Source organism: Phaenicophaeus curvirostris, chromosome 3 (genome assembly GCF_032191515.1).
Source record: "Phaenicophaeus curvirostris isolate KB17595 chromosome 3, BPBGC_Pcur_1.0, whole genome shotgun sequence".
Classification (NCBI taxonomy): Eukaryota; Metazoa; Chordata; class Aves; order Cuculiformes; family Cuculidae; genus Phaenicophaeus; species Phaenicophaeus curvirostris.
Genome location: NC_091394.1, coordinates 76353196 through 76914005, shown reverse-complemented (window position 1 = coordinate 76914005; position 560810 = coordinate 76353196). Strand labels below are relative to the sequence as shown.

Below are 560810 nucleotides of genomic sequence, written 5' to 3'. Positions count from 1 at the left end.
TGAGATTCTCTGAATGGAAGGTCCATATGCCCCACATATACACAGTACCATAAGAATGTAATGCTTTAAATGTTAGGATCTACATTGCATCTATTTGTATTTATGTATTCTTCAGTAAAATGATTATGCATTTTTCATTATTAAAACATCAAAAGGAAAAAAAAACCACTCATGTCTTTTCTTTACCTCCACAAATGTAAATCATTGGCTGCTGCTTTGGAGGCTGAACATCCTTCTGTGAATCCATGTTCTAAAGAGAAAAAGACAACATGCACACAATTTTTTAAAAACTACTATTTCGAAGCATACAGAATCATTTCAATATTTTAATCTAAAGCTAACTGAAGATGAAAAATTTCCTTAAAAGTAAATTCAAACAAATTCCATCTGTGTTTGATACACAGGACACTGGATAATTCAGGACGGAAGAGACTTCATGAAATCATCTAATTCGACTCCTCAAAAGCAGAGTGACATCAGGTTTCTCAAAGCTTTACCAACCTGATAAAGAAAGCCTCCAAGGATGGAGATGGCACAACATCTTCTCTTAAATAGGACTAGGTTAAATAGGTTAAATAGGTTAAAGACCAACAAGTAATATTTTCTTTCCTCCCTCCTGCCAATGGTAAGAATTTCCTTGCTGGAAACAGAAATAATTTCTTACGAGTACTGTTGTTGCATGAGTGATATCATAAACAACATAAGCCTTGCTATATTTTTTTCTCCTCTGATACAACACTAGCTAATGTAATCTACCTTCTTGTACATCTAAAGGATTAGAAATGCTGGGAACAGACAGTAATAGGAATTTAAATAAATAAACCAAAACCAAAATAAAAAAAACCCAAACATACCCCACCAACCAAAAGCCAGTCAGGGGCCAGAGAGGATAAGTTGCACCCTGAAAATCCTAACACAGATGTGTATGATTCCCAAACTGATCATGAGTTTGATAACTGCTACTCTTCAAACACCTCCTAAAGCCGTATAGTGGTCTTAATTTTTCAGACTTATTTGGAGACAAGTATTCCTTCACAGGATCAGACTGAACAGCTACATATACTCCAAAAATGTTCTACCAAGCTTTAAGTAATTCTATTCTAACATGTAAACATGGTTGCAACCATAACTTTTTAATTAGTATTTAATTCTTAATTACTATTTTTATTAATAATTAAATTATTGATAATTTTTAATTGCTATTTAATTTTTACATTTTTAATGCAAGTCTTTGACTAGAACGTGAATATTGCCTTGTAGTTTTTTCAAGGTTGCTGTTTTCTGTGTTGCTCTTCTGCCAGACACAGAAGACAAGAATTCTTAACCCTTATGACAGTGAATAGCCTTCATGATGCTTCTTTATGAGCGTGACTTTCAGATGCTTTTGGTTAATATGACAGTAAGGACTATTTCCCATCATCACAGTTTGTTTCACTATAAATTCACCTAGGAAAACTATGGTCTTGAAAACTGAAAGGCTTGACAAAAACAGTCATCCTTTAACAGAGTCTGATCAGCACTTGACAAAACACCTTGTTAAAATCCTCATTATGCCACTCCGTTTGAAAGACTGGAGATAATTCATTAAAGCCTTCAAGTACCATTTTGCTCTACCACAACCGCAGGGCCACCTTAATCCACATGTGTTACAGATTCATAGAATGGTTGGGTTTGGAAGAGACCGCTGGAGACAATCTAGTCCAACTCCCCTGCTAAAGCAAGTTCACCTGGAGCAGGAACACATCCAGGCAGGTCTTGAGTACCTCCAGAGAAGGGGATTCCACAACCCCTGGTCAACTTTTTCCAGTGCTCCATCACCCTCTGCTATCATATTTTTGTGTCAATATGTTACAGTAAGGTGTAAACAGTCATCCATTAGCACTTGAAAAGAGCTGCATCTTCTAAAACGGAGAGCTGAACCAAGGAGGATCACAACAGCTCAAAACTGAAGATGCTGCTGCTCAGGGAGTAAGGCAGCATTGCTGCTAGAGCCAGCACTGGCCTACAGCTGTGTATTTTGCAGGAAGTGATACCAAAAACGCTGGCAAATAAGCTCTCTAAGACTCATTTTTCAATTTTAGAAAGCAAACACCCTTTAATCAGGCCTGGGCAATACGAGGGAGTGATCTCCATCAATCACGCGCAATGAGACAAAAGCTGGTTGCAGAATGTATTTCCTACTTACATGCACAAATATAACTTTTCCCAGAAATCTTACGCATATTCTAGTACTTTCCAAGGACTAATTTTAATGCTATTATGAACTCTTGCTAATTTGGAGCTGGCTTCAGCTCTCTGCTTGACCTTGCATTTGAGATGGAGAATGGCTGCAAACAGAGGTGATCACTGAAGAAGAGACATCTGTTCAGCACAGACCGTACTGAACACAAGGCATTATCATCTCCAAATAATGGATAGTGTCTGGGAAAACACTGCCTGAAACAAAACATGCGATCAGAGGGACATGCTGTCCAACTTTCAAAAAATACAATTACTTAGATGAAACTTTACTTTAGCTTAAATCAAAAATATTCCACTTTTCATATAAGTAACTACTTCTTGTATCAGGAGGCACCACGGTTTCGCTGTTTTTTGCGGGCCTCCCAGCTGCAACTGCTACCAGCCCAACAGGCACAGAGGCAGCTCTACGCACTGGGCTGCAGGCATAACCTACAGCAGAGACACGGAGCATCCACAACGCCACTGGTGCCAAGAGGAGGCCACTCATGCCTGCAAAACCCCCTCTGTACTACTACTGTGTCATGAAAGTATGCATTTCTGCAAACAAATTAAAACAATTTCTGTAATAGTGGGTGTTGTCAATAGAATTTGTGTCTGTGCAAATTAAAAAGTCTTGTCACCATTAATCAAGTGGCTCATACTGTGTCATTCTAAAAATATATCATATGAAGGAATTAAAAAAAACCAAACAAAACAAACACAAAGCCAAACATGGGAATTAGAACTTAACATGAAATCACAGTACTTGTAAATTTTAAGGTGTGTTACAAATGTCTCTTAAGTCTAGAATGTAATTTCTTCTGATTACGTGTTCCCCAATAATGGACGGTATTCATAACGCATAATCTAGGTGTTTTCCTCAGTTATTTCTAAGCACAAAGATATTCAAATAATTTTGCTTCATAAGTAATGTTCTAAATTGATCTGTAATCAATAGAAATTGTCACTTATTTCAAAGAAATAGAGTGCCGCGTGTCATTGGTTACAAAGGAAATAGGAAGCATTAGGGCATGGATGTTTTTGGAACACTTAAGGCACAAAAATGTTACTTTAGAAACAATTCGGTAAGCGGCTTATGTAGAAGGGGAAACTCGTGTAATCTTGTAAGTCAAAGAAACGCTGTAATTTCTGTTGCAGTTGCTCTCTAGATTCTTCTATTATTATACACTCTTGAAGCATATAGCAGTAGCCTGGAAATCGATCGATAGTCTATGAAATCACGTAAAAATCTTTAAAAGGCTTCCCCACAGCTGTCCCACTTCGCCTCTCTCAGGCGGGAGGGAAGCCCACTGGGCCCGTCCCGGCTGGGTGACCCCCGCGTCCAACGGGAGGAGCCCGAACAGCCCGAGGGGTCGCGGCACCCACCTCCGCAACGCGCCGTCCTCTCCGCGGCGCCGGACGATGACGTAACACCGGGCGCGACAGATTACTCGACGGGGGCGCTGGCTGATGACGTAACGCTGGCACCGCCTCACGCGTCCCTACGTGCCGGGGGGGCTGCCGGGGGAGGGAGCAGCGGGAGCCTTCGCCTCTCCTGGCGGCACATGTGGGTCGAGAAAGTAATAAATCCTTATTTTTGAGGGAAAAAGCGCCACCACTCCGGTGCTGTTTGCTCCCTGGATGGGCTCCCAGGCGGGCGGGTTTGCCCAGGAAGCCGAAATCGGCACGAAGGCGCTCGGTGTGTTCGGCCGCGGGGTCCCGAGCCGCCGAGCTGTTCTGCTCCGAGGCTTTTGCCGGTTTCACAAGGGTTTTACCCAAGATCCGCAGATAAACACGCATTTTGGTATCTTGCGGGCGGTGCCGTGTGTGTCCGTCTTAATCCGGATTTACAGCCGCGCCGCTAGAGGTTTAGGTGCGGGGTGGAACTCGGCGAGAGGTGCGGGAGCCGGCGGCCGCCGGGCTGCGACGGTACCGAGGGGCTCGGACGGGCTTTGCGCCTCCCGGCCCTGCCCTCGCCTCCCCGCGGCATCCAGTGCTCGGCAGGCGTTTTGCACAGTCGCCGCTCTCCGCTTTACTCCTGGAAAAACGTTTTAACAAGTACCGTGTTTTGTGAACGTGGCGTGACTTCATCGTTCAGAACGTCCCTCTGATTAAGGGAAGGTCTTTCCGTTTCTGAACACGGAATAAACCCAAATGCATCGATATGTACGAGGTCTTACCAGTTGCAATTGCTCTCGTAGCAAATCCCCTAAATACGTGACCCACAGGGGGTCTAAAATAAACTTGAGGAATAAGAAATCGCTGTGGGTTTCCTAATTTTGTGTTTTAAGTTAAACCTAGAGACAATGCAGTAACGATTTTAGACGGCTCACCTGCCTTCTCCGTACCGCTGCGTGTGAATAAAGCTAAATACAACGTTTTGAGTGCCAGAAAAACGGTGGGGTTAAGGCAGAGCGATTCCTCTTGATTCTGAGCTCCCTGTGCTGTTCCCACCCGTCCCCTCTCGCCGCCGCAGTCTGGGGGAAGCCTGAACCCCGGCGAATGTTCGCTAAGTAATTACTCTGTTATAAACAAACAAAAACTAACTGATGCTGTTTCTTCAGACTCGATTAATGTTTTAAAACGCGTTTGCTCAACCATTTTCAAATCATTGCCCAAATAATTTTCAAAGGACTTACCAATAACGCCCTGAAAAGGTTAGTTAATTCTGTGAAAATAAAACCTCCACTATTAAGAAAGAAATCCTGTAATTGCTTGATTATTTTCACCCTTTAACTGTTCTCTTGTAAAATAAGATGTTCCACCAGATCTTAAAGCTTCAGCCGTTTCTGACAAAGTCCCTCATCCTTCGAGAGGAGCGCTTTAACAGCAAAACCCCTCTGTGATGGGCTGAAAAACACTATCCCTGAAGATGCTCCTTGGATTTAGAGTAGCAGGAAGTGTTGGGACTGAGTGGAAGATCTCGGAAAGTGAAACAGCTCCTGGAGAACTGTTAGGGATGCATCAGGAAGGGCTTGTGGAGCAGTGAGGGGTACGTTTTAGATGGGAAGGAGGTGCAGTCGTAGCCAAGTGGAGTCTGAGTGTGTTGCAAACTGTCTTACCTCATTTTGTTTGTTAGAAGCAATGTTCTCAGGTTTTGGTGTTGGATTTGTTTGGTTTTGTTTGGATAGGGTTTTTTAATTTTGTTTTGATTTTGTGACACTTTTTGTTAAATCATGCTTTTGGTGTGATGCTCCTGGGTAATTAATTAAATGCCCCAACTTAAATTAATTAAATGCCCCAATTAAATTAATTAATTAAATGCCCCAACTAAAAATTGTTAACATTTCTTGGGTATTTTCAATCCAAGTCACATAAGATTTGAGTGACAGAAACAGAAGTTGCAGTTGCTGTATCCTGCTTTAAGGAACTAACAAGATGCTAATTTCACAGAAAAGGTAATTGGTTTCATAAATACAACTATCTGAAAAATAATTTCTTCTGACTCATGTGACATCATAGAATCATAGAATGGTTCGTGTCAGAAGGAACCTTAAAGATCATCCAGTTCCAACATCTCTGCCATAGGCAGACTCTATCCTTCCACAGGATCAGGTTGCTCAAAGCCTCATCCAACATGGCCCTGGACACCTCTAGGGATGAGGTATCTACAGCATCTCTGGGCAACCTGTTCCAGCGCCCCATCATCCTCACAGTAAAAAATGTCTTCCTAATATCTAATCTAAATGTCCCCTCTTTCATCTTAAAACCATTACCCTTTGTTCTGTCTCTGCACTCCCTAATAAAGAGCCCCTCCCCAGCTTTATTGTAGCCCCCTTTAAGTACTAGAATGTTGCTATAATGTCTCCCTAGAGCCTTCTCTTCTCTAGGCTGATCAATCCAAACTTTCTCAGCCTGTTTGTGCATGGAAGGTTCTCCAGCCCTCTGATCATCTTCATGGCCCTCCTCTGAACTCGCTCTTACAAATCCATATCCTCCTATGCTGAGGGCTGCAGAACCGAATGCAAACAGATGACATTACAGAAAACACTTCTGTAAAAGGTGTATTACATTTCTAATGATTTCCTTTTCTAAAAAGGAAGGAGGAGATATTCCAAGAGCCTTGGGCCCCTCACCACAAGATGGATCTTGAGGCTCTGGGTCAAGTCCAGAGAAGAGCAACGAAGCTGGTGAAGGGGCTGGAGAACAAGCCTTACGAGAAGCGGCTGAGAGAGCTGGGGTTGTTTAGCCTGGAGAAGAGGAGGTTGAGGGGAGACCTTATCGCTCTCTACAACTATCTGAAAGGAGGTTGTGGAGAGCAGGGAGCTGACCTCTTCTTCTAAGTGACAGGGGACAGGAAAAGAGGGAATGGCCTCAAGCTCTGCCAGGGGAGGTTCAGGCTTGACATCAGGAAAAAAATTTTCAAGGAGAGGGTCATTGGGCACTGGAACAGGCTGCCCAGCAAGGTGGTTGAGTCACCTTCCCTGAAGGTTTTTGAAAGACAGGTGGATGAGGTGCTGTGGGGCATGGCTTTAGTGATTGATTGGAATGGTTGGACTCAATGATCCAGTGGGTCTTTTCCAACCTAGTGATTCAGTGATTCTACTTTGCAGTCACATAAAACAATATTCTTTGTCTAAAACTGTCTCCGCTTCCCCTGATTCTGGATAGGTTACTTTTAGATATGAGTTTACCCTGTGTGAGGCAGGAAGAGTAGCAGTGACCAAAGGGAAAAGGCGGCAAACTTCCCAGACCTCACGTGCAGGAATTACGCCACTTAACTTTGACTTTTTATTTTTGGGGAAAGCCTCTTTGCTTCTTTAAATGTAGGTGTTGCTTTTAGAGGAACACATGACGGTTTTACATCTCTTGTTCAGATCCGATGTTGTTCTGGTGGAGGGAGAAAACTGGAAGCGTAAAGGGGGAAAGAACCAGAAAAATGAGGGGAAAATGCTCAGGATGAGCTCGGGGTAACTGGAACCCAGAGGGCTTAAATGTACAGATGAATGGCCTCAAGTTGCACCAGGGGATGTTCAGATTGGACATCAGGAAAAAATTCTTCACCAAAAGGGTTTTCAGACACTGGAACAGCTGCCCAGGGAGGTGGTGGAGTCACCAACCCTGGAGGTATGTGTGGATGAGGTGCTCAGGGCCATGTTTAGCAGTGGACAGGTGCAGTTGGACTCTGATCTCCATGGTCTTTCCAACCAAACGAGCCTGTGTTTCACCAAAGGAGGACAAATAGGCGGTGTTGCAGGCATCTCCCACCATCCAGATGGCTGATGGTCAGTCACAGCCAGCCAAGGGCTTGCACAGGTGGTGAGCCCCACCTGCACCGCAGCACAAGGGTGCTAATCAATTTGAGGAGCCAATCAATTCAAGTTAATTATGCTTTGCCTGGCAACAGATCAATCATATCTATCTTATATAACCTTTGTATCATGTGGTTGAGTCCCCATCCCTGGAAGTACTTAAAGACAGGTGGATGAAGTGCTTGGGGATGTGGTTTAGCAGTGGACAGGTGCAGTTGGACTCTATCTCCAAGGTCTTTCCAACCAAGCAAGTCCATGTTTCACTGAAGGAGGACAAAGAGGCGGCAGCATGGGCATCTCCCACCCTCCCAATGGCTGATGGTCAGTCACAGCCAGCCAAGGGCTTGCACAGGTGGTGAGCCCCATCTGCACCGCAGCACAAGGTTGCTAATCAATTTGAGGAGCTAATCAATTCAAGTTAATTACACTTTGCCCAGGAACGGAATAATCATATGTATCATATATAACCTTTGTATCATGTGGTTGAGTCCGCATCCCTGGAGGTACTTAATGATGGGTGGATGAAGTGCCTGGGGACACGGTTTAGCAGTGGACAGGTGCAGTTGGACTCTATCTCCAAGGTCTTTCCAACCAAGTGAGTACATATTTCACTGAAGGAGGACAAAGAGGTGTCAGCACAGGCAGTGAGCCCTACCTGCACCACAGCAGGAGGGTGCTAATCAGTTTGAGATGCTAATCAGTTCGAGTTAATTATACTTTACCTGGGAACAGAACAATCATATGTATCATATATAACCTTTATGTCACATGGTTGAGTCCCCATCCCTAGAGGTACTTAATGATGGGTGGATGAAGCACTTGAGGACACGGTTTCGCAGTGGATGGGTGCAGTTCTCCCAAGTGGCAGGTGACAGGACAAGAGGGAATGGCCTCAAGCTCCGCCAGGGAAGGTTCAGGCTTGACATCTGGGAAAAAATTTTCATGGGAAGGGTCATTGGGCACTGGCAGAGGCTGCCCAGGGAGATGGCTGAGTCAACTTCCTTGGAGGTCTTTAAAAGATGGGTGGATGAGGTGCTGAGGGCCATGGTTTAGTGATTGATAGGAATAGTTGGACTCGATCCAGTGGGTCTTTTCCAACCTAGTGATTCTGTGGTTCTATCTCCAAGGTCTTTCCAACCAAGTGAGTCCATATTTCACCAAAGGAGAATGAAGAGGTGTCAGCACAGGTGGTGAGCCCTACCTGCACCGCAGCATGAGGGTGCTAATCAGTTTGAGGTGCTAATCAATTCGAGTTAATTACGCTTTACCTGGGAACAGAATAACCATATACATCATATATAACCTTTATATCGTGTGGTTAGGTCCCTATCCCTGGAGGCACTCGGAGGTGGGTGGGCGAGGGGCCTGTGCCCGCGGTTTAGCAGGTGGCGGGTGCCTCCCCAAGGCGTTTCCAGCCCCCCTCCCCCGCCTCTGGCCGAAGGCCCACAGGGCGCCGAGGGCTCCCGGCCGCCGCCGCCCCCCACCAAGCCCGGCGCGGGGATAAAGGCGGGCGGCGCGCGCTCCCGTGCGGCCCCGGGCGGCGGTTGGCGAGGGCGGGCGGTTCGAACGCGGCTCCGCGCCCAGGGCAACCGGCTCCGCTCGAGTCCCGGCGCCCCCCTCGCCTCGCGCCCCCTCACCACTCGCCTCAGGTTTCCGGTCGGGGTGAGAAGGACTAGTGGAAGCGGCGCCTCTGCCTTCGGAGGAGACCTCGAGTTGTCCCCCCCTCCCAAAGCGGGGTAAGTGCCCCTGTGCCCCAGCCGAGCTCCCCGAATTGTTATTGCTCTCCGCCCAGCCTCGTCCTGCCCTGACCCCCCAGAATCAAAGTATTTCTGCTAACGATTTTATGTATTGTGGGCTCGCCTGGAGAAAAAGTGCCCCAATCCGTAAAATAAACAGAATTTAAAAGCAGGGGCTTTTTGCCCTTGTCAGTCTGAGCATGAAGGTGCTCCTTTCAGTAATAAAAGCTGGAATGTTCTTAGATCAAGGTGATGTATAAACTGGAAGTTGTCCCTTAAAGTTATCCCCTTTAGAGCACAGCCCAGGGAGGTGGTTGAGTCGCCTTCCTTGAAGGTTTTTGAAAGACAGGTGGATGAAGTGCTGAGTGGCATGGTTTAGTGATTGATAGGAACTGTTGGACTCGATCCAGTGAGCCTTTTCCAACCTAGCGATTCTGTGATTTATGCATTTGAAGGGTGATTAAATCCCACAGAAATCCTCATGGGTTGTTGCCAATGGGCAAGGCTATAAGCATACAGCTGCTTGTAGGAGCTACCATTTTCATTTCTAAATGCAGCCAGACGGATAGAAGTGTGGATCGGTGTTACAGGAGGATATGCCAGGGGAGGTATAGGTTGGATATTAGGAAAAGCTTCTTCAACCAAAGGGGATGGAGCACTGGAAGATGCTCCCCAGGGAAGCAGTCATGGCACTAAGCCTAACAATATTAAAGAAGCATTTGGACAAAACCCTCAGATGCATGATCTAAACTTTGGGGTTGTCCTGTGCAGGGGATAGGAGTTGGACTCAATGATCCTTGTAGGCCCCTTCTAACTTGGATCATTCCATGATTCTGCAATTCCATGATTCTATCCTTGGTGCGGATCCCTCTGGAGGCATTGATGAATCCTCTGGCTTTAGATCTGGATGCTCAAAGAGTAGAATCTTCTGGTAAAGTTGGTTTTATTGCAGATAGGATATCTGTTGGAATCACAGAAAATGTTGTTGTGTCACTGGAACTTTATCCATTTTGTTAACAATGGTGAAGGGTGACAGACAAGGACAGAAAACATCTCGTTTAAGGTATAAATGTTCAATGTGTGAATAGCTTCAAAATGCTCAGGGAATTTCCACTAAAGGAGGGTGTGGCAGGTGGGACTGACAGCGTGTCCCAGAGTTTTGGCATCTCCCTGATAATTTCCTTTGTTATGTTTGGTTATGAGTAAATGCTCATTTTGTTGTGCATGGATTTATCCTTGGATGTTGATTTCTAGTGCTAAGAAACCTGGCAGCCATGCCCAGAACTGTCCACAAGTGTGCTCTCTCAGGCTGTATGGCTGGTTTTCCATCCAAATTGTTGCGCAAAACTTCAAGATTTGCGTATTAGGACTGGGAACAGACGTGACTTCATTCTAGAACGCTTGTCTAAGGTACAGGCACCTTTGCCTTCTAGTAACCGACAGGTTTTCCTCTTCAGCACACATTGTAAGGCTAAGCTTATCAGAAATCATTCCTTGTCTAAATGTCTGAATCCTGTTCTTAATTTAGTTTAGGTCTCCAAATATGAATGTTTTGTTCCATAAGCTGCAAGGAAGTTTGCAATTGACTTGTAGATCAATTTGAGAACTACAACATTAGTTACAGATATGAGAAATGTATGGAGCACAAGAATACACGCTTACTGGATATGCATTGTATTAATTTCGCTGTAAGTGACCTGCTGCATGACCAGTTTTTTCTTCTCTGGATGTGTTTTTTTGACGTATAAACCAAGGCTAACAATACTTTCAGAAATTACTTCAAGATGACCAGATGAAAAGAGCTTGATGTTATGCATCAAATCTAGTAGGTGAAGCCTTTCTCCTGATAAAAAAGGAAGTGATTATAAAACAGTAGACATCCATAGGAGGTTTTATTTGACATCTCTTATGAATCAGTAGCACCTCGTTCTATTAGCCCGTTGAGCCGGGATTTGCTGTAATTGTTTCAAAGTTGGTCTCAAAATCAATCTCGTAAGCTCCCAGGCTCCTCCTGCTGGTCATTGGCATATTTACAGAATATTTTTGGCTTCTACTTGTTCTCATTACTCCTTTAACTCTGCTATTCCGATATCCCCTACAGCTGAAAAAAATTGTTTTTCCGTGGTTTTTGTTACCTGAAGCACAAGTTTGCTTAAATTATTTTGTACTGTAATATTTTAAGTTTCCTCTAAGTTCTTCATAAGATTAGATGGCTTCTCCCATGGAATGTCAAAGGAAGAAACTGCAAGTGTGAGTTTTCCTTTTGTTGTTTCTTCATCATGATAACTACAGTTCACCATAATTCAGCTTAGAAAATAAAGCCTCTATGCAAAGATAACACTGTATTATCAATACAGGTCTCTTGAAGTTCTTCTTCCTTTTACAAAAAGAAGAGCCATGCTGATGTGGTCCTCGGCTCATTGCATGAATAAGCAACTGAAGAGCAGTAATGCGCTGCTATGCAGATTTTTTGTACTCTTTTCCTGTCTTTTGAGAGTTATTCTCTAGTTCATGACACAGCATTTTCAGCCCGTTGCCTAAAATGTTGAAAAGTGATGCAGATTAAACACTAGACCCTGCTTGTAGTTGGTCCTGTGCTGTCAATGAATTATCCCTAATTCATGTATTAACTATCTTAAAGCTATGCCCTAGTATTTCCTGCTTGTGATGTCGTTTATTTATCCAAATAAAACCAGAAGAAATGAGGAAAAAGCAGTGAAGGAAAACAAATGTGTCAGTAAGGTACTTATAGAGGTAAATGGGAGAGGGAACAGAAGCAGGTGAGACTTCAGAGTTTGTCTTCTTAGAATATACACATACCTTTCTTTCCTGGAAGAATTTTTTTTCTCAATTATGTGGATTTTTTTTTATTGTTTTAAAATTTATTTCATACTGATACTAGCATGATTCTATAGGCCTTTATGCCAAGTTCTCACAGTCTGCTTGTTAATATCCTGCTCCTTTCTCCTCACAGTAGAAAACAAAACAATGCACTTTCTATATTGCAATGATATCATAAAGTGCCTTCAGTATGTGTCAAAAAATGCTAATTAAATGACCCAAGAGCATCACAGAGTAGTTCCCCCCACCAGCAGTTTTGTTTCCCACTGTTTGTATTTGGTGGCTTAGGACTTCACCAAGTCAGGACTGCTGGAATATTAGCCAAGTCTCAATATTTGGTGTTTAAGCCACCTTCAAAGATTCCTATTTTTGTCTGTTCTGAAAATTCAATGAGTATTTCCAAGCTTATGTTCCAAATGAACGGTTCTAGAGGCCAGTAGCATATCCTGGTAAAAGGTGCTGATACAAACTTTGAAAGTCTTACAGCATTGATGTGAACCACTTTGGTTTGTGAGAACAGCCCTCGTATGGGCACTATTCATAACCTCTTGTATAAGATTACTGTGTCCTGTACATAGAAAGCAGTGACCTACTGTGCTCTGCCTGGGGTGGAGAAATTCTGCTGTGTATGAATGACAAAAGAGTAAGTCTGTATTCTTATATCTCTGACATAAATGGGTGCATCAAACACTTGTAACTTTTCTAGGAAAATAGATAATAACTCTTAAAAGCTTTTATACTCACAAGTTTAAAATAAAGTTTCTATGTATGAGACAAGGATATGTAGTCAGTCTATCGAAGCAGAGAGCTGCTTTACAAAATAAATTTAAATGTTAAGGCAGATAAGAATGAGTTGTTCACTTTGGGGTCCATTTTTATACCCTCCAGGGATTGCAGGAATCTAAATAATAGGGAGACATGAAGACTTGTGACTTCATGATTAATCCTCTCGTTTTTCTTAAGGAGAAAATTCCCTTTGTCTGAACAAATCTATTACCAGAGCTTCTGCTGGTTCTGAAGGACTGAACTGTTCAGCGGTTGGATGATCCAATAACGCAGTGCTTGATCCTATAAAAACAAGAGGGTGTTTTGTCACTGATTTCAGAACAAATGAGACTCAAGTTACTTATTTGAAGAGTTTTTCCTTGGATGAGGATTGGCAGACCAATTAGCTAACTGGTCATACGTTTTCATTTATCTCACTTATGGTATACTATGCATTTTATTCACTCATTCTTACCATCTACTTGATTGTAATTTATCTTTGTGTTCATGTGTAAGCACTGTTTCTACTAAGGCTAATGAAAACACTTTTGTCACGGCTGCTAGCTTGCTAGACTTACACAAGGCTTTCTTACTAATCTGAGAATGCTTTGGTGACTATTTTCATGGTTTGTTTCAGAAATAACACTGGTATCTTCATTTAAGAAGTCAAAGTGTCAAGCAGAAGATGTCAGACAGTCATTCAGTAATGTACAATATTCTTAAAAGAAATAGATTAACATCTCCCAGCAGCAATTTTAAATACTCCAGTTCTAAAGATACATGTTGCACTCCAGTATTTCTGGACAGCAGATGCAATGCATCAGTGAAAGATCCTGAAGCAGAACATAAGGAAGCAATGAATGTAACAAGTTTATCATTGCTACAGGAGCATTCTGAGCACGTTCATTCAAATGCCATCTTTCCTGTGTCATCATCTATTGAACGTAAAATGAATTCTATCTCCTTATCAGAAAGAATAGAAGCAAATAGAAGCACAGATTATTTTGAAACTCCTAAAGTGGGTCGAAAAGGCTCCTTCCTACGCAGGAGGCTGCTTTTATCTAAGACTGTTTCAGCTGGTACAACTATAGGGTGCTCTGAAATACAAACTAGTTGCTCAGGAAGCAGTGGGAAAAAACTCTTCTCTTGTGTTTTGACCTCTGAAGAAAAACTTGCACAAACTGCTTTAGATTCTACAAAAGATAAAAGTTACAAACCTCTGACAACTAGCACTTCAAAAACTGAGGACTCTAATCTTGATTGCCCAAAGCGGAGACTTTCTTTTTCACAACAAAGAACTTCTACGCTAGATGAGTCCAAGTGTAAGGATGCCTTATTGCTAGAACCAGAATGTTTATCTCCAATTCAGTGTCAGGATGTTGTTGTTAATAATGCTAATGAATTAAATGAAAGTGTCCTTATGACTGTTAGTGATGGGTTGCTTAGGACTCCTACCTACAGTGTGTTACCTGAGGCTGATAAGGGTAAGTTCCTGACTTCTATCAACAGGCTAGTAGAGAACTTAAACTTTGAAATATGTGATGCAAACTCTTCCCATGTTAAGCTGGAAAGTTACCCGGATCATTCAGTACCTGAGGACAGTGGATATAATTCACTTCATTTGGACAAATCGGGAGACTCATTGTCTGATCATGAGGGATCTTTCCAAGAGTTCTTCCAAAAATGTAAAGAAAGGGCCAACATCCTGGATAGTAAAAGAAAGACAAGAAAACTTGAACGAATTAGAAAGTTATCCACGCTTCGGGAGCAAGGCTCACAGTCGGAGATAGAAGAGAATCATGACAATCTTTCTACTTCAGCATGTCTGTTAACAGAAGGCACACACTTTGCCAGTGAAGATCGTCCGTTTTTAGAAGAACAGTCTAGTGGAGACCTAGGTGTAAGTCATGGAGATCTATCAAGAACTCCAGCTCTTAAAATAGCCCATGAAATTTGCTTGCGAAGGCGAAGATCAGACCAAAATCAAATATCAGAGAATACTGATGGAACAGAAATATTTGCATTAGAATATGTTCTTGCTGGACTTATTGGCAAGAAAATGGGCCTTGAAAAATTAGATATTTTAACAGAATTAAAATACAGAAATTTAAAACATGTTCTTGCTATAGTTTTAGATGCTTTGACAGTGGAAAGTCTATGCAGGTAAGTGTTACTGCTGTGTTGTGTGTTGTGAAAATGTGCACTTCTGCAAACAAATTAAAACAACTTCTGGAATAGTGGGTGTTGTCAATATAATTTGTCTGGGCAAATTAAAAAGTCTTGTCACCATTAACCAAGTGGTTCTTACTGTGTCGTTCTAAAAATACATTTTATGAAGGAATTAAAAAAACCCCAGAAAGCAAACAAAAAACCAAGCGTGGGAATCAGGACTTAAAATTAAATCTCAGTACTTGTAAATTTTAAGGTGTAATTACAAATGTCTTTAAGCCTAGAAAGTAATTTCTTCTGATTACAAGTTCCCTAATAATGCATAGTACCCATAACACATCATCTAGATGTTTTCCTCAGTCATTTCTAAGCAGAAAGAATTTTGCATCTGGAGTAATGTTCTAGGTTAATTTTTAATCAATAGAAACTGTCACTTATTTCAAAGAAATAGTGCCATATGTGTCATTAGTTACAAACAGAATAGGAGAATAAGTGGCAGTATAAGGGCATGGATGTTTTCAGAACACTTAATGCACAACAATGTGACTTTAGAATTTAAAAGGTAGTCCTGCTATTGTGACTTCTGTACCTTTTGTCAAAAATGTGAAAATAGATAATTTTTCTCATTCATTTATCCAGTGTTTGGGAAGTAAGCAAAAACTGGCGTGAAATCATTGTACAAGATAAAAGTGCAGATAAGAGGAGAAAGTCATATATAAAACACATGAAAGAAGCAGCTGGGGTAAGGTTCATCTCAAAGGTAATATTTTTTTTCAAGTGTGAAAGAAGACAGGTAAGAGGAAACATCTTGTAAAGCTTTGGAAATATAACTGAGAGACAGTTCCAGCATGAGTATGTGAAGGATTTCAACAGAAGAATGTTGTGTCTTTTATTGCTGTTTTCAGTTATGAGATACTTTTCTTCCCCCTCCCCTACCCCCTTTTTGAGAATTCTGTTGAATCTCTTCCTCGACTGATTCTGGCTTTGGGTCATAAACACTATTTGCCATGCTGGTCTTCGCTTTCAATTTCACCCTAGCCTGCTAGTAGGACCCACTCTAGATTAATTCCTGTTTATTTTCAGGATTGCTTGTAGCTAAGCTTCTTCATGTTGTACTTGTGAATATCAGAAGGATATTTAGAAGTTTTTTTTAAGGGGTCTCTAGAAAAGGAAATATATTAATAGAAGTATAATTTTAAGATTATCCCATGTGTGTACACACAGGCACTTCATTATAACCTTGTTTTAATTGTAACAAAACTTATGTTTGCTTTTGAGATGTCCTAATTTAGAAACGTGGGGACCAATAGAGAGTGCTAAAAGACAGTTGGCTTTTTACCCTGCTTGTGGGACTTTAATGTTTCCTGTCCCTTGTTCCCTTAATAAACATAAACATTTAATTAAAAGTACTTGCTCTATACATAATTTCCTTTTCTAATGTGTTATTGCAGAGGGAAGACAAAAAAAAAAAAGGCAAAATGCCAGCTTCAAATCCTAAATGAAGTAAAACCCTGATTTGCTTCCTTTTGTGTGGCTTTTTCCCCCCACTTTCTTTGTAATTACAAACTTTAACAGGAATATTTCTTGAACACTGAAGATGCTGCTACAAGACTTAATGTTCTCAGATCTGCTCTAAGGCCTGTTCAAGCTCAAGCTAGAACTCCTGTAGTACAAACATCACCTTTATACACGGAACTTGTACTCAGGAGATGCCATTCTGTTCCCCATTCAACTAGTAGACAGGAAGAATACGTAAAAGTGGGTAACTAAGAACCTCTTCCTTTTTGTTTTTTTTAGTAAACTTGAATTTACAAGAACTAAGTAGCTTTTCTCTCCCTCCTCTTGCTACAGGTTGCTAAAACTCTCTTAACAGATGAAGCTCTAAAACCCTGTCCAAGATGTCAGTATCCTGCTAAATACCAATTGGTAAAGAAACGGGGACTATGCAGCAGAGAGGCATGTGCATTTGAGTTCTGTATTTCATGTCTGCGTGCTTTCCATGGGTCAAAAGAATGTAACAGTTCATCTGCAAAACGGAAGAACAAAAAAGATGCTCCTCCAGGAAGTTCCCAAAGCAAAAGAAATTTGAAAAGACTCTAAATTTGTAAGGCATTTAAGTCCTTACATTTAATTTCTTTCTCCCTCCTCCTAAATTCCTAATTTTGTTCTTATTCTTCCTAAATATGCATTTTGAATGTCTTATTCAATGTGTTCTTGTTGACTTATTAAGGTAACTTCTTATGGATGTATCTTAATCAATTCAGTGTGTTTTTGTTTCAGAAAAAAGTGAATATTTTAAAACATTTTATGGCTTGTTTTATCAGTTGTGTAGCAGCTAGGTACCTACGAACTTCTCACATTTTTAAATAAAGTATCTTAAATGTAGTCTTCAATGTCTAGCTTACAGTACCTCATAGATGTTTAAAAATGTGATTCTTGTCTTAATGGCAAATTAAAGAAAATTATTTTTTTAAAAATCTTTTAAATGGGATTTATTTATTGTTCCCAAATATCTTTAAGTGGGGCACTAGGTACCTATGCAAAAATACTTCTACCTATATAAATAATGATACCTCAAAAGCAATATATTAGTAATCTGAATTTTACATAACTAATTATTTTGATGCTCTCAGCCTCTGTATTGCAAGTCTATAGAATAGAAACTTCTAAATCCAGCAGATGATGTGTGGATATTCTGTTGTACTTTTTTTTACAGAGGTTTGTTTTTTCTTTATCTGTAAACTTCAGGTGACGTACTATATATATTCATTTATCTAAACATGCTGTTGCATTGCCTTTCTTGTTGTGAACTTACCTTTATACTTAGTCTGACTTCTCTTCAGCTCCTAGATAGTAACTCATCTTCAGCTCCTAGATAGTAACTCATCTTCAGCTCCTAGATAGTAACTCATCTTCAGCTCCTAGATAGTAACTCATCTTCAGCTCCTAGATAGTAACTCATCTTCAGCTCCTAGATAGTAACTCATCTTCAGCTCCTAGATAGTAACTCATCTTCATACTTCTGCTTGAGTTAAAGGATTATTTACTGCATTTCTTTCTTTCCCACACAGTCTGTGGATGTTTAAGAGAAAGGACCAGGATGATTCACTTCAGGATGTTCACATCTCTTCCCATTTCTCGTCTCTATTGTGATTTGTAATTTGATTAGTACTTTTAGCATACATGATTTCTGGGATAGTGGGCTTCACACAGCATTTGGAAGGAGGAGAAAACAACATGGTTCCTAAAATGCCATAGAAGTTTTAGTGCTAACTCTATTAACAGAACATGGTATCATTAAATAAGTGGTAAACTGAATCTATGGGCCAGAAAATCATAGTTGTTGCATGAATAAAAGGATCAACAATTCCATACTTATTTGTATTTGCTAAGGCTTTGTGTTATTTTTGTCTAGGGTTAGACTGGTAGCACTTGAACTGGAACATGGTAAAAGGAGTTTATTTAGCATTTGTTCTAAGGGAACAATTGAGGGGAAGAATTTTCAAACAAGTTAGGGACTGTAGAGGCATGTGTCTGTATAGTTTTGGTTTGGGAAGAATGGCAAGTCATTACAGAGGAAGAGACTGCAAATGGGGGAAATTGCTAAATTATTTGATTTGTTTAATATTTGTGTTTGCTTAACTTTTTGCAACTTTTAGTATCCAAGATCTCCATAAAGTTAATTTAGTTCAGGGGACTGTTGGATTAGGTCTTTTATTCTTGGGTGTATAGTAACCAACTACAATTTTTAGAAATGTTCAATAGTTTCTGTTAAAGGTTAAACTGACATGATGAAGAGGAACTTTAAAGGCAGGAAGTTATATTACACATGAATCTGAATACGTATAGTTTGTTACTTTATAATAACCTAATTTGGATTAGTTTTGTTTCTTATTGAATTGCCAAATAAAATAGGGGATGATAATAACTGCAATGCAGAATAAGTACAGCATGTCAGACTGCTGTTGGCATTGCAGCATTTTACCATTTCTGAATACCAATATACTTTGTCTCTGATAAGAAAAAGAAAAGAAAGCTTTAAATGCATCCTTGAAATTTATGGGAGAGTTATGACAGACAGTGAGACATTTAGCTTGCTTTCTGATATGTAGTGTTGCAGGTCCAGTCCAGAAATACATGAGGTGCAAGCCTTGTTTTGAAAACTTCAGCAATAGTTCCAGAAGTAGTTGTGAAATGAGTGCACTTTTGAATGGAAAGCCAGATGGGGACCCAGTTTAAGAATCGGTTGTCAAGCATCCTTTTCCTTTGAGGGAAAAAGTCTGGTGAGAGCTGTGTAACCTTATCCAAAGAGTTTGCTTTTGCCAAAATCTGAATAATTCAGGGATAACAGGGGTGATAATTGCTTCTGGTGTGGGCATTATTTGTTTTAAAGGTAGAATCTCTGACACCTACACTGTTCATCTGACAAGGAGTTGCTTGAAAGGAAAAAATATTTTAACACTCTTTTGCAGCTTTTATCCTCCCCCCCCCCCCCCCCCCAGTTTTGGAATGTTTAAAACTTTTGTTCCTTCTAAATCTGCCTCACAAAAATCTTGAATCAAATGTCTCTTCAGTTAGGTCTGTTATGAATGTAACTATGCTCTGGTGTTTGGGTGAAGCACGTTCTCTACTGTAGTCTGCTTCCAGAGGTGGGGAGGAAGTAAGAAAGCCAGACTTCTCATCTATGAGTGATGCTCCTCTGACAGTAATTTTTCTTTTTTTTTACACCCCCCCTTAATAACATTAGCTTTATCCCTTGACATAAGGGAGAGATAAAATAGTGATATACTTAGTGTGTGGGTGAAGGATAGCACATCTAGTAGAACACAAGGTAAGTTAGTTATTGTTATCTAATAGCCTCTAACAGTTTGGATGAAAGGAATAAAAATTCTTTCATGATATTTAATTGCATTATTAAAGGAAATTAAGTTTTTGGGTTAGGAGAGTGGAAGTAACTTTTTTGAGGAGCTGTTAGTATGCCTTTTCTTCTGTATATCGTATCTTTCAATTAGTCTCCATCAGATACCACTAAGCTATTAGTCTGGACTTGAATGAAATAGCAAAGGAGAACACAGGTTCCTACTTTGGGGAGGAAAAATCCCTCACAAGACCAAAACCCAAACCACCATACCCTCCACACCAAAGAAACCCAAACAAACAATAAAACCTAAACAAAACCAATCAACCAGAAAGACCCAAACCAGACAAAACCAAAGCCTGCAAACCAACACCCTCCAACAACAACAGCAAAACAAATGAGAACTGTCCATGAGTGTTGGGTAGACTAGGGATTCATGTCAGGCATCTCTTCTACTGGGCTGAATTAATTCTTGGAGATATGAGATCAAGTACTAGCCCTTCTAGTACAGATAAGGATGTAGAAGTGGTCCTTTGGTAAAAATTGCAATGGGTAATGGTTTCATAAAGCATCCTGACCATAATTATTCTCAATCTCAAGAATTTAACTCATATTTGACAACAGGCTGTTGGAAAAGGAGGAGTGCAAGAGTCTTTCAATTTGGAAGATGGGGATAATGAGGTTACAATTACGTTCAAGACAGTATTTGGTTTGTTTGCTGCTGAAAACCTTAATTTTGCACTTTTATTTATCTTCAAACAGGCATAATATGTAATGGGAAGAGTGATATTGCCTACAAAGGATGTGCAGGAAATGCATTTAGATTTCTGAAAGTGAAGGTCTGAGCCAAAGCTGTGTGTTTAAATTCTAAAAAAGAATTCTTAAAAGTAATCTTTTGCTGCTGACAGATGTTGCTGCACGAATTGTACTTCATAAATCTTGTTTTTGAGCAGCAACCATAAATCTCAAATGATCCTTGAGAGGGAAATTGAAATTATTTGTCTCTGATCATTCTTTCCTTGGTGACAAGTATGAAAGAGCTTAGGCAAAGAAGTTTTATGAATCTTTTGAATTGCTTATAGGGTAGAGAACGTCAGTGTGTTCTATCACTAGGTAGCTAAAAATGATGAAAAACTTATTAATTGAACTAAGGAGCTCATCAACATTTGTCAGATTATTTTTCTATTCCATATATTGGTTATTCATTAATACTCATTAGGCAATTTAGGCTATTTAGTTTAATTTTAAAACAGGAAGTTCCTTTTCTTTCTGCTTTCACAGGCACATGAAGAAATACAGGAGTGTTGCATTAGAAAGGGACTCCTGGAATCTAGTGCCAAATCTTATGTTGACTCATCAAGTTCTTTCTTAAAGGTCATGAGACAGTATTGTACCCAGTTTTATATTGGAGACCTGTTCCAGATGCTCTACTATTCAGTGAATCAATTGCCTTTTTTTTTTTTTCAGCTCTGCTATTAAAATGGGTAAACTATACATCTGTTCCTCCTCTTGGACTTTCCCCCCCAACATTATGACTCTGTAGTGGAAATACCTCCTCACTATTTATTCCATTGGCAAAAAAACTCTACCTCTCATCTTCAGATACAACCTGTATTTCATGGATTCTTAACTCTTCACTGTTTCCATTGCAATCTGTTCTTTGAATTTGCAACCAGTGTAAAACCAAATCAAGACCTTGATTTGTATTAGGGCTTTCTTTTCTCTAACAGAAATGCTTTGGCCAATGCATACTACATAGATCAGCATTGCTTTTATATGCCTTCTGCACACTCGTAGTTTAGTCACCAGATGCAGTGCCTCCCATGTTGTTCTCTGACAAATTTTGAAAAGATCCCAATTTTTTCCATAAATCCTTCCTGAACCTTAAATGTATAACCTCACACTTTGGTACTACTAAGCTTCAGGCTTTTTTTTTTTCTCTCCTTCAGCCTCATGGTGATTTAATATTTGGTGTGATTACATTGTATTTTTGGTAAATGCAAATTTTTTTTCAGCAGTGAATCTTATAGGATTTTTCTTGATGCAAAACATCTTGCAGATTCTGTTATTGCCATCGACCTCTATGAAATCTGACTGCTTCTTTGGAAAGATGTGTTTATTTTTAGCTAAACAAAAAACCAAAGCTTGCTTTTACTTTCTGACTTTGTGAGCTCTGACTAGTTGAAGTTCTCATTACAAAAGGACTTAATGCATTTTTGCTCTCTGTGCAGTATTGGAACCTGTCCAGACTTGTAAGAAGCCTAAATGCTATTAAGGCCTCGTTGAGCTGGGTGCTGCTCTCTGACTTGGAGACCGGGGATCACGTGCTAAAAGCCCCTCCAGTTTTTCCTTTCTGTATTCTAAAACTTATTCTGAAAACAGTTTTGTGAGGGTTGCTGCACGTTAATTCTGTAGGCACTTTCAACCTCTGGTAAATAGGATATGGAAACTTCCTGTATTTTGGCTGTTTCTTTTCAGTTTTTGATCACGGTCAAAATACTGTTTCTGTAAGCAGTTTAAACTTAGCCATTGTGCCATGACAAGAACCATCTGAAGTGGTAGGAGGATAGTAACTTCTAGCAAAAGAAGGACAGCTAGCTTGGAACCAAGAGTGCCCTAGAAAAACATAGTAATGCTTGCTGGAAGTTATCATTTGAAGCTGCAAGATTTTTGCAATTTGTCAGCAGTTGTGCAGTGCTCTTCCATGTTAGCAAAAATGTTAGTTATCATCCTTAAGTACTGCTATTGCCAGAAAGGAGGATTCCTATCTCTAAAAAAGTTCCCCAAGTACTGAATTGTGTGTAATAGGTTACTTGAGGCCTGAGGAGTGCATCTCCTTGAAATGCCTTTTTCTGCCAGGACACAGTAGCTCCGTACTTAGCCCCTATGCAGACCACTGGCATACAAAATGAAGTTTTCCTCTGGCATGAATTCATCATGTTTTCATGATGCACATTTCAATAGATTAGATGTTACACAAGTTGTGGCAACAGCAACATCTTTGGCCTTTAAACAGAAATTTTGGGTTTGTTGAGGAAATTCTCCAATCCTTGGAAAAACTTTGTACAAAAGCACTCTCACAAAATATTGGAATTTCAGTTTAAATTTTGCTTTATCCTTTTCCCAGTGTGCACTCTGTGGTGTACAAAAGTTATTCTTGGGATGCACTTAGCATCCAGTCTTGATGTTGGAGGTGTTTCTGACAAGAAATTGTTCCAAGACTCTGTATCCCAAAAATGGGCACCGTAAGATGAAGCACAATTTTTTTGTGAAGGGCAAGATATGGGTTCTGTTTTCTGCTCCAAACAGAAATGTTCACTGATGCACCATTTAAGTTCCTGATCTGGACTTTTCCCTTAGTTTAACTACATGTCAGAGTCGTCCAGGGAGAATGTCATAGAACACAGAATGGATAACAAGAAAACAAACTAATTCTCGAAATGCTTTGCTCAATTAACCAACTTAAATGTGAAACTCCTTAAGGTTTTAATGGTTTTCCTCACTGAAATAGTCCTCAATTTCAAATGCATAGATTCTGTTGATAAAAATATTTTAATCACAAGGGGGCACCAAAGATTTTTCTTACAGAACAGAAATTTAGTTATTTTTCTTGCTTTAACCCCTACACAGTAACTCAATGTTACAAATGCAAAATGTTTTGAATAGCTTAAAGCAAGTGTGGCCATAATTTGTGCCCCCAGGAGCTGCATACCAAAATCTTCAAGAGAAGAGTGGCATCCTGGGAAGCAATTCAGATGGTATTACTTCTCCAGGGCCTCCTTTATAGGGTGAAGCTGTGCTGGGCACACAGCCAGGTCTTACAAGCAAGATCACAGAACCACAGATTGGCCTAAACGGTGCCTGCTGGCTCAGTTCTTCTCTTAGCTATGGACTTTGATTGTCCAGCAGTCTCCATGCCTGCCTTGTGTTGGCTGCAAAACGTTAACACTCTCATGTTGCGGTTGAAGTATCTGAGAACTGATAATTTCAGGAACTGCACTTTCTGGAGTTTATCTCCTGACTACAGAAAGCTACAGTATTTTGATAATGAAATTCAATATAGTTTTACAAAGTACAGAAAATCTACGTGTGCGTCTTCAATCTGTCATGATTTTAAGTGATCACAGGAAAAATATTGTTGTGTGCATTTTAGTCATACTCGATTGATGTTTTGATGGCTTTGGTGAACAAGAATGAGAAAACTTTTTTTTTTTAAACTCTGAAGTGGGAAGGGGCTGAGTATTTCTGTGTAAGATAATTTCAACAGGATCAGAATGGCAGTATGTTTTTAGTTTTAATCTGTTAAATGAAGACTGGATGAGAATTTGAGAACTTAATCTGTTCTTTAACCAAGTACCTCTGGAGTACAGGAGAGCAATAGTTAGGAAAGCAGGGTACCCACAAAATAAGGCTGTAATTCTGTATGCTTTTCTGAAGCAGTATTGAAATTTTAGGGAGCACCTTTTAGTTATGGATTCTTATACTGTTATTAACACTTGTATTGACAAGTCTGTGTTCTGGAAGCTGCTGTACTTGAATTATTTTTTTTTGTTCTTCTGATATTTTTTTAAGTTTTTTTAGCTGGATTGGTCTTCCTGTCTGCTTTATTTTACAGCTACGCAAGCAGCCATGGCAGTATAACACACAAAGGTGAGAACTGATGATCAGTAGGATGTGCTGTCTTAAACAGAACTGCTGCTATCCACAGGCTTAATGCATCGGTAATCATAGAATCATAGAATAACCAGGTTGGAAGAGACCCACAGGGGATCATCAAGTCCAACCATTCCTATCAAACACTAAACCATGCCCCTTAGCACCTTGTCCACCCGTGCCTTAAACACCTCCAGGGAAGGTGAATCAACCACCTCCCTGGGCAGCCTGTTCCAGTGCCCAGTGACCCTTTCTGTGAAAAATTTTTTCCTGATGTCCAGCCTAAATCTCCCCTGGCGCAGCTTGAGGCCGTTCCCTCTTGTCCTGTCCCCTGTCACTTGGGAGAAGAGGCCAGCACCCTCCTCTCTACAACCTCCTTTCAGGTAGTTGTAGAGAGCAATGAGGTCTCCCCTCAGCCTCCTCTTCTCCAGGCTAAACAACCCCAGCTCTCTTAGCCGTTCCTCATAAGGCCTGTTCTCCAGCCCCTTCACCAGCTTCATTGCTCTTCTCTGGACTCTCTCTAGAGCCTCAACATCCTTCTTGTGGTGAGGGGCCCAGAACTGAACACAGGATTCGAGGAGCGGTCTCACCAGTGCTGAGTACAGAGGGAGAATAACCTCCCTGGACCTGCTGGTCACGCCGTTTCTGATCCAAGCCAAGATGCCATTGGCCTTCTTGGCCACCTGGGCACACTGCTGGCTCATGTTCAGTCGGCTGTCAACCAACACCCCCAGGTCCCTCTCCTCCAGGCAGCTTTCTAGACAGACTTCTCCTAGTCTGTAGCTCTGCACAGGGTTGTTGTGCCCCAAGCGTAGGCCCCAGCACTTGGCCTTGTTAAATCTCATGTCATTGGACTCTGCCCAGCAGTCCAGCCTGTTCAGATCCCTTTGCAGAACCTCCCTACCCTCCAGCAGATCAACACTGCCACCCAGCTTAGTGTCATCCGCAAACTTGCTAAGGGTGCACTCGATGCCTTCATCCAGGTCATTGATAAAGACACTGAACAGGGCTGGACCCAGCCCTGAGCCCTGGGGAACCCCACTTGTCACTGGCGTCCGGCTGGATTTCACACCATTTCCCACCACTCTCTGGGCCCGGCCATCCAACCAGTGTTCCAACCAGTGTTCCACCCAGGAGAGTGTGCGCCTGTCCAGGCCAGAGGCTGACAGTTTCTCAAGCAGAATGCTGTGAGAAACTGTGTCAAAGGCTTTACTGAAGTCCAGGAAGACCACATCCACAGCCTTTCCCTCGTCCAGCAGCCGAGTCACTTTGTCATAGAAGGTGATCAGGTTAGTTTGGCAAGACCTGCCTTTTGTGAACCCATGTTGACTGGGCCTGATCACTCGGTAAGAGCCTACACAGATAACTTGGATTTTAGTTAGGAAATCCTGGATTTGGGGACTGTTGTTCATAGAATCACCAGGTTGGAAGAGGCTCACCGGATCATCGAGTCCAACCATTCCTATCAAACACTAAACCATGCCCCTCAGCGCCTTGTCCACCCGTGCCTTAAACACCTCCAGGGAAGGTGAATCAACCACCTCCCTGGGCAGCCTGTTCCAGTGCCCAATGACCCTTTCTGTGAAAAATTTTTTCCTAATGTCCAGCCTAAATCTCCCCTGGCGGAGCTTGAGGCCGTTCGCTCTTGTCCTGTCCCCTGTCACTTGGGAGAAGAGGCCAGCACCCTCCTCTCTACAACCTCCTTTCAGGTAGTTGTAGAGAGCAATGAGGTCTCCCCTCAGCCTCCTCTTCTCCAGGCTAAACAACCCCAGCTCTCTCAGCCGTTCCTCATAAGGCCTGTTCTCCAGCCCCTTCACCAGCTTTGTTGCTCTTCTCTGGACTTGTTCCAGAGCCTCAACATCTTTCTTGTGGTGAGGGGCCCACCACATATGCTGACATCTATTTGATTGTAACTAAGACTGGGAAGATATGCATGCATTTAGTGTTTCTTGTTGGGTATATGCCACCTACTGCCAGATGATCTTGTTAAAGCATGTTTGGAGTTATTGATGTATTTTGTTACTACCTGCTGAAACTTCTTTGTATGCCTCTTCCATCAGCCCCTTAGTTGGCTAGGACACCTGTTAAGCCAAGATCAAAACCAGGCTTAAACCCAGCTACAACTAGCCCTAGAAAAAAAAATTGTCATGAAATTTTCTTGCACAACTAGAAGTAAGAAGTGGTTGTAAACTTACAAAGCTTAAATTAGTACAGCCAAAATGTATTACAAAACATGACTCCAGTTTATCTGCATGAAAAATATAGAATAGACAGTGACAATGCAAACTTTTGTACACAGTGCCAAAATTTGATGCATCCCCGATAGTGAAATCTGTGAGAAATAACTGTCATAATTTCTTCTTATCTGTATCTTATGTTTAAGTTTAAAGCTATGCTTTTGTTAACTGTAGTAGGGCTGCTAGCAATAAACTCTCTTCTTTGCTGTTAAACTTAAGCACCATGCCACTTTTTTTATCTTGCCTGTGGTTTGATAACTGTGAGCCTAGTAGTTCTTTTCTGATTTTCTTATTGTATTCACAGAATTACTTTATTTCTAATCCACTTCAAATTGCCACAATCTTGCTGAATAGTTTTTTCAATTAGTGTCTCTTAAGACACTAATACAAATTTTTGAAGGGATCAGAAGACTGCAGGTGGGATGTAGGTAGCTGGCATGTATGAGGTGGTAAAAGTACAAATGTGTATCCCAAATTGCTAAGTGGTCCTTCCAAATTCTGATTCACTTTCCAGATGTGCCTCTGTATTCCCTTTATCTTTTCCACGATTCATACTAAGTGACAGGAAATCAAACTTTATTTAAAGCCTTTGAGCTTGATAAAAGACCTTGTCCTGGTTGAATAAGGTTGAATAGGAAAAACCTTAGGCCACATGGACAAGTTAAGAAATGTTCTACAGTGACTGCCCAAATAGAGACTTTTGTAGACTTGAAGCTCTTCAGACCTGCATTCCCTCTGACAGTGTCCTCCACTAGTAAAAGGCTGCTGATGTTGGTAGACCAAAGCTATGTCGTGTATCTTCCTTTACTATTTAGGCTTTCCTGTTTCATTTTTAAGCACTTTATTTTTAATCTTCATCTAGAATGTTTCAGGAATGTTTTTTTCTCCTTTTGGAATTCTTTCAAGTGCTCCTATTCCAAATAAGTGTTTCTTTGGGTTCTGCATTCATTTTTTTTCCTGACAGCTACAGAATTGTGTTAAACTGTGCTGTGAACTAGAACTATCAGATTTGACAGACAGAGGCTGCACCACCACAACAGGCAGCTTCTGCCATTTTGTCAACACAATAACTTAAGGCTTTCAAGAGCCAGCTGTCTGATGACCAGTATGTACTTTCCTCTCAGGATTTGACTCCTATTTTGGCAGTTCTGCAGTCAATATTTGATTAGGTTTCCTAGCACCTGTTTTCAGTTTGAGATTGCTGCTTTCAGATACAAAAGCCAAAATGTATTTGGCAAGTAACCAAAAAAAAAAAAAAAGAGTAGTTACATTTAACTAAAGTTGGATTTCTGTAAAAATGTTTAGGTATTAAAGATATTGCATGATTAAACGCTCACCTCTATCTGAGATGGGGAGTTTCTATTGAGTATTGATGGGAATTAGTTCACAGCAGTCCTTGGTGATCACTCTAGATGCCTATCTGCATTTTTAAGAGTACTTGCTACTTTTTGAATGAGTAATTAATTATGGGGATGTTCATGACTTCACTATGACCACTGCCAGGAATCAAACATAGGTTAGCATCTAAAATCACAAGCGTGCATTTGTATATAATAAAGAGACCAAATTTATGTATTTACGTGAGCAATTCACAAGCAAGAGACTTGTTCACCCAGCAAGGTGGCAGAGCATGCACCCTTTTTTCTTTGTGTATAAAGTTGTCTCAGCAGTTTTGGTCTGGTTTGCCTGGGTGATACTTTGAAACACTTTCCCTGGTAGATGTGTGAAAGCATAAATTTCTAAGTGTGTAGGAAAGGGGCAATGAGATTAAAGTCTTGACTGAAAGTTCTCTGCAAATAGCTCTTCAGTAATGAGCAGAGGGGAGAGGAAGAAACCAATTTATGTTTTCCTCCCATTTGCCTTTCTGTGCCAGCCTTCTGCTAGATAACCATTTTCTCAAAATGCTAGTAATTTGAAACCTATCTCTAGACCTTTTACTTTCTCTTTGGCAGCACCTTTCTTAGACCTTATTATCCATCCTGTCTAAGTATTCATCTTTTCTACAATATCGGATGCTTTTTGCGCTTGATCGCGGTTTTGACTGTATTTATGAAACATACTGTATGTCTGCAGTTCTGTTAAGGTAAAAAAAAAATCATCAAAATGAAAACAAGAGGACAGAATGCAAAGAGAAAAATGCAGACAAGGAGGAAAATGAGCTTGATCTGTATATCTCAGCTTCATCAGCTGATGAACACTAAGCTGGTAATATGATATCAGGACTGAAACACACACAAAATATTTTACCTAAATGTGTGTTGCTAACTAAGATAAGAGAAAGTGATAATGACTGCTAATAGATTCTCCATGAGAGAGTATAGTGGGTATTTCCTGATGAGCTTAATCTAAAATGCAGTCTTTGAAGCACACAACAAAAAAAAATAAAGACTTAAGACTTTATACCAAAATATACCAGGTGACAGAAGGAAAGAAAAAGGACTTTTGGTTTTCCGTTTTTTTTTTTAAATTTTTTTTAATTGACTCATTTCCAGACTTTAGTTTTATAAGATGACTTGTGGCTTCCATTTTAAAAAAGATGCATTTGTCATGTTTCTGTTGCTGTTTTTTTCTTCAAAAAATGCTAGCAACTTGGAAAATATCATCCATCAAAGACTGTGTCTAACCCTACATCAGAAAGAATAACAGGCAGGAGAAAGGAGTGGAATGGACATTGGCTTAAACATTTGAAATAGTGAGTAGTCTGGTTATAAGACAACGCAATTTCATATACAATGCCATACTACCTGCAGGAAAGGTTTCACTATACATTTTACGGGCTATCTTGTTATGCCTATCTCTCTTACATATATTTTAGGTGTACCTCTGAAATATTTCATAATCACAATAGAACGCGTACTGATACATGGCACTAAGAAATCATGTGTTTATGCCATTCAGTTTTAACCTACTGTTTGTTATGTCTTATTGAACAGAACTTGCATACAGACAGCTTAAGGGTAGTTAATGCTTCATCAGAATAGCGGTAATGTTATTTAAATTGTCCATAATTCACTGAAGTTTGAATCTTCATATTTTGTTCTTTGCTTTGTTCAACATGCTTCTTGTACATATCAGACTTTTGGCTGAAATTATTATCTGGGCTAGAATATTATTCAATTTATTACTTAGGTCTTTGGAAATACTGTTCTTCTTTAAGTGAAAAAATCCTCACAGAACAATCCACCCTAAAAGGCTAATTGGACAGCTAACAACATTCCACTAAGAACAGAAGAGGTATTATTCAGGAATTTAGTAATTAGAGTAGTAATTGTGGTGTTTGGGCAGGCACCCTCAGGAGTGGGAATGCACATCTGGGGTAGACAGTGTAAAACACTATGTATTTCTAGGAGATGAAGCCATTTTCTCTGTCTCCATGATATTTAATTTGCTGCTTGATCGTTTTTGACAGTCGTCAGTTTCTGGACTTATAGGCTATAGTGTCCGAGAATGTGCATTTGTTCTGGTTTTACTTGCTTACGGTTTTCACTAAAGTCATGTATGCATTAAAATTAAACTCTTTATTCACAACTCAAGAGCATGACTGGAGATACTATACTGGTCTGTGAAAGGGGGCATAAATGATAGAGTTTGCTGAGAATAGGAAGTTGTTGGTGCATTTTGGGCACTTCCTGAGCAGAGCTGATGGATTAGGCTTCTGAAAGGAGCCCTTCATGTAGCTTGCATACCTGATATCTTGTACAACCGACCCCACTAGGATTTACGCCAAGCTACTGAAATTAGTGCTGTTCTGGAAATACATAGCAGTAGAAACTTTGAGGGAATTTTCATGCCAAAAAACCTGAAGGTGCCTGACTGAGCACTTTAAGCAGTTCTAGAGTCAGATACGCACTAGATAGAATGTTTTTAGGTCTCCATTGTGGAACGCGTGGAGTCCATTGAAAACCTTATAGAGAAGACTAAATTCCTTCTTTGCATACAGCTTTAGCTGACCATACCAGAAATGTGAATGTATCTTGTATCCTGGCACACACCCTTGAGCCAAGGAGTCAAAAACTGACATTAGAATAATAGAATCATAGAATGGTTAGGGCTGGGAGGGAACTTAAAGATTATCCAGTTCCAACCCCACTGCCATGGGCAGGGATACCTCCCACTGGATTAAGCTCCTCAAGGCCCCATCCAGCCTGGCCTTGAACACCTCCAGGTTGGGGCAGCCACAGCTTCCCTGGGCAACCTGTGCCACTGTCTCACCACTCTCATAGTGAAAAATTTCTTCCTAATGTCTAATCTAAATCTGCCCCCTTCCAATTTAAAACCATTTTCCCTCATCCTATCACTGCATCCCCTTGTAAAAAGTCCCTTCCAAAGTTTCTTGTAGGCCCTCTTCAGGTACTGGAAAGCCAATATAAGATCTCCCAGGAGCTTTCTCTAGGCTGAACAACTCCAACCCTCTCAGCCTGTCCTCATATGGGAAGTGCTCCAGCCTTTGGATCATCTTCGTGTCCCTCCTCCTGACCTGTTCCAACAGTTCCATATCCTTCTTTTGCTGGAGATTCCAGAACTGGACATAATACTCAGGTGGGGTCTCAGGAGTAGAGAGGCAGAATCACCTCCCTCAACCTGCTGGACACGATTCTTTTGATGCAGCTGAGGGTATGGTTGGCCTTCCAGGCTGTGAGTGTGCATTGCCAGCTCATGTCCAGCTTCTCATCAATCAACACCCTAAGTCCTTCTCCATAGGGCTGCTCTCAGTCATGTCATCCCCCATCCTGTACTGAAACTGTGAATTGCACTGAGTGAGATGTAGGACCTTGCATTTGTCCTTGTTGAACCTCATGAGGTTCGCACAGGCCCGCTTCTCCAGCTTGTCCAGATCCCTGGTGTGACAACCACTCAGCTTGGTGTCATCTGCAAGGGTGCACTCAATGTCACTGCCTGTATCATCAATTAAAACATTAAACAGCACTAGTCCTAGTACAGACCCCCAAGGGACACCACTTGTCACAAATCTCCATCTGGACATCGAGCTGTTGACCACTACTCTCTGCATGTGACAATCAAACCAATTCCTTATTCACTGGACATTCCACCCATCAAATCTATGTCTTACCAATTTAGAGAGAAGGATGTTGTGGGGGACCATGTCAAAGGCGTTACAGAAATCCAGATAGATCGCACCCGTTCCTTTTCCCATGTTCACTGATGTGGCTATCCCACCATAGAAAGCCACTAGGTTGGTCAAGCAGGACTTACCCTTGGTGAAGCCACGCTGGCTGTCTCAAATTACTTCTGTGTCTTCCATGTGCTTTATCATAGCTTCTAGGAGGATCTGTTTCATTATCTTCCAGTCACAGAGGTGAGGCTGACAGCTTGGTAGTCTCCAGGGTCCTCTTTTCTACCTTTTTAAAAAAAGTGTACAATGTTTCCCTTCTTCCAGTCACAAGGGACTTCTGACTGCTATGACTTTTCAAATATCATGGAGAGTGGTTTGGCCACCACATCAGCCAATTCCCTCAGGACTCTGGGATGCATCTCATTGGGTCCCATAGACTTATATAATCTTCCCTTACAGTAGGAGGTGTTTCCCCACCACACCCTTTCCCGCCCGGTCCCCATCTTGTTGCCCATTGACCCAGGAGGGGTGAGAGGAGCAGTTGTCAGTGATGACTGAGGCAAAAAAATTATTGAGTACCTCAACCTTCTCCTCATCTGTTGATACAAGGTCCCCATTTTTGTTCATCACTGGGGGTACACTTTCTTTAACCTTCCTTTTCTGGTTGACATACCTGTAGAAGCCCTTCTTATTCTTTGCGTCCCTTGCCAAGTTCAGTTCCAGCTGCACCTTGGCCTTCCTGACCCCATCCCTACACAACAGGGCAGAGTCTCCATACTCTTCCCAGGTTCCCTGTCCCTGCTTGCACTACCTGTGCAGTTCCCTCTTGCTCTTCAGTCTGACCAGCAGGTCTTGACTCAGCCACGCTGGTCCCTCTCCTCCCTGCCCCTTTCCTCCCCTTAAATATCTTCCAACTCTGTTCTGCTCCCTCATCCCTGAGGACCATTTCCCAGGAGGTTCTACTGACCTACTCCTTAAAGAGCTGGAAATTTGTTTTCCTGAAATTTAGGGTCCTGACTATACTCCTCGCCTGTCCCATATCCCTCAAGACCTTGAACTCCACCAACGGGTGATCACTGCAGCCCAGACTGCCTCCAATCTTGATGTCACTGATGAGCTCACTTTCACTGGTGGCCACCTGGTCCAGTTCTGCATCCCCTTGGATGGGGTCATCTGTTAGCTGGGTTAAGAAGCTATCTTTGATGCACCCTAGGAGACTCCTGGATTGCCTACAGCTTGCTAGTCACTTTTTTTTTAAGGCAAAATCTGAAGTTGCTGGAGGGTTTTGATAACATAGGAGAAGGCAGAATATCATTGCGGACTAAGAACTGCCTAGACCATGGAGAAAACAGCTTTTAATTTCATTTCTTGCTGCAAATATCCCCAAATTCCTAGTTCACAGGCCTTTCTTTTAGGAAACAGATAGCAGTGTGCCTGATACCTGAATCTGCTTCAGGGAGATTGAGGCTTTGTTGCATTAGCAGTAGAAGTGTTTCCTTACTGCTCAGCTCATCCCATGCATTGTTTGCGGTGCCATAGCAACCCTGCTTGCTGTCAGCCACGCAACAGAGCCAGCCTGCCCTGCTGCAGATCAGCAGTCCCCAGCCAGGCTCAGGAACTCTGCAGCTTCTATTTCTGATCTGCAATCAATGATTTCACCTTTGCAAATGAGGTCGTAAGCATGCAGGTGCGGGTGCCGGCTGTTATGTACATAAATCCAGGATGCGGTCCAAGAGGCTTACCACCGGTACGTAGTGCTTTCCAGGTAGGGTGATGGACTGACTCTGTGTCAGATTTTCAGATGAGGGTGTTTGACCCCAGGGTGATTGGCTCAGGTACAGAGATGGTGATACAAAATAGGGAGATTTTGAACTGAATTTAAACTTGCCCAGCAGAATTCGCCAATCTGAAGAGAAAACTTTCCTCAAATAGCATTGCAAAAGATGAAGTATTCTCCCAGAACGAGTGAGATTTGGTTATCTGGGAACACCCACAATTAGATTTTTTGGAATACTATCATACCATTTGTAATATTTGCTGTTCAAAGTTTCAAGTGTCTCATACAAATCTTTATTTTCATTAAAACCAGCAAGCTTCTAGTAATAAATTTTGCAGAGGAAAGCTGACAAGAAGTTAACTGATACATATGGGAAATAATCTAGTTAAATAATGCTTTAATTATATTTGAATCATTCTAGTAAAACTCAACCTTTTCATACATGGGTCAACATTACTGCATGTTCTTAGGGTTTATTTTGTTTCCTGAGGCTGAGTTATTTTATTTCAGAATATCCAGGAAGGTTGTCATGCCTCACTACTTTTTGTTTCTGTTCAGTAATCATAGTTGAACACGCTTGATTGTATTGCTTGGATAACGTATGACATTTCTCCTTTTGTGTTTCAGAGCCTCCATGTATAACAGAAGAAGTGTTTGTAAGTATGCTTTATAAGGCTTGATCATTCATTTTGTCATGCAATTGTAGAGAAAAAAAAGAAAAAAAGGGTTTTGGAAACTGTTGCCTGGTTTCTCATTTCTTTGCTCTGTGTAAGTATGGAGTACTGAGTAATTCTTACAATTTTCTCAGACAAAAAAATACTTAGTTCGAAAATAGTTATTCAGCCTGGAGAAGAGAAGGCTCTGGGGAGACCTTATGGCAGCCTTCCAGTACTTACAGGGGGCCCATAAGAAAGACGGGGACAGACTTTCTAGCAGGGCCTGTAGCAATAGAACAGGGGTAATTGCTTTAAAGTAAGAGAGAATAGATTTATACTAGATACAAGGAACGATTTTTTTTTATGATGAGGGTGGTGAAATGCTGGAACAGGTTGCCTAGAGAGGTGGTAGATGTCCCAGCCCTAGAAACATTCAGGATCAGGTTGGACAGGGCTCTGAGAAACCTGATGTAACTGAAGATGTCCTTGCTCACTGCAAGGATGACCTTTAAAGGTCTGTTCCAAGCCCAAACTATTCTATGATTCTTTGACTCCATATGTAAAGATGAGAACATCTCTCAACTGCGTATTTACATTGCATTAAACCTTGATTCTGCAGGCTACTTAATATGACTAAGTGTGTCTGACTCCAGCTGAACTTCACATAAGGACATGAAGCTGTTGGAGTTCTATGCAGGATCAGGGTTTTATACTAACTTCAACGTTTGATATTTAAAGATGTCAGTTACTAGGTATTTTTTCCAGAGTGGAGAGGTATTTATAATTTTTGTGGGTACTGCAATGTGAAATGCAAACGTTTCAAGATGGTGTCACTTTTACCCACGTTCTACTTCTCCTCTGATGTCTAATAATATTTATGTGTTTCTTTTTTATGATGGCAATAATACAGGAAGCTATCAAATACTGTAGATAGAAAATAATTCTGTTTATTTCCATAAAATATGTAAGAAATGGTTACATACCATTCAAAAGATTATTTTAAAAATCCTTTCAATGTTTAATGAGTGACAGAAATCAGGCCCAGGATATTCCTATTTGTACAAAAATTGCATGAAAGCAAAACTGCAGTTTTGGACCAATTTTTAGCACACTTTGACCTCCAGCTGCAGCTGTAAGGCATCTTTTTGTAGTCATAATTTGGACTGTGGAACTGGAAGGATGGCATGGGAAGAAATGAAACAAAATGCTTCTTGACACAAAAATCTAAGCTATAGTATCGTATATGCAACTCCATAGCCTAAAATGTGCCAATATGAAAGTGCAACTATGCTTTCAAATGAAAATAAAAATGACCACAAAAAAACCTTCCAAAAACCAGATGAAAGTATATTGTGTACAGATGCAGAAAGATCAGTAAGTAGTACAGCTTGCATTAATAAGATCGTAAACATTTTATTGATTAATCAACCACTGTGTTTACATTTCATGCTGTTACATGGGACTACAGAGAATAATAGCCTTGGCAAATTAAAAACATGTTACCTGCGTATTCTTAAAGAGCTTATACATCAGCCAGTAATAAATGGTTTTGAATAAGTCCTTTGAAACAATAAAACATTTACATGTGGTGTTACCATAACTAGCTGTCTTCAGATTCATCCTTATCAGTGTCAAATCTAATTGCACATTACCCAAACCAAACAGGAAGCAGACTGTCACTTGCTTCTGATGAATTTTTTGGTTAATTGTGTTAACACTTGCTGAATTGAGTTTTCTGGATCTGACTGATTGCCTAGTGACATTATCAAAAGGATTTTCTGTTGACTTAAAATGCTTTGGGTTAGACAGCTTGGTAAATTCTCCTATTTAATCACTGCCCTGACATCTCTAGGTCCATGCTTGTTAAGCCTGGAGAAGAGAAGGCTTCAGGTAGACCTCAAAATGGCCTTTAAATGCTTAAAGGGGGCCTATAGGAAAGATGGACACAAACTTTTTAGCAAGGCCTATTGTGACAGGGCAAGGAGAAATGATTTTAAACTAAGGGAGGCTAGATTTAGACTGGATATAAGGAAACAGTTTTTTTACCATGAGAATGGTGAAACACTGGAGCAGGTTCTGATCTAAGAGATGTAAGAGGTCTTTTCCAACCTAATGATTCTGTGATAATACATGCTGAAATTATTTACTCCTACTCAACCTGAGTTAATGACATTTTTAATAGCAGAATCAGAAAGAAAGGTCACTCATGCATTCTTCTTAATGAAAGCCAATAACCTAACAGTTAATAACCTAACAAAATAGTGATTGTAGTCCTTACACTGTAACATCTGATTAAATGGTTAGCTGAGGGAACAAGGAACATTTCTAATACATGTTCATCTGCCTCCTACACCAGACATAAGAAAGAATTTCTTCACGATGAGAGTGGTGAGGCACTGGTGCAGGTTGCCCAGGGAAGCTGTGGCTGCCCCATCCCTGGAGGTGTTCAAGGCCAGGCTGGATGGGACCTTGGGCAGCCTGATCTAGTGGGAGGTGTCCCTGCCCATGGCAGGGGGGTTGGAACTAGATGATCTTTAAGGTCCCTTCCAACCTAAACTATTCTATGATTCTATGATTCTAGGTTGTCCAGGGAGGCAGCGGAGGTCCCATCCCTGAAAACATTCAAAGTCAGGTTGGATGGAGCTCTGACCAACCTGATCCAGTTAAAGATGTCCCTTCTTCTGCAGGTGGGTTGGGCTAGATGACCTGTAAAGGTCCCTTCCGACCCAAAGCAGTCTATGATTCTATGGTACTGCAATTGCATTGGCCTGTGAGCCAAATAAAGCGTGACCTCTGTAATGCAGAAAACCTTGCTTTCATTGTTGTGAGCATTTTCCAGGAATGAGCATGAGCTAACTTGTCTGTCCTTTATCAGTCATATCAGCAACCACAAGGGCTAAGGAATGAATGTTGACAGACTAAAGCTGGACAAACACCATCAGGTCTTGCTCTGACTTGTCAGGCACAGAGGGGCCTTCTTGACTTCTCCTTAAAGTAGATTAGCTGAAGGTTTCTTCCTTACCTCAGTACAAGCTGTCTTTAATAAGGTTAGACATTGTGGAGTTTGGATCAGGATGCTGCCTGTCTACATGTGATGCCACATACACTATGCATAACCTCTAATATTATTCCCCACTAGCGCATTTCAATGCTATCAACGTAAGAAAGAGAAGAAAGATTTGTGTCACAAGGCCTTTGCTGATATCAGTAAATGCATTGAATTTGGTGCATTCTCCTTATGTTGCAAGGCAGAAATAATAGAATATTCAAGAAACAGAAGCTATTAAAAACTGTCCAGAAGTCTTCATTACGCTGAAAACAGATTCCCGAAGACCAATGGAATAATGTTCTACTTTTACCTTCTGCTAAATTGGAAGGGGGGTGATGGTCCTTAGTGCAGTAGAAGTAAGATTGGAATCCGTACTTATTGATGTGTCAATATAAAAAGAAATTAATTCCTATTCTACAATTTTTGATTCTTGTTAACAGGATTTAAAATGCAGGGGTCAGAAAGGGTACAAAACCACCTGCAGGTGCAGTCATTCCTTCTGATTAAGTCAACAGAAAGCCTCCCAGTTTTGTCATATTCCAAGTATGGTGTATACTGCTTGCTTGATGAGCCAAATAATAGATCAGTGAACTCCCTTTTATTCCCCAAACATCTCCCAGAACATCCCCAAGCAGCAATGTGGGAGCAGAAGCAGGCTCTGGTGAACTTTTATGCTCCTCTCCTTCCCAGAGGGAGAGAGAAAGGTGTAATGCAGAGAATTTCTAGACTGTTAGCTTATGCACATTTTTTCAAAAGTAAACATGATGATGTCCAACATTTAAAAGCTGTTGGGTTTATTAAGGCTTTATCTGTAAATTTCTTGGTGAAGGATTTACCTTCATGTGTGTTTTCTTGAATTGCCAAGGACCTCAGGGATGTGCAATGGCTAGAATATAACACTATATTTTCAAAAGTGGGAAACAACATTTTGCTAAAGTTTACATGTCATATATCATGGAAAAAAAACATTGTTTGAGGCGATACTGCATTTAAACCCTGTTAGCACAGATTAGTACAAGCCTTGTTTTGTGGTTTTGTCTCTCTGTAGGAAGAATGCTTAGCCACAGATGATATGTTTGTGGACTACTTCAATGAATTTTTGAGTCTTCCAGTAAGTATCCTACAGAAATTTCTTGCAAAATACAAGAAGCCCCTTACTAAGATTAGTAGTAAGGCAATAGAGGATTGGCTTCGTTGTTTTTTCATTTTGCCACAGGGAAATGAAATTAGTTTTAAAATGTGTCTGTATTTTAATGGTGGAAACTCTCACTGTCCAATGTCATTATTTGTCAGGAAAAATAACATAATACCTGGACTTCTGGAGACAGATTTTCTCTCATAAATTTATGTGTTTAAATCATGGTGAACCAAAATAATATGAATAGGAAATGGAAAAGAGATATAAATACTTATTATAAAGCATAAGGAGTCTACTCTTATTCCAGTATTATGACATGCTGACAAGCCGAGTGTTTGTCCCTTTACATTTTTCTAGCCATACACTCATTTATAACACTTTACTTTAGGAACCAAATCTTTTTCACTTCATGGCTGCAAAGATCTCAAAGTTGTTTCTCCCTTCCTCTTCCCACCCCACCTGCAGCTAGAAGGATGTAGTCTTACCATACATTCTACTACGGTGCAGCTGCTATTGATATAATTTCAGTTATGATTCAGGCTTACTGAACTGAACTAAACATAGATATGCTTTCTAAGCCACATCAGATTTGTGTAAGAGTACACATAATGGGAGTTGCAGAAATAGGGATGGTAGAATGCGCTCCCCATATCAATTTTTTATCTTAAAATAGAATTTTGAGGTATTAAGATCAGTGTGGGTTTTGTGCACAACAGTGATACTGACTTTTCTCATAACCTCACCTTTATGTGCTTTTACCACACTGCAAGATTCTTAAGAATAATTTTTACAAAGCTAGGGAGACACAAGGATGGAAGCAAATGTGTGGTAAGAAGGTTGGGTTTTTTTCCTCCAGTCCATACACCACACACCTCTCACCCCACCCCTTGCATCTGCTTTAGGGTATCTGCCTAAACCCAAGCTTAATTATGTAGCGTTTAAACCCAGGCCTCCTTCCATGTGCCAGAATGTTGTTAGCACAGGAATACCATCCTCCACACTTTTGCTGCTTATTTGGAAACTATGCTTCAAGTTTTCCCCAAATCACAGAGGATGGAGCGGGTAAGAAGTTAGCGTGCTTAGTCTCTGGGTCTCCTTGGACATGCATGGATTCCAGGATGTCTGTTAGAGGCCAAAATTCTCTGTGGCTTCAGGGGGCTCCCCAGCCTGCGGTCCTGGTGCGGCTCAGCAGCTCTGAACCACAACAATTGTCCAGGCACTCCTGACTGCTCTGGAAACCCACAGAAAAGAGTTCACAGATACTCCTGAGTCAACGCTGGTTTATGCTGGTAATCTTGGTAATTTCTAAGATGACACTTGCTCTCTCTTCTGTGTATTTACATGTCTTTGTGAAAACAGATGATCTAATAGCTGTTTTTATCTGTAATGTTCTTATAATTGGTTTTATTTTCTCTTTGATCTTTTCCTGAGGATTTACCCTCTTCAGGATTAAGTTCCATTAATGCCTTGAGTTCTGCGGTTTGAATACCTTATATTCCCAATTTCCCACTCCTTCTCAGAAGGCTTCTACTAAAACACTGCATTGAAATTTCCATTGCTTTATTCTTGTTGTGCTTATATGTTGTTGCCTGGGAACGGTATTACCCAGGTGTGCTAGTAGTTAGGCAACAAGTTAAACTGAAAATATTGTGTGACTTGATACAAGAAATCAGGGATAGCTTATGCTTATTTTAAGAAACTGCCTCTGCGTTGATTTGTAATGCAGCACGAGTGCATGGAAAATAGTGTCACTGGGGACTTGTTATAGCAGCAGCAGATATTTTTTTTTGCTTTGATTTACAGTATACCCTTCAAGTATCCTGTTTTTATAATAATATTCCATACAGTCTGACATGAATATCTAGGTACATCAAAGATCTACATGCTGTAATGAAAGATAGTTTGTAAGGAAAATATTTCTGAAAGATAAAATAATACAGTAACCCTCTTGAGGGTGTTTGTTGCCAGTAGTAAAGTGATTTCACGGTAGCAGAAACCAATTACATGACATACAAATGAGTTACACCTTCCTTAGTAACTAATCTAAAATGAAAGATTTAAGGGAAACCTTGGCCTGAATAGATTTCCATTTCTTGCCGGTCAGGCATTGCTAGAATTTGAATCTTTGATCCACGTATTTAAGACATCCAAGAATATGTTTAGCCAAGAATGAAAACTCAGAAGTCAGAAATCACCATCCAGCTCAGTGTTGGAAGCCTCAGCAGGAAAGTGCAGTAGTGTCAACTTGTTCCTCCTGTGCTCTGCAAGCTGCCTGCTACTTGTTCCCATCCTCTGGGGCCTTACCCTTCATTCTCCAGTTACCAGTGATCTTGATGAAGACATATTTATTTTTCTGACTTCCAAGTGTTGCACTAGAGACAAAAGAGCTAACTAACTGCACCTCAGTTGAAGCATATTCAGGAGATGGCATTCTTGGTGGCAAGTCCCTGGCTGTGGGTTTCCCTTCCAGCAGAAAGATATCAAGTGACCACGGTTTTATCAACTTCAGAATCAAAGACTAGTTTTGGAAGTTGTTCTCAGTATAAAAGCTCTCCACTCATTAAAAAAAAAAAAACACAAACAAAAGCAAAAAACCAGCAATTGCTTCATCCTTTTTGTCACATAAACCACATCTTCCTTTCCTTACTTAGGAGTATAAAGGTGCATTAATAATGCCACATAGAAAGAAGAGGCAAAAATTGCTTGATATCATTTTCATGCTAATAGAACTATTTTGGTGAATTGTCTAGGAAGACAGATATGGTCTAGTATGCAAGCCAACAGCTTTAACTTAAAAGTGACTGCTAAGTAGTCTGGGAGCCACGAATTGACATAGGTGATGATTCTGAAAACAATTAAAGCACAGGTAACAGAGTTTGGGCCAACTGGTCTTTCTGAAAACAGAATGGTCCTGAAAACCTGGTGCTGTCAAGAGTAAAAGCAGGTCTGATCTATGAGTAGCAGATGGTAGAAGGGGAAGAACTCAAAAAGCAATCCACTCTGTTGCACAATTCAGGCATCAAGGCATCAACCTAAGGCATCAATCCATGCCCTTTAGTTTCCTCTTGTCTTTTACAGGTGTGTGGAAGGAGGCTGCACGTGCCAATACAACCTCCCTTAAAGAGGCTTTTACATCAGTAAGGCCCTACATGCATGTTACGTTGAGTCTTACCCAGGACATCTTTGACATTCGAGGAAACAAAAAAAGCTTTTCTAACTTTCTTATTATTAATAGCAGGTTTACTCAGGATGTTATTCTCTTCTCTCTTAATTAGACTGTGGTGTGTGATTATGACTTGTGTCTTACTCACCAACAGAAGGGAAATCCTGGACTCATTAATGTCAATGGGAAATTTGCCACTGACCATGTGCAGTGTGAAGTTTCTGGGCACTTCTAGAGCTGCTCAGATTTTCTTCTGATCTGGACTTTCACTGACATTTATTTACAATACACACATACTCATCTTAAGGAAGTTTTGGCAAAGCTCCTGGATGAGGTCTCTTATTCATTCCCACCCTTTCAGGGCCTTAACCTAGGAGGCGGCCAAGCAGTAGTCATTCGGTTTCTCTTGGGATCAAACTACATTAGTCGGGGTGGGATGTGGTGAGCATATTTACACATTTGTTAAGTGTATCTGAAGTTAAGTATATCTGAAAAATGTTAAGGCAGAGAACGGTGAGATTTATATGTCTGATATCCTGGCAACATGGTGATGGATGCTGTTTTGGTTTCTGTTTTGGGAGGAGTGAGAGAAATTTGCCTTTCTTTCGGTAAGTGTAGAGCTAAGTTTCAGGATTATGTATTCTATTTATTCTTCAGTTGAAACCATATTCAATGTGCATTTGACAGCTAAGAAATTTCTTTGCTGTAAAAAAATGTACATGCAATTGTTTACTTAAGAGTATGGCTGTACCACAGTGTGAAAACAGCTATTTGTTGTTTGCTTGGAGATATTTTCTGAAGCTGAGATGACTACACTGAGTAACATTGCTCATACTGGGTTCAAGGGGAGAATTGCTTATGAGTGAAACACTTTGCAGATTCTGTAGGCTTCTTACTTGTTGGTGTTCTCAGCTCCTTGTTGATCCCCAAAATTGCTAAATCGATAATGTATGAATCCCAAGCTTCAAGGCTCCTGCCAAACCTGATTTGTTTTTTCTTAACATCTTGAGGTATAATTTGGCTCTGGAGTTTTCCCCATCTGTCTTCAAAGGATTGAAAATTGGCTTAAACTGAAGAGAGAATGAAGGGAAGAATGCACTTATACTCTTAGTCTTTTGTTAGTGTATTTTACTTGTCTGTAAAGAGCCAAAGCAGTTGCCAAATGTGGGGTAGGAAAGGCATTTCTTAGTATATAAGATTGGCACGGATAATCTTTTCCCCACCCTTTATAATGTAGGCTATCACCCACTCCTTAACATAGGCATCTTCATTAAAGGGATTCCTTGTTATTGAAATGACCTAGAATATTGATGGTGCCATAAACCTCTCTCATTATTGTCCTGTGAAACATTGTAGGATTTTATGGCACTTGGTTTGTGTGGGAAAGGTTTTAAGTTCTCTACAGGGTATTAAGCACGGTTTTTTTGTGGCTTGTAATGTGTGGGAATGGTTAGACTGTGTGTTTTGCTCCAAAGTTTTTCACATACTGAGAAGGAAATGGATTGACTGATCTGGGAAAATGTTTCCTACCAGAAAACAGGTTAATATTTTGTGTTCCCTTTTGATTTTTGTCGTTATCACATTTGTTTTTGTGGCAGGGATGAGTTAAGATGGTCAGGACTTACTTCTTCTTTTATTAAGCTTATAAAAACATTCTGATTTATCATTCCAGTTTTCTTAATTACACAAGTGACATACACTTCCCCAGAAAGGTTTAAACTGGTCTAAGATGCTTGTATACGAAAATTTGATGAGAAGCTTTATCTGGTTAAATATGGGATTTGTACAGAACTATGGATGACTCACACTGGAAAGGGCTTCGAGCAAGTCCAAAGCAGGGTCAATGCTTTAGTGTTGACTCCGGGTTGCTTGGCACTTTCTCTAGTTGGTCTTGAAAATCTCCAGGAACTGATTCCATTGGCAGTCTGGACAGTCTGTTCCAATGCTAGTTGACCCATAATTATATATTTTTTTAATATACAGTTGAAAACTCTACTGTTTCAGTATATGTCCATGGTCTCCTGTCCTCCACCAGGCACCTCTGTGAAAAGCCTGGCTCTACCTTCTTAGTAACCTCCTTGTAAGTACTGTAAGGCTGCTATTTGATGCTCCCAGGGCTGTCTCTTCTTCAGGGTAAACAAGCCTATATCTTGGTCTAAACCACAGAAGTCTGCACCAGAATAACCTTTTTCAGTCAAGTATGTTATGTGTGAGCTCTTAATCTTCTTATCCCATGTGCGTAAGTTCTTTTGTTCCAGTAATATATTTGTCTTATAAATGATTTGTAGTTAGACTCGCAGAACAGCAATACACTTAATATTTTAAATATTATCACTAGCATCTGTTTCACTACATTAAAGTTGCCTTCTATTTTCTGTTCAATTAATTAGAATGTATACTGAAAAAATAGATTTAGAGTAAGTTACAAAGGATTAAGTAGAAGTAGATGTGTGTGATAAACTAATCTTGGTTTTGCTTAGTTTTCAAGCTGAATAACATGGAACCAAAATAATCTGGTCGCATCTAGTCACATAGTACTATATTACGGAATTCATATTTTGATTTTTTTTCCACAAGCAAGAGCATTTCAAATTCTGAAAGACTGAAGCACCTTGTTTCTTAGTGTACTTTCTTCTGTTTCTTTTTTAAAAACAAGGAAAAATAAATAAGGGAGAATGCACTTGAACATTATTAAGGTTGTACAGTTAGTCACTTAAAAGCTGATAGCAGCCCAAAATTAGGCTTGAAAGTAAATCAAATGTATACATATCAACCTAGGAGATGGTCTGAATGAAGTATAGAGAAATCTACTACACATAAAAGCCTCTTTAAAATGCTGTTCGGTACGTCTGGAGAAAAAGCACTAAAACCTGCAGAGTACCCTTGAGAAAATTAATGGCAAAAGAGGCACAAGGTGTCAGAGAACAAAAACCAAGCCATGATTTCAACTGAAGTTAGGTGACTAAGCAGACCAATGCAGTTCAATGCACAGCTCTGAGCAGTGATAGTCTGATGTCATAGGCACTAATCATAAACTTAAAATTCTCACATGCTACGTGCTTTGTGAGGCTGAGTCTCTGCAGTGAGACATGATGGGATAAGTAGGGAATGTTGTAAGCCGCATGTTGCAGCCACATGGTTCAAACCTAGGCATTGCTCTACAAGACATTGATCAACAAGGGGGGCGATTCAAACAGAGACAACAAAATAACTGACAATGACATGATTTCCCTGGACTTCTACAGGTGTGAAGAATAAAATTGGTCTGTAATTTATTTCTGTATTATATGTAGTGTGTATCAGCATATACAGTGTGTCTATGAATTACATCTATGTGTGTATACATGTAATATATGAAAAAAATCAAGGAAATGAAAAATACTGTGCTTGAAAAAATAAAATAATCTTAATAAGTGCAGAAGAATGACAACTGTACAAATATCAGGTAAGATTCTGTCTAGAGTGAAGCCAAAAAGAGTTTTGGCATTGGGTCTAGATATGGCCAAGATTTTATTCATTTCTTAAATACAACACACCTTCTTGTCCTCCAGCTCATTGTGGAGATGCTTATACGCTCTGGTTGTATATCAACTTATATTGATTCCTAACTGTCTTGGATATTTCCCTCTTATTTCTGTAAAATTCATCCATATTTCCCACTTAATCTCAAATAAGAGAATTTGAAAGACAGAAGTACGTTGCTCTTTTAGCCAATGAAATATCTATTACCAGAGCTGAAAAGATGAAAGATGCCTCTGTTTTAATGTGTATGTATGCAGTGGGGTTTTTGTGTTGACAAAAGTTACAATTACATGGCTGGAGTTAAGTTTGGTCTACCTCATGTACTATTCAGTATCTGACTCAACTAGTGGTGTATAATAAAACTTTTTACAGACCATAGATTTTGGTAGGTGTTTGACCAGCAAGTAATAATATGATGAAAAGACTTTTCTACATATAGAAATCTCCAGATTCATGCTTCTTAAATATATCTGACATATAAAATGTCAGATTTATTGCTAATCTTTTCAAGCCTTGATCATCTGTGGTAATGAATGGGAGAATAACACTGGTCCTATAGATAAGTAGTCCCCTGCAGAACAATAAATAAAGTCACCGTGAATTACATATTCTAGAAATTTGTGTACTGCATTTATTATTTGCATATGAAAAGGAATGGTCTGTGATCTAGAATGAGTTAAATTCCTAATAATTAAGCATTGCTGAGACAAAAAGTAGGAATGTATCGGAAAGCTATGCAATGAAGAGACTGGGGAGCAAGAATCCAGAAAAAACACTGTTCAGAGCCCTGAATGTAAACCACAGCAGACAAGAGGAAGAAGCCTTATAATACCAGCTTGCATTCTGTAGGATGCTTCTATATTATAACAAGTAAATTCCTTAAATGAAACAGTTCCCTTACTGTAATGTAATAAACTTTCTGAACTTCCTTTGTAGACTTTTGTCCAGCCAGTTAAGTTCAACTCTGACTTTGGGGTTTTTGAAATAGTTGATGATGCCCCACAACGCCTGGAAAGCCAGCTGAAAAAAATTCTACAGGATCAGAAACCTCCAAACCCCATCTATGATGTTCTAAGGAAAGCAAAGAATGATGGCGAGCTCTCCAAAATGTGCAGTGCTTCTCCTGTCTTCAATATTGATCCAAATTACAACACTATGGTAAGCATCTTATAGCCCCTGAGTTTATATTTAGATCTTACTGTAGAGATACTGGCAGTAGTTACTGTTGTGTTTGGCTTAGTAGCTTGGGAAAAATGTTAATTTATGTTAGGAAAACATAATGATGGGCCAAATTATGCCCTGCAAGGCACATGTGTCTACCAGACAAGTGAATGGAATTACACATGTACATCCTGCAGCACAGAATTTTGAAGATTCTGTAGGGAAGGATTTAGTTGTGTGGTCTGAATACTTTTTAATATTAAAAGAAAAAATATTATGACAACATTTACTTTACTAGTGATCCCTGGAATGTGCAAATTGACTGAAACTAATGCATCTCAGTCTTTCCTTATTAATTAATTTCCTTGTGTGGCTATGAGCTCATCTGTGGTCTGGCAACACATAAGTCTCTCTTCCATTAATTCCCAAGGGATTTACATGGTTAGCTTCAATTGAAATGGCCAGAGAAAATAATCTTTGGCAACTAGAAAGCTAAATTAATGGAAAGATAGGGTGGATTTCAGAAAAAAATCTTGTTTCAGTCCTGCTCAGACACTATCAGTTTTGGTATTCTTACCTGTTTACTTTCAGGGCTTTCTTCAGCATCAAATGAGGCAGGTTAAAATCGGGAACTAAAGCACCATATGCATTTGAGAGTCTACAAGACAGTATAATTAGCTGTGAGAGTTTACCTTTATACAACAGCTTTAGAAGAGAAAAATGTATTTTGCTGGGATACTTGGTTTATTCCTTTCTTACTAACTTTGCATTGGTGTGACTGGTGTGACTTCATTTCATTCAAGGCCAGTCTAAGATCTTGCTACATTTTTAGAGGCGGCTGCTCTAAATTGTGTCATAGTTGGAAAGCTGAGAGAAAAACAGGGAGTTGTAACAGACTGCTGATTTGCTCAGTACACGCTTAATGATTTTCAGAAAAGAAAACAGTGTTGAGAGAGGTCAAAAGGCAATGATATTTAACAAAATTATAGTAATGTGAGACCTCAATTACCTGCATCTAAAAGTACAAATGCTACATCAGGACAAGGTTCACAGGCATCCCTACCATGTTAGAAGATTATTTTCACAAATACTTTGCTTGAGAGCACAAAAGCAGTTCAGCTATTCTCGATTTCTTATTTGCTCTCAGGATTCAACTGAGGAAACTTGTACATGTGTGGCTACCATTGCTCTCTGAGGCACCCCGCATCATTGTGATTGTGGATGGCCTTGCTTGGCAAATTCAAAGTGATCACCTCGTATTCAATATTACTTACATCCTTCATGTAGTTTGGAGCAAAAAGGCTCCTGAATCATTTAAGAATATATTACTTTCTCTGGGCCATTTTCCATAGATGGGAAGCATTATGGCTGTTTGAGGAACAATACATCTTGTCACACTTACTTTTTTGTTCTGGGAGAAAGGATGGGGCTGGAGAACAAGTCTTACGAGGAGCAGCTGAGAGAGCTGGGGTTGTTTAGCCTGGAGAAGAGGAGGCTGAGGGGAGACCTCATTGCTCTCTACAACTACCTGAAAGGAGGTTGTAGAGAGGAGGGTGCTGGCCTCTTCTCCCAAGTGACGGGGGACAGGACAAGAGGGAATGGCCTCAAGCTCCACCAGGGGAGATTTAGGCTGGACGTTAGGAAAAAATTCTTCACAGAAAGGGTCATTGGGCACTGGAACAGGCTGCCCAGGGAGGTGGTTGATTCACCTTCCCTGGAGGTGTTTAAGGCACGGGTGGGCGATGTGCTAAGGGGCATGATTTAGTGTTTGATAGGAATGGTTGGACTCCATGATCCTGTGGGTCTCTTCCAACCTGGTTATTCTATGATTCTATGATTCTTATTTTTGACTCCTGCTTTACTGGACAGGTAACAGAGATGTCTTGTCCAGTTCAACGTGGCATATCTAAGTGGCCTGCAAAACAGCATGCCAAAAATTGTTATTGCAACTACACAAGGTGCAAGAAATCAGCTTAATTTATTGTATCACACTATGATTGAACCAGAAGAAATCATCCCAGAACAATTGCATCAAGTAGCTCAGTTCAAATCAAATAGAATTTGATCTTCTGGTCACTGGGTGATGCTGCGTCCTCTGCTTTGATAGCTTTCTTCACACTGACTGAAGAGATTGAGGATTGCTTTGAATGTTACATTGCTGCATGAAGTCACCTTGCGTGGCCATTACTGGCACATTACTAATGAAAATGAGCTATGATCAGAGAATCCTAGTAGGCATTTCAGGCTACAGCCTGAATTTAAACATAGCTTGATTAAGAAATGCATCCAGCATATTTTTCTCTGTACTTTACTTCCCTTTCAGACTGTTACAACCTTACAGACAAGCAAAAGTTCTCTGCATGTGTGCATGCACACTTGCAAATTATTGATATAGTGGTATCTTCTTATCAATAGTCAAAACCAACTTGGTATAAAATATATTAAGAAAAAAGATGGTGGAGTTGGGTAGAATTGATCACAACTATGGAAAGAAACTGGCTGGCATCCTACATACTTTATTTCAGAGAAACCCCAGTTCAGCAAAGCACTTAAGTATGTGTTTAACTTTAATCAAGGGAAGTTAAACACATGCTTAAACTTAAACACGTGCTAAAAGCTTTGCTGGATTGGGTCCCAGCAAGGCCTAAGGCTGACAGGGTAAGGAAGCTAACCAAGGTAACAAAACCCATCAGATTAAACGTAGGATCTTTCTCTGGGGAAGAGGAAAGAGTAGAGGCTCTTTCATTCTGATTGTATATAACATTTTGCGTACCAGCCATGTGCAGATGTGGACATGTTATGTATCACTCAGATAAAAAAATGGGTTGTTGGTCAGTAAATACATAGATACTAAATGTGAAAAGAAAGAGATGATCTTCTGTGTTTCAAAAAAACCTGTCATTTACCAAAAGGAGGCATATACTGTGTGGTTGGGAGCAATTAGTCTCCATCTCCACAAATTACATTGTATGAGCCACAGCCAACATAAGCTTTCCATATTTCGAAATATTTTCTTCTCACTAAATGAAAACACTCACTTTCTGAGTAATTCAAATTTTTTTTAATCCCCTACAGATATATATGAGACAGATATAACCCTTGTCCCTAATGGAATATTAGCTCATGGAAAGAAAATTTAAAGTGTAATCTACATGAACTGATTATTTGATATAGCAAGTAGCATCCATCCTTGCCTGAACTTCACCTGTTTTTTATGGTCAAGTGGAGTTACTGCATTCTTCCAAATCACCAGTCACACATTCACTAGAAGGAAAAAAGCAGTTTAGATAAATAAAACAGGTCATCCCCTAAGAGTGGAAAATGTATGCTCTTTTAAAAAGTGTGCTATGTGTCATTTCTAAGGGCAACAGCTATGACTCTTTGTGGCCCACAGCTTGCTCTCTGTGTAAGACCCTAGACACAGGTTTTTAGTTAGCTGGCTCTGTGTAGCTCACTGCTCAACACCTCCCTTCCACCCCTAAACCTCCCTCTGGAGGCACCTTCCTATCTGCTTTGATGAGACACAAAGACTCGGAATGCTTGAGCAGAAATCTATTAGAGGCCTGATTCATAACATACTTAAGTTTCCACTGCAAGAGTTACTGTGTGCAATACAGTTATGCAATGCTCCAGCATAAAAGCTGGAAGTTTATAACCAAATAGTTTTTTATTGCTGTGGTTTTGTTTTTAACATGCACAACTCTTCCATTTTGGGAGAATAAGTTTTGTTTAAGGATTCCTGATTCTTCAAATTATTGAGGAAAAATGTAGTAGTGATTATTCATAAAATGTGATAGAAAAAACAGCAGTTTCCTATTGCAGAAAAATTGTGAGCATCTAATTTACATTTGGAATTGAACAGTAAAAACATGATTCATACACACATTATTTCTGAAGAAAAAACACTCACTTCTTGTTAAAAAAATTGTACTCTCATAGGTAAGATCAGATTTAGAATTTTTTTAGCTGTTAATAGGAAAATAAATCAACTCAATTGTCCTTGCACAATTGAGGCTCAACTAGATAACAAAGGTGGTGATCATGGTATATTTATGTTCCTGAGACAATACATTTGTATGTAGGGATGGAGAGACTAAGTTACATAGCAAACAATACAAGAAAGCCAAGAATAATGCAAACCTTTGGTGTTTCTTTTTTAATAGTGTCTTGACCGAGAACAAGCAATTCAGTGGATCAAGAAAGAAAGGCTTCCAGCATTTCTAGAAAGTGACTGTTACTTTGAGTACAGGTAATGCAATCTTGTATGTTGTCTCTCAATTTTAAATTTGTACATTTTTCTTTTCTGAATAATTAATCTTTACAGTACCCTTAATATGTTTTCTTCCTCCTCTCATCCCATTTAATTTTAATATTTAAGTGACTTAGATAAAATAAAATCAGTGACTTTTTTCCTTCATTAATCTATAATTTTCATTAATTACATACTGTATGACACCATTACAAAGAGAAAGAATGAGGTTTACTGTTTTCTGAATCACTGTTCCACTGAGATATCAAGGTAGCAATGTATGTCTTTCTAATCAACATGGATATCGTGTAAGTGGGAGATTTGAATCCATGAAATCTATTTGGAAAAAACCCAGCCAGTCCTTTTTATTTCAATTATGAGCTTTGTATCTTTGGGCTCACTGTCAGACTTGCTTTTGCACAGATCTCTGTGGGATGCCATGGCATAGCTAGATGAATGTTATACCGTTATACACTTGCTGCATTTTCCCAGATGTTTTTTAGCAGATGTTCAGGAGGTTTAGTGTGTTTTTTGGAAGAATCTGCCTCTGCGTCCCTTAAGGTTGTGTCTAGATGCTGATAATTGCAGTGTGTTTTAGGGGTCCTAAAAGGAGAGGCAGCTTGGCAGTATTGTTCACAAAACTCATGTCTGCTGATTGCAATGACAGACTAGTTACTGGAGTAGAGAATTTTATATGAACGTTTTCAAAATACTTTCAACTGTCAATATCCAGAAAGCTCTACTTATGAGGAAAACTGTGCGAAGAATAAGCACGTTGTGAAAGAGTGTTCCATTTTACCTTTAACAGCAGTCTGCTTTACAGGTATCTGGCCCTTGTGAAACACTATATTTGTTCTTATGCTATAAAAAATATTTCACTGATCAAGCAAATTTATCTAAGAAAATTATATAAAACAAACCAAGTATGTGCCTGATTTCTATTCCTATCAGTATTTTAAGTTGCTTTCTTGAATCAGGATCAATGGAAGCTGAGATGCTAAAAGGGAAACCTGTGTTTAAAGATGAAGACACCACAACATTAGAATGAAATCCTATTTGCCCTCAAATGGGCATTCGGCTCATGGTCATAGCCTCAGGTGTAGGCTGTTTCTTCTCTTTATATGCACCTTGGTTGGTTTTTTGTATTGCTTCCTAACTTAACTCAATCAGTTCTGTCACAGTTCTTGAGCACAGAACACTTATTATTGCCATGTGGTTCTAAGATTGCTGTTTTTTCTGAACATCATGATGTTCACGCTAACATAATACAGCCCTGGAGAGCTATTCAGTACTCTGAAGTCCTCATAGAGCAGCCAGCTGAACATGGTAGTGACAGCCGCCTTGCTAGCATCCGGAAGTTCAATTAATATGATTGCTGCTGTAGCACTTTTGCTGGAAAATTGCTTGTATGAGGACTAGGAAATGCTGTGTCTGGTAGTGATACAGGGCTTCTGCAATCTGGGAGAACAGTTCCATTTTAGCAATCAAAATGTTCAAGGACTTCTTGGCAGGTTTGGGACTGCATAGATACACATAAGATCATCCTGACAGAAATAAACTGTACTCGTAAAGCTTGAAAATGCAAACCAAGCCACCAACTCTAAAGCTGGTGGAGTATGGAATGGCAGTACTGGCGTTTATATATGTGACAGTAGGTGAGAAGTGAAATAATAAAGCAGATCATGAAGTTCCTTGTAGCAATTTGTGATCATGGTTTTTATTTCCTATTCTAGGGAAAAATAAATTCTTTCTCTGACTAAAAGCTAAAATTAACTGTTTTCTTGTCCCAATATTTAATTTCAGGCTAGCTAAATTGATATCACAGGTAGAATGGAGTAAGACTGGCATAAATTTCATTATAGATAGTGACTATTATCCCTGGATAAAGAAGAGAGACCCAAGTTCTCCCCCACCTGAGGAGGATGACACTTCATCGATTATGAAGAAGTTCTATGTATCGCTTGGCCAGGTAAACTAAAAACATTTCATGGGTGTAGCATCAAGCTAGATTGAATTAATCAGGTTAAATTATTGTAACTGAAGTCACAATCTAATTGGACAACTAGTTCTCTGAAGACCCCTTCTTTTCAAAGGTCTTTGTACTATAGAAGACGGTTGATGGATTATAATACAACTTAAACCGAACAGGAAACTATTGTTATAGAAGTCTATACAAATGGACAGCATAAAATGACTACAGACTGTAAGCACTCTGCTTTCAGAAACATTGCAATAAATAAAGAAATTTTGATTATTCTATGTCATTTCTTTTCATAGGCTACAATTTCTCAGACAAAGGATTGGTTTACATTAGCAAAACAAAGTGAATCCATTAAAACTACAGATTCATTAATACGTCCTGTAGCTTCCAGTCAAATTCAAGATATTCAGTGTTTGCCTGGCCAGCATGAAGGACATGATTCATTAAGTGAAAAGGACGGACTTCTGGGTAAGTAACAGCTCAGCCATAGTATTTGTAACAGAAAACTTGCTAGGTGGAAAGAAAAGGCATTTCAAGGAATTGCTGCTAACTCCACATATTACCTTTTGAGTATTGCATGATATCTTAAGCCTCAGACAAGGATTTCTTTCTTTCCACAGGCACAACATTAAATTAAAATTTGAGCTGGTAGCTAAGTAATTTTGTGATAGTTGAAGCCTCTTTTCTTGCATGTTTCTGTCTCATAGTTTTGTTTCAGCTGAGGGGCTTTTTCTTTTCACGCAGTATGTTTTGAAAGACTTTCTTGCATGGGTTCTTTGGGTATTTGATAATGTATAGTTGTATGACATCATAATAAATGATAATGTATACCATCTTCTTAGGTTATTTATGTCGGGCATTTAAAGGCCTTTTGGCTGCCAATTTTTATCAATCTCATAGAACATAATAATTTGTGACACTCCTGTCTATGTAGAATTTAAATTAAATTCCTCAGCTGATTTCAAGGGTACTGCTAGAGAACACACAGGTGCACATATGGATATACCTGGCTGCATAGTCTTGCTTCAGATCTGTAAGCAGTACCAAGATGAACAGAGAAGTCTCAGCTTATATGTTAGGAGTCCTCTCTTCCCCATTCTTAGAGGAAAAAGCATCCATTCCACTTTGAGACTTGTATGGCTGGGGCCTCTAAAGTCCATGAGGATCACCCCAGGAAATATATTGCTGATTCATGGATTATTAATGAAATTATTCAAATTGTGCTTGTTTGCAGCTCTTGACTCTACCACTAATTTTTGCAGTGCTTTGAGCAGAGAGGTCACAAGCACACCATTCCTGGAAAGCATTGTAATGTACCATTGCTCTGTATTGCAGTGGGCCAAACATAGGCCTGTGGAAAGCCTTTCTGTCTTTTCTTTTGGTGCAGTTGTCCTGCAGTCAAAAGCATTTCGCCTCAAGGAATATTTTACAACTTCTCACTGAATATCTTATTTTATAACATAGACCTTCATTTTACATGTGCTTGTTACTCTTCTTTATGCTTTTTTCATGGGCAATCCAGCATTTTTTCAGTCTCAGATTTTATAGGCACAGTATTCACCTGGTGTGGGGCTCAGGCACTGGAAGCAATAAAGGACATCAGCTAAGTTTCTCGGAGCCAGCCTGCAATTAGAAAGAGTTCAATAAGCTGAAGGTATTTGCTTGGACAATTCAGTTTGAATTCCTTGCTCACCGCTTCAGTTGGATCAGGCTTACCAATTAATGTCTGAGCAAAACTCTGAGCCACTCCCTAGTTCCCTCAGGTCCTCTGAAATCATTCTTCATGTTTCAATTTCACAGAACTATGTTGAAAAGCCATCATTTTTCTTTGTCAAGTGAAAACATTTAAGATAGTTTAGAAATAAGAAAATACATTTTAAATCACGATGATTTTTATATTAATTCTTACATAGTATGCTGTTTGTACTTACACATGAAATTATGTGAGTGCAGAGCAGGGAACCTCTCTGTTATGTTCCTGATCCAAGTATCTGTCTGTGACAGTGGCTGACACTGGTTTGGTATGGCTTATTTTTGGAGGAAGATGGAAAAAAAAGTCTAACTGTCATTGCCATTTATTGACCAGGTCACCATAGAAAGTTACAGAGGTTGATAATACTGCCAGTGTGGATTTAGTGGATCTGAGAGATTCAGCCCTTTTTCTATTGCTGCCATGTTAGTTTTAGGGAAATAGAGAAGATTCAATTTATTCTATAGTTTAAACACTGGAATGACAGAAAGATACTGTAGGGCCACAACTGAAGTATGATTTTTTTATTTCCTTTCACTTCGATTCTGCTGCTGTTCATCATACCTGTAGTTATTCTGGTCAGTTTTACAGGCCTGACTTGTACAGCATTAACCTGGCTAAGCAGCCTGTACAGTCAAGGTCATCTTTGCTAACATACAATCATAGAATCATTAGGTTGGAAAAGACTTTAGAGATCACCAACACCAACCATACCTGTCTAATACTAAATCATGTCCCCAAGCACCTCATCTATCCACCTTTTAAACACCTCCAGGGATGATGACACAACCACCTCCCTGGGCAGCTTGTTCCAGTGCTTGAGAACCGTTTCTGTGAAGAAACTTTTCCTAATGTCCAATCTAAACTTCCCTTGACACAGCCTGAGGCCATTCCCTCTTATCCTATCACCTGTCACTTGGGAGAAGAGACCAACACCCACCTCTCTGCAAACTCCCTTTAGGCAGTTGTAGAAAGCAATAAGATCTCCCCTCAGCCTCCTCTTCTCCAGTTCCCTCAGTCACTCTTAATAAGACTTGTTCTCCTGCCCCTTCACCAGTTTCATTGCTCTTCTCTGGACATGCTCCAGGACCTCAACATCCTTCTTGTTGCGAGGGGCCCAGAACTGAACACAGTATTCAAGGTGTGACCCCACCAGTGCCAAGTACAGGGGGAGAATCACTTCCCTGGTCCTGCTGGCCACGTTGTTTCTGATACAAACCAAGATGCTATTGGCCTTCTTGGCCACCTGAACACACTGATGACTCATATTCACTTGGCTGTAGACCAATGCCCCAGGTCTTTCTCTGCCGGGGAGCTTTTAAGCCACTCTTCCCCAAGCCTGTAGCACTGCAAGGGGTTTTTGTGTCCACATGCAGGACTCTGCACTTAGCCTTGTTACACCTCATCCCATGGTCCTTGGTCCGTTGATCCAGCGATGCCCCAGAAGTACTCAATGTGCTAAAGTCTGGTAGAAGTAAAGAAGATATTTGAGTTAAAGCAGTAAGTTTTTTTCTCAGCAGACCAGGATGGCAGAGAATACTTAATAGCATAAGGATGATGATGAGTCAAGTAAAAGGAATTAAACAGAGAAGTGTAGACCCAAAAACCAGGGCTGGTAACTGTTCTGAACTTGTAGTTATGAAATATCTCTTAATGAAAAGGAGCTATTTCTGGGTGGCAGACTGGACTGCAGGACTGTTAAATGTTTCCAGAGCCCCTGACATAATAATTTGTTTTGTCGTCTTTCTACGTATGTCAAGATTTTACCCAGCTGACAGAGGTCTGTTTGATGTTTTAGTCTTTTGCAATAATCAGTGTAAGAATTATAACTTACTAGCTTCCTCATGCCTAAACAAAATTCAGTCCTGCTACACACTGTGACTTTGATCAAACTATGACCAAATGCTCAGGAAGAAACCAGGCCTTGCAGCACAACAAGGTAATTTAACAAGTGCTGAGGATCCGGGATGCTCAGCTGAGTAAACAAGACAATTAGCTCCAGAAGGAGTTGTACCTGAACTATACTGCTCTGCTGGAATTCAACAGGGAATGACCTTCTTAGTCAGGGGTCTGAGTTTCTAGCCAGAAAGCAAGTGTAAGCACTGCTGCTATTCCCTACTCTGCAGTGTGACATGGTCAGATTGTTCTGCAGCAGCACAATATAAATATGTTGCATTTTTTAACTTGAAAATGTTGATATGCAAGAGTTCTGAGTAAAAAAAGTGTTCAATGATCTTTTCTGATTTAATGCAGAACTGGGCTCCCATTCTGAGGAATGCAACCGAGGTTTCTTTTCCCTTTCAAGGACAACATCAGCAAAACCTGACATTATTAGGGAGAGATCCAGAGAGGCTGAGGAGGATTCTTATGTGGCCATTACTGAACCTCCTTCCCTCACTCAGTTAAGAGTTTATCTAGACCCAAAATGGGAAAGTGCAACAAAAGAAGAAAAAGAACAGGAAAGCACAACTTTTCAAACACAGGAAGAATTCACACCAGCTTATGCTCAACCTGTAATGAAGGAACCCATTTCAGAACCAACCCACCAGCCACCTGCTGACATTGAGAGCAATGTGGATTTCCACAAACAGCCTGAGGTGTTTATACGTGAATTAGCAAATAATGAATTTGCCCATGGTACTGCAGCATCGCTCATTTCCCAAAGTACTTCTCCATTTACTGTCTTGGAGTCCAAGGGAGATGTAAGAGAACAAGATACTGAAGAAGTAAGCTTAAGATCAAGTTCTGAAAGTGATGGGCCAGACAGCAGGGCTGCCTGGTGTATCAGTCACAGGACTTACGACACTGGCAACAGACACAAGTTTGAAAGATTCAAGAAGTTCATTAAAGGAACACTTGGGGAAAGGTACTGGTGGCTCTGGATGGATATTGAAAGACTAAAGGTTGTTAAGGACACTACAAGACAACAAAGGTACTTCTCATTAGTTATAGTTATTCCCTTTTTTTTAAATACTTGTAATGCAGGTTGTGAGATTTCAGAATAGATTGTAATGATTGAATAAAAAAGACACGATTAAAGTAATCATGAGTGTCCTGACAAGGTGCTGAAGCTGATAAAACTCTTTTTGCAGAGTCACGTTTGCAAAGCTTACGTGATGTCAGAATCACAATAGTATTTAAGGCTTTATTAGAAAGAGATTTGGCAAACAGATGCCAACAGAAATTAAAAAAAGAAGAACAGAAGAATTTATATTCAAGAGCAGATCATTCAGTATGACAAACTGCTTTAGTGAGAGGCTCTGCCGGATTCAGATTGTCTATTCTAAGGCAATCAAATCGTCTGCTCTAAGGCGCTGTACATTTTATCTTATACACAACCTGTCTCTAATTTGCAGAAACATTGTTTTGGCTTCTGCCACTTGCAATTAAAAATGTTGCATGAAAGCAGTCTATGCAGTAGGAGTACTTGGTTCGTACAGCATCTGATACATGTTTATATGACTATTTTTGTTGACCCGAGGCAACTCAGTAAGATGAAAAAACTCTATCTGCTGAGCAGTGGAGACTATTTCCTCAGTTCAGAAGTGTTACTCAGACTTCATCTACTGCATGGAGATCAGTGGAATATAAACCATTTAAGATGGATTCAGCCTGAAGTAGTGAAACCTCTGCTTCTTTACTGGTATGAAAAAATGAACATGAACTAAGATTCTATTGTTTAACATATTTTCCTTTTCTTTGATGGGCCTATGAGTCTTATTTCATCCCACTTATCCCAATGCAATTATGGGAAGCAATGTCATTGTAAATACTAGCAGATGTGGCCTGTGAATTTTTAGTTGAGCCTAAACTGCAGTGCAATCTGCTAAGAAGCCAGGTAGACCCACCCTTATTATTTTACTGCCAGAGCATCTGAACTACTTTGTGTATAGCTACCTTGGATACCATTCAACCAAACTTTAGGCTGCAGGGTGGAGAAACTCCTCCAGGCATACAAGATTAATTCTGTCCTACCTACTCCCCATACTGCCCTTCTCAAGTTTCTGAGGATGCTCTGCTTATGCATTTATGTGGAATTTGACCCTGAAACTTTACTGTTCAATGTCTGTCATAAAAAATGCCCTTTACATATTGACAACTTAAGGAAGGATACAAACTCTAACCTGTTTCCAAAACATAAGCTAAATTTTGGAATGTCTTCTCTCCTCCCCAGGGATGAGGGATTAACAAATTTCAGGAATAAACATAAAATAAATATCTGCAACAGTGAACTTTGCTGTAGAACCTCATGAGAGTTATGGCCTATGTCCTGTGGCCTACAATCCTTTTCTATTCTTTGCTGTAGGATGGATGGGGCATATCCTACTGCAACTATGTAAAGGTGCAGAATTTGCAGCCCAAATTTATTTACATATAACTTAGTTTTACATTTAGAAGAGTGCAATGTATAAACATATATTAAATAATATCTGATTTTTACTTCTAAGTGCATGTAGCACTGTGTCTTGCTATAGCAAACACCATTATGGGGGAAAAAATAAGCCAACTAGCCCAGTATTTCATGTTTTGGGAAAATTCTTCTTATTAGCTTTTTTTTTCCCCTAGGGGTCCGATATTTAGTGTCACTCATTCAACAGCAATGGAACGTGCCAGTGCAAAACTGAAGCTCTGGCACATGTGCCAAGAGAGACCAAGGGTGGACATCGATCCTTTTCCACAAATGGTATCATTGCTACCATTGACACCTAAGTCTTGCACACCAAGGATACCACCTTCCCTTCCTCAGGTAGGTAGGATCACAACATTGAAAAATAAAGCCTTATCCCATCAAAAATAATAATGAATTTCGTTGAATTCAATGGGACAAGAATATGGTGCTTGGTTGGAAGTCAAAATTTAGCAAGATTATCTTTTGTATAAAAATGCAGAAAAATATTGCTATGCTTTAGGCAACAGATTGCTATAAATGGAATCAGATTATCTTCTTAGTTACATCCTGGCAATTTCATAAGACTTTTGGATAGGTATTTTCGCTTGAAATTCTCAGAACTGCAAGACTGAGCATGTAATAGTGCAGATTCTGCCCTTCAACCAGCCTCATCTTAATCCAGAGTAATTCTTACAACTTCACTACAGTCACTCTAAATCTACCCCTAATATGTTATATGCTCATTTGATATCACCACAGCTGTATAATCAGCTGCACATGACAGCTTTCTACTAAGGGCCATGGGCCACGCAACACAGATCTCACCTTTTCACAGCATGTAGCTTGCTCATGAACAGTGCAATTTTGACTCTATTCTTCCTTGAAAGCCTGATTTTGAGAGGTGACTGCAATGAAAGCTGCAGGTTTTCAGTAACACAGTGGTAAGCCGCAGGACAGAAGGTACCTGGAGAATGTTAATCAAGACTGTGGTTCAAGTATTGAGAACTGGACAGGCTATGCCATAGATCTGTTCACACATACCTCTGTTACTTTGATTTGGATAGTTTTAGACTACAACATTTTTTAAAATGCTAATTCATGGAGAAAAACAGTAGGGCAGAAGGCCAATGGCATCCTGACCTGTATCAGAAACAGCATGACCAGCAGGTCCAAGGAGGTTATTCTCTCTCTGTACTCGGCACTGGTGAGACCGCTCCTCGAATCCTGTGTTCAGTTCTGGGCCCCTCACCACAAGAAGGATGTTGAGGCTCTGGAGCGAGTCCAGAGAAGAGCAACAAAGCTGGTGAAGGCGCTGGAGAACAGGCCTTATGAGGAACGGCTGAGAGAGCTGGGATTGTTTAGCCTGGAGAAGAGGAGGCTGAGGGGAGACCTCATTGCTCTCTACAACTACCTGAAAGGAGGTTGTAGAGAGGAGGGTGCTGGCCTCTTCTCCCAAGTGACAGGGGACAGGACAAGAGGGAATGGCCTCAAGCTCTGCCAGGGGAGGTTTAGGCTAGACGTTAGGAAAAAATTCTTTACAGAAAGGGTCATTGGGCACTGGAACAGGCTGCCCAGGGAGGTGGTTGATTCACCTTCCCTGGAGGTGTTTAAGTCACGGGTGGATGAGGTGCTGAGGGGCATGGTTTAGTGTTTGATAGGAATGGTTGGACTCGATGATCCGGTGGGTCTCTTCCAACCTGGTTATTCTATTATTCTATGAAAAGTAGAGCAAGCTCACCAACAACTTTATTAAAACAATCTACACCACATTTCTCTTTGAAGAAATCATTAAGATTACCACTGACCCTGCCACCACATCAGAGGCCCCAGAGGGATGACGCTTCTAGCAGTAAACTGAGGTAAGTACAAAAGTCCCTTGTACACCTTTTTGCACATCAATATATCTTGAATATTTATGAAAGGCTTTTAGATCCTACTGTTTTCATGAATACCTTTCTTTAACATAATAATCTGCTTAGTGAAGCACAGTTACGGTAGAGATTGTGTGCATGGAGAATTCCTCCCTGGTTGATTAGTTTCTTAATTATTTGTGCCACAACACAAGAGGTTTTTTTCCCCCGATACAGGTGTTTTACTCTCTTTTGTATAGTTGCTGATATTCTCTACATACAATTCTATTATTTTAAACTGTCTTAAGCACTTGCCCTCAAAGATATACTGTGTAAGTGATTTCCACAGGGCCATATGAAAAATTATTCCTCTACATTTTTTACATTTATTATGAATTTGAACACTATATACTTTTCTCTCTACTATTCCCTATGTCATTCTATGTCTCTTGAGGCCCTTCTTAGCTGTTTATTTCATAAGCAGTCCTAGTTTTTTCTTAAATAGGTATTGAAAATTTTGTTTGTTTATGGATTCAGGCCAAAGTCAGTGAGAGGAGACACAATTTGTTGCTTAGCTTTGAATGACACTGAAGACTCAAAATACCAGGTTCATAGAAAGTACACCTATGCTGAGCTGCTCCAGGTAAGTAGTGCTTGAAGATTTTAGTTGTACTAAATCCTGTGTTAAAACAGTCTATTCTGTAGTATTGAAGGAGAAGTAGTCAATGATGGGGAGAAATGGGTTTGATTATGTGAATGTCTATGCCATATGCAGGGGTATAATTAGAATGTCAGCATTCTCTGTGTGGCATTTGTTACCTATTTGATAGCAAATCATGGCACATACAGAGGTTTATTTTCACTAGAAAGTGTTGATCTTCTCCATGGTGACCATGTGTTCAGTAGGTTGTTATGGAAAACTCACTGGATAAACGCTCCAGTGGAATTGTTGCCTAGGGAAGTATAGCAGACTTTCAGTGAAAACTGAATCTGTCCTAGAAAGTGATTAAAATATTGAAATTCAGAAGAGGAAAATGCTTCACTTGTACAATTCCTCATTATTGCTCCTGTATTTCTTTGTTTTCTTTGCTGAGTTATTACCTGCTAAGCAGGCCCTCAATCCAGCAAAAATCAGGAGGGACAGGCTGCACAGAAGAGCATTTTCTCAATAACAGTTAAAAAGCTGACAAATCAAACACAGGAGATGACAAGACTTGGCAATTTAAAGTATATCTAAAACTTTCCCCATTTTTGGAATCATCTTGTTTCTTGGCACTATTGATACCTATGGCCTCACAACTTAATGCCCCCCCCTTATGAAATCTGGACCTGTTTACATATACACAGAGTTTGCTGATCGATGAAGCATGATTGTTTGTCACATCAAAATCACACATTGTTTATTGCTTAACTACAATAATTTTACTTCTTTGTTAATTTTGGCAGAAGAAAAGGATAACCTTTGCAGTCAGGGAGCATTTGCAGTTATGAAGTTATAGTAAAGAATTGTTCACTACATGAACTATTCATTTTTTATACGCATTCATTATGCAGAGCTTCCCTCTAGCTAAGCAATGAAAATACTATTAATTTACACTCACGGGGCTAGAATGGAACCCACAGTCAGGACCCCACTATTTGCCATCACAAATACGATGTAGAGGGGAATGTGTGGATCCATAGTTTAACTTCATACCGGGGAGTAGGATCTTCCTGCTCTGCTTCAGAAGTCTGGCTTCCTCCTGCCCTTCTCCATCCCCGTTACTGTTTGGAAAGAATCTGGTGGTCAGCCGCCACAGTCAGCTGCTTTCGTTTCTGCTATTAGAGATGGCAAGTCAGCCAAGTTTCTCTTTTATGATCACCAGAAGCTAATTTACTAGTTTGTGCTCTCCAACGATTTCTCTGTGAGCACTGTCAAAATGGATGTATTCTTCCTTAAATGCTCCAGGAGCTAGCCATGGTAAAGGGCATGGACTTCCTCTCCCCTAAAATGCTCATCATTTCGATGGTGATGTAAGAGGTGTAACCCTAGGAGATGTACCTTTTTTTCTATGATAGGTAATAATTTTGAGGCTTGACCAAATAACCACCTGTTCACTTCCCTTGGTTCTAAACACAATAGTCTGAGCTGAGAGTATTGTTTAATATCAATGGAATTCCCAGGATTCAGAATAAAAGAGTTAATGGCAGAGTTAAGGCCAGGTTTATTTTACTGTTTCAAGTATTGAGGAACCACCTAAGAGATGCTATGATAATTTTGCTAATTTGCATGCCTTCAGACATCAGACTTATTCCATTGGATATGAATATTTAGTGGGAAAATGGTATGGAGAGCTATGATCAGTTGTATATGTAGTAGAAAATGGAGTCTAGTTTCTTGGGACGAAGACACTAATTGAACACATTGCATGACTCTCCATTGCAATGTACTGACATTGAAAATGATGAAAGCCTGTTATTCCTTACTGTATAACTATATTTTATTTGTCCAGGGGAAAAGTGCTGGTGGTAGTGTTGTTTTAGGGGGATCAAGAATGGAAAGCATGCTGCAGGCTCTTTATGTGGAGAACAGAGCAGGCTACTACTTCACACACTTCTGTGAGAAGTCAGGGAATAAGGTATGAGCATTTTCCTGTGCTGTGATAATTTAGTCCACAACTGACTGAGTGCCAAGTTTAGAGGGCAGCCAGACTGAAAAGAAAAAACAACAGAGAAAGAAAGATTGATGACTGGATGAATTATTACTTGTGAGACTCCAGTCCCTCAACAGCAATAAACTGTTCATGTGTACATTCAAACTAATGACAGGTCTTAACCAAGCTGTCAGATCCTAACTGTCTCAAACCTATTGGAAATCTGATTGTACCATCAGGGATAAAAAAACCTAATCATTTTTAAAAACTAGCCTTTAACTTGGCAGTAAAAAATGAGGTCTTAACCCACAAAAACATTTTAAAAAAGATGGAAAGTATACTATGCTATTACTCATGATAATCTACCATTTCCTTATTTGCTGGGTTGGTGATGTCCAAAATCTCCAGTATTTAAAACCACCCTTCTGCTTCCACAAAGCTTCTTGGATTTTTGAGGCACATAAGACTATTTCTTCTCTGCACTCAGCAGATCAATCAACCATTGCTGGGTGTAAATTGAGGACTGGTTGGAACAAGTTATGAACCTGAGTGTTTGGTGCCTTTGCAGAAAAACTGAGTCTTTAGGGGAGTTTTGAGTGCAATCAAGGTGGATATCTGTTTCACTGCTGGGATGAGCCAGAATCCAGCAGCAGTAGCTACAAATGCCTTTGGTAAGCAGAAGGCAAGAGCCAATGTTTCCAAAGCTGAATACCTTCAGCTACAAATTTTGAATGTGTATAGACAGAAATCTAAATAAAAGTATTTGATTTTCCACTGGAGATAGGCACCCACCCACACATCCTCTAGCCTATGTAGGTGCCAGACTCCTTTGACAATTATTTCTTTAAGGTTTTGTCCACAACTGTGGAGCCAGTTTCACTCATATCCCAGGTCTGGCAGGCTACAGTTTGTGAAGCAAAGTTCCCCACACCTATCTTTTTGGAACATTTTCTTTATTGTCCAGTGATGGGGGTTTCAGGGCATTTTTAAGATCCATACCCCATAAGCACATGAATAGAAGACTTGGTAAAAGATCTAGATTCATTCTGAAAGATCTTTTGATGTTTGTTTGAATTTATGAAATGAGGCCAAGACTCTGCCTCAGAAATACATGTAATAAAAAAGTAATGATATTCCCAGTAACATATGTCATCTACACAATATTTAATTGGTTTGGTTATTGCTGCAAAATGCTATTTCACCATGGCACAAATTCTGTGTGTCCATTATCAGCATTTCTTCTTTAGTGGTGGCTTTATGCCACTGAAATGTGGTTACTTTTCAAATGTTAACTACAATGTTAACAATTTTAATGGCCAATTATGCATAAGGGATACAATAAAAGATATAGTATCACGGTGACGATGCCATTAAATACGTTGTTCTTAAAATGAGCTTGATTTATGATGACCCCAAGGAGCTAAATAATTGCTTGTACTGGAAAGTCAACGTTTTATAAAGCTGTGATATTTGAGTAGCAATAACTTACAATATTTTTCATCTCTAGTTGTGGAAGAACAGTGTGTACTTTTGGTTTGACCTACAGGCTTATCATCAACTTTTCTACCAAGAAACTCTTCATCCTTTTAGAATACACAAGCAAGCTGGAGTAAGTTGTAAACTATGTGTTTTCCCTTCAGAAATACATTTGTTCATTCCCTTTACAAGCACATTTGTTTAGTGTAAAAACTGAAAAGAAGATAGAAAGTAGTAAAGTTTCCAAATCTTGACAACCCACACCAAAGTAAATCTGGGTTGTGGACAATAAAAGAAGCTGTTTGGACTGTTTCCATGGAATTTCTTGATCTAAATGTTAAACATGCACAGTTCGATTTCTAGGCTCTGCTGCCTGTTCCCAGTTTTATCTATTACACTCAGTTTACCTCATCTCCCCTTTGCAACTCTGTGTTGTATTTAGAATCTGTCTGCTTAGCATTAACATCAGAGATAATATTTTTTTCTAAATTATCTAATCATGCTATACCTTTCCTTCTATCTCCTGTGTGGGTTAGAATTGCAGGTCTTACAGTCCAGAACTCAGATAATAACCCTAGTCATGAAATGGGTCTTTCAGTTGTCAGTTTTGTTTTACTTTTTTGATTGTCAGGGCATTATTAGGCTCTTTTTGCAGTCATCATCCCACCCCTCCATTTGATCTTTAGACCCTCATTTACTGTCATGCGTAACTGATATTTCTTACAAACAGGCATTCTTAATTGAGCATACTCTTTCAGGATATACACTGAAAGTGAACTGGTTCACCACATAGGTGCTGATAGCTGTCACCAGCTGCAGAATAGTTCAATACTGCTAGGGAAGGAGGCTGCAGCAGTGTGAAATAATTAGAAAGACTCCAAGCAGTTTTTCAGATCACTTTGTGAAACTTCAGTCTGTTTTTCCTCCTTAAACCTCGTGTAGGAGTATATCCTATCTGCATATTTCAGTATATGCTGTAATAAAGCACAGCCACTTCACACGTCGTTGGAATAATTATCTGTGGAGAATGGCAGAGAATAATCTCTCTGTATGGCTTATGTTATTGAGCATCTGGACTTCCTTCAGATTGTCTTCTTTTCCTGCTTGGAGGTTCTACTGAGGCAAATGATAGAATTTTGCATATTTGTCTAGAATTCTCACCCGAATCAGTGTTATCTGTACAGAAACTCTAAGCCAAGGCTGAGGCACAGATTCCTCCCTATCTTTTGTCACAAACTGGCTAGCTTGAACTGCTACCATATTTAGTTTTTTTCTCCTCCAGCTCTGCTTACAGGCTGAGGCTCAGGGCAACCTAAGACTGACCAACTCCTGTATCTGCCTAAGGACCCTGCCTAAACAGGCATACAAGTTAACAATATCTAGACTGTGTCTTCATTTTCCTATATGTTTTGTTGCAGGCCATATCTTAGGTTATGGTCTATGATGGTTTTCAATTTGGTTTAATTTCACATGAGCTTACACTCTTTTTGCAGTGGTTGTGTGGCTGAAAATTCAGACTCAAGTCTTCTTTGCTTTTCTTATCTTGTTTCCAGTGCCGGCCTGGTGGTGACAGCACAACATCGTACAATCAGTGGTACTAGGCAATTGCAGAGTGCTACATACACATAGCTATTAAAGTAAATACATCAAAACGAAATATGTGAAACTGTTCCATTAGCATAACTAACAGTTGAAATGTAATATAACAAATCAACACATGTGCTGCAACATTTGGTATCATTCTCAAGCTTGCCTTTTAAGGCTGTACAAAAATTATTCTTGTTTTCATTGGAACACAGTAAAGAGTCAAGCTGCATCCAATCTATAAGGTCTGCTTATAGAAGAGATGCTTTCCCAAATTCTGCGCTCACCTTTGGCACAATAGGATAGTAATTCCAAATACTCCTGAGGGAATGTGGATCAGATTCATACAACACATCATCATAGATATTTTACTATTTATTACAGAAAGAGACATCCAGAGTATTTTGTATGTGTTCTGCCTGCTTCCTGTTAGAAACAAGAGCAAACCTGGATTGCTGTGTATCTGCTACTCATTGATTCATTTGTTAGGCATTTTTATCTCAGCTTTATGATAGAGTGAGGAAATGCATTCCAAGGTGCATATTCATTCATCCAGAGAAAGAAACTACAGTGAGAACGAAATCTGATGGATCAGAAAAACTATGAGTATTAGTAATCATCCAGGAACACGTATGGTTATCCACTATAAACACACACACAGGAGTGTAAAATATGTCAGGAAAGAAAATCAATGAAGAAACACGTACTGTAGTTTTCAATTAAAAAATAGTTATTCAGAGTTAGAAAATTCAATACAATTATGGGAAATATAATACTGTGGACTTTCAAAATCAGACACAGAACTAGTGGAATGCGATAAGGTGAGATAAGGTAGATTAGCCTTTCTACTTAAGATCAGCTAGTGTATTGTATATTTCCATGATATGATTCTGTCAAGCAGCTGCATAAGCCCCTCGTTTAGATCAGAGCAGTATCCATGCCTTCGGGCAGCAATACAAAGCACTCGGACTTAAATCTTTTTTGTGTTTTGAGCTTCACTTCAGTCTTTCTGAGATTGCTTACCAAAGTCTTCTTATCTGGAGATGAATTCACATCAGAACCCAAGGCCTGCACAATCCCTGATTTGTGAAGTCATATAGGGGACCAAAATCTGAATCCGAATTTCCTAAGTAGTTTGTATCTTGAGATTTGTGCCATTATATGTAATTTCAAGATGCAAACTGACCAAATTTCCTGATAGGGTTTTGGGTTCAATCTAGCATTTATTAAATATATTTATAGGAAGATGTATAGCTGGCAGGCAGGAAAATTCTTTGTGTTTTAGAAAAGGAACGAAACATTGAAAAAATGAAGTATGATGGGCACTGGATGTCACATGTTTAAGATATCTGCATGCATTTGATACCTGTTAAGTTAATTTAATGTCATCTTTTGCTGTTGACTCTTCAGGAAACTGGCCAATACAACACTATTTCATTGAGGTTCAGAAAACCAAGTGACTTCTATGAATGGGAGTCAAAAAAGCCTGCAAATATTACTTTTTAAAGGATATAATGTATTTCCCCCTATATCTTGCTAACTTCATTGCCCAGTGTTGAAAGCTCTGACTACAGACACTTTTTTTGGGATGTCTAGAACTCTTTGCAGTTAGTTTTCCTGCAGTCCTTGCATTCAAATCAGTGCAGATCTACAGATGTGCCCAAACCCTCAGCAGAGAACAAAGGATGGAAACTTCTCATTTCTCCCTATCTGCAGGTGCACACATTCATTTCATCACTTTGTGATGCTCTCTTTATCATGGTGGGTCAAATCCCATAGCAGTGGATTCTTACAAGAATTTAACCAAAAAGATGGTGTCAGGCTAAATTTTCAGTCACAGTAAATCTACATTCTTCAAAAAGACATCCTGATTACAGCACTGTCTGGTACTTTGAGTTTGGAAAAGTGCACTCCTAGAGCTCGTTTAACCATCTCTAGATTTCTGCTTCTTTTATTATATATATTACCAGCCCTAACTATTTTTTCTGGGGAAAACAAATCTCTACTATGATCAAGTTTTGCCTGTGAACTTATACAGGATTGGGGGCAGTTCTACAGGTAGAGCAGCCTGCAAATGCAGCCCCTAATAAGGCAAGATATTACAGCAGTGTTTATGTGAGGAGATTGTCAATAGTTTTTGGCCAAAGCGTCCTTAGTCTGGGCAATTTCTGACTCTGCAGGCCGGTATTTTTTATTGGCTCTAAAGAAAAGTAGCAAATATATGCAACTTAAGCTATTCCATACAAAACCACTGGGGAAAGAATAGATCTGCCCAAGAAAGCTGTGGAGTGTTTGTTTTGATTTTATTCTTGAAACTATGCTAAAAATGACCAGCCATTTAAGGAACAAGGTTAAATCTGTGTTAAAATGTTGAGGACCTTTTCTGGACCTTCTTCACCAATTTACAGATCCCTTGTGTGTTGTTTTCTGAGTCATAACAAGTGGAACAATGTAGCCCTAATGATGAAGAAAACGGTTAACCCCTTTTTAAAAAGTCTATTTTTAAAGATAACAAATCTTTATATCATTGGACTGGTCCCTTCTAATTCGGCTATTTTATGTATTGAATGTTTTGGATCAAACAAGAACATGATGTAACTGAAATTTTACTAGCATTAGGGTTCATCAAAATAGCTTCCAACTTTTGAAATCACTATGAATGTAATTAATGCTTTCTCTGTTAAATTTAAGTTTATTGGGAGATTTGCTGAGAAAGGAACAATTTAGGATAAATGTGGTATTGTTCTTCAGCAAGGATTCTTCCTGTCGTTGTCCTCATTCTTAGACCTTACCCCTACGCCTGGGGATCTTTATTACACTGATAACACAGGCCACAATAGCCACTAACCATCTTTACTTTCAGTGGTTAGATCTGTGTAGCAAGGGGGTGGAATCCTGCACAGACAGCAAATACTTAAAGCTCTAACTGAAGGGTGGATGTCAGCCATTGTAGCTTTATATTTCTCACTGACCCGATATCAGGAGAGTCTATAGGATCTGTTTCAAATTGTTAATGTCTAGAATCATGGGGATATAGTCTGGTACTGTTGTTGTTCAAAAGAAATAGTCTAATAAATCAGAATTTAATATAAAACAAACAGAAACAATTATTTAATGTACTTAAATATTCTCCCATTATGTCTGAAGTCTAAATACAATTATACTTTATTGCTGCTTGAACACAGAGTAAATGTAGTATTTTTTTCTACTGCTTTTTGTACGTCTGCTAGTTGCAGATGGATTTTAGCAACATAAGGAAAATGAGAATTATCAGGAACCTGCATTCTTCATTGTTAAAACTGTGTGATAATAAATAGTGAAGATGGGGTTCTAAGTGACAGACTAGAGAGAAAGTCTGATTTATGCCACTAATCTGATCCCCTGGTCATATGTTTGAAAATCAGTTAGACTTTGACAATATGAAGAAGAGAAAGCAATTATAAGCATATGAAATTTGTTATGGCAGCATTTTTTTTTACTTGAGTTCCTAGCTGCAGTTGGAATCATGATGTATTAGAAAGAGATTAAGGTATATATTCTTCCAAGATATTCCTGGAACAAAGTGTTTTTCCCGAAGTTTTCAATGTTCTTTTTCATAGCAATTTATGGGACATTTAAAAAAACCAAGAATTTCACTTAGGAGACTATTTGGAAAAAAAATTCTTTGAAATAAATACAAAAATTTACTTGGTACTTCAACAATGAGCTGCTAGTGAGGAGGAAACATTCTCCAGGTTCAGCTTTCTTCTGTTCATACATGTTGAATGGCAAACTCTGTGCTTCATAAAAAGGCATATTGTAAACCTTGCTTTGCTAAGAATTTAGACCTCATAACAGATATCTCCTGTTATGGATCCTGTACAGTGATGGAGTCTAACCAGTGTAAAAGAACTGTGCAAGAGAATCTCCACAGAAAGTGAAATCTTAATTTATCATTAATTTTAACCTTAAATTTACAAATTCCCTTCTATTCAGAGGAAGATTCCTTCATGAGTTGGTCCAGCACATATTATGCAAAACAAGAATCTGTCTTCATGAAAAGTGCACTTGCTGTGATGATTGTGGTTATTTGAGTCTATCTAAAAATCAGCCCAATATCTCCAAGCAAAAATTATATTAATCACTATTTTGTGATCTAATCATTTTAACAAGTAGGAGTTAAAATGGCAGGGAGGTCACTTATGGCAATAAATGAATTTTGGACAAAATAGTAATATTGGTTAGAAAAGGCAAGTGTAATTAGATATATATTCAGAATATACAACAGGGCAACGGGGGGCAAATACCCATTAATACTCTCCTTCAATGGTTTGTTACTGTTGGAACTGATGATGGCTTCTTCTGTTTTATCATAGTTCCTTTATGCAACTTACATTGCTCCATCTGCCAGTATGGACATTGGACTTCATCAGAGTAAAAAAAACATGATTTATCAGAAAATTGACCCAGCTTTTGAGGATCTTTTTGACTCAGCAGAAGAGCATATCCTCACTGTTCTGCTAGAAGCATGGATGAAGATGGTGGAATCAGACAAATCCGCTTATGGAAAGGTAACTGATCTGGATGACATTATGAAAAATTGTTATCTCAGGGAAGAAAATCACAAGAGTGCTTATATGCAACCCTGTTACTTTTATAGTCAGGAAGAGAAAAGGATTATGGGATATTTTCTCACCCACTACTTTCTATGCTGATACATGGAATACCCTGAGCTTGTGGAAAGCAGACTTCCCATCTGAAAAGAAGGTGCAGGCTTTGTAGACCCCTTGGTCTGTGAATCAGGGAGGAATGCATCTTGCTACAGCAAAATCTTTCTTTGCACTCAGGAAGTGTCATGTTTCTGCAATCTTGCTATTGATCAAAAGCAATTTTCTTATGATGAATTGCAAACAAGCCTATGTTTTCAGTGATAAGTACAAGACAAGCTGTGTTTATAGAATGCCGGTACAGTGATGCTAGGTCCATATTGATTGTATAATGTGTTTCTTGGTGTTTAGAGTTAAAGTGCAGCTACTGCATAGCAGAAGAGGAAATGTGGTATCGTGATTCAGCTGTATTTGCCCCAAACACTCTTTAGATAGCTGCCCTGCTGTGTTAGGGCTAATGCCTTGCAGGCTTCCTAAAACAGGTGGCTCAGTGGTGTACTCAGTTCTAATGGCAGAAAGCCTCTGAAGGCTTGAATTGAGCAGGCTCTTGCAGCTCAGAGGAGATGGCTGCAACCCTGACTCTGCTTTTGACAAACACATACAAGAAAGAGTGGAGGCAGTGATGGATACTGTGGCTCTCTGCTCTTTGTAAACTCACCCACCAGTTATCAGCTGTAGGTCACACTTCTAATTTCAAATCTTTAACATCTCTCTCTTGGATACGGAAAGAGAAACTTACAAGTGAGAATTAGAAATTGGAGGGCAGGACGTTAATTGTTCCTGTTTTTCTCCACTGTGACCTTAGATGAAGCACCTGCTTTTATAGAGGAAATACCATCACTTACAGCTGATAATTCTGTCAGCTTGCAATGAGAACATGCATGCATCCCCTGCTAAACATTTTGAAATCCTTATGTGGATATTTTGTAGTACAGTGTGGTTTTTTACTGTATCATGCATGCATGTATGAACAACTAGGAGAAAAGATACATAGAATCAAAGTTGAGAATGGTCTTCTAAGCCTATTAAGCTGTGGCCTGTATTAAACATTTAAGAATAGAGTATAAGAACAAGAAAAAAACATGTAGCAGTATTGCCAGGTTCAGTACTTTGCGGCTGACAAGATTCATGAATCACAGGTCTTATCCACATTTTTGTGTCTAATAGTCTTTGATGAGTTTTGTCTTCCCCTATGGGTTTACATAAATATGTCTTGAATCATTTTATATCTTCAGCCTGTAGGATTGGGTTCCATGCAGTGGGTTTAATCATGCAATAAGAGAAAAAAAATGCTTATCTTTGTTTGTTTGCAAAGCCCTCCCTGATAATTTCATGTGGTGCCCCAGTTTTGTACATCACAAGGAACGCTGAACAATTGTTCTTCTCAATGCTGTTATGCTTTTACAGGTTTCTGTTATATTCCCCTTCAATTGCATCTCTCTGAAACTCAAGAATCCTAGACTATCTGGCCTTTCCTCTTACAGAAGGTGTTCCACACCTTTGTTGCACTTATCACCCCCATCCATATCTGTTATTTCATATTCTTTTGATGAGAGGCAGGCAGTACATAAGATCTGGATACACTAAGGATTATTCAGTGGCAAAATCATGTTTTCTGCTTTGCTTTTTGTTTCTTCCCTAATTGTTCCTATGATTCTAATTGCCTTTTGATTCCTGGTGAACTTTGAGTGGATGTGCAGACTGTAAGCTAACAGCCATCTGCAGTGATTCCAAGATCTCTTTACTGAGTAATAACAGCTAATGGAAAGCCCTAATTTGGAGCTCACTGGAATGACTTAATGTTTATTGTCATTGAATTCAGCTGCCCTTTTATCATCCAGATGCTAAAGTGTCCTAAAATCCTGCAGCTCTTCACAGTCAATTTAATTTTTTGCTCTGTGGAATAATTTTGCAAACTTTGTTGTCTCCTCATTCACCTCCTTTTCCAGATAATTTCTGAATGTTTAAAAAAACAACCTCAGCGCAGGTCCCTGTGAGACTCCAATAGGAACTCCACCCCACTATGAACACTTATTCATTTCTTTATTTCTGATTTTCTACCTTCTAATTAATTCACAAGGGGACCTTCCCTCTCATCCTCTGATAAATTTATTTCCTTGAGAAACTCTGAAAGTTTGAACATCTAAAAAACTTGCTAAAATGAAATATACTAATACAAACACATCTGCAAAATATCCTCTTCACTTTTCAGCATATTTTCTAAGCTTTCAGATAAATTATTTTTTCAAGCTATTTCAGCTAAAATTATTTACAACCTGCAGAATATTGTATAATTGAATGGTGCTTTCATTAATGTGAAATTTTATTTACTTTCCACCAGACTAACTTTACAGTTTTTTCGTATGTTTATATATTTGCATATTTTGTATATGTAAATGTATATTTTCTATGTGTATCATCAGTATCTATTGTCAGTCCTCACTAAGTCAAGTCACTGACTCAGCCATGTATTATTATACATAATTTTTGTATTAAAAGGATTCTCTGGATACAGTATTTTAACTGCTTCTAGCAATGGAGGAATTCCTCCAATGTAAGAACTGAAAATATAAACTTTTGGTTTAATTTAAGTTAATGCGTGTGTCAGTTTATACCTCCGTGAGTTGAGAGAGAATCTATCGCCCTTTCAGTTTATATGACGCTTTGCTTTGCAATTGTAGTTATGTGCAGACTTCTCACTGCCCTAATAACACAAACATCTTAATCAGAGCACGAAAAAACAGAACTAAATCCTTGCATTTTTGAAGAGTTATAGTACACAGTCGTAAACTGCCCTGTTCTAGGAGGCACTAGAGTCTCTTTGTACTAGGCGCAGACTGATGCTTAGGCACACTCCTTCCCAGCACAAAGACAAGGTCTGCTTTGTATTTTGTTCGGTCTCTGGCTCAACTCTTCCCCCCTGTTCTAGCATACAGCAGGATATATTTGGCCCATAATGAAACGAGATATTTTATCAAGGATTAGGTGAGTCCAAAATTGTTTATTTGGGACATGGTCAGTATGTATCTACATTTTTATCTTTAAACGAAACATGAAAACAGGAGAGTTCCTTTTTATTGTTGACACTCACCCTGCCTCTATCTGCTTTCTGTTTAAACTGCATGAAAAATGTTCTGAATTATTTTCCTATTTACTTTTAAACTACATCTTCTTTTAAAGGAAAGAATAACCAAAGGCACTTTCTAACAGGGGAATAGAGTTACACTGAGCCTGAAGGCATTCAGATAACATGGTGATTAGTACGGCATTCACATTTAGACAAAGATGTAATGACTATTAATCTAAAAGCTCTGTTCTCTCTCTTGCACATACACTCTTGTATAATAAGACCACGGCTTTCTAATCTTTGTAACGGGTGTGCTAATCAGTATAATGCATTGGCTCAATTTTGCTAAGTATCCCAAAACCTGTATTTGAACGGTTTAGGCAGCTGAGAGGGTCACCAAACTATTCCTTATGCAGTTACTGGTTGTTTGCACATAACATGGAGAACTGCTCTAGTTATATACACAAGGCTTCTATATAAGTTAAAAAATGTCAATACTTCATGAGTTCTAATAATGCAAAATTTATTATTGTAAGGTATTACCTGGTGTAAAACTAAAGAAAAGAACAATACTGAAAGTCTGAGAGCTTTGACCTTCATTGTTCAGATATTGCAGCATCTATCTTGTCTTACATTTCTATTTCTGGGAATCTGTGGCACTCTTTATCTTTTTTTGACATTTCCCACTCATAGTCATACTTTTAAGACTTGTTTTTCAGCTCCTCAGTGACAATTTGACATAAAATTTACTGGTATAGCACATCAGGTAAGTCTGGCACGATATATGCAATATAATACATACACAATAGATTATGTACACAATAAAATTTAGCATTTTTTTTAAATACAAAATTTTTCTCTTAAAGATATAGTTAGATTATTTAGTGGTGTTCTGTAGAAATATACATGTGATCCTATCTGAAAATTTTATTCTACCAGAGTTTTTAATTGAATCGTTTGTCACAAGGATGTGACTTCTAGTGTCTTCTAAACATCAGTCTCATTGCTGGCAAATGTACTCCTTTTTATCTGCTGTCACTGGCAAGGTACCTGTCCAGTTCTCCATCTTTCTATAATGTGTACTGTAGGGATGACATAAGATATTATTTTTATTAGGTGGAGTTGGTGAAAGAAACTCGACAGCTGGACTCCGTGTACTTTAGAAAGCTCCAGGCTTTGCATCGAGAGAGTGGTTCCAAGATGGATGAGGTAAGACAAGTACCTACTAACAAAAACAAACTTTTCTGTCAGAGAGGGTTAACACTTTGAGTATCAGCAATGAAAGACTGACCACATGCCAGTTAGGAGAAGAGAGTAGTCCAATTCCTACTATTCATTTTGGGGAATGATTGACACCCATGTATTAATTACAAATACAGGTCTTCTGTCAGTTACTTCAACATTAGACCACTGTATGATTGGAGTCAATGAGACCGCTTCCACTGAAGTTTGTGGAATGTATACTGGGACCCTAATCTTGGCTAAATACCTCAATTTCAAGTAAATTACAGGTATATATTGGTTGGTTTGATTGTGGAAGCTGCACACACTGGTATGTTTAAAGCAAACAAAACTAAAGCTGATTAAGAACTGGAGCCTTAATTTATTTCCTCAGCAATCACAAAGCTTCTCTACAGAGACAAAAGGTATCTAGTGCAAGGATTCTTAGACTAAGCAACATACGGGGATGAAAGAAGCAGTTATGCAAGTGAAATATTTTCTTCCCTCAGAGTACTGCTGCTGACACTCGTCTGCCATCCTGCCCTGATGCTCTCAAAGAAGATCAGCAATTGCATCAACTTCCCAAAGAATTGGCAGGTCCCAATCTATCTGATCTGATCCACGACAAAGAGAAGTTAGAACGGTTCTGGGCTTTTCTTAATGAGCATTCTGCTGGGTATGTTTTACTTTACCCATTTCTAAGTTCAGGAGGAATATGCTGGGGATCTTGGTTCTCTAAATGTTCACAGATCTTAGCCTTTTTTAAAAATGTGTTTATAAATTTCTGAAATACATATACATGTTGTTCAGACAACTGAATTGTCTTAATATTTTGGGGGTAAAAATTCTTCTGTCATAACATGTTTATATTGCAATTCTGCTTTCAGTTTATCCTTTGATTAGTGGAAAATCTCCGAGTACAGCAATTATGCTATGAGCAAAGATTTCTCTTTTTTAGTATAGATTTTAGTACAGATTTTTAGTATAGAGTGCATTTTAAAAATTAAAGCTAGATGTTATAAAAATGTACAAACAGAAGACAGCCACATTATCTCCACAGTGTGAAAGCAACCACAGTTTTGTGTTTGCACTGATCTGAACAGAATTAAGTACCAGCTCACAGCAGATAGTTCATGCAGTTTTTGAAAAAGTGAGCCCATTTTCTTAAAAATGAAGATCTAAACAGAAGTTATAGCGGAAGTAAATGTGAGTTTGTCACTTTTTTTTTCTTTCTTTTCCCAAGCCTCACATTAATCTCTATCCTGTTTTAGGAAAAGGCAAATATACTATTTAAGCAACTGTGAGCAAGTCCTTAAAATGTCACTTCCTTCCTTTTAATCTGCATTCCCAAGAGCTGATGCTTTGCATATTGCTTATTGCTTATTGCTTCTGGTTAAAACTGCGGTCATTTTAGATTGGGTATTGGTCAGTTTTTTCAAAAGTGTTCAGAGATGGGCATCTAGCACAGGATTCCTCTGGCCAAGACTCAATGCCATTACTCCTGCTTATCATCATGCATTCCCTATGTAGTCAGACAGAGAAATACGCCCTTCTGGACACAATTCTCCTAATTATGAAAGTAATACCTAAAACCAGCTTGGATGCATCATTCTGAAAGGTGACTATTCCTCCTCACCGACTACAAAAAGACTGTAGGTAATGAATTCATACAGATTCTTATGCTGTGGGTGCCTAATTGGGTCAAGTGACTTCTGTGTTAGTTGTATACACCAGTGGTATACACCAGTGGTATCCAAACGTTTCCGATCACGCATCCCACCAGTAAAAAGTTTTCCAGCATGCATCCTCAGTATATGTGTATTTATTTTTTTAATAAATTATACACATGCACTACTGAAATTCTAATATTTTCTTCTTGCACACCTCTTGGAGTGCATACCCCCTGCTTTGGAGACCACTGGGGCAAGAGATTCTCTCTAACTGGGGAAATGGTAGGAATTGCCAGGGAACAGGTCATTGACTAGGATGGGGTCCTGGAGAGGTACACTGAGTCATCTCTGGGACTTCCTGCCTTTCTGTTAATCACAGACAAGTCTCACCTTAAGTGACAGAGACAGGGAGAAGAATGTTTAATTTATAGAGAAATTGTCTTTTGTAAAAATTAATAATGAAGAAAAACATTAGAAAAAGTCTCACAACACAGTGTTTTAGAGCTGGTTCCAGACCTAGCAACTCTGAAGTCCAGCTGGCATGCTACAGTAAAGCTGCTTAATGGCACTATAAGCTGAAGGGATCCTAGAACTAATGCGGTCTGGAAAATTTCAGCAAAAAACAACAGACGTGTCATTTGTCGCTTCATCAAAATTTATGGTTCTGTTATTGTCCAATTGTAAGTGATCCAAGTTTCAGCAAGGACAGGCTGCCTAATACCTGGGCTGAAATTCTGGTAAGAAGCTAAACAAAGTTCCATTAATTAATATTTTGTTAAATATGCATGACATATTAACATAATTGCAGGACATTTTCTGTTACTCTGGGTTAGTGGATTACCACTTGTTAGACTTGCCAGATTAATTGACGATGAACATGTTCCTGATCCGTTGAAAGGAAAAAGTAGAGTATGGTAGGATAAGCCGCCACTGTAAATGGTTTAACTTAACACACTTTAAGATTATATATTTTGCTTTTTAAATTAGATGGATGTATTTGATCGGTCGTCATGGGTAGATGCCAAGGAGTAACTCCATAAACCACAGTAACTTGGATTGCTTGCACTGGGATGAACTTATTCACATTGTGACGAACTAGCAAATGAAAGAATTTCAGTTTTAATAGAAATTAGGTCTGTAAGAGTCTCAAAAGACATTTGAAATGGAGACATCTGTTCTTAAATCAGCTGGATGCTTTTGAAAGTTTTACTCATAGACTAATGAAAAAAACAGGTTAACCAAATAGAAAAGTGAAACAGATTTGTCTAAGGTTAATATTTTGTATTTCCTGCTGCAAACACAGTGAATATCCTCATCATAATGCTCAGAAAACTTCAGCTAATAAGATACTGTCCAAAAACAGTCATACAAAGTAAACTGAAATTGTAGGTATGTCACTTAACCTATCCTCTGGTTTAAAGAACAAAACCAATATATGTTCCATTAAAACATACTTAAATTGATAGTATAGACTCAAATGAATATGAACAATATATATAAATCAAGAATTGCATATGGAAATTATTTGTCACTTATTATGAACAATGAAATAAGTAGTGGAATCAGTAATTTATGAAAAGGCAGTCCACAAAAAAACCCTGGAAGCAAAATTTGCCATAAATTGGTTTTGTCTGCTTGACTGCAGACCGACTTAAGGTCTAGCACTTCACACGACATAAGAAGGGGGTGATTTTTGGGTCCTACGTTCCCAGCTGTCATCCCTGCTCCTTTCTCAGGTGATATGATGAGGAGGCAGAACAGGGGGTGTTGATTCATCTCATGGTGGCTCATAGCCTCAGTACTGCTTCAAACTCTCATTTGTTTCATTTTTCATTCTTTTTTGTGAGCTCTGCACTATGGCTCTGGTTCACAGTCCCTGCTGAATTTAGTAGCAGCACATTGAGGAGGTTATGCCTTTCAGGGTACCCCAGAAGGGACCCTAAATGAGATCCCTAAGATATGTGTTTGATCTGCCTGTTCAACAAGTGCCATGGTCTCACCAGATGGTACTAAGCAAAGAAAAAAATGACATAAAATTTCAGTCCAATTTGACCTGGTATTTAGGACTTGAACATTTTGGTGGCTTGTGGTTAAGCTAATAACTCCCTAGAACGCTGATGAAATTAACTCAATATTGAAATAACATTCTGTTTAAATTTGTTTGTAGCATGGATCTCATGTTCTGGCTAGATATTGAACAGTTCAGAAAGATGCACCACAATGATAAAGAAAAAAGGGAGGAAAAATATAAGAACATTAAAAATAAGTACTTAAACCAAAACTACTTCTTTGGACCCAACAGCCCAGCTACCAGAGAACAACAAGAACAGGTACCAGTTACAAAACTGTTCATAAAGAACAATCACACTGATTTTGAATGAGATAAAAGTCCACAAGCGACTTTGCTCCAGTTTTTTCCAAGGTATCTCCTCAAATCTTACCTATATTTTTGGCCTGAAAGCTGGTTCTGTTCTGGTTGTGGGGATTCCTTCTTTCCTATGCAGGCTCTTCCTCCCCCCGTCCTTACAGAACATCTCTCTCAAACCCTGTTCTGAGGCCACAGCCAGAGCATGTACCACACAGCTCAGAAAAAGTGTAAAAACGGCTTTCAGGCAGTGACTAGTTCCAGCTTTCTATTTTAGTGTGCCAGTAAAGCCACAGACAGCAAGTCTGAGCTGAGGTACTCTGATATATCTTGATACTTAGGAAATTTACTTGGCCAATCTAGGGTATTATTTGCCAGAGTCTGTATTCTATTATAGGTAGGGACGAATGTAATCTGTTCCCTTTTATGAAAAGTACACGTGAGCCTTGGGTAAGCATGCATTAAATGCTTTGCTTACAGTTAAGCTCATGCTTTGCTAAATTAAGGATGTAGAGAGATAAAGGACTTTTGGTATACACAGAAGTTTATGTCATGTGTTATTGTATTTGGATTGCTTAGCTAACGCATTCAGGTGGAGGATGGGGACAAATCCTTCATGATCAACTTTCGGCAGCAGTTCTGCTAGAAATTCAGCAACGTGTCCAGAAAAGATTAGAAGAACAATGGCTGCCATTGTTCCTGGCAGATGAACACCGTGGGGCGGAAAGACAAGCAAAGGTAATTTTTTAACAACAGTAACGCATCCAGGCATTGTTTTTTGTTTGGCTCGTGATTTACCATTGGGATAAAATGGTTCAGAGGAAAAGCAGCCCACAACTCATATTCAGCTTACATCAAAAGAGACGTTATAGCATGTGCAGGTTGAAACATTTAGCTTGATAATTGTGAAGGCAGTTCCTCTGAAGGTTTAGTCTGGCTGACAGTGTTATTGTTAGATCCTAAACCTGAAGGAGATGGTGTTAGCTCTGCTGCCAGCCAGGCTGCTTGGGGAGTAAACTAATCTTTGCTGTAGTGCTGCGTGCTCCATGTGCCTTTTTGCACTAGCCATACACTTGCACATAGAAGAATTGCTGCTTTGTGTAAAGGATTTGCCCAAGGGGACAAGAACACAAGCAAACAAATGGGCTTCCCACTCTATTCTCTCTTTCTCTCTTTTTCTCTCTCTCTGTCTTGTATTTTCCCATCTGGAGCTGCAGTGTCTCTAGAAATGACTCCAGGACTTGTGAAATTCTGCTGAGTGTGGAGGTTAACTGCTACAAGCCTTATTTCCAATTGGTTACTTCAGAAAGTTGCCAGAAAACTGGAAATGAGGAGCCTTTCACTCCTGCTGGCTCATTAGAAAGACTGGGGAAAGGGCAGAGCTAACATCTGCCTTTTATGAGAGTGCCTCTGTGGTTGGGATCTTTGTAGGGAGATCATCCTGCTGGTGACAGATGCAAAAAGATTGGGGTTTTCTGTACTTCCACAAAGGCTCTGAAGCACGAATTTCATAGTAGAAGGAAACTTGACAGTTCCACCAAGCAGACACATAGGCAGACTGCATTGATTGATAAAACTTGGTTTCAACGGTCTTTTTAACATCAAGAAGGCTGTCAGAAGTGCATATGAACTGGATCCTTTTCATCGATCCATAGCACTAAGCAATCTGAAAACTGTATGTTCTAATAGGGAAAATTGTAATTTTAATAATGATCATATTAAAGCAAAATTTCCTATCCTTTTGCCCTTTTTTAGCTGAACTCTGCCTCCTTTACAAGCCCTGGCACAAGATCATGCGATAAGGCTAAGCTGGCTCATACATCTTCTTGCACCTGCTGCACTGTGCTGGCAGGGAGAGTAGCCCATGCAGTTTGGAAAATGCTGTATTCAACTCTAATAAACAATTTACAGGAAATACATACTTCTAATGAGCATTTAGTCTTTTCCTAACTCCATTCATGTTTGACTGCTCTTTTCTCATTCTTACTGCAAATTCAGAGGATGAAAAGGTCCTTTGAAGAATGTTTTTTAGAAGAAATGAAACCAGATGACATTCTCCACTTGGCTTTGTATTTCACAGTGACCAAACACTGTGGGCATGCTATGTAGTCCTTATTCAGAAAATCTGCCCTTGATTTGAGGTGTATTTTTGCTACAAAGACGCTGCAGGATCAAATCCATTTCTGATACAGCTGTCCAAAATATCTAAAAACATCTTGTAAAAAAATAATTATAGCCCCAAATCTATTCCCAACATAAAGGATCCCTTAGAACATTATGGGTTAGGTAATACAGCATAAAATCAATGTTTAACTGCTGTTGCCTCTTGTCTTCTCTGACTCCATAGTCTTAATGAATTAATGCTCATTTACAGATGGCACCACAAGTTTCAGATATCAAGATCCAAATGAAGATATATCAACTAATCTGTCCCTGCGCTATCAATCAATAGAGGGCTGAATATCAAACATGAAGAGTTTAAAAGTACAATTATAATTTTTTTTTTCAACCATAGATAAAGGACATAACTGAAGATCTTCCACACCAAAAACAGGAGAAGTCAACTAGGATGTGGAAGGCAAGTGAAGTTCACTGTGTCTCTTTGGTCTGCAGTTTCACTGTCTTTTCTGTTTGGAGCTCACGCATCCCTCACAATTTCCCTGCTGACAGTGTGAGGCCCAAATGTAGCACTGTCAAAAGCCAGCATGATTGCATTGGCTACAGTGCACTGATTACTCACATTGCTAGTGGATTTACCTCCCTGCTGGATGTTCATGGTAAATTTCTCTCCCTTCCTGGCTGGAGAGGTCATACTTAAAAAAAAGTCTCGTCTTAGGCTTTGGGGCACTCTTAAACCTCCTCAAACTGGTATTGTACCTTTAATTCACATCTATCTGTATTTTGCATGCAGTAGACTTATTGGGACAAGCTGTTCATTCCAGCATCTGGTAGTTTATTTATTATTGTGAGTGGATTACGTGCAGACACAAAAGAGAATGTGAAGAATGCAGTGGAGTGGGCAGGTTTAATCATATCTCACAGTATCTGTTTCATTTAGAATTGTATTTTAATCTTGCAGCACTGAGATAATATCAATTTTAAACATCTTAAACCTTTGTAATAATACATTTCATCAGATGTTTGCCAGTTTTTTCCTCTTCAAGAGCAGTGAACTCATTGTGATTGCCAACATACAAGTTGTGTACATTTATTCAGTTGAACTTTTACTGTCTGTTGAAATCAAACTGGAGACCCAGTCACCAATTATCCATGCAAACCATTAGCTCAAAAGGGATCCAAAGTGCATGTGGGTTCTGTTAACGAGTTTTCTCTTTGTCTGTTTGTCAGGAAGATGGTTATTTTCCATGTTCTGCTTCAAGGTTATTGACCCATTAAATAAGCAGTGTTTGCATTTTAATATAGGGGAGGGAACAATGTTTTGTTCTTCCCTTCATGAATATGGCCCAGAAATAATTTTTCCCAAAAGTTGCCTAAATTCTGGTCACAGAGGCTAGAACATGTTTGGAGAACTGGAGGAGGGATAAAAAGACGCCACCTCACTGTCTAAGTTGAACTGACTTTATTTTAATTAAAGCACCCTTTGGACAATTGCCACCCACCCTCATACATGGGTAGGCTCTCATCCCTGGCAGGATCTGAGGCAGGACACTAAGCATAAACCCTATTTTTAAGAGAAGCTGCAGACAGACTTTCAGCTCAGAATCAGGTCAGATTCCCAGGACTGCCTGTAGCAAGGAAAAATGTTCCTGTTCCATGCTGACCATTGAGCGGCACTCCACCCCTCCAGGACTTCAAGAGTTTTCCACCACTGTTAGAAGATAGTTTTCATTCATCCATCTGATAACAAAGGGGGATTGTTTGGCTAACTTCTCAGCGACAGCACAAGAACTGTTTGTTCAGGAAGGCAGGCCAGCCTGAACTTCATTTCAAACAAACTGTCCCTGCATAAGCCATCTTTCTTTCTCCACCCTTTCCTGGCTGCCTACTGCTTTGTGCTTTGCATCATAAGGATTTCCACAATGTCTCGATGACTTTAAATTCTATTTCACTATTAGCAGCTTTATTCCACAGAGAGCAAACTCCCCGCTTCTGTTGGTGATCATGGCAACACATTTCAAAGCTCATTTTGTTAGCGAGATCCTTGTCAGAAACATTTTACAACTTGAAGCTATGTGGTTTGTCTGTTCCTTTCTCTTTGTTGTTTGTTTGCACAAAACTCAAACTGTTCTCTAGAAAAGTAGCCTGTTGCCATAATCAATAACAATAGCTGTTTCCATACTTTACAGTATGTAGTCATATGGTCTAAATCATTGTCAGTCATTTCCTCTCCCATCACATCTTCCAAAAAAATGTTGCCCAAACCAAACTGGAAAAAAAAGAAAGAAAAAAAGAAGGAAAGAAAGAAGTGAAACCTTGCCACATTCTATTGTATCCATGTCATAAAGTCATAAACTACTGAAAGTTAGGGTCAGCGCAAAGATAAGAATCAGACAGTTTACGCTAACTAATGCCTTTTTTAGTGCTTTTTGAAACACAGTTTATTTGGTACATTTATTTCTTCTTTTGACAGCATGTGGACAGTAAGCGGGTTTCTTCATCTAGTGAAATAATTGCTTTCCGCAAAGCACTGTTGAATCCAGTGACAGCAAATCACTTTCAACGCTTTGTGTCACTGAAAGGAGACCTGCTGGAGAATGGCGTCCTCTTTTGGCGAGAGGTGCAGAAGTATAAGGTATGATGGTAAAATGGAGCAAGGGGAATATCGTTCAATTTGTAAGCAAATCCAGCAATTACTGCATATAAGGAGAATTTTAACAAGAAGATGTCTAGCCATTTTCTTGTTCATATTAAAAACTCTTTCACTGTTTAAACTGGTTTTTTCTTCAATGAAAATCCTCACTTCTTAAGGGTAGCTAATTTTAATGACTTGAATGTACTATCCCTATATATCTTCATGCTTCTTCAAACTGTAACATTCTTCTGAGTCTCTAAAGGGACACTACTAACTAGCTAAGGCCCAGATTTCAATATGCATCTGTTAAGCAGTAGCAAATATGCAAGAATTATAATGTCCATTCTGTGTTTATAGTTACATACTGTTAAATAATAGGATTATTGCTGAATTTGGTAATCCCTAAAAAATCAGAGAAAGCTTTTAAATTCAATCAAATGCAAAGATAGTATCTACTCAAAAGATTTATATGTACAATGCAGAGCCCAGCTTCCTTGCACTCTGCATGGTCACAAATGATTGAAGCTTAGGATGTAGCCAAGATGAAATGTAATGGAGAAGGTCAGCAGGGACTGCCTCTCTTGCAGATGCATGCCCCTTTGTGAAACTGCTGCTGTGTGGGGTGAAACACAATGGGAAACCTCTGAAGTGAGCCTATAAATCATACTGCAGCCTCGTAGTAGCACCCTCGGCTGAATGCAGGAGCGCCACAGCTCTTTCACTTGCTCCTCGTTCCTTTTCCTTGTGGGATATTGCTGAAGCAACAGTGCTACCGGAGTGCAGAGCCTCTCTGCGCTCCTGAACACAGACTGCATGCTTGTGGCAGGCAGGGAGCATGAGGTTAGCTAACATGCTTAAAACTTAGGAGATAAACACAGTTGATGCTGCAGTAGCACTGGGAGAACCTGCTGCAGGCACATGTGTGTATTTTTATTGTTTAGTTTTATGCATTTCAGCTTGGGGTCTGCTTTAGAAGTTGAAGCTCCTCTGTCTCCAGGGTGGCAATCTCCTCTCCTCACAAAATCTCTGATCTCCAAGCAAGGAATCATCTGCTGAAATGCTCTCTGGGGGTGCTGCTCTCTCTCTCAGTTACAGAGTGACTAGCTTAGCCTAGAAAATTGACACAAAGGCACCTGAAGTTCCATGTCATAAATCCTTCTCAAAATATTTGATGTTTTCTCAGATTTGTGACTCTTTGTTGCTGTACTGTGGAGGACATGGAAACTTTCTGCAAATTAATGTGGAATGTAGTTTAGACTGTTTTCTTTGTGGATCTGCGTTCTGAAGAAAGACCTCATTGTTTTATGTCCCACCCTTTCTCCTTCATTTATGTTAATTTTATTTGTCTTCTTATCAAGAAAAAGTACAATCTGACCATATTTCTACATGCACGCAATTTGTCATGGTTGGCAGTCAATGCTCTTTATAGAAGCAAAAGGCTGGAGGAAGAGGAGTGTTGTGGGTCAGGCTGAACTGAAGGAACATTGCCAAAGCCGTGGGCAGCACTTTGCACAGTGCATACTTGTATTGTCTGAGCCCTGTGATGCCATCAGCTTAGAGAGAACTCCCTTCAGGAGTCAATGACTGTATTACTCCTCGTAACCCACTGGGCTGGCGGCACATCTTGGGACAATCAAAAACCAAATTTTTTTTTTTTTTAAGTATGAAGAAATATAACTCTGTGGATCGTTTCCATCTGTTCCCTTACACTCATGTCTCACCCCTTTTTGTATCGTATGGCTTGTTCGTATTCCCTCTTACTACAGCTCTCTGCCTTTTCTTCTGTGCTAGATGAGCAAAGGAAGTCATAACATATTCTTAGGATATATTGAATATGGTTTCATATTGCCTTATTTTCTTCATTGTAGCTGTTATCATTCTTTTTTTCCCTTCATAAAACTAAAAAGTATTCAGAATAAAACAAGCCAGCTCTTACACATACCACATTTCTGGTTAAAAGCCCTGTTTTTAATTTCTTTGCAAAGTAAATATCCAGTCTCCTATACCAGAACTAAATGCACATTCTTCATTTAGAAAGCGCTCTTCCTGAAAATTCTCTGGGGTGCTCATTGTGTCTTTAGCAGAAATATGTGATAATCTCCTAGAGTTGCAGAAATTTCTTGATGTTTATGGATAGGTGGAACATTCGTGTTTCAAAGCATTTGAAGGGAGTTCTTTGAATTATTTTTTCTTCTTGTCAAAGTCTGACGGTAGCATTGTCACAGTGTGAAAAACACGGTAATAATGGGTTTTACAAGAGCAACAGGTTCACTTTTTAAAAAGTAGAAACCCCCCAGTACTTCTTTGAGATCTCACCCTTTTAAGTTCAAGGTTGTTTTGTATTTTGTTCTGCTCAGTTATTTCACGTACTGAGGTTTGGGGAAACTTGGGAAACCATTTATTAAGAGAATCCCCTAAAAGCAATCACTGCTATACATCTGCGTTAAGAGAATCTTTATGCATGGGAACCTAGACGATTTCAATGAAAGGAAGATTGTATTGGTAGCTGAAATTGTCCCCTCCTGTGCCAAAACTCCTTGTTACAATACCTTGTACCCGCTAAAAAATTCCCCTCTTTCTTGGTGTACTTAGAGCATTTCTTTGTCTTTTAGTTACCATGTCTATGATAATCATAGCAGACTCATTCTGATAATCTGTGCATTTCACACCTGTGGGTATGTTTCTTTTTTCAGAAATGCTTCCTATTTGCCAATAATGTACTTAGAATGAATGCAGGATAAAAATTATCCTGTTCCATCAGAACAGCCAGGCAGACATTATTCCCTAAAAGCAATCACTGCTATACATCTGCATTTGCAAACCAGAAGTCCCACTCATTTCTTAACTATGTATTTGAGCATGCATATTTGCTACAAGAATTTTGTCCTACATACTGAAGAAATCTATTAAATAATTATTTTTGTATGGCTAGTATTCTTTGATCACTGGGCCCCTGTAAAGGGTCTTGCATCTCTCTCTCTGAAAATGCTATTTTTTGTCTTTCAGGACTTGTGCCATTCTCATTGTAATAATGCCACAGTCCAGAAAAAGATCACAGCTATTATCGACTGCTTTATTAATTCTGCCGTACCCCCAGCTTTGCAGATTGACATCCTACCTGAACAAGCAAAGAAGATTCTGGAGCACAGGAAAGAACTTGGTCCTTACATTTTTAGAGAAGCACAGGTAAGGAGCTGGAAGAGTCTCTATAATAAATCTGGCTGAAGTCTGTGTGCCTCATTTAAAGACATGTTTTTTTGCTTATGCGACAATATATGTGACTTTATACATAATCCTGAGCATGAAGGAAAACATTATAGTAATGCATCAATGAAGATTGTATGGTGGAGATGACAGAGAGGCTTCAGATACGTACTGCTCAATAAACTGGACAAGCTCTGGCAGCTAGCTGATTCTGCAAAGGTGTTATCCAGGGCTGTGATAGGAGTTCCGGCAGTAGAAAAGAACCCTGTACATGTTTTTAATTGCTTGTTTTTTACCACTTAGTTAATTTCGGAGAAGTAATTTGTAGTCAGAAAGTTTGTAGATTTTGTAGTTTATGAAAAAATATGCAGATGTGGGTAAAGCACAAAGACAGCTTAACTTATTGGATGCCTTTCCCTTCTTTATTACAGAAAGTCTGTATTAAATAGCTGTAGACAACTTGCTTTCTGATCTTTGTACTAACAGACAGAACAGCAATTTGTGAACCTTTACTACACACTTAATATTTTCTTATTCCTCCATATTGTCTTCTCTGACTTATTTTCTAAACCCAAGAAAGATAGTTCCCCTTCTTTTTCTATAAAATCGCCACCAACACCCCTAAACCTCCACTGTGAGTCCATAAAGTGTTTGGATCACAGAAGACGAATGGTTTGTCAGAGAAAAAGGTTCATCGAGGTCCTAAGAGAATTAAGAAGTCTCATTTTAGCCTATGTAAAACTCAGTGAACTCCAGAAATGTGGCACAAATCCAAGAGAAGAACTTGGCCAAAAAGCTGTGATTGGAACATGACAGTGACTCGCATGTCACTTTCAAGTCCATTGAGCCAGAAGCAGGGAGGTGCTGAGCATGCTCGGCTCCTTTGAAGCCACGTTTCTCAATGAGAATTAAGCATCTAAATAAACAGAAAAATGTGAGCCTTAGTACTTGCAGCAAGAGAATTCACTGAGCCCCTCTGTTTGCTTTTCTAAAATTGTTTTTCTTATTCTAGTTCAAAAAAGACCCTGTGAGAGATTATATCATTTAAAAATTATCCAAGATTTGCTCATAGATCTGTAATGTGGTTTAAGAGCCTTTCCAGAGGCAAAAAAGTATTTCCTTTCTCTTAAGGAGGGGAAAAACCCCTCTCCCTAATGAACTGAATATTTGAAATACTTGAGCGGAACAGGGCTGCAAAAGAAATTCTACTGGTGTATATTTTATCAGGAATACTTGTAAAAAATGATGGATGTTTTCACTAATGCAAACAATTGTTTAGGGAAATATAAAAAAAAAAAAGAAAGTGCCTTTTAACTGTGTTTTAGGAAGATTTCTCACCAGTTATAAACACACTGATGAAAAGCATGTGCCGAGCAAATCTGGACTGAAATGTCAGGACACAGTACGTGGGAGGAACAAGGCTGTGTATTCAAAAGAAATAGTTACTTCATTCTCATGTTAAACTACATTTTATTTCACAGTAAACTGATTTCTTAATATGGTCAAGATTGAGTTTCTTTTCTTTCTGCACAGATGACTATTTTTGCTCTTCTGTTTAAATTTTGGCCAAAATTTTGTAAGTTTCGAAGCAATTTGACTAATGATGAAATTCTGCTTGCCCTGGAGAGAAAAAAGATGCAACAGAAGGAAGGCAGAACAGCAGAGGTAAGGTTTATGTATTTACAGGTGACAGCTGATGAACTACATAAAAACTCGTTCATGAGCAAACACAGGAATTAAAATATCCTTTTTCTAGCGTGATCCAAAGCTACCAAAATCTTTTTGTTAGAATTCAAGCCTTACATGTTATCAAGTTCTAGGGCGATTAGTTCTCAATCCTGTCAATGCTTATACATATGTTTAACTTGAAGCAGATGAGTCAATGGAATACTTCGTTCATTAAGCAGAGGAGAAAATGTATTTTAGTCATCTTTGTGCCAAGAGAAGAGTGAAAAAGAGGTCTAAATTAAAAAAAAAAAAAATCTGTGTATGATCCCTGTGTACAATGGGTAGCTGCAGACCTGTTTGCACTTTCAGTAAGTGCTGTCCTGTTTTAGAATTAACAGTCCTGGATCAATACTGAAGGCAAAACCAAACCAAACCACATTTTATTTCTGTTTGACAGAAGGGGCATTTGAGAAGTCGTCACATTATTTTAAAAAATATTTATGTGTTAATTGCTTTGTATAGTTTTTGTCTTTTCTGAATAGTTCTCAGCATTGACAGTGAAATTGTCAGACTGTTCACGAGTTTCCAGACAGTTTCAGTGCATTAACAGAACCGTGACCTCTACAGCAGAATGCTTGCTTGTAAAGTTGTTTTACTTGGAATTTTATTATTAAAATATAATGGATTTTTTCCTATTAATTATAGGCTTTGCAAAAGTTTATTTTTTATTATATGTAATTGTTTGGCCAGCTTTGAGGAGAGAACATTCCTTAAAGGGCAGGGAAATTATTTGACTTGCAAAGTACCACAGGTCGTCCTAAATACCTTTACATATTTTAAATACCATGTACATATGTGGTGAGATATTACTGATGATGAGAACCTCATGAGTGCCCGTACAGATAAAGACAGATATATATGCCCATAAGAACATGTACACATTGTTATCCTCTTTTAGACACGTGAAAATGAGGACCAGTGAAGCATTACTCAATGACCAATGTCAAGTGAAGTCTAAAATCCAAGAACTCATGTTCCTTTCTCCAAAGCACGCTGCCTCCATACAGATATGTCTGGCAAGGCCATTGGCAATACTTATAGTACAAGAATGCAATATTTCAAAGTAATGCATTTTGTGTTTTCACAGACTTATTTTTTCCATCTGTTTGTTGCCTGTCTATAAGATTTCTGATTAAGATCAAGGAAGTAAAGAGTAAATCTTGGCCAGGAGGGCAAAACCCTAGCTTTTATGGAGAACAAATGGGAAAGGTGAATTACCCTTCTAAACTGGGAAATAGGATAAGAAATTTTAGAAAGTGACAGGCAGAGAATGCAGCCCAGTAAAAGGTTTTCAGACCATTCTTCTCACAAAAAAAATTACCAATAAACCATTTGGCTTTTAAAATCTTGAAATACTAAGTGAAAAAGATAAGTTTTTGAATGCTTTCCCCTCTCTATTATCATTTAAAGAATTTGCCATTCCCTGTTCTCCTGTCTGTAATTTCTGTCCCAACAGTGACAACAAAATTGTTGGAATGATTCAGTGTCCCTGAAGGATACTGATAAGGTCCATCCAGCATAAGCAATAGCAGGTTCACTTGGCAGCTTGTAGGTGATGATTTCTTGGCATTTAAAATAATGTCTATGCTGCTCTGCCCCACCAGGCTCGTGCTGAAGGAGATGAAAGCTCTGGCAACAGTTAGAAACAATACTTTTTTTCTTATATATATATTCCACCCCAAATCAGTTGGTTTGGGTTTATGTCAAATGGGACAATCAGTTCTCGGGGGAGGAATTTTATTTTCTCCCTTATCACAAATTTGTCCCTGGGGTGCTCAGTCTACCTGGGCTTCCCTGACTTGCTGAACTGACTGGATATGAGTTGGAATTATGTAGTACAATGGAAAAAATGGGCAGACAAGGAGGCTTTCACTGTACAATGGTGTGTGACTTGGTATTATTTGACAATTCCAATATTTTTTGTGTGCACCTATTTGTTATTTATGGGGCATATCCTATCAAAGGCTTTCTGGCAAGGGTCTCAGCGCAGGGGAGGAGTGGCTGGCAGTGAAGGTTGCCATGCAAGCACTGTACAGTGCAGAGACCTGTTTTAAGTTTAGTGTCTGGAAGGCAGGGATGGGTAGGTACAGGGTGAAGTAAGGTCAAACATTCAGCATAGTGGGACTGCTTCAGTACTGAGCTGAAATTGTTTTAAAAGCTGTTCCCTTAGGAGAGCACTGTTTGCTTTTCAGTTTTCACATATATGCCCTTAGTGTGGCACTGCTATTTGGGCTCATCTTTGGCCTATCTGTGGCTCTGTTCCTTCATTAACTGCTAGATACACATGCCACCTACTTTAAAAAATAGCATTAGTCAATTTCTGCAGACTGCCTTGATGCCAGTACTTGTAATATGTTGTATATGCAATTGTGTTTTAACTCCAAAACAGATTTTGGATTTCTTGTTTTCGAATGTACAAAATTAACTTACATTGTAAATCTGTTTTGCCTCTCATGCCCTTAGCACAGAAAGGTAAAACCATAACCATTAATTGTCCTTTTCCATGTTTCCCTCAGCTTTCTTTAAGCTTTTTAGCAATAAGCTTATTTGTTAGTAAGGGGTGCAGTATCATGGGATATGACATTGACATAACATTATCCAATTTATTATGAGAAAGCATTATTAAAGACCTCATTTGATTCATCAGTCTCATTGAGAAAGCTAGCAAACTTAAACTGTATTATATTAGTGTACACACTATTTCTGTATGTGCTTTGGCATCCCCGTTCCATCAACTGAGAGTGCCACAGAAGTTAGTCAGCCTTCTGGAGAGAAGATAAACACCAAACTGCCTGGGCAGTTCTACACTTGACAGTCACCATTCTAGATGACGTGTCCATATGACAGCAGGGAATATGAAGATGAAAAAGGCACCTTGGTAGCAAGGAAGTAGGATATTCTGACCCTTTTCCTATCTTTCAGGGGCTTTCTCAGTGACTTTGAGGAATCATTAGACTTCTCTTTTTTTCCACAATTTCTCATTTGCAACGTGGGAGGGTTATACTACTTGCCTAATGTGAATGTTGTGGGGTTAATGATGTGAGGTTAAATATGAACATTGATTAATGTTCAGAAGACTTTTGGGATCATCAGAGAGAATGTGCAAAGGTGCAGCCATAGAAAAACACTAGAACAACATAAAAATAACAAATAGTTAATCATCAGAGCACATAACCAAAGGTTACAATGCCTTGTCCTTCAGTGTAGAAGTTTTAAATGGTATTGCCTGTTTTCCTAATATGTGTACTGCAGTTCATTCACAGATACTGGACCAAGCTGGAATTGATCATGAGAAATCCTATGTTCTACATTTATACCTGAAGCCAAATTAGAGGATCACAATGGCCTCTTTGTCTTTAAAACAAGTTCTGCTTTAGACCTGCCCTCCCACTTAGCTATATTTTGGAGTAGGTATTGAATCTGAAAGTAAGATAGTCAGCAGGAGTGTAGGGGTCATAAAACTTCAATAAGGACAAAGAAATGCTTTAAGAAAGGACTATCTTCTAGTAGGTTTTCTTATGCTCAACACAATGAATTATGAAACTGCTTATTAAGAAACTTTACTGCATATGATACTATTGCATTTCTAATAACAATTTTTGCTTCCTTGGGCTTTGCTTTTTACTTTAGCTCAGTACTGTCGTTTACATCTAATTATGCATCCTTCCTATTGGCAGAGTAAAGAAATGAGGACAAGACTCACCAGTCTGTCAAGCAGTGCTTTGGTAGATGAGACTGGTGTGAAGAGTGGACCAGCACCATTTTCAGATGGATGGCAGGTGAGTAACAAACATCTTGCTACACGTATCATCATTCAAGAGACATAAATAGAACTTTAGAGAGCTGTATCTTCTGATATTTCTTTATTATGCCCAACATGATAAATTATGAAAGTGGAAATTACAAAACATTACTACATATGACAGTATCTCATTTCTAATGTTAATTTTTCTTCCTTGGGCTTTGGTTTTTACTTTAGCTCTGTAACTATTGTTTACATCTAATTATGCATTCTTACTATTGGCAGGGTAAAAAAACAGGGACAAAACTCACCAGTCTGTCATGCAGGGCTCTGGCAGATGAGATTGGTGTGGAGAGAGGACCAGCATCATTTTCAGAAGGATATGGGTGGCAGGTGAATAACAAACATGTTGCTGTCATCATTCAAGAGACATAATTAGATCTTGCAAGAATGGGAAAGTAGAGTCTGATTTTGAATACTATTGTCATATGGTCCTTAAATAACTTTTAATTATTCTACAATTACCTTCACTTTTAAGATTTAGGTTCTGAATAATATTAATATCTAATGACATATTAAGCCACGCAGATGCTTAGATTTAAAATGAATCTTTATTTAAAGATAAATTGAAGAAAAGAAAGTTCAGTTCTAGAATAATAAGTTTTTAATTACTTGTGAAATTCATGTCCTGAAAGAGTTTAGTTTAGGCTTGAGTCTTGCTCTGCTCTTAGGTAAAAAAAAAATGAAGCAGAACTCATATAGAAAATCTAAGTATTTTAATAAAAAATCTGACAGAAAATAGCTCGAGTACTTCTTTCAGAAAAACTTTCATGATGCATCAAATCTGTAGTGAAGAGACAACAGCTGATTGGAGAAACAGGAAGAATTGATATGCCACCCCAGGCATATCAAGGCATCATTCATAGCTGAGCTGACACTGCCATAACATAAAGGGGAATCTGTGCAACCACATAATCACAGCTACTCCATGCAATGCAAGAGCAAATCACACTCAGGCCACTGCTTACACTGACCACACAGTCTTATCTCTTAAATGGACCTTTTAAACTTTCCTCATACTTATTTAAAAAAGAAAAGTGAGTTGGGTGAGCCAGTATATCCATATCATATGCCTACGGCCTCAAGAGGCAGGTAATTGCAGAAGGTGCAATAATCTTTTATAGAGCAGTTTCTGCTCCAAGCCCCTTTCTGCTAAAGGAAGATGCCAGAAGCTGTTCTTGCTGAGTCATGAAATGACAAATTGGCCCCAACTTTTTCAGGCTTTACCAAAAATAAAGGCTAAATAAAGGTACAGTTCTCATACTGATTTGGGAAAGTGACCTAAAATTTACGTGGAACTTAAACTGAGGTTGTTTCAACATAAAGAGCAACAACTGTTCCTCAGAAAAGGAAAGGAAAGGATGACATCTCCGGTTGATCTGCCTCCAGTGGTCGTAGCATTCTGCTGAAGAAGGTGGGCAGGAAGAACTCTGATGCTAGTGAGACCTTCAATAACTTCACAAAGGACACACTAGCACGATGTGGCAGGGAGATAAAATCAAGTCCTTAATAACACAAAAGGTTGAAATTTTGGAAGGAGAAAAGTCTGCTGTATTTAGGTTTTGAAGATGAAAGGAGGGAGAATAGGACTTGGACCAGGGATGGAGAATAAACAAATGTAAACATCATATCTGTCAAACTTGCTTAAATTGCATTTCACGTTATTTTGAGATTGCTTATTTGCAGCAATATTATTTCCCCGTTATTCCAGTATTGTCAGGACAATACTTCTTTTCTTAATAATTGTGATTATTCAATAACAGAGGTACAATATAAACAAGTTATTTGTCTCGCTGTTGAAATGGACAAGGAGCTACCAGTGACATGGTCAGGAGGCTGATAGTTTTTAATGGTTCTTGCAGGCTTCCTGGTCCTATTCCAAATACATAGAAGCCTTGGAGCAGGAGAAAATACTTCTTAAAATGCAAGAAGACCTGGAGAAAAGCTCATCATCATTCCTTACAGGTTGTTAACCAAGCACTGTAGTTTAGGAGGACAAGGTTATAGCTTAAGTGAAATTTGAACTTTGTTTGCTCTCGTTTGGATCTGCATACATCTGCATACTGCCCCCTCTGTTATGCTGTCCACAGTAGAGCTGCTCTCTGCACTATACTTGTGGCTGTTAAATTTGCTACAAAAGCAAGAGTGAAAGTTGCAGCGTATCAGCACTATCTTTACTGTACAGGTTCTACTACAGAGAGGAATATGGTCATTTCTTCATTCTGCCCAGAGGCATGGCAATCATATTTGGTTCACATACATATTTCACTTCCCCGGCTTCTTGTGCTTCATCAACTTACACGCAACAAGAGATATGATGCCTTTTCTCACCAGTCTGTCAGTACGCTTTTGGGGGACGCAAGAGGCGTTGCTTCATCCTTGTGTCAGCTTGGTATACCCCCTTAGGTCTTCATTAAATAATTCCATTTAACAGTAGGGCTAGCAATAGCGCTATGTGATATAAAAAACGTTCAGTTTCCTCTAATTTAATTTTCTTTCCATACACAGGTTCTTCATCTACATCCTTCCTGAAGCCTCAAAACTCCAAAAAATCCACTGATTCTCCAAAGAGTAATGTGATTTTGAAGAAACGCTCAAACCGTCTCAAGAAACAGAAGGTGAGCACCAGACTGCCAGCAAGTGTGCTTTGAAATCTGGATTCTTAAAAGCTAGTTTTCTTGGTTAGTGCTGATGCTCGTTAGTAGCAAGTTATAGTTATCCTGCTCCAAATCACGTTTAACTGAAGTTGTACAGCCCCAATATGAAAGCAAGATTATTTTTCACTCCAGCCATGGTTAGTGGAGCTAATGTTGACCAGATGCAATGATTTTTCAAAATGGTGGTCTCTGAAATGCAGTTATCTAAGCTTTCCAGTTAAAATATTTTAATTAGGAGCACAAGATGATAACAGGAAGCTCAGACCCCATGGAGTTACTGGCAAGGGCCTGAAAGATCTCGCAACTAGTGAGTGAGTGAGCAGCTGGGTGGGAGACCAGCTGCTCGTGAGGGCCAACCCAACCACATCTTGTTTCTCTCTTTTTGATGCACTTATTGAAGAACTGTTCTGACTATTGCAACTGGCTGCAACACAGCAATGACATTCTGTTATCTTTTGCAGGCACATTAAAATCTCTCTGAGGAAGGGAATGCAGAAACATCTAATGGAGGTGGGCAGGAGACACAAAAATATTGTACATGCAAGGTTTGTCCTTACATTTCCAGAGCAAAGATGACAACTTGGAATATTATTGAGCCATGGAACTATTGTCAAGGGTAGAAAATAAACATCACCTACTGTATTCCATATCAATATGATTGTGATACTGACTCTTGTATTACCCAATTGTTTAACAGCACACCTTGAGGCTCAAATCAGAGTAAGATTCCACTGAAGTACGCATGGCACAATCAACTATGTGGTCTTAATCCTAAAGATCTTATAATCAAACCCACTTCTTCAGTGCCTGATCTAATGAATAACTATAACACTGCATTGAACGGACAGCCCTGAAACAGCGTCTTAGCACACTATGCTCTCAGTACTGCAATTCATGCAACTTCTGTTCATCATGGATAACTCATGAGGTGTCTGAGCTATCATAAAATCAAACCCTGTTGTACTTTGCTCCCATTCCAGTCAGATGCCTGATCCAAGGTGCACCTTCTGCCTCTTTTCTGAGTTTTGACCCACAAGAAAGGCTTAAAATCCACCAGGACACACATGCGATTACGAACTTCACAATTTCAAGAGTTTTAAAAATAACTGGGGCAGAGTTGATGTGGGGACTAGGGCCAAAGCATTAATTGGGGAGTTGAAAGGGGATAGGGGCAGAACTAACTGCTAAGCAGGGGACAGGATGATGTCTCTCTCCACAATTTTCAGACCACTTTAAACACCAGTCCCCAGCCGCAAAGTTGTTGGCTTCATTCTTCTTTACACGTGTGTAACGCATGTAACAGAAAGGCAGATCAGCAAGCTCCAGCTTGCTGAGGTCCTGAGGACTTGCTCTGAGTTAGGGGTGAGATTGTCTTCCACTACACCTCCCAACCTGGAGACAAGGACAAGGAGAATGAACCATGCAGCTCTGTCTCAGTTGTTAGTAGTAAACGTTCTTCACTTGGGAGATCTTAGATCATACTGCTAAGGACCATTCACGAATGCTTGCCTCCTGAGTGTAGAGTGGCAGCTAAGAACAATTTGTGACACAATGTCCAAGTATTGTATGGGATTTCCATCATGAGCTGCTTCAAACAGGCTGGCAATGAAGAAAGACACTTATTTTTCTGGATATAGCTGCCCTGCTCCTATATCCTCACAGAAGGAGCAAGGGAAATTAATGGTTCCATTCTTACTTTCCCCACACTTTAGAGACAGTTTGCTTCATTATTACCTTCATTCCTTCTGCATTTGGGTTGTTTGCTTGTGTGACATTAGCTGAGTAGAAGCCACAAGGGAGTAAAAGGTAAAATTCTTGTCTCAGTTTTCCATGGTTTCCCATATTTCACACCGTAAACTTCTAATGCTCAGTACATCTGAGGAGGATGGAATGTAGGATCTTGTAGTGAGCAGAGCATGTGGTACTGTACAGCCTACCACTCATTAATGTGAAAGGCAAAGAAGAATCATGAAATGCCATAAATGCAGTGATGTATGTCTATCTAAAAAACACATGAAAGGCCACATTCTGCTGCTGTGGTCAGTCCAGCGTACACAACCAAATGCTGGAGCACAGCAGTCAGATTCTGTTTTGTTGTATTCCTGCCTTCATGGCAATTTGAGACAGTTAAATGACATGTAGACAATGCTCATGCTAGTAGCTTTGACTTGAATCGTACTTGGATTACTTTTAAAATGATAAACATTATCCAGATATTTGTCAGAGATGATAAAGCTCCTTGTGAATATGTTCCAGCCTTGCCAAAATTGTTAATGAAGATTTACCAGCCGCTATGCAAAACCTACTGTCCAAGATAGTTACTATGATTAATGCCATACATGTATATCAAACTTAAAAACAAGTGAAAATGTACTTCACGTACTTCAGTGAGTGAGTAGAATTTTGGTGGGCAGACTGAGTGGATAGGCTAGGTCTATCCACCCAAATTTGTGCAAACTGATGATACCCTTCAACCAAGTTTGCAGTTATGCGTCTATGTCAACTGAAATACATATGCATATACATGCACATGCACAATCACTTATAGGCCATATCTTTAGTATGCAACTGAGGAGGATCACGTGTATTAGTAATGCTAGAAATGCATGTCATATTGTTCTGCATATTTTATGTGTTAATTTTAAAGACATTTTCCTACATAGAAGATGGGGAGGGGCTCTTTTTTTCAGGGAGTGCAGGGATAGGACAAGGGGTAACGTTTTTAAGCTGAAAGAGGGGAGATTTGGAGTAGGTACTCGGAAGAAATTTTTTACTGTGAGAGTGGTGAGGCTCTGGCACAGGTTGCCCAAAGAAGCTGTGGCTGCCCCATCCCTGGCAGTATTCAAGGCCAAGTTGGATGAGGCTTTGAGAAACTCAATCCAGTGGAAGGTGTCCCTGTCCATGGCAAAGGGTTTGGAACCGAATGATCTTTAAGGTCCCTTCCAACTCATACCATTCTATCGTACTGTGAAATGTTAAGCAATTGGACAGGGAATATATTAAAGACAGGGGCCCTTTCATTTCTGGGTTACTGAATATAATCTGATGCAATGGCAGACACCCCATAACTGCTATTTTGTTACATATCTGAAATAGAATAGTGGTTTTAGTCTTGTCCCAATGGACCAAGTTAATGGCTCTTCCAGTTCCAGATGAGAGCCTGAGAAATGAACAGGTACAGAGACTGACCAAATGCTATTGTGCTGAATGATGACTCTATCACTTCAGAAATCTTGCACTGCTCTTGCCTATTTATCTTGTTCTTGAGATCTATTCTCTTAGGTTGCTGATCTACTGCCTCTGTGAGCTCAGCAGCTTTTAAGGGCTAGAAAAGTTTTACTCAACAACCCTAGCACCTCTCTCCTTAGATAACTAGAAGTTTATTCCTTGTTTATTTTAACTATGTATGCATTGGGACTTTCAGAACTCTACAGCAGATCAACGGTTCTCTGTGGAGTTTGCTGCTACAGACAATAAAAACAATTCTGTTTTCAGAAACCTGCAAACCTAGAAACTCTTCTAGATGGATTTATGCTTTAGTGGCATTCAAAATACACAATCTAATCATATTCATTCAAACTTACTTTCATTGTTTACTTCCAAGTAATGCAACATATTGGAACTATTTTGGAATTTTTTAAAGCCATCATTTGGATTCATAAATATTTAAACTTAGATGCTATTACTGTGTATTTCACTTTTCTCTCATCAGACATGGCATGTTTATTAAAACATTTTATAATCTTTGATGGTGCAGTCCTGAAGTTTCTCCTTCAAAAACTTTTCATATCAACACAAGCTGTGACTATGCACCTCGGGAAGGAGCTTTATATGTTTTGCTTTGACTTCTTTCCTACTTCTGCATGACACAACGTATTGGACTATAAGATGAATTGCCAGAAATATGTAGTGCTGGATTATGTTATCAAGGTGCACAGTTGCAATAGTTACAAGGGGTTGTGGTGGTCACAAGGCTATTGAAATGCAAATGCTTTCTCATTTGTGTCTATAATGCTCCTCTGCCATTGCCTCTGGGCTCCTCATTATCTCTTCTTAGCGGCTGTTTCTTGAAGTACTGTTAATGAGGAGTGGTCTTAGACTCTGGGCTGTGGATTCACTTGTTGGTTTCAAGGTGTGGAAATCTAGTATTAATCACCAGGCATTGAGACCAGCAGGGAAGAGGTGCTTTGCAGACATGGACACAGCAGTAGATCAGATGCAGCAGCCCCAGTTTCTGTTATTGGTTCTGTTTTTATACAGTACCAGGCGGCCAAGGCCAGATGCACTTGTCCCACACCTTCTACAGCTTTTACACGAGAAGCATCACTTTGCAAATGTGTTTGACTTTAAAAAAAAAGGAAACCTTATTCATTAAGTCTATAGATAAAACTATCAATGAACTGGGTATTTTCCTAAATGTGGGACCTTCAGTGCCTTGCTTTTGAGAACACTGCAAAATGGTGGGTGTCCCTTCACCGCTCCTTTTGGCTTTTACCCCTATACTGTATTACACACTTGGGGATATTTTCTATCCTCTACCTCTCGCAGGCTTGTGAAATGGCCAGTCTCAGCCCCACCCGACACTATTGCTCTAGTCAAAACTATTGACTTTAGCTTGTGTGAGTGTAAAAATGATTGGAAAGAGACCCAATGTTTCAAAGTTCTGTCCCAAACTTGGAAAAGAAAATCCTTACATTATTTATGTTTCTAATGTTAAATGCTGGGCCAAACTGATCCCTGTGTAGCTATATGTGGTCAATGGAGCTGCGGTAATCCAGCTTAAGTTTGACTTGTTTAAACATTACATTCAACTGATGATTTTTTTTACTGTCTTTTACAGAAATGGTTTTAGTCAGTCATTGTGAATCATGTTTGAATACAGCTATGCTGGGGTTAACTGTTATTTTTTTGTAAGCTTATGGAGCATTGCTGTTTTCAATACGTTCAGTAGTTCCTGTAAAAATGTTAGGGAAAGACAAGTTTGAACAAAAATTTTAGATCTGGATCTGTACTCACAATTCAAACCTACCTCTAATGGCCTGATTTGGAGCATTCCCAGGATTTCAGAGTTATAATTGACATCTGTGTTTCTAACTCCTTCATGCATGATTGTTTGAATGTGCACTTTTGGAACAGGTCCATGTCTAATAGGCTAAATTGTAGTTCCCAAATCAGAAGCCACATGGTATCGCTATGTAGGTTTTTTTCTTTTAATTTCTCCTCTTATTACGTAGCCTTCAAATAGGATTCTGTCAGTCCAGCACACTGGATTAACACAAAACACCAAAGCCTACACTTTCTACCTACCTGCTAATGAACTCACACATTTTTGACTTCTAGCAGTGATTTAGTAAAGCATTCGCACAGTAGCCACGATGGATACTATGCCAAGTAGTCATTTATCAAAGTGCTGGAACATATCGGAATTATGCAGGACCCACTAAGCAAGGACTGCCGAGGTATAGTTGAGATTCTCTTATTTTTAATATTCATTGAGCTGACCTAATTTATATGTCAAGCACAGGCTGCATTTACTTGGATTTTACTCTATTTCTCCACTAATTAACATATTTTAGTTTCATGGTAACATATGTGGAAGTGTTGACAACAGTATTGCTTATTCCACATGTTAATTACGTGTTTGTTCAGAGTATGCTGGTGAACTGTGTGCATGTCTCATGTTAAGTTTTCATTTCATGTCAAAGGAAAAGTGGAAACGTAGTAAGAGGGCTGTGCTTTTAATTTTAGATATTTTTTTTCTTCTAAAACAATCTTGTACATGACTCCTCTGTACCATATGCGTTTGAAAATCTTTTGTTGGCAAGTAGTTTAAAAAGAAAGTAATACTCGCTTCTCAGAAAAGGATTTTTGAACAAAGCAAAGCAATTGTGTTGTTAATGAGAAAGTTAAACGAAACAAATGACAAGGCAAGCAAGAAAAAAACACAGCATCACACTCGAGGAATGCACAGGCACTCAGTAGCTTATGCAATATTCCCCATCTGTCAAAGTCAGTAAATACAGAGATTTCATTGGAAATATTCATTATAATAGGCCGCGGTGCTTATGGCTGGGCAAATGCAATCAACAAGCTTTTAGCATTCTTAGTAGTTTTCACCTGCAGGCAACTAAATGAGTTTCATGCCAGCAGCGAGACCCAGCTGATCAGTATTGGTACAAACCCAATTCTTCACAAAGAAGCCCAGCCTCTGATTGGTTTGAATACAACTCATTCCAGAAAAAGGTATTTTGGTAATCGTCTGTTGCGTCTCTAGAACAACTTACACCTTTACAGTTTTGTATGTGTATACGTGCGTGCAGGCAGGTATCCATGTTTATACAATCTACACTTCATGGGTTTGTGTGTGCTTGTGTGCATATGCATATACAGACACACTATACATACATATGCATAAAATCACCTTGTTTGGCAAACATTACTGTTATAATCACACACGGCTTAGATTTGGTGTATATCATCTTTTTCCTAATACACTACTCCAACCGTTTTCATCCGCGGTTTTTTTTTTTTTCCAAAAATGAAGGTCCTTATGTTTCGTTGAAGTGTTTGGGTTTGTAGTCACTTGCATTTGAGAGGTCAGAGCCATGACACTTGCTTTGTTGATGAATATGGCTCTTTGCAGAGGTCTGTACGGCTGCTGCAAAGAGAAAATAAATGTGCTTTTGAGGCATTTTTCTTCCTCAAGAAAAGAATTAACTTTCCCTGTTTTTCCTCCCAAATGAGAAAGTAATTAACAGCACGTGTTGGGCTATTCACTAAAGGCTACGATAAGTGATTTGCTGTTTTCAAACTGATGAACTGAATGCTTGATCTAAAAAAGTAGAGTATGTATGATCACCTTAATCTTCCAGTTTATGACTTTACAGTTCAAACACCATCTTAACTCCTGGCTGCCTGATCCTGAAATTTGCTGTGTGTAATGAAACTTGTTCTCTTAATTCATGACTTGTGGCAGTAGCAGGCCTTAAGAAAGCTGTCCAGAGGACAAAACCAGTAATCTTTTATTTACTTTTTTTGAGTGAAACACCAGGACAGCATGGCATTGTCACTGCAGCTCCGCACAAAAGTATATTAAAACAGCCCAAAGCAAAACAAAATCAAAACATAGAAATACATAAGCTTAGTTTGCCTTGCCAAGGTAATGCATTGCTAATCACAGATTTGTATTCCGAGACAACAATTAAGGATTGGAAAGAAACTGCCCAGAGAGCTTTTGGAATCCTTCTTGTCATCAGAGGGGTTCTAAAAACAGATAAGATACGCACATCTGCCAGGAACGACTATGTATTTTGAGACCTGTATTGGGGCAGGGGAGTGAGTAGATGAACTCGGGGGACTTATTTTCTCTGAATCCATATTCAGGTTTCTCTGAACGCAAAAGCTTAGCCTCTGCTAAGGAATCTTACGATAGTCAAGGGCCATGACACTTCATTTGCTCTGCACCCGAAACTCCCGCTGAAGCCAATTATTAAATCTAATTTAACAAAGACCACAGCTTCTTTGGCTGTGCAATTGTTGGTAACCATCAACAAACTGATTCATCTACAATGGGGCCAAATGTTACAAAATCTGTTTCTGAGTTCTTGTTTGTACCCCCATCATAAGATTACACCAAAATTAAAGCATGCAGTACTTGAACTAACTTCAAAGGCTGAGCTTGCACTTCTAGCTAGTTCAGCCTTTTTATTGGTTCATGTTTTCCATTTGGCTTCAACATCCTGTTCCTTACTGATGCCCTTCTAGAGTTTCATTTACAAATACTACATCCCTGGTTAGCAAGCCATGCTAATTAATACTGCGGTGGAGGCCATGGATTATAGTAATCTCATGCCTCCTGCTTGGAAAAACACTGCAATTTAACTGAGGTTGCTTATGCTGTTATCTATTGCCAGTTTCGTTAATCATGAAGCTCAATGCAGTAGAAACCTGAGAGCCACAATTTCCTAATTAGATTATTTCATGCAAAAGAGTAAAGTTTAAAACAAGCTGGTTTAGGTATACCTATTTTTAGAAGTTTATACAAGTAACAAGTCTGTTAAAAAAGCACGAACAGATGATTTGACTACTTTCTGGAAGCCTCACACTTCTGACTGTGCCTCACCTTTCAAACCTGGGACCACAAACCGATGTCAATATTAGTTCCACTGGGGATATTGTAGTCACAGACTCCCTGACTGCTGCGACTTCAAGTGTTGCCAAAGTTATGATTGCAAAGAAAATCTATTATATTTGCAGTACCACAAATATCAAATAAAAGCTATGGAGCCTTTACACAACATAGCAATCCTAAACTGATAGCTCGTTCCCACACCAGAATAAACAAAAGCAAAGGCATTTTTTAGGGAGAGAGGATATCTTTTATTAGACCAGGTGATGTAATTGGAAACAACAGACAAGCTTTCAGGCTCACAATGTGTTCACCGGGTCATAAAGAGGTCAAGAAACACATAATTGTTGGGTTACTTGTTGTTTTATTTTTGGTTCTGTGTTCATCAATTCTCGTTTCATAAATGGACAACAGTTTGTTGACCTGCCTGCAGTATGATGATATAAGTCACAACATATCTGAAAGGGAACGCCCTTCCTTCTAGTCTGTCATTTCAGACCTGGAAAGAAGAATTTGCCAACGTCTCCTAACACTCACCATGTCATCACCTCAACATGAACTGAAACAGACTAAAATGAGAGGTTTAGAAACCTATGAGAAAAGGTTTAAAATCTTGCCATAGGAAATAATTGCAGAAGTGGCACTTCACACATGACCTGGGCCTGTCTTCTTTTTGTCAGAACAAGGTCCATATTGTACTGGGTCAATAAAGGGCATGCATGTCTCTCGGTTAAATCCCATAGCTACATTTTTAGGTGTCACCCCCCACCCTGGGTGCAGCGCCTGAGCAAGGCTCTTCTCCTCTCTACTCAGCTCACTCCTCCGAGAGGTGCACTCTGCGCTGAGCTGCCCAGAGCAAGTCTGTTACACCTAACTAAGGAAGGGGCCAAATATAGTGCCGTGTGGAGACAGGGCCAAATCTTCTGTCTGAAGGAGGCTTTCCTACTCTGGAGCTGAACGCAGCCTGGGAATGCTTGTGGTCTGCATCTGATGAGCTGTTGTTTGCGGAGGTGGAACTGTAGAGACTGAATTACATGTAACAATTCCATGTTGAGCAGTTAAACTGGAGATCGGTGTAGTGGTTTGTAAAGTTGGTTTAACTCCATAGGTTCCTGTCTAGAAAAACAAGGATGAGGAATGAAAAAAAATTTCCAAGAGGAAGGCACCTCTCTGCAAAGAAGGAGAAGTGAAGAAATAGTATGAAAACCATGTCTCTGATGGCTTTATTTCCATTGCAGACAGGCCACATAACATTTAAAAACACAAATGACAAAAGAATCCTGGCATCATTTTAATGGATTTGAGCAAGGAACAGGGTCTGGAAGGAGGCATTTTGGTGGTTATGGGTTTTTTTTCTAAGAAATCAGATGATAATGTAGAACATTTCTGGCAATGAATGATGACTCAGAGAAGTCTAAGTCAAAACTTTTAGGTAAGAATGACAGATATATCGTGTATTACTCAGTTAAAAATGCAGTTTATCTAAACAAGATTGCTGAAATAAGCAGTACGTCTTTTTCAGACAGGCCCTCTGCACCTGGAGGACTTCAGAACAACAATAATTAATAAAGAACCATGCTCCAGTTCAGGGAAAAAAAGAATTACCAAATGAATGTTAATGTCTGAGCTGTGGAACCTGATGCATTTTCCAGTTCTTTGGCCCGAATGCAAACACCAGCCATGTCTTGACACGGGAAATAGCTTGGGAAATAGCTGATACTTTATTTTTAACAATATAGCTCATAATGGTACCAAACACAGGATCATTCACATAAGTATATCATTATTTGATGTGTACAAAACTACAGAAATCCACCTCTTTACAAGTGGAACAAAACATAAGAAATTGCTTTTTTTGAGATTTTTCTATTTCAGAAGCATGCATAAAATCAACAAAGGCTTGTGAAATCCCCATCTGCTTTATTTGTTCTGATTTGAACTTCAGCTTTTTCTTTTTTTCTCCTTTGTTTATAATGCCCTTTTGGAAGTACAAAAATATTTTTCTTCCCCCTACTAATTTTGACTTTTTCCATTTAGGAATCATTGATTCACTCTCATTTTTTGTACAGCTGCCACTCCAATTTTGTTAAACAACTTCTTGTACCACAATATCTTTGTTTGTTGCACAGCACCATTGACTGATGTCAACAAAGCCCTGGTAAGAGAGTATTTGATGACTTAATTTCTGGCACAGAAACGAGAGGAGGAGCACAAATGCATGCATTTTCGTATGTGGCACATGGCACTGTTAACTTTTTTTTCCTTTTGTGATAGAGAAGTAGATGTTACAATAAACTGCTTAGGAATGCAGCTGGGTCAGGGGATTGCTGATGTCCCATGTGATCTTTTTCCAGTAGACTTTTGGTTTTAATTTGATCCAGGTTATGATTATCTAAAGATTTTTTTGTGGCATATGCAAAATCACTGGATTGTCACAGTCCTGTTCCTAGTCGGCTCAAGTCCACACCACAGAAAGTACAGTCCTAAGTATCACAGTTGGCACTCTTAGTGGAAAAGACAAGGATTCACTGCCTAAATTTCCTCTGAGTGAAGTCAGAGGTAAATTTTATTTTAAATGTCAATGGAGCATAAGCAAGAAATTATTTAGTATTAATGCCTTCCTCCTCAAAAGATGATTTCTTTCAAGGACACCATGAAGAAGTGTCCATTGTTGTTTGCACTATAGTATTTCAGAGAGAAAAAGAGGACTGCAAACTTTAGGTTGGTAACTGTGGAATCTTTTGAGGAAATGGTCCTAGTATTCATGTTCAAAAGACAACTGGACCAGGTGCCACAAACCTCAGGGGCTGGGATGACTGGGAAGGAAATGACTGCTGTTTTCTGTGTGCTGTATGCCTCAGCGCCTCAGGTTTATTTGCTTTAATGTACATGGGTGCACAGTGTCAACTTGGGTCCAGAACCACATTCAGTCTTGTAATCCACTCAGAAACCGGAGTGGTAGGAAGCAACAATCTGCACTGGCTTAATGGTTATCTCTGCCCTCCTTCCACAGCTCTTCCTCCAATTTTCCTTAACCTTTTTTATCCCTTATTCGCACAGTCCCGAACTGCCCTTTATACAGAACAATAAGGAGTTGGCTGTATATTCCACAGTAATGACGTCAAAGAATAATAATAATAATTAGCACTTCATTTACCATCTTAACTATAACACAAAGATTCCTAGCCAGCAGTATCTCAGGCACATGGGGAAACTGGTCACATAGAAAAGAATTTAATGACCTAGCCAGCCATGAAGTAAGCTATTGAAAACAGCAATCAAGATTTTGTTATTTGCAGACCATCCACCAAAATATTCTGCCCTACCAAGACTGGCGTCTACAGGAAAATTCCTCATATATAATTTATAATGATAACAGCCAGGAAAACTGCTGTACTGTTATTCCAATTAATTCTGTGTTCTGTTTTTCTGACATTGTGTAATAAAAGGGCAAGTTGTGTGGAGCTTTTAAGACTCTAGAAAATGCTCCCTGACATCTTCTTTCCCGGTCTTACCGAATGACTGCATGAGCTCACTTCAGGACCAACATCGACCTTGTGGGCCCGAGTGTTGCTTTAGACCCCCACAATCCAGTTATAGCTATATCTTGTCATTCTTTCTGCATGAGATCATTAACATTCGGCTCTCTGTGTTAATCCATACAGAAAAACTCTTGGACAGACATCCTTCATTTTGGTCTCAGCTATTGTAACAAACTTTTCAGCTTGCAGAACGCTGTCCAAATTGCATCTCTTCAGACTGCTGTTACAGAGACCATTCTCCCAGCTTGTAGCCACCGCTATATGATTTCTCTCTGCAATTTTCTGCTGGTGCTTTCCTCTTCTTTAATCCCATCAAAAGAAAAGCAACTTCTCTTTAGTTTTAAGGGCCCGTCTCTTCCGTCATTTAATGTCAAGACCTGATGGCTTTGGCAAGGGAGCGCATGGCTTGACTGAATACCTTGCTGCACAGGAGGGGCTTCAGTTTTTTCAAGGCAGGAATTTATAGCATTTAGTGTAAATCCCACAGAGATTCCCCAGGAATAAAACCAAGGACAATACCATATGCAGGTGGCTATTAGGTGGAAACATATGCACCTCATTTCCAAGAAAGGTACAAAAACATGCCGAGGGACAGCTAGAAATGATTACAAATCTCTGTATTAGTTTCTAGACTCAGACAGTCATTCTCAGCACACTCTGTAACCATTATTATGTCATGTACTCTGGTGTTCAGGCCGTTTGGGTTTGATGGCTGCCCTGGAGGTCTGGAAAACTGACTGATGCATGTGGGAAGGGAGCTGGGTGCTGGTTTGTTGGGGAATTGGTGTGGTAGCGAGTGCACAGCGGTGTGAGAGCTCTGGACTGCTGTGAGCACTTCAGCTGCTGCGAGGGCTGTACAAAAATATATTTTTTCCCCCTACTAATTTTGACTTTTTCCATTTAGGAATCATTGATTCTCTCTCAGTTTTTTGTACATCTGCCACTCCAATTTTGTTCAACAACTTCTTGTGCCACAATACCACAAGAAAGATGTTGAGGCTCTGGAGTGTATCCAAATTAAAGCAACAAAGCTGGTGAAGGGGCTGGAGAGTAAGTCTTACAAGAAGCGGCTGAGGGAGCTGGGATTGTTTAGCCTTGAGGAGGCTGAGGGGAGACCTTATTGCTCTCTACAACCACCTGAAAGGAAGTTGTGGAGAGGAGGGTGCTGGTCTCTTCTCCCAAGTGACAGGGTACAGGACAAGGGGAAATGGCCTCAAGCTCTAACAGGGGAGGCTCAGGCTTGACATCAGGAAAAAATTTTTCACAGAAAGGGTCATTGGGCACTGGAACAGGCTGCCCAGGGAGGTGGTTGAGTCACCTTCCCTGGAGGAGTTTAAAAGACGGGTGGATGAGGTGCTGAGGGGGCATGGTTTAGATTGATAGGAATGGTCGGACTAGATGATCCAGTGGGTCCTTTCCAACCTAGTGATTCTGTGAATAGCTTCGTTTGTGGCACAGCACCACTGACTGAAGTGAACAAAGCCCTGCTGCAAGGGCTGGGGCTCCTGGAAGGGCTGTATGAAAACATATTTTCCCCCCCCACTAATTTTGACTTTTTCCATTTAGGAATCATCGATTCGCTCTCATTTTCTGTACAGCTGCCACCCCAACCCTGTCCTACACCTTGCGCCCCAGCCCCCCAGTCGCACCCCCCACACGGCCCAAGCGCCGCGGCGCGAACTCCCGGCGTGCCCTGCGGCCCCGCCCCTTCCCGCCCCGCCTTCCCGCCGCTCGCGCGCCCGGCGCGGTTTGTCCCTCGCCGACCGCCGTAGGCGCCCGCGCGCAGGCGCGTGGCAGCGCCTCAGAGCAGCGGGCGGCAAGGACGCAGCGGGGCCGTGCCGAGGTGAGGCCGCGCCGCCCCCCACCCCCGCTCACCCTGCCGCCCCCACGCCCCGCAGCCCCCGCTACCCTCCCTCCTTTCCTTCCTCCCTCTCTCCCTCCGCTCCGCCGCGGGCCGGGGCCGCCCGTGACCTCTGCGCCTCCCGGCCGGGGCGCCGTGTCGCAGCGCCTGGGGTGGGAGCGGGTTGATAGCATCTTTCCAAATAGGAAAAAAACCCCAACGTAATCGTAGGTTGTTTTGGGTTGGAAGGGACCTTAAAGATCATCCAGTTCTCCTGCCGTGGGCAGGGACACCTCCTACCAGGCTGCTCAAGGCCCCATCCAACCTGGCCTTGAGCAGCTCCAGGGATAGGGCAGCCACAGCTTCCCTGGGCAACCTGTGCCAGGGCCTCGCCACCCTTATCGTGAAGGATTTTTTTCGTAATGTCTAGTCTGAATCTCTCCCTCTCTAATTTATAGCCATTGCCCCATGTCCTGTCACTACATGTCCTTGTAGAATGTCCCTTCCCGTTTTTTCCTGTACGCCCCCTTCAGGTACTGCAAAGCCGCCATTAGGTCTCCCGGGAGCCTTCTCTTCTCCAGGCTGAACAACCCCAGCTCTCTCAGCCTGTCAGTGCAATAGCGTTTGTAGTTACTTTAGACAAACCGCAGACTAGATCAAGACACGAGTGCTTTTACTTGGAAATGAATAAAATGTTCTCAATGTCCTGAATTGATCACATCGATGTTCTGAGGTGAACACTGGGCCAGCAGGCCTAGAATGGTGGATCCTGCAGGGAGGGAAGGAATTAGCATCAACAGCAAAGGCCATTACATGAGTACTGGATGTAAAGAGTACAAAAACTGACTGAGATTCCTGTCATAAACAGGTTGTTCTTGAGTGTTGTCCCTTAAATGCTCTCGTTGAGAAATCAAATAGAGAAAGAGCGTTGTTGCTTATGTTGTGGTTATGATTGCACAACACAAAAAGCACTATAGTGTAGAGTTATAGAAAATTATTGAAACTGAGCTGCTTGTCTCACAGTTTTTATTTTTTCTTTCTTTATTTTTAGGGAATCTAATCACCATGTCGTCTGCACTGTTGCCTAAGCCGCAAATGCGGCGCCTGTTGGCCAGGCGGATGAAATTTCACCTTTTTGGGGCATTTTTTGTATCTCTGGGATGTGCGGCATTATACAAGGTGAGATACGCAGTCATTCAATTATAAACTGGACTCACTGGAGTGTCTTGAGAATTCATAATATTTTTCCGTTGAGCTTTGGTTGAGCTGTTCATCAGAAAGCTTTAGTGATGTATTTTTGTAAGCAAGTTTCCAGTACATAAATAAATCTTGCTAATCTTCATTTGTAGAAATAATATGAATAACCTGATGCTTTAAGCCTTGTGATCAAGATCACGAAATTCATAGCAACTTAACCTTGAATCTTCTGGTCCTAGACTATTCAATCTTTCGCATACTTCATGGGCGTTAACTCTAGATAGGTCTGTTTCTTTCTGCCACAGTATCCAAGACTTGGGAGAGTTGATCAAGTGTTACTTTATCTCTAGACTGATTTCAGAAAACTTGCTTATGAGCAATTTGGAAAATCCCATCCTTCACACTGAATATACCTGTGTGGGGAAGACTAGTATGGTCCTTTGATCCTTCGTTTTGAAGCAGCAGGTGGAAATGGAGCATTACATCTCCAGAAGAACCCATTTACAGACTTGCTGCTTGTTTTGCATGGTCTGTAAGAGCCTTCTGACAAAGCTAATAGTGGTAGTTGTTCTTGAACGCCTTACTAATTCTCAGGTCTCATATACAAAGAGCAATGCAGTTTGAATTACTGTGGAAGAACTGGATCTTAGTTTTCCCCTTGAGTGCGTTTATGTACTGTTCGAGTACTCGGGAAGCCATTGATAAAAGTGATTAGAAATTAAGTTAATTTCAGGTTGTTTATCACAAAAATATCACAGTTGACTTAAACTTCTCAGAGACAGACAAACGTGTTGAAAACAATAAGCTTGTACAGTTAAAGCTCAACATCTGTTAACAGGTAGGCAAGCTTCTTTGACTTAGCCTATAATTCTTTTAAACAGTCTGTGGTTTTATACCTCATGGGGCAGTCCTGCATGATCACACTACTAAGGCAGCAGACAATATTTAGAATAAGTAACATGGATGTCAGTAGTGATCTACTTTGTTACCCATTAAATACTGTTGGACGAACCCACCTTGGACTTCCCTTCATATTTTGGGGAGCTTTCTGAGCATGTCCCGGTGCTTCATGTGAATAAGTATCCAAGGAGTCAAGATCGCATCTTCTTATGTTGGTGAGGTGTAAGATTGGCTTGGCAGCCAATTAAAATAAAATTTTACCAGGCTTCTGGAATTGAACTGCAGTGTAGCTGAAATGTAATACATTGTTTTAGAATATTGTTTGGTCTGCAGTTACAATTTTATAGCAGGTCATGACATGCTTCACATATCAAACTATTAGCAGGGAGGACATTGGACACTTGAGTGAATGTCCACATAGGTGAGTGTTTCTGGATCTTAGAAGAGTTATGTCCTATCATGTAATGGACTTTGCTTTTAAGGTTTCACGTCAGACATCTGTTTTCCTGATCAGTGGTCAGGTGGCCTGAAGTGTGGATTTGGACAACAACAAAGTAATATTTCAGTAATTTGAGCAAAAGGCTTTTTAGACTGATATCCACTGATACAAGTCATAGCAATAGTAGAAAAACCGTTTGCAAAACTTTGCAAACTTTAATTTTCTGTCTGTTACTTTCCAGTTTTTAGTTGCTGAGCCCAGAAAACGAGCTTATGCAGAGTTCTATAAAAACTATGATCCCATGAAGGACTTCGAAGCCATGAGGGCAGCTGGTGTGTTTGAGTCTGCACCACCCAAATGATGGTAACGAATTTACAGGTAATAAGCTACTCTGCCTTAGAGCCGGAGTAAGTAGACTGTTTCAATGAAACGCTGTGCTTCTTTTTGGAGGTTCTTCCATTTCGATCAAGTAGAAAGGTGCTTCCAATGGGAAAGGATATATATTGCACTGGAGAGAACTCTGTGTAATAAAACCATGAAGAAATACCACAGCTGGGGAGTGGGGAGTAAGGGCAGAGTAGGAAGGTCCTGAATACCTTTTGGGTAATACGTTTAACTTGCATGAGATAGGAGACTTGCAAAGTGTGATGCCAGGCCTTTCTCTCCTCACACAGCCACATTCAGAACAGCTCTGTTTTTGCTTAGAGAGGAGACAAAGGTTTCGTATAAGGCTCTAAGACTTGACTGATACCAGTGTTATATTGATGTTGTCACATTTTGAGCTGCTTTGCTTAGGGCTGCCTGTAACTACTGCTTATGTATGTGTGGTGGTATGATGCATGAGAAAATGGGGAGGCTGTTTCATTCTCATAGCATGCATCTTAATGTAAGAAAGCGACAGCTTCCACACATCCTTTTGTCTTTTAAAGTTGGCGAGAGGGGGGAAGATAACTGTATTTCCCCTAATGACTACTTAAATGTGAAATAGTTTTATATACGAATCGCAGTGGCTCACAGCTCCATGTACTAATATTCAGGTGGTTGCCGTACTGCATTAAACTTGAGTAGAACTTTGTTCACGATGCTGTTTTCCAAGCACTTAACATTGCCTTTTATTTGAAGACTACCAAACTTCGTTCTTCCTAACTTTTTCTCATAGTACCGGAGTGAAAGAAGTCTTTACTTCAGCCTTGTTGTAGTTATTAATAAGCACACTCACTAAACTGCACAGGCTCATGATGTGACAACTCAATAAAGAATTCCTCCCCCTTCTTGATCCAGATTTCTTACATTCAGTTCTCTGCTTCTCTTAAAATGACTTCAAACTAATCTGGAATGATAGCTTTTTCATTCCTTTGGAATGTTTTCATATTGTGATCATTATGTGATAATCTGCGGCTCTAATTATCCTGGCCAGCTGGATTTTCTCAGCCTGTTTGCTTAAAGCAGCAAGATGGAATAAAACATTTGTACTTAACACTATTAATACTAAATTCTGTTGGGAGACAATCTACAACTATCTGGTTTCTGCATAATACAATTGCATCAAATAAAGCAGAGCCCCAGCTCTTCTAACAAATGTCAAAATTAAAAAAAAAAGGTGGCAATTACTTTGTAGGGTTTTTTTGTGATAGGGGAAACTTCTGTTTTTTAGCTATAACTGCCAGAAATATAAGTAATAAAATAATAAATTTACATGGTTTTAATCCTGGTGATTCTGCCTCTGCTTCAGGCCTATGGCTGATACATGGGTACTTTAGACAGTAGAATTGCATTCTTTAGTCAGGTGGCCTTCATCAGAGTATTCTGAAAGGCCATCTGGTGGTAAAACCATTTGAAGCAAACACTGTCAACAAGGATGCATATTGAATATTTAATTGGAATCACAAGCAAGACTTTTTTTTAGTGCGAATAGATCTCCCCTCTTGGCTCATGTTCCCAATTGCAGCTTAAAAAAAAAGTTGCACATTGTGTGCACCTGTTAAAATTAAATGTTTCCTAAATGTTTCTTCCATTCCTTAACTACACCAGCTCAAAAGAAAATGTGAAAGACAAATTCTTCTATGTGATTTTTTGTGAATTGCTCATGCTCCTTTTTCCTTCACCTCTTTATATAAGAACTGATACTTTTCACTCCTTCATAGTAGAAAAAAGCAGTGGGTTTTTGTGCCTGCACATGAAGTAGAAGGGGAAAACAATTCCAATGTTTCAGATATTCTGAAAAGACTAAAAAGGACAAGTCCACAAAACAGATGGAAGATATTTTCATTTGCCTCAGTAGCTTAAATCTCAGCAGTGGAAGTTGGATGGAGGTTGAATTTGATGCTTTTTTGGTACAGTTTCCTAAAGGGTTCAGTGGTCATGCGTGCTCTACATCTCCCATTTTACTGGAATTTGTTCTGTATGTGGCAGTAAATGCAGCGGTTTGACCTCATGTAATACTCCCTCTGGAATCAATACTTAGCCCCAAAATTGACGAAAGGGTAGAGTAGGCAGGGAGGAGAATTCATGAGCTGAGGCGTTAGCTTGGGACTCTCAACCAAGTTTGTTCCTGCTGGTCATGTAGGTGACTTGGTACTTAAGTGTGAATTTACACTGTTTTGTCTGCTTGCACGGACTTTGTGTGGTGATACTGATAGTGAAAACCAAGTGCAAGTACAAATTCCTGGGGTATCCTAACGCTACAGGGTGCTCAGTGATAGAATAAAGGGGCAAGCTAAGAGTTCAGTGCTAACCACTTGCATGACTTGTCGTGGAGCACAGCTGGCCTTGGATTGTATTCAATAAAATGTGGAGGAGAAACAATTTGACTTTGGTTTTCTTCCTTTCTTGGTAGGTTGCCTACACCACTTGCTTCCTCTCTGGCTCCTATCTGAAAGCTGCATTCCTTTCTCTTTCAGGCCCTTAGCAAGATTGATTCAGTTATCAGTGCAGCGTGTACAGTGAATCTGATGTGCTGTGCAGTATTGTTTCAGCTCTTGATTTGTTCCATGTTTCACTTCTGCTTGCCACATGAAGGGTGTGTGAATTCTAAACCATCAGGAAATAACAGGGGGAATTCCTGTAGACTAAACCACCACATAAACATTTTGCTCTATTGCTTTGCATTTGTAAATACTAATACGTTTACTTAGAGCACCATGTTTGTCCAACATAACTTTTTTTTTTTATCTTGCAGATTCCCTTCAGTCCAAGGAGACTTGATGACCGAACCTTATTTGTTCACTGAATTGTAAAGCGTCGGGCGCTTCAGTGCGTGGCACGCTCCAGTGTAACTCAGTAAATAAAATACATGTGTCAGTTGCACCTTGTTGTCTTCATTAATGACGAGATGCTTTAATGCTTACATGCTGGGAAGAGTAGGAATATGCAAGAGAATAGTTGGTACAGGATGGGAGAGGCTGGATTTCTGTAAGAGTCTGTGTTACCTCTGGCTTCACAAGGTGAAATGACCTTGAGATGAAAGAATTTGGAGAGGAATTCTGTTAGTATACTGGCCAACCTGCCTGTCTTTTTCTGCTGTCAGCACTGTTTTGCCTTCCGTACAGCAACAAATGGTTTACATCAAGACTTAGAAACTGCTGATGCCCACTTATGCAGGAGTCTTGGTTTTGGCTGGGATGGAGCATGTTACTTTAAGTGGAAAATCACTGACCTGCAGGTATGTTTGCATGTATTTGATGTACAAGAGGAAAGGGAGTAAAAGCAGGCAAAGTGTTTACTTTAGGATACTTTGCATGCTGCTCTAGACACACATGATCTCCTCAGTATCTGGAAGTAGATGGCTAAGCAGAGTTTTGATCTCTACTGTGTTCTGTGTAGTCCAAGATTTGATGCTTTGTCTTCTGCCACGGTATCCATCATTTGGCGTGTGCTTTGTGCACTGGCTGTTGCTGAGGTTGAAGATGGTCCTAGGGCTGTAGCTCTTGATTGCTGAGTGTGGGTTGTAGGGGAGGAGTCAAAGCCGATTGTGTGAAAGGAGGGAAGGCTTTGCGTGAAGAAACATGACAAATCAAGCTATCTTGTATTTGAAGGTCTTCAGTTCAAATCCTGTTAGGAGTGACTCATTTTAAATGGATCATTAACTGCTTAATAGGTATCAGTGAGCAACGTGTAAATTAATGAAAGCACACAGGTGATGAACACAATGCAGCTTAGTTACAGAGCAACATGGGATTTTCTTTAGACTTCCCATACAGCAAGTGCTTCCTTTGACCATAGACAGAATTTGACATTAGTGGCGAAGGGGAAACCAGAGCTTAATGATAGCAAATGATACGCGTTTATCCTCCCCATGTACAGTATAAACACTGTATGCCAGGAAGTACTAACATTTTCTGGGGCGTGGCTGCAGGTTTAGATAGCCTGGGTCTTTAGTCACATTGGCAGCCTCAGAGGCAAAGAAACTTGCTACTGCCAGGTGAGCAGGCTGGTAGACCCAACTTCCCTCGCAGCTCCCCCACTGTGCTCTTCCCAGTTGCTGTGAATTAATTTACTTCTAAATTCCAAGTTTCTTCTAAACTGTTTTAGCCAAGGGCAGCTATTGTTGCAGTTTGTTCCTTCAGTTACCAACATGTGCTGATTTAAAGAAATGAGTCGTGCAACTGAAGACAGAAAGCTTTTTAACCATATAGCAGAGCTCAGAGATGGCTCCAGCTAAATGTGTTCAACAACAATGAAGAAAAGTGAGTTCTAACTTTTATGTCTGCATTGAGCGTTAGTAGGTTATAATTGTTGCTTTCTGTATAATATGGTTTCACAACGGATGCAAAGCAAGTAATCCCATTTTTTTTTTTGCCTTTGTCAGCAAGGGTTCACTGAGCCCGTCTTACAGTTCAGAGTAGGACTTAGTGTACAAGAAATACCTGTGTGAGTTTGATCAGCTGCTGCTTCCAGGAGACACAGAGCTGAAAAAACATGCTTGTCTGCTGTGACACCATCCCAACTGTCTGTAAAGGCTTTTGCGATATTTAGGTATGAAATAATACATAAAAAGGAACTATTTGCCCTACATTACTTTGGGGAAAGGTCTTGCCATGTCTAAGCCTGACCACACCTTCACATTTTTTTGGCTGACTATGCTTTGAGTGTTTGAGGAATGATTGATTGTTCTGGAAGCAAACTAAAAAGGTGATAGATTTGAAGTTGTGAGGGCTCTGGGCCTAAAAAGCATTATGAGCGTAGGCATGTTTTAAGAGTACACATTGCAGTGCTTAGCAGCTAAGTACAGGCAGCTGCTCTTTGGACAACTTTGTTTTCATAGTTCACGCAGCTTGTATGGCGGAAAGGCTGATTTATATGCTGTCTCCGCACGTTTCCATACATGTGGTCAGAAGGGGGAGAAAGAACCTGCCTAATGCTGTAAAGATGTTAGCTCAATTCACTGAAGAAGAGCGTAATTTAAGCAAGTGTTTACTCCAGGAGAATATAATTTGGGAAAAACACAAATGTATCTTAAACACTGACTGCAATCTACAACCTTTCAGAAATTAAACTGTGGCCGTCCCTCAGTCCTTACAGGTGTGTTTGCAGTCTCTCAGCTGGTTTGTGTACAACATAAATAATGAACAGATTAGTCTGATTCCAATGGTGACTACAGGGCTGTTTTGATTCAGTTAGTCACAAAAGCATAAAACTTTTCAGCACGTGTGTTTTTGGCAGGCTAATAATCAGCTTTTACTTCCAAAGTGTTGTCACGATCTACTGCATTTTCTGGTACATGAGAAAGTCCAGTGACCTAGTGAGGTCTCCACAAAGCTTTTATGTCTGTCTTGTCACTTTTACACAGTGACCTGTTCGTTCCCATGTAAGTGAATGACCAAATAGCTCACATAAACAAGTATTATAGGAATAGCTTTATTATCTTTAAACAATCTCATTATATTACAATTTTTCCACCAATATGCAAAATTAGAAGTATTAAACTATTTCCATAAAATATTCAGGAATGAAGCATGTGTGTGTATCTACATATACATTTTTTAAATAGTGTTATTTAAACAATGACTAAGTTATTAAATCACTGTATGAAATGTTGATAATGAGGGGGCTTATTTCACATTCAGGAAAGGACAATGCAGATCCCAAGCTTCTGTATTTTCAGTGCACAAGAGAGACAACTTTTAGAAAATCCTTCTAACGCAACAGAACTCAGGAGAAAAACATTGCAGTTTCTACATTCTTATTTACTGTGCAGTTGGTCATATCAGGTATGCATAGAAGTTATTAGCTATAAAGCATATGTATCCGCTCCAAACAATGATCAGATTTTGTTCCAGTTCTTGTTTCCAATTCTGACCATGTTCAGGAATCCCCAGACAAAATTAATGTCTGTAAGTACACAGGAAGGGGAGAAAAGTAACGCACATAGCTGAAAATCAAGTAAGCTGCTTTTTTTTTTTTTTTTTTTAAATAAAGCTGCCATAGCCAGATTTGGTTTATAAAGTAATTGGAGTGTGCCCAGAGATGGTGCCTTCTTGTCTACTACGAACAGAAACATCTGAGAAATAAGACACTTGGAAAGCTCATCAGTCTTGATGCATTTAACATCTTATTCGTAAGTGCAGTGTGATGGCACCATTGACAGCTGTAACCGGAGCTTGTGGGTCCATGCTTTTTGATCAACTTAACTTAAACCCCAAAATTTCACTTTGCTTAGCACAAACATATTTGAAAGGTCGTGTTTCTAAGTATCCCTGGATCCGTGGTTTTATCTGTTCAAAGATGACTGATAAGCTTAAAATTAACTAGGGCTTAAGTGAACATGTACTACATAGTGGTGGCAGATCAGAAGTAAGCGAGACCCACCAAGGCTTTTCTTAGCACCTGCGCATCTATGTTCCATTGAGCTCATGGATTTTTGGTAGATTTTAAGGTGACTTAGCTGAGTTTCTTAAATCTTAATTGCATGTTACTGGCTTCCAGCGAACAACCGCACAACGCACAATGTCATATATACATCGAAAGTCCTTCTGAAAAGTTGATGGTGGATAAAATAAAGTCGCTGTTTACAGACAGTTTTAAAAATAAGTTCATGTTGTAGTTCATGTTTTGCTCTCCAAACCACACAAAGGCACTAGTTTACATTAGGGACTAATGTCCTGCAAAACTTCAGTCAAATAAAGGAAGCTATTTTAAAGTTAAAGTGGTGCTAAAACCCAGCTGTCACCAGTAACTTAAACCAGCCACACCGGGCTTTTCAGATTTAGTGGGGGAAAATGTTTTGCCTCAGGACGTGCATGTTGGGGGAGTGCGTGTGTGGGGGGAAACGCTCAGCCTTGAGCGAGTTTTTACAGCTGAGTTATAAACTTGGTTTATAACAGACACTGGCAGACCCTAAAATATGATATAGTAGGTATTGATACACATTTTGCGTGTGTGGCAAAAATGTCTGTAAGCATGTAATTTTTCTTTATTTTCTGATTTTTGGTTATTGAAAAAGAATTTTGGCTGAGCTGTCATCCAAGGCTGTTCCTGTTCGCTTTATTTGTTTGCTAGAACTTCCAGCACCAGTATTTTGGTGAGGGAGCAAGAATGTTGTCAAGATCAGAAAAACTATTTGGCTTAACTTTGTAATCATCTCCTATCTCCTCAAAAATTAAATGCATCTCTGCTTGGTGTAGGTTCCTTCAGAGAAAGCATTACTTTTGAAATGGTAAAGTACGACTATACTCACCACAAATAATTATTAATGAAACCCTTTCCTCAAAGCTTTGTTTTTCACCATCGTGAATTTGCTAATGAATACTTGGGCAAAATTTGGATCAACTACATACTGATATGTTTTCAGGATAGCTGGAAGGTGTTCAGTAGCCACAGGCTGCGGTGCTGGCCCCGTTGTGGTGCTGGGTGGGAGGTGATAAGATGTCTTTGTGATGTACTCCACAAGGCGGTTGTACTGCTGCTCTGACAGTCTCTCTCTAGCTCCATCTGCCTGAAATGAGAAAACAAAGTGATTACTGAACTTGGTAGTAAGGGCAGTAACTTCCATGTTACTTTCTGTAGTTAAAAATTTTCCTCTCTGGGATCTTAAAATAGTTCAAAGGATGTTTTAATCAACATGTTCTCCGTAGTTCAGTGCTTGATGGATTAGGCCTCTCCTTTGCGGTTTTGCACACTTCTGAGAAGCTTTTACTCTGCCATGGAAAATTTAAGCAGTATCTTTTGAGAATTTCAGGGATAAACTCTATACACCTTGATCAAGAGTAGATCTTCACCACAGATCAGCTCTTTGTAGACAAGAAAAGCATCCAACGCCCTTTTAGAAAAACGCCAGTAGTTCCTGGCAGCGCTTCTCAGACAGCAAGTTAATGAGGAAAAACTTTCTCTCACGAAGTACAACCAAAGACAGCCCATAGCTGCACCTGGACATTTAAGTTTAAGTCTTTAACTTACTTGATTTAAAATAAAGGCTAGAAGCTACCTTCCAGGTGAATGTTCTACAATGGGATATACCCACCTGCTTCACCAAAAAAGCCATTCTAGGTCAGAGGACTCACACAATTACATTGTTTTCAACGAAAGTTTTTTACTAAAGATGGTTTGGGCAGGTCATTTCTGGAGAAGAAATTAAGTTGTCTCAGCAAGCTGCCTTTTCCACCACCATGAGGTGGAAGGACTCCTCTGAAGAAATCCCTTTTTGCACACTGAAATACACAGAGGTTCAAGACTCTGGCAAGAGGGATGCAAGTAACCTACCTTCATTGGAAAAAACACAGTAAAACAAATACTGTCAACAGAAAGGCATCTACCATATGGTTCCAACCAGCTAAGGAATTAGATGGAAAGCCATGAGCAAACCTGGCTTTGGAAAATCAACCTGCTGTGCTGCTTTTCTGAAGAAGAAATTGAAGAGCTGACCATCACTAGCTTGAGAAGGGAAAGCACATGAGCCGGCATCAAGCTAATTGCATGGTTTCAGTAAAACATATTTCAGAAATACCACTATGGATGCTACAGCCTACCCCTAGCAGAATCTCAGACTGCTATCTTCTGACCGTTGTTCGGGGAGTTATACACGCCCCTCACTAGATGTGCTGGTATTTTCTAACAGTGCCAGTAGATTCAATTTAACACCCAGGATCAATAACTTGTCTAGGCTGCAAGGCTAATTTCAAACAAATTTACTTTAGAAAGGATTATTATGATCGATAAGATAGTGACAGATGTCACATCCAAATCAAAATGGTCCCCTCAGGAATTTTTACTGAGCCTTTGGAGACGGATTTGCTGCTCAGCAAGTAGAATTCCTCCTGTTTTCAATCATCACCACAAAAATGCTAAAGGAAGCAGGCTCAGGAACATGCTCAGACGCTTAAGGCTGGAGCCTATGCCTAGAAACAGTGGAAATGATGAAAAGGGCAGAGGAGAGTGTGGTTGCCATGAATGACCTTAGAGGGAGGGCAAAACCTGAAGACACGACTGCTGCAGCAGACACACGGCTAAGGGTGGAGAACGGTGTCTGAACCACATCTTCAGCCTGGTGGCACAGAAAAAGTATTTCAGCATTCAGTCCACTTTACCAGTTGAAGGAGAGAAATTTGCTGAAGAAGCACCTATATAGGCTCAATCTTAAAATTATGGGGTAAATCTTGCAGTAGGTGGCTCCACATTTTTTCCTGATTTCTGCTTCTAGGGTGGTAACCCAGGGGAAGCTGGGTTACAGATCTGCCTCCCCACTGACCAAGAGACCCAGGTTCTCAAAGGAAATGGAAACGGTGTTGGCATCCCACTCAGCAGCTCTCACGAACCCATTCTTCATCCAGCCTCACGCTACATCCCACAGATAGAGCATGATTATTCACAAGGAAATATTAACTGCACTTGGATGGTCTTCCAAAGTAACCAGGACCCTGCTTGGTTCCAGATGACTTCATCTGCAACTGTCTGCTTCTCCAGCCAGTTTCAGTTTAGCTTATATTGTCAGGACAACAACAGAAACTTGGAATTGCTCTTAATTCTACATTTTTTTTTTCCTAAGTGGGACCCAACATTGTCACTAAGTGCTTTAGCTCACTGCTTTGAGCAGCTGTAATGTTAATAGCCAGATCATTCAATGAATCAAAACTTAAGTCAAGGATTGCTTAATGCACCTGCTAGAGGAATCTGAAAGATGTCCTGTCCTTTCATGCTAGAAGGCCACACTTTTGGGCTAAGAACTCCACAATTTTTCTGAAATGCATATTGTGGCTTATAAGGAATAAGCCATCAGCAATTCTAATTCCCTGTGCGGTAGCTACGGCACCTTTGTTGCACAGACTGGATGTAAATGTAGTGCTGATAGTCTGCTTTGTGCACATGAACTGAGGAAGGAGGTCTGGTTCCTTAGGGGTTTTTTTCACTGCCTTGAAAAATCCAGAGCCTTTTTCATCTGCAGAGATGATAACACATAGCACTATCACAAAAACCCTTCTGCAGACCATCGCAAAGAAATTCTGGACTATTTGGAATTCTGGGGCCTTTCAATTTTTTGCTGCCTTCTTGATGTTACAAGCTACACCATGAGCAGCTGGAAGAGCAGGTCTTTTGAGTTTGATGTCTGTCTGGAAGCAAGCAGTGTCTCCGTTACTTTGGAAGATAATCCAGGTACAACTAATGCTTCCCGTTCAATAACAAAGCTGTCAGTGCCAGAAGAATCCATCCAGGCTATTCCTAGCCAGATGGATTAAGTTGTGAATTGTGGAGGCGAACAAGTAATCAGGCTAAACCTATTGCTGAAGGAGTCAAAATATACTCTATAACATCTCTGGTGGTTACAGCTGTAGAATAACTCATGTTTTGTTTCCTAATAGTTCCAAGAAGCTGAGGAGAAGGAAGAGGAGAAACTGTTTTGGGCAGAGCTGAAACAAAACTTTTGGCAATTATTTTTGTGAGCAATAAGAAAAAATAGAGGATTTTTATAATGTTGAAGCGAAATGTTTAAATTTGTTGTATTATTTCTAGGATCTTTGACTAAATTAATCAGAAAAACAGTCAAAATGTACACTTGGTAACATCACCTCTATTTTGCTAAACTGATCATAATATTTTGGTTGACTTTACTGCGCATTTTCCAGCTAAAAAATCTGACAGTACTAATGACATCATGTACAGAAGTGTTTGCACATCAGCTGAGGACAACTTCAGTGCAAAAGAAGGTCTGCCATTAATCTTCGGGAGTTGGGTCTCTGGGTGTAGGCCTGCAGCTTTGAGGCTCCTAAGGTTCCCTTTTATAGAGGCTCTTTTGGGGAGCAGAAGGGGAGGCTGTGGCTCCCTCTGCCACCAGTGCCGCACACAACACCCAAAGCACCACAGAATTGACATGCTCAGCTGCAGAAAGGGGTTACCAAGTATGAAGTTTCCCAATCCACTAAGGCAATAAAATAGAATAAACAGTAATTACAAAATAACATTACATAACTCTAGGTAACTGCTAAAACTTTATGAAGCTTTCGGAATCTTTTATTGTGTAGCTGTCTTAGAATAAACAAATTTAAAGCTCCTCATTCTTCTCTGCCCTACTTTCAGCTGTTCCCCCTTCCAGCACATTTCTTTATGTTTTCACACAAATTTTATCATCAGCTTCTGAGCTCTGAAAGAACACACATGCCAGCTCCGTTTTGTACAGCATCGCTCAGCTTTTGCTGTCCTGCCATCACTAGCTTTGTTCCACCTGGGTCTCAGGAACTTTCCACCACTTTTATCACATCATATGTTTTCACTACATTTTGAAGGGCCTGTGTCGGTGCAAGAGGTTGGGAGGCTCAAGGCTTACAGCTCCTGGCGTTGCTCTGCCACTGGAGCAGGACTCTCATATTTCTTCCCTGAACTTCAGAAGAACACAAGGATTTGGTCCGGTACCTCCAAAGCAGGTAACGTTTACTGTGTGTATGAGCATGTGTATATGGGAATGCTGGACTTGGCATGTGCCACGCAGGGTTGTGCTGTGCATGTACAAGAGCCACTTGCCCAGGAGTCCTACACGCTCCCAGCTGCAGCAGCTGTGGCGACTAGAATTGGGCTCTCTGTCCCTCACCTTCCCTTCTCCCAGACAGGTAGCCCCACTGCCTCATCGCTCTCTTGCAGCAACCTTGGAGCATGCAGCCCTTCCCTCGGGCAGCAGCCCTCTCCTCATCCCTTGGACAAGCGGATACAAAGACAAAAGCCATCACACTACAGCCTAGCAAAATCCAATCTGGACTGGTGCTAAAGTTAGGGTTACAATGGGTTGAGTGCATCAAATGCTCCAGGGAGAATGAATTATCTTCCTCTTCCCTCCAGGACAGTAGCTCTGGACTGGGCAGGATAGTCTGGATTCAATCTGACGTGTGCCTCCAGCAACCACACAGCATTCAGGGATATAAAAGCTGAGCTTTGCCCACTTGCATCAAAATTTAAGTAATGCCTCATGTAGTTTGTGGTGAGAGAAGGCAACTTCGGTCAACAGCACTCTGTGAGACTGAGGTTAGTGTAAAGACAATAAATGTAAACAGAGAATTCGGCACTAAAAAAAACTTTCACCAAAAACTCCAAGCACTATCATGACACAGATGAAGTCCTTGGTGTGCTGGAATTGATGGCAAAACTCCTCGGTGACTTTAGTGGAGCCAGGATTTTATTGAAGTTGCTGAAGCCTCCCCAACTTTTTGGCACATCTCCCACTTTGTAGGGTTTTACACATGTTCTTTTCTTACATTTGAAATAGAAATTTTTGGTACAGCAGTCTAAGAACTACCTGACACACTTTTATAAAAAACAACAACTGGGTCATGAGTGTTTGTTTTTGAAACGATCTCTCATATGATTCCACTTGAGAATTTAATACAATAAACATTGTTTCCCAAAAGTGTAAAAATATAACATTCTTCTACCATTAAAAGAAGATAATTCATCCAAAACCTCAGTATTCAAATGGCTTAGAGATCTTCCAATGTGAAGATGAAGGATTTATGCTCTTACTGGTAAACACTTGGTGCATCCAATCTCAGCAAAGGAATGGATCCATTTAAAAATTAGCATTTGCAGAAGAAGGAAGACCTAAGGAAGTGAATACAGCTCACAGCCAAGTAAGACCATTGCATTGGAAGTGGCAAGGTAAGAAACGTGCTGAAAGGAGCAGGCATCAGCATCATGGAACTGTTAAAACGGAATTCATAGAAGAATAAAAGGAACTATTCTCACTGTGACTTTGTAGGTACAGGCAGCAACGCTGACTTGCCAAACAACAAACACCTTACGCATATGCAATCATAAGAATCTTTTTATCTTCAGAAAAGAGCTGCCTCTTACCAAGAACCCAGGTGGCCTCTACTTTTTCCCTCAGAAAATTGCTGTCACAGATACAAAATGACAAGATCAGTAAGAGGACAGAAGGGAGGAGACACATTCCTTTCACCCAAAGGGCAGCACAGGCAAATATGAGGTGCGTGGAAACAGCAGGTTTCCTGGTTTGGCACTTAGACCTCTGGCCTCCTGACCCAAAGTTGAGCATGCCCATTGCCAAAAGCATCATCATCAGCATAACTTAAAATCGGAATGAAAACTGTACTCAAGTCTTTACCTCTAAATCAGAAGGCACCCTCTGTTGCTTTAGCTGCACCTTCAGGAGGTCTTTTTGCTGGTCATCTTCCAGACAATCAACTTCAGTCACCGGGAATGCCTGCTGCTGCGTGTCCTCGCTGATGCTGACCACAAAGAGCACCTCCGAGGTGAGCAGCAAGCAGCCTTCATGCTGCTGGCCTGATCCACTCACAATCATGACGTCTAAGGCCATATGGACCTCTGGCGTTCCTAGAGATTGCAGCATTTTCCTGCATTATCAAGGGGGCAGGGGAGGAAAAAAATGTAGGAGAGAAAAAAAAGTAGTCAGTGTTCTGTACTGGATCCTCCAGGACTTCTTTTGATCACTAATGTTTTTACTTAAGCCTGTAGCTATCACTTACAAATATAAGATAAACCAGGAAGTATATTCCAAATCTCCATTACTGAACAATGTAAGATTTAAGATTTGGAGAATACATGTGAAACTGTTACTTATCAAAACTCCTTAATCACTCACTGCAAAATTGGCCTAATAACCACGCTCGGTCAGCCTACTTCCCACCCTAATAGAAAAATTACCCTGAGAGGTGGCTTACAAATTCAGTACAGAAAATAAAGCTATCTTCACTAACAGCTGTTTCTGGAGATGTGCAGTATTTTTCTTGGGCTTGGTGCAATGATAAATAAGTAAGAACTCACTGAATGCCATTAAATAAAGATCAGCTCTGTAGTTCCGAAGCTGGAAGCAGATCAGCAGGCCATCATTTGCAGATTGGGTTTCTATGCACTACCTTTGTGTTTAATGTTCCTAAACAAACTGCCATAACTCAGCCTTTCCTAGGGAAGCAGCCTGTTAACTTGACCACAGGCCAGAACCTATTAATAAACAATGTGGATGTAAAAATGAGCAAGTGCCTAAATAATTTTACCAGACATATTTGACGTGGCTATTTGGAGCCTGCTCAACATGTTGATCATTTGGACGAGAGCGCTGCTTGGGAAGCTGAGAAAGTCCAGCTCCATGCAAAATACCTGTGGTAAGAGAATTTAAGTTTTTTACTGGTTGTTTTCTACAAAACAGTTACATGTTGCAGTGATGTCATCTGTTTAGAGCAGGTCATAAAACAGTGCAGATCCAAGATGATGTCACATCTTTGGAAGCTGCAGTCAAGATAATTCATTAAATACAATTACAATCACAATGCAGCAGTCGTGCGCTTAACCCCAGTGATCTTGCATTAGCAACAAACAAAAAAACCCACTGCGTGTTCTAAAAATCAGCCATACACTTGCAAACAAGAGAAACTTAATGCTCCTGAGCCATCACTTCAGAGCAGGATCGGACACATCACTTAGGATTTATGTAGAAAAAATCAAGACCATTTTAACTTTCTTGCTTAATTTTAAAATACTTCCATAGATGTGTCACGGTCGGTACAAATTAGATGGCAAGTTTGCCTAGATACTGTATTTAAATGTTCAGTTACTTAATCCAGCTGTTAAAAGACAGATTTGTATACATTTATGAGATCTCCTGGGGCATCTGGTTTCTTGTGAATTCTTCTAAGTGCCAGAACAGAATGGAGACTACAAGAAGCATTTAAACAGGTTTCTCCATGGACTATCCAAAGCTGAAGATGATGCACTATGTATGCTTTCAGATTGCTTGTAAACTTTTAAAGATGAAGTATGGTCACTAGAAAGAATGAGTGGGTTGCAAAAAAATTCACAAATTAAGTAGTTTTAAAAATTTTTACAAGACAGACAGGAAGGAGGTTAAGCAGCAAGCACTAGTGTTACATGGATCAGTGCAATGTTACTCTTTAAACAAAGACATTTTCTTTTGTCTAATTAAGCATTCCATTGAAGCAAACGGCATTTTTGCATAAGGGTGTCAATAACTTAGATTCCTTTTTACACAATGGATAATAATTTAAACAAAACAACAGTGCTGAAAAAAGCCCTCTAATTTTTAGCACACATGTTGATGGTAATACTTAAAAGCAGCATCCCAGTTGTAACAGTTGGCTTACCGAGGTTCTCAGCATTATGTGAGTGAAAATGTTATTTACAGATGGAGAAAGAGAGAACATGTGTTTATTTCTGTGTGGTCCCCCACCCCTCAGTCCCCCCTCAAGAGACACGGTCCCACTTCCAATCCAGTTGCGGGTAAGAGTTACTTGAACTTTTGTGTGTTTTCCTCTCACGCACTGTCAGCTATTATTGATATAGTTTTTATGTTTTTTCCTGGCTAACTCTTTTTGTCACATGCTCATGGAAAACATGATGCCTTGTATATCATATCTGCAACAAAAAGTGTCCCTCTACTGTTACAAGTTTCTTGATAAAGACTGCAGAGGAATTAAATCTGGAAAGAACAATGCTGCGGGCACCATAACCAACACACAGCCAGCAACAACAGACAAACATTATTGATTTTACCAATATGGGTTTTACACCTATGGGATGCATAATTCAGGGAAACATTATTTATGCCTACACAAACAAGATAAAGTTAACTGAAAGAACTGTAATAATTGTTTCATCATTCTTTTAAATAGATTGCTTCAAGTGTTGAGTTCTCAGTGTATTGGAAAGCATGGGAAAAATATCCTAAACTTAAGCCCTAGCAGAACTATTAGCATTCTAATCAACACATCACACACATAAATATTGCTAGTGATTAAAGGTTTCTATCTTCAAGGTTTGCCTGGCATAATTAGTGAAGCAAAACTATTGACACATTGTCCTTGTATCAACAGGTCTCCCTGCTTTTCTTCCCTGATGGCCCCTGGTCCCTCCTGTAAACATCCACAAGACCAACAGCCCTGATTTATCAATACTGGAAACGAATAAATCAGGACGTTTTGATATTTTTTTTTTTTTTATCATTTACAGTTTTTGGTTGCCCAGAAGCATTTACATCAATCTGAAAAGATTCGCTACCACTGCCACTAAGTGCTTGGTCTAGCTGAAAACCCCAGCTCTGGTCATTAAAAGGTTACCCCTGTATCAAAAAATGGGACTGTCTTCTCAGAACTCTCCAGTTTAAAGGGGATGGTCCTACTACATGACTCACATCTTTCTCTCAGAACATAACTCCCTTTGTGTAGAGATAGCACAACTCTTTCCTTGCCATAACAAAGCAAACTCAAAATAACTCTGTAATTGGACATAGTGTTGCTCTAAAACTTTTATGTCAAAAACTCTTTTGTAAGCACATATGTTTCTGTAACTAGTTCTACTGTATTCCAAGAATTACTTCATACTTTCTGCATTCTGTGTTTCTGTGGCTGTACAATGCTGATCGGTAACACAAGAGAGAAGCACAACATGTCGGTTTTTAAGAAAACGAGGACAACATTTATAACTATTCAGCGCTGGCATTTCTCAGTCTTTCTCTAAGTCGCAGAGCTACTGAGCCAGGTAAGTAAGACATGGCTGGATGTATCTGGAGAGCATTTTAAAGTTTAAATGGAGATGTTGGAAATGGAGAAACTCACCGTAACCTGTCTGGGAGACGAGCTCAGCTGCCCCCCCAATGGGCTTTGTGAAGACGCCCATGATCCCTTTCCCCACACCCGAGATGACCCCTCTGGCTTTATGCCCGGCTGAAGCTTGGGCCTCAGATACTCGCTGAAAATTCTGCATCGGCTGATCCACAATCCCAGCGATTGCACCTGAAAAAGCAAAAGTCCCCAGTAATTAGTGAAGATTAATATCCCAGAATAAGAGGAAATCTTACTACTGGACCTGAATGTCGCTTGGATTACAGAGTGCACCCTAGTCTTCTTACACAGCTATTTAGCATGTGACCAATCAGCTAAATAATACCTTAGCTGTAGTTTAAGTTAAATATCTACTTCATTTTTTTTAATGTCTTTAACTTTTTTAAACGTTCAGATCACTAACTTGACAGTGTGCTTTCATCTTTCAACTACTTTCACGAAGTGCTTTTGCCGGGCTATTTTAATTTAGCTAGTTCTGTGTAGCAATTCAGAAATGCTGGGCTCAGAACAAAACCCACCCATTTAGAAGATTTGAGCTGTTATGGAAATGAGATTTTCATGTAAGCCTGAGATTGACTTCATGAGAATAAAAACTGCCGGTATTCAATAGATCATTTTAATATCCTCTTCCACTGCCAGAAATGTTCATAAGCTAATGCAACTTTTGATATATTACTAAGATTAGCAGAATTAGACTTTGAGACTTTTTGTTACTTTTTTGTGAAAACGATCATATTTTACTTTAATGCGCATGGGTCAAACTTTTACAAGTGACACAGTGACCTTCCCACTTTTTAGTATCAACAGAGAACTCCGAGTTAAATCTTCCTAAATGTAAACAGGTATGTGAGGTGGTACATTTCTTTGATCTTGAGTTTACTCTAGCCACTTAACCACAGACATGTCTCTAGTTATTGTAATTTTGATAGATAAGCTGTTTGGAAATCACTAAGAATACAAGGATTGGACAAAGCGACATCAGTTTGAAAACGGTCTGCCTGATCTGAGGTTCTCTGCTCAGTGAAAAGCAAGTTTGCAGGCTCCTTGGCCAGCTTTCAGTTTGCACCTTCAGCTGCAACTATCAGATAAAACAATTATTTAAGGAGTAGGATCAAGTGTCACCTCAGTAACCAGGCATTTTTACTGCAATTCAGACATCTCTGAAGATTGTGCTTTCTATATAGAAGGAAATCCAGGCATAATTCCACAGATTCAGACAATCACAGCCGAGGTATTGGCCCCATGTGTTTACCAGCATGGCATGCCCTAGTCAGCTAGCTGCTAACCAGTTTTCAGATGGTTTTATTTACTGTTACTGGATAAACAGAGAGAAGTTGCTGACTTTGAACAACAAGAACTAATTTACTTGTACTTGTACACTGGTATTCCGTCCAAAGAAAAGACGAGGATGAGATGCAGCACAGATCCAGATCCTTGTCCCTGGGATACGATCTATCAGCAATTCAAGGAACTTGCAAGCCCCACAAATGCCTCCCTTTCCTCTTAGAGAGATTGCTTCCAGCTTCTATATGTGCATCCCTTACTGACAAATATACAGTGTTTACCCAGAAAATGCTGGTCTATTTTTAATGTGATTCACAGTTTTTATTGAGCTCTGTCGCTGAAGCTGAGCACGCAGCTGAAGGTTCACCCTTTGTAAGACAGAGGTCCTGAAGCTTCCTTAATGCCACACCATGGAAATGATACAATTTTCAATAGACTCCTCTTTCATTAGTACTTACCAGCTGCTCCTGCTGCTGGACTAAAATAATATCCCAACACCGCATTACACAATTGGGATTATTCATCCAGTCTTTTGTTTTGTACAATTGTGATGCATTTGAAGGCAGAACACAATACTTAGTGTTCTGCTAAGTTACAGTATTATGTTACCCTGTGACCTCCTTCACCCTATCTATTGAGGTCATCCACAACAACTGCATTTTCAGAACAGAAGTTATTGCCTTATTAAATGTAATCCACCTAAGTCCTAGCACCAGTAAATTATTTACTGCAATGCACTTGAGCAATGTTATAAGGTAATAATAAATAAAAGCCTATTCCAAAGGACCTGTGGAATGCTCCAGGCACTTCTCAGCTGGAATTGGGCCCAGAGGACAAGGTAACAGAATGGAAACTGCTGTGACTGTGTTATATAAGATTATTTATATAGTACCTCAAATAATATATAGCTTAATTAGCCAGTTGTTTAGTACTTCCACACTTTCTGTTATTCTGCTATTTCATGCATGCTCTGAACTTTTCTGTGAAGCCATTGCCCTTTTGTACCTCAAATCCTTTTGCAAGTCCTGTGTTTCTACTTACAAAAAATATAACCAATGATCTTCCCTCTCTCCTCAACCTTTCCAATCTCTTATCTCAAATTGCAGCTTATTGATATAACTCATTCATGTGCTGCAGTCATGCCCACGAATCACACAGTAAACTAAAACCTTACTCCTCTTCTTAAAGACCGGATGGCCCTACCACCTTTTCATGGGGAAGCCAGATCTCTGCAGCATCTTTCCTGTGTGCATCGTGAATGGGCAAAGGGAAAAAAACCCAAAAGGTCAAAGGTTGAGCAACCCCAAAACCCAACAGCAGTGAGATAACGGTGACACACCTGTGAGGTTCACTGCACCTCCTTTATCAGAAACTGCACCAAGCAGATGTCTCTCAGTACCCCCGTGGTTTCTTTTTTCTGACATAAAGTTAGTGTCAGGACTGTCATGCTGCATGGACTTACCACAGAAGGTCTCTCCCCCCCGGCTTCAGCAGGGTATCAGAAAAGCAGAGCACAATGAACGTGTAGTGGTCCCTCCTTTCCCACTCTCATTCTCACAGTCTAGAAACAGCTGTGAGGTCCTACTGCTGTCCTAGCCCCTTCTTTGTAATGTCCCTTGCCCATTATTTTTTCTTTTTAAATGAAACCATTCTCCATTTTCCTTTCCTTCCTTACCCTAACCATTCAATTTTATATGCATGTCCACATATGTACACACAGAGTACGTAAGTATAAAGAAAACCTCAATAAAATTAAACACCAAAGCAACAAAACAAAAACATATTCTTCCATTACTGGACTAAAAAGGTTCCAGCAACACCATAACATCTGCTAAACATCAGCTCTGGTGCACTCTGGTTAATACATGTTGCTCAGTAACCATAAAAAAGATACTTTGATAACTACAAAATTCAGACAGTTCAGAGCACATCACTGTATTACTTCAAGAAGATTTTGATTATGGGCAGCAACTGGTTTGTGCACAGACTGACAGTGTTTGGTGAACATAGGGCAGCTTATGGAACTTAGCAAAGCTTTAGTTGCTTTTGACAAACTCTTTCAGACTAAGAAATAATTGGAAGAAATCCCCCACCAGGAAGAACTGGCCATGCTTTGCCACGAAGCTGAAAGCCAGTCAAGCTGAAACCATTTTGCTGCCTTTTCCTTTCTCTGCTGTCCTTCAGGATTGCCACAAGTGTTTCACGCCCTAAATATGGCCGAAGTGTGGTCTCATCACAGCAAACATCACAAAAAAAACCCAGCTAGAAGAAAACAGCACCTGTTGGTGTGCATTAATATATTTGCAGAATTAGTGTGTTGAACAGCACACGCTGTCGATAGGCAGATGTAGAGTGGCCCTGATTCACTGATTGTTGCACAGCAAGAACAACAACCACCACCCTTAGTAACAAAAGCTTGAACTTCTGAAATACAGATTTTACCTTCTTTGGCAGCAGTCAGTCAGTCAGCATTACTATCAATTCACTTTCCCCAAAAGCAGGAAGGAGTAACTGAAATGCTGAGCACGTTTGCCATTGTGAAAAAAGGCTTTTCTAATAGTTGTCAGCTTTTTGGTTGTTCATAAATGCTCAACTTCCCAACTTCAATATGATATTTTTCAGTAGGACCGGCAGTTGAAAACGAAGTGTATAGTTTCAGTATTCTTTTTTTCCATGGCTATAAATTGTTATTTTAAGTTTGACCTTGTAATGCAAAATGCAAAAGATAGTACCTTGGCGGGGAATGCTGATCATCTAAATATTCCAAATACAAGTGCACTGCATTTTTGTCTAATCTTATAAAAGAAGAAAGACACCTATCAAACTCTTGCTTCTTCTCATGCGCAAATGTTACTACAATGACCCAGAAGTCTCCCCCAAACTAGAAAAGAAGATGACAGCCGGCCAAAGATAGCAATCAAATCAAACAACACCCTGACAGTGCTTGAGTCATTTAAAATGAGAGGACAAAGCACTTAAGAATGTACCACAGGGAACAACTTGCACTGAGGAGGAGGCAAGAGTACATGATTTTGGCCCTGATTCAGCAAAGCACTTAAGCACATGCTTAAGTGCTTTGCTGAATCAGGGCCACCATGAGACAGATTTTCAGAAAAATCAGAAATGCAACTCTTCTTTCTCCATAGATACCACCACGTATTGGTGAACTGAGGGCTCTTACATGCCTGTGCCTAGGCACGAAATCTGCATTTGCAGTTCTTTAAGCTACTTGTATGTGTCAGATAGCTTTTACAAACATAAGAGTACTGTCACTGTCCTAGAAATCTTTTTCACACTTCTCAATTTTACAATTAGAAAGTCACAGAAATTACAGATTCAGAGAGGCATCGTTCTCTGCATTCCTGTGCTCATCTGAACTCATCTTTGTGAAGTAACATAACACAGCAGCTCCATTTCATTATGTATGAAGAACCTGGAAGTGCTTTTACAGTAAAAATGTTCAAGTTCACTCTGAAGTGCTGGTGAAAGAGATCAGCGTGGTGCTGCCTCCCTTCAACTACAACTCGTGTTTTTGGGGAAGCCATGATATTCTTTTATCTAATGATTAAACTAAATGATCAGGACAGAAACAGCTTTCTTATGGGCTTGACAAGATACAGATGTAAGTCTATTAATAATTTAGGTCTTAGCACAATTAACAGTAATACTCCTGTACGTACAGAGAAAATGTGCTTTTTCAAAATCAGACTAAAAAAAAAAAATCATGCCTGATACAAATTCATCCGACTACTTCTGATTCCCCCTTTAGTGAGAGGTCCCTTACTTGTTGAGTCCAGCTACACAGTAACTGTAGCTATTTATCTGGGTGCTTTGTTGCCTCTGCTGCTGAGAACGGAGGTTTAAAGCAGGGAGGAAATTCTAAATAATAACAGCAGCAGTAAGAACAAGATCCTAGCTTATGGAGGAGCTCTGTTTAAATGTTATTATCAAGTTCTTAGTTTCTAACTTGAAGTTTGATTTCTTAGGAAATCAGGGACACTGAAACTCTATCTCATTTTTCCTTGGTTTTATTTTTTAACTCAGGCATACTCCCGTGAACAACTGAAGCCTTGTGCACAGGGAGGCACAGGCACTGCGTATTTGTGCAGGCGTGTTACAATTTCGCAGCTTTCCTGAACAGCCTAAACTTTGCCTTGCTCCAGCCAAAGCTACAAAATTTTGCTCTTTAATTCAGGCTGTACAGCCGATGCTCAGAAAAGGGATCCGCTGTGCCGGTGAATGGGAGAGCCAACACATTATCCTGCTGTCTTATTAATAACTGAAACAAGGTCACCAAACCACTTCACCAGCACACATACACCAGGCTGACACAGTGCTTCAAAAAGTATAATCTTTCATCCAGCTACTCAACCTGACTGCCCTTAGCCCAATAAAACAAGAAGGAAAAACAAAACCGTCTCCGAACTGCCTTTGATGTGCAACACCAGTAACAGCTTACTATTGGGATAGTAGCTACTAATACATGAAATTTCTCCTTTATGCACATTTCTCCCAGGATACTTGCTTGCTGATTTACAGGCATTATCAAATGACAGTGCTTCACATCATCTAATGTTATTGCTTAAAATAATTTCCAGTAACTTAACCCACACTTGTAACATTTTTACCACTTCCTCTTTGGGGCTTTCAGGGTTGCGGTTGCAAATTTAGAAGTTGTGTACACTACTGAAGATTAAGAAAGAGGACAAATCCTTTCAAGCTTCAGCTCTTCTAACCTTTTGCACTGGTCTGCTTTTGGTCACTTTGATCTCTAAGGGATTCATACTCTTTAATATGTACTGAGGAACTCTGCCAAACAACACAGTTCTGCATTCTTTCGCTGTGTGACAAGTAGAAGCAACTTAGAAAATCCTCACTGCAAAACTTCTTGCAGAGATTTACTAACCTGTAACCACTACAGGTTAGTTTTCAAATTTTTAGGTTCTATTTTGAAATGGCCAGAGTAATCTTCTCTTCTAACCATATCACTTGGTTGCTTGAGGAATAGAATTACACTGAATCAGGATGATATGGGTGTCTTGCTTAAAGCAGAATTCCTCATCAAAGCTTTCTTAACATCTGCACTAAGTTCAAGTGGTTTTCAAACAGAACCAAGATTCACCAACATCTACAGTGCAGCAAAGCCAAGCAGGTTTGGAAGGCATTCCTATAACTCATTGGAAAGTAAATATCAGCATGATGACATCTTTGTGCTGACTTAGTTACAAGTCACCCTGGGCAGGTTTTTCTTTTGCAGAATTATTCATACATCATGTACCAATGAAAATATTAATTCACAAAGTGCAAACTTGTTCTGTATCTGCAATTATTTTATCAGCAAAAAAACATATACAAAAGTCACTAAACCTTGATGAAAAGAAATAGTACCTCTTACACATATTGTAAGGCTATTTCACAAGAAAACACCAAAACAAACAGATTTTGCAATTACAACTCACACATAGAAAATGCTGGTGAGCAGATCAGAAAACAGTATTATCACTCAACTTGATATTTAATAGTACATTACCTAGAAGGCTAATGCCTAAGCGAGAAAGCCCCTGTCTCAGTCCTTCTCCCAGACTCTCTGGAAGCTGCCTTCTCCACTCTTCTTGTCTGTTGTAATGCTCCTCATCCAGTGACAGTCTATCCATATTCCGAGCAAGACTTGTTGCCAGATTGGTAATTGACGTCAGTGTACCTAAATACACAGAGATATGCATTTGGGTCTGGATCAAAATGATTCTGTGAAATGCTTTAATTTAAAACACGGAGACATTCTCTGCCTCACTGAAATAATGAGCTTATGAGCAGAATAGCAAGTCAATTGAAAAGTCGCCCATGTGTAGCATGCTTTACTATTTGTTAAGCATCACCACGCTGCATCTACAGTCCACGTCATGCCTTTTACATTAGTCTGCACCTGGTTTGCCCAGCCAGTGGAAAAAACAACTCATCCAAACATCATTACCCGGTTCCCAAACTTCTGAAAGGCAAACTCAAATGGAGGAGGAGATGATGGAAAGGTAAACAAATATTTACAGAAGCAGCCCAGGAAGAAGTGTCCTGAGGGAGCCCTGAGCAGCAGCAAGCAGCTGGGGCAGCCGTGGTCTCTCCCCAGCGCTGAAGCCACGCGATGGCACTGTTTACACAGACTTTGCAACACAAATGCTGCGCCTGTTCTCAGGCCAGCCCAGCCCTGCTGTCAAAACCTATCCTTGTACTTACACAGTTATGACAACTGTATCTACCTTTTTTTTTCTTTTGAAAAACGAAATAATAAATATGATGAGGTGACACAGTGTAGAATTTCTGATGGTTAGCAGAAGTACAGAACACTTTTAATATTTCTGCAGTTATCACATGAAATACTGGCTGAGCCAATCTCCATTTCCCACTGGGAGGTTTAAAATTCTGAAGTTTCTGAAACATTCTTACACGCTGTAGTTAAGTGGTGATCTGTTTAAAACATAAGATGTTATATATGAGCTTCGTTACCCTCCCAGCATTTTGCTGCAGCCTAGCAGGCCAAACAAAGCTGCAAGCAATATTGTTTAAAACTTTTAACGCATCCTTTAGCAAAGCACAACAACAAAGCAGTAGTTTGAGCAATGAAGTGAAAGCGCTACCTTTGGAAATGTGTTTTACAAATGACGTTGTTCCTCTGGAAACTCCACTGACAAATGCTCCTGGGCCTCTGGTCAGCCCTTCATAGGGGAGTCTAAAGAAATCAGCTATGCCATTCCCTATGCTTCTCACCAGACTAGCTGGGCTTCCGAGAATTTCCAATGATCCGACAACCCAGCCTGTTTGGAGAAACAAGACACGTTACGGTTGCAAAAATTGCAGAAGCAGCAGTTGCGAAAAGGTTATTCCTTAATTCTCTTTTTCACACTAGAATTCATCACATTATGAACTTCCTTTGAGCAAAACACGGGAAATAACTCATCCACTATGAATTCAGAAATGGCAATCTTTCATACTTCGTAAATCAAAGAAATCCTTTTGGCAAACTCACAAATAGCTTTAGAATGACTTCCTTCCAGGAGCTTCCCGTATTTCTGCTAAAAGTGTGCTAGGGAGGCAGATGCTAAAGCCTCACAGCTACGGAGGAACGGGACTGCAAGTTCAGATTGCTGGTTGGTTTTAGACGCTATAAGGCAGCTCTGTGATTTCACATCCTTATGTGATAGGATTGTGACAGGGAGTTTACACTGATACGATGTACTGCTTTACTGGAGTGTGGAGGTCAATTGCTTGATGGAGTGTTAGGAAGGGGATGCAGATTTTTGACAAGTGCTTAAGAAGTTATTTTAAATCCAGTCCAACCTTTCTAAGCTGATCATTTTCTTTCAGAGTGCAGCGAAAGCCAGACAAATGTCTTTTTCTCAGTACAGTTGTGTAAACAGCAATGACATCTACATGCTGATTAGGTTACTCATAGGGGAGTATTCCTTATGCATATCCCAGGAGAGGCATCTGCAGATCTGGTTTCCTATATAAACGTAGGGTTGCCAGCAGCTTGCTGGATGGCCAAGTGCGCAGCAATCTGTTGCTGGAAAGCTGTTTGCAGGTCTTGTCTTTCTCAGGCTGGTTGGCAGCAGATTTATTAGGGAAATAGTGCTGCATAATTTTTTTCTTCAGCAGCCTGAGACTGCGATTCAGAAATGGCAATAAACACTAGGTGGGAACTGCCTGGTCTTCGAGCCCCAGTACCATGAATTTCAACTGGCACTGACAGAGCCACACAAGGTGTGACAGGGACAGAAGACTGAAAGATGGACAAACTGACCTCCTACTCTCCCACCGAGGGCCCTTGAGCTACACTGCCCTCCTCATTCCCATCTCATCCCTGCAAACTCCTGCTATCCAGATGCTTTTCTTGTTTTCTAGTAACCCCTCCCAGTCACTCCTGTGGAGGGCTGAATCATGAAACTGAACAGAAGAGAAAATGTTACTCATATGAAATTAATTAATCTCATACTATCATTGTAAGCTCCCGGAAAATCTATTATTCTTGAATCTGTCCCACATATCAGCCCTGGCAGGTTGAGAACTCCAGTTCGTGTAGTATAAAAAGAGGGAACCACAGTGGACATAAGGGAGAGGGTGGGATTGACTATGAAAACAAATACCAAGTGCTACTGGCAGTGTGACGAGCAGAGCAGCAGCGAGTGCTGTGGCCCCATGGTGCCTGCCCTGGAGAGGAACATGCCCCTTGCAGTCCTTCCCTGCAGGGACCAGGGGAAGCCAACGCTCCAAGCTGGGCCTGTGACTGCCTCACTGTAGTATTTTTGATAAATTATCCTTGCCACTGTGTGAAGTGATGAAAAGCTGGAAGGGTGGAGAGGCGTGCATAGATGGAAGAGATGTTCTTTCTGCTTTTTGCGATCAATAATGTTGCAATAATTCCTTAGAAACAGTTTAGGGGTTTTTTTCCCCCTAAATGTCCTTGCATTCCTTGTCCTGAGGTGGTGATGGGATGGCATAAGGTGATGGAAAGGGGCTACATGACACTGTGGATTAATGGCTAACTGCACTGCAGACACCAGGCTGGTACATGAGAGGATCCAACTCCACTCACCTAATTGGCCAGCCAATGTGTTCATGAATGAAAATAAGATTAAAACCAGAAATGAAACCGGTTAACACTCAGCTGAGGAGTAGCCTGGTACTCCAGGGATGGAGTGTTGTAGTATGGCCCTGGCCTATAGGCTGCCAGTTTGAGGAAGCTCTGGAAGAAGCATGCTCACTCTAGGAGAGCACATGGGAGGAAAGTGCAACCTGCAGCAAGGGTGACCCTCCTTGGTCAGAACAAAACTAACAGCTCCTCGCAGCCAGCATGGACCACCCAACCCAAGGAGGAAGGCATGAGAGTAAATTGGAAATAGGAAAAGGACAACTCAGGAATAATTCCTCAATTCACAAACTCTCTGTTGGGTTTTGCTTTGCAGACATACAGTATCATGCCAGGTTACCATTTCCCAAAGTATGCATAGTAATTAAAATGGTAATTAAATTAATTAGTATGCACTAATATGAAATAACTATGACTATATTAGCAGAGAGCCACTGTATTTTCTTTATAGGTAGCTACAGGGTTAGATGTGGCTGATACCAGTAATATTTTTAAATAGAATTTTATTAACTTTTAAATAGAAGCCAACTTAATTAGAAAAGGATGGGAGATCTCCATTGCAGGTTTTACTAATTTGAGACAAGCAATGCTAATCAGCTGACCTGAGCAGAGCTCTCCAGGCACAGTCATTGCTTACGAGACATGGATTCTGGCCACTACTTTGCAACATCTGAGGCAGCCTGATACTCTCCTTTTAGCAGGCTTTAGGGCAAATCCTGCCTCTTCCCGCAGGGCAGTAATGGTCTTGCACACAGCTAAGGGCAAAATGAGACTTCATCCTGCTTGGAGCATAAGGCATAACAGTATAGGAATGCTGTTTGTGCAGATGCTGCAATGATTTATGCATGGGGCAGTGATGAGTAGGAGGGGGGTCAAATAACCCCTTGTTTTGCAGATGTATGTGGTTAGAAGGCACATAAGAGATCCAGAACTGGAACTCACCTCATGGTGAGGAAAGGACTTGGGGTTTGCAGAACTTATAAAACTTTTTTTGCTTTATTCTTCCCTCCCTTTTAAGTTTGTGTCACAAACTTTTCAAAATAAAGCATCATCTTTACACAAGCAAACATTAATCAACACAATTCACCATTTTAATCATGGTATCCCCTTTCAAAAAATAGCTTTTAGTTTTAGTGCTTTGAGTGAGATTTAAGTAGCAATTAAATATATGCTTGTGCATTCTCCTGAAGAGAAGTTCCACTGATGTAAATCGTATTTCTTAATATTTAAACTTGCTTGATTTCACCTACATCATGAACACAGAGCAAGGGGTGGCCTGTGTGCTGCTGTACACTGTTAAGGGTAGCATGAGAAGAAAGGTGCAGACCAGGCTCAAGAATCCCTCACTAGCATATGTGCCTCACCTGGGATGTTGTGGATAAAAAGCCAGCATAACCCCAATTTCCTGCTGCAGTCTATCACAACTGGTATCACCACTTCTAGCCAGTTGGGGGGAGAAACACTCACACTGTGAACCACATTTGACCACAGTTTCACTCTAAATGAGCAAGAAACTAGATCTCCTCTTTTGTATTATGGGATTTGACTGTAAAACAAATTCAAACAAGTAGTAAAAAAAAAAAGACCTGCAAACTTTGCAAATAAAGTAATGCAAGAAAACAATAAATTGATGCACAAAGTTCTGGTGCGCAGTTGCCACAATGAGCTATGCAAATCAGGTACGTACACAATGAAAGACCAGATCAACAGTTCTCTGTTTATAAATACCTGAAATGCATGTGTACAATTTGGAAACCATGCACAGACATCAGATCGCAGCTATGCTTGTGGCACAAATGGATGCAGCATCAGGATTTCAGAAAATCTGACCATTATATTGTAGGAAAATAAATCTCATGTTTCAGTGTGGAGTACTTTACTTGTGTGTGATCCTGGAGGAGCTTCCTCCTGTCTCGGGTACAAATTCCATTCCATGATAAGACACAGCACAGACCAAATTTCATTATTTCTAAATTAATATTTATGGGAAACAGAATGTACCTGCTAACCCAATAGACTAATTGCTCACTATTGATCGTATACGGGAAAAAGTCAGTCACAGCAAACTTCATAGTTCTTGGATCAAAGGACAACAAACATCTGTGTGCCACTTTAGCATGAAGGCTGTATGAAGAAAGACAGATTCCTCATCATAAACTGCAGCCAAAACGAGTTTTAACAACAAAACAACATTCAGGGCTATAATTTACTTCTGAATGCAGAGCAATATGCTGAATAATTTGATAAAATGTAGTTTTGGGGAGTTTATGTGAAGAATGTGGCTAGATCCTGACTAGTGCTATAATATAAAATGACAAAACCTAAGCCAGCTAGAATACATTTTTATGCTGCGTTCAGGGTTTTCTAAAGCCTTCAGGTGGCTGGCTAATGTTTAGCACAACTTTACAAATCTTCACTGGTGTCTGTTCAGCCATTTTATTTCCTTTCTGTCACGTGGCAGGACATGAAAAGTGTCTGAAAATACCATTATCACACTGTGTTTGAGTAAAAAAATAATTGTATAGCTAACATCTAGGTTATTCAGCTTCAGAGGCAATCACAGAATCCGGGTACCTAATAAAGATGTTACATGTTACAGAGAAGTACTGACCTGCTCTGAAAAGTGCTCCTGCAGCATAATGCATGGCCAAGGCATGGACGAGTTGTCTGGCAGTGGTGAAGATGGGTCCTCGCTCAAACACAGAGAAGGAGAGAGGTGTGTGGTCTGAGGCTATATACAGTTTCAATGAAGCATGAATACTGACAAGGAGATTAATAGGTTGTATTGTTAATTTTCTCAATTTCACTGGCTTGACTAAAGCTTTTGCATGTTCTCTCACTTGTTCAGGCAGTACAAGGGTACTATCTGAAATATTAATGGATTGACAAGTGGTTTTGTTTTCTGGAAGATATGTATCAAATAAAGTCTTAATGTAGTAAACAAAGGTGTCTTCCACGTACAGCCGGGCTGGTTTGAGCTCAAAGCTGAGGTCATTCACGTGAAACGTGAAATTCTCTTCTTCAGAAAAAGCAATGCAGAGTTTTATAAAGCAGTTTTCCTTATAGCTTTCCAAGTCTTTGTTACAAACAATGAGGTTGTTCACTCTGGTCCACTGCACCGTCTCATTTTTCTCTCCTTGGCTCAGCAGGACTGCAAAATGGAAATTGGATTTGCTGTACAGCTGATTGTCCAGTTGCAAGTCTTCACAATAGACTTGGAGACTATGAAATTGTGGGAGGCTTTCCATGGCATCCCGCTGGAAGTCCTGTGACAGGGGTCTCAGGTAGCTGTTGGCTGGGGCCATGTGGAGGAAAATGTTGTCTGCTGTGAGACGCAGAAGTTCAGACGACACCTTGTGGTTTGTAATATCGTCAAACGCAGCAAGGCTTAACTGACTGATGAACATTTTCAGTGACAGTGTCTGCTCTTGACTTCTAGACAGGAGGAAAAAAAGCTTTGTTCTTTCAAGTATTTGGAGTTCACCTGGCATCTTACTTTCTCAAAAAGCTATCAGGAGAGACATTCTCTGTAATACATGGAAAACTCACTGTACAAGTGCCATTAATGTTAACGGGATCTGGCAGCCTTAAACACCACTGTGGGTACCAACCAGGAGATCTTCTAAAAAATGGGATATTACACATCTATATCAGGTTTCTTTCTCTATCAGTTAACAGGGCAGTTTGGACAGGAATGTCTCTATATACACAGTAATTCCCCATTGGATTTGCAACAGAACTAGATATTAAAGTAGACAAAAAGTACAATTTCATCATAATTCACATGCAACCTCAGCTGTTACAATCTTTTCTGGGAGCCACTACTGTAGGTCACTACTAATTCATTTCACATCACATGCAGTGAGTGCCCTCCAACGAAGCCTCCACAGCGTTTTCATGTTGATGGCATTGAAGGCCTCCCCCTCCTTCAGTGTTAACTGCCCATTGCCAAGTTAAACGAGCAAGTGGGACGCTGATGACCAGTTTCTTGGGGATTAATACTTAATTACAGTGCAAGTAAAACCAGTACAACAAATTCCATTCTAATTGTAACAGCATTGCTGGAGGCCAGGCATTCTGCATCTTGGAAATAGGTATTATAATTGCACTAGAATTGAGCTGAGGACAAGATTGTGGTGTGTATATAAGTCTAAAGAAGAGTGTTATAATCAAGTACAGTTAATTACTGACTATTAGACTACTTCTACAGCCACTGCATATCAAACTTGCTACTAATTTTCATGAGAGTTTGAACGATTATGGATGACATGACCCAGCTAAATAAATTTTAAACTCATGAACACAGTCAAAATTAATTATGATGGAAAATGTCTTTTTTTTTTCCCAATAAATAATTCAGGACTTCTTTTTGTATCAGACATCAAATGTTTACCCTTAAGTGACATGACTTTTGATGTTAGATTGTCCTGTTTTAACTGTGATTATACAAAGTATAACATATGGTCTAAACTTAGGCCACAGAGTATGCAGCAGTATTAAACAACATGAACACATAAGCTGAAGTTTGTAAGTCAGTTAACACTTAGAAAGCTGACTGACCTCTCAGCACTGTTTGGCAATGCTTTTTATCATCTTTTATGGGCTTTATGTACCTGCTGAGGTTGATCTCGACGGGCCCTGCTCTTCCTTCTGGGGCCAAGGTTATGACTATTGTTCCACACCGATGGGTAATATCCACATAAACATAGCCAAAGCCAGTTAAGAACACAATCTAGTGGAGAGTTAGAAATAGATGAAATGCTACAGAAATTACTATTTTTAACATCATAATTTGAATTATTGCCTTCTAGTTGAGATCTTTCACTTGAATCGTGATACGGTTTAGGAAAAATAGAAACAGATTTCAATAAAAAACTCCTCTGTAAATAAGGAAAATAAATAAGAAATTTTAATTTCTGATTTTGGATTACAGAGAAAGGCATATTTCTAGAGCTCTATAAAATCCTACCTTCTCCTCTGGAAAAAGCTCCTAAATTAATGTTATGTTGCTATGTCCTAGCTCAGAGCTGGTTAGATGAATGGCTGATAGCATGATGCAAAACACATGAAGGTTAAAAAAAATAAGTCACATTTTGGATTCATGAAGAGTTGCTTAACAACTGAACACATTTTCAAGTCATCTAAACTGGTTTGGTGAGAACACTTTCACAAGCAAGATGGTGCTACATCTTACTGATGTGCAAACATTCATTCAAAACAAGTTGTCCTTAGGAATAAATATCCTATTTAAATAAATGACATACTGCTTTTGGAGCTTAATACTGTAATATTTCCATCAAGCTTTGTGTTTTTCAAGAATATAAAAGGCTAAGTCTTTAAACGTTTGGAAAGCCCGCAGCAGTCCTTGCAAGAGCAAGCTAGCTTCTGTTTTCTTGTAGGGCTATTATCAACACAACCATTTGCTAGATTGTAAAGACAGAAGCTGTAACTTCAAGGAATGTAAACTCAAGGAATAATGCAAAGATAATGGGATAGCACAGGTAAAATAAACAGTTAGTGTTTGTCTTGAAGAATCTTTACAAGGAAAAGCACTTGGAAGTTCAGTAGGATCAGCACTTAAACTGATTCTCATTGCACTATTTATAATAACCTCATAGAGATAAATTTTGTTTCATCAAATTATGTTTTATTCTTATCATAATTACATGTAAGGTAATTTCTCATTTTGATATGCCGGTTTTAAACTTTTGCTTATCAGAAAAAGATTCATAATCCTGCAAGATGGAACTGGAGAAAAAAGGACATCTACTGAATTTTCAATATACCCACATTATTCTAAAACACCCTAATCATTCCTAAAGAGCAACCATTTTAATTCCAATTTCAGATTATTCTGATCGTAAAGGCAATTATCAAAATTTTAGCTAGTTGATAAAATTTTCTTTCTCACAGACTAAGAAGTACTTATCTGCGGCCAGCTAGAAAGAGTACAAATTACTTAAGCTCTTCTAATTTCCAATTATTTCACAATCTGAACTGAGTTGTATGTAAAGCTATTAGCATATTCCTTATTTACTTATATTTATAGTTGTCTATGATAAAGACTGACTAAGAAACCCTGGGGACATTTTCTACATGTAAATCCTAAAACTTCAATAACAGAAGGCTACACTTTTTATTTGAAGAGCTCTTCAAGTAGACAATGATGCCCAAATGTTGTCTTAGCATCTAATTCCTCCTAGGAGCCAGATACTTATAAAGAACCTTGGTCTGGCATAACATTAATGACTGAAATTTGAAACCTCGCATTGCTTGACTGGCTTGCTGAATGAAACTGAACTACTTGCTATATAACATAACACTCAATAATCAAGAGCATTTTGTGATTGGTCCCCAGGGAAAACATCTGAAACCAGTATTTCTTTCAAAGAGTCAAGCAGTTTATGTTGATTCCATGTAAACTAATGACTTCAAAGATGGAAAATATTCCCATCAAAAAGAACTACTCCACTCAAGGAAGTTTTCATTTACCTCAAAACAGGAGGAAAAACAACAGAAGGAAAGAAAAGGGGGGGTTTGTTTTGTTTTAGAAAGACATGCATAGGTTCTGTGAAGACACAGAGGGAGAATGACAGTGACTATTCCTACAAGATGTAAAGATAAAAATCCTGTGATAATTAAGTTACAAACCAGAAGGATTTTCCTGGATCCTGCAGGACTTCCAGGGCCAGAAATTTTCAGGACTAATTTTTCCAGGGGACACGAGGTTGATGAAAAAAAGTCAGCACTAGAAAGCCTGGATTTTTTATCTCACTATTTTTAAAAACAGACAGTGAAGAAGGTAATCCATATTCCTTTCTACAGGAAAGGACTTAGGAAGGAGTGCTCCAAGACTTAACTAAAACTTCCCAAACCAACATAACAGCTATACTTCTTCCAGAGGAACAATATACTGCACAGGTCAGGAAGACAATCAATTATGCAGTGAACTAGGAAATAGTTTATAATGCTTTACTTGTGTTCCTTGATTGTTGATGTCCACAAAATCACTCCATTCATTTACTAATCCATCGGATGATATCACTTTCAGAAGAATGCTGGGCAAAAAATCTCTTGTTTTACAATCCGGATAGCTGGAGACTTGGTGGTAAAGTTCATGGTGAACTGAACATTCAGCTGGAATCTTTCTACAATAAACTTCAAACTTTGGTGTATCTGAAATTTTATAAAATATACAAGATTAGGGCTTTCTAAAACCTGTATGAAATCAAAACTCACCTATTCTTACACAAACAAACAAGTTTCTGTCTGAAATATTACTAATAAATAAAAACATTACACTTCTATAGGTTGGAATTTAATGTTTGGGTCTCTTTCCTTTTCTGTTTTTGTCATTAAGATTTACATAATGTTCCACTGATCGTTATAGTAATATACCATAGTTAGTATTTTGCAATATGTTTTGTATTACATTTGTGCATCTGAGAAAATTTAAATGCTCCACAGGAATTGAACTAATGTCAACAAAACTCCACTGCCTACTACTTTCCTACAGCCAAGCTACCTTGACAGCTGCAACCCAAAAGGAAAGAGCCACGTACGTTCATACTCTTGACCTCATGATTAGCTCCAATAGCTTCCAGGCTGCAGTATCTTCCAGAGTCTCTCATTTTGAGATAGATTTTTATGAGGGCATCATAAGTTCTTGTTACTACTAAAACACATACTGAGTTCAATTTTGCATTGGCAATCTAGTAAAACAATTTATACTAGACAGAACACTGTTTCTAACTACTACTTACCTTTGAAATTCTCTTTTACAAGCAATGGAACGGAGCACCTGTTGTGTATAATTATACGAGGACTAGGATCTTCTGTGAGTGTTAGGTACGTCACACCAAGATGCTCTTGATAAGTCAGAGCTATAGCTCTAAAATAGAAGCAGACATATTTTGATTATGCAAATTTTTGATGAAATCTTTACATATTATTACCCTGGACAACCAAAAACATTCAAAAACTGCATCTGTAAGATTCTTTATGATCAAATTCCAATTCCACAGATATTTATATAAATTTAGACAAATACAGATCTCCACTGATAATTACATGTAAACAGAAGAACACTTGGAAATAGCATGAAAAACAACATTAGAGAAGAAATCACTTCATAGAGACTACTCAAGAGTTAAATTGAACACGTGTGTTTGCAAGATGAGAGCCCCAGCCAGCAGAGATTTATATTAAATTAAAAACATGAGATTGTAGGTCCAAATTTTCAACATAAATCTTTAAAATTTTCCAGAAGAATTTGCACATGTACTTCTCTGATATACATGAAGGATATTTTTAACAAATACATAAATCTGTAACTGAGTACTCAGCCAGAATGATCCACAATGCCATCGCCCTTTCAAATATTAACATTAAGGATCATCACTACATAAATTTCCAAAATGAAAAGAAATTAATTTTGCTCTAATCATTAGATGCATAAAACGTCTTCACGCATAGACACTAATTCCTTTCTACATGGGCAAATTTATTAGCTATTCCTAAAAATCTTCACCTCATGGTGATTTTAAAAATCCAAACAGTCTGAAAATTTGATTAGGAACATCAGAGCCTCTCTGCCCAAGTCTGTATTATAAGGAATCCTTTCCTGTTCTTCCTGTTGTTAAATTTTTTTAGTCTGAAGTCTGTGTCAGAATCTTTAGCATGCACAACGATACCTTTTAGACTCTGCAGAGGAACCGTATGAAGGTTTGAATGACACCAGGAGCTTCAGGCAAGATTAAGATCATATGGCTCATAGTATATACTGATGTAGCTTCTCTAATTTCAGCAGATTGTTTATTGTTTATATCAGTATAAGCATGAATAGATTCAGATATCAGGTCTGAGAAGTGAAGTTGGGCATCTGACAAGTCATCGGACTGCTATTTTTAACTAGCTGGCTGCATATGTTCCTAAGTGGAATGCACATTGTATCTTTCATACTTTAAAACTTGGAGATCTTTTCTTGTTGCAGCCTCAAAATAGCTTAATCCCTTTTCTGCTTTTCCTCTTTATCCTCTTCTTAATCTAACTAAAATATATTTTTACTTTTTAGAAACAAACCCTAGACTTTTGTATTGTATTATTTCACACTGTTCTTGAGCTCCTGTTATCCACAAATTAAAAAGACAATAATCTCAAATATAAAGTTTTCATGCTCTTTTTTTGTATGCATGTAAAAAAAACCCAGCCCACACATTATAAAAAATGTACAACTTGTACACAGCCATAACATTAGACGATTTATAATAAAAGCATCAAAACCATCACAAGATAACCAATTTTAAATTAAAGTAAGACTTGCCTTTACATATGGGGGGCATGTGTTACTCTGACTTTTGCATTAATCTCTTAGGGTTCCTTACTAGCTGAGGCTTTATAGCAACACGCAAAGTTCATTATTTATGAGTGTTCAATGTACAGTACCTGGTACAAAATCCGCTTTCACTACAAACCCCTGTGGGCACTGCCACACTCTGTCTAGGAAACTCCTGTTTAACGACAGCTGGTAGGCTCCACAGCTCACAACTGCCAGCACAGCTGCCTGAACTGAAACTCAGCTGCAAGCGTTTTTCAGTCAGAGGTGTCCCAGAAGTAAAGAGACTGGTGTCTGACATCAGGTCCCAGCAGGGCACAGCGCTCAGCGTCTCGCTGGATGGTGCCCCGGCTGGACTGACGCTGAACACCATACTGTCTGGTGCATGGAAGTCCTGGAATGAAGAAAGATGGTAGTAGCGTGACATGCTGACTCCTAACAGGGAGTTTATTCATGTTGATCTTGCACAGAACAGTCTCAAGTAGCCAACTGAACATAACTAACTAAAAATTGCACTAAGACCATTGCATTAAAAGGTATTTGGCCAAATTCTGTCTTCAGGTATATTTATGCTGTTAACAAGCACAGTTATGTACAGTCCATGCTCAGTCCCACAACATAAGTCTATCAAAACCAAAAGTTACAACACTAACATAACTGTGAGAAGAAAATCCATTTATAGATATAAAACTAAGAATGGATTTTAGCCACAACATCATTCCAATTCCCTATCCCATAAGACTGCCTCAAAATTCACAATGTACAAATGTAGATACCAACATAAAGAAAACTAATGCAGAAGTAAACCAATACAGAAATAGGGAACTTAAAAAACTTGTTTATCTGCCAACTCCTCTAGCAAGTTTGACCCTGAGAATTCTTTCCACATATTTTACTATAACTGTAATCTTCAATAAATATGTATAAATGGTTGATTAAAATATATTGACCGTGCATACATACTAGTCCTTAAATATACTGTTCAATTATTAGAAAACTGATATTCACGATTTGATGCAGTTCACTGAAATACATAAACTTTGGGCATGCCTCTAGCTCTGCAGCTTTGTTCAGACAACTGGAATCTTCCCAAAAGGATAACAAAAAGTTTTCAGCCTGCCAGGCCAATATACCTCTTTTACACGCAAACTCAGTAAAAATTCTGAGAACAATTTCGACAGCTACTATGGATTACACTGCCTATTTTACAGAAATGGCCATTAGTGCCTGAACAGATGGAGAACAGGCAGAACTAATTCTGCAATGTTCAAGAATCTCCTGCTTTGCCCAGATTTCTGATCACAGTTAATTATTGGACTTGAATTTACCCAGGATTCTGTATTTTAAACTAAAATGATACGAAATGCTTTAACACTACTATGTCTAAAGGTTTCTGTCAAGCTCTGCTATGTGCAGTTGAGAACATAGAATTTAAACATGCATGTACTGCCCATGACAAAAAACCCAGCATCCACAGCACTGTACCTCTTCTCCTGAGTGGGGCTTGGAAATAGAAAGCTGTGGTCTATAATAGATTTGATATGATGTATCATTGATTATTGTTGTCTTATCTTCTATCTGTAGAATTTGTATACCTTGTCGAACCATAGAAGAAATGCAGAATTGACACAACTGTAAGATAATAAAAACGATCATGAGGTTCCAAACAAACCACAAATGTACTGAAATATAGTTACAGAATTGCCATTTTCTTCTTAACTGTGGAAATCCTGTCTATATTAAAGCGCTTTGTAACTGGAGCCACATCACATACTTTTGAAGTTGTACCTGTCAATGTTTTCCAAACAAGACTGAGAATTCATGGATTATTTCTCCAGGAGATATTGAATCCTCTTGATGAGTTAGGCAAATGATTTTAACAATCTAATTCTTTAAATTATACTTCATACATTCTTTATACTCTCATTACGTTTTACATGTATTACTATAACTAGGGAGGAGCTTTTACACTGCATACATGATTTTCATCTGCTATATGACTTCAGTTTTAAATTATAAAGATATAAATCATGAGAATTTTCTTCCAACCTTTTGATGACCTGGAAAAGCGCCAAGTTTTATTTCAGCTTCAATGAAACCTTCTTCATCCAGTGTTACTACTTCCCCGTTACCGTCATCCTTCCATTTCGGGGAGGTTACATTATGAGCCAGTTTAATTGCCACCGATTTGTGCACAGTATTAGTGTTTGCCCAGTATATTCCAACCTGAAAAGCTTCCTGCAAGTGAAAAATGATCGATTTTCACTTGATGACAATTTAATACACTTCTACTATAGTGCTATATGTAGCTTCTAGTATGAAGTCAATCTCATTTCCTTGTCTTCTCCCTCCAATTTTTTATGTGCAATACAAGGACAGGTGAAATCACAATGCAGATATGAGATTGATCCTCACTGTGGAATCAAGACCAGAGTCTACACTGAGACATGATAATAATCTGAAGATGGCAAAATAAACAGGAAGTATCAGATTGCCCAGTTGCAATTCACAAGCTGCTGTGTCAAATTATTTTAATCCTTTCAAAAATAAAGAACATAGGGGTTGTAATAAAAAAAGGATGTGAATAGTCAAGCCAAGGTATGTGAGAAGATTCATTACACAAAGCTCTGAATTCAGGAAGACATGCATCCTAAAGGATCTTCCTCACATGCAGTTCACCCTCTCTCATTATCAAAACTTTCTCGGTTACATACAAGCTATGAAACAACTTGACATAAAGCACTCTCAAGCCAAACGTTCATTTCAGGCTGTCAGCTTTCCTACTGTGGTCAACACTTCCCAAGCAACAGATCAGTACAGCAGGGGTCAAAGCCTTTATAAGGCCTTTATAGCAATTATAATTTACTTGGGCTGCTATATTATGCCCACACCGTGGATTCATTGGCTGGACTGGGAGGAAGGAGAAAAGGCTGCTGAATCAGTTGATGTGCAGGTCTTCTTTGTACAGTGTCTCACAGACAATTTTTAACTATGCATCTTTAAAACACGTTCTTCAAATGTTGCTATCTAGTATGTCACGCTGTCCACCCAGTGGCTCAGTCAGCATTGCAAATTTCTATTGTTCTTTTCTGTTCCTCATCATATGAGTGACTGGAAAGTAGGAATCATCTGGATAAATAACCATTCTTCAGAACTGGAATGTTTAGCAGAACTGTGCTTGTTAACGTGAATGGTAAAGTTACCTTGAAGTTGGGAGGTATAATTACTTTCCCAGTAGGTACTTGAAGAACTATCTTCTCTCCTTCAAACAGCCAGAGATCCCACTTGGACTGATTGATAAGTAAAGCCCAGGGCAGGAGTTCTATCAGCAGAGTTTTAACACATGGTTTCCACACTGACAGCTTTACCTGCATTGGGCTATCCCACTGGGACAGTTGTTCATTGCTGTTCAAAAACAAATAAACAAAAACTTAAACTCAAAGGAATAAGTAATTAAAGATTACAAACGATAAGCTGTTATTTTCAGAAATTTGCAAGGCTTTTCTGATTTTGAAATAGAAAAACAATCTCCTCATCACTCTGGAACATACTGAGATGGTGTCAAACAGATCTAGCTACATGTAGCCTATAAAGATATATTTTAACTGCACAAGCTCAATCTATATTTGGCCAATTAAAGAAATGCCTTAATAGAATTATCACTATCCTTTAGAGCTAAATCTGTGACTTTTGTAATCATAAATTCACTTTTTTCTTCAACTTCCTACAGCAACTCCCAATTTCTGTAACCAAACAAACAGCTACTGAATAAACAACAGACCTTAGAGCTGCAATACAGAAGGTGCATTCACAAAAAAAACCACAGTTCAATTTTTTTTTTAATCCTTGCTGATGAAATCTTCTTAGAGTAATCAAGGGCAGCCCCAAGGCTGACCTCAAATTCTTCCCACCTGCAACAGATTCTGTGGCTTACATACACGATTCATGTAATTACTGAAAACATATTCAATGTTGATCACATGTAGTCTTCTTGAATGTGATTTCAGTTTCTTTGAAAAGGCAATGCAACAACCATGAAGAAGGTTAAGCAAAAAATTACCTGTCTGAATCCTTCTTATTATATGGCCATGCAGGCTGAGGAGGATTAGCAGTGCTGTAGAACTCGGACAGCATTTGGTTGACATTGACATCTTGATGGGATTTAGTTGCTATCTGTTTAATTAGTGTAGTTGAGATAGGGACTGCACACTCTGATGGATCATCTTCCTCCCTGTCATTGGAAGCACATTCAGTTACTTAAGCAACAGGATCAAGCATTAGTAGCACTAACGTTACCTTTAATGAAGCTTTCCAAGCATACTGTGCAGTAGAAACACTCTCACGGCAATCATGGATGAATAAAATTATGTCCAAGAAGTCCCTGAGCATTAACTGATATGCAAGAATTTTTTATGACTCTGTAATGACCTTTGAGCCTATAAACCCTCCATACTCTCAAAAAATATTTCAAGGTCCTTTAGGAATTTATTTTTCAAAACACAAAAACGTGGACTGCGTAACCAAATAAATGTCAAGGTGCTTATGATAGTTATACCAGATTTAATATTTCCTATCGTATCATTACAGGCCACATATGCTTGTTCTGTTGTATTTCCTCTGCATAAGGCATACTCTTGGAAAAAACTAACTTCTGGTGCATTTGTAAATTATTCTGTCTTTTCCATACAAATGAACCATTTTCAAGGAAAGCAAGTATTTTACCTGGCTTGAAATGTCAGGTGGTGTGTAAGATCAGGTTCTATATTTTGCAATGCTTTCTCCTGTCCTTTCCCTGGAATCACTTGTGTTTCATTCAATCCCAGACTCCTTTTCTCTAAATGTATGATAATTGGGTCTGGAAGATGGCTCCTTACAATGAAAAGAGGGCTGAAAACAATCTATAAAACCAAAAGAACATGATATTTTAAGGATAATTTTATTCCAGCATTACAACTGTTAACACGAGCTACTAATAAATCTTTAAAGTAGGTCTTTCTGCCTTAACTTATTATATGACATGTAAGGCATGAAAATGTAGATTTCAGAGACATTAAATGTACTTACTAATCGCTGTTGCACGTGAGAGTTGGGCTCTAAAGTCAAAATTGTGCACCACACAAATGTAATTGAACTCTTTGAAGATGGTACCTGTATGCAGAGAGATCAACAGCATTAGACTAAAATTATTTCAGGATGAAGATGTTCATCATCATATCTAATAGAAGTCAAAACATAAATGCCTAGCTCTCTCAGATATTTTTAAGCTGTATCCCATAAACATATTTCTAGTCATACCTGAATGACAGTGCTGTGTTCTGTACGTTTAGAACTTAGACATACATCTTGAGACCAGTCCTCGTCTCCTGTAGCTTTCACACTCAGCTCAGTGAGCTCATTGTTTTCTAGTATGTATGAAGGCAATTTCTGCTTGGCTGCAAGGCAGTCAATGTGTTCTTTAACAACGGCTTCTCCATCCTGACTAATATAATGCTGAACCATTTTCAGTTCAATACTTTCGGAAAGGTAACTACAGACTGTCTGTCTTCCACAGATTAGGATCTAAAACACACAAAAATATGCAGCTTATATATAAACAGTAGTAAAAAAAGAAAGGTCAAAATTGAATTACAGAGTGAAAACCTGTACAAGAATAATCTCCCTATTTTAGGCTTTCCCAAGCACTGTTGAAGGCAGTGAATGGCAAAACATTATTTTTATTGGCCAAACGTGTGTGTAACTTCATAGAAACCTAGGCATTAAAACACCTGAAATATTGCTAAGGCAGTATCTGGGCTTCAAAGAAACATGTAACACATCTACTTCCTTTCCCACTGAACTCAGCAGTACTGCCCATGGTTGACATAGCTCTGGTTTGGATTTTAAGAGTAGTGCAATGGTCTCTGAGTGTGGAGAGCTTTCTGAGCAGACGCTGTCATGTCTTCTCCAGGCTAAACAACCCCAGCTCTCTCAGCTGCTCCTTGTAAGACTTGTTCTCCAGCCCCATCACCAGCTTAGTCACTCTTCTCTGGACTTGCTCCAGAGCCTCGACATCTCTTTACAAAGATAGTATGTGAAAAGTTACTGCACAACAGCCCATTTTTTAAATGTCAATTTGATTATTACTCATTTGTCTTTTAGCAGTACACAGGCCTGAATTACAATGCAGTATAGGATTTGAACAGTTTCTTAAAAAACTATGATTTCTGCTTCTCAAGAGCTTAAAACATGCAAGCAATCGTGTAACTTAGCACTGTCAGAACTTAAAAACCACGTAAAGGGATGTTTAGTGGCACATGTAAAATATGTGGTGGTAATGGAGCCTTCATATGCTAAGATCCATACCAAAGTGAAGAAAAGAGTAAAAGATAAGAGTAAAAACTCCCTAAAATGCCCTAGAAGACTTGTTTTTCCCAGATCCCAATAGAAGAAAAAGTAATACGGTGATTAATTAACAAATTGGTAACAGTTCAAATTATTCATGTTATTTCTTCCAAACTGGACCGAATACTTACTTGCTTTTGTACCCCATTAAGCTGCTGAACCTTGATAATAAGTGATGCTGTCCTGCCCTTGTACTGAATGGTACGAATAAAGGTCCCTGTATTGTCCACACTGAATGGTTCAGACCACCGCCAGTTTCCCCAGCCTTCAATACAGATGTGTAACAGCTGGAAAGAAAGCAATTACTACTTCAATACTGGCAAAAAAATCCCAGCCTTGCAGTAGGATAAGAATTCCCATGACACAGAAATATTCTTGGTTTTAAAACTCAGCAATGCTAAGCACACCAGTTCTCTGAATGATCTACTCATTCTGCGATTCTGTGATTTCAGATACAAACAGGAGAATCAACAATACCGTAAGATGGCTCTGGATCATACATTTCCATAAATTACCTGCTTTAATTGTGTATTTAAGATCGTAAAAATACAGCACACAACTGCTCAGAAAAAAACGTTATGTAGACTAGAGAGCACAAAACAGGAAATAAGAGATTTTCTTTATAGCCCTTGAAATTGTTCTAGAAATCCACCCTCTTTATTACCAGCAAGGTGATATGGAACAAGGTCCAGGTCATATTTTTTTGCCTTCAGAATAAAACAGAAAATTACAAATATCCTTCCCTTCAAAATAAAAAAAAAGATGAAAATCAATTTCTACGTACACTCGTGTAGCTTACACGTATGTTTGCTAAATGCAGAACTTTGCATATTGCCGAGAGATGGGAAACATTTCATTTCTTACACAAATGTGGTGGCAAGTTCAAGCCTGACTGCATGAGAAGAAATTTAACTGCCTAATTATACTCCCTCTGTGATTTATTCTGGAAAAGGAGTGGCTTTTTTTCCAGTTTAACTTAAATCACTTCCAGAGCAATATAGTCTTTCATCATCTGAAGAGCCTTTCATCCATTTACCCACCATACACACTTACCTCTATCCCGTGGAGATTCTTTATGCCAGAGTAGTGAAAATTGGTACTGTTCCATGTAGGTCAATGAAGTTACACAAATTTACGCCAGCTGAAGATCTGGCTATTTAGCTCTGTATAGATCTTTTGTGGCTGTGCAAACTTAAGAATGTGAGTTATATATAAAGGATCAAAGTAGTAAGCATTCTGGGTAAAATTTATTCTTTGCAGAGGGCCTAAGCATCACTTAAGTCCTCTAAAGCAGTTATATAAGGGCCTTGTGGGAATTCTCTCGAGGGTTGAATTTCACTCTTTTTTGGACATCTGTTATTAATTAATTTAAGTAATTGAGAACAGGATTGGGCCCAAAGTTTGATTATTTTCATGAAAAAAATTGAAACCTCTAATTATGATATTCTCCGTGATTTGTTTCCAAAAAGAGATACTGCTGGCCATAGATCTGGCCAGTCAGACTTAGTGAATGGCTGGATGTTGGGGTCTTTTCACTGTTTTAAGAAACAACGGCAGCAACAACTTTCAAAGACATTACAGCTCAGTAGCCTGTTTGCAATTTGTGGTATCCTCAGCACAAGTTACACACAGAACAATAACATCCATTCAGTGTGTGGCTTTTGAATTTGCAAGAGTGATGATTGTCACATCCAGATTCAAATTAGTTTTTTGCTGAAAGCACAAAGGCTAATATGTGCCATAGGCATGCATCTGGATGTGCACATGCGTGGGCAGTTTTATATTCAAGAATAAGCTGAGGGAAGCTGTGCACTAGGACATTCAAACTCATAAACAAACACATTGCTTTGATTCTTAAGTATTAGTTATAGAAAAGGAAAAACAAAACAAAACAAAAAAACCCAACTGCAGCGGCTGGAATCAGTTCAGTTTCTTACAGAGGCAACTGGGAATAAATCTCATCACATATGAAAACCAAGAGAAACAAGAAAACTGTTTACTTTGGAGAGACTGGTAGCTGGAAAAGACAGCCAAATAATGAGAAAAGGTACGAAGTGGTCAGTTTCAGCTAAAAGGCACACAAAATAGAGTGTGCTCCAAAGACAGATGTCATATAAATGCCATAATTGATGATCAGTAATTGTACGTAGCTCCAACGTTAGGATGTCTCCCACCCTGTATAAACAGCTTTGCTCACAAGTTGAACGTTCCCAAGGAACAAGCTGTCAGCTTTCCCTGAGCAGTCATTAGCTCCCAAATGCTGCCTTACTAATTTTCTTTGTAGCACGATTAGTCTGCATTTAACTTCACGGTTCAAAAAGAAAAATTAAAAAAAGAGCTATCATCATATATTGGCAATTTCTTCTTTTCTAAACACAGTATTAGTAAACTGGTAAATGCTACATACAAAGGAACAGTATTTGTAACTTATTTTAAAGATACCTAATATATGTGCATTAATGACAACAATGTAAGAATTGGGTACTGTGTAAGTTTACTTTTGAGCCAAGAAACTGCATTCCATGAAAATGCGAGATCTCTGTGTGAATCAGTTACTTACATGTGAGATTTCTGGAAAACATGGCTAGAAGTAATTAGCAAATGACATCTGTGATACAGAGATATATGGCAGGAAGTAAAAATTGAAGTAATTTTAGAAAATTAAGTAATCGGGTGTTAACATTCTATTAGCAGAAGACGTCATAATAGATGGTTTAGATACTGAACAAGGCAGAGCGCAATGTTCGAAAACTAATCTTAAACTACTGATTCACGGTAATTGCCATATAATTCCCTTTCATTTATCAAGCTTTAAGTAAATTCTAAGTATTTATTAGATACTGCTTATAAAAAGTTCAACAAGTACAGCTAAATATGGTACATGTTTTAGGAGAAAAGAAGTCATTGCAAAAAGGTACAAGAAGTATTCAGGGGACTTCAAAGGCGTTGTAACAAATATAATCCAGTGATAAGTGGCAGTTTACAGCTTAGACAGAATTTAAAACAGACTGTCTATTTTATATGTGAAGATAGGTGCTCCTTTGTATAACCATTTGATTTCTGCATTTTCTGTTAGGAAAACATATCAACAGATAACACAAAATTTCTTGTTTTGACTAGACTTTGCTGGGGTTCAGATTTGTGATTCAGGGTCATTATGGATTTCTATTTTGAGAGGGAAAGAAACAGCCTTCAGGGAGGTTAAGATGCTGCTGCTCCTATTGGAGTGAATGGCCAGAAAAATGGTATTCTTTATCATGTCTCTTCACAGAATGTTTCTATGCACTCCTCAAAATTTACTCAGGTTTTCAGCTACATGCGTGAGTGAAGGATGTGATCTGAGTAAATAGAGCTAAGTGTCATATGACAAGGCATGAAGACTAAAATGGGGAATTAAAGATAAGACTAAAAATGGAGCCTGTCCAGAAAAGGCAGCATTTTCCAGCTGTAAAAGTAATTTAAAGCTTGTGCCCTCAAAATGCTTAGTGACACAAATTTGATTTCTGCTTTGCTTGTAAATCCACCGAAGTTAACTTGGTTTCACTGCAGTTAGATTATACGAGTCTTCTAAAAGAAACTAGAAAATGCTTTTTGGGAAAAATAAGGGTTATTGCTCAGAACTCTGAGAGTGGAAATAAATCAAGTAAGGACCTGATTAATGGAGAGGAAACAGTTGGTTGTCTTAAAAGATATGAGATAGGAAAATAAAAGCTGTGATGATGCAGAGGAAATGGAGACCTGGAGATGGGAGCTGAATTCCAAGACTTGAAGCGAAAGCAATTTTTAACTGAAAAATTAAAGGAGAAGGATGATAGGTGTTTTTTTGATTGTGTTTTCAGGATACAAGGTGGCCCTGGACCAGGATTAGGACTTACAACAATAAAACCAATTAGGATCTGGGAAAACAGTAAATTAAATGTTCATTCTGCACATTGTCAGCTGCCACCAAGACAATGTGAATTTCAGTTTGGCTTGATTTTCTCATGGAACCAGGAAGATGTGACCAGTTCTACATCACTGTCCTTTGCAAGACAGAAGGCTGGTATGGAGCACGGGAGAAACCATTTCCATCACTCCTGTGCTGGCTGGTAGATAAAAGGTCACATTTGGCAGATAAATTCTGACTCTCAGGGGCTCCTGAAGGTGTTATGAGACTTTGCATAGCAGGATTTACAAAGCAGGCCTGAACCTCGCAGGTACAAACTAGCTCTAGCATTGTGGAAGAGTCTTTTGGTTAAAGAACAGTAATCTAATTATGATGGTTCATGTGATTCATGGACAATACAAATCCTTATTGGTGTCAGATATTTCCTGGGAAGTCAATTACGGATTATATAATATAACCATTGATTTTGAATGCAGGACCCCACAGGAAAGCAACAATACATTACTTACTACTTGAACGGTGTAAAATAACATAACGAATTTTTTTTTTTTTCCCTGATGTTGTTTTGCAAATGACCTGAGCAGGGATTATGTAAAGCACAAAAGGTTGTGCAGAGAATCTGTAACATCCCTAAACAATAAAACAAGGAAAACATCCCAATAATAAGTCACATAAGACACATACGTCACAGTTTCTATCTGAACCCACAGAGTACTGTATATAATCTTTAACTTCATATAACCCAATATCTGAAAGAATAGCAACTTTGAAATAAATAACAATGAATTACAATCCTGCTGGAGATGCAACGTAAATTAAAATTTGGCTTCAGTCTTTTTTTGTAAGAGAATGAGGAGGAGTTCTTAAAGCTATTTCCAAATCTACAACTGCCTTTAAAAATTATGTTTGTGAAATTGTAGCAGAAGTTGTGCTTTGCAGGCACACTGTTAAAAATAAGAGAAGTAAAACTCTAAATGGGTTCCAGTGAAGGCATTGCTAAAATACCAATCTTTACTAGCATCTATTCAAGAATTATAAGTATATGTCCAGAAGAATAGAAGAGCAAATGATATTTTCCCTCAAATTCCATGTAAGTATCAACATAGTGGCACACAGCTGTTCCAGGCATATCTACCTACTTCGATGAGAATTAAATATTTTATTTATATCTTGGCTACGTTCTCATTGAAGTAATTGCCCAAATCAACACAGGAACTGACTTCTACTCACTACACCTACTGCTTCAAGTTAGGGACAGCAAAAAGTGAAAGTGGGCTGTTATTATAACTCTGGGAGAAGACTGGGAAGAAAGGTTTGGCTGCTGCTACTTTAAATGCAGACTTCCCCTATGCAACATTGTTTTGCATAGAAAGCAAAGTAATGAATTTAGATCCATTATTCTTTGCTTCTTTGCAGGACTTAGCTGAAATTTGAGCATGAGGAAGATAATTTGTAATAATTTACATAAGATTTCTTATTTGCAAGCAAATAATCTCTGCAGAATACATTCAGGGGACTCTCACACGAATAGCTGTTTTTTACATTTGCTGTGATCCCCAGTGGGACCCTCCGACAGCCTACCGTCTTGCAAGGCAGAATTCCTTAACTCTGAGTAAATTGCTAGGAAGATCTGATCTCTCCTAACTTAAGAGTTTCACTCTGTGTATCATATGCTCCACTTCTAAAAAACACAGCTGTCTTGGAGACAAACACGACTTTAGACATAACTGGGGCCCATCCCACAAAGCAACTTCAAGATCAAGATAAGGAGTGCAGACTGGATCCAATAATAATGTAGGAGCCAGTGCTGTCTATAGAGCACAGGAGTGATGTAGCTTCTCTTCCCTTTTAATGATATCTAACAGACCTGTAACTTTCATTAAAATCTGCAAAAAGAACTTACAAGGTCTGGCAATTTTTGCTAGAATTTCTTAAAGCCTCAAATACCATCAGGTTTGGACTTATCCCAATGCTGAAATGGACTATATAGTTGGGGGTGTGTTATCCCTAAGGAAGGTCAAAATCTGAAGAAATCTGAGGAAAATCTGGGGGATGGAATGGAACAGAAGAGCGAGAATCAGACCTCAGACTTATTACTGCAATATTAGCCAAACTAGCGAGACTTGCAGGAATCGGAGTGCAAGTTAGAAGGGAAAGGTTAGGTTCCCTGAAATGTAGAAGATCCAGGCTGGGAAAAAATGAAGGAGGGAAGGAAGGAAGGAGCTTTAAGTTAAGCCAAGCAGTTGGAGGGACACCATCAATATCTGATAAATCCAGATCCTTAACGTGCTATAGCTGGTTTTGTAATGTGAAAAGGTTAAACATTTTTTAATTATAGCTTATAGTAGCTTCATTAATACTACAATTAATTTTAAATATAAATAAAGCATTATATAAATATCTGCTACTACAAAATTAATTTATTTTAGGTATATATATTTAATTGTGTTAAATAATCTAAACGGGCAATTAATGCATCTCTTATTATGCTTAATTAGTAAAAGAAAAATGGAGAATTTTATCAATGTGAATGTAAAAGAAATACAATCCTTTTAAAAACTATTTATTTTCATTTAACTGAACTGCCTTGCCATACTAAAAAAACATTTTGCAGAGGTTAAATAAAGTATTTCATGGCAACCGCTGCTTCATAGTGCCTGTGTAACAAGAAACATGAGCCAGCCGAAGTTGTGCAAGTTGGTTTTCTTTCCCAGTAAGAGAATGTGGTATCTAAGACCTTGTCCTAACTCATTTTATCCCCAAGAGTAAGTCAAGTAAGTCAAGTATGAACTAATGCCTGGAGGGAAGTCCCTGACTCCAGAAGTATGGATTATTTCACATTTATCTTACAATCTGCTCTCTGAGTTCGTAAAATTCACTAACTTGGCAAGTTGGGAATTATCATGAGAAATGAAATAATTTCATAACTATGAAGTCATCTAGCATTCCATGAATATGACACTTGGAAGGTTTGTCCCTGCTTGGGCATTTTTCTGACCTTTGGATAATAAGCTGTTAGATATTTTTGCATGGAAACAATTAGAGAAGTGCCATAGCATAAGAGGAACAACCTAATGTTTTAATTGAGTTGTCATTTACATTTCAAGGATTTGTATTAATAACTGAAAAAAATTACACAACAACATTTTTAATACTATTTAAACAAGCTTACATTGCACGATCTAAAACGAGAAAGGATTGTGCCGTTTAGACTGTTCAGATAAACTGCCTTTCTGAAGCATGCTAGATTTACAGTGATTCGTATTTAACATTAATCAAATAAAGAAAGCTTATAGATGGATGCCAAGATTCTCGAAACCTCTGTAATGAAAATTTGCTTCTATCTCAATTTATATGGAAAGCCTTTCTGTTCATATCTTTTCAGTGAAATTACCTCACTGCTACTTTTCAGTCTCTAAATTTCCCAGCAAGAAATGTCTATTGAAAAATGTTAAAAGAGCATAAATATTTTCAATATTATTCCAAGGACTGGGACAAGGGAGGTATAGCCCCCCGTCTAGAAAAGCCTGCTGGCCAGCAATGTGGTTGAGTCAGGAGTGAGCTGTTAGCTTCACCATCTCCTGGGACATAGGAATCCAACATGAAACTCCGACTGTTTATCAGCCCAATTCTTCAGAATCTGATTAGAACAAAACAGAATGGGGAAACCCTTTGACATCATCATCCTTCAGCTGAAGAATGAATATTTGAAAAATGAATCTGAAGCTCCTACAGTCACCTCATCCACTTCCTAATGTGTGGTTTGGGTTTCTGCTGGAGTTTTCCACCTTTTGTCCCGCACTTGTATTTTTTTTTTTAATAAGAAACTTATATAGCGTCTGTGAAAATGGAATGCTTTGCACAGCTCAAATCTGTGACTGAAAACACAAGCTAAAGATCAATGTTTTAATATTAAAGTTTGCCAGGTGTTGGATGGCCAGTGCCATATGTTGTGCTGGTGGTCTTTAGCAGCTCGGCTGCAACTGACTGGAAGTATCAGTAACAAGCTGCAATTTTAATTCTTCCACTTTTCACTCTGTTTGAGACAATTCTGATTTCAAAGCTCCAGTTCGCACCATTATCAGAAGTACACTAATACTAGAAATACACCAGAATTTGAACTACACCATTAGCAGAACTATCTAGAGCTACATTTAAAAGTAGGATTCTCTTAACTGAACAATTTTATATAAGTAACCAGAAAATGCATAAGAAAAATCGTTATGAGGAAAGACTTACTTAGTTCAAGTCTTACTGATAATCGCTTTAAGCATTACCTTCTTTTTACCATATTTTCATGAAAAGGTTTAAATGATTTTTTTTTGGGTGGTTGCTACAAAAACAAGTGATAACTTCTTATCAAATATTAGCTAGCTTTCTACAAGCCTAGTTGTTCTTTCTCCCTCATGTAACCAGAGGGAGTTACTCAAGTGCCAGTACTGCTAGGATGAGTGCAGATACTGTCTTGCAATCTCACACTTGCCTGACTGCACAGATCATAGTCACCCATTCAGTTTGCTCACCCATAGGCTGGGTCAACACAGGCACTTTGCTTGCATGAGAAAACATATACACCTTTGAAAATGTGACAAGGGATGTAAAGTACTCCGGTGACTTGAAGTCTCCAAAGGTTCCCCTTCTGTGCACCAGTGCACGCTGTTTATAACAACTCTTCTGTCACTGGGGTGAGATGGTCCTTTATTAGCCTGCCTTCCTCTTAAATTATGCCTTCACTTTAGTGCCAACTGAAACTGTTTACTCTGGCTGAATTTGCTCTGCACAGATTACTGCATTCATGTAAAATTCAGTAGTTTCGCATATCCACCAACTGACATACGAACAAAAAACATAGTAAATATGCCATCTCTGCTTCCCAGTGAAACCTGAAGCTTGTCAGCAGTGAAAGTGGGCACAGCTCCTGTTTGGAATTACCATTCAAATTTCACCTTCTTTCTCACAGGCTAGGGCTGGTATTTTCCAGGGCTCTAGAGTTAGGAACCCCCATCCGCTACACTCTCCTAGATCTGTAGAAACTTTATTAACTCTTCAGTGCAGGACTGCTGCTCACAAGTCTCTTAGTCTCCCACTCAGGAGATGGGTATATATTAAAAAAAAAAGAGAAGAAATGGATTTGCTGTCTTCATAAACACTTTTGTTAGATTTAAAATCTTGCCCTATTTTGAATCAAGATGAAAAGTCCATATTCACCACCACTCAAGGAATCCAACAACATGGTTTATTTGAAATATTTCCTGTTGATAGTTTTTAAATATCTTACTTCAGTTTCAGTGTTTATCCTTAAGAAAAAAACACCCAAGAAACAGGAACTGCATTATTTAAACTATATAAGTGGGGTGTTTCTGACAATTTCAAATCTTTTCTAATGCAAGCACATGCTGAGTTGAGAGATTTGTCCAGTTTGACCCTGTTCTGCAAACAATTTCAGCGAACAGATGCTTCTGGTAAAAACAATTCATTAAAAAAATTCCCCAAACCTCTAATGTACATCACAGAAAACAGATACTGATCACTTAGTTATAAAGACCTGGCAAGCAATCATCTTCTGCTTTTTTTCAGAAGCTTCAGCTTCCACAGCCACTGAGTTTTACAGAAGGTGGTTGTGCACATCCAGTTCTACCCTTGAGTAACTTCTAAACACTTCTGTCTTTCCTCACTCTTTGTTTTCCTTTTCCTCTCTGATTTAGCCCCACTATGCAGCTCCTGCAAGAACCTGAGCATCAGAGATAGTTGAGACTATAGAGAAAACTGAAGAATAAATGCATAAATCCACCAGTCAGCTTTAGGTATTGCTGCATTCGAAGGGCTGTTTCAGACATACCTGTGAGGACTTGTGAGAGCGCCAGCTGTACTGGTGACTGTGGAGACTAGCCAGCAAAATATTTTCATCGGTATCCACCTGGCCAAACCGCAGCGTCTCTTGTGTGTCATTACAGATCACAAAATGGCTGAAGACCAACTCCTCTGCCTCTGGGCATTGGTTCTGAAAGGAGAGGGATATGAAGGCCAATAAGTATCAGATTAATTGTAAGACATTTGGCAGCTGTCTGCCCAGTGGCAACTGCTACAACACAGAAATGCTTCAAGATCTCTTGCCATTAGCTTTGCTCTCATAGTACCCTGCTCTCTGTAAAAACTAGTGTTCGAGTTGACAAAATATGTCTTAAGACTTAACATATTTTACTTGATGTTTCTGTAATGCAAATCTTAAGGATTTAAAACTACAAGAAAATCTAGATTTTCTAACTTCCATGAAAGAACAAAATCAATTTCAGTTGGAAATTACATGTCACATAGGGCAGGTGGGACACTACAGGCTGAGCAGAGAGGCATGAGGAGGTTTCTCCATGCTTGACAACTGATCTCTCGGGCCAAGAAGCTGCACTTCCTCTTCCCCAGCTGCTGCTTCAGTCTGCAGCAGCAGACTCTTCTCTCTCCTGATACCATGACACTTAAAAAAATAACTAAACAAAAAGTAGGAGACATGGGAAGAGTATTCTCACAGCTCCACAAAGCTAGTTTGAAAATGCATCGTGCAATTTGACCGTCTAACAGGAAAAATCAGAAACTATCACAGCTTTAAAAAGTATTTTAGATTTTACAATACTACATCTCCTGCATGCAGCATCCTTCCATCCCTCTCTTTCTGTTTTTCATCTGGCTGCTTGTCACTCTGTTGACACAATGAGATTATATGATAGTCATAAAAACTACCAGAGCTACAGGTCTTCAGCCCCTGAAGGCATGAACTATAATTCCCTATACGGGAGAGGTCAAAGTGTGACTGACAATTTGATTCCGAGATCACCTCTCATATATTTCTGTCCTAGTCACTACTGGGCTGGCACCTTCCACTTACAAGAAACTATCTAGCAACCATAACAATTACTGCAAGAAAGAACATTTAGTCTTCATGCAGTTTAGTGGCTGTAACACAAAAAACTCATCCTCTTGTGCTTTTCGTTACCTCTTTTTGACCCATCTCTCTTAGCACACACTTTGGACAATGCTTTATTGTTGGTTGGTTCTCTTCTCTCCACAATACAGCCCAGCTGCTCTTTTCTCACCCTTTCTTCCCATGACATTTTCTCTAACTTAAGGGACCACCGTGGTCTTTGAGAGCTGGTTCTGTTTCCCCTCCTTGGTCTCTCAACGGACCTTTCAAAAACACATAATGAAGCTAGCACCTCCTCTGCCTATGATCATATAGGTCTCAAGTTCTTTGATAACAATGTGCCTGGAAGCCTGCAGAAATTCAGAGATCAAACAAGACAAAGAGAAGTATTTCCTCATAGATCCCTATGGATCCTTAGTTATCCATGAAAAACAGTTTGTAGCACATTGCTGGGTGATACATGTGGAACAGATTTTCTGCAAAGTGAAATGTGCAAAGCATGTCCAATTTAGCATCCTTGAATGCATGTCCACTACCGTTATTAACTTCAGAAGAACGTAAGGTGTGGGTTGCAATTCCTTTTTTCACTGAATGCCAGAATGGTTGCCTGGGAGTGTTTGTGCAAAAAATTATTCACTCTTGGAGCATTTAAGCATGAGAATATTTAGATTAAGACTTCTCTCCAAGTCTCATGAATTTTTCTGCAAAAGATCAGGTAACTTCTGTGGAACAAGAATCAGATGAGCATAACCAAACCCTCACATTTTCAAAGCAGTAAAACTCATTACAGAGCAATATGCCTGTATCTCATTCAGTAGGAGATCTGGATATGCTGAAGGGTGATGCTTGCAGTACCTCTTCAGAGTGCAGAATTTAGTTTGGCATTTTCTAGTGGTGGATCTATGACTTCTTACTGTCAAGATGCCATACCCACATTTCTACCACAAATACATATATTCCTGTTGCAGCTTTGCAAAATGTTCTTTTTAAAAGGAAGGATTTACTATCCATAGAGCTCAGCATGTTGTTACAGTCAAACCTAGATATAACCCCAGGGGACTTTAAGAAAACTCTTTTCTCCAATACATTTTCTTGCTAATTATGGCCGGAAGAATACCACCAGAAGATGATGAACTTCATTCTTTTTACCTGACTATTACTGTCAAACTAAGTCAATGCAGACTGTAGCTTCTTGCATTTTCTGAAGGAAAAAGGGAATCTAGCAAGTTTCAATCATGTCTTGAGTTTTTGACATGTGCAGAACTCCTAAATTCTACTGGGGGAATATTATCACATCAGGGATTATTAATAGACTTCTGCACATCAATCATTAGTCTTAAATGCTAGACTTGCTATCAGAATACACTACTTTTATCAACAATGCTTCTCAGAATTAAGCAAAAGAGGTATTTAAGCTCAATTTTATAACAAAGTTATCCAAAGTTTTATTATCCAAAGTTTTACCTAAGGAAACACCAAGATTTGCATAATCAGGAGTTGCTCCGTGCTGCCAGGCTTAAGAGAGCTACTGATGATTCAAGTCTTGATAATAACAGCTGACCAAAGGATAATCAAGGTAGCTTGGGGATGCTTTAGCTCATTATGGCAACTATGCACCATACAGGTAAGATTACATGCAACTCTCGTTCTCCTTGCAGTAAATGTAGGAGGCTTCTTCCAGACAGGGTACTGCCCATGCTTCTCGGTCCCTGGACAGTTGCAGCAGCTCCCTGCACCCACTTCAGGGAACTAGACTCAAAATTTGCTGCTAAATTCTGAAAGTAGAAGCTTCTACAGTAAGCAGAAAGGGACCAAAACCCCCTAGAAATAATCAACAGAAGGACAGAGTGAGGAAATCTTGATTGAAAAAAGAGTGGTAGAGAAACCAGACATAATAAAAACAAACAGAAGTGGGCTATTTGTGTGGCAGTGATGCTGAAGGGCTGAATGATGACTGCAGGAGCTGAAAACACCTAAGTGTGGATTAGAAAAAAAATGCCCTCTCTGAATGAAAACAGCAAATCAAAAGAATGAGCGAAAGATCAACAGCCTGAATCAGATACAGATTAGGGTCAGTTCCTGGGGGACAATTTCCTGCCCCTCTTTAGATCAGTTTTCAGCTGTTCTTTTCTCTCAGAGAGGCCTGGAAAGTGTTTCTCCTTTATTGGGCTTTCAAATATTTTGTGAATTCTATTTAGAGAGGTGAAAAACATCTCACATAATACTAGTCACCAGGCTTTCCATGTCTCAGGACTTTCTGCTCATGTCTCAGCTCATAGCTATTTCAAAGCATTTCTGGATTTGGAAAAAAAACACATAAAAGCCTAGGCCTCTTTATATGTACAAAGTTATTTTCTTTGTGCTTCACAAGCTACCAAAGAACTGTGCAAGCTTTCTCTCTCACACACGCACACACGCTCTCTCTCTAGTACTTAATCATGTTTTATGGACAGGAAGTCTTTAGCAATTTTCTTATCTACCTTAAAGTTCCTCTAAGAGTAAAGAACACTTTCCTTCTGAACATCTAAGTTTCATTCTTATGTCAGCATCCTGACATTATCAGCTGAAAAGTTAAATTGCAGCTACATGCAAATTTTCTGTAACCTTTTCCTTTGTTCTTTGTCCTTAGGATAGAAGGATGGGGAAACTACTGCGATCAGAGATGTCATTCTGACTGATTCCAGATCATTAAGAAAACTTATGCAACTGCCAAAAGAAAGGTTAAGCACCACACAGACCTCGAGGAAAAGAAGTTCTAATGGTTTAAACCAGGTTTAAAACAGGAGCTTTTATAACTTCTGAGGGGTTTAGGAAAACATTTGCAGTTCAAGACCACAAAGGAATAGTTTTTGTCCCCAGGAATACTCACTTAGTACCATACCCAGGGAGCCGTTTTCTCAGCTGACCCTCCCTAGGTATCACAGAGTAGTAATGATAAAAAATAATTTGTGAAGGCTTAAATGCCCAAATAAAGGTAAAAACCCCCGAACTTTCCCCCCGTACATTCACAGGAGACATGCGTTCTCTATATCTCACTTGATACTTTGTGTGTTATTATTAAATAATAAAACTAAATTAATAACAATCTTGAAGTTCCCTGCCCAGTTATTTGATTATTAAAACCATTACTTCAGGTTTGCATTTAGATGTGCATTAGCCTGTTAATACTTGTATTTAAACAGGGATTTCAGATTATATAGTAAAATATGTCAAAAGGGGAAACTGCTTTTAAAAAGTGTTAATCCTCTCAGATTTTCAGCATGTGACTTAGAAGTATACAGCAAGTTGTATGCCTGGTGTTTTTTAGGTTTAATCTACTTTCAAAATGTTCATCATTACTTAAACAACAACAACAAAAAAATATCAGTCCATATCTAGGAAACAAAGACACTGACATCAGCTTCTGTTAATCCTGAACTCTTGACCTAAAGGTGCAGGGCCAAATTGTTTCATGCTTCATCTGTCTGTCCATTGCCTAAAACATCACTTGTTTCAGATATTAATCCAGTAAAAAATATGTGGAGAATTCAAACAACCTTTCCTGCTTATTAGATTCATGCTTCTAGTTGGCAGCACATATATTGTATTTTGTGTGAACAGCAAACATCAAACAAAGCTTATCACTGGGAAATTCATTCCTTCCCCGTGCAGTGCGTGCCACCCTCCCAATCTGGAGGTAAAACCACACACAAAACATCTTGGTAACAATTAATTTAATAAGCCATTTTGAACCCACTTGTGTGTTAACTGTTCCCTAATTTCAAAGCGGTGCAAGTTTTTAATCTCGAATACTCAGGGCTAGATACCCACCACATCAGAACATGGTGGCAAGTACCCTTGACATGAGAGGAAACGAGAAAATTACAGCAACAATTACAGAAGTATATCCTCCTGTGGCTCATGTTAACATTGCCAAATCCGTGTATAAATCAGTACCAACTATTCATAGAATGTACCTGTCAGCAATATACTATGCGACATATGGCTCTACTTAATCAAATATACAATTCCATTTTTTTCAACTCAGAATATTCCTTCAAGGCACAGAGTAGTCAGTCAGTCAGTCACACTGTGATGTGGTTTAAAACATTTAAATATTTATGCACCATATTTTATTTATATGTATAGCTATGTCTGAGAGATCTTTTTTTCTTCCATCCTAAGAGGAAACTGACCTTTCTGAAGGCCATTTTGCAGTAGTTGCCACACATGTCTTAGATGAGGGACTAGTACTAAGTCAGAAATATTTTGGGTTTAAACAGCCTACCAAGGACTCTCTTATACTTACTATGTTTGTTTTTTATTAAAAGCATTGTTCAAAATATGACAAAAACCAGAAATTGGAGCTACAAAGATTTTTGTTCACATTGATATTTGAGCCAGCTGTAAAGATTTAAATCACACTAGATCTTGTTTTATGAATGTCCTTTTGCAACAAGAAAACCATGGAATGCCCTTAAAAAAGAATTTTTTTATATAAAACAGATGTTTTATCCTTTTTGGGGGGCTTTGTTATTGTAGTGCCATGATAGGTAATTAATTCCCAGGCTCCACATAGGTCTTCAGGCAGATGAAGAGAATGATTTGATTTCAAGGCTATAGTGGAGTAAGGGAATTACAGGCCTTTGAGGGGTCATTGCAGAAGCAAAGTTCCTTATACTGGGACTAGCTTCAGCCATCAATGCTGCTTGCACAGAATGTAACGTGAGACTAGTATTGAGCTTCAATAAGGATAGAAGTAGTAACTGGAAATAATATACTCTACCACTCAGACTGAACTGTGCTTACATGGCAGGCATCACTCACGTTTTCACAAATTAAAAGAATAGTATGCATTTTGAGACCAAGATTCCGATTACTCTGATATAAATTCATGTAGTTTCTCCGAAACTCAGGCAGTTCTGGCTACATTTGCCTTTACATACAGCATTCTTTGTCTCCTAATCTTCATTGTTATGATAGAATGAATGTTTGTTAGTAAACCCCGCTTTTAGCATAAGCTAAAGCCTTTACATCTTTGACTACTTTTAATGAATGCAATTGGTACTTCAATTTGCTATTAACTTAATCACAATAGCTACATTTTTTCACTAGTGTACTTACATACCTGCTGCCAAGCCTGAATTGCTGTATTTAGGGAGTGAAGTGCATACTGGCCAAAGTTGATGAAAATGGGGTCCACCATTATCGTGCAGTCCAAGAGCCTTCCGACTGTGCTGCTGGAAATAGCAATCTGCCCCCAGATTTTGAAGGGTTTTACAACACTCTGCATAGTCACATTTCGGCACTCCAAAAGTTTACAGTCAGCTTGAGTTGAAAACTGGATCTCCTGGAACATTGACTCATCGCTCCACCGACGAAGATACACGTGAGGCTCATCAAAGGAAATTATCATATATTCTAGTTCAGATGGCATGTTTTTATCAGATAAAAATGGCTGAAGAAACTTTGGTGGTGCTGAAAAGTAAAAGAACAAACAAGACTAGGACATTACCACTGTCACATTCTGAATGTTTTTGCAAATTCTGTTTTATCTACTTGTACATATGGTGAAAACAAGTAAAATTCATCAGAGACTCAAGATTTCTGAAATCTGAAATTAATCCTGTTCACACTGTTTATTAGACGCAAAATAGAACTGCAATTAACAGCAGCTGCAAACATTAAGTATCTGCAAATCAAAATCTTCATGGTAAACAGAGCAGCCAAGCAACTGCTTTATCTATATGCTGCACAATACTTTGGATTGTCACCTATTTGTAGCAGACACCATATTTCTATGAGAATTTTTGCTACAGCAGATGTATATGATATTCTACATATAGCACATTATGAACACAATAACAAATAGCAATATAACATTTAATGACACGTGACTGTGCATGCTAACAGGCTCCACAATGAAAATTGCCTTTGCTGTGATTACAGAGTATTCAAGACCACAAACCCACTGAGATGCAACATATTAGCTCATAATACTAGAAATTAAACAAAACAGTATCCCCAGACTAAAGCATGAGAAATATATAATAAAAAAAGATACAATAAGTTTTGTGCTCTCTTAGTTTTTAACATAGCACAATGGAGCCCCCAAACTTAAGGCCTTTAGGTGCTATAACAACGGCAGCATCAGCATAAACTTTGTCGCTGTTGAAAAATGAAACAGCTGAGGTTGATTTTAACCTGAATTTTGCTTTTTTTTCCAGTGTGTATAGTTTTAAAGATCAAGCCTCTGGAATTGAGCATAATAGCGAGGAAGATTAGGTACTGATAGAGGTAGCTGATAGACGAGGAATTATTTGCTAGTCACTATGTGTCAGTGTTGGTACGATTTGATCATGCATATATTATAGTGGTTGCAGCAACACAAAAACTACTTATGCAGAAAGCTGGCCCTGTCAAAATTATCAAAGATATTTGCTCATCTTTCGTGGAAAGCATTCCTGGCATTTGAAAATCAGACAATAATCTAAAGATCTCTTGGAATGTTCTTGCCATTAATGCAATGACAGAGAGCGCTGAACGAAACCAGATGTATCTCCAAAAGTGATCATAATTGAAATAACAGTTAAATCTGCCGTTCTCAGAGCTCTTCCAAGGAATTCTTACCAAGGGGGTTGCAAAATCTTGAAATATTTTAATAGTGCTGTTAATTTGGTGGAAAATTTAAAAGCTCAAATTCATTCACTAAGATGGCTCAAAACTGAAGTGGCACCTGCTGTCACTAATCAGAGTACGAAAACCAGATGGCTTCTACAGTTACCCATTCCGGAGGGAGGAAGGGGACTGATCAGCCAGCCCCACTGCCTACCGTAAGCACATTCACAGTGCACAGAAGGCATCAGTTTTACCCTGAAGTCTGTGCCACCGGTGGCTGCTGGTGATCATTTATTTCAAGAATGCCTGTTTGAATGAAATGGGGACTACAGACAGCAAAACAGTGAGTAAGCAGCACGTATGAACTATATGCTTTTCTTAATCTACATAAAGGACTACATACCTGTGCCTAGTTGATCAAGATGATGGCAGAGGTGGACTTCCAAATAAGTAAATTGGATCAACACACTCAGTGATGGCACAAACCAAGGAGTAAAACAGGAGTCAACCCTGGTACAGGCTGCCAGTGCTGTAGGGGTTACAAGCTGATCACACACACTTTGAGAGCCAGATTCACTTTCTGAGCTGTGGAAGGTACATAGCAAAGTAGCAGTTAAGCACTTCCAGTAATTGTTGACCACATGCAATGTTGGTTTTCTGAAACAGCCAATATCGCCATTTTCTTTAAACTGCTAATGTTAGCGTAGGTACTTTTTCCCAAGCAGAACATAGCAGACAAGACTGCAATCCAACAATGCTGTTATCACACTGCACTTCCAATTTACAAACTGAAACACGTGAATCACAGATGTGAAGCATATTTACAGAAAAATAAAAAAGAAAATATACCAGGTATCCTTAATTGTTGAGATAGCTAAACAGAGTACATTACCATTATTAAAGCTACAAGAATGAGCTGAATATTAATCTGGTGAAGAGAATGATTTTTTTTTTGTTTTATTTTGAGGATACCAACTCACAACCATCGAACTACTTCTGTGCATAAACCCTGTAGTTGTATGCTTTTCTCTTCCCCCTTCTCATTCTACAGTCATCATTTAAAAAGAATGAGTGCTATAAACTCAGCCTGGAGCCTTTTATTAGCACCTATTACACCATATTAACTATATATTTAAAATGCCACCCCACTGACTTTTTTTTTCATAGCCGAGCTCCTGATGCCATGAATTTCCAAGCATTATCTTTCAGTCTCTTGAGAGAAACTAACACTACATCACAATTCTATAGGTTGCTAAGACACCACTGAAGTACAAATAAACTTTCTAATACAAGCCAAATATATTCCCAATGTTCCTTATTCTCACACTCTTTGCAGTTTGGCACTAAAGAGTTTTAGTTTAAAAGCACAGACTTGATTCAAGAAAGCTAAATCCATGTCCTCAGTCCAATACTGCTTTCATTTTTAAAATAAAATTTAATGTAGAGTTAACTAAGTCCAACTTACTATTCTTGAATGAATAGATTCCCATTGACAGTTTAAAGATAAAACATTTTATATTCAAACTCAAGTTTAAGTTTGAACACTGGCTTTCAAAGCAACACGTGTTTAACTGCAAAATCATGCACAAATATAGTAGGTACTCCAAAATGCATAGAATTCCATGGATAGGTGAATCCAGAAGTATTATTTGGTGTTACAGTACAGTAACAAAGTAGCTAGTATAGTATTTATTTATGGTGTTTAAATCCAACTTTAGACTTGTGGACATAAATCAAAATACCGGTGTAGCAGTAAAACACCATTAAAATTAGCTAATTATCAAAGAAACAAGATAGGGTATCAAGAATGGATTAGGCTGGTGAAGGATGTAATAGAGACCACTTAAACCTGCTTTCCTGAGCTGCTTTACCTCTTCAAATTGGCTGCTTACATTTAAAAATGGTGTTGTAGGCCTTTTGAGAACTGGCGTGTTTGGAAATAAAATTCTTCTATGTGTTCACATGACAATACATCTATGGGAGTGGAGCAGAGTCAGAGAAATGGGATGTGTTTCTTTGCTCTGCCATGAATATTCCTTAGGTTGTTGGAAAAAAACATAAAAGCAAATCAAAACATGACCAAAATTCATATGCTGATTTAGGCTATTAAATACTTTTGAATCTATGAAACTGCTTAGTTCTCTTGGAATGTTAAGATTATCTCTACATATTTTAAGATTTTTTGGTCATTGCATTTTGATTAGAAACAAATTCAGGGACATGGAATCAAAATACAAAAAGGGTAGAGGGGTGCACAGAAATGTTAACCAACTTATGAGGAACTCTTAAAAAAATTATACCTTGATTTTCTGAATTAAGACTTAGCTCACACAAACAGCTATAACACTAACTGCAATAAATGGTAAGGATATTTATTTCTGAAATTTGAGGTTTAGTCTGAAATTATAAATTTATTTTCCTCAGAAACCTCCTCCTTGAGTCACCTATCAGTGACTTGGTGTTTCTTTTTCCTTAAGATATTTTTTTTGTGATGGATATTTTCATAAAATAAAAACCAAACTCCTCCAAATTCCTGTCTAGTCGAATTTTATATAGATGCTTTTTATTTATTGAGCATTTTACTACAATAGGACCTTCGTCATTTCTCATTCATAACCACAACTATTACAGGGCAATATGACCTGCTTGATGCAGGAGGAAATGTGGCAGAAGCTTCATGCCAGGGAAATAATTTAAAGCATTTAGCCATACTTTGCCCTGATTTTTCTGCCCCACAAGTAACACAGCAATAAGAAGCAGTACTCTGGAACTTAAAATCTAAGAGCAAAAAGATGCAAAATTGTGTTTTGTTTCCTCATGGAGAACACCCCACCACTGATATGATTCCCTAACAACCTTCAGAGTCCAACCACATGGTTAAAAAACTAACCACAAGGTAAATGAGGGTGGGGCAATGCTGCTCCCTGGGACAGAACTAGCCTTGCATTCCCTCCTGTTAGGCAGTGGAGGAATGAGACAAGCAAGACAATGTGGGCTAAGCCATATTTTTAGAAGGGAAAGTCACTCTAGAGAGGGACTATAATCTGAAAAGAAATGCAATGAGGATTCTCTCATCACTGTTCTCCTTTCTGACCAGGCTTTGTTCAAATGTTATTGTTTTATCTGTGAAGGGGTCCATCTGAATTTTACTCAGCCAGAAATCAAACCCAGAATTATAGACCCCATTTTGTTATGAAAATAACAATACAGTAACAGTGTAAATCAGTTAAAGTACAAAACATAATAAAAGCAGCACCCAAATTACTACCATATTGCCTTAAAAGCAGAACTGTAATAAGAGATTATAATATTGAATGAACGTTTTTTAAAGGGGGACTGTAGTCCTTACAATTACTACCATGACTTTAATTAGATCTCATTTAAACTTTTTGGCTAGGTAGACTTCTGTCACACCCTTAACGCTACTTCCATCTTTTACCTTCTATAATGGACGGAAATCAGACACAGTCCTTCATCACATGCTGTGCACGAATAGGAAATAAAGCAGCGTTAGCTAAAACCCCAGGAAATTTTCTGCTGTCTTGGTGAACAACAGTAGGATGATTAATGTCACAGAGGCAGATCTGACTATGAAATCAAAATCTGTGCATCAAATGAGTACAATATCAGAAAAACCCACATTCCCTTGGGTTCTTTGGAGCTACAAAAATGCAGTGTGGACTGTCCACAACTTTTCAGCTGTGTAGAAAAGGAGTAACTAGCTTCTACTGCTTTGCATTTGGCACAACACGTTGAGGGATGGGTATAGTAAAGCCAGAGGAAATTCTAAATAAAACTGACCTGAATTTAACACCATTTTTTTTTCTTTAATCCTGAGCAATATCAAATTTTTTAAAATGGAAAATACCTACATTTGAAGTCATCATACATTAGAAAGCACGACGTTTTCACATCATGCAAAGCAGTTCAAGTTAAATACATGGCAATTGGGAACAATGATTTAACAGTGACCTGCATTAATCTTATTATTTTAAGAGTAGAATATTTAAACCAAAACTGCCATTTGTGATGAAACCACAACATGGGAAAATATCCACTGGGAAGACGAAAGAGACCACTTAACTGATTTAATTTATGACTCAAATGCTGGTCTGAACCCTAATTGTTAAGAGGTCAAAATCCAGTACATCTACTTCGAATAAAAGTTAAAACAATTAGAAAGAAACATGATCATGATTCCTTACTTTAATTTTTAAAAAGTAGCAATTTAAGGCTTATTTAAAGGGTTTTGTACTTGTTTCATGGTTTGTATCTTAGGGCATTTTCAATTACTATTTCACATTAGTATGTCAGTAATTATTAAAATACTGTTTACATTACACAGGAGATGCACAAACGTTGTAACATAACCCGTTTAAACAAAGAGTAAGAAAACCTTCCCAACCTCACCAGGGAGGGGCCTGAGTGTCTCACCAACTGAACAGAACTTTCAATAAAAGTAACTTACACTATAATTTGCTAGTCCTGCAACATGAAAAAGCAACCTTTAAAAATAATTTATTCTATGATAATTTCCTTTTAATCCCCTATTTGAAGGTCTTCCATAAAACAGTTATTTATGCCATATACGATTCCTTCCATAGATACTACACACTAAACCCCAAAGGGGATGCTAATTTATTTAATAATGACTTCAGATTTGTTCATTCATTGAATAAGCATACATAAATGTTCATTCAAATATTATTCATTCATTGGATAATGAATGGTCTACAGAATTCTTAAAAATAAACATAATATACATACATACTATGTCCTTAAGCAGATAGCTCCTTGATTTTTATACTTCCTGATCAATCTCAGAAAGAGCTGGCATACCACAGGATTTGGATCATAACATCTTTGCATATTCCCATATTCATTATTGGTTGATATACTTCAGCCTGCCAGCTACTGCTCAACATATCAGCTGGATCCACATCCTCTCACAAATCTTGTTTTCCTGTCACACGAGCCACATAAGTTTCATACTTTATAACTGATGTTAAGAGTAAGTAATAAAGTACCTAAACAGAAGGGATCAGCTATCTGGTAATAACAATTAGCATATCATAGAGGTTACCACAAAAACCCCCCTGCAGAATATGAAGGAAAAATATTATCATTGAGGAGCAGCTGCAAGCATATGGCAGCTGTTAGAGACCGACCTAAAATACAAGTAAATAAACTTAAACTAAGCATTTTTATACTTTACAATTAATAGCAAATTAAACTTGCTAATCAATCATACAGTTACAGCATGCCAATGCTGTAATATCAAATTATTATGAGTCTCCAGAAAAAAATGAGATTCAACTTTTATACAGTCTTTACTTCTTGCTCTCATTTGCAGACACCCTCTGCCTTGAAGTTCTCTGGTCCAACACTTGGCACTGGCTTTAAGCACAACTCTTCGTGGTTCTTCTCACAAGTCTAAGATCTCATGTTAAACACTTGCTTTAGGAATGAGACTAACATTGAAATTTACCATGACACGGGGCACTCTCTCTCTCAAAACCAAAAAAGTTTGGGAATTTCTTTTGCCAAGTAGAATCCAGAATACTTTTTAGCATGCTCAGTCACAAGAAAATACCGATCCTGGTAGCAGTATGCCTGTTTGATGAAGTTAGATACAGAGCTTCAGCAAAGTAACTGCCACCATGGACTTACGCTACTAGGCATCTAGAAAGGTTGACCTTCTCTGCAGGTCCACAGTATCTGTCATCACCTCCTAAGCAAGGTTTTCCGTTTAACAGAATGTGATCATTTAGGACTTAACTGTCACCTTAAACTTGTTCTGTAGCTGTAACTACATGTATTTCAGTGCTCATGAACTGTCTCAAAACCTCATGGTCAGTGACACCTGACTGGCATGCTTTGCTCTGTCTCTAAGAAAGAGACAGTGTGCCTCAAACACCACAGGTCAAAGCCTCATCTCTGAGCAACAACCGCTCTTCCTCTACCTTTAAGTTTCACTGAGAAGGATCATTCCAGGCTGGTCACGACTACTTCTTCCACACCAGTCGTTCCTGCAGTCACCCTTAAAAAAGCCAGCAGTACAGCCTTGTTTGAAGCTAGTGAATTTCTATCTGAAACTGTGGATGAGGCAGGGAACATAATCTTTTCTCTCTTCTGATTGAAATCATGTTTTCCTAGTGCATCCTTTAGGTTTCTGGCTTCTGGATGGAGTTTACCCTGACCTACATGAATCTTTAACTTTCCAGCCTACTGTTGGTTCATGCAGATGTAAACGAGGCCTCTTAAAACTATAATAAAATCCTCAGGACAAGAGTATCAGGACTAGCGACTCTGCAGTCTTCATACAGTTGCCTAAGGAGCTAGCAGTTTGTAACACCTTCCCTTGACTTACCCCTTTCTCCTTGTTAATTGATTTTCAAACGTTTCAGTAGTGTGGTACATGCTTTTTTCTGCCTTCTTTCCTTTCCTGCTATGCCTTTTTGGTGACCTGCTAATACTTCAGTTTAATTCCTGTTTTTTTTTAAGTTGTAGTTTCTGCTCTAGCTTTATGTGTACACACACAGTCTGAAGGACATAGTGCTTCTAATATCATGGCTGTGGTGGACAGAGCAATCATCTTTCTTTCACTCCTATGGAACCTCAAAGGCCATTAGGATATTTCTGCCCCATTACAACTTGGCACCCTGATACCACTGAGAGGTCACTATTGTGGAGCAGGCCTGCAGCCTCCCATCTGAAAACTCATGAGTTTAGACCTTCTAGGCATGTGGATACATGTTGTGCTGTAAAATGTTTCTGATGTTAATCACAGTCTAAACTGGTTTTATTTTTTTTCTTAATTATTTAACCCTAGACTCCTACTGAATGATTACTACTCATTAGCTTATCAGGGCTCCCCAAACAAAACATTGTGTATATTGATGAACCCTATTTGAGCAGAAAACAATAAACATGATTACAGAGCCAAATGCCCTGATGAAAAAAATCTACTAAATTTCACTACTTCATTTTCAGTTCCCACTGAGTTCACATTTCTGTGGTGTTAAGCTGACCAGGAAGGCAATTTCGCCAAGGTCCCACATTCAGAGGAATTAACCTTGTCTAAAACACTTAACTTCTCAATGATGAAAATGCATTCTTTCACAATTAACATCAAGAAATCATTTTCCAACCTGATACTGTTAATGGAAACCAGATGTTAAATTTTATTCATTGATTTTGTTAGCTATGTTCATATTTCCTGATTTCTCTCAATTCTGTAGCTTCGTGTAACATGTATGTGGACGCTATGCACTCATTCAAGCATGAGCTTATACACAGACAGCAACAATCAGCAAACACCATTGATCCAATAAAGTCATCCTGGGTTTTCCACTTAAAATATAAAATGTTAAGAAGGTCTTTGAAACAAATCCTACTGCTGTTTGTGGAGAGAACTTGCACTCATTTCTTCTTACTCTACATAGTAACCAAAACTGAATGAATGCAAGAAGACTGAATATCTGTCATTGTACATTGTTCCCAGCTGTAAACATAATGAAAAATGGATCCCCAGAGTTTGAAAACATTGATTAATTTTTTTTTTACTGTTAGCATTGTAAGCAAGTTGTGTGAATAATAACTGAATGCTCTTGAAGTACTAAAGTTTGTTTAACAAATTTATAAGAGTCAAGAGGCATTGACTTGCACTGAGGACTGAATAAAGGTGATGCACAAGGGCGTACATGGAATAAGAACGTCTACTACTACACTATATGCTGGATTGCGCTTCAGCCTTCTTCGGTTAATTAGCTAATTTGTGCAGTTAAGAGGTTTCAGGATATGGCTTGTTTGTCTTCACTTTTCAGTAATCCTTGTGTTCAGAAAATGGATGAATATGATGCTGCGAGGTTGCCTATAAATCTAAGAGAGAGCTCTTTTTATACAGACTGCATGCCCTCGGGTGAATGTGAACTACAGTGTGAAGCTCATTTTAGAGCAGCTACTCTTACCACATATGAAAACAGTATCTTATTTCCAAAGTCTCTTGAAAAAGATCTCTCAAGAGTGTAGCATTAGATTTCTCTTTTCCTCTCCTCCTTTCAAATTACCTTTGGTCATCCGCCACATTCTGATTGCTGTTTAGGACAATCCTCCACAGATCGGAGGCTATGAGCTCTTTCTGATCATTCACAAGGTTGATACTGGGAAGCTGTAGTTCACAGACTTTGCTTTCTGATAGACTGAATTCTCGGAATGCAACAAACGATTTCTGAAGCTCATCCCAGTACTCCAGGCTGCAAGGAATCTGTGATAAAAGAGAGAAGGCATAATTACTTTATTCCAAATATAATGAGATTTACTGCACATGCTGAAAGTACAAAACTAACTAAACTAAATAAAAGTAAGCTGTCATATAGAAAACCAGACTTGTAACTGTTACTCAGATTCTGTGCTGTTTTGACTCAAATTAAAATGCTGCAGTATAACAATTCAAACTTTCTCTTACTACACACAGAAATCATAGAATCATAGAATGTTTGGGTTGAAGAGACCACGAAGGTCGTCTAGTCCAATTCCCCTGCAGTGAGCAGGGACATCTTCAACTAGATCAGTTTGCTCAGAAGCCCATCCAACCTGACCTTGAATGTTTCCAGGGATGGGTCATCTACTACCTCACGGGTAACCTGTTCCAGTGTTTCATCACCCTCAGTGTAAAAAATGTCTTCCTAATATGTAGTCTAAATTTATCTTCTTTTAATTTAAAACCATAACCCTTGTACTGTTGCTACAGGCCCTATTAAAAAGTTTCCCCACATCTTTCTTATAAGCCCCCTTTAAGTATTGAAAGGCTGCAATAAGGTCTCCCCAGAGTCTTCTCCAGCGTGAACAAACCCACCTCTCTCAACCTATTTTCATAGGGGGAAATAGACACTTATTCCACACTACCCAAGAATAACAAGACAATAAACCAATTCCACTAATCATTATTTGTACTATGTGGCCAAAACTTCCATCAGATATCATCACATCATGGTATCAAGGATGTTCTAACCATCACTAATTTTTTTTTTTGCTTGGACTAGCTCTTTTAATTTTATTACATAACAAAATATCAATTACCCATTTATTGCCATATTAAAATTATCAAAGATGCAAAATAAAAATGATGATAGGCAACAGAATGCCTTGTGGTGGGCCAACATATGAATAAAAATCCTGGGACAAATCATGAAGTACTTGTAATCACATGATCTTTTCTTTCATTCAATTCTTTCATTGAATATCCTATTGAGACAACTATGTGATTTTGAAAACCCAAACCCAATAACTACATAGTAGCTTCAGTTTAGTCACATCCATAATGGCAAGTCTGTAAATAACCCATCTGGATTATTTTTTGATGCGTCACTGTAATGAAGAGTATGTTAGTAGAGATATTACTAAAAAAACCAGAAGACAAATTTTAACAAAAGCATAGATTTAGAAGGAATGTGTCTTTTTTTTTTTTTGCTAAAGCATGAATGAGAATATGAATTTATAGAAACAAATGCAAAATGAGTAAGATATGAAGACTTTAGAACTAAGATCCACTTATGACACTTTTACACGCTCGAGAAAAACTGGAAGTCAAGCTGGCATAAAGCAAATAGTAAAAAAATGCATATATACATATGTATGTCCTATTACCTTTTTTTATCCCCGTGTCTGTGTGTATATATAAAGAATCAGGAATAAGGTAAGAATGTTGTAGGGATGCTAGTAAATCTAGGCATTGCTAGAAAAACCTCCCTAAGTGTTCTTCCTTGTTACTCAGTAAGGACTATAGCGCACATGGAGGTGACAGCAGGCTGATTAATTGACAGGAATGAAGGTTAAGAAGGAAAACGCAGGGAGCTCAGTGGTTCAAGCAGGAGAGGGCAAGGGAACATAAATAATCACCAAAGAATTCTGGAAGAATTAACACATGGAACCACAGAGACTCAAACAAGGTCTTAAACTACATCTGTCAAGTCTCAATGATACCTGAAGACTGAAAAAAACAACTACAGTCACGAAAACATTTTTAGGTCAGGATGAAGGAGAAGTATCTGATAACTGTCAGCAAAACTTTGATGCTAGCAATGTATATAACACAGGATATATCAATCAGGAGTGCTGATTTAATTTCAAAGACAAGTCTGAGAAAAAGGGATTGATTTAAGATCAAAAAGCACACATCTTATATATAAAGATAGAAACACATTTGATTTTAAGCTGCATAGTCAGCTGGAAATGGTGAAGATACATAAACGTCTGCTGGAAAATTATCAGGCAATATGATGACACCTGGAAAAAGCAAATGCCACCCTGAGAGTCATCAGGTGAGATATTTCCAAAAGAGAAGGAAAAATATTAATTGACTTGCACATGACACCAACGGAGCCTCTTCTAGCATAAGGCACGTATTTCTAATTATTCTTGTTAAAGTTGCATTAATTCACACTGGGATCTGTGCAGAGTTGAGCATGAAGGAAGATAAGAGAAGCACGATTACTCAACACAGACACATCAGGAGAGAAACAGTTAACAGAAAAAAGGTCTGTAGAAACTATGGGTCAAAACTGAGATGCTCCATGAATAAACCTAAACAGAAAAAGACAGGAGGGTTCAAGGATAGCCTTGGTGTTGTTGACAGCTGCTTTTAGAAGCTTGATTTGTTAATAAGATGAAGATAATTATCGGCATGGCACCAATGGGAGGAGGCTAGGCTCAATGACCCAGATAACATCTTTCTTGGTTCTGTGTTGCTAACTCTACAACAGTGCTGTGCACAACAGCAGCGGTACAAAACACTATATTATTGCGCTTGTACCTGTATCTCAAAGCCACACTATATTTATTCTTTTTGCGCTCAGTGTCACCATAGAGTTTTAGATTTTTCCAAAACTTCTCAGAATTGAATTATTTTAACCTTTAATGTCTGTCGACAAACACTCAAAACTGCAATACCACAGTAATGCTCCTACCCTTCAATTACCAAGCTATCCAACGAATTGCCCTGTGTTAACTATAAATATCTGTAGATGTGGTGCTTAGGGACATGGTGAATTTAGTGGTGGACTTGGCAGTGCCAGGCTAATGGTTGGACTCAATGATCTTAAAGGAGTTTTCTAACCTACATGATTCTATGACTAAATGAACAGCAACTTACATCATCTGCTACCTTGCATACTACACTGTGGAGTCAATCATACTTACATACTCTTTTCTAAACCTCCAGCCTCCACTGGTGACAAAACATTTTATTTTATTTAAAATACTGCAGTACTTCGCATATTTCCTGTAGCATAAATTGTGGAATTATATAATTACAAAAGGATCTATGTAATTTGTGATAAAAGGCTGCAGTCTTTCATGGTTGCACAGGTACTTCTACACACAGCAATATTTACTTTTGCATATTTTTAAATCTCAGTCCTTAAAATACTTGGAGATATTTCAGGAGTCTAATTCGATACGTATCTTGTAGAATAATATGTCTCGTGCTTCCTATTGCCTATCAACACCTAAGTTACCTTTTCTCATCAATGCTGTTGAATAACACATGCGCAACAGAAGTCTTGTAAAGTTATCATACTATTTAGAATATTTATTTCTTTTAGATTATGTCTCCCAATAATACTTTTTTTTTAATATGCAAGTCTCTCTAATGAGAATCTCACAAAAATGGATCAGAATGGCAAGTAGCAGATATTTTAAAAGAGACTAAGCAAGGTGACGAATTCTATTCCCACTAAGATTAATGAGCTGAAAGAACAAGTTAATGAACACAAAAAAGTAATTTCACACGTGGCACTACAGTATGAAAAATATAGAACTATCTGTAAGGCTTGAGGAAAGTACTATAGACAGATTGAAAATAAAAGACTGAAAATGAAAGCAGAACAAAACTTGAGAAAAACCCAAGCAGATTTCATATGTATATATTTTTTAGACTAGGTACTTCAATATTTCCACCCACTCATTAGGTGGTGGAAATATTGAAACTTTGAGGAAAACATTGGTGAAGTAAAATGATCAAAACAATTATTATGCCATAAAGAAGTAATAACTCTTCTTCAGGCTCTAGTATAATCTAACATAGTGCATTTTCCTTTTAGGATCTTCATGGTAAAGAAGTTACTCTTAAGTAAATTATGAGGAATTTGGAAAAGCACAGGAATGACCCCTGGACTCACCACTATGAGTATCCACAAGAACATACCACCTAACAACTAAAGCAGGCTGAAAAACATGCTGGTAAGCACGTTGAAGAGATTATTACTCTTTATTTCTCTCACAATTTTTTTGCTGTGTTGTAATATGTCAAGAAATCTACTGGAGCAGGAGACTGTGTTTCAAGACTTCATCTGTACATTAGAAGTAAAAAGACAAAGATGCACTTTATGTGATCACCTATACAAAACACAGGTCATGTTTTGGGACTGTTAAAACTGTAAGCTTTTGAGTTTGAAGCTTGCAAAAGATTTAGTTGACTCAGAATCTTTGATTGCTACATATCTAGCTTTATTTGTTCTAAGGGGTTTATTACTAATGCCTGATTTGGATAAGTTTAAGGAAAGATGGTAGCTCTGGGCAATATTAGCTGCCAAAAATAATACTTGAGAAAGCCTGGAAATGGGCTATAATGCCAGAACTGAGTCATAAGCAGTGGGAATAAGCGAATTAGCTGCAACAAAAAATTCCCCATATGTAAAATTAAATGTGGTGCTTTTACCTTAAAATATTTGAATAAAACCTAAGCTATAATTCAGTAATTGTTACCTCTTGGAAAATGTGACAGCTAGTGCTGCCTCTATAAAACTGAACACTAACAAAGCATATCTAACCACAAACTTCTCTGCTAAACAACAAGCACGCATCATCAGCAGACACTTCTCCATGGTTTTTTTGTCTCCCTTCCCAGCTCTCAAAGCAAGTTTTAATTGCAATGATTTTATCCTCCTGTAAAATGCAAATAAAACCATTACTGCACAGCCCTTGTCACTGACGTGTGCATAAAACCATTATTGAACTGTGGGGTCAGATTTAACCAAGAATCTCTGAGTTCTGTTTTGCAAGAAAACCATGGACTATGGCACAAAAACTTCTTTAGAAGGATGATTAACACCAGTCAAATGCTTTTTTTAGCAGCATTGACAACAGGGATCGGAAGCAGCAGTGAACATTTACATGAAAGCAGCCTAAACGCTAAGCACTTAGAACAAAAACTGTTAATAAGATAAATACATTTAAAATAAAGCAGAGAATTTGAAGGTACCTCCTTTTTCTCCTTGCTTCAGTGGAATACAGACATGGGAGATTTGAAAATGGTGTGCCACAGTTCTGATGAAGGATGAAAATGGTGTATTAACAAATTCTGATAGGAAGGAAAGCAGTTACCTTACAAGTGACAGTTCCAGTCCTGCCCCCTTAGAGTACAGGACACAAAGAAACAACTCTGCTGAAAGAGTTGCCTGGGAGCATAAATCTTTTGAAGTAGGAGAGTGAGGATTCCTGTTCTCTGCAATCTCTCATTTTGCTCTATTTGAAGAAAAAAATCTTCATATATATTACACTAACACAGACATCACAAAAATCTTCTCTGTGAAGATACATCAACTCTTTACAAACAGAGCCTGTCTCAATTTCAGCCAAGCTAAAACCACCATCATATACTTTTCTCCCAAAACGAAAACAGCAGAAAAAAATTAAAAAACCCTAAACTGCTGCGTCCTTCAAGTAATTTCCTGCACGCTGTTAAACTATCAGCAAGGCAGTATTAATAACTGACATGAAGTATTCCCACTAATGCACCACCATGACAGAATATGTTTTTTCTTATTCATCATATATTATGTATCGAAATCACTTAATTCCTATTTGGAAACTAGTGTTCAAGACATGATACAGAACCTGTTAACTCTATGTAACAGGTTAATATTTTCATCCATGCATTGTTGTATGCCCCATTAACCACATGGATACTCCTTATTCCCACTTAAAGTTTAGGTGTAATAATAAGACACAATGGGAGAGAAAAACCTGTTGATCCATTTGTGCTTTAGAGAGGCTTTCATGATCACAACTTGCTACCAGATTTTCCTGTGACCTGATGTTAACCTCCCAGCTTTAGACTACTTTACTAATATGGACTTGAAAAATCACTTATCACTAGGTAACATTTCTCTAGCTAAGCCCTTTAGCTGAGCAGAGGGCCAACACCAGTGCACGTCAACAACCTGTCATGTTACCATACGTGATCATGCCTATTATTCCCTATACATATTGGCATAACATCAAAAGGTGTCAGACACAGGTATCATTGCCATTTAGGACAGAAATAATTAAAATACCTCAATTTCTTAGCTAATCCTATCTTTTTCACAGGTATCTTTTTTGTCTCTTGGAAAAAGCTACAGTCATCTGCCTATTGCTTTAAGGTTGCTGAATGAACTGTATATAAAAGTATTATTAAATATTGGTGCAGATAATTTTTAAGCTCGATATAAAACCAGATATTTAGCTATATACATATGGATTTCTTAGGTTACAAAATACACCTTCTCCAGCTGAGAAAAAAAGATAGATACAGAAGAATCTGCTTAATGCTGCTTTCAGTGATGCTTCCTTTTCAGTCATGTTTTTGCTAGAAAATAAGCTTTTATTGAATAATTGTTCATTTCTTGAATCTCAGTCCCTCAGATGGTAAGCACTTCCTCTTGGAAATTAAGTTATTCTTGTTCCAGAAACAACTACTGTACAAGAAAATGCACACAGAAGACAGGAAGCGTGCGTGTGTTTTATCTTCTCCAAGCGGGGCCACCTAAGTGAAGGAGAGGCAGAATACAATACAAACTAACACTTTGTGTCAGACGCCAACCCATGCTGAGATTTTAACTCCAGCTTCCTGAGCATGAATAAACTAATTGCTCTGTAATAATGCTATTCTGTTATTAGGATATTTTACTGGTTTAGGGCCAACTGCCTTAAAAATACAATTCTCCCATTAGGTGGACAGAAGTCACAGTAGTAGGAAATAAAAAGCTTTATCCAGATTTTTATTAGGGAAAAATTCTTGGCAATAGCTGCCAAGAGCACTACTTTCAAATCTGATTTTGAAGTATTACTTACACAAAAGCAGCAAAAAGCCCAATACCCTGCAGAAAAATACATAATGTAGAAAATTTGCTCAAAAGAAAATTACTATTAAATAGAATAAAACCTGTTCACATGACAAATATAATCCAAGCTGACCAGTGGAACAACATTTTGGACAACTGTAGGATACTTCAACATCTACATTCCTGATCACTGTTCTCATGTGATTGACATTGTGAAATCAGGCTACAAACCAAACTGCCCGTTGGATAACATTTTTCCAGCCTTCCTCACGGCTAAGATTGTATCATATCAGTGTGGAAAACAGCCTCTCCTGGCACAGCTACAGACCACCAATTTTCCCTTTTCATGAAGATCCAAATTAAAACAAAAAAAGATGTAGTGGTTTACAGTGAGGTAAGAATTCAGTTTGCTATTAGTAGTACTAGGATTAGCAGTAGTACTAGTATTAAAAACATTTGAGCTGCACAAAGTATTTGCTTTGCTCAATCTCCTTAGTATATTTATTATGATTTTCTGTACTTTGAAATAATTTTGACATGTTACACACTCATATATTTTGGGCAGCAAAAGTTATTCCACTGTGGCACACTCAATTTTCAACACTCAGGAATAATCAAATACCACAAACGGAGAAGTTTTAAAAAATTATTCCATATAACCTCTTCACATAATTTGTTTTATGCCTCTTTGAACTTGTTTTAACAAATTTTGTCCTAAAGCTAGAACATTTAAATTATAAATACTTGCTTTAAAATTAAATATGCAATATCTGCTTAGTTTATTTTTTTCCACTATTCAGTCTTTGGCTGAAAAATGAAAATAACTAGTATTTTGTTTACTGAGTAATAACATATACCTCGGCTCTTTCAACTTCATTTAACCAATTAATTTATGGTCCTATCAGCACATTTATTTAATTTTATTTAAATTTACATCTATACTGCAGTTTATAAAATAAATATTAAGTAGAATTATAATAAAGAGATGTGAAAAAAACTCTTGTCTTCTGAGAGAAAATGTTTTTTAAACGTATGTAATTGTCTTTTAGCTGACTTTGGAAAAAAAGCTTCTATACATCTTCAAGTAATAGAAGCTATAAAAAACCCTTTGTAATATTGGAACCAGTTGAGAAACCACAAGTATTCAAATGCAGGAAATCATGATTTTATAACATTTTAATGTGATCTACTCTTGGGAAACAAAGTTAACCAAGCCCTATTTCTGTACAGGAAATATTCCACTGTACAGTTGTAATACATTGTGGTGAGGGGTACAGCTGCAAATTTTTCACCTGTAATGCCCCACTGGTATTGTGGCTTACTGAATTGCATCAAGATTGCCTTCCTGTCCGGAAAGCCCTCTAAGTACAAACAAGACTCTAAGCCCAGGTTTTATTTTCCCTTGGTATCAGAATATGGTAATTTAAGAGCCCTGAGAAATGCTTTTTAACCTTTTAGAAGAAATATGTAGCATTCTTTCATTAGAACTATGTTCTTTGCCTTTTTAAAACAACATCTGACCAACTTATCTTATCAATTTATCAGGCTAGCAGGTTCAGAGCAAATGCAGGTGTGTATAGTAATGTAATCTGTCACAGATACTGCCTTTTTTTATTATGGAAAAATTACTCTAAACACACTAACAGCTTTTGTTAAGAAAGCTTGGAATAGCACTATGGTCTAACTGAGAAGATTTCTGCAGGACTTTTTGAACAAGAAAGTGTACCTACTTTTAAGCGTCAAACTTATTTTTTCCCTATTAACTGTCACTGAGACTGAGTTTATGTGAAGATTACTTGCTTTCCTAAAAGCCAAAGCAACAGTATTCCATCTAACTTATTAAGGTCTGAATTTATTGTTGTAAGTGTTGAGAAATTTAAATAGATAGAAGATCTTACCTTAGGGACTTGCCTTGTTCTTGCAACACTTCTTAGTCTCTGTTTCTGATAAAGGAACAACTTTCCACATTTTATGTAAGGCTTTTAATTTTCTAAGCTTCAGTATTTATTAATAGTATCGGCACTATGCTGTTGAAATGTAGTCATCTCTGGGACTGAGGGTAGTAGTCTATTAATAAATAAAGTACTGCATAATTTTTGGTATATGGACTATTTTGACCACATATTCTGATCACAATAACGCCCGACTCATAGTGCCACAAAATCAGCATAGAGCAGGAAGGACTTCGGTTTGCAAAGTTTCATAAATCAGAGTTACAAAATCTGAAAAGTACAGAGCAAAAAGTGAGTGTAAATCTGTCATTAAGATAATCTGATGGTTTCGTCAGTACCCTGGCACCCGGTAGAATTTTCACTGGCTTAGTAACCCCAAAGGGTAAATTTCAGTGTGCTGCACAGGCAAATTATGCACAACTTCCATTAACATTCCCAACAAGTTACGCTTAACTCCCTGCAGACTGCACAGAAAGTGTGGGCCAAACGATCCAGTCTCATCTCAATACAGTGAACACTAAGATCACACAGTAAAATAATTAAGATTATACACACAAAATACAGTAACAAAATAGTAAAGTCTGAAATAATCCAACTCTCAGGCAAGGAATTACACAGAATAATGTTTAAAGCTGGAATTCCTAAAGAGAACAGGCTCTGTTTCAACATCTGCTTAAGACTCACTGTGAAACTGCAACTCCTTCAGCCCCTGCTTCCTTCCTTGCAAGAAAATTAAGAAAATACTTATTAGTAGAGTCTTAACTTCTGAAAACATGTGCAAAACTCTGCCCAGCACCACAGAAATTGCTCACATCCAGATCAACTGCAGTGTAAGTGGCTCAGCCTAAAAGCAAGACTTCAGCCCTCCAAAACGGGACTAGTTGTTTACATGATGGACCGGCATCCATTTTTTTCTGTACACATGCATGGAGGTAAACACTGTTTCTACTGACATAAAAGCAATTTCCTACATTAGAATAAAGGGTGTTTGTTACAGTTCTAGTTTATGATCAGATATGCTCAATATATATACTGTAGTTCTTCATTTCAAGCTTGTTGCAACTCCGTGCACAGTAGAGATCATAAAACCACCATACAATCTGTGTATAGTTGTCTGACTAGTACAGTCATTTTGAATGACACAAAAAGGTAGAATGAACAAGGAATATAAGTTTTACAAAGCAGAATCCCAGACATAGCACCACATTTGTCTTCTGAGCAATTCACAACAGCTAGACAAATTATTTCGCCATCCATCTGAAAAGTCTGATTATTTGAAGACAGTACTGAACTGCATGGTAGTAGATTAAAAATTTTGCAAACTGACAGGTTTATCGATAAGCATGGTTGAACTTTACAGCTTATTATCTAATAATACTATGAAATTAAATCACTAACCTGTCGCACACAAATCATCTGGATTTCCAAAATAGTTGTTGCTTTGGGAATGTAAGAAATAAATCAAACATGAATAAAATTCGTGGTTTCCCAAAAAGCTCTTTTCCCAGACTCTTAAATGCCCTGTTGTAGCCCCAACAGGGAATGAAATGTAAAAAGGAAGCAGAGCCAGCCAAAAATGAGGTATTCTCTGTTAAAAGGCAAAATGAATGTCTTTGACATTGATCATAATTCTTTTCCTGTTGACTGCCATGTCAAATCTTTCCTGGAATAATAACTTACAGTAGGTCTAATGTCAGTCACTCTTAAGCTTATGCTTCCTTAAGCCACTGTATAAACAGCCACAAGGTGTTAGAAAATGACTGTTTATTGGCTGACAACGTTGAAAAGATCAGATTTCAGACTGCAGAATTTGAAAATGCTTTATTTAAATAGCATAAGCATGTAAAGCAGTGTGGCAGACAGTTTTTTGAATCCTCACCTTTTGATGTTGGAAATATTTGGAAATGTTCTCCTAAAAGAGATTTCACTGTCTCAGCAAATGCTCTGAGTGAATTTTACCACAGTGGTTTTATTTACCTAGTCTTTCCATATTAAATCTCAGTTAAGCCCTTGAACCTCAGAATTACACTCACTGCCCTAATTTTCTCCAGCAGACCTTGAGATTGGGTTAATTTAATCACCACTTTTCTAAGCTAGGAATAAGTGCTCTGTTTAGTAGGACACTGTTCAAAGAAAAAAGGCCAAAAAAGGAGACCAGCACACGTTCACCTTTTCATCATCTGTTATAATGCTGACTACACTTGCATGCAAAAGGAATCCTGGCAGGTACACGAGGGAAACATCCTCAAACACAAAAACCTGACAGGGTTATAATTCAGTAGGTATTTTATTTTAACTTCATATGGAGAAATGAACAAATGCCACAGATTATCTTCTTTTTCTCTTGTAAGCTTTAACAGCTTGTATCTCTCACTGGATAACAATCCAGGAGAAAGAATCTTAAGTCTGTGTTGGTGATGCAGCTTATATAAATCACAGAACTCAGAATCTGGAGTATTACACATTATATGATGACTTTTATTAGACAAATCTGGATTTCTCCACCTCTAAATCCATGGCCACTTGTGTAAACACTCCTGTGACAATACACAGCTTTTTGTCTGAGATATGGGGCAGTGCCAGCAATATCCCTTCTTGGAAAGATAACTCCACAATGGAATGGTAAATGCTGAGCATCTCTGTAAAAAAATCACTAACTAAAATAGGCCTCCAGCTGTACAGGAAATCATGCGTATGTCCTGCTCACCTGCTTACACAGAAAAGCAGAACACTTACTTGACAGCGTACAAATTTCTTTCCTATCTTGGTGAGACCCTCCCAAACCTTGCTCTTTCCCCTGCCAAACCAAACGTGTCAATCTTGTTTTTGGTAAAGATAAATGATATAAAAATGTGGCCCAGCTGAAATCAGAAAAGCAAAACAACATAGGCTAATTAGAAGGAAAGACAAAAGTAAATCTGAGATTCTTAAGACTGCAGGGAAGACGTGGTAAGACTTTGGGAAACTGGAAGCATAGCACAAGCACATTTTTAAGCCCCACAGCACAGATACCCAGCAGCACTTTCTTTGAGCTTAAATGCCTAGATGTAGCTATCTCCATATCACAACTGTAAAATTTGAAAGTCATTATTGAATTACTACTGGATTTTTTTTTTTTCCTGTAACTTTCTCCTCCAAACTGTAAAAACACCACAAAATTGAAGAATGCTTACCCTTTCTCAACTCATGCAACCTGACAGATCCAAGGTACTGTATGAGCATGTCTGAATTTAGCATTATGTGTCAGCTCTGAAATACAGCCCCTTGTTATGGTGTGGAATATGTCCTTCTTCAATTATTCTTCATGTTCTGATACAGTGGCATTATCTGCAAAACTTCAAACTATTGTCTGGAAATAGAAATCACTCTTAGTCCTTTCTTCCTAATGCCGTATTTCCAAAGCAATCTGAACAATCAGGACGGAGGAATAGTCATAAATTCTTTCAGATGTCCCTGTAACCATCTCAAGCCAATGTTCTCATCCTCTGGGAGATGAGGACAGATTATGAAGTCCTTCTTCTGCAGTTTATATTGTCTAGCACAGTTCTGTTCCTGAGTTGCTCATGTATCTTCTACAACGCTCCTATCCCTCCAGCCAACATTTCTATATCCCTTATAAAACATATTCTGCTTGAAGGCTATTACCACGCCTCAAAGTCCTCAGTGGAAGACATTTTATGGATACATTCACAAGTGTGAGAATAATTACCACCAACAGATTCCAACTTTAACTGCTATGAAACAAGAACATTGTAGAGCAAATAAAAGACCTGTTGCCCTATAATGATGAGGTGGTTGCCTTGTAGAAAACAGTTTGTTGTTAAACTGGGAAACTGAGGCATACCTTAAACCTTTACATGTGAATACTCACTGATACAATTCTATAATATAAGCATCTGCAAAATTTTTACTATAGAAATCATCTGCACAAGGGAGCGTCCTAAATATTACATTAACTGTTTTGGAGCAAGATCAGTAGGCTTTGTCTCTCTGGTTTTGTGCACTTATTTTGTTTAAGTACATAATAAAATAGGCTCTTAAAGTTGCTCATCCACATAATTTCAACCACGAGATTTTCTAGTACCCAGAGTCTACTTGAATGACTTATAAGTTTCACCTGTTGTAACTGAGAAAGTCTCAGAGAGCATCCTTTTTGATGCAACAATATCAATCAATATTTTAAATTAATGGCATTGCTACTTCATCTTGCTTATTATCTTTTGAATTAATTTTCTGAAGTTTTTCGAAGTTTGGACTTTCCTGAGGTGTGAATACCTTTTCCACATCAACGTTGCTCTACCCTCTGCCCTTGCTGATTTAGGCAGTAGTGGATTACCCTAGCTTACATGACATTAGACGGAGTCAGCACTGGGATTAACTTCACTGTTATGAAGTGTATGCTGTTTTAAGCAAAGCTGTCAGTGGAATATGCTTTTTCTTCTCCATGTATTTTAAAAATAATCTTAGTTGAAGCCAAGATCAAAAGGGTATGTCTTTATCAACATTTGAGTTTCCACCTGAAGGTCTTCTGTAGATCTCCTTTATAAAATGGGTACATTAGTGGTGGCTTAGAGCAGTATTTATCACATTACTTGCACAAGACACTGCCTGTTTACTTTTTCTTCATACCAGAATATGAAAATACTGCTTGTGTGTATATTCCTTCAACCCACAAAGACTTTCACTAAGATATTTAGCTGTATTTAGAGGTTTCTAATCACCAATCAAAAAATCTTACAACTTGTCTTGGGACAATCCAGAAACAGCATCAAGGTAAGGTTTTACAGAAACAATGTAGTTCATATAAATTCTTATAACCTGAAAGCTGTTTGCATATCCTTTGGCCTCAGCAGATAACTATAATATCTAAAAAAATTCTCTTTCTGGTGAAGATTTTGCAAGTTCCAGGAATCTGAAGAACAGCTATAAAACAAAGAGACTTCTAAAATCTACCCATGATTAAAACGATATGCCAAAAGAAGTTTAACAAAGACAGAAAGCTAGATGAAATGTCCCAGTAAGTTACTCGAAAAGAAAGAATGTGCAATTGGCAAACTTTTAATTCAAGACAAACTACAGAAGTGTACCTTTTCCTGGATTTATGTGAAGTAAAGGATTAAGGGAGACAGGTAACAGACGGTGACATTATGGGTCCTCCTAGCATTTGAGCACATACACAATCCTGAGAAAGTTTTAAAAATATATTCTTTGCATACTTTGATATCATTATTGTCTTCAAATTTAGATCCTTCTTTCAAAAAAGCTGAAGTCGTTGTGTTGTAGATGTTCCTCTAATGTTTCATGTCAAGAAGAGAATAAAATAAGTGTTCTTTTGTCTTTTTTATCTTTGTATCTCTGAATTTTCCATACACAGTAAATACGTTGTATATTAAGAAAAAAAAATATATACATACGTGGGGAAAAGTGCAGTTGATTAAAGGCTTCCTGATTAATTTAAATCATGAAGTAAAGATGAGTATTTGGTAAAGGTAGTTCACCTAAATAATTTGAAAACTGACTCTATTACTTATACCACCCACATATCTATGTTAGACTAATACAAAAATGCATACTGCCCATGTTTAAAATGTATTTACATTGTGTGGAGCTGCTTGTGTAGGTGCGTTGCCATTTCTAGAAAATGTGATAAATCACCACCTTGAGGCCAGACAACAGTTACTGCCATGATTAATGGCTCACTACCAAAACGTGGATCCTCTTGTAGGCATTTCTGCGCTCCATGTGACGAAGAGCACAGCTTTTGAATAGATTTCCTCTATTTTGTCTGATATCTTTCAACTCTTGCCTTCTAACCGAAAGCCCAAGGTATTAATATTTGACTTACTAAGAATTAGTTAGTTATAAAATTGACAAACCGTAAGAAGAGAGTGTGCCACAGTAAGAAGCACCATGAAAGGAAGCTGGACAGGGACAACTGACTACAAACTTAAAACAATACTGATGGAAATAGATCTCTGTGGTCAATGTGTAAGTCAATGCAAATCTGAAGAATTACCTGAAGACCAGTAGAGGTTACAGAACCTGAGGAGTGGTAGCTGAGTGCTTACTGGTTTCAGTCTTACTGTCTGAAGCAATTGCAAGATAAATGAAAGAGGACTGCAAGTATCTTCTTTTCTCTAGACCGTAGCATGGAAGCAAAAAGCAGCAGAATGTGCGTGCTACTAGAAGTCCAGCTGCATATGCCCACTTGTAGAAGAACCAATATTTCCCTTATACAGGGCCATATTATTGCACAAGCACATACCTTGTGCTCATGATATCTGTTATCTACACTGGCAACTTTATGTAATTATACTAAAACCTTGGGGTGTTGTGCTCTGAAAATACCACCCTGAATGAAGGCAACCCCGCTGTCATAGCAACCAAATAGGGTTATCAAGACAGCATATAATAACATGATTTTGGTCTTTGATTCAAATCTCCTGTTAAGTGGAGCTGATTATTTTTTTTTTCCCCCACTTAACTTGAATTTTCTTATAACTGAAGGGAGCTGACATTTGGCTGTCTAGAGGGCAAAGAAATTGGCAGGACACTTAAATGATCTCACTAACAGTATGTGCATGGTAATAACATTATACCATTTATCTGAGGAAGACTATCCTACTTATCCAAAACTCAAAGCATATTGGTGCATAATTCAATTTTAAAAACAATTTTTACTGTCATAGCAATAATGGAATATAATTCAACATTTCTGAACAAACAGGAAGAATTGGGATATAGTAATTTCCCTTGACTCACAATACCATTCCGATTAACAAGCAGATTGAAATTTAAAAAAAAGATCCAATTTGTAATACAAAAAGGAAACTGAGATTATAAAAAAAATAAAATTGAGCTAAAATCAAAATAGGTATGCAAGGAGTAAGTGAATTTATAAAGGTGAATAACACTGGACAGGAGAGAATGTAACAAACATTGTGTATTTTAGAAAGCAAATATTCTCAGGGTTAAGGATCAGTCTAACCGTGCAGTGTGGTGGTTTTGGGGGGTACAGAGCCACACAGCTGCAGCACTCAGCCCTTCTCTGAAGGGCAGTTCCATGATCTCACACAGTCAAACTGGACTGCCCACTTCAACCCTCTCAAAGCAAAACAAGAGAAAACAGATCCTTTTTCTCTACCCTGTGGATCTTACTAGAAACAGCACAGCCACCTGTCAACAGACATTGGAAAGGATTGCCAGATTGGAGGTTTGACTTCAATGATTTGAGTGAATCTTAGCAATTTCAGACCAGGTCTTTCCTCACATGTTTCCATTTCAAATCAAATGAAGTCTTTAAGTAAAGGCTAATGGATGAAATCATAGGAAACCAGAATAAAAAATTCTGCATGGTCGCAAAGCAGAACTGATAAATTGGGCTATAGCCTATTATGTCACAGAAAAACCTCCAAGGTAAATGATTAAAATGTTTGCAGAAGTAGTTTGAAAACTAAAGATGTGCTCAAGCTGTGGAATTTACCTCCTACTGATTTTAAAGAGCTTCTGACATTTGTTTTGAGCTCATTTTTAATAGGCTGAAGTTTGAAAACATTCACTTTACAGCATTAATGTTTCCATTTGTTAATAAAAGTAGAAAACTCTCATCACCCACCTGAAGTACATCTCCAAGGTCAGCTGTGCTAATATCTGGGTCTTCAGTGGTATTAAAAGGAACAGGGTTAATCCTCACAAGAGTGAGCACTCTGGGTTCTGGGTATCTCCACAACATCATCCCTGGGCTATCTTCAGTTTCATTGTAAAACACAACTTCATAGGCACCGGGCAGTTTTTGTGCTTCTGTCAAATGAAAGAAAGTCATAATCTGTTATATAATTTCTAGAAAGAAACATGCTGGTTTATTAGACCAAGGTAGTTAAAAATAAACCCCTCAGGATCAAAAGGAGATTCTAGTAGATGTCTTTTTAAGTGGTTTTCCAAAAAAAGCAATGTTATTCATTGTAAGACACGTAATTTTTAATAGGTTACTACTGTATTTACTTCATAACTGAAAAAAAGAAAAAGAGCAATACTATTCTTCTTACCTGCATCTTGTATATACTGGAACAGGCCTGTTCTCAAATCATCTGAAGTATGTGCAGTTTTTGAGGCCTGATTCCTTTCCATAGAAAAACAAGTGGGGTTTGTATGCTCAGGTATAAATGTCTCTCCACTGCCCTTTCTAGTAAGATACTGCCATAGAAGCTCCTGGAGAAGAACTAAACAGTTCAAATGCTCTTGACCCCAGAAAACCTTTTTTTTTTTTTAAAACAAACAAAAAACAAAACAAAAAAAAAGAGAAAAGAGAAAACAATTACATACAAATATTTACTTATTTTTGAAGCAGAACAACTCCCCAAAACAATAGGAACTTTATACGGCTTCCAGCCTGCTCTACTTATAACTTAATTGCCTGCAAGTATCCTTAATGGGAAAATAAAGAATAGGAACAACAAGAAATCTCTACAAAAACATTTGACAAATTTGATCTTTTCACCATTCAAAGCAAAGCATTGATTCTTAACACTTAGAATTGATACTGATGCTGTCTGAAAAAACATAGAACTTAAAAGTCAAACGCAAGACCTTAAAGCTGAGTGCAGTACATAACATTAGGACTGGTCTCAGGTTTTGCAGTTTAAGATTTAACAAAAAGAACCTAAAGATGCAAGGTTTAAATGGTTCAAAGAGCATGTTGGTCCAAAAGTAGAATTCTGGAATGCATTAAAAACTCAGTAAGTGGTGCAGCAAAGAAGATTACTAGAAAGACATATGAAAGATTATTTCAAACACAATTATCAGGACTACACAGCATATGGATAGGGTGTGCTGTAAGTTCTCAGAGTGAGGTTTAAAAGTTCAAAGACTTTTGAAGTTTAAAACAACAACAAAAAATTAGCTAAAACAAGAAAAATAGCTAATAAAAACTGGCATTCAAAGTCCAGAAGATTGACACGCTTGATATCAAAATAAAAGGCAAGTAGACATTACTCTCCCTCAGCTTTGACAAGCTGTGCTGCTTTTCTCAAATCAAACTGTTGATTGAAAGAATCACATTAACGTGAACAAATCCTTTAAGTCTTCATGTGCAGAAGTGGGGCCAGAAACAACAGGGAGGGCAAAGAAGCATTTAATAAAGAAATAAGACTTAGGACCAGTATGGGATGAAACCAAAATCATCAGACAGTAACTTAGAAGTCCACGGTAAGCATAGGAGTAAAGTAAACAAGTCAGGTGTGTACACAAAGAGTAGAACCTCCCCTAGTGCAATTCCAGGCCATTTAATAAAGTGAGACCCTCTTGAAACACAGGCACAGCAGTCCTGAGCTAGTCCCGGGCTACCCAGGTCACCTCCCTAATTCAGTGCATCTCTACTGCAGTCTGTCGAGCATCTCTGGGCTTAGAGTCCCACACCTGGTGTAGCACCACTGCAGAGGAGCTCGGTGTCACCTAAGCTGATCCCAGAGGCCTCAGCCCCTCACTGATGGAGGAGAGGGGAATGCTTGCCTCCCGACTTTTATTAATTTTACTTTTAAGCAGCTGGAACTCCAGAGCAAGGAACTCCTACTACACTGTTCACAGGTGAGGCACCAATTTCACATAACCTCTCTCAGCTCTGCTGCAATACAAATTAACAGTGGTAGAAGATAAGGTCATGTGTAGAGCAGATAAAAGCATTAGCATTAAACACATTTTAACAGAATTACTAAAGCTTTTGTCAGCATTTTTAAATCTAGTCTGCCAGACCAAATACTTAATTTTTTTTCTGGAAAAGGTAATTATACCAGTGTATATTCTAATAATACATGGCTTTCTCAGATCTATAGATGTTTTTCTGGTTCTCAAAACCCCAAAATTTTGGACAACACCCTCCCTTCCCAACTTCTTACTAAAAATATATAGAGCTAGTCAGTCAAGTACCTGTGAATAACAAATAAAAAGCAACAGAGAAACAAACTGATTTTCTTTATTCATTAAGATGTTATTTTTAAAAATTCAATTATTAAATAAGTCTTATTCCTAGCGCTGTGGTTTTAAGAACTTCTAATGTTTATTCTGGGAAAAGACCTAATGACACGACTAAATGTCAAAATTTCCTTTTTGTGTTTTACGTGCTTGATTTATTTATTTATTTTAAAACATTTGGTGTGTATAGATACTACAATAAAAATAATTAAAACAAGACATATCTTAAAGCCCACTTGTTTAAGCCTCACAGAATCTATTTTTCATTTCAAGAACTCCCATGCTTCTTGGACTGGTTTCAAGCTGTGGGCACTTCCAAAAAGCAAAGGATAGCATGGAAAGCTGAGTATTAATTGCTGCAAACAACAGTTTATAATTACTCCCCTGAGAAACTGGTGTAAGTATAAAAAGAAAGGATATACATTACTTAAAGCTACCCCAAGGCACAAAAGACACATAGCTCATGGACAGACAAACACACATACATCAGAACAGGGTCCTAGATATTAAGTGCTAGTAATCTGAACCAGTAGTTTAGAGGGAACACACACATACAGCTACAACACATAGCTGAAACTGTATTTTAAAAGCCCCAACCAAACAAAATACTGTACACAATTTTTCAATCAACAGTTTTACATGAAAGAATAGATACTTATTTCAAAAGGTAAAATAAAAACCACCCCAAACAAACAAGCAAAAAACCCCAACCCAATGAACTGTTGTACGTTGCAAAGCTTTACAGGCTTTCATGCAAATTATTTATGAAATCTCAGTCCTCCAAAGCCAGCCCAGCTCAACAGCAGAACCATAAGCAACTCATACAGACCTGCAGGAGTCCTCCTCTCAAATCGACGTGTATTTTTGGAATAGACTGCTCTGGGCCAGGATCGCCACTGTGCTTACACCACTTGGCTTCCACATTAACAGTGCAGCAAAAAGGCCCCATCAGAGACCTGGCTCTTTCTTTGAGACTGGTTTTAAGTAGGAAATCTTCTATGTCAAGGACAAAATATGATCCATGGATTCCTAAAGAGAGAGAGAGACAATTAATCCCGCTGGTAGTTATTCTCCCAACATCTATGTGTTTATTTCCTGAATTCACTTTACCATGAGCCTGGGAATCTCTGCCTGCAAGCAATTACACAAGCAATCCCTCTGATGCTTCCATGACAATACTTGTGTGATAACTGATACCTGCTTTTCTCTCCAAGCAAGAGCATCACAATAGGGCAATGAGACTTGTGATTTTTTTTTTCTTAGCATGTTCTTCTGACACTATTGAACATGCTTTATACGGTGTTGCAGTTATGAAGCAAATAGGTCTTGCGCACATTCATTTCAAAGAACTATTTGCCAAAACATTATGGCTTTTTAACACGTGTGAGTATTTTAATTCCTATTCAAAAGAGTATATTAAGAACAAGAACAGCTCCTTCACTTGATTATATTTTAAACTAATAGGAAATGGCTATTTTGAATGATTCTCTCTGCTTTTGTTTGGGTTAGTTATTATGAAGTATTGTATTGCTAGAGTTCGGAGTGCTTAGCAGGAGAATAAGAGTAATGTTTAAATTCAAAGAATTCAAAACAATTACTGTAACTCTAAATATATAACATGTGTATACCTAAAAACTCATTTCAATCTAAACTTTTCACATCATAACCATTTGCACTTTACATAGCTTCATAAAAAAAAAGGGATAAAGGCCGGTTAGATTTATGAGAGAACTTATGTGCTCTCACTAAAGACACAAAGACTTTTAGGAAAGAAACACTATCTAGAAATGTCACATATCTTGTGACATTTACCTTACTGCAAATCAATGTTTAATGAAACAAACTGTACTTAATATCTCTGTATTTCTCTTGCATATTTAGATGAAAACTGCTTCTGTTGGCTTTTTCTCTTCTGGTGCTCGTACTTGGACTCAATATCAAATACTGAATGTCACCATACTTTATAATGCCCACAACTTATTTTTCTAATGAAACTAGATATTTACCAAAGACAAAAGTTTAAAAAACACCTAAGGCTTACTTACAGATGTTTCAAGGTACAGTTCCTCTTATATTTTCATACTTTTGCTGAAAAACACCACAAAAATACAACTCGCTGTTTTGAATACATGCACTAAAAACTCTCCTACAAATCTCTTTTAGAATCCAGAAAGAAGTCTGTCTGCATCCAGAGATTTATGATTTCATAATACCAAGAAATATTTTATACAGTGGAAGGAAATACATATGTTTTCTTTATTTATTTTTTTTTTTTAGTCCAGCATCTACTAGGGAAGTGGTCAGTACAGTCCCCATAGCAATATTGGCAATGAATTGTATTTAAACCAAGCAGGAACCACAAACAAGAAGAATCTGTCCCTTGAGCAGTTTGGAGTTAGTAAGAATGATCAAGGGCTCAAGTGAACCTTTATCCCATGCCAATCAACAGTTTTTTTGCCACTGACTGGGAAAGCAGTTTTAGCTCTGGGTTATTTAGGCTGGCTTTTGATCCCCTAGGTCTGGTCCCATGTGTAACAGGTTTACACGAAAGAAACTGTTCAGCGTTTTTTTGACACTGAGCTTCAGTGATAATGAAGAAAACTAACATCAACACACCCTTGACACCTCTCTAGTACTAGTACAGACTCGATTCTGTAAACGGTGGAATGAAGCAACTTCACACACAGTACATCAAGGAAAAGTGATGTTTTTACAGGAAGGGCTCACCCTCATCCCACCATACTCATTCCAATAATTTTAAGAGTCACTACAATATTAGGAAATTTGATTATTTTTATACTCTACATGGAATTTTGAATTTAAAGTGAAGAAATTGTTGGTAACTACTGCACAATTCTGCAACATAAAGAAATATCCTGTAGTTTTATTGGAATATCTGCCAAGTTGCATGAACAACAAAAGGGAAAAATGAATGCCAGAGTACAAGTGGTTTTATTTATGGTTTCTTTCACTGGGATTACACTTGGAAGGTTTATGCTTTGCAGTTTTTTTCTGTTGTCATCTCAGCTCCACAAAGTACAAAGAAAACACATTCTTAAATGGCTTAGAAAGAGAATTCAGCACATATTACTCCTAGTTCAATATCAGCAGTGCCTTTCTCAAACACATATAAACAATGAGAAACAAGCACACAATTAAGAATAAGGAATGGCTGACATTTGGCCAATGACATCTTGGTTGTATCAGAAACAGCGTGACCAGCAGGTCCAGGGAGGTTATTCTCCCTCTGTACTTGGCACTGGTGAGACCACACCTCGAATCCTGCGTTCAGTTCTGGGCCCCTCACCACAAGAAGGATGTTGAGGCTCTGGAATGAGTCCAGAGAAGAGCAACAAAGCTGGTGAGGGGGCTGGAGAACAAGTCTTATGAGGAACGGCTGAGAGAGCTGGGGTTGTTTAGTCTGGAGAAGAGGAGGCTGAGGGGAGACCTCATTGCTCTCTATAACTACCTGAAAGGAAGTTGTGGAGAGGAGGGTGCTGGCCTCTTCTCCCAACTGACAGAGGACAGGACAAGAGGGAATGGCCTCAGGCTCCGCCAGGGGAGGTTTAGGCTGGACATTAGGAAAAAATTTTTCACAGAAGGGGTCACTGGGCACTGGAACAAGCTGCCCAGGGAGGTGGTTGAGTCACCTTCCCTGGAGGTATTTAAAAGACAGGTGGATGAGGTGCTGAGGGGTATGGTTTAGTGATTGACAGGAATGGTTGGACTCAATGATCCTGTGGGTCTTTTCCAACCTAGTGAGTCTATGAAGCGTTCGTAAATTTTAAATAATAAATTATTATGAGACATATCCATGGATTGTGTCCTACAAATACCAGGAAAAACTCAGGGGCTCAGTGAGAGATTTTTCCTTTTCTTGTCGTGACCCAGATTGCTCTTGTATAGGCAAGAATCATCCCTTCATCCTTCCTAGCAGGTTTATCTACATGCCCTTTTGGGGATGAAGTTTGACTCTTTGTGAAAAAAACCACACTTTTAATTAAAAAAAATGCAGAGAGGATTCAGACAAACTTGCACACAGCTATGTCTTGAGGAAGCTTACACAAAACAAATGAAGATAACAAATATGCACAAACCCTAAAAGCAACACTAAACAGATCTCTGGGCCTGAGAGAATCACAGAATCACAGAATAACCAGGTTGGAAGAGACCCACCGGATCACCGAGTCCAACCGTGAAGAAGAAGATACAGTTTAGTGCAATTGCTATGGAAATCCTAAAAGGATGATGTTAGAAAAGAAATAATCTCACATCCTAAGGGAAGGGAGTAAGGAAATAGCAGTATGAACCAGAACTGAGCTTATTTTAAGATTGCTAAATGCCATTCTAACATTCAAAGTCTATGCTCAGTTAGTGAGGTTGCTTTCCTACGACTAAAACAATCATCGGAGAAAGGTAAAGATGCAAAATAATTCTCTGTTTTTTTCCATCACACACTATTTTCAGAAAGTCCTTCGCTCTTACAAACATCTATTGTAGAATTCTAACTTCAGTTTAAACAGATTAAATCAAAGTCTCCATTTGAAGTGAACTTGAGATGGTACCACACAGAAGTAATATATCTTCATAAACGATTGTTGTGATATGTAGAAGTTAACTTGTTCTGTTTGGATTATTGCTCGTGAACACCAACATACTTTTCAGTACGTGCAATAATTTACTTCTAGGAACAAATAGTTTCATGACTTTTAAAATACTCCTCCAAGAGACTAATAAATATGAAGCACTTGCTTTGGACAGCGTTTAAAACACGCTGCCAGCCCTCCATTGTCAGACTCCACCTAAAGCCACAATAGCACTGCAACATGCTGCCATGCTAACTGAGCAAATATACAACTTACACCAGGCTTCTGCACGCCATTGGAAGGGTTACCTTCATGATGACAGATGCTCAAAAGGAATATCCAGGTATTTTTACACAATTGGAAATAACACAGGAGGTTTTTTTAAAAAGCTAGCACTTGCTTGGTAATGCCAAGAAATTACCTACTTAGAAGTTAAAGATGGAGATCATTATGAAAAAATAACAAAGAAAATTTAATGAAAAACATTTGTTTTGATATTCTAACATCTTTTTTTTTTTTTAGGCCAGTAGAGATTTGATTTATGCTAACATTTACAAAGACATGTCATAGAATCTGAGTACCCTAATACAGTTATAAATACAGTTATATTAGGGTATATATATAACTGTAGTATAGTTGTATTAGTGTTTACCAATAATAGAAGGCTCCATGCTTGTTTAAGTGCCCTGTATGCGTAAATCCATTTCTGTGTACAGAAAAAAAAGTAGCCGGCCCATTTTAACAGATGCAGAAAATACATTAAAACAAACCTTGCCTTACAGTGACAATCACTTAGTCCTTGGGGAAAAACTGGTATTAAGAAATATTTTCCTGGTTCACAGAAAAAGGGAGAGACATTGTTTTGACATTAACTATGGACTTTCTGTTTTCAAAAATGTCTTAAAATACCAATATCTGAATCAACTCTAAACGAAGCAGAAATGTGGCTGGAGGTGTTTTTTTTTTTTTCCCTTTTATCATCATCTGTGCATTTCGTCTTCCTTAGATAGCTGCAAATCCTGTTTGGTTCACTGCACTGTCACCTAATACGACACAGAGCACAATTTATTTGGCAGAATTCTATATAGGTAAAATGTTGTAAGAAAATGGAAACATGTGTATTATAATAAATATAGCAAATGACATTGGATTATAGTTGAGTTACCTCTTGAAAAGCCTCTTGGAAGCTAGCAGCTTTGCTACAAAACATACCACTAGGAAGAAAATTGTTTTTCTGATTTCGGGGAAGCTCAGAAGCAGGACTGTGTCCCAGAGCACAGAGCCTGCCATGGTGGTTCAGACTGGGCAAAACCCACATAAGCAACATGGTCTGTGCTGACTGCAGCAGTTAGCAGATAATTGTGGTGCACTCTGAAGGAAAACGTTCAGGCTCTCCCATGGGCCCTTCATGCCTGGGCAGCAGAGATACTATCTAGCTGCTGAGGGTTAACTAACAAGTGGTTTTCCTTACTACTTTCTGCTTTGATGTCACACTTCACTAAGGTGATAATCTGTGATATTTGCTTCTGAGCATTCACTCTTCATATCTGCAGGTTGAGTACCTAGTTTAAAATTGCCAGAGATGCTAAGACAGCTTTGAATCTGTAAATATGTTATTACATCTACTGACACAAGTATCTACGTGGGTTTTTTTTTCTCTTAAGAAAACTTTGGATACCTCATGTACTGAGTAGTGATACTACAGTTATACTGTTCTGTTGACAGGCATCCTCTACTAACAGCTTCTGAGAAGAAAGGGTATCAAAGCTATGAAATTAATTACAGGGGAAACACTGTAGTTAATTTAAGTGTCAGCCAATTTATTCAAGTCTGGAAACAGCAGTAGCAAACAAATGGGGAGATGTAGTAAAGGACAATTTTCCAGGAAAGATTTAGTTAACAATTCACTGACCACACTGGATTCTTTAGTGTCAAGCTAAATCTTATGATAGTTCATTCTCCCCACGAGAACAATATTCACACATTACCAATTAACTATTCTTTAGTGAAAGAGAGTTTTTCAGCATTACATGGGGACACACGTGGGCTCTGTAAAAACATGAGATGTGTAACACACGGTAAACAGAAAGTAATGATCTTAAGCAGGCCAAACCCTTGAATTCGTCACTAATAAATGTCCCCATGCATTCAGCAGTCCTGGCTGCTGGGAGCCTGTTTTCTTCGAATACTTCAAACACTAAAATCCAGGAACATTTATTATTTTAATCCATTACAGGCAGTGCTTGATTTAACTTTATTGGTTGTGGTGGTATAGTAGTTATAGTGGGGGTAAAGCTATGTTCTTTTACACATCATTTCAAAAGGGCTTAATTATATTTTATAGCTCCAGCCAGAAATCCTGCTTGTTTTGTGTCTAACAAGGTTCAAATGGAGTTCAGGTCAGTGATGAATCAGAAGAGAAGTCAAAGATGGTTATCTATCTGAAGTGAGCTCATCTCCTTTAAAGAATAATTGGGCAGGTACATCATGTACATTACACTACTGCACACTAAATGCTGAAAAATCCCAGTTCACTTGTTGATTTGCTGATTTTGGATTTTGTGATGCCTGATCAGAGAGGACATATTAAAGTTAAGATATAAAGGGATTTTCATTTTTGGTCAAGGGTGTCATTGGTATACAATAATGTAGAATACATTTGCAAAGCTCTATATTGCCTTATCTTATTCTAATTAAGTGGATAAAAATGCATAATGGAAAACAACAAAAATAGTGTTCAATTTGCATCCCCAAGATCAGCTTTCAAAACTAAGTACTATACTGACATGAGTAGTACTTGGTTCTTGAATCGTAAGAATTTTATTTTTAAATATCAGAAGTCTTCAGGAAAGTGACTAGACCACTTTATTTGATCTTTATAGATAAGCACGAAGAGATTTTTCAATTTTAAAAAAATCAATGTATTTTCACACTTAATTTTAGGCGGTTGGTTGAAAACCTTGGCTTCTTTTCAGAAGATAGCTGGTACCTACAACTGCCACTAACTAATGAAATTGTAGATACTTTACTACTAGAAGATCAGACATTGAATAGTTGCTCAGTAAATAAAGCATTACAAAAGAGTGGAAGCCACTCAAAATGTAGTCCTATATAGCTGCCACAAGGTTGAATTAGAATTCTAGCTTTGATGTTTGCTCCTCTGCTCTACACTTGGTTCACTGGACTTCATCTGCTTTAATAAACTAAATGGTACACGAACTACAGGGTACCTTTCCTTTAAAAATAAACCACCCTGAAGATAGTACCTGGCAGCACCTGAGCTGTTTGAGTCTCTATAACCCAGTGAATTATGCCTGTGGAAGTACAAGGCTTGACAGATACGCCCAACCCACACAAACTGAACAGGCTTTGCTGCACTCTTGGGACAAGGTTCCCCAAGGCTAAGGCTAATCCAGGTCCAGGCTACTATGTTCCAGTCTTCCCTCTTTGATCACTTTTCCCCCTCACTTCTCTGAATTCTGTTTTGTGCCAGTGTGGTCATTGAAGTGTAGCTGCCCAGTGAGCCAGCCAAAGATGATGATCTTGATGGAAACTTTTCTTTCCTCTTGGGTTAGTCTGCAGACAGATCAGTGCCCTGACTCAACTGAATGAACACCTGCCTGGGTTACAGAGCTGGCACAAGGAAGAGTGTGGAAATGTGTGGCCACACTAACCCATACTTCTTATTGAATCATATATTTTGTTTGGGCAGCAGGCCGATGATCTCGTCCCATTAAAAAAAAACAACTCACCCCATTCTTGTCTTAGAAAAAAGGAGAAATGTGTTGCCAGTACATCAACAATTTAAACTGGTTCTTAAAATTGGGAAATTATGCCCAATCTCTGTGTTCTGTACCTCACACTGCAAAATGTCGATTGAATTGGGAGGAAATGCATAGAAAGGATAAAATGTACAAAGAAACCATTCAGCTTTCACTGTTATCTGTATTTCCTCATGAATGTAAATATTCTACCAAGCTATCATGAAAATGCTCCTACTCCTGCCACATATAGCTCTGGGATCCACATTACAAAAGAAATTCTAGTCTCAATAAAATAAGTGATTACTTTCACATTAAAAGCTGAAGAGATTACAAAAGAACCATATTTGTTCTGAATCAAATTTCATTTGGATTCTGCTTTTAAAGTCAAGGTATTTAAACTGTAAACGCAGTTTTAAAAAATTAGCGCACACAGTCCTGAATCAACAACCTACAACTAACCTTCTTCTGGTCTTTTTTCTCCCACCCACCCCACCCTGAGTTAACGGGTGAGTTCATCAGTAGCAACTCTGAAACTTGTTAAAAAGTACCAGTAGGGCCTCTGCCCAGGATTAATAGTGGTACTCAGTCCCGGGATTAGGTGGTGTCTTGTTTCATGGATTTTAGGCCATCTGTTCTTCCCTCCTACATTTTACTCCTGCAGAACTATAAACGCACCTCCACCTCAGGGACTATCGAAAGGAATTAGAATTCTTCTGCTTTTCATTATCACAAGATTCAGTAACTCATTTCATTGTCAGGATAATCCCCTTTTACTCTTTCTTTTGCGCTTGCAGGGTATGCCAAAATGACAAATAAAATCCCAGATGTTAGAGACCTGATGAGGTCTCCCACCTTTCCTTGAGTGCTGGGTTTAAGCTACTTGGGACATGGTGTCAAATCTGACAGGACCCTGATGCCCACACCCTATATTCATTAAGGTTTGTTAGTGATTTGTATAGCTGTCTACAAGCTGCACTTCCACTTCAATCCTCAGTGGCCATTTAAATATTTAGTTTGTCCTGTGGCTTCTACTGACAAAGAATTAATTTCCTATTGTTCAAGTGTTGGAAAAAGTTTATATTTCTTTCTAAAATTAACAAAAGTCTTCTGGGTGTTGTAAATGGCTTGTTACTGCTGCATATTACTTTAGGTAGTCATATCTAATTTAATGTTTTATTTCCCCACAGACTAACTTGCATATCTGCAGCATCCAAAGGCTATGACAACGCCTTAGCAGAGTTTTCTCGAGAGAGTCAGTTAACTCCAAAATGAAGCTTGGTCTTTGCTCTATGCCAATTAATTGCTGCATTTAATTTTAATATTTCAGTAACATATCTTAAGTATGTAATTTCTTTCAGGTTTAGTAAAAATACTTGGGATTATCATGTGCTCAACTAGTGTTTATTTTTTCCTCTTATTTATATGCTAAAGTAATCATCTCTGCATACAGGACAAAAGGGCTGGGGAATTCTGTCTATGATTTCTGGAATATTTTATGTCCGTAACACTCTCAGTTCAGACAATGAACAGCAAGACTTCCCTCCTGTGTCCAGCCAGAGCAAAATAAGGCTCCACCGAGGGGCTACAGGCTTCTTGCTGTCTTTCACTCTGGGGAGAGTACAGTCCTCAACTCGTGTCATTTATTTGCTCTTTTGGCAGGTGGGTAGTTCTAATTTCAACACCAAAGCTAAATTAACTGAAAGTCATATGTTTAGAATTGTGTTCTATTTCCTAGTATTTATTAGTAAAAATTATTTCAACTTTAATGGCTTGTGATTGTTCTGGAGTGAGCTACCTACTTCAAGCATGATATCAAACAGTCTCAAATCTGATTGCACACATGGCACTCAAAGAGGTCTAGCCGCTGTAGAAGATGCCACCCCACTTCAGACGACAAAAATCACCAAACCAAGTTTTTGTCGACAGTACAAATAAGCTGCCAAAAATGAGCTAAATATTTGTTACTTGTTTGTATGAAATGTGTACAAGTTTTAGCTTGTAACTCTAAGCCAGAAAATATAAAATGACGACAAATTCTTATTTTATTTAACATCAGCATGACTTAAACTCCTGCCATTAACAGTGTCAGAAAAAATATAACGGTAGCCTTTTCTAAAGTAAAGTTAATATTTTTTTTAAAAAGGATTTTGTTTTGTTTTTTTTTCTTTTTCTCACAATACACTGTGTCACATTCTACAGCAGTATTACTTTACTAAAACCAAAATACTTGGGATTTCACCATAACTACAGAAGTGAACATAAGTATTCTAACAGAAATAGTAACCATGTTGTTATAAGTAACTGTTGCATTAAAACATGAAAAATGTCCAAAAAATGAAGTCCCTTGACACACTAAAGGTTAGGGGTTGTGTAACAGTGCAGCAGGATATGTGAAAATGGAGGTGTTTTAATTTGATCCAACTGCAATGTGAACGTTCAACACTTCCAATTTTTTTGTTAGAAGTGAAATAATTTAACTAATTAGCCCCTCTGCTTTTCAGAAGCTACATCTTTTTACTTTCACAAGAAATTAAGAAGAAAAATTAAAACATAAGGCCTTTAACTTCCATAATTAAACCAGGAAAGTCTAGAGGGAAAGCTGACGATTAAAGAAAAAAAGTTACATCGCAACCTTCTTTCTTAATTTCGGCTAGAAAAATCAAAGCATTACACAAGGTCACGCACTTTTCATTTCCCCCTATAAGGGAGGAAAAATGCCGACAATACATTCTTGCGAGGATTTTTGCTAAATAATTCCTAGCAAATAGGATTCCTTACAAACCAACTTCATCTTCTACATTAAAACTCATCTGGAAAAGGGGTCATTTACACTGTTTATAAAACACTGCCACATAAAATGTGTAAAAAAACCATATTTCACTAAAAATAGCTTGTGTAAGCAAGGGATTAGAGTAGTTTCTACTGCTATAATTGTTCCTTTGTAGTTTTTTCCATGATGTTTTTGAACAGTGTTTTTAACTATGTTTATTAAAGTCAGCACATCAAAAAGGATCAAAGAGAAAGCTAGTGAGAACCAAAGAAACCCCAAGCGTATTGTGTTGTCTCACTGGGGAGTTATGCAGATTCAAGTAAACAAGTGCAAATTGTTGAGGTTTTAATGAAAATTTTCGACAATTATTGTATCTGAAGTCATTCTATAGAATAACATCTGTACAGCAGATGGCCATACTGTACAAAAGGCAAGCAATGCTCCTTTTTCTTCCTCTGTTTTAACAGTACATCTGAGATGACTACTTTTGTCATTGTACTTAGTTTGGTTCAGCAAATAATTCGTAAAGTGCAGCTGCTGCAGATGGTCACAATAATTATTTGACTGTAAAATCAAAGACAGAGTGAAGTATTTGTGTATTAGTTTCATTCTATAAACCTTCCCCCCTGACATTAACCCTGTTTAGCTCAAAAGTTATATCTATAAAACATTTTGTATAAAGAAAAGCAGTGAGGAGTAACTGACATATTTAAATACTCCTTGCTCCCAAGATACAGCTACCACACTTCTTTAAATTGAGTTAGTGTGCATAATTTCTTTGCAATAATAGAATAACAGAAATCTAGTTAGTAACTGCGGTATTCTTCTAAAGTATTTTTAACCCAAGACTGTAAAACCAGTTCCCTACCCACCCCCCCACCCCCCGCCCCCGAGTAATTTATCATCTTCCCCGAAGTTATAATTTGCATTTTGGTGTCTATCAGCATTTTAATTTCAAATTAATAATTTTAAATAAACAGCTAAACAATTTATTAAAAGAATTTTCAACACTTTTAATCAGTTTTGTGGAAGTGTGTCTTTTGCACTTCTTGAAACTTAAAAAACATTTTATTTCACCATCACAATAACATGCAAAACCTTGTGCACATTTTTTTTTCTTTTTAAAAAGTAGAGATAAGTCAACTTCAATTGGAAAAATTGTTAAGAGTCTGTTGATGCCTATTTATTATCCAGTTATGAAAATTCTTCATATAGAATAACTGATTTCCATTTTCATTAGATTCAGCATCAGTATTGCTTTACTTAACAATGCTTGTCAGACTATAAACATACTGAAGATTCATGTACAGCTTGTGACATGAAAAATAAAGATTGGCTTCCTCAAACTGCCAGAAGAATTATTAATAGAACTTCATAGCAGAATGTTTTTGAGGCTCAATGTGCAAGGCAAAGTACACGCTCCTTCTGGGAGGATGAAAAACTCCAGGGTAAAAGATACACACTACTCAGTCTGCCAAACTGCTTTATGGTGCCGTGATGGAATGGGCTTGGCTTTGATACTGATACATTGAAGCTTGCTGTGGACACCATAATGTACCATGGGATGGATAATGCATAAATGATAGAAAGGAAGTGATGGAAGCAGAGAGGATTATTACAGAGAAAGAAAACCAAAATTATTTAAAGGACATCAGAAAGGCCTTTTACTCAGTTGCAGTGCTTCCCATGCTACAGTTGCGATCTGACTGGAAAAGCGTGGGAACACAGGCACTGTTCCTGCCTGTACTGCTGTTTATTTATGGATAACTCAAGAGTTTCAGGCTCCAGCTCTTTCACAGGCTTTCATGTCCTACAAATTTTAAATTTTTCATTTTTAACTTTTAAAACACTGAAATTTGCTGGCCTGAGGAGAAATATTTCTGATGTAAGAAATAAATCAACACCTCGCTTGGCCTACAGCTTGTTCCTCTCAGCTATGGACCATTTTACCCCACAAGCTGCTCTGCCAACCACCTACATCTGGCTCATCTCCACATCATGCAAATGTACCATCTTATTAATTTTATTAGAAGACTAATAAAACAATTTACAGAGACACTCAAAATGTCTTGATTTCAAATGAGTCTCTGGTGTCCTGTTAACTGTACCCAAGGTGTAAAGTTTCCTCACAGCTCTACAGTAATGAGGCTGGAGTGCCTGTTTTCCCTGGGTGACTTCTAGCTTTGCAGGGGAAGCCACCAAAAATTTAAAACTTCATAAGCCTGGAAGAGAATAATGATATGATCCAATATTTACATAGTACCATACGTCAAGGCTCTGAACAATTATTATTATAAGCAGAAATACAGGGTAATAACAAGAAAATGTAGTTATAGAGTGAAAACTGTCAAAATCTTGCCCTTTGAGGTATGTGCTGAATTATCAGAATAGCGGTTCTTGCAACCACTATTGCAGCCAGAATTCCGTCAGTAATTTGTAATTACAGGCTAGGGGATATTAACTACAAAATTATGTACTCTTGGGTGCTGCCTCACTGAAAGGAAAAATCAGGTAATGGAGTCCATCAGGGGTTTGCTATTTTCTGCTGTAAATTTATTATGTTAGCTAAAGGAGCAACCCTCAATGTCCCATGCTTTAAAATGGTTACTAGACCACCACTCCAACAAATCAGTAGCACTTCCAACTTTCAAAAATTCTTACCTGCAGTTTTATGTCCACTTTTCATATTCAGGCCACCACTGAGGTTCGATAAAGAGAGTATCAAACAAGGTTTACTGGGATGTGGGATGGTTTCCATTGAAAGAACCATTTGAACAGTGTGAATGGAAATTTTCTGGAAGCAGGAAAGGACTTGCCACAAATTTTCCTGTACTGAAGACTTTTGTGCAGCACCGATGTGCACTGCATGTAGCGAATCCTTTGTACTGGGGTGTTTGGTTATCGAAGTGACATCCTCATCTGAAACAGTGCCAGCTGATGGAGCAGGCTCCTTCTTGGGCTCATCACCAGTAGTAGTTATGATTTTCTTCAAAAACTGGTTTATTTGATCAAGTCTGACAAAACTGAGATTTGCTTTCAAAGGTTTTGATATGTCCACATTTATGTCAGCTGTAAGAGAGAATTGGAGAAAGCAATATGAGAAACTATAGTGCAATTGTTCAAGCAATGTAAAAATATAAGGCAGTTAGTGGAGATACCATTATTTCTATACCATTTCATTAAAAGGACTGAATCAATAGTAAAATACAATTAGACAATATTGTTTAGGAATAAATCCGAATGAAAACATCATGAAATGTACTATAATCGATCTTCACTCTATACAGTTCTAAATGAAAGAACATTTCACGATGTCATCGTACTTCCTTGTTTCTTCCCAGAGATCACCACAGCTATCTGAGAGACATGCACTTCATTTGAGTGTGTAGGAGGGTAAATACATTAGTCCTTTTGTGTAAGAATGAAAATATACTTTGCATTCTCTTGAGTTCTACATCTAGTACAACTATTTGACTAAACTCCAAAGCCAACAGCGAACATTTTCAACACATTTAAATGAGTGAATAACATGTATATTCTGTTGTTTCCTACACAGCTAACAGGCAGTATTCATGAATGCATTTTCAAGATTAAATGTGAAATAAAAAGTGAGTATAAAAAACTGAGGTATATTTCTTCGCTTTCCAGGGAGACTGGAATAACCTAATATTTTTTAAATGGTCTTTGTCTCCTTAGTAAAGGGTTTTGGTACTTCCCAGACTACTCAAAGTCTCACAGAATTTTTAGAAATCACAACTTATATGAACTGCATTGACAACATTGACAACAGACATTTTTAGTTACTTAGATGCTGCAATTACCAAGACTATTCACAGATGGGAAGCAGGATTTTCTGACAGTCGAAACTTATTTCTGTTCTGCTACCTGCCATTCTATCAGTCTGTTACAATTCATTATAGAAATCCAGTTTTAAGTTAGTTTTCAGAATTTTTCATTTTAAATTCAGCTTTCACCCAGTAATGAGACAGCTACCCTGGGCAGGGAGAGAAGTTTGCTTTTCAGTTTGCTGTTTGATTCCCACTGTCCCATCCCCATGGACCAAAAATAATTACAATTCTGTCCATAAATTTAAGCTAGATTAAATGTTCAGAGAAGACAGCACTACTTAGTGTCAAGTTTCATTATAAACATACATAGGAAACACTGTTTGTTCAAGGTTTCACACAGATTAATGAATATTTCACCAAAATTACGACCTAGTTTCAAGTTGTCCAAGATTATGGTCTACTCTTAATGCTGATGCAAACTGATGAGCTCAATTCTCCCACTCTTTAGCTAAATTACAAGTTTTACCACAATGGTTGTGTGCTGCAGCAGAGCTTCGGAGCTTCTCTTAAGGATAGGTTTATATTGACTTCAGAGAGTCCCAGGCACATGGCAAAGCACTTTTCTGGCCCTCAAAAATACCTGGAGGTTCTAAACTTCAGTTAGGTGCTTTAATACCTGAATAGATAAATCTCTGAATTTTAAATTAGCATTTTTTCTACACAGACAAGAGAAACTTGTTAATGACCATGTAAAATTTGTTACAGCTTAATTAAAAAACCCCAAACAATCTTAGAAAAAAGTGTGTAATACTCCACAAGCTGTTGCTAACTGAAATTTAAGACTGAAAACTTAATTTTAACTTAGTATTTTCAGAAAACCATTAATTAAACTTTATCTTGTGTTAAAGCCTTCCACACTGACCTAGAAACTGTGGCAAAACACTAGCTAACACATGGGCCCAGTAGAAAGGCAAGTATCAAAGCTAGGAAGCTGGACATTAGAAGACAGCAAGATTTTAGGCATCCAAACCCACACGTGATCAACTTGAAAAATTTTTCAAAATGCTTAAGTACTAATATCTTTAATTAAAATGAAGGGAACAAAAATGTTGTAACACTTCTGAAAATCTCTCCACCCTTCTGGGCACTGAAAAATACCCCAAGATTTGCCTGTCTATCTTTCATTGGTCCTCTCCTCCCTTTGAAGTGAGAAAGAAGACTTACAAAGAAAGTAGAGACTCATATGACATGACAATATTAATTTACTTACAATATTCAAAAGGAAAGAAGTGTTATTCTAATGGAATAGTTCTCTTAAAAAAATGAAACAACAAAAATCTAAACAAACAAATGAGTAGTGTTTTTAAAATGACCCAAGTTTGAAATCCGACTCACACTACAATTTGGGCAATTTTAAAACAAGACCCTTATCAAGTTTTTGGCTTGGTTTTTTTTTTTTTTTTTTTTTTCAATTTGTGATGTAGTAGTAAATGAGTAAAACAGAGTAGATGTTCTTGGCTTTGCCACATAATAAGGTTTATAAGATTTTATTGTCAACACTTTCCTATGGCAGTAGAGCCCAGAAAAAAAAAAAAAAAGCCCTACAATCCCAAAATTGACTTGACATAATTTGATAGAACAGGTGTCTGGCTAAAGCCAGAGAGTAAAGTGATTGAGAAAGGTTTAAAAGGAGATGAATATGAACATGAATATGAGGGCAGTAGTCCTCTCTTGGGCTTCCTTGGGCCAGGGAAAAGAAGACATAGGATTCTGGTGAAGCTCAGTAGAGGAACATGCATGGCACCTGTGGTCCTGGGCCCGTGCTTCAGCACTGCTGCTATTCACTTGTTCCCACAAGCACTGTGCTCATTCAGGAGAGCAATAAAAAAAATGGACATGAAGGCACCAGAGAAACGTGTATGACTTCCCATCTTCTGTTTGGAAATTGCACATGCCACACAGAAAAATGCTGTCATGATTGATAACATGACAAAGGTTTGTATTAAGTTATTATTAAGCAGTGAATCCACCTCGACAGAAGGTGGAAGCCAGCCAGAAGCATAATTGCCAAAAATGAAGCTCTGGAACTTTCACTGCAACTATTTTAACTATCTCATAATGACATAGGTTATTTTTGCAACTGGGGAAAGATTATATAAAGAGATTCTTTAGCACTTTAAGTAAAACGCTCAAAAAACAAAAACCCAGTTAAGCAATCAACATGTTTTTAGTCTTTGCCCTGTTTCATACTTTATACTTAGCACTGTAAAAGAAACTCTAACATTCTAAGAAAAACATGCTTAAGAGATGGACAGGAACAATGAAAACATGAAATACAGAGAGCTATTTATAGCAGCTGATGAAGATGGTTGTTCAGCAGTTTCTCCAGTCACTCAAAATGGGCTAAATAGAGATCTTACAATGTAAAGGGTGACCTGGATGTATCTGTAAGAAAATTTCCAGACTGCAAGATCCAAGGCTAACAGTCTTTTTAGGTGATTTGAAACACTTTGGGAAGCACTTTACGTAACATACTGCAGATTCTGTACCGGTAGGAAAACACAGGTTGCTATAATTGAAACGACCCTTTGAATTGCCCAAAATCACATCAGAATCAGAATAGGGCAAAAGTAGCTCAAAGATACCATTAAACTCCTGAATTACGCCAGTCTCTCCTTTGCCTGTTAGTGACTAGCCACCACAATTGTACCCCAATGTTTTCATTAGACTTAAGACATAAAAGCAATAACTTTCTTTGCCAGGTTTTATCTATTTCCAGCAAATAAATACTGAAGAAATTACTGTGCAAAAGAGATCATGTTCAAATGAGTTATTTCGGTTTATATTTAAATTGGACTGAATTAGATATCAAAGTAATGTGCAGCATTTGTGTATAGAATTTGAATTGTTCTTTCTCTCTCCGTTTCTTCTTTACATCTCTTTAGATTACCGAGTAATTCCATGTCTGTCAATTATTAGTTTCTAATTAACCTTCACAACTTTTTGAAGAGCTACTAGGAAACAGAATGATGAAATAACTATTGAATTAAAAGATTAGATAAATATAAATAAATTGCACTTATTATATGATCCCACCACACCAGGAGATGACTTAACAGCGAAAGGAAAAGAATCACGTTGCAATAATGAAATCAGAGAGGGAATTCAGGTCCCAGAGGCGATTCTATGGAGTTTATGTTAATGTACACCTTGTGGGGGACCAAAAATCAACTGGAATAGTTTCCTGAAAACTGTTTCCAGCTATTTTCTCATTTAAAAAGTTCCAACTTCACTTGACCCATTAGTCATCATATTACTTACATTTATTATGTATTTTGAAATCTATTACAAAAAACCCAATGGATTCAATATGGCCTGTTTGAACAAAATCATAACATCCATAAAAGAAAACCTATAAGCAGCACTCTGCAATTTCTGTCTGAAACAATTTCTTTCTTTGTTATTTTATTACTTAGAGCTTCAGATAAAAAATTTCAGGGTTATGAGTATTTTACCCTCGTTCTCCATAACATTCAGATTTGTACTGTGAAGACATAATTTTATTCTGTGAACTTGGGATAATAATATTACTCAAAAGGACTTTTTATTTGGTGGGCTAAGAATGAATAAGCAACACAAAAATAACACAGCTCCTAGCAAGCTGTTTTAGGTCAATCCCAGCTCTTGCTGAAGTCAGTGGGCTTATTCTAATAAATGCCATAACTTAACGTACACCAGGTTACTATTTCTCTGACTAATAAACTACCAAAGGATACTCTGACTATGAAAACTCAGAAAGCAAACTCTATGAAAATTATTTGTAAGCTTTTATTTATATAACTAGGATCTTTTCATAGACTATACGAAATGTTGAACTGAGAGAGAGAAAAATAAGGCATTTTGCAAGAATTTCTTCACTTCTCAAACCCCTCATTGTGCAGTGGATCTTTTATTTCTCATAGCTAGTATAGAAAAGCCAGCCCTTTCTCCCTCAGGTTGGGCACGGGTTTCATTCTCCTATACCCAAGGAAAGCTGCAAAACTTCTTATAAATAGTACTGCAATAGAAGAAACTGCTGTTTGCCCTTTAGGGATTGAATTTCCTAGTCCTAAACAGGACAGGAGCAGACAACAGGCATGAAACATTTTACCAGCAGTAATATGCTTTCTCTGGGAGCCACCCATCCTCATGCAGGGAGTCTAAACAGAGGAAATCTGGGGAAGGTAAAGGTAATCTTGAACCCTGATTCTGATTTGGAGTCAGGGTGGCCCTTCAGTAACAGGGAAATGGCTGAATTGCAAAAATTAAATTTATAAAAATAGGAAAGAGAGAAACATGTAAAGAAATGACTGGCTGTACTGTTTCAATTGTCCATGGTCAGGCATCAAAAGAGAGACAAATTAAAAGAAACTGAAAAGCAAGAAGAATCCAAACGAATTGTTTTTATCCTCTAATTCATCATTCCCAATTTGGATCAAGGGAAAACAAGAGAGAAACTTGAGACAAGGCTTCAGAGGCCATCTGCAGTCCATCTTGTATTCTGCTTCTGTGAGACAGATGCCAATTAGTCTGGAAAAGGCTGGTAGTCACTACTCACTATTTCTACCTACTGCCATCTGCGTGCTACAGCCTCTCAGAAGCAGCTCTCCCTGGCTGATACGGCAAACTACAGCCTTCGGGGGAGCTTAATCACTCGAACCATATGGGATGTTCCCCAGCAGTAACAACTCCTACTTTCACGACCTAGTATGTAATACGTGAAGTTGACACTAAGACATTAACAGCTCTAGCGAGCCGGTGCCAGGGTCTGAGATCTTGGACAAGGCTCAAAGTGAAGTAATTCTATTATTTTTCTTAAATTGTCACAATTGAACCAAAAAAAAATTGTTGTAGGTTGAAAAGACCAAAGATACCATTAATAAAGGATGGAGGGTTACTGCTACTCACAGGATACTGAGTGAAAGGAATCAACTGTGTGACTACCAAACATATTACGTAAGTGTTTCAAGGGTTGGTGGCAAGGCTGAAAACTATGTGGGCATTTGGAGGCACTACCACAAAAGGAAAATCCTACCTAAGGGAAACATTAACTTTCTCAACAGAGTCAGGGAAGTTGAAGCACAACACAGTGAGATTCAATAAATTGTTCCAGGTGATGGAGCAGGTTTGTGGAAAAGAAAAGAACCCATAAATACTAACTCTCTATTATCTGCTTTGGCTGCTGGATAATACATCTATATTAAGACATATATGAAGAAAGGAACACGAAAAAAATGAAAGGATTTCATAAAATGGAACAAATGTTAGAAGTAAGTTCTAAAGAAAATGTCAATACACGGAAAAAGACACCAAGAAAATATTTTCAAACTTATCCTTGTGGCTTCAGCGTGCAGGCTTTATTTTCTGTGCTTAAATAAACTAAATTTCATTTAAAGTAAGTGTTGCAGACATTGCTTTTAGAAAAGTACTTTTAAAATTGTGCACATTATTACACTGATATTACAGACAATAGATGTGTCAAAACCAAAACAATACCTACAGGCTGATACACCTGTTTGGAATATTTCTCTTTGCCCTCTTAATCAAACAAATATCATTTCATGGCTACAGTGTCAATGCTTTAAAAACTTGTTTGTAAAAGAGCAAAGGGGGAAAAAAAAACCTACTAGAAAGCTCAAAAGTTTTGCAAATGACCCAGAGTTAATTAGAAAAGTCTGCACCCTGGCTAGTTCCCCTTCTCACGTGTCAGCTCTCATTAAATCAAAAAATTCTCATTTCAAAGTTAACAAACACCATGGTTAACAAAACTGTTAAACTGGGATCAAGTGGGCACATTCCTAGGTTTATATATGATGTCATGCTAAGCAGCCCACAGCTGAACTTGCAAGTAGTATGAATGATTTTTCAATATATTAAGTATCTGATCTAATGCTAATTTTCTCTCTATGGGCTAACTGTGCTGGGAACAGGTGGCCCTGCTTTCAATTACGGAGGGCTAACATGCCAGTGTGAGGCCTGGATTAGTTCACCTTCTCACAGGGAATTTGCCTCGGTTGGGAATGGATTTATTATGGCTTCACACATGGAACGGAGCTCATGTCAGCTGAGGGCAGTGATACATCATATGATTCAAATTAACCTGCTGTGGACTGTTCCGCAGGGCTGATACTGTGTATTAAAATGACGACATTTTTAAAACAGCTTGAAAGAAACCAGGATTGCTGAAGTGCAATGGTTCCAATTTGTTCCAACTAATCTATCACCTGCTGCAGATATTATTATAGTGGGTTTCTGGTAGCTGCTATTTTCCAGGTTTCTCCAAACCACTGACCTTGCTAATGGATACAATGGTCGCCTTTGCAATCAGAGGGGAAAAAGCTGGAGAGAGTGCCAGGCTGCAGTTTTGTTTGTTGCTTCTTATGCATAACGCTAGATCCACCGCTGGTGTCCAAACTGTGCCAGGGAGGGACCAGCAGGAAAAAGCAACCCCTCCCCAGGTTCCTCAGTTCTCACTTTACCTCTCAGTGGGACACGGCATTTCTGAGTTTGGCTGGATAGTTTCTTCTGTAGAAATTGTTTTGAAAAGCTAAGTATCAAGGACTGCAGCCGTTTCACACTTAGCCTAAGGTCTTCACAAGAAACTGCTGGGGGAAGAGGGCTTTGGCATAAACCACCTGCATTTTGTGTGTGTTTTTTAAGCCTATTTGTATGAAGCTCTGCTTAATAAACATATTCTATATCATTTACAGGCAGAAAGAACAGCTTTCAAAAAGACAGCTTTTATAGCTTAAGAAAGCATAGTTGATTTAAAAAAAACAAACCCAAAGAAAGGACTAGAAGGTAAAGATAAGAAATATTCAAAACAATATTAAAACAAGATGGTCATATTTGTTCCCACCTAATGAATAATATCTTATGCTGAAGCAACAAATAGTTCACTTACATGTATAAGACAAGAATTAGACGTAGAATCCAGCAAATAACTGAATATAAAAGAGAGTCATGTAAACTGATGGAGACTGAATTTTAAAAATTTTAATAATTAGTTACTGTAGAAAGAGAAAGAACAGTCCTTTAATACATTGTGGGGTTAAAGTTGAGGTCTGTTCCCAGAAGCCTGATGATGAATGCTTATTTCTCCTAGGATCCTATTACCTTAAATCTGGAAGAAATATCATTTTTCCTTAGTTGCCAAAAATGTACGAAATAATCAACTCATGTGGCAAGAAGTGCATTAATGTATCCTGTTATTCTCGTTTAATTAGTGGTTTCCAAGTTTAGCTACTTGCTGTAGTTTTTTGATCTCCAAGCTAATATGGACTGACAACCTGGTTTCCTGTGTGGTGAAACCATACGATTTTTCTATGGAACACTATCTACTTATCTACTGCAGCTGACAAACTATTTACAAGAAGTACCAGTTTTATCTAACACAGTGAACCACTTGCAGATTTTTTCTTTTAACTGCTTGCTTAGTAGTTTGCATCATGAAGCAGAGGCATGCTTGTTATAGTTGAAATTTAACCTCAACACAACAATGTACTTTGTAAAAAAATGAGATTAAACTGCTGAACTTTGTACACTTAAAATCTATACAGAAAACTGTACAGTTATCCCAACTACTACGTCCAGATTTTTGTCTGCATAGGACCACTTTTAAGACTGCGCTAGCTTTTCAGAAGTGCAGATCATCCTTACCTAACAGGCAGTATCTACTACTGCATCCAATGCATTTGAATACTTTACTTACTGCTGTTATAAAATTCACATACATAAATGACTATGAAACCACACAGTATGTCCTTAGAAAATGTCAGTTAGTAGGAGCATTATTTGCTAAATGTCCACCAAAAATGAGTAGTCCTTTGAGGCCTGCACCATAACCACACTCAAGCAGTGCATTTATTTATTAAATTTATTAATGTGATGTCTCCTGTGACAGTATTGTTTGGTGACCTTAGAAGAGCTCTCGGGAGTTTTGCTGAGGTTCTTGTCCTCAATAAACAACTGCCAGCTTGGTTAGCATCTGGTGGTGTAGACACTTTCTCCAGGCCTGCTGATAGCCAAGCTACCTCACCCTGGAAGAAGTTGTGGTTAGAGGACTTTCCCCCCAGGAGAGTTAGTAACTTATTTTCCAGTAGCCTGCTGAGAAGCTGTCAAGCTTTCATAATTCTTTGCATGTGTTGTTCTGACGCAATCACATGCGGAAAGCACCTTCCATTACTCACCCAATGAAACCTCCAGCTCCCAAAGAAGGCTTCTTGGTAGAGGTTAGTTTATTTGAAGAGGAGCCCATAGTGGCAACAGCTGAGGTTTGAAAAATCTGCACAGGAATGCAGAGCTGTTTTCTTATATTGCACCAACAAAACACTAATAAAATTCAGAGTAACTACTGTTAAGTCATGCGTAATGATATTTCCAATTAGCAGCAAAAAGACGATTAAAAAAATGCCTTTTGGCTAAGAAGAGATCCTGAAGGAAATCTTTGAATTTTTATATGTTTTATGAGACTAAACAGAGTTGATGATGCATTAATTTATGGTTTTTCAGTTCCCCATTTTGCCAAATACCATGGAATGGGGGAGATTTAACACCAATTCAGGATCTGACTAAATTGTTGGGAATGGGATAGAAACTTAAGACTACTCATGAATATATACTTTCCAAGCTGGTACCAACTTCCATTTTTGCTATTTAGCCTGTTCTACTGACAAGAGAGCATCAGGAAAACATCTTCAGGTGTGGAATAAATTAAATAAAAAGGCTGCACCAGGAAACTAGAGTGAGAACCTTGAAAAAAGCGAAATGCACAGATGAAGGGTCTGGGAATATTGGAATCTGCCATATGTGGGGAGAGAGGACACAAAAATTGGGGTGAATGGGGAAGGGGGAAAGGATAAAGAAAACCAAGCTGGCAGCAGTGACCCAAAGATCGTAGCCTTGAGAGAGAACACATTTTCCTTTTGGCTTTCCAATGGAACTAAAAAATCCTGTCTCTTGATAAACTGCTGATAGTAGGTGTCTCTTTTCACTTTTGTGCTGGTCATGATTAGGATGAAAATCTACTATTACTATCAATTAATTCTTTACTTCAAATGGGAATAGAGCACGTAGTAAGGTGTGAAGTCCTGATAATAAAGCCAAAGAGGGATCAATTTAACAAAAGCTCTGCATTGTGAGGTAGTTTTAAAATCTCTTAAAATAATGTTTTTAAGGCAGCACAGAAAACCAAAAATGGGGCAATGAGGAGGTTGTTCACATACTTCATTCTTTCCTTGAGACTCCTGCCTGCCTGTATGCAAAAAAACCGTATTTTCAAGTTAATTAAGCACAGTACTTATAGTCAGCGGGTACGTATGTATGGTCTCATTCTGTGGTTGTTTGATTCGATATCCTGAAATGCAGAAGTGATATAACCTCAATTATATTCTACATAGCATTATAGCTGTAATGACTTAATTCACAAAATACAGAATGGATGACATACTTCAACTTGTAGGTGTTTCTAACACCCTATGAGTCAATTCAAGTCACATTATTGTAAGTAAATACTAAGAAATGTTCTTGCTATACCACTTTCTTTGTTAGCTGAAGAAACACAATATCACTATTTTTTATATTTTACAGTATCAATACATTAGATGATAGGAATTTGCAATGCCAGGTATCCAGATTCCAATGAACCCAAGACTTGGCAGCTTATAAAAATCTTCAGAAACGTTTTAAAAGTCTTCTTTTATAAACATAACTGTAATAAAATTTCAAAAGCTAGAAGCAGGAAGGTTTCATTCCATTGGAACTTTGCCAACTTCAGCTGTCTTGAGAAGTAAAATGTCTGAATTAATCTTGAGAAGGAAATAAATAATTAGATCTTAAACTTATAACTGGTCCAGGATTGACCATTCCTCAATTTTGATTTCGATTCAGGGTAATTGCTGGAGGAAAATTTCACATTTGTTAGCAAGGAATACCAAATCTTTCTGATGATCTAAGGTATGTGTCTATGTGCACATATCTGCAAATAGATTACATCGGAAAATATAGATTGAAGTGCAATCCTTACCTGGTCCATTAAGGAAGTCTTTAATTTGCACAGTGATAAGAGGAGGTGGAATACCACTTTTTGCATCTACCTCTCCTGCTACTGTCTGTAACCAAACCTCGCAGTAATCCAGAACTTCTGGCAGAGTCTTCCCAGGATCTACAGGTGATAATGATCACAGTCATTAATGATATTCCAGGAACATAATACATAATAAAAAGCTACATAGCACAATTGAAAAAATAAAAGTTTAAAATGCTACATAGTAAATATTATTCTCAATACTACTGTTATACACAGCATTTGTGCCTACAGATGCGTGTGTACAACAGTGCATGCACGCATAGGCAAGAGGGCAAAACTGTAATTACACAAAATGTAGAAAACCCGCAAAAACACCAAGTAAAATACATCGGTTACCACAAGATGACTTTAAATAGCACACAATTTTAGCTTTAATTATGATGACGCTTAAGCAGTCCTTACAAGAGAATCTATGCTCAAAACCGCTTCTTCTACACTGTATTTTCATTGCATGGTAGAGAAGATAATAATGGAAAGATAACTGATAAAAGCTAAGAGACCAGAATACTAACAGATCTTAGGAATACAGCATAATGACAACAGATCTTAGGAATACAGCATAATGACAATGTGGTTACATAATTCTTTTTGGAGTTTCACTCAATAGCTGATCAGTAGTTATTCTTGCTCACCACCTTGAATTGTATTCCTTTGATCAACCTATATAATTATTTTCCTCTGAATGCTATCCTTTTATTCATTTTCTGGATATCACAGATAGCAAAAACAGTACTGAAAAAAGGCTTTAATTTTTATCAACTTATAACCTTTATTATAATAGTCCTCAATTCCGCCACTACAGGTCTTACATTCTAAATAATCAATTATTCTTTATTATCAAGACTGCTATGTGAATTATTGAATGCCTGCCTTACCCTTAATGATTTAAGGAGAATTTCCTGATGTTATTCTCTCCCATCTTCAGTCAATTAAAAACTGCTATAATTGCTTTATTTGAGTTTTACTGAATGGACTCCTTTCAAGGACAGTATTTACATACACACTGTTATAGTCAACATATGGTATTGTGGTATCACAGTCATATGTGGACTGGGTGTATAAAGTCAGCTTTGGAATTTGTATTTCTTGACCTTATCATGTGATTCATATAAAACTTGGCACATATGAACCCTTATGTGATTTCAAAGAACCTACTTTAGATCTATGTGGAAAAGATCAAAAGTTAGCACATTCTTCTGTTTTCATTTGATCAATTTTCAGGCAATGACTCTACAGCAGTATTTGTACTGCTCCGCATATACATTACAGCCTATACATTTATAAAGTCAGCTCTCAACAGTTATTTAAGAGCTGTCACTGCATACAAGAGATTTGTATATTTTCCATGTGAATTTCTATATTCTTATGGTTCTTAGCCCTTTCCTTTTTTAATTACACTAACCAGAATGGTGTGGCATGCTCCCTTTTCTATACTATCTGCTTTAGGGAATACCTTGTTTCCTGTGTCTGGGCTTTGCCTACTATACAGGAAAAAATAACAAAAAAAAAATTTTCCCACCAAAGTAAATGCCTTTTCCAAAGCACAGTTTTGTAGTTGCTCTTAACAAGTATGTTATTTCTGACTTGGATCTATACAATAATATCTTGTTTTGTGCTGATAGCTCATCATAAATAAGTAATATGCTAATGTTTTTCAGAATTTATAGTGTAAAGCATTGTAAAACTTACTGAACATTGTGCAATGAACACCACTGAATCAATTAAACTGATCTCCACGTTATTGTTCCCGTACTATTATAAACATGTATCAATACGGAGTGAAATATTGCAACATGCCATCATTTTGTCTCATTTCTGAAATATATCATCACATCCTGTGTAAAAGCAACCTAGATCATCCATAGGCTTTTCAGAAAATCCAGTAAATTTAGTGAAACGTATATTCTGGAGAATACATTTACAGGTATTCCTAGTATCCTAAGATGTGGGTACCTTATAAAATACCTACTAACAATTACAAAGTTGTAGCAGTTTAAAGATGACAATATATCTGATGAAAAGAACTTACACAGCAGAAAATCCTTGCGTGACATAATACATTAGCTATACAAACACTGCCCTTAGGGCACTGGGAATTGCAGCATGTAAGCACAGAATCAAAAAACAAAGGAACCATGGGGCTCTCAGAAGATTATTTTGCTCTGTCGTGCCTCCAAGGAGTCCAGCACTGTTACCTCTTCATTACCCAGGGCACTGAAGGACTGGGTTACATGAATAACGAGAAGGACTCCAGAACTTACAGATCAGGAACACAACAGATACCTCAATGCAAAAAAATATATCTTACTTTTAACCCAGCACCAGCCTTAGTGATTTCAAGCAATTTTTCCTTCCTATTCAAGTGGAACAGTTATTCTGAAACTAATCTAATACTGGAAGCAGGATAGTTGTATTGACAGCTTTGCATCAGAGATAGTAATTCCAAAGGGCCATGCGAAGAAATACTTTGAGAGTTTCCAAGCCCAGGGCATATGGTTAATTTGGAACCTACATCCACATATGCTAGATATGGAGCAATAGATCAGTTTTTGCATAATAATAAGAAAGCTAGAATCCAGAGGTTTTAAAACTGACTATGCTGGCATATATCTCAAAAACTTGAAGGAAGTTCCAAATAGGAGCTATATAATGTATCTGGGTGGGACAAATTCTTTTACATCAAAGGTCAAAAAACCTGAAATACGTGCATCTTGACTAGAATACCTTCTAAGGTAGAAAACAATATATGTATTTTCAAAGGATCAAGGATTGAGAAAGGAAAAAAAACAGTATTAATCAATCACCAGAGAAGCAATTGAACAAAAAAGAGAAAATTTAGGTTGAAAAGTGAGGTATCCTGATGGGGAAAGCTGTTAGAAAAAGGATTCTTCTTCCTCAAGGAAATGATGGAAACATTCAGAATGTTTAAAAATACACTTGACAGAACACTACAAAATATACAATAGGGAACAATTATGCATCAGCAGGGAATCAGTCTGAATAATGTATTATAATAGGTCATTTCCATTTCCATTTTCTATGATTCTCCCAAAAATCAACACTTAAATTTGCAGTTATTTGTATAAAGAAAATGCTGGAGAAAACCCAAGGGATGCATACATAAGTAAAAGGAGAGGCTAGAATTACTCCACAGCAAGCCAAGAGAGAGAAAAGGCTTGAGAAGGGAAGACTGGTGAAGACGGCCAGAAATTCTATCCTCTACACCATGTGAAAAATTTGTCTGTTGCAGCAAAAGAAAACTGGAAAATGGTGACACCAATATCACAGACTGACAATCAAGACTGTAATTTAAAATCTAAAAGACTGAAAAGTTGCGAGGCCTTCAGAAAGTCCACATTCCACACTGCCCTACTATTTTTTTACAGAAACATAATCTCTGACTATTTTTTTAATCCAACCAAACATCTAAAGCCACTTCTAGTCTTGGTAAGGTCCAGACCTCAGGTCTAAACATCACAGACTATGAATTACCCTCCCAAACTTAATTTGAATTTGCAAGCTTTTGATTTCACCTGCTATCCCCTCATTCCAATGTTAATGGCAGAGAACAACTTCCAGACTCCAAAGAGAAAGGGGAATGAAGGGAAAGGAAAGACATGGAGGCCAGGGCAGCGCAGGGGGCACAGCCTGAGGAGGCTTTAGCAGGGGCTCAGCAATACACAGCACCCCAGCAGCCACCAGGCAGGGGACAGGGCTACCCAGCATCTGCGTGGGACAACTTGGCCTGTTCAGCTGGAGCTCTACCCAAACCAAATGAGCTCTGCAACACGGTTTTATTTCAATGGATGAATCATATTTTGGTCTGCAGTCAATTGTAAAAGCCAGGAGGAAGCTGCAATCATCTCTGCGTTTCAAACTCTGAAGTGGAACGTTTGGTCCTGTTTTAAAAATGGTTTCCATTGGAATTTAAAGAACACAAGTGGGAAAACATTTCTACTAGGGCACTCACAAGTGCTGTGTCAGGAAGTTAAAAAATGAGAACTTGCAGTTACCCAAGGAATGTACATAACTAGGCTACCCTGTCTTTATAGGTGGGGGCTGGATATCCCACCCCGAGCCATAGATGCAGATGTACTGGACAATAAATATACTCAGAGGGGAACAGGTGGCACTCTAGCAGAACTCCCTTAGTGCTATGCTGTGCTGTGGAAGAGCTTTAAATCCTCTCTCTGCCTCGTAGCAAGCACGGGCTGACAGAGAGGCAGTGAATCAGACTTGCTGCCAGAGCCAGCCTGTGTTGCTCTCCGTACAGCCTGGGCTTTCCATTAGATCAGAGGTTACATGTGGCCTTAGCTACTGCATCTGCTCTTCATGGACCCCCTGCCATCAAAGGCGTGGGTGTAAAAACGCAATAAAGTAAAATAAAAATCAAGATTAATTCTGGATGGCCTCACAATGCCTGCTTTTTGCAAATGCTTTGTTGGCGGAAGCTAAAGAAATTCCATGAATAACAGATATTTCTTGAGAAATTCTCTCCCTTAAAACAACCAAAGACCATAACGTCCTCTTTGAAAGTAAACAAACAAACAAGTAGAAAAAAGATCTTTCAAGAATGCCCAGAGCACAATGCTCAGGAAATGAGGCAATTTTGTATCTGGATTACATTATGTGAAACAAAGCAAATAAAGATTTAAAAAAATATTTATAAAAGGGGCTTATGAGATTACATTAAAAACAATTGCACCCACTTTTGTTTAAGTGGAAATGGCCAATGCTCAGTCTGCAAAAACTAACGGCTAGCAGATGCCTTTTTGTTGAACGTAGGATGAGCACTGAATAAAAAAAGGTTGGTTTATACTATCTTTCAGGATATTTATGCAGAATCTTACAAGTGAACTCAAGGAACAACTAGTCTTTTAAATGGTGCTTATTAAGCAGTTAAAATTTATTCCATTAATATATTTAATTGTACTCGAAAGTTCCTGCTCCTGGCAGTAGCATAATTGCAATCAAGCTGTGCAATTACAAAAATAATTTAAGACACAAATGAAGCAGTTCAGCATAACCAAAATAAAATTGAGCTAAGATTTTAATAACCTAATAAGTCTCCTCCTCCTACAAACTGACTTGGAGAGAAGGACTGAGGAAATTGAAAGCACAACTATCAGCTTTAGCTCCAAGGCAGGCAAAGACAGTGCCCTGACGGAAATGTGCTTCTACTAACTGCTAATTAACACACTAATAATACTTAACATTTGAATAACCTTTTTCCTCCTATTTTATTCTTCAGTTTTTATTTCACGTTTCAAAAGTAAGCAAAAAATAACACGGCTACTTGGCAGAGGAGCTCATTTCTTTGGGTGATGTTTAGGGTTTTGGCCCTTGTGCAATACTCTTACAAACAGTGATAGCTTAATGTGCAAAATCCTGAATTTTAAGCTCTATTAACCTGAAATCTTTCAAAAATAAGAACAAAACCCTTATCACAAATAAAATGCACATGGCTTCATTGCAGTATTAAGTACTTCAATCCTACATGTGTTCAAAGCAGTACACCATCATAAGGCAGTAAGCTTCATTTTGTCACCAGCCTTATTAAGTATTATTCTCTTTAAAATTTACGCTAGCATAGTTTTACAGGATAATGTCCCTACTTTATTCAAAGCTTCATAAAACAGACACTCATCAAATTACCTGTTAGAAGAAGTCTAAAGTCTAGAGTATTCTTTGTTGATTTGAAGCTGAACAATGTATTTCTTAAAAATACAGTAATGGGAAGTGAGAGATGGAAAACAACTCAGTCCCTAACTATTACTGGCTTTTCTTTAACCTAAAGTGGGGTTTTTTCAACTAACAGCCATAAAAAAAATAAGATATTCCTAATTTCACAACAGAATTATGTATTTGTGTTGCCCTGCAGGACTTGAGAATTGTTTCAGAACTGTAGATTTCGGGTTCACAAAAGGCAGGTCTTGCCAGACTAACCTGATCGCCTTCTATGACAAAGTGACTCGGCTGCTGGATGAGGGAAAGGCTGTGGATGTGGTCTTCCTGGACTTCAGTAAAGCCTTTGACACAGTTTCTCACAGCATTCTGCTTGAGAAACTGTCAGCCTCTGGCCTGGACAGGCGCACACTCTCCTGGGTGGAAAACTGGTTGGATGGCCGGGCCCAGAGAGTGGTGGGAAATGGAGTTAACTCCAGCTGGAGGCCAGTGACAAGTGGGGTTCCCCAGGGCTCAGTGCTGGGTCCAGCCCTGTTCAATGTCTTCATCAATGACCTGGATGAAGGCATCGAGTGCACCCTTAGCAAGTTTGCGGACGACACTAAGCTGGGTGGAAGTGTGGATCTGCTGGAGGGTAGGGAGGGTCTGCAAAGGGATCTGAACAGGCTGGACCGCTGGGCTGAGTCCAATGGCATGAGGCTTAACAAGGCCAAATGCCGGGTCCTGCACTTGGGGCACAACAACCCTATACAGTGCTACAGACTGGGAGAAGTCTGTCTAGAAAGCTGCCTGGAGGAGAGGGACCTGGGGGTGTTGGTTGACAGCGACTGAACATGAGCCAGCAGTGTGCCCAGGTGGCCAAGAAGGCCAATGGCATCTTGGCTTGTATCAGAAACGGCGTGACCAGCAGGTCCAGGGAGGTTATTCTCCCTCTGTACTTGGCACTGGTGAGACCGCTCCTCGAATCCTGTGTTCAGTTCTGGGCCCCTCACCACAAGAAGGATGTTGAGGCTCTGGAACGAGTCCAGAGAAGAGCAACAAAGCTGGTGAAGGGGCTGGAGAACAGGCCTTATGAGGAATGGCTGAGAGAGCTGGGGTTGTTTAGCCTGGAGAAGAGGAGGCTGAGGGGTGACCTCATTGCTCTCTACAACTACCTGAAAGGAGGTTGTAGAGAGGAGGGCGCTGGCCTCTTGTCCCAAGTGCCAGGGGACAGGACAAGAGGGAATGGCCTCAAGCTCCGCCAGGGGAGGTTTAGGCTGGACGTTAGGAAAAAGTTCTTTACAGAAAGGGTCACTGGGCACTGGAACAGGCTGCCCAGGGAGGTGGTTGAGTCACCTTCCCTGGAGGTGTTTAAGGCACGGGTGGACAAGGTGCTGAGGGATATGGTTTAGTGTTTGATAGGAACGGTTGGACTTGATGATCCGGTGGGTCTCTTCCAACCTGGTTATTCTGTGATTCTGTGATTTATTTCTTTTAGAAAAGCTATAAGAAATAGCACAGTATTTTATAAGACCCAAATCTACTCGTGCTGAACTAGCAGTAGTCAAATCTTCAGAATAACACAATAAAATTGTTCCAAAACATTTTTCCCCAAATGCTTTAATATAGTCCTAGAATTTTCTTATCGTATATGGGGTGTGTATGTGTGTGTATATATATATACACACACCCACCCCCCGAACGATGATTTGAAGTAGGAGAGTTTTTATTAGCATAGTTTGGATCTACTCTACATATTTCATATATAGCTTAACTATGTAAGCTTAACCATATTAGTATAAGCAATGAGAAACCAGCCCCATAGGAGTATCCATAAAACTTTATAACAAACATTATCTATTTTTCTTTTTGCCCAGACAAATGTCAGTTTTTTAGGTTGTAATGAAAATTTCTCTTATAGGTCTCACCTTCTGAGCTGCTGCTGTGCTGCTGCCTATCTCCATCATGTGATGCAATGCATGTTTTCATTAGGCTTGCCTGCCTAAGGGGGAATATGCTCTATCTTAGCATCTAGTTAAAATCTATCTTAGGTTTAGCTTGTGTCCTCTTCCCCATTTTGCCATAGCTAATGGACAAATAGTTGCATGCATACATAGAGACACAAGAAGAGCAATCTTCTAGAAAGTCTAACTGAACATATCCTTTAGCAACATTCACTGTAAATTAGATGAAATTTATGCCTTCTTCTCACCCACCAGTCCTTGATACACAGGGAAATACAGGAATACAGTGCATAACTATCCCTACAGAGGCAGAGAAGCTAACACTAGTTTCAACTGAATTTTATGTTGTTCTTCATTTAGATGATACATCTCTTTCAGCAAATAGTCACAACATCAAGAAGAATTGGCATGATCGATGAAATTGATTGCAGCAGCACAGAAAACGCTATGCAAAGCTGCCGATGCTGTATTAGACAATATGCAATATACACAGAGTGTATATATATGCACACACACATAACAGTTCATGACTATTTTCCCTCAAATACGTGTGCTAGAAATGAAAAATAGAAATTTCCATAACTAACGTGTTACTACAGTGGTATAAAAACATTAATCCTCAACGATGCAATTACAAGCACAGCAGGTCTTCCTGAACAAGAGGCAATAAAAAGTTTATACTGACTGTTTTGCTGCGTGAATTACTGTGTGACTTGAAGTGTGGATTAGTTTTATTAACTTATTAATACATTTAGGATGGTGTTTTTAGGCACTAGAAATTTGGCACCTAGTTCTCAAGCTCTTTTGAAAAGAGCCCTAATGCTTTGAAAGTGAGCACAGGACTCTGTGTGATACATGAGTTAAGGTACTTACTACTGCCCACAAAGGTAGCAGGATAGGACCAGAATTTCTGCCTTCACGTAACGACTGACTTCTGCCTCCACGCTCTTTTACCTTTGCCTGGCACTGATACAAAAAGCCAAACAAAAAGGTAAGACCCATGTAGGTCCAGTCTTTGGTCCTGAAGAACTCTTTGGGTCTCACTGAACAGCTGCTAGTGAGTGTAGAGCTCTCAGGTTTTATGTTCCTACATCTTGTCATCCTTCTGTGCTCTCTAACCTACTTTCAATTTGTAGGCAGAAATTACTCCAATAGATACGAAGAAAGTAAAAGACTTCAGAAGTTAACTGTAGGAGCAGAATGGAGAGTAATTCCCCCAGTTCATCTGTAATGTAGTGGCAGCTTTTACAAGGAAACACTTGACTGCCTCAGACATGAGAAATTAAGAAGTCCTATCATGCTATTCCATAACACTAAGTTAATGAAGTTGTGATCTTTAGCTTAGAACTATGCCAACTTTCCTTCAACTTTGTTTCATTAACTGATTTCTCAGTTCTTTTGATATTAATTACTATAATGACCACCTTTTATATAGTAATTAACAAACATACATGGGAATTCGGAGTGCATCAAATTCAACACAGCTATATTTCCTTCAAGACAGGACAGCAACAGCAGAGAAAGATGAAAATGAAAAAATGATAAAAGAAAACAAGGCAGAGAACAAATCTTCTCCCTATTAGAAGTATATTCTTTATATCTGTCTAATCTTCCTCATTGTTTAATCCCCCTTAAAAGTTCCACTATAATTCAAATTTCCGAAAAAAGTTAAGATCTGTTAAAATCAGAATTTTTAGGTTTTTTTGCATAAGCACAATATTTAAATGCCAATTTTCTAAAGATACCATCTCATTTAGGAAAGATTCAGTATAGATGCACAAAAATAATACATTACTTTTCACAGCTAGTGTGCTGTATGAACTCTGACAACAAAAAAACCCTGGCAATATTTTTTTACCTACAGCTCTCATTCAGTGAACAGTTTAAAACCCCATACTTTCCAGCCTGCATGTTTAGCACATTTCTGCATACTCATTTAAACTTTTTCTGGCTAATATGCTGTAATCAAGTATCTCATTAAATTCTTATACCCAGTAGTGGCTGTTGGACAAATGAATTACAGTATTTTGATTTCCCTCCTCAGTAGTACAGACAAGAAAGAAAAATAATTTTTCAGAATATTTTCTTCTAAACAGTTATTCTGGTATTTCATATTATAAGCTTTGCATATGAAGAAAAAAAGAAAACAAAAGCTATTCATTAAGAGAAGGAAATTCTTGTAAAAACCAATTACTTGGCTGAATGAAAACTTAAAATACATGACATCATTAGATGCCATGTGGAATAGTACCATGATTTTCTTACAGTTTATCATCAAAACACCAGGTGCTTCCACAATGTTTACCTTTAAATTTTATCAGTAGGTTAGTATAGGAAAATACTATGATACTCAGTCATAAAAAAATGCTTTTTATGAAATCAACTTGGCTTACAACTCTTACTTCCTTATGAAATATTGAAAAGTTAAGAGTAATGCAACAATCCCTATTGCAATCCAATCTCGTAAAAAGAAAAAAATATCAAGGAACAGGAAGAACTGGCTGCTAAAAGCTTAGATCATAACTAATTTCAGATTTTGTATACACTTCACTTGATTCAGCTGTGGGGTATAATCCTAAAAATATGTATTTTTACTATTTGATTTTTGCAGATGTCCTAGAAGAATCTCTCGGCTGTTTTCCACCATTCCAGTAACTTTGAGAAGTGCAATTATTTTGGCAATTACAACTAGGAATGAATGTTAATGCTCTTACCTGTACACTTGTAGTCTGGGGCTACTCCTTTAAGACCAGCGTCAAACACTGATATCTCTACCTTTTGCTTTCTGTGGTGGCAGCTCAGGAGCACAGAGGGCTGCGATACAACAAGGTAGAGAAACGGCTGTAGCTCTATGTCCCCAGCTCCCCTGCGACCAGGCTGCCGAACGATAGTTACACCCAGGGCTTGTCGAGCAGACGATCTTGTGGAAGCATGAAGACTTTCTAGTGACAAAAGACCCGTTTTTCTTCCAGCAGACAGAGGAACATGACTGTTAACAAGATCATCTGCTGTGACGGAGGAAATACATGGCTGGCTGGGCTTCTTAGTATCCTGGCTGCCATCTGAGCCCGCTTCTGGAAGGTTCAAGGAGCTTTTGCTTATTTTCTCACCATCTTTCTGATCTTGTACTGGTTTTGATTTAGGTAAGGCAATGCACGAGTAAGTCATCAAGGAGATTCGACTTGCTGTAACAAAAATGTCAAAGGGAATGAAATTGAGATTCTTCACGATGGAAGACTGGTGGGAAGGACGGGCAATGCGATACTGGCTGGTACCACTGTGCTGCTCAATCTGAACGATTCTGATCTTAACACTGTCGCTGCCAATTCCACTGTCCTGTGCCCCGCTGTAACGGGAAGACGTCTCAACTGTTCCTCCATCACAAACATCCATTTTTTTCTGTTCTTGTTTGGAAACCTGCAAAGGAAAATATTATATTAACTTATGATATCCATATCCCAACTATTTCCATTTCAGTGGCAGCAAACAATCACTAAATAAACATGATGTAAAAAAAAGAGAATTACAAAAAATATCTGCCAAGTCAACTTTAACACAGTAATCACTCATGAAAACACAGCAGGTGTCTGTTCCAATGAAATGATGACTCACAACAGAAGACGTGCCAAAAGAACATGTGAAGGAAAAAGAAGTAGTAATGATTTCTAGGCTTAAATGACTAGTCGGTTTTTTTTAATTCAAATTCTTTCTTTAAACTCTAAAGAATCTACAAGAAATGTATGGCTTAATATAAAACCATATCTCTGTGAAATAATATACTGTAAATAAAAAGCTTAGTCAGAATTGTTTTCCAGTTTTGCTCAAAACGTCCTCTTTGGCACTAAATTTTACCATGATCAGATGCAAGAAAATGTGATATTAATCTATTGCAAAATCACAAAAAGACTAAATGGAAATTCTAAGTTGAAATGTATAAATATTATGTTGTAGAAAAAATATTTTTCTTAAGAGCCATCGAAATGGCAGCTGCCTTACATAAAACATCAACGTTGAAGGAAATGTCAGCATCATCCAACGGCTGCCTCTGTGATGGGGTACTAGTTCTTAGCTTACCAAGGCTACATATGGTCTTGACTGTGACATTTACAGGTTTCCACATGAGAAATCACTGCATATAGAAGTATTTGAAAACAAAACCACACACCACCAATAAACAGTAAAAAGAACCTTCCTTCTATCTCAGGAAATGCAAGAGAAACAAAAAGTTGCAGGGCTGTATCCAGGGACCACACATTAGCAGGTCAAGATACAGAGATATCCAAGACAAGGAGGTGCTTCAGGAAAAAACACTTCCAGTATTGCTCATGAAACAAGCAGAAATGCTACACAGAGCTTCTGGACAAGGTAGGGAGCATATGCTAAAATATTTGGGAAAAAACCCAAACCTGCAGAAATTAAATATGATAATACTAATAGCAGTAATATAATGCACAGTCAACTCTTCTGACCCATATGGAGTTTAGAGCCATGCATTCACCCTGCCTGGCTACCAAAGCATAACTAACACTGCCATCTGTGCTGCTCAGAAGTATTGCTTCTGCTCTGCTTCATACAAGTACTAACATAAGAAATGCCTATCTCATTCAGATTCATGACCCATCCAGCCCAACACACTGTTTCTGACAACACTAGGAGGAGACTCTCCCTAGAGACCATGGGCCCTGGCCACTTGCTGCAATGTTTCTCTCCTACTCCTCAAACACCCATAGCTGTTGCTTTTGGGTTGCTAGTGGAACACACCTGTATAGTTCTTTCAGTAACCATTTATGGGCTTCTAGTCCATGAATTTGTCCAGTTCCCTTTAAAACATGCTGAGAGCATCCGGCCTCCACAACCTTCTGGGGCAGCGGGTTTTTTTTGGTGATTGGTTTTTTTTTCCTCCTCTGGTTTAAACCAATCTCCTGCTGGTGTCATTGCATTTCCCCAGTCTTTTGTAGCACATGATTTCCCTTTCAGGTCCATATTCAGCTTCACCACTGCTGCTATGACTTTGTAAACCTTGATGATAGCTCTCTTCAGCCTTCTCCTCTCCAGACAGGGAAAAATGTCACGCTTTTTAGTCTCTCCTCACAAAGCACGTCCTCCAGCACCTTTAATCATTTTAGCTTCCCTTCTCTACAAACTCCACTAGACACTTCTTGAGGATACAATACTCAAGAAGTGTGATCGCTAGCATTCTATAAAGCAGTAAAGTGATGCCTTCAATCTTGTTCTTAGTTTCCATCCTGACAATGTCCAATATTTTGTTGGTTTTTTTGGCTGCTCAGTGATTCAATGATTTAATTTCTTTGTTTCAGGGCCTACTACTTTAACAGTTTTTTCTCCCTCTCCATCCTAGTGAATCTTTCAAAAATTAAATACAAACTAGGACAAATCGTACCTTAACTTCCTCTCGAAAAATACAATCATGAATTAAAAGTACTTACCAAATTTATCAGCAACTTAACTACAGGAATGAAGGGCAGTGAATTACTGCATTTCTTCAAACTTTGGTCTTTATGCAGTAATATTAATAGATTCTACGTGTACTACAGAAATTGCGTTGTGGGGGAGTTAAAGAAAGGCATTTTTTTAAAAGTTCCTTTATATTGTGTTTTAGGAAACAAAGGGAGCAACCCCCTCTCCTTTTCTTTAAAGGAATGAACATGCTAAACGGAAGTATTACAGAGGAAATCCTAAAACAGAACCATTAACTAGCTGCGATTTTCTTTGAAAGGGCTTTTGCCAGCTCTGGTTACAATCTTTTCAGATTCACTCATGTACATATTTTTCAAATAACCAATAAAATTCTTTGCGGATGATTTCTATGGCAGACTCATATCACTGACTTGTAAATGTGATACCTCTTTTAATGCAGCGTGTGTAAAAATAACTAGAGACCTTTTTAATTAATTACTACACTGTGAGACAAGAAAACCTGATTCCTCTTGATGTCCTAGCAAAGTTAGGCTATTTAAACCTCAGCCTTTCTGTCAGGTAAACTATAAAGTGTTTTGCTTATATCCTGACTGATGGTGCTTTCAGAAATGGTATAGGTGGTTTTATTATGTATTGAGGGCAAGCAGAAGACAGAAGGGATGGGAGCTGTGAAACAATCTTGCCATATCATCTCATGGAAATGCTGTCTGAAATGAAGTAGAGGGCATACGCTGGTAAATTCAGCAAATTTTAACTGCTCCATAGCCATCAGCTCAGTCTGATGAAAAATCTTTTTAGAAAGCATGGTTCTATAGCGAATGATGCTCTTACAGGTACTACATAAAATTCTCCTGTTGTCCTCTACAGAGCAGAAATTTCTAACAGCTACCTGACATTTAGGTTATGCTTGACTTGGCTTGAGATTGAAAATACACTATCATCCACTAAAGAATAAACTTTCAAGGCGAAAAGCATTGCATGTACATGACTGCGTGGAAGGACAAAGCACAATACTTCCAAATTCTGCACAGATCCTCTCTTATCACACCTAAGTAGATTTGAGTTCTTTTAGCCTAGTTCTTTTCTTCTTTATGTTATTAAGTATTTAATAATATGCTGGTCTATGTAAAGCATTTCAAGGAAGGTAAGAAAGCAGCTCTGCATCCATCCCCACTCAGACTATAGTTTCTCTGTGAAGACTACTACACGGGTGCTAATTGGTCCCAACTGTTGCGTTTCCTATTATGTAGACATTTGACTACAGAAACTTTACTGAGATCTCAAATCAATTCAGGCAGGTCACCGAACAGCCATCAGATGGCAACTTCTGCTCAGTGCTAACCAGCATGGAATATGAGCCAGTGCCCAAAAGGTGAAAGACACCATATCCTATTACAGCTTTCCATGCCACCCAGTTCCATAATGAAACTGTCTTACGTATGCTCTTACCACATATATTATAAAGGTTTGAACAAGTGAGCAATGATTTGCAAGACAGCTTTATATAACACAACTGGGTACAAAATAAAGGTGCAGAAGAACCACTGGAATGCCTTACATCTATTTCAACTCAGTAAGCATCAAGCCTTCCAATCAAGTTTCACAATTAAGCCAAAAGTACACCAAGTAATAAATTCGGAAACCATTTAGGTATTCCTCTAAAGGGATAAGGATATGAGAGGGAACAACTCTCAGTATAACAACTCTAAGAAGTTCTCTGCTTTATTATAGAATAAATGGGCCAATACTTTAAAGATGTCAAGAACAGCAATATCAGCTTGCTGTGAGCAAATGTAACGGTAACGTTTATCATTGGGCTGTATTATATCAGTTCTCTTACTCTTTACATAACCCATTTAAAATGAACAATAAAAGTTTTCTTTAATTAGCTACTGGTGTGCATTAACATGATCATGATTAAACCATAAAAACCAACTGTACATTACTCTGGTCCCCTATCCCATATGTTTTAAATTATTTTAGTTGAAAATGTACTTTGAGTCCCTTTTAAAAGTTCGACCTTGTGCTTTCAGAGAATTAAATGCATATTACTGTAGTGGAGAAGATAATGTTTCAGACCTCCAGGCATATATTAAACACACTGGCAGCACATTAGACAAAATGCTTTACTTATTAGATACTTCCTATTCTAAACAGTGTCATCAAAGGCTAAAAACAAAATCCATATAAAAGCTGCACAATGCTTCCACACAGAACCTGTGCCAAAATCCCTGTACTTTCCAACTAATGAGGAAAGGATGTGTACTCTTAACATATGAATGTAAGATTTTCCAAGCATTCACTTTAGGAAACAGGACTATTGATTCCACATGGCTTATGTTAAATGAATCTGTATTGGTAAAATAACCTTTAAGATATTTGGCATGATAACTGTAATTAAACAGTATTCAAAGAAATAAAACAAAAGGGAATTTGGTTCCACAATGGCTAATTAAAATAAAATGAAAAAACACAGCATGTCATCTATCAAGATAAATTGTTATTGTTTAAGAACTATTTAAATACTGTTAAAATATACTTTTAGATAAAATCTGAAAGGACTGGAAAAATATTTGTGGCTTAAAAATGGATAGTTTGGCAAAGAAAAAAGTATAGGACGCTGAAATTTTATGCTGAGATAATAGCTTTAAAGCTTTGAGCACAACCAGATGGTACTTAAATCAGAGGAATTCTACAGTTTCACTGTCAGAATGAGTTGCAATATGGAAAGGTTTTCAATAGCTAGAAAAAAACCATGTCAAGATGATAGTTTACTTCTTAGATCGTTTCAGTGCATTTTCTCGTCCTTTCACAGTTACATATCCTATCAATATGAGACACCGTAGAAAAGGTGTTGAAAGCTAAGCTAGTACCTAGGGAACTGTAGCTAATTCTTCCTTTTCATGTGTTGAGATAGGTAACTTTACTAGCTTAACCCCTTGAGTTCAGTAGGGCATATGACACCTATCTGTTTAGTGAAAGGGCATGGAAATAGCGTGTCCTGTAGAACACACACAGAGAAGTAGATCAGAAACTCAAAGGTAAATAAATACATGTGCTTTTCAAAATTGGCGACTGGTCCTATCTGAGGTCACTGTAGTCTTAACCAGGTAGCTCGTATTTTCCATTCCTGAAGAAAGTATTTAGATGGCAGAGACATGCCTTCAAAGTTTTCATTCCATAAAGAGAGGTGATAACACCATCAAGGTGAACACGCAATAATTAACACGTTTTCAAAGGGGGGCGTTTTACAACAATTGGCAGCACTTTTTCATTATACGTTCACTTCCTTGATCTCTCAAGAGTTTTCAGCAATAACAAATACAAGCATGTGAAAATGTCACTATAAATATTTCTACCAGCTTTATTTGCTTTTACAGGATAATTCTTTAATTAATAGAGTAACTGTAAGCAACTTCATCTTTGGAAGTGCAACTGCTGTTTACCAAAAGCATATATATCTGCATAATTTTTCCAGATTCTCATATTAATTATGTAAAATTTCCAGCCTTCAGCACAGCCATTCCTTAACTCTGATCAAAACTCTTTAGCCAATCATGAGATCATTCTTCACATCACATAAATCATGGAAAGAGTCACAAGTGTGAAACCACAGAATCAAAGTGCCAATCACATCTGCTCCATCACTGCAGCATGTGACCTTGTTTTATTTCTTTTGCTAAAAAGTTACAGTATTTTCATGGAAATAAAAATTTCGCCTACTGCATAGAGTTATAGGTCTCTTTTAAGTTTTCAATTAAAACTTCAGTCCTAAAATTTAATCTGGATAGATTTGCTTCTACTCATATCAACCCAACTGAAGAAGACTTCTGTATAACATGAATCTAAAGCTGTCCTCCAAAAAGGGAACTATTTAATCAACCTAACGTGAGAAAACAAAATATAAGAAATGTTTGAAATAATTTATTTCATATAAAAGTCGAATGTAGATTTTTTTTTTCCACTAAGGAATTTTCTTTTTAACCAGAATTCAATGTAAAAAAAAAATTACACTAATTTGAAGTGTAATTATGTATATGAGCTCCCAGACCTGCAGAAATACTCCTGACAGGAATTCAATTGTAGCTTTCACAATACTGCAGGAATTAACAGTTGTAACATGGGCCTATGCGAATGCTAAATCCCTTCTAATGCCAACAGATTTTCTTTTCATTTTAATACAAACTATGTTTATTTGGCAATCCTATAAAAGGCAGCAAGAAACTTTTGCGTTCAGTGCTTTTTCCTAAAGAAATGCTTTCTATTTAAAAAGATCTGGCTAAAATCTGGCAGAATACTTTGTCCAACAGTAAATTTCATTAATATATTCATTAAACTATTAGCTATTAACTATTATTTGTGTTATTTTTCAAATTTAATTTCAGAACTTCAAGTTAATATCTTTGTTTTATATGAAATAATCTGAATTAAAACAAATAAACATATTTACTTCAGAAAGTGAGAAGGTTTGCTTATTTTTGCACCTTTTCCTTTTTTCCTAAAGCCATGAAACAGTGTATATCCATGGGAGTCTGCTCGCATACTTCACGTGGACATTTTAAAAAAGTAGTTGCAATTTCAGCTTGATTTTGCATGACATCACATTTCCACGCAGAAAGATATACTGAATTAAATGGTGGTCCAGTGTTGATGTGATCTTGGAGAAAGCAACTTTGTCTCAAGCTAGCTGAACCTTTCAAAAGGCTGAATTAACTGTCATTCACTGATGTGCCTAAGTACATTGAGGTAAAAAAACAACCCACAGCAAAAAACATTCAAGGAATTAAAACGTTAAGTCTTAAGGCTGTGATTTCACTTCAGAAAGCTCTCTCTCAAACACTAGAGACAGACCAATTACCTAATTCACCACCCAGTGTGGCCGTATAAACAAGTTTGCCACTGGAACTGGTGTGTCACAGCTTGCGGCGGGATTATTTTTAGTGGTGTTGCCAATGACCCGTCCTGGGAAATCACAGAGCTACTGTATGGCACCTATGACAATACCGGGCTTAGGCACAAAATATCCCTGGGTCCTATGCACTGATGCTTCCTTGACCAGGTGTTCACTCATGGATCAAAACTTTCCCATGTGATGAGTATGTTTAAAGGAAGAATTCACTGTACAATTCTTAAATGCAAGAGTTTAAATAATATATTAATATTAAACATGGAAATATCAGATGATTCACTGTTACGACATCTGGAGATGAGAAACCTAACAGCTATTTACTCCCATTGGAGTAAATTGGAATATTCTCCCATTGACTAATATTCAGCGTTCTGTAAAATAAATCAAAAGATGCAGAAGCAAATGCCAAATATCCCTGCAGTGATTCAAAGCAGGATTCAACAGAGCCCCAGAATGCAAATTTAGGCATCATTTTCAAGAATAGGATGAATGAATGTATGAACCATGAAAAGAGTCATTACTGTAACATAGTAGAGTAACTTGGTATTTGACTTTCATAATACAGAATCTACCTGCAGTCTCTTAACTGAATAAACATACAGTTAAACAAACTATCCCTCAAATTAAATGCTACAATCTCTTCCTTAATATATACTAGAGCCTTTATCTGTTTTGAACAACTTAAAGGCAATTAAATAACTAAATCCATAGCAGATTAGAAGATGTCATGTACAAATGTTGCCCAACTAAACAAATTTCTTTCCACATTATTTCCAGTAATGTAAGTCAGGCTGAGTCAGACTATATGCCACAAGCACAAAAATCCACAATACAGGAGTCTCCAGTGAGAAATGTCCAACTGCTAGCACACAGTTGCTCACAGAAAAGTGTGCTGGGATGTCGAGTGCCTCAGGTCTTAAAGCTTCCAGATGTCTGGAAAATTATCATTTTAGCCTTACTGCCTTTTTTTTTTTTTTTAACGTTGTTACATCTCACCTGTTTTAAGCCAAAGAAACATGTATCTAGCCTAAGGTTTGACCAATCATGTTTCAGTTTGTCCAGAGTATCTTATAAAGAGAGTAAAGGAGCAAAGCACATGAAGTGGCATGTGAAATAAAGACTGAGAAATCAAGAATTTCAGAACAAGGGGAAGGGTCTGGGGGGAGGGACCATCATAAAACATCCCAAATTTTAGCAAGCTTTTTGCCACAGCCTCGGTGTGCAATTCCACATCAGACTGAATTTGTGTCTCCTCATTTATCTTTGTATGATTGTGTAAAACAGCCAGTTCAGGGTCTTGAAGCATCCAAACAACAAACCCAGAAAAAGCAAAAAACCACAAAACCAACCCCAAAACCATACTTTGTTTTTGGCCTGCTCCCTTCCCAGCAGTGGCTTGTTGTACTACTGCAAAGCAGAGAAGGAAATGGACAGACTGTGGCAGCCCAGTTGGGATTAGCTTAATGAGCCTCAAAATTGCATCCGAAATTGTGTCCTCTGAACTCATTTAAAAATAATTAAAGACAAGACCTGTGGTATTGGCACAGGAATGACAGGTCAGTAACAGAACCTCTGAGAGCTCATGTCAAGAGCAGATGACACAGGGAGCTGCATCTTCAGGTTTTTCTGACTGATCAAGCCTGGCAGCCTCCCCACTGCCTTAGTCTCTCAGTGCTAGGACGCTGCCTCAAAGTACCCAGCACTTGGAACACACTGAGATTTGACTTTACACCTTACTGGAAAATCAATGGAGAATTATGAAATACATCCAGCAGCAGTCTGCATTTTCAAAGCTTCTAACTGCACCGCAATGATTTCATCTGACATTAAAGACAATTAGAGGGCATAGATACAAAGATGAGTTTTCTTCTTAATGAAAAACACCTTTGGCCTTTATATGCTTCTATATGGGATTATTATTGCATGTTATATTACAGATGCAAAAGCACTGCAGATATTACTGAATATTATTTACATATACTGGGTTTTTTAAAATTAAAAATAATGCTTTTACAATTTTGGGCCATGATGTTCCTGCTGGTTCACTAAGAATTGTAGTGGGATTTTCTGCTTTTTTCCTATTTGTTGAATGTTATTAAAATACTTTCTAAGGATAATTTCTTAAATTACGCAACTGATATGTCCATACATATGCACTGTTGTAATTGGGAAGTCACACAGAATAAGCAGAATATTTCTGTGGTCCATACTTTCAAAATATTTGTGAGGTGTTACCTTAAAGCTAGTGTTGCAAACAGCTACTGATTCAGTTATACAGGCTGTGCAAGGTATTCATTTCTGCACTCCATTAAAAAACCCACCAGTTCTCATTCTCCCTACTGAAAAAAAACAACCCAACTTTGAAAAGCAAGCTCAGGGTGGCCCATCTTCCAGAATCTCCAAACAGCCCAAATCAGACACGGACATACTGCCTTACATATTTAACACATGGTAAAATGTGACATTTACAAACGTAATTTGAAATGTTCATCCTTTAGTGTACTGTTACAGAATATTTTATCAGAAACAATCCTTGGGGGAGTATCTTAGCATTTTCTGTTTGTCTCTAAAGCCTTTTTAACTTAATAAACCTGCAGTACATGCGATGGTATGACATAACTATGGACTACTTTTAATCATATCTTTTATCTACAGTGAGGGAGAAGCCTAAAGTTAATGAATGGAGCATAATCTTCCCCTTCCCCCCCAACATAAGGTACAAATGTTCTGCCTGAATTATTAAATAAATACTAACAAGCTTTAACTGTTTGGACTGATGATCATTGTTATGCGCACATATATAGTCATATATACAACAGTACAAAAATCTATTGATTGTTTGTTTTCTTAAATTAGTTTTCAGTTTTATGGCACCTACAGAAAAAATTTCCAGTCTGTCAGAATGCAGCATGTAAGAATCTGGGGGAACTTACTATTGAACTCGGGTCCAGCTTGCTGAGAAATACACAAAGCATTGTTCAAAACAGCCAGAATGCACAACGTAGCCAAGCTAACTTTCTGACTTTCATTATTTTGGTAGCTGGACCTTACTGATTCTGGGTATAAATCCATTTGCTACGGTGGGCTTCATCATGGACAAATCTGCACAAAGACCAAATGAGGCACTCAACCCAGACCAGCCTACCGAGAAGTTATTTTGTACAAACACCAAGGATTTAATAGACACAATGGATAAGCCCTCCAGATGTTCAACATGTAAAAAACATTTATCTGGGGAAAACACATTACTGCCAGATAAAATGAATTTTACAAAAAAATGGAGATTTTCAAGAGCATGTAGATCAATCAGGTGCCCACCTCCCACCGAAAAAAATAGAGACCGGCAGATTTATTTGTGATTCTGAATCTCTCCTACTCCCTACTATCCCTGGTTTGGATGACGAAGCAGCTGATCTGTAGCAACAACATTTTGTAAACCTGATCACATATTCTAGTGGGAAAGCAAAAAAGACATACAAATTAATGCAAGAACACAGGTGAACAAACACAAACACACAGTCCTAATTATCCCTGTAACTATGTGAAAAAAACATGCCCAACTTCCTGGAATACTGTCTTATCTCACTGTTCTTCAGAGAATATTTCACGAAACCTGTAGGCAGGAGCCCTAGTCAGTAAAACTAACAAAATTTTTTATGGATTCTCTTTTTTAACCAACTTCACAATAATCTGAAATAGTTGTCACTGTTCATTTCAGAAAATACTCTACTCAGTCACTATTACTCCTGTGCTTTGACAGAGAAAGTTAAAATTAGTGGAAATCTTTACTTAGGAGGAGTCAAGAATGAAGCCTTCAGTCTTGATTCATGCAATGAGTCACACGCAATTTGGGGGGATGGTACAAACTCAGTGAAATTAAAAGAGTTGGAAACACTGCCTAGAAAACATGCACTGAGGAAAAAAGTTGCTAATATGCAAGGTTATTAATCAAAATCACTAACTATCATAGCAGAAACACTGAAGCTGCATAAATATAGCAGAAACACCGAAGCTGTATGTATAAACAACTAAGAGCTTTACAGTGTCTTCTCTCTAGATAGGTACTGGTGGCCAGTTTTCTGCAGAAGTAAGTTCAGAGTAATTGGAAATGGCTGCAAACCTGAATTTGATTCTATAAATTTTATTAATGTCACGTGCATGACTCATATCAGTGTCTTATCATAATCATAATCTATCATTTCAGTGTTTGATATAGCAACAAGTAACTCGATCAGACTAAAGTCAGCTGTAAAAATGGAAGCATTGTCCTGCTTGTTAATCTACTTCATAACCAACAGAAACTCTGCAACATAAGTCAGTGTAATAACTACCTCCGCTACCTAAATGGGAAGATAAACAGTATCAGATTTTATCATTCTTACTGAAGATACAGAATCTATGCATGTACTTTGTGGGCCCTTTGTGACAGTCTACTAAAATGTAGATCACTGTAATTTTACTAATTTGGCTTTTGTAGTAGATGGCAGAACACATCAAACAAATGAGAAATGAATGAAATACAGCTAAACTTCTTATTGTCCTTCCATTCTGAACATTGTGTTTCCAGAAAGAAACACTATTACATTCTCTGCCCCATTCAACAAAAGTCCAGTGCAACATTCAGTGTTCAAGTGAAAAATTATTATTACTGAGACAAGTCAGTTTTCCTGCAAGCAGTGCACAGAACAAAAATCAATAGTTGGGATTCAGACAGGCTCAGAAGCCCACATAATCCCAGAAATTAATGTTGCTGATGAGGGTGAGGATATTAATATCAGAGAATTACTGTCTACTTTTGGAAACCTCAGCTGAAGTGTGAATTTCAAACTACACTCTTTCACTTAAAATATCTAGTTCAAATTCAGCCATCTCAAAATTTTCATAATGTGACTGTGGATGCAACTTGAGCAATACTGCAGGTGGATGAATGAAACTCTCCAAAGCAATTTAAAATATGTAACAGAAACTGATTAGACTTGAAGTGTAAAACTAAATTGTGCATTTCCAGGTTAACACATAACTAAAAGCAAGTGTCATGAGAGTTTTTCACTGTGTGAAAACTCCATGCTTGCATGTACATCCACAAACATGCATATGTCCTTTGAACAACCCTCACGTGTTTTGTCTATGGACCCTTTTTCTTAAGGGTTCCTATTTTAGTGTACAAGAACTGTACCTCGGTTTCTACTACAATGAAAATGTTTGCTCATAGGAAATATCAAAAAGAACTGCACTGCCCTTTGAAAAGATACCTCCCTGCTGTTTTTGGCAACAAAATTAAATGATGAGACAAAGCCTCCTAACAATGGAAACACTATGGCGATGACTCAAGTTACTGGCAAGGACTTTATTTTGATAGTAACACTGAACTAACCAAAGATCACTTTATTTTCAGGAAAACATCCGACAAGTGGCTATGTGGGAATCCGAGTACTGGTAAAACTACCACAAAAAGGATGCAAGTATTACTCAGCTATTCCAGCTAAGGGTTTTTACTGGCATCCTCAAGAAATTACACTTTAGTTGCCCTCTCTGACACTATGAAGCCACACGAGTTTACTCTGTGTTTAAAACTGTATGAACAAAAAAGCCCAATGGTAAAAACTATCAGAAGACAATTAACGTCATTTATATTTCAAAGGATTTAGCCATTCCACAAATCTTAAGTACTGAATTAAAAATAAGACTCCACAGAAGCCAATGTAATGTCCAGACCACCAGACTAAACAAAACAATACACGGTCTGTTTGTCCAAAATAAGACAAATAGCCTTTTTGTCTTCATTTAACTTACTAACACTTCAGTATGTAAAAGAATGAAGACAACTTGCCCCAGCAGAATTTGTGAAGCAAGAATCTAATGCAAAAAACTTACATCTACTTTTAACAAAGATAGGGAAACACTTCTTTGCCTTCCACAGAAAGTCCTCACTAAGTTCTTCTCAATTGAGATGAAAATTCATTTCATATCCACCACAGTCAGAAAATCTCTTTATGCAGCAGGATCATTATTTACAGATTTCCAAGATTAGGTTCTCTTTGGCCTGTGACTTTCATTCAGGTGTGAATACTCTGCATGAGGTACAGTTTCAGCACTGCTAGAATACTGTCCCATCTATACTACCCAATAAGACTCTACTGTATTGCATGCTATTAGACTTCAGGAAGCAAAGATTAATTTTAACTTATTGCACAACATATCAAACTATAGGCAACCACAGGGAAAAAAATGAGGACAATAAATTTTCTATCTCAAGGGAAAAGTAACATTTGTTAGACGTCAGAATATTTTTATTTTAGTGTTATTGGAATAATTCTTGTCATGCAGTTTAGATCTAGTAAGTCTACTTGTGCAGTGGATAAGATTAATCTGTAGAACAATCTAAACTATGAAAATGATACTTTACATGCTATAAAATTTGTGCACACGTATGTCTCAAACATGCTCACTTTTTAGCACATCTTTATGTTATGTATGTGGAAACACAGACATCAAATTAACTCCTAGAACACGCTTTCACATTTGAAGGTTTCAGATCTTTAACGTGAACAGAAATAGGAAATGTATGACATTTTACAATTAAACATTCACTGTCTTATAAAGGTGCTGCAGAACAGATTTTCAGATTTAGATGAGACAGATTCCATTTTTTACTAAGGTCTAATGCATAAAGAATTCTGGTAACAGATCGGATTCTTTTTTATTAAGCTTAAAACATTATAAAAATTATTAAACTATGATGTGGTTGTAAAGGTATACTGTTGTGGCTGACCCTCAAGCAAATTAATTTGAGAGGAAACAGTAAATGCCATTTAACTCTGTCCAATAAATTAACCTTGACCTCTTGAGCATCTTTGCATTCATTTTATTTTATATACATAGAAGGCTATTCTCTTTCATGTTTAACCTCACTACTAATAAAAAGAACATTTATCCCTAGTTGACCACCCAGTCCATAGAGGCTACAGAAGTGGCCAAACAGTGTCTATGCCAGCTACTAAGTAACAGCTTTCCCTCACTGGTAACTTCTGTTCTGGCTTCTCACCACCCTTTTCATGATTTTCACAAAATAGATAACAACAATTAATTGAGACTTCTTCCTTTTAATTTGGCTTAGAACACAAAACACTGCATATTATTTGAGGAAGACTGACACACAAAGTCAACATATTAGCTTTATTTACTTCTAAAAATAGGTTAAAATGCAGGAAAAAGACTATCTCTCTTGAAGGAATGCCAGAAAATGGTAAGGATCCTTCCCGCAAAGAAAACAGGGAATTTCAAAATCAAAATTGCCCATGCTTACTGTCTATAACTACAATTAACTCTTTACTAGCTTCAACTATAGTGTCTCCTTTTATTCCTCAGCTTTCACTTTAAGAAAAGCCATATTATTTTGCTTTAAAATGAAGAGAATTACAGAATCCATGTGTTTATAATCACTGTCAAGAATCAAGTTTTCTGCACTACCAAACAGGTGATCCTCTGTACAAGGAAGAAACTTTAATAAGTCCTGTCTGAAGGTAACGTGGCCACAGCATCCAACTCTACTGTATACAAGCATTTGATGACTCAAAGGAGAAGATGAGCCAAGATCAAAGAATGCAGAACCTTCAGTCATGCATCGTTTGACCTAACACTCAAACTTTCGTCTCCTCATCAGACGGTTAAGCATATCATCACTATGACACATTCAGTGTCCATAGTATGAGGAACTCCACGCCCATGTCCTCTCGCACTTCCGCGTAAGGTGAGAGTTTGAGCCACCATGTCATCTTTATTGATTTGGTCCTACCTAAATTTCAACAACCAACTATATTATTTATGGCACAACAATAAAAATTCTTACATAGTTTCTGCTTTTCTAATCCTTTTTTTTTCCAAAATGAATGAATATGATTTCTTTCGCATGTACTATAAAGTACAGATTGAATTTTAGTACTATTTCATAACAACAATTTTTTATTATCTCTTTACTGAATACTTCAGATTAATACAATCATGAAAAAAGGAAGCAACATATACCAATTGTTTATGCAGAAATGCATTCCACACATCCCATAAGCCTGTTGCTAACAATTTTATTAATAAACTAAATATATTAAGCAGCTGCAATAAATTTGTGATTCTCCCATTACCGTAGTGTTAATCCATCAGAAAGCTCTCATAGCCCAGGATATCAAAGATATGGTACTACATGATGTGTGAACTGCTATTCCCCAAAACAAAAACTCAAAGACTTAAAACATGGGACAAAACTGAGCACATATAGAAGATCTGATCAGTAATTGTGCAAACTACAAAAAAGGCAAAATTGTCCGAGCAGTACTGTATTGGTTCACATTATCCCCTTAGCAAGTTTGCAGACGACACTAAGCTGGGTGGAAGTGTCGATCTGCTGGAGGGTAGGGAGGCTCTGCAAAGGGATCTGAACAGGCTGGACCGCTGGGCAGAGTCCAATGGCATGAGGTTTAACAAGGCCAAATGCCGGGTCCTGCACTTGGGGCACAACAACCCTGTGCAGTGCTACAGACTAGGAGAAGTCTGTCTAGAAAGCTGCCTGGAGGAGAGGGACCTGGGGGTGTTGGTTGACAGCGACTGAACATGAGCCAGCAGTGTGCCCAGGTGGCCAAGAAGGCCAATGGCATCTTGGCTTGTATCAGAAACGGCGTGACCAGCAGGTCCAGGGAGGTTATTCTCCCTCTGTACTTGGCACTGGTGAGGCCGCTCCTCGAATCCTGTGTTCAGTTCTGGGCCCCTCACCACAAGAAGGATGTTGAGGCTCTGGAGCGAGTCCAGAGAAGAGCAACGAAGCTGGTGAAGGGGCTGGAGAACAGGCCTTATGAGGAATGGCTGAGAGAGCTGGGGTTGTTTAGCCTGGAGAAGAGGAGGATGAGGGGAGACCTCATTGCTCTCTACAACTACCTGAAAGGAGGTTGTAGAGAGGAGGGTGCTGGCCTCTTCTCCCAAGTGACAGGGGACAGAACAAGAGGGAATGGCCTCAAGCTCCGCCAGGGGAGGTTTAGGCTGGACATTAGGAAAAAAATTTTCACAGAAAGGGTCATTGGACACTGGAACAGGCTGCCCAGGGAGGTGGTTGAGTCACCTTCCCTGGAGGTGTTTAAGGCACGGGTGGGTGATGTGCTAAGGGGCATGGTTTAGTGTTTGATAGGAATGGTTGGACTTGATGATCCGGTGGGTCTCTTCCAACCTGGTTATTCTATGACTCTTGATCTTACTGTTACCATACATGAAGTTTGCTCTACCTCTAGTCGTGGCAAAAAATTTCCAATGCATAATGAAGAAAACATCTTTAAATCCCCAGGAATCTATTTTCACGTGTTACCTTTTTTTGTGTGCCAACACACTTTGGGATATCAAGCTACACCTAAAGTAGTCTGATGTATATAAAATACAGAAACCAAGGCTGTTTTAACTCTCTAACACTGACTACCTTAGACTTAAAAAATCAGAAGACAGATAAACAGCTTCTTCAAAAGAAACTTGTAAATGAGGATGCCAACTTCTCAAAGTTTCAACATACTAAAAATACTTCCAATTGCACAAGCTTTCCATAAGGATACGCATAAGGATACGCATAAGGATACATAAGTTAACACATCTGTGCAACATCTGCCTCTGCCACTTCACACTTTGGTTGTCTGGCTTCTTAAGTAGTATTATCTGGAACTTGTTTTACCAGTTTTCTGATTGTTATTATTTTTAAACAAAATACAAATGGAAAACAAAGTTATGTTTGTTTTCAACAAAAATATTTTACTATTTGATTTTTTTTTAATTCTACACAGAAGCAACACATTGATAAACTTGAGTAAAGTTAAATTACGTTGCTCTTCGCTCAAAAGCTTGCTCTATTAAAGTAAGGAAGAATGCTATAAACTCCATTAGCTATCATTCCTTCAGATTTTGTGTGTGATACAATTGTAATAACACTTTTGTACATATCTCCAGATGATCATGTTCTTTATCTTATTCAGCAAAGTTGTAGCAACAACAGAAGGTTGATGTGATTGCCATAAACAGAAATAAAGTATGAGAGAACACAGAAATGGTCCTACTGGGTCAGGTCAAAGGTCCTTCTAGACTCCTGCTCTCTGGCAGCAACCACAAGTGGATGTTCAGGGTAAATGTATTAATAAAGCAAGCATAGAGAAATACTTCTTCAAAATACTCTTCCAGACTTCCTGAGCCAGCATACTACAGCGTATTATAACTTATGAAAAATGCTTCTATAAGCCTAATCTGCAGCGATAAAGAACGACTTATATCTTCTGTAGCTATTACTGCAATGTCTCTAATGTGATAATCCATTACACAGTTTGATTCAGGCTAGAAAGGAATCGACTGCTACAGATGCATTTTCGATGCCTTCTCTCTTTGGCGACCTCTCAGTTAACAATTAGTTTGCTATAATTAGTGTGTTGCCTATTACTCACTGAAGCATTTACTGATTTTGTTTGGGAATCTGAGCAGATAGGAGCCCTACTGCCCCCAGCCTTTTGTATTGTTGAGATGATTACAAGTAACATTCTGCTTGCCATGAAATATCCAATCTTTACATTTGTTAAGATTCACCAAAGTAATTTTTGTGGTAAAAGAACAAAACGTCAAAGTTGAAACAACTTTTACTTCTCCTCCCCCCTAACTCCCCCCATATTAATATCCTTTATTCAGGAAGCAGTGGGCTGTCTCTGCAATTTATCAGAACGTGGGGGTTCGCCTTATGGAACATGTCACATCTGCTGGTGGGGTTGACTCAAAGTGACTGGCCAAGAGCCAGGTCTAGAAGCAAAATATCACCTGGCAGGCTGACAAACACAGCTGAGGCCAATGCTTGGGTAGCCTAGACAGAGTGCTCAGAAGTCAATTACCTAAAAGCAGGTATTACAAAGGCAGAAAACATTAATTAGCAGGGTTGTGTCTTGAAATTTTGAAAGAAAACAAAAGATCTGCCCACACAAAGTTTCCACCCTGCCTTTTTGCTCAACACTGCCCAGGTGAATGACAGCTTGTGTCCAATTGGCTATTGGCTCTGACTGCAAATTATATACCAGTTATGTACAAAAATTCCAACCAGACACTTCAGTGCCAGGTCATCCTGGCCATTTTAAAAGTACATCCGGGTCTGTCCTTCACCCGCTCAACTATTAAATGCAGCTTCTACTCAACTTCAACAAGATTTTTTTCATGTGTTTGCAGGGAAAGAAGTTATTTTTTGAAGCATCAAATTTGTGCAGTATCTACTGCATTCTAATGGCAACACAGAGGTACAATAACAGCAAATATACTGGAGAATTTTGGAAGCTTTGGTCATTGCTCAGGCAGAAATAACAAAATGCCAGCGAGTGGCAGTGGAGGTCTCAGTGAGACCCTAAGCAGGGACAAAGGGACAATCTTTTTGGTTTGTACTTCCACTGTGAGCAAATATTTCCATCTCTACAACAACTGATTGTGGAGTGCTGCTTTCAACACCGCAATTAAAAAGTCGTGAATAAGAAAAGAATGATGGAAGGAGAAGATGATGAATTTGGCTACAGTTCTTCCAAGAAATAGCTTATGCTCGGGTTTTTTTTATCAGTTAGTTTGTTTATTAGTTATTTATTAGTTCGTTAGCTACCTATCTGAATTTCAGATAGTATGGGATATGTATGGTTACGGAGCCCATGTAACACATTCGGGCCAAGAGAAAACAAACAAAACAGATTTGGTAACCTGACAAATAAGGATGGAGAGGATGGAGAGAAATACAGAGGCAGGAGACAGAAAATGGGTGAAGGCTTTCGATGACATCCTCTGGAAAATACTTAAGTTGTTTATCTTGCCTTAAATTTTAAAAGCAAGCATCTTGTGCTCACTACCGTAACTGACAGCTCTCCTAAATCCACGATCCTCATAGAAAATCTGTCAAGAAAAAGTAAGCAATTGCAAGTATTTTTTAAGTTCTTCAGGGAAGATATAAAATAACTGCACTTTGTATTCATAATTATCTCGAACGTTGACGGTTGTTATACAGGAACATCCTTGTGAGCAAATTTAAGCAAAATTTGTTTAGAAAAAAATATTTCTCCAAAAGCCTAGCCTCGTGTCAAAGCTTATGGAGGAGCACTTTGTACAAAAAAATAGCTCGTAATGACCTCAACGGCCATATCTGATTGAGGAGTATAAGATTTACAGACTTGCAGTAAGATACGTTTTCCATGCATGCCTATGTGGATAGCAGCAGACCAAGATGAGTGTGGGTTTGCATTTCATTTCTTTTTCAAAGAGGAGTTCTTGTATTTTTTCACTTCTAAATGCTAGCCTGACAAATAGATGCTCTCTAGCCAAAAATCTCCAGGTGGTAAGTGATGGACACCAGGAAATGGATTTGCCAGACTAAGAAATAAACTCCTTGAGAACTCACCTGTTCTATCACTGATCAGAAGTAAAACTAGTTATCATTTATGTTGAAAAGACTTCTACTAGAATATTAAAAATTCTTTTAATAATGAGGAAACATGGTCATTTTATTAACATTGCGCCTATAATCTTAGGTGCAGCACTGAACAAAATCAGGACAGTAACTGCAGTGCACTCTTATATTTGTATTTCTTTTCCTAGCACTTCTGTTTCTGTTCTCCATGTGCAGGTATTATATCTTCTTCTTGCAAGAATTTGGCACACATTAATTCTAAATAAGTGAATAATTATGAAAAGGCAGCAACATTCTTTGCCCCTCAGGTAATTTATCAAGCACCACACATGCACCCATATTTTAAACCTGTCAAGCAGATCAAAGCAATATTCTTTGCAATAATGGACTATACTTTATGAAGAAGTCAGTACAATAGGTCTACTGTACATCAAAGATGAATTTATAAAAGAATATAAAGCTAGGGCTTATAATAAGTAAAAACACAGCACTAGAGACCCGTCTTGAAACTCTTTACAGAATAATAAAACACTTAAAAGAAAAAAAAAGTTCCACTCATAAATCATTACTTCTTCATTATTTTTGTCTACACTATTCTTTACAACATTGCTCTATAAACTACCAAATATATTCCATTTGGAAATCACACCTTTAAAGTTTAAATAAGGAGTTGCAACTGTGACGACTGTCTATATTTATGTAACCAAAGCATAAAACAGAGAACCACAATGTATTTTGTTTTTTAGGCAGCAGACAATTATTTAATCCTTATATTTACTAAGAACTTCCAGAGGAATCAAGCTTCCTAACTAAGATGAATGATGTTTATAGTTCCTCAACAATCCTGAGGATTTGATCTAGTCGAATATTTGAAAGAGTGAAGTTTTTTCACATCTTAAATGCTGTTTTTTTTTTCCAAAATTTCTCCCATTCTTCTCCTTCAATACAAATTAAAAACATTTTTCCAGTGATAATCAAAGCCAGTATAAATCCAACATAGTTTCTCTTTATTCTTCCAACTTGAAAACATAATTAGTTAGTTCAAATATGGTTTCCAGATAAAAGTGAAAAGAGGTAACACAGACCACCACCTATTCTCTGGCACTTAGGCATTAACTGCTATTACTGAATTTTTTACATCATCAATTGTCATTTTTAAAAATGACAATCAGGTGCATTTTTTTTAACTGGAAAAGAATTACTTATTGGAAAAAGTTTTGAATGACTATAGTGGATTCTCTATTAATGATTAATTTTATTATTTTTAGAAAAATTATTTATGGAACAGACAATCATTAAAAATATCTCTAATTAAAAAAATCTCGTCCAGTTGTTAGTTGTGCCTTGAACAGTGACTAAAATCAAACAAATCCAGTATCAATAATCAATCCTTCAAAGATGACTTGATGCCTCCAACAAAAGCCATGTGCGCTGATGATTAGATAATCCCTAAATGAAGTCAGACTCATTGTGATAGATGAAACAGTATCATTCAATGTACCCATGCTTGGAAAAAATTAAGAGCGAGTGGACTGGCTTAAGTTATTGAATTAATTACTGGTTATTTATTGAATAGGTAGGTGCCTGTCGTGATCTAATATCATTCTAACCTGCAAAGCTAAACTGTTGCAAGCAAAAAGTTAAGAACAGCTCTTGGCACTTGGGAGATTACAGTAGGCTAAATTAAACAGAACTCTAACAATCCTTATTAATCTGCTTATACGGCCATAATAAAATATTCCAGAAATTCAGCAGCCAAAACTTTAACTCTTCTAATTTCACCACTAGAGCAACTACAACTTACAAGTACATTTTGATCTTACGTTCAAGGTCCATGTACAGAATTCTATTTTTAATTGTAATGTTCCAATAAAAGCTAACAAGCATCAGACTTCTGTCTTCTAGCCTTACTATTATAAAAATATTTTTTATATCAGCAGAATAAGAGATTAAGTCATCTAGTTGAATTCATATTGAGAAGAAAGAATATCTCCTGATAATACATAGTCTCACTAACCGAATTATTGCAGTTTACTGGATTAAGGTATGTCTGTGGGTTTTGAGACCCATATATAGATTGTTCCCAATTATAAACATATTTAAAGGAAAACTCAGACGTACTGTAAAAAATCTTATAGATCTGATTACTGAGAGAAGCTGGCAGCAAAAAGCCTGCTTTTATCTAAATACTTAAGAACAGAGATAGAGTTTTATTTCCTGCTTTATTAAATATTCCTTGCAACCTTTCATTAATTATATGTACTTTTAATACTTTACAGAGGTCTTTGCAAACAACATATGATAAGCTCATGAGTACTGTCAAATCAAAACATTGTTGTCTAGCTTTGTCAGATGATCAGAGGGCTGGAGCACCTCCCATATGAGGACAGGCTGAGAGAGTCCGGCTTGTTTAGCCCAAAGAAGAAAAGGCTTTGGGGAAGCCTTATAGCAGCCTTCAGTACTTAAAGGGGCCCTATAAGCACAGCTGGGGAGGGGCTCTTTATCAGGGAATGCAGTGATAGGACAAGAGGTAATGGTTTTAAACTGAAAGAGGGGATATTTAGATTAGTTATGAGGAAGAAATTTTTTACTGTAAGAGTGGTGAGGCACTGGCACAGGTTGCCCAAAGAAGCAGTGGCTGCCCCATCCCTGGAGGTGTCCAAGGCCAGGCTGGATGAGACTTTGAAAAACCTGATGTAGTGGAAGGTGTCCCTGCCCTTGGCAGGGGATATGTAACTGTGTGATCTTTAAGGTTCATGATTCTATGATAACCCAGTGTTAAGAAAGAGTTAGGAGAGCTCTTCTCTCTTAAGCCTAAATAGCAAAATTATAAATTTAGCTTTCAAGACTGTCTTGAAGAACTGATTACCAGCCCTGTTCAATGTCTTTATCAGTGACCTGGATGAGGGGATCGAATGCACCCTAAGCAAGTTTGCGGATGACACTAAGCTGGGCGGCAGTGTGGATCTGCTTGAGCGCAGGGAGGCTCTGCAAAGGGACCTGAACAGGCTGGACCACTGGGCTGAGTCCAATGGCATGAGGTTTAACAAGGCCAAATGCGGGTCCTCCACTTGGGGCACAACAACCCTGTGCAGTGCTACAGACTAGGGGAAGAGTGGCTGGAAACCTGCCTGGAGGAGAAGGAGCTGGGGGTGTTGATTGATGGTCAGCTGAACATAAGCCAGTAGTGTGCCCAGGTGGCCAAGAAGGCCAATAGCATCTTGGCTCTATTTTCAGAGAGTCTTTAAAAAACAGGGGCTACATTTTTTTATATTTGTGAAGTTATTGATAGGAACATAAAGTTACTAGGCACAGAAAAGACTTGTCATTTTCTGTTTGCATGCTTTTTAAAGGGAGAGAATGAATTTGTTGGTGCTGCTTTGCACTAAAGAGGACCTGCATTGGAAACATAGCAATGTATATTACTAGAATATAATTGCTCAACTTGAAATGGCAATACCACTAATTTCTTCCCATTTACTCCCAGGACCAGTGCACTTTATCAAGAATAAGATAAAGCTCAGATAATCTACACTAGTAGCTTCTAGTCATGTTTTTAAACACTGCAAGAATATAGAAATATCTATTTTTAAAGACAGGCACATTCTAAATTGCAGATATATTCTGACTCTCACAAAAGATTGTGAAGTACTTGGAACATGTACAAAGCATGTTTGATATGTTGCCTAGCACATATCACTAAGGATTTAAAGAGTTAACTAATATCCAGACAGAAACTGTTTAAGTATTCTGTGCTGAAAACTTACCCCACTGTAATACTGATGATTTGCACTCATTTGCTACGCCAAAAAGAATACATGGAAAAGGCCACCATTTTGTTCTTCCCCTTCTCTTTAGAGAACGAACATGACTGCTCACAGCCAGACATGTAATGACATTTCCATAAGTTATTTATTCCTATAAATAATGAATTGCACAAGTGCTTTTTTTTTTTCCCTTGGACTGAATGCTAAGCGAATTATTGTCTTTCCAACACTTGAACCTAAAGTCCTTAATTTCATTTGAAACTCAGATATAGACCTTCGTGCTGCCATAGGAGGCTGGGGGAGGGGAAGCACAAATACAACTTTCCCATTAGTTTAAAACCTTAAAAAACCCTCCACAACTGCTTCCCTGTCTCCAAAGGTTTATTAACATATCAAAACAGGCAGCTGCAAACTGTTGGTATCATAATCAAGTATGGATTATTGTTATAATTTATAATCTGAAATTTTACACTTAAAATTCATATATGTACATATCATATAATCCTGGGTTAACGGCAGGGATCAAAAAAGAATTCACTCACTACAAATATGGTATTTAAAAAAAATTACTTGTACGCCATTAGATTACTGCTAGATTTTTACTACTAGCACATTTAGACAAAATTTAATATGAAAATCTTAAGATTTTTCAATTTGACTAAGAAATAGAAATAACTTTGGTTTTAAAAGCAATCTCTACTACTAAATGAACCCCCACACTTGGAGAACATTATATTTCTCAATAAAACATTAATTACACTGGCTGAACAGCAGGGATGAGTGTGCAATTATATAAAATCTGTATAGGAAAATCAGTTCTACTTTCAGCGTGTGAAACACGTGTAATAGTCATGGTACCTAATGCAAAACTTCAAAAGAAGAAATGCTTTCCTTTCAGCGACTGGTGTTAAGCAGGTCATATCCCTTTATGGTACTAAACATCTGTTGGGCGTGAATTAATTTCAGTAGCATTGGTTTTCTTAATGAGTGATGTGCCAAAATTGTGATAGGATGTGGACAGCCACCTGCTTTCAATCTGTTGAAATCCAGACCTCTGGAAAAATTTCCATCTCCTTCCCCAGTATATCCTCGCTTACATGTTAAAAAAGACAAATGAAATATTATATTAGCATGAGAATTCAACTTACTACAACGCAAGATTGCATTGTAGTATTCAGTATAGTATAGTATTCAAGGAATATTCAGGTATGTTAGCGTTTTGGGACTGTGTTTTCTTTCAAATATGATTAACTTGCTTGCCTAAAAGATACTTCATTTTTTCCCATTAAAAATAAAGAACAAAATAAATAAAACAATAAGAAGAGCCACATATGGCTGTTCAACTCAGCCACTAGAAGAATGCTTTCTTTCCAACAGAACAGGTTAAGTACTAAGGAAGAAGGTCTCTATGCACAACCCCCAGTCAGGTGCAACAGACAGAGGAGGTGCAAAGAAACTCGATGGTTCTCTGAAGTTTGTTCACAGCTGAGGCCTCAAGGACCAATGAATAAATGTATCAGCAGTAGGCTCTCTTCACACAAGTAATTATATTATATACTAGTGAGAAGTGATTACAAGATAACTGTAATTGTGAGAAGCACTATTATAAGATAATTCATTAGCTAGTCATAATATCTCACTGTCTACTCAGGGTAAAATAAACTAGGTAAAGCATAGAATGCAAATCTATGTTTCTAAGTTACAGCTATATTGTCAGCTGACTGAGCTGAACTGAAATTTTAAAATGTGGGGGCTGAATATTTTAAATTGACTGATTTGGACACAGACTTAAGAGCAAGACATGAAAAATCAGAACTGTATCAGGCAACAAGCTCATTACAGATAAGTGCGCGTCTAATTTCAAAGCTGCTCCCAATTTTGACACTTTTTCTCATCAGACTTGGAATACTGTATACATACAGCACATTGTAAGATTGTGGCTTCAGGTAATTAAAAGAAAGGCTGTTCTGCAAATAAGACTCCTGCTATTGAGAAGCAACAGACTAATGAGAACAAGAGCTCAATTCAGTGTGTTTCTTGTCAGACAACTTTCTGTGGGATAAAGGTAGGCCTTGAGAACATGGTATAAAAGGAATAAGTATGCCATCCCTTCCAAAAGGTGATCCAGGAGAAAAACAACATATTTTGAACAAAAGTGAATCTGCCAGTGAAACTATGAAGCACCAAAGAAAAATCTTTGGATCCCTTTCTTTACTATTACCTTTTAAGTTAAGAAAAGTCAAGAAAAAAACCTGCAGAAGTCATGACACTCTGAAGAATTTTTCTTCCTGTGTGAGAAACAGGACAAGTCTTCAGATAATTTCAGAAGACATAGAGCTATATTTATTCATGCTTTTAATACTTGATTTCTAAACCAGCAAGTCTGCACAACGAAAAAAATGGTCAACTGCATACAAATATCATGAGTGAGACAGGTCAATACTACTGGAAGTTAAGATACTTATGTTTGTATTTCTGGAACAAAGTAGACTGTAGGAGACCAAAAGAATGAGTGGAGTCAGGAGACTGGAAGAGGGAAAGAATGTTATATTAGCTTTATGACTTAAGGGTGAGTTTCTTTCTGTGGGATACTGGGCAGAATACATACATAGATCAAAGAGCCTCCCCTTCTCTGGCTTGCTTAATGATGTGGTTCATCCCTGCCCCCTTAAAATATGTTTTTTATTTTGTTAAAAAGTTTAAGTATTTAACTTGCTTGAAAACACTGGTTTCAAAAATAGCCATGTGTTACTCTTTATACATGGTTGTTTTTAAAGAAGACTTAATATGTTGATTACTTGATATTAATGAGTAATCCACATACCCAAGGCAGACTTAATACACTCAAGTTCTTCTTTATCTAGTAAAGAGATTTACCTGCCTAATGACTTCCAGGCTTCAGAAAAAACAGTTCACTAATTTTTGACATTTTAACTGAAGTGGCTTATTTTTTGAAATTCAGGGCAGATAAATAGAATTTACTGAACTCAGAATCACATAAATTAAAAATTCAATCATAAAGCCCCAGCAGGTAGCAGGTAGTTGTCTTCTGATATGAAAAAAAACAGTGAAATGACCCAAGCTCAACGTCTTTTTGTTATGTCTCTTGGCAGTATTCTACAACAAATAAGATTTTTCCTAACATCCAAACTTGAATAATGTTTCCTTTAATTTTTAATTATATAAGTCCTTCTACATCTCTATAATTCTTTATACAGCTCTAGATGATGCTACTTCAGCCTTGATCTTTGCACTTCTCAAATACTTGTGGCTTCACAGCTCTAAAATATTCATCTTACAGCCAAATTGTGTGCATTTGGCTCCTATGATCCACCCCCCATCCCCGCTCCACAAATCATACCCAGAATGCCCAAATATTTTGTCTTCTTTCTTTGTAATACTGGTTAGCTTCAAAGGGCTGTCATCAGCCCACATAGTTGGCATCCTTGAGTGCTCACCTTACTGGAGAAAGAATCAGCAGGGAGCCCTACAGAAAAAGCGCTAGAGAGAAGCAGAGAGAGACAAGCTTTATATATTCATAGTTTTTACTTGAACATTTACTGCAAGCAGTAGAAACTATTGGCTTGGAAAAAATGGAAAGCATTTCTAAGTATCAAAAAAGATGAACACAGCTAGGTGGCAAAGCTAAGATGAACAGACCAAAGTTTCTAACTGACGTGCTTTGCTCTGCTTCAGAAGCCACAAAGCAGGTATCTATCAGATTACCTGATTATCCCCCATGATAAGGTCACTGGATCTGTGGACAAGGGTATATCAGTAGATGTTGTTTACCTCAGCTTTGGCAAGGCTTTTAACACTTCCACAACATTCTTCTATCCAAGTTTGGACATAACAGTCTGGACAGGTGAACTGGCAGGTGGATAAAAAGATAGCTGAATGATTGAGCTCACAGGGTACTGATTAATTGAAACCACTGAATATGTGCAAGAGCAGAGCTGCTATGTACAGGGACCTAGGCAGGGTAGATGAAGGAGCCAAATGGGAACCACAGGGTGGTAAACAAGGTGCAAGCTTTGAGCTCAAAAACAGAAGAAAAAGACTGACAAACTTGAGTGGGCAGAGGATCATCAAGAGGGTTAACAGGTTAAAGCACAGTATTATAAGGAGAGCGTGAGAGCCAGGTTTGTTCAGGTGGAAGAAGAGAATGCTAAGGATGGCAGTGGCGTATCAAACTACTACTTCTAGTTACCTAAAACAGGGTTATGAAGAAGATGAAGTCAGATTGTTCTTGGAGATGTTTAGTGAAATGTTGAGAGACAATGGTTAAAAGCTGTATCCAGCAAAATTCTGAATGGATATAAAGACAAACATTTGCCAGATCGAGCACAGTTAAGCACAGGACAATCACCCAGAGGGACGGTGCAACCTCTCTCCTTGGAGATAAAGTTTTGAGTAAATTATGGGATGAAAAGCCCTATCTAGCTTTTGTTCTTTTGAGCAAAAGAATGGTCTCCAGAGGCATCTACCAATCTAAATTACGTTTTGATTCTTGCAATGAAATAATTAGCATGCTCCATTAGTGAAGTATGAACAGCCACGTGCAGGCTCCAGACTTCATTCACTGAGATGAAAACAGCAGCATACAATGTGTATCATGCTTCTCTCTGCTGACTAAAGCAGAAACACAAGGATTATAATGAATGTGCATATTTTGGAGGGTGAGGTGGCTTCATACACACGAGACTACAGAACACTGAAGAAAGAACTGGACAAAAAGTAATGAACTATGGGATGTTACATTTTCAGTATAGAGAATCAATATATCGTTCTACAACTTACTAAAGAGAAGACAAACACCACCTAATACCAGAAATATTCCCCTTACTCATCACAATAATGCAAGGGAGATACCAATGAAGAACAAACAGGAATCTTGGGGTGCACTCAACAAAAATCTTTCTGAAATTATGTAGTAAATAGTTTTTAGTTTGTATAGCCCACAGAAGTCATGCAGCACTTCCGCACAGAGCCAATTCAAAATTAAAATTCTTGGCACCCATTCAAAATTTCTGATTCTATCCATTCCACTGGCAATGGGAAAACAGTGCTCCACAAATTAGTTATTGATGATATTCCCATTTATAATGTTCATCTCCAAAAGAGGCCCCATGTCTGCAAAGTATCCAGGGAAAAGAAAGATACACTCTTTTTTTACACTCTCATCACTCATATTTCATACAGTAATGAAACAACACCCTTTATTTCCTTCTATCCCTAGGAAGGGATAAAGGAGCAGCTGATGATGTGATGCCTAAATTAGCAGGATGCAAACACCTTCTGGGGCTTTGGCAGAGTAAGGAGAGAGAAATATAAGTAGCTTGGCTGCCCTAGAAAATGCCCGGCTCCCTCCCAGATTCAGATGCCTGCTGAGAAATTCAGTAAAGCAAGGAGTAAAGTTTCTTCAGTTTTTCCATTAGATAGATAACTGGAAAGGAAGAGCTGATTGTGTCTTGTTCTTTAACTCTCTCTGTGACTCGTTTGTATTTGTGAAGATTTCTCAATGAATTCAACAGCCATTCTAAGGGAATTAGTGCTTTGTCACATATTAACTTCCACTGTCTTTAAAAAATGCTGTCAGCCTGAATAGATTCCTAGTTCTGAAGATAAAAAAAAAGTATTTTATCTTATGGTAAAGTTTTCGCTTTCTTTTCTCCTATCTTTGTTTGCATCAGCCCAGAAGTTTAATAATTTAAACTTACAAGCCTATCACAGGTCTGTCACTGGCTTTTAAAGCAAACTGAGCTATCAACTTCCAGAAATAAAGGATGACATGTTCAAGAGATAATTGCCGAACACTGTAAAATTCGAGGAAAAAGGAGAGATTAACTATTCAAAAGCTGAAGGATTGTTCACATGATGTACTCATCACCATTCTTACTGAAAAACAATGAGAATATTCTGGCTTTAGTGAAGCATACAGTGTAGTAATGTGAACTCACAAGAAGATGACAAAGCTTCAATAAAAATTAAATTATGCCCAACAACCTCAAAAATCTACATTTTAAGGACTTCATTGTTTACATAAGATAATTCTCTTTCTACATAAGATGTCCAGAATCACCTTAGTCTAACTTAATGAATAATACTCCTGTTAAAACAACACAAACAATTGTTAGAACAACATTAGAATGCATTTCTAAGCTCACCAAATAAACAATAATATATGTATTTCATTCATCTATATTTTTTCTAGATGATGCAAACACTCAATCACAGCTACAGTACTCTGAAAAAAACTCTGCAATCCAGGGAACAATGTACCTCAGTGCTGCTACTGGAAGGTTCCAGTCCAAACATATTGGCTTGTACCAGCTGCTGAAGAAGTTGTACTTGAGCGACATTGAGGAAGAAATCCAAGTTTGTTGTCACATTCACCTCCAAAGAATGACCACACACCAGAATTTCCTGTGAAGAAATCAGGGAAAAATACTAGATGACAGTTCCTGGGGAAATAATGTGCAGCTTCTATATAACCATATTGTGAGTCTCTGCTGTAGTCAATGCTTCAACATTGTATATAGTTTTAACTAGGTATCTTTAGGAGAAAGTGGGGTCTTGGACTTCTAGACAAGGATGCGGCTTATTCTTTGCTGTGATCTCAACAGCATAACTGTTAATACAAAATCTGCAAGAAAAGCATCTCATGTGTGAAGTCTCGTTTCCACCTCTTGGCAGTATCCAACAGTGGCCTGTCAGATTTTGGTTTTTCCTTCCTGGTCATGACCACAACTCTCCTTTCCTTCAAAGATGAGGATGTACTTTAAAAAAAAAAAATAAAAAACAACAAACTCTGCTTGATTTATAATGAAATCATGTGTTGGAAGTCACTGATAACCAACTTAATTAATTTCTCTTTGCCTGTAAACTATCATTAATACCTTGGCATAGCTAGCTGCTGGTCCACAGTTTTACTGGTGTTATTTAGCACAAAAAAAGCTCATTATCACTGTTGACAAGCAATAGAGAGATGAAAAACATAGAAGAGTTGTTTAATAAGTAGAATTATTGCCCCTTCTCACAAGAAGGTTGCACAATGTCCAAGCTCTTCTCAATATAAATGAGACCTCTGCCTTCATCAGTGAATGTCACCAAAGGAATAGATAACAAGAAGAATGTATACACAGAAAACACTGAAATTCTTGAACATAAGTATCAGTAAAGCTCAGAGATATTTTTTTAATTATAATTCAATAATTTCTATGCACCCTAGCCACCTTCTAAACTTTCTACTTTTTTTTATATGAAATAATTTTCTATCTGCCCCTGTAAAGAGGCTTCATGCAAAATACAAAGCTGTCATTTTGTTCTTCCTATACATGTTAGCTATAATTTTCCAAAAACATACACCTATTTCACATTGCAATATACACCTAATATCCTCTATGCTCCCATATGAGCAGGAGGGAGCTGTTATGAGGAATACTCCTTTTGAGCTGACAAAAACTGCCTTTTATTTCCCCTACATAAAACGTTATAAGTTCTTGAGCTACAAATGAATACCAAAAAGGGGGCAAATATCTTTTGTGTGTAACATTCTTCACATCATTAACAAGCTAACCACAGAACAGTAAAAGTGCCCGTTAAATCTGGGATACCTTGAAGTACCCACAATAATGGCTGAGGAGCAGATGCTCTGTGGAAATTTGTGGGTTTGAAAATCTTGACTAAAAGAACTCAGCTCAAATTCCTTCTTTATATAGACAGAGATTGCATTTTCAGGCTTCTCTATGATACGCTTGTGAATACAGTGTTTTGAGATGCTCTTCTTGAAACCTATCCATCAAAAATCTTCTAAAAAAATTGCTAGAAATCATTAAATGATCTCCATTTTTTGCACTGCAAATAGGATAATCTACCTCTGGACAGGCTGCCTTTAATATCGAATGCTATTCACAAATTCTTTATCCAGCAGAGAAAGAACATTTCAGGTAGTGAATAGGATTCATTTGGAGATCTCTCTGTTTGAAGGAACTTGGACACTTAAAATGGTGGAACAGTAAAATATTAGGATTATCCACATGTTAAAAGTCATGCTAATTCTATCCACATTTTGTACTAACCTCTGGGTGTAAATTCTCTGTAGCATCAATTTTTGTAAAAATAATTGCAGGAGCTGCAGTTACTCGAACTGTGAAATCTGTTAAAATTGGAGTTAAAATTGCTCTCCTCTCCTGATGCCGCCTTATGCTAAGAAAAGAAAAAAAGAGAGGAAAAAAAAAAGATTAAATCACATTATAAATCATTAAGTGACAAAACCTCGATATACATCCAGCATGTAGCACAAAGCTGCTTCAATACCATTTTCGCACTTGACTGCTACCTCAATAAGCATTAAATATCATGTTAATTCCAATCCTAGAGGCAGAATTCTACCTTCATGTCAGAGAAAATGTATGTCTAAATGTTTGACCCTTCAACTCATGCTCACGTAGACAAGTCTGACATTTGACAATGCTTCTTCTACAATTTAATGAACTATAAAAAAATAATTTGAACAAAAGACACAAAATTTATGATCAGTATTTCTCAAATTTGCCTGATGCCTGCATAATGTGAGAATTAATGCATGAAAACTCGGTCTTGAAAAACGTCTGCATACAACAACATAACTGACACACAGATCAAAGACATGAAAAATAAGCCAGCAAACCTCACAAAACTCTATGCCTTGCACCTTAGACTTATAATAACTAAGACCAAGATGTCTCAAAATCCCTGAAAATAGAAGGATGTCAGTCTTCCTCCACTGCTTCTGTCACTGGTTGCTTGTAGTTGGCACCTTTTCATTTAAACATCAATGTTTACTTGCCAAGAATATTTATGCCATTAAACTTGATAATTACCTTTGTTTTCCAGCTGGGTGTTTCTTTTTCTTTTCCCTTTAACCAAATACTAAGACTAGAGGTGCAACCCTGTTACAGCTGGATCCCTAATAGCTTATGACAACACATTTCAAATAGCCAGAATCTTCTGGTTCAGGTCAAATAAACTACTGCCACAAAATGCCACCCGAGAGCCTCTGATCAGGTAAAAAAATGTAATGAGATCAAGATGGCACTCAGTCCCTAAAAACGAATACAGTTCAAATTCCAGGGAGAACCCTTCCATCAAGGTATTTTTTGATAATTATTTTTAGCTATTATCATTTATAGAAATGTTAAACACCTGCATTTCACCAAGGGGAACTCTGAAAATCATGCAAAAAAATTATTGTGCCAAGGTACAAAATATAAGAATATAAGATTATTACAAAATATAAGAATATTACAAATTATAAGATCACAAACTGTGAAACAACAGAAGTTGAAAGTACACACTAGATTATGCACCAATCTATCACAATACAGAAGAAAAGACTGAACTACACTGCAGTGTAAAAGAGGAGAACAGGTCTACGGAATACTTCTCAGATATATCTGCACGTTAGTTACCTTTAATCTTGCCATTTCCATGACTAAATGAAGGCAGTTCGGAAATCAGCATAAACTGCACAAGTGAGCCAAACACATGAACTACGCAATTAGACAGTGAGTCCGTCAGCAGAGCTATCCATGTTAATGTCATTAAACAATATGGCTATATGTCTGTCTAAGCAGAAACCCCTGGAGTGCATGTGATAAGTAATTAAATCTCTTGATTAAGAACAGGTACTATTCAAGTTTGAAAAGATTCAAAATCTAAGGAAGACAATTTACTGCTTAGACAATTTTAATTTTGATGCTTCAAATTCTATTAACAAGTGTCCTCAAAACACATACAAAAGCACCGCAATCTAGGAGGGAATATAAGCTGTTGGACATGGGTGGTCCTTGCAGCTTTTACATTTACGACAACACTGTACAGAAGGTAACAGTGGATGCTACAGAGCACAGACCTAGTATTTACTGTATACAAGTCTAATAAACTTTTGCTTCAAATAACCTTAACAAACACCACTGAGCAGGCGTGTGCTACTGTAATTAGTATACAGTACACTTAAGAGCAAGCCACTTAGTGAGTGTGAAAAAACTACTATCTTACATTAAAAGCTTTAACATTTTGGTCAGCTGTAGTTCTGCTGGTCTGTAATGATGATTTTTAAAGCAAGGTTAGTCTAATTGGATCCCCAGATTAGAAAGCAGACCTGCCAGTGTGCATCTTCAACTGAGAAAATGGTCTTAGATTTTGCCAGTTCTACAAATGCTTCTCTCCCTGCCATCACCTTAATTTTAAATTTAAAACAGATGGCTTTCTACCCAATTCCTATTTCTCTTTTACAATAGGATGAGAAAGAAATGCCTTTGTTTTTGAGGAAAATGAAAAAGTGAGGTAGTAGAACAATTCTATAAAAGAACACACAGCGATGCATTAGAAAACTTGCTCTTAAAGGGGCATAAAACTGCTAGTAAGTATTATTTCAATATTTGGAACAGACCTATAAAAGCAAGTTATTAGTTGAACCCAAATGCACAACTGGTTCTCTTCAATCATTGTTCAAATTATTTTTCAGGTCATGCATATTCCCATCTCTTAATTTTCAAATGCCATTCTAGAAGATATTCAATATTCTGCATCTTAAAGGACTTCTTCACTAATAGAGACTGATCACTGATTTTTAAACTTTATTTTAAAATCATCCTTAAGTGGCATCCCTGTCCTGCTGTACTTGCTACTTTCAGCATTTCTAGCTGGCAAACTTGAAACTCAGCCAAATCAAGTATTAGCAAAATAATTGTAAGTACAAACAGAAGGCAAACAGAGCACAGTAAATAACAAGGAAGAGGATATGAGAAAGAGCACAAAAGGAACAAAGAAACAAATTCCACTTTGAATTATTAAGTCTTCCACACTGCACCTAAATGCACCGATAACTTAACACAGGTGTACACCACATGAGCTTATGAAAATACTTGATTGTGAAGAGCGTAATGATGGCTCTATGTCTGCAGCACATTCATTCCATGGTTCATTTATGCATCTGTTATATATTTGTCTTGGAAAAAAAAGGAAAAGCTAGCGCTTTTAGAGATGTTATAGCAGTTGATCGTCTACACTTAAAAGTACAGCACATTTGAAAGTCCATATGCTAATGTAAAGCAAGAAGGCAGCAAAGTATTTGTGATAAGGCCTGGAGCTGCCTTTTGCTCAGTACTAAATTTGTGGTGTATCTGCACAATAACACGAACTCTGGTTATGGACCACAGATATACACTGCAAAAGCATAGGACAAAAATGGTCTCTGTCCTCAAAGGCTTAGAGATTAAGTATAAGAAAAAAACACACCCGCAGATGGGGAAGTAAAATGGAACAAATAACAGCACCATAGGTGATGTGGCAAGCTGAAAGCTGTCTTATAATAGGAATGAAATCTTTTGGAAGGATTTGGAAGAAGACATTGCAATAACTTTGTGAATGTTCACAGGAAATGCCTTTATAGCACATAGGTTAGCATAGGAATGAGCAAGAAAGTGCTTCTTTGAAAATTAAATGCTGGAGCCCTGCAGCTGGTATGACTAGATCTGATGACCAGTGAGTGTAGATGTGTCAGAGCAAATGAAAAAAGACACGGGAGAGGAGGGGGATAGACACAGAAGTCTAGGAGTACCTTGAAAGCAAATACATATCTACTGACTAATATGACAAAAAAATGTTGTGGGAAGAAAAGAGGAAAAAATGTAAAGAACGAAATTTTGTAATCAAAGCAACAACATTTCATTACATCAAATCAAATCATCAGTATTTAATTATATCTACTCAGAAGCACGCTGAATTTATATGAGGAGGACGTGCTGCCAAAGAGATGACGTTGTACTGATCAAGGAGGTATGATGACATGAGACAGGATAAACTCTGGAAATGCACAAGGAGGACTACAATTTGGCCTCCTCACATGGAAAAGAACTAATTGAAATAAACTGATATCCTGGCCTGTACAAGCCAAACGTAACCTGGATGTGAAACACGGCAATGTTTGCCTTATTCATCGTTATATTTTTTTCTTAATAATACCTTACTGCATCTAGAGTTTGAGCCCTTACATACTTAAAAGCTGGATAGCTCAGGCAGAAACACATATACATTAAATACATGAAAGACAATCAAGAGCTCATTTATGCCATGTGTTTACCATCTAGATAGACGACCCCCCTCAAAGAATTCCATGACTTGAAAAATCAAAAACTCGAAGTATTATGGCAGGCCACATAACCAAATAGTGTTCTTTAGCAGTGTGAGGCATACAAAACCAAAGATAAAATGCTAGTTCCCATCATTGTTATGTGAGCTTTCATCCTCCCACGGGATAACTTCTTCACCTAGGCAATAGACAATCCTACCTGAGAGGATGCTATACTGGACCTAATGATCACCAATGCAAGTGAGCTCATCAGTGACATCAAGATTGTAGGTAGCCTGGGCTGCAGTGATTACCCATTGGTGGAGTTCAAGGTCCTGAGGGATGAGACAGGTGAGGAGTATAGTCAGGACCCTAAATTTCAGGAAAGCAAACTCCCAGCTCTTCAAGGAGTTAGTCAGTAGCGCCCCACCCCCACCCCCCCGGGGAAATGGTCTTCAGAGAGGAGGGAGCAAAAAAGACCTGGCAAATATTTAAGAATGCTTTCCATAAAACGCAAGAGCGCTCAGTCCCCAGATGTAGGAAATGATGCAGGTAAGGGATGAGACCAGCGTGGCTAGGTCGAGACCTGCTGGTCAAACTGAAAAAGCAAGAGGGAACCACACAGGCAGTGCAAGCAGGGACAGGGAACCTGGGAATAGTATAGGGACATTGCCCGGTTGTATAGGGATGAGGTCAGGAAGGCCAAGGTGCAGCTGAACCAGGTGCTGTCTTCACTGGCAACCACTCTCCTCACCCCTCCTGGGTCAACGAACAACAAGATGGGGACCAGAAAGGTAAAGCCCCTCCTACTGTAGAGGAGGATCAGGTTCATGACCACCTGAGGAACCCGAACATCTATAAGCCTATGGGACCTGACGAGATGCATCCCAGAATCCTGAGGGAATTGGCAGATGTGGTTGCCAAACCACTCTCCAGGATATTTGAACAATCATGGCAGTCAGGAGAAGTCGCTGGCGACTGGAACAAAAGCAACATTGTCCCTTTTTAAAAAGGGCAGAAAGGATGATCCTGGGAACTACTGACCTGTCAGCCTCACCTCTGTGCCTGGGAAGATCATGGAACAGATACTCCAAGAAGCTATGCTAAAACACATGGAGGATGGGGAGGTGATTAGTGGCAGCCAGCACGGCTTCATCAAGGGCAACTCTTGCCTGACCAACCAGTGGTGTTTAATATTTTCATTGATGATATAAACAGGGAGATCAAATGCACCCTCAGCAAGTCTGCAGATGACACCAAGTTGAGTGGCGCTGTTGTCACACTAGAAGCACAGGATGCCATCCAGAGGGGCCTGGAGGGGCTGGAGAAGTGGGCCTGTGAGAACCTCATGAGGTTCAACAAGGCCAAGTGCAAGGTCCTACACCTGGGACAGGGCAATATGTGGCTTCAATACAGGATGGGGGACGATGTGATTAAGAGCAGCCCTGCAGAGAAGGACTTGGGGGTGCTGATTGATAAGAAGCTCACCATGAGCCAGCAATGAGTGCTTGCAGCCCAAAAGGCCAATCTTATCCTGGGCTACATCAGAAGAAGTTCTGCAAGCAGGTCGAGGGAGGTGATTCAGCCTCTCTACTCCACTCTTGTGAGACCCCACCTGGAGTATTGTGTACAGTTCTGGAGTCTCCAACATAAAAAGGATATGGAACTGTAGGAACGGGTCCAGAAGAGGGCTGCAAAGACAATCAGTGGGCTGGAGCACCTTCCATAGGAGGACAGGCTAATAAAGTTGGAGTTGTTCAGACTGGAGAAGAGAAGGCTCTGGGGAGAGCTTACAGTGACCTTCCAGTACCCGAAGGGGGCCTAAAAGAAAGTTAGGGGGGCACTTTTTACAAGGGCATAAAGTGATAGGATAAGGTGGGGAATGACTTTAAACTGGAGGAGGGAAGATTTAGACTAGACATTAGGAAGAAATTCTTCATGATGAGGGTGGTGAGGCATTGGCACAGGTTTCCCAGGGAAGCTGTGGCTACCCCATCCCTGGAGGTGTTCAAGGCTGTGTTGGACGGGGTCTTGAACAGCCTGGCCTAGTGGGAAGTGTCCCTGCGCATGGCAGGGGGTTTGGAACTGAATGATCTTTAAGGTCTCCTCCAACCCAAACCATTCTGTTATTCTATGCTAACTTAGTGCTCAGGGAAGATTCTCCTCTTGCACGTCTGCCACGTAGTTGTATAAATCCATTAATCCCTGATTCACAAATGTGTTAGGATATCGAGCTCTAAACGCTATCATCATGCCTCAAACCTCCATCTCTCAGAGGCCAGAACAGTTCACATCCTTTCAGCTCTCTGAGTTGCTGCAAAGACACACTGTGAGACAATGAATGAAATAGCATAGCAGCATTTTGAGGACAATTTAATAACCAAAATTAGACTATGAACAAAAGTACACCATCTAGCTGTACAGGATGACTATTGTAATATAATTACATCTCAGTAATGCTTATTTTCATATTACTAAGAATGCTGTGCAACATTTCTTTCCACGCTCCATCTCATCGGCTAACATTTGCACAGTATGACTACAAGCATTACTTTGGGTACTATAAACACAGCAACTGAAACACAGGATTTAAAACAAGTGTACTGCAATTTATTCCAAAAGATTCACTGGGAATGCCCCTACTTCCCTACACATGGACCTACTGACCACTTTTTTCTGATCTTCCTTGTTAGAACCTGCAAGCTCCAATTCAACTTTCAAAAAAAGCTCAAAAAATCTGCATGAAAACTTTCTGAGGATCCTTGCAAAACAAGAGTGGTACTTTGTTCAGTTTTGTACAACAGATCATTGGCTCCCTGACGTACTCAATGAGAGTCGCAGAGAGCTGTTCCAGATGGTGGTATGCCAAGGACAAAACTGTAATGCAGTATATTGCCACACTCAATTCATTACCACATAGAGAAGTAATGCTTTTAAGCTCAATTAATTTTTTTTTTTTTAAACAGAGTTTATTCAGGCTGCAGGAAGCAGGATTTGCTGCTGGGAGCTGTAGAAGGATTGCACGGGGACGGGGGCGAGGCCTCAAGAGAGGATATATTTCTTTATATCCTTCAGGGCTGTTGTTTTTTCCATTGAGAGGAGTGAGAGGTAGTAGGAGATCTGCAAGCTGAAAAAGCAGTTTTCAAACAAGAAAACTTCTTTTGGTTAAGTATTCCCAGTTCCCCTCATGCTGTTTGGTAAAAGGAATAAATGTGGACAGGTTTCATTTGTACATAACCTTATTAGAACTGTCTGACTGTTTCCAGTATTCTTTTTATACATTACACCATTAGGGAGCTTTCTGTAATATCTGCAGCGAAGAATAAACATTTCATAATGGGAAGAATTGTGAGCCCAGATCCTCACTGCAGCACAGCATTTCAACATTTTCTTCTGAGAGTGGGCACCCACCCTACCAGACAACTTCAGTTCCCTCATTCTTCTAGGACTGACATGGAAAGGCACAGGAGGCACCACACCAGCGCTTCGTAAAAGCCCCCTTGAAGAATTTTACACTAAATACCCTGAAATATTCAACACAGTCTCAAGGCTTGCTTTCCAAAATACATTTTAGCTTTTTAAAAAATCAAGCCCATAAGCAGAATAATTGAGAATAATTAAGCAGAATATTGAACTCCAGAAAAGTGGTGGGAAAATTTGAAGGATTTACTTTCTGTGTAAAGATTGTTAAAGCATGTAAATGATAAACTACATCAGAAGCTTTCAAATATTTGTATGGTACCCAGAGCTCTCATATTTAGAGAGATTTGGTTTTCACACAGTTTCTAAAACAAGATCAAATTTCAATCCGACTGAACAAATTACAGTCTATTTAAGAATTTTTACTTCTATTTAATTTGTTTTTAAAAATATAGTAATACTTTCAGAAACAGGAATGGGAAATGAATGTTTGGTATCTATGCTGATGTTTTTTGTAAAGTGACTGTACGAAATACTTGCATACAGATTGGATCCTATACTGTACCACAGAATACTTAAGAATTAAAAATGAGGGAAACAGATCTCAAAAAAGAATCTTAAAACCCACTGAACCTAATAAACCAGAACACTGGGTTCTAAACGCTAAGTAAAACAAACAGAAGCATATTAAAACCAAACAAAGTAATGAACCCTAAAATAACTCAGTAAAAATAATTCATTATGTTCCAGGTTAAACATGTCTAAGAAATGTAAAGAATTAAAAAAGAAAACAGTATCACAAACAGGTCAAAGAATAAGCTTCTGTGGTAGTTGCAGGAAATCTTAAGACAAACTTCACCCTGAAAACACTAAGCACTACGGAAAACGCCATGCAGCCACCCTCTTAGGGCACCTGGAAATATCTCAGTGGATGGCAAAGTTCAATGCAGGTTCTTCCAGTTCTCAGCACACTACTTCTACAGATCATAAAATAAACCCAGATGCAGCAAAACTGAGTTCCAACTAAAAAGCAGAAATGTGAACATCCTGAAGAACTGTAGTAAATGTATAGAATTTTAAGCCAAAAGGATAAGAAAACATCATACCAACTTTCTCTTTAAACGCCTCCAAGCTGGAATTAAAATACTGTATTGCATACCAGAAAGTAAAAAATAATGTATTTACTTACAGCTGATCTAAATCTCCAAGTAGGAGATTCATTCAAAGGCAATTTCAAAACAAACATACATATTTGTCAAATATATTCTAATAAAATTTTATTTTGAAAGTCTACAAAGGAAAATAAGAATGTCTGAACATTTATAGTTAGAAAATAAAAGAAAAATCGTCTTTATAGCTGCTTCCCTTATTCTTATCTTAGTAGCTTTTCAAGAATCCCACCAAGTTTCCCATCCAAATCTATAAGCATGAAGTCCAAACCAAAGTATGCTGGCAATATGATTTCAGTCACCAATGGGAAGTAAAAGAATAGCCAGTTCCTGAGAGGGTGGTTTTGCTACATTAGCTTAACTTGCAATTTGGCCAGAAGTCCTTTGGAGACTACTGTCATGACACCTTCAAGAAATGCCAGTGGTCCTACATTGTTTTGTGAGAATGAACTTCATAGGCAACTTGCCCAACATCAAGGCCCAACTAGAAAGTCAGATACATTTTTTCAAGGCTGAGAATTTAAAAGAAAAATTGTCTACAGAATTTTATAAGTTAAAATAACCCCAAATTTTTAAAACTGAAAACAATCAGGTGGTCTTATAATTGAAGAAAAGATACTATTTAAGTATTAAGTGTTTAAATTTTCATCTGTACTCTCATTCCTTGTGATTTTATCATTACTTCGGTTAGATCTGTTTTTCCCTGCCCCTATTTTTCAATGAAAAACTGGAATTTATTCTTGATCACATCTTTTTCTTGCATGCACTCCTCCAAAGTAAGCTTATTCGTTCACTTGTTCTTTCATCAATTCTTCACTTAGAAAGCTCAGTCTGCATGCCATTCTTGTGTAGCTTCTTCTGCTACAGCTTGCACCGCTTTCAGAAAAATCTCTGAGAGTCTTCTCATCTCTCCCCCCCTTTTTTTAAATTATTTTTTTTTAAATTAAACTAGCAATAGTTCAGTTTTTGTCTTTCTTTATGATTCTACCTGTTTTTCTAGATCACTTTTAGGAGCTAATCATTCAATTCAGATAGGAATTTTATCTTAGGAACCAGAAAATTATGCTCGCATTTAATCAAAATCAGATTGGTTTTGCATGAATTAGTTATAAAGGACTTTTAAATGAAAATAAACAAATAAAGGTGTGGGCAAACAGACAAATTCCAGCAGAAATGTGTCTAAACCCACAAAATGACTTCTGCAAGCTTGCTCTTGGCCACCAGACCTTACTGTTGTCAGTTTGAAAAGAGAACTCTGACTGATACAGTCTATAAAAATCTATTTTTAAACCATCTGTATAAATTTTTAAGTATATTAAAACTAAAATATAGAATTTTCACAAATTACCAGTTTAAAAACTGCTTTTATATTGAAAACTTTATAGTACTATGCAAGTGTACACATGCTTTAGCTTTCAGCCCTGTTTAAATGGATGGCGGAGCTTATTGTGTGCGTATCATACAATACACAATAAGGGAGACTGAGTTGAAATATCTCATTTTCAAAATTCATCTGGTTTTAGTTACAGAAGTGCAAAACCCAGTTCAGAACCAATAGGAAATGTTCTACTTTATCTTCCTCTAACTTAGAAATGTCTAAGCTGGTTTTACTCAAGCTTTGTGAAAACACAAACAAAAGAAGGTGTTTTTTTAAAAAGGAAAAAAAAAAAAGGAAAAGAAAAACCTCTCATTGCTTGCAGAATGAGAAGCTGAAGTCTGATCTGAGCCCTAGAGTTATTTTTATGGACATATAGTAAGCCGCTCAGAAAGAGCTTATGAGGGAGCCAAAGGCACACACTAACCAGAGAGTAAGTATAGTGTAACAATAATAGTAATAAGCATTTCAAATGTATAATCCAAAACTTCATGGAAATATGGTTGTAATGCAAAGCAAAACCAACACAGAATTATTTGATTCAGACATATCATGAATGATATCTGCAGTGTTTGTTCTACGCAATTCTAGAAATGAGCAAGTTGAAACTACCTACCTACTGGCCATGTTCCATTCAAGTGCTGGATTTTGAGAATTTCTTTCATTTTCTGTCAAAACTCCTCCTTTCCCATTCTCCTTCTCTGGTTTCAACTGATTCCAATGAGCAGTACCAATGTTTATAGATTGAAGATCTATTTGATATTGTCTGTCTTCAACCTCTGAGCCAGGGTCTCGAAGTATTCCTAGATTCAGTGCTCTCCTGTAATGCCAAAGGAAAACAAAGCCAGACCAATCAGATATTGATTAACATACAAATTTAAGAAAATTAAGATATAACTTTTGCCATTCATGACTGCATCTAAGCATTACTTTAAACCCCAACCTTAAGAAGTATCCAGCTGCCTCTTTCCTGGAGAAGAAAATGGGAAACACACAAATAAATACACAGCTTTATGTGCACTGCTTATTTGGTATTATAATAATAATGCACAATTGAACTTACCGCTCTTTTTCAAAACAAGTCAGTAATCGGAGCAAGCAGATCTTAATTTTTTTTTGCTTTGTAACTATGATCACGTCAAATTACAGTCAATGTTTACTGTTTTCATACATCTGGGTTGAAGCTTAAGCATCTTATTTGTCTATGTCATCCAATGTCTTATTGTTCCTTCTAAGTTGTTGTCTTACGCCACCAGTGTTAATTAGTATATAAGTGCTGCCTCCATAGAGAACTTAATTCTCCAATTTGTTTAATCATTTAGGCTAACAATCTAAAAGTAAAGATGATTAAAGGAGCACATCTCAATCTGTGATGCACACACTGCATTCAATCAGTAAGTAGAGGCAATGCAACCTATAGGCATGCAGCCTATTTCAAAGTGCAGTCCCAATGCCACCCAAATCCAAGCACAGCTGAAAGTGCTAATACCACTGCCATTGTCACCAGAGTATGCTAGCAATTAAGAAAATTAAGTTATTAATCATAGCAACAACAGAGTCTTGTGAATGGCAGGAAAGCCATTTTCATTGAGTTATTCCTGGTGAGGCAGTGTGAGGGCACTGTTCAGTAGCCCTATAACGGTCTTAAAAGTTTAGCGGAAATATACTGAAAATCTGTTATGTCAGATGTGTTTTTTTAAAACTCAAGAACGTGTTTGTCAACTTTCCATAGAGAGAGATCTAACCACAACAACTGTGTCTTTTGCTATTCTTTCTAGGCACTATTTCCCTAATACAAATGCAGTTCTGCCGTTTTGTTGTTTGTTTGGTTTGGGTTGTTTTTTTTTGAAACCAATACTTCAGATCACTGCATGACCCCATGTCTATTTAGGCACTTTGTCTAATGCAGGTAGATACTGGAACATGTGAAATATTATTGAAAATAAATAACCGTATTACGTATTTTATGAACACTTCTCAAGTATATAAAATACAGAATATGATACTAATTTCACCTGCATAATGAATTCTTCTCTCCTCTACTTCACAATAATGAATATTTTTCATTTTTCTTTTATGAGCAGCTTGAAAACTTTCCACTAAGCTGTGCCGAGCACTCTATTACTTAGGTTCCTTTAGCACAACCATGGCCTTGTGAACTAAACGCCTAGAGCAAAACGTGGCGGTATGCACCAATCTGGAACCCCCATTGTGACAATGGCTTTAAATATAGCCCCCAAGGAAATCATTCTATGATATACATTTTTAAGTGCAGCAAAAACTACAGAGGTACCATTCAGACACAAGTTAGCAGCGCATTGAACTGATGGCATAAGACTTTTTTCTCTTTGACCCAATTAATTTTGTGAAATCTCAAAGACTGGGTGATGTTTACACTGCTTTGGGATATCACCGCCTAACACTTTAATGCTGATACAAATCTTGCCTCTTTATTCTGTTCCTACTATTAACAATCCCCTACACATCAAACAAAACTCTTCCTCTGATCCTTTAGATACACCTTTGAAATGCAAGCAAAATATTGTGTTCCTACAGATTGCCAATTTCAAGAAACATATTTTACACATAACTGTAAAATACTAGGAATAGTTACTAGTGCCTTGATGGTTCAACTAAGCTGGTTATTACTTTCAGAAGGAACATCCTGCCAATTTTATGCAATGATCAAAATATAGCCTTTTCCTGAATAAAATATATTTAAATACAGGCATTCACATAAGCACTCTTTTCTGGTTTTCCTTATTGACTATTTTCCTAAATAAGACCCCAATTTATTAGTTTTATACTTCCTAAAAAGATGAGAATAAGTTGAACTGTAGCAGAACTGGCCTAATCTTAAGCATACATGCCACATATCAACTCTGCAGCCTTTTTGATGCTACAGCTTTCAAAACCATCATAGCAAATAAAATCAGGGAAATGGAGTAAGCCAAATTCATGGCTTCTCTACCCCTAGCATAAACACTGCTTTAACAGCTGAAATGTAGTGCAGGGGTTGTGATTTTAATTGCTCCCCCCTTCTGAAAACTTCACTGTGCTATCAGAACCTTTGGCAGGTGGTATAAAATACAACAGTTGGTCAATAATACAGTAAGACCATAAGCAACCCAAGACAACCATGAGCATGTAATACGAAACATGGCCTTAATGTTTTTCCTTTTAAAATTGATTTAGTCTGGGTCGGGCTTTTTGTATGTTTACATAAGGAACAGCTCATGTTGAAGCAGTTACTACATGCTGCTGAATAGGCACAATTCTGAGACCTACTTTGAAGAAGTTAAATCTATTCACTCATAGGTCATCTAAGAACTACAAAAAGCTAAACAAGCCAGGAAAATGGCTTATGTATTATGCAACAATTAATAAATATTAATACACTTTATACACAATATCTAATTTTTCTTAGCTGTCACTAGATCTCTCTGTGCACTGAGTTCCCTTTCCAGGTACAGAGACTACAAACCCATCTATCTGAATTTCAATTATTAAAGGCTTTGTCTGCTGGTAAAAGATTTATCCTGTTCTAACTTAAAAAGGAAATGGACAGCTAGCTTAGATCAACACATCCCTTCTGCTATGCAGGGGTAAAACCAATGTCACCTTGTTGTACCTCGATAAGATGCTCTGAAAGAAGATCACTTCCTTTTCCGCTTAAGCTGGAGTCCCAGCCCAAATCCAGTGTGAAAGCCCATCACTTATGAACTGAACTCGTGTAGAAATCACAGCAATATTTATCACTGACCTAATGCTCTTTAAGTGCCCTTTTCCCCAGTTGAATTCAATAGTTTCCTTAACAAGGCCATCAAACATGTTATACCAAAGAGGGGAAATTGAAACAACCATTGCTTAAGGAAGCAACAGACCACAGCTCCATTTGGAGTGGGATCCTATAGATGTTAAGAAGTGCACAGAATAAAAATGTGGTAAACTTACAACATCTATGATAACAGTAGTGGCCTTTGAAAATGCTGAGCTTTTATCAGCAAAACCCAAGACAGGAATCAACTTTCCAATGAAAAGCAACTATTATTTTTACTTACTTACTTTTTTTACTTTTACTTTTTTTATTATTATTTCTTTTTCTTAATTATTGCAAGTAGACCTTTCTACTGGTAAAAAAAGCAAGAAGCGAACACCTGAACCACTAGGAGAGAAACAGAACTTCCCAACGTAACAGAACATATGTAGACATCATCTTAGAATGGGAATAAAAGAAATCCTGGAACATGACAGTTCATGACAGAAGTCTTGGATTTGTCTAAGTGTGAAGAGATTAAAAACATATATTTGTGAAGAAGGGCTAAAGAAGATAAGGAGGAAAAAAAGAGGGCACAGAAGTGGGAAGTAGCTGGAGAAGAAAGATGAAACCCAGGCAGCAATGTCGAAATGAAAGAAAAGCAGTGGCTTAGAAAATTCTATTACTGCAAGGAGAGAGAGGAGACATCCTTAGGGAAGAGGGGAAGGTCCTGACAAATCTCTGAAATTTTGTACATGATCCTGACTACACTTTCTGCCACATTAAGTGAGCTCCATATCTTCCCTAAAGGGTAACATAAGCTTTGCTGCCCAACCTGCCACCTGTCCACAGGGAATTGGTTTAACAACCACAGTGTTTTATGATGGCTGGAATGTTGGAAACAGTTTATTTTAGTCTGGGTCAGTGTAGCAGCCTCTCAAATGCTGTCAGCAGAAAACTCCAGTTCTCACTGTTTCTACCTCTTTTTGTCAGGAACTATGCCACATATGACTGGCTTTGTTGGCAGCTACTCCTTCTCCCCTCTCCAGCTCAGCTTCAAAAGAACTCAACTACTGCCCCATTTCCATGCTTGCTGGCAGCATGCTCTGGATTGGATACCGGCAATTATTTATAACATACAAATACTCTAATAAGCCAAGTACAGTAAGGCTCCTTTGTTTAATGCTTTACTGATTAGCAAGTGATACTATTTTGCTCACATGCCTTCACTCATGTCACTTTTCATTTTAACACTACTTTTAATTTTTACAGCAACCTGTTTAAAAATAAAAATGACATTAGCTCTGGTGTTGTGTTCTGTACAGCCAGATATATCAACATCAGCCACAGAAGACACTACAAGATGGGTGTCCTGCACATCAAAGTGGCTAAGGTACCTGGGCTCATCTTCAGCTATAGAAGATTTCCATATAAAGAAAACATCAGTGCTAGCTTTGTGAGAAAAGTAAAAATATTCACATAGTGGACAAATAACAGTAATGCAAAGGAAGAAGTTATTAATTAAATTTTTACTGAATATGTTTTGCAGTCATCAACAGTCATAATTCTAACTGTATAATGATTTACAGTGTTTATAGCTTTTGTGAAAATACACACTTAAGAGGTAGATTACATAAATCAACTTAGAGGCAGTGCAATTAGTATAGTTAAAAATTAAAGACATGCAGTGCCTGAAACATACAAAAATTTCATTTTGAGTTTGCTAAACTGCTTCAAAAGATACAGTGAAGCAAAAATACAACAGGAATTTTTTCTCCATTTTAAACAAATCCTCAATAAATGTCTTGGGCCTCTTGGACACTGGTCTCTTTTTCGTTCTACATACCTGCAGATGAATATCATGGTGGAGAGACGAACTGGCATAAGTAGTGGACAAGACCAAGTAGTTATAAAGACCTTCAGGTAACACAAGGATAAGCATGTTGGAGGATTCATGGAACTTGGTACTTTCAAGTCATCCAAAAAAACCAAGAACAAGTCATCTACACTCACAATCATTCCAAACAGTTCATATAAAAGAGTACTAAGATTTAGTGGAGTGTCATTACATGTCTTATAGTCTCCTCAATGTCAGAGTCAGGTATACATAAGGACATGTTAGATACATGTTTAGAAAATTCAGCCTTGAAAAGGACTTTGACCTACTGCTATTTCAAGACACTCTGAGCTTCTAGACACTTGAAGCACAGTACAGAATCTACTGCTACGAAGATCTCAGTTCCTGGCAAACAGACAATGACATTACGAGAAAGTATTCAAGATCTTTGGCAAAGCCATCATACTACTCTACCTACAACTGTTGCTCTTAAACATTGCCACACCTGGTATTAAACAGTCACATTTGAAACAAATTTAGATGGGATAGATAGAAACACAGACTTATACCCTCCTCTGCTTCTAGAATTTCCCTGTTATACAATAATAGCTCTTCTATGGAAAACAACAACAGTAATAATCAAACTACCTAACTTTTTATAAGAAATATTACCAAAATATGCTATTTTCCTTTTACTAATACTTTTCAGCACAGGTGTTTCTTGCCAAGTTGAAGTAGGCAGGTCTTCCCTTACAATCACTTTGTAAGCTTTAGCTTAAAAACAGACAAAGCAGACAAAAAAATCTCAGTTCATAAACAAACTGCTCAAAGGTTAAAATTACTATCACTTTTCTTTTGGCTAACTTCTTTGTGCCCTTTACTTGACTGGTTTCATGAACTGCAACTATTGAGTCAACAGATACTTACTTTCATTGAAAACCATTTTAGAAAGGCCTGATTTTTATTGAGCTATCATAACATAAGAGAAAAGAGATTTGGTTTTGAATCCGCAGAAGAAGAAATCTGGAAAACTGAATCCAATGGTTTGTGCCTATTTCGCATATGTGGCTGATACTCTCTCCCAGCAAATAGAAGCTGCTACCTCAGTTAGAGCTTGAGGTGACAAATCTAACTGGATGCATGAACACGTAGAAGAGCTAAGTCTGCCAGGTTGTGCACAAGAAAGTTTGGGACTACGGAGACTGCTTTGGCAGTGCTCCTATAGGCTTGCACGACACGTTTCCCTCTCTGCAAGGCTAGAACATGCCAAACGAAAAATAGAAAAGGCAGATTTAATTCCTATACTCTCTAAACTCACTAATTATGTAACTCCAAGCAACAAAAATGAAACACTTAAACAGTTCACTCATGTACGTTGTCTGCATAGCGCCAAAATGATGTTGCAAATATAATTAATTCCAGAGAAAACTTTTTGAGATCATCTGATATACAGGGCTACACGAATGCAAATATATAAAAATACGTATAAAAATTCACTACTGCAATTTTTTATCATGATATTATTTATATAACTACTTAAATGTTCGTAGTTTGAAGTCCAGGGGGTACATATTCACAGGAAACAGGTACATATTCATTCACAGGTACATATTCACAACATCCCCTCATGGCCATTAATTACGGTAGTGGTGCCAGGTGGGTGCTTCTATAATTCCATTTGCTATCCATTTAGGAAGGTCAGATTTTAGTGATCTGGACCATACCAAGGTCGGGATCAGAAGCAATGCATTGATCATATAAAAGCTACTAAACACATGAATCACAGTAGATCACACATCAAATATTTTGGCCCTGTGCATCCTTCCTCTAGCCCTAAGGCAGGAAATGCTCTGCATATCCTGTAAGGTGACCAGACATATGTAAGTACAGTCACTTGTACCAAGGCTACAGCACAGTGATTGCCTGCAAAGAACCTGAAGAATGTCGGCAGTGCCACCGTCTTATTGAGTTGTACTGGAACACAGTATGAGTGATCCTATGACGATAAGGTATACTACAGCACACTATACTATAGTACACTATAAAGTAATTTCAGTCTCTCTCAAAGAAAAGAAGTGCAAAAAGAAACCAAGTTGAAGCTTGCAGTTGTGCATTTAGATTTAAATTCCTCAGCAAAAATAACAGCATGAGCAAGCCTGAACTCTTAAAGATCAGTTTTTCATTTTTATACTGTTTAATGTTTAGACAGTTTGAGGAATCTCATTATAGTTTTGAAGCACTCATCAAAACTCAGGGAGCATAGTATAAACACACAGTTGACGGACTGTATAAATGATAAGTATGCACAACTCCAAAGGAAGATCTGTATGATATTTTTGGATGCCAAATGTTTCTAGAAAAAAACAAGTGGAATTGAGTTTCTCTAAATAAAGTCAGTGAGGAGAGAGCTTAAAGAGTTTAACTGGGTGGAGTGGAAGTCTAGGGTGGGGGTTAGCAAAAAAGCTAAAATACAATATAACCCAAAGACTTTAATGCCTTTGTTTCATGGTAGAAACATTTTTATTTTGAAACTTAATACTTTTTAGCAGTAAAAGGATCTCTAATTTTGATTTTCAAATATTTCACGCATACTTGGTATACCACATAGCTCAGCTAAACAATCTTATGACCTTCCCATTCCTTTCATTCTGTATTTTACTTTGTTTTCCCCTAGTTTGATTCACCTAGTTTAGTGGGACAATACCTCAGTCTTTTCAGATGTTCTGTAAATTCACCTGGAAATACCGAGGTTCAGTTTCACTGAACACAGTCTTCATATTTGATGCATGGAATGTCTTTTAATGGTGCAGTACAACCTGGTACAATGGTACAAGCTAGAAGTCATACTGTCCCCAGTGTGTTTGATAAGCTGGCATAGGACAGGATTCGTTTTCCTTGTTTGTGTCAGTATATCAAGCTCATACCTGGACATCAATCAAATTCAACAAGAAGTAGCACAGAACCTTAGAAATAAATCAGTACCTTTTCCTTTATGCTAAACAAAGTGTGCTAATGTATATTTTCAGCATGTGTATTTTGTAATAGATGACATTTAAAGCATAGATAATACAAGAAACACGACTAAAACATGAGTACTTAACTTTCCAAGTCAATACGCATTTATCTTTGGCACTGATTAGATTAGTTTCTCAAAATGCCACTTGTATTTTCTTTTTCTTTCTTTTTGCAGAATCATTGTATTCATAATGGCAAGCCAGAAATATTTTTAAAGTAGTGCATATGATAGAGTGAAATATCTCAATAACTAAGTCTTAAAAATTACCTCCTTTAATTCATTTTTTTTCTGAAGTCCTTGCTCTGCCTTTTCCATTTAAATATTACTGGGAAACTGACCTGGTATAAAACTCATTCCATATTAATTGTGAAATATATTACCTTTCACATTAAAACCATTAATTTGTCTTCCTTAATACCCCATTAAACTAGTAGCATTTCCAAAGTCAATACGAATTTATGCCTAAAAAAGTATATTGAAGGGGAGCTTACTTCTACATATACTTTTGAAGAGAGGGGGGTAAAAATGAAAGAAAAAGGATGTAGGTAGACAACTTATTTTCAGTGATTCTTAGGACTGCAAAAGGCAAGAATTAATCATAATCATATCAACTTAAGAGATGTATTGAATACCATGTATTTCACATTTCCCCAGAGAATTAAAATTTATCTTGTGTGTACTGAAAGAAAACAAAAGCTTATGATCTGACTTGAGAGGCAGTATAATTTCAAGCTGATTCTGATCAGGTGGTAGAAGAAATCAGAGCCATCTATACAAATCTGATCATTCCACATGTATCATTCACTGCAAAAGACAAAGAAAACCACCTTTCATACAAATTATGAGCTGTATGAGAGCACTTGAATCTTTTTTTGAGTGTGTTTTCAGGCCATAGTGATATGATTAAGTCATGCAACTTTTTATTTAATCTTCCCTTATATGACTTGAAATTACCTACAGTATGCCCTTTGGATCTCTTAGGAAATCTGAAATTCAGCTGAAATGCAGGGATTCACATTATTTAAGTAGTTCTAGACACAAAACTATCAGAGGATAGTATAATATTTAGGTTCAACCAGACCTCCCTCAGCTCACACGTTATGAAACTTAGCCTGTTATCCACTGCTAGTCTGTTGAAACCAGACTGGTTCTTGCTCCTCCCTCCATTCTGAAACGTAATAAAAAAATACTGTATGATCCTAATATTTAGGTTTAGTAGCATCAAAAGTAAGACTGAAGTTGCCTCAGGAATGAACCAAGACAGGTTAGATGGAAAAATGCCCCTTTAATCCTCAACACAGGGGCAAGCTCAGACTGTTGAAATGATCCTTTTGCAGAAGATCACGGAAAATTAAGAGATGTGAAGACAACTTTAGGAAAGGAAGTAAAGATCAACTAAACATAGCCAAAAGGAAGTGATTAATTTGATTACCAAATTGAGAAGCTTTTAAAATTTCCTGTTGAAAACACAATTAGCCTACTTGAGAAATCCAGAACTGCCTGAATGTTGAATTTGTTTCATGAAAAAAAAGTATTTTTGCAGACATTCCTTCTTTTCCCACTTTCCTCTTAGTTTAGGTTGTAAATTAACTGGTTTCTTCAGACATTGATGCATTTGTGAATACGAATTTTCTCTGATAACTGCAACGGTCTCCTGTTCAGACACGATGCATGTCTGAATAATAATTGCATCTACTGTATTGTATTTTCAGGCAAGAAATTGTGTGAACTCCCACTCTTCCTAGACCTTCTCCTTTTTTAAAGATATTATACCCCCCATAAACTTAATTTTCCTGAAAGTACATCTTATGTTTGTATCCACAAATCTGAACCTTTCCATTTGTGTGTTAAATTCAATATTAATTCTTTTCTTCAGCTATGTGCTATATGAGGTTTAACAAGGCCAAATGCCGGGTCCTGCACTTGGGGCACAACAACCCTATGCAGAGCTACAGACTAGGAGAAGTCTGTCTAGAAAGCTGCCTGGAGGAGAGGGACCTGGGGGTGTTGGTTGACAGCGACTGAACATGAGCCAGCAGTGTGCCCAGGTGGCCAAGAAGGCCAATGGCATCTTGGCTTTTATCAGAAACGGCGTGACCAGCAGGTCCAGGGAGGTTATTCTCCCTCTGTACTCGGCACTGGTGAGGCCGCTCCTTGAATACCGTGTTCAGTTCTGGGCCCCTCACCACAAGAAGGATGTTGAGGCTCTGGAACGAGTCCAGAGAAGAGCAACAAAGCTGGTGAAGGGGCTGGAGAACAAGTCTTACGAGGAGCGGCTGAGAGAGCTGGGGTTGTTTAGCCTGGAGAAGAGGAGGCTGAGGGGAGACCTCATTGCTCTCTACAACTACCTGAAAGGAGGTTGTAGAGAGGAGGGTGCTGGCCTCTTCTCCCAAGTGACGGGGGACAGGACAAGAGGGAATGGCCTCAAGCTCCGCCAGGGGAGATTTAGGCCGGACATTAGGAAAAAATTTTTCACAGAAAGGGTCATTGGACACTGGAACAGGCTGCCCAGGGAAGTGGTTGATTCACCTTCCCTGGAGGTGTTTAAGGCACAGGTGGACGAGGTGCTAAGGGGCATGGTTTAGTGATTGATAGGAACGGTTGGACTCGATGATCCGGTGGGTCTCTTCCGGCCTGGCTATTCTATGATTCCATGATTCTATGATGAATAAGTCCTGAGTTCAGAGAGGTCAATGTAAAATCAGTGCCCACAAAATATCAGGGCCTACCACTTTTAGTTTCCTGAGGGAATTACAGCTTTGAGTTCACATGCCTGTGGGCAGAAACTCTTGCTACACACACAGAAGCTAATAAACAGGCAAGACCTCAGTTACATAGAAAATGATTCTTCCACTTCCATGTTTAGATCCTTCTAGAGAAAACTGATAAGCACTGATAAGCGCTTTCAGTATTCTTAGTGTAAAGGCAGGCACGGTCATTTTAATTCTTAATGGAATGAAGAGCTGAAAGACAATTTTCAAACTGGCGTTTCTCCTGTCTTACTTTTACAAAACATTAGACCTCGAACAATCAAGGTGATGTTATCAAAAAGCAGGACAAAACAACACTTATCTGGTAAGTTTTCTCCTTTGCTTAGAGAATTCTTCTTGCACTCAAACTCCCTTGTAATTGCATTATTCCTCATTGGATCCTTACAGGTCTCTTGTCAACTGCTTGCGAAGCAGATAAAGCATAGTCCCAAAACCTTCCAGCTTTCCAAAGATCTGTTATCTCAGAAAAAGCTTTTGAACATCCATGTCTTCCATACTGAAAATAAAATATCTTCTTGAACAAAGCACTTCCCCACTAGCAATTTCCAGTTGCTCTAGCTTTGCGGGAGGACTGAAGCACTACAGTATACTTAGATTGTGGAGATTATGATTTACCTTCTGACGGCATTTCACCAGTTTTCTAAGGTAAAGTATTTTATGCTTAAAGTATGTTGTTACTCTCCTCTTTAATACATCATTTCTATTCTTTCTCAAAGCATGAGTAACGTAATCACACCTAAAAGTCAAGCCTATTCTCCTTAACTTACAACCATTAGAGAAAGTTTTCACGAACTAACAACTTTGACCAAGAGTGTAAACTTCCAAAGAGAAATCTAGCAAGGTTTCTTAAAAGAAACTGGAGACCAAAGCTATTAAGTATGTTGGACAATACTGAAAGGACTAACTTTTTTTCAAATTCCTTTAATTTATCTAGTGAAATACCCAAAAGATGTAGCAAAAATTCCAGAGAGATCTGCTTGAAAGGTGAGTTTTTACAAATAAAATTGATATATAGATTCTCATCTTAAAATCTGTAATAAAGCTATGACTATAAGCCACATACCGAGTCCCATTCTTACAGCCAATTTTAAACTCACTAATTCCTCCATGTTATTAAATCTATCACTGCAACTTAACTGACAAAGAGTTACTTCAGATTGAAGTGACTGTAGTGTTTTGTTTCTTCTACATTGAAAAACTGGTAGCTTTTCTTAAAAGCACACTACTGCTGAATCTTAAACTGCGATATTAACATATTGAACATTTGAAACTAACCTTTTACATATGTACAGAAACAACTTGAAAAGGTTTATTTATATGAAGTCTTTTTAACATATTAGTATGCGCTTTGAAAGATGAAAACCAACAAATTAAACCTATTAGGAAACTCATCTCAAAACTCACCTTTAGGAAAAAAGTATCAGATATATAAAAATCTTAGAGAATCCGAGAAAACAGGCAGAGGATGTGACATAACCAAAAAAAGTCCAAATTCAAGAGGATTCTCATTTATTACAAACTGTTGCTGAGGTAGCTTTTGGCAGCAGGAGACAACATATTCTTAGAAACCTACATTCTAACATGAGAAGTCACAGAAGACACCATTGCTTTTGCAAACATTAAATATAAAGACTTCACAATAAACTGGTTAAAGCCTACTATTCGGCATGTGCACAAAGCTTGTTAGAGACGTTTGTTTAATAGAGGTTTTAAGTAAGCTCTACTTACAGGGTAACATCAAGCAAAAGTCATTCTCTACTCAAAATATCTCCATGCATTCTCAACACTGACCATGAAAACTACTGATTCTAATATCAGGTAGTTCAACCTATTCTAGGAGGCAACCAGAACGGGAATGGTGGTGGCTATGAAGAAAACTCAAGAGTTTTACTTTCTGCCTGGAGCTAGAAGAAAAATTCATGGCCTTCCAGTACCTGAAGGAAGCATAAAAGAAAGCTGGGGAGGGACTTTTTACAAGGGCATGTAGTGACAGGATGAGGGGGAATGGCTTTCAATTGGAGAAGGGAAGATTTAGACTAGATGTTAGTAAGAAATTCTTCACCATGATGGTGGAGAGGCACTGGCACAGGTTGGCCAGAGAAATTGTCGATGCCCCATCCCTGGAGATGTTCAAGGCCAGGTTGGATGGGGCTTTGAGAAGCCTGGCCTGGTGGGAGGTGTTCCTGCCCTTGGTGGGGGGGGCGGGGGAGGTGGAACTGGATGGGTTTTGAGGTCTCTTCCAACCCAAACCACAGTATCGCTCTGTGATTCTATGACGACTCTACACAGATAGAAACATACACACAATTACACAGGTCACTACATTTGCCCATTTGGAAAACAGCAAATTCTATTAGTTTGAGTCCAGTTTAGTAAATAAAGTTGTTTAAATTTTTTTGAGCCGCACTTTGTGAAGAACACAATATATAGATTTTTAAATTACTCTTAGAAAGCAACACTTGCAGTTGCATAATATATCAGACAGGTTTTTTACTATGCCAAGAACATGGAAAAAATCAACCATTGCAAGGTGTCTGAAGAACAAAGTATGTCAAAAGAGAATCTGAACCAACACATACCAGGAAATGCACTCCACTGTATTTTTCTTAAATACATATACACACACATATATGCACATGCAGCCTTAAACAAGGAAAGAGAAAAATTTCAGATTCGCTTTGCAGCTGGATTTGCTAATCTGCAAGTTTCTTCCTGTTCCTTGAAAAACTGTCACATACAAAAATTAGTTAATATTATTCAACAGTTAAATAACTGGTTATCAGGAAGAGTTCAAAGCTGTTCTACTCCTATCCTGCAAGCACAGGATATATCTATGTATTCCTGCATTCTATTTGTATCACCTCTATAGCTGTTTGTTGTTTATTCCTGGAGAACACACACCATCATGCCATGAAAACAGAGTATCCATGATTTATGCCCATCATTGACACTAAACTCAATGGAGATGCCTGATAATATCTCTGCATTTTATTACTTTCAACATGTACTTGTGTTAGCCATTAACATACCAGTTTTAGCCACTGCCTTCTCACAGAAAAAAATCCAACCCTAACAGCCCAAAGTATCAGAGAGCATGAAAAATGTTTTGAGACTTAAGAATGCTACATTTATCTTTGTGTCCTACAACTAATAAGCCCCATAAGAACATTAAACAGTTCTTAAGAAAAAAAACAAGATGGATTTGTATCTTCAAGGAAAAAAAAAAAAAAGAGAAAAAATAGCTTCTGAAATGCAACAAAACCACTGTATGTATCTTTTAAATCTGTTTTTTACTGCAGCATAATCAAGTTTAATAGCAATAATGGTAGATAAAGTATGGTGCATATTACAAGTTTATGCGTTAGAAACATTAAGCATGACTCCTAACTATGCTTAAGGCAGTTGAGCACTAAGCTATGCTGGAAAATCTGTAAGGGAGACGAACCATACTAACTTAAACAATATAATATAAGTCGTTTGGGATAACAGTAACAAGGATTTAATTTTGCCACGGGAGCTTTGAATCGTACCCCATAGAGAAACATACTCAAATAACATGCAATCATTCTGTAAATTTCTGATAATCCTGTCCATTAAATAATTGAAAACCAAAGCAGGAAAACTTAAAAACATTAAATGGAAAAGAAAGACACTGGCAAATGGGTTTGCAAAAGAAAGAAATCTTCTATCCAAGAAGTAGTTTAAGAACTGTGGTATGAATTTGTCATAGATAAAACCCTGTGAGGGACATCAGAGAACCCACAAATATTTATGGAATGAACCACAATCTGTATACAGAAGTTAACAAATGTCTCATTACAAATGGGATATGGTTTTCCCAGTAACAGAAGCACACAACTTGCATTATATTTAACTTGAGATCTGCTATAATTAAAAATGCTACAAAGAAAAAAAGTCTGCTTTATATATTACTGGAAAATACTTTTCAACAAACAAAGCATTCATTGAAACCAAATCTGATGGAAATTATATTTATGCAAAAAAAAACGCTGCAGAATGAAAATTTTTTAAAAGCTTTTCTGAATTATTTTAGAATACATTATTTATCACAGTCAAGACTTTTGGATGTTAATTTCCATCATACATTATTTCCATCATACAGGACAGAAAGTATTCCTTGATATGTGGATTCAATCATATATTTTAAGAATCAGCAAAGGAAATCCAGGGATGAAAATGTAAGGCGTTTGTGTAAAGTAACCAAACTTTACTTAAGAGACTTGTACAGGGCGACCACTCCAGCTCTCAAAACACCACTAATTCCTAAGGACCAACTATTTTCTCCCATATTAACAGAAAACCAAACGCCTCTCCTCGTTCCCCCTAGTATTTTACAATAACATGCAAAATATAAAGCTACTTGGTTACAAAGGAAGATTAAAGGCAGGTAACTTGAAAGAAGAAATGAAATGTGAAAACTCCAATAAAATTGCTTTATAACATAAAACATACAAACAACACACATAAAACATAACTCCAGCTTTCAGATTTCCTTTTATTTTCCAGTTTTACAGTTTATCTGCAAAATTTTTCATTGCAGTCAAGTTGCTCAGTATATAAACTGTGAAAAATACCCAGGGATTTTTAAATGGCATTTAACATCTTTTTTCTTTGTCTCTGTGCCTTTTTTTTTTTTACCTTTTTAAACTGTTACAGTACGTTTAATACTGAATCTGAAATTTTATTAAAACTCTTGGTTCATAGTGTCAGATTTTGTGCCGTGTTTCAAAAGCCTGAAGCATGATTAAGCTGATCCAAGCCCAGGCTGCTGCAATGCCACCTTTTTGCTAGGGCTAATACTTGTGTGCCTATCCAACAAATAAGCAAGCTCAGGACAATGACCTGACGGACAAAAATTGCCTGATGCCCCTGAAATTTTTTGAGTTTCTTCAGCTCCCTCAATCAGGTCACTATGCATAAGTACAACCAGCAAAACTATGGAGCTGCAAAGAAAAGCAGGTCTTAGAACAGCTCAAGTTTAGGTTTGCAACCTTGGTGAGCACATAACTCATTGCCCAAAGTTGACTGGGTTAAAGTAACATTAAAAGTCAACATCACATCCACCCTACTCTGCACTGACCCAAGGAAGCCTAGGGCCACACTCCTTTAGCCCCTTCACTGGGCACGGCTAGTCTGCACATCACTTGCTTCAGTGGGTGGGTGAGAAACTTCTCTACCAAAAGAGCTCTTCGAATATCTGACATGTTTTCATGTTTTCTCTCCACTATAGCAAATGAAGAATTAATCTGGGGAAGAATTAACAGTTTGAAAAATACTTTCAAATGGGAGAAAGGCCTTTATTAGAGTTAGGGGAAGCAAAAAGTCACACAACCAGATTTCAGTGAACATATGTTTCAGACCTGGTTGAGGAGAAAGACACACATGAGATCTGAGGGGTTTAAAATGTTCAAAAGGTTATGAAATAAGAAAAGACAAGAAATGACTCCTCCTAGGTAGAAAGTGACAAGAACTGCAATAACCATAAGGTAGGTCTCAATAAAAAAACCTAGACAAAAAAGTATTTATCATCTAAAGATTAGGCAATATCAAAGGAAGTAGTTAAAAATACTAAGCACTTCACTAATTAAAATGATAATAGAATATAATTAAAAGTTTAAAAGTATTAAAACTAACCAAAATTGAAACAAATTTTATTTGATTTTATTACATTTGGCTTTACTATAATAGTCTTCATCACAGCAGAACTGCGTTGGGTTTTTTTGAAAAAAGGAAATGTGGAAAAAACACGCTAAAGAGAATGTTTTTATTCAAACCAGTACAAGCGAAATGCTAATCTCTCCTCCACTCAGTCACCATAAACATATTACAGATTTCAAAAGTGAAATTGTATTAACTTCACGTGTCCGGCTTCATATACCCCACAGAAAGTATTAATTAACTGTGTTAAAACAGTATTTGAGACACCAAGAAATATCAGAAGAGCAAGGAAACTCTGAGTTCAGCCTGTCATGTACCTTTAACTTAGCCTTGACTTTGCAGAACATATGGTACTTAAGATCACCCACAGCTGAGAAGCCTTTTTATAGAACACTGTTGCACTGTGCACTGGCACAAGAGAGAAAGCAATGCCCTTGTGAAAGTTTTACTCTATGACTTCTATTTACTTCTGACCTTAAGCTGTTAAACGATGGCATCTTGATTAAGTACCCAAAGAAATTGAGTGAATGCTACAATAAATCATTTAGAACATGGCAGTGAACACTTTGGAGAATCCTTTTTTGAATAGATGCTTCTCTCCTGCCTGTCTCCCAAGTTCACAGCTAAACCGTCAGACCTGATAATTTCACCATCTGAACCACAGGCCAGTTTAAACAGTCTGAAAAATCTATTTCCAGTTTATTTCAATATCACTCACAGGTTTTAAGTGAGAGTGAGCTATACCTGAATAATGAAACAATCATAACCACGTTATAAACTCAAAAGCTTTCCCACAAAAATTAAATGTGGTTGGCCTAAGCACTAAAACTGAGCTCTTGACTCTACTGCAACTCTTTCACCACAAAGCAAATGAACTAGAGTGAAGCAAACAGCCAAAACAAGGCATGAACACGGAGCATGAAGTTGTTACCATCATATTTGCCTGCTGAAGTCTGTGTGCAAGCTAGTCATAGCTAGACAGGCATTGACCAGGATGTGGTACACAAGGCCAGGAGAGACCACTACATTGCCCTGCACTACTGAAGAATGGGAACCTCCACCAGGTACCCAAGCTTAGAACGGTTCTCCTCAACGCACCTCACCACACTGTGGTCCCTCTCAAACACATGAGTTCCCATGATTTTCCAGGTCAAACCTGAAGGAATTCGAGAGATCTGTCTATGACGATGCTCTTTGAAATCTCTGCCTGGCTCTAGAAGAGGACTATTGGGCATAAACACATCTCTGTGAATCTCCATAAAATTAATTTCATTCCTTCTCATCAGGAAGGGCTGGGGTGCTGCTAGTCTAGAGAACACATCTGTACAAATAGCTCAGCCAAATCAGAAGCAATGTGCCCAATTGGAAAGGAAGAACTTTGCAAATAGAATACACACTAAGTTCTCAAAACAAAATTGAAAGTAACAATAAATCATTGAGGAGGGACATTATTTTCAATACATAAATACTTTCTGAGAGTTACTAGGAGACTTCAAAAAATAACTTCTAACAAATCTACAGATTTCACATTTGCTCTGTATGAACAAATTAGTTACTCCTTTGAATTCCTCCATTATTGACATTTACTTGGATGGTCTTCTCCTGACATATTTAATAAGGTTTCCAAAAAGAGCTGCCCTGATTAACAACAAATGGATGCTTAACTGACACAATAATGGCAATGACCACTGATAAGAATATTTCTATAAAGCATATTTCAATTTGTTTTCTACAAGGAACTGCACAAAGAAACTAAAAATTACTAAAAATCAGATTAAAAAAATCCAGTGCTACTAAGAGAGTAAATATAACGTGGGTATGTGTTGAGCACACGGTGATTAAACGAATGAATTTAAGTGAAAAATAAAGTTGTAGAAATGCTTTTCTTACTATGAATTTAATTTATTTTGACTATCTCATTATAAGGAAATGTATTTAAAATATATGTGTTTAAGCAAATTTGTTATTTATTATTGCAGATTCCAGTAAAACTCACAATTGAATACATTTCAAATAAAAATACGATTGATAGTTAAAGCTGAACATTTTAAAAGCTGCATTCCAAATATAAATTTAGCTTTGAATAGCTTTTGGTATTAGATAATTAACAAGCTACATTTCTGAAACTAAATGGGCGGTTCCAGCTGTTATTATACAATTAGTTTCCACTGAGGGTTTTAAATTAATAACTGCTGCAATAGCCTCAAACATGCCAATGTTAATTAGGAGTGGTGTTTCCATGTAATGCTATCCATATACATGAACATTTCACTGGGCAAAAGGTCTAAGTAGACTTTTTTTTTCCCTCTACTAAAGATAGAAGAAGAGAAACATGTAAAGCAAGAAAAGACTTTACTTCCAAGCCGTATTCCAAAGAGAGGCATAGGGTTCTTATGGAAGATAAAGACGACTTTCCTAAGATTCTTATGCTAAAAAAAAAAGCATGAGTTCAAACACAATAGCAAAGGATAATAATTAGAGCTTGCAATTTAATATATTTTTATTGAAACCCCAAATCAACAATTAATAAAGCTAAAGATTATTAAAGAAAAAAATCTGCATATCGAAATTAAATGTATAGAGAATCTTATTCTCTCACAAACACACTCCTCCCTGTATCTTGAGGAATAAAAACAAACTGGTCCGAAATAAAAAAAAAAGAAAATAAATTAGAAGAATAAGTTTAAAATAGGCATTGTTCCAATTGTTTTACCTTAACACAAGAAGAAAATAACTGAAAATGGTGGTAGCATAACTCTGTTGCACAACTTCTAAGGAAAAAAAGAATTGCCTCTCCTTGAAATACACATTCACAAACACTGTGTATGCATACATTTGTTCACTGATTATCTTTGTTTGACTTTACTCAAAGAAAAATAAGGAAACTAAGGTCAATGTCGGATAATTCCATGTTTGTCTACCAAATAAGTTTCAATGAGATACTAAAAAAAATAAAGTAAACTGGAAATTTATTAGAACCTTTATGAAATAATCAACTCTTAAAAGGAAACTTTTCATATTAGGTGAGTGTTCTGGGAAACATTTAGTTACCTGAATACTAAACTTCTATGCAAAAAAGAGGATTTTTCTTTTTGTTAATCATTTTGAAAATGAAAATATTTTTGCTCATACTGCACTTACAGAAAATCCACGCTTTTTTAATGATAATTTCAAAGTATAGTTTTATGAATATATGTCCAACAGCAATTTCATACTAAACAAAAAAATATTTCTGAAGAGAAGATGCTTATAGATGTGGGTGCTGTTGAAAAGTTTTGAAAAGCATTTGATTTTCCAAACCACATTCAAAAGAAAAAACAGATTTCCACACAGACTGCTGGCTATGTATGTGCCTCTTGCATAAACTCCTTCCATCATTCTTTCCTTCCCCTCACTCCAGCCCTATCAGTACAGACACACAAAACTGTTTATTAGTTCTTTTTTTTTAAACAGAAGGATTTTTGTTAACCAATTATAGGCACTACATGATTAGTACAAGTATGTTCTACAGAAAGCTCCTTGAAACGAAAATAAATAGCAAATATTTTAAAAGAAGAATAACATTGATTTGTTATGTGTAACTGTTTGAGAATTTAAAAACAGTGGAAAACAGTAAACTAGAAAAATGAAACCCACAGCAGATTAGCTACATTTATAATTAAAAAGACTTGTATAGATGAAAAGCTTTAAGAGAAAATACAAAATAATTTATAGCTACTTTTTCAGGATTAAACACTTCACATGTAATTTTTTTCGGGGGTGGTGCTTAAAAAATTTCCATTCACAAATGGAAAACAGTCTTAAGAACAGCTTTATGCTTTGATCTATGAAAGATCTACAGATGAAAATGACCATGGAACATTCAGATCTATACTATTAAGTTTTGATATATGACACGAATGAAATCCTTGGATCTCAAAAATGATGAATCCAGAGCATGGACAACAATTAGAGTCTATATTGGCCAAGCTGAGAAAACCTCGTGATTCTTTTCACTTAAATTTCCAGAACTTGGTAGTTAAGTAATATTTATTCCAGCTTTATAAGCAAGGCCTTTTCACAACAACCTCCAAACAGCCGGCATTATCTGTGCTCTTTAATGCCCATTTCATTTTTATCTTAATGATACTTTACCTCAAAATATTTTCACTCTGTCTGTTCATGGATACTTCCTAAAATCCTGTTAATTAATGTTTCATGTCAGACTCGGCTAAAAACAACCACACTGGGGATGACTGGTAATTATCTGTGTAACAAAGGTGGCGATTTGCACAGTATTAGCTATAATAAGCTATAATAAGGCTATTATCCCAATACAGAATTAGAACTAAATGTCATTTCAATTTCAACTTTGTGCTCACAGAGTGTGAGATAATTTGGCAGAAACCTTGTTAAGATGACTACATGCATTTGTTCCACCTCTTTAAAGAATTATTATTTATTCATGCTGATATTCTACAATAACCACTTTCATTAAAACAGAAAAATATAATGATATTACAAAGGCAAAATACATGAAGATGCATGAAGAAGGAAATGTGGCTTTTCAAGCTACCCCAGGAGATGCTACTCTGTTTGCTGCTGCCCTCTGTATACATGGAAAAGGATCTTCTGGCCTGGTGCCCCTTGAGTTGCTTTAAATCTGTCAAAAATCTGTTTTTTTGACAAGTGATCAAGGAGGTCTAAACAGTCTCTAGGTTAGTTGGCTGCAGAAAGACTTGAACAACTTGACCTAAATGGCTTTGAGTAGGAGGCTGGACTAGAACAACTACAGAAGTCCCTTCCAACTAAAATTATTCTATGACTCCATGCTTCCTTTGGATTTTTGTAACAGAAACAGATACAACTGCTTTTAGCACCTTCCACATAAACACATCTATTTTAAGTATTTAGAGAAGTGCTCATTGCTAATAAGAAATCTTAACCAATGCTCTCCAAAGGAACCATTGCTACAAACACCACAACTGTTAGAAATCTCTGTGTAGCTGTCATACAGTTAAGTTTGTAACTTCATTATGCTAACACTGTAGCAGAAGTGTACCTTTGATGTTAGGGACTAAAGAATCCATAGATGAAAGCATTTTATGAAGCTCTTGAGGGAAAAACTTCAGTCGGAGTTTTTGTCCTACTAGACACTAGTGAATCAAGATCAAAGTCAGGCCTGAGAAATTCAATTTCTTTGCCTATAGACAGACGCTTGCTTTTTCCTGTAGTTACAGCATTTATAAAATTTCCCTTCAATATGATTTCTCTGACATAAACTAACTGGCTGACTTACATTCCATCAGGGCATTAACATTATTTCTATACCTCCCCAACATGCTAGACCTTTCTCTGTTCTGTCAAATGTATTCAACCATTTCAAAAATTCTAACATAGGCAGCATTATCACAAAAGCCAAGAATGACCACATCATCTTGCTTTTCTGCAGCTTTCTGAGTTGTCTCCAAGTACCCCCAATCCCAAGCTTAATATGATCAGGTAGTTAAAATCCACAAAAATGTGGTTCTCTCCTTCGTGGCTTAGCAAAAATGTCTCTGACTCCTCCACAGTTTTAATTAACTGCTCTTCCCTCTCCCTAGCTAGGCTAGGCAGCTGCCCCACTTGCACCCTTAACCAAAAAATCTCCTTTACTTTGCTCCCTGTCCAAAGTCTTTCTGTCATCTGCAAGAGTTCTGCTCTACAGAACTGGAAGTTTCTTAATGGGAACATAAAATTCTCATATTTGTTGAAAACAAACAAACTTTACCTGATGTTTAAGAACTGGAAATTCAGGAGAAATCATTAAACCAAATTGACCAACTCCTAGGATTTAGTAAGCAAAAAAAACCAAACCAACCAAAAAAAACCCCTGAAAAGGAGAAGCTCTTACAGCTAAAAACGTGTCATCGTGCTTTTCTCAGGAGCCCTGTATTTACTGTTACGGTACATGCATCTTTGCCTACTATGTGTATTAATAGTATAAACCAAACTTGTCCATTTTCTGCTCGAGGAAATAGTTATTTTTAGATTAATTTTTATATGGTATAGAAAAACCTTGAAGTTACTATGTCAATACATTTCTTTCCAACTTCCAATAATCACCTGAAAAAATATTTGTGCGCACACTTTGGGGACACGTAATTTTTCCGACATTCCATTTTCAACTTAGTTCTCCCTCAAAGTTAAGCAAGTAAGCTCTTTTCCCAAGGACACAGATGGAGTCACTTCAACTTACAGATCAGAAGTGGCCTCCAGCCATACCAGACTTACCTTTCATGCACTGGCGTTCTATTAATGATATATGATCACATTCAGTTTTTCATGCATGAATTTATGGGACAAATACAAAATATGTTTGAAAATTCTATTTAGCCTTCAGACATGAAAATGTTTCTCAGCCTTTCCTAAAAGAACTGGTTCTAAATGAAAAGCAAAAATTCTTCTTTCTCATGAATCACTACAAAACTCACATTAATTGCATGTGGTTGTAGTTCAGACCTAAACAGAAGACTGTTTAAACCAAAGTGACACCACAAATTAAGTTTGTATCCTCACTCAAAAAACACTGTGAAGACAGTGGTTCAGACAATGGCTTATTTTCTTTTATTCTATTAAAAGCAGCAGCAGAGGAGAAAAGAGGCTGGAAAAAGACAGAAGATGACATGTTTGGATTATCAGAATGCTGCAGCAGCTAATTCTTCAGTAATCACCAAGCTGCTGTAATTTTTTTTTTAGAGTGCTTTGAGCCAAAATACGTGAGTTACACATTGTGTGTGCTTGCTCATTTTATTACTTCATTTTAAAGTATTCTGTTTAGATCCAGAACATATCTTTCGTATCAGTACCATCTACCATGGGCAGGCTAAAAGGGGTAAATAAAAAAAAGTTAGGAAATTTCATATTTGGAGAGATAAATACTAACATCAGACCTGTGTCAAAAATAGCACACTGTTGTTTGTTTTTCCTTGAATACAGACTGTATGTCCTGCCCTAACAATGAAAAACCCCTTTCTGTTATCTTAATTTCCACAGAAAAACTGGCAAATGGTGGAATCAACTTCAGTCAACTCCTCTGGTCTAACAGTAGTGTGTGCCATGTGAGAAAATAAATGGCTATCTTCAACTATGCCTCAGTAACTACAGTATGTTCTCAATGATCAAAGAATACATAATTGGAAAATGCATCCACTTTGACTCCAAACTGGAATCTTTATATTTTTAATTCAAAAATACTATTTTATATTGCTCAAAAGTGTTGAAGGTTGCTTAAACAGATCAAAACAGTAGCCCCCTTCCCAAAACCAAAAGACCACACACTGCCAACTTCAATACTCTCAAAACTCTGTGAAGCAACTTGACACTCTGCCTCAATGTATTTTAAAAACACTAAAGCTAAGATAATTGGATGATTAAACGAACAAAGATAAGATTGAGTAATTTGACAGCTGCTGCGAAATTAGAAGAATGGTCACTGATGGAGCTAGAAGAAATGACTGAAAATGGCAGACATTTCTCAGAAAGACACAGGACGCATGATGATGTGAGACTCGTCACAAAGCAGCCAGTAACAGAGATGTCTATGGCATGGTGTTTATTTCTACGTTACCCATTTGGTGTCTTGATTTCTAAAAGAGGACTGGAGCATACCGTACTGTATAAAACTGTGAAATCCAAATACACGCTGCATAAATCTAGTCCGGAACATTCGTGTATATAAGAGCCAGAGATCCATAACACAGAATGGAATCAGAACCATTAAGCAACTGGGTGACTGAAAAGCACGGAATTTCTGCATTTCTAATAACGCCATAGATGCAAAGCAACCAGATTCAAACACATGAATTGGCACAGCTTCATTGTTTTTAGACATAAATTACATCCCTCCTGTTGTTCACTCATTGATTTGTAATGTGCACACAAGGAACATTGCACAGTTACCCCAGGTAACAGGAACGACCTTGAGGAAGCTGGAGCTTGGCAACTCCACTTCACAAAATCAGACTTTTCTTATAAATTTTTGGTTGCTGTGAGAACAGGAGCAGAACCTACATTTGGTTCTGTAGCTCTCAAAGCAGATCTCAGAGTCTCCTTGGACAGAGAGGGCAGAAGCTGGAAGACCCCATACAAATGCCAGGAAGATCTCTCATCTGTGGGCACATTGAGAGAGGATCAGGCTCTGTCACCCAAAGTCACCGCTGGTGCCAAGCTGTAAGGTTTCTTCCATGAAAGCTCCACAATAGATAAAATGTCATTAAAAACAAAAATAAAACAACTGAACTCTATAACTAAACATACAAGCAAAAAAGCCTAATTTAAATATTTCCACATGGAAATATGAAGAAAAAGTCTCTTGGACCTTTTAAGTTATCAGAAGACAAACTGGAAATATTTCATGGTCTCCTAAAAATCCTAGTCTTGACAAAAAGTAAAACTTGCTGTCATTTTCTAGGCAATAAATATTTTACTGCTGGGAAAAAATTTTGATGTTTGTAATTTCTATTGAAAAGCACTATGGAGTAGTTAAAAATATTGCCACATCTGAACAACAGACAAATGGGAAGTATAAGACACTTGTTCATCTGTATTTCTGTGACTTTTCTCACTTGGTATTATCTGAAACCATACTTTCATGTCTTGCAAGAGTGCCAGCTCTACTAAGGATCATGTATTACTTTTATCATGTTGATTACATATGTTCACCAGTTTTGCTGCCTATATATGATTAGTGTGGTTTGCACATACTTAGTGACACAATCCAGAGCACGACATTTTCACAAAAAATGTGTTTACTGGGAAAGAGCTCCTTAGAAGTTAGCATTGCTTTCAGCTTTGATCTACATGACATCAAGAATCCTACAGTTTATATGTACGTTTACCATTTGTATCATTAAGACACATCTCCTTCACACTATATGGCTACTGAGCACTTTGGTAGTCACAAGAAAAAATTCCTTTTCTCTTAGGCGAACTTAGTAGTAGCTGAATAAAAGAAAAACTCTTAAAATGTTCTCATCTGTGAGCTCAAGCTTAGTAATGATTTGACATTTAAATTCTGTTATTCATCAGCACTTCACAGAAGAACTTGATTTGTCTAAACAGATCTGAAAGCCCACAAGTGAAGAAAATCAGAAAAACCTGGTTTTGAATATCAAAAGATCGTATGTGAAAAGTATTTTTACAGGCTGCACGTACCCGTTTTATTGATCAATTAACTTCTCCCAAAATGAGTTTTTCTGAGACCATACATGAAAACCCAACCCCCTCCCTCAGCACTTACTGATAAATGTCTTTTCTGAGCACAGCTCTACTAAGAGGGTTGTCAGCCTGAGGAGCCATAGAGACGGATCCAACCTTGAGAACCAATGTGTCTTCTTTAATTGCTGGATTAGCTGTAGTTAGGACAAGAGAAAATGTGTGTTTGATTAAAAGTCGCATGCACATAACAGAAGCACTTAAAAAGCATTTCTCAAATAAAATCTAAATAAGAATGTCAGCTAAGGATTCAGTTCAGCTCAGGAGCAAAAACTAATGCAAAAAAAAGTCATAAAATAGCCACAAAATAGCACTGTTGTAATACAATAAAGACAAAAACTATTGTCATTTAATTTACTCGCAGAGTTTTATCACAACACTAAATCCTGGTCTTTGACTTCTTATTTTCTCTGACGCTTTTTTATTTCAATTTTATTTTTGTCTGAATTTATACTGATTGCCACAGATGCCTTTGTGCTCTGTCTGTTTCTCCAATAATTACCTGCTAAAATATCAGCATGTTAAGCACCCTGAATTATGAACCCTTTTTAACATGGGCCTAAATCCTTTAGATGTAAAACACTGCAGGATATTACAGTGCAACCATCCTAGAAGCATTTGGTATGGGTTGCAACACACATGAAAAGTTCGAACACAAGGAGCGTAACAAGAGAATTTGAAATCTGATGTATATACAAAGAACAAGATGCAGTACTGGAGAGAAATTCCACCTCGATAACAAAATTACTTCAAGAAGAAAATACTCTGCTTTCCTGTTCATCTCCATCACATTCAAACTTCAGCCACATGTAGAAATTTTTACTTTTAAAAGCAACGATCATATTAGATGGAAAACTAAAGTTCAGCCCAGAAAAAAACAGCAGCACATTTCCTGTATTGAACAAACTCTGTGAAGTCTCCTTACAGGAAAAGGCTGAATCTACTGCATCTCCTCCTCGGCAGATGCAGATATACACAAAGCGCAAGGTAAGATTCTGCTCAGAAGACTTCATAGTAACTACAAAGTTCCTGAGAACATGTACCTTCAGTCTGCACATTTTTTTTCCTTGATATAGAACTTCAGCTTTAAAGGATTTAGGAGTGATGTAGGCACACTGTTTGAGATGCATGGCCTATAGAGTCCTTAACATTATTTTCCTCAGGAAATTCTTCTCAACATACTCTGATGCTGGCAGCAACAGTTCAACAGTTGCAGTTCATTAGGTACCAATGTCACTTATTATTCCCAACTGACAATTTATCTTTTTCAGTCATCCAGTTTGCCATTTTTAATTCATTTAACATTTTCACAGATATTGTAGTGTGATGTGTTTAAATTAGAATACCATGAGACACAATGTCAAACTCCTTACAAAAAGTACAAGCAAATCAAATCTGCACAAACATTTTATTAACTTAGAATTCTAGCCATAATGAAGAATAGAAATCAGATATGTTTAACAATGCTAATTTTCCGTGAAACAGTACTAATTGTCGTGTAACATATAAGTAATTCTTTATTAACTGAACCCTGCAATAGATCTTTTCCTTTGGGTTCTAAGAGTGGGAGTAATAAAATTACCCATCTTAATTTTATTTGAGCATCACACTTGTCATTTTACTAGACAAACCCTCAGCTGTCCAAAACCTGCCCTTTCAAGGCGTGTTAAAAATCAGCCTCAGAAGACTAAGATCCCTGAGAGCGAGTTTCTCAATCTGACTGATTTGAAACTATTTAATAGTAAGCAAGGAGGATGTCACAGACCATATGTTATGACAGACTTCAAAGTAGGGAGCCACGCTCATGTGAAAAGAATATATCACTTCTACAAATGCAGGACATGCATTTGTTCAGTATAGCACCTTTTCTTTTTTCACTATTAACAAATTTATCATGTCTTTTTTCATGATTCCATGTATTTTTGTTCCTAGTACATGTTAAAAAAAGTTCCTGTTGTCCTCAAAGCAGCCAGATGTGGCTTTTCCCAGTCTTTTCCACTTATTTTTTTAATTTACAATTTTTATTCATAGTGTTCTGCTGTGCTATATTTCTTCCTTCTATTTGTTACATACTGCTTTTATGTACTTAGTTGTCCTTATTAATCACTAAGTAAGTGAGGGCTGCTGACCAGAGCATGGAACACCACCTGATGTATTAACAAATAAAACTTTGAGGGAAAACAGCATTGTGTATTGACTAGGATAGAATGCTAGCCTCAAGTCCACCACAAAAATAATGTTCATCTGGTGCTGCTGCAAAACCAATGAAACTAAAATGTTATAAAATTGTGTGGGTGTATTGATGCTTCTGTGTATGTAAATTCCTCAGGAGAAAAATCATGATTTGGATCACACGTTTGCATATCACAGTTCACGGTGAAAGTTTAGTTTTGCACTGCATGAATAAAGAACAGATTTGTTTTCATTTAACTCTGTGTATAAAGTCACAATTTCTATTCTTTGAGGGGAGGATAGTTTCAGTAGCTGTCACTAGGTACAGGGTATGAACAGAGCACAACTAACTAGAAGAGAAACTGAGGTCATTGCTTTTCTGCTTTTACTGCAGTGATTGCAACTTGAAACACAAATCTTATTGGATTAAAAATCATCAAAAAATTATGAATGAGGTCTTATGGGGACATATCTCCACAATACATAACACTTTTCTGACCTAGCACACCAGTAAGACGGGTGATATTCCACTCTTACTCCTTATTATTGTTTCTAATTGCTATTGTTCTTGGAGACAATGAGCAGAAGAGAGAAGTGATTTATTTCACATTCAGAAGCAGACAAGAGTCTGAGAAATCTGGAGTGAAAGAAGCAATGAGAAAAGAATGGTCATGAATTTCATTGGGCCGATATTTCAGAATTTTCCAATGGATGAGGTTAGCTGGCTTTCTTATTAATTTAATAAAGCTAATCTTCAGCATTATTCCTTAAAAGTATGCATAGTTTGTCTTCCTACATCCATTCTTAATAATGGCAAATCTGTTCCTTGCAAGCGTTTTCAAGAAAGGGATAGCAACAAGACAAAGTACTTAATAATTTCTTTTTAATAAAGTATACAGCTACAGAGCTACAAAAACATACTTTTAAAGAAAGATTTCCTTGACAGCATGCCCTAGAACTCCCTTCCAACCAGAATCATAATTCTTTTTTTGCCAACACAGCCAGTCTAATTTTATCTTCCTGTGTTTTTAGCATTCCCAGCTGGAAAATTGTAGAGGACGCTGGCAAAAAAATGATCTATGTAAATTCTCACTGTCTGCACTTCTTGCAATTCGTTTGTGAGAAAAATATGAAGACTATACTCCTATACTCCTAGGATGATATTGTGTGCCATTGTATATAATTGTAAAAATACCCTCATGCCTAAAGGACTTCTGTAAATACATCATGATATCAGTAAACCAATTTTTTCCTTATTTTTTTAAAATCTCTAAAAGAAATGCTGGTAATGTAGCAGCTAGTGGGAACGTGATCACTCCCAAAAGTGCAATTTTGACATCAGCACCTCCTTATTTACACACAAGATTGTAAGAAGGATGTAAATGTATTTATTGCATGAAGGTAAAACAATTTCTTAGAGGAAAAAAGTATTATCCATAGATTGAATGGCTACTTACTCTTTGAAAAAACAGTTTATGCTATCCACACCTCTGTAATCATCTCACAGCCTCTTACGTAAGAGAGTCTGAACAGCTTCAAGATTTACTAAATAAATAATAATCATCTGTTTGACATCGATCATAAGGTGAGTTTTAATAACTTCCATCAGCCTGAACTAGAATATCTATCTGCTTCACTACTGCTCAGTTTTTTAGGTGCTAATTTCCACAGGAGCTAAGGCTGCTTCCTTAATGCTCCACTGCTGGAACAGGCATCTGTGAAAGACTGAATTGGTTACAGTGTAGTGAGAGCTTACATCACTGCAGAAAGGGGTTAAATTCTTTTCCACAGTTCTTGATTATATTTTTAATAATCACATTTTAAATGCAAACTCTGTACGTCCTGGGAAAACAACGATGAGTCAAATACCTAAAAAACTTTCCAGCAAATCTGCAGAGAAGAACACATATCTTAGATGTTTCCTCACTCTGACCTTTAGAACCAAAGGCCCAAGCAATGGTCAGCAGTTTAATTAAGTTAGATCATTTGTCCACAACACTGAACAGCAAAAAATCTCTAACATAAAACACCGTACCTTCTGCAGTATGACGATCTTCCTCATTTTTGGGAAAGAAGACTCTCATTACACCAGTGTTGATATAAATCAGTGGCAAGTTGCGGGAAGTTAGAGCGTGAGTCCTCATAGGTTGGCCCGGTGATTTTCTTTTTTCCTTTTGACTCCTCGGCAACCTGGCTTGAAAAATGCTTGCAATCGCATTAAGCAAGGGAAAACACAGGACCACATCAAAGGCCTGAGCAGAAAGAAGGATCTCATGGAGAAAGTGAGGAGAACCATCAGTGTGACCTTCTGATAGTGTATGGAATGTTCTTCGCTCATTCCTCGATATGAGTTTGTGCCGGACATTTTTTGTCACAGCTTTGGTATAAGTGAGAGAGAGAAATCCATGTTGTTGGTGTGAGCCATCTAAAAGTTTTGCAGTTGTCTGTTGCAAGGAAAAAAAATATAATAAATGAACTGCTGCAAAAATGCACACATATAAGATCCATCAATTACCACATTCTCCGTTAGTTAGGATGTTTAGGATTCTACATTATTTAATAGCTTTCCACTGTCCCTGAAGAGTAGAAAAAATTTCTTTCATTTTTTTCAGTAACAGACAATTTGTCCAGACTTCACCATATTACGTGAGTGAAAACTACGAATTGCTGAACACTTTTCTTTTCTGATTATTTATGTTGTATGAAGTTCAAACCCAATCAGCCAAAACCCCTCCATATATTAGAGTCAAAATTTTCTGATAGATTTTTCACACAGCTATAGGCTTTCATTTCTCCTCCACTGTAGATGTTTTAGAAGTAGATCTTACTACCTTGCACTTTTCCTTCTGTATGTGAAAAAAACAGAAATGCTAAAATAATGCTTGAGTGTAGAGACAGGTTCACTCCCTCTAAACATGGGTGTATGAACCACCTACATTCAACTACATACCCTAAGAATGTAACCGGTTTTGCCCTTGTTTGCTCTGAATATTTATAAAAATAATAGCTATACCACATGCTAAAGCACATCAGTTGCATAAAGATACACTGCAATTTACTTAAGAAAGCACAGATTCCTTCACTTAGGTCAGATTTCCTAGCTAAAGATGGCAATTAGATGCTTAGCTCCCAGATGCTCAGTACAGTTTCCATATTAACTTTGAAAGTCTTTCAGTTCTACATTGTTAGTAAGTGAAAAAAGTAAGAATAACTAGGAAAAGTATTATTTTAATAGTGCTATATTTTAATAGAACTCTATGATTATTTAAATATTAGCTCTTATGACGTAAGCACAAATGAAAGCAGCTATATCTTGCAAGTAGTTGCTTCTTTAAGCATCTTAAATTTGATTAAACACACTTGAATGTAGCTTAAACCTTGTAAACAGAAGAACATCTCTTTATTAAATAAACAGAACATATAGCTTAGATGGGGAAAAATTGGAAGAGAATTAAAACAAATTAGTAAGTTAATTTCCAATAACAACTGAAAAAAAACAGAATAAGACAAAGTATTACCAACCAATATTCATGAATAAAATAAAACACACAGAACTTCCACTAACATAAAAAGATTCTACACAGCCACGCATTTGTGAAGATAAAGAGCCTAATGTCATAACACACAAAGTTTTTCAAGGATGAAAGGCAAGAAAAAAGTATTAAATATCTCACACTCAGATATTCTGAATCAGCAAGAAATATTCAAAGGATTCAAAAGAAACACTCAAATATGAAATCGTTGCATTATCATAACAAGTATTTTTAAAACGCTGCATAAAGTTATATTACAACAACAAAAATTACTTAAATCCGGAAGTAGATACCAGAATTGCATGAACAAAAAGCAGCGTTCAGTACTGGCTATTAAATATGTGGTATCCAAACATTACTGTATGTTCACTTTTAATATAGATGAATCCCATTGACTTTAGTAGATTACTGTTACGTACCAGGTTGTGAATAGTCAACCCTCATTCCCATATCTACTAAAAAAGACTGACAACTGTCACTAAAGTGACTAAAAGGAAATAATACAACTAGTATCATAAACCTAAGCAACAAATATATTCCATTAAAAAAATTAGATGACAAGATATTAAACTCGTTTGAGATTTTCTTTTTTTTTTTAATCCAACTGGTATATTAGTGGAAGTTCTGTAGTAAAAACTTTTAAAAAGATTCTTACAGAGGGAAAGAAGCCAGAGAAATTACTGAAAGGGTCCTGCTTGCTGACGGGTCGAACCAACAAGGTACGTCTGTTCAGCTTGTCAGTACAGGAAAGGAACACACCTCCATATTGCCCCAGAGACCAAGAATCTTCCCCAAGGCTTGAGGTAATGAACGAGGCATGGAAGAGGGGAAGACAAAAAGCAAAAAAAAAGAAGAAAAATTCTATAAGCAAAAAAAATTACATTAAATTTGCACATTTACGCAACTGCAAGATAAACACTATGCCACATCTTTTCCTAAGAAGCTGAGATTCAATCAGATCAAGCAAAAATTTGGTAAAAAGGAAAGAAACTGTAAAATTTTGTGAAAGGACAAACTATAACAAGAGGCCAAGATACATGAGAATAATCTTGCATACAGGACTTACCCTAGATTTTCAGCAGAGAGCTTTAGTAGAATGAGAAGAATGATTATAAGAACCGAGAAACTGTGAAGAAAAGCTGTACTCACGGATGTTACAAAAATCATAGTATCATTTAGAAAAAATGAGCCATCAAGTATTAAAATGTATTTTGTACTACAGTTCTTGTAATCATTCTATTTAACATCTATAAGAATAAAGAAAAATATGTTCCTTAAGAAGAGTTATTCATGTAAGCACCTTAGTTTACAAAAGAAATCTCACCAAAAGTTTTTCTCTGCTTTGTAGAAATATTCCTTCAAAATGTCCTGACTGCCAGTCTCCCCCTGGCCTGGAAGACAGAATGTTTACCTTATCTATTCTCTGCTTTTGTTTTCAGTCCATAGAGATTTAAAGATAGAAAAAGGTACTCTGAAAAGACTATGAAATATAAATGAGAATATTAACAATTTTGTCAAGTGGAATAATTGTTCTGGGGTTTGTGTTTTCGGGGAGTTGTTTGTTTTTAAAGCCTCAATATAACTTCAGCAAACAAGAACACACAAAAGGTGAAGACCTTCCTAAGAGAGCAAAGTACCACCTACTCAGGCTTTCCATAGAATCTGTGGACAGAGCAGCTTAAGACAATCTGTCTGTGGGGATTCCAAAGCATTTTAAAGCATCATGACAAATTTCGATGATCAAATATTACAATATGTACAAACAATAACTGCATTTGTAACTTAGGCAAAAGAATAAGAATTATAATTTTTATGTGGACAGCTGGTCAGAAAAAAATCTCAGAAATGTTAGTAAGTCACTAAAATTGACAGTAAACGTCCTTCCGATCATATAGAGGGAACAAAGTGTCCAATGAGTGAAAATTATTCTAGTGATTTTCAGTGCCAAAAAATGTTCTGAAGCTTTCAACTACTGTTTACCTCTTACGAAGTAACACAACACTTCTATGTTCTCCTCTGTCTCCCATAATGGAATTTCTTGATCCATACCCAGCTATCAAACTACATAGGCCCTCTCTTATTTTGTCAAGACTAGTGTGTTCATGGCCAATACAAGCTAGAAGGTTGCAATCTCTCAACAGAACAGCGCATCTGGGTGCCAAATGATCGCAGTCACATTGGTGCAACAAACTATTCAACTAACAAGAGTTGCTGAAGTTGCAAAACATATAGTAGGCATAACTACCTACTCTAAATGTACATAATATCGATGATATACTGGTGGATATTAATTACTGAAATTTCACTCCAGTGTGTCTGCATTAACTCTGTGCTGTCTCACACAGACACAGATAATCAGCTACACTGCGGTCTTGCTAAGCCACAGCAAAACAAATACTTCCATTATTTTTGGAAACTCCTTAATGTTTAAGAGTATGGTACCATGAATCATTAAATACTACAACTAATAACACTTCATGAAGCAATATTTAAGCTACTTCCTATTCAAAGGTTCAGGTAAAATGAATGACTTGTTTATAATGGACCAACACAGCAGTAAGTGTGAAAAAATGCTCTTCTGATTTGAAATTATTTCTTTGGAATAAGATAAAATTCTGACAAAATGTTGCTCTAAGTTTTGTTGCTTAAAAACTTAAAATAATTTCACTGAAATTGAACAATTACCTTAAATATAAGCTAAGAAAGAAGGAAAAAACCCCAAACACCTGCCTTTTCTCAGCCAGAAATTAAAGCAAAATAACTCCCAGGAATTACCTGTTTCTGTAATGGTCAATATTGAAGCTTTCTATTTTACATTTGATTTTGGTATAAACATCCTGCATATCCACTGAGGCACTGAGATCTTCTAATTCACTGACAACACAAACTTCTGCAACAGTCAAAGAAAATACAAATTATTACTTATTACTCTGAAATTTGCAATTTTTTAAGCAAGAAATATAATCCAGACAAATTCTGTAAATAGGATGATGCTACTTCTAGTCAGAACTTTTTCATAAAGCACTTTTTGATTCAAGTGTCACACAGACAAGAATGAGAAAAAAGTCCTAGAATCCAAACCTGTTTATACAAATGTGTAGACAGACTTATATATGAGGGTTTTAATTCAGGTGTTCCTGAGAAATGTAAAACAGTATTTGCCAAGATATTCACTCTAACAAAACCAGAAATTGATTTTTCTCATGTAATTGTGGGGTTTTTTTTAAATCAAAGGTTCAAGTAAATTTATTTGAAAATTAGCTTTAGTTATTAGTCTCCTTTTTTTTTTTCACATTTCTACGAGTGACAATGCTAATTGTTATGCAGCAGTCTCCTTACAAAAAATATTTGAAGTCCTGTAGTACATTTATAGAATCAGAGTTTCTTTCAAATAATTACTGCCTGGGATGGTAATCCAACTTTAATCTTACAGGAAACAAGAGAAGCAATGTACCACGCATTTCTCTTTTAAACACAGAAGCTGAAACTTTTACATTGAGCTCCATATTAGGCTTCTTGTGACTTCAAGGATTATCCTGTGATTATGTTAATTTTCAAATTATCAATGCAAAACTAAATGTCTATACTTGGACATACACAAAACATACTCCTAACGCATATAAAAATGAAACATGATTGGTTTTAAGGCAATAAATGCAGCAGTCTATCTAGAACAATAACCAACTTATTTCCAATTTAATACAATCATCTTACCACACAGAGGGGGAAATTTATGCCAAAAAGCAACACTGACTTGTGAATACATGCACTAAGTTAACTACAACTTGTCACCCTAGTTTAAAATACAGCTATAACCCATTATTTCTGCATTTCAGTGTTCAGTATTGTCAACAAACGCTCTAAATAGCCAATATGGTGCTGTAAAATAATACACTATTTTAAATTCCATACATTAGAGGAAAAAATGCTGAATACCTGTGCCATTATTTCTGGGATCCGGAGCAAATAATTTTATAGTAATTTTTGGCAACATCCACTGCATCCATAAGCTGACACGTCCACTTGAAACTCCAATATTACTTGTTGTTTGTTCCAGTGTAATGGAGTCTGAGAATGGAGAATCATCACCACCCTGAAGAGAATCACCCTATGAAACAGATAAAATAGCTGAGGAAAAAAGTATTGCCTTTCACCACTCCTCTGTTTTGTTCAGTCCAGACTGATGTAGATGCCTAAACTATATAAATACAAACTCAGTGATAAGCCATTTTTTAACATCAGGGAAAAAAAATAAAACAAAATATATTCCCCTTTTCTTGGGCAGAGATAATAGACTTTGGCAATGATTATATGGTAAAACTGTACAGATCTATGACTTAATTCCATTCGGCTTAGTGAGCTTTCCTCATTAACTCTACACTAAAGACATACTATTATCAATGAAAAAAACCAGGCTAATAAGGATATTCTGGGATGCAATGGTAAAGGGGATAAACTGGCTTTTGCATATCTGAAAGGCAAAGAAATAAACGATTGTTGGAGGTGTCAAATGAAGAGCCGCCTAGTATGGTCATAATGCTTCTAATACTACATCACACACTGGTTGTGTTACGGTTGGTTTACTTTTCCCATTATTCTATGTGCTTCCCTGTAACTGCTTGTGAAAAAGATTTCACAAAACAAGAGCTTTTTGTAAAGCTCTTCATCTGGTCCCCTTTGAGCAGACCTCCCAGAGGGAAACTTCCCTATACCATTTTATCAATCCATTTTTATAACACCTTCTCTCTTTTAGAACACTTGCTTTCCTGAAAGGTTCTTACTTGTCACCAGATTGTCAGTCTGTTTAAATCAGTAACACATGGCACACAAACAAAATGGGAGAATGGACCTACTCAAGGGTATGTTTTGGGGGTTTTAAACTTCAGCCACATACTACAACTTCTCTCTCTTCCTGCTTCCCTCACTGTCCTTTCTCCTTTGAGCGTTTCTTCTCCATCTTGTTTCCATTGAGTAAACATCCTTACACAAAACCACCTGAGATCCCCTCACCAAGCCACAGACTTAACATGACTTTCCCGCTTTTGTATTTTATTTACTCTTCCTTCTTACATTTTTCTCTTACATTGTCTGCAAAATTAGATTATTCAGTGTAGCAGGGCCTGCCCCCAATGTGTATCTCAACAGGCACCATGGTAGGACATCTAACTGGAGAAAACTCCGATAGTTCACTAAGATGCATCCAACTCCAAAGCAAGTGTGGCACAGTGGACACAAGGCACTCAACAACATGAAAAATGAAGGGGTGGTAGAACCTGCTAAATAACATATTAAGAGTGGAGGTTAACTCCTTTCTGCCGAATTGTGACTCATATTTCCTTTTGTTTCCCCAGGAAAATCCTTCTTACCAGACCTTTTTGTCCAAAGACTCCTATTTCTAAATATCACTTATTCACCATGCCTTTGCAAAACATTTCCTTCTGTCCTCAAAGAGCTCTACTCTCTCCAGCGCCACTTAACTGTCCTACAAGGCAGCAGTAAACAGCAACACAGACGTAGATTTCAGCACTGTAAGCAAAATTCAGTTACATTTCTTCAAGGACACCAGTGCCTGGCCTTGGAATGGAAAAGTATGGGGAAGGAATTAGAAAACAGACTTGGGAAGCATCTGAAAGTATGTAGGTAGAGTAGCCACTTCTCCAGTACTAAGCAATGTTACTACTGCTTCTCCTGAATTGGCAGGCCCCACTGATAGGACAGTGGCATTAGCAGGAGGCAACAACTACCCAGCCATTTTGCCATCTTCTGACTATCTCCATCCACATCCAGCCTCTCCAAATACTTGCCTATCTTCCCTCCAACTACCTACTCTGCTTCCTTGTAAAGGTATACAAAACAGGAGCAAAAATGTATCCTTCCTGAACTGGAAAGAACACAACACTTTGAGAATCCTGTCTCCCTTCTTAATGAGACTTTATCTGCAAATTCCTCATTTTGACATCAGAGAAGCTTCATCCTATTTCATGACTTGCAATTTCATGCCATCAGCACAGCATCAGTTGAGAGCCTTTTAATTTCTGCCAACAAATTCCTTCCTTCTTCTTGTTTCTTTCACATAACTCATCCAAATGACTTCTCAACACTGCCTTCCAATAATTTGCGACACCTTCATAATTTGCTTTTGAATCATAGAATCATATAATGGTTTTAGTTGGAAGGGACCTGAAAGATCATCCAGTTCCAACCCCCCTCCCATGGGCAGGGGCACCTCCCACTAGCTCAGGCTGCCCAAGGCCCCATCCAACCTGGCCTTGAACACCTCAAGGGATGGGGCAGCCACAACTTCCCTTGGCAACCTGTTCCAGTGCCTCACTACTCTTACGGTGAAGAAATTCCTCCTCATGTCTAGTCTAAATCTGTCCCTCTACAGTTTATACCCATTCCCCCGTGTCCTATCACCAAAGCCTTTATGAATAGTCCCTCTCCAGCATTCTTGTAGCCCCTTTCAGCTACTGGAAGGTCACTGTAAGGTCTCCTCGGAGCCTTCTCTTCTCCAGGCTGAACAAGCCCAACTCTCTCAGCCTGTCCTCATATGGAAGGTGCTCCAGCCCTCTGATCATCTTCATGGCCCTCCTCTGGACCTGTTCCAACAGCTCCGTATCCTCCTTATGTTGAGGATTCCAGAACTGGACACAGTACTCCAGATGAGGTCTCACAAGAGAGGAACAGAGGGGCAGAATCACCTTCCTTGACCTGCTGGCCACGCTTCTTTAGATGCAGCCCAGGATGTGATTGAATGATAACCCTAAAAGATGATGCTTCTGTGTGGGAGTTCCATGCTCTAGAGACACTGGAGTTAATGGTACTTTGGAACAGGGGGTTCACTTCAGCAGGGCAACCCTGAAGGAAGGAGCCAGCCAAGGACAATTTCCCTTAGCTAAGATCCTCAGATGGATTTCACAGGGCATCAAGAAATGGAAGGTAACGAAAGGTTAAGGAAAGAGAGAAACAATACTTATTTGAACCCGATAATGTGTTTATTTACAGTTAAAGTCAAAGTTCAAGCCAATGTTGATCTTCTGTGGATCAGTCTCCTGCTCTCTATTCTTTTCATTCTATATAAAGCATTTTTTTAAGAGCTGGAGTATTTTTTAGTTCTTTTTGCACTGCAGTCACAGCTAATTTACCAAACCGTGACTTACAAACTCTGTTGGAGGGGGTGGGAATGAGAGACAGTCTCTCCTTCGTTCTCCATACACACCCTCGCTCTCCCACTGGACATGTTCCAAAGTGCTTTTTGTATGAAAATCAATTCTGTTCTAAAATTTTGGCAGTCTCTACATTTTTGATTGTTAAAAAAGAAGAAAACAATAGTGAATTAAAGTTAAATGGGCACAGTTAACAGCAAATATCACCATGGCAAGTTTTGAATTTTATGATTGGGTTCTTTTATTTTCATAAATGACGTTTCACGCATTTTGTTACCTTTTTTTTTTCTCCACAGAAAGCTGTTTTTGTTTAGTGGTTTGACTATATAGATAACCTTGTTCTGTAGAAAACAGAGGCTGTCACTTTCCCACACTTTTCTTTAAGCCAGTTTTTTTGAAGATACTAAACGATGTAATACCATGCCTCTCAGAGAATCAGGCAGTTGATAATTTTGGAACAATGTTACTTATAACATTACTTGTGAGATGCTTGATGAACTGCATTTATCTAGCATAACTCCAGACATATATAAAAAGCAGATTAAACCAGGAATGTACAAACAAATTTAAAAGCAGGAAACCCTAAATTTTAGGGAACATGGCCCCTGTGAACTTCCAAGCCTATTATATCTGCAGTTTACAAAAAAACAGAGTTACAGGTCCAGGCCCAGATGTATCATTAGAAACGGTTCATTCCTTTCTAAATACATAATGAAGCTGCATATTTGATCTGCTGTAACCAAAAAAGCCCACAGGTGAGGAAAAGACACCAAGGTGTTCACAATTTCCATTACTATTCTTGGAAATAAGCTTTCACTGGCTTCTTTTCAAAGCTGGTTGTGCTTATGTTTGTCTGATTTGCAGATGTTTCTCAGACTTGAATTTCTGTATTAAGTAAGGTGGTTTTATTAAATCCTATTCAAACTGTGCAGAACACAATTGCAAGGCTAAAAAACAAAACTTCATTGAGTCAATGCACAAGTAAGGCCTACAAAACTAGAGAATGTCAATGTTTAACAATGTTATCGGTAATTATGAGTAATAAAGGAACTGCGAACCTCTCGACGCAGCCAGAAGCGGAGTAAAGTAGGAGTCAGACACGTCAACCTGCAATTACCAGGAGTTTGGAACTTGTTCAAGTCAATTGTGCTTAGCTTTGCACTGCAATTCAAGACTCGAGTTACTGAGTTCCCATCCAGTGTTCCATGTCACTCATGCGTACTACCACTTGGACCAGCTCGCTTGATGGTGTAGCTAAAACTGTGGTAAGCTGAGGCTTTCAGTGATAACCTCTTCTGTTTGCAGCTACATCAGCTGCAGAGCTTATCAACAGATGTGCTCAGCACCACATACTTATCAGAGGTTACTGGGTTACTGACTCTGCCCTTTACCTACATCAACAGTTCAATGTAAACATACAATCGAATTTTTTTCTGCCATTCAAAGATACGTAACAGTTGAATTAGCTCATTCTCCTTCTCGGTGGAAGCAGCACTACAGATGCTTCTCTGAAGGCAGATCTTGTCACGTGGCTATACTTTGGGAGGGGAAAAATTAAAAGACTGCATTTCTTCTCAGTCTTCTGTTAATGGCACCGTAACAGAACCATTGGGCAGAGACACAGGGATTGAAAAACTGATAGTCTGCAGTAGCTGATGTCTTTTTTTTTTTAATTAAGCTCAAAGTCTTAGAAATATTTTGCAGTGAAAAGCTAAGAAATTGAAGTGAGAAGAAAGCTTGAGCTCTTGTTTCTCATACCGTTTCAATTTTCATTTTGGATTTTCAGCACCCAGCGTGGTATTGTTAAATATGTTTATGCATTAATTTTCTGCTCTGTTTCCAGATCTACAGAAAAATCAAGCCAGAGTCAGAAACCCTGAACTATTTTCCCACAACTTCTCATGCCAAGTCCTAAAATATACAATTTAATTCTTTCAACAATTGTTGCAAATTGACCAATATACTGAGTTTATTTTCTTAGCAGAATTTATCTTTGTTCATCAGGAAGAACCAAACATATGAGGCCTTCATCCTTGGCCTGCCTAAAGCTCAGGGATGATCACAGTTTGGCCACACTACTGCTATGCCTTATCAAAATAACTTCTGCATTCTTGCTCAATCACTGAGTTTCCCCAAGGGCTAAACACTTCCACCACTGTTTGTACTTCAGTAAACAGTAACAAGTGGCCTGTTGTAGTCTGTACTACCTTTGCTTTTGCTGTTCCAAAGGAGGGATGGTAAAAATGATTAACTGTTTCCAGCCCTCTAGTACTTCAGCCCCTCACTTATGCTTCCCTGGCTTACCACCACCCAGACTAAAATTCAGGAAGCTAGGTAGCTTTATCTGTGTAGGACTGTGGTGCTCACTATCAACTTGTCAGCATAAAAAGAATTACACACAGCTTCAAATATAAATCATCCACAGATCACATAAACAAATTACTTCTTTTGCTGTTTAATATAAACAGTTGTGAGAGCTTGCTTTCTTCTGATTCATTTATAGCAATTCCACTTCAGCCGAAAGAAGCTTTAAAAATAATCATTTGTCTCCCACAGAACAAAATAAGACCTTAACAGTAAAATCTCTAAACTTAAAAAGTTGTACCTATTGCAGCAAAGTATTTTTATTCATACTTCAAGATTTCATGGTTTAAAAATAAAGGAACAAAATAAAGACTCTGACAAAATGCAAACTTATGGAGTATCTCCTTAAGTCAAACCTGTAGGAATACATATTATTGTTGTTTAATTATTCTATATACTTGATTGCTGCTTACCAGCAATAATGACTATAAAATGTAAGATGAAATTGTGGTTCATGCACTCAAATTTTTATATTACCTCCTCCATTTCTTTCAGTAAAAATTTCACTGCTACAATAGTCTGAAAAACAAGTTATAATTCTATAAATACAGGATGGTATTTTCAAGTCAAACAGTGTGGACCTGGATTTGCTCCCAGTGATTTCTTTGCAAGTAACATTAGGCCAATATTAAGTACCTTCAAATTTCTGCAGACTGAAATATACATCTGTAAGTAACCAATAATACACATCTTAGAGAATGTGAAGATGTTAGGTACACAGTATTTAAAGAGACTCAAACAAAAGTATTTTTCTATTTCTCTGTGTATTTGAGAGTTGTTTTCAGATCTGCTGTCAAGACAGCAGTCAAGCAAGGATTTGGTGGTGTTGGGTCTCCTGGCCAGTAAGTGCCTGCACTGTAACTGCCTCATCTGCTTTTATTGCTCCCTTGATGGAACTCAGACTCTGTGGGAAGGGAAAGGAGTGGTCCTGTTCCAACCAGAAGCAAAACCACAGACAAGGATAAATCAGACCCAGGAAAATAGTGGAATGCTGCTCCAATCTTCTCAGCAGCCTTGCCAAATTTGCCTCCACCTTCCCTTTTCCCTCCACCACTCACTGAAAGCATGTCTTTTTCAGTCATCCTCTGCTTCCATGCGGTATCATTTATTCTCATCTGGTTAACTTTCCTGATATCCCAGTTGCTACACTCACCATTTCTGTTAGGTATTAAAGATAACTTTCGCCTTCCTGTCTCTGAACACCATGAATCTCTCCCCACAGCTGAGATTTTCTATGCCAGTCTCTGAAGAGCACTTGGAGCACAGCACATGAACCTGACAAGCACTAGCTTACTCTGACATCCCCTACCCTGCTTCTATGCTTTCGAAATTAAACACACTTCTTCAGAAGGTACTTGGAAAAATATTCAGCCCTCAACTGTAATTTGGTGTGAGACAATGCAATGGGGTTTTAAAACACTTGTTTAGATTTCACTAGTTAGATTCTTATGAACAAACAGGGTCTCCAGATAAAAAGTCTTATGTCTAAGACAGATGCTACAAGAGTCCATACTTGGATGGCAGAGGAATACATCTTCACCCAGAACTAAAACTTAGCCTCATTCAAAAAAGTATGGTATAGCAGACTGATGTCGCCAGCCAGTTAGGCAATTTGACAGATAGAACCTGTACTTCACAGGAGACAAAACAATTAAAAAAATCTGCCTCCATTTCTCATCTACAAGGCTTGTCAACCTGCTTTGGGGCAGAGGAATACCTGTATAACTCCACGTGAAGGTGCCACTCAAATGCAGCCCTGCATCTGTAATGGGGTTCTGTGCATATTTAAACATACTACGGAGGTTATTTTTCTTCGAGTAAAGTCTATAGTACATGGACTACAACTGAGCCACTCGGCAGACTGAAGCAGTTCAAAGTAGCAGCTGAAGACTGCAGAAGTGACCAGATTCTTTTATTATCTTCACATCCTACCCTCTTCAAATAAAGGATAAGCACAATTTAATGATCATACTATCTACAGCTAGGCATGGTCATTGTGATTAAGTTAGCAAAAGGAAAGAGGAAAATTAAATGATTAAATACTCTCAAAGGACAAACAGCTTTCACTGGTGAAAGAGAATTACTTAGGCAACTTTTCAATACATGTATTTTTAAATTCTAAATAATCCTTAACTCAAAGAACAGGAAAGAAAACATATCATTATAATGAAAATCTCACTTGTGCCTTGATACTAGGAAATACCTTGAATAAGTTCAGAGACAGCCACCAGCTGCAGAAGAGAATGTGTTACAGAGATACTGCAAACAATATGTTACAAATTACTTAACTTCTGTTGCCTAAAACATCCTGTTAGAAACGTGAAAGGAAAATATGCTTCCTTTTATTATTTCTCACTGGTTGGCCAAGTGTGATTCTCCTAGCTCTTTCCCTTTCCCACCTCTGGCAGTACTACACAACTCTCAGACACTGGGACTGTGCATAGTTTCAGGAACAATTTTCTTAGTTGCTTTATGCTTCTCCAAAAGTTCATTCTACAGCTTCAAAACACTTAGATTTATTCTTACTGATGGCCACCAAAAGATCAAAAAGAAAAAAAAATCCAAGTAAACAGACTACTACATTGATTTAAAATGGTGGTAGAGTGCTTAAACTCATTTTCTCTATGGCTTAATAAAATTTTGTTTGGAGAATGTAACTTTGTTTACATCACTTCTAGGTGATGAACTTTAACTTGGCTGTGCTACTAGGTGATTCACTTCATTGCAACTGGTAGCTTGACATAAAGTAAGACCCAAGAGAGAAAGGATAATTGGGTTTTTTTGAGGTTTCTTTTGTTTTAAACCTCAGTTCTTTAAACACCAGAAAACACTAGGTCAAGATAACCTCTGATGCTAGATCCCATAACAACCAAGTCATACAGATGAATCCTCCACTGGCTATCCATTCTTTTTCACCTTACAGTACACCACTAACTTTTTCCAAGAAATCATAAATGAATATCAAAGGTGATCTTAAAGTATAAACAGTGACTCAAATTCACACAAATTGTAATACCCACAAACTCAAATACAGCATTTTCATAGCTACTACTCTTATAGAAATCTAACCTCTGGCTTGGCTTCCCATGACAAAGATTCTCTCATAGTCTTTCTTTCAACTGCGGCAATACAAAACCTTTCTCCTTCTCTTTTTTTTTTACTGTTAATTAAAAACTTGGTATACCCTACATACCGTTTTGATTTTAATCACCTCGATACACCTAATATCCCCAACTCAGCTAATGAGAAATGGAATATGATTTTCCTCAGATGATCAGCTAAAAATATTACTCTCCTAATTGAGCAATTCCGTGAATCATTTCCTGACAATATAAAGATTAGCCTTCTAATTCTCATTTTCAATTTATGTCAAAGAGCTTCCTACCATCTCAAATATCTGGCCATGTCCTCCCATGTCCTCCCACCTCACTGCCTCCATTAAATACATTACGCCTGCCTCAGTATGCTTTTCTATCTGCACACTCATCTATCCCCTGTGCTGGCTTTCTTCTGCATTGCCTTCCTACCCCAGCCAGCAACAGAACACCTTGGGCTGACAGCTCTGAATGGAGATGACAGACAGGACCTCTATGAGGTATTCATCTGTCTTTCAGTCACGTGAACTTCATGTAAACGTTTTCTCCTGTTTGTACCTTTCCTTCCTCTTCCATATCTTCAATAATATCCTCAGAAAATGGTCAATTTCTAATTTAATTTACCCTCTCTACGCACAAAGATACATTCCTTTCAAAGCATTTTACAAATTTCAGTTGTAAAGTGTTAGTTCAAGTCTAACTCCCCTATTGTGAAAATAACCAAATATTAACACTGTGTTTTAACAGATCTTCCTGTACTAAGAAGGCTGAGATCATGGTCTTAGCTTCACAGTGAAAAAGACTGAACACTAATTCTAACATTGTCCTTATTCACCCAACTTCATTTAGATCAAAAGAAAAATTATTGAGCTAGTGCATAACATTTGTTGAGAATAGGAAGAAAACTAAATAAATGATGAACAACATTTTGCAAAGGGGTAGGCTATGAGGCCAAACTTGGACCCATTTTACCAAAATAATCTTGGTAACACATGTATTAAAACAATTACAGACTCAATTTTAAGTAAGGCTCCAAGTACAGCATGTGCTCCAAATACCACTGTCTATATACAAAGGGTCAAACCCAAATCATTATTTATACAGCTAGTGGTTTCTGATTTTAATGAGAAAGGGATTTGATGTGGGTAGGTGAAAAAACACCGTTTTTCTGACCATACTGTTTCCTTACTATTATTGTTTACCTTCAATTCTGTATCCATGACAAAAATTTTCACAACTGAGGTCACACACACAGAAACACACCAAAACCAAGGCTATTCAAATAATCTAGAAAAATTTCAGTTAAATTACTTAAGAACTGAAATTCTAGTGCAAACATCTTCTAATGACAGATACCTCTATGCGTGTGTGTTTAATGCAAATAAAAAGTAAGCACTAGCATTCACAATTTAATTTTCTCCAAATCTGGGAATTAATATAAACCATACATAGGGTTAAAGCAATCCTGACTAAATGTTGTGTATGTAATTGCAGTTGGCGTTTAAACTGCTGTGTATTTGCCTGTGTTCCAGAACTCTTCTATGAGTTGCCCCCAAAATCCTCTACATTTATCCTGAAAATGAATCCTAGTCTCTCAGAACAGTCTCCCATATCCTAATAGCTTTATGTAAGAATGAAGCATTGCATATGTATGGTATATCACTGGTATACCTTCAACTCATCCATTTTTGTCTCCCTGCTGGAGCACTCAAGGCCAACTCATTATTCTAATTAGTAAGTCTGACAGGGACACTAAGAAAATCACAAATACTAGGCCTATTCAGTTGCTCAGCTTCCTGTGACCACCTACTCCATTGTATCAGCTACCTAGTGACTCATAGCTAATGATATTCACGGATGAAGTTTAACACTACATTCACGCTGATAAAAGAACTGGCCTTCTTTCCTCAGTACAGCAGAGAAGTAGAACTCATTCCCACACCTCAAAATAATGTTTTACAGTCATAAGCACACACAGATATTAAGATCAGGTACCATCAGATTGCTCCAGGCAGCTGTGCAGTGCTGTAAGATAAGGAATCAGAAATACATAAAATCAAGTGGCCAATTTTTCATGTATATGTAGCTACACGCTCAAATCCTCAAGAGTCTGAGTTATGAAAGCACTCCTGTGACAAGGGACAGCTGAGAGAGGGGAAGGAATTGAGTTCCGGTGGTAGTTCACAGACAGAGAATAACAATGGTGGACGGACCAGGGGTGAAAGTACAGCTGGGTGACCTGCTACACCATCCTTGGGAGCCTTCACTGCCCTGCACCTCTCCTGGTTGCTATTACAGCCCCCACACAGCAACTCTCCACTGACCCAGGCATCCCACTGACTAGCTTCAGCATGACAGGCTGATTGCTGAAGCTACTTGGAATGACTCACAAGCAGCACGGCTATCACTGGTATGTCAAAAATACCAGTCACTCTTCCAGTAATTCTCAACTTGAAAATAACCATATGCTTCTTGACCGGTAAACATGAACCATAATTTTCTGACAAGAGTTAATGTTCATTCACTTCAAAGAGAAACAATCCAGACAAATAATAAACATAGAAGCACACTAGCATTCTTTTTCTCTTTCCTCTTGTTCCACAAAACAGTAATGAAGTATTCTTCATCAGTTCATCAGGGCAAAGCTCCTTTCCATATGGATATTACCGCTCTTTCTAATTGTTCTGATTCCTACTCAATGCACACCACACCTTGTAAGTCAGAACTCATGTGACACTTTTTCTCAAGCAAGCCTACCTCTGTTGTGGTCCCAATGTCAGCCGACGGGCTGTACGTGCTGGTGTCTGGTAGAGCGGTACCAATACTACTTTTAACTGGAGAGCTAGGAGGAGCAGGTCCTGTTATGGTTTCGGTATAGACAGATGATTGATACAGAATTCCTTTCCTCTGAATTTTATTCCAAACTTTACTTGTGATCTCAGCCAGTTCATACAGAAGCTGCACCTAAAAGAAAAAGAAATCCAACATTTTTTAAGATGAAACTTTCCTTAATGAGGTGAAGGAAAATCAAAGTCCTCCACTGAGACTTAGAACGTAGTAGAACTGAACTTCTCACCTTATAATAATGTCTTATAATGTTCTGGTAAGCAACTACGTTGCAATTAAAATAATTAACACCAGTTACAATACAGTGATTTTGATAAAAATAATCTGCGCTTTGTCTAAACATATGATATATAGCTAATGAAAATATAATGAATAATGTGGTCTTGTGAAACTTTTACTAATATAAATTTTGACAATTAAACAAAGGTAGTTTATGGTAAATTTCATTTGTATGTATACGTCCTCTAGAAAAAGGCAAATATACAAATTTATGAAATATTAACAGCGCAAAAAGTATCTATTGAAATGGTATTAAATAATGATCCCGCACAGCATATTAAGCTGTTCTGTTTTAGGAAGAGTATCTACCATCGAACTTGCTAGTCTCCAGGCATGTGTCATTCCAATATTCAGAAACACACTGTTTAACTTGTATGTTTGTCTCAGTTCTAAGATATTTATACAAGTTTTTGTAAATAAGCATTAATCACAGAATTTGTATGACAATATATTGCAATATACTGTATAGAACAAGCTCACAGAAAACTGCAAACAATATATAAGCAGATCCACAGCTGGATACCATACCCGCTTGCCATTATAAAAAATGGAAATTCTCATATTTGTAAGAACTTTAAGCCTCAGGACACATCTACTCTATGAAGCTGGCTTCTTTTGTGGGCAGAACAGATGCAGAAAAACACTGTTGTCAATCTACACTTGATATAAAACAGTACTTGATTTTGTGCGTGAGAGTGTGCGATGAAATCTCAAAGTACATGCTACAGTCTTAAGAGGTGAAGCGCTGGAATTTATAAAGACGTTCTTAATTCATCTTGGATTTTCTTTTGAAGTTTCAAGGCTTACACTGAGCACGTCATATACTCTTTTGACAGATTTTTTTCCTTAAAGGAGATGAACTTCTCTGTACTTTTTTTTGTCTTCATACACAGAGCAATCTACAAACAATAACTGCTTGTGGCAAAACGTTCTTTTAGCTGTGCTTTAAAGTGGTTTGTGCCTGCTGCACTCCGATATGCACTTGTCATCTTTTAATTACTAATTAAAAATTTCTAAATTGTCCTGAGTCTTTTCCAGGTAACACAGTTAAGAACAACTAATAACATCCACCTGATTGATTGAGAAACATAACATTAAACGGCATTGATGCTTTGCTGGCAAAAGTCTCCAGAAAAATTAACAGGATTCAGGCATGTATCCAAATCATACGCGCTTGCAACCTCTCTTCCCTTAAAACAGTTTTTGGCCAAGGAACCAAAGGATATACTTGGCTTAATGAAGCAGGGCGTTCAGAAATTTAATTATGCTGTCATTCATAAAGGCACAAAATTATGCAAAAGAAGGAATGATGCAACTTCTGTGTTTACATACATACTCATACACAAGGTAAAGAGGTTTGTCATCAGCTAGTCCAATGCTGAAGAGTTTAAATCTTATTAAGAGTTGCAACAGTCGTAATTATTGCAGTTAATAATTACTTACGTTATCAGGGAGATTTGTTTTTTAAAATTGTTCAGTCTAGCATCTTTGCAGTCACTCTACAGCAGTGGCTATTTCAGACAGCAGTAGCCGTCTCTCTGAATATCACTGGCAAACAGCCAGCCAAGTAGTATGACCCCAATACTCTACCCTACTCTGAAACCAGAAACAAACCAACAAGTTCACCAAGAAAAAAGGCACATTTTGATTAGAGCAAGATGATTTTAATGGATATATGTTAAAAAGTACAAAACAGCAAAAAGCCTCACGCTAACACCCCATTAAAACAAAAAAGAAGGCAAGTGTCTACATGTAAATAAAACTTAAAAGCTTTAGATAAAAAGCTCTTAGAGAAAGAGCTTCCTTTGATTATTTTAATAAACTTGATTTTATTTCATTGGTTGTTACTCACATAAAATGGAAGTATTTTTGCTTCTCCTATTGGTTTTACTTTTTCAAGTGAGTAGACTTAATGTTTTGAAAATCCATTTCTGATTATATTAGAAGAGCTAACGTAAGTGTAGGGCCTCCCTCCTTCATAAATATTTTTGAGCATAACAGTTAATATATAATAATTATTTATAGCACACTATTCAAGAGAACAAAAATAGTATGGCAAAAATAGGCATAACACTGACAGTACTTGTTAAGAAAAGTTTCCCTCCCATTGCTTCCACTCCCTCCCTAGCAAAACCACACATAACTCAATAAGATCCCACTGACTACTTGGCAATATCTGTGAAGTTCAATATGTTACAGCATTTTATACTTCAAAAATAACACGTTACTGCAAAATTGAAATCTACAACAAAAGGCAAGATTCTGACAATTTTGCACACTGGGAGCATCTATTGACTTTAAAGGGATACAAGTATCAGAACATGGTTTCATATTAACTCATAATAGTCACATACTAAAATATTTCACCTTTGCTACCACTCAACCAATTCACTAAGCATCACCTGCTTGAAGGCTGTCATTTTTTGTCATACACAAAATACAGCCAGTCATTCTCAAGAATCAAATTTCATTGTTGCTTTACTGTGAATTTATAACTATCAGATGTTGTTTATTTAACTGTATTTTCCATCTTCTCTTCTTGAACATCTGGTTAAAGAAGACTAATGGTTTTATTTCCTCTTTTGCATAAGTAAAACAGAAAGGACAAATGAGGCAGATATAAGGGAAAAAGCACATCTCAGGAACCTTCACTAAACTCAAACTTCTCTGCACTCTTTTGGTCATTATAATACTTCAGTAAATTAATAACATCACAGTGTACAAGGGCATTCTTTAAGACAACAATATTTGGTCTGATACTTCAAAGTACAACTTGATTTTACCATTTCAATAAACCTGTAAAATAACATACATGGGGCTTACAAGTTCAACTTTCTAGTGCAAACATTTTCTTACAGTTTGCAAAACAAATTATTTGATCACACAAGCAGGAAAGCTTGAAAATGTGTTTTACTTAATCCATTTTTCTTTTTAATTTGCAATTCAAACTTGGATAAAACTTGCTCTTCTAAAAATGCCATTCCACTTATAAATTAATACTATTAATGCATTACAAATATTAATAATGAGCAGTGTATATGGAGATTTTAAAAGAATAATCAGAGTTGATTAAACAATTCACTGGAATTTCACTGAGAGTGCACCCCTCAAACGTAGCAAACTACTTTGCCACATGAACAGCTCAAATTCTTTAACAATTCTCTGAATAGCTGCAATATGAACATGAATTTTGTAGTTCTATGAAAATTAATGCAGAATAAGGCACATTTCCATATGCTATGAAATTACTGTGTATGAATTCATTAAATGTTATAGAAACACCACAAAGTTGCAAATTAAAGCTTTCAGAAGTCTTTATATATAAAAAGTAAAATTGTCAGCAAAATCATAATTTTGTCCTTTCCTATTTACACATTTATAACACAGTGACAACTTTTCATGTGTGCAAACACACCTTTCATGCAGCTCTACAAGTCCATGTAAACCTTGTTGAAGTTGCTCAAGTTTAAATTTCCATTTGTCACGTCCAGTGCACAATCTCACTATCAACACTCTTCCTAGTGAATGTGAGCCCATCCAGTACAGAAGACAAAGGCACATAGCAAATGAGCCAGAAATAACTTGGATGGAAGGCAGTGAATGAGGCAGGAGACCACACATCAAGGGTAAAATAAATACGCAGTTTAAAACACTTGTTTCATTCATAAAACGTGGAATGAGGCAAGAGAAAAACTGCATGCAACTGAGAAATACATTGTAATGAATACACAAAAGGGATAACATTAAAATTACACCAGCCACCTTAGCTTTAATATTTGCAGACTTAGGCCACAAGTCCTTAAATCTTTATAAAAATGATGCACTATTGGATCAAAATGGTAATTCTTTGTTTTCTTTCCCTGTCTTCCCATTAAATGAAGCAAAACCAGTCCATTTTGTTCACAACATCCTTTGAAAAATTATACATACAGCTAAAACTTTGGAGCAGACCACAAATGAATGCAGAGTCCTAGTCAGCCCTCAATAGATTTGCAGTTCCCAAGAACAAGACTGTTCTCTCCAGCACCACTGGAAATGCTGCAACTGTTAGGAAAGCATTATTCAAGTTGCAGTAAAGATCACTCAAAATTCTGCAGAGAAAACTTTCTCTGTTTGGACCTACAGCAAACTTGATCCAGATCAGTAAAATACAGAGGGCATTTTCTGAAAATCCAGCAATGTCTTCGTCTTTTAATAAAGATAGATTAGGTGCTATCTTTTGTTAGCACACAATCATCTGTTTTGTTTTTTTCCTTTATTAGAGGATAAGATTGTTTGCCTAAAAAGCATTTTATGTTTGAAAAACAGTTATATGAAAATATGGCAAAAAATTACATTAAACAACTTCAACATATGAATTCACAGTGACAGCAGAACAGTAATGCTGTAGCATTTAATGGTACATCTGCAATTCATTTCACTACATCAGCCAAAAGATGCATTTATGCTGTAGCTATTACATTTTGAAAAGAGTTTAAATTACAAAACTTGAGAGAGCTTCAAAGCAAATCTTAATCTGAGCACCTTGATCTTGATAGCCCTGTTAAAAAAAAAATTAAGATAGAGGAGACCCTCTTCAACAAAATGCAGAACAATTGTACTTAAATTGAGTTATTTTTAATGTCCTTTCATAAATCAATTAAATGTACCAACCTGGGGGTTGGAGCATTTTATTTCAAGGGACTCGAGGTCAACGTGGAGGCAGACAACAAATGAGTGCCTGGATTCCGGCCCCGAAGGAAGCAGCTTCTGTGAAGTAACAGCTAAAGTAGAAGTACAGCCCATTGGTTCCACTAAATTAAGTGTCATCTGTTGTCCAAGAAGAGTATAGATACTGAAATGATGGAGGCTAATAGTCCATGGAAAAGCGTCACCTATTAATTAGAAAGAAGGGAAACCAGTTTAACAGTTAAAAAACAGTCAAATAATTGCATAATAAAAGCTAGGCTATTATTTTCTCAAAAACCAGTAAGGACCTTATCCTAAACCATCTTAGGAGTCAGAAAGTGCAATCAACAATTAAATCCAAAGCTCTCACAAATAAAACTCAACCATCAAATTCATTTTGTACCTCAAAATATAAACAATAGCATTACAGTTTTTTACAACCTTAAAAATCTGAAATCCACTGGGAAATTTAACCCTGAACTGTATGCAAATGTCTACACCACACAGTCTTTCAAGAAGTATTCTTGCTTTAAATTATTTTCCTCAAACACAGGAGTATCCTGAAACCACTTCCCACTTGAGCATATGGATGGCAGAGGCAGTTCTTTACATTATATATGTATCCATGTTTACAAGTTTTAATACTAAGAAGAATTTCTTCTGAAAATTTACACCTTGCATCTAAAGAGAGTGGTGCCACAGAGTAAAGCCTATCCCAACGCACTGATCAGGTAACCTAGACCTTGATCACTGTGCAGCTCTCACCCCTGCCCCCATTCAACTTCCTAGGGCAGAATGGTGACAAATTTTGTAAAAACAAATTACTATAGGCATACTCAGAGAATTAAATTTCTTACACTTAGAAGGGAGCCTTCCCAGAGGACTGCCTGGCAACCTACCACGAATCATTATCAAGCATAATCAGCAAAGGAATTGGCAGTGTCCAGCTGAACAAAGGTCCTAACAGGATCCTTCTCCAGTGCAGGCATCCCATAGGGTCACAGCCTGCTTCAGGCATCTACCTGCACCAGCAGGGGGTCTTCCATGGGCTACAGGTGGAGATCTGCTTCACTTGGGACCTCCGTGGGCTGCTGGCGTACAGCCTACTGAACCATCATCTACACCACGGGCCGCAGGGCAATCTCTGCTCCAGCACCTGGAGCACCTCCTTCCCCTCCTTCTTCACCGCCCTTGGTGTCCACAGAGTTGTTTCTTGCACATATTCTCAATCCCCTCTCCCAGCTATTATTGCCCAGCAGGTTTTTGCCCCTTCTTAAATACCACAGAACCATAGAATAGTTTGGGTTGGAAGAGACCTTAAAGATCATCCAGTTCCAACCCCCCTCCCATGGGCAGGGGCACCTCTCACTAGATCAGGCTGCCCAAGGCCCAATCCAACCTGTCCTTGAACATCTCCAGGGATGGGGCAGCCACACCTTCCCCGGGAAACCTGTTCCAGTGCCTCATCACTCTCACAGTGAAGAAATTCCTCCTCATGTCTAGTCTAAATCTGTCCCTCTACAGTTTATACCTATTTCCCCCTGTCCTATCACCACAAGCCTTTATGAATAGTCCCTCCCCAGTTTTCTTGTAGCCCCTTTCAGCTACTGGAAGGTCACTATAAGACCTCCTCGGAGCCTTCTCTTCTCCAGGCTGAACAAGCCCAACTCTCTCAGCCTGTCCTCCTCATATGGGAGGTGCTCCAGCCCTCTGATCATTTTCATGGCCCTCCTCTGGACCTGTTCCAACAGCTCCATATCCTCCTTAGAACTGGACACAATACTCCAGATGAGGTCTCACAAGAGAGGAACAGAGGGGCAGAATCACCTCCCTTGACCTGCTGGCCACGCTTCTTTTGATGCAGCCCAGGATAAGGTTGGCCTTCTGGGCTGTGAGGGCATATGGCTGGCTCATGTCGAGCTTCTCATTGATCAGCACCCAAATCCTTCTCTGCAAGGCTGCTCTCAATCACATCATCTCCCATTGTGTACTGAAAACGAGGATTGCCCCGACCCATGTGTAGGAATATGGATCTCTAGGATATATTTATCCCAGGGGTGATACCAACATCACTAATTGGCTCAACCTTGGCCAGTGGTGGGTATGTCTTGGAGTCATCTGAAGTGGCTCTGTCGGACATGGGGGAAATCTCTGGCACATTCTCGCAAAAGCCACTCCTGTAGTTCTCCCCACACTATCAAAACCCTGACACACACAAACCCAATACAATCTCATGTATGCTAAATGGGTCCCAGAAAAAGAATTTAAGCTCTGCAAGACAGCTGAAACAAAACCCAAAGAATGCTGAAGAGAAGTGAGGAAGCTTTGACAAGGAAAGATACATGGGTAATTCTCATTTTACCTGAAACAGACATGGTGGTTTTTTTGCTCTTTAGAAGTACAGGAGCATAACACTTATTTCAGTTTTGGGGTTTCTTTTCCTCTAGAGGAAGTCATCACCATTTCATTGATCAGATTTTTCTGCTGAGGAAATGTAGCCTTTATTTTTGACCACCTGAATGATGGAGACTGTGTCCAGCATGTGAATTTTCAATCCATCAAAAGAAACTGCCTGTCTCAATTCACAGTAACATGAAAGTGGCTGGATGCCATCTCAGATCCAAACACAGCAGGCTGGTGAGAGCATCCACAAATGCCAGCCTGGGCTGAAAGAGTCTTCGTCTTTGTACAAAGCACATTCATTTTCAAGAAGAGAAGGAGAAAAGTTTGCCTTCTTGTATATAATTTGAAAGATTATTTGGTATAAGGTTTTATTTTACAAGATTTAGGCCTGGAGTCATGGGTACGAAGAGACCAAATTAATCTAATACCTCAGAAGCATAGGAGCCAGCCTTGAGAACCAGAAGAGAAGGTGTCAGAAAAGTACAAATGTGCACTGGGATGGGCCCTTGGAATCTCACAGGGCAATAATGAACTCAAGCAAATGTATTTAAACAATATATGGAGAGTGTGTTCATGGCTGGTATGGCCTACGGTCACCACTCTTCTGCTGAGAAACTACAGCACTAAGAAATAACACAAACTAGGTGTTAACTGTGATCATTTAAAGGAAAAGTTAGAAAAGCTTTGAAATTAAAATAAAGATGGATCCTAACATGTTTTTCCAGGTTATTTCAGTAAGAGTTCTATTGTTTCTTCCACAGGTGGCACCAGCAACAAATTTATGTGGTCAGGAATATACAGCAGGAGAGTTTGTGTGACTCACTGTAGGAATGAACTGAAAACTTCAGTAGTTTACTTTGAAGCTATTGCATACTGAAGAATACAGTTCAGCCAAAGCAACTTGAAAATGTTTTGGAAAGGCTTCAGATTAAAAAATAGTGAAGCTACCGAACTGTGTTTTTTCCCAAGTTCTGTCAGGCAAGAAATACAAAATAGTAATTGTGATAGAAAAAAAAAATTCAAATACAAAGTCAATGGTAATGACATGTTCCTAATAACTATGCCTAAGCTTTGTTTTTCTCTGTGATGACCACAGTAAATTAACACTGTTCATATTTCATATATTAGAAAAAAAGAATCTCCAAAGAAAACACTGAACATTAACTCTACTGTGCTGCATACAACACCTACCTTAAAAGGAAAATACTGATCAAATTTTGTCAATGTACAGAAACCACAGTATGTGGAACAAACACTGTAGGAACGCTATGGCAAATTTACAACAATAAAATACCCCTTAATGTCATCAATTATCTCTTCTTCAGCTCCATACACATTATGTGACCATTCTAACATTATACTGAACTGCTCACCTAATAAATCCTTGTTTTGCTGTTGCACCTACATTTTCTTTATTTGTTATTAAGAAAACCTGTCCCTGCATTAATTTGCAGAGTGGTTTTATGAATGTATTTAAATAAATAATTCAAAGTGTCTAAATGTCAAAAGAAATATTGTTTATAGGACTTCTTCTTTACATAGACAAATCCATTTCCATTCATAAGTTAGTTAGCATGACTAAGCCAAGTTACGTTTCTGAATTGAAGTACTGCACTTAAAACGTTCTTTTTAAGTATTCTTACAAACTACAATTACCTCTGAAAAGAAAATGTACCATAACTCAGAAATGAATGAAAAGATCTGATTGTGGGATTGTATAAGCTGTTTTTACAGTATGTTGACACACTGAGGTCAGTAAGTCTCTGTGAGTAGGCTGCAATATCCCCAGATGACAGTATGACTATGCTCATTTTCCTCCTCTTTTAATTTTTCATGTAATGAGAAAAATACCTAAGTGAGCACACTGTTTTCTTAAAAGTAACAGTGCATCCTTGTAAACAAGCCCTTTACTTACATTATCTTCATAAAAGCAGGAATGACTCAAAAAATAGTTTCCATGAAAAGCAAAGTTGAACAAATATAATTTCAGAGAGATAAGTAACGTGTCTTAAGAATGACACTATGTCCCTAATGTCTTGTTCAAAGATCGAATGCAAGGTAAGAGACTCTCTCAATCGAAGTCTGGAAAAATTATTTACCCCTATATGGGGAGAAACAAAGAAGGTAAAAGTGTTGGAGACTTTTTAATAGTCTGTTTAAGTGGGAGTTTTGGCATGGGAGAAGGCAACAGCTCCATTAGAGAACAAAAAAAATATCAAGATTGTGAGAACTTCTGTTTGGCATTATTCCCAGAGCACAAAGCCACACACAAATAAATTCCTTACCATATCCCAACCAAGGGGATTCTTTTCTCTCACTAGGATCTTTCCTTCAAATCTGGGTTTGACAAAATTCAAATGACTTCTTACTTTCATAAATGGTTTAAATTACATCATCAGTTTAAAACAAACAAAAGACTTGGGTTAAATTTATTTATCTTTTATCTGTCACTATGACTAGCAAATTAGATCATGCCTACTGAAAGTTACTAGGCAAAATATATACCTTTCCCTTTCTCTTTTTTTTTCTTTCTTTTTCTTTCCTTCTCAGTTGACACCATGTCTAATATGACTTACAGTACTAAAACCTACAATCTTATTTTTGTTGCTGTGAATTAAAGTAAAATACAGGATGGAAGAGAAGGGTACAATGTAAATGGCGGAAGGAAGGGAGACAGAAAATACTTAGAAATCCAAATAAATTTCAGACAGCAGGAGCAGAAGAAGCTCTTGAATGTGCTTTTGACCTAATTTTTCATAGCACACACTTTATGACTGTTTATGTTTCAGCAATAAGTATGTAGAAAACAAAATAATCTTCCCAGAAAACGCTGTTTGTGACAGTAATGGAACAACTGCTGCTTCTCCCTCTCTTCATCTAAGAATGAATGCACAAAACAGCAACAATTCTTTACAGTAACATAGTTCAAGAATACAATAATGAACTAACCATACACTAATGTATTGGTTTTCGCTGAGATAGACTTCATTTTCTTCATAGTAGCTGGTATGTAGCTATGTTTTCGATTTGTGATGAAAACTGTTGATAACATGGGAATTACTTAAGTTATTGCTGAACAGTGCTTGCACAGTATTAAGGTGTTCTCTGCTTCTCACACTCTGCCCTACTATGCTGGTGCTGCAGTATGCTGGTGCGTAAGAAGTTGGGAGGGGACACAGCTGAGACAGCCGACCCAAGTTCACAAAAGGGATATCCCATACCATATGACATTGTGCTCAGCAATAAAAGCTCAGGGAAGAAGGAAGGGGAAGGACATTCAGAGTTATGGCATTTGCTTTCCCAAGTAAACGTTTTACGTGATAGAGCCCAGCTTTCTCAGAATTTGCTGAACATATGCCTTCCGATGGCACGTAGCAAATTCATCCCTTACTTTGTTTTGCTTGCATGTGCACCTTTGGTTTACCTATTAACTGTCCTTATCTCAACCCATGAGTTTTCTCACTTTTATTTTATGATTCTCCCCTCATCCTGCCAAGGGGAAGTGAGCAGGTGTCTGTGTGGGGCTGAGCTGCCTACTGGGTTTAAACCAACTGCCATCTCCATCAAACTTTGAACTTGATTATGTGGCTAGTTTTCATAGGTGCCATTAAAATAAACCCAAACCCCAAGACGATTAAGTATGCTTGCCTCACATATTTCCAATATATGATTTCTCGTATGAATCTCTGTAGAACAAGATTTTTACATCAGTATTCCATCAGAATACTGCTGCAAATCCTTTTACTTCAATAATTTCTAAAAGCCCTATTTAAAAAGATTGGTATTGAACATAAGCAGCTTGATTTCACTTGCTAGGTCCTTTTCAGCTTATCCCCTCTTTTCATTTCTCAATCAGGTGTAGAATTTTTAAAGCTGATTTTTCACTCAAATTGGTCTACAACTCAAACCTCTAAAAATATTTGCTTTTCAATCAAAAACTACTGTACTTCTTTTCATCCTTAGGCTATGCACAAGAGAATCCCTCCTGTAAAAACTCATAAAAAATTTCTGGTTTGTAGTTCAGATCCCTACAAAAAACTTGCTACAATCCCTATAAACACAAACCAATACACAATCGTTGCCTGTTATGATGACCAACAATGTGATATTCTTTTCTTTTGATAGTCTGCTATAATTATGAATTTATTTTCTCATCTTACGTTGAATCACAGAATATCTCAAGCTGGACAGGAACCTTAAGGATTACTGAGACCAATACCCTTCTCCTCACAGGACTATCTCAAACTAAATCATATGAGTAAGAGCATCAGCCAACAGTCCTTGAACTCTGGCAGGGTTGATGCAGGACCCTGTGGAGTCTGGTCTGGTGACTGACCACCCTTTCAGTGAAAAGCCCTTTACCCATGTCCAGCCTGAATGTTAGATCCCAGACTCCTCTCTCTCTCTCTCTGTTGATTTTCTCTCCTCCCTCCATTCTGTCCTGGAATTCACAACTCGCTGCCCCCTCCTGTTGTGTCAAATCAACTGTTTGTGGCTACACAGTAACTCAAATGACAAACCCAATGAAGGTAAAAATTGCCTTTCTGAATTCTTTTATGGCTTCAAACATACAAAACATATTACAAAACTAGCTCTTTGATGACGAGTTTTATTGTGATCTCCATGGGGCAAACTTTGTTATTAGTATTTCTATTCCTCAATAATACATAACATGCTGCTAAAAAAGTAGCACAATATCAGAAGCTAAATTAAGATAATTTTCATAATAGTAAAAAATGGAAATTAAAGAATAAGCTTTTTTGAGTTTAGCAGCCTACCTTCTTCCAGGATGGGTCTCAGCACAACAAATGGGATTTCCTGCAATGGTTCCATGTGTTTGTGTCCAGCACTCATAATCTTTATCTGGGGCAAGCAGACGACAAGTGTGCCAGGCATACTGGCTTGCCCATGGTACCAGCTTCGCACAGTCCCAGGAATGTCACCTGATACAATAGTACTTGGGGAAGGCAGGCTATCATTCGGAAGGAACACACAACAAGATTGGACTTCAAGCTGAAAAAACAAAGGTGAGAAAATGTTTTCAGGAATCAATTACCATTTTTTCCTACTAATGTGGAATATTCATCTTGGTACAAAATCCCAAGTTACTCCTACATCACAGTTGACTGAAAATATTCATAGATTTTAGTTGAATTAAGAGGAAAGATGTCACAAAATGTGTGAAAACTATATATAGTCTTGTAAATTAAGATTATGTGAGGAAAGGGAAGAAGAAATGTGATTTTGGTCTGTAAATCTGATCAGAAAGGTGTTGCTATATAAACCGAATAAACATCTATCTACATTTCAACACCTTTAACAAGAAGCATAATTGAGTCAGAAAATATTCTCATAATAAAGCTGAGAAAGCCCTTCTCTTTTTTCAGTTCATTAACTTTTGCTAGCAATAGCTAAGCATCTAGAACTATCCAACATTTTATATGCTGTTACTTTCTATAAAGCTTCTATAAAGACCTGTTTCAGGGGAAATTCTGTCTTTATTATGTAGTCAACAGTAACGAGCATGTATGAAAAGGTTAACCATCAGATAAACTAGAAAAAAAATATAAACTTTAGTGAAAAACTGGCTTAAAACAAATGGATAGGTGCATACATACACAAGGAGAAAGAGAAATGAAGTTTAGAAGGTTTAGTCAGCTTTTGTACTGTTTTCACTGCAAATCAGATATAGTGCACAGTTTCATAAAAAATAGTATTTTCATTCTTCATTTTCAAGCAGTGCTGTTATCCTGAAACACTTCTGGCCATTCCGTCATCTCCTTATGAGTTTCAAGCAAGGCTGAGTGAGCCCAAACCAAGAACTGAACTCATCACGACTTGTTAACTCGGAGGCAGTGCTAAGCTGCACACTGTTAGTCTTCCTTGGCTCTTACAAGTAATATTCTGCACCTGGATATCAGATCCTCACAGCCCACACACTTAAACACTTTGTTAAGCGAGTACAAGCTACGATTCAGTTCATTTCTTCAGACTGTTTGGAACACTTTAGTGTACAAAATCTTGAACACAAATTGTTATTTGTAGATGGGATAAAAGAACATTTGTTTGCTGTAAGCTTACATAACAGTCTTTCAATTTGACATCATTAAAGACATCACAGTTTGAAACTGATAAAGACATCACAGTTTAAAACTGACAAGATTTGTACTCCATACCCTCTCCTGAAGGCTAATGGTGCCTTAAGACAGCAATAGCAATTTTCAATAGAGCTAGAATTCACCAGCACCGTAAATACTTTGCCAGCCTAGTGAGAACACAGATATTCATCTTCATTTAAGTCTTTTTGTGCCCTTTTGCTTAGACAAACTGACAAAAATTCACTGCAGAAAAATGCAAGTTGAATTTTGCAAAAATAAATACATTGTTACATGAAGTCTGTGTTTGTTTCTAGTTTTAGAACTGTTTGAGTTGTAAAATGAAGTTAATTACAACTTTGATAAGTAGTTTATTGATCCAGAGTTCAGAGTGTACTTTATTTATACTGGATGAAAAGCAACGGTGTATTGTTACAGATGTAATAGATTTGGATTTTTTTTTTAACTGGTAAATTAGTCGTTGTGTCAATTTGCAGAGATTTTCACAGTGACACATTAGTTCATTTTCTGGTCTATTAGTAATAGGTTGCAGGTCAAGCCATTGTGGGATAATGATAAATAGATGACAAAAGAGCTTATGATCAGTATAACTTTTGTGTTATCAGTGCATTTGCTGAGTAAACACTTTATAACAAATCATCCGTTCTTCATATATATATCTCCATGATGATTAATATCAAATGCTGCCTGGATATACAAACCATGTGGTGGTAATAATCCAAAAATTCCATCGACCTGGAGAGACACTGTACTTCATCACATTACTAGCAGCAGAAACTACAGGAGATATTTTACAAAGTACTGTTGAGAAGAGATCTCAATACTCAGTAGTGGTTTTTACACCTAATTTAAAGTTTGGTACTGCTTTGTATTGATTGTTCTTCAGATAACTTTGTTTTACTTCACTGTATCAAGAATATTGAAATGCAATCACAACAGTTTCACTCCTGTAAATGCCTGACAGAAATTTGTGCTTACATAAGCAACTACTTTGCCATTCATCTTCAAAAAATTGAATGGGAGTTGGAACATGAATTTTAGAATCAGACCTTCCATATGTAATATTACAGATTTGCTTAAAGATACAGGTTGCTTACTTGTGTTTCATTTAAAATTTTATTTGAATAAATGAATTTTGCACAACATAACTGCAGGATTTCAAAGGCAAACACACTGAACAGAGGGCAAAATTCCACATTGTAGGGCAAATCATGCAGTCAGTATAATTGCATAATAAATTACCAACTGGATGCCCACAAGTGCAAAATTCAACTGCAACTGTTGAACTCCTGAAGGCAGATTCTGCTTACACACCACTATCAATTTTAACAGAATTTCTGTATGTTTATCTGGCTGTCTGGAGATCTGTGTAAAACAAGTTCCAGAGAAGGAATGGAAGAGTGCACCTAAAATGATGGAATTACAGGTTGGACAAAAGCGAGAATGTGTGCTACAGATTCCTTCGCCAATCAGAAAGTGCTTTAAAATGTATGTAATCCAAATTCTTAAAATTAAACTACATCAATAGCGTATATTAAAGCTATCATATAAATCTTTTTACACTTTTTAAATAACTGTTAAAATGTGTGTCTAAAATTCTGAATTTAATGTAAAACGTGACTGATTTATGTAACCGAATATAAATCTGCAGCAGTAAATCTTGCATTAATGTAAGGATCTGACAATCCAAGGGAAAGAAAATGAAGTAATCTGCCAGTAAGAAGTCCTCAAGCTGGGGGTCAGATCCTGTTCATGGAAACCATCTGGTTGGGACCCTCCAAGCCACACCAAACACAAATGATCTTTTAAAAAAATATCCTATTCATTAATGCTTCGCAGCTGCACTGAGGGTTACTTCATTTTTCCATGGCAACATCCTTTCTGTTTCAGGGATCTTATTTCAGTTTTGGTAGCAACATGTTCTTTTGCCAATACTGAACACATTCATGTGTTAAAGAGAAGGAATTATTAAAAATTCTTGAAAAAATCACCCCCTATTTTAATTTCTATTATGTCAAGGCCTTTACATGCTAATTAGCATACACTAATGATAAACCAATGAAGTAAGCAGTATTTCCCCTTCTACTTTTTAGAAGTTATACCAAGCATAGTGCTTTAAGCTTTTACTAATAACAAACCTAAAAAAGTGCAATGACTTTAAGACTCTGTTGTATAAAAAGGAAAATATTAAGCTACTGGAATAAATGAAGTATTTTTAATTCATATTTTATAAAAAGGGATTGTTGCTCAATAGAGGCATGAAATATGTACTGCAAAAGAATTAGGTCTTCCCAGCTGAGGAGGGTGGGTGGGAGTGAAACAAAACAAGCAACATGCCATAGTTATCCTGCACGAGTGCAGCAGGTTGTACAACAGCCTTCACAGCCTTTCGTGATACTATAAGGAGATTCCCTTCCCTAACACACATTTTATAGCTACATAAACCAATTAGAGGCACTGAAGATGACCCACAAGGTGACACTCACATAAAGATGTCTCCTGGGAAGTGGGCTCTCTCCACATTAATCATGATCCAGCAGATGCTCATGGAAGAAAAGCTTATGTTTTTTTCTGGGAGTGTCAAGTAAAGAATATAATCCCACATTGACTCCCAAAACTGCGAAGAACAGCCCTTAGACATTTCATGTACAGTTTCTGCTGCAGTCATTATTATAAGACCATGCCTCAGCCTCTGACATCCATATTAGCTCTACTGAATTAGATCACAGAATCACTAGGTTGGAAAAGACCCACTGGATCATCAAGTCCAGCCATTCTCATCAACCATAAAACCATGCCCCTCAGCACCTCATCCACCCATCTCTTAAATACCTCCAGGGATGGTGACTCAACCACCTCCCTGGGCAGCCTGTTCCAGTGCCCAATGACCCCTTCTGTGAAAATTTTTTTTCTGATGTCCAGCCTAAACCTCCCCTGGAGCAGCTTGAGGCCATTCCCCCTTCTGTCCCCTGTCACTTGGGAGAAGAGGCCAGCACCCTCCTCTCCACAACCTCCTTTTAGGTAGTGCTAGAGAGCAATGAGGTCTCCCCTCAACCTTCTCTTGTCAAGGCTAAACTATCGCAGTTCCCTCAGCCGTTCCTCCTAAGACTTGTTCTCCAGCCCCTTCATCAGCTTTGTTGCTCTTCTCTGGACTCGTTCCAGAGCCTCAACATCCTTCTTGTGGTGAGGGGCCCAGAACTGAACACAGGATTCGAGGAGCGGTCTCACCAGTGCCAAGTACAGAGGGAGAATAACCTCCCTGGACCTGCTGGTCACGCCGTTTCTGATACAAGCCAAGATGCTATTGGCCTTCTTGGCCACCTGGGCACACTGCTGGCTCATGTTCAGTCGCTGTCAACCAACACCCCCAGGTCCCTCTCCTCCAGGCAGCTTTCTAGACAGACTTCTCCTAGTCTGTAGCACTGCACGGGGTTGTTGTGCCCCAAGTGCAGGACCCGGCATTTGGCCTTGTTAAACCTCATGCCATTGGACTCAGCCCAGCGGTCCAGCCTGTTCAGATCCCTTTGCAGAGCCTCCCTACCCTCCAGCAGATCAACACTTCCACCCAGCTTAGTGTCATCTGCAAATTTGCTAAGGGTGCGACCCTTCTTGTAGATGGGCACAAGATCAGCCAGCCTCCAGTCCAGTGGAACTTCCCCAGCCAGCCAGGACTGCTGGAAGATGATGGAAAGGGGTTTGGCAAGCACGTCCAACAACTCCTTCAATACTCTTGGATGGATCCCATCAGGCCCCATAGACTTGTGGGTGTCTAGCTGGGCAAGTAAGTCTCTTAACTGCCTCCTCTTGGATCATGGGAGATCATCTGCAGTTGAGCCAGATGTGCACTGCTGGTTAGAATTTAAAAAGTCAGACCAGAAATTCATGTTTTGAAGTAAGAGAAAAAGTAAAAATTATATAAGCTGAAAGCAGAGCACAAAAGTTATAGAACTATAAAGGCAGGCTACCTGTGCCTACAAATGAGTATAATAAAGATAAACTGCATTTTCCTTTACCACTTAAAACACAATGTCTTAGCCTACACACTAATCCTATTCTTTTCTGAGAAAGCTTGATTTTAATAAGTATTTATCTATTTGAGGAGAATTTCCATTTTTTGTCAGTTTGTAACCTACTTAAGAAATCATCCTACCTCATAAGTACCGACAGCTGTAACTGCTAAGTTACAAGTCACAGAATTTCTGCCCGACCCAATGGATAAAGACCACTGCTAGTCAATCTTATCCTTATGCTGCTGTTCCTTCAATCAATGTTTCACTTTGACTAAAATTTTGTAAAAGTTATATGCTTAAAAGAAAATACTATTTTCAATAATTTCAGGAAACATTCATTTTTGTTTTCCAAATAATTTCAGGGAAATTTAAAGGCATGTGGAATATCTGGCTAGTGGTGAACTTGGCAGTATTAGGTTTACAGTTGGATTTGATGATCTTAAAGGTCTTTCCCAACCTAAATGATTCTGTAATAATAACAGTTTTATTTAGTTGGCATTCATTGCAACATTACTCATTAATTAGTTTTCTTTTAATACAAATCCTCCATTGTTCTTATTGGAATTCAGCATCAATAATCAATTAAAAATAGTACTGTTTAAACTGCTCCACAGTTTAGCAACTATTAGTATGAAGAACACGTGAAAAGTGAGGATTACCCTCCTACACAGTGTAAGTGTCAAAAAGACTTCAAGGCTGCATACAAAATCATACAACAACTAAATAATAAAACCAACTTTTTTCTACTTAAGTTTGAGAGAGTTTTCACTTAAATACCAATAGCTCAGAACTACTTCAATGCACAAAATCTTCATGCAATATGCTATCATGAGCTAGCCAGGACGAGGGTAAGCAAGTACCAGCTTTGAATCCAAAATAAACGTTCCAGCTACTTTGGTTCCAAGCACATTTACTTACTCAAACTTCCACTAAAAGAATAATCCTTTGATGATTTTAAGTTATGAAGCTCTGTTTTATCTGATGACAACTACAGACTTTTCTGTTCTACAATCATGTTACTAAAAGAACAAGGAACATGAAAATAGCTTTAGAAAAAAAACTTAGAGTCTTAAGTGTTCCAGCATTTAACCAGACAAAATATTCTAGAAATTTGCCTTTTTCATATTAAATGACAATACAGTACAGAAAATCTGTATGGATTTAACATATAAATATATTTATGTGTTTAATAAAATACGTGCTATGTTTAATGAAATTAATACATGATACTGTACTTGAAATGAGAGATGGAGTCATAACCCTCATCATCTTATCTGCCATACATTTTCTTGTACAAATTTCAGCTTTCCCATTTTACACTGGTATTAAAGGGAAAAAGGCATATATATGCATTTGTGTCGTGAAAAATATATTTAAATAAAAGGCACAGGGACTGCTAGCAATAATAATTAGCATAGAAAGCATATCTATAAACCCTTCCTACTGCGTATTTGTTTGGAAGCACATTCTTGGACTTTTTCTGTGGTGTTTCCTTGAAGTCTGTCAAAACTCTTCACTAGTAACACCTAACGACCTTCTGGCAAGATACTGGCAAGCACTTCACCAAGTATGTTCAAAGCATAAGCATGAAACATCAGAAGCACGTAAGCTATTCCATGAATTCAGAGGGCCATTTAATGTCAACACAGACAAAACCTAAAAATGTAATTTCATGTTCATAAGGATGAAAATGGAAAGAATGAGCACCTTACCAAAAAAAGTGTAAAGAGTAAATAAATCTACAGCCTCAAACACCAAAAAGAGTATCTAATACAAAAATATCCCCTGCCAGTATTAGCTCTAATCCCCGAGTGTATTATGTCAGAGCAGTGATAAATTTACAAATTATTCTGTGAATACATATCTATCACTGCCATCAGCTTTCATTTCCACAAGAAAAAAATCAGTTTGAACACAAACTTTTTTTTTTCTTTTCCATTTGGTAATGAGCAAACTTCATTTTTAGCTGGTCAGCATATTAACCATTCTTTGAAACAAATTTGCTTGGCTGGTTGCTCATGTAAGTAACAAACCATACCTGGGAATATGTACAAGCAGAATATCTTAGTCCTGATTCAAATTTCCCCATTTATAAAGGATTCGGCTACTCATCATTTTCACTATTACGTTATTCTTTTTATTATGACTCAAAGTGTAAGCCTCACTTATCCAGGCAGTCTTATTGTGTTCTGTAACACCCAGATACACAACAAAAAATACACTGCTTCATTCAAACAGCTCACATTCTCTCTTAACTCCCATTATCTGGCCATTTTCATCTCTAGTGACAAAAACATTCAGAAAGAAAGGAAAACCAGCAAAATATCCATGAAAACAAGGAAAGAGCTGGCTAAAATCTAAATAGAGTTAACACAAAGCATCTCCTCAACTTCACTATGTTCTCCAGTCGAGTCACAAGTCTCATGTTTCATACTTAGGCAAAACTTAAACATTCAAACAATAACATTTTGAACCCAAGGTACTTTCTGCATTAAAGAGGTAGATAACAGACACAGGTTCCAGGATAAGCCTGCATACAAATGAATATATTTCTTGCTAAGAAGAAGGCATAGGCAGCAGCAATTAATTTCTGTCAGCAATGACCTGAGTTTATTTTTTTACTTTATTTTATTTTAACACAAAACCGTACTATCTGCTATGCTGGTTTACCATAAAATATCAATCTCATATAATGTACTGTTCAAAAGGCACAGAGTATAATAATTCTAAGTCAAGGTAATTTCTAAGCAGGCACCTGATATATACCTGGAAGAACAGAGTCCCAATTCTAGCACTTCTAAGCCATCCAGTATTTGATTATGCAATCTTAACACTGGACTTAAAACACAGCCCTTTTTTTTTTGCATATAGCATGCATATACACCGCTACATGAAAACTCAGCCATCAAAAATCTAAAGCAGCCTAGGATTAAATTGTTTAATTCAAGTGGTCAGCTACTACCCCTTAATGAAAAGGTAGACATGAAAGCAGCTAATCCATCACTGTGTATCATCATATTCATAGAATCAGAGAATAGTTTGGGTTGGAAGGGACCTTAAAGATCATCCCCTCCCATGGGCAGGGGCACCTCCCACTAGATCAGGCTGCCCAAAGATCCATCCAGCTTGGCCTTGAACACCTCCAGGGATGGGGCAGCCACAGCTTCCCTGGGCAACCTGTGCCAGCGCCTCACCACTCTCATGGTGAAGAAATTCCTCCTCACGTCTAGCCTAAATCTGCCCCTCTTAAGCTTATATCCATTGCCCCATGTCACATCACTACAAGCCTTTGTGGACAGTCCCTCCCCAGCTTTCACGTATGCCCCTCCTTGTATTATGCACCCCAAGAAAGCATTTATCATACATGCTCGCCTCAAATATTTTTGAAAAGGAAGGTGTTCTGCAAATCTAACTATGGATAAGAAGGCATATAGCTACGTTTATAATACAGAAAATTGACAAGCATTTTTTCTTCATGTAATTTCTTTACGCATCTTCCCGTTACATATAAAGAAGTATTTCAAAAAGTAATATTCTAAAACCAAAGCATTCTTTGCTTAATATAACTAAATTCTGTATTTTATTTTTCAGTCTCTAAGACTTTGAAACTACTGAAATAAGACTATAAAACTTGGAGCTCCTTTAAAACCCCTCTAATAAAAAGCACTAGGATGCATAAAAAGTATCATAAAGTCTGAAAAGACATAGTTTTTTTTCACTTCCTTTTCATCTTACCTGAAGTGTAAGGCGCTTAACTGCATTCCACACTATTCCAATAAATTCCTTCATTCTTTCTTCAGGACTTCTGCAGCTTTCAGATGAGTTCAGCATGGTTTTCACAGGAAGCGACAAAGGACGAGATTCTAATGCAAACAACAAAACGCAGTCACACAAAGAATAAATAACTACATAATATACTCACTGGTAGCAAAGAAAAAGATAAATTATTTTAAATTCGAAAAGAGATATTCTCTTGCTGTGTATCTCACTATGTATGCAATAAGGATGTGCCTATTATTAGTTTTCAACTCGGCAATTCCACTGTATCTGTTAATCCTGCTGAGATATTTAATGAAATGAAATGCCTAAACTTTTTTAATGTAAACTGCTAAGAAACCATTATGAAGAATGTTTGTCCTAAGCAAATTAAGACAGTTTTCCAAGTGTGATATCCTTTTTTGTCTCAGAACAGCAATCTCAGATGTTTTGACATAGACTGCTGCCAGTGTAACCTACAAAAGGTTTTAGTTTTCTAAATTTGTTATAAGAAATGAAAACATCCCATATTAAATTACAGCCTTTGACTTGTTTTCTTTAAAAAAATCACCTAAAAACCTTGAGTGTGCTTCCAAAAAAAGGACCATTTTCTTACTTAATCAAGCTTAAAAGTACTCAAGTATGAAATATTTCAGCAAAATTCAATCTTTTCTACCTAAAAGAGAAATGTCCTTATATTGTTAGTTATTTAATAATAGGAATATGAAAAGATTATAAATAACAGAAGCATTTCATTGAACATGAGCATAGGAGAACTTCAAAAGAAGACTAGCGAGGAGACCAAGTAGTAACTACAAATTCATTAAAGACTGCATGAGTGGTACATAGTTCTTCCTGTCATCTCTAACAAAATATGCGCCTCCTAATGTTTTGGGATACTAACCAAATTATTGTCAGCTTCTTTAACATTTCCAGTTTTGGCCTACATATGTTGTTGAGCTGACAAAACTGCAGGAATAAATTATGAAGTCTTCATGACTTCATTTTAAACTAAATTGAAATCAGCACAAGTGTGACAATTTATGTATCCCAATTATACAGCTAGGAAAAACGTGGCATACAAAGGATGGAAATATTCTTAAAATGAAATTACGCTATCAACTGAGCAAAAGTATACACTCCTTGATATACATCACAGGGTCTTCAGTCAGTTTTGATCATGCAAGGAAACATACAAGGAATTAAAAATGAAACATCTGAGAGGTGAATTTCTGCCAAGAGCATGCAATGTTAATGCCACTTGAGGAATTAATTTGTGACATTTTTGCCATCAAAGCTAGAAAAGACAGAGTTGATTAATATTCTAGACAAAGATCCTTCGACAAATAGTATTTTTAATGATCTGAAAAGAGAAGTTTTAATTTTATTATGGCAATAGGGAATCAAAAGTATCAAAAAGAGGTGTTCAAAAGGGAAAGAGTGAAAGAGAATTTCTATGGCTGCAGCATAATTAGCTCTCTCAGATATCCCTGGCTCCAGTTATAGATCTATGAGAAGTGCAAAAAATGAAACTTGTATCATGAGAATGTAAAAAGCATGACATTTCAGGATTGTTTGTTGTCAGCTGTTCTGGAGAGACAAACGAGTAAATCATTCACATGGAGAAGCAGTGCCGAGTAGCTATTTCAGAGCATTTTCTCACGTGGACACTTTAATGCCGTGTAGCGAGTACTCCATCCACATTATGAATGTGTTAAGTTAAAATTAAGACATGCATTGAGGAATAGCTTTTCTGCCTTAGCCTCAGCTCACATCATCATCTCTGTGTAGTCAGAGAATTAAGAACAGTTTGAGTGTCACAAAATACTAAATTAAAAGTTACTGAAACGTAGAATTCCAGTATACAAGTGTGGGTAAGGGTGAGAATGGTATACAAAGTCACTGATACTGGACATTTCACAGACAGGAATGCTTCAGGTCAGGATGAACAGACAAACACAATGTAAAACTATATTCTACAGCAGAATCAGCAAGGAATATCAACATCCTACATCACTGAACAAGTGCATTCCTTGTGAGGGGAATCTGGAGCTAGATTTTATTCCAGTCTTCAATGTTTTGTTTGCTGGGAAACACACACTCTGCTAATTCTTTCTCAGTTAGGGGAATCAACTTTCAAATGCCAGAAACAACTACCTGAGCATCAAATAGCTGGCCAAAGCACCACTTGTTCTCTCCATGTATGTGCCTCTCAAATCCGAAAAGCAGATTTGAATTCCAGGGCTATCCACGATAGATACCCCATACCCAATCAAAAGACAAAAAAAAAAAAAAGCAAGCCTCAAAACCCAACAAATGGAGAAGGAACCATTCAACCAGAAATCAAGGAAAATAGAGAAGTAATAACAGGCATTTCAGAGCGAAAAGAAGAAACAAGCACAGAAGTAACTCCTGAAATGTGAAGAAGAAAGAAGTCCTATGTTAATTTTCCTCCTGCACTGGTAAGTTCCAGAGTTTTGTCTGAAGGGATGCTGGGACAGAACAACGTCTTAATTCCCCATCAGGCAAGGCTACCAGTAGGTGACAGTTGCTAAGAGGTTGTATTGCTCTGCTGTGGGTATCAGGTTAGTTTGGCTAGTCTTCTACAGAAGCCATGTAGACTGGGCCAGCTCCATCTATCTCAGTATGAAGGTTAATCTCCTAAAATAATTACGGTACTCGGCTATTACTGAACTGAAAACCTAGGAACATTTCCTGGCACTATAATCAACCTTGCATTGAAGCTATGAACCAGTAAGCAATAGTTAAGATAGAAAATAGTATTTGTATGAAACACAAACTGATGAAAAAAAACAGGGGGTGAGGGGCTGCTTCAGGTTGTACAAGTTGAATTTTTAAGAAAATCAGCAGACATAAGACATTCCTACTTTTATCTTCTTGTCCCATGCTGAATTGGTATTTTTTCCAAAAACATACACTGTACCAAATATTCCAATCAACTATCAATCACTCAGAGGCTGCCACACTCACCAATTTCGGAACACACACTGGTAATGAACAGACTTTTCAAAAAGGATTGATCATATAAATCAGGATTGAGCTACCAGAAGCAGCAGTTTTCATAATTCATTTCACAGTTTATGGTTAGAGTATAGAGGGAGATCCAAGTCACAATCCTGCAAAATACATCATAAACGTACTCTCTTTTTAGACACCACTAAGCATTTTAGATAGAGGCATCTTTCTTAAGCAGATATATGCTTCCTTCTTTGTGGTCTTTTTTTAGTCTACTGAAAACTGGTTGCATTCGAAGTCTTAGCCATAAAAATACTTAGAAGTTTTAAAAATAAAAAGACCTTTGGGGAAAGCAGTGCTATCTTGTGCTCTTAATATTCAGTGACCTAAGGAACATGAAAAGGAAAATAAAACTTTTGAAATACAAAGATTTGGGGCAAATCGGCATGTCCTCAAATAAATCAAAGCAGAACAAGGCACAGATCTAAGTTTCCACTACTGGACTGAGGACTACTGATGGTCTGTTCCCACCACAGGCCTCATGCTTTCAGTTCTTCCTATCTCCTTACAGCCAGCAACTGAACTAAAGGAAGGTAAAAATCAATACTAATAGCTTACACATAATTTATATGTTGCCAATCACTGGGATTCAGTGGGACTTTTTTTCCAGTGCCTGGCTACCGTATGTTTTTCTGCAAGTGGCAAATGTGTGTCATTACTTTTTATCGCCTAACATTGTCAGAGAGATTAATTCATTCTTACCCACTGCCCCCTTTCATTTGGGTATCAAGGACAACTCTTCTTTTGTAGTGATCTTGCTAAACAATGTGATATCTGCTGTCTCTCCACCATCCCATCATATGACCATTCTCAAAAATGCATTTGTCATATGACCTGAACAAGCTGGGCAACCTTTCCTTCCCACATCATATCATCTGTCATACAGCTTCTCAAACATCAGAACTCAGTTAAGATGAGAAAAACACTATTGCAAACTAAACATAGTTACTAAGAGGCCATGACAGCAAGACACATGAACAGTAATAGTATTTAAAGGAGGAAAGAACACACTGGGATTTCTTAACTTCTATTCACATTTTCATGCCTTAAATATAGCTTTTTTAAAATCAGAAATAAAACCAAAAATACCAAGGTGTTTGCGATAAATGCAAGCCAATAAAGAACTGATCAAGGGGTCTAAGGAATTAAAACCAGATTAAAATGCAGTGGAGGAGAAAACTCAAACTTCAAACAACTTTGAAAAAAATCTGAATAGCCTACCAATATTTTTTATTATTATCTTTTTTTTTTTTTAACATAAAATTAATTGGTTTCTTCATATGTAAAACAAAACAAAACCTGAACTCACTCTCCTGCAAGAAAGCCTCCACCACCTACTTAAACTCACTTGCTCTGTTCTGTAAACCAGCAGGTTTTGGTTTCTACGTGCATTGTGTAAAAGTGAAAATCCAGTGAAACTTGTTAAATAAAAGCTTGTTTGTCCTTTTGTTTGCATTTCTATTTTCCTCATAAATCTACACATTTTTGTATTTGCAACAGAACAGAACAAAACAAAACATATATATCTAGCTAGAGATATATGAAGAAATTACAAATTACCCTTTTGTGCATATGCATACATATATTATGGTCAAGGAAAAAATTCTGTTCTCAATAAAATGGATTTCCAGATAATAATTTTGTTCTGTGATTTAATATTAAAATATCATACCTATGCAAGAAATTGCAAAACCACAGAGGAATATCTTGATAAAAATACTTACTATTTAAATGTACTTTTTTTTTCTCATGATTCAATTTAAAAATAAAAAGTTAATGTAAGTATCAGACTCATAGAAACCATTAGGTGAAGGTCAAAGCTGTATTTACCAATATTTTCTGAACCGTCAGTATCCATCAGAAGCGTTTCAGAAATACTCACATTTTATTTTTGCAGTATTGCAAGAGAAGTTATACCCTCATTCCCAGATTACCGATAGGTGAATAATTCATGTAACTCAGACTTTCTTTTTAAGGATAGATTACGATGATCTGTATTTTAGAAAGGTTGCACTGTTAAACAGGATGCTTAAGAATAAAAGCAGCACTTAACTAAAACAACATCTTTTAAGCTTATAAAATGATGCAATACGTATGCCTACATAATTGAATAGTCTTGACCTTAATAATTCCTTTACTGAGCTTTGACATTTTGCATTCTACTTTAATAACAGTACAGATAACACACTACTTTTTGCTCAATTAAGATGACAACTGAGACACGCAGTGGCTGACAAGTAGCCAGAGCAAGTCCTTTATAGCCAGGAAAAGAACAGCAGAGAGGTGTCACTAAACCAGAACGGTCATTCAATGAGTTAGCAGCAGAAAAACTGTTAAAATAGAGACTTTTGACTTTTTACCCAATATGCCTTTTTCTACAGTAAACATATGTCAATAAGCAATAACAAATATGATATTAACATTGTTGTGCAAACAAAAAGGATCTTTCTGTGTGAAAGTGGGGGTTGGCTAAGGAATGGCTACGGTCAGCATTTTCTCCCACCAAACTCTTACGGACTGCTGCACTATTTCTGGCAAAACATACATATTTAGTTACGGGAACAAAAATAAAAAAGGACTGACACTTCTGTACAAATCAATAACAGTCTTTCACAGGCAAAACTGAGCTACTATATTAGTAATTACAAAATATGTTATATGTGTGTTCATATCTAATTCCATGCTTGAATTTAACTTACTATTTCTTACCATTTCAAACAAATTTTATAGTATGAAGTAAGAATTTCAGCCTTTGGACTTCCAAGACTTCTTTCTGGTAAATGCAGGAGGAATGTTGCTTAATTTTCTGCCTTTTTAAAAATACACCCTAAGTTCCTTAGTCTTTTAAATATAATCTAAAAATAAACACCCTTTCTTTCTCAATTTTGAATTTCCCCATACACAAAGTGCGTTTGACAGACTACAGTGGCTTTGTGTTACTAATGTTTTTGAAACCTACACACTGAACTGAAGAAATCACACCTTCATAACATGGCAGTCAAACATTTTACCAGCTACGAAAACTCACAATAAGTAATTTTCAATACAGGTATGTGACTGCCCAGCCATTTAAAAGTTACTATAAATCATCGGTGCCTGGAGACTTTTCTTTCAAATAATCCTTCCAAGAATTAAACACCATTTACAAAAGCATAAAAATCCTAGTATTTTCAGGCACTCTAGGTAAATATGTGTCAGATCTAAATTCCTATATTTTACTTAGCATACTTAGCATCTATTTAATTTCATTAATCATAGAATCATAGAATAACCAGGTTGGAAGAGACCCACCGGATCACTGAGTCCAACCATTCCTATCAAAATCTTCCCAAGTAAATCACCAGTCATACATTTCATAGCAGGCATGAATAAACAATAATCATTCAGTTCACTGAGCAGAAATAGTGACCTCCTAATACAAATACTCCAGAGAATTGATTGATTTCTCACCAGCCAGACTCCTCTTGCATTTGCCAGTTTTTGATTCTAACAGCTCATTTTAGCAGGAATCTTGTTCAGCATTCTAGCTGTACTTTAGATTAAAAAAAAAAAATAATCCGTAACCGTGTCCAGTTTTGAGAAGTACAGGTCACGTTCTGCCACACTGTACTCAACAGCAAGTTTCAAAAAATGAAACCTCAAATAAAACCACTAATGCAGAATCATTTGGTCTAAACAAAATAGAGGTGTGTCTACACTTAAAGCTTCTTCTTGTCTCTACTTTTCTGGAGAAGTATTCAATAGTTGTTCAGAAATATCTTGTGTATATACTTGGAAGGAATTCTAAGAATTACTTGATCAAAGATTTCAAAATGGAATTGCTAACTACCCCATAACAACCAAGTTCTAATTATAGTATTACCTAACAACCGACTTATAAGTGTGTCATTACACCTCCACTATCAAATGTTAGGAACTGATTGAAAGGAAGGTTGGGGGTCTTTCCTTGCCTGGATCCTATAGAGAGAAAACTTATGCAATCCTATACTCTATGCATATGCTTGCTTGTCCTCCAATTACTTTTCAAATTGCTTGTGAATATAAATGACATTTGACAAAATCAATATCTCTAAGATACTACTTTTCTACAAGTAAAAATAAGTAATCAGGGAAAATAAGTAAGCAGGGTAAAAAAGGTAGAAATCAGCAACAGGAGCTCTATCCTTACTAGAAATCAGACCATTTAGACAGGACAGAGAATAGAAAGGCCATTTGACATGACATTTTGAAATTTCTTGTAATGATACCATCCTGTACCTGCTTGAAATACAAACAAATACTAGGCTAGGTGTAACTTGGCACTTCTGAAACTTTAAAACTCTTCAATTATTTCTCTGTAAGAACAACAGTGCTACAGAACAAAATATCAGTGTTTCAGAGAAACAAGATATTTTTCAGACTAAAATGATTTCATGTCCTATCTTTCTCTCCATATGCACATATTCTTACCACATGAACACTTCCTGCAGAATCAAACAATGCTGCATTCTCTTCTCATTTTTGAGACTGATTACAATTGAGACTGATATGCCATGATAATACTGGAATTGTAGTGGAATTAAATGACCAGTGCACTCCCTGATCTGTGGACCTGATCAACCTAGTCTATGGAAAAAAGTTGTCTGAAACGCACCATTTTTTAATTCTCTGTTGAAAACGCCCATGCAACTGTCCACCAGACAATAAAATGGAAAAACCTCTGGTCACAGGCACTAGGACTTAATGATGAAAATCATTTGCCTGCTGGCACATGACCTGATGTCCTCGCATAGCACGGCTGAAATGCAGCCATCCCTGTACCACGACCAAGTACCTGGCTGTTGCGTAACAGGCACGAGCAAAATATTGTGTGACAAGTGTACTTTCGGTTATGGAATAGGGCATTTAGATTTCAGGCCCTTTTGTAAGAGGTTATAGGGCCTACTCCAGCTGAAATGTTCATGACTTCTTAGATTATACCTCAAATTCCACTTACCTACCTATCCTGTGGCTATAAGAAATATCAACTTTCAGGATTCTGAGTGAGAAAAAAACATTCGTAACCTTTTCAGCCTCTCTAAGGCAGCTTCTTTCATTAAAAGCATTCCCCATACTAAAGAGCATATGAGATGCTACTTTTCTGCTATTACTGAAAACTCAGATGCTGTAGTCTCTGGATTACACCTCACAAAACAGTATCAGATTTGTGTCTGGGATATCACAGATATCTGGATCACACGTATTGCTAAATACTGGATGTCAGGGTAGATGTTGGTGAAATTAAATTTCAGTGTAAAGGCTACAAAAACTCCTCACTAGGTGGCAGTAAAAAAACCAAACACACACCCCTAATTTCATCTTAAAGCATGGAAAAATGTTATATTTTTCAAACAACGTGAAAAACAATTTAATCATTTAATAACTTCATACGAATTAAATATACAAGCTATTTTAGTAACAAATGAGAACCCATCTTGAATGTGTAAAAACACACTTCGGTTTTAATTATTATTCTGTACTGTGGCACATACTATCTTTCCGTATAGGTATGCTACACATATATATATATATACACACACACACACACGCACACATATATAGTAGTCATTCTGCTGCTATCCAGACATAAGAGTTATACTTCTCTGTCTGGCTATGGCTCTGCAAATCACTTTTCAAAGAACTCACGGAGAACTGCTGAATTGCTATGAATGGAAGAAGTGGGTAGATGGAGCAATTAAGGTAAACACTTAATATTCTTTAAACCTTGCTTGTTCATAGCCACTTCGTACAAAATTTAAACTATATATTCTATTACCTTACTTTGGTTTTGAAGCCTCTGTGGTTAAGAAGATTTATAAATAACTACAATTTGAGACTTAAGAACAGAAAAGTTTGGATTTCCACAGACAGTTACCATATAAATAGTACTTTTTCTCTTTTCCCATGCTTCATTTTTGGCAAGGTCTCAGCAGCTATTAACTAATAAAGTGAACTCAAGATCAATGTTTTAAATCATCTTACAGCTGTGATTACAAACTGTTTTCATTTAATATATAGGGTTGTTTTCTAGCAGTTCTCAAGGCAGTGACTGCTGGGATCATGCTAGACTTGAAAACAGTAAATAAGACTCACCACCGTAATAGCATGATTTTAAGACACAATCTCTTTCAATCTGAACGACCATGCTTGCTATCAATGTAGGCATCTGTAGCTAGAGCCTTAATGATTAAGAAATACAAGACTTAGAAGGACTGACGTCCCTTTTATCTAGAATGCTTTTCTAGCATAGGTAGCATTATAGGTCATAGACCCATAATCACTGTGGTATTCCTGATTTTAAAAGGTGAGAGAAATAATGAAAGAAAACACAGACAGAAATTATATAAAATTAAAAAAAAAAATCACAGGCACTCTATTTTCAGTTTAATATACTAGTTATTCATTCACCATATTCCAGCACACCATATACCTGCAAAGAATTAATTGTGAAAGAAAGGATCCACTGAAACTTAGAGAACGAGACCTCACTTTTCCCACTTGCACCCCTGAAACCTTTTCTAACCACTGCAACAGCAGAGACTTTTTTAATGACACGACATACGTGTTAGTTTTTACTGTCCCATCAATCTTCCAGTGCAAAGGTAATTCTGTCAAACAGGGCACAAGATGAATTCTGCATGAAAAGCTAACACCACATGAAGTTTCAGGAGACTGGACAGAGAACAAGCCTGCACCATGCTGCATTGTGACATGACTCTCCTTTCTTTAATTAAGGGAAACTTGTATGATCTACCGAGGCAGATGGGTAGCATCCCTTTAAATAACTTCATTCGTATACAAGACTTCTGCCCTTCGCATACATTTTATATTTTTATAAGCGATTTTTGCATGTAAATCTCAAATACTTCTAGTATATTAGACCTGGTATTTTATCTCCAGAGTATAACAAACAGGCAGACAATTTAAAACATAGGCTAGCCTTCAAACCAGCAGTGTCAAGGCCTCAATTAAAAAATATTAGGTTTTTGTCAACAAATTTTTAACAGTTGAGAATTAGTGAAACTAAATCTAGTAATCTCTTCTGTAAAAGACTGCTTCTGATTCAAAAAAGAAAAGCCTTAGTCAATGTTATCTCTTCAGAGAATGAGTATATCCACCTTTCATTTATTAGTTATAAACTATGCCACAGAATTGTTTTATAGAGAATCCAGATATCAGCTTAATCACAAAACCCCAACATTTAAACTAAACCTGTTTCATAAATTGAATGGGTAAAGTAAGTGGTAGTTAACATAAATGAAATCTAAAAATGAAGCTGAGATACACAGAAACTCTTCTTTTGCTTTTAGGACATTAATTACAATTTATCATTTTGTTTTACCATTACTGCACTCACACACACAAAACCCAAACCAAAAGCAAAACTGACATTTATGACATCTCTAGGGTGTGAACAATAATACTGTCTTTTAGTAGGTTAGTCTGGTGTGATCATTACTGAAGAAATGATAGCGCAGATGTTAAAGAATAACAAAGGCTGAAGATCAAAACTGACTGCCATGCTGAGCAGGTACCAGACTGGGACGCTAATTAAAGCTACTGCCACAAACTACATGCATACTTTTACAAATCGGTAATTATCAGAAACTAACCTAGCATCTGTTCATGCAAGCAGCAGGTTTTTAATATCGTATCTTGAAAATTATAAAAGTTTCTCTCATGAACCACACCTTTGTGCTTTGTTGAGAGGTAAGGTAGAATTACCCTCAAGAACCAAAAGTTCATATCCTTTATGATGCTGATACAGCAGAACAGATGATAAATATAGTTAAAAGAATATACTAAGTACAGTCATTTTATTACAGGAAAAAGTAAATTAATAAGTGAATGGTAAAAAAAGAGGATAAATTGTAAAAATAAAGGTTATTCAGAAATTAAATAGAAAGAAGTCTTTGAAATTCATCTATAATGGTTTTTACTAACAATGATAACATGCCAACGAATATCATATTCAGGAAACAGATTTTCTGGTTTTAGCCCTTATTAATCTCAAAAAAGCAAGTTAACCCTACCACTAACAGACAAGATTGTAATCTCAGTTTCAGCAGTCAACATTTTGGATTAATTAATGATTATCTGGAAATAAACATCAATGCAAAGGAAAAGAGAATTTGTTCAGTGTATTTCAGAAGGATTACTAAAAGTCTCAGCTGGATAGTCACTTTTTTTGGATGATCTCCTACTTTACTACTTGCAGACAGCACTAGACGAATAAATAGCCTAGACAATCCCTGAAAGCCATATCATCTTCATTAGTGATACTAAAGCTTAACACTGCTAAGGGTCCAGAAAATATTCCTCAGCCTAATAATTCCTTTAACTCCAGAAACGGAAGTGCCAACAAATGCATTTTCTATGAGAGACTGATTTTTAAAACAGTGAATTTTATCTGTTTATGCACAAATCCTGACTTGCTTAAACTTTGGTATGTACGAGATTTTAACAGACTAACTGAAACCAAAGATATACTCATAGTGTATAAAGTCTGATAAAATTATGGAGTAAGTCATTAAATATGCTGCAAATAGTGAATATTCTGTTGAAAGCACGAATCCTTTATCTCATTTTAGAAGGTGTGTTACATGAAAATATCAGGCCCCAAAGACAGTATCTAAAACAAAATGAGAATATTAAACATGCATTTTAAAACTGCAAGTTTGATTATTTTTAATTCATAAAGCTATAATTTCCTGGGAGAAAAATCGTTCAGTTCCTTTAATCCTGAAAGTTCTTTCACAGTATTTGCACACAGTTCAATTGTGGACATTTAGGCGAGGGAGGCTGCAAAGGCAGAATGGCTACTTTCAATTAAGTGATCATACCTGTAACTGTTTTTGTTTTGACAGGGCTGCTGGCATACTCAGAGGCTTGATTTGACTGCTGCCTTGCCAAAGGTGCACTTCCAACTGATGCTTCATCCTCTTTTTTTCGAGTTACGGACACACCAAGTGAAACAGTTCCTACAGACTGCTAGGAAAAGAAGTGCTTTGTGAACCACTCAGAAACAAACCACATCAATAATGAATTATGACATAGTCATAGGAAGCATGTCTTACAACTACTTATTTTGAAACGTATAGAAGACAATTTGAAACACTGACTGAACTGCGTACATTTTTTAAAAAAAATATGAAACACTACATTCAAAGTTGCAATTGTAATTCTTTGTTTTAGTCCTTTTAGTTGGAAGAAAAGATCTACAATAAAGCAAAAAATGAAACAGACTTTTTGAACTTAAAATATCATGCCGATTAGTCACTCAAAAGGCACATGAATAAACCTGGATGACCACGAAAACAAAATAAATACCTAAATGTTTAACAGAAACTGGAAAATTTCAGCCAGATATGGAGATCTTAATGTTTTGCAAAGAAATTCATCAACTTTCATTAAACTTTGAAAGAAAAGATGCATTGTTATTTATACATTATTATATTGTTCCTGACATTTTAAATATAAATTTTAATCCTGACAGCTACTGATTTTTAATTGTTTTGTCTTTCAAGCATATCAATAAATGACAAACTGCTCAAAATATGACACTGTTAAACAAAACTGAAGACATTAAAATCTAGCTGGAAAGATTTCATCCTTGTTTTAAAGATTAGAAAAGAGCAAAATGTATTAATCCACATGGGTTCTGGAACTGGAGGTCTACAAATGAGTACAGCCTCTTGACTTTGTTGTTACTTTTTTAACTAACATGAGCTAGAAAAGACAAAATCATTAAAAAAAATGGATTCTAAATTTTGTTTTACAGTTAGCTGTTAACATTCTGCTACAGCATTAGCTGCTATGTAAATTGTAGATGTATCCCAGTTGACAAAAGCAGATGAAGTCTACTGTTGATTTTGCAGAGGGTTATCATTTAAAGACGACAAAACTTTTTTCTAAAGATCAGACATTAGGATTACATGCATCTTAATCAATTTTTGTGTAATTTAATTTTGTTGGTATTGGAGTGCAAATGTGATCCATACAGTTGGGTAATGCGAAACCTCACACGTTGCATTAAGAATCTGTGGGAAACAAATTCGTGTGAGGCGGGCAATGTGCTTGTAAATTTTCTCCAATAGAAAACAGATCACTGAGTCAAATAGTGTGCAACACGTGCACACATACAAAACCCCAAAACAAACAAAAAAAATAATTTAATTGAAGAATGACTTCCAAACGCCTTCAACGTTTTCCACTATAAAAGTAAATTGAAATAAGAGAGACAATTAACTATTTAATCCCACTCCAGTGAAAACAATCAACTTGCATATACAGTGGTATGCAAAGTTAATAGGAAAATACTAATGTTAATGACAAACAGATCTCTCATCTCTTTTCCTCCTTCTGAAAGTAGTCATCAACTTTGTCTCCAAAGGCACTAAAAAGTCATTCTGGAATACTGTAACATGTCGCTTTGGTGTCCTCTAGCCATAACAACAACAAAAAAAACCCCATCAGCTTTGAAAAGACAATTTTACACCACAGAAATACTTCCCACATGCATACAAAGAGTCTGAAGTTTTGTAAACTTCCGTCTGACACATTACATCACTTACTTCCAAAATTTAGCAGTTTATCTGATACAACCTTTCATAAGGCAAAGCCATCTGCAGCTTTCCTATGACAGCAACCGTTGAGCTACGCCTTGGCAGTTCTGAATGTAATATTGCAAGAACACTGAATTGCCAAAGCAAAGCAAGAGTTTCTGAAGAATTAATACAGACAATACAAGGAAGCAAAAAAGACAATAAGATGGAAATACGGTTTGAAGAAGCAGTATCTATTTGTGAAACACTGCAGAAAAGGATCAGCAAAATACAATAATAATAAGTTACACCACTAGTCATATAGTGAAAAATATCAAGGCTATCACAGCCAGACAAAGCTGGAAGAAATTATAAGTGCTTGAGTGCTGATCTGGACAATGAAACAGCTGTTTCATCTTTGCTCACTGCAATCATGCCTGATGTTGCTCTTGATGACGCCCAGGACAATCTTGTCAGGTTTTTGGCAAAAGATTTCTGGTTAAAAAACTGCAGAAGATGAAAGATCAACCTTGAACTAGATGGAAAAGGATCGTCAAGATTTGGGTTTTAGCCACAAAATGATGAGGAAATTGTGGCTTGGGAAATAGCAGATGACAAGAGCCCCACAGCTGCACGAGAAGATGGATTTGATGGGAAAGGAGATATTGCAGGCAAGTGTTATCATAAGCATTTCATCACAAGAATCCAAAAAGCTATCTATAAACTACTATGCAGTAAGGTTTAACACACCTACTTGGGATGTAAGCTTTATGGTTACTGATTTGTAGTGCTTTACAAAGAAGATAAAGAACACAAAATAAAGTTATGAAACTACAGCAACATTTATACAAAGTTGTGTTGACAAAGTCAAGATCAGATTTAGTTCCAGAATACTGATTGTGGTTTTATAAATGCAATAATGTTGAGTTGCTGTTATACACTGAATTAATAATTCATGATAATCAGAGTAAGAAAATTTAATATTTTTCCAGTATAATTATTACAGTCAACATTGTAAGCTGTAGCTAAAAAACTACACTAATGCTATCCTTTTCCAAATTTAAATTTTATTGACAAAAATAATCTAACACATTATAGACCATGTTAAGTATGGGTAAACAAAACAAATGTACATATATGCTATTTATGTGTGTAAATGGATCAATAGATAAAGATTATATTTTTTATTTTAATTCATACTGCACAGTCAACATGACTTCGGAAATTATATCTAAAGATCTAAAATGAGAGAAAGGCACAGAACAATAATAACTAGAAACCAATCTGCCAAAAATACCAAGCCCCTAGTATTTCCTGATTTATGTGGAGATATGCCAACTGACTGAAGCCAAAATATCCTGTAAAGAGGGCTAGTGGAAATTTGCCCCAGGTAGAATAAATTAGTATTTTGTTTTACTTGATATTTTTGGTAATTAAGTATTTTATTTCTGAATTATAACTTCCCATGAGTGTGAGGCTGAGCATGCAGATGGATCTGGGCACATTAGAAACACTTGTAAAGAAAACTTGACCAACTGAGTAGATGAGTAACTTTCATGTGAGGGATGCCTACACAGTCACCTCCCTGGTAACAAACCAATGAAAAAAAAATGCCAAAATATGAGCTTAAACATGATTACTAAAAGAATCAAGTGAAGCACTAGCTTGTGAAATGTTGAATTCAGTAGCCTCACCCTAGACATGGGTTGCCATCTTTGAAATTATTCCAAATCCAGCTATTCCACACAATGGATTCTGTGTGCAAAGACTGATGTGTATGTGTGCAGTAGCTTGCAACCAGCAAGCACAAAGAAAAATTAATGAAATCTTTGGAATGGGGACAGATGGTAGTTCTACTCAAGATATGGTGTTTTGTGAACATCTGAGATCGCTGTCATGCAATCACTGTCTCCCTCAAAGGAGAATATTTACCCATGCTGCAAGACTGTCCAAGAATGAGCCAGAATGAGCTGCAACAGCAAAGATAATCTACCTTACCCAGCCTGCAGGAAGTTCTAATATTATAAAATCACAATTGCTGCTTGACTATAGAGTTTCATTTCATTGTTTTGATTCCAAGATTTAAAATGTAAGCATGCACCCAAATTGCTTCAGAGGGCTCAAACAAAACAAGGCATTAGGCTTACTTTCCAATTTAATTAATCAAGTTAAACTAATCAAAATTAATCTAATTCCAAATTAAAAGGATTAGGAATGCCTAATTCTTGGAATAAACAAAAGCACCTTCTTTCATGGCAAATGAACTTGCTAATTCAAATTAAATTATGTGACTCTTTCAGGTAGGAATTTCAGGTACACTCAGAAAAGCGCTCTAGGGCTCTGCTGGGATAAAAGACCAACTGCTGATTAGCCATAACCTTTCCAGGTCTAGGTGGTGAACTGATGTCAGACAAGAACTCCCACATTTTCACCAACTGATAAAAACGTTCTATCAGCAGTTTCAAGGGGCCTCTGAAAGTAGAAGACACAAGGTTCCCTTGTAACCTTAGTTCCTTAAATAAGCAGTAACTTCATCCCTATATCCTTAATTGGGTTCCTTAGGGTAATAAGTGACAGATCCTGATAGGGATAAACAAAGCGCTTTTGGCCTGCAAGCAAGATCAGAAATCAAAACCTGTTAAATAATTTGAAAAATCTTTGTACACCAATATGATAATCACGTCTACCATAGAAACACGCTTGTTTTATCTGAGCTTTTTCCGCTGTTTATCAAGGTAGAAGAGGAAAAACTACAACTTAAGGGAAATACAACTCTATCCTCAACATCCAACTATACTACAACATGGAAAAATCTTAAATTTGGATACTGAAACTTCCCCTTACACTGTCATTCACTATCAGAAGTGTTTGGCAAATATTCCAGAGAGATCTCTGCTGCGGGCCTCTGAATGAAGAAGTGCCCAAAGCATACCATCAACTGTTGCTAATACCCTCAGCTCACACTGAACCAGCTAAACTAAATTTATTGCCTTTGTGAAGTGGTTGAATTTAAAGCCATTTGGAATGTGACATGCTGGCTGATAATCAATTACCCTTACGTGCTTGTTATGTTACCTACTGTGTATGTAGCAAACTGGATGATTATCAATTACCCTTGTGTCATTGCTACAGTTCTGACAGACTGGGCATCGTACGCTTGCGTCGCTGTCAGTTTGGAAGATTCTGGCTAGCAGGCTGAGTGATGATACTTTCCACCCTTGCAATACCGTTAGGCAAAGAGAGTAAAACAGATTGAGAAACTCTCTTCTTGAAGTCTCTTTTATATATTTTCAGATTTACCCAGTGATGATGTTAATCACATTCCCCTTGACATATGACAGGTCTTAGCAGTTAAAACTAGTTGCAAAATACAGATCCTAAACAGTGAGCATCAAAAAACATTCTCTCTATTCTTTTAATTAAACATTATAAATGGAAACATTGTGGAATAACGATTTTTATACACAAAACAACATTTTAAATAATTCAAAACAATATTAACAGTACATGCAGCAGACTAGAAAGAGCAGGGTGAAAGAAAACAAATATGTGCAACAAGAACACACTACTGGCACATATGGAAGAGAAAATGTCCCCTCCCCCCACTGCTTGTCCCACATGATTACGTACCTGCTGAATGTGTCTACTAGTTCGTCTCTGAGGCTGGTAGACAAGCCAAGCATACAGGACTGGATCAACATTAATTGCTAAACCTTGTACGCTGGACAAGAGTACTGCACCTATACACCATAAAAAAAGTAAAGAAAATGTAAACTATCTGCTAAAGAATCTCCATATATATATTCTATTTTCTCACAGAAAAATCATCTTTTATGCAGGCTTTTGGTTGGACTGGACTTCCACATATACTTATTTTAAATTGCAATTAAGAGTAATAATTAAAACATAAACCCCAATAACTTCTCGAAAGTGAGAAAACTGCCAAGCATTACCAGTGTTATGGACACAAACAAAAATGCAGGGAATTGCATTTTGATTTTGCTTATTACAATTTTTTGCCAAGAAAAATGCTTGTTTTCAAAAATATGAAATACACACTACACACAACACCTTTCGTCAGATTCTCAGCCAAAAATAACATGCAAGAAATTACTCAATGAGACCCCTGGCAGAAAGAAAAGAATACAATGCATGACTTGCCCCCAGCTTCAATAAAGAAAAGCTTGGTCTAGGACAGCAGGATGTTTTATTAAAGACAAGTCTAGTTCAAGTTAGTGTTCAGTCCAAAGCTGCTCAGGACAAAAATTTTACACCTAAATGGGGTCACAAATATTCTTTAGTGGACTAATTAGGTAAAATGAGGTAAATTTTTGAACTTTGCTAACTTTGGCACTCTTGGTACTGTGAGCTCCTAGGATTTTTATCCTGTTTTACAATATATTTTATTTTCTTTAAATCTCACTTTTCAAGTTCTAGAATTACAAGATACGGCTACTCTATCTTCATTTCTTAAAAGTAAACTTCTGGTTTTCTTATGGTTGTTAAGAAAAACTTATATGGGAAACATTAAAGCTCAAAATAGGAGAAGAACAATTATTAGGATCCAGAAATCAGCATATACTTCAAGCCAAACTCCCTAAACCCCAGTTTATGAAGCACTGTTTCTGTTAAACCTGCACTAAAAATCTAGTGAAGCTTTTGTTTTAATAGTGCTGACAAAGTATCTATTGCAGCAGAACTTAAATTACAGAGCTTTAAAATTCAGGAGCAAATGGATTAATGTAATAAATAAGTATCGATTACATGGAAAATTGTAGGAAGAAGTAATAGGCAGTTATCTTTTCACATAAGTTCCACAATTTTATAGCAAGTAAACAAATGAAATAAATTCAAAACACAAATACTGGTTACTGGCAGTTCCTAGGACCAAGTTGTAGAGAATTAGAGTAGTTCTGTAATTCAAAGAATCATAGGTCTCAAAGCAATATATAGAATGATATTTACACTAGCGCACAAAATAATTATGCAGCAATCTGTATTTAATAATGAATTCAAATAAATTCAGCAATCTTGCCATTCAAAGTACTTTCCAAAACCCAGCAAAAACATACGCCCCCAAGCATATAATAGATCACCAAACTATAAACAAACAAAAAAAGAGATAAGTTACGAGCTTATCGTACATAACAAAATTTTCAAACCAGCTGAATTCCACATGGCAGAAGACCCACCAACCTAGGGCAACACAAGCAAAGCCCGATGAGTACAACGGGGAAAAGGCAGTCAAGAAATGCACGAAGATAAATCATCTGCCTAGCACAGGCTTGGAGCTGGAACACACACTGAGAGGAACTCCTATACACAGTCTAGCCTATATGATCTGATGGCTTTAAATGTCAGTAATAAACCTTAGAAATAAATCTGCAACTTAAGGGAAAGCCGATGTCGAGCACAAAGTAAAGGGGCACTGTGCAGCAAGATGATCAGTGAATATGCCTTGCGGCAAGATCTACAGAAGACTACAAAATGAAAGAAGTAGTTAGCAGAGGATTGATAAAGTATATGCCACAATTAGCTTTTATAAGATACTTAGATGCCAAACTAAAAGAATGCTGCATCTTTAAGAGATACCGCCTGTTGTCAGCAATACTTAATGAAAGATTTAATGTATATGTGATATGACAAGTGGGAGTCAGAGACCTCCCAAAGAGTGAGGAATAAAATCAGCCTACAGGCAGAGTCAACAAAGAATCCCACATTTATAACAGCCTCCTGAAGGGAAAAAAAAAAAAAAAAGAAAAGAAAAAACAGTACCGTAACACATAATGCTAGTTACTGGATTTTGTTTCTTGTTTACTGCAAAAAAAAAGTAGCTAAAACTGAGAAGTTCAATGCATTTAGGTCATGCTTTGAACTCAAACTATCTTTTCACTTCAGTGAAGTCACACTAGCACAAACCCATAAAACTCTAAAGCAAGGTAGAACAGAGAGCAAAACAGTTCATTATTCCAGTTGTTTTCTGTCATTAATAGCTTGCGTTTGGAAGAAAAAAAAACCTAAGAACAAAAATACAGTAGAAGTAGTCAGATAAGCAATTCCATTATTTGCATTTCAGTGTGACTGTCAGGTAATTTTGGTCTTCTACCAAACCACCCCAGCCACACTGACTTACTGAATTTTACTGCCACTTTTTACTAATCAGGCACTATATTCAAAGAGCAGTTTAATCACCTATGCAAAGTCCTTTTCTGTATAACAGCTGTCTTCAGAATAACTACGCAGTCAAATAAAAGTTTCTTAGATTTGCTTCCTCCTGCTCCCCCAAAAAACTCCTTAACTTGGGTATTCATGCCAAGAATTAAGAACCCCCCAAGTTTTCAAAGAAGACCTCACTGATATAAGGACCAAGCTAAAAGTTGGCAGTAGGCTCCTTACGCGTCTAAGAAAATAAATTAATTGCTACTTTGTCTCTGTCAAAATCCAATGCTCGAGTTTCCTGGATTTCATTAAGGCTGTGGTGAACTTTTTCTCCCCTTCTCTTTTCTCGTTTTAATTAAATTTACATTTCAAAAAAAGCAGACCTTAGTCCCATACCACACTAGGCTTCCTTTCCAGATCCCAGTTCTTGCCAGAGTTATCTATTACATCGAGCTAGTAAATTATTTGAAAAATAAGAATTGAACCCAACACTGTGTAATCTTTGAACACTTGAGAGTTTCCTCAAAGCCATACTGTCATTTGCCAGGCACAGTTTGGGCAAATAATTTCTTTCCTCTTAGCTGTCGGCTCTCCCCTGTGCTTGGGTTGGCTCTGCCACCACCTCCTGCCGCCCCGAGCGCTGAGCAAAGGCTTCTGGAGGAGCAGGGAAGACAGAGCTCTCCAGCCTGGGGATCTAGCCCTACTCCCACCTCCCAAAGCAAAATTCAGGCATAAAATAAGTGGCACAAGAAGGGAATATGATGCGCTTCTCCTGATCACCTATGGGATGCAGCAGCAGAGAGGTCAGATGTAAAGGCAGGATAGGTGAACAAAAGCAGAGTCAAGCAGCAGAGTGGTGGCGCTGAGGGATGCCAAGTGGTGATCAAAGAATGGGAAAGGGCTTCAAATACCACGGAGACAGAGGAAAAGGATGAAGGCAGCAGAATGGTGAATGAGAACTTTGGAAAGGAGAAGGCAGGAGGCAACACTTGGCAAAATTGTCTGTCTTTCTGGAGACGTAAGAACCTTGTGAAAGAGTAAACTGCAATGCTGAGTCACTTCCCCCATTTTGAAGAAAAAAAAATTTACTACAAAGAGTAAACAACGGTAGTTCAGTTAAGTTCAGTTATTGAAACTCAACAACATAGTATAACGCACTAGACATTGAGAAGCAGCCCTGCCATTTATGTGCTGAGAAATGTACTTTGTCTTTTCGTCAATAAAGGATCAACCTGGCAGAATTCTTTGATATTCTGCTCTGTACATTTTCTTTTGTGGAGGGTAAACAAGTATGAACAAAGAGAATTATCTACAATAAAAACTAATTCTGACAAGTTTTGTTTAATTTTAGTAACTAAGTAACTAAAGAAAATATTGCACCATCTTGCTATATAAACTGTATCACAAATTATTTTAGCATTGAGCTCATGACTTTTGGATGTCTCAGGACACGTGAATGATAAGCAGGTGCCAATACAGGTTGACATGGAATAATGATTTTACTATCCAATTATTATAAAGGATAACAGAAACAAGAAATATCTTTTTACTATTTACCTGACTGGTTTGAAGGACATTTCCACTAAGGCGTACTATAAAAATACTGACCAGCATTGCATATTACACCCAAATGAAGAGTTCTTTTTTATAAAATTATATAGCTAATTAGTTCTTTCTGCTACTTGACTCGGAACATTGTAAATCACTAAATGTGGAAATATCTAATTCTGTTAAATTTTAGCCTGGAAGTCAACTAAGGGAAAAAGGGTGCTCTTTACTACTCTGCCTGCTGCCAAAATGGCTCGCTTACCCACGTTCCAAACGGGCTTTACCAATTAGCTATCGCATGGCACCACATACATTGTCAGTTACATCCCAAGCTGAAGAAAGAGCTGCAGGAGCAGTTATAGACTGCAGTTACATGGCATAGGAATTAAACATGCAACTTTTTTGTCCACTTTGGAATACCAATGACAAGCCAACATGATTCTCTGGCAAAATAATCAGCTTATCTAAGAAATAGATTCCAGGGAAAGAGATATTTCAATGTACATTGAGGTTTATATGACTAGAAAAATAGTTTTTACATTGTAACAGCTACAATAAGTTAATATTTTTTTTCCAACTACTGAAATATATGTCTGCATGTCTCCCTATTCAAGGCTGATGTGAATGATTACAGATGGCCTTTTACATAAATGTCATCCCAATTTTATCTCAGAGAAAAAAATCCAAGTCTACTGTACGTAAATACAGTTTCATCAAGTACTTAAAAAACCTCCAAAATCAATTTTCTTAGTTGCATCAACTAATATTGGAATATTTCATTAAAACAGAAGTAACACAGTAACATTCTCCCATTAACTAAGGCACTTTGGTCTGTAATATCAAACACCATACTTCAGACAGCAGCTATTTCTTTGCTCAAGCATACACACCCCATAACATTTTAACACTATTCAAAAAAAAAAAACTTTTTGATCTTAGGAAACATTCACTAAGAATTTACTTCTACCACTATCAGAACCCTGTAACTCTCCTACTGAGGTTTATAGCAGAATAGCATTAAGTGCTAAAACAAAAGATGTCAGCATCATCATTTTTATTTCAAAAATAGAGAAAGTGAGGCAGACAAGTAAAGTTATTAAATCACAAAGCAGGACAGCAGGACCCAGGGATATAATTCAGATGTGTAAAGTTAAGTGCCACAGCTCAGTACTTAGAGTAACGTAGGGGTTTGACTTGTCTTAAACATAACTCTAAACCACATGGGCATACTTTCAATTCAACATTCTGATAAGCCATCATTAGGATTAAAGAAAAGAAACATCTTATCTCCATCAATATACATGCCAAAATACATACACAAATGCCAGTTTATGGAATTATAGCCAATGGCATAAAATAATGAGGACAAAACACACAACTCCTTAATACACTGGTTAACAAAAAGAGCTTTTTTGTTAAGAAAAAGAAAAATCATTTTTCTAAACCATAAGGAGCCACATTTCTGCAAATGAACCTGAAGCAAGGTATAGCCAGTCAAGGGGCAAAGAACAACCCTGTTATTTCATGTGATCTCTGTCCTTTGATGTTAAGAATGGAATTGAGTCCACTTAGTATTTTGTCTTTCTTGCTGAGGAAAAATGTTATGACGTGCCAAAATGCAAGTTTTCACAGAAATGCTACAATGCTCATATTTAAGTTGTTTGCTGTATCTTTTCGGGGAAAAAAAATCTTGAAAGGCTGCTTTGTTTTCCAAAATTCATTTGAGCAAAACTAACTTCTTTTAGAGAACAAAGTGATGTGGGTTCAAGGCAACTGTTTAATAGGCAGTAATAGTCACAAAAAAATAGGAAATGTGCAGATGGCTGTAGTATACAGAAATATCAGCTTTACCAGGATGATGACTGAATTGTCTCTATGAAAACGTAACAGCAATCTTTCTGTGCTGAGCTGCATAGTACCTCTTCTTTAACATCTAGGTTTTTAATGTGAGAACATCTCATTCAAGTATCACTTCCTCATGTTCACTTTTAAGTTCTGTTTACATATGTGGCCATCATAATTACTATTCTGTAAATATAAGGAGAATGAGGAGCTCTACATCCAACTGACAGATAGTACTAGATAGATAAGAAAGCAAGGATATATTGTAACAAAATCATATTGTCACTGAGTGACTAAAACAATATGAAAATTTTAGAAAACAAAGTGATAGAACACTTGGTTTATTTTATTCATCAAAGAAAACGGAGTGAAGGACAATGTTTAAGTTGCCCAGAGAGCTACATTTCCACTCAGAAAATGCAAGGTGGCCCAAAATGTCTCCAAGCAGAGGCTATGACCGGCGACAGTGCTATGCAAGCAGGTGTTCAGAAACCCAGCAGTGCTTACAACTAATCACTTTGTAAACCAAAGTTACCTACTAAAGTCTGGTTCCTTTGTCTTTTTTTCCCCACCCTGAAGTCCCACTAGAAAGCTATCTAATATTTGATGTGTTCTGGTTTGATGTTACTTAGATAAGACTTAGCTGAAGTTAGAAAATTGATTCTACTTTAGCTCAAACCAGAATATAATATTACAAATCTGATCAATCTGACCTCAAGTCCTTAGATAGTGTTTATTACGCAACTTCATGGATAAGATCTGCTCTGCTAGCATCGCAACACTTGCACATACAAAAGTGTTAGCTCTTAGGCTACCAACTGTTCTGTCTCTGTATCTGATACCACCACAATTACAGGTATGACAAAGATTAATTAGACTCTAACTAATGCCAGAAACTACATTAACTTGCTCATAGCTGACCAGGATTTCAAAATGTTAAAAAAGGCTTGAGAATTTTAGCTTATAGAGCTTGTTTAGCTCCACAACATAAGAACTTCAATACATGTTGTAATGTCAAGGCTGCTCCTTTTCATTTTCCACATGGAACTCACACATTACTCACTCTCATGGATCAAAAGGTGACTGTACATTCCATTAAAACAAAAAGGGTTTTGGTGCTCTGAAATGACCATGAGGCAATTTTCCTAATTTTTGTTTGCTCTACCTGGCTGAGACCTCCTCAATCCCATTATAAAGGCTGTGGTGGCTATTTGTCAGATTACAAAGACTTTTAAGCTCACTTGTAAAATGTTGTAATTCCAAAAAATGGATTTATGATAAACTACTGAAAACAGATGTCTCCTTGTGCAGAGTAGAAAGAAAAAGTTTATATGGATATTTTTTTCTTTAACAAGAATTTTGCTAATTCCTATATTTAACAGGCTAAGATTAGAAATGAGAGATCCCTTCCTGCATTTAATTTCAGGAGTCTAGTACTACTTCTGGATTATATTCAACTCTGCATCAAGAATGTGAACAGATTTCATTAAAAAAAAAAAAAGAAATGCTACATCCGAAATCTAGTGTTCTCCTAAGGAATCAACAAGCATAAGGACAACACAGATTTAGTTACATAGTCTACTAGAATTCCCTACACAAATTCCATAAGGTGTTTTATCAACAGCTTTTAAAGACTGGATAAATTATTTAGAAGAAAAGAAAGAGTCATTGGAAAACATAGTAATTTTCACTACGCAAAAATATAGATCCCTGCAGGGACCTAAGCAGCCCAAGACATTCTGGGAGACTTGTGTGTGACCAATCCTGCTGAGCTATCCAGAGTAATCAAGAACACGGCTGACTGAAGAACTCCCAAAGTATCTCACCTGATTCAATACACATAAACATACTTTTCCTGCTAGTATCACTGCCTCATGTCTTAACTTAAAAGTATAATGATAACTGAGCTGATTCTTTGACACAACAAACGAGATTTATGTTTGTTCTAGAAAAGAATTAGCTCAATGTTCAGTAGGAAGGAAGAAATAGGCAATAATAAAAAAAAAAAATCATGTATACCACTACATAAATCCATTGTGTATACAGATATTGAGAACACTGCATGCAGCTCTGGTCAGTCAAAGCCAATGCTTTAGGCATTCAAACCTGGAAACTTCTGTTTCACAATACAATTCATTAAGTATTTATGCTCCCTGATTCACTCTACGCTCCATGGCAAAAGCATTATACATTCTCCAAATCCCAGAGCAGACACTACAGAAATAAAAATGTATCTTGAATTTCGCTTACTGGCTAAGTAATTTTCTTCTCTTCATTTTTAAATGATTGACTGTTTACTGCAGTTAACTCCAAAGTAAATGGGATTTGAACAACACCAGGTCCAAACCACCCGCATGAGGACCTCAGAGCCTTAGACAAACTGCAATGGCAGAACCTCTTTAGCAAATGCAATATTATTTGTAGATTTTTGTGATTCATTGATCTTGGTAAGCATATATACAAATAAGTACTGCCAGTAGCTGCACTTAACATACTTTACACAGACATTAATTGATGAAGATACCAAAATCTCCAGACATAAAACAAAAGAGTTCTAATCACTGTGGAAAATCCTGCAGCACACTGACTTAAAAGTCCTCCAAATTCCATACAAAGTTCCGCACAGAGAACTTCAGCTGAAGGACAGGGGGTCATGGAGAGGCAGGCCACCAAGAAAACATGTCAATGCACAGAGACATCTTGCAAGTAAGTGAGGGAAATCATGTTTTGACCGAGTGATTCCTGAGTAAAATCTCGCAGTTGCTTACAGAGTTTTGTCCAAAATTTACTTCACAGAATCATAGAATAACCTGAGTTGGAAGAGAATCACAAGGATCTTTGAGTCCAGCTCCTGCCCTTACATAGGACAGACCCAAAATTTACACCATGTGTCTGAGGGCATTGCCCAAATGCTTCTTGATTATTGTCAGGCTTGGTGCCATGACTGCTTCCTTGGGGAGCTGTTACAGTGCTCCTTCACCCTCTGTGTGAAGAACCTTTTCCTAATATCCAACTCAAACCTCCCCTGGCACATCTTCCTGCCATTCCCTTGGGTCCTATCATTGGTCAACAGAGAGAAGAGATCAGCTCCTCTTCCTTCCCTTGTAAGAAAGCAGTGAAGTGTGATGAGATCTCCCCTCCCAGTGAGCTCATCTCCAGGCTGAACAGATCAAGTGACTTCAGCCACTCTGCACACAACTTCCTCTCTAAACCCATCACCAACTTTGTAGCCTCCCCTGGACACACTCCAATAGCTTGATATCGTTTTTAAACTGCACACAATAATCGAGGTGGGGCCACACCAGTGTGGAGTAGAGCGGGACAATCACCTCCCTCAACTGGCTAGCAATGCTGTGCTTGATGCACCTCAGGATATGGTTGGCCCTCTTGGCTGCCAGGGCACTGTTGGCTCATGTTCAACTTGCCATTGGCCAGAACTGCCAGATCTCTTTCCACAGGGCTGCTCTCTAGCTTCTCACTCCCTGGTCTGTACGCCTATCCAGAGCTGCCGTGTCCCAGGTGCAAAACCTGACACTTGCCCTTGTTAAACTTCATGTGGCTGGCAACTGCCCAGCTGTCTAATTTGTCTAGAATGGGCTTTTTATTCTTTGCAGACCTACTGGACTGCAATAACAGTGAGAATCAAATGACTCTGCACCAGCCAGAAAGCAGGCTGAAATTGAAACTCAAGCATCTTGATGGACAAATGACTGACCTTCAAGACCTAAAAGACAGCCTGAACGCTCCAGCTGGAAGTTCACGTAACAGCAGGTTAAGTTGGATAAGCAATCTATCATGTGATCTTTCTTGCTGTGAATGAGGACGTTTACAATAAGGGATAGACAATGCTGAAAAACTATATGGTCTAGTATGAGATGGTTTAGTGCAAGGCTGATCGGGGTGCAGACTTCCAGGGTTCTAGGCAACTAGCTCATACAGAACAAGAAAACAATGAAGAAACTGAGAGCAGAAGTCTTATAGTTATCTTAAATAGGATGAGTTTGAAAGGACTAGTCATATAGAACCATTCTTAGACTTGTGAGCACTTGTAAAGCCAGAAATACGGCAGGAGGACATCAGAAAAGAAGCACTTTGTCTCTAAAGGTCAGATTTCCTCTTCAACTTAGTAACAGAGATCTATACTAGATAATTCTTAGCCCAGAAAAATACCCAGGAAGAAATTAGAATTATTAATATCTCATTCAGCTTAAAAAAGGACAAAACCCTCCGAGGTCTGCTCCAAGGCTCTGAAGTCACAGCAAATAGATCTTCGCTGCAATACTTTTCACCCATGTCCTAGCAGGGAAGAGAGGACCACAGATCATAATCTCTCTTAATGCAGAGAATACTATCAGTCATGATCCAAACATATTACCCTTCACTAAGCTATCAGAATACCTAATCTGCTGTCTCAACTTTTCTACTATGAGAAACAGCACATTGAAGCTTTAATACATTCATTTTACAAACTATGATTGTTATGATAGTTAGGCAGCTAAAAGTGCCTCACAATAGACATAAGCACCCTCATATCAGGATTGCATCCTCCCTTTCTCTATGACCGGACTGGTAGAGTGCTACCACACTTTTATTTCTACTGAAACACAATGTTATAGGAAGACTGTGAACTGACGACACTGTTAAAATGAGCAAAGTCTCAATATATCACCTTCTAAGTGATTTTCAATAGACTCTCCAGTTCATCACTTTTATAGTACAGCTTTTAAATGAAAACCAACAAACGCTCTGCAAAGTGCTAAGGAGTTTCTTAATACAGTTCAGCTTCTGTATTTATAAACACCTCACTACTGTCTGCCAAAACGCTGTTTCACAATTTCTTACAGCAGTATTCCTCTGGGAATTGCAATGAGATTCTTCCCCTTTGTCAACAAGGCATCCAGGGACCTATTTTCATTCGTTCTTCAGCAGTCGAAGGCTTGTAGTGTTACGACTATAGATACCAACTGGTCTTGCAGTTTAAGCTATAGAACTGAAATCTTTTCAGCAGCAGATGCCTCATGTGACTTCTTTTATAAGCAATTTGAATAATATACAGCTGTGGTTTCTGTTTCCTTTTTTCTTAAATCTTATGGCTCCTCAGAGGCAACACAAAACACACAGAAGGTTTCATATAATTTCTTAGGTACTCAAAAGAATATACTCACAAACATAGAGGTTAACGTATAAGACAATAATTTAGGAAGGGAAACAAGCTTTACAGTAGAAATTCCACATAAGGTCATGCTTTTCTATAGCAGAAATCTAAGTAGAAGAAGAATGGAAATTTATGTATCTTCTAAACAGAAAACCCTAATTAATTCTCGTACTCCTTTATATTGCTTAAAATTATTTCATATTCTACACCAGTAATTCAAGCAGAAAGCAAGAGATTCTAGAAAGAACATTTTAAATTAACTACATAGCAAACTGGATGACTTGTTCAAGACACAGGGTACTACTAACCGAAAAAATACCACACAACATGGAGAACAGCACTGTTGCTGCATATTGTGAAACTGCCTAATATCCTGATTGAATTTACGTACCAGCATACAGATGGCATATAGTGCAATCCCAGTTCCTTGCCTGCAGTTTTGTCTCTTACTTCTCTAACTTGCAACTAAGATTCTAGTATACTCAGCAGAACAAAAAGCTTTCCTTTGTATAATCTTGTAAATAAATAAAACACAGAAATAATTACTCTACTAATAATTTATTTAGGCATCTCTGTATGAAATGTAAAATTGCAGCTTTACTGGCATTAATTTTATCGCCTTCTGAAGTAGTATATACTGGTTACAAAGAGGAATTGATAAGATGTCCTCTAACTGTTTGGCAACTTCCAACACTAGCATTTATGGTACTAGAAATGCACAGTAATTCAGTCTCTGTTGATAACGGTGACAGTCCCTATGATTGTTACAGATACGGATTAAAGAACAAACTTAGGTGGGCAAGAGAAAACTCACAGTTCTTTCACAGAGATGAAGCAATTAATTTTAAAAATGCCAGAAAAGGCAGCATCCAACAGGCTAATACTGGTGGAGACAATTCATAAGCCTGCCTTTACTACTGAGGGCAATTTTGAGTATTTTTGAAGTATTTTTAAAACTGAAATAACCTTCTAGTTCACAGAGATAAAGTTTCCAAGATAAATGGAGGGGTTCAAGGCCAGGTTGGATGGGGCCTTGGGCATCCTGGTCTAGTGGGATGTGTCCCTGCCCATGGCAGGGGGGTTGAAAATACATGATCTTTAAGGTCCCTTCCAACCCAAACTATTCTATGATTCTATGATAAATTTAAAAACCCTGAATTACTGAAATAACTTCTCAATAAATCTTACCATGACCACCAATAGACAAACAATAAAAACATGTCTTCAGAGGTTATATAAATAGCATAAAAATCAAAGGATTAAGTCAAAGATAATATTTAAATCTTCATGGCATAGGACAGTGTCAATTTCATAAGTACTATAAAAAAAAAATCAATGAAAGAGAGCATTCAATATATCTTTAAAGATATCCAGATTGCCAAACTAGTCTATTACAAAAGTTGCTTTATTCTTCTGAAATACAAAGCTGTGAGCCTGTAATGCAGCAAGCATTGAAAAAGAAACTGTTAGCCTTTTCATATCAGAAATTAATGCACAAAACTGCAAAGAAAGCCAAAATTTACACAGTTCATTTCTACCTGCAGTGAGCAGAGAGACAGTTATTTAATATTTAGTAGTTGTTCAAATTTGTTGTTTCAAAATTACTGCATCATTTGGTTGATTTAGAAGTACAGGAATGTTTATAAAATTCAAATGTACAGTTAAGGTCAGCTGTTAAGATAAATGACTCCAAAGACTCAGAAGAGCTCGACTTGATGCGCATAAAAACCTGAAACATCTAATAAAGTAAGCTCATTTTCTTTTAGACTGAAATACACGTTCTTGAATGGTGGCAAGACTTGTGAACAATACCTCCTCAGTCATGAGGGTCTAGACAAGAACTTATTAGGGACAGACTTGCTAACTCTCATAATTAATATTTCTGACTTACAGGAATAGATTAATTGTGCTTTATGTATATATATTAAAGCATTAGTTACACTGTTACATAAACAAACATATTCAGATCCATTTTTAATGTCTTCCATCACTACTAAACTTCTTTAAAAAACTGAAACAAGGTAAAAATTAATTGCTTATATACATTCGGTAAATCTAAACTGTAGTTTAGTTCAGTCACTGTTTTGATTCACTTCCCAGCTGAACTGAGAACAGGAATCTTACTTTCACTTTTGGGTTTCAGTGAATGGCTCTCTTCATTAAAAATATCAACAACAATGTCTAGTTGGCTATTATTTAGAAAAATTTATTTATTTATTAATTATTATTCTTTAAAAGCACAAACTCCTCCAAAACAGGCACTGGAAAAATCGCAGGCAAAGTAAATTAGAAACCTCATCTCAAGTAGAAGTGCCGAAAGCTGCTGTCATACATTCAGGCCACGGTGGGAGTTTTTAAATATGCTGCCTTGAAAAACTGATTTTTAAGTGAAACCAGCTTTCATATTTTTACAGTGTCTTCTGAGAGACATGTTACAAATAAACAGAAACATGTAACCTTTAGTATTATTTTGGCAGTAAGCTGAACACTGCAGCTTTATGGTTTTATGAACCTCATTTAAGATTCTCAGAAAAAATGTTTAGTAAACCATATAAAACATCTGCACAAGTGTTTTAGGAACACAGAGTTTATGTACAAAGCAGACTTTCCTGTAGATGGCAAACAATATTTCATGACGTTTTCAGAACATCAATTTTCTAAGTAGATCTTCTGGGGACGTGCTCCAGAAGAGTGCTATGTGCTTTTGCATCATACTTTACTGATCAGCAAAAAAGGTACCTGATACAAACTAATTAGATGCAGTCTTCCTGCACTTGTCAGTGCACACATCAGACTATTAAAATTACAAAGAAGTAGTCCAATCAGATACAAACAATAAGAAAATAATCAAAGAGTTCTGAGCAATCAAGTAAAAGGAATGTTTAACTCGTAACCATGCTTTAGATACTCCACGCAATTTTAAATATTCCGCCTGACAGCACATATTGAGGACTCTGTACAGTCCCTTCCGTGTACCCACTGCTCTACCTAAATAAATTGTTTGCTGATCCAAATATCTCTGAGCTGTATTTCTATGCTGGGGCTGGAGAGATGCCAGTTTTAAAACCAAGAGGTGAACCTAACAGCCACCATACCATGTAAATTCTGTACCTGTAAAAGGAAAGAAGCTAGAGGATTTTATCTCATCTTCATTTTCTTGATATTAAGGGAAATAATTCTGACCAGCTTCTTCTCCAGCTCATTAATCTCACAGTCCTTTATTATAACACTATCCGTAGAAAACAGATTTCTGGAATAAAATGCAGCTGTTTACAAAGGCTTGGGCTTGTTTATAGCTTTATGTTTTGTGATACTAAGTGGATACTTGGCCTTTGGATTGGGCTTTTTTGAGGGGGTGTTAACTGGTAAGAACATTTTACAACTCTTTCAAAAGTGACTGCTGTGTAGGCATTTCAAAGCATGCAGCTGTCGTTCTAACAAAACTCCATCTTGGATCATGGACTGAGTGATTTAAAAGTTTCATTAAGTCACAGGTTTAAGAGGAAACCAGTTGATATATACCGATAAGAAAAGGAGTAGTAACATTCATGTAGTGTTTCAGTTGCTTCCCGCTCCTTACCACATCATTAATTTTACACAGAGAAAGCGTTATCTGCTTTGTTACTGTTGCTGCATAGCTGATTCCTCCTTTTATGTAAGTTTATACCAAGTCCAAAGGTTATTAAAATCGTATAAGTTTTCTATAAATATTAATCTATGCCCAGCTATCTTGAGAGTGACAAGTTGGATGCTAAACAGCTGAAGAACAAGCTGAAGATCTTGTCCAGCTGAAGAACAAGATAGTTGAAAATAACTCTGCTTACTTAGCAGTTTTCAGTCCAAGGCAAAAGCAGATGAATCATTAATATGATTGCCTTGGAAATTTTCAATTTCATGTTCTCATTTTATAGATTGATGTGATGAAAAGAATCTTTGTCTTTACTTAGTATTCAGACAATTTGCCAGAAAATTATTCCATATAGTCAATAGCTAGGAACAGATAAGTTGTTTTTTTACAGTAACTAACTTGAGTACCTTCTATTTTAAGGAAAACAAAGTCTATTCAGATACAAACCGTTGTGTTTGCAATGTGTCTTGGAGAAAGAAACACAAGCTCACAAAAGCAGTCCCCTATAGTTACAGACATATTAAAAGAACATTATTTAATAGAATCTGATCTAAATTCTTGTACCCTCAGCTAGAAAGCTCCTGGGTCGAGCTACAGTGATTAAGCAGTCACCTTGTTCTGCCGCTTGTACTGCCTGCTGGTTATGAGAGCATTAGTGTCTGCACCTGCCACATCTCAGAAGATCTGACAGGACCTTAAGATATTTCATTAAATGCAACTGTCCCTAGTACTCTTACATATTCACTTGTAACTCAGATTATATGCTGAATTCTACCTTAATGCTTTTCACACAATGACACAACTCTGAACACCTTCCTGCACAGCAGCAAATTGTTATCACAAACTGCATTATGATTGTAACAATTTGCAGCATGTTTATAAATTCACAAGGAATGATTTAAGAGCCTAAAGGATTTGTATTTTTGAACATATGATCATCTAGTTCTCCTTATTTGTCAATACATTCAACTACACAAGAGCAGGATGACAGATTTCAGTGGATGATTAACAGATGTTTTTGATTAAAGCAGGCTAAAACTGAATTTTATTAAAAATTCCAGCCATCAAGTATTTGAATATTTGGAATAATTCTAATATTGATTAAAAAGAAATATTATGACACGTCTAATCCAATCCCAGCAGTGCAGCAAGAGTGAAAGAAAGCATGAAAGTAGTATTTTAGTGAAAATGAAACTCAGTTCTAAGAAATAAAATAAGTAAATGTATCCAACTCAAAAGTTGCTAGAGTTCAAAATTTAAACTAAATGTGAATAGCAAGGTTACCCTTACTAAAACTTCAACTTTTAGACCTCTGTCCTAGACAGTGTATTCAGAGGCTACATTCAGATCAGATATTCTTCAGTTATTACACATAATTATGTATAAAAGTTCTAAGTCTTCTGCCTCAGAAATGTGGTATAAAATTAACATAGCGTTAAAAACCCATCTGTCTTGAACATCTATATTGTGTCAGACCACAACTTAATGAATACTACTTGTACACAGCAAAAAAAGAGTTCTCGTACATGAAAGATGAACATTTTTAACATCAAAGAATCTACCACACATCTCTTTAGTAAATATGACTTATTTACTTAAGTGGAATTAAGTTAATTAATGAATACATCATCTGTGGATCTAATAGGAATTTTCGTAGCTGTGCTCATATTTTTATAGATGAGGTTTTGAATATCATGTATTTGGTATGCAGCATATTTTAAACTGTGAAACATTATTATAAGGAAAATACCGTGGGGATAATCCATACAGTATTCACAGTTAAATATCCATTTACTGATAAAAATCCACAAATTAATTCAGTTTTGTGTTACTCTACAGAAAAACATCCATTTTCATCCTAATATCAGAAAACCACTTAGCATTAACTCTTCTAACATATTCTACAGAGTTTTAATGCAAGAGATATCACTGTTAATGTAATATCTAGAAATGTTGAGATGTAAAATTTTCTAATTTTTTAATTTACATCTGAAGAGATAACATACTGTTTAAAACACTCCTCAAAAATAGATTTATTGCCAGTCTCATAGGATATGCAGACTGACTCTTCCAGCCCTAGCAAGGACTTCTGTTGCAAGAGATCACCATATTCAGGAATTGGATGAGAATCCCCCACGAATGCCATTTGAAGAACAACTACACACATCTTCCAGCAGAATTAGTCCATCCTCCCTGACCATCTGGCGATGCCCCTGACTCAAAAGCCCCCAGCCCTGGCAGGGCATACTGGCTGGTACATATTAATTCTGCACATTCTTTCACTTTCAGGAATTAGCAGCAATCTCATGCTAACAAACACAAAAGATGCACTGCTTGTGCCTGTGGCAGTTAACACCAAAAGCAGCATTACCTCCAGGTAGCTGGCCAAAGTGAAAACACCAAAGTAATTTTGACAGTATATGCAAGGATTCTATCACATCAGGTATCTCACTGGAAAAAACAATGTAATCTCTTCTAGCCACAAACTGCATGGTGCTCAAGCTCTGGAGTAGCATAAGTCAAATAACAAAGCTCAAATGTAGTGTAACTAAGTGATACGTGAAAATTTACTTTCCTGTCACTACTGCAGCACTCAGAAGCAACCTAAAATTCTTAATATCTTTTATGTGTTTATCATTAGTGCAAAGTACTAGTAAAAATTCTTTAAGCTGAGAACTCAGTCTCTTGTGAAGAAACCTTTCCTCATCGCTCTTTCACTACAAAGGGAGCACGTACTGTAAAATAATAAATTAGATTAAAAAAATTGAGAGGAGTTACAATATCCCTTTACTGACGAATTATTTAATCACAGGCAATGTCATTTTCAAATTGAGTTACCACATAGAAGTTCATGTTTTTGTTGATTACCAGGAAACTCTGGATTCTAAATGTCAGCCCTTGAATCCTATCTTAAGTGCCTGAAGAAGGAATACATGACTCAGGCTTCCATGTTAGAGGGAAGGGATGGAGGCAGTGAACCACACCAAAAAGCGGGAAATGAATCTTCTATAGTTTTCTTTCCAGTACACTTAGTGGACCAAGACGGTAAAAAAGTATTATCAGAAGCTAAATTATGAAAAAAATGCAGCTTCCTCTACAGTCATCGACTATCTCCCAGGCATAGACTAATAGTACAGCCCCCTAAAGAGACCTAGCAGTGCCCTCTGGTGATCCAGGTCAAATTCAGCTGTGTTACATGGGCAGAAAAATGGACCAGTGCCTCTACAGAAGCTACAGATAAAGGAGGAGCATTCTGTCACCTCTGTTGGGGAATTACAAAGGAGCACATTGAATTGGCATATATTTGTATTGCTCTGTGAAATTCTGCTACAAAATTTACTTTGTTGGAATTAATAAAAAATATATGTGCAGTTGGGGCAAAAAGGCACCAATATCCATTATGTTCAATGAATGTGTGGCAAGTTTTCAGTCCTTTGCTAACACTGAAGATGACAGTGGTAAGTAGCGCAGTTTTAGAGGGTGGAACAATAAAAGATGTGTTTGCTTGCTTGGGTGATTTTTCCTTTTCAAAAATGTGTAAGAGATTCCCACAGGAACATGGTAGGCTAAAATGATTTAGATCAACCACGCACAGCAGACCAGCATTATCTTTTGGTCCTTTGATAAGTTTGGGAGAAACAGTAGAAAAAGGTAGCATGGGAAATTCTGGCACTATTGCCGTTTCAGTGGAAATCCACCTTTCAGAAGCCAACCAAAGTACTTAACTATATGGCAAGATCTACCATGCTAGATTCCTGAAAGAAAAGCTTAAAAATATATATTTTTAGGTAAAATTAAGAATTAAGTTCTTAATATATTGATGTCACTACTCACATTTTATATCTCATCAGGGAACATAACTGTTGTTGGATATGAGTTCTAATCATTCTTTGTCCATTTTGTTATCGAACAGCTTCTTTCCATCTGTCTCATCTTTGCCTTGGTTTCAGCTGGGAGAGTTAGGTTTTTTCCAGGTAGCTGGTATAGTGCTATGGTTTAGATTTAGGGGAAGAATAGTGTTGATAACACACTGATGCTTTACTTACTGCTGAGTTAGTGCTTACACAAAGTCAAGGACTTTACAGCTTCTCATACTGCCTTGCCAGCTAGAAGGCTGGAAGTGCACAAGAAGATAGGAGGCAACACAGCCAGGACAGCTGATCTAAACCAGCCAAAGGGATATTCCATACTATATGATATTGTGTTCAGCATATAAACTATTGGAAAAGTGGGCAGGGGGCCACTGCTCAGGGACTGGCTGGGCATCAGTCAGCAGGTGGTGAACAACTGCATCACTTGTTTTATATATTCTTTCATATTTAGTATTTTCCCTTCTTTTTCTGTCCTATTAAACTACCTTTAAGCAAACAGAGCTGCATGGTGTTAAGCTGCCTTCTGAGTTAAACCACAACAATCACCTTCTTCAATTCTGGTGTTATATTATTCCCAACACACCAAATATCTTCACTCTCATCAGCATTTTTCCTTATTTCTTTAAATGCCCTTCACTTTTACCCATCAGCATACCCCACACTCTTACAGACCGATACCTACCCATTTGGTTTTGTTTCTTAACTATGCTGAGTTTTCTGAACCTGTACATAGAGCTTATTTTTGAATGTACGATTTACTTTTACAGTGTGACAAATAATTTGCTGTAATCTGATTTTAAGTTCTATTTTGGGAATGGAAGTTGTATGACAATCATTATATACAGATCTCATACATCCAATAGCTATAAAGTTCTGACTAAGCCTGTATTATTTCTATTTGAAATTTAAACAAAAACAATCAAGAAAGAAGATTTGCTGCCTTGCATACATTTCAATGCGGTAAGTCAAACCTGAAAATAGCCTTTCAAATATATTCTTCAGATGAACAGATTTAACTGGAACAAACTAAAAGGAACACAATTTCAGAAACAAAGTAAGCAAAACAAAGAGAGTGGTTTTGCTCTTCTTTCAATAAAAGTTACAGTAATAGGACAAGAAACTTCTATATATTTTCGATTGTCACTTCATAGAGATTCACTGGAATAGTGTTGCAGAAGAATTAGTTAACTCAGACCATGTGGTTCTCAAGTTTTTTCTCTTAAGGAAAACAAGGCACAAGACAAGGAGCATGTCACTCAGCTCCACTTCAACAGCTGTTCTTCCACTCCATTCACTGTCTCACAATTTTTCTCTGTAGTCATTTTACTGCTGCCTCCTATGCAATTGGCTTTTGCGTCTGCCCTAAAATGGCGCAGAAAAGCAGTGGATTCATTATCACTGAGCATGACATTAACATTTATCTGGCTACACTGCATTCAGAAGTAAACATTTTAACTTAAGTACTTTCTTAAAATACTATTATCCCTACTAATTCATATTATATCCTAGTTATCAATAGGTAACTAGGGACATGAATAATATGTTGGTAAGCTACCGTTACATTGATCGTTGTTCAAAAAATGTTTTCATTCCTTTTCTGTTTATCACAGTAAAATCCAGCATACACTGTCAGGCACTTAATCCAGTGTTCTGTGCCATTTTGCAACTTGCCTGTTTGGAAGACAAATCACTAAAAATTGCAATATAGAATGAACAGTTTTGTTAACAGATAATCAAGCAGAGCTTGCTATCCTTACAATAAGCAGACACTTCTCATTTCTTTTTTCACTTTGTCTTTATGTTACTTTGTGTCAGTTTAATTCCAATATTGCAAATGAAAGCCTCAATCTTAAAATAAATCTGAAAAGTAAAACATTTGATGAAAAGGTAACATACTAGTATTTACAAAGGTTTACTGTAGATATGAAAGTTGTTGTAAATGCCTTCATATCCCCCACTCCTCCTACAGACAATGAACAAACACTACTGCCCATCTTCCAAAACAAATTCACACTTCAGAGGGATGTGAATGCCTTTTCATTTGAAAAATTAGTTTCATTAAATTACACACAAGATGAACATAAAATAAAGAATTCCATGCAGCTAAACAGAATGAACTATTTCCTAGGTATCAAATAGGGGAAAAATATTGCTGTATGCAGCAAATATTGTTGTTTGGCACCATTTTAATGGTCTCAAAATGCAGAAGAAACCAAAACCAGTACTTTCAGAAAAAAAGTAATTATTGACTAGATTTAATAGATTAAAAATCATTGTCACTCAGAGAAGAACAAATTTAATGTTGCAAATGGTAACATATATATCAGTGTGTTTAAAACAAACTGGAGTTAAGCAAGCATATAGTGTAAGCATAACACTAACTCTGTACTTGTAAACATCCTTTCCACACAGAGCCCTTTGGGACATGCAAAGAATTTATTGAACGAGCTACTTGGAATAAATAAAGAACACTCAACTTGGCCTCTAAGAACACTAAGCTTGGCCTGTAACACTTTAACTGATTAAAAAGAAGTTTTAACTGTTTCCCCAGTTGCCTGGAAATGAGCATTTTAAAAAGCACTGCTGTGGCTATAGTAAATCTTTATTAATTCCTCTTTTTTTTTTTTTTTGATGTTACCAGTTCAGGACTGAAGATATAGTACAATATTGTGAACCACAAAAAAGATGTTAATTAAAAAAAAAAAAATTATTCACAGAAACCAGTTAATTCTGGCAGTAAAATTAGCTTAAATGATAATTACATAACCTAAACGAGAAGGTACATTTCTTCCAGCTTATTACCATACTTAGCTTTATCAAAAATCACCTGTTACTCAGTTACATGGACCAGCTACATGACTGGGTTCTAAAGTTGTTAGAGATGACCTGTAAAGTTTAATTTTAAAAAATTTGAAATGGATTTTAAAAGTTGGCAGCTACTTACAGGAAACTGATTTACAAAGAGAAATTAAGTACTTGAATCTCTGCTTAGCTGCAAGTTGACTTTCTAGAAAACTTGTAGGCCACAGGTGCATTTCCGAGACTACCAGTCATAATTACTTTAAAAACACATTTCCTTTCAAGTTACCTGTTTGAGAGAATCAGCACCTAGCTTGCCATACATTGTTTTGTTTTAATACCAAGCATACAAAAGCAAGTTGAAATCTAAGAGCTCAGACGTGACAAGGAAAATACTTCAAAAACTGCTTTATATACAAAATGCCTTCCCTATATCTACTGTACAGTCTGATTATATCCATATGGGGGCAGTAATGTTAAAGAAAATAAAACACCCTAAAGCAGCCACCTTAATTAATTTGTTCACAGACAATCTCGCAACACAAGGTTCTCAATACAATATTAAAAAAAAAAAATATGCAGGCTACTGCTCCTCAGAGCTCTGTTTAAAGCACTACCATGAAGTAATCAGTCTTTTCAGCATCCAGAGCCTAGATCTATTTCTCAGTGTATTTCATGTCCCTGTGTGTGATCAACAACTATTTTTGCATTGTATTTACTAAATCTAAAGTAATACCTCCAATGCCACACTGTCGTATGACAGGCAGCAGGAAGGAACTCATTTGTCTATAGTGTCTTTAAGAATCAAGGTGCTGAAACAGCTGTTAAGGATTGTCACCAGAGTAACACTTGCAGGATTATCTCAATGTAAATTATTCTATCAGGACAAAGGCCTTCCTCCTCCACAGACTACCTGGAACCTCAGCGGGATAACCTATGCCTGAACACTCAGAGCATCGGCCTCTCCCTTGAACTGAAGCTGGCCTGAATCTACACCCCTGTCAGACTCACAAATTACCATTCTTTCAACTTTCATCCTGCACCCCTCAGGCACACTTTCCCAAACTTGTTGCAAAAAAGTTAGTTCTTCCACAACCTTTCCACAAGACTAGATGAATAAATCACCACAGATAATTCAATGATTCCTGAACATACTGGTAGTCTACAGGGAAGAAGTCATTCATTGTTAGGTGAAAGGCTGTAGGAACACAGCAACCAGCTCTACAACTTCTTAGAAGAGACAGATGAGGAATATGCGCTATGGGAGTATAGATTTTTTCAATATTTCACAAGAAACCTCCAACTAAAATCAAAAGCAAGAAAGTATGCCAAACAGTGATGGTTACATTGACGCCTTCACCAAAACTTACCATTACAGTCACCCAGACGGCCTTCTACCTTTACTAGCACAACAGTTTTCAACCTTCTGTGGTAAAAAGTTGTGCCCACAAAGAAATAGGCTCACTAAAATACAGTCTTCGTACCACTCAGAAGACCGAAAACCCACTAGTTTAACACAAATTGCAATGCACTGTAATGTTGTAAACCAACCATTATATGTGTTCAAGACTCAATGACAACTACTTTTAAACCTATGTAGCAAAAAAAAAGTAAAAATCATTCCTAAGTGAGGTTAATCACATCAGCAGAACTGCAAACCACTGCTGTAGCTGTGCTACTTGGAAATGGAAGTTATATATGTTTATCTTCTAAAATGTTAAAATGCTTAATTGGCTCTAAATACCATCAACCTAGACAGTAAAAGATCTTGAGTCTACTTAAGAAGAATCATAAGACTGCCTTAAAAATAAAAATACCATAAAACCCACATCATGTAAGGTGCAAGGCGTATGGCATTTGCATTCAACTTTAAAAAAACTGAGTGGAAGCCTCCTTGCCTGAAGCTGTGTGTATATACATTTCAGGATGAAACCAGCCATTCTCATTACCCTTCAATGAAGGCAAACCTGTTTCTCCCTCACTCTGCATTTCAAGATCAACCCTCTTGCCCCTTCATCATGCTATACCCTCCCATCCTCTCCCCGCAGCTCATCCAGATGCTATTCATAAGCATCTCCCATCCATTCATACATTCACAGAATTTTCTTCTGTTTATCCTCACGAAACCACAGGACAGAAATAAATAGGAAAGTAACTAGAAATAAGACTACTTTGAACTGTGAAAAAAAGAAAAATAACTTGTTAGTTCTCTAGACAAGAACATAGAAGTCAAAGTTTAAAGCCTAGATTTGAAAAATTCTAATGAAGTCTGCAAAATGACATAATGTCATGCATTCATATTTCACAATGACAGCTTGCGGGTTTTTTTGGTTTGTTTTTTTTTTTTTTGCTAAGGAATTATCAGACTTCTTAATATCTTACTGTACTGCAAAAACAACTGTGGCAATGCTATCTAACAATTGTGATGCATAACTGTTTTAAGGGTTAGAAAGAATGATAATGAGTAACAGGACGGGTGAAGGCTTAAAACAATTATAAATCCATGGGAGCCATCTAGTCATTTTGCAGATGCAATAGCCTGATGTCCCTTCTGAAGCAGCTGGTCAAATGCAAAGCTTGACTTGCAGTTTTCAAAGCAGGAGTGATGAGCTCTGCTACTTTGGAGGCAAGCAGGGACTGTATTAGGACTGAACAGCACCCTTACTCAGAAGAGAATGGCAACGTTGAAGTAGATTTCCGGAGCAAGGAAAGGAAAGCCTTATTATTTGTGCCTGATCGTTAGTTCACGGAACATACACTTTCCTATATAAAGGGCAGAAAAGGGTCAGAGCCACAGAGCATGTCTAGTGATTATGTTGATAGCTATCATGCCAGCTGACAGCTGGGGGAATTGTGGGGTGCATTACACATGAAGTTGACTTTATGCCTGCAAAGATATCGGCTTTCTTCATAATTTGGAATTAACAGGGAGTTTCCTCTTAAGGCAGATGGATTTTTTTCTGGCTATTTGAGAAGGATCTTGGTTGTTAATGCTAAGAACCTGCACAAAGAGAGAGAATGCTAACAACTGCCTTAATTGCACTTCTGACCAGAATACCCACATCGATACCGACTAGCAGAGCTACTGTATCAGATAAAATACTTCCCTCAGACATTTGTTTGTTCTATGCAAACATGATTTCTCAGATTTAACATTCTGGATTTGGTACTAGCAATTCTAATTTTGCTTATGAAATACATGCTAAAAACCTTTGGTTTTGAAAAGCAAACTTGATACACCCCTGGTACACTACACACTGAAAGAAAGGAATCTTACTATACCTTAATCCTTGTGTATTTATGGTATTTATTTATATATTATTTATATATGTATTTATCTATTTATATAGACTCAGGGGTGCTAACTTGTCCACACTAAATCAAGAAAATATTGTGTTCTCCTGAAGTAACAGAGCAATGTGGCAACAGGTTTCAAGCACAATTCTTTAAGTTTCTCTTAGTAACTGTTGCCTGACGGAGAAAAAAAAAGAGGAAAAAGGATGGAAAAGAAGAAAAGAAAAACAAAGGAAAAAAGTAGAAAAGGGAAAAAAGGAAAAGAGGAGGAAAAAATGGGAAAAAAATACTTCAGCATTTGTACTTTTTAGTCATTGAATCTAGTCCCCTTACCACAAGTAAACAAAACGCGTTATCCAGTTTTACCTCCTTGTTGAAAAGCTTGCTGTTATCTAAAAGATATATTATAAAATTTCCTACCCAAGCTGAGCAGAATCCAGGGTGATTTTTTTGCCTCTAACTCTTGTCAGACATTCCTGTTTATTTCAACAGACATGCAATGTTCTCAAACTATTAGGTATCTTGAATTCCGTTAATTGCCCAATCAGGCCACACATGCATTTCAGCCAATCTCTGCCCATTCTGACACTGACAGCAGGATCCAACCAACCTCTGTGCTCCTAACCACAGTACCTGCAATATTCAAAGGGAATTCTGAGCATCGCATTCTCACTGACAACTAATTACATCAGCTAAGCCCAAAACCATAACTATAGGATTTGATACTGACCTACCTATTCTTTTAAAATGAAACTCCTGCTAGAAAGTTGAGGATTGAGAGAAAAGAGCATTTGTATATACATACATGTATATACACACACATCCTTATATGCATGCATACATATGTATATATATGTACTTGGTCAAATTTTGTCTCCCCTACTCCATAATCACCCTTTAAATCAGTCTAGTATCCACCTCTGTTTTGACTACATAGTTAAATGATTAGATACATTCCAAAAGACACGAAAATATTTCACCTGCACCAAGCTACCAGTTCAGATTGCATTACCTCTTATCCATAGCACAGAGCCTTTACAGGATGACGGAGCCATGAAATCCATTGTCCATGTGAGATAATTATCTATGATATCATTTACCTATTTAGGCTTGATTGCCTTAGATTGCCTTGGGTCTTTATCCCCTTCAACCAGATGCCTATCAGTTTAAGTCTCAAGCAGCTATAAGACACTGTTCTAGCTTCTTCAGATACCACGTATGGACAAGATGCTTTCCTGCCTTATAAACAGGAACATGAGCGTACACGTTCCACACATACATACACAAATGCTTCTTACTATCATTATTTGGTCTCTTTTGCAGATCTCGGATTCAGTATGAAAAAACAAAGCTTTACTCACAACGTTCAAAACATAAGCTATGGTTACATTACCAGGTCCATCAGTACTCTGCAGAAAACACAGGTAGCTGTTGGGCTTTACTTTGGTTATCAGAGGAAAGTCAAAAAAATTCCTCCCCTCTTTGCTGACTCCTCCTGATTTCACCAGCAGCAAGGCTGAGTGGGTGACCTAACAAGTCTTTTCCATCTCTTGCTTCTGTGCTGACAGGCTTACAAAAGAGAAGTTCGTGAGGATGAATTTCAATGGAGATGTGGAAATGCAATGCATAATGACAGCATAAGAAAAATAAAGAAATTAAGGAAAACAAAAGCACTTGGGAGATTGGCCAATTTTTTGCCACTTCAAAGAAAACTGACTTTTTTTACCATTTGAGCATCTTGTCAGCAATAGACAAAACAAAAGTTTTAGTACTATGTATTTTTCACACTACAAAATACAACTTTTACGTAATATTACCATTAAAACTGCAATCTCATGAAATATGTGTTGGCTGAAAAAAGTGTATGGATTTACACATATATAAGTTAAGAATGTTTAAGTTCTCTATCATCACAATTAACTTTCAGAGCAGCGAACTTAACCAAGGATCTTTTAATAATTCAGCAAAATAGTAGACGGCAAGTGTGAAATCACCTTGCAGGTTGTAACAGTGCTTTCCAGTAATACCATTATAATTAAAAATCTGTCATCATTGCTACTTAAGACAAAGCAGTGCGAGGGTTCAAACTTTCAGTCATAAAAATCAAAACTATTTTCCAGGAAATAAGTTTTGTTCCGAGTTCTATTCCAATAAAAGTTGTGGTCAGGAAAAGTAGCCTGTTGCATTCATGCAATCAGATCTGTAACTTTTCTTATAAATCTAATAAACAGATGCATATAAATAATTACGCTAGTGTTGTCATTTCCCAGTATTGCAAAAAAAAAAAAAATCTGAAGGAGCCTGCCCAGCAGTCTGCATTTCTAGTATGTGGATTCACAACCAGATAAATATGCCATTTTTTCTCCCCGCAAAAATGAGTATTTCAGCTCTATAAGGCATTTCTCCTTATCACAGTAAGATTATTAGTAGAGAATCTTCTTTATTTTTAGATCATTCTCTTCACTGTCTTCTTTACCACCTGTGCTTAGAATTCTCTCTATCATAGTCCTCTAAGAGCACAAGCAGTTAAAACAAATAAACGCACAAACTAACCAACTAAAAATCTCTCGAGACCTGTCAAGGCAAGAATGCCTAGTAGTGTGCCTGCAAGGGTGGGATTACTTTCTACTTATGTCAAAGTATTGCAAACTTCTCACTCTATCCCAATAAAACCAAACTCACTCTTGTTCCACTAATTCAAAGCACTGTCCTAACCCTGCTAATGCTATCACCACAGCTACTGGTTACGCCCCACACAGCAGCAGAAAGTTTATTACTTTCTCCTTAGCAGACTTCACAGAAGAGGCAACAAATAAATAAGCAGCAGAAAGAGAAAAGGTGTTAACAAAGGACGTCACTGTCAAAGAGCTGTGCCACAGACAAATCTATAAATTAGCTGCATAATCCAATGAGACTACAGTGATAGCTCTAAAGCCCTAATGCCTGGGCTTCATCAGGCAAAGACAGATCTAGGTCTTTGACATTTTAATGAAGCAGAATTATTACTGATTTGGGTTATCAAACCAAGAAGCCAGAAAGAGTGAACCAACCAGCAGCTAGCTGATCTTTTCAGCATCAGCCACTTAATAGTAAGAGAGATAAAGGCTTCACAGAATCCAACACTTTCTGCTTATTTAATACTTGAAATATGGGATTGTAGTAGGAAAGTGCTCTCTATCAAAGACACTTAAGCTCTTTCTAATATATACAAGAAAAAAAACCCAAAAACCTATAAATTTGTACACCAGGTCTACACTTGAACTTGCATTCTATCAAACATGAAGGGTATGAGAAGTGTCCTTCAAATCTGACAACCTAAAAAAAAAAAAAGAATAGTTATAGTTCAGTTTCTTACATCTTTTCCTTTTGCAGTGTATTTTAAAAAACAGCCAAGGAAACAAACAAAATAAATTTTATGGAATCTCTGCTTCAATATATAAACAAAAGCAGCTGAGCAATTTTTTTTAATCTGAATTTGAAGATTAAGTATTTATACCAGAATGAAAATTTTGCTCCTGTGATATCATAGCCATAGTTTATGAGATTAAAAATCAAACGCCTTCTAGAAAGTCATGCTCTCTTAGACAAAATATGGAAGCAGATCTGCATAAATAACCTAAATATATTAAACATTTTTAAAATGTTAGTCACAACACAAAATATTTTGTCACAACTTCACTAACTCTCCAAGTGTGAGGATTCGGGTGATTAATTTTAGATGTCTGCTTCTTACATTTGAGAAGCAATATAACTTCACAGCTTCTGCAAGTTTCTTATTAGGCCCTGACTTTGCTTTTTAAGACCTTCCAATGCACTTATTTCCTTTTTTAAAGGTCTATGTGATACTCATGAGGTAAAAATACAGCGAACACTGGGCTTAAAGGAGCAGAAGGAGAGAGCACATTAAAAAGAGGTAAAGGAAAAATACTGGAAACATTCCTTTTATGAGGTTCCTTGCATTTCATGCAGATTAATCTGGCTTTTGTTGGGCTAGCTTTCCAATCCCTACTATCATGAGAAGACTTCCTGTGTTCTCTTCTGGCCCCAAATCTTACTAGGTTCATAACCTTTTCAGCAAACAAATATAAGTTTTACTAGTATTGGCATAAAGCAACCCTGCTGAAAAGCTAAAAAGGATTAAAGAAAGGCTCTTGCTATGAACAGCTGAAGAACCATCTCTAGTTTCTCAGGAAATAACTCATTTCTGAGCCTTGGGAGCACAGATGTAGGGACCCTCCAGCTCTTCCCCAAGTGCTAGTGCTTAGGATAAGGTGTGAGGCTCCAAGAGTTCTCAAAGCTCCCTAAGACTTTGGTGAGGGCCAAACACACACGTGTTTATGCCAATGGGGGTTGTGAACTGAAGAACCCTAAGCTTGACAGAGGGAGTGGAGGTCCTGTAACACAAATTAAGAAGAAAATCGTGTGCCCAACTTTTTTTTTCACCATTTCCATACAGTACAGACCTATACAAAGCTTTTTCACAAATAACGAGAGACAGCATTTAAATCACTTATTAATTTCTTATTAAACCCTGGACAGTCATTTTAGCTGAAAGTTTATACACCAGTCAAAATCAACACTACTTATTTCATTCTGGTGAAGCAGGAGTAAATATTGTCTGCTTGTGTCCTTTTTCATGTGGTCTCTTACATTCTAACTAAGATTCTGTTTTGAAATAACAACCATTTATAAACTGAAATACCACTGATCCTTTGGTAAAAGGCTTAAGGTCTGCAATTCATCTTGTTCTTATGTTTTGTCATCATCCAAGCAAAAAGAAATACACCTTTTTAAAAGAAATAAGAAGCACAACCTCTAAAATTTTCATCTATAATCACTATTCTTTGCTTTTCCTGAAGCAGTGCATGGAGTAATTCCTCAAAAAGAGATGACAAAATACATTATCCAACTCTTCTTGCTTGATTCTTAACCGCCCTTTAGGAGTAACTAGTTAACATTTTACTTAAAAAACTACAAATTGTGCTTAGTAAAAAAAAAAAACAAACTTGCAAATTAAGAGCCTCGACAGAAACTCGATGCACTATTATACTAGAAGATTAAAAAAAAGTTCAGCTCCCCACATTTTATAATCATGAAGCAAAAGTGAACACTTCATTAAAGACTAATTCCCACGCTTCTATGACAGAGAATCTTTTTTTATTCAAAGACAGGCTTATGCACATAGGCATATAAAAAAGGGAAATAAACTAAGAGATCTGAAAAAATGAAAGAACACTCTTACCTGATTTTTTTTTCTTATAATTCTAAGACCGGATTTTACACTACTTGGAGCTGCCATTACACACTGTTTAGTTTCTGAGAATATAACGCTGTCTTGTAACACTCAGCAAAAGCTGCTCATTAAACCCACTTACTCTTCTTACTTTAGGTGGACGAAAAAATAAAAAACTAGCCCAGTTCAGCTTAAGGAGCACTTTTTGTACTTCAAGAATTAATACTGGTTATATTCCTTCAAGAATAACATCACCTTCAAGGGTTCCTCCAGCTACTCCTATCAAACCACTGCCAGCACCTCATCATATTTGGCATTCAGTCAGCTTGCTCTCATCCATACTCTTATCTTCATTAGGCACTGACAGAGGCAGGATCCAAAGAGGACACAAGCAGCTGGGTGCCACCACAGCAATGCAATCACTGTTCCACAGAACCATACACAACAAACTCAACAGGGTGTTAAAAATCAAATATTTCAAGCCTGCATCTTAAAACAAACTTGTAACTTTTGCTATCCAACAGGAGAAGAAAACAACTAACCTAAACTTTTGAAGTAATCTGAATGACAGAAATGAAGGTTCTGAGACACTTTATTGCATCTTATTGAGAGAACACCTGAAAGCCTACAAGAGTGCAGCCAGCTACAATCTTAGTCTTCACTACATATTTTTCTTGTATTGAATATATCAAATGTAACATCCAAGACGATTATTGGCATTAAGTTGCATATTAATCTTTTGAAGATTTTCTTCATATATGTCTGATTTCTAAAATTAAAGAGCTAGTACTGTAGAACTCCGCAGCTCAAGAACTGAGGAAAAAGGCTCTGAGGAAGGCTAGCAATGGCTCTGTATTTGGAAACATATTAGCTATACTTTGATTATTACAGAAATCTTACTAGTACCACGTACTAAATGAAAGACAGAAGTAAGTCAAGATACACCCATCTAATTAATTATATTGAAAAGCAGCTGGCAAAACTTCCTTAAATTAGTTTTCAAACACATACCTGTACTTGAACATGTATTCTGAAAAAGATTTTAAACATTTCCAGCAATAGTCAATAGACCCTTCATTGATTGTTCTAATCATTACCTTTGTTAAAACACACAGCTCTGAGTTTGAATTGTTCTAGAATAACTGTTCAGGATTTTTATATTGTTAAAAGCTTCAAAAATCTGCTGCTTAGCAATATTCATAGATTCTAAAGCTATCTCCTAACTGCCTCATTAATAATATTAATAAACTAAGACAGTTCATTATTTAAAATGAGTAAATTACACAAGCCCACGTGTATTATATCAACACTGGAACGTGATATTTATTGCGCTACTGTTCATTTTAACATTTGGCTCATAGAAGTAAGCATCTCACATTTCACTTTCCCTCATGACCATTTTTACTAGCATTAATTGTATTCCATATGCATATGAAATTACATATGCATATTCCATAATTAATCTAGAACTAGTATCAGTGCTACAAAGGTTATCCTGACTCTCTTGAAACTCCTCCTCTTCTTCACCCCGTACACCCCAAAACTCAGCACCTGTATTCTTCCAGTGCTACAAACTTGTTTCCAAAAAACTTAGTGGGAAGAGCAACCTACACTGACACTCACTCCACTCTCCCATTTATCTCAGGTGCAAATGTATAGATAAACACAGATGCCAGTAAACAGGTAAATTTGAGTTTGTCCAGCTATTCTCCTTGACCCCATCTAGTAACACAGGTAAGATTATCTACTTTTAAAATTACCTAGTATGCACTTTACTCAATGTCTAGTTTATCATACCCCCAATGTTCAGTGGTCATTTTTTTTTCCCTTAATCTGAATCAGTATTTTTTCCCAAACCAAAATGTATCCTTTCTGTAGTATCAGTACCTGTCATTCCATTTCATGAAATCTTATTCTAGTGCAACTACCTGTTTGTACTTCAGCAAGAAATATAAAAATCATCTTCTTGAGGAAAACAAGACACTTCCCACTTCAAAACAAGGATTCACTGTTTCAAGTGACAATTATCCATCTGTTCTCGCTATCGTGTACCTAATAATGCTACAGGGACAGCCTAAAGCCCTTCAGGTTAGCCATACTGATGGAGCAGCACTTGAACACTCGCTAACCTGAAGGGCCGAGTCATTAAGGAGGGGGATCTGACCAAAAATCCTCAGACTGACAGTTATGGGTGGGCTTTACTGTAACTCATATAAATAACCTGCCTCACTAGACGTCATCTGGGCATTCAGCTAACAAGCATCACTCTTACGCAGAACAAGAAACTGCTCATCCATACATGTTTTCATTCCCTTTACACCAAATTCAAGATCAGGTCATGCCTGAACAACATAACTAATTAGCACCAGACTGGTATAAAAATTTCACTGCTTGGTTCCTTAGGAACTATGAAAGAAATTACTGAATATATTTTCCTCAGAAAAGCAATTACAAATTCCAGGAACTTAAATTAGTTTAGTTGAATGTTTCCCAAAGTACTACTTTTGAAAATTAAGTAAAGGTATGGCACAAGGAACCTTCCTCTTGAAGAAAATCTCATTATAGTATATTAATGCACAGCTAAAAAAGAACTTAATTTATAAGAAAGTTTTGAAATACGAGCGATTTTTAAAATTATGTTAAAATGAAGTGGATAACCCTTAACTTTGCTCCTTTCACCAACACCAAATTAAAAAAAAAGAAAGTATGTAGCTTAATTTTTAATTACTTTCTTACATTCATACCATCACTAAACTTCAAAGCCCATTTTCCAGCCAAGCAGTCCAACTGTTAACTTAAAAAAAAAATTCCCAATGCTTTTATCTCTTAGCTACTGTCTGCAAGGATCTCCTCCAAAACCCCCAAGTAAGGACTTTATGCATGCTCGAATCTTACATCCCATCCTGCATTCATTACTTCACTCCATTAACATTCCACGCAGAGAGCCCTTTGCTAGTTTTATGAGGCGAAACCACAGAATGTCAGGTTAACAAAGCCCTGCCGAGAACATTCCCCTCAGTAAAACTGTTCATCGGGAGTCTGTTTACTCAGATTTGCAATGAATTATCAGCATTAAGGAGCTACAGGAAAATTAGGAATGTTGGTAATAAAAATAAACAGCTTATCTCTATGTTTATACTGTAGACTTCTTTCTTCATCACTGATATTACTTAATCATATAATTGTTTATTAAAAGAAATTAAAAACATAATTAGTATACTCTCTACTAATTTAGCTCAGGTTTTATTTTTCTTTTTCTTTTTTACTCATTTTCTTACAATGCGGTAAACCTGAAAGGCCTTATGGCTTCTAGGACATGTGGAACTGTTCTGACGTAAATTTATATTGGTACCTGCGATCTATTCCATCTATGTTCTGAGACTCCATATACCTAAACTAATAATTAAAAACCCCAGGCTGTGTCTGTGATCCTAGGCTATATCTCACCAGTATTTAACATAATTAAAAGAAGAAAGCAGTAGTTGTGGAACTTGCAGAAGAATAATATTAAATTGATAATTAAACTATTAATGCACAAATCAAAACTCGTGTACACTTATAAATACATCCACAAGAATTCACAGGCACAACATTCATGCCTCCACGTTCCATCCCGTCAGACTCCCCCCATGCTGCCCACATCATCCGACCTGCCAAGTCTGTATCTTGCTGCTCTACAAGCACCTCAGGTGCTTACAGGGCTTTAACTGAAGCTCTCTTTATTAAACAGTTTATTCCTATTTTCCAAAGAAACTAGAATTCTTTCCCTCTTTGAACAGGGGCATAAGAATGCCTTTACTGAATAAAACTGACTAAATAAAAAACTATGAAAGTACACAGATTTGTATCTACAAAATAAATTTCACTCCTCTGGTAGGAATGAAATTATTAATTAGCCAATGTTTTACCCAGCTTTCAAAAAGGGAAACATTAGATAGCACCTTTGTTTTACTTTTAAGAAAAAAGGAAAGAAAAATCAGAAAACTAGATGATAAAAAAAAGCTACAGTGGAAAAGAACGCTCAAGAAATAAAGCAATGTGCTTTGGTGAAGTTTTGCATAATATCCAGTGTTTGCTTTTAAAATTTTTTCTAGCTACTGAAATATGAAGGTTATAGAAATATAAGATTTTAATGAGACATGATGGAGGGATTCTGAAGCCAAATAACATTTAAAGTATAACCTCTCAGCAAATCATCTTATATCCTTAAGTTACCATCATTACAATAACACTACTGCTACAGAAGCACGTACATAAGAAAGTTGGTTTGGGTTGGTGAAGGATTTACACTTTATATGGCTAATTTAAAAATGAACAGAATGGGAAACCATCATGAAATGACAGTTCCCACAGGAATGTGAGCCAGGAGTGGGCACCCTGGCTTTTATCAGCAACAGTGTGAACAGCAGGACCAGAGAAGCTATTTTCCCCCTATATTCCGCACTGGTGAGGCCACACCTTGAATCCTGTCTTCAGTTTTGAACCCCTCACTACAAGAAGGACACTGAGGTGCCGGAGTGCATCCAAAGAAAGGCAACCAAGCTGGTTGCACCAGGGAAGTTTTAAACTAAATATTAGGAGATATTACTTCACCAAAAGGAAGCACGTTAAGCACTGGAACGGGCTGCCTAGGGAAGTAGCTGAGTCACCATCCCTAGAGGTATTTAAAAGATGTGTACATGTGGTGGTTTGGGACATGGTTTAAAGGTGGACTTGGTAGTGTTAGGTTTACGGTTGGACTCTATGATCTTAAAGGTCTTTTCCAACATAAAAGATACTGTGATTTTGTAATTCAAGGGAATTTCACAGCACTACTTATAATCAAGAAAATATTTACACAATTCATATACATCACTTCACTGTGGTTTCAAGGACAAATCTTGCTAATTTCAGTAATTCCCAAAGAAGATATTTTCTGCATTTTCTAAAGGCCATTTAAGCTTGAGAACACAACTATTCTGATGTTGAATTACCTGGTTTCAGTTAAGGCAGTTCAATAGAAATTATTTACATGAGTGCTTCCGATTCGATTCTTGCTGCAAATCCTAAAAGCGGCATTGATTATATACCCCCCACTCAAAAATCTGATTTACATGTGATACTAAAAACCCTGTAATAACAAAATCTCTACTCAGTAGCAACACACTGCTAAAATACTATTTTTTTTTTTGACCCAAAAGAGAAAAAAAATTATAAGGTTAAGGTCATAAGTAAGGAGGGTCATTTTCACAGAGACACTATTTATACAGTGGGAACTTAAAATAAGGACCAAGGACCACCTCCAAAAGGCAGCCGATTGCTTTAAGAAATCACTATCAAATATTTCCAAGATCTGCAATACAAGTTTTTTTGACTTCTAGTAAAAGGCCAGCTCTTTCAGGCAACTGCGTGTTGTTGGTCCCGTAGGTGGTCCAAGACCTGGGTGGTCTGGTGATATTAGCTTGGACAGTTTATTTCAGTTTTTACTATATTTAACTGTCTCACACTTTATTCTTCTGGAGGAAGAATTTAAACTTCACTAAAACAAGAAACAGTCTCCTACTTAAATCTTGCTTCCTGAACATTAACACAAGTCTCATGAGAAAATTGTATCGCAAAACCAAACCAAACAAACAAAAATCTTTTACACTACATCATTCCAAAATGAGATGAAGGACCCTACAGCATCCAAAAATCCTGGACACATAATGTATCCTCACAGCAGTTTGAAATCGTTAATGCTGAGGCTACTATTAATGTCCTCACACGACATTTCTAGCATATCCACCTGGCAGAACTCTTATGAGCATTATTTCTTTCTTACTAGTGTGGGATGTAAGAAGGAAGAGAGGGAATCAGTTCATGTAAGGTTTCTACTTCCAGTTGGCTACAATGCTTCTGGCACCTGACTGAGCTTTGCTTTGATTGCCACTGGATCCACAGCCAAGCTGTTGTGGTGTGAAATTGTTTGCAACACAGTGACACAATGAAGCGTTTCTTTTAAAACTGATTCCTAAGACACACTACTATCCAGAAAAAAACCCGCAACAACAGAATTGCACTAATTACTGAACCCTAGCACTTATCCAAGTAACAGAGAATGATGACATAGTGTCCAGATGCAGTTCACCCTACTGACATTTTTCAGTACTTAGTACTGTCCAGTACAGAGAAGTACTGTCCAGTTTTACCCTGTATTTTTTATATATCAAGTTAATCCTTTTTTCCCCATCATATTGACATTACATTTTTTCTCCTCCATGTTCTTATTCATTACATATGTCAGACAAGAAAAATTAAAAATAAGTACATTGTCTTCATCATCAAAATACATAAAACTTTACAGTAGATAGCTCAGCTGTTCCATGCAATGCTATAAACATTCGTTAAAATGTCTAAGATAAAAATTCAAAGAATATTCTTTTAATATTAATTTTGCAGATTTAAGGCAGACACTGAAAAACACTAAGTGGTACCAGTCAGTGGAAATAAAGAACAGTAAACAACCAAAATAAAACAAAAAAAAAACTAACAAAGAGCTTTGATCATTTTAGAATACCCAATTTGATGATATGAGTGGAGAAGCATTTCTACATTCCTCCAGAAACAAAAATGTGTTCTGATTTTTCAAATGCACCCTGCCCCCCCTCTGTTTTTCTAAAGAGAGAGGATTATATAGAAAATATTCTTCTTGCAGTGCAGAAAAGCTATTATTAACAACAGAAAGATTCAACAAATACACTCACAAATTCATGAACTACTACTCTTATCTCCCAAGTTGCCCTCCTAAAGATTAAGTAATAATGTTGCTAAACACAGATGAAGTTTTTCCCATTTCAAATTAAGAGTCAACGTACAAACACAGATCATAAAAATCTACTTTGTGATTTCCGTTTATTCTTAGCTAATTATTAATGCATTAGATGTTATACAGCGCCTCAAATGGACATTGCCATTACATCCCCTAGGAAAAGGAACTATTACTGTTAAACAGATGTATCTTAAGGACAATACTGCATTGTGGGTTAAAAATAACCATTATACAATTCCCAGTGAGCACAGTCCTACTCCTTTTGGAGATAAAAAAAGCAACATCAGCTAGGCGAGGACAGTGGGCATGCCCTGGAACTGACACTGACTTGGGAGATTTTGTCTTTTCTTTACCCAATACTGGACTGTTTCTGGTATCTGAAGGGGGAAAAATAACCCAAGAAAAAGATCTGTATTTCTTTAGTTTAAATGCACCTTAATAGGTTGAGCAGGCAAAAGCAATCTGTACTCTGAAAAGTGAAGAATCACCATATAGACAAAAATCCTTCTTTGACCCAAGGAGGAGCTCAAAATACCTCATGTGAAATCTCACTGTGAGATACAATCAGCATGTGAAACAACATGAAAAAAATACCTTTAAATATACCTATGTCTTAAGCAATAAAAAAAATTAGAAAACCTTCAGCCTTCAGTTGCAGAATTCTTCTGTATTAGTGATTTTCATATGGAAAATGTATGAGCAGCGTATGTAAAACTGCTCAAATCATTTTGCTGTTAAACAAACAAGCACATGCCTTGAGGGGACAGAATAAAGTAACTGGTCTCCTTATGATGAATAGCATTAACTTGCTTTGGCTTGCCAAGTCAGTAAGCGGTGTGAATTTAATGGCAATTAGCCGAGATCAAAGTTGAAGTTCCATGCAGAAAGTAGGTAGAACTGACAATATCAAAGGAGGGAAGTATATCATGGGTGACTGAAAAAAATTACTTGGATTTATTTAGAATGTTTGGAGCTGTTAATAGAAAAGGACAGATCCCTACACAATGTTTATTTTCAAAACAGTATTACTGATTAAGCAGATTTCTAAGAGACTGCTTTCATGGGTAAATTGGCCAAAAAAACTGATAGTGAAGTAAACTGTTCTGTAATAGCTCCCATTGTGGACACACTGCTCAAAATGATATTTTCTCAAGAAATTCAACCCTGAGCCAAAGTCAAGCGTTCTCATTCCTACCTAGCAAACAATTTATCAGCCATTCAAAGCAACAGAAAAAGTTTGCAGGCATCAGGAAAAGGTAAAAAAGGGACAGACTTGGTGTGGTTTATATGCAGTAGGCTTTGGGGACTATTAGTAATAGTTAAAAAATTCCTCTCATTAAATGTACCTATCTTAATCAAGACAGATATTAAAAACTTTATGAATTTAAATTACACATGATTCATCTGGTAAAAAAATGCTTCTAATATTACGTGCAAGTGAATGTCTGCTTAAGGACATTCACTTCCGCGTAATATTAGAAGCAGTTTAATTTGTATCTCAAATACTAGTTGCTTAAAAAAACCTACAGCATGCACACTAATACTTCATACATTAACTACTATCACTACAAAATTTCAGACTTCATGTAACGCTTTCTGAGCAAGAGTCTAAAAGCATTCTTAAGAATGCTTCCCAGAGCACTCATATGGATGGCAACATGTATTTTTTACAGATGAACTGACATACAGAGAAGTTAAATAATTTGCCAGAACAAATAAGTTAATAGAAGAAAAAGTAATTAACACAACGTAACTTTTCTATTGTAATCACTAGCCGTTTCTTTTAAAATAGGTAAAATAATAAACAACAAACTCAAGTAGCAATGCTGTTTGAATTAAAGGTGTTAAATCTACATACAAAGAAACAGTCCATCATAATAAACAGCAATATATTTTAGACCTTAACTCTAAGCGTAAAGACCCAGGAGTCCTTTGGCAATTAGTCAGTGAGGTCTACTAGAGATTTGCTTGAGCGAGGACTACGTTTCTCAGAAGATCAAAGATATGTGGTGTTACACTCTGCCCTAACCAGACCCATATTCACACTTTCCATTACTTATTTACATTCATCTTATGACTCTTTTATAGATCCATTAGAATAAGTGTGCTTTTACTCTTTTACTAATATTTGTTTAATTAAGTTAATTAATTACAGCTTAACTGAAATATCGTACAAAAGACCTCACGCAGCTTTCAAAGTGTAGGCTGAATCCTAATCCTTTTTTTTTTTCTTTTAACTAGCAGTAAGGATGAAGTCAATAAATTGTCAATTAATAACATACTTGCTTTGATGGCTCTTCAGTAATTTACTTTCATACCACTTCATAAATTTCTTAGCAAAACTTCTGGGATTGCTGATACAGTACCTCTGCCATGGGAAAACTTGGTTTAAATCTGCTCTGCTGCCAATAAACCAATAAGTCTAACTGGCTGATAATCCTCCCACACTACAATGTTTAGGTATATGCACTCAACCAGCAAAAGTTTAATTTGTTCCGCTAATGGCACAGAAAACTACTCAAACTTATTCACCATATAAATTTGAACTTCAGACTGCTACTTTTTGTTATTCCTTAGGCAGAAAATTCAATCTTATTGAATGCTTTGTAATTCAGACTATCTTATCTTTTCTTTGATCCAAAGCATAACAATAATAATGGATGCTATCCATAACTAAATACTAAAAACTGGACTTCACAGAGGAAACATACTAGTAAGCCGTAGAAAAGTCTGAATATTATTTCCATTGGCACACTGACATGCAAGACATGCCAGCATTCTAAGTGTAACATTATTCTAAAACTACCTCACTAAAACCAATGATGCTCATCACCTTTTACATATTTCAAGCTGCCATACTTAATAGCTTTTGTCCAAGATTTCTAGTGGGAAAACACATATCTTTACTAGGTACAGCCTATTTGTTTGGAAGATAATTTAATTTATAAGAGCACACTAAAAATTTAGTAAAGTCATATGAAGCTCAACACACTGATTTTGTGTAACTGAAGTTACGTTGATAACATTGATACAGGTTTATATAAACTAAAATACCTACTATATAAAGCGGCATGCTAGCTTCAATCCATCGTGCAGGTGTCATATATTCATGACAGGACAGATCATGAAATAATTCCTCAAAGAACTATGAAGAAACTATTCTGTTGCAAGATATTTTATTATTACCCCATCCTAAAAAGGAAAAAACTACAATTAGAAAAACTCAATCTTCTATCCACGATACATAAGGAGAGTTTGTCTGCATGTCCCTAGAAGACATCAACTGTACTGCACTGGTACTGACAGAAACTAGGTAGGATCTGTCAAAAAACAAGTGTTTGGCTGGCACTCTTCCTGGGGGATGAAGAAACAACTGGAGACTTTCCAAAAGGGACTGAGTTATGGATAAAAACATTAAAGCGACTGTCCTCCTGTTCCACTTGTAATCCTCTAGGAAACGAGTGCATCTATAGCTAAAAAGATTTATCATTTCCCTCAGATGTAGCTCTGATATATTTATAGGGGTAGGTCAAAGAATGTACCATGGATTATAATATCATTTTTCTAAGCTTTCCTTGCAAATCTCAGTAATACTCAGAACATCCCATTCACAGCTATAAGGAGAAGAGATACCTTGTTCTCTCCTTACACTTATACATATTCATGTACCTATACAGGTACAGCTAAACATGAAAACATTCAGGAAAATAACTACTGCTGTCTGGTAAGTAATAAGGCATTCCCCCCCTTTTTTTTTCAACTGTAATTAAGAAATTGGCTCTGGTAATTCCAAGTTCTTACTCTGACATTCCAGTTTAAGAAATTAATGCTTGGAAGAAGGCTTGATGTCTTTTTTAAGCAAACAAATAAAATTCTTGGCAAAAAGAAAAGAAAAGGACTACAACTGTAAGCTGGGTTGTTGTCACAGTTTAACTAGCTAAAATAATTGGTTTTATTTATTTAACTGATTCTACTTCTCTGAAGCAGCAGCAGTAGGAAAGCTTCTATGTTCTAATGCTGTTGGGAGTCATGGCCCTGTGAGGTGGGAATCCCAAAACAACTATCCACAAAGGCTAGGTCAAAGGCTTGGGAACACACAAGGAACAGTCCTACATGCTGGCTGCTCTCCTATGAGCCAATAACTTCCCCTAGAAAGGGCATTAAGGAAAAAGAACATACATAGGTATCTGTATTAGACTTAAGTGGCAGAACTTTGCTTGCCTCATGTCCAGAAAGCGTTGTAAGAATTTAGATGCTGTTTTATTCCACAAAGCCAGGACCAAAATGCTGTTGTAACGGATCCCGAGTTATAGTGGCTCCCAATATAACAGCATTCACATGTGAGTGTTTCAGCATGGGACCTCACAGAAAATGAATGAAAAACATCTTGTTCCCTTAGCATTACCTCATGCTACTTTTGTAAAAGTACGCTTCTTTAATTACTCATTTTATGCTCTTAAAACCAAATGTTCTGGAGTCACTTGCTTGGGTATATTCACACCTCAATATACAGAAACCATTTATTGGAGCCTGCTGAGTTTCTGCCATTTGAGAAGAGCTGACAAACTGTGGCAGCTAAAGCCAAATTGAGCAAAGCCACAGTTAAAACCATAAGGGTTAGGGCATCCTTCTTACTAATATCCCTCCATCCTGTACTTGGAGCAGCCCATTAGAACATCTCAGCGAAGAGCTACACAAAATATCCCCAAATGCTCCACTTTGTCAACAGTTTAGGCTAAAAACTGCTCTCCCTGGCCACATCTCCAATGCCCCTAGTACCACCTCCTTAAATAAATATTAGTGAAGACTTTACCCACCATACTTCTGTCTTTAAGGTGGATTGTTCTTGACTCTCAATTTTCCCATTAACAGGAAGGAAGAGACAATCTCTGAGTTTGTGCCTTAATTCACTGATACTGTTTAGAAAACACCTGCTCCTTCCATAAAGATTTTGTGATAGTGCAGCTTCACAGCTAGCTATGAAGACAAGGAACCCGGCAATACCGTCATCTCCAAGAGATTGTTGCAAGCTGCAACCACCCCAACAGATACACATCCTTTAATACACGTCTTTTACCAGCGATGTGTATTCCCACGCCCTAGTGAGCACACAGGTAGCTTTTTTTTTTTTTAAATTGCTACCCATGCACGTTTTATTTTGATATTTTACAACTCTACAGGATTACTACTCTCCCGTTAACAGCACAATGAAAGTTATGTATTATAACAAAACAGATATGGTCTTAAGATAAAGTTGGAATAATCTGCACATTAAAAGTGTGCAAAAATCAGCTAAATATTCTGATTTTAAGGTCCTAAATGTTCAAATGGCTCTTGAAAATCTGGAACTGAGGATGTAATTATTAAAATACTACTAACTTTAGTTAACAACTAAATGATTGCATCCCCTTCTGACTAGAAGTGTAGACAACAGCTAGCAGTTGACATCTCACTTCAACATTTTACAGCTGCTCTGAAGCCAAGACTTTAGACATTTGAATGCATGCATGCATCTTATTTTTCCCAGGATTTCAAAGTCCATGTCCAGGCTGCTGCTCAGCTATTATAAATGAGTAATTCAAGTAGGGCATGACTGCTTCTTGTATTAACTCGATAAAGATGTTTCACTCAAAGGGCATCAACAGTTGTGTTAAGTCATCCCCTTCACAGGCTTATACTTATTCTGTGTTATGTTACCAGTGAAGGAACAAAGAAGTATTATTGGCTCCAAATTATTATGAAAGTCTGTACACTAAATATAATTAGTATTATGAGAGTTATTAGTATATTTTTATTAAACCAGTTTTCAAAATTTCAAAATACAATCAAATACACCTTAATTATTTTCTAGTTTTTATTTTGAAAAAAATTTATCAACTGATTGCAATCTGCATTGAAGTCTTATTTCATTAGTTCCGACATGCAACTGCTGAAAGGATGATGTGTAAATTGTAGAATACACACATTTGTTTTCAAAAAAAAAAAAAACAAAAAAAAACCCAAAACCAAAAATCCCAAACCTACTTGGCAATAATTTTAATGTCTGAAAAATATTAACCCAGAGCCTGGCCCAAAGTACCTTTCAAATACTACAAAGTCACATTGAACATCTCACATTTTCTTGTATGAATTTTCAGGTCACAACCTAGAGAGATTTGCTTGATACCAAATTCCTCTTTCTCTTGTCACAGCAGAGACATAATAAGAGAGCTCAAAATTAGAGGGAGAAGAGAATTCATACTATCCTTTCAGTAATTTATTTCCATTGAATAGATAAGCAAACGTGAATATAGCTACACTAAATAGAAAAAAACAAGGTATATATAATGTATTCAAAACCCAGTGAGGAAAAGATGTTCAGTTTATTTAAAAGATGATGAATTGCACCTGACTGATTGCCCTCTATACCATGGCAAAATACAGAACAGCTAAGAATACTTCTATGCACTCCATAATTCTGCTCATTAACATTGAGCCAAACACTTAATTAGATTTAGTCATATTTTCTCTTGTTTTCCCAAAGAGAACTGTTTCTGTTTATATAATTTCCATTATTTTCTCCATTTTGGGTGGACAGTTCTAATGTTATACTTTATATTGTATTTAAGCAATGTTTCTGTATAGTTTAATTTGTTTTAATCCAGAAATAAAGCAAGCATAGGCACCTTTGAGGGCAGGGGGAAGAGCCTTTCATTTATTCAGATTATTATTCCAATACCTAACATTAATTATCAAATTATCCTCTATTTTCATTTATTTTTTTATCATGTTATTAGAATATGGCCTTTTTTCCCCTCTGGCATGACCGTTAGTTATCAACACTGACATTCAAAAAGATGTGGCTCAAACTCCAATAGGTCTGACTTTTTTCATGTCCACCTTCCCACACGCAGTGGGCTATTTTTCCATGATTTCTGGACATGAAGCTGCTTAGTTCAAGCTACTTCTCCAGCTTGGCACCAATCCCAGGCAAATGGCCCAAGAAGCTGTATAGCGACAGATGATGCACATAGGCTAAAATTGGAAGAGTTGGCAGATGCAGGCAGACTCTTGCTGTGCCAATTGTACAAGCCAACATGTTTGTTTGGGAGTCCCCATCCCTTCAATTCTCATTGCTGAGGAACCCATTCCTCTGTGTAAACATGCAACGTTCTCACTACATTCAGATAGTACAGCCCCAAAATGAGTTGCTACTCTGCTTACAGACATAAAGAATAGATTTTTCTAAATCTACTGGGGAAAATATTATTTTTTTTTCAGATCCACATACTTAATTTTGAAAATAAATTTGGAATTAGGAAAACACTTCAGAAAATTAGACTGTGCAAAAAAAGTGGTGCTCAGTATCAATAATTGGCAGTAGAAGAGTGTTTGAATGGGAAGACAGGGCTCAGGTCAGTAAATTACTTAGCTCTCCAGCAAACATTTCTGTTTTTACTGAACTGCTGAAAGATTAGTGCAACATGTAGAATTTTCTCTTTGGGACTTGATTTCAGAAAAACAAATTGGTTTTTTCGTTTTCAAAATGCCTTTTCCTCTACTGAAGAGTTCAAATCAGACTAAATTTCAGAATTAAAATTATTCAGCTATTTAATTGAACTATATGCCCACTATAATCCCATCACTGGGATCTTAAACAGATTTCATACTCCACGTGATGCTCAGTAGGTCAAGATATCTCAAATACATGGTATTTATGTTTGAAGTTGCTGCACTTGGAAATCCGTTCTATAGAAATACACAACGTGAAATGATCACATTATAGAAGTAGACTAATTTTAGCTATTAAAAAGAACTAAAAACTTATACAGTGCATCGTTTTCCTCATATCATTTTAGAGTATATCTGCCACCTTAGGCAACAAGTACACGGACAAGTATCTTGCACACGTTAGTTCTATCTCAGTGGACAGGTAAAAGGAAAATGAAATCAGCTCATACATCACAGAAGTAACTAAATGGTCTAAAGGTTAAAAGTGACTAATGGTTCCTGCAGTACTGATTTTTATATTGTCTGCAGGTTTTTGGGAAAAAAAAAAAAAAAGAGATTGATTTTCAGAAGCTTCACAGTACACGAAGGACATGAAACTAATTTAAATGTTTCCAAAGTTGGATAGCTTAAAGATAATCTGTCTAAACAATTTTCAGTTTGGTCAGCTATAGGAAGAAGACTTAGCATGGGGCTCATGACTGGGAACATCTACTGCAAAGCTGAACCTTGAAAATTATTGAGAAAGAAAATTTTAGATTTAGAAACAAATATATCTTTACATCATCATTTCCACATTAAAAATAACATTGATACATCATTTCATGCTGTTTTAATTAAATATGCTATATTTCTGATCAGTAACATGTTATTTAATCACTTGTTACTAAAATTTAGAAACTAAAATTGACCTGGTCAAAATGCATTTATAATTTACCACCAAGATTTTCAATGATATGTATTTCACATTTCACTACAAAAAAAAGCCATGTCATATGAATCATTTAGATGACCAAACCAGTAGTGGGAGGAATATAATTCAATTATAAAACCTGGAAATGGTTTAAAAATCATCTGAAAGAAAACAGTCACAGTCCCTTATGCCCATGTCTGGGAAGCATCCAAATGGAAGTTAGAGATTCCATGGCATTTTTTCAAAAGGAGTAGGAGCTATCCCAATGCGTTGGCCAACATATATTTTCTCAATTAAAAACAGATTTGAATGTCCAAAGCTATGTGTCAGCAATTGCTGAGAGCATATGCCTGTCATGTTTCCAAAACTCTCTGCACCCTCAGCAAGTATCTAGTCACCTTGCTAAATAATGCCTTCCCAGATGCCATAAGTGGAAAAGGCAAATATATTTTCCTAAACACATGAAGCACTGATACATTGTCCTTTACTTTCATGGAAATAGAAGTTATCATTTGAACCCATATTTAGATCTGGTGTTCACACCAGAAGTGTTAAATATGATTTTGGTGGCCATATGAAACACTTGGATACTGCTAGATTGTGAGCGAACAGAAATCCAACGGAACACCCATGCATACAGACAAAATAAAGGTAGCAGAAACAATCTTATTTCTGCTACTGTTTAACTACCACACATTTAATGAGTTAACAGGTAAGAAAACAACTTTTTTTAATAACTTGGTTTTTTTTAGTTACTTCTACAGAATTTTCTAGGTTGCTCTGTTTAAAGAGAAGGTAAGGAGATCCTGATAACGCGCTTGCACAGTTAAAGCTTGCACAGCCCATCTTACCTACCACTCAAGCTCAAACCTTCAGTTGCCAATGATGAAGAACAAACTCCTATCCCCAGGATTACAAGATCAACTACATCACCTATAAGCAGAACACTGTTACTCTGAGTCAAAAGAAAAGAGAAAGACCAGGTTGTAAACCCAGGTGATAATCAGGCTTTCCTACTTTGTCTTTCAACACATTTCCTAGTACAATGTTTCAGGCTCCTGCTATTTGGAGTTCAGTCCCTATCACCACTGAACAAGTTTTGTTCCTATTTTGCTATATTACCAAACTCTTAAGTGTTACTATTAAGAAAAAGAAAATTGGAAAAAGGCAAAAGCACTTCTTTGGCTAAAGATATCACACTGTTGACTTGCATAGTGCAGATGAACAGTACGTCTCAAAGTCAGGCAAGCTTGAACGACAGACATATTTTTTAGGAATTTAACTACCCAGACTGACTTCCTAACAATGGGTAGGACGGAGTGTAGGTTTTTCTATTTTTTTTAAATCAATTTTTCAAATATTCTTTTACAAAGCTCAGAATCCTATTTGGTACAATTCAGAAAACTAGGATGCAGGTATTGCTGAAAGATTTATGGCATATTGAGAGAAACTAAATGCAGTGTAAGCAGAGAGATCAAAACATCGCTTCCCCCAAGAGCATTTGCAGAATTACTTGACAGAAAGTTGAACAAGCTGCCTTGTTCCTGCATTGCACAATTACCTTTCTATAACCAGAACTTACTGCCAGAGTTAAGCAACCCACTGGAAATAACGTTAATCAATGCAGTATAGTATGCCCCTCCCTGATGCTACTCCCACTAACATGATATTCATAACTGGAACCAGTAGAGTAACAGATTGCACTTGAGGACAAATTTACTTCCTCTTAGACAAAGTTGTAAGTGCCAGATCCTTGTAACACAGTGGACACAGAGGTGGTTCAGGTCTGGAAAAGTATTGGATACTTAACCTGGCTGTAGGGCACAATTTATTGAGTTGTGAGGGTAACATGGGAGGAACATGTACACGTGAACCGGTAAATGTGCGACTTAAATATATTTTTAGAAAGGCTTTTACTTGCTCAGACACGTACCAACTAACTTGCATTTAGCACTTAACAACTTGCTCTTCCCCACACCACCCTCCCGTCCGGAACTGCTCAGCAGTACCAGCATCTGCCGCCCCACATGAGCTTGTGATAAAATTAAAAGATGTCAGTCATTTACCACAATCAACAAATTTCAAATTGTAAGAGAAAGAAAGAGAGGGAGAAATTGCATTACCACAAAATGCTTCTGCCCACAAGTTCTGTCACTTGGAAAACTTCTAAGTTTAGCCTCATATTTTGAGCAGTTGAATTGCTTTTTTAATCCAATTTTGAAAACTACAAGACATTATTGAAAAATTCTTCCCAAAATGTATACTTCTCTGAATTTAAACTCATCCTACTCTAACAGAAGACTACACACACATTGCATTTTCAGTAACTTATACTAACCTGCATCCAGATTTTTCCAAGGCAAAATATGAATATAAGCCAGATTTTAAAAGCAATTAAGAGGATATAAACGTTGTGCGCTGCAAGAGCACAGTTCTCAAAAGACCATAGTCCTGGCAACTATCATAATCCTTTTGAAATTGCTCATATTGAGATTAAAGATCACTTTGTTCCTCTATTCCCACAACTAGTTGGTATGGTAAAAAGATCAGTCCCCTAGTTTTATATGTAACATCTTTAACATTTGCTCTCTTTTCTGTGCATGTGATTAAATGTAACATTTTGAAATCCCAAAGTTCTGAGAAAAACATAAATCCTTGTCCACAGCTGCTGTTTGACTCTGGAAACACATGCATTTTCTTTTCAAGCATCTACCATCAAAAAATCCCAAAGGACTTGAACTGGAGAACACCTGCATCTCTTCATTTAGTTCCAATAACAGAGTCTAAAATTCAAAATTACAAAAATAGATGCTATGTTCAGCTGCAGTTACATTCTGCCCCTAATTCCCGTGAACAAAAATGCTAAGAGCATGAAATCATTCAGGCAAGCTCTGTCATCGAGAGGATAAGATTTTTTGCACCAGAAGCCCAGTGGGAACTTGATAGAAAACTGGCAACAATTACAGATAAAGTACATAGTGAAATCCTCAGGGAGAGAAAAGGAAATGTAATAAGATAGATGGGTATAATTTTTACACATTTATGCCCAAACCACACATGTGAATTGTTTCTAATTACTCTAATGTATTAAGCATATTTACTCCTTCATTTTCTCAAATCTTTCCAAAATACTTGAAATTTGTTTATGAGGTCTCTTTTACAAGATTATTTGGTTTGGTTTTTTTTTTTTCACTAGCACAGGCACTCTCTTAAATTAGAACTGAAAACTTAAAGATATCATTGTTCCAAATTTTAAAACCAGACTTTGCAGTATCCCCAGTCCAAGCAGTCAAAACTAAATTAAAAAAATACACCAATAACAGGCTCTACCTGCAAGAAAGAGGGAGGTTGGGGCATATATAGGTGTGCATGTATAAAAACAAACATATGTAAAAAATTTCTCATCCCTTTTCAAATAAGTTCTAACAGATAAAAATCAGTTGGCTTATAGTAGGAAAAAATTAATGTTCCTGCTGGTATATTTATGGCACCTTTTTCATATCCAAAGATATTTCTTCAATCTTAAAAATACTTTCACCTTACAAATTATTTCCCTTTTTTGGAGGGGTGGGGCAGGGTGGAGTGATCTCACCTAAACTTATAAAATCCAAACATCTCTGGAACTTTAAGAAAAATGTGACTTCAATGAGAAATTACCAACTTTTACAAGGCTGAATCTTTGCTCTTCAGCCTCCATGCAGCTTTCACAAACGAGTGAAGCTCTCTCTAACTTTGCTCCACTGAGTGTATCAATTTACCATATTCGAGCCTGATATTAATACAGGTAATTTTGTTTACTTCTTTATTTCAGTGCCGCATTACTGAATATTTAAGCTGATCTCAAAGAAATTTTTATTAATTGTTTTTATTTTAGTTCCTCTTGATTTATATGTAATAAAGCCCTCCATAGGCCAGCTGTGCACGTACTCCCAATTATTCAATACCGAAAACCAAACAGAGCTTAATCAGCTCACCTCATCTATTCAACAGCTGCTCATAATTAAATACTAACACCAGCATTCATTCTGAAATCTCCCCATTTCTCTCAAAGGCCAGGTGAAACAAACAAGGTCTGCAGCTTGCTCTGAGGGTTAATAAAGCCAGGGTTAGTTCAGAGAAGCAGTAAGAAGACCTTCCCAAGCCCTGGGGTAATGGGATAATCTCCTCTCTTGTATTTACTTTATATGCTGAAGTTTAGATAAAGACTACAGAGCATATCCACTGATTTTTATAACTATGCACAGAGATAATTGGGGTAGCTTTTCATACAACAAAAGAATCCAAAATTGAAAGCACCAGCACGCAGACTTGTATTTAAGGACTAAACAAAATCATTTTATGTGCCACAGGTGAATTAGTTTTCCAGTGTGCTAATAACACTTTATGCACCAAAAACACTCCTGCTAAGTAATCATCAGCCAGTATATGCAGTTGTTATATACAATACTTACTTCGCCTGCATATTCTATACATCACAGACTTTAATGCTGCCCTTCCTGGAATTACATTTTATAGAGGTTTTTTTGGTTTTTTCTCTGGTTATACTCCACCTAGTATCATCCTAGTTGAACCATATTTTTTTCCCCTCTTTCTCTCAGCAGCAGCAAGTGAAACAGCAAGAAATAAAATGCTTTATTACTCAAATTGTCAAGACACCTTCGATCTTTGCACAGCCACCTACAGACAAGCAGTGACAAGAAGCTGCAGAAGCGTCCTCATGACCACGGATCATATAATTCCAGTACAACAAGAACAGTAGACAACTGATGACTCAGCAAGGAGAGAAGAAGAAAGGTCCCCCATCTGTTCTCCAGGTAAATATGCCCCGATTTATTCAAGAACCTCATGCCACTTGCACAACCACCTCCTTGGCATTTTATATGCAAACAATTACTTAGATTTTAGACCAAACTGTTCTCCATTCAACTTCACAGATGCCTAATGAATTAATGAATTACTCACTAATTTTCACATAAACAAAAAAAATTTTGAAAGTCAGTTGCACAGGTGTTGTATTGTATTCCAAGATTCCTCTAGAGTGGCCAGAAATGCACATTGAATTCATTTTCTTGGTTTTACACACACACACAAAAATTATTCTGTTGAAGTACTTGCAGCTCTTGAACTTTGTCCAACTCCAATGCGCTTCCCTGCCTCTCTGCATGGTGTGACCAGCAGCTCCACTGACAGTGAATCCTGGCCTAGGGGGAGAACTGTACTGAGTTTATCTGAGTGCTGGGTGACAACTTATCCATTCACACCAAACTGCCGTCCCCTTTAACTCATTTGAGAAATCACGTGTGTATTTTGAGAGCACCAGCTACACAAGTGATTTGTATATGTGCTTTGTAGAGTTAGCGAACTCAACCAATCCTGGCCGTATCTCCTGCAATCTGATAACACTGCACAATTTCAGATTATTCTTCTCATCTCTCCTGGACAACTTTTTTCATTCTTTCTACAAGCAGGTTGCACTGCTCTCTTAACTCTTTTCTGTAATTCAAACTCCTATTCCAAAACATCGTATCTAACATTATTAAGATCAACTGTTCAAATAGCACAACTTTCGTACTACAGAATCCTCTCAAAATAGTACAGCTTTAAATAACCCTTTTACTCCCCTGAGGCATAAGTTGAATTTGCTGTTAAATTATCCAGTATAGCTTTCTTAATTCCCAGAAGTGACTGCAACTGACAGCAAAAGCATTTTTGTGCTCTCAAAGCACTTCATGTTTCCTCTCCACATACTGTTCACAGTAATAATGAGGACACCTATACCTCATGTATTAAATTGACTCAGCTCCTTCAGCAAGTACTTGAAAGCAAAGGCTTGAATTCTCCCTCATTCTTGGTATATAATGTGTGATTATTTAATGTTTTCTAGTTCTATCTATATAAAAAAACAAACCCAAGAACAAGAACTCATTTGCAGTACACTATTCTTCAAGCTCCCTGGGACCAAAACTTTTCCTTCTCATTTGTCATCAGTCACAGGTGCCACCTTGCAGATGCAGAAAAGCAGAGTTTCTTCAGAGTCTGAGCATGCAGGTTAGCATCTACCACTGGGAACACAGAACCAGTACAACCTTCCTGAGACACCAAGGGGGCAGGTAAAGTACCCAGTAAATTTTCAATTCTAAAATTTTAGCCTTTTAAATGTATCCCCATTCATGTACAAAACAGGTGCCACAGACACTTGCCTTATGAACTGTTTGTCTGCCACTCTTAAGTCCTTGCAAATGACTCCAGCCAGCATTTCATTTGTCAGTGCCTTAATTCTTGTAGGCATCTCCTGTCATAACCTATCAAGTACTCTCTACTATCTAATTGCATTATTCATGAAACTGATGAGAAAAAACACTGTGGTCACTGGAACCTATAACAAAAGCAACAATTCTATAGTATGTGTAAGTATGCACAATTCCTTTAAAACACAATTAATATTCTAAGACAAAAAATGAGGAAAAAAAACTGGAAAGACACTCAAAAAACCTGGACCAGAGATTTCTGAATCATGAATTGCTTTTCAGCAATGTTTTAGGGGCAGAAACTGAATATAGTTGTTACAAAAACACAATTCCAACATGATACTCTCCAAGAAACATACAAGTACAGTTACTGATAAAGTAACTTCACAATTGCTAGACACAATGCTTACAAATATTTCCTTTGCACAAGAATCATATGTTGTTTATATATGCACATAAAAATTAAAGATGTTAATAAACTCACCCTTACCCCTTTCACAGAATCATGGAATCATTAGGTTGGGAAATACCTTTGAGATCATCAATTCCAACCTTTCCTGCCCACTACTAAATCATGTCTCCAAGCACTTCATCTAGCCGCCTTTTAAACACCTCCAGGGATGGTGATTCAACTACCTCCCTGACCAGCCTCTGCCAGTGCTTGAAAAGCCTTTCTGTGAAGAAATTTTTCCTAATGTCTAATCTAAACTTCCCCTGACACGGCTTGAGGCCGTTCCCTTTTGTTCTATCACCTGTCACTTGGGAGAATAGACAAAACCCCACCTCTCTGCAACCTCCTTTTAGGCAGTTGTAGAGAGCAATAACATCTCCCCTCAGCCTCCTCTTCTCCAGGCTAAAATCAGACAAATGACATTCAACAACCACTACATAGGAAAGAAACTGGGGGAAAAATAGCACACTTTTCAGTTTACTTGTGTTTCAGAATATTGAGGTCAGCTACTTCCTTTACAATTTTTTAAAAGCTAGACGCTTTTAGGGTTTGGGGTTTTTTCCCTTATTAGATTCCACTCAGCGCAGCAGCTGGGTAACTCTTAAACACAAAAGCATCCTTTTTCACACTGCAACCTACTGACAGCAAAACCTAGATCCCTGTGTATTTCACAGACTATTTTACATTTATTTTAAAGTAGATATGTTTCAAAATTGTCAGTGTTGCTTAAAACAGACCAATATTTTGTTTAAAGCCCACAGAAACCATAAGAATGTCAGGTAGAATAGGTCAACAACATACTTAAATTTATCCAAGCAACACTCTGAAAATATTAATAACCTGTTTCTCATTTAAATCCACCACAACACAAAGTTTGATGACATCAAATGTGTTCTCTGCAGCATTTACCTTATTATGAACAAATTTCATGATTAAAAAAATCTCCATGTAATTCTAAATTATGCTGGACATTTAGATGAACCATTTTGAATTCAGTCAGTCAACTTCTTTATAAAAAGCTCAACCCAACAGATACAGAGGAAGAAAGAATAAAACCATATTTTCAACAAGGATCCTATCCCCCTAAAAATAGTTTACAAATGGTTCTTTCTAAATAACTTATAATGGCAACCAAAGTCAATGAAGCATTCCTTATTGAAGGAGACATACGGAAAATTTCTGCTTTTAGTTTTTGCATCTCACAGTGAGCTGAAGTAAAGTTCTGATGTGTGCAGTATGTGAAAAAGATACTTTGGCATTTGGCACTTTTTATATCAAACCCCTCTTTTGAAAATTACATTGCATAGGAAAAACACAATGTGATACCAGCTTAACGAGAGTTTTGCACTTACCAGAATTGTGGCAGTAGTCCATATACTGTGGAATTTGGATTGTAAAGGCCACCAAATCTGGAGCTAAAAGAGATTCAGGCTTTCTGCTCTCATTGAGCCATTTGCTGCTGTGTAAGTCCCTGGTGTCAGATGGGCCTTGAATTAAAGGAATCAGCCTTTCTTTTCCACCATCACCTAAGATAAAAATCAGACTCCTTACAGCTTTTACTGTAACAACATAAATATTCAACACAAACAATCACTATTCCAAAGAGAACAGCTATTAAAATTGTAAGTAAAGAATTAAAAGAGGAAATAAAAAGAGCACTCTCATATAAACTATTAAACAACTTCCTTAATGTCATCTTGTAAACGTCTTTAAATCCAGAAGGATTTCAAATAAAGTGATCAATTCTTTTTAAAATAGTAATTTTTATACCAACTTTATAAAATACTTTTTCTTAAAATCACCATGAACTCAATTTACACTTAAATACATTAATTTGTCATGCTTTTGACATTAGCTGCTTTTAAATATAAAGAGATCATAGACATTGATTCAAAAGGTCACTGCAAGCTCTTGAAGAAAATTTAATTTAAAGAAATACAAAAATTATTTATCACAGAACCCTCAAAACCTTCATAAGCATAATACATGCTTGTAGCATTAATGGTAAATGAGACAATATGCAGAACACAATAAACAATAAACAGAACACATCAAAATTATGCTGCCAATAAAGCAAAATGCAAATATTCTGTGCAATATGAAACTGATGAGTTATTCCAGTTTCTTCAGCATTTTAGATGAATACTTGTCTCAGCAGAAAAAGAAACAACTTTTTTTTTTATTCAGTGTAAAAATTGGCTATATTGGGGCTAGACTGGATCATCCTGGCAAATAACAAAACAGAAAACAAAAACCCCTCTCTGATTCATATGAACAATGAGTAAATTCTTGTTTCAGTAACTCTCCTTGTAAAAAGCAAGGCCAGTTCTCCTATACAGGCAATAAAGTTTTACATGCTCCAGCTGCACATACCTGGGGCTTTGGCACAAATTTTTATTGATCCCACGGTCCCAGAGGCACATTTGACCAATGATGTGCTGCAGTACTTCAATTCAACATTCTGGATTGAGCCCTCAAGAGTTGGCAGGGGATTCTTAGATTTCACACCTAATAAAAGAAAACTGCAAATGTACTAGCCTGTTGAATTTAAATATTTTTTATATTCCTTCACCAAGGCATTTAAAATTAATTATACTTTAATTATCTACCTTAGATGTTCTTACAGCATTTCTGTTGTGATTCACAGTTTTAAATTGGAAGTGAGAGAACGCTGCATATGGGCATTTTAATACAAAAAGTTACGTATTAAGCATATAGAGATACTGTGAGGACAACACACAAGGCCACTCAAAAAATTGCAATAAGTATCAATATATACACATACACTTTTGTTTTTACTTTATAAGGACCACCTCAACTACTCTTTCATGTATTTATTCTGATCCTTTTATTTCAGGATCTTAAAATGACTAAGCGTTTTCAGCTTACATTCAGACAACATTTTACTCAGTAGCAATGTGAAGGAAGCATTAAATACACGCAGCTAAATGGCACAAAAGGCCAATGGCACACTTGTCATTTTTCAACAGAAATTGGAGTTCAAACCATGCCTTGGGTCACAAAAGGAAATAAGTTTTTGTAGTCTTTCCTAAGACCTCATTTGTGCACACCAGAAAACTAGTGCACTGACTGAAGAAACAGGTGCTATTGGTAGCCCCTTCTGAAGAGCTGTCAGGAACCACAGTGGCAGCAACAGGGGCTCTTACAAGTCAGGGCTCAGATACATACAGGATGGGGGATGATGTGATTGAGAGCAGCCCTGCAGAGAAGGACTTGGAAGTGCTGGTCAATGAGAAGCTCGACATGAGCCGGCAATGTGCGCTTGCAGCCCAGAAGGCCAACTGTATCCTGGGCTGCATCAAAAGAAGCATGGCCAGCAGGTCAAGGGAAGTGATTCTGCCCCTGTGTTCCTCTGTTGTGAGACCTCATCTGGAGTATTGTGTCCAGTTCCAGAATCCTCAACATAAGAAGGAGATGGAATTGTTGGAATGGGTCTAGAAGAGGGCTACAAAGATGATCAGAGGGCTGGAGCATCTCTGCTATGAGGACAGGCTGAGAGAGTTGGCATTGTTCAGCCTAGAGAAGAGAAGACTCCAAGGAGACCTTACAGCGACCTTCCAGTACCTGAATGGGCTACAAGAAAGCTGGGGAGGGACTTTTCACAAAGGCTTGTAGGGGTAGGATGAGGAGCAGTGGGTATAAACTGGAGAGGGGCAGGTTTAGACCAGACATAAGGAAGAATTTCTTCATTATGAGAGTGGTGAGGCACTGGACCATGTTGCCCAGGGAAGCTGTGGCTGCCCCATCCCTGGTGGTGTTCGAGAGCAGGTTGGATGGGGCCTTGGGCAGCCTGATCTAGTGGGAGGTGTCCCTGCCCATGGCAGGGGGTGGAACTAGATGATCTTTCAGGTCCCTTCCAACTCAAACTATTCTTTGATTCTATGATTCTATGACATGTAGGCAGAGTTTGAGGGCAGCCCCCAAAACAGCCTCAAAAGCATGAAAGCATGGCTGGAGGAAGCCAGCCCTCCTGTTCTGAACAGCGCTGCCCATCAAAAAAAAAATTTACTTCCAAATTAGAAAGAAATAGTTTCAACACCTGTAAGAAGTATGAAAGGAAAAACTAACAGAAGTTACCATTTTTTATGGTTTTTTTCCCTTCATACAAAAGTGACTTGGAATTTGTCAGTTAAAATTGGCAAGCAGCTTGTTAATTATGCAAACATTAGTATAATTATGAAACCATTTCCTCACAGATGTAACATAGAATTTATTCCAAAATCCATAATTATGCAAGGAAAGTATTATGGAATACCAGGTTAAAAAAATTTAAAAGCATTTTGATACATATTTAAAGATAGTTACACACATTAAAGAAACGTAATATATTCTCTACAAAATGAACCCACCAGTTTTCTGCACAATCTCTAACAGACTTAATCCAAAGAACAGCCTTTAAAATATATTAACTAGTAAGGAAAAATTCTTTTAAAAGTGATAGTAGACAAGATTCAGGATTAAACCTGGTAATTACACTTAGTTCACTGTCTATTCCAGTTCCTAACATTTAAGAGTATTTGGTAGTGCATATAAAATCACGCAGTAAAGCAGACTTCTTGATATGCATTTATTTAAGTTTCGGCCTGGTAAGACATTAAAATAATTTTAAAATAAAAAGTACTTTCCAAGGTAGGAATAGAGAAGCAGCATGAAAAGGGACCAGATTGCCATGTGAAAGACGGCTCCACATTCTATACATACTTATCAAAATTTAACCTCTCCACTGTGTCTGAGGTATGCCTAGCTTTTTCTCACTTGTGATTCAGGAAGGCTTCAAGCTCAAAGAATGCTCACTGTAACAGATTTGTGTGCCTGCCACTACAACACCCCATCAGTTTTCAGTTCGAGACGTCAGCTTCAGTGGCTCTCAGTCCGAAAGATCAGCTACCAGTTTTAGTCTCCTGAATATTCCCTCATTCCCTGTCTTGCCCAGGGTAAGCCTCTTCTAAAGCTGAAAATCCACTTTGATCTAAGGTGTGGAATCAGACACAATGCATGGATTTGAAAAAAGCAGATAGGGTATCTGTAGGCATTTCCTAGTCTCGGCTCTGCTTCCTCACATGTCCTATAAACTTGTGCAAATAAAGGCCATTGGCGGGGGGGTGGGGGGGTGGGGAAGAAAGAAAAGAAAGGAGGGGAAGGTATGTTTTCCCCTGTCTTCTGCCTACTCCAAAACAAAGATTATAAAAACACAGTAGCAGCCAAGATTACAGTCAGAGCAAAACAAATTTGAGTTCATAATGTGATCCCCATTTTTCAATTCTTCTCAAAACTGGTAGGTTCTTGCTGTTTCCATCTTTCAGCAACTCCTTTGTACCTCAAAATATAAGATTTGATGTCTGATAAATTTCTCTAACTTTACTATGAAAGATTAAGTACTTTTAAAACTAAATATTTTCCACCATGGAGTCCACTTCTAGATGCATTACCCTGGATAACCTCTCTGCATTCGGAGTAAAATTTTCCACGTATCTTGAATTTTTGTTTAGTATCATATTTGAAAACAAGAACAAAGTCTCACATGACCGTGCTCCCTATTTGTTTCTGTTCACTCCCATTCTCTCACCAAATAACTCTGGACTTGTTGAATTCCAGCAAGATACTGCAGTGTTATCACAGACATTTATCTCCTACAACCTTCACGAAAATGTGGCTATATTAGTCCTGTTACTTAACAAGTCAGCAAATGCATGACAGTCAGCAAAGCACAGCGCAAAGTAGTCAGGGCACAGTTTTTCATCCAGCCAGCAGTTTAAGATCATGATAGGAAGCTGGGAAAGCTGAATGGCTTAGCCTTGAAGAAACTCACAAACCCTTAATACATATCATATAATTAACAATTTTATTTTAATGCATATGAAGAAGTAACTGAAGGAAGCAATAAGGTATTTTTACTGCAATACCTGTCAGAGGGTTAGGTTGTTTTCAACTATTTGAAAAGACAATAGATAATTATTAGGAAAACAGAGCATAATCACACCCTTCCTTTTCTACGTTGCTATCACATCAAATGGCAACTTCATCCTGCTCTCAGCTCTAACACGTGAAAACCACAGTGGATCACATAAATAAAGCAGAATCCGCAAGAGTTAATTCTGCTCAGGTTCCACACCTCTAGACTAAAAGAGTTCTCAGAAACCCCATTTATTGAACATTAAAATCCTATACAGAGGCTACAGTAAGGAATATGGAACTGAAGATGTCTAAATAGACTTTGATTGTGAAGACAAAAATCACCTGAAAGTAAGGCACTTCCCCTTCCCAGTTACAAGTCTCTTATTCAAAGCGCACAAATTTTAGTGGCTTTTGGTGAACCATTTATAATGAATAGGTTTAATATAGGGAAACAGCACATCTTTTTCAGTCTCTGAAAGTTTTTGGAAGTTATGAACCATCCCTCATACACTTGTCCAATTGGCAAGTTGCTCTACAGAGAAGAAAGAAGCTTTGTTTCCTAAGCACACCTCTGATTATCTGTAGTTGCCCTCCTTGTAACTGTAGTTCTTCCCAATTTTTCTCCCTTATTGTCTCTTTCATCATGATAATGATTGAAGATTCCTGCTGAGAGGAACAGAGGGTCCAATATGTCAAGCAGACTCTACTCATAAAGAAGTCTGCACCCTCCCAGGAGCCCGGGTTAGGGATATCGCTAGGAAGCTCCCCAGTCTGGTAGAGCCCTCAGACTACTACCCGCTACTGCTCTTCCACATGGGAGGAGATGAAGCTTAGGCTGGCTACTGAGGGAATCTGGGGCCCAGGTGGTATTTTCCTCCCTCCTTCCAGTTGCGGGCAGTGACATTGCAAGGCACAGACAGACCCAGTGTATTAATACACGGCTCTGTGGCTGGTGTCACTGTAACAACTTTGGGGTTTTTAACAATGGAATGGCCTACACAGCCCCAGGTTAGGTGCCACTAGGTATCAGATGGGAGTCACCATTCTCAAGGGGAAGGAGGGAGCTTGCAGGGCTCATTGATAAGGCTTTGAACTAGATGGGAAGGGGCAAGGGGATAATATCAGGCTTGCCTGACATCAGGCCAAGCTGGATGGGGTGTTTGGCAGCCTGATCTACTGAGAGGTGTCCCTGCCCATCGCAGGGGTTTGGAATTAGTTGATCTTTAAGGTCCCTTCCACCCCAAAACATTCTATGATTCTATGACTGGCTGTGGGAGAAGACACTATGGTTAGAGGGATGGGGTGCTGGTATGGGCCCTTCTCCTGTTGCCTCGGGGTGTGCTGGGGATGCTGCAGCACAGTTGAAGTGCCATGGAGATGAGTGGGAGGCTCCTGAGGTAGAACACGCCAGGAAGGAAACCTCCACAGAACACCTTAAGGGAAATAATGGGTGTTCCACTAAGAAGGGGATGCGGCCAGCAGCCCAGCTGAAATGCCTCTATACAAACACACACAGCCTGGGCAACAAACAGGACGAGCTGGAAGCTACGGTGCTGCTAGAAAGTTATGATCTGGTTGCCATCACTGAAACTTGGTGGGACCATTCCCACATCTGGAGCGTGGCTATCGATGGCTACAGGCTGTTCAGAAGGGACAGAATGGGAACGAGGGACAGGAAGACACTGGACCAATTTGCCCAGGAAAGTTGTGGATGCCCTCTCCCTGGAAAAGTTAAAGGCCAGGTTGGATGGGCCTTGAACAGCCTAGTCTGGTGGGAGGTGTTCCTGCCCATGGCACAGGGGTTGGAACTAAACAATCTTTAAGGTCCGGTCCAACCCAAACCATTCTATGATACTATCGTCAAAGGCTCAACAGTCGTACACAGTTAAAATATTCTTTAAATACATATTTAAGCAAATGAATGATCAAGCAAGTGTAGCCTGTGGCTTACTTCCCTCAATGATTATACACTTGTTAGAAGTAGTGTCTTCTCGAGCGATTAATTGAGCAGGAAGATGCTAAAACTTCTAGATAAGAAATGCTCCATGCCTCCAAGAACAAACTCAAACTTAGAACGGAGAGAAATGCTCCACAAGATTTTAACTAAGACATTGACCATGAATGTAAAGAGGAACCAGGGAAACCAAATCTATCATTGCCAACAGCAACACTATTTGAATTCAACATCCTACAACTGAAGCACCAGAAGGACTTATTTCCACAGTGCAAGACAATGAAGTATAATTCTTGCAGTACTCACTCTTCTGGTATCATGCTTTCAAAGGCAGCACTGTGATTTCATCGACTTTGTTGACCAGTGTAGTCAAAATTGGAGAACGTATCAACCATGTTTGTTTTTCAGTACACCACACATTTTCTTTAGTTATTTAGTATTTTCACCAGGAACACAGTAATCAAAGACTTAATGGAGACAGAGATACATATACCTGTCTACACCAAACACATATAACCTATAGCTGCTTCCACATAAAAATGGCCATTTTCTAGTTGTGTGATTTTTGTCTGAAAACATCTTGCCCATTGTAGAACTATTTGCAATAAGAATCAAGTGTTTCCTTCCTATAGCGTAACCGTTGTTTATACTTGGTGATCAAACAATCTGTTTTAGCTGAATCGGAAGACCATCACACAAAATATAACACATGACTGAAGACTTAAAAGCTGTTCTTTTCAAATAGCAGAATCCAAAAAAAGGCAGAAAGTTTTCAAACTTAAAAATCTATTATGCCTTCCCAACTTAAATACTGTGCATGCTAACTCACTTGAACTGCAAGTCTATAGAGCCATTCTGTTTCAGAAAGACACAACAACTTGTCACATGGTCAAGGAAGCTTCGCTCACAATTCAAAGCAGCCATACACATCCTCCCCCCACCCTTTCTTGTCATACCTTTGGTTGTCTCCGTGTACATAATCCAACTACACAGCTTGCCCCAAGTCCCTGCATTCAGTGACATTCCATGTGCAAGCAGGAGGGAATCAAGTACCTAAAGTCACAATTGTGACTTTAGAGATCAGACTAGGATTTCTGCTAACAAGCCTATTAACACCGAGCAATCATTTAATTTAAGACCTGATTTTAAAAAAGGTACCTAATGAGTGGTTTTACCAATGGTCTACACATCTTTAACCAACCCATTCCTAATACGGTGAATTTGCAACGATTAATGGAGAACCAAGAGACAAAACCTGAAGTGATGAATAGAAAGGACAGAAAACCAGCAAAAAAGGTCTGTTTATGATTTTGGGGATGAGAGTCAGGACTGCATGCTGCCAGATCCCTGAAATACAATGAATATGTCTTTAGAGAGATCATAAAAGAGAGAACTGCAAAATATGAAATAGGAAATTAATAAGGCGTGACTAAGTTCTAGGAGCAGCTCCACATGAATTCTCCCCATGCTTTGGTTACAGCCTCAGATGGAAAACTTTCAATATCTAGAGCAGTAAGTACCAATAAACTCTGCTTAGGCAACATAATACAGTAAAAGACTGTCACATACATGTCAAAATTATTTCAAACTCAGTAAAAAGATCAATTCATGAACAAAAGCTAGAGGCTATTAACCAAATGAAATAACATTTAGGCCTAAGTTGTATAGGAATCAAGAAATATATGTCTAATGATTTTCACAGCAACTTAAATATTAAGTTTCACATGACTGACACAGTAAAGCTAGTAAACAAATTAAAGAATAAGAGCAACCTCATTTCTTTCATGACAGACATTCATTTGTCTTCAGTCACTGCTTAAGCAGTGTCCTCAGTGAGAATTTCTGGAAGTCTGTACTGAACTTGGTTAGAGGGATGGCACGCTTCTGAGGAACTTAAAGCTAAAACTAAACCTAACTCCTTCCTCCCTGCCGCATGAACATAATGGAAGCCACAGTGACGAGCTCTAGCTTCGTCCAATGCTGCTTCTCATGTTCAGAGAACTGGGGGAGCATCAGCTTCCATGTTTTTCATTGCAAAAAACCAGCAGCAGTATAGGAACTTCAACATCTCTTTCAGTCACTGTGCTTCCTCACACACAACACCTGAGAAGAAAACACTGGGGGTTCTGTTTAGGGTTTTTTCCCCTCTGTTTTCCTTTTTTGTTGTTTTTTTTCAAACTGAAAAACAGAAAGTTATTCTAAAATCTAGAAGCCAGGTTATAAATACTTTCTTGGCTCTTCTCTGTAGTAAAACTAAATCTTTATGATGAAGTTCCACAAACATCTCAACTGTGTTTGCAATTCCACATTTTTGATCTGTCACTATAGTCTGCATACCACCTTTTGCAGCCCTAATGGAGACACTCACAGGCTACTATTTTCTTTCTTCTTCAAAGCAGTAATTCAGGCATCTTATTTTAAGGCTGTGTCAAGAGACAGGTCTATTTTTTTTTTTCAAACTCAACTTTACTATTGCATTTACTACGGCATTACTGTTGCCATTCTCATCAAAATTATTTCTTTTCCTGTACCTGTGTCAACTAGTTTTCAGTCTACATACTACTATTCTGAGAATCTGTTTCATTCCCACCCTCTCCCAAGACTCAACAGGGCAATAATAACGTGATTATGGTAGACTGACTTGCCTTTAATTATGGTGAGCTGGACAGATTTTCTGCTGCCATGAGTTTCTTGTGCCACAGTTGCACACCTAAAAAAACATGTCCTAAAAAATAGCTCTGCTTTCATTTTCTCTTCAACCACGGTACTCAAAGGAAAAGCAAACGCATAGTTGGGTGAAAGCAGTTACTAACAGACTGAAATTCCCTCTAACAAAGGTCAAGCTACTTTCTTCTTGGGGAACAATGACAAAGTAGGTATCAATGTAAGTATCTACTATCCTCTCCATCAGAAATTAAACTTCAAAAACCACATGTATGCAGACACCACACTAATTAACCTCCTCAAGTATTTTCAGCCTTTTCACACACAGATTTTAGGGCCAAGCACACAGAGTCATACACTGGTCTTCACCTTGGAAATCAATATTATAATCTCTAAGTAACCCACTTTTATCCTTAAACTGCCTTAAATTAATTAAGTCTGCTCCATTCCTCAAAACCAAAACCAAACCCTAACATTTGACTACCATTTAGTAATAGAGATATCAATACTGCAAAAAATATTCCAGCTTGCTAAAGAACAGCATTTAACCAACAGGGAGTCGCTTACATCTAGTAAATTCCTATTGCTACATTCTCCTTTCAAGACTCCTTACAACAGCCTTCATACAGGTCCCCATCTGCCTTAGCCCAAAAACGTCATTATTTTTCAAAAATCCTGCTTCAAATGGAGAATTAAATGAGTAACCTGTGATTCATAGGCTGAAAACCAATACTGAAGAAATGACAGAACATAGGGAATGCTATGTTTAAAGCATTCTAGGTCAGAAGCACCTTTTAGTGACTTTTTATAGATCATCTGTTTTAAATGGCTGTTCAGTCAGATAACCAAATGCTTTAATTTTGATTGCTCGTAGAAGAACTAAACAATTACCACTGAAAAAAAACCCACTTCTGAAAATACAGAACTGGTAAATGTTTCAGAACTCTTTACCCACTGTACTAAAGCTACCCAGTAAACACTCATGGCCTTACAACAACAACCTATCAACAGGAGAAGAGCCATCCTGACACATTCTCAGTGTAGGGTACAGAAACACAATCCATGCATAGTCTGACTGCTGCTCATTTTGATCTAAATAGCCAATATTTAGAGAAGGAACAACATCTTCAATCTTTAAACATATGTGGTATTACAAATGGATCTAAAACTTGCTGTATAAAGTGCAGTTTTGAACAACATATTATTGTTAACCTCATTGTTGCTATCTAGGCATTGCCAATTAATTACAACTGTACCTATTTGAAGCTATTATTTCAGATTTGGGAACATGACACTGGTCAGGAAACATTTAAAGTTGCTTTAGTAGCACTGTTCCTGCTGTTGTAAACAGACTTCAAGAAAAACAAAAGCACTGATTTCCCTTTCTGCACAATCCCACAGCTGTGTTTCAGATACTGCTGTACCTTTTAAAACAAATGGTAGAAGCTCAAGTTAATGCATTAAAATAATTTTCGTCTTCAAGAAAATACAGAAAAATTATCAGAATCAGAATCTCTAACTTGCAAAAAGCATCTCCTGTCAATCCTCATATCTATATATTACGAATAGACAAATGCTAAAAATAACATGGATGCGAATGCATCCAGGATACAGATAAGTAAGAACTCGTGAAACTCACACAACGAAGTATTTGAAGCAAGATCCTGAGAAAGACAGACAGATGGACAAAGGAAAGAGCTTATGGTTTTCACCTGAAGTAACACATCCTTTGGCTGGAAGCATTCACTCTCAATCAGTTGCTTCCATCTTAGTTGTATAAACCTGCTACCCCTTTCAAATACAGTAGTTTTGATGTATTTGAGGATAAGTTCAGTAGTTCATGCAAAATGTCAACACAAAGTATATTAAAACACTTTTTCTCATTCATATATGCTAATATGATCACAACAAAAAAAAATTAACTGTGTTTCTATTAAGTCTACTTCAAGTTCAATCCAGCACCAGTTCAAATACACTGAGCATAAGTTGCAATATCTTAGGCTGTGGTATAAAGCCTGCATTCTACAGCGCTTTTTTTTTTTTTACTCAAAAGGTGAGTAGCAACTAGAATAATGACATCTACAGCTTTATAGGACAACAAAATGTAGGATGAAAAAACAAAGTCTTAAAGCAACCAGAGCTTCTCTCAGATCTCACCAGCTTGTTTCATCTGTGGAGCTCATTTCTCTAAAACATATCTATTTAAATAAGCTACTTGGCAACTATGAAACTAATAAAGCCTGGTTTCCTCCAAGTTTATATTCCTTTGCCCTTAAAAAGCCTTATTCACTAGAGCAGATGCAAACCTACAAGTGTCATGTAACATACCTACCATGGATGAGAAAATAAATGCTGGAGCTCACCTGGACCTACACATGGTTGTGAGCTTCCCTGTAACAGACACGACACCTGGTCACCTGCTTGCTGTCAAACAGAATATCTAATGACCGAAATCTCTCATAGGCTCAATTTAAGATAATTACATATGGGAAAGAACAGTTACTGACCAATAAAAAGGTCAACATAGAGGATGGACACAGAAATTCTTAACATGGTAAAGAAACCCTAACGGTTTATAAAAATTCAAACAAAGGCCAGACACATTCAGTAACCACATTATCAAAAAATAATAAAGAACTAACATCTACAGTGTAGTCATTAACAGTTTGATTTCCTGAGTTGTTGGGGGTAGTTGGGGAAGCAAAAGAGAGCATGAACATCTTTCAGTTGGGAGGTGAAGAAAGCCCACAGTCCCGTGGTTGAAAGATATACAGAGTTTGCTGCTAGGGACACTGACTGGAAAGGAGTAGGATGTGGCAGGAAGACAGTAATTCAGACAGGGTGGGTAAGTAAAACATGGTAGAGATTACGTGGAAAAAGATTAAACGACATTATATCAGTGTTATCTTGAACAGTCTCCCCATGACTTTCCTTCTTAAATAGCACGTGCTGCTTTAAAGAACAGAAAACTCTGAGGCTAACCCTTCACGTGTAGGGGTCCAGGCACACATATGGAGAGATTTCAATTTCTTTAAAGATAAGTTTTGCTTCTAACTGGAGCATCATATCTTATTTAGGATATGAATTTAAAAACACAATGCTCTAAGTATAAAAAAATGTTTATATTTTCTTTTAAATATCCAGTGCAACTGCTGAGGACTTAAAAAGAAACAGTATGCTTTAGTGTATGGAATGGCAGTTTCTTACACCAGGAGGATATTAACCTTTAATCCTCGAAATCATTAAAGAAATGTTTGTAGAAATATTTTTAGCCTCTTTATCTGGTCAAAGTCCTGGAAGTTAAGTCGTGTCTGTACAAACCAATCATTTCACCAGCAGTTTTATATTTCTTTAAAGCCTCATATAAAAAGCACCTGCTTAAAGTGAGTAATGGAGTTTTATATTCATTGCACTTAGGAACAGCGTATGTAACCTATTCCGTTTTCCTCCCTTGTGGAATATATTTCAGCTTATATTGCACAGCACATTACCGATGTGTATAAAGACTCTCTGATCAGCAATTTGGACTGCAGACAGCAACCTGTATGAGTACACTTTTTTCCCCTCCTTAAATACAGTATCCACTTGATTCACCAACACAAATTAAAACCATCCTTTAAAGATGATGATCTCACCTTAACAGCAAATGCATGAAGCTCCTACATGCTAACACCATAACAATGTCAGGCTACAGCCTACAGCATACCCCCTGCACAACCAACAACCAATATACGCGCTGTCAGCATTAGAAAAAAAGAAGAAAACATATCATCTTTCCTGGCCAAAGAACAGAAAAACTCCATTAGTGTGATGAATTCCTGAAAGATTAAAAATCGTACTGTCTACTAAGATGTAAAAAAGAAGAAATTCCAAAAGCAAGGGAAGTCCTTTAACAAAGTATGTATTAAAGATGCGATTCAGTCTTGCTTTTTTGTCAAAGAAAAGAAAAACACATGGAAAAGGGTACTTCCATACTATAGCTCATTAAAGCACATGCTTGTGACATACATCTTTATAGTGGAGAAATTCAAGGTATTTTTTAACTCAACTACAGTGCAAGATTTTCCTGCAGAATTATTAAACACTCTATTTTGATAGAAGAATAAGTTTGTAACAGCCTAACAATAGTGTTCTTCAATTATGACAACATATTGGACCCAAGTATGCTACAGAGGCATTACCACATTACAGAAAGCACAAGTTATTTTTTAAGTAAGCTCCTGTTTTGCATTTAAAACCAACAGGACAGTTTAACAATCTTTGTTAACATTTTTGCAGTGAACTTAGCCAGGATCAATCTCATTCATTAATTAATTGCAATATGTATTACTATGCTGCACACAGAAAAGGCATTGATTTCAATGTATTTCAAACAGTGTGCTTCACAGACTGATTTATCCTCCATGTACAGAATTCTATCTACACAAAACCAGATGCTACCTTAGAGCAGATAGTTACTCTTCGCATCTTCTTTCATCCACATATCTCTATATTGATAAGTCTTAAATAACATGCAAAATAAATTTGCCAGAACAACTTAAACTAAGCATACAATTACCCGTCAATATTATTGCACGTAAGTACTTACTCAATGAACTAAACAGGAAAGAAGGGCTATATTACATTAGCTTGATTAGTACCTCATGGAACACTGCAGAAGAAGTTTTGAGGTCAAGGCAAGTTTAAAGAGCTCACGAAAAGTAGAAGGAAATATATTCAACAGTCACACATTTGAAGATGTAATCTCGGCGACTGAAATACGTTTTCTAACTTACAGTAATTAGGTTAGTACTACAGAAAGCTTGTTTGTTACAAATTTTCTCTCTCATATACTCAGCACAGTAAATCTTGATAAACCTACACAAAATTAAAATAACTGAGAGTGGACTTCAAAGTTAAAATGAAACTGTGACAAATCTTCACAGTATCTTAGAATGATATCCAAATGACAATTTGAAAAGAGAAAAAACCTCAGCTTTTTAATATAGAGGAGCATTACCATAAACTTACTCTTTTTACAGCATTGTTTCTTTTGCCTATTAGACATCCTTACCATAATTTTAAATATGTACTGAATGACCATATAGGTATTAAAGCTTGGCTTAGTTTATAAAAACGAGTCCTGTATGAATGCCAGTTGTATGCTTTTCAACAGAAGGAACTAAACTTCTTCAGCAATCTGTTTTTCTCTTTCATCTTATCTCTAGTTTCAGTGTAGATTTATAATGCTCATTGTTTCCAATTTTAACAAATCACCTAATGGCAGAAAGGAAAATATGTTAACCTTGGAATTATTTGCAGTTGTGGAAATCCCTTTTGTCTGGCTCATGCAAGGCCTGCAATCTGTTTTAAACACAGATTGTCTGTCTTTTGTCTGACAGCCACCAAGCTGCACAAATTACTTTCTGCCTGTTCACCTGTTTGCAGCTGTGTCTGTAAGCTAAGGATTCTGTAGTTTGACTTGAGCAACCACTCCAGGATTGATGACATGTGCTGCTGATAAACTGAGCAATTTGAAGAAATTACTGGCTAAACTTATTGAAAGACATCTGTGCATGAGCTGAGAACTAGAAGCCTTCAATTGTGTGTTTGCAACCTGCAGTGGCGGCAAGCTGTTTGAAGTGATATCCTACTAGAACAGAGCTGGCCCCAACACAAAATAACTAAGCCATCTTTGCAACATATTTCCTCACACACCAACAGAATTCTGCTCTTTTGGTCTTAAATATACTTCCTAAATAGAGGATGTAACAACAATTAAGACTTCCTATGCTCATCTAGCAGAAGTAACTTCTTTTGAAGCGTTTCCATTTTCCACTCAGATTTGGCATTCTGTATAGTTTCCCGGCCTCCTCTGCTATGTAGACCAGTTCTCAGCAGTTAATGGTACTTAAAGCATCTCACAGGCACGCTTACTCTTTTATGTTAGCCAAGAGGATGTCTCTGCAGTGTTACAGGGGTACAGCTCAACTCTTCTTTCCGCTTGCAGTACCTCATTACTTGTTTATCTAAACAACATCAACTCCTAAAATTTCTGCTGTAAAACTTTTAAAAAATAAATTTAACTTATGAACCTTGTGAATCTGGATAATGTTTGAGCTTCTGGGGGCTATTCTCAAGTGTTAATTTTAAGCTCAGGAAGCCCATGGCTGATATCTCAGGGTGAGAGTGAGCGTGCACATGTGTATATATGAAATTCTTTAAGTTTGAAAACACACCAGACTGACAAGCTGTGCGTAAAGGCTAGTCATTTCTAAGCTGTAAGACATATAGCAAAATAAATTCCTAATTCCTTTAGGACATGTTCTCTAGTGATACACTTCAATGTTATTCCCATTTTGTTTATTCTTACACATTTAGCATAAAAGTGTTTCAAGTATACATTGTGACAGAGCAAGCCAAAGCAGTATTCTACACCTCTTTAAATGTTTTAGTAGCCAGGAACAAACAATGAATTAAAAACAGAACTAAAATTGTTTCATACGATAATGAGGGAAAAAACCAGAAATGTAATTGAAGGGAAAGTTTGCTAAGCCTAAAAATGTAACTAAGTGCTTAAGGAACTTACAAAGCTTGTAATTGGAAGCACAGAAACCATTCACTTCCACATCTGCACATTAACCCCCACCCCCCCGAAACCTCCTTTTATGCCTTTAAAAAAATGATTAAGTATGCAGTAAACCATCAAAACAAACTATTCATTTCACCTTGTTGTCTTTGCAACTACTTCATACTAAAAGTCAAGGTACTGACTAAAATTATCAAAAATTCAAGACATAGCTGTGCTATTTGTTGGTTTTCGCAAATAAAATTAGGGCTTGCATTTCAATTTTTTGAAGTATTTTAAGGCAAATAGTACTTTTAAAGATATCTTCACATACTAGGTCTACAACAACTTCCAAAATACTTAGTACATTTGATGAAAAATTATCACTATGTTTGAAAATAGGAAAGCAAAGCTTTCAAGTTAAGTAGCTACATAAACTGGGCTTTCACATTTTAGAACCCATAAACTGGATTCAACACAGAGCTGAAGTGACCTCCTGGAAAAAAGGATATATAGTATAGTGTACATGCATACAATAAATCAAGTCCTGATTATGTGCAGCTAATAACTAGACAACACTAATAATAAAACCCTTAAGATACTGTGCTATAGCAGATATATAAGTAAATACAGTACATTTTTATCTTTACCCTCTAAGCATATTGTGAGTTCGAGCATTTTTAATGTCAGCTTTTATTTTAAAAGGACTAAGTCGTGAGAACATTCTTACGTACCACTTCATAACTCTGACACCAAGTATGTATAAAAAGATTAGTCTTTATTTGGTATAAAATCAGTTGGCAGTTTTACATCTGTGCAATGCAACATAAATACCCCAGCTGGCATCTCAAGCTCACACACATATGGACTTCAAAACAGAAACTTCCTTATTTGCAGCCCTGCCAGTGTAATTTCGTATACTCTGCATACTACAGCTATTTGTCAGGCCTCTGCAGGTGTGCACTGCACATAAACACACAGCTGTAGTCTAGCAAGCCAAGTGTTCCATCAAACACATAAAGGGAGACCTCAGCAGCTGGATTAGTCATCCCTGCAACAGGTCCAGGGAGAACAATATGGGTTAGTATTTTTGGAAAAGCATGGATGGTAAATTTATGATTATGCTGGCCTTACCAAATAACTGCTGGATTGTGTCATTTTTATGCAATGTCTACTTATTAAAGTTTTTGTTAGAATGGCTGGAACAGACTGAATATTTTTTAGTTTTTAATATAAACAATAAGGTAGTTTATGTATAAAATAGTTTATTAAGTGCAAAATGTTAAAAGGTTTTCATGCTCGTGGTTGGTTTTTGACAGATGTTACAATTATTTGCATTGGCTTTAACAGACAAATCACTGGAATCAATTATAGTTAGTATATCATAAAGTTTCGTACTAGTTGTATATTACACTTTGTCACATTTACTGTAACTACATAGCATTTTTCTATCTCTCTCTGTTTTCGCTTTAAGTGCTTAGATTGCAGGTGAATTCCTAAAGAAACCTGATAAAAAGAAGTGCAGAAAAAAAAACCTTGATTGTCATTAACTTTCTTTTTAAAAAGCCTGATATTAATTTTTTAAAAGGAAACCCACAGAAACTGCTCTCACTCAGAATTGTTTGGAAAACACCAGCATTCAAAGAATTTCATGGTGATCATGCAAATGTTAAAAATACATTAATCAATCCGAAAAGCAGTAACCCTAATTTTATGCAAGTTTCCCTTAAGAAACTTCATAAGCAAAAATTTTAAAAGCCAATAAGAAAATGAATAAAACTAAAAACAATTTGATACCTATTCATCCAGAATGCTCAGTGTACAGTATGTATTTTAGCATTTTTCAATTGCCTCAGAAAAAATGAGGTAACATGAACACTATCAGGACAAATCCTAAATGTATTTCATTCATTAAACTTGGAGTTCAAATAATATCCAGGCACATGTGCTTGCCTCTTTTCAGAGATTTAAAATCACAAAAATTCACCAGTTCTCCTTTCTGAAGGTGATTTACACATTCACAATAACTCTTTCAGATTTCATGAGCTAGGAGGAAGATGGCAATTTAACATATCATGATGCAGAGTGGACACCGACAGGCACCGAGAACAACATTACCACATTTTCTCTTGCTTAGAGTAGTACCTGGCAGCACCCGGGAACGTCGTGCACAGGAATCCATTCCCAACTGCCCCTTCTTCCTTAATTCAATTACAAGATTTCAAGAAAGAAGAGAAAGGGCTTTCTAAAGGTCGTTTTCTTAAACATGACCTAATGACATTTCAAGGCCACGTATCTTTCATCCACCAGGACTATCACTATTCGTGGCTCAGTAATATACATAAATGTGATGTTAAAATGATGGTAGTGCAAGATCTAATTATCAGAATTGCTGATAGGTAACTAACAATTCACAGTGATTTCCTCTTGTGGTATAAAGGTAGCTGTTCTTTTGAGCCCAACAGGTTGTAGCAAATGCTGAAAAGACACACATGGCACTAGAGATGAACAATACTAAGCCATATTCAGTATAAGGGCCACTAAAACGTCTTCACAAAATCAAAGAAATGCTTAAAACCAAAAATTGCTATTTAGAACATGGGGAAAATGGAAATGGCAAAGTTAATTATTCCTTTTATGCAAACAACTATCTTTCTGACTCAAAACATAGAATTTACTATTTCAGGGTTACGTATTTTGCACTCATCATGGATCTACAGTCTACAAAAGAAAACATGCATAAGGCTTTAACCATGAAATTGCTCTTTTCTGGTAAACTGGAGACATGAGTTCCTATCAAAATACAAGAAAACACGGAAGAAGGCAGAACAGGCCAATGGTTTGAGGGCAAAGCTATCAAGATTTAATGGTATATTTTACCATTGACAAAAAAATCACATACGAAAGAAAAAAATAATTGTTTATTAATATGATCTACCATTATACAAGAGCTTTTGAGAAATCAGTAGGCCCTAGTTCAGATAAAAACTAAAACAACTCTCTTGAAAAACATCTAAAGGTGATCACAATATTATAGAGTAAAATAATATGATATCTGTAAAGTAAAACTGTGTCTTTCCAAACTACTAGTCCTCTTCAAAAAAAATCTGAATTTTCAGGCTACCTTTAAGAAAATGTCTCTGTGAATATTACAGAAAATTTTAGAAGAGGAATTGCTAGTCATTAAGCGTTACTCAATACTATGCAGTGAACCATAAGAGAAGAGAAAGTAGAGACAAGGAAGAGAGCAAGGAGAAGGATGAGCGGCATTCATTGTCCCTGGGTGTTACAGGAATGCAATGGATTATACATGGATCTGTTGGTCAAACTTGTGTTCTACTCCTGTCTTTGGCACGTATTTCCTGCCAGTCCTCAAGAAAAATATTCAACTTTGGGACATTAGTTTCTCTTTAAAGCAATACAAGGACTTACAGGGGCATTTATTCATTAGTATGGCAGGATTCATGTTTGGTAGTAATTTTATTATATAACACAAATGAATCACCATACAATTAGCATAGAACTATTATAGTGTTGCTGCTATATATGTAGATCTAAAACAAGTTTTTCACTTGTACACAGAAATAATATTAACCTTGCTGTTACAGGACAACATTCTGGATTAACTGAAGGCCACAACTGCTGTTATACAGCAGCCCTACTGCTGTCAATTCGCTCAGATTCAGCCTTCCAGAAGCAAAGTTTCAGTATCACCTATGAAAATGATGGAACCAATCACACACTGTAAGAGTATAATCACATTTTGGTACTTCAAATGCATGGTGCTCACAAGTTCATTACTGTGGATGGTGGATGATAAGTCATAAGAGAATACAAGGAAGAAGAGCCCTGAACACTCCTGTAATCACAGCGTTCCACAAAAGGAAAAGACCTACAGAAGCCAACAGAACATCAGGGTCCACTTCTCTGAGGAAACTAAATAAAGAACTTGGCTTGGTCTTGTTGTAGGTATGGATCTAAATCTGGCCTGAGCTCTCTGAGACAACCCCTTGTAATTAAAAAAAAAAAAAAAAATCCAAGCAAATCATGAGTTTCCCTTAGCCTGTTTCCATATCCTGCGGAACAGCATTCCAGTACAGTTAAATCAAGCCATACACCTCCTCCATCTACAGAGCTCAGGTAAATGAAGTACTTTCAACAAAAGGTCTCTCCATGAAATAAAATAAACTTATTTGAGCAAACTTATGGGGAACAACAGTTCTTATTCTTATGATCAAGGTTGTATCTATACAGCTACATGGCAGGGATGAGTGCATTTTTTGTGCTACACAAGTCAGAATATTCAGAATTTCTTCCCAATCGAGTAATTTATGTTTTTGTTTTCTTTTAATTTAAAACTCAACTCAAAAATTTGTCTGTCTTAGCTGGCTGGAAATTTAGGCAGTTTTATTACGTATATTTTAATCAGATCCTGCCTGAAACTGTACCACAACCTTCTGGAATAAATCAAATACAAAATATAGGAGAATAAAGATACTGCTGAAGTTCTACATTTTCTCCTGCAGATAGCATGTCTTTTTTTATCAAGTTAAAAATGGTAAAGCATATAAGACCTGCAGCTTGGGAACTACTGAAGAATACTGATGAACAAGTGTACTGCTGAATAAGAGCATTTCATGCCAGATCTTTCACTTATTCATTGATGCCATTCCTGCAGAACATTATGCCAGTAGACCTTGATAATTTAGTGAAGTATATACATCTTGCCTACCACAGAATAACTACAAGCTATTGCTGAAACAACAAAAAAAAGAAGAAAATGGTTAGCAGTTAAATGAATTAACCAATACAACATTTAACTGAAAAGAGAATCCGTACAAAATTACTGGAAGGGTGCAATGGTTTTCTAAAGTAAAACATAGTTTGAGTCTCAGCAGTGACTTTCAACTTTCAGAACACACTGTCACTAATATATATGATGTTCTGTAAGAAACAAAGAAATACTGTCCCTGTTCAAAGAGTATCAACTGAAAAAAAGGACAAAAACCAAGATGGGATATGCAGAGATACATTCCATTTGCACAAATGTGCATAAATGCAAAAGTATTAAAGAGGGGTTTGTAGTATAGAGAAACAGATGAAAAAAATGCAAAACATTTTGGTCTTTGTTCTAGTTAAATTTTATCCTGGCAAACATAACAATTAAAAAGCCACCCAACATCTTAAAACATTTGCGAAATGTATATTGACTGTGCTTCCACAAGAGTTTAAAAACCTGATAAAACCTAAATTGATAAAGAACTTCATATATTGAGAACTACACTGTTGCCCCAACAGCTGAAGCAACATTATCAAACTGTAACCAATTCCAGACCCCTCTGGGCATCACACAGACCATGCTTACTTCTCTCTCCATTCCTACCCCCACTTTTTTCCCGTTTTTTCTTAAAATACAAGCTATTTTATAGGGTGACTGTAATATGATACTATGATCATTGCTGATTGCAGTTAGAAACAGACCCTTCTAATCCAGCTGCTCTCCACTTCAACAAATGCCATTTAAAAGCTACTTCATAAAAACATTATTGCTTCATACTTAAAAGACATTAAGTCAAGATTTTGGAAATTCCATTCACTTGATTATATCAGCAAGTGCACTGTATGTTAGATTTATCATTAAGGCAAAATCCATGAGAACCGTTTTCCAGACTTTAGTTAATGCTCTTATGACACATTTGGCCAATGAAAAGGGATGAAAAACAGTAGTGCTTTGAAGCCATAGCCAGTAAATGCCGCTGTGGTTTACCATGAGTGGGATGCACAATATATTACACCACAGTTAATGAAATTAAACCATTTCTTATGGTTTTTTTTAAACGCGTCCTGTATTACTTGCTTGGAAACTACACGACTGCTTCATCTTTGAGATTTTACTTTTTTCTATAATACATTCTATCGCTTGCATGAACTGGTAATTAAAGCAGTAACCAGCTACCACTGGTTCGTATTTTACAATATTATTTGAGGTAAAATAAATAAATAAACTGCATGTTCTTTTTTTGTTTCCACGTGCAAATGAAAATCTAACTTGACATTCCTTCAATGATCTAGGGTAAAGATTACCATGAGGAAAACAGAATAAAGTATTTGCATATCACCTATATGTAGAAGATGTGCAATGATAAGTAGTTTCCTTTCACAATACAACCATGAAACGTGCATTTAACGTAATGCTTTCTTTACACAGGTTAACAGAAAAAATTCTCCTGGCAGATATTTTGGTACAGTAGATTTTTTTAAGCTTTAACTCCACTCTTCATCTACCATTTCTCCAACAAAGAAATGAAGTAGCTTATTTACTAAAATAAAACACTGTCTTCTTTTCAAAGAGCCAAACAGATAATCAATCTACAAAGCCCTTTACTTCTCTAGCATTTTTAAGTATGTACATACTAATTATAAATCTATGGCTAAAGCCTAGCTACATTAAATCCTTCAAGAGGACTACATGCCTCCATTATATAAGAATACATTATATATTCTCCTATTCACATTAATAAATCTGTGAAACCTAGTTTCTCTCAGAATTTAAGAGAAAGCTCACAAGTGAAATGAAATTTCTTCTTAGCAGCTCAACCAGCTGTTGTCTCAAGATAAAAACTCAATTCTCCAAAGTTCTCCAAGCTTTCCAAATGAAGTTGCTCACACACACAGTGTTTTAACAAGTTAATTTATGACTAAGTAACGTTAACTAATAAACTTTACCAATTACAATAATCAGTTAATAGTAAACTAAGGGACAGTCAATAGTTCAGGTCATTTTTACACAGTGTCATGGTAAGAAGCTACTACTATTCTTCCGCGGGGACTATCAAGCCACAGTCTTGCAAGTTACAGAATGAGAGGTTTATATGTGAGAGATTAGTCATGAAATAGCATCAAAACCAATCTGTAACAGAAGAGGCAAATGGCAAAAGCCCTTCTACTACCTCCATATCAGAAGAGCTCCTGTGTTCTGATTGCCACTCAAACATTCTACTAAATATTTGGGAAAACAGCGATATAAAAATTAGAACTCTTCTTTGATGGGGGTTGTGAATATGATGGGACTTTCCAACTAACAGAACTTATTTTCAGATAAATCACATTTTCCTGATATACACATCAAAAAGCCAACAGTGCAGCTGTCAAAGCAACTTCCAATATTGAAACTATAATTTCTGTATATATTAAAATAGACGTCTCCTAAAGAGAAATAAAATGAGATTATTATTGTGCTTAACAGAAAACTGTCCTTATTAGCAGAAGTTTTGAATAACATGGTCTTTAACACAAGTTACACTGCACACCAAAGTAGCAGTGAAGCTCAGATCACATACCCTCATTTCCATAATCATTTTCACATGTCTAGGATGCATTAAATACAGTACCATCTTAAAAATAAAAAGCAAATATTCTTTTGAGAAGTAATTCAATGTTTAGCATGTCGCAATCAGAGAAGATCTCCCCCTTCTATAATGCAGAAAAATTGGAACATAAATAACTACAAGGATGCTTATTATTTCATTTACTTTAATTTTATCCTGTAGGAACAAATATACAACACAGTTGTGGAAAGACACTCTAATGTCTAGAACACTGTGTTCTGATAATGTAAGCAAGGAATCACTCTTTGAAAATAAGCATATATAGAACCTAAAAAGAAAAAAAAAAAACCACCAACAAACCAACATGGAACCTTCTTTAGCACACAGTTCCACATACCTCACATTAACTATGCATGCTGACAGACTTTGATCTCAATATTCTCTAATCACTTCCCAGAAAGAAACAAACGCACACATCAGAGAACCTTTCTTCTTACCAGATTCTTTCTCCGCAAAGAAAAATCTAAGCCTACATTTAATGTACATATGCCAGCATTGCAGAAGCTGGCGCAAAGAGGTCCATGCAAGAATGCTAATTAGGAATTGCTCTGAATATTGTTTTTCTTCATGCTGACTTTTAAAGAAGATGGAATTCTCCCCTACAGTTTGTATGTGTTATCCAAACTCAAGTTAATTCTCATGTTTAATTAGCTCTGAGGGCAATTTCTTATGGAACAAAAATAAAATTACTGCATCTATACAGCAGTATTGTTGCTCATTATTATTATTTCCAAAGGCAAGCACATGGTGGTACTCACCATGGCAAATTGAGCTCAACCATTAAACACTTCACTGTGGAGAACTTGATTATCTCTTCTGAATAAACAAGATGACTGGTGAGAAGTCACTGAAGAATTAGTAATGGGCAAGTAGAGCTAAGTGACATTCTCCCTGAAGATCACACTACAAGCTATGTTAACTTTAACTTGCATCTTCTTTCAGGATTTTTCATTATGTTACCACAACAAATTCAGAAGTTTAGCACATGGGAATGGAAGTTAATTTTGCAGTACTAAGAAGCCCCTACTCAGTAAATGAATAATCAACCACGGTAATGAAATTCTTCAAATTGTATGCATGCTTTGAATAATTTCTATATAAGTGGGAGTGCAAGGGAGAATTCCTCTTTAAATTCAATTATATGACAGAATAAATAAAATATGCTAATGCTAAGCTTCTCCACAACACATTATCTCCATCTTGTAGTGGTTACAAAACATATGATAATGTAATGTACAAATGTACAAAATGTACAATGTACAAAACATATGATAATGTAATGATCCCAAAACTTCTGACAATGTCAATAAGCACAGGACAAATTTTTTAAACACATCAACCAGAATGCATAATTAATAATTGGGCATATGTTTCAAATGAATTTCCACAGAAGGAATAGTTATCTAATAACCTTTTCAGAGACTACACAGAAGCAACATGCAGACCAGCTCTATGAAACGGCAACTGATATTAAACACACTAAGTTTCAATAGGCTTCATCCTATCATGGGTAACCATACTCCCACCAACATATTCACAGGTGGAAAGATCTGGGTTGCTATCTTGATAAGGCAAAGTATTTCATTGCAACAGGAGATAAAACACAAAAGATAGGCCACAGAAAAGACATGAAATACTTAAAACAGAAAATTAAAGAAACAGAAGATATCTGAAAGTTTATTTACCACATAACAGTGATACAAAAAACGCAAATACTTCTTACGCTGGTGGCAAAGCTAAAATGGACACACTACCCTAATAATTAAGATTCAAATGCCTTTGAAAGAAGAAAATATGCCATATTAATATGGACATACATAAATGCAATGTGTAAAATAAAATAAAACAAGACAGATCTCATTTCTTGTATGGGGAATGTGTATTTTTTTTAATTTCCTCTGCTAAGTATGTCATAACTGTAGAGTAAGGCCAAAACTATCCAGATGTTTTAATAAGAAAGATTAAGAATAATCTTACTGCTGATCAAATTTTGTTTCTCCAGAAGACTGTTAATGTCAAAAATGGATGCTGCTGGCAGTTTTAGAAACCCACCCACTTAAAATTACTCCAACAATTTCCTTATAGATAATGCATTTGTTTTATTTTTTAAAAAAGGGAACACAGCATTTTAACAATTCATTAAGCCACTTTTCAGCCACACAGAAGCTGACAATTCTCAGTTACATTCCCAAAAATCTTTCTGCTGTAATTGTATAAACTGAGTAATTTGAAGGGGTGGGGAGAAAAGTAATGAAGTATCTTAGAAGACTGCCACCTAAAGAAATCTCATCTGTATGGCTGAGAAGTTACTTTGCTAGTATAAAAAAATACCACACCTATACAAACACATGACATACTCAAGGGAAATATCAAGAAACAAGGATGAAAACAAATGAACACGCTCATTCATGCTCCACCTTCGTGCAGCGATCACTAAAAAGGTAGACCATTTATGTATTTAAGCAACTGAAGGAAAGGCCAATGTTCCTTAGGAAATCAAAAATCCCAAAGGAAATGAAAGTGGAAATGAAAGTAAAAAGGTATTTGGCCCTACACCCTAAGAACTGCCTACAGCAGTGTATTACAGACTGGTCCCTGAAGTCCAGCTGAGCTCCAACAGCAGCAGCATTACACCGTAAGTAGTGGGTCATCAGTGGCAGAGTTGGCTGGTGAAGAGATGAGGTAACACATTTACATCAGTAAGAAACTGCACAAAATACAGCCACATACAGCCTGATGTACAGGTATCAAAAAGCACAACACTGAAACCAATAATTTAATCAGAAAGAAATACAAGTGCCAGAGAGACTTCAAGGAGATTGTATCTCATCTAATTGCACAGACCACAGAGCAAACTAAACTAACCCTACCACCACCCCTAAAAAACCCGAACTGCTAACAGAATAAATTCATACTTCTTCCAATAACACCACACAAGAAGGACTTTTCTTGTTAACCAAGAACCATCTACAGGCCAGGTGTGGTAACTCTCACAAAAAACTTTGTAATCAGTTCTACCGTGGAAAGTATTAATACTTAGAACAGTTTTGGACGCAAATGGTAGTTTTCTTTGCACAGCAGATCCAGGCAGCTGTATAGAGGCTTGAGTCAGAACTCTTTAAAACTGCAGATCCCTTTGCAAACACAATCTTCATATACACCTTCCTGTAATTAAAAATTTCTATTGTCTTCACTGCCACTTTACATTTCTCCTTTTAGACCTCCAAAACAGATAAAATGGCAAGCTTTCAATACTGACCTTTTTCCCCACTCTTTAATGCCAGAAGAAATCAGTTGAGTTTTCTTATGGCAGTTCATCTACACAAAACTCCACCACACAAGACAGGCTAAGTAGTGACAATATTTGAAATCATAGAATCATAGAATAACCAGGTTGGAAGAGACCCACCGGATCATCGACCACCAAATAGCAGTATTATATAAAAGAAACTAAAGCTTTGCTTTACAGCAAGTTACTTGCCACTTCAAAACTGAGTACAGATATCTGCTTTGTAAATTTTCAACATAGGGACTTGAAGAAATTTCAGCTGCTTGTTTTCTCAAGAGTAATGCCCAAAGTATTTTTGGTACAACGCTACAAGTATGTTACAGTGCAGCAGAAAGTAGAATTTCATCAACTTGAACATCCTTTTGATTGAGGCAGCATGGACTTCCACATAAACACACAAGTCATAAATAATCCTATGCAAGTTACGTAAGTCCAGTGCAAACAGTAAGTGGGTATTAGTAAGCATTTTAAACACACAAAGAATGTAAACAATCATCACCTCCAGACTCTGCATTTTTCAGAAAGTAAAAGGAAAGAAGCTGATGCATTAAAATAAAAGCTTGACATTGCTGAAGAGCTTGATACCAAGACCGGACACTCATTCAGCTCCCAGATGCTCTCTCTTGGGCAATGCAATCATCACCCTCTGCCTTGAGTTGTCTCTAGCGCTGATGTGGGCACATTATAAATGACCACATTCACTGAGAAATAACCCCAGAAGGAGCAATTTCCAGCTGAGCTGGACCTACAAGCTGAACTAACTGCTCGCGTATCTGCCTGATCGCTAGAAGGTGTGGGCAAGCTGCCATCAGGAAAGGAGGATCATCCTTATACACAGCAGTATGATCCTACACCAACAAAAAAAAAAAAAAAAGGAAATCACATCCTTTGTATGGCAGTACAGATGAGGTTTTAAAACCCTCTTATGCCTATGAAAATGCATGCAATCAAAATCTGGCACCAAAACACTTCAACAGTGCATTCAAGAATAAAAAGGTGCCAGAAGTTTTAAAAAAGACTATCTATGTCTTTGTAAGACCCAGATCCAAGTTTTACATGTTTATTCTTTGAACCCTTAAATCCTGCCGTTGTAGCTATGATCAGACTACTAGACTTAAAAACTATTTTTTATTAGTTTTTAAAAAAATCTGGCTTAAACACAGTGTAACCATGGGACTGAGGGAGGACAAGAAAAATCCTGAATCTATTACAAATGAGTTAAGATAATTACAAAGAAAAAACACAAACCACTGCTTTGTTTCTGGGTACTATACTTAAGATCCTTCCATGCAAAAGTGAATTTTATTTACTTTGAGCTTAACAACCTCAAGCATCAGTGTCCCGTTATGCTAGATTAGTGATTCTGAAAAGCAATAATGAATGGCACCACTAGATCAATAAATTCACATGTTAGAACCCACTATCAATTTGCCATGATAGCTAAAAAAAATTAGATCCATAAAATAAGATACTACACACGTATTACTAAAGGATGCTTTGAATTTAAAGCACTTGGAGCTTAACTAAAGATCTGGGATCGTGGAAATGAAGAAAGAAATGTGTAGACAGGACTGACAAACAGGATTTGCAGTTTCTATCTCACATACCTGCAAATAAATTAACTATAAAAATAGTACCAATTAGTTTTCAAAAATTTTGGATCTGTTTTTTTTCCATAAAAAGACAAAATTTAATAATGTGTATTCCTTTCACAAGGTCTCTGTAAGTAATCAAGATCACATATGCTCAGAAGCTCAGATGCTTTGTATTCTCAGTGCTAGCAACAAAAGAGAAAAGAACGGATTGTCAAACAGTAAGTGAAGCAGAAGAGAAGATGGAAGTTTAGGGCAACTTAAGACCAGCTGCTGCAGAGTGAAGGAAAGTAAAAGACATGATAGTAAGGATAAAGAAACAATAGAACGAAGTCCCTCTACACAATCATTGAGAAAGAACAAAAAGACAGAACTAATAGGCTCAGTAAAAGAGCTTTGAGTAGAACTGCATAAACAGCATTTGAATATCCTTCATTTTCTCAGAACAAGATCAAACTTGCATAACAGTGCTGGTAATATAGAGCATGTGTGCAACAGAGACAGTGAGAGATCACTTCTTCCTCTAACATGATCCAGCAGAACTATCTTCAGTGTCAAAAGCCAAGACAGTCACCTGTCCCAAAGCTTAGTCACACAAGACTAGAGAGAGTGAAATACTTGCTATGTCCTGAAAATAAGTTTCCTATTAAAACCCACTGCATTGTCAAAAGTCATTACTAACGTTCTCAGAATTCCATTGGGCATTACGAAGGAAATACTAAGAAAGAAATAAGGGAGAAAAGTTCCTTGTACTGGATAATTTGACTTTCCATTAAAAATTATTATTATACAACATATCTGCTGTATGCAGACTAACACGTGAATTTTCAGTTCAGTTAGGACAAAAAGGTTTCCTTCACATAAACAGTTTGCACTCAAAACATCATTAAAGAACATAAGAGTTAAACCAAAGGTCCACCTAGACCAACATCCACCTGGAACCAAAACCGGATTGCTAAGGAACAGCACCAGAACGGGGAAAGTCAAAATGGCATTTCCTAGATAACCCTCTGACTATTAAGAACATAAGACTCCTGATGTGGAAGGGTCATGTTTAAGTAGCTTTTCCATCATTTTTTTTTTCTCATGTTTATCCAGAGGTTGTTTTGTTCATTTCACATAAACCAACAACCACTACATTGTCTTGTAACAGGATGTTTTACAGTGTGACTACTCCCTGTGAGGAAAAGACTCCTTTTGCTTGGCATCCCTTGGAACCTGGTATCTACTGGGTTTGCACGATGACACCTAACTCATACTGGAGAAAGCAGTTACTCCTTAAGTCATAACATTAATTCTTGGTAGGCTGGTCTAGACGTAACTATTCTCATTACTGGAAATTTACTATTCATTTGAAAGCACACAGGTAATTTTCAAATCTCAGAGGACAAAGATGCGTTTGCTTATTTCAATAGAAGGCATCTTCCTCCAGTTCTCATGACCTTTACAGATCTCTTGCATCCCCTATTAGTTTTCAATTTTCTTTTTAAGCCACAAAAAAACCTGCACATAAGCATTATCTTCTGCCTTATACACATCATATATACAATGTATGCTTATACATTCATATTTTTACTCTTCATCCTGCTATCACACACAAAATGGTCACTAGCTCCTATTGACATAGCATGACACCGTAAGTCGTTGTTGAGTTGTGGGCTGCTATGATTCTTGCACACGTTCAGCATCCTTGCTTTTGAAGAGTGAGATCCTCTTTGTATAAATTTGGTCTACATTTCTGACTCAAATGCATATAACTCTGGATTTTATTTCAGGGGATCCCAATAACCATATAATTCAAATCCTACTGTTCAAGTACCCTATTATAACATTTGACATTCTTCCTAAATCATATTTTGCAATGTATAACACTAGCCTTTTCTTCCAATAGTTCTGAGAAAAGGAATATTTCACCTTTGAAATGATGAGAAGTACTGGAATAATAAAATAGAGAAGTATAATTACTTGGTTGTAAAAAAAATATTCATAACATTATACAAAAGTCACTAAACTAAACAGATGTATAGGGAGTCTTTGTTCATGCTAATGTCGTTTACCTGAATCATCATAAAAAATGCATAAGGAGTAAGAAGACTATTTAATGAAAAAACATAGAAATGTTTCCATATGTTTTATGAAGTATTCTTTACCCTTTAAATGAGCACATTCAGATTTAGTCACTGGCTTTGTTTCAGAGCAACCCCATCTGTACACTGCATCGCTTACAGGCACATCTCAGTCATGCAATAGCTATGTCACAGCTCATATATCAAATAAAAATCACATTCAAGGCCACACAACCTTATATACCCAAAGTCTTCCATTCTATTTAAAGTAATCCTAAGAGAGCTCTTATTGCACCTCACTGCTGATGTCACATGACTTTTGTTGGGAAACAGAGTCCTACAACTGAAATATCAAACAGTTCTTAACACAGATGAGAACGATCTAAAGGACAATTCTATTGCACTCCTATATCCTGGAACTCTTTTTCTTTTAACAAAGAAACAGGTGTGGAACTGAAAGTATAAAAATAGTAGCACTGCACAACATTATGTTATGCTGTGAAAAGCAGGATAAAACACAGGCAGCTTACAGTAGGCTTAAGGAATTCATCTGACACATTCAGACTCCAAGGCTAATAAAGTTGATTGCACACATCAAGGACTGAAAGTGAAGAAGCTGTTATTTTACCTTCCCGACATCAAAGGTTTCAGTGCCAGGACAATCTCATTTCAAACCCAACAGTCAGGACAACTGATAAGTCAAAAAGTTCACATCCACATTACATGGCAGTCCATAAACTCCATAACTTTTGTAGCAAGGAAATGGTATGAACAGTCACGTGAGGAAATCTTTTAAATCATACAAACCCAAACCATCTCCTCCAGAGAACACCCTGAGCAAGCAGAATGCCGCTAAAACATCTCTCTATTCACTCCCCTCCCCTAACCCCTTATTATTGGGAATTTCCTTTGCCAAAGTAAAATTGTGAAAAATAAAAAATATTCAAGGCAGTCAGCTAAATATAAATGCCACTCCATGAAAACCTGCTACCTTCAACTAAAGAGAGAGATTCATTCTGGCCAATTTCTAAAATTACAACACACCTCTGAATTACTGGCAATACATAGAAAGATGATTATTCAATGGTTGTTACTTGATAACAACCTAGGAAGGTAAAGGACATTTCCAGTGACACATGAATAGTCGACTCAATCTAAAAGAGAATGTTTGTTGCTTTGGGTTTGGGCTTTTTTTTTATTTTAAAGATTACACTGATGAATGACATGGCAATCATCAGGAAATTATATTACACTTAAGTAACTTCAGTCAGTTTCATGGGGTTTATAATTTAATAACTCTTATTTAAAACAATTAGTAAAGCAAAGGCAAGATGAGCCAATTTCTTTAACATGCCACGGCCAGCAAGCTTTATAAACTTTTATTACTATTTGGTCTTATAACCCTGGATTCTTGCAATACTGATGAAACATTTCATTTTTCAATCACCTCTTACTACAGATAAACATATAAAGTTAATAAACAACAGAATGAACAAAAGCCTCATATTAAGAAAACACATACAAAAGAAGATGTAAATTAAACATAAACCAATAGCAAACCATACAACTTCAGCTAGTATGAAAAGCAAACAAGAGTCAACTGCATTGGACACAGCCTGATGAGTTCAGAATTCGGCTGGCTCCAGTTAGAGATCACAGGGGAAATATCAACAAAACAAAAAATAACAACAAAAAGAAGGAAGAATAATGATCATCCAGTTTAAACTTTTAAAATACAGGCCACAGGATTCCCCTCCTGTATTTAAACCATAACATAAATCTATCAAATCTTGCAGTAAGTTATTGCAGTCATGAACTAATGTCAATATATAAAAAAAAAAGCATCTTCTAACTGGAATTTCTTTTGGTTACTAGAAATTGTTACACCTCAAATAGCTAAACACAAATTTCATTTTGAATACATGATGCAGTTGCCTCAAACACCAGTAGATTTGCCTCTTACAAAGCAACTCCTCCAGGCATGCAAGTAATTTCTGTTACAAGTTTCATCTTGCACTCCAAAATTCACATGAGCCTGAAGAAGATAAGTAACTTTTCAAATGCCAAAATAACTTGAACAGCACTCAGAAGTCAAGGTTGTTCTTCAAGGCTCTGGGAGGACAAGCCAATGTACAGCACTAATGTGATTTAGGACAACTGTGGAGCCATGTCTCAGCACCATGCTCTTCCTGTTTGTTATGCCTAAACTCAGTGAAAACAAAGACCAAAAAAAGGGGAAAAAAAAATCATAGAAAGATAGAATGGTTTGAGTTGGAAGGGACCTTAAAAATCACTCAGTTGCCCGCCCTGCCGTGGGCAGGGACACCTACCACCGGATCAGGTTACCCAAGGCCCATCCAACCTGGCCTTGAACAACTCCACGGATGGGGCAGCCACAGCTTCCCTGGGAAACCTGTGCCAGTGCCTCACCACCCTCATCCTGAAGAATTTCTTCCTATTGTCTAATCTAAACCTTCCTCCTTCCAATTTAAAGCCATTCCTCCTCATCCTATCACTGTACCTTGTAAAAAGTCCCTCCCCAGCTTTCTCCTACGCCCCTTTCAGGTATTGGAAGGTCACTATAAGGCCTCCTCAGTGCCTTCTCCATGCTGAACAACCCCAACTCTCAGCCTGTCCTCACAGCAGAGGTGCTCCAGTCCTCTGATTATCTTCATGGCTCTCCTCTGGGCCCATTCCAACAGTTTCATATCCTTCTTATGCTGAGGATTCCAGAACTGGGTAGAGTACAGTCCACATGCTATCTCACAAGCGCAGACTAGAGAGGCCTTAACCTGCTGTCCTTGTTTTTTTTTGATGCAGCCCAGAATACAGTTGGCCTGGGCTGCAAGCGCACATTGCTGGTTCACGTCGAGTTTTTTGTCAGCACCCCCAAGTCCTTCTCTGCAGGGCTGCCCTCAAACACATCATTCTCTGTACTTCATTGAAAATGTAGATTGCCCAGCCCAGGTGTAGGACCTTGCATTTGGCTTTGTTGAACCTTATAAGGTTCTCATATGCACACTTCTCCAGCCTGCCCAGGTCCCTCTGGATGACATCCTCTCCCCTTCTGATGTGACAACTGCACCACTCAGCTTGCTATCATCTGCAAACTTGCTGAGGGTGCACTCGATCTCACTGTCTGTACCATCAACATTAAAATATTAAACAGCACTGGTCCCAGTAGGGACCCCTAAGGAACACGACTTGTTACAGATCTCCATCTAGACATTGAGCCATTGGTAAAAAATAAAAAGATATTTCCCACTTCAATAAAACTACTTCATAGAATCGTAGAATCACCAGGTTGGAAGAGACCCACCGGATCATCAAGTCCAACCATTCCCACCAATCTCTAAACTATGCCCCTCAGTACCTCATCCACCCGCACCTTAAACACCTCCAGGGAAGGCGAGTCAACCACCTCCCTGGGCAGCCTGTTCCAGTGCCTAATGACCCTTTCCGTGAAGAATTTTTTCCTTATGTCGAGCCTGAACCTCTCCTGGCGGAGCTTGAGGTCATTCCCTCTTGTCCTGTCCCCTGTCACTTGGGAGAAGAGGCCAGCTCCCTCCTCTCCACAACCTCCCTTCAGGTAGTTGTAGAGAGCAATAAGGCCTCCCCTTAGCCAAAAGGAGCCGTGTGCGTATATATATATATATTTAACATGGGTAAAAGAAAAAGCAAATTACAGGAATTGTAAGTATTCTAACTCTTTCATTTAAACAATAATTCAGCAAGTACAAGATAAGAAACAATCCAGACATTAAGGCCAGCAAGTCTGAGCTCTAGCTGGCAATCTCTGTCCGAGCAGGGAAACACCCATAAGGGCGTTCTGGCTCTGAACCATGATTTTAAGTGTAAGTGTACAAAGTAATTTTCTAGTTGACTAAAAAAATAAAGCTCTATACTGCCTAAATGAAATAGAACACAACTGACTTCTAAATACAAAAGAAATATTAAGTGTTTTTTACAAAATGAAAAGCACATCTTTTCCCTTTAGATTATGAGATGCTAGAAAGATGTCTACTGACTACAACTTATTTAACAATGTATTACTAATGAAAAAAGTTTCAGAACAGCAATGCAGGAAAGGCAGAGCTGGTTAACAAAATTTGCACTATAGTTCATGGCCCTACTTCAACTACTGTATCTGCTCATTAATTTTCACTACTGTTTTAGGTAGCAATTTCAAGTCATACTGCAAGACAGGAATAGAGGAAAATGAGCCTTGGAGAAGAGTTGCTTAAAAGACTATTCCTCAAATTTCAGAAAGGTTAACGAATGAATTGTAATCCTGACTTTTTTGATACATCTTTAACTACCCTATGAAGAAATCTGACATGATGACTACTTCATTATGGTTTCAAAGAGCACCTCCTTCTACTTGAGAAGAGCCAGTATTTTCCCATGTATAAGTCAACAGCAACCTCACACTCACCTTTTATCTTTGCTTCCACCTCCATAATCAAATTCAAGGTTCTTAGCTCCAAGAGGAACCGCAGTTTACTCAACAGCTATAATCCTGCTCACTGAGGCAGAGAACATTCATGTATTAGGGCCCTCCTCCTTCATTGTTCTCCATATTTTATCCTGCCAGACCATAACACCAGTCTGGGCCGGGGCCAGCTCTGTCCTGGTGGGCAGCCCTCAGCAGTCTGGTAGTGGGGTCCAAATGACCTCCCTTTTACCTGCCCTGGGGCACTGTGACTATGCTCCAATACCAATGGGTGACAGAAACGTGACATAAAGCTCCTAGAGAGGTGCCCTAGATTCACACACCCCCTGCAAGCACTGAGTGTTGGCACTGGATCCCCTTTGCAACCTCTTCCTCAGGCAGAAGAAACGCAAACTCCAATCTCCTCTTTGCACTATCAGGTCTTTTTAATATCCTTACACCTTTCTTGTTTTTATTGTTCTTTGTGAAGCTTTCAAACTGACTTTTGCAGTATTTCTGTCATCCATAATATCATATTTATACATTCATAAACAAAGCGTGGACCTGGATTCCAAATAGATAATACTCAGACATATACTGAGGATGGCACATTAAAGCTTCAAGTTTCCCAATTGTTTGTGGCAGAAACTTCTGAAGTACTATAAACGCATAGGAAAAACATGTTAGAGTATGTTCAATATTACTGAAATCTAAATGACTACTTTCTCAACTCAGATCAGCTTCAGAATGCAACAGGGAAGGGAAATATGCAAATTAAGTTCTCTAGACAACCATCCCTTTACTTGTATGTGTGCTTCAAGTTCTTTTGTTATAAAACTTGCACATTGTGTTTCTGCAACCCAATTTTCTCATCAAATGCTACTGTAGGGAATGTAGCATCTGACTGAACGCTTAATAGATGAGTAGTAGAATAAAAATATGTCCCAGGGAATGCTCTGAACTGTATTTCTTTATTTCATCTCAGAACCACACATGTGGACTTCTTAGTGCTTATTGCAATGCCCTAAAAACCAATCACCAGCTCTTCTCTGTTGACCATTTTTCCCTCCAGTTTTAAGTTAGACCAACTGTTCATTGACACCATTAGAAACTTCCCTAAAGCCTTATAACAAACCTCAAGAAAGAGTTTGCCTATAGGAAAGATGAAGAGGCACTCTCTATCAGGGAGTGCAGTGATGGTTTGTGGGGGTAAAGGTTTAAAGGTCAAAGAGGGAAGATTCAGATTAGATATTAGGAAGAAACTTTTTACTGTGAGGGCAGTGAGGCACTGGCACAAGTTGCCCAGGGAAGTCGTGGATTGAAGTCATCCTTGAAGGTGTTCAAGGCTACGCTGAATGAGGCTCTGAGCAACCTGATCCAGTGGGAGGTGTCCCTGCCCATCGGAGGGGGGTGGAACTGAATGATATTTAAGGTCCTTTCTAACCCAAACCATTCTATGATTCAGACAAATTATTCAGATGAAGGTAGCAAAGGAATTGGGAGGGCATGAAGTGGGACAACTGAGATCATGACAACAGTTTGGTCCAGTATTACTCCCTTTTTCAGCTATTCCTTTTCCTGTATTTAGGGCATATTCTATACACGTAAAGAGAGTTTTTCATGCCTTTATGCAAATTCACAGAAGGCAGTTTTTTATTAATTAAAGTAGTAGTTGTTCTTACTGCTGAATGTGGCAGAGGTACTATCTTGGTAACGAGCACAAATCTGCCGGCAAGCTGTGTTTCATTGATAACATATGGGATACTGCAACATACGATTAGACAGCAGCATAAAAGTGATCCCACTGGGAAAGTAGCCTGGACATGAAGTACACATCAAAGCAAGTTTTATAAAAAGCTTTCTTGAAAGACAGAAGATCAAATGCTTAGCACTCTGGTGATCACAACCACCTCATCTCTACCCAGTGGATGGAACACAGAGTTAACTGATGAAACCAGGAGCTACGAGAGCTACAGCAAAACGCAATCATATGAGCTTTCAACAGAACTGCAAATGCTGCTATATCAATGCCTCAAAGATTTGCTTTAAAGCTTACAGTCAGTCTAAAAAGAGCAGACAAATACCCATGGACTCCTAGTGTCTCTGAAGTGACCTGATTTGTTGGCACAAACAGTGTATTATTAGATGCAATTTCCTAAGACCACACCCAGAACAGTGCAGCTCATCTTTGCAAATTGCATGTTATCTTTGTTATAACAGTTTCACAGCATTTACAAAGCTGTTGAATACACAGAGAAATGATGTTGTTTAGAAACTAAGTGGAAATGTAAAAGAATCCGCACAAAGGCGGAAAAAATTCTTCACAGAAAGGGTCATTGGGCACTGGAACAGGCTGCCCAGGGAGGTGGTTGAGTCACCTTCCCTGGAGGTGTTTAAGGCACAGATGGACGAGGTGCTAAGGGGAATGGTTTAGTGTTTGATAGGAACGGTTGGACTCGATGATCCGGTGGGTCTCTTCCAACCTGGTTGTTCTGTGATTCTGTGAATTAAGTATAATAGATACCTAACAGGTGGTTTGCACAGTATACACCAAACAATTCTAGTATACAATTCTTGCCAGTCAGACATTTACTGCCAAGAACATACCAAGCACACTCATAATTAGTTACAACAGCAAATATTCACTGTCAAGGACTCATACAAAAATTGCATTTAAATACAAAAAAAAAAAAAAAGGAAAAAAAAATCATCCTCTCTGTTCCAAATATTTTTTTTATCAAATATTTTGATAGGAATGGTTGGACTCGATGATCCGGTGGGTCTCTTCCAACCTGGTTATTCTATGATTCTATGAAATGCCTTGGTTTGTAATAGAAACCTTTTCACTTCAATGCACTTTGATTGAAGCGATGAGATTTTGTTCCCTTTTGGCAGGCAAAAAGACCAAGAAACCCATTCCAGCAGATACATGAAAAATGGAAATCTCAGGGACTATCTCAAGGACTGATCTAGTGGGTGGTGTCCCTGCCTATGGCAGGCGGGTTGGAACTAGATGATCTTTAAGGTCCCTTCCAACCCTAACTATTCTATGATTCTATGACTCTTTGACTTCCTAAAATAGTAAGTTGGGACAGCTCTTTAAGTGAGCAGAGAAATTCTTCTTGATCAGCTTGTAGTAAAGCATATGACTAGTTTATTAGTATTTTTTTTTGTTATTTCTTCAGAAACTTTTCTCCAGTACCTCCACTTACTAAAAAATTTAGTTTAAAATGACTGGGCTACATCACAGACCTGAGATTACATATAGGAGAATGAAAAAGGCTAAATAATACGAGAATAAGTAGTTGGCGTAACAAAATTGCTGTATCCAGGTGTGGTACATCATGCAAGTAAAGTAAAAATGAAATCCAACATAAGGAGAAAATTCTACGACTGCACAGAGGTGCAAGGAAACATCAACTAGCTTCCCTAACACTGGGATTCTTGCATCTTTTTGTGAACGCTCCAGTATTCACCTCTCTCAGCAAAACAGAGCCAGATACAAAATACTCCCACCATGGTTACAATTCATGTGAAAGAGAACTAAACGTCATTTAACTAGATCAGACCCCTTAGAGCAACAAAGTTTTCTGCCAACAGCAGGCTGACAAAAAAACATGACAATGTCTTAAACTGAAAAATCTGAAGATTTACTGGAAAATTTACTGAAAAAAAAGACGTCCAGCTACGAAGGAAAGAATCAAATATCCCAAGATCCAACATAACAACAGAAAAAGGCGGGGGGGAAAACCATGAATGAGATGCAGTGACAAAGCCAGGGTATAAAGACAGTAGAAATGAGCATAAGAAGGTGTAATAGCTAGATTTATTTATCATGTGGCACTTAAAAAGACTAAAAAAAGGAAAACACATTTGGTTTGATCTGTCTCTGTATCAGCATTATGATGCAACCGTAACAGAAAGAAATTAACCTCAAACTAGGGTCTATGTTTATTTAGATAATATCCAACTAAAACTAAGGTGTTTGTGGAAATAGCTCTGATTACCTTCTCTGAATTGACAGCAGCCGTGGTTCCAAAGTACATTTTGGAGGATGTTAAGCAGATGTAGGAGCTCTTAGTTTGCATAAGACAAAAGCTCACAAACTTCAGGAGCTGTGGTTACACATAGAAATCTAATATCTCCTTCAAAACCAAGCTTTTAACTAATATATCACAGCATGATACGTACTTTTATTCATGACAAAAAAAACTTCTACAAAGTACCACAAAGTAAGGAATACTTTCCTACAGTAGTACAACACTTGAAAGCAAGATCAAAGCAGTTGCATCTATTGTGCCATATTTAATTTTCCTATTACGCTTCACACAGTCTGAAGGGACATTCGGTAAGTAAAACTGAAGTAAACTAAGTTAAACTGAAGGGTATCAGTAAGTAACACTAATGGAACACTGTCCTTTCTTCATACATTCCTTAGTAATTCCCCTCTAAAAGCAAAATCAAAGCTGTAATATGTTAATTTCAAAAATCTCCTTGCTTATTATAATTTCCTGAGAACCTAAGCTTTCACTAACATTGTCTGTCTTATTGTCACTAACTTTTTATGCTACCATTTATTTCTACCACTGGCAGAATTTTTCTCCAAAAGGACTGCCCTCCTTTAGAGGCATAATACTCACCTAAACAATCCATGGTCAAAGCACTGCTCTAATTCTAGCTTAGAATTTTCCACTAAAAGTACATTTTCTGCCTTTACCATTACGTTATTATAAGCACCTTGCCCTAATTATATTCCATGACTGTGAAATGGACTAGGCACATAGGGAAAAGCATTATTCTTTACTGTAACTGTAAGGGTCACAATAATTACTCCTCATTTAGTCTGAATCTGAACACCTGAACAACTCTCCCACAAGATATATTCCTGGAGAAGAATACTTTTCTTGAAAATCCATGCAATTGCAAACTGGGATTTGGATCTATAATGTCTAGTTTTAAACAAACGTATCATACATAGCTTTTTAAAAAGCTTACTTTAATATAACAACAAACTATTTGGCGTATCAGACTAGCAATTGCTATCGCAGTACGTAATACTTAATCTTTCTACAGTAAGAATATCATTGGTACTTATCATCTTACCTTGTCAGAAGAACTAAAATGCTCCCACAAGTGGGAAGTAATTTTGCATGTCATTCACTATAGGTCATGATATAAAAGTAATTTCAGAGCACACTGGTATTTTGTAAACTATTAGTATTGCAGGCACTGTTATAAGTTTTAAGCAGCAGTCCAATACTTGGAATCTGTCATGACTTCAACTTAGTGCAACTTTTACTTGATCAAGACTACACACATCGTGTCAATTTTCAAGATCAGCCTTCAATATTACATTTGTAAACAGAAAACATGCTTCTACCATGCTTAGTAGCTTATAGAAGTTCTTATTCACATAGATCTACTTCTGATTATGCCTTTTTTTCCTATGGACTACTACAGCAAACATTTCCAAAAGGTTCCTCAGAGAAACTTCTTCAATTCTATATGTAGTATTTTTTCATTCTGTTCACATTCCCTAATAATATACCCTACTCAAAATTTCACACGCAGCTGACAAAAGCGGGGAAGATTTTTCAACCATGTCCCCACTGAAGTTTTAATACTTTCATTTTTTTCCCAAGTGGAGAAAAAATTGAAGACATGGATGTATTATGGAAGGATGAATAGCACAGAAAGAGATTCTTTGACTAAACTGTAACTGGATGCTAAAATTTAAACCTGACATTTTAATGCATATACAGAACATTCATCTGCACAGTATGGAATGATTAGAAAAGGGAAGATTGTGTGTATGAAACTATTAGACCTCAGCTTTACAGTCTAAGTTAAGGACCTGCTATTATTTAGTTACTGGGGAGCTGAGGCAGTATTTGTTTATTTTCACTCCAACAGTAGCACTTTGAAACAGCACTACAGAACATGATACACATTTAAGATTTTAAAATAACAGCTAATGAAGTCCAAGATATGAAACTTGTAAACAAAACCCTGCAACAGACAGTTTTAACTGCTCAAAACAGTTTTGTTCACAACTTATGATGAAACCATGACACCTTAAACAGGAAAGATTATATAATCCATAGACATAAATAATTGATCATTTGTCTGTGTTTTATCACCTGTAGGCATTTTCATTACCCTTGCAGAATATCTCTCTATATAAACTGATCTAATATCCTACAAAGGTCCCCTGTAATCTGAAGGGGAAAAGGACAGATACTGACTTCCACAATTGTCAAATCACCAGAGAGTGATAGTCTGAGCTGGAATTATTTCATGTCATACGCTAGTATACTTATTAATCAGACAGTGTAATTGATATCATCAAGGCTAAGGTTATAGCTAGCATGAGAATTATAGGTTATAGTTGGCATGAGAATTAGAACAGGAAATAGATCCCAGAGGCACCATCACCGAGTTTTAGTACTAGCTAGAACTCCTCAGCTATAATTTTGCTTTAATGTTCAAAGAGGTGGAAAAAAAATAGTATATTTGACATATTAGCAGCCTTCCAGTATGTATGAGAATGTTGTGATGAAGACATAGCTAGTGCATGGCAGAAGGATGAAAGACAATGGTCATACATTGAAAGAAATAAAGTTCTGCCTGGATACAAGGAAAAGCTTTTTCACCATGAGAATAGTCGAACAGTAGTGTATCGTCCGCACAGGGAAGTAGGGCATTCTTACCCTTGGAGATTTTTCACAGCCTGACTGGATAAAGCCCCAAGCAACTTGGTCCGACCCACAATCAACTGTGATTGTAGCAGAAGATTGGACTAAAGACTTAGTAAAGACTTAGTCCTGCTTTCCAAGGTGAATTTTCTGATGCCCCTATTATTTTTTGCAAGGAGCAAAGAAATAGTTTCCTTTTCCTCTTCCGAAAAGCACTGTTCTGCTGCAGGGCCTCTACATGCATCTTTTTCTTAAAACACAGGCACCAGAAAAACGCCATGGCCTTCTCATTCATGCTTTACTCTTCTGTTAGCAACTACTGGCAGCTTTCTGGTTCGCTCTATATTTGAGAGCTCCTCAGGGTCCTCTCCAAATAAAGAATCCTTCCATCTTTTATCTCTGAAGCTTTCTTTAGTATCTGCTCTAAGCTCTTCACAAATTGTCCAGTACCTATTATGTAGCAAATCCATCACCTTATATTCTTCCCAGTTTTCTTGTCTTAACACTGAATTGCAGTAGCTTAGTCTCAACATCTTCTAATGCTCTTCAAAAAGAAGCCACCAACCCAGCCTCCACGTAGAGTTTTTCACCTGATGCAGTACATTGCAGCTAGAACAAGGCAAAAAGGCAGCCTGCTTCCCTTCTGTCCATATACACCTTTCTTAATAGAACAAGAAACAGCATAAAGTTAACAGCTGAACAAACAAAACAGGTGCTCTCAGTCACAGCTTCCATTGCTATTTGTGCAAATAAACTACAGACCCTGGAGGAAGGGCACTATTTATAGCTCTATGCATACACGTCTTCATTAGGGTAGCCCACCAACATACCCACCAGGAGTTCACTGTTATAATTTCAACATACATACTGAACTTAACTCTCCTTCAATTCTGAAACACAATTCAGCTGAAGAAGCTTACATACATTCATGTGTATCTATAGATTTCATGTATATATACATTTTCCTTTCACATTTTCTCCTTGATTGTGCTGCTGATACTACATAAACATTCACTTTCACCACAACAGACATTTTTAAAGTCTCAAGTGGATTTTTAAGTACTTTAGATTCTTTAGCATGATATTACAGATCAGACTTAAGCTTATAAGAATTTCTTAAGTATGCATTCCGCTATTCTTTCATCAGAATGCTTCATCTTTCAATTTCAAAGCTTATAAGCGTGCATTAATTAGACTGTGGGGAAAAAAAGGCAACAGTGATTACTGGTTTACGTGCATACTTCATGTTAGTTCCTCATTTTAGGCCACTAAAGAATCATTGCTTCAGGCAGAGGATTTATTAAGAAGATACTCAACACATTAAACCCCACTACTTATGTAGTGAAGTGACAGAGGGTCCCATCTATCACATACTCTGTGTAAGTCAGTTGATGACTCCAGAATATCACTGAAAACTTCTACAATAAGAGGAAATAAAAGATTATTCATAACTATATTAAGCTCAAATCTTTGAGATAATGAACAAATGGTGCTTATGTTCCTTATGCACATTCCATTTCCCCCTGAAATTAGCGTCGATAATCCACCAGACTTTCACAGAACTGTACAATGTGTAAAAGAAATATTATTTACACGTTGCATTCAGAAGCCTACGTGAGGACACACGCAGTTACAATCACCCATGCAAGACAGTCAATTGTCACATAGGTTTCATATAGCTGTGTCCTGCCACTCCCGAGCAATTCTTTTAGAGAATATACTCTGTTTAAAATCAAAGTGCAAGTCATACACCACAAAACGAATGCCCACACTGGCCACGTTTTGTGGAACAAAGGGAGATTAAATGCTAGTATGGTGAAAGGAAGTGATTAGAGCTCAACAACATACATTACCATTAAACTTCGAAATGTTGGTCTTCTGTTGGGTTTTGTGTTTTGGGGTTTGGTGGCAGGGGAGCAGGTAAGGAGAAAAAAGGTAGTTTTAAAAACATGGGTATTAGAAAGGCAAGTTACTAATTTCACTCTTTTTCCTAAGTGGTTAAAAGAACTATGCAGCAGCTCCACAGCCCTTTTTTATATGTACACCTGGGAAGAATACTGAATCCTGTTACTTTCCTCACTGTTACCCTGATGTGGTTTAGACCAGATGTTTAAATGTTACAGTATGTACATTTTCTTCTCTTCTTCCAAGGCAAAGGCAAAATAAGAGGAATATTTGACTTCACTCCACAAGAGACCTATTTAATAGTTTGGCGGTTATGTAAGTAAAGGTAGCTTGGCTAAGTCAATGTTGACGACATACAGAACGACATGATCCTAATGAGTTGGAAAATATTGGCTCTCATGAGATTCAACCAGATGCTACTGCATTGAGAAAGCTACTGTATTATTGAATTTCATTTTTATGAGGTAAAATTTATTATTCAACCATTAAGGTATCCCACATGAAATCTTGCATAAAATAGTTTTACAGTTAGTTTCTGGAAAGTAGATTTTATTTTAACTTTAAGACATCATTTACATGAGGGATTCAAATGCCTATTTGATCACCTTCAATACAGAAATGTACGGTCTGCAAGCAATTTTCCCAAAAATACCAGATTAATGGAACCGAACTGTCAACAAAATAATGAACTACCTGAATAGGACAAGGAAAAAGTGGTAGCAAGTTCCAGTTTTCCAGAATAAACTAAAGCCATGTGTGACTGTGTATATGTTTTCTTGGCAGGCTGAAATGGTTAGAAACCAAATGCTTCAGGTACCAACTAACAAATAATGAAAAAACAAACAGTAAAATTACTTCATAGGATTGTTTATGATCAAAATTTGGAAGGTCTTAACTGGCACTATTTTTCTAAAATATTTGGTATTTTGTACACTTATTTTTGTAAAAAGATTATTTAATAATAATTATAGAAAAATTTTATTAACATCAATACAACTACTTGCTGAAACATAGAAAGCATGATGCATTTCAGACCCATGTTTGTTTCCACATTTATAGCGGACCAAATGCAAAACTGGGATGTTTCACAAGCATATGCAAGCATAAGAACTAGCATATTAACTGACAAACAACATATTGTTGTGTTTGTATACCAAAAGAATTACAAAATAAAACCAAAACACAAGCATAAATCTCCAAAGAGTTATGTGTGGGTTGAAGATTGCTTTTGTTCTTTTCTTCTATTTTACATGTAATGCACTATCAAAAATTTCACAACGCCTTTTTCTTTACCCATGAAAGTGAATCGTTGTTTGCAGCTGTTTTATTTATCCACTTCGTTTTTAGTGTTTTGTCACTCAGAATTCCATTTTACTATTTTAAATTTTCTATTCCTTTTGTTCTTGCACAACTCAATTTGAGGCAGTATGAATATTTCTTGTACTTTTTAACGGCAAAACCTATTCAATTAATAAGATTCATTGGTTGTACTACTACGAATTAGAGTGTTACAGTATCACTACAATGAAGGGAATTAGGTGCTTTCAAAAATCTCTTTAAGCCAGTACCTCTATTTTTAAATCCCAAGTCAATTATAATTAAAGATCTACTCTTAGCAGAATTAAACAGTCTCAAGCTGAGGAAGGCATAATATTTAAACATATTTACAATAAATATCTAATATAAAAATCATACATCCTTCTTGAAATACTCTTTCTACCCGTCCTCCTCAAGCTCTGAACTCAATCAGCTAGTAACAGTACTGTACACCTTTTTATTCATATTTTTAAGATGGCAGACCTTACTAATACACATGACAAAGAAACATTTTTAGTACATGCATTTCATTCTTAAATTCTGTCAGAAACCAAACACACAGAACTTGCTTTTGAGACTTCAAGACTTATTTTTTCAGATAACCTGCCTTTGGATAGGTTAATCAAAAAAGAAACTCTCAGACTATCTGATGAAGACAGCAAGTCTAATAAACAATAAACTATGAAATACTGGAGGAATGAGTATTTCTCCTAGTAGAAAAACTTTTCTGGAGAGCAGGAGGAGGAAGATAGGTAGGGGGCATAAGAGTGTTAGTCTTCAAGTAATCTTCCCTTCCTGGTATTACACGAATCTATTCCCAACAAGAATTTGTACAGGAAAAACCTTGAGTTTTTTTCTGAATCCTAACAGAACCTTCAGCCTAAATTACTTTTGAAAGAAGTTTTAGAGTAGAATAACATTTCCGCTCCAGATGAAACCACAAGACAGAACTCCAGATATAAATTCTGTTCCTATGTTCATGCAAATACACAGTGCAGAGCTCAGTCTTTAAACTACATCCAGAGAAAGTCTTTCAGCAGTTATCCAGCAGACAGGTTCCCAAAGATACCTTCATACCTTGCAAGAATCTCCACACCATGTCTAAGTCACATGTTCTCCTCTGATGTCCTCTCCCCATCCTGCAACTTGTGTATCTGTACTTCCTATTAAATTTTGGCTTTTTTAGCTTTTACTGGTTTTCTACTTTAACTCTTTCTACCTGCTTCTCCTTTCTTTGTCTTGCACTGCATCTCCTCCCTTTTTATTAGCTGATCCTCTTTCTCCCTTTTTTCTTGTTTTCTTCCTTTTTTACCTTAATTCATCTGTTCTTTCCCTATGCCATGTCTTAGTCCACACTGTAAGCACAGTTTCAGTGAAACAGTTTAAGAACTGGAAGAGATGGCTGTGTTGGAAAAAACAGACAACTAGGGACCATAATTCCTGCTAAAAAGTAGATCTAGGCTGACAGGATACAAAGGCTTGCGGTACCACTTTTGAGTCGAAGTAATACTGAATCAATATGGTATGGAGGCACATCATTCACTCACAAAGTGCCTGGCACAAAGCCTCAATGAAGACAATTAGGAGCTCAGTAACAACTCCTTCAGCCCAATAACTCTCTTCAATCACCACACAGAAAGTGCAAATACAGACGCAGGCAGCTGAGAAAGATGTAGGCTATATGAACAAATGGCAAACCTACTTGACACTACCTATGTGCAAGTAGTAAACTACAGAAGAAAAACTGGAAGTCCCAGTATATTTTCAAAATTGGCAAAATATAACAACGAGAACACTTCTATAAGGAGACAACAGCTTGTTCACAAAGGACAAAAAGAAGCATGGTGGCGTACTGTGTATCAGGAACGTGTAAAATCCTGTGATGCAGACTGTAGGCAGGCAGATTTGCTGGAAATGGCTGGACAACTGCAGACTTAGAAATAGGAAGACAAACTGCATAAGCCCTTTCTGGTTTTGAGAATAATGTCATGTTTGGGCAGGGCTTTTTTAATTATTTTTAACAGGGGAAGAATAAGAATCTAGGCAGAGACATAGCTGTTTGCCTTACTGCACTTGTAAATAGTCACAAGGATGGCTTTTAGAAGCTGGAAAATGTAAAGGCAGAAGATAATTTGGGCAACAGTACTCATGAAACAGTTTATAATTATTGTAAAAACAGAATCAAAGCAATTAATTTAAAGAAAGATTCCATGGGATATAAAGTGAAGGTATGGAGATCCTTAATTGTGCTTTTCTGCAAGAACACTACAGTTTTGTAGAAACAAAAATAAGACAACGCTATAAAAGAAAACTAAGCAAATGTGCTTATATTCACATTATTTGTACAAAATTGATCAAAGAAACAATTAAGCCACACCACCACAAGGACGGAAAGCTGTTTTCTTGAAGTAGTTTTGCACTCCTTTCATAAAAGCTAAAAATGAGCTATGATCAGATGGAAAACACAATGCTACTGACAAAAAGAGTGTTATTTCCATGAGATGTTAGTTTATACAATAAAAGCTCATCTGTACACCCACAAAGATGCTCAGGGAACCTGTGGCAGGAGGTGGAGCAAGTAATACCCTGCAGGACTGCCTCCAGGGCCACCACAGGAGCCATCAGCCCATCAAAGGCCAACCTGCACAGGTCCAGAGGACCACAGGGGCATGACATGGTAGGCATGCAAATCAATAACTCCCAAGGAAAAATCATAAGCCTTTGTTTCATCTTGGAGAAATTAAGCTGAATCTTAGTAAAATAACATCAGTGATTAATACATGTGCCTTGTTTACTGAAAAATTCCTTACTGACTACATGATCCCATGATCCTCATAGTTAACTTCACAGGGCGAGGGCAGGGGGGAAATCAACAAAAAGTGGGAGGGTGGATAAAATAGATTAAATTTCCTGTGCAATTACAGTCAGTCACTGGCTTTTTAGAAGCTTCTACATGTACATGTTACAGTTAAATTACGGGGAAGCTGATACTAAGTACAAGGATGATTTTCAACAAGGCATGACAGGAAATTTTACACAAGATGTTCCAACACAACGCAGTAAACTTACAGAATCAACCAAGCCAAGAATTACGGCAAAAAGGGACACAGCAACCACTCACAGGCTTGAACTCAAAGCTGCCATCATCTAGTTAACGCAAAGTACAACTATGGAAGTATAAAATTTACCAGGTCAAGTGTTAAGCTACAAACAAGAGAAGATCAGCTATAGCCTACTGTTATTTACTTTATTTTAAGTACTTCAAATGTGTGCTCCAGATTTCTATTCTGCAGATATATTGTTAACGCTGTTGTATCACAGTTCATTGAACTTAAGGACTGAAACATGTTAAATGATGGAACAGGTGGGTTGTGAAGCCTGCAAACCCTAAGATCATCTGAAGTATCAAATGACTGTATTGTCACATTTCTCCAAGGTGTGGATTGTAAACCTGCTACCTTCAGAAGCACCAGTACTTGAAAATAAAACCTTGCAACCTCATCCTTAGGTGACCCACACAGAATCAAGGAATGAAGATAATCAGAGACATTAGAGAAAGAAGGAAAAGTCAGGCACTTAAAACAGTTCTTCCAAGGTTCACACACCTGAAAATACAACAGTTCCTTTGCACTATCAGATCAACACAGATTTAACTTTCAAAAACAACAGGACTGAAAAATGAAGATAGGACTGAAAAAATAGGACTGATAAAGACTACCAGTGGTAGTCTAATCTATCATTCTGCTTTAAGTCATGATTTACTACATGTGAATCACTCTCCTAACACCTTTGACATCGGCAATGATAAAGTTGGCAAAAGATCTCAATTATTCTTGCTATGTTTTTATTCACAAGAGATGAACAGTAACGGCTCTAAACAATAGTGGGTCAAAATTTTTCTAGCCCGCATAGAAATACAAAGGAAAAAAATCTATTTTCTTCTGAATGACCTTGAGGCACTTGAAGACTGTGGTCTCCTCTCTTAGTAAATCCTTAATTTACTCCCAAAATCCATAGTCCTTACACAAAAGGACGACAGGTAACTACTTTCATTATTTATATCATTATCATTGAAACTTGCATCTTCAGCAGCTTCACAATAGTTAAGTAACATTTATTTATGAAACTGAATGAGAAAAATCTGCAGTCTTTAAAAAAATTTCAATTGTATGCCATTAATTAATAAAGCCCTTAATGAAGCAGTATTTTGTATTTCCTCCAACCGCTTCACCTCAGGATGATCTTAAGTTACAACACTGCACCATACAAGGTAGCAAGGGTGGATGTTTCAGATGAGGAAAGCATGGAAAAATTATCCTGTGTGGGAAAATTAAATGCATCCAGAAACTGGTGCCAAGGAGTGAAGCTTGGTGGCTTAGCTTACATCCTGGATTTTAAGCATAGGCTATAAATACCCACATATACACAAAACACATTCTGTCTGTGAATTACTATAAGTTAAAACCTGGATTTAAAGTTGTATGCACATTGACTAGCACTGCACTGCAGTAATAGTAAATCATCATAGTAAATACTTAAACAAAAGCATCACATATTTACCTGACGTTTGGAAAACCTCATTCAGTAAAGCTTCATTTACCACCACCGGACTGACATTTCCAGCAGGCTGACACCAGCTCTGGTAAATAGTTTGAAGCAGAAGGGTTTGAGCTCTAGTTGCTTGAACTGTCAAATTAGGAAGTTCAAATATGCATTCTGTTAGCGGGACTTGAGCTCTCTTGGACCTGTTGAAAATATTGAGGGGGGAAAGGAAAATCAATACTTTGGAGCATAAAAATAACAAAGTAAAAACTTTGTCATGGAAAACCACACTATAAGTAGTTAGATTGAAAGCTTAAAGCAGCATCTCAAGATGAAAGTATTTAATAAAAGAAATTCCAAGTGCTTCCACCAAAATAAGAGGTACTCTAAATCCTGCATTTATTAAAAACATGTAAGAAAGCTGTTTAAATATTGAATTTTCTGAAAAATTATTTACAAGCTTACAGTTAATCACTAAATGAGATGTTCAGCAATCCAAAAACACCATACAGGCAATATGTGTACAACATAACATACACAGGCCCACATTCCATATTTGGCTGACAGAGATCAGTAGACAATTCCAATATTTTTCAATGCCTTTTACCTTATAAACTGGAGAGGTGGGGGCAGGCAAAAGACATTCTGTTTGGAAATAAATTCCTCTGTGACAATTTAGTCCACCATCAACAAGAAGGGTCTACCACAACTATACTGAAGTCAATACGTTATTCTTTTCCTCCTCATATATACACTATTACTTGAAAGCAAGTAACAGATTGATTTGCTACATTCAGCAAAAACTGAACAAGTTCTTTAATATTCTCACTTGGCAGCCTTTTCATGCAGCATATTTACAACATCTTTACTCTTGAGCTAACGACCTCCTGTTCTATCACTGAAATGTGCTTTTTGTGCTATTTAGCTTTTTTTTTTTTCTCAGTGTTCCCAGAAATTAATTCAGGGCTTCAGAAACAGGTGGTTCCCAATGCTCAAACTGTAAAGTCTGTAGCAGCATGAAATAACACAAAATTCTGGCAATAAGAAGTGGACTTCTTTGTACATTCTCCACCTGATTGGGAGAGCAGCCCCTTCAGCAATAAATCTGGAGGGGGGGTGGAAAAAGCACATCATCCCCCCTCAGACCTATGATCATAATCACTACCATCCAGATGAAGATGCAGAATAGCTAAATATTCTGCTGCTAACACTTTTGGTCTACAAGCTGTAGATAAAGCCTGTGTGACGTAAAAAACGTGGTTTAGAAACAAGCAGTCTAAACATCAGAAGACACGTAGGGGGAGGGCTACAAAGATGATGAGAGGGCTCGAGAACCTCCCATACAAGAACAGGCTGAAAGATTTGGGGTTACTCAGCCTGGAGAAGAGAAGGCTCCAAGGAGACCAAGCAGTCTTCCAGTACTTAAAGGGGCTACAAGAAAGCTGGAGAGGGACTGTTCACAAAGGCACATAGTGATAGGATGAGTGGGAATGGGTACAAACTGAAGAGGGACAGATTTAGACTAGACATAAGGAGGAATTTCTTCAGATTTAGACTATACATAAGGAGGAATTTCTTCAGGATGGTGAGGCACTGGCACAGGTTGCCCAGGGAAGCTGTGGCTGCCCCATCCCTGGGGGTGTTCAAGGCCAGGTTGGATGAGCCTTGGGCGGCCTGATCTAGTGGGAGGTGTCCTTGCCCATGGCATGGGGGTTGGAACCAGACCATCTTTAAGGTCCCTTCCAAACCAAACCATTCTATGATTTTATGTATCAACTACCACACTGACCCCTCGGTGCAGCTGAAGGTAATGTTAACACTTTGAATTTGGACTTGCACATACAGGCATTCACCTTAAGTCAAACAGATTTCCTCCCTCAATTCCTTGTCAATAACAGCTAACTGAAAAATTTATCTGGTGTGAGAGAAATGAACCTCATCAAGGGTTAGATAGCTACAGCATAAATAAACATCCATATCCAAGATGTAGAGACCCTTTCAAGGTAAAAGGAAAGAAAGAGCACTTATATATGTAACAGACAGACATTAATGATAGATCTGAGGATCAGATAAACTACTCTCTGCATGTCACTATTTCTGCCTACTACCTATAAAGGGAGACGATCATTATCTCAACTGCATGTGTCTACAGCATAGGACAGAGTTTCACAGGTAAATCTCAACCATAAAAGACAATTTGCCCATCACTAAAAACCAAAACAAAGGAATAAAAGAAAAACTAGTTCCCATGAAAGATGTTACTCATGAAAGATACTCAGAAAATGGATGTAAATACAGACAGAGGACAAAGCACAAACAAAAACAGATGTTGTAGCCTTCTGTAATCGAGATCAGTATTCTTTAGACCAAAGTTTTTGAAATTCAAAGCCTGGAACCAGGATTACTTGTCTCAAAAATGTTGATGAAGGGGGGATGAAGCCAACAAGATGGTCTGAGTTGCAACTCATTGGAAGCTAATGACAGTTGTGCCGCCAGCTTCAGGAAGAAGTTTCATTAGCAGAATAAACAAGGATGAAGGAAAAACGTTTCATGATTACATGGGAGATTTCAGCCTTGCGTCTGAGTACAGAGACTAGTACAAATTTCCTGAGAATACTGAAAAATAAAGCAGACTACTGTTTGAATGAAACTATGAGTCTTCTAAGTTTGGAACTACGATATTTTGGATTGGTACAGTGTATTCATAGGAAAATTATAACTCACCAGGGACTTTCTTCAAAGATATATTGTATTAACCTTGTTTGTTTGTTTATATAGCAGCCACTGACACCAAACAGTGAGTTAAAACAAGAATAATTGCATTTCCTGCCTTTTCTGCTGACGTCCGTGTAATGGTCTACCTAGCTTACATGAGCCTCACACACCAGCCTCACTGCCCCAGATCACTGCTCTATCAACTTGTAGTGGAGTTGTCACCAAAAGGGTAAGAAATATCTGAACTACAAACTGAGAGACAAAGAGCTTCACATCTTCCCTGAAAACGTTCTTCTCCCAAGAAGTACAAACACCACGTGTGGCCATTTGAGAAAGGAATGCATCCAAACACATCTCAAATCTGTTGGTGCAAGAAAACCGTTCAACAAAACATTTTTGCCTCCATTTCAAAAAATAAGCTAGATACAAAATTAAAAATGCTTTAAGGAGAGACAGAACAAAAGCTGAAAAATATCAGTAGTATTAAGTCCAGCAAAGAGAGAAAGATGCTGCCGGTTTAAAAAATACACAACTAAACACACTGATTCAGAAATGCAGTCAAAAGGAACTAATAGCCTGACAAACTCTACCATACAACACAAGAGGACACACAAAGATCATTCTCTTCCGGACACAATTAGACAAAGCGTATCTCCCATCTAGCTCCTCAGATACGCAAATATTCCCCCATGTAAATGTACATATATCCATATCTTCATCACTAGAGGAGCAGCTCTGGGTTCCATGCAAAGCAAAAGTGGAGACTGCAATACTGTAAGCTTTTCTAATGCTAGTCCCACATTAGAATTTGAACTTGCTTTCCTAGAATTTCCTAGAGTGTAAGTCCAAGCACTGTAATTGATCAATTTAAGCAGAAAAGGTACTCATGAGCAAAGGAGTCTAGAAGATGATTCTGTACTTTGGAAAAATCCATCGCTGTAAAAAAAAAAAGCTATATACACAATAAATTAAAAAATTATTCTAAAACTGAAGATTGAACAGATAGCACAAGTTATTTATTTTTAAGTAGAATTAAAGTTCGAAAAACAGTTATGCACACTAGCAAAGCTTTTGCAAGCATTAAATAGAACAACGTAATGTATGGTCACATCAATTAGAATTTCACCTAGTATTCCTTTTTTTCAAGCCATGTAATGTGATCTTTTATTATTTATCTCACTGCAGAAGTGCACTTCAACATTTTTCCTTCCTATCCTTTTCCCTTCTGTTCTTTTTCCTTTTGTTATCCTGTCAGATAATGTATATTTTCTATTTTTTCCTCTTTTTCTGAATATTATTTTGTAGGATTAAAACTAAATATTGCAGAAAAAAAAAGCCATCGTTTCAAAAAACAGGCTCCTTAATGTAAAATCAGGAAGGAAACAAGAAAGACGATACAAAACCTTTTTCAGCAAAATTCAGGACAAGTCTGACTGCAATAATTTCACCTAAAACCTTTGTATTAACAAATTCATGTACTTTAGGGGGGAGCCTGTGAAAAGTTTTAACAGTAACAGCATACAATATGACAGTGGAAAAGATTTTGAAGTTTGACTATTCATTTAATACATATTACAGCTACTGTACTGAACAAAACTAAATTTAAAGCTTCAAAGTCTCACCTAAAATAGTCCCTTACTGGTAATAACAGCGTACAACATTTTTTTTAACAATATGCAAATTCTATGCTTACTGTACTTTAATAACCCCATAGGAATAAAGTCTACCAGTCCTTTTCAGATAACTTTGGAGGAATGGGAAGTTGAAGAAAATAAATCCTTTTTATAGAAAAAAAGGATCAGGGGGAGCGGGGAGTGAAGTGTTGTACCATATGTGCAGCAAACGTTGCTTAAAGAAAATTTTAACTAGACCTGGCTAGTGATGAAAGTACATTTATAACTCAGGATTTATTATAATAGTTTCAAAACACAAATAATGCATTTAAAAGAACTTAAAATACAAGCTTGCTACCAAACTGCACCTGTTAATACAGAAAATCCATCACTAATAAGGAACTGAGCTATATTTAACCAAGTTTTATGACCCAAGAGATGTATTCCAGCAATAAGCGAAAAAACAAATAATTTTTTCGGTAACCAGGTCAGATCTGTGTTTCTATTTTGTATCATTAAATTTGTATTAAGCAACTGAATGCGACTTCATATCAAAACTCATCACCGTGTTAAAACAGTTATGGCACATAGTTGGAGTCTGAAACCACTGTTTAAACTGCACTTTAAAATCGTAACAATAGAAATAATTATTTCTCAAATCTTTATGCTTACAAGTTAAGATGCAGTTCTGAACACATGTTCATTTAGCTGAACAGGTTAAAAACCTACCAATTCAAACATTCGTCTCTTGGGGAAAATAAATCCTAATGTAACTAGCAGGATAGGCTACTCATTAAAGCTGAACTTGGACAAGTTCCAGAATAAATTCAAGGAAATATGAACAAGCAAGTCTTGCTGTGTAGTGGCATGGAGTGAAAATGAATCTGTCCTAATTAAATGATTTTTAAATGCACTCTGGTTGTACCCAGTTTGCTGACAAACTGTAATACAGACTTGCTGAAATATTTGGATAAAACTGGCAAGCCATAAAAGAAAATAGTTTTCCTCACTGTTTTTGTATGAAAACATGAATTGGTCTTTATTACACACCATGCATAGGTACGATATAACCAATCCATGTAGAGCTCACAGGCCTGCTATGAAATATTTTCAGTTCGTAGACTTCAGGAATAGCAAGTCATTCTTTTAAAATCAACACCTTAGAGTGATTGAAAGAATATAGTGGTGAACAGCTGGCTCCAGAGGTTTATACAGAGTCCCCAACTGCAAACCTGGAACCTGCAAAATGTTTCCAAAAATTTAATTTTTGTTATTAGTCATATCCTGTACAGTAAAATACGATTAGTTCACTTTTTCCAAAATAACAAAACCAGTAACCTGCTAAGAGAACCCAGCAACTGTGCCTTAGAAGAACCAGAACATAATTTAAACGCCTAAATAATCTCAGTCAGCATTTGCACACCTCTTACCTTAAGGAAATGGAAAATGGGTGCTGGTTTTACATCTGACATGAACAAAGGCTTCGTCTACATCCCTACAACAATTCATATTTCTACTTCATCTGATCTTTCAGATGAACTTAAGACAATGACAATTATGATCCTTTTTCTTAACATTTAAGCAACTATTCTTGGGTAAGGGAAACAATGTTTAGCTACTTCATGACAAATATCAAAACTCTGAAGGCAATGCACAAGGAGAGGAGGAAAGGGAAAGGAAGTTAACCACAAGAGTCTTAGAAATTTTTGGTTCTTTTTTTAAATGTAAGACTTAAGTCACTATCAATCACAAGAAAAACTAGTCATATCACGTATCTGTATATGCTAACAATTTTTATCTTCAAACAGCAAAATACAGTTATTTTGTGCTAGAGGACCAAGTTAGTTATTATCAAAAAATAATTAAGCCTGTTTTGGAACATTTCATTCAAAAGGAATCTCAAACACCGATGTCTTAAAAACCTCTTCTGCTTTCCTAAAGGTTTCACTAAAGGTTGCCCGATATCTTATGTCATCTCTTAGGTGAATTTTCAGCAGCTGCCTTTGCCTTTTATTTGTAGGAAACACTGCTAATCGTTCTACTTGTTACAAGGGAGAAAACAAAGAACTTAAAAGATTCAACTTTTTTCTTTCCAATGAATAAAATTTCTTTCCTAAAATTTTAGATACAAGATCAGAAGATAACACTACAATCATTCCAAATATAAATTCTGCATAGTTTGGTTTTTTTTAACATCAGTTCTAGACTTGAAAGTGTCAGTGATTAAAAACGTTTCCAAAGTGTTAATTCATAGGTGAACTTCGGAAAAAACGCAATTCCGAGAAACAGTTGTGAAAACAAAACAACACAGACAAGTTATAAGTGAAGGTGACACACCAATTGTTTCTTTCTTTCCTTTCAAAAAACCTCTCCTCTCCTTTTCTAGTCACTAATACCTGTCTCCAGAAAGAATCACTGAAGTGATATGAGTAGCATTCCAAATTCTCTGCCGATGGCATTGCAGTATGAGCTCTCTATCTTTTTCATGTCCTTTCCATGGTTAGCTTTACACACATTAACCACCAACTGGTACTCATGCATCAAGTTTTATATTGGAAGAACTGCACCTTCATAACTCCAAAGCGGCATGGAGGGGAGAAACATGGGATAAGGAACTTTCCTCGTGAAGTACAATTAATGCCGATATAGGACATTCTTTTTCTTCCCTCACTTAAACATCTATTCTTTCTTTCCTTCTGCAAGAGGGTCTGTACCTTTCTTACCTTAATCTAAGAATCTTATTGTCATTCATTGCAGATATTACTGGGGACAAGGGGAAGGATATATCATTTAGCTGCATTATGTCCAGCACGATCTAAATAACAGGACTGTGACAATAATCAGTACTTATTACAATGATCAAAGATAGAAATATTAAAAAATACAAAAAAAAACCCCAAAAACAGTCCAGAAAGAAGCAAGGACTTTCTGTAGTGAACCACTGGCTTGATGAACGTACTACAGAAGGAATTATACCAGACGCAGAGCACTTTTATATCCACTATTTGAGTTGTCGTCTATCTTTTCAGAACTGGCTCTTACTAAGAAAAGCAGCAATGCCAAAATAAACGCAACCATTATCATTCACCTCCTGGTAAATTATAGTTTCCCTTATGGGGGAGAAACCAGCTGGAACTTGGGAGATGCTGTAGCAAAACAGCTACAGATGACCAAGACAACCAAAACCACAATGTAAAAGATGCTAGTGTCTGTAAACTTCCAAACAGATTTGTACTTATTAAAACAAAGGAAGAGTTACATTTTTTCATAGCTTTTCCAAATCTAGTGTAACTGCTTTGGATATCATGGTATAATCCAAACTCAGTAGCCATAGAGGTGGACGGGGGGTTAGCGAACTGCCTTCCCACAGAGCAGCCTGTTTTGCCATCCCAAGAGGCAACCTCTCCACTCCCACTCACCTCGACCTTTCTTCTCCTCCTTCCCTCTTCACCGACTCCCAGAAGCAACAGCAACAGCCATTAAACCAATCCTCTAAATCTGCCACACAAAGCCATTTGGTTGCCATTAGCAGGTAAAACAGGGAGCCAGGACAGCTCAGAAACATGCAGGTGCTCAGTGAAAAAAAACTGCACAGACAAACACAGTCATCAGCTGAACATGATGCCACGAAGCAGGAATAAGTCACTAAGGCTGATGCCATTAAGCAAGGAGATCCACACTTAACCTAATTTTATCAGGGGACCAAGAGCCATGACTGTGGCAGCCCTAAGAACACCAACTATTTGCATCATCTTTTCATGCTGAAAGAAGAGAAACAGCTCTCAAAAACCATCCCTTCAACTGAGGGAAATTCAGAAGTCAATTCAGCAGCCAATACAATCATCTACAGGATGCTTTTGTAGGATACAGGATATCAACTTGGGGGCACAACAACCATATACAGTGCTACAGACTGGGAGAAGTCTGTCTAGAAAGCTGCCTGGAGGAGACGGACCTGGGTGTGTTGGTTGACAACCGACTGAATATGAGCCAGCAGTGTGCCCAGGTGGCCAAGAAGGCCAATGGCATCTTGGCTTGTATCAGAAACGGCGTGACCAGCAGGTCCAGGGAGGTTATCCTCCCTCTGTACTCGGCACTGGTGAGACCGCTCCTCGAATACTGTGTTCAGTTCTGGGCCCCTCACCACAAGAAGGATGTTGAGGCTCTGGAACGAGTCCAGAGAAGAGCAACGAAGCTGGTGAGGGGGCTGGAGAACAGGCCTTATGAGGAACGGCTGAGAGAGCTGGGGTTGTTTAGCCTGGAGAAGAGGAGGCTGAGGGGTGACCTCATTGCTCTCTACAACTACCTGAAAGGACGTTGTAGAGAGGAGAGTGCTGGCCTCTTCTTCCAAGTGACAGGGGACAGGACAAGAGGGAATGGCCTCAAGCTCCGCCAGGGGAGATTTAGGCCGGACGTTAGGAAAAAATTCTTTACAGAAAGGGTCACTGGGCACTGAAACAGGCTGCCAAGGGAGGTGGTTGAATCCCCTTCCCTGGAGGTGTTTAAGGCACGGGTGGACGAGGTGCTGAGGGATATGGTTTAGTGTTTGATAGGAACGGTTGGACTCGATGATCCGGTGGGTCTCTTCCAACCTGGTTATTCTGTGATTCTGTGGTTCTGTGAACTTACAGGACAGATTTTTCTTGAATTACCAGAAACATAAATAAGGATTTTCTTAACATAGATTTCTACCCAATATGACCTTTTAAAATTACAGTCATTAATTTAAGTTACTTTCAAATTATCTTTCTTACTCCCAGCAGAGATGCAACATTTGGCATCTTAAATAGAAATTAGTTGTATCCCAAATGCCAATTTTAGTATCCTTTAAGATGGAATTTACTGTGTCAAAATGAAGTTGCTGGAAGGTGGGGGAGCATTTTGTTCATTCCATTACCAGAAAAGCACTTAATACAGCAAAGGATGGATCAAGGGCACCATCAACAGCAAGGACACAAATGGACAAGGTGTGCTTAATAATTCACAGGTATACATTGTGTAACACCAGAAGCATTATAAAGGCTGTTGAAATTATATTGTGGCCCCATTATTTAGCAACCCCAAAAGAATTTTAAAGGATACCAGGAACTATTTAACACAATATTAAATCTCATTAAATGCATAATATTTTTTGCTTCAAAGACTACAATTGCTGTTAAATCTCAATTTACCATCTTAAGCACTGACTCCAGCACTGACTTTGCACCATTCTTTCCTCAAAAACAATATAAGCTTTGAAGCAGATTCTGTGGATATAGTTTGTGTTTAGTTTTTGTCTATTCACTGTGAGAGTCTGATTACATCTATTTCATTACTTTAAAAACTCTACAAGGCCTACTGAGTCTGGAAGACTATAAAAATTACCATACACACAGAAGAAAGTGTCAGTAAAACATGTCAGAAAAACATTTTCTTGTTGTATGCTACCAAATCCAAGATATATGCAAAATGAAAGTTAGAGTATAACGAATACATATACTTCCAGAGCAAGAGACTTAAGTCAGTGATAGTATTACAACAATTTCATTTCCATATTCCCTCATTTCGAAATTTAAAAATACAAAAATTGGATCTGTAATTCTGTTAATCTGCATGTATATGCACATTTCTTGACAATCAAGACAATATTCTAAAACATTTGCCAAATATATTTCCTTCTGTTCAACTGTTCACTTTGGAATTAAGTCATTAAGCTCAAAGGAAATTCTAATTAAACAACACAGAAAACTAATTAAAAATCTAAAATCCTATAGGCTTTTGTTTCAAAAAACATACACTTTAAAATAATTTAAATTCTGATTAATTGAAAAACCAACCAACGATTCTTCATGTCTTAAGCAAGATAATCCTTTCCATTTCTTGCATCCATATCAGAAGCACCTGCAACAGGTATAAGTGGTTTCCAAATCTTTTCTGATAAACAGTAAACTACGAAAATAAAATCTGTTTGAGTCTCATCCTACACCAGCCTGACTTCAGTTAATTTCTCGTTCTTTTTTTTTTTTGTTCAAATTGCCCTCTAACATTCTCATCCTAAATAGACTAAAAATCTACTTCAAAAACTGGGAGCATACGTTCAATACAACGCCTGTTCCTCAGTATGTACAGCTTACAGATATCTTTGCATTTAAAAAAGTGTTTCCAAAGAAATACTTAGAAAAAATAATACAAAGCTATAAACAGTAGAATGAAACTGCCTGAGGAAGAATAGTGAGAATGTGTTTATACACAAACAATACACAATCTGCCTAGAACCAAAGACAGATCCTGATTTATGAGAAGGTCTATTCCTATAGAGAACAAAAAGCATATTTGGGTCCTACGGGGAAGAAACATGAAGAGAATATAGCAAACAAATTATACTGGACACAGGACAGAATGTTTCTCCTACCTAGAGGTGAGTACAGCTGTCAAGAACTGCTAAGACATTATGGGCAGCAGAAGACGCGCATAAGCTTTATAGTTGGTTTACTCATTGCTCCAAGTGAAGACAAATACAGCTTTCTTTTAATAAAACGGGTTAGACACCATCTATCATGGGTTTTAAATTCAACTGAGTGTCATACTGTTTCATTTAACAGCATAGATTCCAGCACAGAGATTGTATTTCTCTTTGTGATTCACAGATACAATTAAAGGAGGGAGGAAAGAAACTAAATTGCAGGCAAAATACTGGAGAAATAAAGGACAAATATTGCGTGTCAAGAACTGCCACTCGTAGATTTTTCTGGCCAGAGTTTACATGGGTAAAGCCTCATAAACTGAGAATATCCCTGAAAATGCTAACCAGGTATTTTCTACAGATAGTGGTAACACTAAATAAGAGAAACAGAAATTCAAATATATTCAATACAAAATGGATACATAATAGGGGGTCAAATTTTCTTAAGTATTCATGCTGTATAACCACCACTTCAGCTTTCAGACAGTTCTTCATACCTTTCACTAGTCTCAAGTAAATAAAAATGCATTGTTAATCCTGAATGCTTTCAACTAAATACCATTTACTTGTTCCTAGTACAAATGCCAGCAAAAACTCATGGCAACAGTTACTACAGCCAGGATAAAGTATTCACCATGTGCAATCACTTTGCCTGGACAGATATTAGTTAATAGGCTTAATTTACTTTCACTGAAGAGCCCCGACAATTAATTAGTCTAAATAACTACACTGGAAACATTACAGATGACCACCCTTCACTGTCAACTCTGTCGAATTTCCTCTTCGTAGACAATACTAAGAAAATACAACTGCTTCCAATTTACCTTGATTAAAAGTGCACTTTTAACAGATTTGCTGAATGCTGCCTGCCACATCTGCTCAGAAGCAGTAACATTAGATCTGGACTTGATTAAAAAAAAAAAAAAATTAAACTAGAGGTTTCCAACTGAAGTTAATTTGTAGTCATACTAATCAAGCTGCAAGTCATGTACTGAGAATGCAAACCCCCTTGGACAGAGAGTCATTCTTCGTAACAGACAAAAGCTCCTTCCAGTAGAGTGCAGTTGGAGAGTGCTCCAAAATGTTCATGTTCAAACTTGATACATTAATATCATCACAGACTGGAAAACGTTCCACACAAGTTCCTTCAGCATCTTGATCCTTATACACAATGCTTACTTTGGCTTCCACAATGCAAGATATCTTAAACCACATTATCAATGAAAAATCATTCTGTTAGAACTCTGTGTTAACTCACCCTGTGCTACTGTTCCAAATTTGATATATTGACATGCCTACTCTTCGAACAAACACAACCATGCACAGTAAATCCAACTTGTGAAAATGTCAAATTCATTGCTCAAAGTCACACCAAAACCAGCTAACAAAAAAAAAAAAAAACAACAAAAAAAAAATCTGACACAATACTAAGTTCTTCAATTCATTTTCTAAGTGATGGCAGGTAAGTACACAGCACTGACGCAATCCAGCATACTCCCTAGACTGACTGTTCACATGTGAGGCACTTCTACACAACCACCTCTGCAGAACCCAAGAGAATCATCGAATAGTTTGGGTTGGAAGAGACCTTAAAGATCCTCCAGTTCCAAGCCCCCTGCCATAGGCAGGGACACCTCCCACTAGATCAGGCTGCCCAAAGGTCCATCCAACCTGGCCTTGAACAGCTCCAGGAATGGGGCAGCCACAGCTTCCCTGGGCAACCTGTGCCAGTGCCTCACCACCCTCATGGTGAAGAAATTCTTCCTTATATGTAGCCTAAATCTGCCCCTCTTCAGTTCATACCCATTCCCACTCATCCTATCACTACAAGGATGTGTGAACAGCCCCTTTCATGCTTTCTTGTAGGCCCCCTTCAGGTATTGGAAGGTTGCTATAAATAATCTCCTTGGAGAATGAATCATTACAGAATGACTGCTTCTGTCTGGTTTTGCTCTGTCCAAGTCATTGGCAAATCTCAATAGTTCAAGCAGGTTTTTGCACGTGCTAGCTCTAATTCACATGATGCCAATGTTCCATACAGTGACGGTATCTGTTCAGGCATCTAATTTTAGACATTTACTGTTTCGAAGGATACTCTGAATTTTCATCTGGCAGTTATACCCAATTACTGACATAACTAATAGTCATAACTGAATGCTACAAAATGAGTTTCACGTGTTTTCAACCTTTTTCTGCTTCGAACCCGGGAACTGAGCATGGTCCTCAACTGCCGGTGTGAAACACAAACTACGTTCAATCTAAATTGACATTACTCTCAATTTACTATGACTAGCCAATGAAATAGGCTGCCAAAATCAAGACCCATGTGTCAATTTATTGGAAAAGTTCCTAGATTTATAGTCTAATGTTCACAGCCTGTGAGTATCTTGGCTTTATGCTTCCCATCAGCAGGGTTCACTTGCCTCTTACTAACACAACTGCACCAAACCACATGATAGCTACATCTCGTGACTCTCAAGCTCACAAATGTACTGTGATTTCTTGTTCTAAGCAGCATTATTCCACTGGACGATGCAAAGATGTTTCAATCAAAAAAAAGATACAAAGACAGATCATTCACCTGATCCCTCATTGAATACTTTTAATCCTTCCTTCAGTGAGCAGGAAATCCTAAAATCTCCCACTATCGCCACAATAGTACCTTGTTGGTAAAGGCTATGTCAGCAGAAGCTAGATTCCTTACTGTACAAAAAGCCAGATCTTCATCTATCACATTGCATATGGACCAGCTTGAATTGTGCTCTCTCATCAACTCACTGTGACATCAGTAAAAGTACACAGGATTTTCAAGATGACATTTAAGGCAAACATGAGCACACGTACATCCTGACTCATACTGGAACTTGTGACCTTACTAGATTGTGTATGGAGCCTAACGATGAATTCTGTCAATAAGAATACAGTTTATGGCATCCTAATACATAGCTATGATTAAGAGGGATGTTTGCCTTTTAAGGGATACACAATGGAATAAAATGCAAGTAAAGCTGTATAAAACATGAACATCTTCACAGTAAAAAAGGTTTGAGGAGGAACCTAAACAGTAACAATACAAAGTCTTTAGAACCCTCAGGTTTTGTAATATTAATATAAAAGTTATGAATTTGAAAAGTTTAACTAAATTATGAGTACAAAGAAACAAACATTTGGCAACAACATGGTGACAAAGTCAAAATAAAAGCTAGGAAGTCAGGCAAGAAACCAAATGCTGATGCTCTGGTTGCTGGCAAAGTATATTTCTCAATATCACTGTATAATAGTTAGCCAAAAGGAGGTTATAACCTAACCTGCCAATTTAATGTAAATGTAACAGACTCTAGAGACACAGTAAATATTTACCTCTACAGTTAGGCTGTGTTGCAATATTAAGAACAGCTATACACTCTTAATGTTCTTGAGGATTGAAAAACAAAGCCTACAGAAAAAGCACATTATTCCATGTGACAATATATGCATCTAGATTTCTGTAGTGATCATAGGATCAAAAATCACTAGGTTGGAAAACACCTTTGACATCATCAAGCCCAACTGTACATGTCCACTACTAAATCGTATTCCTGAGCACTTCATTTACCTGCCTTTTAAATACCTCCAGAGATGGTGACTCAACGACCTGCCTGGATAGCCTGCTCCAGTGCTTGACTTGATAACCCCTTCAGTGAAGAAGTGCTTCCCAATATCCAATCTGAACCTCCCCAGGCACAGCTCGAGGCCATTCCTTCCCATTCTATCACCTATCACTTCAGCAAACAGACCAACATCCACCTCACTACAACCTCCTTTCAGATAGTTGTAGACAGTGATAAGGTCTTCCCTCAGCCTCCTCTTCTCCAGGCTAAACAACCCCAGTTCCCTCAGCAGCTCCTCATAAGGCTTATTCTCCAAGCCCCTTCACCAGTCCCTTCACCAGCTTCATTGCTCTTCTCTGGACTCACTCCAGAGCCTCAACATCCTTCTTGTGGTCAGGGGCCCAGAACTGAACACAGGATTTGAGGGGAAGAATAACCTCCCTGGACCTGCTGGTCACACCGTTTCTGATACAAGCCAAGATGCCATTGGCCTTCTTGGCCACCTGGGCACACTGCTGGCTCATGTTCAGTCGGCTGTCAACCAACACCCCCAGGTCCTTCTCTGCCAGGCAAATTTTAAACTTTTGTCAGGTTTTGTTAATAACTGATAGCTCTTCAATATAAACATTGAAGGAAAGACACACACTAACCACACCAATCATATCTCATGTTGTCAAGAATCCTTCTCCATCAGAAACTGCTTGACTAAAATCAGCACATGGCTTATGCGCTTATGGCTGAAATCTATTTCCTAAGACAGTATATGCAGAAAACAGTTCAAAAGAATCTTTACAAAAATTATATCTACGTAGTCTCTCCAATATATTTCACCAGTAACCTACACCTACTTACAAGTTCTTATTTCAGGCTCTTTTTCTGACAGAGTAACAACTCAAGAAGAATCAATTAAATGCTCTGTACTCTCTAGTAATTGAAGTGCGGGCTATGAAATCCTAGATACCAATTCATGTGGTTCATAATAGGTTCATTCATACACTCAAATTTAACATGACCAGCTATTAGCCAAGTGTGTGCTGGTGCTTCCTTGCAGACAGCAAACCAGCAGCTATTGCTCTGGTCTCAAAAGAGAAAGAGGAGACTCATTATCAAGGAAAGGGACACCTGGAAAACAGACTACAGGACAAAGAAGCCAAATAGAAAGGATGCAGGGATAGATCACATCATCTGCACTTACAACTTCATTTCACCAGTGCTGAGAGTCTGAAAAGCAATTACGAGTGGACACAGCGAGAATTTTCCCACAGACCCAATCAAGGAAAATGAGAATGTCACAGGAAGGGAATTTAAAGACAGGTCAAGAAAAGAAAAGCAATGCAGTAACACACAACTGGGCTCAAAACATAGAAATGACACACTTCACTATCAACTCAGACATCAGAAAAATAAAGGAAGGCTACTCATAATCTATAGTCTTCAATGTTACTTCAATAATCTTCAGAAGTACAATAAAGTTATATAGCATAAGAGATAGATGTTTATACCACTAAAGTATCTTACATTGCATTCCCTCATCTGTTACCACAGACATTGTGGACAAAATAAAAAAACAAAATCCACTAACTCCTCTTAAGATTTCTGTTTGGCAATAAAGATTCTTGTCATTCATTCTAGGCTCTTAACCATGTTCTGCTAATTCTCAGTTGGCTTTCGACATCTTCCTGAAAGCTTTGAAAGCTGCTTTGCAATATGGCATGCAATGCTACATGAAGTAGTTGTAAAATACTGACATTAACATTGTATTTTGCATCTTGTTATGCTTGACAAAACAAAAGACCAGATGTTTTTGCTTTAACATAAAAACAGAAGAGCTATACAATTTAAAAGATGTTGAAAACTTAGTTAACTAATGAGCTTGAGTGCATTTAATTCACAAGAAGAAAGTGTATTAACTGAAATTAAAATAGACATCAATCTAGCAGGTAAACGAAACAGCACTTTTGTAAAGTGTGTGGTTATTTACTAGAATTTACTGTGCTGATGTTGCTGAAATTTCACCTGTTAAAATATGATAACAATATTTATCAACTGGTTTAAAAAAAAATAAATATTGCTATAGTCTTTAACACACTGATAAATTTAGAGATAATTACATTGAAACTAGAAAAGAAAGCTATTCTACTGATTTATGTCAGAAATAAAGTTGAGATTTTCACTGCTAACTCAAAACATTCTACCTGAGGGATTCCATAACAGATCATAAAATGTCTTTGTTTTCAAAAGGTATGGTCTGTGGTATACATTTTCTATGAAGAAATAGAAGAACACATGTAGCATCAGATGTGTGTGCTTTAAGAAACTCTGGAATGTGAAATCTAAAAATCCAAATAAAGCAGGTGGTATAATTCGGGGGGGACGACTGAACTTAAGTTTAATGACATTACCAGGTTATCCTACCAGACTAATCTCACTCACTGCATGACTTCAATGAAGCTCTCAGTCCTCATGCTGATTTCGATTTAGTTCAAGTGCTACTTGATGCGTTTCATCTGGAGTTTTATTCACTTCAAACTACACTTCATTTAACTAGGCTGCTGCTGTACTCATTTGTTTTTCTACTTTATTACCTGCAAATTGGTGTTGCTTAGTTTAGATAACTTACTGGAATAAGTTAATTTTATATAATTATTTCACACTGTTAATAAATAAATAAGCTTTAGAAAGATATTGTACCAAAGATAAAAGCGAGAAGGCCATTAAAATTATTTTAAAATACAAGACCATAACAAGTACTGGTCTTAAAAGGTCTACTAATAAATGCTGATAGATGATTTGCTATTTTAAGACGGGACCATTCCCCTGTTTCCACTCCCCTGAACTACTGCTCGTTTTTATTTTTCCACGTTATTAGTCTACCAGAATGTTTTCCAGATGGGCACACATCGTAGTACAATGTATTTTTAAAAAAGAGGTAGAAAAAGTGAGCAAGACGAAGTATGAGAGAGAGAATGCAAGCATGAGATCGTGTACACATGAGATAGAGCATGATGGCAAGTGTGCAATGGTGCATGTGGAAAAGCACGATAAACCAAGAATGATCAAGCACAGCAAGCACAAGCACATGAGAAAACTGCAAGTGCGCTCATGGGAAAGTACTAGCACTTGGAATACCATGAATTTGTCAGATGACAGGTTTCTTCAAATTTTTTCATCCCTAAAATATTTTTTTTTACTTTGCATAGGTTTTAGAATGTATTAAACAGATTTAAGTTTACTGTTAAACACCAGTGTATTTCTACAGTTTACTAACAATGATCACTAACTAGAGCTAAGTGTTAAATGTCAGGTCATGTCATGAAAGGCTTCCAATCCTGCCAGAGTACTGTGCTCCATTTAGTGCTGGATTATTGGTTATCCTGGTAACATATACACTTTTTTTTGAAAACGCAGCAACAGAACAACAATTCTTTTGAAGTGGTTACTACCTTTGTAAACTACTGATGGAAAATGAGAAAGTCAATTAGGGTGCTACCACCTGGTGGTGTGATGTGCTGATTATGCTAAAAACCTCTTATAGTTAATATTGTATCACAGCTTGTGAGATAGAAACTAGTATATTCTTTATGTAGCACTGGGAACAATCATACGTTTTTCTTTTTTTTAGAATCCATTTAAGATTCACAAACAAATGACTGCTACAAATTAGCTATATACCACTATATCTGAAGCCAAAATTAAACACAATTTTTTTACTGTTATTTTACCCAGGATTCTCTGTATGGATTTAGTCACAAGGTAGTATTATGGGCAGGTACCACTCAAAATGAGAGATAAAGGAAACTGACATTGAGTCCAAAGTATTGCTAAAACACATTTTCTTCAAAAATAGTTTTTACAAACATCATTTATTAATAAAAGTATTACACGCTGACATTTATGATCACAAGACTTAATCTGTCAAGCCACATTTAAATACTGACTTTCCATGGAATTACAGTTATAAAAAGAAATTATATAGTTCGTTTTACAAAGTACATAATTGTTTTCAGAACAATAGTGTCTGCACTTAAAAACTGAACTACTTACACTTCCAACTGTAACGAGTAACATCAATAAGTATAGTGGAGACTATCTTTTTGTGCAGTTGAATTGTTTGAGTGGTTCCCTTCCCATCTCACCTGCTGTTTTTTATTTTGTTGAGTTTAAAAGAAAGAGTTGATCCACTTGATATCAAGCTTGCCATCCATATATAACTTCAGCTTTCATATCCACTCAAGAAAGAATAGAAACTGGTTCACAGAATTCTACAGTGTCTAAAAGAAAGTAATTTACTACAGGGCTTGGGTAGCCTGTTCTCTCAACAAATAAGGGTCTAAAAAGTTCAATAACAGCTATCCTGGAAAGAAATTAATAATTAATTTATTCTACTTAATAGTAGAATATGATATAAGAGACAGAAGTTGAGGGACATATACGGAGCTTACCATTTTTAAAGCATTCATTAGAAACAGAAAAGTAGTCAAGGACTTAAATTAAATACATTGAACATGCTTAATGCTCACCAATATTTGGGAAACTTGATCAGCTTGCCATAAACAGCAGTACTGAATGAGGGGATAACTGGAACAGGGAAGCAGTACAATCCTTTACTGTCCAAAGAAGTCAGTGCTGCTTGAAAACCAAAGATCTGAAATAAAATAAGTTTGTCAAAGTGTGCACTAACCCATGATTAGATCACTTTCAAGTTGCTTAAGTAACAAACACACTTTTGAGTACGATCAACAAATATGAAACAAATTTTGTGTTGTTTTTAAATAATTCCTTTTCCCTCAAACACCAAAGTAACTAGAAAAATCTACCTAAAATAACATCCCAATAGGACTATATACAAAAACACCACCTTCACTCAAAATAAGTGTTAGCTACACAGCTGATTTAAAAAAAAAAAAAGCTGAATTACAACTTACCTACTGAAATACTTTCTTCTACATCTTTTATATCAGACTGTATATTGCCTTTCATATAAAATTAGTAAAAGCACTTTTGGTAATTATAGTAACATTGGCCTAGAAAAGGTACTATTTAAGGAATTTAGAAGCTTCCCTTCAAAGCTTTTTTTCTTCATAAGAGTATCTAAACAGAGATTCACCACAACTATTCTTCATTTTTCCCTGTTCAGTAAGGAAAACAAATGGCTGTAGAGTTGTCTTTTTAATATGCTGTGCCACCATACCCACGAGAACAGAAAAATCCAGTCTATATTAAAGCTAGCAAATAAACTCTATAAAAATCAAAGTCCGCATTTTGCAAACACTGATCAAACAGTCGCTAAAAACTTTGAATAGAAAAAGTTTACTCAAACTGAGTAACGTATACATGACTTCCAATATTGCCATCCCTATACTATTGTATGTGATTGAAGGTGAACTTGTCACCCAGAAAACTGAAAGCCTGCCATGTAATTCTGGAAGAGTTTGTTTCTCACAGATAGTAAAATTTTCACTGTTTAAATCTCTATTAAGATATTAGCATGCAAGTGAATGGATAACTGAAAAATCTAGCAAAATTAACAGTACTAGTAGTAAATATTTACGTTCCATCAGCACCCAAAAGTTTTCAGACTGTCTGAGCACATCCTAAAAGGCTGGAAGGTCTGTTTTAAATCCCCCTTGAGATTTCCTTTTTTCATTCTAATAAAGTCTCAGCAAATGGTAACTGAATAAATTCAAGGCAATTTTTCAGTACCTTAATTAAACTTCCCCCAATCTCACAATAATAACTCCTTTCACATAATGGATCTTTAATTCATAAAATCATAGAATCACCAGGTTGGAAGAGACCCACCGGATCATGGAGTCCAACCATTCCTATCAAACACTAAACCATGCCCCTTAGCACCTTGTCCACCTGTGCCTTAAACACCTCCAGGGAAGGTGAACCAACCACCTCCCTGGGCAGCCTGTTCCAGTGCCCAATGACCCCTTCTGTGAAAAATTTTTTTTCTGATGTCCATTCTGCACCTTCCCTGGAGCAGCTTGAGGTCACTGCCCCTTGTCCTGTCCCCTGTCACTTGGGAAAAGAGGCCAGCACCCTCCTCTCTACAACCTCCTTTCAAGTAGTTGTAGAGAGCAATAAGGTCTCCCCTCAGCCTCCTCTTCTCAAGGCTAAACAACTCCAGCTCTCTCAGCTGCCCCTCGTAAGACTTGTTCTCCAGCCCCATCACTAGCTTCGTTGCTCTTCTGTGGACACGCTCCAGAGCCTCAACACGTGAGCATTCAGAGGTTTCTCCTCTTATAATGAAAAAAATGAAATTGTTTGGCAACAATTTTGATTGCATGCCTTCACTATCGCCGTTTTGCTCTGTCAATGCTACTAGAAGTGATGAGTTGCTCCCAGAACATCCCATCAAGTTTCTAAGTGTAATTCACTGTGATCCACATACTCTTATTGCTAAGAGTTTATTTAACAAAGTACTACATTATTTAAATGTTTCTTTATTTGAGCATTATTCAGGAAGAGGGGAAGGCTTCTTTCCAAATTATTTTAACTCAATCTTGCCACAAAGATCTGAGGGCTTCAGTCTGCCTAACTTCCTCATGTGAAGTTCGTGGTTCCTGTTCAAACATTTGGCTCAGGTCAGAAGCAGCTATCTCAAGCAAAGACACTGTGAAATGTGTTCACTCTCTACCCTTTTAGGTAAGCTGAAAACTTTCTCCCAAGAAACCTACTAACACTTTGGATTATCTCTACTTATTTCAACTTTTTTCTCAGCACACTACAGTAAGAAAGAGATCTCAAGCCTTCTTTTACCTTCAGATAGCAGTGTGAGTAACAGTAATGAAGCAGGTTGTCAGATGGCTGGCCAAGGCTGCTGACTGTGTCCACCAGTTGTTCAGCATACATCGGCACTGAGTGCTCCAAGTTAACCTTATCCACCAAAATTCGGATGGAAGGTAAAGGTCGTAAGGGCTGGAAGCTTGCAGCGTTTAAGAGTCCACTTAAGTTCTACGGGAGGGGAAAGAAACCTGCAGTTTATCAGTAATATAGATACATTACGTACCACATTTACATGTTCTTACCTTCCCACACACACTCATAACTACATGTAATCAGTTCTTTGCAAGGCACCATGGCCTTATGGTAACAAGAATCCTCATATATTTTCAAACTAATTTCTTCAAAGCTTACAACTTAGGTATAAATTTTTCATCCAGAATTGTCTTGGGTGTAGATGTCCACGTGCTGGCAGAGGGAAGCTGCAGGGGCAGCCTCTGTGAGGGGAGACCAGGGGCTGCCCCATGCTAAATACAGCTGGTGCCAGCCAGTGCTCCAACCGCCTCATTGCTGGGTACAGCGAAGGCCATCAGTCAAGCTGGTGGCACCTCTGGGGAAATACATTCAAGAAACAGCAAAAATGCCACATGGGCTAAGAGGACTGAGAGGTGGGAAAACAAAAAACAGCAATACGAATAGAAAGGTCAGAAACCAAGTAGGGGGAGGCTGTTAACATTTATGAAGTCTCAACTGAAACTATGTATTCCAAGACTTCAGGTTTGACCAAGTTGGGGAAGACTTCCATGGCAGAACAACAGCAGGTATTCTCATCTAAAGCTTTCCATTAAAAACTCCAAGGTAGAACTACTTTTTAATCTGCTTGATGATTTATAATCTTTTTTTCTTCCAAGTTCTTCTATCCTACCAGTATATAGCATCTTCAGTTTACAAGCCCAGCTAGTCACACACTGCTTATCTCAGGAAAGCTCATGGGCACCAAACTCAAACGGAACTCTGTAATATATTCAGCCTATGTGTGAAAGTGTTTATGAAACAGCATATGCTGATATAAAGAAATCAATAAATATCCATGCATACATACCTTCTCACCCTTGATTACGGGCATCAGGTGGTCCAGTAAATTGAATTCTGCTACAGGGATTATAATGGTACACTTAAGAACAGTGAACGTTGTAAGTCGAGTGGGAATGTATTCCTCCAATAATGCTACCTCTTCTGAGCTTGGCATAGCTCTATTTCCATCCATAATATCTGCAGTAAACCAAGGTTACATATGTCTTGATTAAAACACATAAACACATAAACTATCTCCTACAGTTGCTGGTTTAGAAATCGTTAGTGACTAGCAAAAAAAGGAAAGCATTTTCCCACCCTCCCTTCACACTTAATAATTTTATTCCACACTGGCTCTACCTAAGGCTAAATACAACCATAACTGGATTTTCCCTATTTTGATCTGTGTAGCTTTTTCTTAGAAATTCATCTTTAAGTTTGCCATAACTTGTTTCCATGCTTTTTCATCCCATATAACTATTACTTCAAACTAATAAATACATACCAACAGGAATACTTTCTTCTCTAAGGCCCCAAAATTAAGCTAGAGCTGTCAATGAAATAATCCTTCCTTACTCAACCAATAGGCTGGTGACTGAAACAATTTTATACACTTCCAAAGCTATTTATCTCATAGGTAGATCCAACACTTATAGCGATATTGCAATTCAATTTATCTTTATTTTCAGTTTTCCTCTTTAGACTCAAAATCCCCTGACAGATTTAGAGTTTAGCTATTTGGAAGTCACACCTTAAAAGCACTGCATTCAGTCTGGTTTAATTCTGTGTACTTGCATATATGCAAAAGAAGCAAACCTGGCTTAGTTCTGCTGTACGGTTCATATTCATGTTCCAGAGCACAAACTATCATTTTCATTATTCGGTGTACCGCACTGCTATCCAGTCGAAGATTGACTGGGCCCACAATAAGGCATTTCGTAGACATCTCCTGAACATTTCCAAAATCTTCACTCTTTACTGAAGAAAGGTCTTGCTGATTTCCAGAAACTACAAGAGATTTATAGATAACAATTTACATGAGAAAATTGGACATAATGGATATTTTTATCAATTACCTTTGTTTCAAATCCAGTGATCACCCACTTAAAAATATACAGAAAATATAACAACACAAATTGAACACACAAATATACCATGACTACTTTAACATGTTTATTCCTGTTTCACATAGGGCAAACAGGGCAAGATTCTGCCTTTTCTCCTAGCAGAACACAACTTGGGAACCTTTCCATTAACTTTGTACCCCTCAAGCTTGGGGCTCATTGAAGGTGTCCAAACCACCTCCAGAATTCTGTGGTGACTTAACCCCAGGTGCCAGTGACAGACATGCTGTTCAAAACTTTCTACAGTTTATCACAAAGATATCCATCCCAAATAATCAAGGAAAAAGTATGTTGCAAAAAAACTACAGCTATAGGCCCCTGAAATATTAGCTGCTGGTGCACAGGCTAGAACAGTGATGAGAATCACATCATAAACCAAACTGACCCTTCCTTCCATCCACTGATGAGCTAAAGCCCATGCAGCAAGAATGAAAACTTCTTCAATAATTATGCCTCAGACCATTTTTATTATAGAAGGATCACCACAGAGATAAAACACTGTTCTAGTCTGCATCCAGAAGGCCTAACACCTTTGTGCTCAGAACACTAACTACCAATTGAAGTACAGCTACCATTCTTCTGATATATATATAGCGTTATGAGGTAGATTGAAATCACACATTCTCTGCATACAGGCTACATCAGCTATCCAACAGTATGACGACATCTTTGTTAACATAATTCATGGGAATTCTTCAGTTAAATTATGCAAATTTCAGAAGCTTAAGTTTTGCTGTTACTTGTGAGCTTTTAAAAAACCTCACCCTGTTAACACACTTAGTTTCCAGATCTTCACTTTTTCTTTTTCGAGTAAATCACTGTTTTGATAGTGTCTTCATTGCTTTGACACAAGCACTGAACATTAAATGTCTTGCTAACCATTACACAAATGAACAGTCTTGACAAATAAACATCAGTATTAAATAGACTCTGAGATCACTTAATCTATAAAAACAAAAAGGTTCTGAGATAAAACTGTAGGACAACAGTTTAATTCATTCAGTGAATGCGGATAGCACATAGTCCTTAGGCAGCACAGTAATCCATAATATACTTGGTCAACACTGTGACAAATAGGAAATCTCATAAGTTCACAGTCATTGTTATCAATTTTACCTTGATGTCCACAAATTCAACCCATCTGCAACTGAAGGGCTGTCCATCTGCTACCTTATCCTTGTACTCATGATCAAATCATGCCACAGAAGCCGAAGTCCAACACTAGTAGATATGATTGATATGATGATCCTTCTAATCAAGTAATATTTTCCAAGCGAATTTCAATCTCTTACCTGATGTGGATCTTGTATACCCATTCTATGCAAGATAGATCCCATCCCTTCCTCTTGTCCCCCATCTGTCCAGAAGCAAACTGATCTATTGCCTTGCATAAATCTAGTAACCTCCTGTCTTTGTTACAGAAACAAACCAAACATACCTGTAGAGAACTACAAACCAAAACCACAGGAAAATTTGACAACTCTAAATTCTTGTTAAACCATGTTCCTCACTGACACAATCCATCTGTACTAACAAATGGCAAGACAAGCTCAGACCATGAAGCTGGGCAGTGATGGCTGCAGTTGCTGCAGACCTACCCTCTTGTCAAAGAGAAGTACAATCTGTCAAGTTTGAGTAACTGAAGTTTTGTGGTTAAGCAGCCTGGCATGGTGTGCTTTAAAACTTCAGGGCAAATCTTACTTAGAATCCAACTGGAAGAAAGCCTGTTGTATTACTGGTTGCCTGAGAGGAACCCAGTCATAGTCTCCTCCTTCAGGCAAACGCTCCCTTTTCCCTCCCTCCTTTACTATATTCATTCCAAACAGTCTTTTTAACGAGAGAAGTGAGCCTTGGGGAAAAGGAAGGAAGGACAGGGGTTTCTTCCCTTCTGTTTAAATCACACTCTATAAAATGTTCTTGCTTCTAAGGACTGGGGAGGAAAAGGTCCCTGAACAGACCAAAGCTAAGCAGAATCTAACAGAGCAGGCCTTTACAGCCCTATGCACTCAGTAGAAGAATTAACTTGGTCCCTACAGGGCCAACAGGAGTTGACACTGAGAGCATTTAAAGCTTCTGCTGCCCTTGGTATTTTGCTTACCATTTCCGAGGGGAAAAATGGGTAAAACAAAAAAAGGACAGAAAAATACCGTCCTATAAAATCTACCTAAAACTTCAGATGAAACTGAAGTCACACTCTTTTTAATACATCCTGAAAAAGTTCAGGCTTTTTTTTTTTAAGCCAGCATGCAGCCTGCTGTCAGGGTATGCCTTATTTAATAGCAGTTAATATGCATTTTTGTCCTTCCAGTTCTACAGTATCCAGTTCAGATGAACACTAAGTAGTACAAAAACCCATAACCTTACAAAAACAAACCCTCATCTCTACTCATATGTTGCATGTATATGAGCAATAAACCAAAGCGACAGCATTTAAACAAACTACTTAAGGAACAGTTCCATTTAACTCTAAGTGCAAAGAGAATGCAATAGAAAACCTATTGGTTTTACAGAAGTAGGCGAACACAGACTGCTTTTGTAACTTAAAGGTAGATGACTTCAGACCACTAAGTATTCAGCTCTCTGTAAACCATATGCCAAATTATAACTGACAAAAAAAATATCCCTTAAATGAAAGCACTGCCACCAAAATAGAAGGGTACACAGTATAAACAAAACTTCAGAAATACACCCCGCTAGGTCTGTAAGTCGTGCAAATCAGTGATAAGGGAACTGATAGGCTACACGTTTCTGAGAAATTACCATTTCATATTGAACTACAAAACAAGAAATGTAGAAAAACAAAGTTGAAAGGGAAGAACAAGGAGAATTTCAACATAAGACTACTGTGCATGACTATCTGTCTTGTTTTCATTCAAAATACCAGAAGTGATTAATGCACTTTATAAGTGACATGAAACTCCTGAAGTTAATGTTATCATGAGGCACTTAGAGTTTAATCAGTAATCGTACACTTCAGGAAAGGTTACAGGGGCAAAGAAGGTGTCAAACTAAAATTGCATTGACAGATAAAAATCTTACAATCACAGTAATTGCCTCCTATAACTTAAGTTTGGTTACGCTTTTAGGGGAAGGTTGTGTGTACTGACTGTAATTAAATGCAGTTAATGTCAAAACAAGAAATAGTAAGACCTTAACTTTTATGTAAATACTTTCATATAAATGCCACATATTAAAAATGTAGCAAGATTTACAGTTTTCAAATCTTGAAGTATTTATATGTTAATTTGAAATTAAATAATTTACAGCCATTTGTTTACACTCTCTTTAATGACTGCATACTTAGCTCACAATACAGAAAAATTAGCCAGAAAATAACTAGCAGAAAACAGCATGTGTGATTTTCTGAGTAATGAAATTATTTGAAAATTTATGATTTTAAGTTCTTGATTCTAGACCTATAACAAACATTTAAACTATTAATATAAAAAATAATACTCTCTTCATTCTTATGTCATCGTGTAACTGAAATCAGAGGAGTAGCCAAAGCTTGACAGGAAGCCAAGCTACAAGAAATAGAAGAGCAGCTGAGGAGGGGAACAGGTAGTCAGAAAATACCAGTAGCCAGGACTTGAGTGTTTCCAAGTTCAGGAATTTCTGAAAAGCGTTAATTATAGTTAGCAAAAAATATGTCATTAAAGTCCTCGTGCATTCAAAAAAACATGACAAAACACTCCAAAAACTCTGTTTTCCCTGATAATCAAATAATCTGTGCATATTCAAATTTCTATATCAAAATTCAGAAGGAGATAAGACTTACTCTAGGTCTTCAACTTCTCTACATAAAAGTTCTGCATGCAATTAAAGAGTTATTTCTTTATTAAAATAATAAGTAGACTGCAGTAGGAGCCTGACTAAAAGCACATTTTCTCAGCTTCACATCACACTAAAGGTACAGAGAAGAAAGCCTCAGGGCCAGAAAAGAACTGTTAAATTTCTTAGTGCATCCCTCTACTATCACAGGCAATAGAAAATGATTTCTTTTTATAAGCTTTGCATGTTCCATCCTCTAACCAAAAGATAAGTTTTTCTTTCTTCATGAAAGTCCTTTTCATCTTCTGCAACAAATAGATGATCAACCTCATTCTTCAATCAGAGTTTCTCACAAGATTTCTCACAAGCTATTCCCCCCCAAGTCAATAATAACAACTTGAAAAAAAAAGACATGACACTTAATGAACTTCACCACTGCTAAAAAAGAATTATTTTCAGTTTAGCAACTGACTATCAAGACAGATAATTATGATGGCTTATACAGAAAAGAGCCACCACCAACAACAATCAACAGCTAACTAAACCTGCTAACCTCAAACACATCAATGAAGACGAAACCATTTTAGTGATGAATCTGATGGTAAATCTAAGGTAAATTAGAGGACAGATGGTCAAAGACCAGCAGTGCACGAAAAGTCTTTGTTTCTGTTATTTAACAGGGTAAACAAAGAAAAAAAGTACCTTTGCCACTGGTGCTTTCCATTGTGTACAAGTAATCCATGTAGAAAGCCCCAAATCTCTGCATTCCAGCTATCTCTGTGTACGTCTCCTACCAACAAAGCAAAGCAAACAAAGAAAACATTGTATAAGGAAAGAATCTTGAGATTACCAACTGATAGGCTGGTATGAGAGAGATATATTCATGTTTAGATTTGTGCATCAACACACGGAAAGGCTTATCAAAACAAAGGACAGAGGTTATCCCAAAGAATTCACCTTTCTGATAGGTAATGTAGCTTGTATTTGAGGCCACACAAAAGCCCATCCATAATTCCAGTGGACATGCTGACCAATTCATGAATAGCATCTAGTTAATTAGTACCTTTAATGGAGTAAATATTCTTCACTTGACCTCTTGCATCCAACAGATCTGCCTAACTAAACACTGAAAACTGAAGCTCATTTATTCCGGCTTTTTTATTAAAGGAGTATTGCGGTTTTATCTTTACACAGTAGGAGACTTAAGACTTTATGCCATCATTAGGATTTATACATCATGAAATCCATTCTTACACAGCAAGGTTGCTTCCCCTCTTGCCAAAAAATCGGCAAACCACAAAAATCATTGAAGGCAGGCCAAGGAAAAAGTAAAGCTTTAAAATAAAATACAGTATGGGAAATGTTTGAATATGTATAGATACTTGTGATTTCACTAATTAATTTTTTTAAGGGATTCTTCAGGGTCACACTTCATCAGTGGTACTAGAAAAGGTGAAAAACAAAATTTAAACTTAAAAGAAATTATATCTATTTAAAATTGTAAGTGGCTTACCTATACAATGGCACTGAGCATAAAGCTCCATCTACGAACACACCTGGAAGGGGCCTTGGTCATCACATCCAGTCTTTAACGGTTGCACACAATCAGGGTATAAAGTTTTACTGCACCATTTACAAAGACTGTTGGTGACCAAAAATTTGTCTCTACCAAAGGCAGAATTAGCAAGACTTCCACTAAGCAGACAAATGTAGGACGTAGACAACAAAATTAACATTGCTCCAGATCTGGTTTCCAAGAGAGCATTTCTGAGTTTGAAGATCATGAACTACTTATTGGTTGGGTTTAAATATGTGTTGTTAAAGCTTGACCTTTTGCTAGCATTCTCCCATATCTCTTTTCCTTGTCAAGTGTTCTGTAGTTGGTGCTTTTGGAAACTATGGCATTAATTCAGCTTTTGTGGCAGGATGGAAGTTAGAGTTTTGGACATATTTGCATTAAAAAAAAGATGAACAAAACCAGGTTTACCTTTTTGGCCATCTGAAAAATAGGATTCAGTTAAACATGACAAAGTAAAGAAAATCAGCCCTCAGTACACAGATCTAATCACTGGAAACCCATTAGAGAGCATAAAAAATTTTCTTCTAAGAAAAACTTAATTCTCTGACCTTATGATGGGCTGCATCCAATATAAACTCTGCACGAATACTATTATTTTCTGGACTTCTGTAATCAAATAGTGAGTTTGTAAGGTATGTCATCCCTTTTGCACTCAAATTTTCTCCGCAGTTAAAGAAGTAGGCTTCCTTCATGAGATAGGGAGAATAACAATAAGGTAAGGGAGAAAAAAAAATAGTCAAGTTAACAGAGCAGTTTCAGTTCTTTCACAACATTCTAATGACATATAGAATCCCTCAAGAGCATATTTCATCATAAATGAAGATAAGACAGTTAAAATAACCTCAAAATGACCTTATTCAAGTAACACTGAAGTTCCAGACCACTCCCTCCCTATTTTCAAATTAATAAAATTGGCCTGAGCTTGTGAATAGCACACAACCAACAAAACAGAACACCTTGGCTTCATTTTAACTGAAAACAACCTCAGATCATTGTTACTGAGTTCCGCCTCATCCTCTTAACTATATATGATCTTGTTACTACATGCTCCATTTCTCTGATGGACCAAAGCCTTTCAGATGGTGATCTACCATCCTCATAATAAGCAGTTAGATGTATGACCTGCTTTCTACCTTATCACTCTTCTTTGTTCATCCATGCCTCTGGATATCCCAAGTCTTCCATCCTTCTGAAATCAACCCAACTTTTCCTTCAAGAGTCATTCTTGCAACAAGCTTATTTATACAAGACTGATTTTTTTTTCCAACCATCTATTCTGAATCACATACAGAGTAGGTGGAATCTTTATGAAATGCTGAGTCCCCATTACAGCAGTACAGAAGGAGAACAGGTGAGGCAGTATCAATATCACTGCCACCTTCACAAAAGCAGGTATTTTCTTAAATTCACACCCTAAATGGTGGCAGAAAAACAGAAAAATAACAGAAGTCCAAATGATCCTTAATCAACTAACCTACCTGAAACTCACTCACTCCCCCACCCACTTCAATCCAAAAATCAGTTCTCTCATGATTCTACCTCCCAATCTCATAGCTGTTGCAGACAAGGCTGCCGTCCACCCTAACATCCCCAGCGACATCACCCTTATATCTAACAAAGCCACCAGAGCATCTTTTACAGTTGGCTAATGCTTGCCTCCTGAGCCTGTCTTTTTGAAAAAGCCTGTCTATCCACTGTCCCACCAGATCTCTATAATCCAAATGTCATCCTCAGTTGTGTAAGGATATCTAGCTCCTCTGTTTTCTGTGCTGCATGCATTTGTACACAAATGTTTGAGACAGATGCCAAGCCATGCTGCTTTCACAGGGGAAGCATAAGAACCTGTCCTACCTTACCTATCATAGTACAGTATATGATAATATTCCAAATAAGCAAACACTTGACATTAATATACAGCCATTTTTTATCTTGTTCCATACTCTTAATTTTTCTCCTCAAAATACTTTAAGACTTCAAAGTTTATTTAAACACAGATAATAACAGTTGTACTCCAGTAATTTAGAGCACTATTCTATCTGTAGTTCAACCAAAAATGCTCGTTATTGTATTTAAATTCCATACACCATTCTATTAAATATTTTAAGACTAGTTCATATGGATACCTGATTTTGTCTTAAGTAATTCAAGCTTTGCCTCTATTTAAAATATGGAAATGAATAGTGTTTTACTCCTTCACTTCATACAGTTCTCATTAACCTTATTGAGAAAAGAGACAAAATACTCAGTATTTAATCCACATCTCTTATCTTTGGCATATGGATGAGCAACTGGTGACAACTGGTGTCTCTAAAGGGTCTGTTTTGGGACCAGTACTGTTTAATATCTTCATTAATGACACAGACAGTGAGATTGAGCGCACCCTCAGAAAGTCTGAACATCACAACAAGCCGAATAGTGTGGCTGACATGCCTGAAGGGATGGGATGTCATCAAGAAGGACCTGGACAACTTTGAGAAGTGGGCCCCTGAGAATTTCATGTGGTTCAACAGGGCTAAGTGCAAGGTCCTGCCCATGGGTTCAGCCAACAATATCAAGAGGTACACCCTGTAGGCTGGGTAATGAAGGGATTAAGAGCAGCTTTGCTAGGAAGGACTTGGGTGCGCTGGTGAACATGAGCTGGCAATGTGCACTCACATCCCAAAAGGTCAACCCTGTCCTGGGCTGCAATAAAAGAAGTGTGGCCAGCAAGTCAAGGGAGGCGATTCTCTTCTCTGGTGAGACCCCACCTGGAGTACTGCAGCCAGCTCTGCAGTTCAGCCTGGAGAAGACAAGGCTCTGGGGAGACCTTACAGCAGCCTTTCAGCAGTTAAGCAGGAGCTAAGAAAGACGGGGACAAACTTCTCAGCAGGGCCTGTCACAACAGGACAAGGAATAATGGTTTTAAACTAAAACAGGGTAGGTTTAGACTAGATACAAGGAAGAAATTTGCTATTATGAGGATGGCGCAACACAGGAACAGATTGCCCAGAGACGTGATAGATGCCCCATCCTTGCAAACATTCATGGTCAGGTTGGAGCAACTTCATCTAGTTAAAGATGTCCAGGCTTATTGCAGGGGAGCTGGACTAGATAACCTTTAAAATGTCACTGCAAACCTGAACTATTCTATAGTGATTTTAAAGCATACCAGAATTGTTTATTCAGGTAGTCAACTGATATTCCAATATACTTACATCATCACTCCTATTCATGTTCTCTTCAAAGTCTTTAATTCCCATAATTCCTTTAAGGCACATAGCTTGGCAACCAACAAAACCTATTTGGCAATCAAAGAAAAGTTCACCTTTCATAAGAACCTAGTGAGGAAAAAAAATGATATTTTAAGAATTCTACTGCGTGAGAAACAGAAAAGATGGAGAAAGGTGAATTATGTTTAGGGTTTTATATTTAGAGCTTTATTGAAGGGAAGTTAATCAAACAGGGCACTAGAAAAAAAGGGATTACTTTAAGACTCTGATCACTATAGCACTAGAAATGTAGAATTTCCTTCAATGTGATTATTATAATAAACAGATCCAGTACAGCAGGATATGAACACTCAGTAAGGAAATAATTTCAAAATTCTATTTCTACAGTGTTTGTAATGAAGCAAGAAAAAACTACCAATGGAAAATTACCTCAACTGTGGTTCCTTCTTGTTCCCAGCATATAACTTCTTTGGATTTTACTTTCTGAGGGCTGTAATAACTACTTTCGGCTTGCATTTCAGTGAGCTATGAAACAACAGGATAAATACCTTATACAAGTCAGTATTAGTACTAAGCAGTACTATTAATATTAATATAGAACCAATGAACTCAAATTAAATTATGGGCTAAAATTTATTAACAAGCAGGAAACAGGTGCAGCTTAACAGCTGTAACACATTATCCATATTAAAACATCTCATTTTCAACTTCTGGTTGAAATATGCCATAAAAAAAGTTTTAAATCCACTATAGCATTTTTACTTTGCTTATCTAAAGAGAAAGTACGTGAAAAGATAGAACAGATTCACAGCTGCATTAGTATCAAATTAGCTTATAAATTGCTGTAAAAATCCATAAATGTATTATTTATTCTTCCCAGCAAATAATTAAACAGCATGATAATATTAAGGAAATATTTGGTCACAACTACACTCATTTTCATTTCTTGTCATGGCAGTTGAGAGCAGCATGCGTTTATATTTCTTGCATGATTCCAATATAAAAGTTGGAAGTGACAGAACACACACACTCAGGTTAAAAGTAGATAAGAAAAAGTAGAAGAGGGGTACAAAATAATGAAGGTGTTGGTTTGAGTTTAAAAAAATACCTAAGTTTATGTTAAGCCCATCAAATAGTTCAAGTTTCGATGTTTTTACATAAAAACATCCACGAGCTCTCATTATTTTCAATAACGGATACACGTGGATGTTGTTTTAAATCAATATTTTGTAATCCAAATGTCCAAGAAAATTGGATAAAAAGACCACTGATCACCATTCAGCTGTGTGCAATTATTGTAGAGGAAAAGCAATTAATTGATTAAAAGAACTCAGACATTACAAGAATCATTTTCACCATTATTAGAAAACACTACATCTAATTTGGCATGATTTCTAGCTGAAATGGTATCAACTGTTCAGAATGCTAATGCAGAAATTTGACCTTATTTTGTGACCAAAATACGAATCACGAATTAATTCTGTACATTCTTTGCATGCAAGTAGAACAATGAATTCTGTTTTCCTACTGTCATCATATTAGATCATACATCACTTCACATTTTAAGTTTACAGAATGTAAGATGTCATATTTAAAGTAGTTTTTATGACCCCCTGATACAACATGTGTAAGCCTGCCAACTAAACTTTGGGAAAGCCCAATCCAGCAAACTTTGTTCAAAAAAAAAGTTCAAATTATTTTTATTTAATTTTCTCAAGTAAGGAAAGAAAATTGCTACTGCATGACAAAGTGCAAATGAAAGAAAATACTGAGCCATGATAAATGAGAAATTTAAGGTTTGGTTGTCTGGTCAGTTTTTTTAAGTGGCTTCTCAGGGATTTAATCAAAGGAGAAAGAAAAATTTTCTACTATTTATTTTAGCCTAGTTCTGTTGGGGTTTTTACTTTGTTTTTAAATGAAGACCAAAGCAGATTGACACAAATGAACATAACAGAATTCCTGTTGATGCTTTATGTCCTAAAATTTTGCAACCAAATTTGCCAAGAAACTGAAAGCTTACAACACGAACCTCCCCACAGAATGCCTGCGGTTCTCCAAGTCGCTCGTCTCATCCTTTGCTGCTAAGCAGCTAAATGCTCTACTATGCCACCAAATAAAAACAGCTAAGAGGAAGGAGCCAAAAAGCCACTCAAAATATTGTCTTGCTCACAGATGACAAGCAGGCAGAGAAGAGACACAGAGTTGCTGATGGTATTGAGGATATAATCAGGCACAAACATTATGAGGGCCAGAAAAGAACTGTAGTTTATCTGAAAGCCTCTAAGTCATAGAAGTCAACCTTAGTTATTCTGCTGTTCATACAAATAGAATTATTTCCTATTTCAAAGTAGTTCTGGCCTTGATTTAATACAAGCTTAGCTGTAAAACCAAGAGCCGCTTCCTATTATAGTTACGCAAGTAGAATTTCTTGCACGTAGACTGGCATATTTAAAAAGTAATTTGCTAATTCAGAACCTTAATTTTTAATTTCTGTCAGTATATCTCAAGATCTTCCTCAGGCTCTCCATATTCTTTTCTGCAAGCTTACAAAAGGAACAGAGAAAAGCCCAGCAGCTATTTTGAGACTTCTTTACAGAAAACATCCCAATTTTTCTCTACATACAGTTTATAGCTCAGACTATGTGTGTAATTTATCCTCTGTTTCTTTACCTCGGTTCAAATCCATGGAAAATAAACTGAACATTATCAATTAAAATTTATATTTGCACATATTATAGTTAAAAAAGAAAACAAATTCCTCCAATACACAAGCTATATGAAGCTAAAGTTTTTTTATTAAGTACATCTATGTAAACATTAGATGAATACCTCAAGAACATTCACAGAAAGCCTCTTAAGTTTTCTCTCCGAAAATATCAAACTAAGTAAATGAAACAATTTTGCTTTAAGACGAAAAAAATTCTAACTCCTTTCTCCAATGGCAAAGCCATCTCACATCACAGATGAGGGCAAATGTTTTAGCAGGGCCTGTTGTGACAGGACAAGGGGTAATGGCTTTAAACTAATAGAGGGAAGGTTAGATGCAAGGAAGAAATTTATTACGATGGTGGCACAACACTGGAATAGGTTGCACAGAAAGGTGGTAAATGCCCCATCCCTGGAAATATTCAAGGTCAGGTTGGAGAGGGCTGCGAACAACCTGCTCTAGCTTCGTGAAAATGTCCCTGCTCTCCGCAGGGAGGCTGGACTAGATGACCTTCAAAAGTCACTTCCAACCCAATTGGTTCTATGATGCTAGAAGAACTTTCGACATTAACACTTAGTTTTTCATAGATGTAACATTCCCTATCTCAAATCAAGCAGTAAACAACCACTCAGACAACCTTTACACACTTTCTCAACAAGCCAAATGAATCCTATATGACACAAAGGAATACTTACCTTAAAAGTTACTGTAGCTTTTGTACAGTAAAACCCAACTGAAATAACAGGATCCTTGACAGACTGAGATTTCTGCTGGTGTGGCATCGTTCCATCATCAATTCCACTAGAATCATTCTCTTCATCGTAACTCACAATAGCAGGAACAAAAGACCAGGCCCAAGAAACCCAGCCTTGCTGCTGGTCATCTTCTTGATGTAAATAAGGATCTTGATTAATATACTGTGCTGGATATTGCATCACTGAGCTTGATTCTTCTTCTGTGCCTTTTAAAACAAAAACTAAGTCAAATTTCAAATCAACCATGCTAGAAAATTTATTTACTATACTCAAATGTATAGTATGGGAAATAAATCTAGGACAATATTCCACGTATTACTGACTGATATTTAATTTATAACGAGAGAAAGTAAGCAGAAATTTTAAATTTCTGAATATAATTTTCTAAATATTCTTTCGATTTATTAACACTTTCCCTAAAAACACTAAGGATCTTTGCAATAGTTTTATTGAACATTTGCAATGAGACCAGAATTTGTCCTCTAAACCACATGCTTTCAAGAATTCTTCCAGCTTTGCAGATACTGAAAGATAAAGGATTATCTAGACTGAAAAGAGCTGGAATGCCACCTCTGAGTTAGAAAGTCTAACTGGTCTTCTATGAAAGAAATAGAAGAGAGCATACAGAGCAAAACAAAGATTTCTTCCAAGATACAAGTCTAAGATTCAAGATCCAAATGAGTAATGCTGTGCATGCAGAAACAGCACAATTAGCTTAACCTATCTGGCTTCACCACCACCACTCTCACAGAACTCCTCAGGGGTATTAACTACTTCAGAGTTTACCACAGGTAATACAAGATGCAGAACCTCTCCCACAGGGGTACAATACTGAAATGTATTTAACGAAAAAAATCACAATAAGCATATTCCATTTCTATTTATTATTTTTAAACTCATAGGACTCACAATTTTTGAAGATTTCAGTCCTTAATCTAATTAGCCTTTAGTCTTTCAGTCCAAATATATACACACTTGCACAATGGGAGAAAGCATAAGAAAAAAAGTCAAAAGAATTCTCTGAGCATGCTTGGAGGCAAGGAGACCTCTCTCTCAAGAGCAAAGCAAGTTTCCTTCCTGCTCTTTTTACAAGAGTGCCAGAGATCAGATTTCAATCCAAATGTAAATCTTGAAACACAGGAAGTACAGAAGGGGTGCATATAAAGTTTTGGGATGGCCAAGAGACAGAACTGTCAGATGTAGAAGGAAAAAGAACTACGACAGAACATGACTCGAGTAGTTTCGCCTAGACTGCTGTTGGCAAGCACAGAAGACATAGTGGAAGGTCTGCCAAAATAGCAAAAACAGTTGAGGTATAGGACCTGGATCATGCATAACATCTGCTCTATGTAGCCATGAAATACAGCAATACAGCCATCATTTAGCATACCTCTTTGTTACAGCATGCGCACACGCACAGGCAACAGTAAATGATGCCTCATCATAGTTTGGTTATAGTCTTATTAATATTTTGGAAGCCATTAAAATAAGAACAGCATCTAGACTAAAATGGTGATATCTATACACTGTCAGAAGATAGAAAAGGACCTACACATACAAATACACCTACACATCTTCCATTACTAAATTAAAACCAATACAAACATCATGTAATCAACAGTCAAACTTTAGAACGAATGCAAATCAGCCTAGTAAGCAACCCACATCATCCTCTAAACACTTGAAACTATAAATACAATGTAAATTCCTTAACAATAAGTAATGCATGAAGGGGAGTATCTACTTTGGAAAAACAAAGCCTCTTTGGTTTTAACTAACTAAAGTAACCACTGTGTCAACTCCAAAAATACTGGACAGTGAAATACAATTATAAACACCCTATATTTTACATAAATGCATTTGTGAAAGGACAAAATGCTCCTACCCATCAGGTTTCTAAATCCACTCTTGCTAGCTACCAACAGCTGAGATCACACTGGAACAATCTTGCTTCACTGTGCAGGCAGGACAACGATTCCAGTTAAATACATTTTACATTTATAACAAGATTACAGCATGCTGCATCTCACCGTTTCCTTGCTGAATTCAAGTTTGATCTTCAGAAATTCACTATCCTTTCTTCTAGAGGTAAGCATCTCAAAGAATTCAAATACCTGGAAACTGTATCTCTCACCACAAGTGTGGAACTAACACAGCAAAAATTACTTTATTGTTCTGCCTGTATTAGTTTTCAGCTAGGTAAGGCTGATCTAGCTTAGCTTGTGGCTACATAAATACAAGGGCTAGCACTGTGGGAAGAGGGAGGGAATGTATCACCCTGCTGGCAAGAGCATAAATTTTCATCTGGTTGAATCAACCACAAAACTGCATAAATGAAATAGTAAATACTTCAAGAACATAGCTGTAGATGTTCATTCTTATACCACTAAGTAATTTAGATATTAAAATTCATTTCCCCATCCGTATTTTACCCCATATAAGGTGAAGAAGCTATTGCAAACTCACAGACAAGAAGCTACCCTTACTTAGGAATACAAAACTTAAGGAACAAATAATGTTTAAAAAAGAGAACATTGCAAGGAACAAGTTAACTGGCTGATAACAACAGTTTCAGTGCTGACCTTGAGAATGCAACTGCCCTTAAATTTGTTCTTGCAGCATGAACTCGAATGTAGTAACACATGCTTTCAGGGTAATATTTTCTGCATGATGGCACTTTGCATAGATCTATTACACAGGGAATGCACAGAAATTACTAACATACAGGAAAAAAGTAAGTTAAATGTTTGTAAAAGTTCCCTCCCAATATGTTTATACAATCCAGTGATTGTGTCTCCAAAATGAATTATATTTACAAAAAGATGTTCACCTTGAATCTAGAGCAAAGACAGACATTAAACTGAAAGATAACTCCTAATATTTACCATGCTAGTACCTTAAATCTTTGATCTGAACTGGTTTCACTTCACAATACATATATTAAATATCAGCTCAAGGTCTATTACACATGCATTACATTGGCACAGCAATATCCATGAAGGAGACTGGACTTAACTGGAAATGATACCAATACCTCAGAAACTAAAATCTTACATACCAAACTCTAGTCTGAAAGGTATTCCACATCTCCTATTAAAAGTGAACGCAGCCCCAACACTTTCTAGTTGAAAACCTGATATCATCACAGTTGTAGCATGAATTTAGTATTACAACAGTCACATACTCAACTGACAGTACTTTCACACATTTAAAAGGCATCACACATATTTTGTGCAAGGCAACCCACTACAGTGATTCAGGTAGTCAGAAATCAGTACCGAAAAATAGTAAGACAAAGATTACTTATTTCTGCATTGAGATCATCTTTTTTAAATTCAAACCTAAGGATCCTACTAGACCAGAACACACTCCCAGATTAATGTAAATCAGGGCAATAGATATGTAAAGCGACTAACATACAAAAGCTTCAGGTTCAAATCTAGAGAACCCACTTCTTCATGGTTTGTGCCTCCATCCATTAAACAAACTTCCCCAAGCTTCTACTTTTAGTCGACTTGTCTTGCCTTACTGCAAATTGAAACTACCCTAGTGAAGAACTGATGGATAAGGAAGAAAAGAAAGAATCATTTTCCAAATTTGTTAAGAAAATCCCAAATAAAGAACAATGCCACTACAATTCTGAAGTACTGAAATAACACCAATAATTATTTTAAAGTGCCCCCATGATACTTCTTGGGGTTGCTAATCAATTATTTTAAAATTCCAATGATTTAAACAATATTTCAACATCAATAAAATTAGAAGCAGATGTATGAGTTAAAGGGTGAGCTCCGAAACAAGCAGCAGTGATTTTTAAACACCAGAACAAGGACAAAAGGTAGGAGATCTATTTTCTGCTTTAATGGCAAAGGAGACTAAATAGCGTGATATCACAACAAAAGGACGAGTGCCTCTGGGCTGAGGTACAAATCAAAAGACAACTAATCTCAAAGTGCAGTTACCCAACAGGGAGAGAAAGGTGTTAGTACTCTGACTATGCCAATCCAAAAAGTGGGTTTGTTTCATATTCTGCAGACAAGTTCAAGCAGATCAACTATAATACACACTTACTTTACTGGAAGCATTAAAAAAAATTGCTTGCATGCCGCCACCTACATTAAGCTACTTATAAAATCAGCAGCGTTTAAGTTTCCATGTAACTAGCAAAATACATGACTCGTATTTTTCAAAGATTTAATCAGATTTTTGGAGGTCTCTACTGAAGGACATTAATGTTTTTCAAGAAAAAATACAATGGCAAAACAACATTAAAAGTATGTTTTAAAGGCATTCAGAAAAACAGTTCTCTACAAAAAAGTTGTGGCTCCTAAAACAATAAAAACATTTCATATAAACAGATTTAATCTACCCAGGTTAGGAACTACACAATTTGGGAAGATTTAATCTTTGCTCATTTTTTTAATCTGCTACTCACTTTAACTGCTGCTCATTTAACTGATATTAACAGATGCAAGCAACTCTAAGTGCCTAAACATGCATACCAAAGTAATGAAAACTGACCATCTCCATGCAAGTAGCTTGATAACCATCCCTGGTATATGGGAACTCAGCAACCAGTTACAATGTACTATTACAGATGCCTACAAAGTTACTCGCTGTCTGGCTTGGCCACCCAACAATTACCATCTGGTTTGTGTTCTGAAGGAGATAGATCTGTCAAATATATATGATCATGTAATTAAGTACGATGACAACGTTTCAGCACAGCATAATTGAACAAAAATTAGAGATTTCCTCCATGGTAGATCTTGTTATTGCAACCTTCTGATTTCTGACCCTTCTTGATAACTCTTGTACAAATCAGTATGAAGTTACATGATAATATTTCTTTCTTAGATGGCTATTCTATGAAAACTAGGAAGTCATACTTAGAGTTGCTCAAAAAAAGAACGCAAATGAGATTTACTGACAGCAATTGCAATTCAGCCCTCCTGAGGACACACATTACAAATCAAGATGACAAGAGATGCATTGCCGTTGTTTTTATTCATATTTGGGTGCAAGAATACCAAATTCCATTCACAATACAGAAAAGACCAAGCACTTGTAGGCAGATGCCTTCTGTTTTAACCACAATCTTAGCTTAAACAACATTTCTGTTTCACCATCTATCTCTCACCCTAACCAAAAGATGCCAAAACCTCTCCATACCTCCCCTATCCAGCTTCCTTCCCCTTCCACAGTTACAGCTGTTCATCCTAGTCTTCTCATGCTGGGACCCACCTAATTTTTGTCTTCGGTCCTTAGATCTTTTCATCTGAAATTCACTGCCTACCAGTCCCAGCGGTTGCAATTTGATTCATATGACTTGTCTATTGTTTTAATGCCTTTCCTACATTCAAATAGCCCTACTCGCCTTAGTAGTTCCAGAATCCATCTATGATGTTCAAGCAACTATAAATAGATCAATTCTGTATGGCCAAGTGTGGGTAAACTTTGATGGGAACAAAAGAAAGATATTCAGGCTGCCCAGGGAAGAGGTTGAGTCACTATCCTTGACGGCAATTAGAAGATGCTTAGATGTGGTGCTGAGGCGGATTTAGTGGCGGATTTGGCAGTGTTCAGTTTACAGTTGGACTTGATGATCTTAAAGGTCTTTCCAAACGAAATGGTTCTGTGAGTCTAAAAAGATGTTAGAGCACTGCACACTTAACCCAGGACAATGAACTGCTCTAACACATTACAGGCTCCTGAGATACTTCGCAATGACTAGCCTTAGCCACTTAGATTTGTGAAAAGCAAATATGTTAACGTTTTTAACACTCCTTTTAAAAAAGTAAAAATTGTATTTACCTGTGATATTTCCATCTTTAGGATGGCATATCAAATCTTCACTTTCCCCATCTTTGAAGTTGCCTATTTCTCCATAATAAAGAGCAATCCCAAGCTGCATTATACGTATAAACATAGGAAGCTGCTGATCAGAGATCGAAAGCTTCAAACTTTCAACTAATGTGTGAATCTATAACATGAAAGAGAATAAAAGCAAATATTAACAAAGCTCTGTCATCATAAAAGCCAACTTTTAAACCATGCAACACAATACTCATTTGCTATGTGCATTCTAACTTCTAAAAACAAAAGTTGCAATGCAATACAAGGCAAAGGGCTGCAAACTATGATTGTCTCAAACATCGCTCTTTGGGTTGCTTCAAAACAGATCTTCAAGTTGACATGTCAAATGTAGTGTATTTTGCATAAAGATAATTTTTTTTTCTACGTTTGTTGCTGAAGGGATTTCTAAAATATAAGCACAACCGGTTGAACTTTTATTTTAATTAGTTTCATAAAAATCTCTGCAAGGAGATTCTTTCCCACTCCTAGCACTGTTGCAAGTGGGGACAAAAGGATTTGTTCCAAAGTGCAGAAAAACAGCTCTCTGGAAATGTCAGTGCTGCTGCAAACAGTGACAGGCAGGACTGACAACCCAAATGTAAATCAGCTCTTCTGCCTCATGTCATGACAATTTTAACACAGACAGCAACAAAAAGCTTAAAAAACTCATCATTTTTCACTTGTTTTACCACCTCTCCCCCCTGTATATTCTTTAATTCTAAAATTGAAAATATGAACTTAGTGCTCCGAAATGTGTGACACTTCTAAACTATATTCTTGAGAAATGTCCATCCAAATAGAATGTTCTGCAGTGCATATACCTGAACACTATTTTTTATTAAAACTCTGGAAAAGCCTGTTATAAAGTCTGTGTCATAATTTAAAACTGTTCTCAACTACTTAAATGAGCACCACTAGTATTTGTTGAGAGAAGCAGCGAGGTAAGACAAACCTTACATGTATGACTACTTAGAACATAAAAAAAAAAGGTAGTTTAGTCTCTCCACCAATTCAGCATTTCGCTTCTGCAGTGCAAAACGTGAACATGTCACATAATGTCAAACGTCCACAAGTAAGGACACAAGTGTCCCTGCTAGCTAGGAACTGAGTCTGGCTTGCTAATCCGTTTCACATGGCTCACTACGTGTGCTAATACACTGAAGTTTGTTGTTCATGAGAGCTGGAGCTACATTTGAAACAACAACAAAGTAAAAAACAAGTAAAAAATCCTTTCCACCTAACTGGAGAAACATTTAAGCATGAAGCATTTTTCTTTAACAGATTCCTTGTAGGTATTTCTTTCTTATTATCGCTATCTTTTTAAAAATTTCAGGGAAAACAGAAAATAGAGAGCATTACTTCCCAACTTACATGCTATTACTGTACATAGGCTAACTGCACCATATGAACAAAACATAAAAAAAACCCTTAGCAAAAAATCAACAGCATTAACGTTTTATTTTTTTTTAATTTCAAAGTATATTTCAAGAACCTCAGAAGTTCACAAACTTCCAAGTGAGTACCAAAAAGATATTTTGGATACGTACTTTAATAACAGATGGCATTTTGGAGTTGAGGTTGTCGTAAGTAAAATGCAGACGAGTCCTGAAAGAACATTTGTACAGCAGAGGTTCCTGGTAAAATTCAATTTTACCACTAGCATTTCTCTTATCAAGACACACTGTGCAGTCAGAAAAGTTGATCACCTTTCTCAGTACCAGATCTGTGGCTTTTTAAAAGAAGTATATAAGTTAAAACACACATATATTGCATAAGAAAAGTTATGGATACATGTTCTTAACTAGGATAAAACAAGGCAGTCTAGTCATTATTTAAATTAACTGTAAAGTATTTGCTTATGTGACTAAAGATAATAATTTAAATCATCACAGACTTTCAGCTGAATACTTAGAAAGTGAGGATGACTTAGTTATACCCAATTCAATTTTTCGTCCCTTCGCTGTACCTTACATGTCTTTATAAAATAAGTACTGCTTTATAAGCAAGCATAAGAACAGCAAATATTATTTTCATTATTCTCCCAGAAAGAATCTCGCATATTTTCCCCAAAGCTTCCTTTTGAAACTTCCAAAGCAAATAAGAGTTATTATAGTGAGCTTAACAGGAAACATATTTTGAGTTTTGTTGTATTCATTTGTAATAATTTTAGCCAGAACAAAGAATGGGTGCAGTGGTCAGGAAACCATTAACTAAATTCCCCATTCCACCAGACATCATCTGTGGGATCTTAAAATACTCTTAAAATTCCACCTCTACCAAACATCAGTACGAACACCTAGACTTACAGGTGAATGCTGGTAATTCAAAGACACAGACATTCAGATACTAAAGACCAAACCAAAAAAGTTGGGTTTTTCTCCTGTAAATGTGAAGTGAAAAAACACGTCCTGCAATTGGTACACTACGCTCCCTACAGCTCAGCACATTTTCCTACCTGTCTAGCTAGCCTGTTTAGAGAGTTTTAACATCATAACAACTGCACTGGAACACTTCAGGATGCTACTTGCTCATTCACAAAAATAGAAACAGATTACCTTAGCATTCACTGCCAGCAACAAGCAGAAATTGAAATGCAATCACAGAAGGAAAGCAAGTATAAGCAGATAGGACTACAAAACATGTCGTATCATTATCTGTGATCATACTAGTACACTCCAAGAATCAGTCTATATTATTATAACTGGCTCTTCAAAATGAAGGTCAAGGGGAAAAAAATGGTAAAAAAATGGTAAAAAATTAAAACAGGCAGAAAGTATCTTTCCTCTGACATAAAGAGCCATTTTTCTTAGATGAACCAATATCTACGTGAACTTAAGAGCACCTCCATTGTGATAACTGAAAAACAAAGAAAATAACTGCTCACCGGAGATGTCCATAAATGCTCGATCCCAAAACTCATCCACTGTATAGCATTCTGCAGACGTAATATTGACTGAGAGAACAATATCATCCTCCACATATTTTAATATGAGATTGTTGATCACAATGTTGACATTGTTTACAACACGCCTAATCAAGCTCTGAACGTAACCTAGAAAATAAAACGTATTCTTAGGGGTTGCAGGAAAGATATAATGCAAAATCCATCTATTAATGAAGTCATTAATTCCAACTTGTACCTTTTTTTAAAATGAAAATTAAACAAACTATCGCTGTCCTCTATTTATCAAAAATATCAGAGGACTTAAATTTTAACATTCAGTGAAGTTAAGTCAATCAGCATCCGGGAAATGCAATAAACTATGGGAAAAAATTCTAAATACTAGGAATATAGCGTAAGAGATGAAGTTTTGGCAGCAAGAATCAACTTTCAAACTAATTAAGGAAACAGAAGACTGCATTATTTATAGATAAAGAAGTTTAGTGACTGATTTTACTTGAAAGATTTTTAGAAACAGTTTGGGGGAATAAAAATATCAGTTGCCAGGTTACTTTTCAAGTATGCACACATTACACCTATCTGCTCCCTCACCTAGTTTTTTGAGCGTTAACTAAACATTAATGAGCCTAGTATTTTTTTTCCATTATAAAAACTAATATATGCACATTGTGCTAATTAAGACCCCTGTGAGGCATAACAAAATCAATTTCTGTCAACAACCCAAATAGTAAGCACCTGCACTGAAGCCTGTTGGGAAGAAAACCATTTAAGTTCTTTCAGACACATGATTAGAAAAGTATCTTGTCTCTGAATTCCCAGGATGTGGCAAACAGTCATGTTTGACCAATATCGTAAAGAAATTAAACACTACCCATATTCATGTTTTATGTATAGTTAAGGTAATTATGGAGCTAACTCATTTACAGAAGCCTTAAAGTTCCTATGTTTTAAAATTTATAACACGGCTCATTCTCTCTAAAAATACATTTAACACATGCTGTAGAGATCTAGTTTAGTAACTATGGTGAAAAAAACAATTAATGACATCAGTTTAAATCCACAGGCTTCAAGAATAGTTTACTGAAACTTGGAATAACTAAGACTTAGTTTTATTTCAAATAAGATGAACATCAAAACATCATGAGATAAGAAGGAGCTTACTCGGGTGCTACTTCCATTCCACTCTACTTTTTCTAACTATTCACAGAATCACAGATTCACAGAATAACCAGGTTGGAAGAGACCCACCGGATCATCGAGTCCAACCGTTCCTATCAAACACTAAACCATATCCCTCAGCACCTCGTTCACCCGTGCCTTAAACACCTCCAGGGAAGGTGACTCAACCACCTCCCTGGGCAGCCTGTTCCAGTGCCCAATGACCCTTTCTGTAAAGAATTTTTTCCTAATGTCCAGCCTAAACCTCCCCTGGTGGAGCTTGAGGCCATAGAGTCACTTTGTCATAGAAGGCGATCAGGTTAGTCTGGCAAGACCTGCCTTTTGTGAACCCATGTTGACTGGGCCTGATCACCCGGTTCTCTTGCATGTGCTAAATGCATGCTCGCTGCTTTCAGACTCAAATATAACTTTTCACCTTCGAGTATATGGAATGTTTTACCATTACATAAGGAGTATCCTCGAGTTCCACAACTGCAAATCACAATATTTGAAAGAAGACATTCTTCCTTTCTCAGCATTTAAAGCCTCCAACTACCTCTTCCATTAAACACAAAACACACTTTCAGCTACCATTAGCAGGATATTTTTATTCTGACCAAGTATATTACTATGTTTCAGAATTATTTTAATATTAAAATCTTAACTGTAAGATACATATAACATCTCATACCATAACTCAGCTTGATTCACTTTTTACTATTCTAGGGCATATATCAACTAGCACCCCCAAGTCCTTCTTTGAGAACAGCCCTGCAGAGAAGGACTTGGGGGTGCTGGTTGATGAGAAGCTCAACATGAGCCAGCAGTGTGCACTCACAGCCCAAAGGGCCAACCGTATCCTGGGCTGCATCAAAAGAAGCGTGGCCAACAGGTGGAAGTAAGTGATTCTGCCTCTCTATTCCTCTCTTGTGAGACCTCATCTGGAGTACTGTGTCCAGTTCTGGAATCCTCAACATAAGAAGGATATGGAGCTGTTGGAACAGGTCCTGAGGAGGGCTACAAGGATGATCTGAGGGCTGGAGCACCTCCCATATGAGGACAGGCTGAGAGAGTTGGCGTTGTTCAGCCTGGAGAATAGAAGGCTCCGAGGAGACCTTATAGGAACCTTACAGTACTTGAAAGGAGACTACTCATAAAGGCTTGTGGTGATAGGACAAGGGAGAATGGGTATAAACTGGAGAGGGGAAGATTTAGACTAGACACCAGGAAGAATTTCTCCACCATGAGAGTGGTGAGAATCTGGAACAGTTTGTCAAAGGAAGTTGTGGATGCCCCATCTCTGGAGGTGTTCAAGGCCAGGCTGTATGGGGTCCTGGACAGCCTGATCTAGTGGGAAGTGTCCCTGCCCATGGCAGGGGGGTGGAACTAGATGATCTTTAAGGTCCCTTCCAACCTTAACTGTTCTATAATTCTATGATATATCACTCTTTGAGCAAAGCTAGTTCCAGCAGAGCAGAAACAGCATTTGATATCTCCTGCCACTCCAATAGGACTGTATTTGTGTCAAAACAAAGTCTAGAACATGTTTTAGACCATATCTACAGAAACAGGAAATCTAGAAATGCAGTTAAAGTCAAAATTTAGACAGCTTACTACTGTCAGATTTCTAAAATTATCTGAATTTACCTTTTTAGCAAATCAATCTAAAACCGTTACCAAAAAATAGGTGGAAAAATTTGCTTTCAAGAATTTTCTCACTGACTTCACAAAATGGTAACACATACTTAGTTTATATGAACTCAGAAAACCAGATGTATTATTTCAGTAATTAAGGGGCATAAGAGACTCATATTCATCACTGGAGCAGTGTAAACTGACCCGTATATAAATAGAAGCCAGCACAAAGCACTGAGTTGCTTTTCTTAAGTTCAGCATAAAAATATTTGCAGACTATATAACTAGCAACTATAAAATCATTGCCAGCAATCTAATTATGATTTTAAAGCAAATTACAAACATCATAAAAGAAAATGAAGCTGTCTCTACACTGGTCCAAACCTTTTTTTCATTATTTTGCTTTCAAGGGTCTTTCATAGTCAATCTAATCTATACTTTCCTACTGTGAAAAAAAAAACATTACAAATCCAGCATCATAACAGCAAACAAAAACAGACAAATTCCACTGACAGTTTCCAGCAGTACGCAGGAAAAGTGCAACACTTTAACCTGTATGTCTTTTTGCCTGAATGCACATAAAAGGAAGCAGAACTATAACTTCCAATTGAAACACAGATTTGATAAAACCTTTGCTTCACACTTCTGCAAAGACATTTCCAAACTAGTGGTGCGGTATATATTGGTAAAAGTACCATACAAGTACCAGCATTCTTAAGTTCAGCTAAAAATATACTAAAATTGGAGTCTCATAAGTAAAGATCAGTCTTTTAAGAAAATTAATTTAAATTTTACTTCTTAGCATTCAAAACAAAGTAATTAAAACATGAGCAAGTTTACCCATAATACAGTGGGGTTTTTTTTTAAAAAAAAAAAAAATGTTCGTTTCAACTACAAGTGGGAGGAAATAGGTGAAGGTTTCCTATTCCCATAATTTTTAAATATAACAGTAAAACTCCATTTGTTACTAAAACTCATGTATTATATGAAAAACTGACTAAAAATGCCAGAAAATCTGCAGGGATAAATTTTCTCCTGAGATCTCACACAAAATCCACACTTATGCTTTTTCCAAGTTCTCCTTAACCTAGCAGGCTGCACTCTGCAGCAAGACCTACAAATGCTGTTTCGGATCCAACCTTCCAAAATACTGCAGTGCTACAGCCCAGAGTGGTTTATTGATTTGATAGATTGATACTATCAAACTGGTCAGACCTAAACATCTTCAGTTTAGCAGTGCTCTGTGGTTACCAAAGCCACATTTTTAGCTAAGCTCTGCCAAACTCCATCTCTGAGAACACAGCAGAGCTAAAGGACAAATACACCTTTCAACAAATCTCAACAGGACTATGATACCTATATCCTCCAAAGACTAAATCAAATCTAAGCAGATGACTCCTCATCTTAGCAAAATTTGGGATATGCAAAGTAAAGGTTAGTAAAGCCATGTTCTATAGCACAGAGACTAAAACCCTCTACTTCGCATGGAGACTGTTTACTGCATAGGACCACTATATTAAACAGTGCTACTTATATATCCAAAAAAAAACCAAACAAACCAAACAAAAAAAAACTGAAAGCAACTGTATTTAGAGAACTTTGCCACGTGGAAAGTAACTGAAAGTCCACTCAATATGATAAAATTTCACTAATGCTCTCTAAATCATTTTACTTTGCTACCAACATTCTCTATGCAGCTGAAGGAGGAATGTGATTATAATGAAGGGGGTGATAGTGCCCAACAGTTTCCAGAAGTGCAAAGTACATGTACAGAATCAAACAGTAACAGCAGAAGGCATCAGATGCGAAAATTTGCTACAGTACTGCAAATATTATATGTGCTATTTCTATGCATTAAGAACCACAGTATACACATTAAAGACACCATGCAAACCAGTTTTTGATGTGCATGTTACATCAGGATCTGTGTAAATGCCTCTCTTGGTACGTACTAACTTCAGATGTCTACATATTTCTGTTAGGTCCATAAATAATATTGATGGAGACAAACTTGAGGAACCAAAATCCTAAAACCGTCACTGAAGGCAATATAACCTTCCAATTCTTCGGCAAGCCTTTTGCTTTCTGTTGTTCACAGGTGAGACCCAAAGATCCAAACACCAAGATAACTCCAGAGCTGAAGCGCTGTCCATGGTAGGAACACTGGATGCCAAGAGTTCTACAATTCCAAGCCACTAGATTTTACTGGATCTTGGAGCTTTCAGAGAGCCTCTAGATCTGGCCCCTCAAGTACCCATTCCAAAGCATGATGACACTCTGTAAAACACCTTCCACACACTAAATTCCAACATTCCCTTTTGATTCGAGGCAAGTAAAAACTTTCTGCTAACAAAGACAGAAAAAAGCTTAACAACTGTCACGTCTTGAACCCCTCTAAAATTATATACCCCAAGAAGGCAAACTGCAATTCAATCTAGTACTCTCCAATTCCAATTATCCGCACAAAACACCACCTCATACTCCAAATTTGTCTGCAAACTCAGAGGTGACAGTAATCAGGTATACAGTTCCATAGACATTTTTACAACATAAATTCCTCCAAGCGCAACTAAGCGGAATTCCATGTCAGGGAAAAAAAAAGGAAAAAATGGTGAACATCTCTACCAGTAGATACAGGACGCAATAAGAAATTTTCAGAATTATTACTCTCATAAAGAGAAAACCTTACCCTTAAAACTACTATAAGAATCTGAAAGCACACAAGAAAAGAACATAATGTGAACCACCAAGCAGTTACTGAGCACTAGAAAACACAGTGATCAGAAGCAGGAGAACCAGAGCATAGGATGAAAACTAACACACTACCCCTACAGCAGTAATGTTTGACACAGCAATCTATCTTGCATTATAAACAAGTTCTGTAAACTTAAGGATTCAACAAAATAGAGGGAAAACACACAAGGATTAAATACACTTTATTCCAACTTGGTTCTATTTTATAATATTCAGGTATATCACTCACCTTTGTGATTCGTATGTGGACAGAAATGTAACAGTCTAACTTCGACACTGTGGCCACCTGAATGAAATTTAGGTATTTCCTACCACTCAAATACAATCCAGCTTGTGAAATAATGGATTACCTGGAGGTAAATCAGGGTCAGGAGAAGCAGACTGTTGAACCCGTCGTGGTTTTACTGCTGATTTCATGCTTTCCGTGGTACTGCGGTTTGTTGAACTGGAACCACAACTTTCATGGTCTTCCTGCTAGAGGAAAAGACAACAACTGAGTCAAGCAAACAAAAAGAAAATATATGTGGTAAATTAAACTTCTGCTCCTGCTTCTCTATTAGTTCATTTCTGTACATGCATCCAGCTACAGAAATTACCAAATCAGCTGGTAAAAAAAAAATTGCAATTAATACTTTGACTTTTATTTAAAAAAAAAACCCTGTCATTTAATTAGTAATTTCTATTGAACGCATTTCATCTAGTCACATTTCTGCGAAAACATTCCTTCAAACAGAGCCCTGCAGACTAGTAAAACAAATATGAGAAACTACTGGATTTTATGAGCTCATCTTCCTACTCATGAAACCACCCCAGATGGTTCCAAGACATCAGAGCCACGTCCTTCCTAATACAGTTAACTGAAGCTGATTCACAAAGCAAAATATTTTTTCAGATTTGTAAAATCATAAAACACAGCCTCAGAAAAGATAAATGAACTGAGGGCACCTGGTTGTCTTGAGCTTCTATGCAGCTTATTCACCTTAAATTCAGATCAGGAAACATGGCTCGTAACTACAGAATATGATATAAGACTTACAAAACAAAATTCACAGAAATGAGAAAATCTTCATTAGCTGAATTTAGGGTTTTAAATACCCCAGTAGTATTCCCACTACATTCCAGAATGGCAGCTTACCTACAAGACTCAAGTGTAAGAAAGCCAAGAAAAGCAATACAAACATTCCTGCAAGTGTATTAGTAGAGCAGGTTAGAGAAGATGCAAATTCATGCAACTTTTGGTCCAAGCCAAAATATCTCTTTGACAAACACAAGATCTTGCAGACAAAGAGCGGAAAGCTCTCTGGGTCACGGCACAACAAGATCACAAGAAGTGTTCACAAAAAGAAGGGGTTGGGAAACAAATGTCAAGTACTGCAGTACAAAGCTATAGTATTCTTAAGTCCTCTAACCACCAAAAAGCAAACAGCTTGAACTTTGCTGGGGTTTGGTACAGGATAGAAGATGTGTTCCCCTGCATGCTGCCGGAAATCTTTAATAATCTCAGGGAAGTTACGAAACGGAATCTTCACATTACTTACTTCTTACTGTCCTTTTCATGAAAATTCAAGTAAATGATGTCCCATGTAAGGATACATTTTAAATAGAAGTATACAACTTTAAAAACAATTGAAGGGAATTTCTTTCCTTGCACTCCATACTCAGAAAAACAGGAAAATCTTCTGATAAAGTGGAATTACCATTTCACTAAGAAAAGATGATGATGAGCAATATTATCTTAGACTGGAAAAACAGAAGGCTGAACTTATTAGGAGAAATTGCAGAAGACAACCCTATTCGTACATTAGAAGGGTAGAAGATAGCTTCTATAAAAAGGATGAGTTACCATAAAGGATTTGAGATTTTCCAGTCATTAATTTGGTATTAAAAACAGTTTGTTGTTTTTTAACTTATGGTTATTTGGTTATTTCAGTCATATAAGAGTTTCACACTCTCATGCACAAAGAAATAAAACTGGTGTTCAGCATTAACTCTGTTTGGAGGGCAACTGTTGGCTTTCGATCTCCGCTAACCTGATGCTTGTCATCGAGGAACGCAAGTCTCCTGAAGACTCTCTCAGAAATTCTAACTACAGTGCAATTCCATTAGAAAGCCACAACTGTATTGATAGCATTTCTGAGCAATAATGACAGCCTGAAGCTCTTGCTTTATCTTTATAACCTGGAGTGACATAAGTCTCTTCCTCAGCACATATGTTTTGTAATTGGAAAAGCTCACCTCTCCTTCACATCTATGGCTTACTGAGAAAAATTACGTCATAGGCTTTTAAGCTAAAATTTTTGAAATAGCTTTTAACCATACCCTCTTTCTTGGAAAGTAATTTATATGTAGCATGAAAATATTTTTTCAGATGAGTCACTGCACTGCTATTTGTTTTAAACTAGCAAAAAAGCCAAGATGTCAGAGTGACCAAATAGTTCAATTAGCACATTTCCTTCTTTCCTGAGCTCACTTATGGATTGTACAGAAGGCTGTGGTACAACTATTTAATTATTTGATCTGATAGTATCACATTGTGCTTGCCTTCTAAATATTTGTGTTGGCTACAAGAAGAAAGGGGGGTTGAGGGGACAGGGATTCTATTTTTTGAGTTAACTGTATCAAACCTGATCACATTCAAGTCTAACTTTTCCATCTGCATAATGACAGGACCACGTGTCCCAAATCTCATAACTTCATACAATAGCTATGTGATGTTTTAATCATATAGTATTACTAACACTTAAAGATGAAGTTTTACCACTTTCAGAGTTAGGAATACCCACCAGAAAACTGGCTTTTGGGGGTTTTGTTTGTTTTAAAGGAAGGCGGAAGAGAACCCTTAGATTGTGTTAGTTTTGAAAGTAAGTCTCAAATATTAATCTAGAAATTAATTCAATACAATAAGCCTTTTATATTTCCCTGAGCTACCAATCTGTTAAGATGGAAAATGGTTGCAACCATTTAGATGAAACTGGACGTGATAGTAATCGAAACAGATTCCAAGAGGGTGCCAAAACGTAACATGAATTGAACTCAGAAATATACGTACGTGACTTAATCCACATGAAGTGACAGAATATACCTAAGTGTAAAAATGATTCAACCTGACCAAACATTTGTTAAAAAAAACAAAAAAAAGGGCTTTTAATGTGGGATAACATCCATTCATTTTCTTAGATTACACAATTATTGCACAATTATTGGGTTTTAGAGCTGCGGGGCGGGGGGGTGGAGGTGAGGGAGTTGAGCGTGAACACACACCATCTTTCACAACAGCTACAGATGCTTTATAAAGCAAATATTGTATTCTTTAATTACTGGAAAGTGATAACAGTGGACATTACCTTATAGGAACTACATTCCTATGCAGATGTATAACCAAAAGTTTTCTGTATGCGCACGCTTCTGCTCAATGTCAGTTTTATAAGCACACTATTATTTCTCAAACATGTGGCTGTCTCATAAGTCCAGAAGTAAAACATGTTCATTAAAGAAATGGGAAAAAGTTCCAAGCAAAGTGCCAAAACTAGCATAATTATGAAACTATTTTAACACTGGAACCAACTAGAGTCACACATTGTGTTTAGATCACAGTGATGTCATCAGAAACACCCAGCCAAAAGGCACTAAAACTACTGCGCTCCCATAAATCCACCTCACACCAGATGACAAACATTTTAAAGTTGAAGTCAAAATTACACTGAGGTTGGAAAGGGAGTTACATTCTAAAAATGCTAATAACTATAGCTATAGTACAATATTTGATAAATACCCCTCCATTTTAGCATCAGGGAGAGCAATTCCAAACAGTCACAACATCAGAAAAGGAAAAATACTCTAAGGAGATTATTTTTAAAGAAAATAGCATTCATTTAAAAAAAATAGGTTTTCCCACCAGATTGTATCATAACTAAAGTCTAAAAAACTTGAAAAAAATTAACGAGGTCCCACTTATGGAAGCTGTTATACAAATATACTTCGGAGCAAGACAAATACAAGTTGCATGATCAAGTTCCTTTTTGCCTTTTGGCAAATGTGTCGGGCCAGGTACTCCATAACACTATGAATACATCTAAAACTATGCAAGTCATACGTAAAATGATAAAGACATCTAGACAAGTAAACTAATCTGCAAGTTCCTCAGTCAATTTTCTACTGCAATATAAAGTAGCTTTTGCAAGGTTTAAAGCAATTCACAATTGACAACACCTGAACACATACTAGATGAGGTTTCTTATGATTTTTCCTAAGAAGAGCGGTTCCTGATCTTCATCCATTATTCCATTTTCCAAATTTGAACACAGTTCTTTTTCCTTTTTAAAAACAAGATATTTGCTCTTTTTAAAATACTTAAATCCTGTTTAGTGTGCAAGACTAACAAAATACCTCATAAACATAAGCATGCTTTATGGGAAAATCATGTTTTCTTTTGGGCATCCCTTCATTTTTCATGCAAATATTGTCCCTTTGCTTCCACCAGATCAAGTTAATGATAAAGAAAACTGAGTTCTAATGTGTCAAAACAACCACTATGAATCAAAATTTTAAAACCCAAACTAATCCTAAGTACCTACTGCACAAACTCACAGAATTCTTCATTGCCATTCTCCTTCTTCCTCTACAAAACTTTTTTTTTGCAAGGTGTGAGATAATAGTCCAATGCACGCTAACTTGAAAATTATACACATATATATATTTTAAAATTATGACTGTGTCAAATACTGAAGATTTCACCAACTCAGCCTGGGCTATTATTCTGTGGAACAGTTATGGAGTTCTGTATTAGAGATGAAAATTTTATATAGCATATACACATACACTTGCATCTTCAAATATCTACTCAAGACAGTCCATTTTTTTTCACTGTTACAAAATCCAAACTGGCAAATCACATACTTCAGAGTAAGTACTCGGAGATTAAGCTCTGTCTTTCTCTAAGGCAGATAAGAACATGATGGAAGGTCTAAATTCTTCTACTTAATTTTTTTCCAGTACCATTACACGTAGAAACATATTAAAAATCAACACTTTAAATTACGTACCAGACTATGAGAGAGAAATACAGAGGGCAAAGGTGAAGTACCAAACCATTATGATGAATGGGGGAATAAACAAGGGTATCCTGGTTAAGAAGAATGGATAAACTGGAGCAATTAATAATTTAACAAGGTGTAAGCCTGCATTCGCATCTTGTTGCACCTGATCTCAGCTGATATTAGATCAGGAACATTCCTCTGTTTACACAAAAGGGAGCTGTAAAGAGTCTGAAAGCCGATGGTGATAAGGCCACAGAGCCAAAGATAAATACAACAGGCTATTCTCCCTAAGTGCTTCTCAGAAACACATCTTGATTTCTCAACACCCAAGGCAGAGTGAGAAATAAAATGATGCTGCAAGTCTTTTTGAGGGAAGAGAGTTGTACAAATATCTCCTTTTTTTATGGAAAGAAAGCTATATTATAAACTGTTAACTGATCATCTAGTAAAGCTTCTGATGCATTTATTGTGTTTTAAAAAAATTACGAGGCCACCTACCATGATCTAAGTGCTTTTTAATAGAAATAAACATCTGAAAATTACTTTTCTGCTGTTTCTCCTAGGGTAAGCTTTTTGAAGATTTTGTTCTTCCTCATGTTAACAGAGGTTTGCCCAGTACTTTGGTTTGGGAGTATACAAGTCAGGGCATCTCAATTCTCTAACGTTATACTGTGGTTTTTTTAATATTTAGTCCCAATCCATGACTACAGCTCTCAAAGCTACTCAGACAAAAAAAACAGTACAAAGTATGACAGTAGCAACTGGCAGTTATACTCAAGATTTGGCATTACTATAGAAGGAAGGCTGGAAGGGATGAAAAATAAAAAAACAATTCCTGAATGTTTGTTCCACAAAACTCACAGCGCACAGAACTAACTCAGTAATCCACAAGCCAGGGTGGCCTGAAAGGAAGGGATTTGGGAGGACAATTATAGCAGGAAGAATAGGAGAGCTCCTTCAGCATAACCGGTGATACAGGCCATCCTTAATATAGGATGGATATGGGCTAAAAAGGGTCCTTCTGCCCCAAACACTATCTGTGCCTGCAAACAAGAAAAAGTGGCTGACATAGTTAACCCTAAAGTACTGAGAGGAAAGAGTGACATAAAATACAGCAAACATGAAAAGAGACAAGAAGCGATCCACAACAATTTTATTCTCTTTTCCAATTTGTGTTAAGAAACCACTAGAAAAATTCAGAAATTCAGAGTGTTAAGAAAACTGGTATCTACTAAAAAAAAAAAAAAAAAAAACTTTCTCTTGAGAATTGGCTTTGAACAAAACAGAATACGTATTCCAATTTGAAAGAGTTTATCACCATAGATGGAAATGTCAGAACAGTTTGTCTGTTTGCTATGACCCAGCATAACGCACAGTGCAGAGTCTGGGACAGGACCCCTTCACACACACACATATCCAGCCACTGAAGTGGAACCCCCACAACACACATTTTTCATACACCACTGCATTTCTGCTGTGTACAGTAATGGCATTTAAGGCAGTTTACACTTTTTGTGTGCTATCTTGGAACACACTGTACCAAATACTGAACATACTCTCATCCTCATTACAGGTTTCTTTAGATATTAATTAAGAATAGCTGAGCACTATTACTCTAGTATTTATCAAGTATGTTGTCTTGAACACTGCAGGAAGATTGAAACACCATTATGAGCGTGGCTTGCTCACATCACTGATTCATTAAACAACATCTGGGAGCCATTACCAAAAACTTGGCCCATTCAGGTCACTCTTCCTATTGTTAATCTGTTCCACCTGCTAGACAGCTAGCACTAGTCCCCAATCCTATTTCAACCATCCCCAGAGTCTTCACCAAGAAGTCACTTTCCTTTGTGGTCGCAGATTATTAGGGGTACTTGTTACTCTCACTGCACTGGTGGGTTGTAGTTGCAGGTCCCTTTTGCACTTTCTTTAGTGAGTTCTTTCCCCTAACACATTTCCTACTGCAGTTTATTAGAAAGCCAGATCCCATGTGCAAGAATTTCCTTCACCAAGCACCTGCCAAGGATGTAGTAATAATTTTTATTACAATATAACCTTGCCACCCACTTCCTTCAGAGGAAGGTATAATACTGTCCAGACCAAGTTTTCTCTTAATCCCAAGCACTATTGAGAAGCATACCTACAGCAGAGCCCCAGCAAGTCGAGTAATCCCCAACTCTCAGATTTCTTACATCAAGACAAACCTCTGACATATGACAGATAATGGCCTGAGGCACAAATCTTTGCTGGGAGAACCTGCTATCCAAGCAAGCCTTTTTCATTGCTGAGCATCATTTCAGTACTGTTTGGTTTCTGGCAGCTACTGAGGGTAGGAACAGAAGAAAGGAGGTAGTGAAATGGCAAGGGATCACACAAGCTGATGTTGGAAGGAGGAGTACACCCATTAGGGTCTCTCCAGCTGCCACCAATTTTTACAAATTTATAGGTTATTGACCTTAAAGTGACTAGTTCTCCACCAAAATTGTTTGAAACTAGTCAATAGGTTAAAAATTTAATGGAGCAATGCAAAAGAAGAGGAATAGAAGACTGAATGATAGATAAAATCATGTACATTTGGTTTCCTTAAGGTATCAAGCACAAAACCCAACACAACTGAAAAGTGTTGTGGTCAGATTTTAGTCTAGCAGTTCTTCCTTTCTTAGTTACTGTTTGAGGTGAGACTAAGCCAAACTTGAGCTTGTGGCCATTCTCCATAGAACACACAACAGGGGAATTCTTCCCCACCTGGGGGTACTTTTCAGGATGTTTTCATTAGTGCAGGGAGGCCTAGGTAGGAATGAGTTCTCTCAGCAATGAGCACAGCAACACCCAAAGTCCCTTTCATTTTCACTGCATTCTGCAAACTGAAAAGCATGAAAATTTTCTTTTTTAAAAAAGTAAGATCTCAGCAAGAAATGGAAGCATTGGCGTGACAGTAGTAAAAGATACATTAAGAACTATGCACAGACTTCACAAAAGAATATTAATTGCTTTTTAGGGCTATTTTAAGACAAAAGTTCATTTCCTAATTTATTTTCAGAAGTTATTCTTTTGCAGTATTAATGCCATGTATGGATGATATTCAATTAGTTTTAACAAATTAAAATTTATTGGATGAGTGTTGAGGAAATTTTAGACCAAAATGGGCACGGATATTTAGACGTGCACAACCCAGCTTTTGCACTAAAATAAAAGCTAACTTTGCAGAAGAAGCAGCTACTGTAGAGGACACGCTGTCCTTAAGGTTTCTCTTTGTAACATTAGGGAGTTGTTCTGCCTTGTACTTCTCTCATTTCTCATGGGTAACTTTCCTCCATAGTTCTTGATTTGTTACTTTGTAGTCTATCAATTTGCAGACCAGAATGCTCACATAGCTGTTTTCCATGGGAAAGTATAATAATGTATGTAAGTAATGATTGTTTGTTTCTAAAGGAGAATTGTCCAATCAGCTTGTTACACAATGGCTTGTTTCAGCTAAGTTAGGTATAAATGTGTTGTGAACTTTGATTAAAACGGCTTCACTTGATCATATTGGTCGTGTGTTGTCCCTTATTCCTCCACAGAGGAGTATCATCATGTTAAATTTTAGATATTTCTGTAAGACTGGCCGAAACCTTATTTGTCCTACTTTTGGTAGTTTTCTAACTTTTCAGCTGATCCAATTCTAAACAGAAGCCAAGTCAGTGGAGGGCATTTATTATAGTGATCTCAAGCAAAACTTCCATTAAAAAAACCAAGATAATTTTATCAAAATACTTGTATTTAAACTATCAATTGCACATCAATAACCTTACTACATTTGTAACAAATCACCTGAAGCTTTGTATTTTATTTTTGTTCCTTCTTTTGGATTTAACTTCAGATACTTGTGTAGGGAAGCTTTCCACCAATTTTTATTCATAAAATAAACTCTATCTAAATAACATTAGTTAACAAAACTAAAGGACTAAACCACAAATCTGTCTGAAAGGCTGCAAAAACTTCCTGGTTAATCAATGTAAAGAAGTACATACAGATGCAATTTATTCACAATGTACATTAAAGAGTTTAACTTATAATCAGTCATTTCAGTCAATTAGTCCAATTGTCAGTCTATGATACGTACATAGTTTTAAGGATTTTATCGTTATTTATAATGCACTGCTTTTTAAATAAGAAAGCTTTTGAAGCATTATGTTAAACCTAAGCCAACAATAATTTATCTTCTAAAGTAGTCAGCACACTATCACATGAGATTAGAATGCTATACATGAAGAGGAGCGTAGCTGTCAACAGTACTTTATAGCTGTTGTGAAGTTTTACAAAAGGCCTCTGTAATTATAATACAAAAACATATCTTTTTTATCACATTAGTTAGTTTAAAAATACTATGTGCCTCTTCTCAGGCAGTGAGGACTTTTTAATCAGCATCCAACATTTATTTTATCTAGTGACCACCACATGCATGACACTTCCCTCCTTAAATTTTCACACTCAAAGTTCTTCAAATGAATATACTTTCCTTGCTACAAGCTAGTCAGAAGTGTTTGGACTTGTATTGGTTTTTTTAACTATAAAATTAAGAGCGAAACCCCTTCTCCTAAATCTGTGCCAATTATTTTGAATGGAAAATAATTTCTTTTATCCCTGATCTAATTTTCAATGAAAGAATGAGTACAGGTTTAAAATGAGGGAGGAGAGTGAGTATCAGCCAGAAACGAAGCTAAGTGCCCTGGGGAACAAAACATACCAATATTCTGAAAGAAGCTGGAGGTACAGGACTGTTACTGTTCGGTGCTCACCTGCACACTCTGGCCACACGCAAAAGCAAGATGTTAAAAATTGGACAACTGGATGGAGAAATAAGGTTCGGAAGACCTCGGGGAAAAACACATGCATGTGGGAAATCAAAAGCCTGGAAACAACCTTTAACCTCACAGAGTGCCAAGCTGGAAAGCTCACCGAAGACAGTGCGGAAGAAGAAAATACATCTTGTTTCACATTAAAACATGGACCGTCATCTGTAACAAAGCTACTGAATAACATCAGCTAAGGAATATCTTTAAAGCTAAACTCACAAAAATGTTCTCTTAAATCTGTAATTCATCAGGGGTTCATTTTCTAACCTGTCACATTGCGACAAGGCTCAACCATCACTTCACTCAGTATGAGTGGACGTGTGTACAAATAGAGAAGTTTTCTTACCCTTGGTCAAGGAATTTTTGCTGACTGCTTCAGCAGCAGCATGAAGGACCAAACTGCAGGAACAGAAATGCAAGCCCAGAAAAGTAGCAGGACTTCTCAGTCGAATTAAAGACTCCCAAAAGATCTGTTTATCCAGGCTAAAACCTAGACATGGACCACACAGTGCTGAGGAAACAAATATGCAGAAATACATGGTGCATGTCATATACCAGAGGACTTGTGGAGCACCAACATACTCAGCACTTCTGTTCCAGTCCCCAGCCCCATTTTTACCTTCCTCACTGCTCCTAAGCAAATGCTACGCTTTGCTTAATACTCTCCATTGTGCTTTAATCCACACATATGTACATATTCATGAAACCAAAAGATGAAATAGCTCATTTTGCCAAAGATCTCAAAGTATATGCCAGAGACAGACCTTAGTCCAGTCTTCTTCCCTGTTTACTACTGTTAAAATTATCAAATTACAATGTCCCAACCTCTGTAAGAAGTCCTGAATATGAAATCCTCATCTTCCTAACGTCAGGAGTAAAAAGGGACAATGTACTCCATTTCTGCCTTCCACCCAAGAGTCTCATGTTGTTCCCCTGCTGCAAGTACTATTAGCCCAGAGCATAAATTCAGGAAAGCACCATTCCTGTGACAATATATGCATCAGGGAGAATCATCAAATCAGCAAAGCTGGAGTTTTCTCTTGTATTTTCAAGCGTGCAGAACCAATGCCAGAGATATACACTTTCCCAGGGCTGCTGAACATCCTGATCAAGTTTAGAAAGTCCTTTATATGTCTACTCAAGAAAAAAATATCAGGCACTAGAATAATTTTTTGGGTGCCGTATGTTAGCCCAATGAAGAAACCTGATTTACGGTAGCCATAAAGACCAGGGAAAACTAGTTCAATCTATAGACATTTGTTAAGAAAATCAGGTTAGATGATCACAAAGCTCTTGCTGAGGCTTAAAATCCTACTCAGCCAGGATGGTAAGAAGCTTCTTCAATAATTACTTACTCCAATACTGACTACTGAATAATGCCAAGAAGAACAGACTAGTAGATGACCAGAAACGTAGATGGGATAGTATGGCAAAGGTGACAGAACACAAGCAAAAGAAGAAAGCAGAATGGTAGAAACAAAACGAAATGTTCCTTAAAACCAGCATCTTCAATACACAAGAAATACAACTTTCACCAAAAAAAATGCAAGTCTCAGCGTGGCCAGTCACTTTGCATCATCCAAGGGGGAAAAAGAAGTAGCAGACATAGCCATTGTTCTCTTTCATAGATATATCCTTTGCTACATAAAACTCAAATGTGTGATCGTCTTTCTACAAGATTTTAAGGGGAGTAAAATTTACCAAACGACTTATTATATGTAAAATCTGCCAGTTTACCAAAAGAGTTTGGAAAGGGTTATAAAAATGGCTGTCTGAACAACAGCCAAACCAACTAGCATGAGAAATTTCCCATCTCACAATAATACTTCAATAAACTACAACATACTAAGTTCAACTACACAAAGAGTGGTAAATCTTAGTTCCAGCATTATTAAATGGAAAAAGAACCTCAGTCACATTTGACAGTAAATTTTAATTTGGCATCTGAATGTTTAAGTACGTCCAATAACTAATTCTGATCATATAGAGACAATTACATACACAGATATTGCTAGATGCATATTAAATACTGTGAGAACTATAAAGGTTATTGGAAACAGGCTTTTCCCCATACTAGTGTACAGTTGTTCAGATGACTACCTTTTAAAATATCTGAATATCCCATGACACAGTGTTAGGAGCCAATATAACACTGCAGATACATCCAGTTGTTCTTGAAGAAAAACAGGAACATATAAGACAACATAGCTAGAATAAAGACACTGTGTTCATGCATTTCAGATAAGCAATGAAAGGCATGTCTGTTAACCCCACATATCTGGCAAGGCTGGGTCTTTTTCTTCCCTGCCTCTGCAGGAAGGAGCTGTGTTCCTCAGGTGGAAGGAACCTCAGTTTCTGAGTTACTTAGTCCCAGCATTACCTTACATGCACTGTTGTGGACATTCCCCAACTCAAGGCAGGGAGGTAGGAAGCAGTGAGCAGTGGGGGGAAGTCTCAATTCATTAAACCTTTTGCTGAAAACTATGCAGGTGGATTGTTTTATGTATATTATTAAATACCACCGTGACTGCATAACAGCAGCTTGTTATGAGATAAGTAAAACATTTTATTGAATACAAGTACACCAAAAACAGCTGTAGGAAACCATGCCCTCCAGAGGATCATGAAACTACCTGCTATTCACATGGTATTTTGTGCAGATGCCACTGCTAAGAAGGAAATTAAAATAGCTTAATATTTTCAAATTAATCTTTCGGTTACCAAACTGCTGGCTTCAGAATTACATTGATTAAAAGCAACATGTATTGCAGCAATGAAACACACTGGGTAAAGCTACTGGACTACATGTGAGTTCTACTAACTGCTGAGCCACAAACAAAGCAAGGGAAGGGCTGTGGATGGCAGTGAATGAGAGGGTTGGCCTTGGAGTTAGGGGCTTTGTAGACTTCTCAGCAAGTTTACTCAGAAATATAATCAATCCTCTCTAAAAGACTAAGTTGCTTAGCATTAAGCTGTAAAAGTGATCTATAGATGAAGCCTTCTCAAAGTGCAGCATGATACAGTAGAACTTACTTAGCATTAGGAGCTGCATTTGTGAAGCCTTGGGCCGCAAGCTGTGACCTTTGATCTAGACACAATGAACTTAGCCTGAACTTCTACTGAGTTACACACAAGAAAACCTGAGAGCCAGTTCAAGCCAGAAGACAAGGGACCTACAAGCAGCTGCTAACCTTAAAGGTAAGAAAACACACAGCCTGCCTAGAAACAAGGAAAGAACCCCATGAAGAACGAGAAGACACCAACCCCTAAAACACCATTGGACCAACTGTCACATGGACAGTGTGTGAAGAGCGCACGAGGGGTGGGAACTTGGGCTATAAGGATTTAATGCCCAGGCATTTTATTGTTTAGGGTCCGTCTCTGGAGGACCCTAGGTCAAGCTGTAACCTGATACTGTACTAACAATAAATTGATTTGAAGTATTTGTTTTCAGAGACTGCCTCAGGAAACCTAGGGTCAAGCAACAGAAGAAACTCTGAAAAGGAGAGCAAGTGAGTCAGTCAAAAAGCGTACCTGTCAATTCACTGGAGCCACCCCCTGCATATGGGCCTCGGCCCTAAGCAGTTTAAGTGTCAGGTGGAGTGACCGTGACTCAATACAGTGTGTATGCTCTGGTGAGATTCATCCTATAGCGTGCATAACCTACATAGTCACTGCCTGGCCCAAGACAATTAGCTATCCACACAGCAAATACCAACAGGTAGCTAGTTCAAATATAACTGAGATGAAGCTCCAGTGAGTATTGTCTCTGAATACATACATGCACTAGAGACTAGTTCTGAACCTTGATAAACTTAGCAGTTTTAAGGGATGTTCCCATGAAAAGGGTGATTTTAATTAGGAGGTTGTAAAAGCAATGACTTAAGAAACTTGATCATAAGAAAAGGCATGACATTCCAATGATGAATCGACTTTAGTCTTAAACACTTAAGATTCTGGTGAAAACGCAAGTGGGTTTTATAGAACCATGAATTATACGTGAGAAGCTTTGGACAAAACATTAAGTATTTAAACAGTTTATGGAATAACTTTTTAGAAATGAAAGTTCCCGAAAGAACAAGTGAAAAAAACAGGACAAGGGTCGCATTCCCAAAAGGGTAGACAAAAGGCAATTTCTCCTAAAATAAACTGCTTTTCATTAAAAATTTTGTCAAGTGAGGCTTTATAAACAGAAGTGTGATTAAGACTACTGCTATTCGCATTTTACTGTCAGAAATAAAAAAACCCTACATCAGAAAATGCTATGCACACTGCCTCTACCAAACCAAATGAAAATATCTTGAAATTCTCCAAAGAAATTGTGCAAGTGTACAATTTTTCACATTATGAGATTCATCCAAGTAGGCTATTAAACTGACTGAGCTATTCTAATGGAATCCAAATCTGATTTTTTCCATTGTATAATTTAAAGTAAATAAGACAGTACTACATAATCAGTTTTGTCAGATAGGCACCTGTTAAATCTTTAAGACTCATTAATCTTTAATAAATAAATGTTTCCAAATACCCTAGACACTGATGAAAGGTACCTTTGTCCTCTAATTAGTTGCTATTCCAACTTACAGCCTAGTTTAGATCAGGATTCTGAATAAAACAAATATTTACAGAAACTGGTACAGGACTGCAGAACAAGTTTCTAAGGCCTGGCTTTCTAATGGGGAGTGTGCTTATATACTAGTCGTCTTCAAGATACATGCACCCTTTCCACAACTCAGGTCTTGCATTCCTTGAAGGCAAAATAAATTATGCAATAATACAAATAAATCTATATTAATACTCAAAATGAAGCAGCAATTAAAGCTCTATGTGTTTGTTAAATGAGAGATGTGTTTAGAACAACAAAAGGAAGTTCAGAAAAACAAAGCATAAGCTCAGGTGTCAGAAAATAGTTCAGGTGAAAAACAGCATCTTGCAGAGTCGCAAGTAGCATAGCAAGTGGTGATCTGAACTACACAATGAGTAGAAACTACCTACAAGTCCCACACAACAAAGAAGCAGTTAATTAGACAACTCAATACTGAGCGGTCCCACAAGTGTGAAGGTCCTGCTTTGACAAGCAGGAAAATGCTGCTCAGTTTTCTTCCAAACTTGGTATCTTGCTTCACTTTTTTTTTCTCAAGACAAAAGAGAAAACAGGCTAAAAGAACCCTGGAACTTCAATAGAAATAAAACATTGTTTCACAGAAATTGTTTTCATTAGAAATGCCAGAAGTAAAATGACTAAGCAATCATAGCATGCTCTTTCTTCAAGTTAATTTGGGTTATAAGCTGACAGGCATGAAATGCAGCTTTTCTAGTACCTATACGCACAGTTTCTTTGGTTTTACTTTACTGAGGACAGAACAACTAGTATATGGATACTCAACTGGAGTGTTACAAGCCACATTTCTGAGTGGAATACTCTTGGATACAAAGAAAGGTTAGAGTACCTTGACCTTTAGATAATACTTGTGACAAGGATAAGTTACCTGTGGAAGATTTCGGATCAACAGCTAGAGAACTTCACATGAAAAGAACTGTTGTGTATACACAAAAGTAAATAAAAGATGTCCACTGCTAATTCCATGCCACCTAATTGCTTCCAACCTTTTTATGGATACAACCACAGTTAGTTTGTACAAGTCAAGTAAAGTAGTACACCCTTAACAGAGCAGGAAATGAAATTTTATTCACTGCACAAAATAAATCAACAGAAATGTAATGTCTGTTGATGACAATGAAACCACCAGCATCTGCTCTCAGGACTCTGATCTATTCTGTCCACCAGATGCTCCCTCCTTGTGGAAGACTGGTAAAAAGAATTGGAAAGTTCATTGTGGCTTAAGCAGATTTTTCTCATGCTGTTAAGTATTTTTCTAAAGTTTTACTGCAAAGTCTTAATATTCTTCATGATTGTAAGCAAATATCTAGGATGAACAACCTTCAGCCCACAGACCATATGCAGTATGGCAGGACAATTCATCTAGCTTCTTCCCTTTGGCCTCCTATCCTAGGAGGCTCAGCTGCATGCCAGATGATGGCATTGGAGCAGGCAGCCTGCTCCCCATGACCATTTTATCTAGGAGGCTTGTAGCCTCTCTCCCATCACATAATGAGCCTGTATTTAAAAGCACACTGGGAAAAGGGTTGAAGAGCTTCCAGGATAGACAGCTACTGCCAGAACAATGCATTTACCCCACAACCTCACCACTGTCCACATCTGAGGAACATATGGGCAAGAGCATAGTCAGGAACAGGCTGAATGAATTGTATGAAGTCAGCAGCACACTCTTGTCAGCCCTCTTTCTCAGGTCTTCATTAGGCCCTATTGGGGCAAAAAAGCAGGGTAGAAAGCTTAAACACGAGGAATGCAGGAGAAATTCCTGAAGGCAGAGACTTACAGGAGGCAGCAGAACTGCATACATGTACACAGTCCAGATATTCACCTACAGAAAGCATCCCAGAAGCCATGAAATATGACATTCTTCTGCCACTGGGAAAAAAAAAAAAAAAAAAAAAGCAGCCCACCCACCCAAAGGGCTGAAACACAATCGCTCCCCACAGCAGACTGGAGCAGCATTGATTGTACTGATCAGGAGATCACTCAGCTCACAGAACTGCTTGGAAGACCGCTGTGGTTCTTTAAAAAGTAGTCCCTAATTATCAACGCAATTCTAAAATATCAGGACTAAGGAGCTTTGGGCCTAGTTATAAGTAATTACACATGAGGGCCACTGCAGGAGCAGTTTGCTCATTTCAGGGAATCCTACACTAACCTGAAATGTGGATTAATGCTGACAGGCTAACAAGAATTATAAAAAAAGGGGGGGGGCGGGGTTAGGTGTTTTGCTATCTAAATAAAGCAAAATAAATTTTCAACTTGAACCAAAACTTTCACCAAAAATAATCGCAGGTGAAATAATTCCAATCAATAAAACCCTTTCTATGACAATATCTTCCCAAAGAATGATTCATGCATCTAAAAAACACCCCATTCAAGCAGATTTGTATTTATTTATCCTCCAACGCAGTGCAATGCATAAGTAGTTATACTGAAAATAAAGAACAATACCTTACAGCATTTTGGGCTCTTCAGACCTTTGTGTTTTGACAGACAGCCCTGCTAAACACCACCTAGTCCAAAGCTGACAAGTGCCTGGGTAAAAGACACCAAGTGAGGGTCCTCAGAAAGCCAAGGTGATAGCCTCAGCATACAGTTTCTTAGGACGTCAGAGGGAGAACCATTAGCAAACAAGCCAAAGAGGAGAGGATGAAGAGAGGAAAGAAAAAAAAAACCATTTCCATATATCTCTATAAAGGGATCAAGTTTGTTCCACTTTGCGCAGAGACAACGAAATAAATACTTATAGTAAAAGTTCATGCTTATTTATAAGCTGGAGTTAAACTAAGAATATTAGGAGGAAGTGTGGATCTGCTGGAGGGTAGGGAGGCTCTGCAAAGGGATCTGAACAGGCTGGACCGCTGGGCTGAGTCCAATGGCATGAGGTTTAACAAGGCCAAATGCCGGGTCCTGCACTTGGGGCACAACAACCCTATACAGTGCTACAGACTAGGAGAAGTCTGTCTAGAAAGCTGTCTGGAGGAGAGGGACCTGGGGGTGTTGGTTGACAGCCGACTGAATATGAGCCAGCAGTGTGCCCAGGTGGCCAAGAAGGCCAATGGCATCTTGGCTTGTATCAGAAACGGCGTGACCAGCAGGTCCAGGGAGGTTATTCTCCCTCTGTACTCGGCACTGGTGAGACTGCACCTGGAATACTGTGTTCAGTTCTGGGCCCTTCACCACAAGAAGGATGTTGAGGCTCTGGAGCGAGTCCAGAGAAGAGCGACTAAGCTGGCAAAGCGACTGGAGAACAAGCCTTACGTGGATCAGCCGAGGGAACTGGGATTGTTGAGCCTGGAGAAGAGGAGGCTGAGGGGAGACCTCATTGGTCTCTACAACTACCTGAAAGAAGGTTGTATGGAGGTGGGTGCTGGCCTCTTCTCCCAAATGGCAGTGGACAGGACAAGGGGCAATGGCCTGAAGCTCCACCAGGGGAGGTTCAGACTAGGTATCAGAAAAATTTTTCACGGAAAGGGTCATTGGGCACTGGAACAAGCTGCCCAGGGAAGTGGTTGAGTCACCATCCCTGGAGATGTTTATAAGACGGGTGGATGAGGCGCTCAGGGACATGGTTTAGTGGCAGATAGGAATGGTTGGACTCGATTATCCAAGAGGTCTATTCCAACCTGGTTATTCTATAGTTCTAAGACGACTGAGACAACTGCTTGGTTCAGGATATTGCCAGCAGCACAGTACAATTTCCCTGGGATTCCATGGCCTGTAGAAAGGTAAGACGATGATTTATTTTTTTTCCTTCAAAAAGAATACACACATCTAAACGGAATATTTCTCTATTCTTTTGGAAAAAAGTGCAGAGTTTATTATCGCACATAAGTGTTCACAATAAAACACAGTCCAGTTGTTCAAAGCTATTTAGAAGGAAATGCTCCTGAAGTGCAGGTATTGTAAGATAAGTCACAGTAATAAGTGAATAAAGGGAATTTTTCTGCTTAAGTTAAATAACTGTATCTAATAAATTATAATTGAATCACAGCCTTTCACAGAAAATAGCACTCTTTCCAAAAGGAACAAGCTATAACTTCAGAGTACACTGTGTACTTAAAAGAATTAAGAGTATTTTGTCTTTTGGAATTTTAAGGTGCTTTTACCAAAGGTGGATAAATTACAGGTGTTTTCCACTACAAAACCTGTAATCATGCCCATTCTGAAATAGTAGGTTTTGCTATAATGAGGAGCTAAAATACATTCCAACAAGTTTAACTATGCTTTAATCTATCAGCAAACGAGGAAAACCTACTTCCCTCCAAGGGAATATTTTTAAACACATTACCTCACCTCATTCCCCATTAAACCAAACCAATCCAAACTCTTCACTCGTCTACATGAAACAAGGCTGGATTGTAGGGTCCTGATTTGATGTCAGTTGGATTGGGACAAATCTGGAATTACTCCAAAGTAAATCAATTGAGGTATTCCAGACCTAGGCCAGGGAAAGCTGAATCAGGATCCAACCCTGGACTTCTGGGAATTATGCCAAAGATGATATATAAATCCTTTCACCATATACCTTGGAACAAAGACACTGACTATTACCATTGTATTTCCTTGCTGTAAGTAGGTCAGGAGAAAAAAAAAGGCTATGTAAAATCAGTAAAGGTTCAAGGATTAGTCTTAATCTTCAACATTATACACCTGTGTCTACAGAGCAGAACAGGTTCTCTGTACTTCATGAAGAGAAATACACCACTCATGTTATAATTTGCACTTGCCTTAGTAATCCTACTTTCTGGAGCATATATCAGTGAGGTTGTGGTATCCAGGATTTAGCTCACATCTACTTGCCCATCTGCAGAATTAAAATGAATACTTTTGGGGTTTTTTTTGTTTCTACTTTCAGTAACTAACTGTATCAAAGAGACTAATATGGGGGGGGGAAGGTTTCTCCCTATAAACTTCGCCTCTGTTCCTGTGCAAATGGGTTGCTTTCCAAACTGCAGAAATAGATACCGTGACATCACCACCAATTAGCAATTCATCATATTAACCATAGCAAAAATGCAATCAATCTTTGCTAGCTGATGATTCACCATGAACACTGAAGACTGCTATGCTGTGACAACCTTGTTCTGAAAGGAGCTGGTGCAGGTTTGAACCCTGAGCTGTGTAACAACAAATGCAATTTGGCACTATATTTGAAAATCAGTTACTTTAGTGACATACAAGCCAGATTCTGCTCTCCAAATGTTTGAATGCCGTAGTCCTCACCATAAGGAAGGGAAGGAACTGTAGCAGGGAGGAATGGGTCTGCTGGCCAGCTAACACAGATCAATTTGTACGGTTACTTACCCACCCAGGACGATCCCACAGTGCAGTTCCTCAAACTGATTAGCTTTTCTATCATCCTCAACCATTTCAAATGATAGTCTCCCAGTACATCAAGTTACAGCCACAGCACTTGTATTACATTGGCACGTATTGGCACTGAGCATACTTACGCATTTGCAAAATCTTGATGTATCAACACACAAGTTTCTGGCAAGATTGAACCTACCCACATGTGACAGGCAGTATCACAGAGACATTAATAAGCTCAGAAGCATGTGTCATAGTATACAAATTGGTCACTCTAAAGTAACTCCTAAGTTGTGCAGTTACTAGCTTCTTAAGTTTATTCAAAATGCAATAGTTAAACTCCACAGTACTTCCACGCATAACCTGCCAAAGCAGTTGCATTACTTCGGATGTTAAAAGTCCTTGGAGTGCAAGTTACTAAAAGCATGAGATGTGGAGACAAAGATTTATCTTAAAGAGGACCTAAATCAGCAGTGAACTTGCAGAAGACCTGACCAACTAACAGCTGTAACCTTTAGGAGACACCACTAAGTTGGAGACACCACTTTTGGAGACACCACTAAGTCCCACTGGACTGGAGGCTGGCTGATGTTGTGCCCATCTACAAGAAGGGTCGCAGGGAGGACCCAGGGAACTACAGGCCTGTCAGTCTGACCTCAGTGCCAGGGAAAGTCATGGAGCAGGTGATCTTGAGTGCTGTCATGAAGCACGTGCAAGAGAACCGGGTGATCAGGCCCAGTCAACACGGGTTCACAAAAGGCAGGTCTTGCCAGACTAATCTGATCGCCTTCTATGACAAAGTGACTCGGCTGCTGGATGAGGGAAAGGCTGTGGATGTGGTCTTCCTGGACTTCAGTAAAGCCTTTGACACAGTTTCTCACAGCATTCTCCTTCGGAAACTATCAGCCTCTGGCCTGGACAGGCGCACACTCTCCTGGGTGGAAAACTGGTTGGATGGCCGGGCCCAGAGAGTGGTGGGAAATGGTGTGAAATCCAGCTGGAGGCCAGTGACAAGTGGGGTTCCCCAGGGCTCAGTGCTGGGTCCAGCCCTGTTCAATGTCTTCATCAACGACCTGGGTGAAGGCATCGAGTGCACCCTTAGCAAGTTTGCGGACGACACTAAGCTGGGTGGAAGTGTCGATCTGCTGGAGGGTAGAGAAGCTCTGCAAAGGGATCTGGACAGGCTGGACCGCTGGGCTGAGTCCAACGGCATGAGGTTTAACAAGGCCAAGTGCTGGGTCCTGCACTTGGGGCACAACAACCCTGTGCAGTGCTACAGACTAGAAGTCTGTCTAGAAAGCTGCCTGGAGGAGAGGGACCTGGGGGTGTTGGTTGACAGCCGACTGAATATGAGCCAGCAGTGTGCCCAGGTGGCCAAGAAGGCCAATGGCATCTTGGCTTGTATCAGAAATGGTGTGACCAGCAGGTCCAGGGAGGTTATCCTCCCTCTGTACTCAGCACTGGTGAGACCGCTCCTCGAATCCTGTGTTCAGTTCTGGGCCCCTCACCACAAGAAGGATGTTGAGGCTCTGGAACGAGTCCAGAGAAGAGCAACAAAGCTGGTGAAGGGGCTGGAGAACAGGCCTTATGAGGAGCGGCTAAGAGAGCTGGGGTTGTTTAGCCTGGAGAAGAGGAGGCTGAGGGGTCACCTCATTGCTCTCTACAACTACCTGAAAGGAGGTTGTAGAGAGGAGGGAGCTGGCCTCTTCTTCCAAGTGACAAGGGACAGGACAAGAGGGAATGGCCTCAAGCTCCGCCAGGGGAGGTTTAGGCTGGACATTAGGAAAAAATTCTTTACAGAAAGGGTCATTGGGCACTGGAACAGGCTGCCCAGGGAGGTGGTTGAGTCACCTTCCCTGGAGGTGTTTAAGGCACGGGTGGATGAGGTGCTGAGGGATATGGTTTAGTGTTTGATAGGAACGGTTGGACTCGATGATCCGGTGGGTCTCTTCCAACCTGGTTATTCTGTGATTCTGTGAATGGTGTTTTCTCCAACACGAGCACCCAAAATTGATTTTAGGAAACTCATGTAGACACACACGCTCCCTTTGCATTTAAACATATCCCTGAGACAGTAAATTGTTTAAATTTAACACACATAATCTCATCTGAAATGTATAGGCATGTGCAAGTCCCTAGCGTTAGTAGAAAGTATTAATAGCTTTTTCTACCTGCTAAACTGTTTAAAAGCAGTTCTAGTGCATTCATAATCAAATCTACCACAACTTTGAGATCCACAACATATTCTTAAGTTCTAAAACACAAGTTAAAACGGTCACCACTGCACTGGCTCTAATATTTAAGCTATCATCCATTTCCTTATTAAGGCATAAATTCACTACACATAATCCCCTCAGCTTCCTAGCAGCGCAGCCACTTAAAAAAAAAAGTGTACTAGCTGATACAGAACAAAACTACTATTTACATTTCAACAATACACTTTCTAAACAGTGCTTTGCCATAAGTTCAACCTGACATAGTCTCCAAGTTCATTTTGCAGCCTAGAAATCCCTTGCATATCTTCTTCCTCTTCTCTCTCCACACAAATTTAGCTGATTTGATCTAGAAATGTAAGCAACCATAACATTCACAATCTTAACGTAAGCTTTCTAGAATATATCTGTACTATGTAGTGTAAATGCACAGTCTGGGGTCTACAGTTTTCTGGTGATGACAGAAAATTTGAAGATGGTCCATGAAAGAATTCCAGAAGAAGAAATTGTTTTGGTTTGTTTGAGCAAAGGGAGGAAAGAAGTTAAACAAACATTGACTACCATTCAGCTGCATACATGTGACAGCTCCTGCCCACAAAACAGCCAGAAAATAACTCTTCAATATTATCAGTCCTTACTAAAATGAGGAATAACAGTAAAATTATGAATTTGTAAAGCAATTGTTTACCTGTGTACCACATATTATTTATATTTCCTGTCCCAACTGTTCCTCCTCAAGCAATAATGAAACTGTCAGATGGGAAGCTGTCTTTAATATGCATAGATACATATACACAGATGTGTATACAACTATAAAGCATCAGCTTTCTCCACCGATGCAGCACAATACATAAGTAGGTATGCTGCTCCTCCACTTATTAAGTAACATCATGAGCCCCCAAGCAAGGTAATCTAAAATAATAACATAGGCTATAAGGAACTAGTTTTAAATGGGTAAAAGCAGCAACATCAGCTTCCTCTGAGAGAAAAGCTCTCCCCCTCCAAATGGGCAACACTACTGAATTGTCAGCATTCAAATGATTTCATAAGCAAACCGGGAGTAACAGCAAAAGTGGGATATGCGTGGATGTCAAATGTCAAGGAAATGTCTAATAGGCAGCTTAGTGAAATGCAACTGTACTGCAGGACAGAACTCTGAGATGAGCACAGAAATATGATTACCCTTGCAGGAAGCAAAACACTTGCTTTTGGTTAAAAAAAATAATACAGATTGTTTAAACTGGCATTTGCCATAGGTTTTTAAGTTTTCATGTAGATGATTAAATAGAAATGTGCATATTAAGGGGTCAAGTGTTTTTACTGGCTGTTGGCATACATAATTAGATTTCTAATTTATCTTTTTTTAAACAGAAAATAACTTGCCAGTGGCAAGTTACAGTCAAACATTAGAAGACATTTTACAGAATGTCATGGAAACAAAAATATGAGAAACAAAGGAAAGACACAGAGAGAAATGTGTTTAAATGACAGATACTTGAACTCAATTGCTCATTGCTGAGAAGCTCAACATGAGCCGGCAATGTGCACTCACAGCCCAGAAGGCCAACCCCATCCTGAGCTGCATCAAAAGATGCGTGGCCAGCAGGGTGAGGGAGGTGGTTCTGCCCCTCTATTCCTCTCTTGTGAGACCTCATCTGGAGTATTGTGTCCAGCTCTGGAATCCTCAGCATAAGAAGGATATAGAGCTGCTGGAACAGGTCCAGAGGAGGGCTACAAAGAGGGGCCCGCATGAGAGGGTTAGGGTTGTTCAGAGAAGAGAAGGCTTCTGGAGACCTTCTAGTGAGCTTCCAGTACCTAAAGGGAGCCTACAAGAAAGCGGGGCAGGGACTTGTTACAAAGGCTTGTAGCGATAGGGGGAATGGCTTTAAATTGGAAAGGAGAAAATTTAGACTATACATTAGGAAGAAATTCTTCACAATAAGGGTGATGAAGCACTGGCACAGGTTGCCCAGGGAAGCTGTGGATACCCTCTCCCTGGAAGTGAGGCAGTATGGGGCCTTGAGCCGCCTGATCTGTTGGGAGGTGTCCCTGCCCATGGCATAGGGGTTGGAACTAGATGATATTTAAGGTCCCTTCCAACTCAAACCATTCTATGATTTGATACAAATAAAATATTCTCAATATGCAAATTTCCACAACTCTGAAATGGTGAAATGCTTCAGCCAGGACATTCCCAGCATGGCTCACAGCTTCTGCACCAACAAATCTCTACTCCTAATGCAGTCCATTTCCAATTAAAGCCTCACAAACATATAGCTCTTGTTTTCCAAAATGGTAGCCCATGTGCAAAAACATAGCACTTCAGTTATCAAACCGAAATAGTTATTTTTCTGTCAACAATGATAGCATGGAGAAAGATCATATGAATGCATTTATATGCATTTGTTGATTTAACACTGAATTTTCAGATTGTGAGTTCTCACTATGTTATCTCACAACCAACTCCGTTTTAAAACGGACTCAGTCTGCTTCTTCACTCTTCCCATTGAGCTGAAATAGCGAAGTCGATTGACGTGCCACTGCAATAGAGAGACACTAGATTTTGAATATTTCTCTAGGCCCAGAAGATGACTCTTGGGGAAAAAAGTATTGACCACCACTCAGAAACGTCAGTTCAGTAGATCAGCCAATAGGCACCCAATACATATTTTAGTGGGATGAGACTGAGCAGACACAGATGCATTTAGACAACACAGCTAAGCAGAGCTGAGCCTTTCCTATGCTTAGTGTCTTCTCTGTACACTATCTTTGGCATTCTCCAGATCACCCAGGAAGCTGATTCAACACACTAACCCAAAAGGAACAGAGAAATTAACAACTTCATCACCTTTAGGGGGCTGGTGCTGTTTTCTGCAAGATAAGCAAATTGCCCAATTCACCCTACAGTATGTCAGCATATGGGAAGAAGTGAGCTAAACCTGGAAGCATGAGCTCACTCAGTGCCTTCCATCTATCACTCAAACTGAAGGGAAGGCAAGAAGAATCAACACAAAACACAGTCCAAGAAAAACTGTTGAGATTTTATTTCATGGGTTTGTCAAAACTGATTTTACAGAACTTGAGAACACCGACAGAAGAAGTGGAGACCTAACATGGAAGAGTGAAGAGGTTACAAAATGAAGAGGAATTAACTTCTAAGGCCAAACATAAAAGCTAAATATCTAATATATAGATGAATAATGTATAAACATAATAGCTAAACTGGAGTTCTACAGGGAATGACAAGGGAAGGAATAGGAAGAGCCAAGAAATAAATACCTGGCTCCAAACCTGGAGTGATGAGGAAAAATTTGGGTTCTTTGATCATGGGTTGGCCTGTAAACCACCAGGCTTGCTGTCCAAGGATGGGGTAAATTTGCTCCCAGGGGACAAAAGGATACTTACAAATAAGCCAGCAGGACTCATTAACAGAGCTTTAAAAAAATAGATACTAAGGGGGAGTGGGACAAAACCAGGCTTGAAAGGAAAAATGGCACTCCAATGTCTGAAGAATGATGTGCTGGAGGGGATCTTTGGTCTGCCACCGCAGAGGAAGTGGGGGATAGTACTTCAAATGGCAGCATAGATGTAAACATTACTGATGGGTTAAAAAATTCAGCGGGTAGTCACTTGGGAATTAAGACTGTTCACCTTAGGGGTGTAGAAAGATTAACAGACCAACTGAAGTGCATCTACGCCAATAAACACAGCACGGGCAAAAACCAAAAGGAACTAGAAATAACTGTGAGGCAGGACAACTACAATCTAATTTAAGGATGTTGAGGCTCTGGAGCATGTCCAGAGAACAGTGATGAAGCTGGTGAGGGGGCTGGAGAACAAGTCTTGCAAGGAGCGGCTAAGAGAGCTGGGGTTGTTTAGCCTGGAGAAGAGGAGGCTGAGAGAAGACCTTTTTGCTCTCTACAACTACCTGAAAGGAGGCTGTAGAGAGGAGGGAGCTGGCCTCTTCTTCCAAGTGACAAGGGACAGGACAAGAGGGAATGGCCTCAAGCTCCACCAGGGGAGGTTCAGGCTGGACATCAGGAAAAAAAATATCACAGAAAGGGTCATTGGGCACTGGAACAGGCTGCCCAGGTAGGTGGTTGAGTCACCTCCCGTGGAGGTATTTAAAGATGGGTGGATGAGGTGCTGAGGGGCATGGTTTAGTGACTGATAGGAATGGTTGCACTCTATGAACCTGTGGGTCTTTTCCAACCTAGTGATTCTATGTGAAGATTCTGTGTAATTACCATCACAGAGGCGTGGTAGGACGACTCACATAACTGGAGTGCTGCTATAGCTGGCTATAAACTCTTCAGGTGGGATAGGCAAGGAGGAGAGGCAGCGGGGTAGCCCTCTATATTAGAGTTTTATGATAGACATAGAGCTTAATGATGGCAATGATAGGGCTGAGTGTCTATGGGTAAAAATCAGCAGAGCACCTAGTAAGGCAGATATCATGGGAGTCTGCTATAGACCACTCAGCCAGGAAGAGGCTGACAAGTTACTCTACAAGCAACTGGGCAAAGTCTCACGATTCTTAGCCCTTGTCCTTACGGGAGATTTCAACTTACCAGATGGCTGCTGGAAGTATAATACAGCAGCGATGAAACAGTCTAGGAGGTTCCTGAAACGTGTGGAAGACAACTTATTGACACAACAGGCGAGTAAGGTGACATGGGAAGGTGCCTGCTGGACCCAGTGCTTGTGAACAGAGAAGGCCTTGTGGGAGATATGACGGTTGGAGTATGCCTGGGGCATAGTGATCACAAGATGATAGAATTCTCATTTCTGGAAGTAAGGAGGAGGGGTCAATAGAATGGCCACCTTGAACTTCTAAAGCGCAGACTCTGGACTGTTCAGAAAGCTGGTTGATAAAGTTCCTTGGGAGGCAGTCCTAAGGGGCAAAGGAACCTAAAAGGGTTGGATGTTCTCCAAGAGGGAAATCCTGGCCAATCTCCTTTCACCAACTGCACTCTTTTGCAAAGAACAAGCTTGCTTTGCCATTCACAGGGCTTAAAAAGTCTATTACACAACACATTTCCTGACCTTCCCCAGCACTGAGGTCATCTTGAGTGCTACCACACAGCACATGCAAGACAACCAGCTGCCCAGTCAGCATGGGCTTATGAAAGACAAGTCCTGCTAAACTAACCTGATGACCTTCATGACAAGGTGCTTAATGGATGACGGAAACACTGGATAGTGTACTTGGACTTCAGTAAAGCCTTTTGACCCTGTTTCTCACAGTATCTGGAGTATCTGGACAGGCAAACCATCTGCTGGGTTAAAAATTGGCTGGATGGCTGGGCATAAAGAGTGGACTCCAGCTGCAGGCGGGTCACAAGTGGTGTTCCCTAGGGCTCAATGCTGCGTCCAGCCCTGTTCAATACCTTTATCAACAACCTGGATGAAGGGATTGAAGGTACCCTTATTAAGTGTGGGGATGACATGAAGCTGGGAGGAAGTGTTGATCTGTTTGAGGGTAGGGAAGCTCTCCAGAGGGATCTGAACAGTCTGGATCGATGTGCTGAGGCCAGCGGGATGAGGTTTAACAAAGCTAAGTGCAGAGTTCTGCACCTGTGACATCAATCCCATGCAGTGCTACAGGCTTGGGGAAGAGTGGCTGGAAAGCTGCCTGGCAGAGAAGGACCTGGGGGTGTTGGTTGAAACCTGACTGAATATGAATCACCAGTGTGCCCACGTGGCCAATAGCATCTTGGCTTGTATCAAACACCATGGCCAGCAGGACCAGGGAAGTGCTTTTGTACTCAGCACTGGTGAGACCACACCTCAAATGCTGTGTTCAGTTTTGGGCTGCTCACTACAAGAAGGTTGTTGAGGTTCAGAAGCATGTCCGGAGAAGAGCAACAAAGCCACAGTATTAAACAGGCTTCCAGGCATCTTCAAACAAATTCAAAGGCCTCTGGTTTGGCCACAGAGTGAGGGGGAAGAGAAATGAGCAAAAAATATCTAACAGGTTTAAAAAAAATAAAGTGTTTGTTAGAAATGAAAAATTAAGTCTAACAAGACAAAAAAGGAGAAGAATTCTAGGGCAAAAAACCAGCATCAACAGAACTAACAGGAGCATTTCAATTCTAGATACAAGTCTTAAGGTTCAATATATAAAGCTAAGTAATGAGAAGAATATAATACTGGAACTTTAACCTCCCTCTGAAATAATACACTCATGAACAGTCTCATGGGAGTCAATTACTATAACTTAACAAATACAAGTCAAACATTTAAGTGTTTAAGAACACATTTTGCATTGTACTTGCCAATGTATTTGATTAATTTGATTACATTATAAACAGTCGTACTTAAAATTTGGTGCTGCAGATTACATTCCAGAGCAACAAAAATAACAAGCACAGTTGCATTAAGCTGACAGGCATCAAAAAGCAATGCTAAACACCTCACACCCCATTGCTACTTCAGTTACTGGTGTTAACCAAATCCACGACCAAGAGAGCACATAAAGCATGTTCAATAGTACACTACTGAAATCACTGCCAAGTCCAGTTATTGATGCACATAAGTTCCACTTTCTTATAAAGTAGTCACATCTATTTAACGTTCAGGTTTCAGAAGTGGGGTATCGCCTTTAGAGAAGGAAAGGAAGGAAGAAAAGCACAGAAGAGGGGAACAGCAATAACCAAAATGCTCAGTTTTCAAAATTCACTCTAACTACCACTAATTCCACACTGTGGATTTTGTTTATTACGGGGTGAACTTACTACTAACACAACATTTCTGCTTGGAAGAGAACATTAGCCTAGAACTAGAAGTTGAGTCACTACTGTCTATTCCAAACATTTATCCTAGCTGAGGAGATACTGCAATAACAAACAAAACCAAACTCAAACTGCAACAGAACTAACAATGACACTGCATCAGAGCAGAGCACAGATGTACAACAGCATTCCCAAGTGGCCGACACGCTTCAAAAACAAAGCGAGACAGTTTTTTCTCACAAAAATCTTCAGCGCCCACCAGACAATAGCTTCAATGTCCTTTGTTTTAATCCATATACGTCTTAAAAACAAACATGTTTTGAAATAGCTCCTTTCCAAAGAATGCACATCACACTAAGTTGAGGTCAGAAACCTTTCTTTGCTCAGGTGAAACCACACATTTGCTCATAGGTTCCACCTGTGGAAGGAAATGCAGGATCAAGCCAATAAATTTTCGAGAACCAAACTTCCTTGCTAATTATGCTCTTTGCTGGTATGAAGTTCTTGGCAGAACACTTCCAGTTGGATCTAAGTTCACTGGAAGTTCTTTACTACCATTTTCCACAGAATTATTCTATTTCATACAGGATTTTTTTGTTCACTTACTATAAAGATACCTATGACAATTGGCTTTAACCAAGCATACTGTCACACTGGAAGTCAGAACCCAAGAATTTGTCAAAACATTTACTTTTATAAAGCACTTGAAAATAGTGCTTTAAGAAATAAAATTCAAGCTCTCAACTTTTTAAACCATATCCTCTGAAAAGAGCATAGAAGTGTTTTCATTTACATTCTTGTTACTCAAAGATAATCCTTGTATGGCACACACCCAAATTTTACCCTCCTGACTGTACACATACCACCGGATAATTTGTTCAAATGTCAATTGCAGTTTTCAAAAATCCTTTTTTGCCTCTGAATCTCAAAATACTGTACCAAATACTTGCTTTGAGAGTGCTTTACACTGATGACACTTGACCTTTTGGTGTAAGCACCACAAAATTTAAGTTTCAAATGCCACGCAAGCAGGAAATCTGATGGTTCCACCAGCAGCCATCTACATGGTCCAATATGAATTATTAGTTCTGGGTTGCACAAAGTCATGGGCTACAAATCTTTTTCTGCAACTAGCGGTAATTTGCTGCTTCTGAAACACATTTCTTAGAGAAAATCTGACCTTGAAATTTCACATTACATTGGAAAAGTACTTAACATTTGGCTGTTGGGGTGCATATAACTGTGCAACTACAGAAAGCAAGTACATGCTTTGCAAGTGGCATCTCTCAGACTAGAGATCTCTATTCCAGTAACAAAGCTCTTTCAACTCTGGAACTGTAAAAAGAGTATTACAAGAAATATCAAACATGATGGAAGAGTGTTTTCCAATGTTCCTGCTGCCTTACATCCAATTATTGACAATTAATTGTTAACAGCCCACCAACAAGTCTACTAAACACCTTAGAGTTTTGCACAAATAGTATTAAGGATCATGCAAGAGAGAATTAGAACTGGAGGAGGAGGACTATGTTGAAATTAAAACTCAAGCAAGGTGTGGAAAGAAAAAAAAAAAAAACTAAAAAAAATAAACCACACACACCTCCCTAGAGTTAAAGCAGCACACCGATTAAAGAGATTGAGCTACTGCATATTTCAGCTCCATTGCATCAGATGATCTTTCCTGACCCTGCAAAATGGTGTAATGGACTAATTATTGCAAGCAACAGAACAAAAAGCCCTTTGAGGCCCTTACACATAGCAAGTCCTCCAAGTACACTCAAGCAAGTGCTATAACTTCTAAAGGGGAAAGTGAATTACACTCAGAGATGTTTAAAGCACTTCAATAATAACAACACATCATTTGAAAAACACCCAGTGCCTGTATGTGCTGCACACAGCCATCTCCAGCAACCAGCGCTGCTTCTTGGAAGGAGGAAGCTGGAAGCATGCAGGATGCTATATTGCTCTTGAAGTCCATCTCACGTCTAGTCATAGAACAATACTGCTAAAGCACTATAAATGCACTTTTACATCTGCAAAAAACACAGCTACAGCTAATAAAGAATTAAAAATATGCATAAAGGAAGATACTAGCCATTATGAGAACAGCAAGAACCCTTCAAAAAGCCTTTCAGAAAACAGATACCACAACCAAGTACCTGATTCTTCAGATGACTTTAAAGAAATTAACCTATAGAAGCTCTTATTCTCATCAACCTATTAATGTAGAAAAGTGTTCATCACATTTCTTACCTGAGCTCCATCCTTTAATTTCAAGATGCATTCCATTGTATTGATAGTGATGACAACTGGTTCTGACCCCAATTTTGTCCATGGCACATGAATCCGAAGTTCATGAATATGCCCACTTAAAAAAGTAAATGGTAGCTTCAGCTCCTAATAACAACAAGAGAACAAGTGGTGAATTAACTACTGAACCATACCAAAACTGAAGACATATTCGTAACTTACAATGGTATAGCGCCAGCACAAAATGCAAGTCATAATTTATTCTTCCTCCCCAAATCAGCAGCGCAGCTTTGTGCTTGCCAGACAGCTTCGTCCTGTCTTGTACACTTACATTATAATTAGTCTGATCAAAGGAGGCATTTGGATCATCACGTCCTTGATAATAAAAGGCAGTCTAAAACCTCTCTCCCATGAAGGTACTGCAAAATGTGTCACTATTCAAGGGACAAGTAGAAATTAACCAGGTAAAAGTAAATACTTAAAACTGGTCACAACCTGCATTATTCTGAAGAACTCAAATTCAGTATTAAACATTGACAAAGCCACTACAACGTAATTTCTTCCAAAACATTTTAGTACTTTGAGTTTTAAGAGCTCCATGCTCTTAAGATAGGTCCATGGTTGCACCATTCAGATCAAACTGCTAAGTAAATATCAAGCTCTTACATTCTTGATTGACAAAACCAGGCTTATCCTCACCAAGACCTAACATGGATTTCACACTGCTTTAATAGCTGGTACAAGTCAGTCCAGAACTTCACACAAATGTCTGGCACGCCACCCAGTCAACATATAGATCCCATCTTCATAAGACAGCCCCAGTGAGCCAGTCAGCAGGAGACAAGCTGGCAATATTGATCTAAATTCATAAGATAAAAAGTGTTATTTCCCCAGTGGCTTCAGGAGTTCTCCTGGGAAGCATGAACTTCATGCTTACCAGAAAACACAGGTTAGAGACCTGGTCCCAAGACTAGAAATCAAGATTTAAAATAATTAAAATAAGTTTTTACTGCAAAATAAACAATATTTGATATTTCATCATAATTCTAAGTCATCATACTCAGTACTAAGCACTCTAACGATGAAGCTTCAATGATGATGTACCTTCTTACTTTTCTGATCTCCTATCCTCACACCTTTGGATAAAAAGGTTTAAAGTTTTAATGGGGGGTTGTTAACAATGGATGCCTTCACTTGGAGTTGCTTATATAGCCAGGTGTTTTTGTCTTCATGCTGGGAACTGTCAGACTGAGAAAGTAGTACATCTAAGTCTCCTAGATGCTGGATGACAGTTTGCCATTAGAATAGAATATTTTCAGTTATAAGAGACCTACAACGATATCTAGTCCAACTGCCTGACCACTTCACAGCTAACCACAAGTTAAAGCATGTTAAGGGCATTGTACAAATGCCTCAAACACTGTCAGGCTTTGGACATCAACCACCTCTCTATGAAACCCTTTCCAGTGTTTGACCTCCCTCTGGGTAAAGAGATCCCTTATGTTCAGTCTGAACCTCCCCTGGGGCAGCTTTGAACCACTCTCGCCAGTCCTATCCCTGGATACCCAGGACAAGAGATCAGCACCTCCCTCTCTGCTTTCCCCTCCTCAGGAAGCTGTAGAGAGCCATGAGGTCATCCCTCAATCCCTCAGCCTCCTTTTCTTCCAACTAGACAAGCCCAAAGTCCTTAGCTACTCCTCACAGGACATGCCTTCCAGGCCTTCCACCAGCTGTTGCCTTCTTCTGGACACGAATTTCAAGTCCTTTATCACCTTTATTCAATTGTGGGGCCCAGGACTGCACATACTGCTCAAGGTGAGGCTGCACCAATGCTGAACACAGCTGGATTACCACCTCTTCTGATCAGCTGGTTATACCTCAGGATGTGGTTTTGGCTGCCAGAACACACTGCTGACTCATTCCAAGCCTCCTGTGAACTTGCACTTCCAGGTCTTTAACTGTTGTGTTTCTTTGTAAACTCAGGGCCATAAACTTACATTCAGAACGTAAGAATTTCCCTGGCAGGAGGCACCTTTGCATCTCGGCTCAGTTTAGGTACTTACATACTTCAGCTCAGTATTGCTATGAGTGAGAAGTTAAATTGAGAAGGTCCATAATACTCTGAGGTCAAGGAGGTAAGTTCCAAACAAACATCTAGAAGTGTGTCTGGAAAGCCTGCTTTCCTGCACTTCCTGATCCTAGACCTATCGCTACTCTATAGAGCTTCTTCTGCATGAATAAAATTTGACAGTGAGTGGATTTCACATTTAGTACTTGACATATTTTATCAAGTCTACCTACAGAATATTTCTGTGAAGTTAGTTACTGTCATTATTTGCCTAAAATCTTGAAACTGTCATCAAAGTGCCATGTTTTGAAAGCCAACTAAAAAATTGTATTTTCCTTATTAGCCAATGTCCTAAAATTCAGAGTTCAAATAACCACTATTGCAACTGTGACAAGTTAGCATACCAAGACAGCCTCTAATTAATCACCCAAAAAGAAGTCAACTACTCTTACACAGAAATACCTAGGCACAGCAACAACAGCTGCTAAAAGGAGCGATTTCAAGGAACATTCTCCATTCCACAGCTGATACCTCCTCAGCCTTTGTCGTGGTACAATGATAAGGTTCATCTGGCACCCAAGAGCTAGGAGTAGATGAAGTATATTCAATGATGACAAAAACTTCAGGGAAGACAAGTACACAATATTATAGTTCTAGGGCTTTTTTACAAAGTACAACTTTCAGTTCGTAAATTAGTTTTGGGGGTTTAATGAGCTTTCACTAAGGATGTTTAAAAAAACCACACATCCATGTGGTGTCAGGGAAACTCTAGACTCCTACCTCAGCCATGTTTACATAAAGTCACATCTAATTTCAAGTCCCCATTCCAAAAGAAGACTGTTACAAGCTTCCTTACAGAAACAGTTTGAAGAAATTTGTTAATTGGTTTTTACAACATGTTTTTTCTTCATCTCATTGACCAATATACTGAAAGATTTTAGCTAAAAGCCTCTCTTGAAAATGCAGCCTTAGGCTTACATCAACAGAAATAACATTTTAATCCAGACAGTTTCAGTTAAGCCACTGAAAAGCAAGTCCTGGGCAGTTTACCTACAGATGTTGCTACATTGCTCATACTATGAATGAAAAAGAACCTTGTGTCCCACAGCTTTGGGGTGGAGGTGGGACACACTCTAAAACACATTACAACTTAAGAGACAACACTTTCATTAATCAAAACAGCAAGCTATCAGTACTGAAGGGAACAGAAACAAATTCCCTTTCTAGACTCGCAGATAAGTAAATTTCGTCACTTATGAATAGCACAATGTCTGTTTAAACCCTAACTGTGTTGACAAGTCTAAGTTACAAGTTTACTTCAAAATGTATTCTAGAATGGATCTTCCACCGTTTGCTGGAAATATTTAACACATGCTCATTTTTGTCTAGTTATCTGTAAGATATGGAAAGAAACCGAACAGAAGCAGGAATTATGATATGGTGAAATACAATATTGGTGATATAACCCAATACATAGCATATTTAGAAGACAGTTCTTTTTTTCAAAGTAATTTAGACACAAATGTTGCCTGGTATTATCCTAATTGCACAGGCAAGCTTCCTTAAGGCAATACAGAGAAATCTTTATTGTGCTATTTCAACAGACAACACAAGCCAAATGTGTGGCAAATTTAGTAACTTGCTCATAACACAATATAACAAAAACCATTTTTATTCCTCCTCCTTTCCTGTGCAATCTTTCTCCTTTCAGTAGGTACTGCATGAAATTCTTTATGTCTTCTGTACTTAAGATTGATTAGACATTACATTTTATATGTCATATAGATCCTTCAAAAAATGACATGGCTGAAAACAAATCCCCAGGCTTGACAAAAATACTTGATTGACATCATGCAAGACTACAGACTAGATGATCATAATTCCCTTTGCACTAAAACCTCCTCTTGCTCCCAAACTTCAGGGTGACATGCAAGTACTATTACCTCCACATTAGTATTAACTCAAATACAGTCTTGAATGTGAAGAAAAGGTATTTCACAAGTACCACACTGACTGCCAATACCAGTTGCCGAAAGTGCTTAAAAGACTTTTCCATTTAACAATATTTAAATATCAATTTTAAAGTTTAATTACAAAGTAATTTCTTGAAGTATTTTTTCATACAATGTGCTCATTACTATGCCTAAATGGAAAAATTCTCAGAATGTGTAGTCTTCTAGTACTGACAGGAAAAAAACTAATGTCAAAGTTTTATTAGATTTAATCTTCAACTGAAGATAATCATTATAAAATTAACTGACTACTCAAAGAGAGACATAATTATGTACAAAAGCTACATTGTACCTAAAAGTTTGAACCTGAGTACAATTTCATACTCAGGTTTCACCACAGAACTGATACTGTAAGAAAAGAGCGGGGAGAAGACGCAAAGGCACAGCAGGGGAAGGACAAACCCTAAGTTATTGCAATAACATTCAAGTTCATTTAATGGCAGCATATAAAACATACATATGTGTAAAAACATGTAAAGTATTCTCAGGTACTCTAACTCTTTGGGTTTGATAAATTTTTATCAATAACTATATTACATCTGATTTCAAAAGGCACTGGTTCCAACTTGGACCCAAAAATAAAGTAACTTCTGGAAAAAAAGCAGTTTAGACTGTTCTCATCTGTTCTTTGGTATTCTGCCTGGTGACCCATAAAAGCACAACATTACATGGGAATGCTATCAGCTAAAGGACAAGGACCAAGCAGAGAGAGCATAGACTTGTTCTAAAATCTTTTATAAGGCGCCTTGACCAAGTAGTTTGGCACCTATGCTAATATTCCCAAATAATCATGTACAGTCCCACAAAAGCTGGAATTCTTTGAAACAGTTTTAAGGCTCCAAAAAGAGATATCCAGGGTATGTGCATTTGTATCCAAAGCCTGAAGCATGACATTCTCTTCTGGAAAAAAGAAGGCTCCGAGGAGACCTTATAGCGACCTTCCAGTACCTGAAAGAAGCCTACAAGAAAGCTTGAGAGGAACTAGTCATAAAGGCTTATGGCAATAGGACAAGGGGGAATGGGTATAAACTGGAGAGGGGAAGATTTAGACTAGACACCAGGAAGAATTTCTTCACCATGAGAGTGGTGAGAATGCGGAACAGTTTGTCAAAGGAAGTTGTGGATGCCCCACAAGTGTTCAAGGCCAGGTTGGATGGGGTCTTGGGCAGCCTGATCTAGTGGGAGGTGTCCCTGCCCATGGCAGGGGGGGTGGAACTAGATGATCTTTAAGGTCCCTTCCAATTCTAACTATCCTATGCTTCGATTCTACGATTCTATGCAGTTAAGGCTGCATTCATGTCAGATAAGGAGCAGGAAATCAGACGGAGGTTTACAGTCCATGACAGAAAAGATGATCTAACAGCAGATCAGTTAAGGTGACTGACTTCAGATATTATGAATCCATCCAGGCTGAGAACCCAAATAAAATATATACTGCTAATTTTTAGAGACTTCAGCTTTTCAAGGAAGCTCCCTTCCAGCTGCAAAGGTTTGAGGATGTTGAATTACCACATACTACACACAAGAGCTTTGCTGAATAGCAGTAAAGCTGCATCCCTCCTGCAAAATAAGGGAAAGGCACACTAAATACTGTCTGTGGGCACAGGCAAGTTCCAAATAATAACAGCCACCTTAAGATCACTACATTTCACAAACACAGACAAATTTAGCATTCACTGCATACTCAGGCCTTCATTCAAGCCAATGAGTCTGGAGCACAGGCACATACAGCAACATTTGTCTCTACAAGAGCCATGACAGCAACAAACTGCACTGGGTATTTAGCCACTCAGCTGACACAGGCAGGGAAAGATGAGGCCAAGGATCAGCTACTAGTGAGCTGCAAGTTATTTCAAATAACACAGATTATGCGAACTCCTAATAGTGCTAGGTAAAATGTCAAGTTTGATATAACCATCCCAAGGCATCAACTGCTATTCTCCCTACCAGTATAGCAATGAACAGTTTACCTATAAAAAAATGTTTTCACAACCAAGACAAGAGATTTCAGGACTCAACTGGAGAAAACCACAATCTGATCTGACATAATGCTGGCAATAGTCCTGCTCACAACAGGAGGTTGGACTAGATGACCTCCAGAAGTCCTTTCTGATCGACCCTTCTCTGATCCCGTACTTTTTAAAAGGCTTTGAACACTCACAGGAGGAATGCATCCTACCAACTACAGTCTAGTATCCACATCAGATGTATAGACAAACTCATGAATACAAGGAACTAAAAGGCTGTTGCCTTGAGGGAAAACACAGAGGATCAGGCTCTTTCCAGAAGCACAGAAAATAGGACAGGATCTCTTGAAAGACTGTCTCCTCTTCCAAAATAGGATCAGAGATACTTAGTTAACCACCAGTGTTTACTTCATGTTTTAAAAAAGTTTCCCCTGACTGAGACCACGCAGCCTCCTCAGCCTACTCCAGTGACTTGTAATCCAAGTAGAACATGAGAAAATTTTCTTTGATGTCCAATCTACGTGTCCCTTTCTTGTCTTGTCCACATACCTCTTGCTCTACCTTGCCTTATTTTATTAGGCTGTATTGTCTAAATCGCCCAAAGTTTTTTCTGCACTTCTCTCAGCTCCTTCAGCTGGATTATATCTGGACACAGGCCTCTAGCAAAGACTCGTTACACCATGCACAACAGAGAACAGCTTTATCTGTCTCACACATTCAACTCCTTAATCTGGCAAGTCAGATAAGTATAGAAGGAAGCAGTCCCTCTGCTAAGACTTAACCGGTTCATATGAACAGCAGGTCCTGAAAGAAACAGTTCCTCCACTAAGATTAAACCAGTTCATATTAGCAGCAGGTTCCAAATTCTATCTTAAGGGTTTTACTTGGTCAAACCTGTCATTTCCAGGCTAAGTTTTAAAGGACTTCTGATCTAATCCACACAAACCTGATCAGATCTGTCCCTCGATTACTCTTACAGCTGGAATGTTGAAAACTGAAGGCACAAAACAACATAGAGGACATAAATCTGTGTTTAGCATGCATTATTATAAAGAGATCCTACTTTACTTTGCAACATTTTGAAACTGTTACTATATGCAATTAGTAGATATAACTGGAAAAACAATTTAATGCTTGTACTGTACAACAATGGTTACTGAAAGGAGCAGCACATCCACAGAAAAGCCGTTCTCTCCACACTCAACTCACAGAATATGCAAGGAATTACCATTCATTACTAAACAAATAGCAGGGAAATAACTTAAGAATAACTAAGTCAGCTTCTTTTAAATCGAAGACAGAGCCTGTAACTACTATAAACATAACATACCTGTTCAAGTACATCCAACTTTAATTCAAGTTTACTAAGTACAACATCTCCTCCCCAGAGTGACAACTGCAGATCTGAAGGCTTCAAGTTCTTTATGTAACGATTGACATAACTCATCAAAATAGGGGTTACATAGGATTCCAGCATTCTGCAAGGCTCTTGTGCGACAGCTCAAGCACTAGGAAAAATGACAGAACAACAAGATAATTATAAGTCTACCAAACTAGTTTTCAATAAAACAGTCCACAATGCTTGGACGTATGAAAAATTAGATTTGAAAAGCTTTCTAAATATAAGTGTCCCTGCCTGTGGCAGGGGGGTTGGAACTAGATGATCTTTAAGGTCCCTTCCAACCCAAACTATTCTGTGATGCTATGTCTATGTGTAGTGATACATATGAAGGCAAAACGTATTCTAAGATGGAAACGCATACATTTGCATTTAGATTTTCCAGCTAATGTATAGAAACAGGAACTAATAACTGGCTCGCTCGCTGTCCAAAGAAAAGCCAACCCAAACAAACAAAAATCCCAGGAGGTCGAGCAGCCTCCAATGTTTTCAGAGAGAAAACAGGAGACCCGTCCCCGGTTACCGATAGAAGCCCCCACAAACCCCACCTGAGAGAGACGCGCCTCCTCGCTCCGGCACCTTCACTCCGAGCAATCCAACACCCCCCAGCGCCCGAGCCCGAGCGGCGTGTCCCTCGCCGCCGCCCCGGGACGCAGCTCGCACCTCCCTCCCCGTTACCTGCCGCCCCCCGCTCCCCGCCTCTGAGTACCGGGCACTTCCGGGTTCTCCGGCGCGTGTGCGCGCGCTCATCCCGCGCCCGCCGCCGCGGGAAGGACCGGGCGGCTGCACCCAGGCGAGGGCGGAAGTCGGCTTGGAAGCCGGCGGAGGTCACGTGCTCTGCCAGGAGCTGCCGGGCGGGGCTCGCTGAGGGCGGGGCGGGCGCTGGGGAGGGGTGGGGCCTTAGAGGGAGGGGTCCGCGTGGGCGGTACCATCAGCGTCCTCGGGCGGGGGGGGCGGGCTGTGTGAGTGCTGGGGCTGCTCCACCTGCAGCGGGGGGGAGGCAGCAGCGCGAGTCACGGCGTCCTCGCAGCGGGAGGAGGAGGAGGGGGCGCTGATCTCTTCTGGAATCCTCCGCGTAAGAACGAGATGGAGCGGCTGGAACGGGTCCAGAGGAGGGCTCCAAGGATGATCCGAGGGCTGGAGCACCTCCCATGTGAGGACAGGCTGAGAGTGTTGGGGTTGTTCAGCCTGGAGAAGAGAAGGCTCTGGGGAGACCTTATAGTGACCTTCCAGTAGGTGAAGGGGCTACAAGAAAGCTGGGCAGGGGCTGTTTACGAAGGCTTGTGGTGATAGGACAAGGGGCAGATTTAGACTAGACGTAAGGAGGAATTTTTTTCTCTATGAGAGTGGTTTGAGTCACCATTCCTGGAGATGTTCGAAAGATGTGTAGACATGACTCTTCATGACATGGTTTAGTAGACGTGATGATGTTGGGCTGACAGTTGGACTTGATGATCTTAGATGTCTTTTGCAACCTTAATGATCCCATGATTCTGCTCAGGAGTATTTTCTGCATGCCCAATGCTATCCTCAACATTACCCATAGAGAAAAGTCCTCCCTATCAGCCCTGAGTCATTTTGGGGTTACTCCTGGCAGTGAACAAATGCCCAGTGCCAACATTTGGAGGAGCGTGAGTTAATGAACTCCTCACAGGTTGTCATGCAGATGATCTGGGAAAGAGCGTGGGCCCATTTTTTTCATGGTGAAGTGCAGTAGGCAGTGCCCATGGGCATGGCTTTGATGTAGGTAATGAATAACCTTTTACAGAGGCCTCTTGATTTGAATTGTAAAGAATAGCCTGGGATGTGCCAGTTGAGTTACATATTCCTCCTGGAAATTTGAAATCCTCTGTGTTTTGTCTGCAAGGTGTAGTTACATGGCTGAAAACAGAAAGAAATATGGCACATGTATATGGCACATGGGGGGTGTTAGTGTCAAGCGAGGTCCAAACAGTGGGACCTCGGGTAGGAGCCTACCTCTCGTAGCAGGGCATGTGTTGAAACCTGACCTAGCTAATCAAAGTCTGAAGGCTCCAGCTCCTGATGGGTTACTGTCTACTCTGCCTCTGGTGTAGACAAGCTGAATTAATCATTCATCTCCTCTGGTTTTAAATACACCATCGCCTCACTTGCTATGCCATCTTCACTCATGAATCACTGCCCATAAGACAGCATTCACCTCACAGAGTCAAAGCGTCTTGGACTGTTTCTTCTTGTGATGAAGGTCACCACCCCCACAGCTCACACTCGAGCGTAGCGTTTGACAGAAGCTGTGGCACAATAAGCTGTGGCTAAGGGGTAGTGTAAGGCAGGTGAGGGACAGAGCCATTTTAACAGTGTCAGTGGTCTTTAATTAAAGATGTGCATCTGATTTGTAATCTCTCTAGTGCTAAGGTTCTTGAAGAGTTCTTATACACAACTGATACATGTTTCTGTCCCTCTGCTGGAGCTGTGGGAGTGGTAAATTTTACTGGTAAAACCTTTTGGGAGTCCACACTGCAAGCCAGCTCAGTGTAATAATCTGTGTTAATGGAAATAACCTTGTTTGTAAATGGCCTCCCTGGAGAGCTGGATTGACACAACAGAGAGATGAGCCAACAGGTAAGTGTAATGTCAAAACACTCCCTAAGCATGCATCACAAGTCCTCATTTCAACAGAAGAACATTCCTCTGTTTCTTTGTCTGTTGCGTGATTACTTTTGAAAGACACATCCAATCAACTCTGGAATGTTTTCTGAAAGTTTGGAATTGAAGAACAATGCCCTGTTTTGGTGAAAATCAGTAAACCAGAAGAAGAGTAAGGGAGATGTGTAGTGCTCCTGGCAGCTGCTTGGCAGACCCAGCAGCTCAGAACAGCTCTGTAATTTTCCTGACAGTTATTAGCATTTCATTGTAACTACCTCCATCTCGGTTCCAGTTCAAGTATGTTGACGCCCTGAATTATTTATTTCCTACAAAAGGAAAAAAAAAACCACCAGAAAAGACAGGAGGAAGGGGTCATGTGGGAACCAGTCTTTGACAGAAAGGAAATGGATGGCATGAAATCTAGATATCTGGAGAGGGTTACAAGAGGTCCCTGACATCCAAAGGGATGAGAGCCGAGTACACAGGGAACCTGCCGGTGGCAGGCAGGTGGTGTGTAGTAATGAACCTGGGCATACTAAAGCAACAAGGGCATGTCTGCTAGAAACGTCAGCTGCCTGAGCTAATCTGATTTATTCCATATTTCAGCAACTCAGTGAAATGTGCAAGATAGATATAACCAAAAAGTGCAGGTCTAGTGGTTACGCACATCCTGTTCATTCATATAACTTGAGTGATTCCAAATCCCTTTAAATCTAGCAAAAATATATATCATTCAGCCTAGAGACTGGGAAAGTGTACACAAGATCATATAACATTTGGCTAGGAGTGAAGAGGACAGCACTTCAGGGAAGTCCTCAGGAAATGCATGAACCTACAGAGGACTATATGTTGATAAAAGAGACCATAGCTGTGTTTCTGGCTTTAGTGTTGTTGCTTCTATGGGTGGTTTGCATTTTCTGGTACTGAAGTGGGATCAATGGATTGCAAAATGGAGAGCAAAAATAGAGTTTGTAAAAATGAGGAAAGATGAGGAAAGGTAGAAGAAAATCAAGTGACTATCCCACTAGCAGAGGCTGCTGTCAAGGGGGAAAACAAGGAAATTAGATGTCTAAATAGATTTTTAAATGGTTGACGGAGGCTGCTTGCAGCAAGTAAGAGAATCTGATGTTACTGGCAAGGAGGGTTATGAGACAACCTTGTGAAACATTCCTTTTTTTCACTGGAAAAAGGTTTCTAATCCTCTAAACTTCTCCTTCACTATGTCCCTTAGCTAACATTGGGTATTTTAACCAGATTAACTTACTAGGCAAACTGCTGTCTGTGTCTGTCCTGCTCTGATGCTTCCAACTACAGCAGCATGGAAGCAGGCAGTTGGTCCCAGAAGCCCTCAGTCTATCCGTGTGGAAAAAGGCTTTGCTATTTTGTGATTCTTTATAGCCTACTGAGGTGATCTGTAAACAACATGAGAATGATAGCATGAAGGAGCTGATGACCCTGAATAAGCAACACTAACAGAGCTATTTTAGAAACACCTGTGAAGGAAATAAAAAATTACATGGGGTTCTTCCTCTTCACTTGTAGGTGCTAAAACTTGAACTGGTTAATTTGTAGTGCTTCTTGATGATTCCTTTTTCCTATTCTATATTATCTATAAATATATTTTAAATGTGCACAAAAATATATATATTATGTAATACATGTAAAATATACTATAAAAATACTGAGTTTTGCCTTCTGTTTTACTGGGAATTTCCTCAGCTCATGACTAAACTAACTAAAATTATGCATCTTCTCATAAATCAACAATATGCATGTAGCATGGGGAATAAATAAGAGGAACTGGCAGAAGTTGCTAAGCCCTTGCTCCAGGGACCCTTTGCCCACTTCAATCTAGTACTTGGCTGCTGAGCAACCTGGTCTAGTGGAAGGTATCCCTGCCCATGGTTGAAACTGAATGATCTTTAAGATCCCTTCCAACCCAAACTGTTCTCTGACTCTATAAAAGCAAGCAATATAAATCCATCTGTTTTGCTATTAAAATTACGTATCTTATTAGTGATGTAATGTATCTGACTATCATATCATATACAGCCATTAAAAAGAGGGAATGAAAAAATTGCTTTGCCATTTTTATGACTATGGGGTTATTTTCAAGTTCACCAAAATGAAATTTGGAAGAAGCAAAACCAAATGAAAATAAATTTTAAAAGCTCCCACCCGTATGCTTCCATTGTTATGTGCATGTTAGATATAGTCTAGACTTAAAGGTTTGAACAAATGTCTATTGTAAGCTTGCTTTGTTCTTCTATTCCCTAAATTGCCCCTGAAAATCACACTGGAAGAACTTTCAGCTGTAGGCTTGAGGTAGTAATTTTTTTTTCAAGTGTTAAGGAAAAGAAACTGAATTGTGGTAGCTTCAACACAGAAAATCCAAGTTCAAAAAGAAAAGAAGTAATTAGAATTTTTATCCATAATTATCAGCAAGAGCCTATTGAAGTGGTTAAGTCCACACTAAGTAAAACTGAAAAATATTAATTTAGTGAATGAAGATAACAATTTTCTGGAAGCAAGTAGCTTTTGATATACAATCCCAGCTCATTGCTGCCTCATCTGGCTTTTTAGGAAATTGCTTTTTCCAATACTTTAAATCTCTGGTAAATGTATATCCCTGTAGCAGTTTGGGGACAGAATGCTCAAGAGTACCAGGAGCAGGGCACAAATGCTTATGCAGATTCAAGTTTATGCAGATTCAGGTGCTAACCCAGGTCAAGGACTTTGGCAGCTTCTCCCAATCTTTCATCTGGCAGTCAATGTTCACTCTAAGTCAACGAGGCAAACGACCGACAAACCCCCTTCAGAAGGGTGTGCAATGAGCTCGACCACAGTGAGTAGGATCGGTTTGGAAAGGGTCTGGCCCAGACAGCAACAGTGCACTCAAACATAAGGGTTTAACTAAAGTAACTGGGATTGTAAAATGTAGGCAGCATGCATAAATTCTTTTTGTGTACATTCAGATTGCTTTGGGAATTATTAGACCTGCGATAAAGAGGCAGAATACATGCAGTACTTGAACGTTTATTCATACAGCAGAATGAATGAAAGACAATAGAGGAAACCTGAATGGAACAGAGTGGAAATGTGCAAGCAATGCAGTTTTGGTCTTCTAGGTGTATAATTTACAGTTAAGTCATGAGAGGCACGTGAACCTACCTAAACTGTGAAAGCTAAAAGGGTTTTCAAGTTTTTGTTGAATTGGTAGCAAAGGAGAGCAACTACCTGTCATGCAGGAGTGAAATATTAGGGATATAAAGATATTTGACCTGTTCTGATATGTTTAAAGGCGTTACGTATCCTTTGGGTATAAAGAGATCTTTAACTTCTACACCTAATTATGGGACACATCAAAATAAGCCAGCCAAGAAGATGCTATTTCTGGTTCTATTACATGAAATGTGTGTTTGACAATTTTAGTATGTATTTGTAAAGAAACATGTAATTTATTATTGCCTCCAGGCATGAGGAGATTTATGCACTGAAAGTTTCACACAGGTTTTTGCTTGACTATTGCTGTACTGTTCATGCAAAACATACGTACTTCTAATGACACCTTCTAGCATGCATTCTTTTAAAATAACCCTGCTTTTCAAGAGTTAAATGATCACTGCTTTCTGATATTTGTGCATCTGTATTTACACAAAATTACATATATTTTGTTATATGTATTTGTATTTATAAATAGTTTTCAATAAATATAAAATACCTACATGCACTAAATACATTTTAAAATAAATATTTATAAATTACACTCTGCTATTATGTTTTTTCCTAATTCTAAAAATGTTATATGTTATCAGAATATAAAAAGTAACTGACATTTTTTTTCTATGTCATCAACTGGTTCTTTTGAGAATGAAAGTAGAAATGGCAAATTTCAGAAGTGGTTTTGCATGCATTGTGCTCAAGTCCAGTTGCCTTTCTTAGTTATTGCAAAATGGCACTAACAATCTGTGATGCCCTTTGCTCAGCTTGTCCTGCAGCTGGAGCCAGGAGCTTTTCTACAGGAGCTGAAGTCTGTTCTTAATATAATGTAATGAAAATGCCCGTATGATATTAATGAATATCGGACATGTTGAACAGCTAGAAGAACAGCAAAAACAAGAAAGCGCGTGTCAGCTCCAAAAGCCACCCTTGGAACCTGGTTGGCAGCCACAGCTCCATGTGTATAAAACCTTTATTATTTCAGCACTAGTCCTGGTCTTCTTGGACTTTATAGAGGAGTAAACATCTAACACTGAAATCGGTCTGTATAAAATGAAATCATAGCGTGAGAGAGACAAAGGACTAAACCAAGAAGCTGTAAAGCGTATAGTATAATTGGGATACAGAGATCTTTTATGTGAAGGAGTCTTCTTGTCATTTTCAGAACTTTTGGTAATTTTTTAGCTCTTGATCCTATAATAGAATTGTTCACCGTGAGGGTGGTGAGGCACTGGCACAGGTTGCCCAGGGAAGCTGTGTCTGCCCCATCCCTGGAGCTGTGCGAGGCCAGATTGGATGGGGCCTTGGGCAACCTGATCTAGTGGGAGGTGTCCCTGCCCATGGCAGGGGGGTTGGGACTGGATGAACTTTAAGGTCTCTTCCAACCCAAACTATTCTTTGATTCAATGAATTGCAGGCTTCAGGAAGGCTTACTTTTTCTCCTCTCAAAAAATTTACAGACATTAATATTAAATTATTTTCTGACTTATTTTGTCATGAAATTGAGTAGCTCTTCAACATCCCTTCAAAAATCAATGGCTATAAAAGCTCTGCAAGGATCTCACTCCTGATGGAATAACTGCTCAAGATTTCCTCTGCCTTTGAAAAATGAGATGTAGAGTCTGGGAAAACTGTCTGCACACAGCAGGAGATTTGGAGGAAGTGGTAGCCTGAAAAGATGGGCAATGGGTGACCATCCCTTGACACTAGAAGGGAGACTGCACTAATGCTCAAAGTGAGAGGCCGAAAGATTCACTTGAATTTTAAACTGAGTAGAAGACATAGCTGGTGAATACAATACAAAGGATGAAGAAAAGACCTGTAAAAGGTGATTATGAGATAGATACACCATCTGTTCATCAGGTTGTGGTTTTGGGATGTTTTCATTTTGGTTAGAAGTTTTGGTTAGAACTGTGGATTTGTTTGTGCTTTCAAGCAAGTTCTTACAGTCAGCCACTGTCAGTTACTTGCTTTACTGTTTTTTTTTTCTTTTCATTCACTACAATTTCCGTCCACATTTTGGATTTAACATTTCTAAAAACATTAATCTAAATATGATATGAAAGTTGGAGAAAGTGGAGACTTTTCTTTTCAATCTTAAGTTCACTAAGTAGCTAGTATTGCGTATTTTGCATTATATTCCAAGGACTTACTCTTTTTCAGTCCGTACTTTTACATAACACGCTCATTAGCAATTGGTATCAATTTCCAGTGTGCCATACCCAACATGCACTGATGTCATTAAGAGAACTTCTTGGCACACTTCTTGTCATGCTTTTTATATCATCTGGCCACAATATAACAAACAGTTCTTTATGTACAGATAAATATCATTCATTATTTAAAAAATGAATACTTACACCACCCAAGTTACCCTTTTTTTGAGTTTTAATTCAAATCATTGTTCTTGCTGTCATTTTAATTTCATGATGTGCACTAAATTTTTTATCCATATAATCTAAAACCTGGAAGGATGGGAAGAGTGTTGACTCATCCCAGATTATTAATGGTAGCTGGAATTTGAGAGACCGTTTCATAAAGTTTCATAGAGTACCCAAGTGTTTGTATGATTTAAGTGAGACATTATTATAATGTTGTATGAGATATTGCAAAGAATTTTTTTTTATGGCTCTCACTCTTTTACGAATCTTTTTCCATATTGGAAATTCTTAAGGTCTATGTGAGAAATAAATGAAATATGACTGATCTGATATAGTAGTAATTTACATTTGTGACACAGACTACAAAAATAAACCTTGCTTACATCATGACACTGTTGCTTGTTCAAGATTTACATAGATACCTCATGCCTAAGAACAAATATGTATGAGTCTATTAGATGGAAAAAACTCTCAAAAATTAATTCTTTCAGTTTCAAGCCACATGAATCACCTGGTTTACAGGAGTGTCTCTCATACCCTTACACCCAGATGTTTTGTCCTCACTTTTTTCTTTTTTTATCGTGTTTTCAAACACAATTAATTCTGTTAGTTCTGATCACAAATTACCTGGAAAAAAATGAGCCAATTCAGGCCATTTTGTCTTCATACCTCTGCTTTCTCTCATGTTTCACAGTTTCTTCTTCAACAAGAAACAAATGTGTATGAAAACGGAGGAATAGTTGTTTTTCATAGGAGACTGTATTTGCTTATTT

General features: G+C 37.8%; 4 protein-coding genes across 4 annotated transcripts; 3 read left to right on the top strand and 1 right to left on the bottom strand.

The window, feature by feature from the left end:
• The first annotated feature begins 13499 nt into the window (after positions 1–13499).
• On the top strand, positions 13500–17083 carry FBXO43 (F-box protein 43). The gene is made up of 4 exons (XM_069853133.1): positions 13500–14977; positions 15623–15725; positions 16559–16741; positions 16835–17083. The coding sequence occupies exons 1-4, from the start codon at positions 13500–13502 to the stop codon at positions 17081–17083; spliced, it is 2013 nt and encodes a 670-aa protein (XP_069709234.1).
• Positions 17084–33386: 16303 nt separating this feature from the next.
• Positions 33387–95893, top strand: RGS22 (regulator of G protein signaling 22). The gene is made up of 27 exons (XM_069854425.1): positions 33387–33552; positions 34210–34238; positions 38336–38398; positions 46047–46268; positions 50435–50520; positions 52324–52489; positions 52798–52969; positions 56505–57183; positions 57733–57894; positions 58818–58998; positions 60424–60500; positions 61029–61134; positions 62984–63109; positions 64632–64733; positions 70540–70734; positions 75014–75106; positions 75628–75794; positions 78956–79118; positions 79733–79891; positions 81669–81731; positions 83745–83906; positions 86913–87092; positions 88644–88775; positions 92516–92617; positions 94503–94605; positions 95149–95258; positions 95759–95893. The coding sequence occupies exons 1-27, from the start codon at positions 33528–33530 to the stop codon at positions 95765–95767; spliced, it is 3834 nt and encodes a 1277-aa protein (XP_069710526.1). The 5' UTR covers positions 33387–33527; the 3' UTR covers positions 95768–95893.
• Positions 95894–108685: 12792 nt separating this feature from the next.
• COX6C (cytochrome c oxidase subunit 6C) lies at positions 108686–114649 on the top strand. The gene is made up of 4 exons (XM_069854424.1): positions 108686–108810; positions 109859–109986; positions 111585–111721; positions 114522–114649. Exons 2-3 carry the CDS (start codon positions 109873–109875, stop codon positions 111702–111704), a joined length of 234 nt encoding a protein of 77 aa, XP_069710525.1. The 5' UTR covers positions 108686–108810; positions 109859–109872; the 3' UTR covers positions 111705–111721; positions 114522–114649.
• Positions 114650–117183: 2534 nt separating this feature from the next.
• VPS13B (vacuolar protein sorting 13 homolog B) lies at positions 117184–552547 on the bottom strand. The gene is made up of 62 exons (XM_069854414.1): positions 552522–552547; positions 551744–551921; positions 544370–544513; positions 513709–513832; positions 507794–507961; positions 506457–506638; positions 504868–505036; positions 498994–499259; positions 496021–496116; positions 495577–495699; positions 492931–493068; positions 491506–491593; positions 486725–486916; positions 485937–486106; positions 484871–485065; positions 482623–482747; positions 463761–463945; positions 415809–415943; positions 414788–414961; positions 361646–361755; positions 356315–356462; positions 344397–344524; positions 335314–335548; positions 328118–328338; positions 323096–323302; positions 311650–311821; positions 310489–310603; positions 308369–308510; positions 306216–306624; positions 302034–302145; positions 276331–276534; positions 265717–265843; positions 263918–264061; positions 233802–234504; positions 223397–223534; positions 212207–212614; positions 199255–199454; positions 196505–196712; positions 196075–196259; positions 179473–179669; positions 171807–171988; positions 169914–170263; positions 163733–163894; positions 154139–154294; positions 152922–153185; positions 152691–152774; positions 152349–152524; positions 151687–151857; positions 150830–151031; positions 149676–149864; positions 149112–149258; positions 147737–148020; positions 146056–146183; positions 145269–145468; positions 142906–143024; positions 140904–141727; positions 136284–136460; positions 135185–135355; positions 128365–128541; positions 125791–125893; positions 124881–125130; positions 117184–119276 (listed from the first exon to the last, which is right to left on the bottom strand). The coding sequence occupies exons 2-62, from the start codon at positions 551888–551890 to the stop codon at positions 119031–119033; spliced, it is 12096 nt and encodes a 4031-aa protein (XP_069710515.1). The 5' UTR covers positions 551891–551921; positions 552522–552547; the 3' UTR covers positions 117184–119030.
• Between the last annotated feature and the right edge of the window lie 8263 nt (positions 552548–560810).

Bases quoted from the DNA above. Each gene is read 5' to 3' on its own strand.
- FBXO43 (XM_069853133.1), top strand. From the start codon at position 13,500: ATGTCAGACAGTCATTCAGTAATGTACAATATTCTTAAAAGAAATAGA. The intron at 14,978-15,622 runs GTAAGTGTTACT...TCATTTATCCAG, and splicing joins ACAGTGGAAAGTCTATGCAG to TGTTTGGGAAGTAAGCAAAA. The intron at 16,742-16,834 runs GTGGGTAACTAA...CTCTTGCTACAG, and splicing joins GACAGGAAGAATACGTAAAA to GTTGCTAAAACTCTCTTAAC.
- RGS22 (XM_069854425.1), top strand. From the start codon at position 33,528: ATGCGGTCCAAGAGGCTTACCACCG. The intron at 83,907-86,912 runs GTATGATGGTAA...TTTGTCTTTCAG, and splicing joins GAGAGGTGCAGAAGTATAAG to GACTTGTGCCATTCTCATTG. The intron at 94,606-95,148 runs GTTGTTAACCAA...TTCCATACACAG, and splicing joins CTCATCATCATTCCTTACAG to GTTCTTCATCTACATCCTTC.
- COX6C (XM_069854424.1), top strand. From the start codon at position 109,873: ATGTCGTCTGCACTGTTGCCTAAGCCGCAAATGCGGCGCCTGTTGGCC. The intron at 109,987-111,584 runs GTGAGATACGCA...GTTACTTTCCAG, and splicing joins GATGTGCGGCATTATACAAG to TTTTTAGTTGCTGAGCCCAG.
- VPS13B (XM_069854414.1), bottom strand. From the start codon at position 551,890: ATGCTGGAATCCTATGTAACCCCTATTTTGATGAGTTATGTCAATCGT. The intron at 310,604-311,649 runs GTATTCAGCATT...TGACTGTTGCAG, and splicing joins TCCCAGAAATAATGGCACAG to AAGTTTGTGTTGTCAGTGAA. The intron at 149,259-149,675 runs GTTGGAAGAAAA...ATTATCTTACAG, and splicing joins CTTTTCCAGGTCATCAAAAG to TTGTGTCAATTCTGCATTTC.